The sequence below is a fragment of the Rhea pennata genome, chromosome 10, assembly GCF_028389875.1.
Source record: "Rhea pennata isolate bPtePen1 chromosome 10, bPtePen1.pri, whole genome shotgun sequence".
Lineage (NCBI taxonomy): Eukaryota > Metazoa > Chordata > Aves > Rheiformes > Rheidae > Rhea > Rhea pennata.
The window spans coordinates 17,538,127-18,020,842 of NC_084672.1; the positions used below are offsets into that span (position 1 = coordinate 17,538,127).

General features: G+C 37.5%; 7 protein-coding genes and 1 long non-coding RNA gene across 20 annotated transcripts; 4 read left to right on the top strand and 4 right to left on the bottom strand.

Moving 5' to 3' along the window:
• Positions 1 to 6,326: 6,326 nt before the first annotated feature.
• On the top strand, positions 6,327 to 89,471 carry TJP1 (tight junction protein 1). Of its 4 annotated transcripts, none has more exons than XM_062584282.1 (28): positions 6,327 to 6,454; positions 41,954 to 42,010; positions 48,384 to 48,508; positions 48,718 to 48,820; positions 51,285 to 51,564; positions 52,148 to 52,251; positions 53,039 to 53,207; positions 53,566 to 53,710; positions 60,253 to 60,389; positions 61,524 to 61,629; positions 61,889 to 62,039; positions 63,174 to 63,282; positions 63,888 to 64,107; positions 64,539 to 64,723; positions 64,862 to 64,957; positions 65,398 to 65,480; positions 66,944 to 67,154; positions 68,154 to 68,254; positions 69,412 to 69,765; positions 70,171 to 70,422; positions 71,267 to 72,163; positions 72,468 to 72,562; positions 73,164 to 73,388; positions 80,499 to 80,674; positions 81,593 to 82,034; positions 83,173 to 83,390; positions 84,520 to 84,663; positions 87,915 to 89,471. In XM_062584282.1, the coding sequence occupies exons 1-28, from the start codon at positions 6,431 to 6,433 to the stop codon at positions 88,007 to 88,009; spliced, it is 5,304 nt and encodes a 1,767-aa protein (XP_062440266.1). In that variant the 5' UTR covers positions 6,327 to 6,430; the 3' UTR covers positions 88,010 to 89,471. The 4 variants fall into 4 exon arrangements, with proteins under 4 accessions (XP_062440266.1, XP_062440267.1, XP_062440268.1 ...); XM_062584283.1 differs by having other exon boundaries at positions 84,520 to 84,624; XM_062584284.1 differs by having other exon boundaries at positions 84,520 to 84,603.
• Positions 89,472 to 126,233: 36,762 nt separating this feature from the next.
• On the top strand, positions 126,234 to 286,890 carry ENTREP2 (endosomal transmembrane epsin interactor 2). 4 transcript variants are annotated; one of them, XM_062583391.1, is made up of 13 exons: positions 126,234 to 126,355; positions 189,722 to 189,778; positions 225,825 to 225,935; positions 233,411 to 233,542; positions 248,011 to 248,118; positions 259,419 to 259,579; positions 260,215 to 260,350; positions 266,106 to 266,181; positions 268,051 to 268,629; positions 273,181 to 273,255; positions 274,147 to 274,475; positions 276,109 to 276,306; positions 286,811 to 286,890. In XM_062583391.1, the coding sequence occupies exons 1-12, from the start codon at positions 126,254 to 126,256 to the stop codon at positions 276,292 to 276,294; spliced, it is 2,052 nt and encodes a 683-aa protein (XP_062439375.1). In that variant the 5' UTR covers positions 126,234 to 126,253; the 3' UTR covers positions 276,295 to 276,306; positions 286,811 to 286,890. The 4 variants fall into 4 exon arrangements, with proteins under 4 accessions (XP_062439375.1, XP_062439374.1, XP_062439377.1 ...); XM_062583394.1 differs by lacking the exon at positions 286,811 to 286,890 and adding an exon at positions 171,522 to 171,580 and having other exon boundaries at positions 126,339 to 126,355; positions 276,109 to 278,360; XM_062583390.1 differs by lacking the exon at positions 286,811 to 286,890 and having other exon boundaries at positions 276,109 to 278,360.
• Positions 180,758 to 211,055, bottom strand: LOC134144467 (uncharacterized). Its single transcript, XR_009959386.1, has 3 exons — positions 210,982 to 211,055; positions 208,008 to 208,042; positions 180,758 to 180,879 (listed from the first exon to the last, which is right to left on the bottom strand). It is a non-coding gene; the product is annotated as an uncharacterized LOC134144467 (long non-coding RNA).
• Positions 277,384 to 387,115, bottom strand: APBA2 (amyloid beta precursor protein binding family A member 2). Of its 3 annotated transcripts, XM_062583387.1 has the most exons (14): positions 387,030 to 387,115; positions 354,232 to 354,396; positions 325,231 to 326,237; positions 314,000 to 314,080; positions 312,644 to 312,683; positions 306,338 to 306,483; positions 304,951 to 304,986; positions 303,289 to 303,375; positions 294,479 to 294,664; positions 290,832 to 291,011; positions 288,945 to 289,157; positions 287,996 to 288,115; positions 280,596 to 280,736; positions 277,384 to 279,157 (listed from the first exon to the last, which is right to left on the bottom strand). In XM_062583387.1, exons 3-14 carry the CDS (start codon positions 326,197 to 326,199, stop codon positions 279,086 to 279,088), a joined length of 2,271 nt encoding a protein of 756 aa, XP_062439371.1. In that variant the 5' UTR covers positions 326,200 to 326,237; positions 354,232 to 354,396; positions 387,030 to 387,115; the 3' UTR covers positions 277,384 to 279,085. The 3 variants fall into 3 exon arrangements, with proteins under 3 accessions (XP_062439371.1, XP_062439372.1, XP_062439373.1); XM_062583388.1 differs by lacking the exon at positions 304,951 to 304,986; XM_062583389.1 differs by lacking the exon at positions 288,945 to 289,157.
• Positions 387,116 to 390,515: 3,400 nt separating this feature from the next.
• MCEE (methylmalonyl-CoA epimerase) lies at positions 390,516 to 399,855 on the bottom strand. Its single transcript, XM_062583730.1, has 3 exons — positions 399,801 to 399,855; positions 395,600 to 395,940; positions 390,516 to 391,174 (listed from the first exon to the last, which is right to left on the bottom strand). The coding sequence occupies exons 1-3, from the start codon at positions 399,829 to 399,831 to the stop codon at positions 391,022 to 391,024; spliced, it is 525 nt and encodes a 174-aa protein (XP_062439714.1). The 5' UTR covers positions 399,832 to 399,855; the 3' UTR covers positions 390,516 to 391,021.
• A 1,192-nt stretch (positions 399,856 to 401,047) lies between these two features.
• On the top strand, positions 401,048 to 408,930 carry MPHOSPH10 (M-phase phosphoprotein 10). 3 transcript variants are annotated; one of them, XM_062583604.1, is made up of 11 exons: positions 401,048 to 401,126; positions 401,800 to 402,466; positions 403,325 to 403,473; positions 403,878 to 404,040; positions 404,293 to 404,434; positions 404,915 to 404,982; positions 405,720 to 405,857; positions 406,073 to 406,183; positions 406,408 to 406,515; positions 407,030 to 407,260; positions 408,726 to 408,930. In XM_062583604.1, exons 1-11 carry the CDS (start codon positions 401,050 to 401,052, stop codon positions 408,870 to 408,872), a joined length of 2,001 nt encoding a protein of 666 aa, XP_062439588.1. In that variant the 5' UTR covers positions 401,048 to 401,049; the 3' UTR covers positions 408,873 to 408,930. The 3 variants fall into 3 exon arrangements, with proteins under 3 accessions (XP_062439588.1, XP_062439587.1, XP_062439589.1); XM_062583603.1 differs by lacking the exon at positions 401,048 to 401,126 and adding an exon at positions 401,147 to 401,292; XM_062583605.1 differs by lacking the exons at positions 401,048 to 401,126; positions 407,030 to 407,260; positions 408,726 to 408,930 and adding an exon at positions 401,147 to 401,292 and having other exon boundaries at positions 406,348 to 406,429.
• Positions 408,931 to 410,378: 1,448 nt separating this feature from the next.
• FAN1 (FANCD2 and FANCI associated nuclease 1) lies at positions 410,379 to 435,681 on the top strand. Of its 3 annotated transcripts, XM_062583411.1 has the most exons (14): positions 410,379 to 412,096; positions 417,099 to 417,239; positions 418,306 to 418,501; positions 422,301 to 422,534; positions 423,055 to 423,186; positions 424,335 to 424,443; positions 425,237 to 425,356; positions 427,801 to 427,965; positions 428,920 to 429,088; positions 429,978 to 430,081; positions 432,869 to 433,099; positions 433,421 to 433,549; positions 434,476 to 434,565; positions 435,638 to 435,681. In XM_062583411.1, exons 1-14 carry the CDS (start codon positions 410,797 to 410,799, stop codon positions 435,656 to 435,658), a joined length of 3,141 nt encoding a protein of 1,046 aa, XP_062439395.1. In that variant the 5' UTR covers positions 410,379 to 410,796; the 3' UTR covers positions 435,659 to 435,681. The 3 variants fall into 3 exon arrangements, with proteins under 3 accessions (XP_062439395.1, XP_062439394.1, XP_062439396.1); XM_062583410.1 differs by lacking the exon at positions 435,638 to 435,681 and having other exon boundaries at positions 434,476 to 434,992; XM_062583412.1 differs by lacking the exon at positions 435,638 to 435,681 and having other exon boundaries at positions 432,905 to 433,099; positions 434,476 to 434,992.
• Positions 435,682 to 435,723: 42 nt separating this feature from the next.
• Positions 435,724 to 477,146, bottom strand: MTMR10 (myotubularin related protein 10). The gene is made up of 16 exons (XM_062583414.1): positions 477,022 to 477,146; positions 475,893 to 475,953; positions 462,524 to 462,660; positions 460,853 to 460,925; positions 458,273 to 458,415; positions 449,705 to 449,795; positions 447,098 to 447,263; positions 446,564 to 446,651; positions 446,303 to 446,391; positions 445,199 to 445,329; positions 445,005 to 445,074; positions 444,744 to 444,814; positions 443,655 to 443,824; positions 442,178 to 442,348; positions 441,048 to 441,230; positions 435,724 to 440,508 (listed from the first exon to the last, which is right to left on the bottom strand). The coding sequence occupies exons 1-16, from the start codon at positions 477,079 to 477,081 to the stop codon at positions 439,909 to 439,911; spliced, it is 2,304 nt and encodes a 767-aa protein (XP_062439398.1). The 5' UTR covers positions 477,082 to 477,146; the 3' UTR covers positions 435,724 to 439,908.
• Positions 477,147 to 482,716: the final 5,570 nt, after the last annotated feature.

Below are 482,716 nucleotides of genomic sequence, written 5' to 3' on the forward strand. Positions count from 1 at the left end.
CATTCATCCAATAATACACTGTTATGAAAACTGCAGGGATACTAGTAAGATAACTTGACTTTCTTCCACTGACACAAACAGTGATCTTTTTTTAAGTGTTTTTCTTTTAACTGTTTTTAATGTTGGGAATTGGAAACAAAGGCAAATACTAAGGTGGAAAGGGTTCATAACCCTATGGGCCCAACCATCAGTAGCTTAATCACCTTATTTACCTTCTCTAAACCTTACGGAAGTAACTCCTGTAAACCAGGTGCTACTAGGACAGAGCTACCAAGTAAGGTAAAGATTACTTTGGAATTACTGAGAGTTATCTCGTGGCCCTACTTTTAAGTACACTTAGTCCTTGACTTGGTGGAGTTGTGCATATGAATTCTAAAGGATTACGTGGAGTCTTGTACAAGTTGCAGTTAAAAAAAGAGGCTAAAAAGCGAGAAGTCTTGAGAGGCTAAAGATCAGAAACTGAGTGGCAATAAAAATGGATTATAGTGTCTAGGTTTCTGTAATTTAAGTTTCTGCATTTCTGCAATTACACAGTAAGAATAAAAACAAACAAGAGCTCAAGCTTTGAGGCATTATATCTAGCCATTTTTTTTACCAGTGTAACAATTTTCAATACATATTTTTGTGTTGAATATAACAATTTTCAATGCATATTTTCATGTTCAATATGCATATCCTTCTCATTAACAAAAATCTGTCGCAATAATTTCCTGTGGTACTCATTGCAATGGGGATATATGTGTTTGAAAAACTGGAGAAGCGATCTCATGTTTCAAAATGATCTGGGTAGGAAAATGACACCTTTGCAAAACAGTCACACACTGCTTCATCAGCCCTCATACGTCGGGATTTCTGTCTGGTTTTCAGAGAATAGCTTTGTCACGTTGTGTAGGGTACAAGAGTTCCTGGAAAAGTCCTGCTTTTGACCACAGAGATGGTTGCCAGCAAGTTACATAAATCAATCTATTTTATTAAAATATTTCTGGGCTGCCTTTCCAAAATATTTGTAGTTTATAATTAAGGAAGATCTTTATATTGATGTGTATTCACTCTTCATTTCTACTTTCAAAAACATCTTTGGTAGATGTTGCTTTTTGTCTGGGCAGGAATTTTTAAGAATGAACTGCAAGTCACATAAATGTGTGCTCTGAAAGCAAAATATGAAGAAAAAGAATGCTAGATCAGTGGAGCATGTATGGTATGTGTCTCTGGTGTAACTCTGTGGATCTGAATGAAACCACATCAGCAGTGAATTTATGCCTGCTGCCTTTTGCAGCTGTCTTTCATTATTTTTACTGTCCTTTCTGTACCAAATAAAGCTAGAGAAAGTAGAGCAATAATGAGTATATCAAACATTTTGACATCTGGTTGCTACTTATAGTGAAGTATTTCATAAAATTAGCTTTTATCAGCTGCAGTGCATGTAACAGACACAGTCCCATTCACAAAGTGTCTTTCTCAGATGGGAAGTAGAACAGTTTTACATAACCTTTCTGTAATAAATTAGCTCTGTTGTCATGAAACAAGATTAAAACTTCATGACAATATTTTCTTCAACACTAGTTCCAGACTTTGTCCCTTGACATAATAATATGGATGACAGAGATTTGCTAACACCTGGCCAAAAACAAGGAGATGATAGAATTTCTTTTGTACAAAAATATTCAAAAATAATAACTAAAGAGATCAGCCTAAGTTCTTTTCAGATCTACAGTAATAAATTATTCAAGTATTTTAAGGCTGAAAATAATCTTGCTTTGCCACTACAACCTACTTGTAATGCTATTTGTATATTTGCCATGTGCTTAAAAACTAAAGAGATGCTCTGATTGAGCAGAAAAATCTTGCACTGCGTAAAACCTAATACACTTTTTAAGGTGATGAACAAGAAATAACAGTGAGATTAGAACAGCAGGAGTTTTAAGACTGGCAGACTAGCAAAACAATTCCTGATTCCTATTCAGGGCCTCTTCAGCCTTTGGTGTATCTATGTGTATCTATTGACCTATCAATGAGAGGTGAATTGTGGATGATTGGGATTTTGTCTTACTGTTTCATTAGAGAGAGGCACTGAGCTATTGGAAGACTCCATGGTATTTGTATTCGCTGAATATTGAGAAACTATCTGCAGTGTTTGTAGGAGAGGGACCAGCAGTGGTACACAACCTTTTCAAGAGGAAGTAGATATAAGTAGAAAGCTTTAACTGCATGGAAGTGGGAGGAAGAGAAGAATCATTGCTAAACATCATTACCACATTATTTTTTTTCCCTAGGGACTTGAATCAGCAAGACATTGAGGATTTGCCTAATTTTAAGCACATGAATATCTCATTGATTTCTTTAAACCACTTTCTTATTTCTTGAGGAGGAAGCCTTTTCATTTTGGAAAAATGTACATTCTTCTTTTGTGGTTTACATTGTGAGTCCTGAATTTTTTTTCTGTTACTTTTTTCTTCATTCCTGAAATGCTGAAACCAGGTGGTAATTACAAATACACCATGTACAAAATCAGCTAAACTGCCTGACATCACTGGTAACATATAGGCATATTTCTAGCTAATTTTCCCCAAGACTACTTCATATGGCAGCAAGAACATCTGATATCATTGAAAGATCTTACATGAATTGTTCTCTTTTCGAGCCACATACACCACAAAAACCACAGGAAGTTGTCTGTGTAGTGGCTGTGGTTCTGCAGTTTCCTTCCTTCCCCCCCCCCCCCATCTTTAAATGATCAAAACATTTTTTAAAAAGTTAAATCAACATAAAGTAGAGAATAGACTTCCTGCTTTTCGATGTTATAGAGTCTGATAGTGCCTGAGGTTAGAAATAAGGATTCACACATCTGATGATTGTCCTTCTGTGGCCTTTGAATCAGTTCAGTTTTATGGCTTGAACATTCCTGATTAAATAGTACTTTTATTTTTAGGTTTCCTACCAAGAAAATATAACAGTACTTCTTTTTTAGACATCTCTCAAGATCAGTGATTTAAAAGATGAGTTAAGCACTTGTTTTTCTTCAACTGTTATCTTTAAGAGAGTTTTCTCTCTAAAAGGTGAGGAAGTAATCCTGTTTCAACAGGATTTTAACCTAACAGGGAAATATCAGTGTCAGGAACGTGATTTAAAGTTCTGGCCCTTCAGTCAGATCAACAGATAGAGCTTATATATCTGTATCTGAATGAATGCACAACATCTATAGTGCATATACATGCATAAATAGTGATATATATGTCTTGTATGATTAAATACCAAGATGCTTGCTGTTTCCTGAATGCATTTATTCAGGGCATTCATGAATACACTAGAATCCCAACATGCTTCAATAAAAAAACCTTTCTTGTTTCAGAAATGACTTTTGTAATTATTAAGTATTTTTACAATTAAGGAATTGTAAAGGAAGGTAAATAGGAGTATCACTCAAGGTTTCTTTTCATTTATTATAATTATTTTTAGGATGATCTGATCATTTGTCCAGCATTTGATATAGTCAGCATCTGAGTTGGCATTTTCAATATTGTGAAGTTAGCTTTCCTTTTGAGTAGTTTATTAATGAAGAGATGAAAAAGTTCTCCCAACAGAAGAATTTGAAATGACAAGAGCATGTCCCTGCTATTGCTTTGTTTAAAACCAAGCAAAAACATTTGTTAAAATAAGTTGTATCTGGTACCTGGGATACCAGCACATGACATTTGCCCTACCGTACTCTGTTAAGGCACCACTGAGTAGGCATGTTTTACCAAAGCTAATAGAATAAGATGGCATTTTTAGCTCCTCAAATTCCTACGGACAGTAGAGACGGAGTACAGAACTGCTATTGGAAGGAAGGAAAAGGAAGGAAGAAAAAGGAAGAAAGAGAGAAGGAAAAATGAGAGGAGAGGGAGAGGAGGGGGAGAGGAGTGCCATTATCCTCTGTGGGCCAATACCCGAAATTTTTGCCATGGTCCTTCTCCCTTACATTAAGCATCCCTCTCCACCTCTCTGTTCGCACCTCGTTCAATCCCCTTTCATCACCCTAACTGATGTCTTTAATCTTTGTGTCCCCACCCCCCCACACACACCCCAGCCTTTTCTTCTCCCCAGCCTGCGGCCTTTGCCCACCCTCCCCACAAGTACTCCTGCTCAAGGGAGGGCAGATGAGGGGTTATTTTACCCTGCTTTGAGGATGACTCTTTCACACCCTCTTTTCCAGGCCACTCTCCTCTCTTTCCCTTACTGAGTATTTCTTCGTGTGCCTCCACACCTTGAAATCTTCCCCCTCTTTCCTGTTGTGATCTCAGCCTTTTCCTTCCTGCTTCCTCTCATGCGTATGCACAGACCCAGAAAATGAAACATCACATTTCTCCCGCAGTATGTCCAGATACATTTAAAGAAAATCCGAGACTAAGTTGCTCCAGCAGTTAACAAACAGAAAAAGCTGGAGCAGCGCTTTCGAGTCAAGAGCGGAGCTTGGCGCGAGCCGCACTGCCGCAGCGCGGGAGACTTCCCACCGGATGCAGGGCGGTGGAGCCCCGGTCGGGCGCCGTGGGTGCCGGGCACCCAGCGCGGGAGCCCGCGGGGCCCTGGGCCGGGCCAGCGCAGGCCAGCGGAGGGCTGCACAGGCCGCTGCCAGGGACGAGGTTGGCGCCGCCAGCCTGCGCTGTGCCGGGCGCTCCTTGCCCCGGCCCACGAGCTGGCCCTCCCTCTTGGTTTAGGGCTGCTGCCTTGGGAATTTGCTCTAGCTATTTCCTGGAATATGTATTTGTTTATTTTCAAAGGAGAACAAACGTAAAGCTTGCACAGAAGCCTTGGGTAGGGCGTTTCTCTCTAAAGGAGTGATTGCGATCATTGCATTATTGCCTCTTTTTAAGTATTTATTTATTTCTGAAGCTTGCATGGAGCGCTAAAGCAGCTGGTAGGGCAGAATAAGCACAACTGCAAAACTCTGGCCTGATACCCTGTCTTTTACCACCTTCTGTGCTGGGTAAAATATTTGCAAAGGGGGTGTAAAATACTCCAATTCCGATTCCTGAGTGTTTCCCACCTACTCTCTCTTCACTGCAAGCAGATGCATCTTTACCATCCAAGGTGCAAGAGCCAGCATGAAAATACCTCCCTAGTAATATTTAAAGGGTAAATTAAAACAATGAAGTATTGAGCCACGGTGACGTGAATAACAGAGAGAGAGAAGCGCCTTTTGACTGAGATTACGAAACTGTGGGAAATCGCTGGGGTAGTTTATGACTGGTCCTGCAGAACTGCCGAGTCGGCGCTGGGCTTTCTGCGCCGGACCGGCGCGTCGTGTCGCGTCGTGGCGGAGCGCGAGCGCGCCCGGGCCGGAGCCCAGGCTGGGCGTTCAGGGGCGGCCTGGCCCTGGCGAGCGGGGCACCCATCCCCCGATCGGAAAACAGCCTTAAAAAGCCGTTTTCCAAACGGGAAAACGTTTGTAATGTTTCCCTTACTCCTTAAATAAACAGTTATTGTTTTAAAGGGCTAAAAAAAAATCTTCACATAAAATATTTTAAAAGGTTTGTTTTGTAAAAGCTACCGGCAGAAACGCACGGCGATAGGAAACGCTAAGGCTGTGCAGCGGTCGCCCTGACCCGCACCGAAACTCCCCGGCGCCTTTTTGTTCCTTTACGGTATTTTTCCTTCTCCACGACTAACCGTACGATTAGGAACGTGCAAACGGCCGTCCCGCCCGGCGCGGACACCCGGCGGGGCCGGGGCCGGGGCCGGGGCCGGGGCCGGGGCCGGGGCGGCCGCCTCCCCCCTCCCCCCCCGCCCCGCGCGGTTTCGCAGCGCCCCCCGCGCGCCCGTAGGCTGCGCCGGGGCGGGTGCGCGCCCGCCCGCCCGTACCACGGCGCGGGGGGAGGGGGGGCGTCGGGCCAGGCCTGCGGGCGCCGCGGCCCCGCGGGAGGCCGCGCCGGGCGGGCGGCAGCGCGGAGCGGGGCCGGGCCGCCGCCGCGCCGCGGCCGGGCCAGGCGGCGCGGGGCAGGGCGGGCCGGGCGGCGCGGGGCGGGCCACTGCCCTCCGGTGCGCTCCCCTGCGGCGGGGCGGGATGGGCCGCCCCGGCGGGCCGACATGGCGGTGGCCGCGCGGGGAGGCGGGCGCGCGGCGGCGGCGGGCGCGCGGCTCTGTCGCGGCCGCTAAGGGCGCGGGAGGCGGCAGCGGCCGCCGCGCCCGCCCCCGCCCGCGCCCCCGGCGGCCGCCGCGCCCGCCCGCGCCGGACTTTTACCAAAGTTGAGCCGCCCCCAGCCGCGCCGCCCCGCCCCTCCCCCCGCCTTCCTCCTCCGCCCTCCTCTTCCTCCTCCTCCTCCGCCCGGCCCCGTGGGATGTTTATTTGGGCAGCTGCGTGAGGCGGCGGCAGCCTCGCCGCCCGGTCCGAGCGGTGGCCGGCGCCGCGCGCACGCAGCCCGCTCGCGTCGCCGCGGGGGAAGGAGGAGACAAGATGTCGGCCAGGGCCGCCGCCAAGGTAAGGGGCGGCCGCGGGGCAGCGCCCCCCCCCCCCGCCCGCCCGCCTGCCTGCCTTTGTGCCGGCCCCGCCGCCCGCTCTGCCTCGCCGCCGCCGCTTTGTTCCCTCCCCGCGCCCCGCCGGGCCGGGGCCGCTCGGCGCTGGGGTCCCCCGCGGGCCTCCCCGCCTGCCGCCGCCGTTGCTCCGCGCCTGCCGCCTCAGCCCCCCCCCCCCGCCCCCCGCCTACCTGTTGGGCGCGCGGGGGGCCGGGAGCGGCCGGAGCTGCGGGGCGGCGCGGCGCGGCCCGGCCGCCGCTGAGTCAGGCGGGGCGGGCGGCTGCTGGCGGCGGCCGGGCGCCCTGCGGCGGCGCCGGCCCGCGCGGGCCGCAGGTGGGCGCGGGCAGGTGCGGGCCGGGCCGGCCGCGCGTGGGCTCCCCCGCGAGACCGGGGCTACGTGCGGCAGGGCGGCGCGGCGGGCGGGTGGCGGCGCGGCCCGCGCTCAGGTGAAAGCGGGCGGTTCCGGGCCGGTGTCAGGGAGCGGCGCGGCGGGCGGGCGGCGCCTCCCGGGCGCTGGCGGCGCCGCTCGGGGCTCGCCGCCCCGGCCGGGGACGCGCCGGGCGCTGCGGCTGCCGCGGCCGCCTCGCAGTGCCGGTGCGAGCGGTGGCTCGGGGAGCTGAGCCGCCGCTCGGGCTCGCCGGGCTCCGCTAGCACCGCTTAGGCGGTGCGGGCACGAGTTCCGACGTCCGAGGTGTTACAAGTAGAGAAATGATTCATTTTGGACAGTATTTCAGACTCCTAGTGTCAGCTAGCTACAAGGACACGTAAAACATACATGTTTCCTTTTTAAATGCCTTTCTACAGCTGGCAAACATGCAATGGATGCAAGTGCTGTCTTTGCTCCTGGAAAGAGTACGGCTGTGTTAGAAATCTGCCACGTGAGGAATTGTGAGAAGTTGCCCCAGCTTTTATTTTGCAGATTGTTCTGTTCTAAAAGAATTAGAGCGCTAGGTTCCTGCTTCCAACACAAAGTGTTCTCTTAAAATATAGGTATTTTTTTAAAGGCTGAAAAAGTATTGACTCTCACACATGTGTGCGCTCTCTTAAAAAAAACTTTTTAAAATAGCGTTATTTATTTTAATATTTGACTAGTGTAAAATAGAAAGTTTTATCTTAACCATACTAGTTATTTGAAGCTTCTTCCAGACCTAGGACATATCAAACTGGCTCTGCGTGAATGTGTACATGTATATAACACCAGCCATATTAATTACACTAGAAAGTATGCTCATTTAAGAATGTTGCAAAATATACTTTCCCTCTGTGTTAATTCTTCATGATATGTTTTTAAGCTTTATAAAAATCACATATTTGAAATTGCTTTTTCTCAGAAGAGCACTTCTAAAATAATTGTGTAAGTTCTGTGCTTTTTCTTCAACACAAATTCTTACAGTCTGTAATAACCCTTTGTGAAAGCTGTTACTTCTTACCTTTTTGACCTTATTTTGTCTTAGTAGTGTCTTCAAAGCTGGGAACTTATGCATGCAAGTCATAAGAATTTCTTTGTCAGAACAGTAATGCTTTCAGTAGGTGGCTACTTCATTATTTCTACTTCAGCTATTAGTTCTTGGGCTACTGTTTGTATAGTTCGAGTAGTTGGAAATATGAAACAAAGCAAACTACAAGCGTATTAAGCTAAAAGTGTTTTAGAAGTGGTAGAACATTGGAGGGCTTCTGTCTGTCTTAATGTTTCAGGTATTGTTTCCTTCAGTGGCTCCCTTCAGAGGTGGTACCCTGTTTCTCATATTTTAGGGTGTAATAGATTAAAAAAAAAATAGTTCTGTGAACGTCTATATTTATTAAAAGAACTCTTCCTTGATGTTTTCTTTAGCTTCTGGGGTTTTGTATGTCTGTATTGGTACACTTGATGAGAAGAGAGCTAAAAACTTTTTTGATTCACTGAGTAAATCTCAGTTGTACAGGTAGGAATCTAAGCTGGTATTATTACTTTATGCCCTATTGTCAACAGTCTTCGTGCTACAGTCCATCCTCTCTTTCAAATTAGGTTACTTTTTTCCTGCTATGCTACCAAAGAATGTGTGTTTATTAAAATTTTAAATGCTTGCAGTAGCTGTTGGTAGTATACAATAGAAAACAGTGAGAGAAATTTCATGAAATTGTGCTTGCAGTCTAATCCAGTGGTGGCTGTGATTGCAAAATGTAGGGGGCCTAATCTTTTCTGATGCCTTTTGAGCAATACTAAGGGATGTTGTGGGAATGACTGTGTCAGGGTATAAGTAATGAGATGTAAAGATTTCTACCTTTAAGCTGAGAGTTCAAATGTAGTCAGTTTTGGTGAAAAATAATGTTTTTAAGTAGTAAATATGGGGGCAGGAGTTCTGTATTTTTTTTTTGAAGTTTGGTTCTTGAAACTTCTTGCTGGGTTTAAATGCATGTACAAAGTGTATTTTACAGTATTTTACCTCAGTCCTGTAATTAATAGAGTTTTGTGTTTTTCTGACTCCTCCTGGAAGGAGGAGTTACTGCGCCAAAGGTGGAGAACTTTACTGTGTTAGCAGTTTAAGACTCAGTGATTGCAAGTAGTTTTTGGTTCCTCTGTGAGAGCAAATGACCTTGCAGACATCTTAAGTGTGGGTTAGCATTCTACCCCAAATCTTACTTGGATGCTCCAATGTATCTATTCCTGGTAAAGGATATATGCATGAGCTTTGAAAATGTATTTTTAAGGTCTGTAATTCACCAAATACCTAGGTTTGGAAGACATGAGGTCTGTTGTTGTTAGCTTTCTTTTTCTTCAGTGAAGTCTATGTGAACACTAAAATGTTGAAGTTCTTCGCCTGTAACAGTAAAGAGATAAATACATAGAAAATGCATATGGTGAAGTAACACACAATCTCAGAAGCAAGCTTATGAGCTGATTTAACATCAGAAACTAGTTTCTAATTGAAATTTTCTCTGTATGGAAAGACTGTATCATATTTTAAGCGTTCCTTCCTTTAGCTTTATTTGGCTGAGATAAAATACTTTTTTAAATGTGATGTTTAAAAAAAATCATATAGATAACTTAGATTGGAGATTTGGAATTTTTTCTTAATTACTTCAACTGTTTTGGTTATGGCTGAGGGCAACTTTCACATCAGAGCAAAATTCACACTGAAAGCGAAGCTGAAGCTCCACATTCTGTATGTTTTTGCAGCTTGTGTTCTGGAGTTGCTTCCCATTCAATATGTGGGACAAAGATTACTGTAATGCAAATGGAGCTTAAGTATGACTGTGACTGGGAGCTGCTTTTGCCTTTTCAGAGTGAAAAATCAGTAAGACCTTATCAGTGACCAGCTTAAAAAAAAAAACAAAACTTTGCTTCATGGGAAGAGTCTATAAGTGAGTTTCTGTACTTAGTAGCACAACACTTGCCTTACAAAACACCTACCTGTATGCTGTGAGAATGGATATCAGGCTTATATGTATGCAAAAAATCTCAAAATGTGATATTTTTAATGTGTGCATAGAGTCATGAATCGTCCTTAAAGTTAAGCGTATGTCCACACTGACACTTAACTGTAGTATTGTGTTCAGAACTTTGATATGAGTCGCATTCGAATGCCTGGTAACAAGCCACCAGCACAGGATAATTAGTTAAAAATAGAACTGTAATTAACAGTGAACTATGCGAACTGTGTTTAAAACTTTATTACTTGAAACAGTATGCCAAAGTAATGTCTACCTTGGTTTAAAGCACCCTTCCAAAAATTCTACTTCTGTTGAATTTGGTGGAAGTTTGGACCAAGGGAGACCCAGCTGTTTCTATGTCTTGTTACAGGCCGTATCAGTAAGCTTGCAATACAGAGTAGGGACCCTCTTATCTGTTTTGCTCTTCCATCTAATATTACAAAGAGGAAACGTGTTGTCTGGAGTATAGCTGGTGGAAAAAAATCTAATTACAGTTACAGTATGTGGAGAGTAAAACCATATTATGCAAAGATTAGCAATGCTAATTTTGATTGGTTAACACGGTCAAATTCTAAGTGTTTATCTGAAGGTATGGGTAATATTTGATGCAGATGCTTTAAGTTTTAAGTTAGAATGTTTTAAGTTATATAATCTGTACAGCAAGCTATCCCCTGGCTAAATAAGACATCAGTCATTTAATGTGCCCTCATTTTCTCCTGGTTATGATAGTTCGATATTTTCTGTTGCATTTATACTTTATTTGATGTTTTCTCAGGCAAAGAGCATCACTAATGACTTCTTCACTGAATGTACTGATTAAGCAAACAGCCATAGGGTAGTTTTAATCCCATGATTATATGCAGCATATTTATGTTGTGTCCAGAAAGTCTTGAAATGATCTTTTTTTTATGGTAACTCTGCTATTGTAGGGGCAGACTTCTCAAATGCTGCTTGTTCACACTCCTAGATAGTAGGAGTGTTCTTGTTTTAAGGGCTTGTGATGTGCTTGCTGAAGGGTGTGAGAAAATGAAGAAATATGTTTATCTGCATTCTCTAAGTTCCAGTGTGGGTCCCTTGGCTTCTGTAGAGTAACAAGTGCTGCCATGGCCACAGGTGTGGTGAGCTGTTCAGGAGCAGGGGTGTTTGCTTTGCTACCCAAGGGTTTTCCTGGGTATGATTTATCCTTAGATAAGGCTGAAAGCCTGTGAGCTGTTTGAACTGTGTAGATGGGCTAATGCATGGCTGGAGAGCTGCCCCAGTGCGAGCTCGACTGGGCCCTCTGCTCACGTTTTTGCCTAATTCAGTGGCATCCTCAGTAATTCTTCAGAGTTATTTCTAGCCTTTGCATGTCAGAATTTCTTTAGAAACTTAAAAACATTAAACATACTGTAGGTGCTAAAAACTTAAATATTGACTTTATGTTAAAATAGTATTTATTTTCTCAAGGGTATTTGGTAATCTCTAACAGGATCCTGTGTTTCCTAATCCATTATAAACAGATGTTCTGCCCTTTTGTGGTGGGGGAGGGTAGCCTAAATTCAATAACATAGCAGTAGAGAGCATTGCATTAGAGATGTTCATGTTCTTATGAGACGTGGACAAGAATATTGATATCTTCCCCCCACCATAATTCTCAGAGGCTACGTTTTGTTATTTCTTTCAATAGGAGAAGCAGCAAGAGCTGGATACTGCCTTGATAGTCTTGTCCTTCCCCCCCCCCCCCCCCCAAGATACATGGAGTACTGACTTGCTAAAAATAGAAACTGCACAAGAGTAGACAGTTTCTTTGATTGTAGTTCCAAGCCTTCTCCAGTAAGCACTGCACTGAACAGCAGTCTTCTCTGCCCACTCCCTTTGACATTAGAGCTCTTTAAGGGCTTCTTACAGCATACTGACTCCCTCCCTTGCTGCTACTTAAACCAGGCAGTAATTAATTTTGAACCCATGTGATCCCTTTATATTGTCTCATCTGTTCCTTGCCAGGTTTGAATGGGATTTAGTAATAGTGTCTTCTGCTCTGCCCCACTGGGTCAACAGTCATTTAACAAATGGCTATGTTTGTATGCATTGGATAGAAATTATTGTGCTCTACCACAGTGGAGAGGATTGTTCAACTTGCATTTAAAAAATACATCAGGATTTAGTGGTTGGGGAGGTAGGTATTTTAGGCCAACTTTCCATGTGAATGCTCCTTATCCTGCATGAGACCATCATGTTTGCATTGTGAGAGAAGGGCATGCACAGTGTGAACTACCATGAAATTACAGCAAATTCACACCTGATCTGCTCTTTCAGTAGATTTTCTGGGTAGGCTAATCTATAGAACAGTACATGTAATAGGCAAGTTCCCCATGGCAAAATTCAAGCACGTATACCACTCTTGATTGGGTAAGTTCATCTTTGATGAGTTTAAATGGCTACTGCAGCTCTTTTGTCATTCCTGTCTTTGAGGCCGGTATTGGAATTGGAAAGTGAAGGGGCCAGAGAGCCAGCAGCACAGCAGTGTTACTCCTTGCACCTGTAGCCATGTGTGCTTCAGAAGGTGATGATAGAGTGCATATCTGTTACACGGAGAGCCCAATGAAAGTTAGACTATAAGCTTAATCTAAGCTGTGTCCAGCTTTATTTATTTATTTGTCACTTGTAAATATTAAGCAGCCCTATTTCATCTGTCTGCTTCCTAGGATGGTAGGATGGTAACTCTTGTTATATATCCATATGGGATATAAAAGAAGCAAGGTGCACGGGGAAAGAGGTAGTGCCTTTTAGACCTGTTAACATACTTTGGAGAGTATGGTCAAGCTTTTGGACACAAGCCTTTCAGAAGAGTTTGTGTGACTGAAAGAACATCCATTGCATTTTCCTACACATCTGAGTGGCTGTCTGTAGATGGCAGCCACTGCAGTGCTGCTCTCACTGTGACATTAATGACTTAGTGGTGTGTGCTATAAAATGGGCTAGTATGAAAATTGTGAAGAAGCATTAATGGGTTGCTGAGGAGACAGTGTTCATTTTTCAATATAGTTAATTAAAGGAAAGTAATAACCTTAATTTGTAACTAAAGCTTCAGTGTGATGAAACAGCAGAGGTAGCTCAGTTTTCTGAGTAACCTCAGTTTCTGCCTTCCTGACATCGCTAGCGATGTTGTGGCGTGAGTTTGTGTACCTGACATACTTTACTAGAAACTCTTTTAAAATACTAACTGCAAAACTCTAGGAGAAGAAACTTTAAAAGGTGTTAGCTGACAATGTGTTATCAAACAATTAATCAGCTGTAACTAATATTATAGGATCAACATAGTACCTGGGGCTAAATATGTGGAGTATTGTTTATTTGAACAAATTCCAAGACTCTTAATAAATCTGTAATTCATGTTCATTTTAGATGGCTGGCTTCCCCAGAATTGAATCTGGGAGAAGGCCAGATTGTATTAACCCTGTTAGCACAGTCTGCTTGCTTAAAAATTCTTTTGCTATCTCAATCACCTAGCGTTGTTCCCATCTCTCTCCCTTGGCGCGGTGGTACTTTGCCCGTGAATCTTGCCACATAAAGTAGTCTTCTTGAACGGAGTTCAGCGGAAAAACCTGTAAATCTGAACTCCTTGCAGTAGTATTTCTAGTAGGTAATAAAGGTCTTAAAGCTAAGCTTGGAAGCATGGCTGTTTGACAAAAAGAGCTTGTGTTTCCTCCAAACTTGAAGTGAAATTGTGGAAAGTGCGGTTGGCCATCTTTTAGAAGATAAGCCCCTCTGTTAATGACACAGCTGTTGTAGGGATGGAAATTCTTGGAGGGTAATTCCATGTGAGAGTGCTAAAACAGGCTTACTTTATGTTTGTTTAGAGTGTTCTTTTGCCACTATGGGTAATATAGACTGGGTTAATATTTCAAGAATTAGGAACCTTTAGCTAAGAAGAACAGGAAAGGTCCATAGGTGTATAAACAGCACAGTAATGGCTTGAACCAAGAATACATTTAATCTGAAGCAGACAGAGCTATAGAGATGCTGAAATATGTCAGTTTATTTTTCTCAGTCTTTCTCATATGGTTTATTGTAATCATATTGTTGGTAGTTAGAGGGTAAATGTCCCATATAGCTGCCCAGGAAACTGCTGAGTTTCAAATTAGGGTATCTCTCAGTAAACAGTTGGAATACCCTGTCAGTATGCAACTCTGAAAATTTAATCTGTTATCACTATTTGTCTCCTGTAAGATATGAGGGCCAGTAGCTATTTCTTACATGCAGTAGCACTGATTAGACTGAAAAATAAGTCTCATTTCTTTAAGGTGGTAATTGGTCCATGAAATGTCTTTTTTGGTGTGTGTGTGTGTGTGTGTGGCGGGGGTGCAATTAGGAAGCTTCTTGGCTGTATGCCATTAGTGTTATCAGGATTTGAATTTGTATTTACTTTGCGGTCAGCTGCATGAAAATCTTGGTTAAAGACAGTATAAACCAGAGCACTGTCATCTTCTGAAATTAATGGCAAAGATGTTTGTATCACCTAAGTTTTTCAATTCTTCTTGACAGTTTGTGTCTTGGTAGCATCCTGACATTGCCATTCAATATTCTCTAGATACCTCTGAAACAGTGCCCTGCTTAATGGCAGTGTCAAAAGTTGCAGCCTCCATGGAAGTAGATCTGTATGTGTGAGCAGCATTCAGAAGTTAATAGAGCAAATAGCAGATACATTCCTAGCTACTGCAAGAGCGTATCGTGCCCCTTTAGAATGAAGAAGGGGAAGCCAGAGTAGCTTGGCGTGTGCAGTGTTCTAAGCTGTCTGGAATTTCAGCATCCTCTCTGAACGAAAGGTTGGGATCTGTTTTCTCAACTGAGTGTTCATCAGGGAGAGGTACGTAACATGCCAGAGATCTATCTTTGGTTATGTTTCAGTTGTATTTACCAACCTTTCCTGGTTTTTTTGCAAGTCTGTTGGCTAAGCTGAAAGTGGGAACTTTGAGAGAGAAGAAGCTACAGGAAAGAATTAGGGAGAAAAATAATAGATAACTGAGGAAGAAGAGAATGAAAGGAAAGGAGGAGCCAAAAGCAGCTCAGAGATACAGGCAGACAGTTTTCCATTGAGTCACTACCTATTCCTCCTCCTTTCTCCTCTACCCTCCCCAGCAAAGAAAAACAAATCTCAGCACAAAAGCTAAGGTGTCTGGCCTCTGAGTAATTATTGTGAAATCTTGAGTTGGGTGACTAAGCCTTACTCTCAGAATCATCTGATCAAGACTAATTGCAGTTTTACTTAAAGATTACTACTAAAAATCAACATGATAGTATTGGGCCAAACCTCTGAAAGAGCCATCACAAAAATTTCAGTGTGTTAGTCAAGCTGTAAGAATATTGTTTCTTATAGCTCTCATGTAAGCTCATCTGCTTATTACTGCTCTCTGCAAGAGAGTACTGAAGGCAATAGGGAGAAGAGAAGAAAATTGTAAAACCTATTTAAAAGGTTAAAGCAAATACAGGACAACTTAAAGGATGCTGGGGTTCTATACAGAATTCCAATAATAGTAAAGCCTTTCAGAGCAAATTGCCACTCCAGGTACTTCTATAAATGCAAACGTCAGATAAGAAATAATCCCTGTCTGATACTGGCTGCTTCAGAGTTGCAGAACTTGGATATTCCTCTTCAGTTGTAAAAATGTTTGTATGAGCATGCTCCCAGATAACAGGAAAAAGGCACAATATTGAGCAAGCTATATCTTGTTAAATATATACCTGTTCTTGTAGGTCTTCTGTAGATAGTCAACAAAAGCATGACCTGCATTTCTTAGATCTCTGCTGAGTTTAAGGGCTGGTTTAGTTAGGACCTGAATTACACACAAGTTTAAAGTGCTCGCCATTCTGAGAATACGATGGTGTTTTCAGGGAGAGGAGATTCTGACCTAAATGCTTCCACTTGTACAAAGACTGATAGTTCGAAGTAGTTCAGGGGTTAGTAACAATTTCTGTGGAAGAGAAGACTATTCTTGTAAATTGATGACTCGTTCTGGCTTAAGGAAAGTCTCTTCTCTTCCCTCCTCCCTTCCCCAGCTAAAGCAATCTATTTAAGGAAAGGGTGGGTGGCTCAGAATTGCTTGACTTTCCCAGTATCTCCTTGTCTGCTGTCCTCCAGCAGAGAGGAGGTCAACCCCAGCAGTCTAAAGGTGTGTGGGGGTGGCGGTATTTAATGAAGTTAGGAATATGATTTCTCTTTATCCATGTTTGTCAGTTCTCTCAAATATTCTTTTTTGTTTGTTTTTCCTGTTGTCTTATTGCAGGGCAGGAGCTGGGGCAGCGGGAGTTGCATACTGGGAGGTAAAAATAGGGTTGAAAATTAATATAAGTGAATCCCCGTTCCTTGCACTTCTTTCTTGCCTGGTTAATTTTTTTGTGTTTCTTTTCCGTTATAGGAAAACAATACTAGTTAGGAAATGACTATCTAACCACAGTTCCCCCTTGGAAGAGGGCTATCAGCATTCTGGTAAACACTTCTGTGCTAGTACATTGTTCCCAGTAAACTATTCCATTTTATGTCAAGCACTTTTCAGTTAAATTTACTATCTGAAATATGAGATAATTTAATCAATACATGCCTGGTTCCAGGAGAAATCTTGTAATCCTTGTATGTAATTTCATGGTTGCCAGTTCTGTGTTGAGAAGAATTCTAGAAGTGAAAGTTAATGTACACATAAATGCATGTGTTTGGGTTTTTCATTTTAAGGGACTGTCTTTGCCTTTGGGGATATGTAGAGTCAGAGATGATTCATTTGAAATAAACCAGTGCTAACTTAAAAGGGCTTCTTTCTTGTTTCATTATCTGCAATCAGTAAATGCTTCTTTTTATCTTGGAAAAATGTGTAAACAATAGCAAGAAGCCAGAGGCTGAGAGCTGCTGAGATCATTCTTTCCTTAGAATGACCAGTGCTGGTTGTGTGGGTTCCCCCCCCCCTTCTTATTTTAGTGTTATTCCCCAGAATTATGAGGATGCCTTTTAAATCAGCTGAGTTACTAATAATGTTAGGACTGTCTTTTTGTCTGTAAGCTGTTTGGTTGACAACTATGTGAGATTTATGTCCTGTACTTTAAATTGTACTAAGATAGTTTTAAACGCGAACAGACAGATGACTCTAAACTTGAATGTGGATTATTGCAGCATGTATTTTGGTAGACTGAAGTTCTGATTACATTAACTATTTCTCTTCAAACATACCTTAAATAGCTGTTATTAATAAAAATACTTCAAACAAGGGGAACCAGCCAGAGAAATGGAGAAACATTTCACATGATAGATTATTTCCTCTGTACTTTCAGAAGTGCTTTATTTATTTTAAATATTTGGCATTGTCAGCAGTCAAAAGGAAAGATACTCTGCATGGGAAAGGAAGAATTGAAGTGAGAAGTTTGTTTCTTTAGTTCCTCACAATTTGAATCTCAAAAGTCTTCACAAAAATATTCAAGTTTGTAGAGCATGTTTGCTATGTCCTGAGCATGTTCATTATGTCCTTAGCATGGTGTAAACCTGTTCTGTTAATTCTTGAGACTGCCTTGCTACCCTGGCAGATACTTCTGAAAACCTAATTAAAAAAAAAAAAATTAGAAACATACTTTTTTTGGGGGGGGTAGTATGCTGTTTTTAAATTTTTGGTTACAAACCTGAAAAAAAACAGTAATAATTCTTCTAGAAAAGTTGGGTACTACTGCAGATGCACAATATATTTGTAATATCAGGGGGCTGCATCCACATCTTCAGATAGTGGCATACAGTTAGTGTTGTCTGCATCTGTTCATTTGAAATAAAGTACTAAATTTCCAGATTTAATGGCAAGTCCTTCAACTTAGGTACACTTTTAATAGAAAAGATATACAAGATATAACAGAAAATGTCGAAAATCCAAAAGTTTGTTTTATATTCATAGTTGCTTACGTATCCACTTAAACCACACCATTTTCAGGACATGGCTTTGCAATTAGGTTAACCTGCTGTAGGTCAGCTCTGTTGTCTGAAGGCGATCCCTTCTGTCATGCTTCCCCAGTGTGATCCCACGGCAAGTCTTTTCGGGGAGTAAAGCAGACAGAAAACCAGTGCTGAGGGAGGGAGAAGAGTGGCCGGTTTGGGCTAGGTTGCCACTCGGAGGTGGCTCCCAGCAGGGTCAGGCCTGATGCGAGAAGAGGAAGGCGGCGGGTGACAGCACTGGTGATCCTTCAAAGTGCAGTGGCGCTGAGTTATATTGACGTCTGTTTTGAGTGGGCAGCCGTATCAGGTTAACTTGGAAAATTAACATGACTTCTGCTTCGAGTCTAAATACTTACTGTGGAGTGTCAGGTTATTTTTGACTGCGGATGCAAAACTTGCAAGTAGCTAAAAATTATAGTTTGCTGTCGTTAATAATCTATTAATGTTTTGGTGTGTGTTTATGAATGATGGTGAGGTACTTGACTGGAAGCATTTCAATTTGTACACAGACATGGTTATTGAATTACAAGATAAATTTACAAAGATATGCAAGGAAATGTTAGTCCGAAAAAACTTGGAGAATTTTACCTTTATTGTATCTCTTGATTCTATTACCTATCATTTAGTTTATCTATCACTAATAAAATTGATAGGCTGAAGCTCTATTTGAGAGAGTATCTTAAAAGAACACCTTAAGAGTTTTTGAAACAAACTTTGGAGCTAAATCCATAACACAGTGACCTTAGCTGATTACAGAAACTGAGATAAAACAGTTGCTGCATAGCATATATCTAAGTACTGTACATTTTTTTAAAGCATTCTGTTTTGTTGTACAAAGCATAATAGTCTCTAATTAATACCATACAATGTCGTGTAAACATGACAACTAATATTGAGGATGGAAGGCTTATTTTACGGTCACACCATATTATAAAGAGCTTCTAATATACAACTTCAGAGTGAATGGGCTTTCCTCCTGTCATTTATGATTGAATTGAAATGGAGGATTTTTGAGGTGTTCTTTATATGTGTCATTGTTTTTGTTCCCTCCCTTCCACTATGTGAATTAAAATGTTTAAAGTGCCTGGAACAAAAAAATAGAGGTAAATACTGTTAGCAGCATAGCAGCAAAAAGTAGGCAGTGGCCTTCTTCGCAGCAAAAAGGCTGTGCCAGACACGGAGAGGTAAACTGCATGCAATGAGCTGCAAATGCAGATACCTGTTCCTTGAGCTGTGTGATGGGGTTGATGTGCCAGATACTATGGTGTCTGGTGGGAGAGAAGCACATGAATCAAACAATGAGTTGAAAATGTTTGGCTCTGTTGCAATCCTGGTTAGAATGGTGGTGATGAGTAAATGTGTGTATCTTTAATCTTGTGAGGTAAGTAGGCTGATGAGAGATCCACTGTTTTTTTTCCATTCCTGGAAAAACTTGGAGCAAAGTCAATGACTGGTTTGCTTTGCTATGAATAAATTGCTTGGAATGTCTGTAGCTGGCAGTAACTGTCTCTCTCAGCTTACAGAAAGTACCAGTTTTAAGTGGAACCTGAAGCTTAGTCTGAAACTAGATTTTTGCTTGCTGCACCTTTTTTTCACTTCCAGAGCAAGACCTTTCCAGTTATTCAGCAACTTCATTTCATTTATTCAAAAATATTTTTTTAGAGAGAGATTTTTCAACTTTGGAATTTTGGAACACTGGTGAAAATCTCAAAGATGCTCTTCCCTGACCGAAACTGTAAACAATGTTAGAAGACTTTTGTAAATAGCTTCAATTTTCCCTCTGTCAGAAAACCAGTTGGTTAATTATTTTCCATCTTGATTCATATTTTTGTTCTTGTTTATTGGATGTACTTAAAATCTAGATGTTAGTATGTAGCTGATCAAAACATAATACGTAAAATCTGCCTTTATTGTGCTAGCCCTTCAAGCAATGTAATTACGTCGCTTCCAAGCGATAAGCCCAAGCAATTTACAGATTACCAGGCTGCTCGGCAACGCCGCCCTTGGGGGTCCCGGCGAGCACTGCCCGTCCGTGGCACTGCTGCGGCACCGCTGGTGTGCTGGCCTCTCGCAGGCTCGCTAACTTGCAGAAAGCTTTGATGCAGCTGCTTTAAAAATGCTTTTGCTGACTGATAGGCACTTAGGCTACTGACTGTGAACAAAGTTGGCTCTGGTTCCCTGCTTTTAGCCTCCCTTTTTCTGTAACAACCCTTCTTCCCTCCTGACTGCACATACAGTTCTTAACCAGGCTCAGTTGCTGATGATCTCCATGTACATCGTGTTCGTGTTAACTTCTACTGAAAAAGTAAAATCACTTGTGTGTATGTTGATCTGTGGGGGGTTACTTGAGAGATATTGCAAACAGTCTTGAAAAATAGACGTGGTGGCTTTAAAGAGTGGATGGGTGAGGGGGAGAGAGCATGTGTGTGAGCAAAATGGGGGAGGGAAAGGATTAAAAAAACAATAGTCCTTTATTCCTGGTGACCAATGCAGTGGAAAAACAGCTTTCTGAAATGTAGTATATATCATGTTGAAGCTTGAAATCTTAAATTGTCTTAGATTGGTAAAAAGAAAAGGAAGAGGCTGATAAGTAAATATTGTCTTTTAACTATGTAATGCCTAACTGATGTTATGGTAAGTAAAATGCCAGTACAGTTTTCAGTATTAGAAGCAGGACTAGAGCATGAAGAGGAAGTTAAACTGACTTGATTTTCATTTAATCTCTTTACCATTTTTTTTATTTAATTTTCTTAACTTATTACATCAGGCAGCGCTTGACTTGCGAGGATCGTAGAAGAAGAAAAATAGATCCCAAATATAACTTTAATTCTGATCGTGTGACTCGAATGTTACAAGGATAAACTGGTTTTTGCTTTCCCAAGGCACTCGTAAGGAATCTGTGCTCTTATTGAAAATAAGTGCTGGATATTTGCATAAAGTGGAAGTCTAATCCAAACAAGCTGTTACAGTAAGAAACATAGCAGCCTGCAATCTATGAAGGGCTGATTTTACCCATGTACAATTTAACCTTTGGTTCCAGGGAATGGATGTATTTTGCATGTAGTCCTTTGATGGCTTGTGACCTGATTCAAAGTCAAGTTTGAGTTCAGTGAGTTTGGATCAATAACACCGTATTTGCAGTGAGAAGCAGAAAACAAAGACTTAGGATTCACTTGATGCCTTATGTATAGATCATGTATGAAGTTTTTTGTAGTTAAGACGTGAGCTTCTTTGGGAAGCATAGCTGTATGGTTTCACTGTCTGCTTCTGTGAATAGCCTTGTTTAGAGAAAGGGGGTGACTGCAGGTATTCCCTTGTGCTTTCTGCATTTCCAGTGGCTGCAAGATAATACATGCTGTACTTACATCTTGAAGTAGTAGTGCTTCTCCAGGAATGAGCAGCTGGGGTATTTAAAATTACTTATGTCATCTGGCTAAATAGTATGAAGTGACAGAGCACTAACATGTAAATTTTTTTTCTTGTGAAAGAACATCATATGTATTTTCTTGCTATAGCAGGTGCAGTTAGTAGAACGGAGCCTACAATGAATATATAGCAGAAAATTAACTTGAACAGTCTAGTTCCACAGTTAATATGGTAGTACTACCCTTAAAGTTAGCGCAGTGTGTTGGGTAGTAGGGTAAGCAACATGTTCTCAGTGTATTCAAATAGTTTCTTTTTCTTTGTAGTCATATTTTAACTACCACAGAGGAAGTATGTTTTTAGACAGTTCAATATTTGGTTAAATCTGGACTACCTTTAATGGCATGCTGTAGCAAAAAAGATAATACATTTGTTGACAATATTACAGTATGTTTTAGAGGCTTAAATTTCATGGGAATGACTCTTGAAGGTGAACCTACAAAAACTTAGGGAAGAGGCAGAACTAAACTAATGCACTGACAGAAGCAATAGAGTTTTAGATATTGTCATTGCTCTTAATTTCCTTTATAAATTCCTAGAGCATGCATGACCGAAGATCTTCATATTAAATCAGTGGAGCTTTAAAAGCACTCTGTTTATAGCAGGTTTTCTTTTCCTGTTCAGTTCTGGTCTTACTCTAAAGGAAAAAGATTGTCTCAAAACTACAGCTGTCTTTGAAAGTACTGTTTTCTTTCTTATGTCTTTTTTTTTTGATGAACTTTTTCCTCTTTTCCCTCTTCTTCTCCCATACCTATTTGTTCTTCAAGTTTTTCTCCAAAGCATCCTCTGGATTAAATAGTTTCTCTGTAGTTGATAACTTAGAAATTATTACCATTGAATGTATGTCTAAATTGGCACAAAAGCGAATAGTAAATATTTTGTTATAAATTGCAGTACTACATATTTTTAGAGCAGCTTTGTCTTTCTAATGTAGAATCCTGCGTAAGGTGGAAGATCTCTGTAGAAGTATTTGTATCCTCAATTAAAGAAGCTAAACTCTAATGTACTTCAATGAAATACAATTTCATTCCTTGTGTTGTAAGAGGAGTGTCTAGGTCAGTACCAGAGAAGTCTGCTCTGCTTCTCTGATGTTAGCCCTTTGCCACTTCTACCAACTCGTTTGGTGTGGTTAATCTCACTTTCCCAATAACTTCTCATCCTGCCTGTTCTGCAGCTTTTATCTCCTAAAACTGCTCAACTTCTCTCCTTTCCCATATGTCGCACGCCGTAGCTGCGTAGTGTGGTGCTACCTTTGCACTCCCTGTTAAAGCTGTGTTTTATGTAGTGCAGTTCACAGAATGTAGCTCCATAATTCTTAAGATGAGTTGAAAGAGATTCTATTAATAGAGATATTGTGTTACAAGCTGGGTAGTGAGACCAGACACTATAGCAGATGGGTTAAACATCTTAACTTTTTTTAATCTGTTGTTAATAGTTAGATGACTATTGTTGGCTAAAGAATCACTTTAAAAATGGCCTGGCTATCTTTACTCCTTTTAATTACAAAAGGATACTTAAAATGAGGAGTAATTACTGAACTGGAGGATGGAGAACAAGACAAGGATTAGCAAGTAGTATAGCTCCCCATTGATCTGGACTTTTTTTTTTTTTTTTTTTTTGACAATTGCATGTTTATGACCAGGACATAGTTCTGTAAATGAATTTATATATTTTTTTCTTTTTCTTCTTTTGTAGTTCTCTGTTACAGTTTGCTGTTATTTTTAATACGCTGTTGTAAGTGATTGATGCCTGAATGTAGTGATTGGTAAGCCTCTGCCCCAGATAAGTAATGTTGTGAATGTGTGTGAAGTGGTGTAATTGATTTAATATTTTTAAGTTTGGATGTTAACCTAGATATCTTACCTATTATTTTAAGAAAAGTTTTAGCTTATTTTAACTTTTTTCATGCTATTTCTATCACTGTGTTCTCTAAGTCTGTAAATAAATTAGAGTGGCTTTTGTCTTTTTTGAGGAGAGAGATCTGTCTTCCTCTAAAATTAAGCATATGTTTGCTTCCACTCAAGATTTTCACCACTGGCCTTGGTGATACAGAGCTAGGCTCTGGGAAATTTCGTTTGGAGAGGCATATTTTAAAGTAACAACAGTTTCTATTCTGTGATGCTTAAGTAGGGAAGTGGTGTGCTGGTGTGGATACTTAGGTTAGCATCAAATGTGATCAATCTTAGTAGCACGTTACTATGCTCTTGCTGTTGCTGTGCTCCCAGACATGCGCTGTGAAGAGCACTGCGTCATTCTCAGTGCTGGGATGCTGACTAAAAACTGAAATTCAAATGCAGTAGAACAATGTCGTGAGATATTTTAATCAAAAAAACTGTATTATCAGTGTTGGACTTGCCCTGGCCTGATGTCTTTGCTGTTTCTTGTGAGCACAGAGTAGTAAACCTGAGCGTTTTATAGCAAAAATATGTTACATAGCAAAGATGTAATAGCTTGTTGCTGCTTAAAGGCAGGGATGGCGAGCTGGCCTTCCTCCCTAGCCCCCACCCTTGGGCTGCTTGACCTCTTGATAGTCTAGTTTGTCACTGAGCATTACAAACAAACAAAAAAGCCCTCTTTGCTGATGATTTTCCTGACAGCTTACTAAGCTGAACCAGCTGACTAAGGGGCCAGGCAAACCATGGAGCGAGTGCGGGGAGGGGAGAGGAATCCTGTGCTGGGAAGCGTGGCCCCTTGGCAGGTGCTGCCTGTTCACCGCTGCCTCTGGTCTGCGACCCTGAGCGGGGCTCGCCTGAGGCTTTAGCCTGTGCACCAGAACATTTTGGCTTTTAATTTACGTCATAGCTTAGGCTCTTGGTCAACCCCCTGAGGAAAGGGGTGAGCTCACCCCTTCCCTTTGCTAGCACTGGTGTTTAGTAGACCACAGGGAGCTAAACTTGTTCTGCCAAAGCAGTAGAAAACCATCCACTTCTCCGGGGTTTCTTTTGTAGGAGTTGTCAGCTGAAGGATGTGTGGCATAAACTCTGTACTTGAAGCAGAATGGAGGTTTTTATATTCATCCTAATTTTAACCTAATCTTTTGCAAGATGGCAACATTATACATGTCAATATTAATTACCTGTGTATGAAATCAGTGGCTCTAGATCTGCTATTTTTTCAGTTTGGGCATTTGGGTTGTTGTGGAATATAATGCTCAATTCAGATAAGGGTGCAATATTTAACAGTGATTCAGAGTTGAGAAAAGATGTTTGGGTTTTTTTAACAAAGAATGTTGTATTTCTTCTAAAGGAAATTAAACTGATCAGAAAGATTCTCATTGTCCAAATGTTTCAATGCTAGTGGGATTAAATTTAGTTTCTGCAACAATCGAATTAAAATACATATGGCTCTTTTCTCTTTTTGGTTCTTTCTAGATTAGCTATTCTAAAAATACATGTAAAAACAATTTCTAAAGAATCTTCAAATCACTCCAAAATTAGAATTCTATTTGGTGAGAAATAATAATGAAATGAGAATTGTTTGCTGTATGAAGTAGTGTCGTTGTAAAAATTCGTAAAAATACTTGCCCTATCTCAGGCTAAAACTTTTGTAAAATTTACCTTGTATTTTATATGTTCTTATCTGCTTTTGCTTTTATAGAAGATAAACAAGGTAAATTGGATGCCTGTTTACATAGCAAAATTAAAACTTCCTCTGTTGAAATTAACCTTCAAGTGGGCAGAAAATGAGATAAGGCAAAGATAGCAGAAGTATCAAATGCTCTTAAAAAAAAAATCTGTAATAAAGACTGTCACTAATATGCACGAACAGTCCAGTTTTCCTAGCTGACTTAAAAATATATATATATATAATATATATATATATATGTATATAGTTTGGATATGGGAGAGTAAAGAACTTTTCTTCCAAGGAAGAGGAAATATACTGTATAATCAATGCGAATGACTGGATTTTAATATCATTATTTCCATTTTTATATTGTGTCTTTTCAGATTTTGTAGTCTTAAAGTAACAACTTGTACTGTATCCATACTGGGCTGCCACTCAGTGTCCAGTTCTGTATGTGATAGTGATACAGAAGCTTTTTTCTTCAGGCATCCCCTTTCTTAACTAACTTCATCCTAATAAGGAAATATGCCTGAGCACTCTGTGCATGTTGCACACTCTGCTTTAGGACTCTTGCTCTGGAAATCTTGGGGTTTTCTGCAGAGAACTGTGTTTCAGAAGCCCTCGGTATTTCTTCCGCAAACCATGGCCGTGATGGAATTTCCTGTGGAGTTGACTCATCAAGTGGATCAGTGTGATGTAAAGATGTCAAGCTTTTGAGGCTTCTTTATACGTTTAGGGAAGATGTTCATTCTGTTTGCATCTGTAGGTATCTAGTTTGTCTTCTAGTTTACTCACAGTGATACTTCTGCTAATATTTTTATAATTTGAGCATTTTTAGAATGATAGAATATTTAACTGGGAGTCTGAACTCTTACTAGTAAAAGGCTGGTTATTTTTGCAGATTTATGTAGGTGATTCGGTTGCCTTTTTTCTCCCTGAGCATCTGTTTCTTGCTTATATGTAATGTGATAGCTTTTGGGGCAACCGTTGAATGAACTGTAGCTGTAACCTAGGATAAACAGGTCACTGGCCAAAATTATACAAGCATTTCAGCTGTTAACCAAGAGCTTATCCAATTTCTTTTCCAGCTGGCTGGATAAACAACTCAAATGTCATTCATGCTTTTTCATTTTAAAAATGTGCTGAGTAACCTAAAAAGACATCTGCCCATTAGACACAGATGGGAGATGCTTGCCAAGAGGTTGGTTTGACAGGGTAGCATGTCTGAAGAGTTATGGAGAGATTGTATTTTTAGGCGTTGTTTTCAGAGTTCCTTTTCTCCTGGAATACTCTACGTGCGTGTCATTTCTTGACTATCACCTAGTTAGCGCTCAAGCGGTGTGCTTTATGAAATGATGATTACCTGGAGGGAAAGTGAGCAGCTTCTCCTGTGTTTTGTGTCTCAAGTGTGTAGCCTCTCTGCTTGCCTCACTTGTCAAATAGTTGTTCCTTATTTCAATGTGTTGTTGAAGCCATGGCATCAACTATTGCTTTATGGACATGTCTTCATATAGATTAGTTAATGATTCTCCATTTCATGTGTCTTATCTATGTAAAATCAGGTCAATGTACACAGCTGTTTGTTGTTGCTTATACCAGGGAAATTACTTTCTATTGCAACCCAATACCTTGTATGTCTGCAGTCGGTACTTAGATGCATTGCTTCCTCGGGTGAGGATTAGGCTTCTCCTGTCAGTTGCCGCAGGTGTTCTGGTGCTGTCTAGCCGGGAGTGCTGAGGGACCGCACCAGCAGCTGAACTGCGGTGAGAGTGTCCTGAAAGTGGTCTGACTTTCAGTTGCCCTTACGTCTGCCTAGAGAAAACTTGCAGTGTTACTTACCAATGCCAGTAAGCAAAGGTCTTCCTCTTCAGTTCTTGGTGAAGGTGAAAGTGAAAACTACCTCCGTTTCCTGGGTTTTCTTTGTAGCTTTTTTAATCTCTCCGTAATTTTGGCTCTTTTTGAGTGTTTACAGGGTGTGTTAATGTTCTTTCACTTTTCAATTTTTAAAGTGCTTCTATAAAGGCATCTAAAGTTCACTTAATTATCAGCGTTACTTTTGGTCATGCTTGATATTTTCTTGGATTGATAAAAGTGACTTGCTGAAATAATGTTGCAAACATTATTAAAAAAAAAAAAGGCAAACAAAATCCCTGCAGAATCTAGATGAAACCAAATGCAAAGCGAGACCGCTAGAAAACAAAAAAATTCTTTGTAATCCAGTGATCTGCACTGGCCTATCAGACTAGACTTGATTTGTTTAGGCTGACTTCCAAGTGCCAGCTTCACATACTGCAGTTGTGTATTTGGAGGTTATCCCTTGCTTATGTGAGAAACTCTAATTTCATCTTGAAAAAAGTGCTTACCTAATTCTGGTAACCATAAGGAAAAAAAACTTGAAAATGTGATTTATCCTAAAAATAAAGAAAACCTAAGTAAACTTAAAATACTGCTTTTTAAATTTGTTTTAAGCAATCCTAATGTTTAGGTCTGGTGATACAGATGCAGTGATGTGTGTCCTGTGTATGTAGATGGGACTGTAGATCGTTCAAAACAATATTAAGCTGTTCTATACCTAATATTTTGCAGTAGCTTTCCCTTCATTTTGGAAGGAGTTCAAACCCTGCAGCTGTATTACTAGCAGAACTCAGAATCAACTAATCACAAGAGTAAAAAAAAAAATCGATTTAAATTTCTTCACCTCCAAATTTATTAAACTTTGAGTATTCTGAATGCTTGGAAAATCATGACCTGTAAGAAACTTTGCACTTGTGTAATATGCATAATGTGTCCCATTGGTCTGAAAGCTTAAACATAGTAAGCAGATACATCAAGTAGTCTGCAATATTAATATGGTAGTGTGTATGTTGTCTTTATTCTTTTGAGACTGATATGGCTTGAGAACAGTGGATTTCAAGTTGATGCTGCACTGTCGTCATACACAAAAATTGTAGTACATTTGAAAAAGAGATGGTTCTATAGCTCCTTGGGGGTGATTTGAAGAATGAAATTGTTGGTCAACAAAACAATATCTCAGTTAAAGGTTGAAACATTTTAGACTAAGAGGGGAAAAATAATTTAAAAAATGTATTGTTGCATTCCTGTCATATTTAAAATAACTTTTATATAAGGAAAAATGGTAACAGTACCGTATGTGTTCACAAGCTAAGAATTAGTGTATGTTCATGCAACCTTAATGAGTTCATTTTTTGGATATATTTGTTTCCTTAAAGTTCATGTCTAGGCAGTTAAAGTGTGTCCTTCATGTATCTGCTGTGTAGTTGCAACATTAAAACAGAGACCAAACAGGAAAAGAGCATTTAAGTAGTTTTTTTTTTCCTGTATTGTCTTGTATAAGCTTAAAGTTCTTAAGTTTGCTGCATCAACTTTTCTTAGATTGCTGATTTGGCCAAGACTCAAAAAAAAAAAAAGGACCATGTACTGTTACCACAATGACTTTGTGGGTCCTTGGCTTACAGATACCAAGAACTCGCAGGCACGTAGTTCTGGCTGCTATAGGTGAAGAACAGCCAAGGGCAAGACCATGGTACAAACCAAAATGGAGTCAGGTTCTGCTCTTGGAAGAACTTGAGCTCAACCACAAGGTGAAATGAGATTGTTTTAATATGTGCTCCTCTGCCTTAAAGTGGGGGTTGAAAGCAGGCATGATTTGGGCAGGATTGTGGAGGTGTAATGGAGCTTTCCTCCTGTGCCGAGTACTTTTTGGGAGGGAGGCACGAATATGCAACAATACGTGAACAAATGTTATATTCAAAAGAAAAAAACACAGCTAAGTTGGATTTTTCTGTATCTTTCTTCTCTGCTGGCTTTTGAGCTTTGTCATTCTTCAGTGAATTTGGACTGTGTTGCAAATTAAATGCTCAATTTGTTTTAAAGTGCTGGATGTAATGAGAAAAGAGAGTAGATGGCAAAAACACTTGAATTTCTACATTAGTTATTTCCCTCTATTTAATCTTTCTTTGCTTTATTAGAAAATATTACCTTCAGAATGCAAAAGTTAAGTGGCATTGCTTTTTGCAGCATAGTGGAGTGAAAGGGAGATGAGGTAAAGACTGTAAACTTGAGTTCATTTTCAGTTTGTGGACTGGAGTGTCAGGTTGTAGCTGTGCCTTGTAGATGTTAAGGTGGAGCTGAATTGGAATACCTTTCTGCAATGGTGAACAGTGCTTTCATTTAAGGTCTTTGGATTTACAAACTGGTTCCTGGTCGTTAGAAGATACAGTTCTGGTAGAAGCACAAGGCATATTTTTAAAACAGCTCTGCTCATTTTTGCCCTTGTATTTCTCTGGCCTAGCTGCTGGGAATGTGCATTCCGAAGGGGTGACGAATGGACACAATGCAGGTCTGGTCAAGAATGTAACCCTGCATCTTTGATATACTTTCCATCTTAATGCATGACTTGTGGGAAGAGAAATTATGATGATATATGGTTAAAGCTGCTGAGGAAATGCTAGGGGAGAGGTTTGTTCCACTAAAATGTGGTTTTGGGTCCTGTTTCCACCCCTCCCCCCATCCCTTCCCTGATGTAATACAAAAGTAGCTTTATGACCAATTGTAAGGTTTCTGGTTTTTTTGAACATGAGGCTACTATGTTAAAGCAAGTTAAATTGGAACTGTTCTTTCTAGTTACTTTTCTTCTTGTTACCATCTGAAATGCTGAATTGGGGAAATGGAAGGTGAAGCTTAATCTGCAGAAAGGCCTTGAAGCTATTGAAAGACTATCACCAATTTTTGGTAGAAGCTCTCTAAATTTTCATGGTAGCAATTTTATTTAAGAAACAGTATATTCAGCTAGAATGATCAGAATAATTGAAAGTCTGTCAGATAGCTCTCAGTGAGAAGATAATATTTTATCAACTTTTGAAAGGTTGTCTTGCTTTCTATGCATGAAGGCCTCACGCTATTAGGAAGTTCTGATGTGGTCAAAACTTTAATGCTCTTGAGCTCATGTTGGTTAATTCCTTTTTCCCTTTCCCCACTGTGATTTGGAAGTAGGAAAGAAAATGTCCTAGTTGTATGTCTCCGTGGTGGAGTGGGAAAAGATGTGATAGTTATGCAAATCTGAATTCTGTGACAGTGTGGATTAAAGTTTGTGTTATTGCTCTTGTGCAGCAACTATATCTTGCTTTAGTAAATGTGTCCGTTGTCTCCTTTCCTATCCTTGGAAGAGAAGGAAACTGGGGGTTGTAAGAAATGGCTGAGGTCATAATGTTTCAGCCTGAGATCTGTGGGAGTTTGTAGTTACTGAACCTGGAGTAGGCAAATGCAGCCTACGAACGAGGGGGGAGGGAGGAGAACAAAACTCTCCAAAACCAGAACATGTTGCTGGCAAAAGGCTGCTTCAGTTTAGTGAGTGGGATACACACCTTTTCTAAAAATTTGTATTTTATTAGAGAGCTGCAAATTAAACAGCTGTAAACTGCTGGCACAGTGCAAGGTGCCAGTGTGATTGCTGCTATTAGGATATCAGAGGGGAGGGTTGTAATGGGAGCAGCTGTTTGTGCTGGGCTGAGTCTCAGGCCCAGTTGATGGCCTCCTGTCTGGTTTGGACCCCCCAGTGGAATCGGTCGTGTTGCTGCTGTTTACTTCTACCACAACTTCCTGTCATCTTAGAAAGGCTATTCTGGCTTGGTTTTGATTTTATGAGTGCATGTCCATCACAGCTTCATGTTGTTCTAAGGGAGGGGAGAAAGTGGAAATGCTCCCCTGTTTTTTCTAGGCTTCTGGTTTTTTGATCTTGTGCTTGTTATTGGCTCTGGCTTCTAAAGAGAAAGAAGCAGATCATTCAAAAAAAAAAAAAAAAAAAAGAGAGAGAGAGAGAAGGATAATAAATAGGAAAGTGGAAAAGCACACACATCTTCCATATAATATTCTTGGAAACTTTTATTTTGGTAATTGTGAATCATTCTTTATGAAGAGAAACACACTTCTATTTTTCAAATCTCTAATAGTGGTATAGCCAGGATAAAGCTTAAAAACAAACTAAAAAACTCTATAGCTGACTGTGAATGAGAAATTGTGCTGCATTTCCTGCTATCTGCAGAAGGATGTATGATGCTCCTTCCAAACTGGACAGGATTGAGAGTGACGGTGTGCTTGTTGCTGTATGGGTTCTGCTTCTACGCTCATAGTTGATGAAATATCTGCTGGAAAAGACTCTTAAATCTTTATTTTGTTGGCTTCTCTTCCTGCCTGCCCCCCTACTCTTAAAAAAAAAAAAAAAAAAAAAAAAAAAAAGCAAACAAACAAAAAAACCCCACCACCAAAAAAGAAATGCTTATTGATTCTTTGAACCAGTTCAGAGCAGCTTTGCAAATACAGGAGACAGCTTAGGCTTAGCTGCTCCTGAACCCTTTGTAATGGCAGACCACAGCCTGAAGGTGCTGCTTTAAGGATTATATGCGTATTATGGTTCTAGTAGGAAAGTTAGCTTTAAGTTTGCTGGCTGCTACTCCTTTTCTCTGCAGTGCTGTTGGGCACCTGCTTGGTTGGTTCAAACAAATACTGAAGTAACCCATCTTCATTTGCAGGCCTACATCCTGCCTGTTATTCTGAAACTGAGCTTTCACAATCACATATTTTTTCTATTCAGTAGTGGAGAGACTTTAATCAATTAGTCTTATGTAGAAGCTAAGAAGGTTGCAAAGAACTGATCAAAAATTAAGCAATAGGAACAAGCTATTGGGAGATGAGAATTCATCTGTAGGTCTGCGGGCTGCTTGACTAATATAATGGCTTGACAGAGAAGAAAAGGAGTTTTGCTTCTCCTTCTGTCTTCTCCTGCACTCTGTTTTCTAGAATGTAAATAATAGTGGTAATATTGACTAATATTTCTATATAATACTTCTTGCATTCTACACCTGTAACTTAAATTACTTTGGGTTTTGAGCATGTGTGTAGGAGTGTGTGTGTATATAAAAATAATATATAACTTTCAATTACATAGTTGTATAGCAATTATAAAGGAGAGTTGTTGAGCACTAACTTGGCTTTATTTATTCATTTATATTCTTGGCTTTTTAATTCAGCGGTTAGCTGATAGATAATATATTAGCTTTAGGAAGTTTTTTCAGGAAGAAAATCCAGATGTGATGTGCACATAAATAGCTTGGGAACAATTATTGTAGGAAAAAATGCGACTTGAAGAGTGTTGAATTGTATTTGCTTAAATAAAATACCTCTCCCCCTTCTTCAAGATTTGTATTTTGAAACTGGGTGAATGAGTACTCCTTTCCATGCTGAAATAATACAAAACTAGACCTTCCTGACAGGATGGGGTAGTCCTTTTTGCTGAGAGGAGTACGGTGTTTTGCACTTCCCATACCAGCCTGATGAGAAAGATTGGGAATGTTTTCCTTCCTGATGACTGAATAAGCCTTTCAAATGCATTAACATTAATCACCAGTGTAGCATAGTGTTACCTTGTCCTCTCATCCAAATCACATTGCTGCCTCTGCATCTGACCCAACAGGCTATTCAAATGCTGCTTTAAGTCTTCATTTCTTCCCTCTCATTGACTTCTGGTTTAATTTGTGTGTTCTTTTTTTTTCTCCTTTTAATTTTCAAGGATCCCATTTCTAGGGGGAAGCTGTTGCGTTCTGTTTCATACTTTTTTTTTTTGCCTTTTTTTTTTTAAATTGAACTCTTTTTTACCTGACTCTCTCCTCCAAAGTCACTAACAATTTTCTAATCAAGCTAAAGAAGTTACTTATTTTCAACTAGCTGTAATATTTAACACTGTTCATTGCCCCCTCTTCAACTCTTGTGTTTGTGTCCTTGGCTCATCACTTTCCTCCTTTGAATGTGTAAACTTTGTGAGCTGTTAGGGAGTGCTCTAGCTGCTGAGTGACTCTTAACTAATTTTTCCAAGTTTCAGGGGCAAGGGAATGCTGTCTGTGAGTGTGCGGTTGTGCTGAGTCGGGAAGGACGTTTAACCACAAGTAGTAAGAAATTTGGAGTTGATGAGACTTGGAGATTTTGCACCTTCTAAAAAAATCTTACTAGACAAAACTGATGTATCTTTTCATGGAGAGATTGAGGCAGTAGTTCAGAAAATGCTGGGATTCTGGAACTACAAAGCAGTTGTCAACTGCTTCTGTTAGCCAGAAGGCACAGTGTGTGTTGGAATACTTCCCTTCCACATCTTAATTTCTGAAGAATTTGAGAAATCAACTATAGAATATCTTGTTTTATTGTAGTGTGTTAATTTTAAGGAGAAGGCAACCTACGTGTATTGCTACGTGTTTTGTTGTCAAGCTTTGAAGCAGATAGCAAGACAAAGGTTTTGTTTCTGTAAATTGAACTGCTATGCAAGCCTTTTAAACATGCGTTTGATCTGGTTGATATCAGTTCTGAATAAGATCTCCGAAAAGCATCCCCCCCTTGTCTTAAGGGGAGTGTTGCCTCTTTTTGAGGACTGCTTTCAGTTGAAACATTTTCACGGTATAACAATCGAAGATGGATACGGTGCAGTGCTTTGCTAACTAGATTATAGTCTTCCGGATTAGAAACTAAGGCATTCTGCTTAAATAAAGGGAGATGCTAGAGTGCTTTGATTGCTACTCAGATGTCTATTCACTTGTGTGTTTGTTTGTTTGTTTGTTTTTTGTTTTTGTTTTTTTAGTGGTCATATCATACACTTGCATGGAATTCTGGTTTAGTATTTTTAATTAAAGTAATATTCTGGTTCATTAGCCTTAATTATATTAGTTTTGTATCAGAAACTTAAATGTGATTAAGTTTTCTGTGACACTGATAACCCCCCCCCTCAACCCCCCGAAAGGCAAACTGGAAGAACTCCAACTAATGCTCTTAACTGAGAGATAAAACAATAATGTCGAGCTGGGTATGAGATCAGTGAGGGAGGCTGTGCCTGTAGCTGGATGATTGGATTTAGTTTCAGGAATGTGCAAGAAATGTGACCATTAGTAGGGTTGGAATAATTCAAGTTCAAAGGGAGTGCTAGAGTTCAGTTAGTTCAATGATGAGTTCCAGTATTTGACCACCCTCATAGTAATGTATATATATTTATTATCTTAAAACTTCCCATTCCAACTTGTATTTGTTGCCATAAAGCTGTGGCCACAGTTATACACCTTACAGGCTTCACTTTCACAGTCATAATCTGTGAAATGCTGCCTGCCAGCACTTTGGAGTTTGTGATCCTACATGATTTCACTGCCAGCTGGAAAACAAAGTGGAAAGCAGCAAAACAGACAGGGATCCCAAATTCTCAAGCACAGTTTTTCTTTGCCTTTAGAGCTCACTAAGCTCCCAAGTTTCACGTAGTTGCTGGCTGATCCTGTTACCAAGGTGCCTGAGTGGTCCCTGGCTACTTCAGCATCTGAAGGAACCTGACCCGAAAGCGCCAAGACATATCTGCATTTGGGTCTTGCATTCTGGCCTGTCTCACTGCCTTATTATGGAGTTTTGAGCATCAGTCTTCTGCCATTCATGAATAATGGTATTTGCTTGGCCTTGTGCCATAGACACTTCTATAAATACAGCGATATAATTGGATCTATAATCCAGTCTTGAACTACTCCAATATGCAAGTACTTTCTCAATTTCTGGACTTTGGTTCTTAGTTAGGGATATCTCACATGTCTGATTACTTTGAAAAGAGTCTACTGTTTGATGTATTGTATTGATGAGCAACAGAAAAGTTCTATGAGCCTGGGAGGTCAGAGAGCTGTCTGATATGAGAGGCTGGGATTTGAGAGGTCATTCTGAAAAAATGAGGCGTGCTAAAGCAGAATTTGGGTGTTGCATGGGGTGGGTAGCATATAGAGTAGGTTAATAGTTTGGAGCAAATTGAGTTTATACCCAGAAGTCTGATCAAAAATGTCTGATATAAACTCATCAGGAAAACTAGCAGAATTTAAGGGGTTTTTAGATATACAAAATATCTGATATTTTAAAAATACGGCAAGTAGTCTCAGAAAGGGATGAAACAGGAAGCAGTTGAAGTTGTATTTAGTAATGTTGTATCCTGTGGAGTGGCATGTGGTTGAGGAAGCATAGGATAAATTGAGCAGAACAGGGAAATGGACTAGGTGTTGTGGTAAGTTTTATCCTGGTTTTTCTTGTCAAGGTTGTGGTTCATAATACAGAAGATGACTTCTTCCTGTTGTCCAAACAGTAGGTATATACTGTTGTACTGAAGACTTTGTACAGTTAGTTTGACCTCAATAACATTAACTTCACTTTGTTAACATACACCACTTAGTTTTGTTCCTCTCTTTCTAGTTGGCATAGCATACTATCAGCTGAAGAACAGCTTTAATAATGGTGTCTTTTTTAATACCCAGAGATAGCAACATTTCTCATAATTAATTCAGTTGCTATTTTCTTTCTTACAATTTTTATTGTATAAGAGGCTAACTGTATTTTTCTGATGTGCCTCATCTTGTGGATGGATTTATCCAAGCATTATGTGAGGCCCCAGCTGGATTCCAGCCGAAGTGTGTACAGCCACTCTTACACTCACATTTAGTGGAGATACTATGATCAATGTGAATCCTTCATTTCAGTTTTAGCTTCATTTGATACTCTAAGTTCTAAAAACTTCCAGATGAAGGTAAATAAAAATTTGTATAGAGTAGGATGTGGTTTATGTGCTATTAGCTTTCCAAGAGGTGGCCTGTTGATTAGGTGAGCCCCTAGGAGGAGTGGAACTTTGACTAGAGTCAGCACCTATGAAATATATAAAATAAGCAATAATAAATATATTGAGATACATTGCTTTACTCTTAGGCATTTCCTAAGCCTGTTTGAAGGAATAAGGTTAATATTTCTGCTTCCAAAAGAGTTACTTCCATGGATTCACATTCACGTAGAATGTGAGAGTAGAGAATGGCTTCTCAGCTTCAGTATTGGTGAGAATTTTTCCTTCTGTAGATCTTGGAAAAAATGCCTTAGAGTTTTCTTCTTTATTCAACATTGCTGTGTAAAAGGTATAATCGAGGAGCATCAGGTAGGCAAAGTTTTCTGCAACACTCCCTGAACTCCTTTGTCTGATCTGTCTTGAAGATAATTGGAGTCTTTTCTTAAAACATAGACTAATAGAAACTTCAGAGAGTGATGATGAAGTAAAGAAATACTGGTGTGCTGCCTGCAAAATGTTGTGTAGACAAACTGTAGCTCTGAGTATGAACAGCGAGCTTCAGCAACGTGCAGTGTGCTGTTTCTCCTGTCTCCGAGTATGCTGCTCTGAGGCTGGGTACTTTAGCTCCAGTAGTAGCCACTGTAATGGCTTCCAGTATTTAAAATAGCTCAAGTATTTTTAAGGTAGTCTGTAGAAGAGGTATAGGGTATTGCATATATCATACAAAAGCTGTGAGACACAGCTCTAATCCCAGCTGGTAAAATGAAGTTTGATAATAGGATTCTGTCCTCATTGCACTAATTGCTTCTAGTTACTGCAGAAAGACCTTGCATGGGGTGAATAACCTTCCTTCCTGGCTTTTGACTAGCTGAGGGAAGATTCAGTTTTCTGGGTGATTTTAATGAGTAAGTATCAGCAACCAGATACCATACAAGCAAAAGTTCTTATAGCAGTTCCAAATGCTGTAACTTATAATAACTTGCAGTTTCTATTCCCACAAATAAAATATATTTTAATTCTGCATTAAACCATTAAAACTTATGAGGTTGAAGAGCATTTTGATGCTGAAGCAGACTTCCCAAATACAATTTTCAGACTTTTTAAAGCTAAAAAATTGCAGCAAGGTAGATAAGGTGTGTGAACGTCTGATAAGCCTTCTTTGTCTTTATATGGAGACTAAATACAGATTTGCTGCCTTTGGATATAGCCTCAGTCCTCTTTTCTCTCCTTATTCCAAACTTCCCTAGAATAGGGGAATTATTTATCAAGATTACTATGATTTATCCAGACAGTTAGGAGCTGCACTTCTAGAGGCCAATGTTTTGTTGGGACTAAGGCTGCACAGAAGCTACAGCGTAGCTATTGCAGGCTTGGAGCAGGGACAGTGTGTAGCTCATTGGGTTCAGTTCCTGACCTGGTTGTGTGATTTCTGCCCTTTGCCTGCTATGATCCTGAGGACAGAGCTAGGACTTGTCCACCACAGACAGCTTTCCTACCCCTCACACTTTGGGCATGGGGAAGCAGGAACCAGTATGTCCCACGAGGTCGCAGAAGTAGCTGTTTCATTTTGTCGTCTGCCTGACAGCTGTCAGTGCTGATCTGTAAAAACCAGGTTTGTAAGGGTACTAGAAGTACTTTTTCAGCTTCCTTAGTCTTGCTTTGGCTAGAGGAAAATCTGCCTTTTCTAAGGTTGATACTTAAATATGAATTTCTTTGAAAACCTAAGAAACTAAACTAGTAAACTAAAAACTTAGTAAATGTTGAAAAGCTAGTAAAACTAGTAGGTCTTTATACTATAGAAATGTGTAACAGAGTTGATAATTATTCATTGTTTATAGGAAATCATTGCTGAATTAAGACATTAGGTGAAGAATATTACTTTCTTAATGTGATTAAAAGCTTGTTTGGCCTCATGTAATGTGCCAAAATTAAGCAGTTATTTGCTCAATTATGATTTAAAATTTGTTATTCCTGACACAGTTAATTGGCTCCCTCTGCAAATGCGGTTCAGTTAAACAAACAAGGAAGATAATTCCCTGGCTAGGTCCCCTTAGAAAGGTTAGGAAGCTATTCTGGTTTTGATTACTAGATCATGTAAAACTTTGGCCTTGGTCTGAGATGTCTTCCAGTTTTAAGAGCCTGAAGAAGCAAATGTTATCCTCAAGAACCTTTACCCTGGGAACCTTGCATTATTGTAGTTAAAAATCCTGGTTTCTATGGCTGGGATTTGAATCTTTCCAAATGTGAACTAGAACGGTCTTCTGAAGCCTGTGGGTAGGTTCTGCGTGGCTGCGGCTTGCAGCTTTGCCGACTGCCCGAGAGGTGGGTGGGCTGGCCGGTCTGGCAGCGAGACAGACTGCCTTCAGCTGCCCCCAGCAAGGCTCTTCTCCCTCATAATGCTCAAAGGAAAATCTTGGTGCAGAAGCACCAAGTTGGCCTTGTGCACGTGGTATGTGTGCATGCACACGTGCCCCCAAACACGTGCATGGAGAAAGAAATGGAAGATGAGAAGGGGAACAAAAAATTGCTTATACTCTTTCAGAGGAACCTATATGTCCAGCAGGAACTTTCTGGAAAGATTGTTACTTTGAGATGTTTATTTCTCAGCAATATCAAAGATGAAGCTGAACACAGTTTGGGAGTTTCAGAAATCTGAGACTCTGAGGAGTTGTAAGTTTTATTCCTTGCATATTGAGGAATTGCAACCTGTTGTATGAACTATTTCTTTAAAAAAAGAAAGATACTTCCTGTTGCTGCCTACAGGAATAGGAATGCAGGAGTAGGAGTAGCTGTTGGTGTAAAGATGTTTAGGATGATCTTAAGGAAAGTCCTCACTTTAATAAAGTACAACTAGGTTTAATGCTGAATCTGATTCTCTCTCTCGTGTAGTCTTTCTAGACCTTTTATTCTTTTTAATATCAGTAGAAAACCTATCTTCCCCCTCCCTCACCCAGAATGCACCCCAGAACAAACAAAGCAGCCTTACAAGCCAGGTTTGCCTCTTCTACAGATTTGGGATTTGCTCAAGTCCTTCCAGGACTCCTGAACACAGCACTTTGCAGGTATAGTCCAAGAGCAGTGTCACAACAGGGACCTCGGCAGATGGAGAACAGCACAAACTAGTTCGCCCTCAGTTACTGGTGTTTAGCATGAGTGCTTCTCAGATCTTCATCAAGCTTCTTAGTCTTGTGATGAGGTGATGAGCAAGAGCAGTCTTGCTTTACAGATAACTCGGGGAGTCTGTCAAAGCCAACAACTCAGCTCTGGCCTCATTTGAACTGCTTTAACTGGTTTTAGTTGGACTGTTTGTTCAGGCAGAGAGTGTGAAAAGACTGTATTACTTGGTTTGCTGTCTAACTAATGGATATTTGATGTTTCCAAGTCTTGTGAATTTGAAATGATCCTCAGAAAAATCTGAGGGAGGTATAGCAATAGATAAGTGGAGAAGAGAAGATAATGTCAAGGAGAAAATGAAGAAGAGAAAATGCTGAAAAAGGAAAGATTGAACTTCTAGAGGAATAGAATTGGAATTAAATGAAGGTATGGCACGAGGCTGTAACTCTGTTACATGTGCGAATGTATATATAAATATATTAAATCTGTAAAGGAAGTGTCATTAGGCTGATTCCTCCATCTCAAAGACAATCTCTACAAATATCATAGATGACCTACTTAGTCTATTAAGGGCGGAGTAAATTGAACAACTCCATGTTCTTCCTTCCTGAGTAGTAAGTTGAGTAACAAGTTATCTAGTTAGAGTTAGATGGTGGTTTTAGCTATTCTTACAGTTAATTGTTGACCTTAATCAGATCATACATTAAACAAGAACACTGAATATTGTAACTTGATGCTGAACTGTAAATGACTATGCTTGTCTCTGTTCCTCAGCTAATGGACACTGACTATTATCCCAAATATTGCAGTGTGGCAAGGCATACTTAATAACTTTTTCTATCTTTTGAGACATTTCAAAAGGAATTTTAGTGGCATGTTTTTAATTCTCATCAAAAATACAAGCAGGAGCTTTGCTTCTATGGGGAGAAAATAAGGTGGAGATGCCCTAGCGGAAGGGACTGGTTTGCCTGGCTGCAGTAGTTAACGTGAGGAGAGCAGCTCTGGTCAGTAGGCTGAGCTTTGGGACAGTGAACACTGTGTCCAGGTCTGGAAAGGCTGATGAGATTTTATGTAATACCAGCCACTAAATATGTGTATTCTTTTAATTTTAACTTTTTAGCTAGTAAGTATTCCCATAGTTTTCAGAAATATGTTATATGGGCTGTCCTCATCTTTCTTCGTAACTGGTCTTTCTCTCTTACTCCTCCTGCCTGCCTATTAGTTCTCCCTCCAGATCCCATGGGAGCAGTACGTAGCTGGTTAAACAGAGCGTTAACAGTCCTTGCTGTGTACAGACCCAGCTGGTGTGTTTGCACCGTGGCCCTGTGTGCCTGGTTTCGCTAAGGAGGCGAGAGAGCTTGGGGCGGTCACGGTCTCGCTTGTCAGCCAGCTAGCTCAAGCTCTGCGCAGCGGGACGTGCCCGCGCGGCATTGCCAGCGCGCGCGGGAGGTGGGGCGGACTGGTTTTCTGTTGATCCTGGGATTAGCCTTGTGTGGGTAGAAGTGGGGCAGCCTATTTGAAAATGTGTATTTAGTGTTAAATAATTATAATGCAAAGTTGTTGCACACTTAGTCTTCTATTACATTCCTATTGTATCTTTTTCTGAACAGGAGCTACTTAAAAAGTTGTTTTATTTCTAAGTAGAAGTTTACTCGGATTTTTATTTGTTGATGAAAAATACTTAGCCTGGGAGGCTCTGGCCAAGTGCAAGACAGAATGAGAGCATCACAAATGGGGAAGAAAATCAGTATTCTTTAACTGTTTAGCAGACAAGATGTTCTGTTTTGTTTGGAAGATGGCTTTGTGCATGGAACTTGTTACTGTTTTAAGATATATTTCAATTATCGTTAAAAATTCTTATGTGGAAGCATGATTAGTCCTAATCTCATTTTGGGTTAGAGTTGAGTCAGTATCTAATGTAAAGAAGCAACAGGTACTGAGTTGCGGAGGGAGCCTGTGTGCATGACATGCCTCCCAATTAAATTGCACCAGCATGTTTAGAAGTGAATCCAGCAAGAGAAAATGAGCAATACTCTTAACACACACTGACTGAAATTTAGAATATGAAATGTAATAACAACTTTTGGGGGCCATGAGAAGAATTCCTTTTTTTCTTTTAAATTATTAAATAAATTTAATCTTACCTAGTTGGAAATTCTCATGTTATGAAATTGGACGAAGTTTTCAGTGGTATTGAATATTTTTGTTGTAGTGACTGAGTTGCTGTAATTGTGTGTGGGGAGGTGAGGGCTAGGTGTTGGTCTTTAATAATAATAATAAAAAAATCCTTTAATTTAATTGATTTCAGAGATGTCCCTGTTCCAATTTAGCTTTTTGGTTAGATTGTTTGCTTAGGAGGACATGGAACAGAACACTGGGTACTTCCTCTGGAAACATAGCAGGATCTACTGTGAGATTTTCTGATCGCAGATGCAGAGGTGCCTTCCTGCCTCTTTCCGATCTTATAAATCTCTCTCCTTCCCCCCTCCGCAATTCCTCCATCTTTTCTTTTTGAAAATGTTTGCTTGTTGTGGCAAATTAAGCGGTGCGAGTGTCTGTTCTTTGGAGCAGAAATGCTGGTATGTAAATATTGTCATAATGTTACTATTTAATCCTGGTTCCTTACATAGGATGTTGTTTATTTGTGCAGTGTTACTGTTTGCCTTAGAAATTGGCGTACACTGAACCGCAGAGTCTGTCAGATACGACCTGTATGCGTAATGGAGTAGCACAGGTACTATGATCTGTAGAGAGGCATTCAAGAATTAGTGGTAATATGTATAGCTAGAACAAGCAAAAGGTGGAATGCTCACAGAAACTAGGAGCTACGTAAATTAGTAAATCAATACATCTGATAACTGTAGAACACTGAAACTGGGCATCAGACCAACTTCGTTTACTGCACTCTTAGTCAGCAACCAAGGGAGTCTACGTCACAAATGCTTCTGGCAGTCCTTCTCTCTAAAGCTGCTATATAAAGTTCTGAAAAGAATTTAATTTCTTTCCTGTTTCTGTAAAATTGCATTGTTTATATGCTGTTAAAAAAAAAAAAAAAAAACCCACAAAGCTTAAAACTTTTTAAAAAGTGACTGAAATTAAGTGATTTAAATAAACTAATATGATTAGTAACATCACTAATAGTATGGGTATAATGATTTAAAAAGCCATTTATTTTACCATTATCCCCCACTCCAAACAGCACAGAAGTTTGGATCTGATGTATAAAAACAGGAAATATGTAATGAACAAGCCAGCCTTGATTTTTCTGTAGCAAATCAGTGTGAATGTTAATGTTAATTTTGAGTGTAATTTTTTTTAACGATATAATACAGTTGTTTAGCTATTGAAAGTGAAATCTGATTTCTCTCTTTTTCTCCTCTCCTTAGAGCACAACAATGGAAGAAACAGCTATATGGGAACAACACACAGTAACTCTTCACAGGGTAAGTTAATACAATTAGCTGTGTGTGCCGAACTCAGGATACTGGTAGCTTTTGAAAACAATAGGGGAAAAGCCAGATGTCAGGAAGTAAAAGCAAAGGAAACTGTCATATTCCTTTGTTTAAATTTAGAACTGTTGTAAAAGCAGTGTTTGGTAGTACCTCTATTTGTCCATTTGTCAGACTTCAAAGATAAACTTTCCTACAAATAATCATGTCAAAAGCAAAACTTTAGTTTATTTCTGCACATAACTGAAAATTTAGCAACCAAAGTGTTTCATGCCTTGCAAGGCTATATAACATTATAAAGGTTGTAGTGTGATTATACTTAAATATGTTTAAAACTTAATTTGCAAAGCATAAAACAGTGCAGGATAAATAAAGCGTTCAAGACTTCTTTATTTTCTTGTCACTTTTTAAAATTAGTGACTTAAAATGGTGATTTTGAGTGCTAAGAATGTACATTGGGACTCTGACTATAGAGACAGCTTTTACCCTTAGACTGACTCTCTTCTTCTGTGAGTTACTTTCAATTTAAATCAGTTCCTGATCTGGCTATCAGGAAGCTGTACAAAAGAGAAGGGGAATACAATAGGGAATGAGCTGCTTAGGGCAAATTGGAACAAGATGGGGCTGCCCTTTCTGGCAGTGGCTCAGTGTTAAGGTGACTATGAAATACTTGCTTAAGAAGCTATACTTGTTCCAACAGAAGGGAGATAAGAGAATTTTCTCAAGGAAGCCAAATGATGTTATTTGTCTCTAATTCTTCAATATAGCATCAAGGCTTTTTAGAATTGTAGCATTTACGGATGAATGGACTTCGGTGACTAGAAAGCAGATCAGCTGGTCTACTCTCTCTGTACACCTCTATCTCTTAACTCTCATCTATTTAACGTGGCTAATTTGAAATAACCGTTTTAGTACTTGTCATCTTAAGGAGAAGAGAGCAGCTATGCTAGGTTTTGACCAAAGTGTCACCTTACAAACTACTGTCTCTAAATGCAACCATTTGTGGGAAAAAAACCCAAAAGACAAAAAAAACACACATAGTGTTTACACTTTCTAGGCTATTCTACCAGCAATTTGTAGCTCTATTATTGAGAAAGAAGTATTATCTTTATATGCAATTACTCCTGGTATTTTTTTCTTGAAGGTGTCTGCTCATCCCTGGAGCCTGTGTAAACCTAACTTGAACTATTTTACTTTCACCAATGATTAAACTGATGCTTTTTACATATCAAAAAAAAAAAAAAAAAAAAGAACAAAAACAAACAAACAAAACAGACGCTATGGCAATACAAGGTTGATAGTAGAATTAATGGTAGCTTAGTTCTCTCTGCCTTGTTCTTTTAAGCCACAGTAGAAAAATTTTCTCTGGTTAATCTAAGCAGTAACTTCTGTGAAACCTGTAAATGAGGAGTTCAGCCAGCTCATGACAGAAAAATGAAATATTGCAGTAGGGTGTTAACTTGAACAAAACGCGAAATAATAATTAGCATCTAGAAATCGTGTCTTTAGTTTCACTTGCAGCACAGGAAATCACTTGCAGCACAGGAAATCAGAAGCCCTGGTACAGAGGGGAAAGAAGTGATTTGTTTATAATTTTGATATTTTTATGTGTCAAACTTCTGCCTACTGTGCTGGTCTAACTGTGTTGCTAGCTGAGTATCTTGCATTCAGATGCTGAAAACTGATGGCGTAACGACTTTGATAGCGTGAATTTAGCCAGTTAAAAATCCCGAAACAAAATATTTTCACGTACCAGATAACAAAATCAAAACTCTTACGCTAATACTAAACAAATTGCCATTTAGAATGCGTCAGCATTAGGAGAAGGTTTTAGGAGAGCGACCACATGCTTGCTTGCGGGGTTTTTGATTTCGACTTCTGTGACATTCTTGTAGTGTTAGATTATCGACATCCTGTCCTCAGTTATACTTCAGGATACCTGGACGTTAATAGATTGCGTAGCATGGAAATGCCGCTTAGTGACTATAGAGTATTTTTTGTACGAGTGTGGTGACCGCACTCAGCGGAGCTGCAGCGCTGCTGGAGACCCTCCCCTGTGTCCCCCAGACCCCTCCGCCAAGCTGAACTTGCGTGTCCCGTGAGGAGCGCTGTGGCCGTCCTCGGGCCCCGCGTGAGCCGGGGCCGCGAGCTGGCTGCCGGTAGTGTGGTGGACGAACGATTAACCCAGGTGGCGTTCCCACAGGAGCGGGTGCAAGCTGGGGTTCGTGGTGTTGGCTTCCTGTTTAACTGAAATGTCTGCAAAGCTCTTGAGATTCATCGTGGGGAGATGTGGGGTGTTTTCTGTGGGTATGGTTTTTTTTGGTGCATTCGGTCAGTATTTTGCATTCAGAAATGAAGCTAGGCAAAGCAGTACAACAGATCTGATTCAGAATAAATAAATATAAAACCATAGTAAATACCTCTGGAAGAGGTAGAAAAGTTCTACTAGTCCTACTTTAATGATAAGGAAATCTTTCTCCCTTCCTTCTGCCCCAAAGTAATTGCTGTAGTTAAACTTTTTCCATTTTAATTTGCTTTTACAAGTGGTACTAGATAAAAACTAGGTAATTAGTAAGGTCCACTAACATCTGCAATAATAGGCTGCCTCAATAACAGGAGGGAAGTTCAAGCAGTTTGTTAGATAATGTGTGTGTATGTTCATAAAGATTCAGAATATTCTTGATTGCATTTATTCCTGTTCTCCAAGGCTCGTGTTTGTGTCCTGTTGGTAATTGGTTTCACTATGGGAGAATGCCAGTGTGCATTCAGCACTGACAATTAACTTTGTAGCATTGCTTTACATAATATAGAAGTTTAGTTTCTTGGGCTGGAGTGTGTTAGCATCCCCCCCACCACAGGGATTCCTGTTTTCTGATCTTTGACTGGCGCACCTTAATGTGCACGCACACGTACACACGCGTGTACACGGTACTTGCTAAGTAAATTGAGTTCTATTGTAGGGTCAGTGGTCTTCTGTGGAAGATCTTCTGGAACTTAAGCTATATGCTGTTAGCAGCTTTTTATTATTTGCTGCCAGATATGAGTGTTCAAAACTCACCTTAATTTTTAATGTTTGCAGAAGTGCCTTTGTGGGGTTCTATCCTTGCTTCTAAGGGATCTTCAGGTCTCCTCTGCTAATGTTTGCAAGTGCAGCATTTGCTTTCTGTTTGCAGTCTTTGCAAGCACAGACTAGTTATGCCTGGTCACACCAAGGAAAACCTGTGCTGATCTCCAGGAGAGTTCAATTGCTTCTGCCTATGGCAGAGTAAATATTTTATTCTTCGGTTCTATCAGAGTAGACAACTGTGTGAATATAAATATACATAAGTGTGTGTGCCTGTGTGCATATAAACAGTCTTGGTAATAGTCATTATGTTTTAGGAAAGTAGGTATTTTATATGCAGTTGTTTCTGAAATATATTTAAAGCAAAAAAAAAAAAAAAGCTGCACTACCATGTTCTGTGTGACACCACAGTCTAGTCATCTACATAGTCTGGCTTTTACTGAATTTTTGGATTTTTTTAATTGGCTTCTACTGATGGGCTTTTATTAATGTGTACTGCACTATCTGTATTTAAAGACAACACAACGTTTCTGTATTTTTGTATGGGACAACTTAATGAATGCATACAGAGCCTTTGTGTAAGCCAATTAATGGCACTTCAGAAGATACATATTTTGAAGGTTATACATTATTTTGAGCATGTTGTTTTGATCCTCTGATGACCCTTTAAAAAGGGCATAGGTTGCTAGTCTTTGAAAGATGAGCCTGACAAAAGACAAGGGAGTGCCTAATTAGGGAGTTCTTGTTAAAGAATGCAGCTCTATTCGCTTGTTTTATAAGGTTTCGTTCTATGACCTTTACTTTCCAGCGATGTTGTTGCAAATTAGGGACAGAACATAGTGCTGGTAGTTGTGGTATATGTGTGTCATTCCTGGCATTTTGATACAGTGCTGACGTGAGATTTGTTTGATCCAGCTGCTTTGGGTGTCTTGGAGTCTGGAAGGGAGCACAAAAGGATTCGGACCGTGCTGGGATTTAACACTGTGCTCTGCTGAATTCCAGCACTACTGGCAGGGGTCTTGGTAGACTCTCCTGTGAAAGAGAGGGGAGAGAAAGAATCCCGGGAGCTTTGAACTTCTAACCAAGATTCCTTTTTCTTTACTCCATTTTTAATTTCCTGGACCCCTGCTTTGCTCTTGAGAGACTGAGCTAGCCCTGAGTTCTGTTAAAATTTATCAGCTACCTATAGTTTACTTTTTACTGAGAGATCTTCTGGCTTACGTGCTTAAGTGTAAAGGATTTTCAGAGGAAACCATGGCACTCTGCATTGCATGTTTGTGCCCTCCTGAAATGTGGGTTGCACGTGTTCGCGTGCCAGGTTACACAGCTGCTGTTCCCGTGGTCCCAGCCGGTCTCAGGCGCGAGGGGAAAGTCGCTGCCTTCCCCTGGTCTGTCACTGCAGCGGCTGGGCTCATGGGGTGGCAGATGCTTTACCTTTTCACAGCTTTGGTTAGGATGCGTGTTTGTATCTTGTGTAATTTGTGATGAGGTTCAGTGTCTTCAGCTACTGAATTAAGAGATTGTCAGGGAACCAGTGAAGTTTTTCAGCCCTTGAGAAATGGCTTATGGTTTAAGGAAAAGTAGTGAATCTTTAAAGTCTTGCGTAAGTATCTTTTTTTGCTGTCTCTCCCCCTCTCCAAGCAAGTACAGTGTGAACTAAACTCTGTTTTGTTACAGTCATGGAAAAAGGAAGGAGAAAATGCTGGCATGCGAAAGAGGAGAATTGGCTCTTGCTAATCTCAGTGTTTTGAAAAGTTTTCTCATCATATATTTCATAGGCTATTAGGTATTCTTTTCATAGGCTATTTAAAAGCCCAAAAGGAAACCTCAGTTTCCTTTGACTTAAACAGTCATTATGATCCTTTAAATTGTCCTGCTGCGTGGCAGAGTTTCATTTAGCAATTTCTGAACCCCAGCCATGATTTCTAGTTGGTCTGGCTGGAGTGCCTCTTGGAAAACTGTCCACGCCTGCTTTAAAGGTTTGAAATGAAGATAAAAGGAGCAGTAAGACCCTTTTCTAGCTTGTTAGAGCAACCTTGTTTCCTTCATAACTACTAACAGTACTTGCTATTTGTTGAAATCTCTCTCTGAACAACGACTCTCCAGATCTTTGTTTTAATACTGCGTGGTCCTGTTCACTGCCCGTTGGCTAAATGTGAACCATCTCCCTGCATCCTCTCTCTTTTGGGGAAATGAGAAACAGGTTTTGATCAGTAACTACTGTCTGAAAGGCTGAACAAACATTGTGTGTGTGCCAGCCTGATGCAAACTGCCATGCTGCTTCTGCAGCCACCGTACGGATAGGAACCTTGTTGCTGAAGCTGGATTGCGTTTGTCCAAAAGTCCGGAGAAAGAAAGGGAGGAGGAGGAGTAGAAAAGAAGGAATAACTCTGCTGGCACAGACTGTGTGCTGCTGTGAAACTGGAGGAATTGACGAAAACTCAGTCTCTTCCTTTCAGTTAATGCGTATTCTTCATAGTCTAAAATTTCAGAATACCTTTGTGAGCAAAATTTAAATAGCATTCAAATGAGAATAGATTGTTCTCCTGCCAATATTTATTTTCTGAGCAATAATGGAAGAACTAGACAGTTGGCAAAACAGATTATTTCCCACCCTCACTGCTTCTGGGTAGAAAAGTAAGCATAATTGTCATACCTTGAAATATCTAACAGGAATAACTTTTCAGAGGTATTGACCTTGCTGTAGTGGCAGGTCGCCCTAAAGGGAAAGATTGAAACAAATGGCTCTTGTTAAGATGCAGATTCGCAAGTGCTGACAAGGTTTTGGTATATTTAATGGTAAAAGTGATCTTGCTACTATTCTTAAGAACTGAGCCTGCAGTCATACTACTGTGTGCTGTGATACTGTCAGTTTTGGAGGCAGGTGAGGTCAACCTGGGTAAATACCATAATGGGAAGTCTCAAAGAAAGTGTAGTATGGCTTTGAATCAGTATCAACACAGTGGTATGGTGTGTTAGGCTTACTGAAAATTGAGATCTTAGTGATGACAGTCTGAGACCCAGGCCATAAAAATATGGATGGGAATACTAATGTTTTGCACTTGAGAGATTAGGTAGCCAGTGTCATATCATCTCTGACTTCTAAAGATAGAGTTTTTGGTGGGTTTGCCTTGTTTTCTGGTCTGTCTTATGTTCTTCAGTTGCAGAGTCTTCTGCATGGTTAATTTGATCTTTCTTTCTTCCAAAAAGTTGCATTTGTTCCATAGGACCTTTCCATGTTTGACATAATGTGAATTGTGACATGTAAATATTAATAAAAGTATTTGTTTTGCTACATTGTAGGCACCTGGATTTGGATTTGGTATTGCAATATCTGGAGGAAGAGATAATCCTCACTTTCAGAGTGGTGAGACATCAATAGTTATTTCTGATGTGCTGAAAGGAGGCCCAGCAGAAGGACTGCTACAGTAAGTGCCAAACTATAAGTTGTGATTCAGGGCATTCATATTTGGTAATGATAACTTAAATTAACCTCCTAATTGTTTTATTCTTGAGATATCTGTAGTTGTCTGTATAGTAAGTTTATTCTACATATAGTTTCTTCAGGAATGCTTGTTCCCCAATAACTTTTCTACTTGGCTTAAAGTATTTATGCTGCATACTGTCTTCCATTTAGAGAAAATGACCGTGTTGCAATGGTTAATGGAGTTTCAATGGATAATGTCGAACATGCGTTTGCTGTTCAGCAACTGAGGAAAAGTGGGAAGAATGCCAAAATTGTAAGTGAACATCTTGTAGATTTAAGCTTATTTCAGTAATGATAGAGCTAAAAATTGGTGAGATGTCTATGATGAAATACATGCAAGATGCGTGAATGATACTTGGCTAAATACTGAGTGATGTTTCAGGCTTTAAGTGATGATATGACGTTTATCATGTGGGTCACACAAAATCACTTTTTCTAATATCAGTGATATTTGGGTAGTATTTTCCTTATCATAAAGTTCTTCTCAGGTTTTAAGTTCAATTCTTGACTGCTCTTTCTTTGCCTTTTGGAGTGTACTTCTATCAGATTTTTCAAAGGTTGGTATACGTTAGCCACTGTTCAAGCCCTCACGTTATCCTTATGCTCAACGAATAGTTTGCCAAAATAAAGTATGATTACCTTAATTCCTATAATTTTGTACTATTTCAAAGTACATGGTTGGCTTTTGAACTTGCAAAACAGCAGAACACATCATCACTAGGGAGCAGCAATCTCTTTCTATAGAAATTGCAGATTTATATTACTGAAAAAGTAAAATATAAAAAAATACAATGTTCAGTAATTGCTTAATTTAAGAAAATGAACTTTTCAGGTTTTGCAGAAAAGCTTTTATGCTGGCAATTTTTCTTGTGGTGTTCTTGGGTGCTTTAATAAGGTTGCGAAAAACTGCTATGCTTTGCTTTTGTGAATCTGGCAATTCCTTAAAGACAAACCATCTGTGTAGTGTGCTGTGCAGGACTTTCAGGACTTAAATATTGGGCATAGTAATTAATGTTGTAGACCTAGTCAATGGAAGATCTAGTTGTTGTGTCATTGTGTTCACCTCCTTTCCAAGTAACAAACAAATCTTTGTACGTTTCAGTTGTGGAAATGCAATGATTTCCAGACTTAGAGAAAAATCAGTAAATCAATTAATGAAAGAACTTAATTCATAACCTGTTTATGCTATGTGTTACAAAACTAAACCTTTTAAATGGAGTCTAGTTTTATGCTGGAGACAGTCAGCTATATTTGAGATACGTCTGTGTTATCACAACTAACTTTGAACTTCTGCACTAATGTTCCCTTTCCTCTGTGGTTTGCATAAACATAACTTCAGAGGATTGTCAGGCTTTGAAAATAAGGAGAATTACTGTCAATAAGACACTGAGTGTACAGTAGATTACATGTTAGTGAAAAAAGTTTTGAGCAGTGCCAGTAACTGATTTGTGGGTTTAAAAAGAGGGAGAGGCATTTGGATATGTAGCTCTTTGGAAGGAGAATGTGGAGTTGTGCTACAAAGGCATTCCTCCTTGTTGGGAGCTGTCACTCTATGCAGAGGAAAAACAAACACTGATGCAGAGAACTCACAGAAAACTCTTTATTTACAGTTGTCCTACTCTTAATCTGTGCCCTATATCAATTGGATAGATTTTTATAGCAAGGATTCAGGGCATTCACAAGCGTATCTGCCTGTTTTCTTCTTTTTGATGTTCTAAGTTTTGGGCTTAGTTTTGCTTCTGACATTTGGTAACACTGTTAGTATGACACAGTATATCATCTGTTGCATCTGAAAGAGGCAGATTGTGCATAGTCTAAAGTTGTACTCCGGACTCCCCATGCAGTTCTAAAATTACTGTTGAAAAAAAAGAAATCTTTTGCTTTGATTACTTCAATTTTTTTCTCCTAAAAGAAGGTGTGTAGGCTGAAGATTTTTCATTTGTTGATGTGGACTAAGTCTACAATAAAATATTCCAGGATACTAAACTAGGAAGGATCTCTCTTCTGAGTTCTGTTGTGGATCACTGCTAATCATCTTGTATTACGGGCTTCTTGTACTTTTTTTTGGACCTGAATAGGTTCTTTAGAGATTTTGTTAGAAGGCTCATTCTTAGGCTGATCAGTATGTAGTGTTATTCTCACCTGGCATAAGCTTTTTCCTTTCTCCATGTTAATAATATTTTTCAGTACACTTAGTCAGTAATATTTTTCTGTAGTTCTACAGTCAGTGTCCATGGATGACTTTCTACAGTTTGTGTTATGACTGTAACTGGGCTTTGCTTATTAACTAAGACTTGTACTAAGTACTGTTTTGCAGCAGTTAAGTAGACTTGTTCTGGGGCCAACTACACATCCACATTTGTTCTTGTGCTAGACATCGCAACTATCACTTTGAATCTTTAACTCTTGTTTAATCTTCCAGTTTCTGTAATGGGACTTTATGTTCTTTGTATGATTAGTTCTTCTAACTACCTCTCATTATTCTCAGAATATATGCATTTGTAAGAATTTTTCATATAGGTATTGTCTCCATATATGTCAGAATACGCAATCGGAACGTGTGATGTGAGTATATAATACGTGATTAGCTGTAAATAAAGAAAAATGTAAGCTAGAGAAATTAACATGTATTAAAACTTGATAATGCAAGACAAAGGAGGCTCTATAAGATATACTTGCATGTAGACATAAGCTGATAGCTAATGTTCTGATTTTAGACTATCCGAAGGATGAAGAAAATTCAGATTCCTGTAGCTCGACCAGAACCTGAACCTGTATCTGAAAATGAAGAAGATAGCTATGATGAAGAGATACGTGATCCAAGAAGTAGCCGTGGTGGTCCAGGTGCCAACAGAAGGCACGAGAAGAGCTGGGTAAGAGATCGAAGTGCAAGCAGAGAAAGAAGCTTATCACCAAGATCAGACAGAAGATCAGTTGCTTCCAGTCAACCTGCGAAACCTACCAAAGTAACACTGGTGAAATCAAGGAAAAATGAAGGTAACTTTATTGTGATTCTATAAGACCTTTGACTTTTAAAGACTAAATCTCTAAATTAGTGCTGTGTGCACAGCAATTTTCATACAGTCTTTGAAGCCCTTTTACAATTTACTTGCTTATTTTGAGTAAGTAACTGAAAACTTAAACTGCTATTGGATTAGCAGTAGTGTTTTTCATATTCCAAAATACACATGCTTAATTGAGGGTAAACTGTTATATGCTGTAAACATATCCCAAGTGGACATCAGACTTCCCCTAGTCAGTTAGTGGCTATGTATCTTCACTGTGCTTTAGAAGGGTCTTCAGTGTCTAATTGTCTTATTTTCTGACACATAACAGTATGAAAATGGGTAATAACTGTGGTGACTGACTCTCTAGAAAAGTACTGTAGGCTAGAAGCCTACTCTAAATACTTTCTGATGAAAGTTAAAAATACATGGTTTCTGTTTGTTTTTTTTGTTTTCCTTCCAATTCTATCTCCTCTGTGTTTTGGGTGTAGATCTTCTGTAAAGCAGTGTTGTAAATCTTTGGGTACCTCTCCCTTTGTTTGTTACTGTAACTACATCTTTCTTTCTATTTGAAGAATACGGTCTGCGGTTGGCAAGCCACATATTTGTGAAAGAAATATCACAGGATAGCCTGGCAGCAAGAGATGGCAATATTCAGGAAGGAGATGTTGTACTAAAGGTATAGTAAATAGTGTTATTTGTCAAAGGGAAAATTTGTTGATATAACAGTTCTTAGAATTAATTGTTGCTCAACGGCAGAATTATTGTCAGCAGAAAAGGAATAGACTTCCTGATCCTTGAGAAAAGTTAGTTGAAACAATAAATCCACTACTTCAAGAAAAGAAATCATAAAGCATTTATTTTTCTTTTGGTCAGGTATTATTCCACAGGCCTTAGTCAGATCAACAGTGCTTTTGTAAAGGAAAAATTCCTTTGTAAATACATAATATTGGGGGGGGGGGGAGGCAAGGGAAGATGGTGTGAAACTACGGCTCTAGGTGGTTAGTTACATGTTATAGTATACTATTGTGCAACACTACAAATTGCTTTCAGGTTAAACTTGATTTTATAAAAATCAACATACCCAGGGGTTTTTGTCTCCTATTAACAGCTTTCACTTTGGAACATTGCCACAAATGTATTAGTGCAAAAAAAAAAAAAAAAAAAAGTCCTTTCTTACTCTACTGAGCATAGTGACTACCTTAAAAATAGTAATTATTGGTTTTTTGGTTTTGCTATTAGTAGTAGAGATCTTTGTCTTTGAAAGATGAATACGATTTTCCGCATTATGTTGTACCTCAAATGAGCCCAAGTCTTCCGTTTTATAGTATTTGAATCCAACTATGACAATTTGGTAAATATTCCTATGTATTTCTAGATATCATTGTACAGAGAAACATCATCTTCACAGTAGATTCATCATTTTTTGGTAAATTGCTAACTGTAATCTTACTACTCTGTTACAGATAAATGGCACAGTGACAGAAAACATGTCCTTAGCGGATGCGAAAACGCTAATAGAAAGGTCAAAAGGCAAATTGAAGATGGTTGTTCAACGAGATGAACGAGCTACACTCTTGAATGTCCCTGATCTTTCTGACAGTATTCATTCTGCAAATGCTTCAGAAAGAGATGGTGAGTATAGATTGGATTCCCAAAGGGAGAGAGGAATATCCTGTATTGTGAAGACATGAAATCCCTATATGGGATGAGAGGGTGGGGAGGAGGAATGAGTTGCGAGTAGGATTGCCATGTGGGTAAAATGTTTTTTGATCATCTTTAAAAATAAGGGGGGGGGGAAGGTCCTGTTCTTTTTCTTGAAATTATTCTTACAGGAACATTAATTTAGTTATTTTAGTTTGAAATAAACATAGGAAATCTAACATCTTCATTTAAAAAAAGAAATCTCTGCAAAAGCTTATTTCCATGTGGACAGGTCACACCATCATTTTAATTACAGTCATTTCATGAAAAAACAACTTTTATTTAACAGACATTTCAGAAATTCAGTCGCTGGCATCAGATCATTCCAACCGATCCCATGACAGGCCCCGCCGCAGTCGTTCACGATCTCCTGACCAGAGGTCAGAGCCTTCAGACCATTCCAGACATTCTCCACAGCAGCCCAGCAACGGCAGGTGATGGCAGCATTGTATTATTTTTAAATCAACTATTTGATGTCACTTTTTAAGTAGTAGGCGTGTTTGGATTTATACAGTATGACAAATGTGATGCGATATAATGGTAGTAGTAATATGGTAGTACTGAATTCAGTGTCTCAAGGGATGCAGCTGAGCCTGTTGCTCATGATCTGAATACTCTTAGGCCTCAAGAGAAATTGAACCTCAAACTGTATTCCTATTTTTTTGAAATAATTTTACAATTAGAATGTGGTTATGAATGACCATATAGGTTTAATATTAGTGAGATGTTACTGAAGCATATACGATATATTTGATCTTGGAAAGAAATTAGCTGTGATCTGGTTCAAGTTGACTAGTAGCACAGTCCTTATTGATGGGTCAATCTAGGTAAATTTGCTGAAATTTGCTTTGTTTAGCTATGGGCTTTATAATTTCCTCATAAGCCTTTTTGAAAAGTTATCTCATGTCTTTAAATATGTTTAATTATTGCAGATAAGCTGTATTGCTCAGCAGGTGTAGTCTTGGAATGTAAAATATCCTTGATATCCTTAATTATTGTTTATTAGTAACCTTTTGTTTTCAGAGGTGCAGCCAAAACAATACTTAACGCCTTCAAGTTTTTAAATATCTTGTGAGAGCTGGTATGCCTGCAAGACAAATCTTTCCTGCTTGCAGTGAGGGATTCCAGTCACTTCACCCTCTCTTCAACTGAATGATTTGAATAGACACCGCAAAGCTCAAAAGTTTGTTTTCACATAGAAGCCTCAAAGCAGTGAGAAATGCTCAACAAGAGGATTCCAGACTCAGGGATGCCATGCTTCATTTGCTTTAAAAATAAACGTTATAGCTCATTAACATTCATGAGAACTAAGACAACTGGAATAGAGGGCTAGCTCGAATTTCACACACATCTTCACGTTTTGAAGTGTTTTTAACTGTATTGTAATACTTTACATTTTGTATAGCTACCAGCTTTGTGCTTATTGCAGAGTTTTTCATGGCATAGGTGCCCTTAGTAATGAGTAGAATCCTGTTACATAGAAGATGCAAGTTCAGCCATACAGTTTTCAGTCCTAAACTAGATGGATTGAATCCCTGCTTACAATAGCAGGGGCTGTTAACTTTTTTCCTTCTTCATATAAAAAGATCAACCAACTCAAGGTATTTTTAGGTGAGGAAATCATTAATTTGAAGGCAATGATGAAAGTTCAGGATAAATGGATGTTCTGTATCTTTTTACTCATGTCATGATATTGCTGTCTAAGAATAGGTCACAAAGGGAGTTATGTTTGTGTTGTGATTTTTAGAGTCAAAAATGATTTTTGAGTGTCATTTCAAGAATGGAGGTAAAAGGACAGTTCCTAGGGCTTGAGTTTGTGTGGGAAAATAGTTTTGAAATACTCTGAACATTTCTGAATGTTAATGAAAGTGATTTTGTAGCTTTGCCTTCCTCTTGGGTATATGCCCTTCAATTTAAGGCACACTGAAAAAATTGATTGTAAAGGGTGTGAGGTCTCTGTCAAATCTGAAACCTATATTTCTTATCATGTATTTCTAAAACAACATGAACTGATAGAGGAGAAGAAAATCCATTAAAATTAAAACCCTGACTTATTTACTCCAGGGTTAGTTCTTTCTTGCCCTATTAAATACAGTAGTTGAGGTAGTCGCTTCCTCCCTATGGACTAAATTGTCAGAAGAATTAAACTCTTCCTGAGAAGAAACTTTGAAGCTATATCAACTCTGAATGCATCCGTTATGTTTACTTTATGAACAAGAGCTACCTTGGCATGGATTAACTTCCTCTTGGATGTGTCTCTTTCAAGAAAATCTGTTGGGCCCTGAGCCACATAAATAAAACCTGCTTCTAACATGTTTTTCTTATTTATTTAAGGGTGGGGTTTAGTGCAAGAATAGATTTGCTGTAAGTAAATTAGATGCAATTCCCTGTTGTGGTTTAAAATTTGGAGAAAGATCTCAAAGCTGCTTGAAAACAACAAAGCTGAGGAAGTTAAGTGCAAAAAATTTCAGACTTTGAGCTTTAGGAGGGCATTAAGAATGTATTGAAGACAGTGGGACTTTCTAGCCTCTATTCTGCAAAGTGTCTGCTGAGGAGGAGAGATTTTATTGGAATGTGCTTGGTCCTTTCATAAAAGCTTGACTACAGACTGACACTTTTAGATCTGCACTAGACTATAGAAATCTGCCAACTTTTCTCAAACTCAGATTCTAGAACATGTTCTTTTTAATTTACTGGTAGTATAATTAGTAATTTTGGGAGTATCTTTTTTTTTTTTTTTTATGGTAGATTGCAAGTTATCCGAAGTTAGTCTTAATCCATGGTTAGTCTTAGAAGGGATCCAGAAAATGGTAGGTTTGTGTGTAAAGTCACTGATTTCTTGTGCTAATTCAGTCAAAACTATCTTTGTGTAGGATAATGTCTTTATTTCAGTTAGTAGTCTTTACGTAAGTGTACATTAAATCAGTAGTGAGAACTCAGGATTGACTCTTAGTGGACATAATTTCCAGATACCGTGGAGATTTTTAAAAGGTGTGGGTTCTTCCCCCCTCTTTGAGGAGGGAACCCAGCTCTGGAGTCTCTTCTCTTCGCAGATAAGAAGTTTGGTTTTGGATTTGTTTCTGAGGTAGTTCTAGGTTAACTAGTCATTTCTCTGTAGTTCCTCCATATTGAAAGGACTTGGAAATCTGCAGATATAGACAAATACTTAGAGCTCTGGAGACTTTGAGAATTTTTAGCCAACTGATACTGAATTAGGTACTAAGTGAAATATAAGATAATATGTCCTGGCTTTGGGGAAGAACTTGTTCAACAGACCATATTTTAAAGGGCAAGTAAAGTTTTAAAGATGTGTATAAGAAGAGCTGTTTAGGTGGAGGAAAAAATAATCTAATAGATTGTACAAAATTACCTTTAGTTCTTTGACATTCTGTGTTTAAGAGCAATACTTAGCCAGAGCAAGATGATCATCTACACATACTACTATGGTAGTATGTACTATGGGCAGGGGAGAGAAGTGTCTGCATGCTATTTTTTTTTACCTCTCTGTTCCCATTGCTCTATCTTGCCTATTGCCTGGGCATCTCTGTGTACCTTTTGCCAACTGAAACAACTTGCTCTTGATCTGATTCTCCTTTGCTGTCCTCTTTCCATGGACACTGGAATCATAAAAATGCTTTTTAGTGCGTCTGTCATTTCAGCATCAGCAACAGAGGTGTGGTAGCTTGAAGGAAGCTCTGTAGAGGTGGTCATTAGTTTTGAAAGGATGAGGCTGACTTGTGTAGTGAGTCTGTGAGTCTATATACTGCACAAGAGGCTTCCTCTGTCTCTTTCAGAAACAACTAATTGAAAAACTGGACTGCTGGACAAGAGTTCACCCTGCTTTGAATGTGCTTAGGAGGATGCTGATCTTGGGTCTTGCTATCTTCTCATAGTGAACAGTTTAAGATATGCGAAAAATACGTATTTGGACAAAGCCTGTAAATTCATATTTTTCCAAAGCTTTTCTGTGCAAACATAATACATACATAGAAATGTTTTGCAAACTTTTTTGCAAATAATGAAAAGCACAGTTGATGGCACTAATGTGCAGCTGACTTGGTGTTTTGTATCTGAAGATTGTTTAAAGCTGCTGCAGTTGGGCATACTTAAAAAAAGGAGGGGGAGTGGAAAGGTCCCTGACACAGCACAGATGTTAAAGAACAATACTGCCAGAACACATATGCACTTAACACCTTTGACTCGTGGGAAGTGCAGCTGTCACTTCTCAGCAAGTTTCCATCACCTAGAAATAGTGACAGCATCAAGTTGTTTCCTGTACCATCTTGCGAAGGGGGGAAGTATGCAGCGCTTGCTAGACAACTTAAAAGAAAAAGATTCTCTCTCGTTATTTTGAGCTTTTTCATTTTGTTCTGTTTCTACTGTCATTCCCATTTAAACTTTGTTTCCTTGCGTAGAACACAACTGACCTTTTGCAGCCATTGTAGCTGCCCAGGATGTTGCCTGCGCACGTGGCAGCAGAGTAGCCTTGAAGCAGAGCGCTTCATGTCCTGGAAGGCACTCGGGTGTTTGACTGCCTCTATTTTGTGCCATGCTCTCAGTGCCTGTGTTCTAGTTACTGTTCCGGTGAGCTGCTTTTATATTATGAAGGGACTCCTTTGTATCTAGGATTTTTTTTTGATATATGCAGATGCACAAGGCATATAGAATTAGTGTTTTGGGTTATGCAGAGAGAAAATGTAAAATTAATAGTCCTGTATACTAACTGTGGTATTTTTGGCCTTACTAAGGCAAAAGAGAACAGTATTTTGGAATAAGGCTTCTGTTAAGTTTTGGGAGAGAGCATGAAAAGGGGAGAGAGTGCTCAATGAGAAATTTACTATAAAATATTAGTAACTTAAGCTTGATATCCAAACATCTTTTGGCAGGGAGCAGAGGAGCTAATTGTAGTCCGTACTGTTACAGGACTACTTTTGGTTTGTAAATTATTTACTTTGCTTTTAAGCAACTAAATGTGTCTATCTCTCTTTAATGAGAGATGATAACTTTTTTTTTTTTTTTCCAGGGAAAGGAGTTGTCCAGTCATATCTTAGCATAGTACTGAAAGTAAAATTATTGCTTTAGCTTATGCACTTTATTTTGTGGACAAAAGAATGTATACTGAAGATCTGAAAGGAACAGCAATATTTTTACACAAGTTAGGCAACAGAAAAACTCGGTGCTTGTATTTCATTTTACTTGACCTAATGGTTTTAGCATCATTTTTTTCAATTTTGAAAGGGAGCTTAAAAGCGTATTTATGTGAATTTTTAAAAAAGCATAAATAAGGTTTTTAAAAATCTAACCACTGTACTTGTATTTAACAACTACTTGCAAATAGCTGGTTGTTTCCAGTGAAGGATGACTGTCTTCTGTGAGTTGTTATAGTTTGTGTATACTCCTGATAATTGGTATATTTTAAAAACTAACTGGTAGAAGAAGGTAATACTAATAAATTCTAGACTAATAGTCTCTCTAGAGAGTGGAGCTGAACTAAGCTTTGTTCCTGATGTTTCATATACGTGCAACATGTAATGTTTCAGAAAAGCACATTTTTCTCATGTTTGTGTTCACTCTTATTCTTTCATACAAGTATTGAGTCAGTGTAATTGCTGCCTCTCTCTCCCCACCTCCAAGTTTGCCTTGAAGTAGTGGTTCTGATTAACAGACAGTCTTTACTCTGCATAATGGATTTTTGTGGATACATTCTTATTTTGCGGGAAGTGGTGTTCATTATTGTGTAGTAGCACCATCTAGCTGCTGATAGTGAAAGATGAGGGTTTTTTTGTAAGTGCTGTACGGCACTTACAACCGAACTGTTTGTTCCTTTTTAGAATACTTGTTTGTTTTCTCCATGGCAGTGAAGTGTGGTATTGCATAAAAGGATAGGATTTGTTTGGCTCTGTCTGTCTTCTTTCAAATACCTTTGTATCCTTGTGTGTTTGCCAGTGCAGTCAGGAACTGAGTAGGTGTCTTGAATCTCTAGCTTGTTTAGAATGTGTGCACTCTGGAATTAAGGCTGTCTCCTTAATATCCAAGTCTACAACGGCATGTTGTGTACAGGTACAGTTCTGCTATGGTATAGCTGGTAGCAAAACAACCTCTATGTTAAAATAGTTGATCTTTGAGCTAAAGGAGTAGAAATCACACTCTTGGAACTTTAGATATTCTTACTGTTTTCAGAATGAGAGTTTTTCTTTTTTTTTTTTTTTAGCTTGTCATATACTCCTTTGATTGTTTCATATTGTTTAAATATGTATAGGAAAAATGTAAGAGCAGGCCAGTTGTCCTTCACTAAAATGAGTCAGATGACTGTATGAGAAATGTTCTTGGTTTTTACTTCTAAGTGCAATAAACTGCAGCTTCTGTGGACCTAGGGCCACGATCTCTGCAGAGGGCAGGAAGCAGCTAGGGACAGGTTTAGATTCTGCCTTTCGCCTTCACGAAGCTATGCTGCACGGTGTACATGCGTCATGGCACAGGGCAGCTCCCATACACACAGGACTGGCATGGCCAAAACACAGCCCAGAGCACCTCTGGAGATCTCATACCTCCATAGGGAGGTGTGATGGAGTGCAACATAAGAACTCTTTTACCTCTAAACGCCTTAGCTTTCCCTATGGAGTCCTCTCATGAGGGAGAGCTTTCTCATTTGAAGCAAGGAGCAGCAAAGATAAGCAGTCAAGTTCCTGATGGCCTTCCTCTTTGTAAGAAGCGGTATCCAGAGAAGTGTGTGTGGTGTGGAAGGGTTTGTTTTGCTGGTTTTGTTTTGTGTTTTAGCGAAGTTGGGACAACATTTTCAAAAACTTCGAAATGGTAAAAATGTTAATATTTTGATGCTGTAAAAGAACAAAACCTTGTTAAATGATAATAGGTACTTCAATGAAAAGACTTTATTCTTTAGTCCTAGTATCATACAATCACTGTAATAATTCTATATGTGGTGTGATTTTTTGTTTTTTCTTATTTCCTAATACAGTCTTCGAAGCAGAGAAGATGAGAGAATAACTAAACCAGGAGCTATTTCTACACCAGTAAAGAATGCAGATGATATTTCTAAAACTGTGGAAGAGGTGGCAGTTGAAAGAACTGAAAAACAAACTCCTCCACTCCCAGGTAAAAATGTTAAAACATACATTATGCGTATTTCTGAGAATGGATACCCAGTAAAGATTCACACCATTGCATAGATGTGGAATGATTTCTTACAAAGTCTTAAAACTGACCAAGTTATAGTTACTTCAGCCTGTTTTGAGTTGTATTGGGAACAATAATGCTTTTAAAATGCGTTGTTACTGTAGTGCTTGCTAACTGCAGTCATGGACCAAGAAGCTGTTGGAAAAAGTACACTGCAACTAATATTAAAAACAAAATACGAGGGATTCATTTTCTTATCCTAAAGGGAAGTATAAGCTAAATAACAGCATATGACAGCTGGTTTCAGGATGGGGTGGGGGATAAGATAGTATGCTGACTGGATGTTGTTCTGAGCAGTTCTTTTTATGGCGTTTAAAGAAAAGACCTTTTTGCAATTTGAAAACGGGTGAAGAGGAGCTGTGCAAACAGTTCAGAGGCAGCTGCTCTGGAAAGGCAGGGTAGAAGGAGAAAAAACATTTTCAAGCTTGAAAATAATTAAAAACTAAAAGGATGAGCAGTGAGACTCATTGCTGTGTGGTCTTACTACTATTTGTAAGATTCAGTAGCTCAGTAAAAAACTGAAGAGTTTGGATGGGAGGAGATGTCTGTAGAAGTAAACCAGTAAATAAAGGTAGTATTCAGTTTCATGTTTGCAGGTGAGATTGACTTTGGGTGATGCATAGTCTGGAAAAGGAGCAGTAAAGAGCTTATTCTCTAATAGCACTACAGACACCTGCAAGGAAATGAGTATATCTCAGACTAATGAAACTGGTGAGATGTGGTTGATTATATCAAGGGAGGGTGAAAGGAGAGAGTTCATAGCTTTGACTAGGAAGGGATCATCAGAGACTTGCAGGAAAGTGATACTGTGCTATATGGTAAGGACAAACTCTGTTATAAAAGGTGTATAATAAAGCTGTTACCAAATTTCAAAGTGGTTCATTCAAATGAGCTCAGATTTGACAGGAAGACAGTAAAGTAGTTGGAAAAAGCAGCAGGATTTGTGAATAGAAAAAGGCTACTGAAGAGGTCATTAGAATGTTAATTAGGGTATGCTTTGTTTTCTCACCTTTAAAAGACCAAAAAGACACCGTAACTTCTATATTTCAATAGAGCCAAAGCCAGTGTATGCACAAGGAGGACAGCCAGATGTGGATTTACCAGTCAGTCCATCTGATGGTCCTTTACCCAATTCAACCCATGAAGATGGAATGCTTCGGTAATGTAACACTAACCTCTAATTGAATCTATCATGTAGTTCTTGAGCAAATCAAGCTCTTGTCCAAAGTGATGAATAAGGCTCCTAGTGAGTCTGTTGTAACAACTGCAGGTGATACACAGTTAGTGGTATGCATACCATAATGTACTCTAATCGAAGCAAAAGGAGAATTATTACTTTGCATGTCTCCACAGCTTCAAATTTATTAAGATATTTTATACTATTTTACTTCTAAGTGAAATTTTTCCTAAATCTCTAGGCCAAGCATGAAGCTGGTAAAATTCAAAAAAGGAGATAGTGTGGGCCTGCGGCTAGCTGGTGGCAATGATGTTGGCATATTTGTAGCTGGTGTTCTGGAAGACAGCCCTGCAGCCAAAGAAGGATTAGAGGAGGGAGACCAGATTCTCAGGGTATGTCAAACTTTGGTACAATAGAATTTTTGTACTGTCAAAAGTGGTGTGGTTTTTCTGTTGTAGTATCAAATATATTGCTGTTGTGGTTCATACTGTTTTCCTGTATGTACTCTGAACTGTACTAGGTGATTTAGAAGCAGAATTTCTTGCTACTGTAGTATTGCTAGGAAGGTTAGTGAGTTACGTGTCCAGTTGCCGAAACTAAAGCCATCTGAAAATGTTGGGTTTTTTAACTGTTGGGGTTACTAAATTTTAAGTTGTGTTTGTATATGTATTTGCAACATATTTTACTACCAGTTAGAATCTGAAAGCTCTTTGAAATCTTAAGTGAAAGAATAAAGTATGATTAAAGAGATCTACTCCGTGTTTCATGCCCTGGACAAGTGTGCGCTTTTAAGAAGACAGGGCTTTAATTTTGTTAAACTGATTTTTACTGCCCCATATGTTCACATAGCGCACTTGAACTAGCACTTGGTAGTTACTGACAAGTTGATAGTGAATTTCACGTGTAGTGTGAACAATAAATGCAGTTTATTCTGGTTACGTATTTCCTCTTTTAAAAAAAAAAAAAAAAAAAAAAAACTTTTGTCCCAGAGTTTTGATCATTCAGTTTTATTTATTGCCTTTCATGTTAGGAGGCTTTTTGCACTGCAGTCATCTTACTGACTGCTTGTAGAATATAACTGGGAGGAATATGAACAAAATCTTTAGAATTACTTTTTAAAAATGCTTAATCAGTCATATATTCACTGTCTAACCTGGCAGTCAGGCTGTATTTAGCAACCAAATATTAGACCAAAGAGAAAGACTATAATGTATTGGAAAAATCGTGTGGCGTATTTTGGGTCTAATAGAGAGCAGCACTGCTTGACAGGTATTGCTAGATGCTCTGTAATACTGGTCTAAGGAAGACGGAATGAATAGGTGCTTAATATTCTAAAAGCGGCACTTTTATCAAGAAATAAGTTATATCTATTTGGAGATGCAGAAGGCTTCTTGAGTGCATATTTTTGGGGTGTGTATGTTAAATTGGATAAATAACATTAGTAATAAGCTAGTTCACATTTCCCAGCATATAGTTGTCTGTTACAATGATGTATGCTAAATAACTGATTACGTGGTTGATACCAGGTAAACAACGTAGACTTCACAAATATCATCAGAGAGGAAGCTGTCCTTTTTTTGCTTGATCTTCCTAAAGGTGAAGAAGTAACCATTTTGGCACAGAAGAAAAAAGATGGTAAGCATTTGTATGTTAGGAACAATGTAGTGGACTGCTTTTGGAACCAGATAAAAAGTATAACTAATATTGAGTTATTTTTGACTTGCAAGAAATTGACACCTTAGACTATTAACTTTTTCTTTGGATTTGGGATAGTTTACTATTTCAAATGGGGTAGAGAGTCGATGTAGTAATAACAAAAATAGTATCTGACAAACGTATTGGTATTAAATGTTTTGTTGGGGTGGGGAGGCAGGAAAGCATTTATCATAGTTCTGCATTTGCAAGTAAGTGGAGATCCAATTTTATGCTGATGCACGTGGATGCATGCGCACAAACATCTTTCCTAGTGTAATTCTTCTTAGGGGAACTGAATTAAACTAGACTAGTACCAGATTTTTGTCAGAAACAGTTGACTTTCCAGCAATAGTATTTGCTGTTAATAGTTTTGCAGCTTAAAATAGAGAAGCTCTGAGACTCTAAGGCTTTTTGGAATAATTTTATGTATTTCAAAGGAGGAGAATTAAAGATAGGAGAGACACTGCTTTGAGTAATTCATGAGAGCCTCAAGACGTAAGTAGAACTTGCGGAACATCATATGTTTTGGTTTCGATTTCTTTCAGTTTATCGTCGCATTGTTGAGTCTGATGTAGGAGATTCTTTCTATATCCGAACACATTTTGAATATGAAAAGGAATCTCCTTATGGACTAAGTTTCAACAAAGGTGAAGTGTTTCGTGTGGTGGACACACTATACAATGGCAAGTTGGGTTCATGGCTGGCAATTCGAATTGGCAAGAATCACAAGGAAGTTGAAAGAGGTATCATACCTAACAAAAACAGGTACGATCTTAAAGTAGTTTTCAAACAGTAATTCTTAAGTACTATTTTAAATTTTATATTTGTATAATGATATACCTGATCTACTGGGCACTATTATAACTTGTTCACTCAATTTTTTTTAACATTTATTTTTTTTAAAAAAAACAAGTTGAAGTTGCTCCTGGTTTGTGCTAAATTGCATATAGATTTGCTTTGGACTCTTACACAGTCTGCGGAAAGCTAACCTAGAACTTCTGTCAACATGAGAGTGGTTAATTTAAACAAAACCTTCAAAAGGTGGCATCAGCCTGAGTAGGTCAACCTTACTAATACTTTCTAATACAAAGAAAACTTGCTTCAGATCTTAATATTCTAAGAAGAATAAACTTGATAGTCAAGTATTACTTTAGAAGCTGACTTGGCAACTGGTTTGGGATTTGTTGTCGTTGTAGAGCTGAGCAGCTAGCTAGTGTACAGTACACGCTTCCAAAGACAGCAGGAGGAGATCGAGCAGACTTCTGGAGATTCCGGGGTTTGCGTAGCTCTAAAAGAAATCTCCGAAAAAGCAGAGAAGATCTTTCTGCCCAGCCTGTTCAGACAAAGTTTCCTGCCTATGAAAGAGTTGTTCTTCGGGAAGGTATGCCCTTATTGTTAATATCACTGTAGTAGGTTGTCAGGGTAATTTGGTTTACTTTGTTTTCATCAGTGTATTAAGAGTCTCTTGCATTTATTTTAAGAGATTGATTCTATTTTTATTTTTTTCCTTTAATTCCAGCTGGATTTCTCAGACCTGTAACAATTTTTGGTCCAATAGCTGATGTTGCACGGGAGAAACTTGCTAGAGAAGAGCCAGATATTTTTCAAATTGCAAGTAAGTGTCAGATCAAGTTTCTCACCCATCTAAAATAGACCACCTTTTACTAGAATTTTTATTTATTGTTACTTTTGCCATTTTTTAGCAAGACTTTGACAATGTGAGATATCAGACTAAATGTCAGCTTTTTCACCAGCTGTTCAATGTTTTTCTGAATGCAAAAATATTAGTGCTGTCGCCTTCTCTAAGCCTTGTTTGTATTCAGCACCTTTCTAGTATTTTACGATTTTGCAAAGATACATGTGTTCAGTGACTTTTATGACCGAATTAGTTGGTAGTTTAATTTCTATGTTATTTAAGAGGAGTGTTTTCAAAAGGAGTGTTTTCAAACTTAATTGATATTTTTTGAGGTAGGAAATGGTTTGTTTTATCTTAATGAGGGGATGTAGAATATGTTGTAAATTTACAATAGATTTTTGTTGTATCCTCTTTACCAGAGAGTGAACCAAGAGATGCTGGTACTGACCAACGTAGTTCTGGCATTATTCGTCTTCACACTATAAAACAGATTATTGATAGAGTAAGTCTCTTATTATCACTATACTTCTAACAGACCAAGTCAAATTTTAAAAGTAAGTGAGCAAGAGCAGATGTGGAACCGGTATCAGTTCGAAAGATGTTGGGTATTCTTAATATAGAAACATAAATCACATTAGTGGTTTTGCTTTAAAAATTACTTAGGTCAAATTGAAATAACTTAAGCAGTGGGATAAAATGTTCTTTTTATGCAAGTGCTTTATAAATTCTTTAATCTGGGCTTTGTAACAGAACGTGACAGCTCTTAGAGTCCTTGGGTTCCTTTCTCGTTGAACCTATGAAGTTTAAACTTAAATTGTAATTCAGAGATAGCAAACTTTTTCACAAATATGCCTTGCATAATGGTTGATGTTCTGGCAGACTGGCAAAACAGAAGTTCTGCAAACTGGAAAACTCCACTGAATCTTTGATTAAAAATAAAAAGGGCAGGGGAAGAGGGAGAAAGGCCAACCAAGAGTTAATGCAAGCTTACTTGACTATGGTGGGGCGTTGGGGCGTGGAAGCTCTTGTTGCTTTCTGCATTATTGTATACTGTGTTGCATGCTCTTACACCCCTTGTTCCTACACTCCTACCTGCTGATCTCTTTTTCCATCTTTCTATTAGTAAATAAACAAGCAAACGTTTTCTCCAAACTGATAACTGCAGCCTGAAAGGACTTCTAGCCTTTGTTCCAGGAGTTCTTCCTCCTCTTCATTATGGCTGTTTTAAGCTGCTTCCTCTTTCACTTAAAGCCAATATGTGACATTACAGCTACGAACTGATACTTTATTTCAAGTCTCACCTTTGCGCACATACACCCTTACCCCCTAGCTAACTTATTAATAAATTGATGTCAGTTTTCTTGTGGGAGGAATAGGGGAAGAGGTCTCTCTCTATTGGTACCTTCTGCCTTCAGTTTAGCTTCCTTGATGTGCTAGAAACTCCTGATACTAGTTCATAAGTCTCTACTCCTTTCCTTTTCCTACTTAAAAGCAAACTTTCTGAAATCCTTCAGTAGTGAACAGATACTCTAGTAGCAGAGCAGGAATGCTACTTGTGTGTTTGAGATGAATCTTGCAGTGGATGAAGCTAGCCAAGTTCTTACATTCAAAATATTGATCCCTTGGAAGGGAGGATGGAGGTGTGTGATGGGCTAGGCATTGAGTTTGGATCTTCTGGATAAGACTTTGCTTATTTTTTAGTTTAACACCCTTTTGTAGTTTCTGCCTGCTTAAGGCTTGTTTTATAGGGAGCTAAACACTAGAAATCTCAGTTATGCAGTCAGTCCTACAATTTTAATATGTGTACCCATGTAACCTGGTATCAGAATTGGCTTTATATTATTTCAAATGAAAAAAATTATGAACTCTGTAAAGGTAACAGATATGTAGAGAGGTTTTTTTAAAAAAAAAAAAAAGTTTAAAAGCTTTACTTACTTGTATTTGTATTGTATTGTATTGTAACAGGACAAACATGCTTTATTGGATGTCACTCCAAATGCAGTGGACCGTCTGAATTATGCCCAGTGGTATCCAATTGTAGTGTTCCTGAACCCCGATTCTAAACAAGGTGTAAAGACCATGAGAATGAGGTTGTGCCCAGAATCACGAAAAAGTGCCCGAAAGCTGTATGAAAGAGCTCACAAGCTACGCAAAAATAATCACCACCTCTTTACAAGTACGTAATTTTAAAAAAAGAGTAGAGTAGAAATAATATAACTGGGATGAAGGAGGGGAGATAGGATGAGTTTAACTTCCTGCGGATTTCAACAGTATTTCTTTTGTATGAAATTGCTATAAATGAATTGCCATTAACAACTGCTCTTACTGCTAGGTAACTGGGTATCATAATTTCCTTTTGCATTAAGCTAATCAGACTTTGAAAACTACAATACTGAAATAATAAATTTACTAAAGCACTACTATTAAAAGTAAGTGTACATTAATTGCACTTTATGTATTTCATCGGACTTTTGTCTTATTTTTCTTCTCTGCTTTCTCTTCTTCCCTCCTCTTTATTTTCTCTTGCTTCTCTTCCTTTAGAGGAGAACTTTTTTTTTCTCCTTTTCTTCTTTCTTAGCTCATTTTTACATTAACTCCTTCCTAGGCTCTCCTTTCCTTGGCATTCTCTCCTGCTCTCAGTATGACCTAATACTGATGACTTGCCTGCCTTAATCTTTGATCCCAGTTCATGTCAACTCATTTGTGGCCCCAAGGATGGGAAGGGTGGTGTTAGCTTACCTGCAGTTGGACCACCCGTCTCAAGCAGTTGACTTGTTCAGGCTCCGCTTGTTTAGTAACCAGTAGTTCATTAGTGTGTGCATCACCTGAACACAACTGTGTAACTATGAAGAGCTCCAAAATGGCTTCCTGAAACAGCTATGATGACTCTACCATCAGCAGCTAAAATCAAACATTTGAATAAATAGGTGAATGATGTAATTTTCTCAGTCTGATTAAGTCTTACTTTATTCAAGGCTAGTGTTAAGTAAGTATTTCCTATCTGAAAAAATGCATCAAACCACATAAAGCCTTTATAGTTGCTTTGAATGCCGATATTTACTCTTTAAATGTTAGTTTTAAGTTCACATTTTGTAGTGCTTTCAGTACTGGTGATATAAATTCTTCTCAAAATTCTATCTAAATCCTAAGTCAAACTAACCTATTGTACTTCTAGCTACTATTAACTTGAATTCAATGAATGAAGGCTGGTATGGAGCTCTAAAAGAAGCAATTCAGCAACAGCAGAACCAACTGGTGTGGGTTTCAGAAGGAAAGGTAAGCCGTATAGTAATCTCCTTTGGGGAGACATAACAGAACTGTAGTGATCAGGTTTGTGTGCGTGTATTCCCACCAACCCATACTGGTGTTTCGGATACAGGCTTGTGGAATGATTTTTTTTTTTAACTCCTGATTCTAGACATCCTTTGAAGATCTGTGTAACCTGCTCAAAACTGATTTGTCATTAGATGAGTGCAGTATTTTCTGTTAGTTAAGACTGTGCAGTTGTCCTCGTGTGTGTGTGTGTGTGTAATAATGTAGTAACAGTTAGACCTTCTGTCTGTTAACACCATTTACTGAAGGATGTACTACTGCTTTGAATTTTCTTTCAGGATTGAAGTGCTTTATTTTTTTAAAAAATAATCCCTGTGTGATCTACTGTATCTGTGCTGGATACTGACAGCTTTGTGGGACTTTTTTATTTATTTATTTTTTTTTAGTGTAAAACCAAATTACATCCTTTTGTTCTTTCTAACTTTACATTCCTTTGACTTGGAGAACACACACAAAATGTGCAGGTTAATATTCCCCACGTTTCCTGCAGAAACTCTTGTTGCCTTCCTAAGCAATATGTTAGGCTCTGCCATTAGATCTTTCTTCTTGTGGAGCTAATATTAAAAGGAATGCCAACAAGTTAGCTGCTGATGATTAGTTATTGCTACATGTTTCTTAATATTTGGACTGGCTATTTCTATTCAGACAGAACTCCTTTTAGTTTCTCATCTGTCTTCAAATTAATGATTCCAATGTGCTAATACTTTAAAGGTACAGTTTTTGTATCTTTTCCAGACACCTTGATTGAAGTAGACACTACCAACTCTCTCCTCATCTAACCCCTTAGTAAACTGATTTAAAGACCTACACTGCAGAAGAGGCTTCTAGAAAGAAGTTTCAAACTGAAATGTTATTCTCTTCCATCACTGTGTTGAATTCTGTGTATGACTGTTGAATTCTCGTAATGCCATTTTACTACTGGACTTTGAATATTATTAACTTTTTTAATATCAGGCTTTCTATCATGAATCAGATGATGATGGGTACTTTTTCATTCTACACAAAAAAAAAAAAATACTTCCTAGCTTTATAGTGTAAGAAAAGGTATATTCCTTAAGTTATTTCAATAAAAATCTGCTCTTTAATTTTGTTTGAAACAGGCAGACGGTGCCACGAGTGATGACCTTGATTTACATGATGACCGCCTTTCTTACCTCTCAGCTCCTGGTAGTGAATATTCTATGTACAGTACAGACAGTAGGCACACATCTGATTATGAAGACACAGATACAGAAGGGGGTGCTTATACTGATCAGGAACTGGATGAAACTCTGAATGATGAGGTTGGAACTCCTCCTGAATCTGCTATTACTCGTTCTTCTGAACCTGTTAGGGAGGATTCCTCTGGAATGCATCATGAAGCTCAAACTTACCCTCCTTATGCATCTCAAGCTCAGCCACAGTCGAATCTCAGAATAGATGCTTCAGGATTTAAAGCAGCTGCTTCTCAGGCGGTAAGGAAGTAATTTTATACACTGCCATGCATTTACTTCAGGTTGTCAACTCTCTTGATCAAGTAACTTATGTTTATGTTCTGCTTACTGGTATTGTAAGTGCATACTGGAACCTACCAATGGCAGTAATATATTGCAATGAATTGGAGAATCAGCTTCTCCTGGGTCAGTGACTTATTTTGACAGAAGGGGAATTGAAATTCCATTCTGCTGTTTATTCAGATGTTCTGCTCTTTTCATGTTCAACAGATGAATTTCTGGAAGTGTTTAGTGCATGATTATTTTCAGTATGCATCTTTCTACGTGTAGCTGATGAGTTGATCAAAGCATCATTTAAAGTATTTTTGATATAAATCAGAAAGTCATATGATTATTCAATAGCAGTATATTTTAAACACTTCACAGAAAGCAGAAGCCTCACCTGCAGTCCCTTACTTTTCCCCGTCGCCTGAATCAAACCCTGCAACCTCATCAACTTCTGCAGTAAATCCTAATGTAAACCTAACTAATGTCAGACTGGAGGAGCCTACCCCTGCTCCTTACAACTCTTACCAACCACAAGCGGGCCCCTTAAGAACATCAAGTACTGAGGGAGCTCATATAGTGCTAAGAGATCAAGAGCCATCATCCTTATCGCCGCACATAGATCCAGCAAAGGTACCTGTGCTGCACTGTTGCGCTGATTTCCTGCTATACATCAAGCACATGATCCTTTTTGTTTTACCCCGAGCTGGAGAATCCTTTTATTTATTTTTTTTTATTTTTTTTTTTTTTTTTTGCTCAGGAGATCGTGCTGTTTACAACAAACAAGGCATCTAAATTGCTAAGCATCGTCTAACATTTTGTGTGCATGGCTTCAAACTATGTTTTTCAGTTCTTTTTAAAGAATTTATTTTAAATTAAAAGGCTGCATTCTGTCTTTGATTTTGGCTTTGTATCCCTTTTTTAGCTCTCTGCTGTTTATTCATGAGGCCTTGTGAACAATCTGTTCTTTCCCTAAAATAACACTATTTTAAAAATATATTTATACATTTTAATTTATGCTAGAAATAATTGATCATGAAGATAAACACAATGTGTAGAGTGACTTTAAATCTCTCTCTAGCAGTGCTGGAGCTAATTTTAATGTATAAACCAATTAGTGTCATTCCCCCTCTCCCTGCCTCCAAATCAATCCTCAGAACCATGAAGATCAGTGAGTATTTTTGCTTTTCTTTTTGGTTTTATACACATACATGTATATGTATGTATGTACATCTACACACATATATACACACGCACACACGTATATATTTTTTTTGCTTGAACGTAGGACTTGAATCTCTTGAATCATAAAGTTCAGCTTCCTGTGATTGCAGACAACTGCATCATGATTCTACTTCTAAACAAAATTAAGGCTAATATTTAAAACTTAAATTTGCTTTAAATGTTACATTATAAATGAAACTGGTTGCAGTTGCTCTTCATTTTAAATGAAAAATATGCTGCTTTTTTTAAACAGGTATACCGAAAGGATCCGTATGTTAGTGAAGAAGCATCCAGACAAAGCTACGTCTTAAAACAGCCAGCAATTAATCACCCAGTACAGAGACAAGAGAGAGAGACAAATCTGATCTATGAATCTCAGGCTCAGTATGCAGAAAAACAACCAAGTAGGGAGTATGAGCAATCAGCATACAGATATGATTCAAATAACTACGTAGATCAGTTTTCTCGTGGTTATGACCCTCGCCTTCATTATGATGACCGTGTGCCTCCTTATGAGGAGCACTGGGCATATTATGATGAAAAGCAGCCCTACCAACCAAGAACAGCTTATGATAACCAACCTCCTAGGGATCTTGATTCTAAACAAAATTTGGAAGAGAGCACAGAACACAGCTATTACCCAGCACAGCCTCGTTTTGAGGAACCCCCTCCCATGAGTTATGATGGTAGACCTCGCTATGAGCACGCACCTAAAAATTTCAGCTTACCACAAGTGCGGTATGAAGATCAACATATTTCTGGATATGACACACATGGTAGATATAAATCAGAAGCTCAGCCATACCCTTCAGCCATATCTCGATCTCCTGAATCGAAGCAGTACTTTGACCCACATATGAGGGGCTATGAACAAGGTCCTCCTCAACCTTATAATGCTAAAACTGGACAATTTGAGCCTTCTCATAGTACTTCGGGTATTTCTCTTCCTCCTCCACCATCATCACAAACCAAACCAGAAGTTTTGCCTTCTAACAGTAAACCACTGCCTACACCACCATCTCTAGCAGAAGAAGAAGAAGATCCAGCTATGAAACCACAGTCTGTGCGAAGCAGAGTTAAGATATTTGAAAGAAGAAGATCACCATCTTTAGAAAAAATGAAGGACCCAAATGATACATCTTCTGTCAAGGTAAGTCATTTAAGCTTTCACTTCTTGCTTTTGTTGATGAAGTTATATCACTACTAGTAGGATGTTGTCTTGGAGAGAAACCTGCTGCTTGTAGAATACCTACCTAACTGTGATGTGCTTTAAAAGCAGAAACTGAAAACTTTCGCTATATGAATTTTGCTGTGCTAGACTCTTCCTGTGTTTGGGTTTTGGGGGTCTTTCGTTTTCCTGCAGAGCGTTTCTTTGTTTTCTTACTCTAAAAGGTGCTGCTGTATTTTTTCTAAATATTAAAAGCTAAGAAAATATGCTGTGCTTTTCTTTACAGCCTCCAGAACTAGCACCTAAACCTACACTCACAACTGTGAGTGGTCCAAAACCAGCTTCTCAAAGCCAGTATGAACATGAGAAAGCAACTTACAGGTAGATACACAGCTGATAATCCCATATTGGAAACTGAAGTTAATTAAAATGTACATACAAGACATTTTCCTGGTTCCAACTGGAAACTGCAGACTGTAGAGCAGGAGTGTATCAGTATGATTTCTGTGTTAGTAGTAAGGTTGCAAGTCTGTTGTCAAGGACACAATGATTGCTGGTGAGGTGGAAAAGTATGTTCTCAGCATTTCTAAGGAAATGATTAGAAAAGACCAAAGGAGAAAGGGAAATAATGGCTGTTTAACTTGCATAATTTAAAAATAGGTATAGTAAAAAGGAAATAAGGATTTTTTTTCTTTATGCTATAATATCATAGCTACCTCATTTCAAGACAGATGAGTTAAAAAGATATTGTGTGCCATTCTTTTAGTGGTATGCTAGATTCTTTTTCCTATAATTCAGTGCTACATGTCAGTGAATATTATTATATCACATTTTAGAGGAAGCAGCAATCCATGTAAACAGAATTACATAACTCTTATTTCAATTGCTTTACTATTAGTTAGGCTATAAAATAGAATTTGAATTCAAGTGCTTAAAATATTTAAATTGTGCAAGGCAATCATATGTTGTTCTTCCTGGTTAGGGCCCCAGAACCACAGAGACCACAAGCGAAGCCACCAGAAGATATTGTACGTTCAAACCATTATGATCCTGAAGATGATGAAGAGTATTATCGAAAGCAGCTCTCGTACTTTGATCGCAGAAGTTTTGAGAATAAGCCGTCGGCACAGGTTCCTGCCAGCCATCATTCTGAGCCCACTAAACCAATACATTCTCAGAATCAGCTGAATTTTACTAATTATTCCAAGTAAGTTTCATTGGTGGTCTCTTCATTTGTTCATTTTATTTGGTTTGTTTGTCTGTTTTAATTTAAAGCAGGAAATGAGACACATAAGGGAAAACTGGAAATTATACTACAGGTGGGATTCCGTGTGATCAGGGTATCTAATTAAAAACGTAAGTATTTCATGTTTGCGAAGTCAGTTTTGCTGCTTAGAAGTAGCTTTGTTTTGAAGAATACATGCATAACTTGCATTTTGGTAAATGAAGTGAATAACTTTTGTAGGTTTCAGGACCTTGAACATGTACTTCTCTTACTGCTTCTTTATTACAGTACGTAACAGGAGATATTTTCTTAACATAACTGTTAGTGATCAAAGCAGAGGTTTCTGTCCAGTTCAGTGTCCATTTGTTCTGCAGACAAAATTGTACGAGATAGCTATGTTTGCGACTATAAAACTTTTGGAGATGTTGATTCCAGAAGTTATCTGATGATGGAAACATCTACAACTTCCACTGTTTCGCTTCCTTGATTTGGAACACTGATAAGGAAATTATGTGGAAGTTTAAATGCTAATTTAGCTCGGGTGAAGATGGTGTTTAGAAGGTTTTTTGTCAATACTCTCTGTGGTTATCTAAATAATTTGCAGAATTCATTTGAATTCAGATCATAACAGCATGTTTTTAGCTTTCTAGAGCAACAACTATCTTGGCTTGCTGCATGCAGGCCAAAAACCAGGTCTTCTGAAGGCTTTGGTTGCCCTTGAAATCTGGACTATTCAAGCTAAGCTGAAAAATCTGGCAAGCTTAATGGAACTGAAGTCTTTGAAGTGAAAGTGTGTCTTACTGAAGTTCTTTTTAGTGTTTTGAGTGCGTTTTCAAACAGTCTCTCATGCACTTAGTACATTGTGTTTCAGCACTTATCTTAAAGGTTGTGAGCTAGGGCTCAGGAATACTATTCCTATTTCTTTAACATATACTGTCTATCATTTCCAATACCTTCCTCTATGAATTGAGAATACTAAAATCTGTTCAAAAGCATTGTGCTTGGTGGACTTCAAAGAAATCACATTTTCTAACCAGGAAGTCTACATTTGGTTACTATTTCTTGTTTTAGTAATTATCCTTTGTATGTTAAGGAAGGAATTGGATGTGTTTAGTAACCTGTAACCAATTCTGATTCTCCATCAATGATGATTATTCCTTTCTTCTTGTTTGCCTTGTATCTTGACAGAAAAATTAGAGCTTATCTATCTTGATCTCTGGATGTCATAGCAAGGGGCATTTAAAAAAGAAAAAGGCAAAAAAACAAAGTCTTGGCAGGAATTGTAATGTATTACAGTAGCTTTCAGACTTGTTTTTCTATCTGCCAAAACAATATTGCTTGTAGATAGTCTATTTTGGAGTCTTAGGCACCTCAGTTGCTGTAGTAAGTGTAAGTAAAGCTTCAAGTGGAATATTGTAAATTTTCATTAGTAATTGCAAAAATTCTTAAATTTCTCAAATGGAGAGTATTGTAAGTTTTCATTATATGTTTGTTATCTTTTACGGTATTGTCAAGCACACTGAAAAACATGAGCAATAAATGGAAGTATTAGCAAGTTTGCCACAGAATAACTACTATTTGGAAAGATATTTTTCTCTGCTTTTACCTAGCACTTTTGTGTCTGTCGTAACACTCCCATTCTTTGGCTTCTCTGTGCTGATTGTGTTTTATTGTGAGTTAGAGTATGACTTCAAGGCTTGTACCTAGAGAAATGTGAGAAAAAACTGCCACAAATAAATAAAATATTTTTATTTAAAGGCTAATGTTTAAGGCTAATGCAGTTTCACAGGTAAGAGGACAATGTTTTGGTTTTTTCCCTTATGAAGGGATATAACCTATAACAGAAAGGGACAGACATGGGAAAGATGATGACCAACTTAACAATAGTCAGCTGGAAATGGACAAAGACTAAAAGACTAGTGACAGAAGTATAAATAAATTACAAAGCTACTCAGCTGGACAGTACTCACTAGAGAAACATACTGCAGTGTGCTTGCATAGAGACAGAACACAGTTCCTAACTGGAAAAAGCATTCATATTTTGGACTTTCCCTTCAGCCAGCTTCCTATTCATACTGTCACTTATCTTTTCCGCTGTATTTGTGTGGTCATTGCTGTTCTGTTAATCAGCTCTTCCAAAAATAAGTGCAGGACTAAGTTAGGGTAGTGACGTAAGAACTGTGAATTATGCAACGTCTTCCTGCATAATTTGTACAATGTATTTTGGGTACAGAGGACAGATTTTATTTACGAACAATAGCTACCCCTTTTTTGATTTTAAATGTTAATCTCTTCAACATTGATTTAAATTATGTAAAATTGTCTTTAAATCATCTCTGGAGTAGATAATGCACTAATTAATGAATGAACTTCGTAGTACATCTTTTCATTCAATTTTGAGGACAGAGCCTCATAAAAATTGCATTCAGAGTGCAGTACCAAAATAGATTTAATAGCTTTATCCTTTGTATGACTGGTTGTGAGCACCATAAATCTGATATCCGTAAAGGTACTTCAGTATCTCCTTCCTGCTGTGTCTTTTTTAGCTGTTTTGTTACAGCTATTCTAGTGATCTTCTAATGGTAGTTTGGATAGCTTCAGGATTTTTTGATCCAACCTGAAAGATTTGTGCTACATACTAGTGAGAGAATAAAAAAACAAATTAACTAGATCACTAACTTGTCCAAATCTGAGTTCAGAATGCATGCGCTGTTTTCTGAGAAGCACATGCCTTCGACTGCATCAATACTGAATGAATGCAAACTTAAAATCTCTTAACTACATACGTGTATAACAACTACAAATATATTTGAAGTTTCAAACTTGTCTTTGAATTCATACTTTGTATGTTGATGGTGATGTCATCGTATATTTGTGTCACATTTTTTGCAGAGAAAATAAGATGTACAACTTCTGCTTTGGAAGACATTTTAAACTTAACCATTGTGTACTGCTTTGGAGATTAAAACTGTTTGCTTATGGCTGAGGCTTCTACCTTACTATTTGCAGGGAGGTAATATATATTTTCCTGAAGAGAGCATTAATACTTATTAGTGGTTTATGGTGAGCTGAAGTTAGCTGTTGACAGTCATCTCTTGGTGCAATTTCGTTATTAATGCCATAAGCTAGTACTTAGAGCTTTCATATGTGCTTATGCTGTGTTCTGGAAACTTGCTTAATTACTTTATCTGTGTAGGGTGTGCAGAATACACTGAACAGTCTTGCTTAATTTTGGAATAAATTTTTATCCATTGTCTGACAATGGGTTTGCAGCTTAAATAAAACAGTGAAAATTTATAGGTGTTTTTCAACCATATTGGCTTGTATCTTTTTGAAGACGGGGCAAGTGAGTTTTTTTATCTTCAATTAGCAGTACATATAGTATATCACAAATGAGTTTAAGCAGCTTATGTAATATGAGGTGTCTTAAAATGAAGGTTCATATTGCAATCTTGTATTTGAAAGAAATCAGATCTAGCATTGAGAGAGTATGTATGACTATTATGTGTACAAATGTTTACCTTTTTATTTAAATTAAGGAAATTTGTGCCATCATTAAAACTGTTTTGTAAGGGTGCTTACAAAGATGGACTTCAGCATTTTTATGTTGTCAGCAACTGTAGAGTAAGGACTAGTTTCTCTTGTTTTGTCTGAGAAAATAGTGAAAACGGTAAATGGATGTGTGTTTGTGGATCTAGCTGGATCAATTTAAGAAGCTGCTGCTGCTGTGAGTAGTGAACTAATTCCTGCTTGGTTCACTGTAGTTACCTGCATTAGCTTGAAATACTACAGAATGAGCGTGGCTAAATTCTGCATTGAAATAGTTAGGAGTACTTACACGATCAGGTACCGTCTCATCTGAGGAGCAGCTTGCTCTAAAACTGCTCTAGCAGAGTCCTGTGTCTTCTCCTGAGCCAGCCTTTTGTGTGTGGAGACGGTCTGAATCGGATCTTAAGATCAGGAGCTTGATTTGATTAAAACTTTATTCTATACACTAAAATTTATAGACTGTACCTAGTATTAATCGGGAGTATATATAATTTTTAAACAAAAACTAAGTAAGCTTAGGATACAGCACATCTTTGACTAGAGGAACTTCATGGGTGTGCTGACAATTCACAGGCAAGTGTTTGATAATGGGTTTGCTTAGGTGGGGATCCTGAGCAGTGCGGCTGGGGCTCAGCCTTAGGTGCATGCCATGGAAGGAGGCACTTTGTCCTGTGGCCAGTGCAATGCCAGCTGCATTTCTATTGTCACAGCTATCTTTTTTGGTCTCTACTTCAGAAAACGCTACCCTTCCACCCCCACCTCCAACTAGTTTATATCTCCCTCTGAGAAGCAGTGATTTCAGGTAGGCATTTTTCTGAGAATAATACCCATCTGGAGTAAAGAAAACAGTGAGGAAGTGTGTAGTGATAACTTCTGCTGTTAGATGCATACTGTTTTCTATAAAATCAGTGTGATATAGATACAGCAGATCTAAAATGACCTTTTTTTGCAACACTAATTTTAAACGCAATTTCATGCAGATGCTGTTTCATCCACTGAGCAACCCATTCACGTGGTCATGAAGCAGACTTCTCAAAGTTGACCAAACCTTTTCTTAGTTTCATAATGCTCTTCTCCCAAGCATTAAGAGTGTTCTCATAATAATAATAGTAATAATAATTATTTATTCTTTCCTGCTACTTTAGAAATAGGAAAGCAGTCAGGTGTGGTGTTAAGATAGAACAGTCTTTCCTTTGCCCAAAGCTTGTTCTCCGCTCCTACGGAGAAGAATATTCTGCCTTTCAGGGAAAGGATACTCTCACAATCTTCTTCAGCCAAGGTGCTGTTTACAGATAGGGTTTATGATTAAATTTTTTATTGGATCTTTAAATTTTTTATTGGATCTTTTTAATGAAATAAACATAGTAAAGATTTGAATGTTAAAGAAGAATATGTACTTTTCAAACAAGAATTCTGTAAACAGTAAGTGCAGTCTTGTAATGTTGCATGTAATCTTCACATACCAGTTTTCATTCTATTTTAAGGGAGAAATTAGTCTTCAGTGTGTTAAGTGACAGCCAATCTCTCCCCTTTCTCAGCTGACAGACTAACTGCAGATAACGTTTGCAGGTGGCTAAGAGCTTATTTGTGAGTTCTTTTAAAATGATATAAATATTTAAACTTTACATTAAGGTATTCTAACCTTAATTGTAGAGTGAGTGAATGCTAGCTAATTAATAAATACATGAATAGCATGTTTTGAAATGGGATAGGAAAGACTTGTGATTTTGTTCATACATATATTTACTCATTTTACAAATGTCATTTTTTTTCTTGACCGCTGTAAAAAAAATAAAAAGGATCAGAACAAGTAGCAAAATTTCTTCGTAGGGAAACACTGGACTATAGATATAAAAGAATCTGTAATACTTGACTTACGTATCATACTGAAGCATGAATACATAATTTTCACTGTAGCTTGTTAATGCAGTTTGTTACATTTTTATTGGCGTAGAGAAAATGAATGGATGGTGGACAGTTGTCTTAATGTAAAATGCATTTGCTTGCAGTTTACAAGCAAAGTAGTGTTGAAACTAAGGTAAAACATAGATATGCTTATGATTCTTTCTCCTGGTGTATCTAAACAGTTGTTTGAAGATGCACCTTTAAGAACTGCTAAATTTGTTCCGCAGAGAAGGTGGTCTTTTTCAGATCTCACAAATGACTAAAGGAAACAATATTCTGCTCAACTTAGAGAATTGTACCTGGTTTTGGATGAGTTGGTAGTGTTATAGAAATACTTGTTGTAATTGTACCTGATATGAACTGCAAAAACTACATTGTTCTTAGATATGTTTAAAGACTGAAGAATAAGATAAGTGCAAGCATAAGTAAGATTCTGTTAGAATTTGAGATTTCTTGGTTCACTTTTTAAAAATATATCAAATAGCCATTTACTTATACAGCTTCTAATAAATGGTTTAAAGTTAGTGTCATCTTTTTGTTACTTTATATAGCTGTCAGTTTGAGATACTGACCACCACGCAATTCACTGACAAAATCTCATGTTAAATATAGCAAGTGATCATTGTGCGTATGTGTACAGCAAAGGCCTAATCAGACATGTCACTATCCAAGCTAATGTCTTTTTGTCAAACAGTCATGTTGTATGAGAAGTGCTAGGGCTAACATAAGTGTGAAAAAATAACATGCTCAAGATAGAATGACTATTTTTCTTTCATTCTTCTATTGCTGTTTGCTTTGCTATCACCTAGATTACTTGGCTCTTACACTAGCTATGACTACTTGAAAAGGAACATCAAGTGGTAAGACTGCTGTTGATGTGAGGATGTTTTAAGGTGTCCTCTCACTGTTACATTTCATCACAGGCATTATGTGCACTTCAAAATTTTGACTCATGAATTCTGAAAGTAAGTGCAATATATTGCAGTCCAAAATGACAGGTATTTGTGAAATCAGTCATCTCCCAAAAGGACCTCTTTTGGAGAAGTATCTCTAGTATCAGCAAGAAATATTTTGAAAATAAGATTTTAAAATTGTCTACATTATGCACATAAAGCTAGTGAAGCTTAAGCTGATTGCATTTCTAATGAAGATGGCATTGTTCAAATACTGGGTGTATTTAGAAAAGCTATGCTGGAACCCGCTTTCCTCTTTCTTAGCCAATTAGGCTTTTAAACAACTCTGTCTTCCACACCCACCTCCGAAATCCTCAGTTTAAATTCTTATTTTGAAGACCTGCTAAATTAGAGAACTTTTTTTTAACTGAAAATACTCCAACTCAAATTAAAAAAATGAAGATCTTGTAATTACAAAAATACACCTGAGATGTCATCTGCCTTTTGTTTGCCATCTTTGGTTTGTGTTACTAATCTTTTTCAAGATTCAATGTTGTCTTGAAATCTATTGTGCTTATTGATGAATGTTTTTATATTTAGGAAAGGTTATTAAAGAAAATGTGTTTTGATGTTTATAGGAAGAGATGGAAATCAAATGATCATAGAAGAAAAATATGGTGAAGGCAGGAACTCAGAATACTGAGGAAAACTGAACAGTCAAATATTGATTTCACTTTTTCAACAGGGGGAAGACAACTGATGTTGAATCAATGGATAGGCCTGTTGGTGAAAAGCGTTATGAGTCGGTCCCTCAAGTTACAACTCCTCCTCCTGCTTCTTCAGTACAGTATACACAACCTCAGTCAATTAATAGTCCTGTCCTGTCTCTCCCAGCACATCACAAGCCTGCACTTTCTGAGGGTGAGCAGTTTGAAAGTTAACCTGTCTCATATATTGTAACTGAATTTGTGTTTACACACCTTACTGGAATGCTTTCTCCTTTCCCATAATTTGCAAATGGCACAGATGTCTTGAGTCACTGCAGAATTTCTACTTAAGGGAAGAAAAATATAGTGCCTAGGAATTGCTGCAGAATAACATTCTGTTAAGGTGTCTCTTAAAAATATAAACTTAGACTGAAGAACTTTTGATCAAGCCACATAATTTACTCAAAAAAAAAAATGTTGAGCACTTTTGTGGATATTTCAGCGTGTGAACTGGTAGCTCTGTCGTTCTCTAATTGAAATTTGAAGCAATTACTAGTGGACGTAACGTTTTACTATATTCAAGTTGAATCCTGTGAGCTGTTTGGTGATCTATCTGCCCCTGTGATTTCTAGGTTTAAGTAGTCATCATAACTGTCTATTCCATGTTTAGTGGCCTCAGCAAAGATGAAATAAACTTTCCAGCATTTAAAGATGAATTTCTGTATCCTGTTGGAACAGACTCTTAGGCATGAGTAGTTCATAGGCTTCTAAAAATAGGAGAGAAAATAGCTTTGATTTTAATATGCTTAGGAGTGATGTTTGGTCCAACTGAATTTTACAAGTCTAAGTGCATGATAATATTTTTTTTTCTATTTTTTGGCATGGTATAAATTAGTTTAACCTCTTAATGAAAAGATCATACTATTATATCTAACAAATGTGATGAAACAGGGATAATTTGCCAGAGTGTATGAAATGTAATAGGAAGATTGGTGACCTAAATATGTATTAAGATTCAGCTCTCTTATCTAGTAGATTAGAAGTTGGACAAAATGTATTCTCATGCTATTGTGTACAGGATTGGAAAATTCTGGTGGTTATTGATGATTTGATATCTTTATTTGCATTGCAGTTAATTCCATGTCTGAACCTCCTCCACCTCAGAACAAACCAGCAATTTTCAGATCCTCTAGGGAGGACACTGTGCAGTCTACATTTTATCCTCAGAAGAGTTTCCCTGATAAAGGCCCCATTAATGGAACTGATCAGATTCAGAAAACGGTCACTCCTTCTTACAACCGCTTTACAACAAAACCTTACACGAGTGCTGCCAGGCCATTTGAGCGCAAGTTTGAAAGTCCTAAATTCAACCATAATCTCTTGCCAAATGAAGCTCAACATAAACCAGAGCTGCCGTCAAAATCTCCAAATTCTCCTCAACCGATTTTGAAAGCACACAGCTCGTCACAGCCTCCTGAGTTTGACAGTGGAATGGACACCTTCGCTGTACAGGCAGACAAGCCGAAATATCAACCAAATAATGTTAATGCTGTGCCTAAAGCCATTCCTGTAAGGTAAGTGTCTTGGCATTTTGTTTGTTTTGTTTTCATTAGTACATCTTTGAAATAGTTCATCTATGAAACCACGAGTTTCTTCATTGCCGTGCTTCCAACTTTTGTTGATGTCAGCCCATAAGCCAAGATGGCTACTGTGATTCTAAAATTCTGCCAAAGAGCATCTGGAGAGGTATTTAAGGTGTGAGTCTTCACTGTCTTGTTCCTGTCATCTTGTATCCAATTTTTACTATTAAGAAGTGGTATGGCTCTTATTTCTCATACTAGAATTTTAACTTTTCTGGTAGATATTGATCACTTGTCCTTTTTATTTGTCTCTAGAAGACAGAGTTAATTTCTAATGATAGCTGTTGCACCGAATTGTCTTAATTAAATGTGTGTAGAGACAGTTCTCAGTTCATTTGTGTGGGGGACATTTTGAAAGTCTTTGTGAAAAGAGAAAATCACTTTAGCAATTTTGTATCGGATCTCCTTACTATGAGACCAAACAGTAACTGCTTAGAAGTAGCTTGTATTTACCTAGTGTTCTTGAGCAGTCAGAACTAAAATATGTCAACAGTAACAAATAGTATTCCGTTAGACTCTTTGCTCACTTGTTTTGATTCTTATTAATATTTGCAAAATAGTATTTTACTATTCTCTGTGATCTCTGAATAATTAAAATGCATGAACCAGACTGAAATCCTGCTTGTTTCTTCACTGACTCAGAAATATAATACCAGAATGAATCCTATTTACTCTTTAAGAGATGAGGAATGTTTTGATCCTGTATAGTCATAGGCTACTAGAAATCTTGAAGTTACTGGTTTCTTCATGATTTCTACTTTAGAAACTGATCTGAAATCTAATCAAATTAGTCATTTGATAATTTATTTCTTTTAGTTGTATCATGGCAACCTGGAGAAATCTTTGAGTTTCATTTTCAATGTGTATCTTACAATATTAAATCTGTCTCAAACAGATTAAATGTCAAATTAAATGTCTCAAATGATTGTTGGGCATACTCAATATTGTCTTAAATTGGTGCTAGCCTACTGGCCATGCACTGATAAACAAGTTACATGTAAGTATGCCACTGATTTTTCAGGAAGAAAATGCTGACAAAACTGCTAGACTTTAATCTCTGTCCTATATTCAGCCCTTCGGCACTAGAGGATGAGGAGGAAGAAGATGGACACACTGTTGTAGCCACAGCAAGAGGTGTATTTAACAGCAATGGTGGTGTATTGAGCTCCATTGAGACTGGAGTTAGTATTATTATACCACAAGGAGCCATTCCAGAGGGAATAGAGCAAGAAATATATTTCAAAGTCTGCAGAGATAATAGTATACTTCCACCTTTGGACAAAGAGAAAGGTAAGAGCTGGTGCTGTAACTTGCTGTATTATTTAGTATTACTACCAGTTACGTTTAGAGGGAAATGTGGTCTTTTCCGTATTTCATAAATGAGCAGTACAAAGGAAAAAGTATTCTTCTCAGAAAATTGCCAGTAAGATGGAAGTTGTTGTGCGTTTTTTCTTATTTTAAAGAAGCTTTGAAATTGTAGTTTCAGGGATATTTTCTAGACATTAGGACCAAAAGAATTACACAAAGCATAAAAGTCTGAAATTTATTTCAGCAGTTCAAAATATGTTTTAATTTGTCTAAAAATGGACTCACCTTTGTTTTTTAACTTAAGGAAGAAGAATATACTTTGAGGGAGGGAGGGAGGGGAAGGGAGAGATATATAAAAGGGGATAAGTACGATATCTTACAGTTCAGGAATCTTTCCCTTTTCCCATCTGTCCTTAACATCACTATTTCAGTGTACAAGCACCAGATAAAACGTGATATAAAACCTGTTAAATTCCCAGTTTCCTAAAGTCAATAAAGTAAAAGCCTTAGTTTCATGAATGTGCAGTTGCAACAGTGGCAATCCATGGTTGCCTTGAATCTTTATAATTTGTGTAACATGCTCTTCAACTGAATAATCTTATGTTACCCTTGGAGTGTTAAATTGTCAAAATAAACCTACATGCTTTTGTACTGTGGATTTTGATTGTTAGGATGGGGTTGTAAATTCCTGAGCTGCAAATAAGTGCTCAGAAGTACACAAGTATGTCTAGGGGGGTTGATTCAGCCCAGTGTGCCTTAAATCCGTATGAGCAGAGCATCATCAGCTGTTGCATTAGGAAGGCTGATACAGATTTGGGTTTTGTTACTTCTGATTAACCTGCTTAACTTCTAATGAACCTGCATAGAATTTAATGCCAAGAAAATCCCAACATGATTTAGTCATTGTTGTTTATCCTTTTTCATTTGGAAATAATGTGATATATACCATTGAGAAGTGCTCTAAAAGGGGCAGTGAGAAACAATCTTGATAACTGCTATTCTTTATAGTTCAAAATGATGATACTATTCTATAGAATTAAGTTATCGTGTCGCTCTGTAATATATGTATGTAATAATATGGATATAATGTAATAATTTCTGTTAACTGTAGGTGAAACACTTCTTAGCCCCTTGGTAATGTGTGGGCCCCATGGACTAAAATTCCTGAAGCCAGTGGAGCTGCGCCTGCCACATTGTGCGTCTATGACCCCTGATGGTTGGTCTTTTGCTCTAAAATCCTCCGACTCCTCGTCGGGTATGCTGTCCTCCCTCTGTCCTTTTGGGGCTTTTGGGTGCTATCGAATAATTTAAGTTCATTTGGCTAAAGGTGATGCTGTGTAATATAAGGAACTCAATCACTGTATTTGTGTCAAACTCTCCCATTTCACTTTCATTACAAATGTCTTTTCTTACATTTACTCATGGTGCAAATTCATATCTAAAACCATGACTGACAGCAGAAAGAGTAATATCTTTATCATTAGTTTATTAAATATTACTGTATTTTTTTATTCACTCTCCTTTCTTGAGGACTGCTACAGCTGAATACACTTGAAATGATAGTCGCACTAAAACTCAAGAGGAAATGATTATGTACCTCTGGCCTTTGTAACAACTGTTGTTTGTTGCTTAATTAACCATATAGGACTCTGGCAAATCTTAACAATCTGCATGTTCATAAATCATGATTTAACACTTGTTAACTGTTTCCATGTGTGCAAGTTGATGCTAACAACTGGATCATTTAAGAAAACTGTAGTGTTTAGTAAAAACATTTACAACTTATCCTAATGTAGCTGGATTTTCCACAAGACTTTTCTTGCTTGCTTCTGCCTATTTTTTCCTCTACCGCCTTTTGCCCAGAAGTTTTGGGTTGGTAGTGAAAGATGCAACTAGATTGCAGTTTTATTTATCTGTCCATTTTTACCTCACTGTGGCTTTCTGGGAACAGAGGAGAAATGTTTTGGCTGAAATTGTTAATGATGAGCCTAAGTTAGAATTCCTGGGCAAATTTCAAGCAATTTCATGAAATGGCTGTGAAGTTAGAGATATACAAAGCAATGTTTGCACATTTGGGGAAAAAGTCTTAAGGTTTTATTCAGCTACCTTCAAAATTTATGGTGGAAAAATTTATACCATTAATGTGTACATATGATCTAAATGATGAGTTGAAAAATGTACTTTCTGTATACAGCATTTAAGCCATCGTGTATGCATATCTTCTGTCATTAATGTATCTATCACTGTCAACACCAAAGCGCTGATGCTTGGAAGAGTAAAGCATCAATCCCCTTGATGGGGATTCAATAACTTAGAGGTATTAATGGCAATAACTTTGTTTTTATAAGCTATTACATGCATGTGTTGCATGCATCTATTTAACAATGTGTATATATGTGACAGTGTTAAAATACCGACACAAAAACCTTAGGGTCCTGGAAAATATTAATTATGTACAAAGATGAGACAACACTTATTTTGTAACTGTAACACCTGTTCATGAACTTACTTGAAGTGGAGGGGGAGGATTCAAATCTTCAAAACAATAACTGAAGTTTGAGACATTTTTCTCCCTATCCAAAGTGGTGTGTGTGCAAGTGCATGTGTGGGTGAGAGAGCAAGAGCGTGTATATTCAAACAGTAACACTTTATGTATTGTAAATATAACACCACATTCTGTTAATCTGAAATGGGATGTATATCATAACATTGCTCTTTTGAGACAAACTTTAAAATTAGGCAATTCTGTCTTATGATATGTAAGTAGACCATACTGTGTCTTAAATAAATAATTGTTTTCTCTCTTTTTAAAGTAGTTGGTTATGGGACTCTGATTTTTCAGATGGCTTTATATTAACAGTTTATAGAATTCCTGTTTTTTTCCTGTCTTCAATATTCTGCTCTGCCTCATCTTTTCCTAAATGTGTCCATGTTCTGTCCTTAAAATGACATTCATTTGCACTTACTAACACCCTTTCTGCCACATTTAGGCCTGCTATCAATATATTACACTGCTAAATCTCTTCAAACTCTCGAATGATTCTGGTGTTAAGACCAACTGGAGAAAAGGTTGCCTTTTATGGCCACACCTATTATATTATAATAGAACAAAATACTAGATGATCATTTTCTAAAAACATTTGTGTGTAATTACGGGAGGAACGTCCTCAACAGCTAGAGTTGCACTGGCTGCAATCAGGTCCTCACAATGTACTTAGAAGGAAAGATTGGGAAAACATCTGCTATAGTGTTTCTCTTACGCAAGACAAGGACCTAGTCCTCCTAACCTCTTATTCTGCCCTCCAACTAATGCATTCAGTCTTGTCAGTCTTGATTGAGCAGAATTTCTGCATCTACAAAAATGGAAAATTCTCCAATATTACTAAGCTCTTAACTGAAATAATTAGTTTTACCTGGCTGTAGTAGACTTGCTTGCATTCTCTAAACTGTGCACAGGCCATTTCTAATTTTTGTCCCTACATCAGATGTTACCATCACTCAGTGCATTGTGTACTTCATTTTGTTTGCATGAGTTCAAGAAAACTCTATGGAGTTTACATCAGTTTCATTTAATACAGAGATCTCAGGTGTTTGTAGTCTGTGGGACTGGATTTTCTGTCATGTTGCGCATTTCTCAAGCCAGATCTACTTTGACCAATCTATGAATGCCATTTATCTGGAAGGCTTTAAGAATTCCAGTGTGTTTTTCTCTGTTATACCGTAATAATACTCTTCTTACAGCAGCAGCATTTAGTAATGTTTTTAGCTAAGTAAATGAAGAATAAATTCTCCAGTTGAAACAGTAGGCAACAGTTGAGTATGCAGATGGGAATGTCACTTTTCTCTGGTGAGATAGCACATGAATACTTTTCCCTTCTGACAAAGTTAGTCAGGACCTTGATCCCGAGTGGATAGGATCTGCTGTGGAAGTGTTCAGTATAGATCAGCAGTCTGGGGTTTCTTTAAGAATGTCAGTATACAGCTTTTCCAAAACTAATGACATTGTCAAGCTCTTGTACGAGTGCATTGGGTGAAGATGCAAAGTAATGATTTCAATCCCCTCTATGCTAACTTTCACAGTGGAAGGTAAAGCTTACCTGTATGTCATAGTGCTTTGTTACAATATAATTTCAGATGGACTCATCTGTATTCGAAGTTATTTAAAAACTTCAAATGCATCCTACCCAGAGTAGCTTTTACAATGTCGTAGTATTTTGTCACTCTGTGAAAGAGCTGGCGAGTGCCTGATGTATTGTTAACGTTTTTACAGAAAGCTGTGTTGTGTGTTGGTGCTGCAGAGTAAAATGATTTATAATTAACAATTCTGGAACAGCATCTTTCTTTTTAAAAAGCTGTGTTCTATCCTATATTATATAAAAAAAACAAACAAAAAAAACAAAGGTTGATTTAGAATTTAAGAAGTCCTATCCAAAAACTTGGTTGTTTCAAGATGTACTCTGTTTGACGGCGGATACTAAACACCAGCATTGTGTTTTCCTCCCACAGGTGACCCCAAAACCTGGCAGAACAAGTCTCTTCCTGGGGATCCAAACTATCTTGTTGGAGCAAACTGTGTCTCAGTTCTAATTGACCACTTCTAAATATTAAGCTAGCTGACTGAGTAAATAATGTGAAACTGAGATGGACCTTACATATAAACTGAACCACTCTATCAAGTATTAACTGTTCTATAAATGATAATGGATCTTAGTGTTTAAGCATTTTGCTTTAACTAACAGTGGTTTAGCAAGTACACTCTTTGAACCATGGTCACAATACATGCCACAAACAGGGAGTGTACAGTGGGAACAAGGTAGGGTTCTTGCAGGTTCTATATGCTTTGGTTCATTGGTGGTTTTCTGGTTTTCTGTTTGGTTTTTGTTGTTGCTTTTTTTTAAGGACACTGCTAGTATTTCATTGTTTTAAAAAAATTGCAAATATCAATGGGATTGGATACAGAAGAATTCAGTTAGTTCATACTCCACTGGTGAAAACACAAAATTTGGCCTGCCTTTTTACTACTCTGTTTTGTAATGCACAAGACTACGTTTTGGTCTCTAGTTTTTAAATGACTTTTGGTGTACATGTTCAATGAAATGGCAATCAACTCTGGCTAGCACAGTTTAGATGTTTTCCTCTGCTAAGAGGCTAATACAAACACGTCTACTTAATTGTATATGGAAACATTGTCATGAGAACGGGGTTTGGGGGGGAAGCATGTGAGATGACTATGGTTCAGTTGCCTCTGCGGATTTGTAAATTAACCACATTATTACAGACCTATTAACCAGCAGGGATGCCTTACCCTCATGTTTTTAATAGTCTTAGCTCTTATAGATCTCTGTATTAAGTTTGTATGACTTTTGTGCTTACCTAGATAATATATCATGAGAGACTGGGGGAAAAGGGGCGGGGGGGATTGTGAATTTGGTTTAGAGAACAAGTACTGTTTGTGTTGATCAGCCAGAAGAGAAACGGAAGAAAATGATGGTATGTTTTCTGCTATGCATTAGGAAATTTATAGATGTTAGACTGCTTGTATATAATGCGTGCATACCACTTTTGTTCTTGGTTTGTAAATTAACTTTTATAAGCTTTACCTTTTTATATATATAAATATATATTAAAAAAACAGGCAAAGTTTCTTAAGGATATCTTTGTATTCTCATACCTTTTGAGCCTTGAACTTTGACATCTGCAGCAATAAAGCAGCATTTCTACATTATATGAACAAGGACACTTTTTAAAAATGCACAAACTTGTTACGTTTTTAAGTGCTGCATTTAAAGAATATAACTCTGAATTCTATACTTTGATTAAATTCTTGAAAAGTATCCCTACTGTAATTTGTGATAAGGATGCTGTACTATGTGCCCTGAAATGTATTTTTTTACTAATAGACAATTTATTATGGCACATCGGCACTACTACTGTTTAGATAATACATCACTGCATTCTGTTAATGAGTTATTAGCTATTCAGGTGTGGCTGATTTTTTCTTTGCAGTTATTAAAATTACACATTTCTAAATATACATAATAAAACTGTTTTTAAAATAATAAAGGAGATTCCAGTACCTTATTTTTTCTGAAATGCATTTATGTGGTAACATGACTAAAGCAATTTTGATTTCCTATGTAAGTAGGTAGTGGATTAGCTGGATTCTGCCATATGTTCTTCCAGAACTCTTTTTGGAGCTTAATAGAACGGTCACTAGCAGGGTTCCTGGAATGAAGAACTCCAGTCTGGATCTGAACAACATCCATTTTTCAGGAACATGCCATGATCCCAGATCTGTGATGGCCTCAGCATTCCTGCAGATAACCGCATGGAATTTGCCATTATCTCTGTATCTCATGGAGCAGATAAAGTGCTTTAAACCAGTTTTGAGATATAAGGCAGTATTCCAGATTTTCCTTTTACAATTTTTATTAATTTGTAGTTGTGTAATTTTTATATAAATTTTCTTGCAAAGCAGTGGAGAGTGAAAGTGTGTAATGGATCCGCTGGAAATGCTCAGTGGAGTGGGGGGCTTGTCTCTTGAATCGCTGTGTTGATGCTAGATTCCATATTGTTCCTACTCTACCAGATACTTTGGTAGTATTCTAGCCTGTCCAGTTACATATAGTCTAACTATATGTTATAGTTTAACTCTTAAGTATTTTAAGTTATTCCTATTAGAATCACATTACCAGGATTGCTTAGAATGCTCAGTTAAAGAAAATAACCTGTTCATGTCATAGCGTGGCATTTTTTCGTTTATTTTAGTTATAATTGTCTATTTGAATCCGTAGCAAGGAAAGCTTCAAAATGACCTGTAAAACACCTTGGAGAAAGTTCTAATGCAAAAATTTATGAATGTTCTCTGTAATTCAGAGCTTAGGAAGGAGTATTTGAAACCCCACCGAAAGGAACAGTCAGAGGAGCACTGGAATTAAGCTGTATGGACTATCTGCAATGGTGACATCTGTGACTTCAAAATTTGAGTCTAACGTTGTAAGGTACAACTGTCCCATGTCGCTTTTACTGTAGTGATCCAGACAGTGTCTTTCTGTTCTTCTACAGACTGTAGGGCCAATTCTTTCTAACAAAATTAGTCATGACAGTGTTTGCTTTGTTGTCACTTCTTAAATGAAATCAGGATGGTGACACTGTTCAAAGGTGTGGCAATGTGTTTGTATGTGTCTTTCTTTTTTCATGCTAAGCAGCTTTTGAATATAATTATCTCTAGTTATAGGTAAGTGAGTAGGAGTGTTTGTCCTAAGCAGCTAATTTAAACCACATATACCCTATCCTTCATTCTGTTAAACTTTTGCATAAATCCTGAAAATAACTTCTGTCCAATGCAGTTAAACACTATGTACTTCTCTGTGCATGCAGGGCATCTGCTGCAGCAGATCATTTGCGGTACAAAGCCCTGTAGTTCTATACCTGTCCTTGTTGTCATAGTGCTAACAGTTACCCCATTTTAAGGGACACTTCAATTAGCTTTAGCTGGCTAGACAGCTAGATTTCTGATCGTGCCTGTTTTCTTTATCAGGTAAGTTGAGTGTAGATGAGGAGTGCAGGTTTAAAACATGTCAGCTAATGAATCAGTTCTTTTAAATCATACTACAGGACATCTTCAAGCACTGTCTTCCCAGAAAAAATGTGATTTCCTTCCACCTTCCTTCAAACTTTAGGGATTAGACTTTGAGGGAAGATACAAGTGAGAAATGGGCTCTTGAAATTCTTAAGGAAAATGATATTGGGCATTCAATTTGCTGGACTGTTCTGTATCATCTTAGTGTTGAATTGTCAATGGTGACATGAAATGAAACTTTTAGCAAGCCCTTGAAAGTAAGTTTGTGCACATTAAAAGGGTTGCCAAAAGTTTGAAAACTATTTTTGATGAGGTAATGTGTGGCAGAAGCAGCAACTTGCTGTTGAAAATTGCTCTTTGCAAAAGAAAAACAGGAAGAAATTTCTTGTCTAGAGGAAGCGTTTAGAGTGCGATAGAGAACTCTGAGCACAAGTGATACAGTAGTGAGGTTGCCTGCAGTGATTTCTAGCAATACTTTTTGTCCTCACTGAGACAGTGAACACATGATCGCCCTGGAAAATAAAAAGATAAAGAATCACCTGAGTTGGCAACAAAGGAATTGACTTGATTGTTGAAGTGGCATATTGGTTTAAAAAGGTCAAGACAAGTTAATGACCAGGAGATACAGCTGCTTTAATATTCTGATATTCTGTGAAATGCCTGGAATAATATTATCATTAGTGGTAACTGCTGACTAACAGTTGGGCAAAAGCAAGGTGTATGCAGTTGAAAAACCATGTTAGATAGCTTATAAGCCTAGCAAATGAGCTACGTAAGTGCCAGGCTGCTGCCCCTTCAGAAGAGCCAGAGCAAATGCTGGAGGGAAGAGTGTGGCCCTCTTCCTGCACAGTTGTCCCTTTGACACTGCCCATGTCACCACCACTCCTGTTTCTTCTTGGCAACATGTTATTTAAGTTATATGTGGCATTTTGGATGCCTGCTAAAACTTCAGGAGTGTGGAGAGCAAGTTTGTGTTTCACAGAATTGTTTTATATACGTGCTTCCTTTCTTGGGTTTGTTTGTTTTTGTTTAGAACACCTGTGTTGTCTTCATGGCTCTAGACTGGAAAAAATTAATTCATACACAAGTTGTTGCAATGATTCCTGCTCAGCTACATCATTCTCCTCAGAATAAGTAAGCTTACTTCCTATGTGGTTTGGGCTTCCCAGTCCTACATCCTTATGTGAACGCTTCCCTGATAAGTAAGACTGTTTTGGGTTCTGTCAAGGAGCTGGAAATTTTGTGGTCCAATTTGGCTTATAAATGGCTTCTGTTAATGCACAAGGATGGTATAAAATTTGTGGGCTGGGATGGTAGCAACTGCCCAGTTTTTAAGCTATGCCTGTAGAGTGGAGAGAGAATTTATCACAAAGCAAGCGGGTTTACCACCAGCAGAGAAAGAGGATCCCAAGTGTGCATAAATGCAGCTAATTCTGGTGCTGCAGTGTTTTATTAAAATAATAATAATTCAAAATCTTCAGTCTGTGTTGTTCTTGAGAAATTTCTGTACAGGATGTAAAAGTAGTCCCTAGAGAAGCTGGGGAAATGAGCCATCTGAATAAGAAAATTGGATTTGGTCTTGCAGCGTGAGGATAGGTGACCAGCAAGCACTGAGGTAATGGCTTTGCATTTCCTCATTATGTTTTATTTACACTAATAACAACTGCTGCTCTGACATAGCCATAGCTTTTGAAAATTTTTCTGTTCTTCCTCTATGATTGGATATTTATGTGGAAGCTTGCCAGTAACCTTACTACTTTGGTCTGCAGGCAGTAGCTTTATAAAGTATAGCAGTGAAAGTGCTGGGTTTGCGAGGCCCACGAGCTTTGTACTGCTTTGTGTGTGTGGATTTCAGAGCACTTGCAAGTCCTGAAGGAGCTGAGTATCTCTCTTTCTAGGTGCAATCTTTTATTTTAAAAATAAAAAATACAAAGCGACTAGCTCTGATTTTCGAGTGATAAAGCCACATACAGACAGATACCATACAGCCATGCAAAAATACCGAAATGGCATTGAGACAAAAATAATGTAGAAACGTGGGTTTTTGGTTTTTTTTGTTTTTCCCTTTGGTGCTCCATTCCTATTGAGTTTTTTGGAGGAAAAAGTACTATTTTTGGTACAAGCAACCTATTCTAGAACCTTTGAAGCTGTCAGTGAGGATAGCTCTGAAAACCCTTCAGGGACCAGAAAAGTGATCCGATTGTAGAGTTGGTGAATCTTGGATTAACTCTCTGATAAAAGAACCTAGCAAGTTATTCTGCCTATCCAGTGTAAGTCTCCTGTAAGTCCGTTTTGGCAAATGCACCTACACATAACCTTCACCTCCAAAAAGTCAGAGCTTTGCTGGCTGATAGCAATGGAGACAAACTTTCATGGGGCAAGTCGTGTTTCCCTCCCACAGGGTGTACTGGGCAGTGGGAGGTGTTGCAGTGCTGAGCTGCAACAGAAGCCGGTAAGCTTGGGTCTTCTACTAGATTGTCTTAAGTTTGGAATAATTTTACCATGTGGTTTTGACAATTGTTTATCAATTTGTAATAGAGCCACTATTAGTAAACAAGGAAGAAACTAATCATCTCTTCAGAACTAAAACCTCTTAAAATAAGAGGATTGTTTGTTTTTTATTACAGGTAAGTACAGAATTCAGAATCTTTCTAGTAAAAATGAGTAATTCAAATGTAATATGAAGTTCTGCTTTAGATTCCTTTTATACTGATAGGCAAAGACAGCAAAGGAATGCTGTCAGAGCATTCGGGCAGATCCCTCCACAGTACATATGTAACATGATCAGTTAATACAAAAATCATACTTTGTTTTCAGCCTTTTTTACTCTTTTTTTTGATGCATAAGACTTGTTACTGGCGAGCATTAATGTTGTACTGATTCTTCTGTGGACTGATCAGATGCAGAAGTCTTACAATTTTTTTGTGTGTATGAAAATAGCTATATAACCACTAGGGGTGAGTCTTACCATAAAAATACCATCTACAGTAGACCAAGGAAGAGCTCCTGAAAGGTAATATGTTTACATGAAGTTCCAAAAAGACATTTCTTAAATGTTCCTTCTCCAGAATGTTACACATCAAGGACTGAAGCAGTATTTAATACATACATTAAAAAAAATATATTAAGGAAGAGTGCATTATGTGGCTGGTCTTTTCAAATCCATGTGGCATTGTTAGACTGCTACAGTGATTCCCAACTTTGCATTTTCTTAGCCTCAGGAATCTGCTGGTGATGGACCTCAGATGCAATTTAAAGCTCAGCTCAATTAGGACTAGGGCTTCATTTGTATAGGTGATTGCACAGTTATTACAGCTGTGCAAGCGCTACGTGTGGAAGTGCATGTACATGCGCGCATGCATGATGTGGCACTTGTTTAGCTTCCTAATGCTCGTGGCTGTGCACAACTGATCCTTTGCACAGAAATGGAGCCTAACTCAGAGCACAGAGCTCTGAGTAACCACTACTGTGTTATCAGAGGGGAAAAAAAGACACAAATACAGAACTTCAGATGTATTAACTGAGACTTGTTTGGAACTATGATATTGCTTGTAAGTAAGAATCATGCTTTTATAAAAAGACAGCCTAGGAGATATATATAGTATTATTTCAATCTATAGTGTAGCTTACTGTTGAGCTGTGCAGTAATGCACAGCATAGAGTTACTGTACAGCTGAAGCTCAGGTTTTTCATGTTCACTTTGGTGTTAAACTGCAATTGCACAGGGAGAAAGCATCATTTATGTTCAGGGAGCTGTTGGTTTAATTTTTGGAGACTTTTTGCCTCCTTTCATTTCTTTACTCATGATGCCTACTTTTGTTTAAGGACAACAAAAACAACTTTTATTTGGTTGAATGGGAGTATTGTAGTTTTAGTGAAACCAGGTAGCTGAATTGATAAGTCGGAGTGCAATGAATGTTTAGGGTAGACTTGCTTGAAGGTTCCTTTTGTTGTTACAAAGCAGATGTTTTTATTAGCTATGAAAGCAAGGAAGAGAAAGTGGAACAGGGATTTAAAAGTTCAGTACAGTAGAGTATCGTGCATGCTATTTCACTAACTACTTGGCTTCACCTCAGTGCTTTCCTTGTTTACCACTTGTTCAGGACTATGGGTTTTCTTCATGGACATAAAGCTGGTAAACGGAAAGGGGAAATACTTGAAGGATGCTCTGACATAATTTGCTCAAAAAGAGATTGAGCTTTTAGACTTCTGTGATCTGCAACTAATTCATTTTTCTTGTGCTCTTTGTGTGAACTGTTACTGGAAATGATGCCTTATGGAAGGATTCATTCTAGTACAGAGCGATTTCCTAGAGTAGCAGCTATGCTAACTGTACTGCTAGTCTTTGACCATCTCTGAAGTAGCATATCTTCAGAGCAATATCATATATGTAGGTTGAAAATAGAATTTTCTATGATCTAAATGCTGTAATCGGGATCAAATTCTGAAACAGGGGGGTGGTGGAGGGAGGAATTACCTGAACTGGAAGAGACCTTTGAAAAGCTAGGCTACGGGGAATATATTCTGCGAACTGATTTATTTTGTGTTTCTAAAGGAGATACACTTTAGAATGTCCCCAGTGTAGAGCTATGATCAGATATAAATGTTTTTTTGAGAAATAGCGTGTATGTAGTTTCAGCTACCCAAAACATCAGTCACAAATACTCCTTTTCAGATGATGCTGGGCAATTGTATGTGATAATTGAATAGAAAGATAAAAATTGATATTGAAGGCCTTCTCAGAGTTCAGGACATTAGGGTTTTAATAATAATCAATTTATTCTTAAGCCCTCTTAACTCTTCTCTCTGTTTTTTGATTGCTTTGAGAAAGTCATGCTTTGGAGTATAAATAACAATTTCTGTATTAGCGATAGAAGTTAAATCTCAAACAGTCTGTAAACAGCATCACCTAGCCATGAAGATACTAAAGATATTAAAATCTATCCTTAATTTTAAAAATCTTAGAATTAGTGATATTGTCATTCTTTTTCTGAATAAATAATATTTTAATCTAAGAAGATCAAAGATTTGTTTATCTTTAATTTTCTGTCAAAATGTACTAACCTAAAATGACTGGATCAGATAATGTGTCTTGTAGCAATCACAGGTGAGTGATCATTATCTTTTTTTCTTGTGAAGGGAAAAACTGAAATCCCCCCCAATTTTTTTCTCTTAACTAGAACAAACCTACTTTCTGAAGCGTTCAGTGATGCAAGAAATTCAGGAAGTCGAGGGACCCATCTGTTCATTTTATTCTTAATCCATATTTTCTTAGTTATCTCTGCAAATATGAAATTCTAAAAATACTTAAAGGGTGTTGCAATTCTGGTATAGAGTTATGGAAGGGTAGATATAATTATGGAAAATCATACTTGCTTTACAATACGTACGAAATCATAGGATTTTATTTCTCTGCAAGTATGGGCTTGGTGTTGACTGAATCATCTGGCCATATGTTTACTTCATGCAAAGAACAACCATGATGTGGCCAGTGAATAAGTGGGAAGAGATCCCAAAGAAGGCATTTTGAGTAATTCTATATTCATTTTGTAGGTCTCGATGAATAATCAATGTATACGAGGTCGATCTTGCTGGTTAAATTTCTTACTTGCTAATAGTTTTTTGTTTGTTTGTTTTTTGCCTCTGTTCTCCTTGTTCTGCTTTTAAAGGTAACCCATGCTTTTGTTCTTATTAGAATCTGAAAACTCCTTTTCTCACTGTTAAATATTTACAGCTCATGCTTTATTTTTTAGAGGGAGTTCAACAGGAAAAAAAGATCAAGGAATTGAGACTTAAGAGTTTGTCATTGTAGTACTTTTAGGATTCAGCTTATGATTTTTTTTTTCAAGTGGTTTAGCTTTCAGAATATTGCAGTTCATGCTTAATATTTATCAAGTGGATCCTGGCAGGGATACCTACTTCTTGCAATGCAAAAGCAGCAATGCAAAAGCAGCAATGCCAGCCACTCAAACGATGCTAAAGCAGTCTTTCTGCAGGATGGCCTCTAGAGCAGAAACTTTCCCAATCATTCACAGTTAAGATGCAGCAGAATTGTGAAATATTACTTAAAAGTGATGACCGATGTCAGATTTTATTGGCAGCTCTTTAAGAAATATGGTTGGATGTGTGTTTTTTTTCTGATATGGCAAATCAATTGCTTTTTCATTGTAGTTGTTAATCCAGCACTTACTAGGGAAGCTGTTTGCCATGTTAGAGTTAATAAATGATGTCTGCCTTTATGTCTAGCCATGATAGACTCATTAGTCTGCTTGAATGACAAGTCTTTGCTAATTTATAATAAGCTGCCCACAGTGTTTGACTGTTTCACTGTTGTTAATATTAACGATCTTCTGCTGAAGCAAAGGGGCAGCAGCTAGCAATTTGAAATATATATGCATGCTGTACTACAGCCTTTGTGTAGTTATGTGGATTTTACACCACTTAACATGATGGACCAGGAGCCATACTGTCCAGTAAAAGAAAAGAGAATTGGGCTGCCTTTTTTTTTTTTTTTTTTTTTTTTTGAGGCCAGCAGGATGATCACAGGAGTGCATCGTTACAAATCATTGCAAACATACAAATCCAGAGGAAGAATTCCATCCAAATGCTGGGATGCTGCCAGGAACATTATTACCTTTGCCTAGATGGAGAGAGCAAATGTGTTAAAGGAGTCTAGAAGTAAGTCAGTAAACTTAATAAAGTCAAAGTTACTGATAGTTGCATCAAATAGTGCTTTGCCAGGTAGACACACCAATGATCTTTTCATTTTATTTTTTCACTCTGTACTCCAAGGTTTTGATAGGTATTTGAAATCTACAGCTGACATTGGTTTTACTTCACTCCTAGATAACAATTTAAACGAAAGAAAGCAAAGCCAGCTCTACACATAGAATGTAAAAAACAAACAGATGGAAAGAGTAGTTGTATTGCTTGAAGTTAATAATTTTCTCAGGTGTCTGTCTTATACCTTTGTTTGTAGTTAGTGTAATTTTGAGCACTCTAAAAACAGACTTTTCAAACATGCTTAAAATGAGCCACGTTTGTTTTCTATAGTACCAGACAAATTGCACTGTGTTGTGCCATTTAAAAGGAAGTCTAATCTCTTATTAATGTTTGAGTCCTATCAGTCCTTTGAACACTCCTCTGGTGTAGCTATGCGTTTCAGGGAAAGATATGATGATTGTAAATAAGTCTTTGCTTACTAATCTGTCCAGTTGCTCGAGCATTTGTGTTGGGTTCTCCGTGGCGCGTCGGGCGCAAGAGAAGCACCTGTGCACCGGCCGGCCCAGCCCTGCTGCCCAGCAGCTCTCCAGTGCTCGCCTTCTCTCATCAGCCAGCTCCTGTGCTCTGCATCGTGGTGGAAAAGGCTCCTCTCTGCTGAGTACTATGGCAAAGAGCAAGTAACATTTGCAGTTCATGTTATTTTCCGTGAGAGTATGAAGAAAAAAAGCTACAAATGCGTGTGAACCCTTCAAAGTATCTTTTAAATAAGTCACTGGCCAGACACTTCTATTTTTTCAGCTGTTTTTTCTTATGCTACTGTTACGTACAGCCTTCCCCAGGGATTCGTAAGCATAATGGGTCCTAATGGAACTTGCGGGATATAGAGTTGTTTTCTTAAGTGCCACTTAATGTGTACAGAAATGTGTTAGTGATTCAGTTTCAAGAAGATCATCTACTTTAGTACAGGAAGAAAAAATTATAAACAGAAGATGTGTTAAACTTGCTGTCAAGAGACTTTAAATACCCAGTAGTCCCTGTAGAGCCCATTAACACTGTTAAACACAGTGCATGAAAATGGCAGGTTTATGAAGGGCGTAAAGGAAAAGAGACCCCAGTAAAGACAAGCAAGCAAATCTGCAGTATGATTCTGCAGAGTGGTTTATCTGATTCAGGTCATTGCTCGAATGAATATCTCTTTCGTTTGGAGAAAAAAATCTAAGACTAATTTCCTTGCTGAGAACTCTTCCATCTGTGAAGGAGAAAGTTCATCAGAGATCTTGAGCTTGATTTGAGAAGGACTAAAATGCCTGTGCAGTACTGAAATAAGTTAGCTTTCTCTGATCTATCCAAGAGGATTCTGTATAAATCTTAATATTCCACAGCCAGTGTCATTTTTCTGTTTGCAAGCTGCTCCCTAAAGTGTTTCATGAGGAAATAGTTAATGTTTCATATTTAAAAGGAATAACTTAAGTGCTGTAGTAAGATCAGTTGCTGAAAGAAAAAATGGCTTTCTGCAGTGTGTTTTGCTTAAGGGCAGCCAAAAGCATTGTTGATTTGGGGTTGAGTTTGCTCAGTGAAATCTGTCACCCTCCCCTAATTTCAGGGTTTTTCCAAAACCCAGGAGTCGGGGAGTTAGAGGTCATTCCAGTGCTTGCAAGCTCTGTCTGTCTTTGCAGTTGCAGCAGAAGGAGTGATCTGAGGTTCTGCGTTGACCCAGCTGTGTCAGAGGAAGAAACTTCTGCTGGAACAAGCTGGCAGAGCAGAGCTGTGGCCAGGAGGGACGAGCCCAAACTCCCTTCCGGACTGCAGGGTAGTTATACAGGGCAGGAGGGCCTGGCATGTACAGAGGATTTTAAGGAAAGTGCCTTTTAAGTCTGTGATCGTCTGCCCCAGTCCTTCCTATTCTGTCCCTGTCTGCTTGTTTGTGTGGTCAAATGGGAGAAGGCTGTGCTGGTAACGGCGTGTCTGGCCTCGGCTGTGAGGACACAGCTGTGGTAATGCAGAGGAGTCGCCTTGCTCCAGGGAGTGGTGGCAGTGAGATAGAATACCAGCAGCTAATAGGCTTAACGATGGGCAAGTGAAACTTGTGTTAAGCAGCATTTGATGCGTTGGAAAAAGAGGAGTAGAGATGGTGCTTGTATGGAATAGAGGGAGATGCATACGTGGGGGGAGTTTTGCGCTCTCAAAGACAAACTCATACCAAGCTGTGTCTGTGCATTTGTCCTTTTAGCTGTAAAGGCACAGCATATTTTAAAGGTGTTAATGTGTTGGCTTAGGACAGACAGACCTGATGTGTATTAACGTGTTTGTTGTTTTTAGAGACTTAAGTTCAGGAGTGTGCAAAGTACAGTCAGGTCAAATTAAGGCTGAAAAGTACTGTCAACTAATTTTTTTTTTTTTTTTTTTTAAGTTTTAGTTTCAGTAAATTAAGCCTCTTTTAGGCAGCAATAGTCGTGTAGCCCTGTGACCAAAATAGTAGTGTAACTAGGGATGCTGGGAGACTCCTGGCTCCTCTTCCATCCTGGGTTTTCAAGGAAGATGTCCGTGCTTTTACATATTTGTAGTGTCACTAGTAAAGCAGAGAGACTTGCAAGCGCAGTTTATCTCCTGAAAGATTGTTGTTTTATTGAAAACTGTAGTAGCTTTTAAAGTTTTTTCAGATCACTAAGAACCTGTTCAGTAGAACCTGTAATCTGTGGCAGCTGTGCTTTATTTGTTTTTCATCTCCTAATGATGGCAGCAGTGTTCATAATGCTGATACCAAAAGGGACCAAAAGTGCCCAAGAGTGCTGTGATCTTTTAAAGTGCTCGCTGTGAGGAGTCAGTTATGTTTTAGGGAACTGTGGGTGGTAGCAGTGGCTTCTTCCACCTGAAGCCCTTGCTCCCTGGCTGCTAGGAGCGAGTTGACAGCTGGGACTTCAGCGCTGTGTACCGAAGGCTGACTGCAGCCCCCCTCTTTGCTCATCTCCCCCTTCCTCGCTGGGGCCCCAGGCTCGATCCCACTCCACTCTGGGGCGGAGAAGGTGGGGCAGTACCAAGGAGCCATGAGGAAGAGAGAGGGAGGAGTGGGGCCCTCTGCAGGGTCCCATGCCTGTGTGGATCCGGAGGTTATACGTGGCCTTGGCCCACTCAGCTACTGCCTCTTTTCATACTCAGCTCCTTTCCTGTTGCAGGAGTGCAGTGTTTTTGTTTTCTATATTTCTAGAGTTTATGTTTCCAGGTTTAGATTCAGACTCCCATCCCTACCCTGGCTTGCATGTCAGCCCTACTGGGAGCAGAGAATGGCTCAGGCCCCTGTAGAGGGGCAGGTTTCCCTCTGTACCTCCTCCCCTCTGCATGCAGAGATGACCATTGCGGATGTACCCTGTATCACTATTAGCTTCGTAATTCTTCCTGTTTCTCACCAACTCTGAGCTTCCTCTTCTCTTTTCCCTCCTGGCCACTTGTAGTCTTTCTCTAAATAATTCAGAAAATGATCAGTCTATCTGCTCTTCCCTTATTACATATTCAAAGCAAAGCAAACAGCAACAATAGGCTTTTACAGGTCTCCCTTTGATTTCCCCAGGGATTCTCTCAAGCCTGAACTCCATGTGGACATTGTAGTTTAGAAGCTAGAGCAAATTCCTATCTCAGACCTGCCATCTTCTCATCCCTGCAGTGCAGTTATCAGCCTCTTCTGATTTCAGCTACTTTCTTGCGGTAAGAAATATTCCATGTTGGATGTACTTGGTTACTCCTGGATTTCTATGTTACTTAAAGGTAGGTCTATACTGAAGTCACCCTTTCAGACAGGTTTTGCAGCATTATCTTGCCCCTCTGTGTCAGACCTTGAGCTGTTAGTAGCTGAGTCAACTAGTTTAAAGCTCTCAAAGCTGTGGCTACGCACAGTGGTCACTACCTGGATTCAGGTCAGCTGCAGGGTAGAACCAGAGAATGACTCTGCTTGGAGAGGCTCTCCAGAGGTCATTCTCTTCATCAGGTTGCCCAGGGTCTTGTCCGGTTGGCTTAGGGTATCTCCAAGAAAGGATTTTCCACTTTTTTTTTTCCCCAAGCAACCTGTTGCAATATCTGACTACCCTCATGTTCAACCCCCCCCCCCCAAAAAAAAAAAACACCCTAAAAACAATCCCTCAAAAAAAAAAAAAAAAAAAACAAACCAGGGCACGGGAGGGACAGGTATGTACTGTCTGTTAACTACTAATGTGTGCTCTGACTTTTCACTGTGCCCCTTTTTATATCCCTGTTGGTAAAACAAAACCCTCTTTACTTCAAAACTGTTATTTTCAGTTATAGAATTTACTTTTGCACAGAAATCTCCCCGATGCATGTTGTGCTGCCTAAGGTATACTAATTAGTATTAGTCCCTAACACTTGAAATGCTTTGGAAAGAATTGGAGCAGGTGAGGGAATGGAAACTGTCAGGTTACAGGCCTGGGTGTGTAAAATACTTGCTACCATAGTATTTTACGTTGTGAATTAAAGAATCAAGTTCTATTCTTGTCATATTATAAATTGCTATTTTTATTTAAAGAAAATAGAATCAAAAGAAAGCCCAGCCCTAGATGGCATAGTGTGTTAAATCTTTTCATACTGACAATACTACTTTCCCTATCTCTAGTCTTACTATAAAAAGGGACTTAATTAAATAAAATGCTATGTGATTTATTGAAATAACCCTTAATAGCTCAATGTGCTTGTAGCTTCCTCTTGAAATTCCAAAAACACATTGTGCTAATGCAGCTAATGGAAAGCCCATCATTATACCACCTGTCTGTTTGCAATCTGCAAGGCCTATTAAGCCTATTTATCATTCAGCTGGTAAGGAACAAAGACAGAATGAGATGAGAATAATTTTCACACAAAAAAACAGTACCAAATCCCCTATATCAAAGCTAATAATGCACAAGCTCGTAGTAATTACTCTTCTACCAGAAACGCAATTACTTAATTTGAATTTTTGCAGATACAGAAAGGCTGTAGATCTTTATCCCACACTGCTGCTTTTCATAATGTGAAAAAAAATGATTAAGAGGCATTTTACATTCTAGAAATATAGTTTTTCAAAATACTCATAATTCAAAGATGAAAAGGACAATTTGAGTTCATGGATTTCAACTTTTTGGTCTGGATTTTTATCTAAAGATCACTACGAACTAGAGTTCACTTTAGCCTCATTGAGATTTTCTTTCTATTCCTATGAATGTTTATATGTAGAGAGCATGCAAAACCTAGAGCAAATGACTGGGCTGCTACCTCAGAATAAGTGATTGGCAGAGACAGATGAGAACTGAGATACCTGGGCATGTCTCGAGTGCTTTCGGTCAATTATGCAAGTTGCTGATCCAGTGTTTTAAAGGTCTTTGTGGCAACTCAGACACTCGGGAACGATGGCGTGGCTTGCTTGCTGTCTTAGAGCTCCTGTTGCACACACTGAGGCATCTTTTGGAGACTTTTGTGTGAAGTTACTATATCCTTTCCTAAGAGCTGTTTTAAAAAAAGGGCAATCCTAGTGACCAAAGGTACCATAGCTGCATGAGGTCAACTGGTTAAAATAAAAATATGATTTCTTAGCCTCAATATTGTCCTCTGATGAATGTACAAGTGGGATGAGAAAATTGAGCCTTGTCTGTGTTCCCAAAAGCCCATTTGATTTGGTTCAGTATTTTGGGAAACAATTTCTCCAGCTAAGCATCATACTTAGAAGGTGAAAGGAAGACTGAGTTATCCATGACTGAACAATGAAGTCAGAATTAAGCTTTTAAATTACGATTTACTTCAACTGTCCTTTGCTACTGAGAAAGTGGTGTTTTCTGACACTTTTGTGTCTTCAGAAAAGAAATAGTTTTGAAGGAAGGTTGAGTAATGAGGGAAAATGGTAAGAACTTAAACCACGTTTTATAAAATAGACTTGACTTTTTAGCCAATGCTAATTTTATACATCTATCATCAGGTGTATACATCTATACCCTATCAACAATCACCTGAAAATACATAAATATAAAAGTTTTATATACAGTGTGTATATGTTTTTATATATATATAGTGTGTGTGTATACACACACACACTTATAAAAACAGAACAGCTAGTGATATAATGAAGATAAACCAAACAAATTACAGAATGCTATAAAATCTAATTTAAAATGATATATTGCTCCAATAGCTTGGGAGAGGGAATGGAGGGCTTGAATTCTCCTTTGGTTACATAAATCATGTCAAGAATATGTTATTTAATAATTGAGTTTAGGAGTGTGTTTATTTCAGTTGTGTTATGTGAATAATGTTGTTCTATCACCTTCTACCTCTATATCAAAAGTGAAAATATGGCCCTTTAGTAGCAGTAAACGTGTACAATAATTTTTTTAACAACAAACTAAAACCTAGGCATGCTCTCAGCTCCCAGAGAGCATGCAAGACTGATTCCTCTCATAGCGATGAAGTGTAGTGATTTGACAGAGTAAACACCTGAGAATATTCCACTTTGTTGGAGGCATTTGCAAATCCCATGTAAATCAAAGGAGTTACTCACACAAACCTATATGATCCTCCCTAGCTGTTTTTGCAGAACACTAGTAAAGGAAAGGAGAGGGGGGGAATTAGAGGTTGATAAGCACCTTTAGCCTTCAAAACTCTAGCAAGTCATTCAGCAAAACTCTGTTTAAAGTCACTGTTTTTGCAATATTAGATGCTTGTGAAAATTCCTATATAAAATAGTGTTTGCACACCTATAACCATGATCTTGTTGATATGAATGGTTACTGCTGTAAGAGTTCATTTAGGATAATAAATGGAAGCAGAAGAGCAAATTCTTTTGGCTGTTGAGAAACAAAACTAGTTCCAAAATTAGCTTTCCAATTTAAATAATGTTTTATCCTCATAATGATGAGAGGATATGTGACACTAACAACACAGATCTAATCGGTCATTATCACTGAATGGCTTTTTTTCTTTAAAAGTTGGAGCGTATATTCACTGTAAGGCTCTTTGTTCCAGCATTATGTGAAGTTAGTACATGCAGAAAAAAGCCCAGTTTCCTGAATGTCCTCAACTCCAAAATGGAGCAAAATGAAAAATGTATTCTGATGGTGTAAATATTTTGTGGCATTGTATGTACAATGGAAATGTTCTTGCAAAATTACATACTAGAATATCTCTTAAGCTAGGTAAGTATCATAAGGGAACCATATTTCTCTATTCTGAATACTAAAACCAGGTTCACATCTTACGTGAGGACAACGGGGTACATCTTCACCACATTATATGTGTGTATATATATGTAATTTTTTTGTCCTTCAAAAGAGGGAAAAGTCGTAAATATACTCTGGAAGATGTCTGTTGCTATGATCAAATAGACAACTGGAAATACAAGTAATTCCTTGTGTGATTTTGAGAAAAGTCTCACTAAAACAGGCTGATAAACATCATTTCCTGTCTTTGGGGAATCTGATGGTTATTTGGGTGAGATATGACAAGATACATGAACATATATCTTGGCTAGGTCCCAAACATCACCTTGCTATGCATGAAATTTTGGCATTAAAATAACGTGCATGTTTGCAATTTGAATGCTAGAGTAAGAGGAACTTTGAGGATTGTGCTTTACATTACGACTTTTTGTGTCCTTATAAGCAGTTGCTTGCATTCAAGACAGTTGGTAATGCTACTGTTGGGTGGCTGCTGTTCTGCCTTGTTCTCATGAGAGTAAGGAGTATAGCTGAACGCGCTGGAGACCCTAGCGTGTGAGTGGCGCGCAGTTGTGCGTTGTGTGAGAGCACGTTTGCGCCGTGGAGCATGCCTGCGCCACACCTGGGATGTTACTGCTGCGACGTAGGCTTGGCTACAGTAGCTGAAAACAAATCAGAAGGAAGAACAGTGGCTCCAAGTATAGGAAACTTTTGTATTGTTAAAATAACACACTCAGTTGTACAATCATTTTTTGTAAGTGCTAATGCTCTGTCCATTAGTTGAAAAGAAAGGAAAAAAAAAAAAGATGCTTCTCTAAGAAGCTCAGTTTCCATCATCCTATAAATTGGAGCAAGTGGCCTCCTAGACATCTCTGCTTTCAGTAGGACTCACAATGTATTTGGTTTCAGAGACATAAGCAACTGGTGACAAAAGGTATCGTTTCACTTGATCTTAAACTGTGTCTGAGCTGGTGGTTACTCACAACTTCCCAGAATGTTTGACCTAATATGTATAGTCTTATCTCATAATTAAGCTGCTAAGAAACTGTGTTATCTGCTTAAATATGATCTTGAAAAATCAGTTGGGGCTGACTCACCTGCAATATCTACACTCCCTTGAGCTTTGAGGAAGAAAGCAAGCTATGATCATAGACATGACTGAAATCCTGTAAATTATCAAAACCCTCCTTTCCTATTTCACTGGAAATTTTTAATTAACCCCAGAACTGCTTATGTTAATTGAGAAAGTTGCTGTGACTGTTAGGATGAATCACATATTAAAGAAATCTATCTGGGGCAGTAATTTAGTTGAATTGGATAGTAAGAACACGGTGACATGTTAAGGCTAACGATGTCATTAACGATGTGTGTTTGCAGCCAAATGGATTAGGAGAATTGTTTCACTGCCAGTGTGAACAATTCATACTTTGGTCCCTAGTAACTTAAGCGGTGACTTTCCTAGAATAATGATGACTTCATGACAACTACATCTCAGAAAAATTGAGATTCTGCTTGTTTGTTTTTAAGATTTCATTATATTAAATACTTTATTTGTGTAAGAACTGATGTAAAGTTTTCCAAATATTTCAAATATGTTCCCAATAAAAAGCTAAAAAAAAAAAAAAAAAAACCCACAGTACTGAGAGAGTAAGTTGTACAATGATGCATTTAAGGTTTTCTTTTTTGGTTTTTCTCACCTAGAAAATGATATTCATATTTTATTACATCTTCTAAGAATGCATATAACTATCTGAAAAGGATAAAGTGATGTATAAAGCAGAGCAGTAAGATTTTTTTTTTTTGACTTTTTATCAAGATAAAATGTACTTTGGGCAAACCCCCCCCCCCCCCCAAAAAAAACAAAAACAGATTCAGAATAATTAAATATATCTTGTAAAAACAAGACAGAGCTTGGTCCTTGATCAGAGACATGTTTATCCCTGATGCAATTTAACAATTACCAAATATGTCTCCTCTTTACTATGTCATTCCTTTCCGGGTTCTTCAGGGATTACACTGCAATAGTTCTGTCTGTTCTGTATATCATTTAAGAAGCGATGTAAGGTACTGTGCTACTTTTTTATTGTAGCTATAAATTATTTGAGATTATAGTCTGTTTTTGAGCAAGATTACAGCATCCAAGAGAACCTGTTTAAAAGATACCTTTTCCACAAATAGTAAATACACTGTTTCAGAATATTTATAAGCTACTGTATTACTTGCTGTTATATGCACAATGAATAGAAATTTGCATGCTGACTTCTCTCTGGCTTTTGCTGTATTTCCTCAATGTAAAAGAAGTTTTGTCATTGCAAGAAATACACCTATAAAAAACAGAAGACAGCCTAAAATGTTAACAAGTTTGCCCCAGTGTGCAAAACCTTAGAAGGATACTTTGCACCTCCAGTCTTGTCAAAGAATAACGTATCAACTATGTATGCAATTGATGTAAGAGTCAAAAGGTGTAACGTTCAGACTGATATTAAGGAAGTCGAAGCTGAAGTAGTGACCTTAGAGGCACTGAAGACACGTTGTAAAAGACTGGATGGTGTGTTCGGAGATGCATGGATAACTGCTAAGCAGGACTGGGCCTTCATAAAAGGCTGAAGCATGGTACAATTTTCTGCATTTATTCAAAGAACAAACACTATCAAGATACTGACATTTCAGTGAAAAATAGTTTTGTATTGTGTAGCTCTTTCATGACTTTTCTCCTGCTGTCTTGCGAAACACTTTCTCTGAGGTCTGTTTTCGAGTCAAGGACTTCATTCAAGTCTTTTGTCTGAAGCGTGGCATATAGAGACTCACAGCTGGCTATTTAATACGAATACTTGGATGATTATCATCTGTGTACGGCTAATGATCAATACTTTGCTCCTTCTAAAGGACTGCCATGGAGATGACGTAACATTATTGATTCTTCTTGTGGAGATACCCAAGTAGCAGCTCAAATTACTTCATTTCAACAGAATGCTCATCTGCAGAGGCCTTCTCTGACCTCATAACATACAAAAATCAGAACTCTGTTTCTATGACTTGTAATTTACCTTGGTCTGCTTAAGCAGGACAGCATGCAGTTAATTATGAGAGGTTAGCAGGGATAATTTAGGTAAATGGAATAGTTCACTTAGCCACATCCATCCTTTCTAATTCTGATACTCAAATTAAAACACTATACTGTCCAGCAGTCCCTCTTGTATATTTTATTTGGAATCTTAAATACACATTGGCTTGATAGTTATGATGATTTTTGATTAAGAAGTTAAATAGCAAGGAAGCAGAACATCTTTCTGAGAAAGAGACGAGCATACTTAGTTTTACTTTGGGTTTACATTAATGTGTTTGCTAGAAAATTCTATTTGCATAATATGCAACCATAAAACTACTACGTTAGTTCAATGAATTCACAGAATTATTCAGCTTTTAGACAAATTGATGCTGATTAGCTCATTTATATGTGGAATGAGAGAAATGGTGCTGTGAAATGTGCAGGAAAGGAGCATAATAGTGTTTTTAAAACAAGTAAACCCCAAAATACTTTTCTTCATCAATTTAGGATTATCATATTATATATGAAGAAAATACTTCTGGTTGTGTTTCATTCCCATAAGATCATCATCTTTGTTGAAATCATACATATGTTGTACTTGCTAATGTCACTGCGCTATTATTTGTGAGGAACAGCAGCATGCTTTATGATGGGCTACTACACTTATTTCTCCTTTACATAAGAAACTGAAAGACAAAGTGACTCCCCAACATTTCGTATTGATTCTTTGATTCAGAATAATTAAATATATCTGTACCTGTGAACTAGTAATGGGGTACAGAACGCAACTCCTTGATTTTCCATCACCTCTTTAACCATTATTTTCTGTATCCTTTAGGAAACTTTAAAGATCATGTCTGAATAGCAGCCATGAGAAACAGGACATACTTTCTTCAGCACACTAAATTTACTGGAAGCCATAGGGTGCAACATTTCTCCAGGAAAATGAAAGATGATGTTTTCATTGAAGTCCCTGAGGGCAGCTGAAGTGAAAACAAACTTCTGCTAATAAGGATGTAGAACTTGCTACCTATGGCCATAGGAGGAGGAAGCTACCTTCATCTTTATCTGCTTCCTATCACATGATCTCACCCCCAACTGGGGACTACCCTGACCTACCCTTACTGTGCTACTGTACTTCTCTACATTGGACCCATCGTAGTGTGCTCTTAGATGATCTGCATGTTTTCCGTTCTGTGCTCACCTTTTTTTTGTGTCCTATGGTGTCTATCACCCATCTGCTTCTGGCTTTCTCTTGCCTCAGTCTTGGTCTTTAGGAGGACTTGCAGTTCCTGTCATTTTTCTCTGCTTTGCAGCAGCATTGATAGGCACTAACATGCATCCCTGCAGCAAAGCGACCTCATGAGGAGGCTCTGCTGGCGTGCAGGGATGGATCCTGGTGCTCTGACAAGACCTGCTCAGAAGCAGTTACTGTACCAGAAACTGTTTGGTCAGTAGTCTGATCCATGATCTTGAAAGTCTAATTTAAGATCTTAAGATCTTCCAAACATGATAAATTGACTTCTGGTGAACAAAAATCTTAAGTTATTTTCTAAAGTTGATTTCTTCTCAGGTGCTGATCTGCACAGCTGTTTCCATAAGGGACTCCCTTCTGAATTATTCAGTCCCACAGCACAACACTTACTCCTACCCTGGGAATCAGAACATTCAGAAAAAAATTTTTTTTTCTTTTCTTTTTTTTAACAAAAGAATCCAACTAAACCTCCTCTTTTCTGTAGTAGAACATCTGTCTCCAAATTGTTCTTTGTATCTCAGGCCATGGTTTCCTTTCAGTTAAATCTGTGTAACTATAAAGATGTGTGTGACATTGTACCAGCTTCAATGAGAGGTATATCTGGCTCTTTATATCTCTATTGGTGCCAACAGGAGAAATGCTTATTGCTGCAGGGTGAAATAGAGGGCACTGAACAATCTGGCAAACTGTAAAAGGCCCTTTGGAAAGAAATGCTTTAAAAATAGGAAGATGAAAAAAAAGTATTAAGAATTGCACTAAAATGCTGTATGAAGAGTAATCTGAGCTCTATGCAAGCTGACCTTGTTAATTTTGCCAGTTCTTGGGGAAAGAAGTGCAATGCCTCAATGGAATTTCTCACAGACTTCTGTGTATGGAGGGCAGGAAGACAATCTGCTTAATCTTTTGGGGCATTTAGGATAATCATGCTTTTTCAAAAGCTTGTCATAGTAACTAATACTTTGTTAGAGTAATTGTTTCGCTCACACACCTCGCTTTCATATTTTATTATTGTTTTTATTATAAACCTTGCAGGGAATTTTTCTCCTTGCCAAACCACTTTTTATGTTTGGCTTATGTTCTGTCTGTATTGGTCTTGCCAGATTTCCTTGTACTATTCTCTGACAACCACCACAATTTAACGAAGATATGTAAGTTGTTTTTCTTTTCTTTTTTTTAAGTCTCCATTTTGACACTTAAAGAGAAATCAAAAAAAAAAAAAAAAACCCACAGAGGTTAGTGATTTGATTAGTGATTTTGAGCGTATTAAGCAATTCATGTCTCTGCACTGTTTTTTTTTTCTTTTCTTAAAAAAAAAAAAAAAGTTCCACCTGCCATTTTTACATACTGCAGACCACTGGCCAGGGATGCTGTCAGCACTGTTCCCCAAGCAGTGATGGCAAAGTATACTGCAGATTGTGCACTGATACTCCCCATCAATTTTTTCCAGGTCAACAGTGAGCTGCTTTTCAAAAGATACATTCAGTTTTCTATTAGAAAGAGCTAATACTTCCCACTTGTCATGATACCATGCCTGAACAGGCAACTGTTTAGGAAGATCCTAGCCTTTTAGCTGAAAGAAAATCTGTGTTACATACAACATTTGCTTTCTGAGGAAACTATCCTCTAGAAATGTTAAGGGCAATCATTTGACTTGATAAGTTTTATTGCTGCTTAGAACAGGAGGAAAAACTTCTAAATGCATAGATAACGGTTCCCACCTTGAATGGACACATCCATGTCATGTTGACTTTATTCTATGAAGAATATTGATATTCACTGGTAGCGATCATTTCCTTCCAAAATCTAGATCTGCTGAATCATAAGTCTGTCTGTTTTTCGTGTGCTTCCCAACACTGAGTATTAATTCTAGTAAAATTTGGACAATTACTTTCTCAGCATACAAAGCCTATTTTAAGAAGCGCCAAACAGGTGTATTAAATGAACAACCTATGGTTTTTATATTGTTTTAGAAACACTTTGAAAGTGTTCAGGAGAAAGAAAATTTGTATGCTGAAAAAAAAATCAAAACCATTGTTGGAAAATGAAATATGGGATTTTTATACCACTTTTAAAGTAGACAGCTAAGGACTGTGCACGGAACAAATACAAATGTCATTTCTTGACTTATTCCTTAGTTAACAACCTTTTGTCTGAATAGGAGACCATATAGTTTTGTGCATAAAGAAATCAATAAGATTTATGACAGTACAAGTAAATATGCTTAGCATATATGGCTAATAATTTTATAAAGGTTCTTTTAAATATTGGTTGTCCATAAATTACCAATGTGTATTTTATATACATAAGCCGTTTTTGCCGAAGTTTTGATTTCTCCCTGAAAATCATTCTATACTACTGTCCTGTCTGTTAGTTGTTATAGGGGATATGCAACTGACAGTTGATAGCAGCATTTTCAGATGTTAAAACAAGCTTGGGGTCAAATGTTATCTCTTATTTCAATTCTAGAATAGTCAGTAGAATAATAATTCTTTATTTTTGTTTAATGACATTCAGTGGCTCCTTTGGTAAACAAATATTATGGTTTTCTGCCAGATTCTTTTTTTAATGTCCATATAATAAGGTATAAGAACCCCACATCTCTATCCCAAAATTTATTCAGATAGGATGGTTTTCTATGGATGATGCATTTCAGAAGAAATAACTGTATTCAGACATGTTCGTTTTAAGCAAGATTCTGTTGTACTTTGGAGAAAACACTTTTCTTTCCAGCCAGTATGTTGAAGTCAGCTTCCCTGCAATGCATGGATGGAGATAAATAGTAATGAAATTTTGATTGAAAAAAAATGCAAAAAATCACCACAAGTTTTTTTTTTTTTTTTTTTTTAAGAGAGAGAAAGAAGAAATAGCAAATTGTAGTAGCAAAAGAATAATAATAATAAAAAAGGAAATCTGACAAAGTCTGAAGGGGATTGAGTGGAGCTGACTGATCATTGTGGAACTGGGTTCTTTGAATTTCTTTCAATTCTTACATAGCTTTGTGCTCATTCGGCCACTTGTCATCCATGTCAGGTGGCTCAGCTATACCTCCCTGCGAAGGGAGACCTTAGCTTTCTGGCTGATGTCCGTCAGAGCCATGGGTTTTGACCTCTTTCAATTTAAGGCACTAAAAACTTCCCATGAGGTATGGCTCTTAGACATTTTTGTGTTTGATGTAACCCTTCTTTTCCCCTAAGCCAGTGCCTGGAGTTCAGAACAACAGACGTGAGAGGCAGCAGAGGCTGCCGCTCTGCTTGCAGCAGTGATGTGTTGGAGTCGTCTGCTGTGCCAGCAGAGGTATGAGGTGATGGTTTGTCATCCAACCTACTTTCTTCTCAGTGAAGTTAATCTAGTGATGGCTCCTAAGAGTTTTCTAACAGTGTTATGTAACTGAAGAGTAGCTATCATAAAATAGCAGTAATACAGTTCTATGTCAGGAATACAATATAATCTCTTCAATAATGCAAGAATCATAAAATAAATTTAAAAAGCCAGACTGCATCCTGTAGTACAATCACAGTTAAAACGCATCAAATCTTTCGAGGGTAGTGTGTTCTCTACCAATAATCTAATCTGGATGTGTCATAATGTAATTTGGTGGTGAAAGTGAAGTGCAGTAGATCAAACCCAGAAGTAGCAACAGAACATAAATTCTGAGTAGTTCTTATATGGTTCTTTTGTCATGTTAGAGTCAAGTATTCTAGTTTCTTGCAAGTAGAGAAAACAATTAGAACACTAGGAAAGACGTATGTATTTTTGCAACTAAAGAATAATTAAGGGCTATTTGATTGAAATATGGACCCATTGACTCTGAGCTGTAAATGTGTTTGTGTCAGAGCTAGGTAGATAGAAGGAAGTAGGGGCAGTACCTCCTGAACACTGAACAAAGTCTTTCATATAACGGTCTACTACTACTAACAAATTCGTCAATCTCACCTCTGTAAATAGTTCAGAAAAAAAATGCTAGGCTTTGCCTCAGTATGCTTATAAACCTTATCAGCACATACATCAATTAGATGTCTTCTCTTGACAAAAACAAAGTGTTTTAAGCTAGGGAGCGACCATTTAAAAAAAGCATGGTACTGTTCAGTGGATCTCTGCTAACATATCTAATATTTACCAGGATTACCTCTACTGGTGCTGTAATGCTATAGGATGGCAAGTTGCTTCACTCTTAAAAGAAAAACCAGAATGAGTCTGCATTCACTAAAGCCTCAAGAGGACGATGTGGTTATGCCAGAGCAACTGTTACCTTTGCAGATGTGCTTCAGAGCAATGCAATATTCTGAACAGAGGCAGAAATGAATGGGATATAAAAATTATATCTGTAATGTGACAAAATAGAAGTCTTTAATTCTCAAACTGCAACCTTCGTAACCCCAGGGTTCTACAGAGAATGGCTGAAGGACTTTGTCCCTTGCGTCCAGGGGTTAAATTCCCCTAAAAGATTACTAAAGCTCTCCTTTTATGAACGCTTTTCTTCTAACCTCCCACGGGAATGATGTGACTGAAAGTAGAGGAAGTATTTGTTCAGAGTCCCATCAGACAGGGAAGTTTTATAAAACATCCTCCTTAGGTGAAGAGTAGATAATACTATAAAGAAAGCTAAAGAAAAGTGTTTTCTTATTTCCCAGGAGAAAATCTCTCTTGAGCATTCTTTAAAAAAAACTCAGTATTTTTTCCACATTATTCCTCCTAAAGATGTAGAGCTTGAGACTAATCATAAATTCATGCTATCTAAAATGAGAAAGGCTTTATTTCAGATTTTAGTAGTAAATGAGGCACTATGCTTTCACACCACTAATGTTCAACATTGTTTTATATTTGACCTTTCACAAGTGCTTTTATGTGGCATTTATTTTAACCTCTAAGTATTTCTGCATCATGCATGTTCATTATATAAGCAGTATTATACTGCGGATGAGGCTTTCTCAAAGTTCTTGTAAGCGTGATCCCCTTTTGGCCCATCTATCTTTGTAATCTCCTGAATGTGCAGTAGAGTTTTTCATGGTAAAAGTTATTAAAGAAATGAAATGATACATCAAATTAAATGTATTTAGCAATTTTCTGAGTAGTGTAAAAACTTACTAAAGGTAGTTACATGAGTCTGGGCTAAAAAGCACTTAGAACCAGAAACCTCAGTCTCCCCATAAGAAATGTTTCCCACCATCCTTTAAACTTCTTGTTAGATATCGCCTTCCTTCTCCCTGGGGTGGGGTCACAAGACACAATTGAAAAATATGCTAAAGCTAATTTTTAGTTGTTCTAATTTTATTGAAATATCTGACAGTCTTACTACTAGCATAGATTACATGTAACAAAAACTCAGATGCATCCAAATGGAGAAAGTTGCGCAGTGTACCTGACAGATGAGGTGTCTGTATAAAGCATCACTTGCTCTGCAGTACGATACCTCTTTGCATCTTAATGCCCAAAGGACCCAGAAATGTCCTGGGTAGTTATAGTCCTCCCTTCTCTGACAATGACAGGACTTAAACTAATGATTGCTGCTTTTTTTTTTTTTTTTTTAATTCAACTGTGAGATGTATAAAGCTTGAAGCCAAAATTTGAACCCATAAAAGCTTGATAAGATAATGTTTTTCAACTTTTTCCTTATTTGTAGGTTAAGGTTAACAATTTCACCTAGTTTTAAAGTGAGAGTTGCATTTGGTTAAATCAAATTGGAATAAGATGATTATTTTGTGTTAGTGCAGACTTCTGAGCAGAACATACTTATTTTGAAAATATAGGCTAAGGATTTCCAATTTATGTAATTATGCTTCAATTGCATAAAGATTTAAAGGGGCTGACTTTAATGAATATTAAACTGTGTTTACTGCTATAGTAGAGCCGTTGATGTAGTAGGAGATCAAAACTAGAAATATGAAATAGCGTTGAAATACAGTAGATATGAGCAAATATGAATTCATAAAAAGTGTAAATGGAAAGCATATATTATTTATGCTAGAGTTGTACTGTTTCTAGACCACTAACTTTAGCATGTAACTTCTTGTAGCAAGAGAGCTCCTGGCATTATTTACATGGCTTGTAAAGACTTATTAGCTTAGGAGAATAAGTATTGTTTTACAAGTGAGAGTTTCCTGTGTTTGGCTTTAAAAACATGCTGTATTCCATCAGTGCTTAAACAAATTCATGTTATAATAGTGCATGATGATCAAATGGAGGTTGAGCCCTGTTATGCTTGCTACCACATAAACAAATGGCAGCAGAAGTCTTTGCTTCAGAACAGACATGACAAATAATAATAATAGTAATAAAAAGTTTTATAATAGCTTTCAATATGCTCTGCAAATACAGATTTATAGACAATGATGTAATTTTCCTCACTTTTATTCTGCATGTTGTGTCTCTGAAATTCTGATATAGAACACTTATTTAGCATTATTTAGGGAAAGCTAGAGTTATTCAGGAATACTAGAGAAATATGGAGGATCATGGGGACTATAGGTAAGTTAGAAGGGAAAGGCAGAAAAATACCTAATGGATCTGTGCTGGTAGTAAATGCTACACTGGACAAGAGAGGGTACAAATTAAAATAGCAAGAAAAAAATGTGGTATTAGTATCTGGAGGTTTGTGCTTGTAGACTACTCCTGCTGTTTCTATGTTTGGGGCGTGGGGCAAAGTGGCAGGGACTTCTGAGCATCATGAGAAGGTAGCTTCTGCTCTAGGTAGTTCAGTTCCCAAAGGAGAGGGGTGAATGTGAAACAGATCCACTCCACACCTGTCGCTAGGTTAGCTGCACTACATGTGTGTAGGTGGATAATACTGTAAAGCGACTTTGCCCCTTCAGAAACGTAAGGTGAATCTCTGTGTTGTGAAAGAAGAATTTTTGTGCTAAATATGTCTGAGATATTATTTAAGGAAGCCTATGTATTATAGTCTGACTCTTAAACTATTGCTAAGGTTAGTGAGTGATTTGCTGTGTAATTGCCAGCCTGAGGGCTGTTCTGAGGTACACATGCAAGTTCTCTACAAACGTGACAAAGCTATGCAACTTCATCTCTGAACTGTTTCTTCTTAGTACATTGTTTTTGTATGTTAGTGTACGTTTTAACCCTTCCACATTTGGCAAAAGAGCTATAGTGCATTTCTGTGATCCTTTATTGTCAGTCACTATATAAAATAGTAACCTATAGCTTCCAATTCATTTGAAGGTGTTATAGATGCATAGAGTCTTATAACTTTGCCTTCTGATTTTCAGATGCATTTTGTAAATAAGAATCCTGAGAAAATGATCCAAAGCTATATATACTAAGTTTAGATTTTATGATATAGCTTCACGTATTTGATGGAAAGAACATAACAGCACTTCAAGTGCCAAGACTTAAATGAACTAAAGTGGTCCTAAAGCTCCTACCTCTTACAGTATCAATAAAGAGCCTTTTTTAGGAACAAATTGTAGAAGAGGAGTGAAGAAAACTCTACCTTGGAGACACCTAGACACCTAAATGTAAATGTGTGTGTATATGAACACCAATTTTTTAAAAAAGCAGAACTCTCTCTAAATTATTTAAATGCCAATTCTCTTTGTACCTAGAAATTTGATACTTTTTTTTTTTTACAACAAAACCTGTTCTTATTAGTGATCTGAGTTAAGTGAGTTAACTGTATTAAGCCTTTATCTGCATTTACAGTTCAGAAACTGTAAAGTTTTTGTTAGTAAAACAAATAGATGTATTTTTACAGATTTCAGGGATATATCATGGCAGTTGTGTATATGTTAAAGTTTTCTTTTGCAGGCTGGGAGCATACAGAAGCAGATAAGAAGGCCTAAGATGTGAGCAGAAACACTTATACCTTTTTTTTTTTTTTCTCCACAAGTGTTTCCAATTACAGAAAATGTGTAATGCCAGATTCTCAGCTGCTTTTAAAAGGCTTAATGATTTAAACCAGCTGAGGATCTGCTCTTGAAAACACAACATGTTTAATTGCAAGGAAAGGTATGTACAAGCATTTTGGAATTTTTATAAGCAAAGTAAGATTCACTTTTTGGAAAATGATCTTATTTCAAACATAGAAGTATGATCAGGGTTACTGCAGAGTAGGTTTGAATAATCAGGTATGTATATTCATAAACTGTTTCCTTAGTGCTTAAAAATCAGGAAATTGATACTTCTTGTTTCTTTTTATCCTCTGTACCCTTTTTCTTCCATTGACAAAGCATGTATCTATGACTTCAGCATTATCAAGCTGTTAGTCAAAAAGCATACTTGTAGCATAGTTATGGGTACTGTGGTATGACTGACATTATTTTACATTCTGCTAGCTAACTACTACTATATTCCTCTGTTATTTCTTTTGCACTTAGTTATTGTGGAAATTGCTACATATTAGTAAGTGTAATATTTACTGTTTAGTCTCTGGCACCAAAAGTACTCCCAGCTCTGTGATGCTTATTAGTTGTAAACTGTAAACTTCCTTTAACATAATTATTTGTCTGCAGCTATTCTGGTTAGGTGTATGCTTGTTGAACCACACATACGTTACACTAATCTGCATCAGTTATGGTTCTGAAATTAATCATGGTCAGGTGTTCCTTTACGTTTTGAGGTATTACTGTGTTAAACATATCAAAGTTCTATTTACTGCTGGGGCTGGTGTTATCTAACTTATTTATTAGGGTTTGAAAGCACCTGCTGTCTTTAGTTACTGAAAGCTTTGTCAAACTTAACCATGTGGTCTAAGAATGTTCAGAGTAGAAACGGTACTCTGCACGTAAACAGGAACATAATAGTGTCGTCTTCACCTTGAAAAGGAATCAGGGTGAAGAAATCTGAATCCTTGTTTTCATGGCTGCAAATACTAGAGTGCATAGCTTAGCTGGGTTTCCTTGCTCCCTAATGTTGTTGGAGCAGCATGTAAGTATGAAGAAATACAGATTCCCTATGTTGTGGTTGTTACTGCTCTCATAGCTCATACAGCTCTAGACATAGTTTAGACTGGTTTGTGTCAGGCCTACTTGAATATTGAGGTGTGCTGTTCAGCGGACTTAAAGAATTGCCTCCTGCTTCTGTCTTGCTTGTTGAATCTCTTCTATTTGTTGCTTTGGAGTAGAATGGATTTTTATTTTTACTAACTTATTTACTGAGAGAAGTGAGAATAGAGGGAGAACTTTAAATACTGTGCAAGTGGATGTAAAGTTACTTTGTTATAGTTTTTTTCTGATTCTTAAAACTGGTTTATTTTACTCACAGGATGCATATGGTCAGTAGGTACAGCATCTAGGAAATAACTTTCTACATCCTGAAGTTGCTTACAAGAACAGCTGGATAATGGGTTTATCTATAGCATATTATAATTGCATGAATAAGATTCTCCAGCTATTAATTACCAGCAAGCTAGGGAAATTACGCTTTTAGTTTTCTACCTTGCCTCTCATTTTTATCTTTTATAGCATATTTAACCTTGCCTTCAGTATTGGATATCAGTGTTTAGGTACACTTACATAAGAGTTCCTTTCCTCTTTAAATGTAGATTTTTCCATTAAGTTGCTATCTCTAATAATTAGGTCTGAGGCTTCCTCAGAGGAGCTTTAAACTGGCCATTTGCACTCAGTTTCAGTGGCAGCTGCAAATGCTGACCATCACTGAAAGTTAAATCTTCTGTCTTTTTTTCTTGGAAATCAGCTACAGTTAACTAAAATTATAGAAGTGAAATTATGATTAAGTGCAGTAAAATTCAAGAAGCTCACTAACAAATAATAATTTTTAAAGGTAATATCCTGTCACAGACTGATTTAATAAATCTTATTAGCAACTTCATTTGAAATAAATATCTGATACGAATTATCCTTTCATTTAAGAACAAAAGTTATTTTAACAATCCTTAATTTCAGCTAGCCTGAGTATGTAGGCTGGAAAGAACAGTTTATGCTGAGCAGTTTTCTGTTTAATTCATGTATTTAAACTAGAAAAGGTTGTGTACGTCTAGACAGCGTTCTAACTAAATTGGTACGAGGAGGTCAGCTGGTCCTTAAGCTATCTATATTTGCCCCATACCTCTGAGTAAAATTGGAATGTCTCAGCCATCAAACACAAATTTGTGCTTCTCCTAGAAAGATCCTTTTGCCCTGTATTTAAAACTTTACTCATCTACAGATGACAGAAAGAAAGATAGTCTAGTTTTCATAAACTATATTGTACAAAGTGTAACTATCCTATTTAATAAGAGGGTGTATCTTTTATTCAAGTTAGTAAACCATGCTTATTGGTTGATTAGGAAATTAAGTAGCAGAATGATTGCTTTATTTTTGTCCTGGTTCCATTAAACATCTATTGATGGAACCAATAGAATTGGCACTTCATCAACAAAAACTTTGCATAAGAGGAAAAATCTATGAAGAAAAGACTTGAAGTTTTTCATAATATTTTAAGAGAGTTGAGACAATTACTTGATGCAGATTGTAAATCTGTTATAGTGTCCTTTTATCTTTTCAATAACGTGCAAAATGAGAAAAATGGGTAGATCCCTTCAGGCAGATTCATTTCTGACTTCATGTCCTATACCAGAAAATCCACAATCTCATCAAAATACTTTAGATGGACTATTGATTTTTCTCTTTAAACACTTCAGATCATTCACCTGTAAATCAGAGAAATGACTTTCTTAGAAGTTTTATTTCTTGAATCAAAATGAGATAATTCCTCTAATGTTTGAGACATTATGTTCTTAGCAAACTAAAAGGTTTTGTCTTCTATTAAATCAGAAGTCTAGCTTTCATTTTTCTTTCAATAAAGGAGACTAAAATGTACTGCAAATGATGATTCTTCAGCTAAGCCACTAAAATCCAGATGTTCTCTTTATTAAGATGATGCACGTTTTACTGAAATGTTGATATATTGCACTATTAACAGTGGTCATGTTAAGTCTTATTTGGGACTTTTAGCTATATAGCATATTAAAAATACTCTAGTAAACTCCGGCTCTGTAAATGCCAATCGTTTTAGAAAAGACAGTAGGAAATAGCTAATTCTGCATTAATACAGCATTTTTTACTCTTGGTAACTTGGAATTGTAAGGAATCTGGTTATTACAGTCACTTGTGTATATATATGTGTTGCACAATTTAAAGTTGTACGGAAGGAAAGCAAAATGCTTTAATGCACCAAAATAGAAAAGTCTGCCCAAAACTTTCTGTATGATATTGAAAATACTATTTTTCTCTTTCTTAGACCAGTCTCTCCAATAGAAGTACTTTTGCCAACCCTGGTAGAAATTCAATTTTTACAACAGCATATTTGAACAGAAAGTATGATTTCCCCGCTTCCCCTCCCCTGCCCCGAGTGATTGCGTTTTCTGCCAGGTTGGTGATGGTCTTCTGGGAAAGGTATCTTGTCTTGGATGAAAGATCTGAGTTTTAGCTTGCCTCCTGTAAAACCACAGGGCAACTTGTTTTTCAGATCTGAGACACATACCCAATTTCAACTTTCAAGGAGTCGTAAAATGTAGGGTAATTATCTTAATTTCAGTTGATATTTTTAGCACTCCAGGACATCTATCAGGGCAGCCAATCATATGGAGGAAGTAATTCAAAGGTAGATATTTCTGAAGAAGTGACCCAGACTATTTTCAGATTAAAGCATGGAAATTGAGGCTTCTTTCATCTTTACCTGAAAAGATTTCCTGTTTAAAAACCCTTTGGCTTATATGTGAAAGTAAATCCTGTGCTTTTGTATACATTTCAGTGATACTGTTAAAGGACAGTGTTTTTGTAAAAGCCAAATAAGCTGTGATTATCTTTTGCATAAGAACATGAGAAAACAGAAAAAAACAGTTACTTTATTCTTCCTCCTTCACCTCTGCTGTTTGATTAGGGAATCAGACTAATACATAGCTACAGGGTGGTGCAGAAAGCAGCTGAAAAGTTCAGGAATTCATGTACAACTTAAGTCCTTGAATAGCCAAGTAAGAGAATCTTCCCTCTGTGCACAGTTGTCCTGCCAACAAGGGGCAGCATTCTGCAGCCTGTGAGTGGAGATGTGACTGTCACCTTCGTGTTGCCCTTGAGAGAAGGCATTGGTTTATTATTGGGGTTCTTGAATGCTAGGTAGCTGCTGTCGATTTTAATGTATTGTTTTAAAAGACATTTATAAATGTGCACTTACATAGTGTTTCGTGCACAAAATTAGGATTTGGTCAGATTTTGAGCCAAAACCTACTGATCTTCATGGTATTCTTTATGTTTTTATTCATAATATGGTTTCTGTACAAAGAATCAGAATGCTTTGTGAACTCTCAATGACCCACTGACTTCTATTAAAAAAAAAAAAAAAAAGAAAGCAAGCAAAAGATGGGACTGGAAGTGCCCTTTAAAGTATTGACTTGGGAAAAAAAGTTTTATAGAAAAAAAAAACGGAAATAAAAGTAGATGGAAAAGGATTTTTAGTGGAGATTCATTGCTTAGCTACTGGTCTATCAGAGACAGGTGTCCTATTTTAAAAACTGTTATTGAGTTGCTAGGAAGCAAAGTAACAGCAGAGATATTCCACCTTAACAGTTATACAGACTACAGGCCTAACACTGCAATCCTTTCTTTTATTGGTGAGCACTTGCGTACATTACCTGTTGTCTTCAACACATTTGAGCTAAAGAACACTAGATAAAGCAGGATATTTTTCTTCTGAACTGCAAATAATAAAGTTGTTAAGAAAGCAGGATATTTTCTGTAAAATTCTGATCACAGTCATACGTTGTAAATGGATAAAGTAGACTTTATTAGCTGTCTTGCCCTCCTTTCTCTCCCTGCTCAGGACAACTTTTTGGAATATAAATTTAAGGAAGTTTGAATGTCTTGTGCGTGGAAACGCCATCTTAGTTTTCGTTTTGCTGGAATATCAGCTTCTGCATTTGAAATTGAATGTTCTGTGCCTAAAAGGTTGCTTGTGGGAGTATGTTGCTCTTCAGTTTTGCCAATGATACAAACTTTTTGGTTAGGTATTTGTGCCTATAAAGCTAATTTAATTACTTGTGTAACAATTAGATGTGATCTTATAATGTGGTACCTGGTGATCTGAGATAAAGTAAGTTGTAGTGTGTTCCAAGATATTTTCAAAACAGGTCAAAGTGTAGGTAGATTAAAAAAAATTTTTTAAAGATGCTTCTCAAGAAATAATGGTATGCTTGATTTGAATTCATCCCAGCTGTTGATGTCTTGATACTGAATTCCCTCTAAAAGATGAGCAGGGTAGACACAAGTAGAATAACTACTCCTGGCATTACAAGGACCCAACTTCTGAGTGGCTTAGAATTACTTGCTAAGTATTAGAATAATAAAAAAAAGAATACGTCTTGTTTTTAAAGAGCCATTATGAAGGTTTTGTGTGTGTGTATTGCTATATAAAAACATCTGTATTTTACTTAGCAGTGATGCATGTTTTTTGACCAATTTCCACTACATCTTTAAGATGTATGCTATGTGGTTCAACTCAGATCCCTAGTGCTTTTTAGGTCCTTAAAGCTCTACGAAGAGCTACTTAACATAATTAAATCATGTAAAGTATGCAAATTTCTGACACATGCTATGTACAAGTGACAGTAGCAGGGCCCTTAGGCAGATTTTCAATATCTAAACCCTGTAGGGCACTTCTTAACAGTTTCCTTATTATCTATGTTAATTGGTAAGCAAAGCTAATTACAACTATGAATTTACTTTTTATAAATTGGTTTCCCATTTCTATCACTCTTGAAAATGCCATTTACTTAATGGATTTCAAATAATATGATTGGGGAGATAGATGCATGAAACTCATTAAAGTTGAAAGTGGTATACAATAAATACAAACTTCAAACCACCAGTGTAGCTATTACTGTAAAGCATGAAGTTGCTTTCTGAACTGGTTGGGAGCCTATACCAGACTGACAGTAATGAGACAATTACCACACAAGTGGGATCATTAGCATGCTGTCTCCTGAGTTTTGATGTTTTTTAACAGGCTAATAATAAGATCTGATAGATAGTGCCCTTCTGGCTGTCTTCAGGAAATTATCACTTTTGTGTTAAATTAAGAATTAGTATATTGTTGTGTTTAAATATAAACATGGCTACTGCAAAACTTTTGTTACTATAGTTGAGGAAGAAATTTCAGTATTGCATCCTGCTTTTAGTTATAATCAATGATAAAGCATTAAAAATAACAATGAATGTATTAAAAATCTCTTGAAGAAAATAACTTCATTAAAAGATAAGGCAAATGATACTCCCAAATTGCTTTCAAATCATTATAAATTTAAAAGGGAATTCCAACAAAGTATTCCAGCAATTAAGAGCCTTCAGAGAAATCAAAGAAATGTATCCAGAGCAAATTCAGATCTTAAGCAGCATCTACGCTTGAATGCTCAGGAAAATTAAAGTGAAAATAATGAGACATCAACATAAATAAGTGTTAAAATTCTTTAAACTGTGGTTTATTCTTACCAGAAGACAAAATAGTTGAGGTTTTCTGTTAGCCTTACTTTGCCATATTGGAAGCAAAACACAGAGCTTACCCACATGTCTGAAATTAATGAACAGCAGAGGATCATGTGGACTTGAAATACCAGGTCCTCTGGAGTGTGTACAGATGTGTCTTGTTTTACATGTGCCAGTCTGAAAGTCCTTGGAAATAAAAGCAAATGGCTTTTTACTTATGGCATACAGTAGTATCGGTGCAGGGAGCTAGTGAAATGTAAATTCACATCCCAGTGTAATATGTCCTAATTTTCCCAAGCCCTAAGGCCCCTTTACTCCTGAATGAGTGCAGAGATATAAATGCATTTATTCTTTCTTTATCACTCTATCAGGTTTCTAATTGTCCTGCTGTTGAATAGCTTTAAGCATTTTTGGATTGTCTGGGGAATAAGTGGCTCATTCTCATAGATTGCACAAGCTTTATTTGGTTCTGGGATTTTTTCCCCCCTTTTGCTAGCCCTTTCATGCTGATGTTTGGCAAAATGTTATAATATAAACTTTTACTTTGAAAGGTATATTTTGATGTAATATCTCCAATTTTGGGTAGCAAACAGCTGTACTGGATTAAGCAAGTGAAAGGTAGTTCTCAGTGTGAAGTGGGTAGAACCAGAATTCAGTGTGATCTGTTAACATTCATCCTCTACTCTTTCCAGTAATTCATTCCACCTGGGTTATCAGGTGGGATGTAGCACTTGACAGAATGACTTACCCTGAATAAGCCAGAAATCACAATTTAGGAATGTCAGCTGAGGCTGAAACTTGGGCCACGGGGTATGTGCAAGTGTGTTGTTTCTAACCAGTTTGTACTTTTTTTGGTCTGGGAAACTAACATGCTGTGAACTAAATCTTTTTTTTTTTTTGATCACTTAAGATAACTTGCAGGAAAACAGCTGTCTGTTCAATGTGTGGAGCTCTATCAGGTGTTTTATGGACCTGATTAAAACATTACTTGCATTTATTGCTGTGCTAGAGCAGTTTTTTTTAGCCATGCTGAGTCACAGCACTATCATCTGCTTTCCTGACCTGTTTTGTGGTACCGAGATTTAAGTAAAATGAAAAGTTATGGTTAGGGTAAAAGAATTGAATGTTGAAACTATGAAATATGAGGGGACCTAATCTTTTGAAACTTTTCTGTCAAGGCACACACTTTCACTTTCTCTCCAAGCAACTATATTACACAAAGAAGAGTTGAAATTTTTTTTCTGTAAATGTAACTATTATAGGTAGATATGCTGTACATGCTTATACTACTTTCTGTACAAAAATAATTTATACTGCTATATGCCAATTGTGCTGCTGTAACTGTATCCACTCTGGTGTGCTTTTACTACCTAAACTATACTGATATATAGCAAGAGGATGTTCTTAGTTTTTCCTAGGTAAGTGTAGTTTTTTTGCAGGCCAACTGCAAAATTTCCTGCTATAAGCCTGTTAGAAACAGGCTTTCAAATGTGTTCCAGGTGCAGAGGGTAACCATACCATACTGGCTGTTGTTGCTATGAGCAGTGGGGCAGGGAAGTTCTTGTAGGGGCTAGGTCTGGTAGCATCCTTCATACCAGAAATACGAAACCTGCAATCTGCAATTCTCTAATAACCTTTGCTTCTGTTAAAATGACTCACAAGTACTGACTCTTTGCAGAGCACTCGGTCTGATGCCTTTCTCCACCGCTGTATGCAGGTGTAAAGTGCACGGCGAGGGGAGAGCACTGGATACAAGCGCCCCGGTTCCACAAAGCGAGGTGGACAGATGAGAAATATTTTTCCTTACACTTCCTTCGCGCTACAGAAAGTGCGGTGGCAAGGCCGGGCGGCAGCCAGGCAAATGGAGGCGATGCTCGCCGTATGTTTCTCGGCGCTGTCCTGGTGCTGGGCGCGCCCGGGCTGCGCCGTGCCGCGCTGCGCCGCCGCGGGCCGGGGCCGCCTCCCCGCTCGCCTTGCTCGAGCCGCTCTCCCCGCGGGGCCGGCGGCCGCGGATGCTCCTGCGCTGCCTCCACCCGCCATTGGCCGTAAACAACCCTCCCCCCCCTTCCCTTCCCTTCCCTTCCCTGCGCTGCCTCCCCTCCCTCCCCGGGAGAGACGGGCGCCGCGGCAGCGGGGGAGAGCAGGGCTCCGGCTCCCTCCGCTCGCCGGCCGGGCCGGGCCCGCCCCCGCAGCGGGCCGGCGGCTGCGGGCGAGCCGCCCCCGTGCGCTGCGCGCCCTCGCCCGCCGCGCCGGGCCGAGCGGGCTCTCCCCAGCCTGCGGCGGGCAGGCGCGGCGCGGCTGCCCCGCTCCCGCCCCGCCCGCCGGCGGGCCCCGGGCTGCAGCGCTGCGCGCGGGGGCTCGCGGCTCCCCCGGCGTCCGGGGCAGCTCCTCCCCCATGAGCCGCGGCTGCCCTCCGCCGCGCACCGCCCGCCGGGCGCGGGGGGCAGCCGGAGGCGGCGCCGCGCCGTGAGGGGCCCGGCGGAGGATGCCGCTGGGCGGCGGCGGCGCGGCGCGGCCCCCCGGCGGGGCGCGCTCCCTCAGCCCCGCCGCGCTGTCCCGCAGCCTGTCCCGCCTGCGCGAGCACCGCGCCCGCTCGCGGGCCATGCTGGCCCTGGGGGTCACCCAGATGGTGCTCGGCTGCCTCATCGTGGCCGTCAGCTTCGCCGCCCTGGCGCTCACCACCTCGGCCCGCGTCCGGCACTCCTGCCCCTTCTGGGCCGGCTTCTCGGTAAGTCCGCGGGCGCGCGGCGGCCGTTGGCCGGGGCGCGCGGCGGCCGTTGGCCGGGGCGCGCGGCGGCCGTTGGCCGGGGCGCGCGGCGGCCGTTGGCCGGGGCGCGCGGCGGCCGTTGGCCGGGGCGCGCGGCGGCCGTTGGCCGGGGCGCGCGGCGGCCGTTGGCCGGGGCGCGCGGCGGCCGTTGGCCGGGGCGCGCGGCGGCCGTTGGCCGGGGCGCGCGGCGGCCGTTGGCCGGGGCGCGCGGCGGCCGTTGGCCGGGGCGCGCGGCGGCCGTTGGCCGGGGCGCGCGGCGGCCGTTGGCCGGGGCGCGCGGCGGCCGTTGGCCGGGGCGCGCGGCGGCCGTTGGCCGGGGCGCGCGGCGGCCGTTAGGAGCGGGCTGGGAGCGGGGGCTAGGAGCCCGCGCGTGGGGCTGCGCTGCCGTCAGTGCCGGGCCTCGTCCCTCGCGCCCGGCGACTCTCGGCATGGAGCCACCTGGCACCGGCGCGCTCAGGTGAGAAATTCACGTCTCGATGTTTTTGGTTGCGGTGCTGCTGCCTTCGCCCCCCCTGTGATGGAGCCCTGACATGATGTGGTGGGGCCTCGGGATCTTACCCCAGCAGCGGTGCCTTCTCTGAAAGCAGCAGCCAGGGGCAGCTTTTAGCCAGCGGTACTTGGGTGAAGTTGGAGTAACAGATTAATTTTAGACATTTGTAGACGCACCTGACGTACAAATACCTGCAAACCGTACAGAGCATTTTGCGAACATTCCAGGCTGTCCTGGGGTCTTCTCTTTTGTGTCAGCTCTGACTGCTGCGCTGTCTTTGAGAGTTCACCTTGAGGTAGAGCTATTTCTCAAGGTCTTGGCACAGGTCTGTGCTTGGATGCAAATGCAACCACTAGTTACGTTGCGTTGAAGGTAATAAAATGAGATGAGCACGGCAGGAACAGATCTTCAGGGATGGCACAGTGCGCGAGTCCTCAGAGGGCCTGAGCGCACCAGGCTGGAAAGGCCTGTGGCTTTGCAGAGGGAGGCCCTGTCACGGGAGGCCACCGGGATGAGCGCTGTGGCGTGGGGAGAGGCCGTTGGTCCCACGGGAGGGAGAAATTTGTTTGTTCTGAGCTTAGGGGTGAGGATATTGCATGTGAAGTGTCCAAACCTGACTTCTGCTGAGCATGGTGTTTTCTTGTTTGCTTTACCTGTGTTGTGTTCTGTTAACGTAAGTAAAAGGCTAAAGCTGATGTTCTTTTTCTTGCAAAGGTAACCTCAGTCTATGCTATATTATGTATATCAATACAGTATGTGCGTGGTTATATTAATGTAATGCTGATTTATGAAAGCTTTTGTCATAAGCGGTAAAATGGGACTGACCAGTCAGGCTCAGAGAAGCAGAGGTGTCTGAGGGGCCCTAAGGCTCTGGGAGCTATTGGTGAAGATCTGTTCCATTTAATATAGTAGGCTATTGGTTTCAAGTATGTCTTTTCAGCTCTCTTCAATGGATCGGTGAGTTTTCAGCTTTAAAAGTGCTCATTAAAAGCCAAAACTGTTAGATAAATGACTTGTGTTACCTTGTTCCAAACAAGTGACAGAAGTGGCAGGATATCAGAAATAACCATTTAATACACTTATATGCAACACACAATAATCTTCTGAGTTTTTCAGTGTGGAAGTGTGGATTGTGTTTAAATACTTCTTTTGATTTTTTTTCCCCCAGGATTGTTTGTAAGCTTGAGAAGAAATATCACTTTACACTGTTAGCCTTGATATTTTAATATCATATTCGTCTGAGTTTGAACTTCTGCAAGCTAAAATGCAAGTGTTCTTACAAGATGTGAATTTTAAATTAAGTATCTGACTGCTTACATTTTAATGTGCTATTAAGGTAAGACAGCTGAGACAGATTTGTTTTTTATCTTGACAGACCAAGGAGGAATGCACCCAATTGATTGTGTGTTCAAACTAGTGCAACTCATGTAGTAATACTTCTTTTTTCCCCTGCTCCTGTAGTTTTTGTAAAAAGAGACTTTTGGGATTGTAAAACCATTTTTTAATTTTTCTGATTTAGGATGCCTTCTCTTAGATTGTCTGCCATATAACATAGAATAGTGTGTTTTCCACAATCAATTTCATGATTATTACTTGTTCAGCATAATTGGGCTTTGATTCACACGTATTGAATGAATTAGTAGAAGACATACAATGTAAGGGAAAGTATTGCAAGACTGTTAACTAGAAAGCCTTACTGTCTTATTTTATTGGAATGAGGTGGGTGTTCCTAAACTAATGTGTTATGTTTGTGTTAACAAATTCCGTTTTATACAATAAAATATTTAACAAGGAGCAAGAATAACAAGATTTTCCTGCTAACCACCTTATCTCTCAGTGTTAATAAACAAGGTAACAATAGGGCAGTTTTATAGAATCATGAACCCTAAAGAACTTCTTAAGATCAGATTAGTAAATTATACAACCCTGTCTAAAAGCCTTCAGAGGTGTTTAAAATGATTTCAACAAAAATTAGGTATATCATCAGAACCAAAAAACTTCTTGTGTAAGACTGAACACCTTTTAGCTTGCCTCTGGAAAACAAAATTAGAGAAACAACCAAGTGAGGCAGTAAGTTAATTGAGGCAGAAGAGGAGAAAAAAGGGGTGGGGGGAGAGATAATAATCTAAGTATCTTTTCATTCTTGGTGCTAAAATTGGACATAAATGTCTATTCCCTTCAAATTACTGGGTTTTGCTATTGGAACTGAAGTAATTGAGTAGCTTGTTGGTCAAGTACTAAGTCTAAATCTTTTCTTAGGTGATATGTTGTAGTTTTTTTCTAAAATTGAAGGTTTTTTTAGACCCCCACCCTGCTCTGTCAGTGTAAATGAAGGCTGCAAAAATTGCCTACCATCTTTTAAATACTTTTGAAAATAATTTCCTAATATTTGTAAAAAAATTTTAGTTGATAACAGAAGGTAAAGGGTTACAAAATACACTCATCTGAGAAATTTTTCTGATCCAATGAAAAGAAAGGTTCTGGTTTCTTGCTTTCAGTTTGGAATCAAATCAACTGTCTGTGTTAGAGCTCATCCAAAGAACAAGGTACCATATTTTCCATAAAGTTTTGAAAAATCCAGAACTCATTTCAGTATCATATATCAATTACACTATTTTGCTTCATCTCTTCTTTTATAAAATAATATCAAAAAGAGAAAAAGATTTTTGCTTTAGTATATTTTGTATGAAGATGTTTCAAAGCAATTAGTGAGTCAGTTTCATACACAGCACAGAGGAATTTTGGGGTTGGATAGGCAGGCAATGTGGATCCTCTGCACAGGTAAAAGTTATTGGTAAGGTTTTACAGTGTGTGCTGAAGCATTAGGCAACTAGCTCCCAGTGCAGGAGGATGACAAGATATCAGAAATGATGTTTTCCATACTTATTTATTTTCTTTAGAAGGTAAAGTAAAACTGGACCTCATTAATTCTTTCAGCAGAGTGAAAGTGAGTACTTTCCAATGTAAAGTATAGAAACTTAAATATCTTACCCTTTTAAGAATATGAAGACCTTAAATATTACATATAATCAAAGTGAGGCTAAGCCTTAGTCTCATTTTGATCATAGAATAATGACCCTCAAAGTCAGTGGCAGGCCACTGAAACTTCCTAAAAGTTTAAGTAGTGAAGAGGTTCTTTTAAGACTTCCACAAAGTCCGTAGTTACTGGTATATGAGAAAATACTTATTCTTCACTCTTTGCTCTTTAAAATCCAAAACACTCACTGCTTTGTAATTTGTAGGCTTTATACAAGACCAGATTGTTTGTAAAGCTCCAGGTAAGTGTGCTTTAAAGTTTATGGCAACTGTATCAATGTTGTGGTGCCTGTGAACCACAAGCCTGATAGTGCCATACTTGAGTGACTACAGAAGCAAATCTTGCTTTTAGCAATTATTTCTTGAAATTATTAATGTGGGTAACTAGATATTTGTTTATTTCCTTGATCCCAGTGTTCAGAGAAAATTGTTGGCCTCAGAGGCTAGAGTTATCTCTAGTATTAGGAAAGCATTAATGAAATTGCATGTTAATTCATAAAATCACTTTCCTTTTATCAATTTTTTTTTTTTTTTGAAATCGTACTGTACCACTAGAAGTCTTAGCTTTTAATTTATGGTGTTTTTCTATCTTACGTATAAAGTTTTTTGAAAATGCCTTATTTCTGTATACCGATATTTGACTGGAAGACCTTTTAAAATATTACCTCTCCTTTTTATTAAGTTTCTTCTTACTTCTGCCTCTTTTCATCTATATGCTCTGTTCAAAACAGATAAGGTGTGTTAGTTTAGACATAGCTTTGATGTAATGTATCTTTGAGGTTCTTGACATAGAGACTTGTTGTGTTCTTTAGAATGGTAAATAGACATATAAAAAAATCATCAGGGTGAACTCACACTAACTCCTTTCTTATGGAAAATATGAAACAAAATACATTGTTTATTTATCTTCATTATTAAGTGAGAAATCTTAGTGTAGAGCCTCTTCTGTATTCTTTAATGATGTTTTATAAAACAGGTTTAAATACCTCAGATGATCCATTATTAGAGAAGAGTTGACTTTCAAAAGCTTCTGACAGTCTGTGACCTTGGCTCCTCTTCATATGCAGTAGGTTGTTTTAGCATGTTCCATGCAGAATCATTGTAGGATGGAAGGGGAGACTGCAAGAAATAAAGAGGCTCTAATAATAATTGTGAATGGTAGTTATCTCCATTCTGGGAACAGATTTTTTCTTTTCTCCATTCCCCTTTTTCTTTCTCTCTCTCTCCCCCTCCCCCCTCCCCCCCATTATTGCTTGGGGATAGTGAGGTAAAATACAGGAGTTACTAGAGTAAAGTATCTTTAGCTTGGAGGAATGAGCTTCAGTTTGCATGAAAAACCTGATTCTGGCAGAGTGTCTGTTACTCTGAAAATAGAGATTAACTGTTCAGCAAAAATTAAGCTTACTGCTACTATTGAATGATGCTTATATTTTTCTTTTTATGCTGTATTTGTCAAATTTGTCAATACATATCAAATTTATTTGTCTTGGATCTAGTTGTCTCATATCTAGGACTTAAATGATAGCATTGGTGTCCGTCTGCTATCGGAATGGATGAAGTTTAAGCACAGATGTCAAGTAGTTTTGATACTAGAATGTGCATCAGTACTTTGCATGTGCCCTGTGCTTCTGTATGAAGATACCTTATCTTCATGAAGGTATGGAGTGCTCGCTCTTAATATCCTTGGAATCACACAGAAGCTGGTGAATGTTTAACCTTCTTAGCTCCAACTGAGCTTTTTTCTAGAATTTTGGAAATCATCAGAAACACCACTGGGCATCTGTTTTAACTACAGAGAAGAGATGAGTAGCTGTTTAGATAAGATTCATCTGGCCGGACACCTCTCTGTAAATGCTTTTTCTAATGGTGTTTTTGAAATCTGGACTCTATGCCCATGATGATTAGTTTATTGTGGACTAATCCTATGTAAGATTCATTATCCTATGCAGTCTGATACTGGTTCAGACAATATCCATAAGTATTCAAATTTTTCCAACCTTATTTTAAGGTAGTTGGTATTGCTATTTTGGGAATTGTATAACTTAATTTCTGCACTGAATAAGTCTCTCTCTTCAAGAGTCTTATCAGACTTTTGATGAAGAATATCCAATGGAGTTGCATCAAATCAGCTAACCAGACTGACTTCCCTGTCTGGTCATTGGAGGTCTTATGTTGGTCCTGAGAAAGGTTGTAACACAAGTATTAGAATAGTTACTTTTAAAGTATCTTGCTTCAGATAGATGAAATTTAGAAGACCAGGACATGGATCATATCAGAAATCCTACAAGCAATTTGCTATCCTATCTTTTATCTTTCCAATAAATGAGTGACTACTGGACCTGGCTAACAGTTTATGAAAGGCTTTAGCCAATAGGATATTCACAAAATGAAAGGTGTCCTTTCAAGATTAGGATACTTTTGTTTTTGTCTCAGTGTGAATTCCTTCTTACTTGTCATAGGGTATGAAGAAACTTTATGCTTTTCTTTCTCTAGTAAGTTACTGTAGTATTTGATTTGATCCAAGGCCCTTTCAGCTTCTTTCTAACCTCTTCCCGAACAATGCCTGGTGCAAGAATACCTCAGCATTTTTTACACACTGTCATTTGGCATATGAGCCAAACACTATCTTACAAAGCAGAACAGGTTATATGCTTTAGGAATATGCCAGTATCTGAAGCTAGTAAGATAAGTATTGTAGAGCAACTTGACAGAGCAGTCAGGGTGGATGCTGAATTTGAGAAAGCAGTACTGATAATGTTTGACTCATCGCTGTTAATCCCTTACTTCAAAACTGTTTAGGGAGGATATTGTGTTCTTGTTACCTCCGGTGGGATCTCCAGTTGCATATGCTTGTACAAGAAACTTAAGCTAACTCTGGTTCTTTGAGACTCTATTAAATCTGTGTCCCCAGCTATCCTACTATCCCTGGTTTTCTGACTTTTTAGTACATGGGTTGCACTAATTCACTAGCATCTTATGCATACTTTTCTTTCTCTTTGCTAGCTCATCAGGACTTTGAAATATGAGCAAGCTGGAGAAGAATGTCAGCTATCTCGAACCCTGTATCTTAGGGAAGCAGGTTGGAGGGCAGGCATTTGTGTAATCCTGACACACATTATTAGTAAAAGTTTATTAAAATATTACCTACATGGGGTAGCTGCACACCTTCATAAAATTCACAAAGATCACAATAAATATTCATTGTTAATGATTTAGCATTTCTTGATGCGTACACCATGACAGTATTATCCTACAGACTACTAAAGAAAAAGACAAAACAAGGCTGAGTTAAAACCTGCTATTAAGTGTCAGTTAAAATCTGTGGTGGTGGTGTCCAAGAAGAGTTCATAGGCATCTTATAATCACAAGAAATAAGAAATCTGGCATACATGCTCATGTTTTCTGGAGTTCATGGTGAGGCAGAGCTTTGAAATAGTGGATTGATGAGAATGTTGTTTCCATATTCTGATGGAAGTAATAGCAAATTTGACACTTGAAAAAGAGGTAAATTGGTAAGATGACAATATTCCTTTTCTGTTCTGTGAACTATAAACAATAAAATGGGTATTTGTAACTTCTTGGTGAATCTTGGGCCGAGAGTAACCTAGAGATTTCCTCTCTCCAGTGCTGAAAAATAATGGATTTGTGGAAGCCAGCATGATTTATTTCAGGAGGCAAATCAGGTTTTATTGCTTTTGCTTATATCCTATTGGTTAAGCCTTCTGGGACTGAGAAACACTTCATCATGCAGGTTGATTTTAAAAACTTACTGTGTTACAGTAAGGAACAGTTTAAGGGGGCGGAGAAGTTGCCATATTGTGATGCTTCTGAGGGGTTTCATCTGTAGAAAAGAAATAGCATCAAAATTGTTTATACTGGCATATAACTATTTCAGTGGAGTACTTCAATAAAAATATTTTCCAACTGCTGAATATGGTGCATTCATTTCCCCTTCTACAGGAATAATCAGTGCTTTAAAGGAATTCTGTGTCAATGTGACCAAAAGATGTGCTCTAAGAATGCGAAAAATGCACTCTGACTGCTGATAGGTATTCAGCCACGGGCCCACACAAGAGCTCCTCTGAAGTAGTCAGCCACCTGAAATTAATGTAGTGTGGATACTGTCATTTTAGCATAAACTCTTTTAGAAACAGATTTGCTTCTGTTCTGTTTAACTTATTTCTAGTTCACACCTAACCTGTAAGGCCAATCTGAAAACTCCTATACTATCAGAGGATATGAATTCTCTCTAAATTAATGGGAGTCCTTTCTACTGGGCAGAATTTTACTCTATACAAGGTTAGTATTGTAGTAGAGGTCTGCAGAGTGATGTACCTACTTCTTGAGGACCAGGTGCCCAAAATGTGGGGACGAGGGGGTAAGATTTTAGCATCTCTAAGCTGATAGAGTTGACTGAATGTCCATCAGCATTTGTAGCTCCCCTTTCAGTTTAGTTTTATTTGGGAAAAATGCAGTTGTAAGCTCCAAGACTCTTGTGTAATGTAAACCAAAGCCTGATATGTGAAAGCAATCAGTAGTTTCTCTTCAAGTGTGCCACCCTGATTCAGTTACTGTAGATTCATCTGCTGCTATTTTTTTTTTTGCTTATCTTTTATTTTTTTTTCCTATAAATTTTAAGATGATCTTCACTAAAACAGTAACTTTGTGTGTGTGGAAATTTTTGGTCAATATGAATTTTTATCAGGTGTATGATGGTTGCATGAAATGTGCAACATGTTTCTACAGACCTGCTAGTGTCTTTTAGGACGTCTTCTATGGCAAATCTGCTCTGCATTAAAGCTCCTTTAATAGGTGTATATGTTCATATAATAGGAATATATATATATATGTATGATAATAAAGGAAACATATAAACCAGTGTGTGGTATAAGAAATCTATTTTTTTCTTTGATACAGAATCATTATGAATTTCTTTTGTTTTTCTGAATGTTGTGTTTGCTTTTGATTACCTGGCATTGGCAATTTATATATGTTATATATTGGTACAAATTTTCTACTATGAGGTGTTCTACTTTAAAAGCTGTATTGTGGCCATTTTCACAACCATCATTATTTAGTTTCAGTATTTTTGAATGTTAATAGGTGCATTAATGTAAACATTAATTTGAATGCAATTTGAATGCAATTTGTTTACTCAATATTAATACAACCTTATTATTTATTGCTATTAGAATGCGTATTCTTGTTTCAGGTTAGTAGTGTGATACTATGCCATTTGGTCAAATTCAGTGGGCTGTATTTTCAAAGGACTCTTAATTTATTCTCCCAACCTTACATGTTAGTATTGTAAGGTTTTATTTTTTTGCCTCCTTCCTCTCCAAAACTTTCTTTCTTTTTATCCATATCAGAATGGTATGCTTATCTTTTAATCAACAGATTCCTTGAAGTTGATAGGTTTCCTCTATGGTGCATCAAAGGGTAAAATTTTTTGGAGGATGTTAATGGTATTTGCATGTAGAAATAGGATAAATTGTGACTGCTTAGTTTGCATGAAGGTTTTGAGTTTAAAAAATACTATATACTGCAGAGCTAAGTTGCATTTAATTAGAAATACTGCTGCTTTACTGTTATGATGAGACTGTTTTCAGATACGCTGCAATTTAAGAAATTGAGTAATTTTACAATATTTTAACAAATACAGGCTTACTTGTTATTGTATCCAGAGGGGGGGAAAAAAAAGAAAAAAAAAAGAAAAAAAAAACCTTCTTATCTAAGTGCTTTGAAGAATGCTTCTTTTTTTCTTTTTTTCTTTCTTCCTTCCTTCCTTTCTTTCTTTCTTTCTTTCTGTTTTTTTTTTTTTTTTTTTTTTTTTTTTTTAATACCTTGAAGGAGGCAAAATGAATACTAACTTTGGGAATTTCTGATCTTGACAACAGTTTGATTTAAACACTGATAGTTGAAACAGCATTACAAGTTTGTATTTTCATGTCCAATTTGTCTAATTTATAAAACAAAAAAATTTGCCAACTTCACAAGCTTGCCTTAGATTTTGAAAATGAGCTTGTTTCTTTTATAAATGTCATCAGCATCAGTAACTAATGTTCTGCAGAATATGCAAATTAAATCCTCATTGATAACTATACAGTACAGGTTATCCTGTCATCTGTATAAACAGTCAATCTCAACAGAATTGTATTACTGTAGGATATAATTTTCTTATGAGATTGTTGTTGCTACTGTTTGTGTGGCAGAAAAGAGCATGCGTCACCTTGAAGATCCTAGAGGGGAGATAAAGGCTCAAGTTCTTTGTGGTAGCGGACTGTAGCCTGAATTTATAAAAACTATTTTAATTTGAGTAAGATTTTTAAGTGTTATTTCCTTAATTTAGCAAGGTACAGAAATACTTCTGTCATCCTGCTTCAATATGTTAACTATTTAATTTCAAGGAAGTTAAGGGTAAAGAAGGACATTCTATACTTTCTTTGCCTGCCTTATACATGTTTAAGAGATCAGACATTTCAGACTAAGATAATTTTGATAGTTACTGATATAATCATTTTCTACAGTTTAAGAAGATAGACAGGAACAATGTTAGTATGTTTTTGCTGAAGTGGATTTTGGGTAAAGCAGTGTGGAATGCAACACAGAAAAGGTGATCTGCTTCAGTCGGTTAGCCATGAGGTTCAATCTTCAAGCAAGCTGTCAGCTGATAAAAGAAGGCAGAAACCCTGCTGCAGGGAGGTCTGAAATACAAGCAACATCTCACAAAGCAGGTCTTTTAGACTGTTAGAACGTCAGTATCTGTTTCCCTCGTAAAATTTAAGAACAGCCAGAGATGGTTTCTGTGTTTGCATTATATTGACTCCTACTTTATAGATGGTCTTATAGGACAAAACAAAGCAGATGAATATGATGTTTTCTCTAACAGCATACCTCATAAAAACACAGAAGGTGAAGATGATCTAAGAAGCTTGCATTTAAATTATTGTCCTGCTTTTTGAAGTGTTCCATTTTCTGAAAGTAGAAAATTCAGAAGTCACTGTAAGTATATTTTAGATGTCCACAAAGAGCCTACAGAATAATAATAATGTACAATGATTGTATTGATCAATAGACTTTTGTGGAAATGAGACGTTTGATGATGATAATACATAAAATGATAATTTTTCAAGGAGATCAGTCTGAAGATGATGGAAAGTGCATTTTTAGTTTTACAAACATTTGCAAAAAAAGTATTGCATCCTACTTCAACTAAATTGGAAAAGGATAGACTGAAGTTGTAAAGGCTTGTATATTAAAGAAGGTGAGGTCTCTGGTAAAGAAAAAAAGATACCTTGTGTAGCTGTTTCAGGAAACAAAGTTACAGTTGGGTGAAATCTTCTGGTTTATTGAATTTCTCAGAAGTAGACATTAACTTTCTTATAATTTCAGTGAAGGGCAATGCAATATATTTTTAGTGTAAATAATCAGTGTATTTTTGTCTGTTAAAGAATCTGTGTATCACTTAACTGGGAGAAACGCTGGCTCCCCAAAAGGCCATTTGAAATAACTCAGGAGTGGGAAGATGAGGATAAGCAAATAGTGTTTTCTCAGACAGGATTCACACCTCCTCAATCCCCAAAGTACTTTCTTAAAAAATGTGCTATCTGTTCCTTCTGTATTTCAACATCTGACAAGTGATGATCTGTTATCTTAGTAAGCTATAAATATGCTATACCATTGGATAGCAGGGTTGTACAAATGTGCTGGGAGAACTGTAATAAGCATAACGGTGTTGAGTTCTTGCTCTCTCTCTGCAATTTGAGAACTTTTTCTAGCCAAACCCATCTGTACATCTTAAAAATAACTGTAATGTGTTACAGTGACAGTGCATTTAATTGTTTCAGTGACCCAGTGACCTGTTGGAAGACTTAAGGGAATGTATTAACAGAGAATGCATTGATTATTATTATTAAATCCTAAAATCATAATACTAGCATTAGTAAATGTATAGCTTCCCAGTTTATAATCGTGTGGGATTACAAATATATATATAAGTAACCCTCTTAAAATTTAAAATAAACATGTTCTGTGTAGTCCTTAACTTTTTTTTTTCATGTGGAGATTTCTAGAAATTATGAATTATGTTGGAACAGACTAGAAAAAAACTATGTAGGCTAGTAAAAACTGAACTTTCAAGAGCACCCTGCTCATGGTATTTTTTCTTGCTTAGATTGGAGGTTGTATGTGTGGAAAAAAGCGTAGTGGGAGCTAGGAAATGCTTACCCTCAAGGAGGTAAGTGTATCGCATTTTTGGCAGTAACTTTCTTGCATATGAAGGTAACAATCTCCAAGTCCTGCTGAGCTGTGAAGGCTGGAGCTGTGCTTTACTGCTTTTCTCAGGTTGCCAGGGCTCCTAGCTCTTGTCCTGTGCACATGCCATTCAAAAATCATCTTTAGCATCTTGATTGTGGTTGTTGACTTTGGATATAGTATGTTACTCTTCCTCATACTGGAATCAGTTAGGATTAGTATGTTTTGATGTATATGTGTGTTGACACATACTTGGCTGTTTTCTGTAGATAATCTGTTCCAGTTGTTAACAACACCTGTCTTAAACTATGTCTTTCTTCTTACTTTTACTTCAAGCATCCCTTTGTACCATTAAAGCCCATTTTTTCTTCTTTTTCCAGTTGATTACCTCACAACAGCCTTCTGTATGTTAGAAGGCAGCTGCTGAGTGTCCCCTTTCTCAGGAAATTAAATGCTTGCAACCATTTAATCATGTTTTGTAGACTTCTGATCCTTTCCATTGCTTTCATTTCTTTCATCATATAGTGCCTTTATTGAAGATGCTGACTAAGGAAAAGTCCCTGCAGAATCCTACATTATAAATTCTTGACTATTTAATAGCAAGTAATGGTTAAATATTTGTTATGTATAGTTTTCTAACCAGTCGTACATTCACTGTTAAAATAATCCATTAAATTTATGACTTGTCTTAATAATATCCTAATGTGCAAGAAACGTCGCAGTCCTAAAGTGTGTGCTTAGAGTGTCATGTCAAGAAGGATATGAATCTTTAGAGGTCAAAATTCTTTTCTACCTATTAAAATTGTCTCCTTTTACATCAACAAACAGAGATAAAACTGACTTTTGATAAAAATTGAATCAAATACAGAGGAAAAAACACTATAGAGAAATGTTTGTAATTACCAAGACTGCCAGATGACAGTCCAAATCTTAAATATGCATCTTTCATTAAATAGTGTGACAATGTTACTTGAGCTAACTGGTTTAGGTTGTGAGGAATCTATGCAGACTTAGATGTTGCAGCTACAAATCATAGTGTGCTTAGTGGTGAAAGACTTGAGAAAAGCCTGGTAATTTAACCTCATAGAAACTGCCAAAAATCCAAAGAAAGTTTTAAAGCAATGATGGAATACTAAATAAGTTATTTTCATAGAACCTAATCTTAAATGTGCAGAAAATTATTGTTTTACAAATTTGCTGATAGCTTTTTTTCCCCAGTTTCTAGCCTCAGTTGACACACAGAAGTGGACATGCTTCTGATTTTTGTTATGGCATGTATTTGAAAAAAAATTGAATGAATTCACACATCAGAGGTGGAGAAAAAAGTGCAAGTAGGTAGCATTAAACATGTCTATGCTATAGTTACATCTGATTATTTTTACTATTATGTAAATTTACAGAGCAAGTAAGAGTTATGGACTCTAAGCAGCACCAAAAGATAGTGTCTTTGTTATAATTTGATCAGGCACGCATTGTAATATACTTTGTAGGCTCAGGTGATGAGTTTGGAGTTTTACTGAAATAAGAAAATGCATCATAGGTGCTTTTTTTCCTGTTTCTTTTTTTTTTCTTTCAGACTACTGGCCTGCATGAATTAACCTGATGATGTCTGACTGTCTAGAATAGGAGCAGTAGCTTAGCAACACCAGTTAGTGCTGATGCCAAAGAACCATGTTGACTTTCATCATTTTAAAGTGCCAACTGGTCCTTTAATAGTCTTTTCTGTATTTAGAGATTCACTGATAATTAACTTTTTAACTTCTATACATAAATTTGGATTTCAGCATCAAATTGGTTGATAAAGAATTTGGAGTTTGAGATCTGGAGGTAAGATTTAGGAATGGAATCTTAATAACTGTAAATCCCACAGTGAATACTCATGATACTTGGAGGTAGAGAGTGCAGAGCAACTTTGCCTCTTTCTTGCTCCCCATTCACTGTAAAGGCACAAAACACAGGGCTGCTTAAATATGCTGAAGTAGTGGTAAACTGCGTTCTCTGAGAATGATAATGTTTCCCAAGTGTAATCTCTTCTTAATAGACAGTAATGTCTAATAAACACATCCACATTCTGGAATACATCATTTTGAAAGGAAATCAGTTTTACAAATATAGAGAAATTTGTATGTGTTTACTTAAATGAAGCATCAGGAATGTTTGGTTCTTTTGTGGCAGGAAGTCTAAAATTATAAAATGCAGACGTGGAATGCCAGGTCTTATCAACTCATTTAGCCTGTCTTTTGCTGTGAGAGCAAGCTTATACTTACAGCATCCCTAGTGAGAATTTGTTTAAATAGTCCTAAATTTGTGTAATGAAGGAAGCTTTGTAAACTCTCTAGGTTCCCTCTTTCAGTGTCTAGCTATTTTTATGCTAGTACGAATCTTGTACATTAACTATGTATATCCTAATTTGTAGTGTAAATCTTAGCTGTAAATTCAGCCTATGATGTTTTGATTCATCTTTGCTGGGCACACAGACAAATGCTTGTTTGCTTGCTTACTTATAAGAAAACTTTCACTATTCTTTGGTGTAAACAAAACCAGATCTTTCTAACTTGCCGTATCGATCATGTTTTCTAAATCTCTTGCCAACTGCATTTCTGATCTCTAGATTCTATGCAGTAGTTGTGCATGGTTAATGAAATGTGATGCCCGTTCTGAGCAGAGTATTCCTGCTGAGGCTTTCTTCACTAGTCCCTATTGCAGTGACATATATACTGTTCACTTTGTATGCATAGAATTGCTGCTAGTTTTTCACAGAATGTTTACCTGTCTTTAGTGTTCCTCTGTCACATTTTTATTTATATTTTTGGTTTCTAGTTGCACAACCTTCAAGTCTCGTCTGCAGTTTTCCTATTATTCTGCCACTTACTGCCTCTTGCATACTGATTCATCTTTTTTTTTCTTGTGTATGTTATTTTGCAATGGCCTTAATTTGGAAGCATCTTTTTAATTTCTTGTTTTGAAATACTTAGTTTATTAAGATTCTTAGGCCATTCTCCTAGCATGTCTCAACTTTTTGTAATGAATGAATGATTGTCTCAGGGTACATCTACAGTAGTGTTTTACTTCAGATGTGCACTTTTGAAATTAATTGTCCAATTGTCTCTATATAATGTATTTTCATTTACCTTGTGGACCTCTCTGAGCACATGAACTGTTTTCCTTTCAGATGATACTAGACTGAAAGGTATGTTCTTGCAGAGTACATAATATACTCTAGCTGCAAATAGGTGTTCAGTGTATGGGACCAGACTGGAGTTAGCTCAACGTTTAAACAAACAAACAAAAAAGTCCCTAACAGTGTTCCTCTGCAGTGTGAATGATGTGGATGTCAGGTTCTCAGCAGCACTAGTTTTCTCTACAGATCTACTTCTCTTAGCCCACACCACCTGTCAGCAGAGACATTGCTTCAAATACTGACTTGTGGAGGAATCAGGATAACTCCCTGCAGTGTCCCAAAGTGCACTTCCTGCTGGACTGAGTTCAGATAATTGACAACTGTTCTTGTGAACGGGATGTTCTAGTAAGCTGTACATTGTCTGCACAGTAATCTCATGTAATAGTTTTTTGAGTGGTGTAAACTCTTAGGGGTGGTAGCTAATAGTTCAGGTATTACTTGTACCACTTCATAGCGTTCTGTGTGTTTTAACACGTCTTGCTTACTTGAATGACTCTAATTTATATCAATAGTCTTGACAATAGTCTTCTGATCCTGCATTTCTCTTGTGGGTTGTTAATAATATTAAATATCTGGTTATAATGATTCTTTTTTGAAAAGGCCAAAGAGGTATTTATAGAGAAGGCTACAAAGCTTTCCATGAAATAAGCTTCCCTATTAGCTAATGGACTGTTAGTTTCCTCTTTGTGTTGCTAAAACGAACCTTTTATGTCCCTTTTTAGTTTTAGTCAATTTTATCTTTCTAGTTTAGTCACTACATGATTTCCTTACTGCCTTCTAGTAATTCTGTGTCTGCAGTTCATTAGGGCTGCCACCAGCAGTAGATATAACAGCTGTCATTGAAGTGACTTTTTAATAGTGTGTGGGATGTTTTGTATTTGTTCATCTGCCAGTTAAGAATACATGTTTTATGGTTATATTTTTATATATAGTTATATTTTTACTCTTATTATTTCTTCGAGGAATTGTTACAGAAATATTTAGAGAAAGTACTTTTTATGTTTGTAGCACACTTCCAGGTACCTTTATAAATTGGAAGCTGGCACTGTGCAGCTTGGGTCATGTTTGACTCAACCTACAGCTGAAAATACTTCAGAACTTTGAATACTTTTCTAGTCATAAGTCTTCTGTCCTGATGTTGAAGCTGTTTGGTGTACATAAGAGAATAAATTATATTCTTTTTTTGGTAGATGAGAAGTATTCCAAATTTTGTGTGTGTGTGCACATATATATGTGCATATAGCTTGTCATTTTCAGGTTAGAAAAATAAAGGTTGGGATTTTCAAAACAGTTGAGGAAAATTAATTGATTTCCTTTTAATATTAAAACTTATTTTCTTATTATCTGCTTTGAAAATCCTAGGCTAAGAGTATTTTCTGACTAAAACGAAGCTTTCAAAAGTTAGTAATTTTCCTTCTAAAAGATGGAATTTATGATTTGATTGCTTAAAAAATGACAAGCCATAACAGCATATAGAAGGACTCACCTATCTGAAAGATGACTAAATGCATGGCAAAAACATGATTTAGATTCCAAATATTGATGACAGGTTCTAGAGAAGTACTAAATCTGATGTCCTATACAGACTGACTCGTTAAAATGTTAATTATGAAGGCTTAGTTAGACCTCAGGTTTTTCTTACTATTAAAAGTGCTTCCTATAGACTTCAGAGAGGCAGAGAAGAGTGGTTAATCAGAAAAAGTAGGTACTGATAGGGTTGTGTATTCTGACAAATCAAATCAGGCAAATGACTTTTCTGCTATGTTAGAGAAAACTGGAAGTACCAAAAAGGAATGACATAGAAAAACCAAATCCCAGAACTTATGGACAGAAATATTTTTCGTAATTATTTGGACTTTTTTAAAGGTTTGCTTAGGCCTCAAACATTCTACAGGAAAGCTGTTATGCTGATTAAGGAAAAAATGCAGAACAATGCTGTCTGGATATAATCCATCTATAACAGAACATAGGTTTGTGTAACAGAAAGAGAATTCTTGCTTTAGAATGTGTGTTTAGTAAACGTCTAAGAAACAAAGCTTTTCTTGATGACCTTGGCTTTTCTTTTGGAGACCTCAAATACTATGAAACTGCTTATTTTTTGGCCTGCTCACATTCTAAACCAACTTAGGTGAGCTTTTTAGACCAGGTTCAAGTTATTTTTTTTGTTACTGAATGGCATTGGCTGATAATAAGAGTGCACTCAAGGATGTTGCAAGGTGTTTTCTGTTAAGAGTATTTGTCAACCAGGCTTATAGGTTTTGCCTTTCTGTCTAGTAATTGCTAGATAGCAGTTTTTCTAGAAATTTGAAAGTCCTGTGTATGTCAAAACACAAATACAATGGGTTGTAGGGTTTAGAAGCTACAGAATGGATGTGGTAGTTGCATTGTCAGAGCTCTTTATCATGGAGATTGAACATTCATAACCTTTATTTTGAGAAGGGAAACAGTAACTTAAGTAGGGATGAGAGCAACTGTGCTGTGGGAACACGAGATTAAGTGAAGATGGATTTTTTTTGTGCAAGGCTTCAGATCAGGCAGTACTGGATACTGGCTTTTAACTTCTCATATTTCAGCAAGATATTTTCAAGGAGTTAGTAAGTTTTTATATGAGTTTGTAATCAGTGGAAATACAACAAATGATGAATTCCAAAGTGTATCATATAATGAAACATGTGGACCTGATTTGGCACTGTGTGCCATGAGAAGTTTTTCTTTTTTTTAACAGAATATGTCATTATCTTTTTCAAACTCATCTCTGTTTTGTGCCTGTACCCTGTTGAAACTGATGCAGCACTTTGAGAGTGGGCTCAGTACTGTTTTGACAGATGGAGTTGGATATTGTCATGTTAGTGAAGAGCTTTTGAATCCAGCCTGGGGGTAGCAGATCACAGAAATGAAAAACTCTAGTTTCTATTCCTTTCAGCAGAGTAATATTTTGTTACCCTTACTCTGAACTGGGATCTTAGCAATATCATTGTGAGTGTTATAGTCTGAGTTTTCTGAAATAGTTTACAAACTCCATATTTGTTTTCCATCTTGTGCCAGTGTCACGACTTTTGGAAAGAATTAACAAACTTGTTTCAAAGTATGCTCTGAAATTTTTACAATTTTATGTGACTCTACTTTTGAATTTGTGGTTAAATAGAAGCTAACACACTGAAGAGCATATTTTCCCTATTTCTATTGAACTTGAGTGTTGATTCTGCAGAAGACACCATCTACCAAAAATACAATTTTCTCTATAGAGCATATTTTTTAAAAGATTTGTTTTGTTGTGTTTTTTTCTTTTTAATTTCCCAATGTAACCTGTTTATCTTGCAAAGACTGATAATGCCTTAGTTCAAGGTCAAAAGTAGAGGATATATGGTTACATAGAAGCAGCTTGTTTGCTGTAAGGCAGCTAATATTTGGCCCTTTTAAGGTAATTTTTGGAGAGGAAATAAAACTTGCTAATTTTCTGTTTTGTTTCTAATCAAGAATTGGTTTATAAAAACAAGATAAAAATAAAGTTTTCATCTCATGTGAAGAATCTTAATAAAAATAGTTTTTGAGTGTTTATTGCATTGATAAGATTGATGTTGCCTCAAAATACCTTATATGAAATACTTATAAACAAATATAAAGCAACCTATTTTTTATGTGGTGGGGCATGCTTTTAATTTCCTGAGGAAGTAATGATGTGAGAATGTCTGTCTCTGAGTCAATTTCAGCAAAAATCCTATCACATTATCTCCTCTTCTCTGTGGCTCAGCTGGATGTGGAAGTCAGAATTGTTTCCTCTGTCTTGTAGCATTATGCATGATGCTTGTGCAGTCAGATTGAGGTCTGTAGTTACTATGTATCCTGGTCCTCCCTCCCCCCCTTTTTTTAGTCTTTGTTTACTATTCCCAATTCATGTAAATTTGATACACTTAGAAGTATCTTCTGCACCTAGAATTTGTACAGAATTTGTCCTAAGTGGTGCAAATATTCCAAGTATTCTAGTAAATAATCTACATTTAATTCTAAGAGAATTAAATTACAAAAGTATAATTTAACAGTGGATGTTCCCTGAATAATTTGTTTTAAATCAGTAACTGTATTAGTTACCTGCTAATACAGTGAGACCTCTCTGTCTCACTTTTTTGATAGAAAAATAATTTTATGTGCATATTCTGAATAACTGAAAAAATGCGGCTAAGATAACCTCGGAGGTACTCAGCAAGGTTTCTGGAAGCAGTCGCTGGCTTTACACAGTCACTCGGAATTGTTCTGAATGATAAAGAGACATTAACAGCAGCAAATATCTGTAACATCTCTGACTGTTATCTTAGGTGGTATTTAAATATCCTGTGATTATAATTTATCGTTTGATTGGAGAGGCATTTCATGTAACCAGTCTGTGCCTTATATTCTAGTACTTCTACTAGTACAAGTAAGTACTATTTCTAGTACTTACTTGTAGAAAGTAAGATTTTGTAAAACAAAAGCCAAGCTGATTTGAAAGGAAGAGCTGTGGCAGAGAATTAGAATCAGGAGCAATGGCACACAGTTTTTTTAAACTGCTGAAGCAATGGATTTGCACACTCAACTTGGAGAATTGTGATTAAATGTATGGATGCTGTCTGATAGTCATATCAGGATTTTTTAAAATTATATTTTATTTTGCTTGTGATTTTCAGGCAAGTTGTAAGCCAGAATGAAAATATTTGAGGTGATCAAAGCAAGTATAGCTGATTTTCTGTTGTTAAAGAAGATGTAGTTTCTGTATTGTCCCAGTTCTGGACTTCTAATGCATTTACTTTGTTTTATTTTTGTGAACTGATTTTTGGTTGTATCTAGACAGGAAACTCTTTATTTTCCAATCAGTGTTGGAATATTGCAAGAGTAGCCTGAGAAACTGTTAATTTCAGAGGAAATTGTTGTACCACCTGTATGTGTATTGTACCACATAATCTACCACATTCGTGTCTGAGTATAGGGGTGGCTTGTATTATGTTGTACAATAAGAGGCAGCTGTTGAGGATGTCATGGTTCAGGTAGCTAATGAGGGAACATTAATGTTCACTTTGTGACATAATGTTCAATTTCATTTCTTTTCAGAGTCCTATCCAACACAAAAACATATGCCTTGCAGAAGAAGTCATAAAAGTTGTATAGTTGCTTATTTGTAATCTTAGTATATTTTAAATAGTTTTGTTCAGTTTGGAGAGTGAAACGAGTACTTTAGCGTGTGACCTTTTTTTTTTCTTTTTTTTAAAACAAGTAGTCCTAAAAAACCTTGGAAGGTAAAGCTGCTTAATAACTCACTTCAGCCAAATAAGGAAAAAACATTTTAAATGCAAAACAGAATCATATAATTTTAAGACTCCTTCTAAATACATTTTTGAAATCTTCTAATAATTTTTTTTTGTACAATGGTTTGTAGATGTGCTGAAGTATCTGTATACATTACTGATATAGTAAGCCAAGTCTACTGTACTGCTAAAAGCAGAGGCAAAAACGTTGTGGAAAGGCCCAGAGATATCTTTGAAGGAGCTGTAGGTGGCAGAGAAGAATAAGCAGACTGTAGTTAGTCTTTTAGGATCTTGCTTAGGGGCGATGAACATTGGTGGTTTCCAGCTCCTCCTGACTCACTGTACCTGCCCCTGGGTCCCTGCTGCCCAGAGCCTGCTGAGAGCACCAGGGTTTTCAGCTCCTAAAACTTCATCTTTCCAGTTTTCCAGTTGTCACAGAATTCAGTATTTTATTCTCAGTTACCTATAGCTCTACTTATTCCAGCTCCTCCCTCATTTCACTTAAATTCTTTCTTCCCCCTTTCTCTTTGCCCAAACTCCTCTATCCAGGAGTATCATACTCCATACAATGTCATTGTGTCACTTCCATGCAAAAGAAACTTTCTCCTTCTTCAGACTACTTAATTGCTCTGCAGCTCTCTTCCCTACTTTTTCCTGTTGCCAGTCTGTTTGGATGAGGCCTTGCTCTGTACTTTATCTCTTACCGTGTCTCATTGGTCGCAGCAGCCAGCTAGCTTGACCCTTCTGCCTGGCTCACTCTTCTGAAACAAAGATCCTGGTTCTTCCTCATGTATGAGTAAAACAAATCAATCCAAGATGCACGATGAATTTAGCAAAAATCTGCTTATTGAAACTTTGCCAAGAAGTAGGACATCTCTGGAGAAAGAAAGATATCTGGAAAAGTCGTAACTACTGGGGCTGTTGATGATTTTTTGACATTTGCTTTTTGTATTTCAAATAAAATCAGAGTAGGAAATTAGAATGCTTACTATGAAATGATATGTTAATTGTTCTGGCTGACTGGTACCTGTGGTGAGAAGAGAGTGCATTGGCATATGTTTGTGAGCAGAAGGAGCTATTCTGCTGCGTTACTAATGTATTAGCAATGAATGAATCAGAAAATTAAAATCTGCTTTTTGAGCAGAAATTTTGTACATTTCAAATTGTGCAGATATGATTACAGTATTCTAAAATTTGAGTTTTAAGATGAGGTAGCCTTATTAATGTTCTTCAGAAGATTGTAGAGAAATTCTTAGGATTCCTTTAAAAACAGAAAATTTATATGAAGTAAAATGATGTTCCATAGACAACAGGTGTCATCTGCATCCCTGAAATCTTGGACTTTAAAACCTATGTTGTAATGGGCCTCCAGAACTGAGGGGGACAGAATGCAAACTTTAGCTAGTGGTTTTAGAACTACATGCTAAATTTCAGGGGACCATTAGAAATATATTCTTGGAATTTACTTTGTGATAGAGAGTATTACCAAGATCTTAAAAATATAACAACTATATTGTACGTTTCATGTGAAAGAGAGTATGCTGTATGTGAATCTTGAATTTATTTTATCAGAGGCTGAGTCTTGTTTTCAGCTGGTGTGAGCTTTTACTTGTGAGCTTGATGTGAGATTTTACTTTATCCTTCCTGTAACAAATTACACTGGCCTATAGGAATTGGAAGGCTGTGCTTAACAGTTATGACTTGGATTTGTACAGAAATACTGTTCAGCAAAACAGTCTTGTAGTTGATAGCCACACCTCCTCTTATAAACAGACTCTATATGTCTGTTAAATAGTATGTGCTCATGAAAAAATAAATTTCCAATTTGTTTGCATTTTTTGAATTATCTACTCCATAATATAGCTGCAGGTTAATAGTTTGGTGTCTTGATTATTAAATAAAAACTGAGAGAAGCAAAGAGATGCAAATATAAAGAGGAGACGCACTCTTGGTATTAGTTAACATGAAATATAGAATATTTTTCTGATATGATGCAGAAAAAAAGTTTATTTCTGTTAAAGAGTAAGAACAGAGTTAGGATATGCTTTAGAACTTTGAATTTGTCTTTGGTTTAGATTACTAATTAAAAATAGTGCATACAGAATTATTTTGAAAAGAAAAATATAGCTTTTATATTTCTCCATATTAATACAGTTCTCCCCCTCTCCTTTCCTGCAGTGATTGATGATAATCTTTCCTATTTTCTGCTGTTTCTGTAATTATTTAGCTCAGCAGTATGTTTCTTGTCCCGTCTCCTCACCATTTGAAAGAGCTTCAAAGCTGAATGTTTTCCTTAGCGTTTTGGCTAAGTAGGAGATAGACATTTCAGTTTACAAGATTTCCGGGTATTGTTTAGTGTCTTCTACGGTAAGAATTTTTTAAAAGTGTAACCAGTTAAAGCTGTAAAACTGTAAAGACTAAAACATAAGTTTTACTTTTTTTATATACTGGTTCAAAATATTTTGCTTTGGAGTATGTCAGTATTTAAGATGTTTAATTTCTTTATTTTACAGTGAACCATTCAAAAATTGAGTTGACGTTAGGAATGGGGAAAATACTCTGTTATTCCACCTTTGATTTCTGGTACATCTTATGAATGCTTCAAAGGGAAGAGTAGCCCCAAGTGTTTCTTGAATGTCTCTATATTGCTAGTATGATTGGTGAACTAATGACCTTTAGAAAGTGCAGCAGGCTCTAGCTTGCAGATTACGGTATGTTTGGTTATAATTAAGGAAATGTGCAAGTAACATTAGGAGACTGTCCTTATTGGACTATATTAATAATGTGTCAAATATTATTACTTGTAATAATATTACAACAAAGTTCAAATAAAATATGTTCAAGTTCGCCCTAAAGTTAAAAATGCACCTGATTTATTTAGTGTTTGAACACCAGTAATTGTTACTGGTACAAACAGCACAACAAAAGATAATGTGATTGCTGGACTCAGAAGCCTTCAAACTTTAGGTCAGATTGTTTTGTTCTTTTTAGACATTTTTTTAAAAAAGAAAGTATGTTCTTTCTTTTAGCCATGTTGGGTTTTTTTAGCCATGTCTGAATAATAACTGCATTTTAATATCTAGCAGTGCGTTTTTGTTATGGTACTAAGCATCTTCACCTTTAATTGCCTCTTGCAGATATCTTGTGCTGACTAAAGAAGAATCAAAGTAACTTTCTGCCCACCGCCATCACCATTTTCCATTTTTATTCCTCTGCACTGCTCGGCACTGTCCAGCAGCAGCTGTAGTTTTTTTTTTTTTTTTTCTTTTAACCATTTAAAAAGTTGTAGATCAAATACATACCTCTGTTGCTTGTTTCAGTATCTGAAGTACTGAGCTTAATGTCTGCTCCAGAATTTTCTTATATTTCAGTCTGGTTCTAAGAACCAGTGCTGGACTGTGTCAATAATTAACTCTTTGCAATTACTCTTTTCATATCGTGTCATTTTTTTGTGAGGACTTGCTCTAAATAATGTCACAGGAATCCTCTTTCTTTTGCTATGTGCTAGGAAGGAGTTGTATGAGTAAATTCTCAATGAAGTATGCTAGTGTTTACAGAAAGGTAAGGCAGTATGTTGTCAAAAACAGTACTGACAGCAAAACTTTGGTAGTACTATAATTGCTTTTATAGATATTTAGAGTTTTTAGTAAATCTTTGTGTGCCTTTTTTAGGTTTCAGATTATATTTCAGAATTCAGATGATATTTATTGGAGCCTCTCCAAGTAATTTCAAAAATTCTTACTCCTTCAATGGTTTGATTTTTATTTTAGAATCAGAGGAATAATTAAATCTTGAAATACATTCCCATAGAATAGAAAAAAAGGGGAGGGAACGGGTTCACTGAGACTGAGGCAAAGCATATACCACTCTATCTTATAAAATTTAGCTAGACCTTAATTTTTCCAGAATTATGTTAATGAATGCTCATTTTCAGAGTCTAGCAAGTAAAGAAAAATAAATTAATTTTCACTAAAGAGCAAAGCTTAATTTTCTGATATACAACTCTTAACCATTAAACAACTTTTTAATTCTTAGTCAGTGTATATGTGGTCAGAAATACGTGCCTCAATCTCAGTCAGTGTCCATGTGGTCAGAAATATATGCCTCTCTATGTGTTACTAAATCTTCACGGGTGGTGCCTAGAAGATACTGTATAATAATAGTTTTTGAGTTCTTTCTCATGCCTGATCATGTCATACTGACAAAAGAATGCATCTTTGTCATGTTTTATTTTTGTTATCAAATTTCACCCTTTCTTCAAAAAGAGCATATCTAGTATTTGAGTAGGTAGTAAGGTGCTGAAGATTTTCAGGGCTATTCTTGAGATTTGCTATCTGTTTATATTCTGAGTATTAACATTTTTCATAAAAATATCTTAGGTCACTGTTATGAATCTTAATTTTAACTAATTTCCTTGTTAAGTAGATGACATCTAGGTTCTTTAAATATATCTCACTGGATTAGCCTAATATTTAAGAATTTTTCTATGTTCAATTTTAAATTAATATTAAGCATTCTAAAAATACTTGTCCGGTATTCAGAAGACAGTGATGATATTAACCTTGCATTGCTCTGCTGGTGAGTCCTGTAATTAATTTAGTTAATTTCAGTGCTTTGAAAGTCTCTGCAGGAGTAAGTATATCCAAACTAGTTCAGATAGACATTTAACAGATACACCAGAGCTGCTTGTGTTTGCCTTTTAATAAAATGCAACAAATTTGTCGTAGAATTGTTTATTGCACAGAAATATTTCTAAGTGATTTTTTTCTGTATAAAGTAACATAGAATATAATGGAAGTATAATAGAGCCATTGTATAATACATAGATAATGCTACATTCAGAGGTGAGTGTGTAAAATTTTTTTTAGCCATGTCTGAGTAATAACTGCATTTTAATATCTAGCAGTGCATTTTTGTTATGGTACTAAGCATCTTCACCTTTTATTGCCTCTTGCAGATATCTTGTGCTGAGTAAAGCACAATCAAAGGTAACCGGCCTTTCTTTGAGACACTCAGTTTCAGTGATGTAGTCACCAGCTCTATCTTCTTTCAAGTTTCACTACTCAAGAAATTTCAGGAAAATTAAGACATCCTTCATAATGTATTAGCTGTTTATCTCAGAAATGATGAAAAACTTTTAATAACAGAAGCAAATATCCTTAGGGTTCACTGACAAGTATTTGGTGATGTTGATTTACTTCAGAAGTCATTTAATCCTAAATAGCATGTGTAAATTTGTGACCTTCCAGGAACTCTGCATGTAGGCACAAAAATTAGTTTGTTCCCGGAGCCCCTTAACAGTGAAAGTTGTTAATTTTTGTGTCAGCATCTAATTCTATTGCAGCTCTTTTCCCATAAACCTTATATGTATTGAAATAAGAGCGTATTTCAGTTTTTACCCTGAAAAGTATGTATTCACAGCTGTCTAGATTTTATGATAAAGTAACATGAGTTGGCAATAGTTCTTTGCCTGGCAGGAGTGTTTCCCCTCCTCCTCCTCCCCAATTGCACTTATTTACACACTCACTTCTGCCTTTTTTTTCTCTAGGTTCAAAATGGTCTGCTTAATGTTTGAATCTTATTTAAAAATTCAAATTAAAATTTTATGTAAGGATCTCTACATGCAGTAAGGTTTATTCTATGCTGACAGGGACTCTGCATTTTTATTGTTGTTAGCAGGATTTTCACAGTGTTCTTTTTGGCTGTTATACTTAATCTAATGAATTTAATGGTAAAATAGTGTGTGAATTCTAATAAATAAGAGATTTAAGCAAAGATTTTTTTAAGATATTAAACCCAGTAGCTGTCTACTAGAACTGTCTCTTTGTTCTCATCTATCATACTGAAAATAGTTTTCATTCATTTAACGTCTCTGATTCTATGTTCTCTCATGCTCAGAGCAATTCAGATTACTGATGATGCCCCATTCTTAAACTGTATTAAGTTTAAAAGGATATAATATTTTCATATAGCTTTCAAAAGAAGGAAATTGGGCTTTATGCAGCTTTTACACAAATCATGCTAATAAATTTTAAGTTGGACTTTAGCATCATTCAATATACCGTTACAAGTTATCAGGGTCACACCTTTGTGCACCAGTTTGAGTTCATATATGCATTTAAAGTTCTCAATCTCTGGCTGCTTCTGCAGAGGAAGGCTTGACTAGAGGAGTCTCTGTGGCCTGAGCTCAGCAATCATAAAAAGTCAGCTCTGCAATTTAAAAGTCTAGATTAGAGTGAAGATCACCAAAATTCAGTATGTGCAGCACGTAAATGATCATCATCTCATGTACTGTTTTAATTTTAATTCGACTTTCCAAATAGTCCTGTCAATATAAACATTCTTCAGGGAGAAGTCTAAAAAAGCTATGGTTTTATATTTTCACTTCATAATCTGATAATGAGATGTGTACAACCTTGAAAGTTTACTAATTAATTTGTATTTTTTTGACACAAATTGTTTTGAATTATTTGGCTCAGAGTTATGGTACTGTAAAGCTTAAGTGATTCATACAAGTCAAATTATTAGTTTAGATTTACCCTGGTGCAAGCCAAAACTATGGTTTGATCTTTATTTGCTTTTTTATTTATATATTGGTTAGTAAAATAATGCTTTTTGTATTTAATGTATATGTTTCAGAATGCTTAAGGTTCTATTTGTTACAACCTCAAAGTCTAGGCAGCAAATTCTATACTAGTTTTTACTTTTCCAAAGTCTTAGGTCAACAAGGTAATCTTTGACAATTTGACTTCTATCTGATACAGATTTTCTTAGTAAAGCTTTTAATTGATTCAATGAAAATACTGAATTCAGCTCTTCTGGAAAAGCATTACAGTCAAATTTGTGAGTTACTTAACACTGAAGGCAGAGAAATAAGTCAATTTTAAGGTATTCCTACTTATAAAACTCAATGAGATTGCTCTTTTGATAGACAAACTGAGAAACTGTCTCCTATAACTGTTTATGGCAGTTATCTGAGATCATAGAATTACAAGCATCTTTTGAAGTATATTTTGAAGAAGAGATGTATTGCAAAATGAAAATTATGAGAAGTCTTTTTTTAATGACTACCTGGTATTTTATTGCCTGAACTTTTTTAATCTCAGTAGCATTAAGATAAAGATTTCATGTGATGACAGGCAAAACTATGCTAATACCCAAATATAGCTACAATATTACTATACATACATACAAATATGAAAGAGTTCAAAAATAAAAGAAAAAGTTCAAAAGTTTGAAACCTGTATCTCGAGTAGTTGTGTTTCAGCATTTGAGTAGGAGATTTAATTGTGTACCTGTGTGACATAAGCAGGATGGAAAAAATTTTTGCTGATGCCTCTGTGCTTCTTATAGGAGTTTTTTTTTTCTCTCATTTTAATCACATTCTTTTCTTCACGCTTACTGTGAATTATATGCAACTAATTCCTTTTTTCAAAATCTATAGCCTTTCTAACTGTAAACATCATATTATTGGCTACTATATGTCATAGTGTATTTCCATATTGATTTAATACAATTTTGTTAATATTTACCTAGCATTTGGAACCTGAACTACAATATACTGAAATAAGAAAAAGCAAAACATAATTATTCCCTTTCTTCTTCTATGGCCCAGTTGCAGAGGCCTGGTTAGTTGGATAGGAGTTGACTGAGGCAGATAAATCTTCCTGCAAACTTCCATACTTACCTGCTTGACATTCTTAGTGACATTCTTTTGACTGAAATTAATTCATATTCACTGTTGCAGGTTCAGACTGTATGTGTTCAAATGTTTCTTAACTTTTTATGTTGTAATTATACAGAAAATACACTGGTAAGTTGAGTAAGTTAATAGGGTAATATCTTAATGAATTGATGAAGCATATGAAAATGTTGTGTGCTTGTATTTAAGATAGGCAGGAACACATGTGGCAAACTGAGTATTGTAAATATAAATCCAACTTCAGAATTAAAATCTGTTTTTTAAAAAAGTTCATATTTGCTGTTCAAACAGGAGTATTCCAGAATATAACCTTAAACATTGAACTACGTATCCATTATTTCAAATACAATATTACATTTATTCTGTGATCGTTGTGGTAATATTTTGCAAAATAAAGGATATGTTTATGGAGAAATGGAGTTAAAAATCTAGTGCTGTTGAACTTCAAAAAGAAAAAAAAAGTCAATATCCTCACAAAAATCTACTCTTGATTTTACTAAATTTTAACGTAAATCTGACACTAATGACCTGTATGTACTAAAACCAGCTTCTACTTTCATTTAAGATTCTATAGAATTAGACATGTTTTTTTTCTTTTATATCAATGATGCTACTAATGTGCAGATTTTAATTTGCTATTCCTAATATCTAAGAACTTAAAACTGGTCATCCTTCCTGCTCTTGGAGCATCTTAATAACTGTAAAACAGAATGCAAAGAAATATCCTTTTCCTCTCCTTTCCACTTGTGATTAGTGAGCCTTTGTGCTTACGATGTTTTTAATGTTGATGTGTTATAACGTATATGATGCTGCTTTGTAACTTTCTTTTTTGGTATTGAATTGTAAATCTGTATTTACATTTTTGTCTAAGGTGGTAATTATATTTTTGTCATGTTTTTTTCATGTGAGATGGAGCTGAATTACAGTGAACTGATAGTCCCACTATGTCTACATATAATTTCTTCAAAATACACACGTTTGTATTTTTACAGGACTGATTTAATTTGAAGTGTTCTGGTTACTGTCCTACTGTAATTAACAGTGGGAGAGCAGAGGTCATGCTGGGATTCAAGCTCAAGGTTGGAACCTCCTTTCCAGTTTGCTTAATCTAGAACGTTTGAACATAGTAGTATTTCAAGATACTGAGCTATTAAATAAAATTGTAAGCAGTCAGTGCAGTGAAAATATTCATATGGCTTTGTTATATGTAGTGATATAATTTACCATAGGAAGTAAGAATCTCTTTGAACATCTGTTACTTGAAATACTTGATTGAGTTTGAAACAGAAGTTATTAGAAATAACTTTAAATCACATCAGAGAGGGATTAAAAGATGATAAAATGGATGGTTGTTTCCTAAATAAGTTTTAAAGAAGATTTCAGGAGTTTTTTATGTAGTCATTTGCTAAATGAAACAAATGTACAAATATTTGATTTCAAACACTGAAAAGAATTACTAATATGAAGATTTTAAAAAAGAGAGAGAGAGATTTCCTGTGTCTGGAATTTATTTGGTGGTGAAATAACTCCTTTGGGCAAGCTAGAGAACTAATACAGTTCTAAGTTCAGAACTTAGAATGAATAAAAACTATTAACAAATGTACAGTGGAGAAAATCCTGTCTTGGCAGAGACTGATGAAATATTGAGGTTAAAAATGGAGTAAATTCAGATCCCTTTAACAAATACAGTTAATTAGTAGAGGAATAAATAGTTCCATATATGTTGTTGCCATTCTGTGAATGATATCGGTGATGGCAGCTGTGATGTGAAGAAAGAACAGTCTTTATTAAGTGATATCTACTTTATGTTGTCATATAGTGCTTATTACAGAGCATGCCAAGGGAAGGCTCATGCCCAGCTGTGATACAGGCATTTTAGAAAAATGAATGACTTTGAGGCCTTTGACCATGTTGCTAGGGCTTGCAGTGTGTGAGAAATACTGGAGTTACAATGTAATGGAGCTAAACGGCTCTTACTGGGAAGTGCAAAGACAGCATTTTTGTGACAGGCTGCCTGAAGGATCCTGCAGGGACTCTTTGCGCTCTAGCTGTCCTGATTGAGGCTGTTCTGAAGGTTGCTGTTATAGGCAGTGAAGAAACTGTGTGTTAATATGCTTTGATTTCTCTGGCATCCATTTTTAAGAGGAGGCAATTTTATAAATAATGAGTAAAATGAATTATATTGAAATGAACTGCTGTTTTATTTTTCTTGTATATTTTTATTTTAAATTATTATTTTATGCATAGTTACATTAAAATGAACTGTACAGTGTAAAGAGTATAGCAATGACATTACTGCAAATGTTCTGTTGTTTCCTCTATGAAAATGTTTGTAGTAGCAATTCAAAATATGTCTTCACTTTAGATCATAGTTTGTTAGATTATAGAATTCCTTGAATGCAGAAGTATGGCCATCTCCCTTCACATCCTGGAGCTAAAAGGTAATTCACACCCTTATTGGAAGCTGTGCAGTCCCAAGCTATGTTACTTTTGTTCTGTTCAGCACTTCTTTAAAGACTGTGTGAACCCCCTTGTAAGGGAGTAGTTCTTTGGCCTATAAGTCTTTAAGAAGCTGAACAATTTATACATCAAATAAATTGCAGAGGAATCTTGCCCTTGTTTCTTTCCTGGACTTTCTTCATCCTCCATATAGTTGTATATAAGTTTTTAATGAGCAGAACATTACATCTCAGGATAACCCTCAAAACTAGTGAAAGATAGTTTAGACAAAGACTTTATGAAAAGTGAAGAATTAGTTATTGATAGCTAGGAAGTCAGTTGAATTGTTGTATGGTTTGTGTCTCCTTTGATTTGAAGAATATTGCAAAGCCAAGAAGGTCTTAAAATGTTTCATACTGTTTGAAGACTAGGAGAACGTCATTAAGGCTGCAACAAAATACACTTTTCCTGAGAAGTGAGATGACATGGGGGGAGTCATTATCTTAAGGGAAAAAATGTGTAATAAAGGTAATCATTTCAGGCAAAGTAAGCCAAACATGATGTGGAAAAGTGAGTCATTAACAGTCTTTGCTCTTGTGGGAGGTGGGGGGGGGAGAGGGAACGACCCAGACAGAACGTAAGTTAAAAAGCTATGAAATTAGTTTAGCATAGTGGAGGAGCACTTAGAAGATGCTGTCTTGTGCTGCATAGCTGAAGGAGAAGACAGTGAAGGTTAGTTTCAGCTAGAAAAGATACTAAAGGAACAGATGAAAAATGGAAGAATGTCCAAGTCCAGATGTAAAGGATGATAAAGGTTTGCATGGCTGTTGCTTTTTCCTGGTGAATATGACAATGGGGTGAGAGTGCGTAGGGCTGAGGCAAACAGGTTCATCTCTACAGGTGGGAATAGAGCAGGAGACATGCAACAGGAAGCAAGGAAAACAAATTAAAATTCTTTCCCCAGACTGCTTCTGTAGCAGCACAGCAGTGTAGATTCATCTTAGACACTGTTTAAATATCTTAAAGGCACTTCCTCCAAAAATGTTTATCTTCTGTATTAATCTTTTGACGAAAATTTTCATTTTCATTAGTGCTCGCTAGTCAGGTATCTAGAAATCAGAATTTCAAATTCTTAATGCAACTAAAAACTCCAGATTATAATCAAATGTTTTAGAGACTGTACTGTATACATTCTTAAAGCTGTCTTATTGTTGAATCTCACACTTTGTTCTTTTGCATAGCACACATTTTTAATGGTTTGCAAGACTAAGCATGTAATTTTACTTGTCTTCATAACATTTTGTTTTACTTACATAAGTGTTAATGATATCGTGAAATAGGACAGCCTTTCCTAAGTGCTTTGTAGTTGGCTGTTTTGTGACTTTTTGAAGCGTATCAATATATATTGTCCTTACTTGTGATACTATTTTAATTATCGTGATTGGTAGGAGCTCTTGTGACACTGCTTCTTCTAAGAGCATTGGAAGCCCATGTGTCGTTTTAGAATAACTTCCCCTATGTTGGAAGATTCAACAATTGGCAAAAAACAAAAAAAACAAAAACAAAAAAAAAAAAAAATCAGTGATGATTACTAGGAAGGCAAGTCACTCAAGATTAAGTAATATTCCTAATGTGTTTATCTAGGAGGAATTGAGGACAAACCTATTTCGTGAATTAAAAAGTTCCTGTCCTCTCCTAGCCCTCATTCTTCTACTTTATCTTAATCTCCAAAGTCTCTGCTTATTCTGTGGGATAAATGGTAACAAACACTTTTTACTGTACATGTGAGGTTGTTCATTTGCTATGTTCTAGTTCAGTTTTTAAATTATGTTTGCGGAAGGGTTATAAAAAGAGAAAGCTCAGGGGGATCTTGTCAATGTGTATAAATATCTCATGGGAGAGTGTAAGGAGGATGGGGCCAGACTCTTTTTAGTGGTGCCCAGTGACAGGATGAGAGGCAACGGGCACAAATTGACATGCAGGAAATTCCATCTGAACATACAAAAGCAGTTCTTCACTGTGGGGGTAACAGACCACTGGAACAGGTTGCCCAGAGAAGTTATGGAGTCTCCTCCTTGCAGATACTCGGAACCTGACTGGCTAGCCTGGGCAGCCTGCTCTAGGTGGCCCTCCTTGATCAGGAAGGGTTGGACACAGTGATCTGCAGAGGTTGCTTCCAGTCCCAACCCTTTTGTGAATTTAAGTCACAGTAGTCTTGAAAATGGTGTTTCACAGGCTTTTAAACTGAACGAGCAGATTGTCCTTGCTTTTCTCAGATCCTGGAGCCCAGGCAACAGAGAGCTGTTGAAGGAAGGGGGAAGTGGGTCATCCAACATTCATTTTATGATTATTTTTATCTTTGATTATCCTGTGCTGTAGTTATTGATTTTAGCAAATTGAACATTCTGCTCAGTGGTACCAATGTTTAACAGCAAAAACTTTTTTTACTATGAAACAATAAGTCTCTATGTTGTTTGGTTTTGGATGGAGTAGATTTAGCTCCAGTGATTAAGATGGCATTTGATTTTTGCAGATGTGCAATATAATGTTAACAGTATTATGCTGCAGTTTAATACCTTGTAGTTTTAGGTACAGAATTTGTTGGTATCAGGAAATAGAACTTCAGTACGGCACGACTTAACCTCTTTTGTCACCTGTTCACACTAAACAGTTAAAAATTGGTTTCCATAGAGTATTGTTGCTTAATACTTACTTTGTTTGTGATACAGTATGAATATGTAAACATTGTTCCACCTGAGGATATAAAAGATAATATGAAATTAGGCAACCTTGGCAAAGGCCTATTTTCAGTTTAAGCTTAAGTGCAACGATGAGAAATGCCAGAAAAAATTAGCTACTATTTTGGGGCAATGACATAAAATTTTGTGCGTGTGTGTATTTATGTGCCTGTCTTGTAAATATTATGCATTTTTTTCTGATAAAAATATGTCAAGAAATACAGATAACAGTGTTAAAATACATATTATTGATTTATTTCATATAATGTTTCACAACCTCTCTCCAGGAATAGTGCCAGACTGCACTATTGTTTCTTGTTTGTCTCTTGGGAATTTTCCTATAGTTTTAAATGTCTATAGCACTGAACACTCCTAAGAGGATCTGCAGTTGCAGTCCAGCAGAGCAGAGAAGAAATAATTAAGATTTTTATCTCTGTGCTGAAGAAGGAAGTTGCTTTGCCATTGATTTGGTATTAGCTGGGTATAACACATCCAGTTTTGTTTGATTTTCATAGGGACAGGAAAATACCATTTATAGAAAAATTTGTGCTATCAGATAATTTTCTTTTTATTGAATATGTTGACATTTTAGGTAAATTACTTTGTGTTAATATGTAACATTTCATATATTTCATTGATTGTTATAGTTTGGAACTGTATTCAAGACTCAGAAATATATAATTTTAAGACTATAGAAGCTACTGAAGTTAAGTAAATAAATAAGCTAGTGTGCTCCAGAATTCTCTGGAGAATCACAGTGCACATACAGACTTTTTGCTTTTTACTCCACATTCCCAAGCCTCCTTTCTCATGTCATGCAGCAGCACAAAATAATTAAAATCAATTTTTTAATATTCAAGTTGTGTTTATTTCTGTTGCCCTTCTTTTGGAGCTATCTCTTATGTAAACATGCTCAGACAGACATTTGGCATTTGGTTTGTCAGCATACGTAATCTATCGTATTTCTGACAAGTAAATCCCTTTTCCTGGCTTGCATAAATTGTGATACTTATTTTAAATGTAAATGCAGCACTCATGATGATCTTCAAATTAACAGTCCTGCAAAATAAAATCTTTTGGGCACAAACAATTGCAGTGTGGTATGCGTCAATGAAAAATATCCTTTACTGCTTCATGAATGGTGGTAGCAATTCTTCTGTACTGATGACACATGTCAAAATAGTTACCTGATAAACAAGTAGGATATAAGATAAGGTGAAGTAAGACATCTTTGATTCTTAGCCATTGCCAGTGTTGCAGTTTGGCACCATATCTTTGCAGATATGGTTAAATGCAACATAATGCTAATGTTTACTGTGTTTAACTTCAGAGATTTACTTTAGATACCCAATTTAGAAACCTATACTGTAGGTCAGTGGAAAATCCAAAAGCATCCTGAAGTAAAAACTGTCTCCTTACCTTTGAATATGTGGTGCTTCCACATATAGACATGTTGGGAATGTCCTTTCTTATTTGTAAGAAAATCATTAGCACTAACCTGGGTAACAAACTGTTGTAACATTTTATTTTATCTTGAGATGTAGCAAAGAATTTTATTTGAAAAGCGAGTGGGTTTTTCTTGGTTACACTAAAGAAGAAATCTTTGCTGAGACAGTAGAGGAAGATGTTAATTGGATGTTAATCAGTGCTAGGTTTCAGTAAGCCTGATCTGCATAAGTGGAGGAACAGTAATGAGAAAGTTCTGCGGTTTGCATGGCTGGTTTGACATAAACAAATTATTCTTCTATGGATTGTGCATTCTGTCATAATTTCTGCTGTTTTTCAGACAGTTCACTACTCATTCAGACAAGTTTTCTGAAGTTTCTAGAGTATGTCTGCATAAGATATAACTTAGCTTTCATGTCTGATACCCAGTTTTAAATCAAATAAATTCAGCTACTCAACATAATATTTTACATTTTGTTGTAGTTACCTTTCTGTCTCATCAAATATATTATTATTTTGTTAATGATGTTGCCACTGCTAGAAAAAATTGACACATTTGTACTTACATTAATAGATGCAACGTCACTTTTAGTTTTAATGATGTTTTAAAATTAGGTCTCAGTATTTAATGGCATTTTTTTTAAAGTCTGTGCAATTTTGTGAGTCTAGATTAATGAGTTAGTCATACTGAACTGAAGAATTTTATATTTAAGACAAGTGTAAATGCCAGTGGTGTCACTTTCTGAAGTGACTACCCCAGCCCCTTTGTTTTTTATATCCTTTCCCAATCCCTGTTTTCTTCGGACCTTTCTGCTGTTCTGGTTTGATATAAGCAGTTCTGCTTATGGAATAGGTCCACTGACATTCTGAAAAACTATGTACTAATTTCTTTTAGTTATCTATGTTGACTCTTTTTGTGAAAAATTATAAAAATATTTCAGTTTTATTGTTTATTGATATACACATTGACAACCTGTACGTTTCCTGTCTTGATGACCTGCTTTGTTTTGCTACTGTTGCAAGTAGGGTATGAAATCTCTTGGGTCAGAGTGAAGAGATGGGAAAGACTTGTTTTCTTCTTTTTAGGGACAGAAGGAGGATTATTGTTTGTTTCTTGCAGTTTTATTTTGTTTATGATGTAAGTAATCTGGAAGCTGGTCAAAAGCATTCAGCAATACTGTTTCTCATAAAGCTGCCTTTCTTTCTAGAAAAAGTTGGTTTTGAGATTTCATTATAAAGATGTTGAAAAGTTGAAGTACATTTCTCTGTATTTCCCACATGCATTGTTGAGTTAACCTCAGACTTTGCAAAAAAGAAAATACCTTTTAGAATAAATACATACAATTTTTTTAAAAAAAATAATTGGAGAGTAGAGAGTAAAAATGATTTCATAATGGAAAAATATCATAACTCTATGGTCTCAGTGTCAAGCTCTGCAATATAACTGCACTATATTCAGTGGGTAAGAATTGGACATTTGCTTTTTCTCTTCACTTTTATACATGCTACAGATCTCTTGATTATATCAATACAAATTTAAGAACTGAAATAGCAGAATTTTGCTTGCTTTGAGTTATGCTAAGCATTCTAGCTTAGTACAGAGCTTGTCAATGAAATGTAGTGAAGATTGATTCCTTGTGTCATTCTCACTCGTGACTTTTTGGATTAACTGTTCTTTAGTCCATTTATGACAGCTCTTAAATTCAGAAAATATTTCATAATGATGTGTAATGCAGCAAAAATATAGATAATACATGTTCTATGATGCAAATGAAGAAAAATAATACTACTAATGGTAAAATAGATGTTTATTTGCTGCAGAATCCAGAGTGCAGTTGAAATTAGCTACTGTGTTTCTTGAATATAGTTTAAAATGTCTTAGAAACCTGTGGTTGCTAATTCATTTTTGCTTGCAAGAACGCTGGGCGTTGCCAGGATGGAAAGAAATTTTTAATTCAGGATGAAACCTTCTAGTCAACTGAGAAGCAACATTTCTGAGATCTAAAAAGGTGTTTTGGTCAGTATGTGACCTTTGAAAATGGAAGTGTAAATCAGAGGAAAACAAATGCAGAAAGAAGAGTGTAGATAAAGGCAATCTTTGTGTAGCATTTTTATAAAGAAGATACTGGGCCTGGTTTGCTGATAGAGTCAGAGAACTTTTCACCAAACAACAGCTCTAAAGCAGCCCTAATCCACTTTCTCTTCCCCCAAAACAAGCAAACATACAAAGCCAGGCCCAAGCTGACTACCGGTGGGTTAGAAGAGCCAGTAGCTCTTCTATGTCGGGAATAGAGAGCAGAAGGTAAGGGCAGTGTCTACTCTCAACTTCATTAAAATGACTTGTAGGATGAGAACACCTCCTTTTTTTACCCTGTTGTTTCTTATATTTTAAATTTTATTTTAATATTGAATTTAATAAAGTGAATTTTAATAAAAGGGCTATGACCTACAGCTTTGAGAGCTGATATGTGGAAGGGCAATGCAGATAGAAATTACTTCTTTTTACCCTTACATGAGCATTATTGTCACACACTGTCATATACGACATCTCTGAGGAACAGCAATACTGGCATATCTTGGCCAGAGAGGGGAACAATGCTTTAGCAGGGAGCTGTTTTGATCCTGCTTGCAGACCTGAAAGTTAGTAAGCGTTGGTGTAATTTGCATCTGTCCCACTGAGCTGTACAAGCATGGGGGAGCTCTGGAATGTGAACTCATTTGATTTGATATGAGAGGATGGTGTCAAAGTTCAGTAAAAACATTTTATGTCCAGCAAAGTTACACTTTCTTTTACTCTTGATTTGCTGATGTCGTTGGTTGGTTTACTGCAGTACAGTGTTTTGAGATAGGCATCAATGCAAATGTTGAGACTAACAGTCAATGTTGAGATTAACAATCGCACACAAGTTACACAATTTGTTTATTTAAAGTATTACTAGTCTAAGTAAGTAACATTTATTCATAGATATAGCCAAGCTGAAAGAGATATTAAACAATAAAATATGACTATACCTTTATGCTGCAGATAATTTTTTTAGCTTCTGAACGTTGGTGAGGGGAGGAATATACTAGAGCCAACCTTCCAAATTTAAAAAAGTAAGTTTGCCTGTTGACGATGAGAATTATGGCTAGATATTGCTGTACTTATTACTTTCAACAAAATTTAGCATTTTAAAATTTCATTTGTAAAAAAAAAAAAATGTATTAATAGATGCCATCTGAATTTTTTTTACTTTTTGTGGCTTTTTTTCCCCCTAACCAGTGACCGCACTTGACATGTGACTGTCATTTTCCTGTTAGTTTATATCAGTATGTTCTATTTGGGACTCTTTAAAGATGATTCCAATTTCAAGTTATTTAAAAGAAAAAAAAAGATAAAGAAAAAAAATAAATGGATAAGAATTCTCCATCTATGGAATATATTGTGCTTGCTATATTTATTTTGTACTAGCTTCAAGCCTTTTGTTTATTTGTTTTTCATATCCTTTCCCAATCCCTATTGGGATTATAGCTTCCATTGTCTTACAGGTCCTAGAAGTGTTTACCGCTAACAGAAGGGTGGGATGTGTGCATGCTGAGAATGTAGCAGGGTTTTTTAAGGGTTGTTTGCTTTATTTCTGGTTTTTTGTCTGATATGCAGTCTCACAAAGAATAGATCTGGTGAGCCGAAAGCTGAACTGAAAGACTCGCTCAACAAAAATGGTAAAGGAGAAAGGTTTCAATTTTTATGGCCTGTGAGTTAATGGTAATTACTGGTACTGTGTAGCTACTTCAAAATATTTTGGGTATTTTGCTAATGCAACTGGGATGCAAACAAAAATAATGGCATTCAACAGAGGAGGGCATTTTCTTAGGTTAATTTCCCTTTAGTCTTACTCTTGCTTTTCAGTCTTTCCCTTACACAGGCATGTTTATCCTAACTTCCAAAATAATCATTTCTGTGTATAGGTGGGATGATACAGTCTTAGATCTGAAACACTGTTCTGCTTTTTAGATTTTAATATCCAGCTTATATATTACATAGTGGGAAAGAGCAAGGTTACTGCTGTCACGTCTGCAGAATTAGCTGTATAGAGTTAAATAGCAAATAAATAATTTATGCTAGGGAACTGTAGGAACTAAGATACATCAGATAAACAGATTACACATCTTGGTTTTGGTCTTTGGAAAACTAGACAGATGTTTCCCAAGAGGACAAAAGCAGTTCTTACTCTGAAAAATATTTTCTTTCCTTCTGTAGTAAGAAAACTAAGTCGTTAGAGAAATTCCCAACTGTTGATGAGGATTTTGCTGGTGATTACTCTCTGAAAGGATGACTGACTAGTTTTTGTAAGCAGAAAGGCTAAACCTGTGCGCCATGCAAATCTGATTTCCCCTCTCCACCCCATACTTCTGTTGCAATTGATGCTTCAATTCTCATCCTGTATTTCTCTTTCCACAGAGTCTAGGTTCTCACTAGTCCTTTCTATTAATGGATTTATGAGCTGTGAATAAAGCGTTTGTCACAGCTAGCACTACTGTTTTACTGGTCCATCTGACGTTTTGAAATTGAGTTGATTTAAATGACTAAATTTGTTCTAGCTATTTTCAGTCCTGTAGAAAACTTTTACTGCTCTGTCAGTTAGCGTTGTTTTTCGCAATGATAGTAAATAAACTATTTTGGCTGTTATTGTTCCTCAGGTGTCTTTTTAGTCTGCCTGCTTGCATATTTAAAATATAGTTGCCAGTTTGGGAACTATTGTGCCCACTTTGTAAGTGAGGAACTGAGGTGTAGAGAAACTGACTTGGCTGAAAGAACCAGGGAGACAGTGGCAGGACAGATCCTTTAAATAGATCTTCTAAATCCTCCTGTAACACATTACTCCTTGAGTTACAAGTGACTTAGGCCCAGCATGGAGTGTAAGCATGAAAAAACAATACCTCTGCAGTTATTTGTGGAATGCTCAAAAAAGAAACATTTCCATTTATGTTGTATCAAGGATAGAGAAATGCTCTTGTTAAAGAAATGCTGGTAAAGTGGAGAAGAGAAAAAAGCTAAGAAATGTTGGTGTCACCTAGTAAAGCCTGAAAAACTATCCCTTTTGAACTATAGTCTTATGCTAGCAAACTACCATATTGACATAATTTTAGTGAATTTGAATGAATTGTTTAAAATGCTTTTACAATAATTTCTCAACTGTTTTCCATTTCAACTGTGAATGAATAAGCATTTGTTATAGTGTTATCCCCTTTACCATTCTCTGCATAAAGATGATAGCACTTCAGCTGCAATTTTATCTTTAAGCCTTCCTTTTATCTGTTAGACAATCTAAAGCAAGCTGTATTTCAGGCATGTATTTTCAGACGTAAAACGGATAATTTCTCTTTCTTGAGAATAGCAGAAAAATATAATAAAGGTTTAATCTTCTTAAGTCTTGTTGATGTTCTTTTGTATTCAGGTTAGTGCTTTAAAGTCTAACCATTTTTATGATTCCATGGGAAGATGCTATAAATTCAAAAGTATCAGCAGCATGCAAAGACTCTACAGGTGAGAGAGGTGTTCTTTTTCAGCAGCTGTAAGTCATATGATTCATAGGCAGGAAAATGGATACAGAAAAACCAAAGAGGTTTATCCAATTCAGATTTATAGCAAGCTCCTTTGAGGATCTGTTATTCTCTAATTATTTTTTTTTAATTAATTGAGCTATAAAGTGAAATGAAATTACAACCTAAACTAGTTGTTATCTGTTGGGTTAGCTCTTACCCAAGTAAATAATCTCTTTTTTTGTACCATGCTATACTTGACAAAATATAAATAACAAGTATTCAAACATACTTTGCTATAAAAGGAGTCTAAGAAAATTTAGGAAGAATACTCAACAACTATTGTGCACGAGTTATTAGTATTTAACACACTTTGCACTTTCGTATTACAGCAGGCACATCAAATTGCAAAATGTATTAGTTGGTAGAAGCAAAGGTTAAGTTGCTGTTGAGAATGTCTTTCACCTGTTTTTAAAAACATAGTGATATGAAACATGTTAATTTTCAGCAGTTTTCCTGATTACAAATTTACCATATGTATTTTGTAGTAGTGCATAGGACTGTGAAGTAACAAAAACATAAAACTAAGGATTGGTAGCTATCTTTCTGCTGTTCTGTGATGTTATTTCACAACAGCAGCATACTATTCAGGTATATTGATTAGATTAAGTAGTTTATTACAGACATTTATACATTTTAATCACTTTGTAGACTTAAAGAATCTTGTGTTTTAGAAAGATATTGATTAATTGCTAGGAACTAGGTAAAGCATTGAGAGCAAAACTGTCTAATCATAACAGATTTCTTATAATTACTTTGGTTTTATAGTTGCTGAATCCTATAATCCGGTTTAGTAAAAAGAGACTTTTTTTTAAATCTTATCGGAAGCTAAATTATTTTGTAATCTGTGCTCTTGGAAAGTGGGATTTCACTATGCCAGTGAAATCCATTTAGTGTTTGCATTAATTAATCTGATTGAAAAATGGAGAATTTAAATATATATTCTAGCTGTTTTGGTTTTAGAAAACTGATTCTTCAGTTTGAGAAACTATGATTTTACAATAAGCCGTGAAGAATAGTATCCATAAATCATTTTTAAAGTGTAAAATACAGAGACATTTAGTTAGAGCTGTGTGCTTTTTCCTTGTTACTTGTATTTCGTTACTAGTATTCTATTACTAGGAAGCTTGAATTGGTTATACACTTGGTATGTATATACCTCAGAGAAGGCTTGTTTTTTTCTTAGGTATTTGGCTTTGTTTCCTTTCTAATAAACCAAAGTTAGAGGAAACAGTGCTTTGTTTGCTTTCAAATCAGAACCTAAGATTTATGGTTTATAAAATGTATGTTGTTATAAAGGAATAATGGAAGTGAGGTGAACTAACATTGTCCAATCTAATGTCAAATCAGAAACCTTCTGTGACTAGACAAGATTGGGACCTGAACATTTAGATGCAACACTTCTTTAGTAACTGAGTTAAAACAAAGTTAAGAAGCAAGTAGTAAAGTGAAGAATATTTTGCTGACCCTTGTGCATTTCTACCTGAAGAGAGTGTACATACATGCAAATAAAAATATTGAAGGATGTGTTATGAAGACTACGGAGTCAACTGCTCACAGCTTGGGTGACATCAGAATTAAGATTTCCCTGTAATGCTAATTTATCCCCATTTTATTAATTATTATTAGAGGGGGTCAAGAATTCACCACAGAAATTGAAACACTTTTCCAAATGGTTTTTATTTTTGATGACGTCTCGACAAAACCAACCAAATTTTTGTTAGGGATTTTGAAGAACTGATGGCCACTCAGTAGCCATAATGACCAGCTTCTTTTAAGCTTCCCTTCTGGTAACAAAAACCTAATGGTTTTTCAGTGCTACTTGGAAGGCTGTTAAAATTACTATCCAGTCCAGTAGTTCAGCAGCTCTGTGCTTGTTACCCTCCCATCCAGTTACTGTTGGGTTACTTCATGTGTGGTTTTCACACTTACTTCCCAGCACCTCTGTTCTGTCATGCCATATAAGAGCAATATTCCTAAAAAAGGCAATTTAAAACTAAAAGTTGTTTATATTCCATAACTGAGGGACCCATAGTGGTGACCAGCTATTTTAAATTTTAAATTAGGTCAGTTATATAACAAAGTACAGGGCTTCTGTGTAAAAAAATGAACATAGACATTATGCCACTGGATTCTGGGCTTGCTTGCTTGCTTTTTCCTGCTGTGTTCGTGTCATTCTGATCTCTGTAGTAAACAAGGCAGACATAAAATAGAAAAGTCTTTCTAGCACAGATCTGTCTTGTTTTCAGAGCATGTTTATTGTACAAGGCAAGTACCTTGTGAAAAAATAGTACATACAATTGTGTAAATAATCGTATCACAAGAATAGTTACTAAATTTGTGAATACCTCTTTCTACAAATTCAGCACTGCTCAAGTTGATTTTGTGGGTATATAAAACAATTCCCAGCATAAAAAAAAGAAAGAAAGAAAAATGGAAATGGAGATTGCCGTAGTTGTTCATTTTCTTTGTTCTTTGCATTTGTTCTGTTTTCTGTAACACAAGATCGAGTATGTGTTACAAATTACTCTGTAGAGAATCTTTTCCTAGTTAAGATATCAGTATCTGGTACACCCTCTGGCATAAGACTCCTTGAAATGCCCCACACAGGTCATGGTCGTACAAATCAGTAGCGATCACTGGAGAGACTTCCCAGACAGCACTGGCGTACTAAGGGTGATTTTCTTCCCATGAGCTGCCAGCTAGGTGTTTGAGATGAGCTCAACACATAAATTTCATTTATCAGTTAAACAACAGACTTTGGAAAGTTTCTTTTTCTGTGTGATATTGCTAGAAAGGCTGATCTTCTCTATTCATTTGATACCTGAAGACTTTATGTCGAGACAATCATTGTCAGTGTCCTTCCTATCAACTTGGTCACTGTGTACAAAGGAAAGCAGGTGGCCATGGCAGAGACACTGGCATTTAAAGAGGTCTCTCTCTCAGCGTTCTGCTGCTTAAATTAAAACTTGTGCTTCTCAGATAGTAATTCTGGATAATTAATCTTCAGTAGAATATAGTCACTTAGAAACTGATGTTACATGCAAAGTTACCAGCCATTTTGTTATAACTTAACCCTTAAAGCATGCATTTTGAAAAGACAGATGACACTTTATTTCCTCAAATACCAGAATCCCGTCCCATTCTGGTCTGAGTTTTGAGAGTTATTTTTCAAAAATGTCTGATTGAGTAATGCTGAAATTGCAGAAGTTGAGATTCTCCAAGTCTGGTTGAAAATCCAGCAAGTTTATATTCATAAATGAGTTGGTTAACTTTTTTAAAATTCTGTCAGTAAAATGTGTGTGCGTGTTTGTGTCTGTAAAACGTAATAGTCCTAGATCATTTGCAGTTAAGCATTACTGTGCCTCTCTTGTTTTGAGTTTATCCTCTTATAAGAATAAAATATTTCCTGGCAGTTGAAGTAGGGACGTAACTTATTTTATGAAAATCAATGCATTGCACTTTGTTGTGTCTGTAGTCAGCCATACTGCAGTTATATAAACATCAATTGTGTGAGAATCTTACTGGGATGGTGACTTCAAAGCTTCATTGTACATTTTTTTGCAGGCAGGCAGAGGCAAGTAGAACAGACCAAAAAGGCTCAGACAATCCGTGTAATGTAATGCAAGTTTGATGTTGTGCAGTGTACTGTTTCTTTAACACTAACGCTGCAAAATTTGTTCAAATGAGGACATTTAACAGTATATGATGAAGTTGGAAGATGGTCACATTTGAGCGTAATCCATTTTATATTATATAAAGTTACTGTAATCTCTCAGGAGATATTTGAACTGCTGTTCAGTTCTCAAGATAATTAAATAACTCCCATTCTGGATCAGGGAATTGAGCATACGTATAAAAATATAAGTGAATAATATAAAAATATATAAATATGATAGTATGTAATATAAAATATGAAAATATAAGTGGAAGCATTTTTGTCTAACTCCAACTTAAATAAATTCTGTTCTTGATTTCTCTGGAGATAGTTTGTAGTTGTATGGTCATATAGATATTGCTTCATTAAAATAGAGAAAAGTTTGTATTTGCAAGGGAGAAGCAACAGAATTGTTGGGGCTGTATTGATTTCATTGTGAGTGTGTCATGCACATGATAAGTACTTTCTTCCTTCAGAAGAATTGATTGCACTTGAAATCATAAATAAGATGCACAAGAATTTATTTGCACAGTTTAAGTTGAGTTAGTGTTTTTTATTACAGTGAGAATCTAATCCTGCTCAGCATAATGCCCATAATATGTGAATGATTATGTGAAATTCATTTAAACTGCAATTTTTGGTCACAGTGGTAGATCCACCACTAAAGGTCATGCATAATGCTAGTTCCTCTGTAATCCTTGTTAAGCTAGCATGCTTAATGTTGTCATATGAATAACTCTGGGTTTTTGCTTCCTCCATCTGTGACAATACAGGTGTAGCTTGTATAGTATGGTTCTCGTTTGCCTGTTAATGATGCAGTAAGTAAATGCAGTTTCTGCAGGTCCAAATTTCTTCTGATACAGAATGATTCTGTGTAACCCTGGGAACACGTTTTCAGAGTATTTGAATCTAGAGGTAACTTAAAATATGTAACTCTTTTTATACTTCTAGATACATTTTTCATCTTAATCATGGCACAAAGTGCTTTATTATATTTAACAGAAGTCCTTCCCTTAGAGTCAGGGTTGAATAAGCCTTTGAACTCCAGGGACTTCATTTTCAGTGGAGAAAGGGTTTTTGCCAGAGTGAGAGCGAGTTGTGGCACAATACAGGTTTGTTACAGGTTTTTTGATAAAACCAGGTGCTTGTGCAAGGTCCTTCTTGTTCAATCTTATTTTGAAAAAAATAAGTATAAAGTAGCATAAAACTCTGAAAGATCAACTAATACTAGAAGTCTGACCATAAGAACTGGCAAATGGGTCTGTGTGAGGGTAGATCAGGTAGTGAAGATCGGGCTTTAAACCTTTCTTTATTTCCAAAATTAGGTTATATGGGGTTTGAATATGAAGATTTGGACCTGGCTTCATAACCATTTTTATGGAAGGTGAGTCTTCGTCACTACTATTTCAGAGTCAGTGTATATTGACCTTATCTGTGATAAAGCACTGAGACTTCTGTTCAAAGAGGCTTAGTATTATGCATCAATTATTACTTTGAATCTGTTACAGAATGAAAATAAACATCGTTTTAGTTGCAGTATTCCATTTCTAGGATTCCCCCTTTATTTTCCACCTGCTCTCAGACCTAAGATATCTCTGACTTTTGATATTGGAAATAGTTATATTTTGTTCAGTGCTTCGGTTAGCATTTCCCAAATAATCCACTTCATTAAAATAATTGAAATGGTGTGTTGCATGTTCCTAAAATTTGTTGCCCTCCAACAGCTAAGAAGCCTATATACACTATTGACTTCAGTTAGATGTTAATTTTTTTTAAAAAAAATTGCTTAGTATTTGACTTGCTTGGGCCATGGGAGAAGAGTAAGTCATCTCAAGTCATGTCAAATTTCACCAGAAGAGAACTATACATTTACAGTGTAGTTCTGGAGTCTAAGCTGTAAGTCCATGCCAGCATGCCATCCATGCCAGCATGCCACTAAAGAACTAGGTGCAGAAACAACTCCTCTTGGTAAGCCAGGTGGTTCCAATAAAGCACATTTTCTTCTGTGAGTTTGGTGGGTTTCATTGCAAAGATAGAATGCTGTTGAAAACTCATTTTCTTGTGGTAACATTTAGACCTTCATGAATGGTTTGACTATGTTGTTGGAATTACGCTGTTTTCTCCTTTCCCAAGTCCTTTGTTCTTTCCTTCCAAGTCAATTAGAAATAGATTTTTATGAAAGTCGGTCGCAAGGCTCGTCAGGCAAATGACAATTTCTGCCTTCTGTCCAGTATGACTAAAATAATGTGTTTTAAGTCTTCATTAGTAATTAGAGCTATTATTAATAGGTGCTCTAAGTAATTCTAGGTATGTTATATTCTTCGTTCAGGTCTATTTTGACTGTATGTCAGCATGACTGGAGTTGTACAGTTTGCTTCTGACAGGCTATGTGTAAGTGTCAGGAGAAGCCGCAGTGTGGCCTGCAGTTCTGGCCTCTGAGCATCTGGAGTGGGGACTTGGTTAAAACATGATACGATTCTTGCGGGCTGATGCACCGGGGTTTCCCTTCTGCGGCATCCAAGCTGTTGAGGACCCAGTGGAGGAGGTGTTATCTGATCTTATCTCAGCAGAAAGCTGAGTGAAATAGGTTGTGAGCCTAGGGGTAGGTATTGGGAAGCATTCTCTACTCACAGAGGGTGCTTGTAACCAAACAAGCTAATGTGTCTCTGTGCAGTTAAACATTAATGCTGAACATATTTTGTACTGGTGAGCTGACAGGAAACTTATAGTCTAAGGAAAAGAAGTATTCTGACATAACATAGTGAGGACTGGTTAGTGGGTATTTTTTAAATACTATCTGTAAAAATGAAGCAAAACACCAGAATGTTGTGGTTTACCAGTCAATTCTGCAGTTTATTTTTTTTTTAAAAAAAAAGAGTTTAAAAAATGCAGTAGCATGCTATTTCTGAGTTAGGAGTGAAACAAACTTGGGAAAAACAGGGATATTTACATGCAAAAATGTTCTTTGCCCTCTTAGCCAAACTATGGGCTGTAGAATAATGCTGAATATCCTGCTGTGGCAGCTTATGATGTTTCATCTGTTTCTGTATCTTGTAACTAAATGCAAGTCTTCCTTGAATTCTTTAATGAAGACATACACTGTATTCTAGTTTTATATTTTTAAATGTTTTTACAGCATACTTTTTCATATTTGATAAGTGTATTAAGTAGTATGCTGTTTATTGTTAATATAGAATTTTTGCAAATAGTAAACTGATGTTTTCATTCAATGCAATTTTAAGTGAAACGGTATTTGTTGTATCTGCAAAAGCATAACAAAAGTGAAGGTTTCTAAATGGTCGAATGAAAAATACTTAAAGCACATTCTTTTGGCAAATAAAGATTATGCATAAAAATTGTTGTCTATATTTGCCTGCACATACATTACAAATTTGTAAATATGCTACATGTTTAAAATCTATAGCTCATAATAACATTTTTTAAAGGAGGGAATGGCAGTTGTTTACACTGAGTATAATTTTGTCTCTATTTTATAACTGCATATTTGACTGTATGGGCATACATGCAGAGAAGGGTGAAACAAAAAATAGAAAATAAATTATTTTCAGTGAGGTGTTTTTGAAAAAGATGAAAACTACTAGTTGTAGTGTGCCTATTTCAGAATACACTTCTACAGAGTTGAAAAATTGCTAAATAGAGGGCAAAATAGGCTGCTTACAATCCTCAGAATGTTTTGAGATAGAATTAAATTGAAAGAATATATAGGTTTTGATTTTTGAATCAATTAATGGGAGAGGAGAATATTTCTACTGCATTTTCTAGAACTACTCTAGAAAGCAAAATCAAAATAATAAAGCTCTTCTGTTTTTTTTTTTTTTTTTTTTTTTTTACCATTTTACTGGTGCCACCATTTTACTGATGGCAACCTTAAAATTTTACTAAATGTTTTGCTGTCGTGGGATTGTGTGTTGATAGTGTGATTATAGAACTTTTGAGTGTTGGATCAGATTAATGGGGCTATCAGTGGAAGAGCTGAAGAGCTACTGCCTGTGCACTGTTAGTAAATAAAGAGCATCAGTCTCTAAAATATCAGTTTGACATCTTTTGTGAGCATTAAATTGGTTCCTAAAAATGTAACCACTTATAAGCCATAATGGCAAAAATAGCATGCATTATTTTGTGTCCTGAGTAGTTACTGCCCTATAGCTCCAAAGAGCAGTAAAAATGAAACTGTTTTATCAATTTTTTGTAATGGGACAAAATTCTTCCAAAGATCAGAGTTGATTGGTGTTTTGTGCTAGCTATTTAGTTTGTGTAATAGCTTGCTTTTAGAGATGTAAAACATAGTAATCCAAAAATAAGATTTTTACCTGGCTTCAGGGCAAGTATTTGCATTTGTATCTTTAAATCCTATTATGTTGCAGTTGATTCTCTGTTGTTCCATCAGGAAGGAAGGAAGTTGTAACTATCACATAAACTTGCCAATTTTGCAGCAAAGAATTTGAAATGAGTTTTATTGGTGTCCTTACTACCTATGGTTCAAAGCATTTCTTACAATATAGATGGTATTTTATTTAACAGTTTAACCTTGAAGTGTATGTTAGTTGGCTTTGATATTAAAAAAGGCTTCTTATTGTTTATGTAATTTCATGAACTTAGTGTATTTTCATTGTACTAATAACCTCTAAGATTCTAAAAGCAGTTTCTAAAAACAGATGTTTTAAATCCAAACAAGTGAAACACTAGGTTTTGGGTGCAGTCATTCTGCTAGTTCACAGTAATATTTGCCTTAATTATACTTTATAGAAAAATAAAATCCCTCAAGAAAAATAACTGGTAGCTGTATGTTCTCAGAAACAAGAAATCCATCTTTACAACCCTTAGGATGTCAAGATCTTTGGAAGACATCTATCTGTCTTGATAATAAACCTGTGCCTATGCTCATCCATCCTTTCTCTCTTTAGTACAGTTTTGGATGTTGTGACTAATAGTCTGACGTGGTTATAGACACCTGGGAAGACTATTTTAGAGAAGGTGATTGATTCTGTAGTATAGGCATTCTTCACCAAGACTGTTCCAAAAGTCAGTATGCTAAGGATGGAGATAGCCTATATCTACTACAACCATTTAATGTTTATTCTGGCCCTTTTCGTCTCATGTCCCAGTCTGCATTCTTTACTTATTTTTCTTCTTTCTTGCACCCAGTAGCCTGGCCCAGAAGTGAATTGCTAATCATGCTTATTAGAGTACAAGGTTTATTACTTTTTGATTAGCTTTTCTCTATGTGCCTTTGGGACAGTGCAGTTAGGAATATAGCTCCAAATGATCCACAAAAGTAGAGAACTGCGTGCTAGAGATATGCAGGAGCACTTCTCTCTGTGTTTGGAAGTTTGAGGCAAAAAACATTGTTATTCTTGATGTTTAGATCACTTTAGAATGCAACTCAGGTTTCATCTGTTGAGAAATTGTGTCAGTAATTGAAAGAGCCATCGTCTCGTTTCACTTAGATAAGGCAGTCTCAGTCTTCATTCTTATAATTATTGGAAGAGCCCAGCAGCAAAAATCTGATTAGCAATTTCCTAACGCTATTGGAAAACAACATTTCTAGAATATTGTTGTGTGCTGGGTCAATGATACAACTCAAGATTGGCGTGAAAACAGATTAGGAAAATACCTAAAGAAATTTATCACATTTTTCTTTGCCACAACAATATGATGGATGTCATAATTCTTTTTGGTAACTGAAACATAAAATGAAAATTATTCTGGAAGTAAAATTCTTGTAGTTGGGTAATATCTTTTGCTTTTGTAATGGAAAAATCATGGAATCATTTATTACTGGAAGAGAGTGTTTTTTTTTTTTAACCTTCTCAGTTGCCCACTTAATCGCTTTAACTATAATGAAATTACTAAGAATAAAATATATCAGTATTTTTAGAAAGGAACTGAAGTAACACTTGTTTTAGAAGAGCTTGTTTATCTCATAAATCACTTTTGTATTCTGTTGTATACCCTGGACCTAAGTAACAAGCAAATAAGTGTTCAGAAGAGAAAATATTAACACGTGGTTATACAATATGTGCATACGGGTCTATCATATTGGACAAGCTGCTTCTAATTTCACTGATTTCTTTGGTTCACTGCCTGTTAATTAAGCTTGGCACTCGTACCTCAATAAAACCTTCCTGTTTTCGAAAGATCAATAAACTATCCAGAGTTAATTTGAACTCCTGTAGAGATATTAGATGTTGTGTATGGACGACAAATTTCTTCAGTCTTTTTTTTTAATAAAGTTGTTTTATGAACATTATGAAATACTCAGTGATTGTTGAATGCATAACATTCACATTATACAGTGTTTATGGTCGTGTTACTCTAAAGCAGTAGAATCATAGAATTGGTAAGGTTGGAAGGGACCTCTGGAGATTATCTAGTCCCACCCTCAAACGAGGGTTTTTCATTTGGATCATGTAGTACAACACTCAAATGAGTGGCCTATATGGGGATTGAACCCGCAGCCTTCTCATTATTAGCACCATGCTCTAACCAACAGAGTTAAATGTTGATTTGATTCATGCACAGGTCATTATAGAGTAAGGAGATTGCTCAAGTTCTGTGGGACACTACGTCTTGGTTTCTAAAACTGAAACTGTCTTAAAAGGATCTCACGTTATTTTACAGTATCTCATTAAATCTTATTCTGAGTTAAAGCTCTTCACCTATGAAATGGCGTGTATTGAACTAGGCCTTCAGTCATCTGTTTATTTGAAGTTTATCCATAAAAGAGCTAATAAATGTAAAAGCATGGAGGATTGGTTGTGAACTGCTTGGTTTTCTTTTTGTTTAAATACTCTTATGCTAATGGCTGTCTGCTTTATTAATACTCATGGATTACATTTGGGGTCTTATAAAACAATATAATAGTGTGTCTTGTGAATGTGTTTAATCAAAACCAGATTAGAATTAAGACTGTATATGAGTCATTAACAGATCAGCTCTGTACTTAATATCTTACCTAAATCCCTGTCCATTGCTTTTTAATACAGCCTGCATGTTGTACTAAAATCAAGCATAATAGATCTGAATCACTTTGAAAAGTAACAAATACAGAACATGATTTTTTTCTTTTGTTCAGAATTGGAAAATACACTTCAAAATAACATTTTTGTTTCACCAATACTTGTTTTCCTTTGTCCAGGGAAAAATATGTAGAGGCTATACTGTAATTTTACAGTATTTGCTGGTCACTTCCATAAACAAACTGCCAATGTGAAACAGATTTCTGATTGGAAAACAAAAAACAAAAATACAGAAAAAAACTGGAGCTTAAAATGAGATCAAAACTGAATATTCTTAATACAGTATGATAGCTGTGGTAAAATACAGATAATTTTACTGTCCTGCTCACATGGGGCACCAAGGGACTTTGTCTCTCTGCTCCTGTTTCCATGGCACTTAGAATTAGGTTCACAGTGACTAAATGAGAAACACTAAGCTATGATGCAGTGTTTGTTAGTCTGGAACATACTGAGTCTCTTTAGAAAAACTGTGCTCAAAATTGTCCTGAAGTTTTTGCTTTGTTATTTGCCTCTGTTTGACTACGGTTTATCTCGCAGCATACAGATCTTTTGCTTGATGCTACTTGTGCTCTTTGTGTTCACTGTGATACAGTCTTTAAACAAGAGAATGATGCCTGGATTCTAGTGATAACTGCCTGTTGAAGTGTCATTTCCTGTATTTGCAAATAAGTAGTTATGCTAACTTCTTTAATAATAATAATTAAAAAAAGCATATGACTGATTTTTGCAGTACTTTGAAAAAAGAGTGACACGGTAAATTTTAACCAGATCCCTTTGGGGTGACTTTTTTTTGAAAGACCATTCTAAATCACACTGCTGTTCTGTATTTGTGCACGCAAATTCTATTTGTGTGTGTGTGTATAGAAATATATTTAAAAAAATCTTTTTCTTCTGATTCATACGTATTTCCCTTCACTCTCCCACCAAGAAATTCTTCAACTCTGGCTATTTTTCCAGGAATTAGAATGGAGAGTAATATTTCTAGTAGACTATTTTAGTAAGAAAAGTCCCTTTTTAGTTAATTCTCATGCTGTCACTCTTCTTTCTTCTGTAACCCATGTTTCATTTACCATCTTTTTGCACTAATGGATTGTACATGGTGCCAGGAATATTATTATTATGAGATTCCATACCCTAATAGTATGGTATAGGGATATCTCAGTTTTGAAGCCTCTGATATGTGATATTTGTGACACTATAACAACATATTAAATCCTTGTGTTTTGTAAAATAGCTATCTACTTATTACAGTGGCTGTTGTAGACTGCACGGAAGTGTCATACTTGAAGATATTTCAGCTGATTTAGTTCATCTCTCTGCCTGAGGTACACCTACACCCAAAGATAGTCTGCAACTTTTTAGTTGTTCAAGTGGAATTCAATTTCACTGTTTTAAGAATGTTTAAGTTGACAAAATTAAACCTTGCAGCAACCTATGCTCCTGTAGAGGAGAGAAGGAACATTGGGAAGTGTCACCGATTTCAGGAACTTCTGAAGAGAAACAGTTGCTATAGCACTTTGCTGACCAGAAAGGGCTGAAGGGTGTTAATGCTAAAACAGCATTAGTAGGCAGCCTGCTCACTGCTCTGCCGTCTCCATCCATGCAGACAGCAGCTGTAGGCATCTGCTTATTCATGCTGTGCCTTGAGCTGGTTCTGCCTGGCCCTCCTAGATGGATGTTTGTCCGATTGTTGTTAACAAATTCTGGTGATGGGCATTCTGTGACCTCCCTCTTCTACCAAAGTTGAAGTGTCTTGAGTGCAAAAAAATGTTTCTTAATGTCCAACCTAAATCTCTATTACTGCAAATGTAAATCGAATATTTTTCATTCAGCCGGCCTTTATTGTACTTGAACAACAATCAATCATTCTCCTCTTTTTAACAACCTTCTATATTTTTGAAACTGTTATTATGTTCTGTCTCATCCTTTTCCTCTAGAGTAAGAAACCAACTTTTCTCAACCTGTCCTTATAGTCATGTTCTTTGAAAATATGTATATGAAATGGAAAGTGTCCAGAGGATGGCAGCAAAAAAGAGAGTATAAGCACTTATTTTACCTAAGACACCTCTGGCAAAACATTATTTTAACCTAAAGCCTGCTACAGGTGGCCTCTCATTTTCCAGAGCAATTAAACAGAAAATAGGAGAACTCTAGCACATATTAAAAAATACTGATACAAAAACTCCCATCAACATACAATGTTCGTTTACTGCAGTTTGAGTACTCATTAATTTATGGCAGATCAGTAAACTATGCTTACAATACAATATCAAAATGCAAACATAGCCTTGGATTTACTGAGGAATTCTGGCACTGATATATGATCTTCTTAATGTCTTAAGTTGGGGGAGAGGGGGAGAAATCTGAGTTCTAATAAACTGTAAGTCCTGAAGTTGTGAAGGGTAGTGATTTATGGTTTCTTAGCTACATCTTGACTCCTGTTATTAAAAACAACTAAAGATGAATGACAGCTGCATATATTTTTCCTCGTTTTAGAAATATTCCTTTCTTTGACACCTGCTTTATTACTTGTTATCTTCCTATTTTGTATATTAGCTTGACAAATTTACTGTTACGACATTCTTTCTGAGTAAAGCAGGGCAAGAATATTTTACAGTCTAGTTTTCTTCATCTAGTTTGAGATGAAAATTGAAGGCTTTTCTGGTAGCTGTAGCAACTTAATATTCTCTCTAATACCATGCTTTTCACAGTGGTGCAAGTGAAGAGACAATGGACATAAATTGAAATAAGAGAAGTTCAGGCTGGATATATAGGGGAAAAAAAATTCCTGGTGAGGACAGTAGGATATGATATGCAGGTTGACCATAGAGGTTGTACAGTCTCTGCCCTTGGAGATTTTCAAGACCCAACTGGCTAAAGCCCCAAGCACTGGTCTGATGTCACAGCTGACCTTGCTTTGAGCAGGAAGTTGGACTAGAACCCTTCTGAGGTGCCTTCCCACCTGAAGTATGATGTTTTGTTCATGTAGACACTTTTTGTTCAGAAATTAATTTCCCCCCCTTTCTTTCTAAAGGCCTCTCTGATAGATACTGCTATGTAAAATTGTCAACTGAAAGCCTATGTTTTTGATTGCCTTTAAACTCAGAGTGGCTACCATTGCAAATCTTGTACTTACCAAGAACTTCTAAAAGCATAAGAACATTTATGGACAACGTAAATTGTCAAGATGTCATTGCTTAAGAGGAAGGAGCTGTGCAGTGTATGCATCATAAAACATTTAGAACAGAGAATTTTAGGATTTAGGGAGGTTGACTATGAGATATGCATAGTCTTAAATTCAGAATAAGCCTATAATAGTACTTTATTCCTGTATTTTTTTTCTCTTGAAATTTGTGCATGCATTAAAAAATATATAGTTTGATTTTTATTAAGCATGTAGAAGCTTAGAGAGATCAGTGTCTTTCAGATATGTAATTGTATCAGTTCATTTTAATGACAAAAATAAGCTTGTGTTCTCTGAGAAATGCTGAAATATAAACGTTGTTAATTATAAAAGCAGCTTAAAACAATGTAAATAAGCAACGTCACCAAAAGAGGTAGCCTTGCTCTCTTAGCTAGTGTTAATTCTTGTCTCTACCTCAGGGCCTTCTCTTCTGTTGCATCATCACAGGTATCCAGGCATCTGTGGGTTCAATGAGTTAGAAAACAAATCTGGGTTAAATTAACCAGTTTGATCATGGTAGATGTAGAAAGAAAGATGGTTATCATCAATACTAGTAACAACTTTAATGATGGTCTACTCAACAGCAAAATTAACAACTTTAAAGAAATCCTAGTGATTAACATCCAGCTTGTTTCTCTTGGATTGATAAAAAGAAAGCTTTTATTATATTCTTTTTAAATTAAAGTTTGAGAATGTTATAGTATTGTTTATTTTTGCTTAAGTGTAATGTATTGATAGATCCTGGAATAGATACATAGACAGGCTATTTGGTTTGTAGATTATCTAGAAAGAGGCATGCACGTCATATATTTCTGAAAGAATGTACATACATATCTGTAAACTTAAATTTAACTGTTCTGTCCATTTAAATTTTGATGATACTTACCTGATCATAAGTCTAGTTATCTTTATTGGGAATCGTGGACATATAGGTCTAAATGAAATTTATCTTCATTTAATATGACCAAAGAGCTTGTATGTTAGTTTTTCATATCACATTTCTCAAAATAGGTTTCTAGCCTTTAAAACATTGATTTTGTAAAACTTGTATGAAACATTTTCTAAAGGAGAGTAGCATTTCAAGGGGTCACTGTGGTAACATAGGCTAATATGCTAATGTGAAGGCTCTTGAACTGTATATGTGAAATAACAGTAGTTTGGAAATTTTGGGGGCAGAAGAATCCTTATAGTTGGTGGCGTCTCGGCTGAAAGGTGGCAGAAAAAGTTGTTCCTTCCCTGAAAGGGAGATGCCTTCTCACCTGAGATGGTGTCCTGACTATCAGCACATGCTAACACGTGAGCAAATACTGAATTTTGGCTAGAATGCGGTAAATGAGTTTGGGATTAGTAGCTCGGCTGTATGACTGCAAATGTATCATTAGATGTTTTGCCACTGATACATTGTGCACTATGCTCTTATGAATGTAACTTTTCAGTTTTAAGTATGACTTAAGTAACGAAAACTTCAAATAAATATGGTTCTGATTAATCTTTAATCTTAAAATATATGTATCAATTGTGCTAGAAACTCTATTGCCACTTGAGTAATATTTCTCATATCTGATTGTTTTTCACTCAGGATGTGGAAATCTAGGCTTGGGTTCTGGCTGGTGCTGAAGATAAAATTACAATCGTAATTTCTTAATAGGAGTTTCCTTACTGATTCTTTTTAACAGACATTATTATTAGCAATGGTAACCTAGCGAAACCATTTCACCATGTCACCCAAAGGGTGAAATAACCAATTTTTTTTTGGGGGGGGAGGGGGTATTGATTTTAATGAACTTTGATTTTTAAACCTAATCACAGGCAGATATTTTTTTGAAATGCTTTTCACCAAGAATGACAGGAAAGGAAACAAATTTTGAGACAGTCATGTTACTACATAAACTATTTAGGCTTTTGCTGTACAAATCCCTATTTCACCTACCTCTTACCACATCATGAATTTGCATTAACTTTTGATTACTTGTGTTTTACATTCTTGGGTCAATGTAACATGGACTTCCAGGCGCTCTGATAAGTATAATAATTTTTTTGAGCTAATCACCATTACTCTAAATTCAACATACTCCTAAGAACACCTCTGGGAGTGTGACCATGCGTTAAGATATTTTCTTATCTCAAAAGTATAGGATGAAAGATTTGTATCAGGTCTCCAAGAATCTAAAGAATGATGGATGATCAATAGTAATCCTTAGACTTTCTTTTTGTGACTAACAACCAAGTGAAAATGCTGAAAAATCTGAGTAATAAGAACTATGCTCTTCTCTTGCTTGCTTTGCGTTTTTGCATTTGTTGCAGAGCAAGTAGTACCATATGGGTTACCTTTAGGAACAGATGAAATTACAGGGGAATTGACCTTATCTGAAGCAGATCACATTCCGTAAACCTCTGGTAACTCATGGTGTTCATCACGCTACTTGATCGCTGCAGTGCTGTATAGCTGTTGCATACCCCGGTTCCAAAGATCACTGCCATCTCTTCAGGATTTTTGTTGACTGTAGTCTCAAGTCTCAGTATCTATTAATTCATAGTCAGGCAACGGCATGAGTGCTGTCAGCTCCATTAATTCTGACTGCATGGTTAATGTTTAAGTAGACATTGTAAGCTGAATGAATGTGGTAGATATATGTACTTGCCTTCTGAGACATCAAGAACTGCTCACTGAGTATCTGTATGCATCAGGTTTTCACTCAAGAATTTACTGTCAAAGGAGAGACTCTTTCTCAAAGAATTATACCAATAATTAAGAGTTTCCAGAATGCCCTGTCCTGCACTCTTTTGTCTATGTAAGTAACCTTAAATTTCCTCAGTATAGAGGCAGAAGAGGTGGCAGAGCATATCTATAGCTGGCATATATATATATATGTCTTTCATGGTGGATTTCGTTATCTGAGTACCTCAGCTCAGTCACTTCCATATCTTCCAGTCCAAAGGAGAGTTTCTAAAGAATCCTTGACTCCTTTTTTTTCTGCTTGTCTGGATGCAGATGGAGTTTCATTAGACTTCTCAGCTGTTCTACTTTCTGTCCCTTAATTGGGACCCTTATGTCTTTCAGAACTCTGTTAAGCCCTGCTTATGTAGTTGTCTTCAGTTCTCTGCTATATTGCTACCTTGTCTTTTTCTAAATCACTCTGAACCACTCTGGATGCACTTGTTAGTGGTCTGAGGGCATCCGCTAGACTGCAAAAAGAAGCAATTGATGTTGCTTTATAACTTACACTGGCACCATTTATTTACTTGCCTAATCTATGAATACCTAACCTGTTAAGATACTGCAGGTGGTTTAAGGATATGAGAGTGTCTATTTTATTCTTAAGTTGTTATTAGGGCTCATTTATACATTTGGGAATTGGCATTTCCCCCCTTACAAGAATACTCAGTACACTTAGTAGGACAATTAAGCCCCGTAAATTACATCTTATATTTTTTCTCTTTTTTTCTAAAAAATAGTTTGTTTCATTATCAGCACACTGTCATGTTTTGATTGGAAGGAAAAGCAGGTGTATATGAAAAGCAGGTGCTATGGTATTGATTCTGTTTATTCAGATTATGAGTGAGTAAGAAAAAACACCATTTGGATAATTTGCTATGCTTAGTACCTTAGAAGAAGGCAAAGAAAGAGGAGTTTGCTGCAATTAATGTGAACAGTCTGTATGCTTACTTCAGTGGTAATTGACTACATCAGCTGTAGTATTAGTCTTGTGTTTAAAAGCTGAAAAAATGGGGATCTCTGAAAGTTACAGAAAAGAAGCAGAAGGCTTGACATGGAGCATGTCAGCCTGAATGAGAAACTAGGAATGAGAATAGACAATACAATTTTGAGGCTTCTTGTAATTCATTAGCTCTATGCAAGACTAGAAAAGCATTGCAAGATTCCAAGTTTTACTGGGAGGAAAAAAATAATTTGTTTACTCAAGAAATTCATTTCATAGTGAAGCATCACTAGTTTTCCAGTTCTATACGTTAAGGTACTCTGATAGTGTTTCACTACATTTAGCATGGTTTTAATTGAATTAGTGTTTATAAGAAAATATATTTTTTATAGTTCAGAAAAGTTTAAAGGAAGAGTACTAGGGAATGTGTTATGTAGAATGATTGTTTCAAGGTGGAGAATTAGAAAGCAGATGGTTTAAGATATATCGAGAGACTGCATCATCTAATCTGTCTCATATTCTAAATCAAAGCTATATGAATTTCTAGAAACTTGACTGGTTGCAGAGGGTTGAGAATTCTAAAAAAGTCACTGTCAAGAGCTTCTTAAAAAATCCTTTATTTGCAGTCCCTGTACTGGAAAGTAATTTTCTCTTCTGTTTTCATCTTGCCTCAATGTGTGTATATATAAGGGAAATGAGTCTTTTCCATGCATAAGCACAACTCACAGTAATGATGATAGAGATTTCATATGCATGTTGAAGGGCATTCATACCTAATGTTATTGCATTTCATATGCAGCAAAAGTCAGCAATGCTGTATTCTGTTTACTTTTCTCTCTGTGAATCACCATCGTTGTTGCAGTTGACAGGAACGTACAGCTGTAGGAGTTCTGCTTAAGGAAGCTGGCAGATCTGAGCTGATTGAACACCAAATTAGGAGCTTTGATTTATTTTGAATATCCTGAATGTGATGAAATGCTTTTGCTGCAATTCTGCAGACAGAAGCTAGGTCTAAAATTTTAGATAAATGTTATCCCACATTTGTGTAGGCTCTGAAGTCAAACCACATTGCCAAAGTATAATAGAGAAGCTCTCAAAGTGATCAAGCTCCAGTTCACTTTTCTTTTTTTTAATCTTGAAAGAACTTACATTTGATGTAATGATTTTGAAAACCATTGAGACATACATGCCACAAGTTTCAACTACAGTGGTTTGGAAATGCTGGTATTTTAATTACTTGTGTGGTGTTCTGTTTTGTTTTATTTTATTAAAAAAAAAAAAAGAAAGCTTCACTTTCTTTGTGCCTCTGCTTCATGATCCTTAATTTGGTGAAACAAAATGAGTCTTTAATGTACTGTTTCCATTGATTTAAGTATTGGATATTCCTAGTAATCATTGTATAGTCTCTTGGGCCCACAAGTTACATACTTCCTTTTCAAATAATTCATAGTTTTTTATATAGCAGTATGTTTTCATTTACCTTATCCAAAATTGGCATTGTATTTATATAAAGCAAAAACTAAAGAGCGAACAAAATGTTAGATTTTTTGTTTTTAATTTTTGCTTTTTTGCAAGGCCAAGAAAAATCATATTTGGGCTTCTGTTTTCTTAATAGTGTTACCTGGTGTGTTCTAACAATTTCTGGCACGTGATGTTTTCTGCATGCTTTTTTCCTAGTTATGTAGTTGTGTTTACTGTGGCTTACAGTGTTGAAGGCTCTTGCCACGGGAGGTTACTACATTGCAAGGCCAAATAAGCTCTTTGGTAACTACAGTGAAATTGGGAAACTGTCTCTCTTAGGGGAAAAAAAAAGAAAAAAAAAGAGCAACACATGTACATCTTTCATCTTGCAAGGTTTTTAGTAAGATCAAACAATTGCAGTTCAGCTGAACAAAGGATCAACACTCTTCTTCAGGGATGAACGGTGCTACAAATAGGCCAGAGAGGAGGAGAGGTTTAACTTAAAGAAGGGAGTTTATACAGTAAATAAAAGTAAGGATTTTCTACTAATAGTTAATTCATTAGAGCACCTTGACTCTGAACACTTGGCTTGGTGACTGAAAAATCCTGGTTTATGAATAAGTATTTTACATATCAATGCATACTTTGTTTTGGAGGGCAATTTTAAAATTTTTTCTATTTTTTTTCTATTTTTTTTCTAATAACCTCACAGTTTCAGCCAGTCCTTTTATTTAATTCAGATCATGAGATCAAGCTAGCTAACCCTGTCATTTTACCTTCTCAAGTGCAGTTCCATATTACAGACTTATCAACCTAGAGACAGTTATCATACAGTGATAATAGGCTATCTCAGCTGTATGAGCAAATTTAATGAACTACAGAAGAAGAATTCTCTGTATTTCTCAGCCTTGGCCAATATCCAAAAGTATGTATCTGGTTTATGACTTTCATGCTACAGAAAATGCTGTAGAATACAGACTCTACACATTGTGTAGGGATTGTCTGCATTGTCCTTTCGTATCCACATGCTGATTTAAATCTCTTTTTGATATACTTTCATGGCTTCCCATCTGTTGCATTTGTACTTGGCTTAAATACTACCACTGAGGTTCTTACCATGAAACTTCATCTGAAATTTTTACATGACGTAACTGCTAAAGAAGATATCAAAAGATGCGCTTCTAATATGCTATCTTACTGAATGATATTTTTGGCAACTGCGGCAGTTAGGGATGTTAAGTTTTGCAATATATTGCTTGGTGGCATGAATACCCTAAGACTGGATGTAGTGGAACCTTAAAATTGGCACTCCACCCTCCAGTTTCTTCGCATACCAACAGCTCCTGCTTTTCAATATCCACATCAAGCATCCTACATTTGTGCTTGCTCCACCTGACTGCCTTACGCATACTTACCTTCCTCTCTGCCTGCTCATGGTTTCACAGCCCTAGTTTTTCCCCTGAGGTTCACCTGCATAGACTCCTCACTTCTTCAGGTGTTATCTGCTGCCAAACCCTAAGTGGCATCTGAATTACATAAATGCATTGTAAACATTGTCAGAGTCCAATGTTCTTGACCGGGTTCTTGTAGATATTCCACATGTGGAAGCTGTAGTGTTTATTATTAAATTTACTTGTTTGGAACTATTTAGTGTTCCATGGGATTTGGATTTAGCAGAGTGATACAGCGCTATACTGCAATCACATGCAATACGCTGAAGTCACACAATACACTGAAATTGCACACAATAAAAGTTTAAGTTACAGTTAGCAGAATATGGCAATTTCAATATACAGCTAAGTTTCAATACAGATATGATTCCCGTTGCCAGTCTCTATAATATGCTCACCATCACGACACTGGGTCACCCCAGTCTCTGGGAAAAAATACATGGCTTGAAACCAGTTCAAGCCCATTGCTCTCTTCAAAGTTCTTCGTTAGTTGTTCAGTTTTAATAATCTCTACAGGGCTGAGCTATGTTTACAGGCCCTCCCCTCCCCCCATCCCCTGCCAGTCTGGCTAACTCAGGGAGACATTCACACTCTTTGGATTAACTCAGCAGAAAAACATTTACACGACAAGCTGATCCACTCAGCTGATGTAGCCGGTTATCTAAAACAAAGGCCTCCCTTTGGTCCTCTTCATGCTGAGAGGAATTCAGCTTGCTTTGCAACAACTGTGGTTGTTCGCTCCTGACGGTCTTCCCTGAGCTTCACAGACACGTTGCCTGAGCAAGTCCCCTTTGAGCTGCCTTCCCATGTAGGTGTTTTTTGGCTGGTCACAATGCTTCATCAAATTATATTACTGGAGTTAGTACATGCCAGTTTTTGATTGTCCCTATAACATTGTAGTTGTCTTTTTGCCTGTGTTCTGAAAATTTCTGCCTGTATTATCCCCTTAAATTATTCTGTTCAGTGTGAGGGGCAGTCATGTTGCTTTGTATGTTGTGGTACAGGAGATTAATTGAAGAGAAATGTCTCACCCTCCTCCAGCCTGCAACTATTGTAGCATTAAATGGACTGTTTCCAGCCTGGTTCCTGGTACAGTGTAGGTTGCTTCAGCTGTGACTAGATTATAGGTGTATTTTAAGTTATCATGCTGTTATTGTTATACCCGAAAGATTGCTACTAAGGCATGAAGCTGAATGGGAATGGTGACTGTCTAACACTTGTATTTCAACCAAACTTGAATGCAGTCTTGTGAGAAAGGGCATTCATTAGCTTCTGGGCTTCCTTCCCATCAATTTCAAAGATCTGAAGAAAGCAATAGAAGAGCAATGTTAAAACTTATTCTAATGACTTGCAGGAACATTTCATAACAAATACATGGGCTAGCGAAGTATGAAAGTTACTGTTAGTCAAAAGGTTTTTTTTATACAAACTGATGAGAAAAAAATGACACTGCAGAATAATGTAATAAGTATATTTGTTGTTCATTGTTTTCTCTACAGTTTATTTGTATTCTGAATTATTAATTTTTTGATTAAGTGTTCTGCTGAAGGTCTTTTTCTCCTGTTTTGTTCTTACCTCAAGGTTGATAGCACCCACCACATCTCTGTCTCTCCATTTAACTATATGGAAAGCTTAAGATGTCTCTAGCTTACAGATTACATTTAAGTACCTAGAATTAGTTTGGATATATCAAGATCTGAATTCAGCTTGCTTTTGACTTGGAGAGAAAGGACATACTTTTATTTAGAAACTAAAGAATGTTAATATGGAACAAGCAAGTTCTGAAAATCTAAGAAACTGCTGTCACTTGCTATAGTAGTTTTTCAGTAGAAGGTTGAACCCAAATGCTTGGGATGGGTGTATCTGTATATTAGATAAGTTTTATATAAATATATATATATTTGTTTGCTTCTAAAAATAAGGTCAAATATTTGTGCTTATATGGAAATACAAGTTCTTATATGGAAAAAAATCTGATTGCTGATTGTAAATATTTGCATCATAGATATATTTCAGTTAGATTTTAAATTATAAGTACCCTCCCAAACCAGATTGGGTGCTACAGAGAGGGTAGGGGGCTTCATTATTGGAATGAACAGTCAGATATTCTGTCCTTCAGCTTGTTATGCTGCTGCCTAAGAACTATCAGTCACTTGGTGAGTCAGACATTTTCTAGGGCATAGTTCTTCCATTGAAACAAAAGTCTTTGTGAGAAATCACATTTTTGTAGCAGTGTCAGGTAAATAATGTTAATTCAGGTGCTGTTTGTGAGTAAGTGACTGCATTATGCCTGAGGAATGGTTATGTGCTAACAAAATTAGTGATTGTCCCATCTTTATTCCCCCATTTGTGTGTTTGTCAGAGCTATTTCTTGCTGTTGCTAAGAGACTACAAGAAAATCTACCCTGAAAGGTTTTTCTTCATTAGCACTGAAAATATTTGGGACTTGGGGCGAATGTGTTTGAAGACCTATTCTGAACTGATCAGAACAAATTAGATCTGGCAACTGGATTGAAATTTGCTTTAAAAACACATCAACAGTACTTTTGTGTTTAATTCTTTTTGAGAATTAAATGAAAACAGTGTATCTTTTAGCTTTTTGTTTCCAGCACTCTAGAAATTCACGGCATGACTATGTATTGCCCTTTATCTTAACATTTTTGTCTTATTTTTAAAAAATGCCAATATAAAACCCGTGTCTCTGTGGTGACTCTGATCTCTTTATTACAGGTCTTGTTATCAGGACTGATCGGTGTTGTTTCATGGAAAAGGCCCCTTTCACTTGTGGTGAGTGACAATGTTGCTTTAATTACATTAAACAGACTTTAAATCAATGACCTGTAGTGACCAAGGATTCTTTGCAAGTAACTTTTAGTTGTTCTATCTTTATATAGACCTGTGTCAGTTAAGTTTCTAGTTTTAGACTTAGGTGTCTTCCCACTTTACAGTGTCACAAATTGACATTTTAGTAAGAATTTCGAAGGTTTGCTATAGATTGTAACCTCGCCTTGTATTATTGGTTGATGATAACTTCCTAAGTGTAGTAAACTGGACAGTAATATACTTCCTGCAGTGTGTGTATGTGCTAGCATAATGGTATAGTGTTATATGCTCTACCAAACTATTATAAACAAAGAAAAAAAGGCTGTAAAATACTCCCATTTTTGGAAATACATTTCCACTTAATTAGTAGATTCCATTTATTATTGAAGATATGTGTCTTCTTGTACAGATAAAGAAATAATTGATTTCATGTATTTTCTGCATTCAGCTTGAATAGGATTCATCTAACCTGAATTGAATGATGTTAATTTTGTGTGTATGAATTAGGAAATAATTTAGAGAAACCTGAGTGCTGTTATGTTAAAGGAGCATTTAGTGGTCCTTACTTAATCTAAACTGGACAGTAGCCTAAGCAGAATAATTTATCATGCTTCAATTTGTCAGGTAGATTTCTCCTCAAGTACAGGTATTCTCTCAGAGGAAAAAATGGTACTTGGAGCTTGTCCCTTAATCGGATGTGGAGATTAATTTAGGAAAATGATTTTATTTGGTAAGAGCAAGTAAATCTTGGGCATACTTTATTTTAGAATACAAAACATTGCTAAAAATCCAAAATGCATTAGTGATAATTAGATCTACGTTGTATATTGTGACATTTTACCTATTTTTAATATATACGTGTTACAGGAATTGGAACACTTGGAACAAATAAACTGTACTAAAGTTCTGGTTTATTTGCAACAGGAAGAGTACATGCTTTGATGACAAATTCATATTGCAATTAATAGACCTGTAATTGATTGCCACTTCAGATATTTCATGTGCTTATAAGGCTTCATAATCAAAAATTGAAATGAACTGAATAATTTCATGTAGATAAATGCTGGCTCATCAAAATTAACTATTCTTACTCATTAAGAGACTTACCTTTATTGAATAAATATAAACAGGAATTTACTGCTTTCTCATTATGTAGTTAAGCATGTAAAGTATTCTTTAAATGGAACTATATTAAAACCGCATTTTCCATTGTACCTGCAGAGTAGGTTTGCCATAACTATGATTAATACATGGAGCTGAATGTACAAAAGTACTTGGGTGTGCAGCTGTGTGACAAACTGTGCAGATGCAGGACTGAATTTGCAGGCTTCTAATTTTGTTTTGTAATGTGACATTACATTTTTTTTCTGTAAAAGACCTTCTATCCCAAATCTCAGTTAAATACTAAAAGTTAACAATTGTTTTTGTATATTTTGAGTCAACATATGATTTTCTTTTTATATTTCACTTTAACGACCATTTCTCTGTATAAGGCACACTTCAGTGGGAATATTACCCTGACTAGCTGAGTAGATGAAGAATATGATTGAAATCTTCATTTTATCACTTAACGTATAGAATCTGGGAATAGCTTTTAAACTTGTAGCATGCATTTAGGAATAGAAAAGCTGTTAGTATGATTTGAATGTAATTTTGGATTACTAAATGGATTTTCATTCAACACAAAGAAAAGTTATGGCACCCCCCTGCCCCGTATCATCCGTTTGAACACTGATTCTGTTATCACTTGCCCTGCTCTTTGATCGCAGTACAGTTTAGGACTGCAAATAAAAGAGAATAAAGATCTCCTAATATTTTATTGGTGTTGTCAATTGGCAGTTCCACTCATAAACATATGTAGTCTTCAGAGTTAAGAATAAACTTAGAACCATTTTATCTCTATATGCATCTCCATGTTACATTGCTTTTTCATTAGATCATTTCATAGAATCATAGAATGGCAAGGTTGGAAGGGAACTCTGGAGATCATCTAGTCCAACCCTCAGCATAACCCCGTACAGGGATTGAACCCATGACCTTGGCATTAGCAGCACCATTTGAAAGGAATATTTCCTGAAATGGATTGCTAATAGACATTATCTGTGTTCTTTTCTACTTTATTCTTCCTTTTCAAATTCCTATGCTATAGTAGCATGATTCATGTTCCTATCAAAATATCATTTATTGTTAAGGTTTATCTATATAAATGTTTACTCTGATAGTACTTTTGAATATGTCAGACAGTGTGATGACAGAGTATATGCTCAGCTATGAAGGGTTAATAGAACTAACATAAAAGTCTTTGTAATTTATTCAGAAATTTGTTAAAAAATCTACTGTAAGATCTCATTAAAGTCAAGACAATAACCATTATCTGAGCAAACACGTACAACATGCAAGGTTCAAACATTTTTTTGAATATTGTTCATCTTCTTATGTGTGCTAATAGAATTGCAATTAAACTGTTAGCACAAAACAATATTAGATTCAAATCAATGTTATTAAAATGTGAGATAATTGTGTTAATGAGGATATATTAGCAGGTAGATATTACTTTTGCAAAAGTGTGCATATGTATGTAACATTTGTAACATAGTTAATGTAGGCCCATGAAACAAGGATATAGCTGAAAATACACAGAGTTGAATTAACAAGAAAAAGCTTAATTTGAACTTTGTCTTTCAGTGTTATGAACTAAAACATAATGTTTTAAAACATAATGAACTAGTGCTAGAACTTTTGAGATTTTGTTTTGGTTTTGCCTTTCATAAGTAAGATTTCTTTATTACTAAAGAAAGGACAGGTAGAGTCTTTGCTTTACTTGTTTGGTGTTCTTGTCTTTGTTTTGAGGGTTTTTTCCCTCTAATTTACCACAGATGAACTTTCTATAATGCTGAAAATTTCAAAATGACAAGATAAATGACAAATAAATGTGTGTAAAATGAGGCTAAAATGAAGCAAATCAATGAAGTTAATGAATGCCTATGAGATAGGTAGATTTTTGGCTAAAATACCAAAAAAAAAAAAAAAAAAAAAAAAAAAAAAAAAAAAAAGATGAATGACCACTGATGTGCACATTAGAACATACCAAAAGGCTGATAGCTCATAACTAGCTTTTCATCAAATAAAAATATTTGGAATTTGTCAGACTCTTCCATTTAATTTTTGAAAAGCAAAGAGTAAAAATTTAACCTGTATGAAAATGCATACATAGGATGGGATTGGTCATTTTGTTGCCCCAGGTATTTCCGTGGTCATCTCTTGTTGGGTGGGAGCTGAAAAAGCAGAAACAAACTTTTTTTCTTCAGTTGTTACCAAATAGGAGTATAGCCTGATGTGCTGTTTTCTCTACTAGTCCATCAGTAGTGTGGTTCATAGCAGATTTAGCAGGTTTGTAGTGGTTGTTTCCTACACCATGCAGATTAGTAACAGTGAACTAAATTTTGGACTAAATTTTTGATCAGCATAATTACAAAGTAGTTGATATGCTTGGGTTTATTCCAATTTATCTTATTCCATCTTCTGAGCTTTGTTAAAAGGATTTTCTTTACCTGGTACCTGCACATTCATTTGTTTTATGTTTTCCTGCCCACATATTTATCACAAACCATTAAAGCTAGGATAGTTCCTCTGAATTGAGTGCTAGTTTAACTGTGAAGTCTAACCTAGGTGTTTTCAAAAGTAGCTGCTGTTACAGTTCTAGTAAAAACTGTAGGTCGTACTTACAATGCCAGAGAACACAAAGTTCATGTATCAGAAATGTTATTCAGGCCTTTCAAGGTTTGGCATCTCTGATCCCTGAATGTCTGGATGTTTTAAAATCAGCCAGTCTTTCAGATACAGATTCTCTCAGTGAAATCTAAATAGGCAGTTGTGTTCAGTAACACTCATGGAAAGAAATACAAAAGGGGAGAAATAATAAATATTAGTATTAATTGTCTTTCAGAACAGCTCACCTTTTTAAAATCTGTTCTAGATCACTTATTTCCAAGAGTAAACTTAGTGCTACTGTGAGTGAAAACCTGATTGTTTTTCTTCTGTATTTCTGTTTTTGCACTTGATTGCATAATAATCAGTTGAAGGAGTAGGGGGCATAGACAATGTTTTTCCCTCTCTGTAATGATACTGTGCATTAACCATTGCTAATTGATTGTTTTGCAATGGTTGCATAGTGTCGGTTTTCCCTTGTTGAATTGCAAATACCTTTTAGCAACTGGAACCCACATGTCCACCCTACGATTGTTTGTTCTGATTAAGCAATTAATACTGCATAACTTTACAACCTTATAGCATAAAGTCCCATCAACGTTCTGATGAGTTGTATTTCTTGTGATCTGCTTGTAGAAAACATATGCAAATATATGCTCAGTAATTATCTTTTTACATTATTTATAGTATCATCAGCTGTATAATCAATTCCAATATACATGGCTTGTTTGCTGCAATGTGTTGCAAAATATGACATTGAAAAGGGCAATACCTGATAAAAAGATAGCTTCATAATTTGAAGCCATAAATAAGGTTTTACAAAATTAAATCTTAAACCAGTCTGCAAGCTATGCTGTTTTATATGATGTTTGAAAGCTGTGCAAAAATCCTCTGATGATATTTTAAGGTGCCAGTTTTCTGCTAATACTGTTTTGTTCACCTGTGTATTCATCTCTCCTTTTCACAGAATCTTTTATTGGCAAACTTATTATTTTCTGCAGGCAAAAAGAGAAAGTTGAAGAAATAATAAGCATATATGGTATCAACAGTTAGCTTTTGACTGAATCTTATGAGGAATGCATTTCATAGTGTTATCATAGAAATTAAGAGGTGGTTTTGTGGTTTGCCTCTTTGGAACCAAAGTCAAAACTGAGAATAGTTCTGTGTTTACAAGAAATTGTCATAACTGGAGTTTTGTACTTTATATTCCATAAAGGTTTACAAGTGCACAGACAATGAAGAAATTTTGCCGTGATGCTAATGTGCATACATACGTGAAGGCTCCCAAGCTACAGTAGTGTCTTTGCATAGCTTAGTGCTCTGAAGGATTCGCTAAATTATGTTGATTTGTCTGAGTTGTATTTGGTCACCGTCTTATGTTTCCAAAACACTTTACATAAACACAGAACAGTATCTCTGTCATCAAACCATCAAACTAGTATTTACATTTTCCAGAGGAGTCATCTGGGAAATGAAGACCTTATTTTAAATTACTTCTGGATTAATTTCAAACAATGTTTTCCACATATAATATTCAGATGTTTCTGCATAAGGCTTTCTGCATTTTTAATTATGACATCTTAGAGTATTTGTACTGCTTTGAGGAAAAGTCCCTTATTTAAACACTAAATCCTGGGTGTTTCAGTAACTACTGCTGAAAAGGACTGCAATAAAGCAGAAATTTGCTTTCACATGGTCTTGAATGGAGGTTATTTTGTCTTTTGTTTATACCCTTTAGAATTTGGTAATAACGTCCATGCTATTTCTAAAAGATTTATTAGGCTTTAATTTAGAATCAGTGGAATTAAACAAAGGAGATAATATTATTGTAGTAATGGTAATCAGAATCCAGTAAAACAGTAAAATATTGATTATCCAATGATTTAAGAATTAAAACAGCATGTTGGATCCTTGTAATTTGTAATTTTGTTTCAGTCCAACTGTAATTTCTCCTCCCCACCTTTTCACCATCTACAAACATTTCTTTTCTAATTGCAAACCAGAGGTCTCAGCATTATGGTTAGGTTTTTATCGATTTTCAGATTTGCAAAGTGTCCTTTGTCAATCTTGCATTGAATTCCATCTTAATAAAGTCTTTAAGGAAGGAAGAGAAATAGTGTAAATAAGGACTTTTCACTTCAACAGAATGAGTAATTCCAAAGCTATATATTAAGAATTAATCATATGAAGGTATCCTGTAGTATGTTTTTCATTGAAAAACTCTTGTACGTGGTGATAAATAGTTTCAGATGTGTTAGGCGCACATATATTTACATACATATATATATATATATTTATGTAGGTATTTTTTTGCATATCGTCAATAGTTGTTTCTAATTTTATTTAAATTTACCGATGTTCACAACCAATTTAACTCTGTCATTGCCAGGAATCTTTAGAGGTTTTTGTGTTTTCTTGCTCATTCAGCAAGACAATTAAAAATATATGCTAAGAATCGGTGCTTTGTGTTAGCATAAAAGTTCAAAAAATGAGGGCAGGGAAACAAATAGAAAAAGAGTTTTAAAAGCAAATTAAATAAAATACATTATTTTAGAGGGAGGTGGAAACAAAAATAGGGAGAGGGTTATTTTTCTTGACTGAAGAGTGTTGCTAAACTGACATCTGCAGACCAGGTCTGTCCTACTACCTTTTATTGAAGGAGATGGAGAATGGTGAAATCGGTTCAAATGAACTACTGTTTCTTCCTGTCTGTCCTCCCCAGCTTGATATAAGGGGAGAATGCACTAGCATGTGCGTTGACATAGTTAATTTATTAAGCTGTAGCTGTTGCTGTATCTACAAGGTTTATGAATGGGTCTCAAAAGAGTGAGAAAACTTGTGTAACTGCTAAGATTGAGCTACTTCATGCTGAGCTGTAATCTGTACTGTGGGATTATCTGTCTGTTGTAGTCTATCGCAATTGCACATCTCTCTGCACGAAGGAGATTGATTCAACCTCTGAATTCAACAGAAAGCTTCTCTAGATCAGACGCAAGAGTAAACTGCTGTGAAATGTCTCAGACTGCCCCCCTAGCCAGAATCAATGAAATACCAAACTGGCTTTGTTAGAAAATATCACTCTTGGGCCAACTCAGTAGTTTGCTGCAACAAGAGGGCTTTTTTCCCCGAAGTCCAGTGAAATATTTGAAGTATTTGAATATTTGACTCAATTTTTCAGCATAAGTTAGTAGAAAAGATCTGTACCTGCTGTAAATAAGAAATTATTAATGGTTTTAAATAAACGTATCTACATATGCACCCACTCCACAAAATGTGTGGTGCATAAAACCAGTCTAAACATTTCCTCATTAATCTCCTGTTACTAGGTATCATCACTGATTATAGCAGAAACAACTAAGCTCAATGAACAGAGGATTCATGAAATATATCAACATAACTTAAGTTTCCTCTGCTTGTCTCAGTGATGTGGGATGTTGAGACGTCCCTGGACATAATACTTAACCTGAAGTCCTAGTGTAGCTTAAGTGCTGAGACATGTATTTTTCAAAAACCTGTTTGGTAACTGTTCACTGCTTTCTTTTAGATGAAACAGCAAGTCATGTGTTCATTAGCTTCGCTGAGACTTGTATCCCTGTAACTTGATACACTTGGGATGTAAACACAGAACAACTGCAGGTGTTTATCCAAAGAATAGTGAACCAAGTTGCCATGAGTAGCCTGCCTTTGCTAGCTCCCGCCCCAAGAAGAGTTCAGCAAGGGCTCTCCACAGCTGGTGGCTGGAATCTAGTGGTGGCACCTATTTCTGACCCTTAGAAGCAATGGCATCTTTCTGGATACAGTGTTCGACTACTCCTTTCTCCCACAGTGGCAGAAGTTACAAAAGTTAGATATCAACAAAAGAATAGAAGCTTAGCCGAAAACAAGCTTTATCTCTAACTTTTTTTTCTATACTGAAAGATTAAGAGCAAACTCACTCATCCCCACACCCCAACTCATTAAAGGTTTGTTTGAAGAGAAGAGTCTTTCTACATTTTTTTCCTTAAAATCTTTATAGTGTGTTAATCAGTTAACACCTTTTAATATTATGAGCATCATGTCTTAAAAATGGTTAATATTTTATGTCAGTCTATGGATATTTTTCTTTCTTCCAGTAGACTAGCAGAATTTTGTCCAAGTTGGCTGCAATTCAACATTAATCAGTCATTAATGTGCTGGTTCCAAATATAAAAAACATGCAGGTGAGTGTCAGTTACCATAAACAAGAGGAAAAATACATAGCTAATAGGCAGTTTGTACGTTAATTGCATTGGGTCTGAGTTTGAGTTATTTAAATTACTACCTTTTTATTTGAGCAGTATTTGGTATTTTGCCATAGATTTAAAAGTTTTTTCATTGATTTTTTTTTACTTGGAGATTTTAATGATCACAAATTATTTGTGTGACAGCTTCAAATCCCTTTTTTATAAAATAGAAATTACTGATTTTTTTGAACAAATTTGTTAATATTCAAATCTCTCAAAACATGCGACTGAACAAATTTCTTCAAATAACAACTGGTGCTGCCTAGATTTCTCACTCTTTCTGTTTCTTACTTGGTGGATGCAAATTTTGTATGTTGGTTCTGGTAAGCGGTAGGAATATTTTAGTTTTTATCCTCCGATAGTGTAAACTTGAGAGAGACTTACAAGAAGATTATAGCCACTACTTTCCTTGAAACAAATTTCTTTCCTAGTTACAGAATAGAATAGTTATAGAATTTGGTTCCAAACCCACATTTTATGAGACTGTTACAGATGAAAGTCCATCTGCAGAACTACAGAAGCATACAGAAGGATAAAGTAGGAGTGGGGTGGTTAAAGTAATACTTTATATAGAGACTAAGAATATGAGTTGTAGTATTTTTCCTATTATGTTTTAAATCTGATCATATCTGCTAGTTTCTTTTTTATTATCCCTGAGCATCACTTGTACAGACAGCAATGTGAGAGTCTGTTTAGAATGAAGTTTAGTGAGAAGTGCGAACTGTGAAGAGGAGGCGGTGAAGAAAAAGGTTATATAAGAAAGGAAGGAATGTAAAGCTAGACTGGGAGAGAGTTCCTACTTATAAATTACAGCTGTCATGTAGTAAAGTTATTGCTTTTTAAATTTATTTGGCATGCTAATATGAAATTGCAGTGTAGTGCTCTGTAGACTCTAAACTATATTTATGTACCAAGACACTAAGACAAGTCATACATTTTTCAGGGTTCACCACTGATATTTCCGTAATCATTTAATCATTGATTTCCTTTAACTTCTCTAAAGAAGTTACAAAAATTATTTAATGTGGCTACTGGGCAGATTTTTACCACTATTTTCTACTTCTCTTCCTACAGCATTGAATGTTTCCTATTTCTTTTCATATACATATCTTTGCAGAAGCAAGAGGACTGAGGGCTGAAAATAGGTTTCATTTGGTATACTTCTAGAGAAAAAAATATTCTTACCACAGTGATTAATAAAAACAAAGAAAAAGAATTATTTATTCTCACCAGACACTAAATGAAATAATTGTGGCACATTTTATTATTGTTAATTCCCATTTAACATTAAAGCTGTTTCTGGAAGAGTCTTGTCTGTATTACTACAGCAGAGTAAAATACAGATGCATGCCCTCTGTATTTTTTTAGAAGCAAGCCAGTCTATTTCTAATCTTTCTTGTGTTATAATTTTTAGCATATACAACCGGAAAGCCCAAGTTCGTTTAATGTTCTATATCAAATTGCTTGAAAACTGTATTTCCACATCCTTCTGTTATTTCAAAAATATTTCCTTTAGCAATGTTTTATCCTCATATTTCATGATTGTATCTCCACTTTTTGCCTTAAGGGATTTTGTCCATTTGGCTTGCTTCATTTATTTAGTATACTTAAATTCAGGATATAAAATCATATATGCATACTTCCGACTTCATGCCAGATTTGTGTTGATACTGGAATGTAAAAGCAGGAAAAATAGATGTTGAAATATAAAAATGTAGAAGCAGGTGAGTTAAAAACAAAGTTGTCCAGGATCAAAAGTCAGTGCTTTGAGTTCTTTAATTCACCTAAACTGTTATTGTTTTCCCTCTGTTTTTAAGTAATTTTCATAATAACCCACCCTAAAATAAATAGCAATGCAATTGTGTGTGTTTACTCCATGCTATCTGTCTGTATTTATTATCCAAAAGACATCTCTTAATAGTATCAATCTTTCATTCATCTGTAATTGGAGATATTAGCACCGTTGCTGGCCAAATACCTAAATTCTTTTTATTTTATTTTCCTGATAGCTGCTTTATATGAAGTCTTTTTTCCTACCTTTTGAACTACTAGATTAGGTAAATAAGGGAAAACCTGTTTGCTAATATTAAATCACAGTTTGCCTTTTAGGCTCTTAAAATTGTCAGAATTTTTTTGTTTTAAACTTCAAGAGTGTTAAATCCTGCTGAAAGGAGTATCAAACGAGAGAGAAAATTCTGCAAATATCCATGGCGGCAATGAAGATGCCTACCTCTGAATCTGTCTGCCTCTGAATACAGATGATTCAAGAGCTGTAGTTCATATGAAGATGCCAAATTATTCTGCTTGGAAGCAGTAATATAAATAGAAAATGCAATTAAAGAGGATCTAGCTTACTGATTTCTACTTACTCTAAAAATATTTTTCCATAAAACAAATACAAAAAAAGGGTGAGGACATTTACTGTATGTGTATTTGTGCGAAGCAGTGATGCTAAGGAGGCCCATTAATACGAACTTAAACTTCTGTGCCCTCGTTGTTTCCTGCTTTTGAGAGAAACTAGCATGTTGCCTCTCTGTAGGTAAGCGCAAGTATGCCTTCACTCAACTCTGATGAATTGGTCCAACAATTAATAGCTAAAAATTATGTAACTGTGTAAAGTTACATACGTAACTTCATATTATGTAGGTAATTGTGAACTGGGAATTGTACACTGATGTGTTTCATTTGTCACCCAGATTGCCTTACAGAAATCGGAATTTTTAAAAGTTTTTAATTTCAAATTTCAGCCAGTAAAATTTCTCAATTTTGATCTTTTTCATAAAAGTAGGAGATGAGTTGCTGCTTCAGTCTGTAGCTCACAGGGAGAGTTAAATATCTAACTAAAAAATTCTTCTAACTTGTCTTCATATATATGCAATCTTTATACATGACTTCAGGAAGCTGAAATGGATGTCTTTCAGAGGGCTGTCAGTCATGATGCTTGAAGAAGGAATAGTGTGATACTGAAGTCTATGCTAGAAAGGAACGTACTCTGTTATCTGTACTGAAGAAGCGCCCAGAGACCACCTGGGATATGTTAAAAGGCAGAAGTTAATAACAAAAGTACTGAAGTAGGAATCATTATGATCACATCTAATTCAGGTTTTTGAATCAGACCTGATATGTGTGTCTCAAAGATTTGGTTTTAGCAGCTGAAATAAATCAATAATTTATGTAGTGGAGAGGCAACATTAGCATAAATGGATCAAGATACCTCTCTTCAAGAGAGAAAAACAAGTTAAAAACGCACAGATACCGACCAGGTGGCAGAGCCCAAAGGCATGCATCACCTTTTATGTCACTGTTGGCTTTGATACTTGTAAAATGTTGAGATGAAATGCAGATTATACCTCTGATTGTCATATCCCTCATCAGTCTCTGCAGTATCATTTTGGCGTGCATATTCCTTGAGTTCATTGATCAGGATGTTCATTAGGAACCCAACTATTAGGTAAACAGTTGTCTTAGAGACTAGAACAGTAATTTAAAGGTTACCAAAATATTGGATAAAAACAACACCTTACAAAACAGAGTTTTGAGAAGTTAGTGTAAACTGCTATGTGGTTAAATATTGACTATTGTTTGCTTTTAGGTGTCAGGTTTTTTTGTTTGTCTGCTGCTTGGTTCCTGTGGGCTTAGGCCAGAGAAAATGTAGTCTTTGTGTTCTTATTAGAACTGTTGTGTACTTATTAGAAATCCCTTTCACTTTATTTAATTTTTCTTTTTTAGTCTTAGGAACTGCTGACAAGAATCCTGTAAGTACGCAGAAAACTAGATGGAAATCTGTAGATACATTTTCCAGTGGAGGTCACATACCTTTTGTCCTAGATAATACCTTAGCGCTTTTACGAATGTTGAGAGAACTAATGAGGCAATGATTCTTTCTGCAGTTTGGGTTTACTGAGTATCATTTGACAAAGTTGCGATTTATACCTGTTGAGAAATAGTGTATAGATAAAAGTCATACTGTGAAAGCAGCTTTTTCATATTTAACCCCCTAGCCCAACACTCACCTGGCTTTATCACTTTTAGTACTATGAAGTTAACGCATTGAAATAAATTGTGCTGATTGATTACCCTTTCAGTAGCATACTGAATTTCTTGGATAAGTCTTTCCTGTACTTTGTTCTCAGCAATTCTATACTTTTCTAAATCTAATGATTTTTTTCAAGCTAAAATTTAAGTTGCTCTTTCCACTTTTACCAATTCTTCAATGAGTCATTTCTCTTGATTAAAGTGATATATTCCTTTCTATCTCTTTAGCAATTGTTTTGTATAAATCTGACAATAAATATACATTCTAAACTTGACCAAAATTTCTTTGAAGTCATAACATCTTGGCTGTGTCTGCAGCAGCCATAGCAGTGTGCAGCATTAGCAAATCCTATTTTCAGTCTGTTTTGTCTCATCTCCATCTTCAAAACTACCAGTGCAATCAAAAGCCAGTTCTGTTTTTTAGTTATTCCAGAATCCCATTGAGTTAAATCTGAATGATCTGTTTTTGCTAAATTCTTGAATAAAGATTTTTCCACCAAATCAGACTACCGAACATCAGATTTGGGACCTCATTCAATCAGCGGGTAGCTGCAAACAGCCATTCTTTCATTCCTGCTCCATACTCGTTGTATTCAGGGCTGTATGTGCCTTTCCTCCTTTGATTTTAATAACTGTGCCAATGGTCTGTAATAGACTTCATGTGAGAAAGTCAAGTGCTGCCCTTTATCCTGATCCGTTCCAGCACCCTACATGAAATGTGTGGCAGAAGCAGTGGACCTTTTTTGTGTTTTCTCATGTGGAATTCAGCTTCATAAGTGCTAAAAGCACTTGGCCTAAGTGCCCCAAGGGAGGGCGTCTTTGATTTGGAGAATATTGTTCCTGAACTGGAGGCTTTATTCCCAAGAACATGTTGAAAAGCAATATGAGAACTGTACTGAAGCAGGATTGGTTTAGAGATTTTTAACTACATCCTGATTTAGCTGTTCCAACCAAAACTGATAGTAGATCTTTCAATTTCTATTTTTTTTTCCAGTTTCTACCAGTAATTAATCTTTCAGTAGCAGGACAACCAGAATACTTGTTTTTCCTTTTCCTTAGTGTTTTCTTAATTTCTCTCTTTACGTTTTTATCTGATCACTTCCAAAGACTCAAAGAAATAACAAAGTATATGAGAAACAAATGGGAATTTCTAAGATTTTTGTTAAATAAGGTTCCCTGATGAATAGCATAACAAGGTAAAAATGATAAATATTTCACATAAATATGCTATTTTTAGTGACTGGTTTTGTGTTTTAGTTTTCTGTGAAAATTGGGGTGGTCAGATTTTACTGGGTCACTTCTCAAAAGGTAAAACGTGTATATGTAAAATATAAATTTAATTTTTGATGTGCGTATCGAACATGCCCTACTCGTGTTTGTACAGTTGTTCAGAAAATAGAAGTTATCTGATCAATGATACTTGCCCTAGTTCAGCTTGAACTTTTGATTTTCGTGATCAGACTGTGGAAATTAACTGCATATATTGTTTTATTTACTGTGAATTAACCCAGTGAGATAAATGATGTTTACTCCAAATCTTTTAGACCTTAATAGAGCAGTTAAGATTAATTGTAATCTCAGTTTAAACCGCTATAAACTCTGGAATTGATTTCTGGCTATGGTGTGGCTTTTTCTATGCTGTTATCGTGCATTTGGAGTTTCTGTTAGACGGGAATAACTTTGGATGGCAAGGAGGTAGTTTGTCAAATAAGATCAGCTTTCTTTTCTGAGTCCCTCTTGATAGGATTAATGTGCCTTTAAATCTGCAACTTTTTTTTTTTTTTTTTAAGAATGAACTTTTTGAATCTGTAGATTTGGGACATACTGATGCTATCTTGTTTCCTCTTACTTAAGCTGTTGATCTTGGATTTATCCTACCTCTTCTTCTGCCTTCTTATCTGTCAACAAGTATAAATGTTGCCAAGAAGAAGATGTGTGTGTGTACATGCACATGTGAGTGTGAGGTTGGGGGTTCAAATGATGGCTGGAATTTTCAGCTGCGAAAATTTAACCTGTCCTGTGAGTTGTTTTCCCAGCATGTTCCCACTGTAGAGACTGCAGTTTCAGGCTGTGAGTCCGTGCCTCTTGTTGAATTGAGTATGAGACCTGGGATGTATGGTCTTTAAAGTTTGCAACTACAGTGTGTGTAAATGCTAATTACATTTATGTCCGACATTGCTTTTTGTACATAGATTAACATAAACATTTAGATTTTTTAAGTGTGTTGTCTCACCCCTAGTTGTTTTTTCTGAAACTTCCTTCTTCTCTAGCAGAAGGAACCAATGATAGCACAACCTGCCCGAGTGCCATGTTATTTAGATGCTGTCCTTGGCTGCTTTCAGAATTTACCTGACCAAAGAGGAAGGCGAACAGAAATGGTAAAAGACCCAGTAAAACAGCAAACTTGAAAGTAAAGAAACAAAACTTGAGATGAAAATAGAGGCAGTGAATCAAAGATGTCCCTGTAAAGGGGAAGAAAAAGCAATTGGAGAGTGAAGCATCTATTCAGAATACATTTTATGTGTCCCCTTTCACTCCTTAACATTTCTTGCAGCTTTTTCTTGCCTGGGTCTGTCTGTCCATAGCTCTCTGTTACCTTTTCTATACCAACTGCCTGTTTTTGGGCCTAGCTGCCACCAGCTGTTACTTTGTCAGAATCAAAACCCCTCTGTTCAGCAGCCCTCTGCTAATTAGCAATCCCCAGGGGCAATAGTTTAAAAGAGAACGAGCAGCCTTTTCCTGAAGGGCAGGTGAAGCCTGCTGGGGCATAACGCTTGCCCCCTCGAAAGGAGCATGCCTTAATCGCCCTCGCCCGGGCCGGCCGCTCCCGTGGCGTCACGTTCCCTGGCAGCCCTTAGTACTAGCGCAGTGGCGCGACCCGTCACCGACCTAGGATCGGTGCTGCTGCCGGAGTGAAAGCTGTGCTACGGGCGTTACCTTTGCCTCTCTGCACTCCATCGGTAATTCTTACACACTTGCTAAATGTATCTGTTAATGGTTCTTCCCTCTCGTTTGCTCTTTCTTTTAGAATTTGAGGCTGTGTCCCATCTGGTCCTAGAGTTTTGGCAACCTTTCCACATTCTGATTTCCTCAGCGCTTTCTTGACATGAGTCTGCTTTCCTTCAGTATTTCTTTTTCCTCCCTGGGAAATTAATCTCTGCTTCTGACATCTGTCTTACTTCCTTTGTAAACACTGAAGCAAATAAATTAATTTTGTTTAGGGATGTCTCTCTCTCTCTCTCTCTCTCCCCCCCCCTCTTCAGTAAAATAGTTCTGTTAAACTTCTTTAGAGGCCTGCTGCCTCTCTTAGTGATCACCTTTTGTTTCATACGCTGGAAATTTCAGAATATTGACCTTTGCTTCTGTAATAACCTTCCTTTTGGTCTTGAGTAATTTTTTCACATTACGGATATTTTAGTCTCTGTACCATTTGTAGCTTCTTACCATACAGTCACTGGGAAACAAAGGACTACATAATTCTAAACACAGAGTCCATTATAACTTTATCTTTTAGGCACAGCTATGAGTAGTGTAAGGTAAATGTATTTTGGAAGATGAATAAAAGCAGTGTGTTTAACCATATCAGCACAAGAAAGGTGACTAGCTACAGGAAGAGAAGTGTTAAAAGGCTAGAGAGTCACTCATTTTACAAAATTGCATATTCATAAAAGGAACATCACATTGGTGATCTGTATTTGTGAAAGTTGAGAAGTGAAGTGCCATTCAGAAGTGCCATGAAAGCCCATTGTTTAATTCTGTGAGTGGTATTTCATGAAAGTGCAGGGCAGACAGATGTCAAGGGGAACCAGCTGCCTGCTGGGAGAAAACAAGCCCCACATTCGCAAAGTAGAGGGAACATGTAATGTATGATACTGTAAGTTTATTATTACCTTTGGCATTATGACAAGTAAAAAGAAAAAAAACCACACCCTGTACTTGTGTTTGTGGTAAAATTAATGATGGAGAGCAAACATCCCCTTCCCTCCCTCCAAAAAACTATACAAACCATAATGAAAAGGAATTTGCGACAGCTAGTACCAAATGTGAAATATTTGAGGGACTCAGAAGGAGAAAATGCTGTAAAACTTGAGGAGGAAAGGATTCCTTTTGTTTTTTGTTTTTAAAAACTAATACTTGGGCAGTGAATAGTGAAGAAGGAAGTTGATTCAGTTCCAGCAGTACAGTTAATACCTGTAGGGATTTCTAAAAAAATAGAAAAAGTAGCAAGGTAAAAGTGCAGTTTATCAGAAATTGTCTGGAAGCGATGGGGAGATAATCATGATATTTTTAGTTTTACATTACAAAAATGAAATATCAATACTTTAGCCACTGGAAGCTGATGTAATCTCAAGAATTTTGGAAGCACTGAAGCATCTTTACAGTAGAAAGAAGCTAGATATGAGCTGTGAGAGTAAAGGAGTTAATATATTTAAAAAAATGTAAATATATATATTGGTCAAATTATTTGCAAAAAAATGTTATTCTTCTATTTAGTTTGCACATTTCTATTGGTTTTGCAACCTTTACATTGTAGAGAACCACTACAGAAGTGATTACATTGTCAGAGCTAATGTGAAAACAGATTGAAGGTAGAAACATAAACTATTTTGGTATCAGTATCAAGACAGATGTATTTTCAGATTTTTTTTTCCCTGTCTGATTAAATATCTATTTGTAATTTGTTTCCTGTTGAGCATCTACGCTTCCTAGATTGAGACTTCTGCTAAACTCAGTTAAGCCCTGTTTATTAGCAGTGTGTAAAGTATAATCATTACAGAAAATTTTAAACTGAGGACTTCAAAGGACTTGAAATGAATTGCAGACTTAATTGGATTCCACAACTGAGAAAACATGTGTTTATGGTTCAGCATTTTAGTTGCTGATATATTGCAATATTAAATTGCTCAAAATGTTGCAAAATCTTTGGATAGAAATTATAATATCAGAAACAAGAGTAGACAATGCTCAAGTTAGTTATGAGTTGGATGCTCTGATTTCTATTGTTGCACTGGAAAGTAATACGGTTTTAGAGGTGAAACTATCACTTCTTACAGCATGTCTCTAGGTATATGGATAAATGCTGTTCAGAACAGAAGAAAGGAGTTTATTTTCTGCATGCTGTCATATTTCATATTTTTTTAGGATTTTCATTCAAAAGAATCTATAAATGTTAGGAAAGGAAAAGACTGGTATCTATAAATAACATGACTGTCTCATTCTATTTGAAAGCACAAGCACAAAAGCATTTTAATACTTTTTAAAATATAAGATCTATTTTTTTTTTTTTTACATATGCAATGTTAGATAGAACCAGGCAATCTTTTTTTTCGGAGACAGTAGAATTTTTATAGCAATGTGCAATTACAGTTATTATTTACCACTATTTACCCAGTAAGAGGCTTAGTTCTAAATTGTGTATATTATATTGTACTCGGAAAAAGGAACAGTATATTCTTACCCCTGAAGAAACATAGTAAATAATACTTTTAAATTTGGCTTTTTCCGTCTTCTCTGTTTCATACGGTCATGCCCTTTAGGGCAGGGTGTGATCAAGCACACCTCAGAAAAGTGACTGTTTTGGCAGGGGGGTTCGTTTTGGTCATCTTTGCGCAAAGAAAGCGAACAATGCAAATTGTATGTTCAAGGTATTCTAGAGCCTTGATGTCCTGTATGTGTATGGCAGTGAAACAGATTCACTTTTGCCTCTGAGACTTTGCAATTGTAGCTTTATTATTCAAAAGCCCATAAAGTTACTACATGTTATAAGCTCCTGCAATTTCTTTTCCTATTATGGCAGGGAGATGGACATCAGCGGCACAGTCCTAGACTCCAGAAAGATGTTTAGGTGAGGAGCAGTTCTTTTGCTTTTCTATCTCTGATTATACATGAGTTCTCTTTTTTGATTTCCATAGCATTGCTTGTACAAGATTGGAAGGCTGATTGAGAGAAAAAACAGTTGGGTCTTTTGGCTTATCTTTATCTGTTGTCAGCTTGTATGTTTTGTGATCAGCATAACATGTTCATAAATATTGAAGACCAATTAACATCTCTTTTTTTTGGTATTCCATTTGAGTTGAATATAGAACCATTTATTTGGGAGTTTTTTTAATCAAAGAATTGATTTATGATATTTCTGCCCTTCTAAGAAAGGGAGTGGTAGCCATTTGACAGCCTTATTTTAAACTTACCATTCTGAAATAATTTCCTCCTATCCATTTTGCAGCTGAAAGAAGAACATAAGAAGGTTGTCATGTCACTTTTGTGATTCTGGGTTGACTCTGATTTGCTGTGGTTAGAGATGCAAACCAGCCATGTGGCCCCAAGCCACATGACAGATACTGTGGGACAGAGAGATCACTGCTCAAGTTGCAGGAATGGTGGCTGTTGGATGTGTTTATGTGGGGAGAGAGAAATGAGAAGGTAGGATGTTACTATGAAACATTTCTGTTTACCAGTTAATATTAAACTAATGGCTCTTGAGCTTTGCACAGAAGTTGACAACAGACCTTGCAGCTTTGGTCTTGCATGTTGATATGCCAATGTACTGAACAGAGAAATCGTGCATGAAAAACAGTGAGTCATCTGTCAGTCTCAGCTCACCAGGATATCTGAGTCAGTGGACAAAGGTTGTTTTGAATAATATGTTTTAGCCTTGCAAGGCAACAAAAAATTGCATTTAAAGTTTTCTGTCAAGAATTACCTTTTCTGTTTTAGCAGTCAAATGAGGTTAAACAGTTGTTAGTCTTTTGAGATGTCTTAATAGATTGCCACTTTTAGGTGGCAGCTTATATGGTCTTGAGCTTAAATAGGTTTTAGCATCTGCAGTTAGCACGATCAAAATGATGAGAACTGATTTGTTTTAAGTTGGCATTTTAAATGAAAGTACAGTCCGTGTGAATGATTTGCTGGTTTTATTCCCTTTGAAGAGACTTGTAGTTTAGAGCTTTATAACAAAGCGAGCACAGCACATTTTGAGTATACTTCCAAATACTGAGGAAAGTGAATCATTGCAGTTCTTTGCCCTTTTCATATTATTGTATTCAGCTCAGGTTAGTCATTATACTGTTTTTCTTTTTTTTTTTTTTCTTTTTTTTCCTTTTTTTTTGTTTTCTGGCTTTATTTTTATTATTCTTTCTCAGTTGGACAAAGTAGAATTGAGATCAGGAAAAAAAAAAGGCAAAGTGAAGTAAGCCCTCCGTGAGAGCTACTGATTCACTGTCTTTTACTCTTGTTGAATATGTTGATTCTTCCTGTCTCTCCAGTACCCTTCTGGGAAGCATGCAGTCTAGCCATCTATTTGCAAGGAAGAAAACAGCCAGGAAGCTGCCCCTTAAGCTTGCTTCTGATTTTGTTTTATTTCTGTGTGTGTAATTGTTTTGAACCAAAATTTACTTTTCTGCAATGGCAGTTCCTTCTCCAATTTCACTGAAAGTTGCCACAGAAGTTCCCAGAAAATTTGAATGTGTGAAGTACTACTGAAATGCCTTCCGTATAAATGCAAATTCTGTTTTCCTAATACTTCTTTCCCAAATGCATACTGAGTCAATTTGGGGGCATTGAGACTTCCAGTTTTCTCCTTTAGTCTCCAGGCTTTCATGATAATGAATCTTAACATTATTGTAATGTTTAACATTATTGTAAATTATTATGTTATTGTAATGCACAGTGCACTTAAAAAAAAGCGACATTCATATAAATTGTACCCATTGTCAGTCAGTAGAGCCATAACTGAGATGTATTAATAAAAAGTGTTGCTGCTTTTCAGGGCTATTCAGGAATCAGTAGTATTCAAGGTTATTTCCCTTCCACCCTGGAAAGATAATCCATGATGCATGTTCTTAATTTTTCATGGAGAATTGAGAATTTTCCAGGAGAATTGAGGGTTCAATAACTGGAATTACTGTTACAACCACTGAAAAATATTAAAAACTATATTGGATTATATTCAGTCCTCCTTTCAGTCTCTCTCAAAGAATATAATTTTATTTGGCCAGATAGAATTCTTCTAATTCTTACTTAAACAGAAATATAAACTTACTAGAAAACGTACTGTGATTACCTACTACATTTTAAACTGAAATAAATCTTTTTAGTGAATGTTGTTGACCTTGAAGTTGTGCTTTTGTATTTTAAACTGTCAATGGCTTTCATCCTTCAGATTCCATTTAAATGAAACCAATATTATCTACCCAGGAATATTCTCAGAACATTCATGAAATTACTTCCTGCCTTGATCGTTTTCTCCTTGTTTTTTTTTTTTTTTTTTGCTTTATCACTCCACAATGTGATTTTCAAAAAAAAAAGGTTGTTTTTTAATATCCACCAGTAAATTTAAAAAGTTATAAAGCTATACTGTGTTTACTTGCCTTGCATTCATATTATAATCTGTATAGCCCTATCAGCATTTTCTGTATGTACCATTTTGCTTTTTAAGATAAATGACAACTATTAGGAATTGGTGGGAAAATTTTAATGCTTTCCCATTTAGTACTAAAAAACTTGGTAACATGGTGATAATGTATGTTCACCTGCTGTATATGTAAGAACTTCAGCAGAGAATCAACACAATTGTATTAGCAGAACGTTTTTTGCAGTAGGAGAACATATACAGGTGTTCTTGGATGCTTTTTGGGGCTAACCATTCCATGGTACAGAAAAGAACAAAGACCCAAATGTTTACTTCTAAAATTTTGCTCAAATGGCTCTTGCATGTAAAAGTGTATACAAAATAAAAAGGACCTAGACAAAATGGCTCAAGATACTCTATACTTTCTCTAATACTAAAATGGCAAAAGAATGAGAAATACAGAGTAACAAGCTGTCTAACTGCCCACCCCTCTTTGTTGTTCCTTCTGCCTTGATTCTTGCATTTTGGATCCGCACTTACAGGTGGAATGGGGGAGCAGAAACTCGCTCATGCACAGAGCTAGGGAAATATGTATATACATGCACACAGACAGATAAACACATATATTTCCTGTGCAGGATACTGTAGGGGTTGTATTAGAAGGGAAAGGAGAAGTGAACTGCAGCTAATAGGGCCCAGTGAGCTGCTCTGGGGCATTACTGTCACTAGCAAGAAGTTCTGCCTCATGTAATCAAAGTTCAAGCCAGTCCCCTCCATTAGGGTTTGTAGAGCAAAACTTGTTGGTTAGAGCTTACCTCCAAAAGGGGAGAAAAATCCCTGTGCAGAACAGGCCCCTCTTAGGGTCTGCAGAAGAGAGTGGTCCTGCTGTCACAGCGGAGCAATGAGAAATGGTCCTGCCCACGCTGCTGAGTCACGCAGAGCTTGCAATCTGATGCTGCTCTGCAGACCGGAGCGTAGTGGGTGTAAACAGTGCCTCTGCCCTTCAGGCCATCTCTAATGGGCATCGGCTTTCAATGTGCTGATGGGTCTCCGTCAAATTACCTTTGTGAGTCTTCCATGGGGATGTGTGTGTAATCTTTCTTTTAACAGCCAAAGCTCTAATGAGATTAAATTAGAAGGAATTTTGAACAATTGCTGTCCTTATTGAAGCCTTAAATTTGTGTTTGCTCTACAAATTTTCTGATACTGAAAATGCTCAGGATCATGTTGATGTAAGTTAGCAGTAACGGCTTGCTTAATGACAGAAGCCTTCTTTCTTAATGACAGAAGTGAAAATGTTCTGGTGTGATAGGTTTTGGAGTGATCACATGGTTGTTCACTAATAATAGTAATTGGTCATTAATAATTATCATTAATATTTTGGCAAGGGCAAAGATGCAAAATGTCTGTGTATCTGACCTTTCAAACCTGCTTCTCTCTAATTATGCTACTGTCAGGAGGGGCTACTTTTATAGCTTTTTGGTGTCTGTCTGTCAGCAGGACAACATGAGCTTTTATTTCCTCAGGGTATTCTGCTACAGATGTTTTTGAAAGTTAATTTACACAGAGCAGAGTTACACTGGGACCGCCGTTCATTCTGGAGGTGAATCATTGCAGCAGTGTGACACTTTCAAAGGTAATATAGTGTATATATGGAAGAACCCAATGATGTAGTTGCTATGGAAGTGTAAAGTTGCTCTTATATATCCTTGTAAAGTTACTAGAGTATTAGAACATTTTCCTCCTCAGAGAATATGTTGAAAGAAAAATTAAGTTCTGGCATAGCTGAGGTAGTTCCAACTTTTGAATCTGACTTTTCTATTCAAAAAGTGATTGTATTTGAAGTGTTCATGATCACAGTAAATAAAAACACTGCTTTTTCTAGCTGCCTGTAGAGCTGCAACAGTAATTTTTGAAGGATTTCAAGTTTAGAGCAGTTTGAGTGTGAGTAACATTAAAGTAGATTAGTGCTGTTTGCTTGCTTTCTTGTTTCAAAATGGCATTTTAAGCTGGAATTCACACATACGGATGTTTTTATTTATAAAATAAAAACATATATGTGGAATGTCAGTGACTGGAATTACACAGTGCAAACTACTGCACAGAACAAATTTCCATTTCTACTTGAAGGGCTTCTATTGATGAATTTGGTTGCAGGATTAATTTCAAACCATTAAAATTACTATCTTTCAGTGGTTTGTTTTTCTGTAGCAAACTTCATCTGACGGTCTGTGTGTATCAGCTGTTATTTTCCCTTACCCTTTTTATGAGTTATTTGATAAATTTATTCTGTGTTATGAAAATAATTACCAGCAAACTTTGTTTTGTTAAAGTTACTGTTAAAAGTGTTACATTACTTACATACTTCAAGATACAGCTTGAATTTTATCTGCAAAAACATTAAGCTCTTCTTTTTTGTTCTTCTATTCCTCTCTTACATAATAATAGCCTGCAGGCTGCTGATGTTAAGATCAGTATGAAATGTCCTTTTCAAATGAGTTAATATGCCATACTACTACTTTTTACATTATCTTTTTTTTAAGGCAGAGGGTAGTGTCAAAATCTTAACAGGGACATGTTCTAATATGTAGAGTTTTTCGATTTCATTTTATATCTCTATATATGCATATGTAGATATACATATATGTGCACACAAAACATGCGCACACACATATGCATACTTTTTATTGAAGCTCTAAAGTTTTAGATGTGATGGTCAAAATACAGAATCTTAAAAAGAATTTGAGAATTTTGAGGATTTTAGGAAGTAAGAGTAGAAGGAGCAAGGGGATGTCTTTGTCACTCATGCAATAGATGGACAAAATCACACAGCTGATGGGTTTATAAGGTTTTTTACAGACAAACAAAATCTGTTGAAAATCCCTAAGCTGATTTTGAGGAACCTTTGTTTCAAAGGTTTTGAAAGCAAATGATAAGATTTTTAGCATGACTTTGCACAGAGCAGTGTTGATGCCCTTGTCTGCTGTTTTCCTCCATGGTTGCCCGTGGTTTTATTTAGTTATTTCATTGCTGTTATACTTTAATGAAAGATGGTAAAGTAACTGTGTAGAGTAATAATTAAAATATAAAAATATATGTCCTTAGCATATCTTGCTTACAATATAGTGAGGCAGTCAGAATGTGGACTCAGTTATGGTTGAGAAACTTGTTTGGTTGCAGTTTCTCTAAGTTTAAAGGGGTAAGTGAGGGAATGCTCAAAACAGACACTTTCTCACATTCCCTCACACCCCTACCAAATTCTTTGTCTGGCATTCAGGAATACACATAGCATAGCAGGTGTCCTAGGAAAAAAATAGGGAACAAAAGTTACCACATCATGTTTTATGTGTTACAGTTTAAACCCACATACTTAATGCTGAGAACAAACAGTTCCAATTATCTCATTACAAAAACGTTAAAGAAAGGAGTAGTTCTAGGTATGATGTCCCTCTTTCTTGAATAACAGGTAAAATTTCACAAAGAAAACATCAGTGGCCTTGAAACTGAAGGGAATAATTGCTCATTATTTCTTGTAGGACCAGATGGCAAATGAAAAAAAAAAATGAAATAGCAAGTTTTAGAACAGAGGAGCAACCTGTAATTGTATCATAGAACTTGTTGTAAGGAACTAATTTCCTTTTTTCTTTTTTTTTTTTTCCTTTTCTTTCTTTCTTTCTTTCTTTCTTTCTTTCTTTCTTTCTTTCTTTTTTTTTTTTTTGTCTGAGCTTAATGTCTACAGTGTTGAATCATCACTTCATGCACAGGAAAACTTTATCTACATGGGATTTAGCACTGTAACTACTTATGTCACCAGTTGAAAGATTTAGAGGTGCTCCCTTCTCTGTTTAGGCATTAATTAGTTCTGGGCCATCTCAGATCCTGGTATGAAGCCACTGCGTAGATATTCACCCTGTTTGCAGTGTTAATTGTGCTATATGTCGATGTCAGTATTCTTATTAAAAAGCCTTCATCCTTGACACTCACAGAAAACAGCCAGTTCAGATGCTGTTCAGGTTATTATCAAGCACTGTCCTTAGAGAGCTCTCTGGGGATTAGACTTCATTCGGTGGAATAGTCCACATGGAGGTCTCTGGTACTCATCTCTGGGATGGTAATGGAGGAGGTACTATTTAAAATTATCCGCAGTGTGATTATTAATGTTGAAGACATGAAGAACACACTAGAGTTACTTACTCTAGTTCAGGTTAAAGAAGAATTTTCTGCACGTATTCACTTTTCCATTCTTTTGTAATTTGGACTTTGAGTTCTTGGTTGTAAGCAAGCTATATAGTATGGTCTTTTATGTGTAAACATGGAACAAAAAGAAGTACTAGTGCATTAACTACACCAGTAGACATTATTTAGGCAAAAAATATTGGACTTGAATATTGCTAGTACATGATTATGGCAGTATATGAGTATGTATACTGACAATACATTTCAAAAAACTACACATACTGGTATTGTAATCTTATTTGGTTCTTTCAATCTTAATTACTTATTATCATTTCATGTGATTAGTCCACATTTTCACTGAATTATCCAGTCTTAAAACTGGTGCATTGTCTGGTTTCATATTTTGGTAAATTTATATATAAAATTTCACCATTTGTTAGCAGAATTTTTGGTATGTTAATGGTAATAATTGAGAAGACTGTTCAACAATGTGGAGGAGTGTGCTGGCAATTACGTAATGCTTTGATACACTTGTTAGCTAGCACAAGCATTTGCAGAGTACATCTTAGGTTATGGAAATTTAATAATGTCTTAGTTTTTCTTTAGATTATAATACAAAACACGTAATTAAATACCTAACTGATGATTACACTTAGATATCATGAGGGTCATATCTTTGATAGTAATAATTTCGCAGTAATCGGTCCTTGGGTATGTGGTGTATTGGCAGTTTTAACTTTGAATATATTTATTTATTTAGCATGTGGATGACACTGAGTTATCATTGTAATGAAATGTGAAGTTCCCTGGTTGTTAAATTTTTCTTCTACTGCATTAAAAGCCATGAGTGACTTATCAGAGTTATTCTTTTAGACTAGTACCAGCAGAGTATAGCTTTTCCAGTATGTACATCATGTACAGCTTCAATGAATGGTGTTTTACCTTTTGGTAGAAAGCTGTGCATTGACATAAAATCTAAGTAAAATAATAATACTTTTTATTGCAAGTCACAGACTGCATTGCATGTTAGAGTGGATTGTCATTTTTTTTTCTTTCCTTGTCCTCCTTCCACCCTCCCCAACATTTGAAGACACATAATGAAAGGCACAAAAGAGTAAGGACAAAAAGATGGTTTGAGCCAACTATCTCAAGGATTACACATTAGAGTTTTGCAGATAATAGTTTTAGCTATGCCTGTGGGAAATAAGATGAAAGGAAGTCTAAAGAAAGGATGATAGAAACATCTGAGAAGAAATTGCTAGAGACCAAGTATGAAGAAAAAAGCAATATTAAGAGACCAAAAATGAAAGCAATGGAAAAAATGGATGGAGAGAATATATCAAGTTCTGTAAATTCCATTGATTATTTGAGTTTACATGAAGTTTACAGGATTTACTTGGGGACACTCAAAAGGCCGGTATGGGGTTGTATCTACATTAAAGAGAAGAAATGTACAGAAGATCACGTGAACAAATAATTCCCCTGAGAATACTAATAATTTTGTACAAGATACTAATTCTAGTACATATAACAAGTTCCTATATCTGTACTGTCAGTTATTCTTAAAAATTGCCATAGAAAGTATCTATTTTTAAAACAAATGAATGGCAAAATGTGTTAATCTATAAATCATATTTTTTTTCCTACAGTATCAGTATTTGAGTTGAAGCTTCCTTGCAGTAGGAACATTAGATTATGGAAATAATAATGAGTTTCAAGCATATCATATGAGACAAGGTCCTCTGAGTGCTGCCATTGTGTATTTATTAATAGTGCCAGATGACAGTTGTATTGAAAAGGTTAATTATGCTTCACCTTTTTCAGTTGTCTCTTGCTACTCAGACAAAATTGCTTTAAAGCAGAGTTACAGATGCTTACACTACATTAAAAGAGTTGCAGGCATCCCTCAATCAAAGCATTACATGTTTTTACAGCAGTCTGGTCCTGTGCAGATACTGAAATGAAGATTTAGGGCTGTCAAGCAGCCTTACCTTGATTCGCCCCAGAATCTTTAGACTGCCCATATTCCCAGATCTAAACAAACAGGGCTTATGCAATCTCTTTGTCTGTTGTTCCTCCCTAGTAACATTTGAGCCTACAGACCAATTTCAACCAAATCTGGCAGAAGAATATAGGTTTGAAAGAGAAAATTATTTAAAGTATTGATAAAATTGGCAAGTGGGCAGAGGAATTAACTGAATTAGTGTTCCCATTAAAAGAAATTTGATCTGCTTACTGACCTTTCAGTACATCATGTTGATGAGGCTATCAGCACATGTATTTTGAAAACGCAAACAAAGCATGTTGTCTTTGCAGGCACAGAACTGTGATGTTTCTTGTCTGGTTGAGATAGGGTGGTGATGGGAAAGTTAAAGGGGAAAGGAACTGGAGACCAAGTAAGAGAGTTGTTCAGATTTGGTAAGATATTTAATTTGAATGTATCCATTAATAAAATACCAATTGGCAGATATTTCTTCAATGAGGTATTATGTACTTCAGTTTAAAAAATAAAACTCTATATTTTAGATTCTTACAAATATATCAGAATTTTCCAGTATTCACGGGCTTAAGACCTAAACTACAACTAGTCATGTCTTTAAAAGTCAAAATTCTTCTAATAACCTTTCCATATGCTTAAACCATGATCTTGTTATTAATTGATTTACCTAAGAGATGCCATCATTCACTGTAGTTATTGCAAAACTAGTAAATATTAACCTTTTACTTTGATCCTTTTTCTAATCAAGAATATTTTGTAGCATATGTTACAGAGAAACTGTAATTCAATTCAACACTATTAGTTCTCTGTTAGTGATACAAACCATGAGTGGGGTTATTTTTCCTCCTTTTCTTCAAAGTACAAGAACAGTTCATGATTTTAGATGGCATAGGAATTCTTTACAGCCTGAATTTCCACTAATTCATGGATCTTTATACTGTGTATATACTAATACTGGAAGTGGAAGCCGCCTTTATGCTGTGACAGTCGTTACTCAGTTCTGTTAACTGTATCACCCTGTTTCTACGTACTTCATTTGATTCAAAGGAATCATGTTTTTAGCAGCTTCTGTAGTAAGTGGTAACACCTATCAGTCTTTCTGCCCAGAGTGTGTTCTCCTCAGCCAGTGTTCTAGCCTTACCGTGTTTCCACTGATACATATTACTCAGTGGTCATGTAAGACCATAAGCTGCACTCAGAAGGAATCAAGGGAAAAATCTGATACTTAGAAGCAGTGGAACTATACACAGAATGAAAACACAAAATATGAGCTTTTAGATAGAAGAAATTTCCATTTGTCTAATAATGTGGTGGCACAGACATGAACTTCTGATGATTTTAAAACTTCACAGTGTCTTCCTAGATTCTCCAGGGTTTGCTTTAAACTCTCTGTGCTTCTTCATGAAAAGAGACAGTGAGGCTTTCTATAGCACACAGCCACTACAGAACTGTTGTGCCAAGGACTGCCTCTGTCTGCATAGCTTCTGTGCCTTGATGAACATTCGCGTTTTGCAGACAGATATTGATCGTGACAAGTTACAAAAGACCAAAAAAGTGATTTGGAGAGGTAATAAGCTGGGTAGGAAAACAAAAAAGTCAAACTATTGATAATAGTAGGCTAATAATAAAGTAGAATTAAAAAGCTATTCTCTGTGAAACATATAGCAGCAAAGTATTCTTTTTTAAAAAGGTTGAAGGGAAATGAAACAGAAGAGCTGGATCTATATTTTTGCATAGGGGGAACATGGTGCCAGAGCAAAAGGGGAAGAATTATGTGCTCTCAAGTGATCTGATTTGCATCATATCAGAGTATGAATGCATACATATTTTATTGATAGAACAGATTAAGATGTCTCATATAAAATTTTTTGTGTCAGTGGCTAGCAGCAGTCTTTATATCTTGATAGAAATGCAAAATAGTTTTTCTTCTTTTCTTATTTGCAGTTCTAGTTCCCAAACATTCAGGTATTTGAAATAGGATTAGTTAAAAAAGTTACAGAATCAGCTACTATAAGACCACAAATAACCATTTCTATTCCAGGTAGTGTTCATGCTGCAGACATTTGATAATCAGACTTGCAACAATAATAATAAATATTAGAAGTAGGCAGAAGTTATCTTGGCATTGTAGCAGATTTAAGATGCTGTAGTGCATTTTAATCAAGCTCCGTTTGGATGCAAAAACTATCTCCCACAAAGGTCATGTTCTCTGCCTTTTGAGAACTGAAACAGTTGCTGAAATGAGAGTGAAGTAAATGATTTTGTCAGGGAAGTATTAGAGCTTCTGCAATATTTTTTTTGGAATGTAATTTCAGACAAGTTATTTGTTATGTGGGAAGAGGGGAGGAAAAATAAAGTGAGAAGAGTGTATGGTGCTGAAATGAAAAATATTTTGAGGATTTCTCCCTTCACTGAAATGTCAGTAAAATTATTTTCATGAGTCCAAGACAAATTCTTGTTGTAGGTGACAGTGCTGAAGGAAGAAATTAAAATTTCGGAAAGCAGATCTTGGTAATGAAAATCTGTTGTGTGATATGATTCATATATGCAAATCTGCTCTAAAACAGGTTTGACTGATTTCTAATTAAAGAAAAAGGATAGCTATTCTTCAACCTCTATCTCTACGTTGCAAAGAATCTGTAATTCTGCTGTTGTAAATAGCTTCCACGTAATGATGTGGCCTTACACATCAAGAACTGGTAACCATGGGTGGCTCCTGACAAGTTTTGTGTATCCATTTATGTCTATAATGAACTAGGAAATGGTAATTTATAAGAACAAATTACTTTTCACTGTTACTGTGATCTTCTTCCCACATAAGGCTATCTCAGATTTCTTCACAAGTGGCAGTAGTTATGTCTTGATCAAACTCAGACTCCAGGTGTCTGAAAATTGTCTATTTTTAAAAGCCAGTTCCTTTTATAAATGCCAGCATTTCTTACTCTTCAGAAACAAATATGTATCTCTTTACTGATCACTTAGTTGAAATTTTATATCAGGCCTTAGTGTAGCCTGGTTTTGGTAGTGTGATACAGACATATAGGAAATTTTCCATTAAATTACCTTGTTTTAAGGAAGTATCAGGAGGGAAAAAAATTATTACTACAATTATGCTGTTTGCATGATTCATACCGTGCTACAATATGGAGAGACTTTTATATCTGATGTTGTTAAAGTTGAATGCAAGGTTTATTTGTGTTAGTGTTCTAAGCATATTTGCAGTTCGTGAATAATATGTGGGATCTGAAAGAGCAAATGTGTAACTAGTAGCCATCATAATCTTTGATGAGGAACAGTTCACCTTTCTGTCCTCCTTTATTCTAGTGGCTGTTTGCTAGTACAATAAATTGTATTATAGCAAGCTATGTAAAATGATTTGTGCATTTGGGAATGGTCTGTGTACAGGCTGTGAGGAAAAAGAGTATCATCTGCAATTTTCACTTATTATTTTGGGGGACTACTGACTTCTTGTCAATTAAAAATCTTCAGATCTAGGCTGCATAGACTTGTACTGATTAATGCTGTCCATATCGCTTTCATTTTCTAATCAAAGAGTGTTTGGAAATATAGTGTATGTTTTTGTGTCCCATAAATCTAATGGTATTATACTTTTAACATAAGAATTGTAATTAATTGGAATTATAACTATTGGAGAATATATAATAACCTTAGCTGCTAAGTGCTTGAATGTCAAATGTTTCAGAATATGCAACTTAATATATTCTTGATTTAATTTAATATCTTCTTAATTATTGAGATGTGGATCTTTGTTATTAATGTATAATACTTAGAGGCAAACATTTTCACCATACAAATTTAGATATCATAAAATGCAACACAAGATAGACATCCAAAAATTTCTCAGTTGTATATCCATCTTAAAGAATAGCTAGCAGTTAAGAGCTTTGAAATACTCTTCATTGTGCAAAGCTGTTACAACATGCACATGAAAGAGTGTATAGGAGCAATTTCGGTGTTTATTACTTAGATTCAGTTGGAGTTTATTACTTAGATCAGATACTGGTAGCTCAGAGGACAAATGTGTATTTGAATAGTGTCACTGTATTATCAAATAGGAACAGTCTGTAAAGCTCTGTACACTATGTTGATATTTGGACTTGGAATTTTTGACAGTAGGTGGTAACATCATCTGGTATATAAAACATCTTTAGAAGTTGTGGCTTCATAAAGAAGAAATAAATAGAACTGGTTTGACTGAGTTTAGGTGGGAAAGTAGTAATTATAGACTGTTTAAATGATACAAATGCAAGTATTTAGAAGATATGACTCATCTTGTGTATTGCATTTTCCAAAAACTTTGAACTTAGATCCTTTCTATATTGGATTTCAGTCCAATGTGTATTAGGGATCTTTTCAAGAAAGAGAAGATGATCTATTCATAGCCATGCTTATCTTGAGATAGACTTAATTACTACTTTAAACGAAGTTTTTTCCTCAGAAAATAATTTTTTTATGTATGTGACCTTAAAAAGCTAGAAAGTCTTTGCTAGTTAGAAGATGGAGTCCCTGTTGTTACAAGACTCTCCAGGCCTTGTAAGAAAATTAGCATAACAAAACTCAACACAAAATCTTATGGAAGGGGAAAATGGTATTTATTTACAAGATCTTTACCCATTCACACTTATTCTCTCATATTTGCATCCTCACAAACACAAAGACATATTATGTGCAAGCAGTCTGGTCAGGATCACTTGTGTGTGACACAGAGTTGAAGGGATCCTGGCAACTGAGTCCTCATCATGTCTCTGAGATTCTTGATTGATATGAAAAAAAGTAGGTTTTTTAGATGGGCATTTTTATGCCCGTTAGGAGTTATTGAGTTATTGGCTGTTATGTGACGGTCCTTTGCCTCAGTATCCTGCTTATTTCAGTTTCAGTGAATCTTATTTGATGTTGTTGCTGTTGTCTGTTTTTCCTTGTTTGGAAAATATATCCATTTTGCTGCTGAGCTAGCAGGACGAGGAACGGTGTGTGTTACTTGTTGTTGTCCTCCTACTTTTAGGATGCAGGGTGTTTTGCTCACAAATCTTCTTGCCTGTTGTCTTATCAGTATACAGAGCTTTCAGTTCTGACACAAACGACATGTTCCTCGGTTTTACTGCTGGGAACAGGGTCCTGGGAGCAGGGTCCTTTGTTATCAGCACAGGCCATTCTGTTAGCCTTTCTTCTGCCGTTTCCTCTGAAGCTTACATGTTTCCTTTCACCCTGCATTCATACCAGTCTTAAAGGTTCTATTACAGATCTCTACAGCTTTAATGTCAAAAAGCCTAACTGTAAACTTAAAAGAAAAAATTTAGGTGGTGAATGCTTCTGAATACATCCTGGATGGCTCTTGGAAGCTTGCGGAAGCAAAATTTCATCATTAGTTTAACTCCTTCCACTTTGGAGCTAATACAGAAAACAAACAATTTATATTGTCATGTACAAATGCACTCTCCTATCCTACTTTATCTAGAAAGTATATTGAAGAATTCATAACTTACCTCATGGATGACTTTTAAATCAACATGATATATCTCAACAAAATCCAGACATTAGCACAGATACAGGTTTCATCCAACCACAGACTGCTAGGCAATATGTTGCTTTTTATTTTTGCTTCCATATTCAAATATGGATTTCATAGAATTAATCAAATCTAAAATTTGTCCATATCATATGTCTCTTGTTTTTTTTTGGTATGAAAGTACTCAGTTCCCTTCTGTTGAAAATGTATGAATGACTAATGTTGGAATAATCAAGCTACCAGAAAGATAGTTATTTGTGTTTATATTTTTAATATATAAAAGATTAATACCATACATATTCATTGTTGCACTTTAAATCTTTCTACTGGACACCTTGTATAAAGCAGCTGAAATTATTGTTACCCCATTTTACCGAACAGTCTAGTTCAAAATGATACTTTATATCAATTTTTATCAGATACAAAAAATTGCATTGTGTCAGAAGTATGCAAAGGGCATAAAAGTATCAAAATAAGAAAAAAAATGTTTTTGGAAATGTATAATTCAATTAATCAACATCCATATTTAAGTGGGATAATTCTATGCCAAATTTCAAATGCTATCTTTAGCTAAGGTCTGTTCTGCAGTGTCTTTCAGTATTTTGCAGAGAGTATCTTGCATCAGGTTGATATTGCAGAAATAATCAAGGCTTGTAAAAGCAATTATGATAATTAAAACCTTTTTATTCTTTTGATTGGGATCAGTCTGTAGCTAGCAGTGTCCCCCAAGGGTCAGTACTGGATCCAGTATTGTTCAATGTACTCATCAATGACCTGGATGAGGGGATGGAGTGCCTCCTCAGCAAATTTGCTGATGATACCAAGCTGGGAAGAGTGACTGATACACTAGAGGGCTGTGCTGCTATTCACAGCCTGGACCTGGACAGGCTGGAGAGTTGGGCGGAGAGGAACCTCCTGAGGTTCAACAAGGGCAACTGCGGGGTCCTGCCCCTAGGAAAGAATAAACCCCATGCATTAGTACAGGCTGGAGGCTGACCTGCTGGAAAGCAGCTCCGGGAAGAAGGACCTGGGGGTCATGGTGGACTGCAGGCTGACCATGAGCCAGCAATGTGCCTTTGTGGCCAAGAAGGCCAATGGTATCCTGGGGTGCATTAGGAAGAGTGTTGCCAGCAAGTTGAGGAAGGTGATCCTGCCCCTGTGCTCAGCCCTGGTGAGGCCATATCTGGAGTGCTGTGTCCAGTGCTGGGCTCCCTGGCACAAGAGAGACATGGAGCTACTGGAGAGAGTCCAGCGTAGGGCTGTGAAGATGGTTAGGGGATTGGAGCATCTCTCGTAAGAGGAGAGGCTGCGAGAGCTGGGCCTCTTTAGCCTGGAGAAGAGAAGACTGAGAGGGCATCGTACCAATGTATAGAAATACCTGAAGGGAGGGTGTCAAGGGGATGGGGCTGAACTCTTCTCAGTGGTGCCCAGTGACAGGGCGAGAGGCAACAGGCACAAACCGAAACACAGGACTTTCCACCTGAAGATGAGGAAAAACTTTACTATGAGGGTGACAGAGCATTGGAACAGGTTCCCCAGAGAGGTTGTGGAGTCTCTTTCCTTGGAAATATTCAAACGCTGTCTGGACACAATCCTGGGCATCGTGCTCTAAGTGACCCTGTTTGGGCAGGGGATTTGGACTAGATTATCTCCAGAGGTCCCTTCCAAGCTCAACCATTCTGTGATCCTGTGATGTGTATGTGATAGGTATGTTAGGACTCCATAGGTCTTTGTGCTTTTCTTTGTGATTTTCTGTAATATAAAAAGGTAATCAAATACATTCTGTATGACGCTGTTAGGTATTTGTTGGTGTTTTGAAATGAGCTGAATAGTCTAAGCATGTTTGCACCCTGATAAGGACATAAAATGGCGTATCACTTCTCAGTATCTGTTTATTTGAAAGAAAAGAAATATTCAGATAGAAATTTGTGTTAAATTAAGGTGAATTTAAACACTGACATGATCTTATATAAGGACATCTTTGTTATCCTCCTTTTATGCTTACACAGCAAGCTCATTTAAATTCACTTATTAAAAAAAAAAAAAAAAACCCTGCAGATTACCTATCCATATTGCTAAAATATTACATAAAATGGTGCCTTATGGCACACTTCATCTAGAACCTGATGTTTATTGAATGAGTGTTTAGAAGTATCATTATCCTTTCAGAAACAAGTGGCTTCTGAAGGAAAGCCAAGTGAATCTGGAAGCCTTCTTTTCCTGGAGATAGGTGAATAGTGAAGGTGTTCAGGGGCAGAGCAAATACAAGAGGTGTTCTTTCAGCATACGGGACTGTTCTTGTCTAAACTCTTTTGGAGCTTTGTAGGCTTCCTAAGCTAGGGAGGCTGTTTGAGCAGCAGGAGCTGCATTGGTGCTGCCATGAGTGAATGAGCTATACAAGAGGGAGTTGATCAATTAGTGTTAAGATTACACACAGTCTTGCTGACTTCATAAAAAGTTAACATGCCAGCAAAGGGCTGGATGTCATTGTTCTTAGCCTCACACCATGTATTTTTCATTTCCTGTGAGCGTGCCCAAGACAAACAGCATAAAGTAATAGAATATTCTGCCTTTGTTAGTTTGGTGGTTCATGAAGTGCAGCAATTTCCTATGTGAGCTGTCTTGGTCAGAGAAAAGATGCGTGATCTTTGTGGGGGGAGGGGGTGGTTAAAATTAACCAAGTTCTGAGGTCTGCTGACATAGCTGACCAGTGCTTCATGTCAAGCAGTCAGAGCTTCGTAAAGGCAGGAATTTTCAGGATCACGTGTCTGGTTCATAAGAAGAAATGTAATAAAAGCAGTAATACAGATTTGTTCCAGGCAAATTTGCAGTAAAAGGTTAGTATTAGAGATACTAGCAACAGAAAAAATTAACAACAAAATAAATTTAAACATGAAGTTGGTTTCCTATTTTTACTAATGTTCCATGAACTCGTGATATAGAAATATTGACTCTGAAAGATATCTATTACGGTAAGTTTCATACTGCTTAAACATTTCACATTTCTCCATGTATGTGGCTTTTATAGAGAGGAAGTTTGTGAATTGTCGATATATTTAAAAAAAAAGATGCAATAAAATTACTTAATAATTTCAGGTAATTTCATGCAAGTTTGAGCATTACATGGCTGTGTGAACACTGAATAAGTAAGAGGGTCAAATATTGAGGGCACTGTTTGTTCTTGCTCTATTCCTTCTTGAGCTTTTCTACTTGTTTACCTTCTTAGACTTCTGTCTGTCCATTCTAGTCTAGCTTTTTAACATATGAAACAAATGATACTTAAGCTGATGTGATGAGGTTAGTGGTTGTATTCACATATTTTGAAAAGAGGAAGGAGTGATTAACTCAATGGGTACTGGATACTTAGGATGCTGTTTCAATTGTAGTTGTTTAAAAAACAAGCAGGTTTTTTTTTATATATCATGAAATTTATTCATACTTTTTCCAAGTTGTACACATTCATGGTAAATGATAATCATAAATACATTCATCTTTATGATACTCATTTCAAAAAATAAATTGTCAAAAAAATCAAAAAGTAATTTAGATTGTATAGTCACACTAATTTAGATTATTAAAATGCTTTTTACAAACCTGATTTATTAATAGTGCTAATTGTTAGAACCCATTACATTTTAAGGGTCTGTGGATTGCAAAATGAGTTTTGGTTGCAATAATAGCAGGAGACAAATGGATGATTTTGAAATGGCTGGGGGAAAATAAGTGGTAGTCAAGTCTAGTTTTAATGTTGCGTTTTCTTATGGTGTGAGAGTTAGGACTTTAATCCTAAAGTCATTTAAAATACTCTATTTTCTTCTTTAAACTGTATTAAATGTTACCATGCATGTAATTGTATGGAAGACTGGGAGTGTTTTCCAGACTTAGTGATATTTTTTTTCCTATTTGCCTCTTGCAGTGAATAATCAATAGGTTGTTTGATTTTTTTTTTTTTCTAGATAACCTTTTTCATGCTGTTGTCTGCAGTGTGCGTAATGCTGAACTTGGCTGGTTCCATTCTCTCTTGTCAGAACGCTCAGCTGGTAAAGTCCCTGGAAGGATGTCAGCTGGTGAGTAATGAACAACAAATCTTTACTATAAAGGGCAATGGATTTTGTTTTCCATTTGTTTGCCTTTTACATATACATCTAGTCACAAATAGGATCCCAGGATGTTTTGGATTGGAAGGGACCTCAGGGAAGTGGTTTTAATTTTCAAAATTGTATGCATTAATTAGAGCTTTCTATAAACCTTACGAAATGACAAATAATGCCGGGAAAAGTTTGAGAGTTAAAATGTTGCCATCTTTACAATACTTTGTCTCCTCAGAAAGTAAATTGTAATACTTGTTTTTTTTTTTTTTTTTTTTTTTTATCATGAAACAAATGAGATTTAAACCCAATAGACAGAATACAGGCCACATCAAAACAGTGCTGTGACTACCATGTGATGTCAGCAGCATCAGGATTTCATCCAGCTTTTTTCTACAGCCAGTGTATTTCCTAATGGGCTGATAATTGCTTTCATATATGTATATATTGATATTTTATTTTGCCTGCCTGAATTAGTTTTTTTTAATTCCAAAGCAAATATGTGGTTGATTATGTTAAATAAAATACAGAATAATCAAAATAAAAAGTTATTGTGATATGGTATGCTGTGAATTATTAAAAGGTACAATATACCTAACGTGTTTGTGTTTCTATCCTGAGAAAAAAAGGGGAGAGGAAAAAAGGAAAAAAAAGGAAAAGGCTTAACCTGTCATGTAACTTTGTCTCATTTAGTCAGTTTTTTTGTTTTGAATTTTTCGTTTTGTTTTTAGTCAGTCTGTATTTTATATTACTTTCACCCATCCTATTTCATCCTGTTTTTTAATCTCCAAGGGTGTTTCTGCAGTGCAATCACTAAGGTAGTCTGGAAAACATTAGATATTATCCTCAACTTTCTAGAGCGTTGGTGATTTCTAGGTGTGATTAGGCTTTATAGAAACAGAGGGAAGGAGAAAGAGAATTGCCTGTGTGGAAAACCAGAAGCGACCAGAGAGATGAAGGGAGGATTTGCCCTATAAAATACTTGGTTTGGGAAACTCTTGATAAAATAAGTTCCTGGTTCCCATTTTGATGGACAGTGAGAGCTGTGCTGCTGAGGAAGAAAGGTCAACTGATGGAACCTGGAGCTCTTAAAGATGTGTACTGCACTGTGGAGTGCTATGGGAAAATAGCTTTTCTGATATTTTTTTTTTTGTTTTTTTCTCATTAAAAAAAATATCGTAGGTATTTTTGTGTGAAAAGTCTTTGACATGAGTCCCACTGATTTGTCTTGACATCTTTGCTTTTATATTATTATGTAAAAGTTACTTTTAGGGGTTATGTTCATATCAGAACTTCCCATGAAGACTTACAGAAATAGTTGTGTATCTACATGATAGAATAGTCTTTCAAAGTAAATATCTGAACTATATAACAGCTGTGTTTCTTTTCTATGAAAGTGTAATGCAAGTACTATGTATACAGTGCTAAAGTTTAGGGAAAATGTGAAAGTAGGGTATATTTGCCTGAGACAGTTTCACAGTTCTGTGCACACTTTTTTGTATATTTTGTTAGATAATTAGTTAAACTTATTAGCTGACCTTCTTCCTGATACAAATCCTGCCTTACAGAACAGCACGAATATGAGATGTGTTGACAACATAATTATCTAGATACAAATAGGATCACAGGATGTTTCGGGTTGGAAGGGATCTCAGGGAAGTGGTTGATTCCTTCAGGAAAAGTTCAAGTGTGAAGAGATTGTTTGCTACAATGGCCTACAGAGACTTGAATAGCTTAGAGAAAAATAGCTGAAACATTGTAGATGCATACTGGAAGTAGAGTTTTAGTATTTATATGTCTAAAATAGAATGGTGTTGAAGGGAAAAGTGTTAGCAGTGTACAGTGACAAACATCTCTTACAAACTCAATACTGAGTTTCATCTTTAGCTGTCTAGAAGAGTGAACTTTCTGCTGTTATAATGGTGATCTTGTTCATCTAATCATTATTTTAATAGGCATATTTTGTTCCTCTTTTATTTTGGAAAAATAGATGAGGGATAAAAACAAGAAGTGATTTGCTGAGGGACTCTTAGAAAATTGCAATATAATCAGGTCTAGAATGCAAGAGTGGGTAAGTTGATACTTAGTTCTTAATTATTACCATATTACATTTTTCTTTTTCCTGTTTTTTTATTTATGGCTCAAATTGTGTAGTAGGTCTGTCATTCTTGGTGATGACACCTAAGGCAAGAAGGAAAAGATTAAAAGCAGGCCAAGTGATATGTGTAAGTTACTACTGATAACTGATACTTTTCCAGTCCCTTTGAGCCCGCTGTCAGCAAGGAAGGCCAGGCATACCTCTGACTCTGCTGGGTTACGGGATGGTCCAAACCACTGACCTTGCTCATCAGTCTCACTAACTCATTATCTATGGCTGTACGTGAAGTGACAGGCTAAACAGATTTTCAAGCAATTGTGAGTGATGCTGAATGCACTAATTCTTAAGTATCAATTCAGTAACTTACAGTTAGTATGTGTGAAAAAAATGTTGATGAAGTCACATTTTTTAAGAATACAAATTTTCAGCCTCATACAAATTTTAAAGAAAAAGATTCAACATCTGATTTTTAAAACTCTTTTCCACTGCAGGATTTTGCTTTTAATTTCACTGTACTTTCCTGTAATCTTTCTGTCTATAAAAGGAAGTTTAAACTTAGCATTTTTAAATACTGTAGCAGCAGCTTCTGGTTAAATAATGTTTTGGCAGAGATGGAGTTAAAAATGGACAGAATTACAGGGGAATGCTGTTGGAATGTTACAGCTTTTAAGAGATTACTTTAGAGAAGTGACTATGAGGTTAAATATAGATATGTGATTCTAGCTGATTATATTTTTTAAGATGATGATTTCAGTTTTGAATAGAATAATTTTATTTTAAGAAAAATGCATGAAATAAAAATTGAAACTATCCTCATATATCCTCAAATTGTTTTTCAAAAAGGTAAGGGAAGCTAGAAGGAGAAAAAATGTAAACCTATTTGAAAAATATTCTCTAAATATGCTCACAAGTGTCATTTCTATTTTTGTTCTTTCAAAAACCTTATTTACCTTCTGCATTGGAAAATTAGCATAGATAAAGGTCATTTTCATTAAAATGAAAAGAATGGGAACTGAGATTGTTCTATCTGCTTGGATATTTACATACCAAATTACTACACTAATATAAATGCAAACTTAATGCAAATTTAAAATAAGCATATTGGAATCTATTCATTGGTGTTCGGTAATAAGATGGTGTTCAGTGATAATTCTGAGCTTATTACCATTTAATGTCTAAATTATTTTTGAATTATAGCACTTCAGAAGTATTCAAGAACAGGTGAGTGTTGAGGAAGTGTAGAAAAATGCTATAATAATCATTTCACTTAGGAAAACATTGATTAGTCTTTCTGTATGCTGAATTTGAATGTTAGTTTTATAGTTCATTTCTGGAGAACAGGAAAGCAGGATTCTTCGGTCCTGTGATTTCTTTTTTTAAGTGACTTTTAGTGATTGAGTTATTTTTTGAGTGCTTAGGAGGAGTTCACTTAACTGTATCATAGTTACCATTCAGAAAAGTATGAGAGTTTATGACCTATAAAGAGGCTATATGAAGTATTTGTATATTCCTGGCTTGGAGGAGAAGCTGTTCCAGTGTTTGGTCTGTTTAAGTAAGATTGTCCTACAGAGCATAGATAGCTGAAATTCAGCCTGCATAAAGCGTGTTTGAATTCAAGATACTGCATAGGAGATTGAAGGGATAGAATGCTTAATCTTGGAACAAAGATTTAACTCATGTTTTCTGATGGCTTTGAAAATATTTTAAAATATTCAGCTATTATGTTTTATACTTTTTGTTTTTCTTGCTTTATTCTAAGATAGAAGAAATTACTATAAGTTGGTTAGAGTTGATAGAAGAGTGGAAACAATTATTTTTAGATGTTTGGGGTTTTTCACATTGAGCAGGCATTTTTCTATCTGTGTAGTACTTGTCAACATCCTTTTAACAGTATGTTAAATGTGTTTTAAAGTAGTTAACACATGTGAAGAACAAAATTTCAGATGACGATACTGACATCGAGGAGGTTAAATATGGACATTTCTAAGCTACAGTAAATAAGCAATTCAGTTACTAGATTGGAGTGACCGACTATCATATTTGAAAATCAGGCTTCCATTCAGTGTCACAAGTACTATGTGTTTTATGATAAGATATTACTGAAACTAATTGCTGACTTAACAATAAAACTATCTTATTTTATTCTGTGAAAAGGTTTTTAGTTTAGGCAAATACAAGATTAAACTGAAAGTTTTTTTTTCTTTTGATGGAGTGCTTTTATGGTTTTTCATGGCACAAAAACTTTTACTTCAGATTTCCAGAATATCACTGCAGTAACATATCAAAAAGGAGGGTTATCATATTATTATTATTTTTGCCATATGGTCCTTATGCATAATCTTAGAGGGAAAACAAAATACTTCACAGCTCTTTTTGTTTAGTCCATAGAGAAGAGTATTGGAATAATATTCTTTTAGCATGAGTCTGTTTCTGACTTCTGTGGTTCTTTTAAAGCACAGAATGTGTTCTGAGTTCAGTGTCACTGAAATTTTTAAAAAGCCTTTACCACTATTTTTAAGGGCGATCTTCCTTCTTAAAAGTCAGGGAAATCTAGATTGCTTTCTTCTCTTCCCCTGCATTTACTTTAGTTAATCAACAGACATAACAGTGCTAGCGCAAAGGTCCCAGATGGGGATTGCATCTCTTTTTTGGAATCTTTTGTTGTTACGGATCTTGAATATTGGGAATAAGTTGAAAGTTACTTGGTAAAGCCTACTGAAATATCTCAAAGCTGACAATTCAGTTACAAAGTAGTTTCTTCTTTGTTAAGACACATGAAAAAAAGTCTGGTCTTTGCACATTTTTGTTATATTATTGTAGTACAAAGAACTGTGTGTGTGTGTTTAGTAAGTCTGAAGTTCTCAGTATATTTTGTGGGTGGATCCCACAAAACTTGTTTGATCATCTGCTGTATAGAGGTTTTAGTGGTTCTGATCACTTTTGAAGTAACTCTAATGGTTTTCAGCAAGATGAAATATATTGAAAAGACTAATGTGCATGGGACAACTGCAGCTCAGGCTGATTTTTAAAGTCTTCAATGTGGTTTGTATGAGGGTGTGCTGTGCAGCTCTCACAAATATGCAAGTATGCAAACTGTGCTGCGATTGCTGATATTATGCTCACAAGTGTAAGAATTGCAAAGTGGGACAACAATTTGTGCACCATAACCCCTGGTGACAGGGCTAGAGTGGGCGAGAGCATGAACGATGCTTTATTCCTGAGCTCTGCCAAACAAGAGAGATTCAACTTAACACAAGTGACGTGGGTGAAAGAAGACGGTGTTGAAGGTCTGCTGACCACTGACAAGTGCTAACGTGACTCTCTCTGAGGCCAGTAAAAGCCAGCCCTGCTGCTGGAAGGAGTCATCCCCCCTCAATCCCCATACTCATGGAGCACCATCACTTGTGCCACTCTATGCATTTAGGAACCCACACAGTGACCAGTTTTGGAGGTCTAATCTGGACTAAAACTAAGCCAACCCCTCCATCCTCCCACCCCACACACACGCACACCAAAAAAAAAAAAAAAAAAAAAAAAAAAAAAAAAAGTTAGTTTTGACAAGGTTTAGGCCACAGTATAGCTGGATGAGTTCTTGATTTCATCAGCAAACTTGAGCATAGCAGTAGGGCAGGGATGAGCATGGTGGTGTGTGAGAGTTAGGGACTGCTTTTAGCTGCTGGGCTGTCCCCAGCAGGAATGAAATGATCTATTCGGCCTTTTGTGCTGCTCCCCGTTACCAAAGCTAAAGCTGACAAAGATGTCACTTCGCAAACATGTGGAAAATGTGCGCATGAGAGCAAACTGTTAAAAGCTCTCCAAAAATGTATATGTAATGTTAAAATAGATACTTGTTTTGCACACTGGTTGCAATTTTTGGATGTTTTTCGATTATGCTAGGCTTTATAAGACATCCTTGTGTTTTGCAAGGATGTCTTATAAATGTTATGTCACATCATATAAATGTCATATAGATGTCACGTCACGTCAATGTCTTATGTCACACCAACAATTTTATTTTAATGATTTTTAAGAATTGAATTAAAGGGTCAGTTACAGTGCAGTACAAAGTTATAGACTATCTTTCGCTATGCATGGAGACTCTCTCATAGATGAGGCGTTTTAACCAGGAAGCTATTTATGTTTTCCGCCTTTGTTTATGTGACACCTGCGAATTACATGAGATAAAAGTAGACCTGGAATCTGTATTTTGTAGTAGGAGATATCAAATAGGACATCCCATCAGGAGTCAGTGATTATCTTTCATTGAACAGGAACAGCCTGAATCAGAGACTAAATGTTCTTGCAGAAGGCAGTTTTATCTGAAGTACGTTTTCCTTGTTTTAAAAACTTTTTATTGGCTGAAGATTGTATTGATTTTGCCATATGTTTGGTGGTGATACAGCAGGAATGCTGTAACTTCTGACCACTGAATTTGACACGGCTCTAAATTCAAAGTGCAAGTTTCAGACTTCCTCTGTAGCGTTTATCTTAATGGCCAACACCATTTCTAATATTCCCAAAGGGGCTCAAGGGCAAGATTTCCCCTCTGGTATTTAGCATTTTGTATTTTCCATTGATTTTCCAATGATTTTCCATTGATTATTTGGGGTTTGCTCAGATCTTTATAAAAAGACAGAACTAAAGGCTAACAGGAATTGGAAAAAAAAACATTAGACTGTTAATGAAGCTTTATGAATTAAATTTTATGCTGATTCAAGTAAAGAAACAATATAGTCTTCTTTATAAAGATGCTCAAACAATAATTCTTTTTGTATTTCATTTGCCGTGTATATGGCTTAGGGTATTGTCGTACTGCAAAAGTTAGAATTAATTTTGAATTAAAAAGTCTTTGTTGGAAGGAAATAGAAGAAGAAAAGAAATAGGATTTTTTTTTCTTTTTTATAATAAGGAAGTCAGAATCAGTATAATGAATCTAATACTGCTTGTTATGATAACATTCCCATTGAGCTGAATGGGATTGTTTTAGAATCACTCATACAAACCTTAATTTTACTTTAATTTTCTTTCATTTTAAAGAATGATCAGGGTTCAGTATGTTCAGCAAAGCACACTAATTTACTTCTTTAAAGAAATAAATGCCTAATGCTTTTTAAAGCCTCAAAATAGAGGACTGTTAACTAAAGATAAAAGTTTTTGTAAAAGATAGAATTCAAAGACATTCAATGCTTATTGTATTGTAAAGATCTGAACGCGTAGAGCAAACCTTTTTCAAAGTAAAAATACGAGAGGACATACTCAATAGTCAAGATTGCTATAATAAGTGTAAATATTTTAAAAGTAGTTGGGAAGTGTCTGTTGCTTAAACTTTCTCTGACCATTTTTTTTTCCTCTCCAGATTAAATTCGACAGTGATGGTGTCTGTGTTTGCTGTGAAATGCAGCATCAAACATCAGGCTGCAGTAACCTTGGAGAAACACTGAAACTGAACCCTCTGCAAGAGTGTAATGTTGTGAGGTTAACCCTTAAGGTGCGTTAAGAGAGAGAGAGAAATGTGTGGTGAAAGTACTACTTAGTGTTCTTCTGAGTGTTTGTGCTCTCTGATGTACAAAAAATTTAAATTTCTTTCAACAGAAATTAATGCTGCTATACCTGAAAAGATTTTATGTTACACACTCATTATCTGTATTTGTGTAGAGTAACTATTTTGATAGAGTTTATTTAAGAAACACAGATTACAGTTGGTTATGATGGACCCGGTTTCTGGGAGGTGTACAAACAGGTATCTTTCCTGTTGCTTTTAAAACAAAGACACTCCACTAGAATCGAAGGTGGTGACTGGCATTGTTTAATAATGTTGTGATAGATTGTAAAGAAATAAGAAGTATTAGCAGAATATTCTTCAGATAAAGTTATCTGGGGGTAGGTGTTCTTTTGGGATAGTGCTGAAAGCATGCTTATAGACTTGTCTGCAATGTTATTAGAAGTTTAGATTCTATAGTTCTGGGTTACGACTGCTCAGATAAAGAATGGAGCACAAATAATACATTCTGATTCAATTATATCCTAATGTAATTGTGCACAAATTTCTTCACTTAATTGTAAATCAAGCTAGCAAGTCTTGGTGTTTTATTGGTTTGGAAGACCGAAAGGAAACCCAAAAAGAATTGGCCAGAGAAAAGAACCCTGAGTAACACATGGTCATTAGTTTTGTTTAATTTAATGGTAAAGTAAGTCTGCATCTCTAAGGCTCTCAATTTTGAAGAATAAATTTTAATGAAGTTAAGTCTAAAGGAATACTCTAATGAAATCCAATGAAATAAGGAATTTAGGGATTTAGAGTTTAGGAGGTGGTCTGAAACCTCTGAGTTATATATTCATATCTAAAATGATATTTCAGAGTGCAAAACAGGTAGAGATTCTACAAAAGGTATTATAATAAACCACTAAATGTTTTTCAGCCATATTAATAAAAAGAGACAAGAAGTAGAACTACTAAGTAGTTAGGATAGGGTGGAGAGCTAAAAACAATTAGATATGGCCGTAAAGTTAAATAAGGACTCCGCCTCAGGTTTTAATGAGCATGATAAAGGAGAATTATGCATGCAAAAGCCTAGTGGACAGCAGGAATTTAGTAGGTGAAAATGAAGCATAGCTCAACACTGTTGGCCAAAGAATAATAGCTAACTGCCATTTGAATGCTACTTTCAGGACTGTATTCACTAGTTCAATTGAAATAAAGTATGTCCCAAATATTTAAGAGAAGGTAATGCAGGAAAATAACTTCGGAGAAAGACAGAGTTTTCAAAGTATGATAGATGCAAAAACTTCTGGAAAATAGAGAACCTGTACTACAGAAGAAGCTAGTCTACTGATCCTATAAAAATAAAGATTGAGAGAGCAAATGGTTACTTGCTGTAAATATATCAATAGAGTAAACACTAACAAGAGAGAAAAGAACTATTTATCTCAAAGGATATTGTCAACAAAAATACGAAGTTGTTAGAAGTAAATGCATTCTGGAAATCAGGGTAAGGTTTCTAAACATTTCAGCAATAAGAATAATATAAACCAAAAATGTAAATTCTTTTAAAATATAACTCAGTCGTTTATAAAAAAAAAGATTCAGTGACATTCTCTTGTGGTAGCAGAGGACTGAATTCAGCACAGCAGCTCCTATGAGCATAATCTTAGTGAAATTTTAGTTAAGTATGTTCAGAATTTTTCATTTAAGGCAGCTAAAAAAATAAGTCTTCTCAGAATGTTTCTTAAAATGTTTTTCACTTGGAATTCCACATTGGCTTTGAGAGCTCGATCTTTCTGACCGAGCATTTAAGACCAGCATCTTACTAAGCACATAAGAAAAAAAATTGCAGCTAATTAGGTAACAATTGACAGTGATAAGGCTCACCTTCTTGAATTCCAATTAACTATTGCTAGGTGATTTTGAGAGAAAACAGCTATTTTAGTACCAAAAGCTCTGTTTATCTTATTGTTTAGGTTACCAGAAGGGGAGAGGTGGAATACCAGAATTAAGATTATATCCAAGTATTTATAATAACATGCAGGATTCATGGTGGAGGGGAGCTTTACTGAAGATGGGGGAAAAAAATCTCACCTTTCCACTAAGGTACCTGTGCTGCTTTGATGGTAGCAACTGTGGGGGCTTTGTTGTGAACAGGACGATTGTACATGTATTGCCTGTTGGATCCTGTTCACAGTTAGTCGAACAGGACAAAGAAAAAATACCAATAGCTACCAGTCTTGTGTACACTAAATTGGCTTTGGCTCAGATACGTGTTCTGCAGGATCTATATTGAGTGTCTATTTATTTACAGTTCCTTTGAAAAATACAATTTCTATGTGTCATCTCTGCTGTGATTTGAATCACCTCTTTGTGCTCCTTTGTAAATCAATGTCTGCCTCTCCTTTTCAGCCCCTGAATGAACTACCCAAACATTTTAACTGGGGGCACGAGAAATACTACTATCTAGCTATGATCATACAAACATTTATCTCTCCATATATAGATATACATGAGTATTGTTTGCAAAAGGGACTAAATATGAGGTCTGTAAAATAAGTGCTAATTTTCTATGATTATTTGATACTGAGATTTCAACACAGATTTGTATGCTATAGTAAAACAGACAAAAATACTCTGCCATTTTACCCTTTGTCAGGGTTGGCAACCCAGCTCATTCTTAGGATAATGAGTTGGTGGATTTAGAGCTTTGTTTATACTGTGTTGCACCGGGCGGTTTTGTCTGCACAACTCCAGTGGCAATAGCTGTTGCATGATTTGACAAACCATCAGGCGCTCAGGTCTGATCCACGCTTCCCTGCTCTAGGGAAGATTTTCTGATTAGCATTGTTCACCAAAAGACTCATTTACCAGCTCCTAAACTGGTCACTGAAAATAAAATTCCTCATTTTCCTCTGCATGCTCAGGGTCAATATTCTGTGATGCTAAGCAGTGTCAGTGTCTCACAGTCCTGATTTTAACAGTAACCACACTTCTAGCACAACTCTATCCTTATGTTAAGAAGTTACTTTGATAGGATTCAGTTCAAGCCAAATTAAGGTAAAAACTAGTAGTATCTATTTACAGAATTAATAAAAGGAGTTAGGAAGGTCTGCTAAGATCCAGGTGTACAGAAATGGTATGACGACCAGAGATGTAGTAGATTTAGGGTATAGTTTCACTAGCATAAATTTTATCTGCTGTTCTGGAGAACTGCCACCAAAAGCAGCAGTTCTGACTCTGGCTGTTTCCTCCCACTGAGTCTCTTGTGTTGGATTTAGCATTCGTGTGGTCACAGAATGAATCAGTTCCAAAAACTGATCTGATCCAAAACCCCACAGCATCCACACAGTGCTTTTTCTGAACTGGAATGACAGAGATTTACACTTTCTTCTGTCACATGGATCCATCTTAGGGGTTATTGAAATTCCAAGTCTTCACCTGCCAGTGAGAGTGCAATGAAATGCTCTCCCCAAGATGTTGAAAGGGGCACCTGCTTGCCCATTGCTTCTTCCCCTTCTCTTCCACTCTGCCTGTTCTTCCTTTGAACCAGCTCTGGCATTCCTCCACCTGCATGTTGAGCCAATTCAAATCGGTAACTTGGCAGAAAACTATTTACTATTCACTTGTTATTTTTCCCTAATTTTCTGCCTAACAGTTTGCTCTTGCCAAGAGCTAACCCTGATTCCTGTATCTCATTTCCTGCCCGTAGCTGCTCACTTCAGCTGCTGCTTCCCTGTGCCAACTCTGGGGCCCCCCTGACCCCTCAGCTCACTGAACTGTCAGGAAATGAGTCCTGTGAAATGAATTCCTTTCTACTGTTTTAGTAAATTGAACTCGCTAATCATGAGCACCAGAACAATTGCTGCGAAGAGTGGGGGGCACCTGGGCAGGGAGATCTCACTTTCCAATGATAGGGAGCTGTTGCCAGCTCTGCCCAAACCTTAACTGTAACCTTGACCGTGCTGTGTAGTTCCAGCTATGTATTCCCACTTCTTGGATATGATGACACCAATAGCCTGGATCAGTTCACTAGTCTGACTAAAAGTTAATCTATGTTTTTCTTTAGCTGTGCGTCCTCCCTTTCAGCAACAAAATTCACTCCTAGTTTGAATTCAGCTGCTGTGAAGCCAGGCTCTGTGTTTAGGTACTTTGTATGCTGAACCCCATGTGTCATATAAACATGTAAATCAACTTCAGTACTTCAAATAAATGTGTATGGGAGGTTAATGTAAGGTTACACCTCACTGTTTACTCTTGACTAGTAACTGCTACATCCAATTTTATGAGTGTGAATGGTGATTAAGGAGGTTTTGTGTTTATAACTAAAGATGTAACTTGAAAACAGCGTAAGAGTTTTACAAGTGTAGTGGAGTATGTTGTGATTCAAGGAAATTTGTACCAGGACATTCCTTTTAATATTTAATTATATTTGAAAAATATCTTTTATGGGAAGGAATATTACAAATCCCTTGTCCCTTGCTGCTTAAATTTTACATATGCATACTTTCATCCTATAGAGGGATAACATTTTTCTCTGTATTGTAAAAACTGAAAGAAAAATCTGAAATTAAACATGATGCTACAGGAGAATACATTTTACATTATGTTATATGGAATGCTTTATCTTACAATTAATTGAACATTGCAGAACTTGATATTTTAAAATTTGAAAGGGCCTAATGTATGAAACCTCTTAGATACAATATAAAAGGGGTACTTAAGTAATAATAAATTATAATAATAAATAATATTTGTTTAAATATGTGAAAGACAGTCACTTGAGGTAAATGATTTACCAAAACCTGTGGATCTTTTATTAAGAAAAATAAATGTTATTGCATTGCTGACATGTAAATTTTGTTGTTTTCTTCTCTCTCAATGTCTTTCCTCCATATTTTTCTGCTTCTCTCTCCCTCATTGTTCCAGGCATCTTCATGTATTACACTCTTTTTCTCCGCCTTTTATTTTTGCTCCTTTCTTTCTCTTGCCTTTTTAACTACTTAACTTACCCAGATTATTCCATCGAATGGAATAACATTTTGCATAAGAATGTTAGGCACAGGACTCAGAGTGCCAATAATAGTGGGTCATGTAGATATTTGTATAAATTGGAGACTTCAGCTCCGGATGTGGCCTCACCAGGGCTGAGTAGAGGGGCAGGATCACCTCCCTCGGCCTGCTGGCAATGCTTTTCCTCATGCCCCCCAAGATACCATTGAGCTCCTTGGCTGTAGAGACACATTGCTGGTTGCTGGTTAACTTGTTGTCCACGAACTTTCTGTGAAAGATTTAACTCAGATTTATTTTACTCTTAACTTCAGTCTAAACAAGAGAGGAGTAATTCTGGTGCACCAAGTAGAAGTTTATGGCTAGAGATGCACCAAGGCTTGTGGATTACTAAGGGATCTGCAAAACAGGACAAGAGCACAACCTTGTTGTTGGTAGGCTTAAATTAATTACAAAGAGCTGGGGTGCCAGTGGAAATGTTTGTATGGGTTCATAAATTAACAAGGATTTTTAAACAGTGTATTATGCAAAACAACTGGTGGATTTAGCTGAGGTGTTATCAGTAACTTCAGTATTTTAATTTTCTGACTCTCAGTTGTCTTGTTATACAAGTTGGCTTTTCTTCAGGTAAAACCGGGAAAAATGCAGGAGGGTAAGTGTTTTTCATTCATACATGCATATATATGTGTATATGCATACATATATATATATATATATATGTATGTTTATGTGTATATGAAATATATGCATATACACATGTATGTGTATATTACACACCTCTAATTATAAAACCTTATCATCTCTGGATTACATTGCTTACTATGGCTGGGGCAATACCCTTAGTGTTTCAGGGTGACACAGCTACAAATTAAATGCCTTTTTTGTTATGCGGCATTATCTCTGCATGAGCATAAAATGCTGACATATTACTCTGCACTGAATGCCTGTTGGTTTGTGGGTGTAACTTTAAGGAACTGAATTTTCATGTGACACGTATTAGTTGAGATGAGATCAACCTGTTGATTATTCATTGGTGAAATGATATTTATATAATTTCAAATTGGAGATGAGAACAAGCTGAAACTAGAGCAAGCTTTCAGTATTAGAATTGACTTTTCCAGAGCCTTTGACTTTGGAAATTATTTCTTTCTTAATTCAAAATGTGTTGAATTTGTTAAAGCCATGCATGCAACAAAACTTATATTTTTGAGCTTGTGTTTTGAGAGGATGAAGTTAGGTTTCTGTGAGATTGAATTGTTCTGTAATGGGTTTTTACTGCCTTATATTTGCATGTAAGAGGAGAATGTTATGCTGCTTTGGTTTAGTAATGATTCAGTATGGTATTTTTAATTACGACTTACACAGCCCAGAATATCTGCAGTCATATATGCTAATTTATGACTTTAATATTAAAATAATTGCTTCCTGTTTTGCTTAAGTGTATCTGTGGAATGTTCTGTGGTGATAAAGACTAGAGGGAAAACTGTTTGTCCCAGTCTAATTACAGCATAAATATTTGTTTTAGCACTGCTATAAGCTACCATGAAAACAACAAAGCCTTTTTTTTACATTAGTGAGCCTATTTGTTGGTTTGTGAGTCAGTCATCATTATTAGATCCTTATGTAAGTAAGGGTTCTTGCAGTTTGCTGTGTGATTCTTTCCTTTCTCCTCCTATAATTCAAATTTATTGTTACAAAGTTCCTTGATGGCTGGACCTAATCATAAATTTAATATTTTTCTAGTCAGAACAACATGCTTTCACTTGCAGAACAGAGAAGGATGACCCCTAACATGTTCTTTAAAGTTATGAGAACAGGCTGCTTCTCTTTCACTCTCCTTTGATTCCCTATATGACCAAATACAAAATACTTAATTTTGCTGAACTGAAGCAAAATGACTGAAAGGACTTTTTAATCCATTTAAAATTGGATATACTTCAGTGAGGAACAAATGACTTCCTCGAAGGTAAGATACTTTAAATGCTGGAGTTGTTTCATTTTCATTTAACAGGAAACTGAAAATATTATCTATGCTGAAAGTTTATTTACCATAATAGATCCTATCAAAAATTCAGTGTGGGCTTTGGAGACTGAATAGTTGAGCTAGAAGTTTTCAAAAGTTCAAAGCAATAGTTATATGACAAGACATATTACAATTCTGCTCATAGTTTTTCTTTCTCATGAACGCAAAGAGTGAATACCATTATGAGCTTCTGTCACAGTTGAAAAGCTGCTGCTTTGAATGACTGAAATCTATATATTGCATATTTGTTCAATTATTTTATGGAAATTAATCTTAGTCTTTGAAGAATCCCTAATATGTCACCGATTCTAAGCTTAACATAGATATCTGAGATATGCAAAATTACATCCAAGCAATGAAGACCTTTTTGAGCATTCTTTCCTTAGGAACTAGCTGTGCTTTGTTTTGTTAAATAAATACCAACTAAATAATTCTTCAGACTCATGTTAAATAGTATACAGTATTACACTTCCATACTATAAATCAATTTGGTAAAGCATTAACTCTTTTTCCATTTACAGTTTAAAGTATATTTGAAACCCATATGGTTCAGAATTGATTCTTTGTGTTTGTGAAGGCTGTCTTCTTAGTCTTATGACAGCTAGCTTGTCTACTGTTTCTCAGACATATCCAGTTACAGCAACTGAAGTTATAATTTGAGTTAAGAAGATTGTTGTCCTTGAGTTTATGAATAAAAGAAGTACATGGAGAGTCATTTCATGGGTGAAAAAGCTTTACTACTCATTATGTCTTTTCAGGTTATAGTGGTATAAGCAGTGAAACACAGTAATGAAGCCAATCAAGGAGAAAATAAATCATCTTCACAGAATTGCAAAAGTGAGACTGGTTTTAGCTATTGATCAGTGTGGATGTTTAGATCCATGTGTTGAGGGCTACTGATTACAGAATGTTCTTTTTACACATTGGCAAGCTTATTTAACTCCTTTGGTTGTGTATTGACTGAACTCTCAAAAGGTCAAGGAACTTAGGATCCTGCAAGACCCTGAATCTTTTATTTCCACAAGAAACCATTCTATTGAGCAATCAAAATGGGAGTGTTTTGTAGAGTTCAATACAGATTTGGCCATTCAGTAGTATTGTACAGGTTAGAACTATTAAGAAGTGAATATTGTTTTCCCTATCTTATGTTTTGGCAATATGAACATAAATAACTCGTTTCACCAAAGCTAAAAATATTTTAAATGTTGTAAACAAACAAAGAAATAATCAAGGACAAAAAGCATTGATCTGTACTTTTTTTTCTTCCAGAACAAAGTAATCTTGGATACATTTAAATGCAATTTTTCGATTCTGTTCAAGCAGCACAGTTGGATAGCTTTCCATATAATATTTGAAAGACAGAATAAGTATTTTATAGTGGAAGTGATTCATTTGTGTGGCATGTTTGTGTTCTGAATGTTAAATTCCCTAGTTTGATATTCATGCATACTTTCTGCTTTATGACTTGGTGCACTATGCATTTGATGAATGAATTGTGTCTGGACAACGTAGAACGCTCCCATTCAAAAGGCAAGTGTGTCTTACTGCATTTTTATAGCTATGAGTTCAAAGGTATTAGATACATGGAAGGAATATGCTTTTCAGGAACTCACCCTACTGTGCAATTGCTAATGTGAACTGCTTTCACTCAAGTAGTGTTTTTCTTCCCAGCCTATAATTGTACTGACTTTTGCTGCTAATGTTGAATGCGTATGTTCCTGCATGTACTATAGCCTGACTGCAGCTGCGATTGACTCATATGAGCTGCCTACAGCTGTTTCTGAATGCAAGCAGTATTTAGCAGGGAGAAGTTTGGTTATAACTTTGTTTTCTAAGATAAAGGAGCTCTATGGCTATGATACAAAATTAGAGCAAATTAGGATCATTGGAGTTTTGCAGTGTATTTGATAAGATAGAAGTTTACGTCTGAGGGTAAAATTTCAGAAGGGTGCTGTGAACGTTTTTTAGGTCATCCTGTTCTGCTACCTCTCCCATCACTATAACATGGGGCTTGGGCCATTGCCATTTTTTGTTTTGGGTTCTCATGCCAGAGATTTCGTTTGTTTTCTGTCAGGTGATTGCATGGGCTAACAACTCTTCTAAATTGCTTTGTTAAATCATTGTTTTTACAGCTGAGTTATCAGAGTGATAAATCAATCACCATTTTCCCCCCTATTCCAGTTTAATATCATCTGACTGCTTAACTACCCAGCAGTTTGATAGAGAACAAACAGAATGAGCTTTTAGGACAAATTGTTTTTCAGTGTGCTACTGCACACTGTTTTTCACACAATGTTCTCAGTAAAGTATATCTTAAAATGGTATTTTTTGAATATAACATATACAAAAATATTTGAATTAAAAGTTCAGGTTTAAAAACTGCTTAGCTTTTATAATATAGTCCTGTTTTTAAGTGTCTTTCAGGCTTTTAGGTACAATCTCAGATTTAGAGAAATTGTATTTTTATGTAGTCACTTTTCTGAAGTGACTTGAAAATGTAGGTTGTATATTCCTAGGACTCTGCAGCAAGCAGACATGGCTGGCTTACTGAAGTGCAGAGTTATAGTATGGTTTAGTTTTAGTAATTTACATTAATTATTGATAACCTTTCTTCCAAGAGATTATTATGAATTAAAATTGAGTGACAACTGCTTTTGCCAGTGATTCTTTCCTGACCTTCAACCAGTTGTCAGTCAAAAAAACTTGACTTTTACTCCTCTAAGCAGCTACTTGCAAGCTGGTGATGTACAGGGGTATGGCACAAATGTAAATGTGTGGAAATGGAGTTTCAAGGGTTGAATGTACCTGAAAGTAGCTGAAGTGAAGAGGAAGGGTCAGCAAGCTAAGGTACTAAAGTTTCATGGCTGTTTTTTTTTTGTTGTCTGAGCTTAGGGATGTAAGAGTGCTCTGAGGATCCCTTGGCTTTTTGAGAGTACGGCTGGGGAAGGGATGGGGATGGCAGTACTCACTTTTCATGGTGGGTTTCAGTGACAAGCAGGATTTGCATATAGAAGCCTGTGAAATGAGTAAAGTACCTATCTGTTTTCTGTGAGAAAGGAAGTTTATTTAGGAACTTTCTATGCTTTGTCAGACTTGAGCTCCATTCTGGAGGGGAGCTTGTCAGTGAGGGGCCTGTTCCTTTCTGCTGCTTCCCTAGCACTGCCCGGAGCTGCTACAGCTGCAGCAGCATATAATCAAACCTCCTTCTAGGAGAGCAGTGTCTTAGCAAGCCAGATTATGAACACTAACTCATGCTGTCAAACATGGTTTATTTGGAAGACATGTGTCTGTTGATAAGCATAAAATGTGTGGTTTTATGGGAGACAGAAAACTGGAGCAGGGAGGAGGAGAAGTAAAACATGGTGCTGGTGATGCTTGTAATTTCTGAAGGCTGTAACATTGCAGGGTCAACAAATGACATAGTGAAGGATTCCTTTTAGGCAGAAGGTAGTCATGAGTACTTTTATCCAGTCATGTGGTGACAGAATGGCCCTTCAGACATCCCTGGAGCATAGTGACTAAGTTTAGTATGTGGCAGGTACAGGATGTTTGGGTTATTGAAATGGACAAAGGGCAGGGAAGGGAGGTGCGCGATGCCTTGAAGCCGTACAATGTTAGAAAGGAAAGTCAGGGTATCTTGAACGAAGACTAGCTTGTATTATAAATAAGACTGTGAAAGAGCACGTGCTTATACTGATTTCTTTATTGACACTTAGATATCTCCCATCAGTGCTGATGCAGTAAGGTACGTGAATGTTCCCTGGATTCTGGTGCTTCCTGAGCACTGTGTCTAGTTCTGCCATTGTTTGAAGCTCTGATGAACCCTGGCTCTGCCTGATTCACCTTGTTGAATCAGGCTAATATTGCATTCTTAGCTGTTACAAATTTAAAAAGAAATTTTGAAATTCATAAGTGAAAAACTTTTTATGAAACAAAACAAAACATAATTCTGTGACATATAAACAAATCCATGAAATAAATAAAATTGAATCTGTAAATCATCTGTTCGCCACTCCACTGTTGTAGGATCTGCACCATACTGCTCTAGCTGGCAGACACTTGTGTTTGTAGGTGAATGCTAGCCAGTAACCCTGGAGTTTCATAACTGATGGTTAACATCAGGAGAGCCCTACATGTCTTACAGTGCAGCTCTCTAGAAGAGGTCACTTCTAATTCTTTTGAAAGACTTGTCTCAGCTCTTTATCCTCTGATGTAAATTTATTTACATGTAATGGGCCGTATAGAAGAAAGTTTACAATCAGGAGGTCATCTGGTTTCCTGTAGCTAGTATGTTGTGTGGTTGTGAGGATATGCTCTGGTATCTTATCTCTCCAGTATCTTATCTATCTTGGAATACAAAAAGAAAAAAATTAGTTGTTTTCCTTCTACTATCCATGCAATAAGTAGTAGTTTGGGTTTATTCCTTATTCTTTATAAATGAGTGTGAATGCAGTGTAACTGATTCCTACCATTCTATAGTTGCTGCTTGATATTTCAGCAGAGCTTTTACCAACCAGCAATATACGACTATTTTGTAGTTGAAAGTACCTAAAAACATTTAGCCATCCATTACTTTTCTATAGAAAGATTTTTTTAATGCCAGTTTACCTAGACTAAGCTCTACTTCAGTATTAATATGTTTGGTATATACTGCGTGAAGCAGCAAGGTATGCTACATGTTGAACAAATATGGTATTGGAAGAAAATTCAGTCATCACGGCAGGACTTGTAGACAGGTGTATAGCTTGTAAAGCACAAGGGGCAATCCTTATGCTGTAACCAGCATTGGTGAGGCCTCATTTGTGGCCAGTTTAGGATTCTGCATTTCAGGAAAAATGTAGACCAACGTGAGATTAACCAAACGAAAGGAATGCAAATAATTAGACACCTGAAAAATTGATCTCAGTGAAGGATTGAAAGATATGTCTTTCAGTAAACAAGAAAAGACTTGAAGAAACCATGATAATAGAATATGAATGTGTAAAAGTTAATAGCCTGTTCTCAAATTCTGTGGAAGCAAAGCAAAGGTTTTCAGCTGTGGAATGGACAAACAGAAAACTTTCTAATGGTAAAGATAATTAAATATGGAAATAGATGGCGTAGTGAAGCTGTCGATCTGTAACAACAAAGTAGAGAAACATCTGTCATGAGTGACAGAGCCGTAATTAAGTCTTTGCTGAGACATAGGAGTGGTGTGAAGATCTTAAGGACCCTTCAAGTCCTAGTTTTCGACTTAGATGTTGAGTTTATTGTTTAGTAAAGTGATATCAAGTTATATTGGGATTAGCTAAACTTTTGGTTCTAAATGGACTGTGGAGTTCAGCTGTGAGGGGAAATTTTTCAAATATTTTCAAAATTATTTTTCCTTTTTTATAGTTATTACTGTTTAAAGTCACAAGCCTGGATTTTCAAAGACAATATTTTTTTTTTCCATCCTATCAATACAGTTTGTATTTCTTTGCTATTAATGTGTGTGACTGGAAAGAGTTGAAGCCATTAAACATTTATGAACAGCCAGCAATAATATCTACGTGATGGCAGTTACACTGCTGGCATGTCATGAAATTGTTGCATGCACCTGGTCACACCCTACTACTGTTTATGCTTGCAAGAATCTGGAATCAGTTATGTGATTAACAATTTCTTTTTGGTCTGGTCTATGCAGAATCAATAAGTGAAGTAAGTACTTTAAAAATGAAGCCACCAGTAAATTTGTAGACATGACAAGAATACCTGTCTTGTTGCTGTCTTTTCTCTGTGTAAGCTCTTCTTCACATTAAGTTTAATTCCAAAAAGCTTTGAAGTGAAGGAGGTGCAAAATTCTTGGCCAAAAAGCTTTGTTCTTCCTACAAAGAAAATATTATTTGTTCTGTTGGCATCAGGTAGCTTACTACTGAGAAATTGTCTTACTTATCCCCTAGACTTTGTGTCCATCTCTGTGTTCTTCACCAAGGTTTACATATGAAAAGCAGAACACCCAGAATCATGGCCTCTTTTTGTAACTCTGTTCACTAATTGCATCTCTGCAGATTTGCTTGCCTGTTTACCTCCAGTTGAATGCTTTATATGTGTCTATATGGTCTTGTATTTGAATGAGCCCTCTGTAGCACCTTCTATATGTCAGGAAGAGATTGACTTTTCCAGTCTTTCTGCTGTGGATGCTGTTAGTTCCCTGACTGAGTTGCTGGTCAGGAATTCAGAAAACTACTGAGCAGAGCAGCAAGACCAAATCTAGCTCAGTGTAGCCTATTAAATGGCTAGAAATTGATGTATTAACTGTCTGCTTCCCATGGCAGACGTTTCCATCTTCAAACAAAGTTCACTTGCATATTTAATAAAAATGAAAGCAGTAAATCTGCTCCTTTTTTTCTGCTCTTTCCTCAGTATTGATGGGGGAAAAAAAAGTGAGTAATGCGTTGATTTTGTAGCTTGGAAGTTATTTTATAAACTGGAAGCAACTGAAATGCCGTACTCTCTCAAACTTAGATCCTACAGAACGCTCTTTGTGTAGCACATTGCTCACATTATATTAACAATTCTGATTTTTTTAATCTATTCTCTGTGAACTACTATTACCCAAACACATTTACTGGTCATTCAGCATTCAAGAAGTATGACTAAACCTGAGCAATGTAATTGTTGCAAGTACAACAGCTATGTAATTACTGTGGAAGGACTGTGGTAGCTTTGAAAGTAGTAGCCAGTATGCTAGATCACTTTTACCTTTCTCTAGCTGTAGAGAAAGTAAATAAAAAACCTGGTGATTGCAAGAACTGGAAAATTTTTTAAATTATACCTTTACTATAAAAATACTTCAATTTTAATTCAAAGATTCCTTCTGCTTTATTGTACTTTGTAAAAAGAGCTACTTATTGTTGCTGTTTTAAATGCATTAAAACAAAAACAAAACCCTGGCAGTATGCACTTGCTTTGTCAGTAACGTTAAAACACACAGATGCAGTCCCTACTTTTCTGCCATATCTAAAAACACGTGTTCCTTTTCAGTCTATTTCAGATGCAGTTCTCAATTTCACACTAGATTTTCCACTGAATTTTTTAAACATACATAATATCTTTTTAATGAGAAGTCTTTTTCATATTATCTTTCTAGTGATAGCTATGGCTTGGAGTCTGTATTGTGAAAGCAGCACTTTGTGCTTTACCAGGGAAGTGGAGGACTTGAAATACTAACGTATCGGAGGAAATGTCTAATACCAAATGAATTGCTCATAAGATGGGGAAGGGAAGATGTTTGTTTCTGTAATTGTTCCTTTGCTGATTGGTTTAAGTATTACACGTTGAATGAATTCCACACAGCTAATTAAGATCGTATTAAATTAAGAATGACTGACAATGTTTATTATCAAATCTACTCAAAATATTTGCTGTCGTCTATGTCCCTGAGATAAGAGGTGACGTTCTGCTGCCTGTCTTTCCACAGGACCTGTTGTTTAGTGTGTGCGCTCTCAATATCATCTCCACCATTGTCTGTGCTTTGGCAACAGCAATGTGCTGCATGCAGATGGTTTCTTCTGATCTTCTGCAAATGGTGAGTATGTTTAGTGACAACACCTGGCATTGTCCAATATAACACATTTCCCTAATTTATGTATATGCATTTGTATCTACTTGTTGCTTTTACACTTATGCTTACTTGTGTGTCTGTGCGTTTGTGAAAATGTTTGTGTACAAGGATGTGTTTTATCTGTTTGTATAAATATATGTATGTGGTATGAATCCCTTTGTTTAAAGGGTTAACATAGAGAGCTGTAATCAGGATTTTTTAACCAGGATAAAGTTAGTTTTATTACCAAAGTTATTACCAAGCTTCAATTCGTATATGCACATTAACTTTTCTGTCATTGAATGTTTATCATCTGTAGTTACTACACTATCTAATGTAATTGCAGTAGGTGAAATTTTTCATTGTTTGGTAGTATGAGGAAGTACAGCTTTAAAACTGAAGCTTTTCACAACACTGTGTTAATAACCATGTTTTCATAAGTATAAGAAGCATAAAAAATGGTAATTTAAAATCCTCTGTGTTTTGCAGGACAGGTAAACTGTTTCTCACCCAGCATTATCACTGGCAAATCTATCCTCTGTTAGTGTTAGTTATTCTCTATTCTGTGTGTTTAAAATCTATTTGTTACCATATTGTAGGTATTCTTCCTTTTGATAGCCTCCTCCCTCCGATATTAATTACAAGATGCCCAGTAATTGAAGAACTTGATCATGAAGTAATCTTTTCATGTTGTAGTGATGACAGGAAGAGGAACTGATCGTCACTGCAGAAAAGATCTGCCTGCTTAGTCTGACAATGGTGTCAGAGATCTAAGTGTATTCATATGTATTCAGGGAAGTTTAACTTGTGATGAATTTTATGGTATTTAACAGTGTATTTAAGAAAAAAAAAACATATAGGTGACAATGAATCAAGACGAGTATTAAAATGCTTCTGATAGGCATGCATAAGAAGCAGTAAGCTGAATAGGAAATAAAATAACTTCAGGTCACGTAATTTTTCTCTGCCACTACTTCTTTTTTTTTCACTCCGTTCCTCAAGTTCTTTCTTGAGGCTGCACTGACTTAGACCAGCTGAACTCTGACCTGAAGATTTATTTTTCTTCCACTATTCTCAGTATTGTCCCATGATCTTCAGTTCCTTTTTGCTTTCATATGGCAGCTCTACAGGAATTAAGAAATGTGAGCATAAATGGTCGTGTTTCCAATTCTAGTCCTTAAAAGGACTACTTTATTTAATTCCTATTTTTTCCTTCTGAACTTTCTAAACTATGCAAACACATATCCCAAACCCCTTTGATTCTTTTGAAGATAAAGTTTAAGCCTTGAGGGATCAAAGAAACACATGGCGTGGTTATAGGAGGTCAAATGCCTTGGCAAAAGGTGTAATTATTATACACCATAATGCATTGTAGCTGATAATAATTATACACTATTCAGCTCCTATAATCTAACAGTATCATCTTGTATCATCTGGTATTTTGTGTGAATGCGCTTTTAAAAATTATTAAATTCTCATTTTTGCATTCAATATTGCCATAATTCATTAATATGTGTGAATACGACTATTCTTTAGCGATAGCCTCCTACTAAGAAATGTACTTCAGTTAATATTTTATGATAGCACCAATAATCTTTATGGGTCCTTAGTTTAACCAAAATAAGAACACCTTCTTTCCAGATTCTCTTGTTTTAAAGCACAATTTTTGTTACCCATTCTCATTTTGAGTAGCGCGAAGGACGGTATGCTGAAATCTTTGGGGAAAATTTTTCTTTCATTAAATTAGGCATGCAGAAACTGACTAATATAAAATACTTAATTCAGTGGGACCTGGGCAGTTTGCTGATGATGCTGTATCAGTGATTATTTAACAGTTTATTGACTCAATTTTCAAAGCTGCCTGTCTTCTGGATTAGAAAAAGGGAATTCACCTCTGCCAAGTCACCACAAAAATAAAGATTTGTTTTTCTGCACATGAGTAGTTTTCAGTTTTTAGACATATGATGGTTTTGAAAGAAAATAACATGCTAGAATTGAGGAGATTGTGTTATAGTTCAGTTTTCTTCAGTCTCTACTTTTGTACTGGCAAGAATAGAAATCTTGAGATTGTTTTCAGAAACCATGTTGAAATTTGCTCTACACCAGAAACCAAAATAAACCTTTAAATGCTTACTAGTAACCATTAAAAAAAAAGAAAATATTTATTTTAAAAATCTACCCTTATCTTTTTAGTGTATTTTATGGAATTTACCTGCTTGAATAAAACTTTGCTGAATTTTTTCACAAGTATTATTATATGCTAGTTAGATACTGGGAATGATTTAGGTTCTAAACTTTGACTTGAACTATTGGAATCTGAATTCTGATGGTAAGATATTATCCTGCAGTAAAGAAGCTGAAAACAGGAAGGGATAAGAAAGATAAGAAAATGTGAAGTCTTTTGTTTTTTACATTTTTTCGTTTCTGGAATATTTCAGATGTAACATGTGGCACAAAACTAAATTAACCACTCTGGGCTTTGAGTTTTTCAGACTGGGCATGAAAAAATATTTTCCCAGGTTGCTCCTCCTTTGATTTCACTAATTTGGAAAGTGCTGTAAATTTTTTTTCCCCCTCATTTCACCCTTTCTCTCATTAATTATATACAGTTACTGCAGGAAAAAAAAATCTACCGTATTTTTCGTATTTTCCCAATTGTATTAAAACTTCAAGAGTAAATGAGACCATAATTATAGATTGAAATTGCTTTTTTTTCTTTTTAAAAAAATATTTTACCATTTTGCACAGTTTAAGATGGCACTCTGGCATCCCATTACAGAGCTTCCCAGAACTGTTCTTTACATGTAAACACTTCTCCAGCAGATAAATGTGAATCGAAGCAGATTATATAAAGATTCTGTAATGTGAGGAAACATCCCTTAATAACCAAGCTGTCACTTCCCTCTTTCTTCAGTTGTTGCTTGGGGCAGATTTCAGTTTGCATCTTGTCTAATGAATGCTACTGCATTAATTCACACTGTTCTCTTCAAAAGTTAGCAACGTGATTTAAACAAATAAATAGTGACTGTGCTCAGTGCGGCCAAGCTAAACCATGAAGTACATCTATTCCATTCATCCTTCCCCTCCAAAGATGTTTATACAGTACTTGTGGTAGAAGGAATGGCTCAGATTTCTGTCAGTCTATTCTGATTTTATCACCATCACTGTTATTAACAGTTCATCATGTTACATGATATCTAAAACAGTCTGTTATTTTGTAAAGGAAATAAGGTAATGATGACACATGCAAGCTGTAACATTTAAATACTGTTTTCATCAGCCATAATGATAATTCAGTGTGTCATTAACTAACTTAACAGGCAGCATGCAGTACTGAAATTAATGCAACAATATTTAATTAATCTTTTGCATACTGTTGAATTTAAGTTATGCAGTGAAGTCATGCTACATGATCTATGAACTTACACTTGTTGATCAGAGGCAAAAGTCCCGCTAATTTGGGTGTGTAGAAGAAGCTGCTTTTTAAACAGAGAAATTGCTTTTACATACGTGTGTGTGTGTGTGTGTATATATATATATATATAGAGAGAGAGAGAGAGAGAGAGATCTGTATATATATATATATATCTATATCAGAATGTATCAATATATATGAACAGACAGCTTGTGCAGTAGCTCATGATGTTGAAAAAAATAAAAGAAAGAAGACTTTATAGAATAATTTTTTAAATGTTAATATAAAGTTTTCAAATAATTTTCGGAGATTCAGAATAAAATAAAAGCAATTGGAAGATTCGAGAACATTCTGACAGGAGATGAGCTAGCCTCAAAGCTAAAGGTGCAAGTTTCAAACAATTCTTTTACCTCTGTGATTTTATTCTGATTCTGTAATCATCTTATAATACTTGGTCTGTTAGGTTTATCTTTTATATGTCAATATATCCTAATACATTAAAAAAAGATAAAAAAAGAAATTACAAGCATTACGCTAAGCTCTCAAGTTGCTGCCCAGGCTTTTATTTTTCCTTTCAATAACACTTAGAAACTTTTTAAAAATTAACTCTCTAAATCGTTTGATTTACTAAAATTTATACTCTGTTCTAACACTTTCCCTTTTAATTTTTCTTAGGCAACAGTAGGTAATTTTTCTATTCATATTGGTAAGAAGTCTGTTTTGGGAATGAACTGAAGTTACTTTTGAAAGAAAACAGTGAATTTTATGTTCTGTGTCATTAGATATGTGTCAACTGAAAGAACACTAGGATAGACTTATCATCTGAATGTTCATCTAATCTATGTATTCTTAATTGGATTATTCTGTTCCAGTTTAACATAAGGGTTATAATAATGGGTCATTTTAAATTAACCTTACACTTTTTAAAATTTTTGGTTTTTAAAGAAATACACTTCTGCTATTGATTACTGTTTAATAAATGCAAATTCATTTCCTCATCAGGTTTCTCAAGATCTGTACATGTGTCAGTGATAGCAGAATTTTTTTCACTTAAGAAAAATTGGAAGAGAAATTCAACTGGAAAGAGTAGCTTAAAGTACCATACAGCATACAAAGCTGTCTGCTGAGATCCTTTGTATTTTTCTGCAGAATGGGTTTTCTTTTTGTATTGGTATGTTTTATGCACTAATAGGTGAAATTTTTGGCAGCCCAAACTGTGATATGTTTGTACAGAAAACTTGGTGTGCCGCGAATATTCAATCTATATAGATTTCAGAACACATACAGATAGGCTGTCTTTGTGAGCACCATGTAAGTGCATATTCTTTTACATGAAGCTCAGTGCTTCTTTGTGACTTTTATCTTTTTAAGAAGACTAGTCACTTGGAAATTTTTTTTAATTGTGTTTTTTCTCCTTGGTAAGTCTTTTTTCTTCATTGATGGCTAAAAATGAGACAATCTCTTGCTGTTTTGATATACTGTTGTTCCAAAACAGGAGAGAGACCACACAGATTCAGTGATGGCTGTGGTGAGATAAAAGTCAGATTTTTGCTGCCTATGCTGCACTTGTCTTGATTGTTTGAAACTACACAATGCTGGTGGCAATGCCAGTGTCACATCTGACATATTTAACTAACATACATATTGCTTTCTACATGTCTTTCCTTAAATAAGCTTTGCTTACCATCTTTCACACAGGGCACTTAGGCACTACTAACTATTTTTTCTGGATCCTCATATACAGCTGTAGGCAGAGCAATTCCTAAATACATGTTGTTTGTGCTATTTTTTAGAAATATTTATTAAGTGTAATGATGTAGACTATAAATTACTTTATTGTTTCCTTTCATAATGTATTTATTAAAGTCTCTTACACATGAAGAAAAAAATGCATATCAAAGTAAAAAATCAGGAAAAAATTAAAACATTCTTTTATCTGTTCTATATCCAAAATGAGATTAATTCAGAACGTACTGAACTTATATTTTGCTATATAAAAAGAATAGTTTTGTTACTCTAAAGAAGAATTCCATTTAAGATGTTTCTCCATTTATCTAGTATTGCTATCATGTCAGTCAGACACCTCAGATAAAGCGCCTGAGTATGCAGGCAATAGTTTGGTTGTTTTTCTATCCCCCTATTCCCGTGTATGATGTTGAAATAACATTTTTTTGGTCATATTGAAATAAATTTATTTTTTTCCCCCAAAATTCTGGGAGACGCTTCAGATTAAATGAGAATTGACCATAAGTCATTAAATAATTTTTAATATTTAACATAATTATATCAAACCATAAATATTACTGTTTTGGGCACAGATCTCACTAGAGGTAGTGTGTAGCCCGGATGGCAGCCCATTAGAAGCACCATGCATTTTTCTCCCACCTCAAATAAAAAAGTACAGTTAGAAACCTTTGGCATAGGTAAACTTACGACATTTTTAGAAAATGTACTGTTCTCCATTTTGCATTTTAGTGGTAGAATAAGAATATATAATATTTAAGAATATTTAAAATACCAACTATTTTAAGAAAGATGTAGAGTCACAGAACATTTCCTATGAGTCTAGAAAGCTATTGGCTTGTGATAGAGCATCAGCAACTAGAAAAGATGGAGAGAAAATTTTGAATCAGTATTTGCTGTGTCCAAATATCTCCTATATTGCAATTTCTATTAAAGCTCAAGGAAAATTATAAGACTCAGCCCTATTCCTTCTGTTCTTGCAGACAATTAGATAGCATCTATATTTTCCTCCAGGAGATACTGATTCCACTCCTTTTCTTTAAAAAAATAAAAAATAAAAAAGAGAGAGAAAAAAAGAAAATAACCTGTCTAAGAGGAGGACAGTTAATGAAAAGAGTAAGTACTATAGATCCAAGTGTATTACAAACAGCTTTTACATTAGGTAAGATGCCAATATTTAATTATATGCAATTAAAATATTTTATATCCCATCCCCAAGAATTGACAGATATTTAAAAATGACATATAGAGATAATAACAATAAAGATAATGAAACCTGGAGTCTCCGAAAGGATTATTTCAAAGCTACAGAGTAAATTTATTAATGCAGTATGGAAGTCAAATGTAATTACATGCAGATATGAGAAAATACTTGAGATAAGAAGATTCCCTTAGAGCACTAGCCCTGTACTCACATATGGCAATTGCTGCTTTAGGTATGTCATAGCTGTTAAGCAGTGAATCCTGGCATGATTTCATTTACATACTGCTCAGCTATAGAGTACGTAGACTACAAGGTGTCTGTATTTGGTAGGAATGTCCTTTACCCAGAAATGCTGATCAAGTGTTCTTAGCCTCACAGATCCCAGCTAGGAGGACTTACCACACTGCCTCACAGCAGGTAACTGTTTCTTTAGGGAAATATACTTACAGTCTTTATCTGCTGTTTCTTCAGTTTGTTAATTGATACTCCTTCAATAGTGTCTACTTGCACATACTCAGATAGTCAAAATGTAAATAATAAGTCTCAGTCATTCCTTTCACTTCAGTGACCAACTGAAGACCAACTTCTTTTTGGAAGAACTCTGAGTGAAGAACTGGAAATTTAGTCTGACAATAAAAAAAGGAAAATGAGTTTTGGAGCCTTATTCCTATCTGTTTATTGGTGCTTATTTCATGTTGAAAAGCTAAAAATATTTCTTGCTGCAGGTACTAGGTTTACTGAGAAGGTCACTGGAGTCCCATCCTGCATGACTGCTTGCGTGGAGTTCTCAGTCAAACAGACCCTAAGCGTAACTGCTTTTTCAGAAAATGTTTACCTCTTCTACTCTACTGGAAATGTCGTGCTTCTAATATCACAGTTTCTAGTTCTCTACTTGCTGACACCTTGCTCCTGATGCCATACTAATGCCATGGCTTATCACCACAAACTTCTGTATTGAATTCAAGTCCAAGCAATAGGTACAGAAGTGCACCACTGTACAGCTTTCTTGTCTTGCCTGCAGCAACAAGATAAGATATTTTAGTCTTTCTTCATAAAAGCAAGCCAAGTTACAAGCAAAGCGGTCTTCAGTATGAACTAAAGATGAAGACTGTTCAGAGAGCGTACCTGTCAAAATTAGGCTTGTCCAGCTAAACATACTGATTATGCGTGCAATGTGTACAGCACATTGTGCATCCAGTTAGCCTATCGTGTATCAGACATGTTCCATATACTAAGCTGAGGCCATTTTTAGTCCAATGACTGAAAAGGAAAAAAAGAAAAAAATGCACAGGGATAATAATTTGAATGCCAAATTTCAATTCTGAGGTTGGCTGTTTTCTAAAACAGCAGCTTGATTTTAGGCTCCTAAATCTATATTTTGTTTTTAGTTTTCTGAAAACTCCCAGCATCCAGCAGATCCAGGTGGTCAGCATAAATATTGAGCGTTTGGGATTTCCAGAGCCATGGGATACCTACTTCTACCTAGTAAATATGTTCAAAATAGCTACTGATAACTTTAAGGTTACATAAAGTTTTTAACAAGAGTTCGCTGAAATGGTGTAATTTTCTGTTTGTCCTTGTCTGCAACAATTTTCTCTCTGTTGCTTCTGCAGTCAGCAGTGGTTCAGTACCAAAAATATCACTAGAAGAGCTTCTTTGTGGGTTGTTTCAGAGTGTGAGCTATAGATTTTGAAATGACATTGAATGCAGCTTGTCGTCATCTATACTTGTGACCAAACAGACCATCCCCACTCTTAGTTTAGCAGTTCTTGTTGCTGTCTATTCTCCTCACCATCCACTCTTCTGAGCCTAATTATCTGGTGACAACCGTCTTGTTATACACAAAGGGTCTTGTGTGTGTTTGTTTCCCTGCGAAAGCATTTGTCACAGTTCCTCTGCATGGGCCAATTCTGTTGGCTGTTTGCATTTCCCTGTTGTGTTTTTTTTCTGATGGTCTCCTCCAGAGACTGCAGTAAGTCTTTGTGCGGCCCTGGCCAGCCTGCGCCTTTCAAAGATAACTCTTCCAGTTTTTTAAATACACTTTAGTGTTGGACAAATAAACTTTGTGGGCTAGTAGAAAACATAATATAGGAAGTATAGAATAAGATATAATTTAATTCTCCTTTAATACCTGTCCCAATGTTTTTTTCAAGGTTGCCTGTTCTTTGTGATAATCCCCTATATTTGATATTGCTTCATTTCTTGCTAGTTTACCTCTTACAGTATCTTTTAATTTAATTTCTGTGCTTTCCAGCAGGATGATATCACACAGGTAAACTTATTTATAAAAAAAACAACCCCCAAATACATGCATCTTTCATCTCCATTTTGCCACCCATGTTCAGCATTGGTCACATAGCATTCATTGCCATGCCTTGTGCTCAGAGTAAAGGTTCTTGAAAGGGATGTAAATGATTCCACTGTTAGACTGCGCTGGATCTAAATGTTAGGATGTTATTCTTCTTGCATCACAGTCTATTCTACCCCGAAAAACCCTTTCCCTTCTATCACATCCCACAAAACGTGTGCTGGTATTTCACCATAAAGGTGCTCTCTGTGTTAGTAGCTGTGTTAGGAGGAATGTTAAGCTATTGCATCTTATGTATTTCTGAGTGAAATGAGCTTCAAGGAACTTGAGAGATGGAGCTGCCTCTTCTCTGTCAGAAACCAGACCTAGATTCGTAGCAGAATATGGAAATAGGCTAGGGGGCAGTAAAGCTGGTTGCAAAAGAAAATTGCTCAGTGACCAGACTGCAAAAATGAGCCAAATCATCAACTTTATCGGGAAAATGAGTATATTCCTGAGTTTAATGGAAGCAAATAGGGTACAAATACATGGAGCTGAGTATATAAATAAATATTTGTTTTCATAATGTGTTAGATTTTTCTCCAGTTTTCAGGTTGAACTAATTCGACAGGCTTATGTTTAACTAACTGAATTTAAATTCTGAATGAGATTTTTTTGTTACTGATACAATATAGATATTTCATCTTTACCTTTAGTTGCTTCCTTTTTTCCCTAAAAGAGTCTTCAGAATGGGATGATAAAAAAACTGATGATTTTATCATTTAGGACGGAAGTTTGGTATTTAACTGTTAACGTTCACGTATTGTTACAGTTTGGGGAACAGCTATTGAATGCTCAGATGAATTCAGACAGTGTAACCTCAGAAATGTAGCTCTATTTCTTAAGAGAAACCTGTCGAAATATTTGCTAGTATTCAGGACCATTGAATCACATCTCATATGAAAGGCAGCACTTTCCAGCATCAGACTTTTTATGTAGTTAAGAGTAAATCAAGAGCATGTCTTCTGTTCCTGTGCCATCAGTAGACTACAATGACTGAAAGAAGTCGATAGGCTGTAGTATATAACGATACAGTAATATACTGCAGAGAAAGCTCTTTTTTTTAAGTAGTTACTCGTGAAAATATCTCTAGAGAGTCGATTAGTAAACAACTAATAGTTCATTTTCACAAGCCATTGAAACCAGTCTTCCTGACTCTGTTGTGTTGCATTATTACAGCTTTAACCTTTGAAATAACATAGATAGAATGTGTTTAATAGAATAAAGATGTAACTCAGCCTTCTAAATACCAAAGGTCAACATTATTTCTGCTGTAATTTAAATCCAGCATAAATTTGAAGGATAAATTTTTCTGCAAAAGTGAAAAATGTAGAACTCTGACATTAAAAATGAAATTTGTTTACTTTCTATTTGCTGGATCTTCTTAGCATAAACACTTTCAGTTTTATTTACTGTTTCTTCATTCTTTATCATGAATTTCAGAAGTCATAATAACATAATGAGACAACAGTGCGAACAGATGTATTCACTTGTTCCAGTATAGAAGAGAAACATGCCTTCAGCAGATTTTCTTAACTCACTTTTTTAAAAGTCAGGAGCTAAAAAACAAGTTGTCTACTAGTACAGCAAAAATGATATGGCAGCAGAAGCTTTTCTGAAGAGAACAGAATGCCTCTGCCTCTACTGATTGCACCTCTCTGTGTGGGGAGCTTATCAAGCCAGGTCAAGGCAGCTGCATTGCTGGGGATCTGCAGAATGGACCCAATGTGATTATGAAGTAGTTTAAGCTTTTACTAGCAGGTTTATTAAGTTACAGTGTTTCTGCTATCAGTTGAATCAGAAGAGCTTATTGATACCACTGCCATGCTCAAAGCTGATTAAGTGCCTGTCACATCTGACAGGACTTCTGAGTAATTATTATTTTTTCATCTTCAGAATAGTTATTTCCTTTTGGTTTTGAGATGTTTATATGGAAAAAATACTTTTCTTATATTCACACCAGTACTAAAAAATTTATACCACATTTAAACATGCAGTGTTGGTATCAAAAAATCATAAATATTTATTAAAAATATTTATTTTGTCAACTGAAAATAGATGGGATATTAACAGTTGACATATTCAAAATTTAATGAACATATGGTAGCTTGCTTCTGATTTGCTTTTTCAGTGTGTGGGCTTTTTTTTCTTTAGTACAAGGCATTTCAAATTGGAAACAAAACCATGCAAATAGTTATTACAATAGTTGTATTTAGTGTTTCTGAAAATACAGCTGATGAGGAAATACTGTAATAAAATTGTATTTTAAGGTTAATGTGTTTTGTGAGACACTAATTTGAAATGTCTTATGTTTTCCATCCTAAGAGTAACTGACTTTGATGCACAGACTCTTCCGTATCTTTAGTAAAACTTCATTTGGTATTTTACCAGTTTGGGACTCCTCACTGATCTCAAGTGTTCTTAGGCTTTCAAAAAGATCTCTTTCATTTCAGTAGGGATATTCAAAAAACTGGGCATTGGTCAGGATTGCTAAAACTAGCCTTTTATTATAATTCCTTTTATTGATGATGATGTTACTCCTACCATCTTAAGGAACTTGAGCTATTCCTTTTCAGTTTCTGCCACAGAGGCCACATTCTACCCATCACGACTGTATGACTCCACATGGGACTATTCTGCATCAAACCCTGGATTTTGATGAGTTCATACCGCCAATACCTCCTCCGCCTTACTACCCACCAGAATATACCTGCACACCTGTGATAGAGGCGCAGAGGTGATTCTTCTTCCTTATGGTCACCCTCAGCCTATAGTTCTGGGCTACAGACTCTAAAGCTCTTTCAAAGAATATGAAGTGGTGTCCTTCACTTGCTTACACCAGGTGCTTCTTTTCCAGGGAGATTACATACATTTTTCACAAACCTGTTAGGACACACATAGAAATACTTGTGTGTGTTAAAACCACCGTGCAGGCACTACTGTAACGGAGAAGTGACTGAACTTAGCTAACATAAGGGTAACAATATTCGAGCGTAAAGCAAGGATCAGCTTATAGGTAATCCTTTTGCAATTGTTAACATTATTATCCAATTGAAGTTGAATGTGAGATTTGACATTCTAAAGAAATCATTGAAGTTAATGTGCATTATTATGGAACAGTGAAGGACAACAATGACTGCAAAACAGGTTTGTACAGATGGCTGGTATCCAGAATGAAATACAGTTTTTAAAGGTGCCCTATAAATTAAGGATTTGTTTTCCTTGTCTAATAAATTTCTTTGGCAGAGTTCTTGATAGTGTATTGGCTTTGAATTCAGAGAAAGCTCTGTGCCAATGTGGTGTAGACAACAGTTTGACAAATAAAGCCAATGCAATTTCTTCATAATGAAGTTTGTTTGTGTTTTTAAACAGAGGTTTCCATTTGGACTTTCCTCATTCCTCATTCAGTGCATTATATGAAGTCACCATTAACAGCCCAGGAATACTGTATCCAGCTGAGCTGCCTCCTCCTTATGAGGCAGTGATTGGAGAGACGCCTGCTAGTCAGGTAAGGAAAGCTGAGGGAAATTCTTCACATAGTCTCCAAGTTTTCTTGATGCAAAACATTTTGAGATTATTTTAATGGTTTAAAATAATTTTGGAATTAATTGTGCTTTGAGGAAATAATCATTAGAAAATATTTATATTCTTTAAACATTTTTCATACCCTTCTCTCTAAGGATTGTCACTAACAAAAACCTGGGAGAATGGATTGGAACTACTGAAGCATGGAGTTTTTCTTTATTTGGAAAGGATAATGATGTTTTGAAATGGTATTAGACTTCTTGATTCCTGTATGTAGTAAGAAGTAGATTTAATAGAGGAAAATAAGTGTGTGTCTTGTGACAAGTAAATCTAATAACTTCTGTAAGTTTGTGTATATGTGTATAGAGCTCATGGGAGCTGTGTGTGTGATCTGAGCAAATATAATTACAAATTTCTGTATTAAACTCCTATGTGTAGGTAGAACATGCACTTGAAAATTCTTAACAAAAATTTCTATAAATAACATCAAATTACCAATATTAAAAATACACATTTGCACTATTCCATTTAAATCAAATCTCAGGTCATATTCTGGAAAGGCCCTGGGATCATATGGTGATAGTATAGATTCATAAAATGACAAGCTCTTTTAATAATTTCTACTGCATGGCAATAACAGATATTCCTCAGAGTGTGTAGCAGCTTTATTACAAACCTTAAGAAAGGATTCAGTATATTTCAGACAAATATTTACTTTTTTTTTTTGCCTTATTTTTTATTTAAGAACTTAAGCTCAACTGGAACAGCATGCATTTGTATGTACAACCAGTGCTACTTTGGGCAAGGTTTTGTTTGAAGTGGTTTGTGATCATTAGGTCACCTACCGCTAATGGAACAACTGTCTTAATACTTATCATTACTTTCAGAAACTTTAATTTCTTGCAGGCTTCAGTAAAAACTCCAGGCTAAGGAATCAAACATTCTAGATATTGCTTATCAAGTCTTAATAGCATTCTATAGAAATATGTGTGTACAGGTTGCTGACATGTACCCACATTGCAGATGGGAGTACTTTACATTTGTCCAGAATATATTAGTGAAAAAAATTACAAGGGATTGTTTCACCTTTGGGAAAGTGCACATTGAAAACAAGAGATTAAAACTTTATAAATTTACACAAAGGAAGATTTTTGTGACAGTTTACAAAATGCCTGAGAAAACAGTAATGCTGAGATGCAAACTCCCAGGTAGAAATACAGCTAAAAACCTCCAAGATGTGCCTGACTATATGACTGCTTTGACTGACAAAGCAACTTCTGAACTCTTTAAACCCATGCCTACTACATGCCCTCTACCTCCTGCTATGCTTGAGAGGCCAGACACTGCATTATCTCTGATTTATTTGTCTATAATAAAATGAACCAGTGTAAACTGTTCGTGAGTTGCTTTGCTGAAAAGCAAAATTGGAGTTTCCAGGCCATCTCCTTTCTAAAATGCTTTTTACGGAAGCACTGTCCTATTTTCTTTACAGTAACTCAGAGGAACGTGCAAGCTGTTGAGGAGATGATGTTTTTAGTGATTAAAAAATAGTGGCAAAAGAGATTTAAATTATACCTCATTGGGGGAGTGGGAGGAAGAGAAGTATCACATCTGTGGTAAGAATGATACTATGTGAGGGTTAGAAAAGCGTCTAATTACACTTAAGCACAAAATCACTTTGGGCACTCTTATAATTGGGCACTCTTTGTACATGCATAGACATCCAGCAGCATAGCAGCACCAGCATGTGACAAAAATATAACTTAACAAACCATAATTTAAAGCAGCAAAGTCATGCTCTTGCAAGGAAAGTCTCAACTTTAGTAAGTGCACAGAGTGACTGCTACTCTTTGGCACCTGGGATCAGTGTCAGTGCCTTGCGTAGCTGTCTCTGGACAGCTGGCTTCCAGAAGTGTCTGTTCTGTCACAGGTGAAAATGGGGGTGATTTTTAATTACTCAAGTGATGATATTCTATTGTCTCCTCCTGGGACTGAGTTTATCCACTGGTTAGGAGAGCTTGTAGGATTAAAAACAAACAAACAAACAACAAAAAAACCACAGGTGCTCAATATGAGAAGTGAAGTACACTGGCAGTGCTAAAGCCTATACAGCAACTTCCTAGTCATGTACTTTTATTGACAACAAAAGTCCTAACGTATTCTTTTGGAGCCAAAGTCCCAATGAGTCTGGAAATGGAAAAACAGCTGAAGTCTGAGACCATTTTAGATCTGCAAGAAGTGCAGAATTAAATTCTTACATGGTACAAATGCTCTCATGTAATACACAGCACAGCAGAGTATGAACTGAAATAACTAGATTTATAAATCCCTCAAAGGCATACTTTGCAATGGAGATAATGGCCGAGCTTTAGCTACAGAAGTGCTTCTGGGAACCATTAAGTAATAATAATTATAAAACCTCTTACAGAGCATCAGGCATAGGTTTTGTTTGTTTTTACATGAATTAAGGTCCTTAGAATTTTATCAAACTGTATCAAATTAGGCTTTAATATTTCATGCATTTCATGCACAACAAATGACAGTACTAATTCAAGTGGTTTCTTCTAAATAAAAATTGCTGTTGATCATGTGTGATTTTACCATGAGAAAATTTGTTTTTCACACTACTTTTTCATGGGAAATACTGACTAGAAGGTGAAAAGATGAGAGCAGCCCAAGATTCTGGATGAATTATACCGGTGATTATTTCATAAGCTTTGCTAACTTATAGGCCGTGCAGCCTTGTTAAAAGCACATTTTTCCTTCCTTTTACTCTTAAGAGCTTAGTGACTGTCTTTGCCAGCCTGAGGATGGACAAGTCGACAAGGTTTGCTACCCAAGGAAGCACTGAAACCTGTGCAGAAAGCAGCGGTTTTCCCTACATGAACCAAAACTGTAACCTGACTAAAGATTGTTACTGTTATCTTCTGCAATTAAAGCCATGGTTCCCCTTCCCCCCAAGCAAACAAGTTAACTAATTCAAAAAGCATATAAAATACATTTAACAAATATTGTAAGTAGAGAAAGAGCAAGGGAAGGAAAAGCAAAATGTTGATAATATTGATCAGATAAATTTAAATGGCTAACGTTTAGCTAAACATTGCTAAATGCTCAAGAAGAGGTGGATAAGAAACCAGAATTCATATAATATACCTGATTTCTTCTGCATGACTGAAATCTCTTATCTTTCCATTGTTTAAGATGCTAGTTATCAACAAGGCCCTTAAGAGAGAAACCTTAATTTGAGAAGGGCTCTTCTGTGTGCAGAGTGAATTCTGCACATCCTGTACATAGAGGGGAATATTCATGGTCCTCCATTTGGGACCAAGAGGCAATTTCTGGGTGTGTAAATTTGTCCCATGTATTTCTCATATTGTTTTTTCATGGTTTGCAAGCAGTTGTACTTGGAGAAAACAAGGTAACGTAGTCTGCAATGTATGAGCAAGAAGTTAAGAAAGTTAAGCTAAGGGGCCTTGCCTTTCTGTGCGTCTAGGAACCATTCACCTCCAAGAATACCATCCTGTTCGTGCAGTCCCACATCTTTAGGTTTGTGACTGTGGGGTTTCCAGCCTCTGGGGGAGCCACTGAAACTGAGGCAGAAACTGAGAAGGGAAATGCCATGTCCTGGCTGAGCTTTTGTGCCCCCCTAACTTCCAAAGAATGCAAGAGAGTGATGCCACCCTCGCCCTGTGGAGCAAGAGGGCTGCTACCAGTCCCACTCCATCATTTCCCCAAGCACATGACTGCTTTCCCTCAGCGAGCTAAGAGAGTCTCAGATTCAACACCTGAACCACAAAACCAAATAGTGTATTTTATGGCACCTGCCCACGCTGACGTGTGCGTTGGGTTCCTGCTGTGTTGTGTGCGAGCTCCCTTCCCACAAGACGTCAGAGCAGAGAGCAGCCACAGTCGTTCTGTGGTTTGTGTCTCATGAGCTGCATTGACTTGTTCTCAGATCAGAAAGGCTGGCACTATAATTGATTCTCCAGGACACAGAGATTCAGCTGTCTTAATCTGGAAGTGTTTGTGTAATAGAAGATTAAGCTATATAAATACAATCTATGTATTTCTTCTGACAGTAAAATACTGTATTTGTTTGAGAAAGAGCTGAAATACTATGATTTCAGAAATTGCTGTGCCAGCTATTTTTACAAGTGTTATTTGCTTTAAATGCTGTATAATAATGATTTTATTAATTTAAGTTTACTAGATCAAAGCTGTAGATGGTTCCTTTTCACTAACATGAGTTTGCTTTTTGTTGACACCAAAACCTCAGCCTAGCGTGTAATTCATTTTATAGCTACTAGACAAAGCACAGTGTCACTTCAGCTACCAGGTGACCAGGAGAATGCAGAAGGTCAATAAACGTTTCAGCACAAATATTCAACAGATATTCTTCTGTTAATGATTAAGAATAAATGAAACAACCTAGGATTTAAAAGAGCCCCTAGATTTTAAAGAAAAAAAAAACAAAACAAAAACCAGCTACCTTTAAAACATAAAATTATTTATCCAGAAATGTACTTAGAATGCACTTTTTTTCTATAATAATTTAATTCGTGATTGAACTCTTTTCAGCCACAAAGAGCATTTGAGGATGCTTCTTTTGACAAAAGATCTCACAAACATACTCTTCTCACAAGCTTATGTTTTCTTCTGGAAAATTTACAGTTTCATTTTCAGAAAAAGTTGCTGTTGAATTCCTTGTTTGAAAGTAAAACTAAAATAGCCATTTTCAAAAGTAAGCTTATTGCAGTTCAATGGTAGGTGTTCAGTTTCGAGCCTCCTAGTTGATGAAGGCCAATAATTTAGTACAGGCAGTACATTTCTAACATACTGATGTAGTGAGACAAGCATGTGCGGAACACTAAAGGTAGGAATGCATTGTGTGGAGTTGGAGCAGCCGGCTGAGCCGTTCCGCAGCGAACTCCCAGGCAGTGTCTGCAGTTTAGAATGACACCACTGATTGATTTTTACCACAGATGTGATAGGTTGTTTTGACAAAGAAAGTTCCTTCAAAAAATTTGCAAGTAAATGATTTTAAAATATGACTGATTCAACCTTTTTCTGTGGTTCCCAATCCCCACCCCTTATCTATTTATCTATTGCTGAGTTAAAATATTTCAGATATTATTTTTTGTATAGAGTTATATTCACAAACCTTTTGACTTAGAATCACTTTTAAAGTCTAAATTTGTGGCAGAAAAACTGTTCCTTGATCACTCAATCATAGTTAGGTTTGTGCGTGTGTATATATAAAATATTAATGATCACAGTAAGATGTGTGTATATATATATGTGTATATATATATAAATATATACACTAGCATGTGCACTGAAAGCTCTTTTCTTAACAGCTTCAGAGTGTAGTATCACATTCAATTCCTTTGAGAAGGCCAGATACAAATTAAGTCCTTGACTGGAGTTTTCACAGAGATGATTGATTGTTATTTGCAGACTCTGTCACCAACTGTAATGTGCTTTTGTTAGTTAATTGTGGCCCTAAAGAGGAAGTAATGCTTTCTGCTAAAGATGTTATCAATTTCAACTCCTTTGATGCATCTTAATATGTTTTTTTTTTCATTTATAGTTATCAGCTGTTTATTGGAGCCATGTTTTAAAATAATCATAGTCCACTCACGTTGTCAGGTGTATCCTTTAGATCATCAGCTCTGTACTTTTTGGGGGAAACTGTTTGCAGGTTAATGTGCTGTTACATTGAACAATTTTTTGTGCAGGTCACCGGTATTGATCAGCAAGTATCCGAATCAAGCTTGGGTGAAAGGAACATGACAGAGGGCTTCAGCACACAAGGTGATCATAGCATTGCTTTTTTTCTACTTTGGAGAGAGGTAGTGGGATTATTGAGTCTGCTTTTCCTTCCTTTGTACCTTTGCCTGTGGGAGAAGGAAGGATTTGCTTTCAGATTGTTCATAGCAAGACAAAATTTATCCTAGTCACAAATTGATGTGGCTGGAAACGCAGAGGAAATCAAAGGGGAGTTCTACTCAGCATAACTCCCATGGAGGCATACGCACCTTGATTAAAGCCCTTTGAGGCAGGTACCACAACTTTCATCTCTCTTCAAAGTCATGCACGTAACTGGCAGTTTGTTTCTCATTATCAGCGGTGGCAGATGCTTTTGCATTCTTGAAGTTCTGACAGTCCACGTGTCTTCTGCATATAGTAGTTCCCTGCAGGGCTCGAGAAGCTGGGACAAGAAGCTTGCTGCCCAAGTGCAGACGCTGTGAGTGAGATGAGTAGCTGCACAGAGCCAGATTATTTTATTAAAAAGTAATGAGAACAGGCTTCTTTAGTATGTGTGTTGGTTTTTCAAAGATTGTGGTTTCAGCTAAGTGGCTTGAGAGTTGTTGAGGGGTTTCACAAAGTAAGATAACTGTCTTAATAAACTTCCAGTAAAATAATTTTTCCACATCGTAGCTAGTATTATCAACAAACAGATGTTTTCAGTTAGTGCACTGATGGGCAGAGAGGTGGTGGCAGAACAGCCCTAGGCTCTGAAGCAGTCCTCTCTCACCTGTCCTCCACAGCAGCTGACAGCCCTGCAAATCAGTGAGGAGAATCTGTTCCTACACACAAAGTCTCTGTTCTGCAAATAACTGAAGGACTTCAGATTCCAGCGCCATCAGTTGTCACCTTTCACTAGTGCTAAACATTCATTTTTTTAAAAAACAAACAAATGTTCTTTTATTTTTTTTAAAAAAACAATCTTTGGCATCTGCAATGAAGTGTGACAACTGAAGGTGACTAGTTTTCAAGTTCTGCTTTTAGAAAAAGGCTATGTCTATACAACTGATTTTTGCAGTTCAAAAGTATATTTGGACTTCACATCTACATATAAAAGTCTAAGTCTTAAGGCTGGTACTAGAGCTTTAACTACTTGGATGCAGCAAACCAGCACTCAGGCCAGGGTTTTAACACTGCATACAGTGGTGTGTGCCCCTGAAAGGGAACCAGGAGGACAGCAGCCACCTTCTCCCTCTAGTATTCTTTGTATGTTATATGCCACTAGAATGGTATGTGGTTTGATAAGAAATCTCCTACTTTCTGCAGTACCAGGAAAACTGTGCCAGTGGAAGAGTAGAATAGTATGAAGCTGTAAATATAGTTTAAGACCCTTGAGTTTGGGTAGCAAGTGGTACAAACAACCTCAATCTGAAATATACTCAGTACAGATTTGTGTTTCTGTGATTGTTTTTGAGCTGGATTTGTTTAAATGGATGCATTTAAACAAATGCTGACAATGAGGTTCCAGAGGAAGGGAGCTTGAATATTGAAGATCTGTGCTCTGAAGACAGGCACAGACTTGATATTTTCAGTTATGAGTACAAACTTTCTACGTATTTCAAAGCTTGAGTTAAGGGAATATGTTGCAGAGAATAATGTCACTTATATAAAAGTGTTTGGAAACACATCACAAAATACAAATGATCTGGTAAACTACTGCAGCTTGAACAGTGCGTATTACGCAATTTTAGCATGGATAGATGTATTTCCATTTCCATGATTGATTATAATGTTCTTTTTGGTAATCTTATGATTGCCTTGTAAATATTATGAATTTATTTCCTAGAAGTGCTAAAAGAAAATGGTAATTTTAATTCATCTTACGTAAGAAAAAATATCCTTCATGAAATTTTCTCTGAATCTCTTGTTTTGCAGTTTCTGTTGACAGCACCTCTTTGATGGTCTCTGAGGCGGTGGATATCCCAGACCATAGCTGCTCCTCTGAAGATCTTTGTTCGCTGGAAGTTCAGAGATCACTCCGTTCTGCAGATTTTTCTCCCTACAGCACAACGCACAAAGGGGCTGCAGACAGGAGCTGCAGCAGCCTAGATTACAGCACGCGCTGCTGGTTGGAACGGACTCGCTCGCAGGGCTTTCCTGATGAGGATGGTGGCTCTTACAGCAGAGCCTCTACGGACAGGTCTCAAGAACAGGAGAATGAGAGCTGTGCGCATGGCAGGTCCTCAGACTGCTCCTCCGAGAATTTCAGCTCCTCAGAAAGAGAAGGGCAGAGCAAAGCTAGTCCACCTTTGAAACAAATGAAAATCTGCTGTGGGGTCTGTAGCCAGCCTGCTGTCCCTTCCCAGCCTTCCCCCTGTTTTGGGCATGCAAATACTTCATCGTACACAGGCAGCCCAGAGAGTACTGTCCAGCAGCATCACATTACAAAATCCAGAATTTCAAATATAGTCCGATCAACTAGTGACCCTATATCATGTTCATCTAATGCAGAAGGTAGGTATAGTACAACATGGTTGTGGCTCACCACAAAGCAATGGTGTTTGATTTGTGCAGTGATCAGTATGGCTGGAAATTATACAAAGCCTTTCAGTGATGGATGACTTGTGTATGAAGGTTTTAGCTCCATGCACACTTTCTACATTTGAAAATTTTAGGAATAATGAATGTAGGAAAAGTGACAATGAAATTAATACTATTTTTTCTAAATTGTACCAGCCTTTCTAGCCTGAATCAAAAAAAATATCTCCTGAGTGTATGCTTCCGCCTCTCTTAGTATTGTGTTGAGAAGCTAAACCAATAAGCTGAATGGTAGCTGGGGTGTACTTGAGAAACAACTAATCAAGCTTTCATGTTCAAAATATAGCCAGTTGTGTCGCCTGAAGGTGGCACTGATTCATTGACAGGATTAGTGCATGTCAGAGGCTGTTAGGGTATGACTCTGTAGCAGCAAGTTGGACTATGCAATGGAAAGTTTTAAAGGATGATGAAATGAAAGATAGGGTGTATGACAAGATGATGAATTAAAACGTAGTAAGCCTTTGACTGTCCTGGATAAGCAGCATGTGCTATGAATGTTCTCTGAGACAAGTATGGAAGAGGGGGAGGAGGGGTTGTTAGCTGACCACTGTATCTTTATAAACATCTGTTTATGAGTGGGAGAGAAAATACTTGATTTAGTGGGGAGTGGCTTGGTCAAATAATAGCAGGAATGAAATATTTGAAAACACTTGAAAAATGTGTTTTTTACAAGATGTAAGCTGTCTAGAGAGATTTGAAGGGGTAACTTGGAGAAGTGGTTTGAAAGTAAAGATGAAGAGTTTTGATGTCAGAAAAATTATGCTAGTACAGGTGCATTTACTGGGCTTTCTTAGTGAGCTAGAGGAAGAATCATCATGTGATTAGTTCAAAACAGCAGTAGACAAAATGCTGAAAATAGTTTCATTTAGGAAGATGAAGTATTGGGCCTATTAGACTTTTTGGCATCGTTATTCTGTTTCTGTGAGACTTTGTACCTAGCTCAGTAATTGAAGCCTTTTAACTTTAGAAATCTGGCCTTAGCTTGCTATCCAAGCAATTTGAACCTTAAATCTAAAGATGTTAAGACCTGCATTTATTTTATGCTAGGATGTATGTGCTATGAATCTGCTGTGCAGACAGTAAGTAGGAAATTCTAAATCCTTTATACAGTGCCAAAGACTACCCTTTCTCTTCTGGATCACACTGTGCAAGTTTTCCATATTGTGCTCCATATGCTCTTTGAGTACTGTTTGACAGAGATATTACTGTAGGCAGCCACATCTTTGTGCTCTAGATGACTGTTGGGACACCTGCCATAACAGATGCTCTGGCTTCATTTTTAACACGTCCTAAATACATCCATCATTTTTTTCTGGAGAAATTTGCTTGTTTAATTTACTGTGATTATGGGAATTATTTTGTATAATTTCCAAGTTCTTGACCAACATAGGTTGAAAACAGGCGAAACATTATTGAATTTTAACTGGGCTTGTATGAGGGGAGTAGAGATGGTTCTAAAGATACTGATGTGAGTTGGGGAGGGAGCAAGAGAAGAGGTAACGTGGAAGGATATGTGTTTTTGCTGACCTAGTTTGACATTTTTTTGCTGCCTACAGCAGTTTCTTTTAAATGAAAGCTTTGTTAGGGAAACGTGAGTTTAGATGCATGTATTTCTTTCGTTTAGATGTCCAGCAAACTAGAGTAGTATATGGCAAAGTTTGATTCTGTGAAGCTTTTCACTGCTTTACATTGCCTCACATTCCTCACTCCATACTGTTTGTTGAGCTTTGGAAATCACACATATATTAGTAGTAGCACATTTCTAATAATATGTATTGACTGTTTGTAGCGGCCCTTAAGGTTATTTTTCCTAAGCAGTGTCACACAGCTGAAGTTCTTTATCATCAGCTAACTTGAGCGAAACATTTGATCTAGATGTTTCAGGACTGGTCTATAGATTTCAATGCAGAATTTTAAATACTGTTATGTGATAACTGTCATTTTTAGGCATTCAGGACATTATGCAGCTTTGTGCTTTAAGCAAGATAAATCCTATGAGGTAGAAAAGGCTTAAAGCACCTGTAACTTTGAAAGACACTGAAGATCTGGAGCACACTGAAATGCATTTTCACTCGTAGATATATCACAGTGTAAGTTAGGAGAAGCTAAAAGATAGTAAACCTGCTATGCAGAGGGGAAGCTTTATTTGAAAACTATCTGTATGTCTCTAGAGCCATGTCCAGTGCAAAGAGGAGCTATGGACACCTAGAGGGGGCTTGTGGATTCATGCAGCAAGAGGAAGTCTCCTGACTCTATATTTAGATTTTCAGGCAGGTTTCAGAACAGACCTTTCTGATATAGTTACCTGTATGAGGAAGGGAAATAGAAATCAAATACCACCATCCTATTCAAAAACCAGATCAATCAAATGCAGCTCCTGAGCATGCAGAAATAGAGAATAGAGAATACTTGCTTACAGTCTATATCCCTATGCAGAGAGGGGAGCTGTGCTGTGTGCCTCATGGATGTGTAATCTGAGATCCACAGAGCTGAAGGATAGGGAAGCATTCATCAACTTCTTCTCATCCCAGGAGCAAAACTATTTTTGGCAGTAATTTACACTTTTTAAAAAAAACTGTTCTGGAGTAGAAGAACTCATCAAATATTCTGACCATATGAAGCACAGAGGTGTAATTTCATATCGTTAAGACTCGTAAGTCATGCAAGATGCATACCACAGCCTAGGAGGAACAGAAGGGTGTGGGAACTTCACATAAAATGGGAAAATTCAGTGGTCAGATTGGGAAGTGAGATTCAATATCATCTTTGGTCTCTATCTTTTTTTTCTTAAAGAATAATAATTATCTGTGGATTATATATACTTCTGTACTATATACCTCAGTGTATATGCAGTCATGCAACAGCCATGAGATCTGATAGGTTAGTAATCTGGGAATTAATTTCAAAGCAGGCGTAAATCTCTGTGGGTTTTTTATATCAGTAATCCACAATTCATGTGCTTCTAAGCACATCTTGACAAGATGGAGTCTTCATGGTCTATATAGTCAGTAATTTCCCCATTTATCCTTTAATGCTGGAAGTGAGCTTGTTCATTTGTGTTGAAGTGTCTGCCATCCCTAGTAGAGGAATTATATAAATAAGTTTAGTTTAATGGGTGCTTTTATAGTTAGTATGCAGTTCCAGGGCAATGCAAGTGTGGTGGGTTCACATATAATCTCTCTAAGAAATGGTTCCTTCTTTAAAACATTACTTCCAAATGAGCACTGTGCCTGTTTGCCTCTCCCTCTTTTCCCCTGTAAGTTTATCAAAGCAAAGGAGGACAGAAACAACTTGTAGCATTGATCTTTGCTAGAATAAACTCAATCTATAAATCTATAATATGCTATGTAGCTGTATCAGTAAGTGTTCTGAATAACTGGTGATTACTGTAGTGTCTCTATTCCAGATAATTCAGGATAATGTCCAGTGGTGTAGTTTTCTCTTTGCCTAAGGTGCATTAAGCAGTATAATAGAGGATGGGAAAATAAAATCTCTGAAGTGTCTCCTCTTAGTAAGTATGCCATGATTCGTGCGTGGAGTACTTCAAAACAATAAGGCAAATTAAAGACAGACTAGTAGCTGCCTCTTAATTTCTTACACCTTTTCTGTGTTTGTAGAATCTTACTTTTTTTTCCTGCATTATTCTCTTTGCCAGAGAGGATTAAAACAGGTTTTCCTTACAAACTTTCTCTGAAGATATTGAGGAAAATGTCTTCTAATCTACCTAGAAGTTCAAAATAGTTTTCAATCTTGGAAACAGGTGTAAACAGGCTTAACATAAATGGGAGGGTTTATTCTATCCTGACTGTCACAGGCTTGAAATCAAAAAGACTGAAGTGGTAGTTTCTGTATATTGTGATCTCACCATCATTGATCCTTTTGCTGGCATCTCAGAAAACTCTCATTAGAAACCCTCTCATCAACCCAGCTATGTCCAGAGCTGTTTGATTATGCACTGTAACTGTTTAATTGGAGCACCAGTAACCATACTGCCCATTAACTTAATCAGTGGTAGATAGCATTTGTCCTCCAAGGAATGAGAATCTATTCAAAAAAGGAGGTAGAGTTATTGAACAAAGCACCAGCTTTTATAAAAATAAGAGGGCTTCATCTTCCTTGTCTTCCTATTTTCTAAGGTAAACTCTGCCTATGAGGGAAATACAGGCAGCTCTGCCCCTAGAATGCAGTGAGCCTCCTCTACTACTCGTGCACAGGCTTTGATAACTGTGTAACAGGAAACCATCAACCAAGGAACGATATCCTTCTAATCATATATAATTAACTGGTTAAAGGACATTTCTGTGTATAGTAGCTTCTCTTGGATATCTTGAAAATAGTATTTCATTTGAGTAGTTTCATTCTGCAAAGGAGATTGTAAAAGATCCCAGTGTATTTGCCATGCTTTCAGCAGAGAATGACAGGGTTTGGTTGTGCCCTTTCTCTGTCTCTGTTTCTATTTGATTCAAGGTGATAATTGTGCCTGGACTCCAGTATCTAGCCAGCATCGAGATGCAGGATTATTTCCAGCTGTACTAGAGACAGGTGAGGATCAGTTTTCTAAAGCTGGATCATATGGGTTTTCTTCTCTTGTTCTACTACTAATTAAAACAAACTTGTAATAGAGAAATAAAATCAAGCAGTTTCCTCCCAAAATTTTCTTAAAACAGCATGCATGCAGTATAATGTTGACAGTACCACATTTGCACACATTCACATTGAACCTACTTGTGACCAAGTAGGTACCTGTTTCTTGCCCTAAATCTGGGGAATGCGGCTTTTAATTTGGAGGACTGGGCTTGCTCTTTGCCTCGCAACAGAGTATGATGAGAGAGAACAGAGGGTTCCCACACCAGAGCATGGCCGAGAGGCAGAGTTCCTGATAACATGACAATGAAGCAACCTTTCACTGACAACAAATGTTGTGATTTAACTCCATGCCTTAGCTTAGCTATTTTGCTTTCTCTCAATTTTTCACTAATCTCTCATGTATTACTCACTGCTTTTAATTTTTTGTTCTGATTATCATTAAGAACTTCATCCTTAAAGTCGCTGAGAGCTAAAACATTACAAATTATATATGTAACATTGAGTAGCTATTGTCTTCCTCTATCATTAATGTCAGCTGAAATCTCTGAAATAGAGGTTAAAAAAAAAAAAAAAAAAAGAGTGTATGCTATTTATGAAGTGTTTTAATTACCCACCATTCATCTATGCATGGTCCTTCTTGCTCCTGTGAAGGAATCTTACCTCTGATGCTACTACGCTATTTAAAATCAACCATTCTGAAATGTTTCCTAGATTTCATGTTTTTGTTATTCTGAAGACAAAATAGGAATTTTATGACAAACTAAAAACCTTTTGTTGACAATATTTGATTTGATGATTTTTTTAAAAAAGCTATTATTTGAAAGGTACTTTTTCCCCCCTTTTTAGTTCCTGTTTGGCGTTCTCATATGGCTGCCTCTGCTTGTCAGGATTCTTTGAGCAGTTTCCTACCAGCTGAAAAACAGAGGGATACAAGGAAAATTGACCTACATTTAAAGTCAAAGGCTTTGCAAACAACCTCAAAAGAGCGACCGCACTCTTTAGTGGACCTTAAGACCTATAAAGACACAAAAATTTTAGTGGCAAAATTTTTGGAACATTCAAACTGTAATCTCCCTCCAGAAGTACGTCATGTAGTGAACAGCATACGCTCAGTTATAAAGTCTGATGAGAGACACATGGAGGAGGCCATCTTCAGTGCCAATATCATCGACCAGGTAGGCCATTCATGTTTTACAGATCTGTTCAGCTACGGTAAACACATATCTTAGTTACACGTTTTACAGTTTTAAGTAGTTCAGAGAATTGTTACAAATGTTCTTATAGGGTAACATGACTTTAATAAGAAATAATATTTATCAAGCAGCAGTGAATTTTACACTGATGTGGTTACAGATGCATTTAAAATTCTTCAGCTGGACCCAGTTCTGGTGATATCCTAGGAGATCACTAGGGAGCAGATAAGAATCCTCTCACTTTCAAATTCTTTCTGTACTTGAGACAGAGTATTCCATACGTGAATTTGTGTATATATGCAGAGACACATAGCTTCTAATAAATCTTTTTAATAAGAAAGGAGATGGATCACCTTTTCCTAGTACTGTTACCAAAATGATATGTTTAGAAATGAAGTTTCTTTTATATTGTAAGGTTTAAACAGCACTGACTAGCCATGTCCAGGCTGGCTATTGGGTTTTCAGAGAGCTGGACAGAGGATTAAGGATACACACTTGGGCTGTTTCCCCCTTTGAGATGACATTTCTATGGTATTAGTCTGCTGATCCCAAAGAAGGGAAATTTACTGAATTTCAAAATAGGATGTAGTATCAGTTAAACAGCATATGAGATAAGTTTGATGTGGAGCAGCAACCATACTGCATTTACAAGAGCTTGCTGCAGTATTGGTTTTTGCTAACTATGAGGTAGAGCAAAGTAGAAGAACAGTATCGGTTCACTCTACAGTCACGTCAGTAGAAAAGCAGTGCTATCATGAGATACTTAACAGAATGTCAATGTGGAATTAAATGTTAACATTTTTATTGCTTTGCAAGATTTATAGGTGATTAAATCCCCAAGGTTGGAAAGTTGAAAACAATTTTATTTAAATGAAAAAGTTCCTCACAAAACAAAATAGTATAAATGAATGTGAGTGTTTATGCAGATCATAAAACCAGAAACCCTGTGTGGGCTTCTGAGATTCAAGGACATATATAGCTTTTTCACATTAAAGAAATAATTTCAGTGAAGTTATTTTTTTCAGCCAAAAACATTAATCAGTGAGAGTCCCAGCTGTTCCAGCAATCTACTTAAGAAGTCACAGGATTTTCTCTAAAATTGCTGTATAATTCAGATTTGTGAAGCAGATTGACAGTTCCATTAACCAAAGTGTGTGCTTACCAGGCTTCTGAGGTTTTAGTTCTCTTCAACCTTCACCAAAGGTAGTGAAGCATCTCTTTTTCCTATAAGAAATAGATGAATTTCTTTCAAACTCATATTTGCCTACTATAAGGCAGAGTTGCCTTCTTTTTCACTAGTTTCCTTTTCATTCTTGTACGGAGAAACAAGTACTTGTTTGCCCTTTGTTGATTTACAGCTACAATACAGATTCAAGGCTTGATGCCGTCTGAACCCTGACCTTGCTTTTTGTAGCCAGTACTCAGCCCTGGCAGCTTGTGAAAACTGGGGAGGTGGGGGGAGAGAGTCTCTGGGAGGTTGCATAAACACACATCTCCTTGCAGGGAGATTATTAAATAAATTAAATAATATTCAGAAACTGAACCTTTTCAATGAAAACATTTCTTACTCTTTTTTTCCCCATGTTTCCTTCTCCATTGCTGCTGTTTCAAACAGGTAATGACAAGTACCCAGCAGAATGTGTATACCTCTAGAAAGCGACTTCAGGAAGATCTTCACCTGCAGAGCTGTGGTGCTCTGAGCTCTCCAGTTGCCTTCTTACGTAGGGCCCACATCGCTCGCAACTTAGAGCGGGACAGGCCTCACAGTTTAATTGGAGTTTGCCGGGAGACCATCCTTTGATAATACCCACAGGTATGTGACTCCAGCAAAGAGAATTAAGGAAGAAACCAGGACTGGGAAAAATACTAGTGGATGACTTAAAAAGGAAAAAGTGTCTTCCTTTGGAATTCCACTTTTTTTTTTTTTTTTTTTCCCAAGAGCAGGAGGCAAACACCTGTTTTTCTGAATGTAAATTTCAACCCTGTGTTTTGCAAAATTTAACTGATTTATTAGTAAACTCATAAGAAATGTTTTCCCAACCAGAAATGCATATATTTCACTGTACTTACAGAAATGCTGCTGATGCTGCCTAGCATTTCTTGAAAACCATTGCAAAACCACCAGAGACTTGTTGTACAACTTAAAGAGTTGTATTTATTTAATGTACCTCAAAGTGTTTTAACTATGATCAGTGTTTTAATAAAAAGTATTTCTGGACTCTGTTTTTGCAAAAGCTGATTTGGATAGAAATGTGAAAGTTATTTATAAGCACGCGCAGTGCTTATTCTGATCCATTTTACCAGTGTTTGTCATGCCAGGCTCACTGATCTGTCCTATTAAAACTGCTTTCCCCCTCCTCCCTATAATGTGTTGCCCTTTTAAATTATAGTAAAGGATGCAGTGTCATTTATTTTTGTTTTGTTCTGAATACTTATGAGCTTATTAATGGCGTAGAAAATGCTATTGAAAAATGATGTTTAAATATTCTGCCAGTTGTGACCAAAACATGCATCAGAAAAGAATTCTTTGAAATTCTGCATTTCCAAAAAGAATGTTTTATAAGTTTCTTACAAATGGTAACTGACAGAAAATTAGATGTATTTTTATCCAGCAGAGCCTTGAATTTTTTAAAAAAGAAGTGCTAGTCCATTCCAATTGGTAATTTGGACAATTATATTACTAAAACATGTCCTTGTGGTTCTGCTGCATTTGTGATTAATTTAAAACTGATCTTAAAAAAATCAAAGTAGTATCATTGACACTAGTTTGAGTACCAGCATAAACACAGGTCTACCAGCAATGTCTTCCAGTGCAAGTTTCATCTCAGATCTCTCAGAGGAAACTGGAAGTGCCTTAAACAAAAGGTTCGCATAAAGAATCAATCATAGGTTGATGGTTTGTGGTTTTAATTCTTTTGCAGCAATGCTTGTCAGTAGTACTACAATTTCCACTTGAGGTTTAGCTGTACAGTGGTTTCATTTGTGTCATTCTGAGCTGGGCAGACATCCTGTGAAAAGGTCACAAAGGAATGTAGCTGAGGATGGGTAGTTTTAGTTTTACAGAATCATCCATTTTAATGCATTTTAAGCATAGCATGCTTCTATATTGATATGAAGTTACAGTGACATCCAGTGGCAACATGGTAGGCTAATTGCAAGCATCAATTCTGAAGATGATAATAGACAATACACAAATTCTTATTTCAAGATAGTGGAATGAATTCCTTTTAAGAACAGAAATCTGTGACCTTTGCAACTGCACTTAGATGAAGAATTAAATGATATTCTAGTTGGATTTTTTTGTTACGTAAACTTACACAACAAACAAAATAAGCGAGCTTTTGTTATTATTTCTGATTTATTAGTGATATTAGGTTAATTCTTTCCTAAGGTCAGTTGCATGCAACACACATTAGTCCTTGAAGTACAGTCCTAAAGCTTTTTAGTTACTGCATGGTAAGGCTTCTTAAGTCACAGTGTATTTTCTTCAAGGTTTTGGCCAAAAAAAAAAAAAAAAAGAAGAAATAAAGTAAAATCCTAGGCCAAAAATTACATCAATTAACATTTATCTCATAAGGAATACAACTTTACTACTATTTATTTATTTTTTTTATCTACACACATTCTAATACTGCTGATGGTGCTAGCTCATTTGTCAGAACAATTTACATTCAGAACACATTGCCTCAGGAATAAGAATGCTTTATAAAAGACAGTAACAGGTAAGCATGGCTTTCCCATTTTGAGCTAATATGAACAAAAAGGTAATATGCAAAAATTAAAACAAAAAACCCCAGCCCAATACATACATTACACAAACTGTGCAATAAGTTATCAGTGAAATAGTTCTGTTAAATCATAAAAATCACAAACATTAAAAATAAATATGTATCTAAATAAATATTTTGAATTTAATCTTGTGGCAATTATTCTTTATTTAGCATATGGAAACACTTGTTACATGTTTATGTTCACACCTTGCCAAGCAGGTTACACTTGTCATAACAATACCAAGTACTACAGTGGTTTTCTTTACGTTAGAATCTAGGAATTTAACTGCACACGTTCCTATCCACTGAAATACCATCTATTCGGCACCAATTTTAAAATTATGCAATGCCATCAGTATTGTACCACTTTATGGGACTGGGATTTCTTTTTAACTTGAGGCAGCTGTAACTTTCTCTAATTGCTTATCTTTGCCATTTCCTGCAGTCTCATTCATCAGATATTCACATTCACCATGATATCAAACAGGACGGACATACATACACCACGCCACATAAAGGTTACAAATAAATATGTTTTAAGTTTTATGAGAAAAGAATTTAGAAGATGTTGCAAAATACTTAAATGTTTTACAAAGATTTTGTGTCAGTGATTATTGTCCTTGATCACCCTTCTCATCACTTTTTGGCAAAGAAATAAAATGGAAGGAGAGAAAAGGCAGAGACACCTGTCCATTCCTGGTTTTGGAGTCCTCAGGTCCAGCTTCAAAGCCTTTCATTCATACAAAATACAAAATTCTCTTCAGCTGCGAAGGCTTCAGCTTTGATGGAATCATTTAGTTATTTTGTTGAGAGAGTCTCATGCTAGATGTACAGGGGTGTCTCTTGCCCAGTGAGAAGCCTGAACATGGCAGCTGGCATAGTCTTCATGTGAATCTGTCAATTGATTTACACAAAAAGTAACAGAATTATTACTAGTTAAGAATAATCCATATGGCCCAATCTGTCTCTCTCAGTGGTATAAGTGCATTTAATGTCCTGGTTCCCGTCAGATATGAATGTTATCAAAGTTTCTGGTTCACAGTTCTCTGCTTTGGACACACAGGTTTGATGTCTTTTTTCTGTTTCTTTTTGTTTGGTTTTGTTTTATTTTCTGAATGACATGAACTGACATGATATTTAAACTCTAGCTATTGCTTCTCCAACCATAGGTCTTGCAAAAAGAGGGAACACAAAGCTCTCTGGAAATTCATTCTGCTACTCCAATATTAACTGAAATTAGATTTTCTTTTAATGTCCCTATGGGAGGGGCTTTTAATACATATTTTCTCCTAAGTAGAGTACGAACTTCTGAACACAAAACCATCTATTATTTCAGTGCAGTCAGAATTTGGTAAAACAGGTTCTCTCATGGCTAGTATATCCAAGTTCTTTTTACAAGGAGCATTGTGACAAGCATCAGAAGGATTTTACAGACCAACAGGATTAAAGATGTCAGGTAATCAGAGTTGTACCAATAATGTAGTAGTAGCTGTAATAACCTATCAGAATAGTGAGAGTAAGGACTGTAAACATGACTAACTGATAATGCAGACCCTCACAAGCTATGCGCTGCCTTGACTGCTTGGTCTCTTCATGCTGCAAAAGAAAGTTTCATACTGACCTTGTATGTTTAGTAAGATGATGGGCAGCAAAGAGGTATCTCAAAGGCATGGAGGTGCTAGTGAAATCTATAGCTTTGTTTCTGCCTGCCTGCGCATACTCGGTATTCAACTTCAAGTATCATTTTCCATAAGAAAAGAAGTTGTGATTTTGGCAAAAGAGCTAGTGGAAGATCTGGCCAGGGTCATGTATGATACTGCCACTAAATTCAGTAGGGACCAGAGGATTTTGTTCATCCATTGCTAATTTCTCTAAAAGTACCAGAGAGAGATGTCTTAACTTATTCCCAAGGTAAGTGGGAAATGTACAGTGAAAACAAAAGGAGTAAAATACAGATCAATTTGAATCTCTCAATAATTTGAATATTAATTTCTTTCTATGCCAAATGCTGTACTGATAACCTAAGAGACATTTTCATAGATAAGATGCTTGAGTGATGTCGTGCCTTAATTGACTGGTTTAATTCAAGCAGTAAGCTGAAGGTTCAGAATCATCCGAGGAACTCTTGAAAATGAGTGGAAAAACACAGTGAAAGTACATCCAATTCTTCAAAAAAATGTTCTGTTAATTTTTTGTTGTCACTGTTCCAAGTCAGATTTATTGAGGTGTTAGTTCAAATACTTTGTTAAGACACTGTTTTTCTTTCAACTAAAATGTATAGTATATATTCATTTAACAGTTTGTTTGATGACGTACTTAGTAGTTTTCTTACCTCTCCCACTGAATTAGACAATGCTTGTACTATCTTCTCATGAGCAGTTGCAACAACACTTTGTCCATTGATCTCAATAATACGATGTCCTACTCTGACTCCTCCCCTCTCAGCTATTCCACCTCGCATCAAGCTGCAAATCTGCCAAGAGAAATCGAAGTTGATTTAAGTTTAAAGATGTCATATTGTAGCAGTTACTAGAATTTAATAGATAAAATATAATAAAAGATAATTAATGAGATGTGAGACTTTAGTGACTGCAGAAGATGCTAGGTAGGTTATAACGTTGCAAATTACAATTTCTGCTTTCATTCTTACAGGCTGAGAACTTGTATATACATAACACAGATGTGCCTGTAACAGTGACAGCAGCCATGCAGGTGGAGGCAGGCAGAAAAGTGAAAAATGAAACAAGTTTTATAAAGAGAAACTGACTGCCAACTTACTGCAAACGCAAAGAAAAAGAGTTCTAGAGGAACTTCTAAGCTAGGACTAGGGGAAGTTACTCTTCTGTATTAAACATTTCACTTTGATTTTTTTAACTAATTCTTCTCAAATTGTACACTATTTAAATTTCTTCATAGATCTGTGGCTAACTAGCAAGAGTACAGAACTACTATATACACAAAACAGGAAAAATTCGAGCTGCTGGACTGTAATTTCGCTGAGTGTACTTTGAGACAGGCAGATTATTATTGCCAAGATGCCATTAAGGACATGTGATAGAGGGCTGCAGTGGGAATATATTCCTAGGTACGTCACATCTCTAGAACTATTGCATTGCTCTTAAACTGACTATTAGTACCACATCAGGACCGCCTCCAGCAAGGTACGGAGGTATGCGACTTTGGACGTGAATTAGACCTGATTACAGCAAAACATGTTATACTCCATACAGTTCGAGGTCGTCCATAGAGATCCAGAGATGTCAAGTTTTTAAGACAAAAGCACTGCCCCTGTGAAAGCTCTGTTATTGACAGAAACGGTACTACCTGGACAAAAGTCATGCAAGCTCCTAGGGAACGATCACTGGTTTGTAGTTTACCCTGTGGGTCAGGCTAACTTACTGAAAAGGCCTTAGTGGAAGGAGACTAAACATACGGGGAGGCAATATGTATGCTACGGAAGACCTTTGTGGAATAGCCGTACTGACGTTTGAAGAGGCACTAAGAACAATTACTTTGAGTTAAGCTACGGATAGGAACTTCAGATTGTATCTGAAACCTGTGTTCTCTGATTATCTGTTGCATCTGGTGATGGCTACATGTGTACTATTTGTGCATCCTGCACAAAAAGTTTGTATTAACTCTCCTAAAACTCATAAAGACATATTTTTGATAGCACGTTAGTAGCCTGTGACACACACATTTTTCCAGGAAGACTTTTAATCTACATCTGCTTCCTCTAAAATAAGAAAAGTTTTATGTAGTACTGGGATAGAAAAAGAAAACAACTTTAAGTATTTCAGACTCTGCCACCTGGACTCTTTCTGCAAACTGCCACATTATTCCTTCTGAATCATGGGAAATACAGGAAGTACTAAAGTAAGAAAAAACCTATGACAGCAAATTTTTCAGGTATGTGGAAGAAATGGACATCAAGTAATCAATAATTCTTAATCATGTATAAACACTAGCTTAAACTGAAACAAAGAATGATGCCATACAGTTATTCTGTATTGACCTTCTCAACAGGCTCTCAAATGTGCCAATTCTATTTTTTTTGCAGACTATTTGCAGCAAATTAATTGAATAGTGAAGTATGAAAACTTGTTGCTGTGCCTCTGCAGGTTGGAAAAGGGCATTCTGCACTCCAGAGCCGCTGCTCTTCCCCAGGTTTAAAGTGCTGCTGACCATAGAGACCTTAGGGTGAAGAAAGCAGAACAGCCCACTGTTTCCACTGGCAGCCGCAGGTACCAGGAAGAAACTAAGCACAAATTTTGACTTTCTTGCAGTAGTGGAATATTTCTGCAAGAAGAATTACAGTCATCAGGCAAAGTCCCAACAGACACTGTTACGTTTAAAATTAATCTGAGGATGTGATGTGCATAGTATATAGGCAGAAGGAAAAGCTCAATGCTTCCTCCTCAGCAGTGGTATGTGGGCTATGACGGACTCCTACCTGACAGACTAGACAGCTGTATCTTGGACAGAAGTTGTTAGTAAATTATTTCAGAAGACCAAGCTCATGCAGCACATCAGGCAGCTGGAATCTGTGGAACTAAGCAGAGCTTAGCAGTGCTGGGTTGCATTTACCTTTTATTTACTGAGGAGAAAACTGATATAGAGGAAAAGAAAGGAATACTACAGGAAATAGCATCCAGTGATGGCTGCTTCTGCAGTTACTGTTGATGGCCAAGTTGGAAACTGGAACATTGTCTGAATTAGTAGTATTCTGTATGGCACTAGCAGTTTCCTATCCTCTGTAAATAACAGTCCTATGAAAAATGAAATCCTTATTATTTTTTCAAGGTTCAGGCTGTCTAAGAGAGGGAAGGAAGAATATAAATTTATTCTTTGATTATAAAAACCCACCTTCAGCCTTCGGAAAAGGATTTTAATCCTGCAGTGAGACACGCTGCACCTGGCCTGTAATTAGTGGCTTTGTTCTGCTGTAGTTCACAGGCTGCTTCTGATGCAGTGTTATGGTTAGAGGCACCATCAGGATCCTTTGCAGAATTGCATCTTGAATTCAGTCACATGGAATATACTGTTTGGCAGGTAGTCTACCTTCTAATCAAACAGCTGACTAGATAAGCTGCTTTATATATTTTGCCTGACTCTCCTATAGAAAGCTTCTCATTTAACTCACTGTAAGAATAAAGTTTGCTGCTTGCTATTGGGGAGTATATGCAGTAATCTGAAAGCACAACAATTCAGAATGTGCCCAAAGAAACCCTGTAAATGCATTTTTCACAGTATAATAGAAAATATACAGACTGTACAGCCAGCTGAAATAAAAGCTTTCAGAGCAAATGTGACCTGCCATCCCACTGGCCCAAAGGCAAGATAACGGCCTGCAGGTCTCTGCAGAGCACCTTTCGTTCTGTGGCTCTCACGGCGCTTCTAACACCATCAGTGATTTTAGCCTTTCTAGCAGCCTCAGACGTAGAACGCAGTCTCCTACCCTCATTCAAGAATGCGATCTCTCTCCACGGAAGAGATTCAGCTTCCTTTCTGTGAACATTAAGTGTTTTAATGAGGTACAGAGAGAAACAGACACAGAGCACAAGTGGCTCTGCCTACCCTCACAGATCATGTTAAGATAGAGCACAGATGTAAAGATCTCCTGTACTTAAAGCTTTTACACAGCTCCTATATTTTAAGTTACTGACTGAAAGCAGCCTTAAGACTCTTGTCTCAGGCCAGTGGAGCTAAGAAGCATGGCAGATTAGGCTGGCAAGTTTAAGCTGAGCAATACCGCTAAGTAAATACAATTCCGCTGAGCCAGGATTGTGTAGCTTGCTGTACTTGTTAAACATGGTGACAGCTATGAGATTAAATAAAGCATGACTAATCTGTATCTTTTTGTAAGCAAGAACTTTTTTACTCTCTTTGCTGTGTAAACAGGAGGGAGGAAAAAAAAAACGATGAAAGCTAAACCATACAGGTTAATTGCATTCAGCTGTTACATACTTTGCAATGTGTTAGACAGCTGCAACGTAGCTGATGTAAAACTTCAGTACTTTCCTAATCAGCTTTATTGCAGCTGCCTGTTGTATAGGAAAACATTATGGATAAAACAGTGCAAAGCAAATTAGCTTTACTCTGAGTAAACACCTTAAATGTAACCTATTAAACTAGGTTGCTCTTGCTCTTGCATTACTACGTATGTCCTTAAATTCTGCGTATTTTTCCCCCTAGACAGTTTAAATAAAAGTAGAGGCAAGGATGAAAAAATAAAATAGCTACCACCTGCTACGTTTTACCTAGTTTTGCTGTATTTCCAGGTAGAGTTCTCACAGGCTATGAATAGATATACAGCTTGGAGGAAGGGTCATTTGTAAAGAGCTTAGAGGTCCAGACTGAAAAGTGGTATGTTATCAGCAGTAAAAATACAACTAGTGGTACATAGATCTCATAAAAAACAGGAAATAAGATAATGACAGGATATTAGAGATGATCAGTTACATTTAAAGAGCATCGTAATTTTAAAAGTGGGTTCTGAATGATTTTCAGCAGTGACTGATAGTGCTTTAAGTTCACCTCCCACTCACACAACATTCCTGCTGCTTTTCTTTCATATATATGCACAATATTCCATTTTTTTCCTTAATGTTTTTAAGGGTCAAATTTTGATTTCCTTTTATAAATGTGCAACAAAACTACAGCAGTAGCTTTCAAAAGCCATGAAGAATACCTGTGTTCCTAGTGCAAGAGCAATTTCTGCAAATTTAACACTACATTATATCTTGTGTTTGTGCTGCTCCCTAATTAAAACTTCCCAAAGCTGGCACCAGCCGTGCGGACAGCTGCAAGCTTCCAGGAAGTGTCCCCACACCACCAGTGCTCCCTGAACCACAACTTTAACCTCTGCATTCATAAACTAGACAGGCTACACAAAGCAAAACACCGATCTGCAGCAACCCAGTCTCTATTATTTTCCTGATGATCTATGAAAATAAAACATAGGTCAAATAGTACTGCTGTGTGTTCACGGTGGGTGTAGCTTTTCACTGCTGTCATGGCTGTACATCCTGCACAGATGACATGGCAGGGTGAAAAGGAACCACAGCAGAACTGTCACCAGCAGAGGCACATGAATCGGTACCAGATGCACCTAGAATGAGAGAGTGGTCTAGCAGTAGGAGACATTTAATTATACCCATTCTGGCAAGTTATTTCTTCACTGTGCTAATGCTGAGCCAACAAAGGATAAGGATATTGTTTCTGAATTCAATCATAAAGTAAAACAGTCTCTAGCAATTAAAAAACTCTGCTTTTTAAAATATTCAAAGTGTCAAACTATCAAGCATTCAAGCACAGACTATTCATTAATTAAATGTATTACGAGGCTTTCTTTTATTGTTATTTATGAGGGATTCTTATGCTGAACCTGATAAACTTTCTGCTGGATGTCATCTAAATGTTACTAATTTAACTGGAACAACTTCAGGCCATCCTCAATGCTGAGTATGACAAATGACCAGTAGATGGAGCAAAAACACTGTGAAAGCAAACTGCCATGGCATGCAGCAACTGCTGAACTGGGGCTCTAAGGACATAGGAGATGGTTAGCTGAGACAAGACAAAACAAAACGAGTAGTGTCTCACAGGTTCTGTTACTGCTCTGCCCAGGTGAGGACGTGAGTTACTTGTTCCCGTCCACCTTCCTCTGATCCTTTTCCCCAACCCTGACCAACCCCTACAGCACTAGACTGAGAGAGAGGCCTCCTAAATGAGTAGATAAACACCATAGTTTTGCTCATTGTTCCTTGGATATCTTTTTTTATTTTCTTTTTTTTATCCCTGCACCAGCTGGACGTAGTGCAGTTACAAAGGACAGCAACTAGGAAATAAACCAGTGCCTCACACACTGTTGGGTGCTGCCTTGGGCGCCCTCTGTGAGATCATGAAAAACCAGCTCCCATCCCAGTCATCCTCCTTCTGCTAACGCTTGGGATTTGCTAGCACTGACAGTACTAACACCAACACACTAATACATACATGTGTGTAGGGGAAAGCAGACTGGGGGCAGGCAAAAAAAAAGAGATTTCACAGAAATATCACACACACTTGATTTTTCCATATTTTTACAGATCTGTATCTACTCATGTGAGTAAATATGTGAGACCATTAATCCAAAACAAATGTGACAAATACTTTACTCCTATGCTTCTAAAGGATGTCAGCCTGGGTCAGCCATCACTGCAGAGAGCGCAGCTGGCCAAAGGCTTGTAGCAGTGTTCTTCATGCTAATCTCTGCTGTGACCCCAACGTAATCTGAAGCAGGAACACTTAAAACTTGGGTACAATAATAACTTAGTGATAACTAGCAGAGCTGAGAATCTGCTAATGAGCCATCTGTTGCCTAAAGCATATTAAGACCCATAATCCATATTAAAGCCCTTTATCTGCTGCTCTTCTAGGGATGGCAGACAGAGATCTAGCAACTTCAATCTACAACAAGTTTAACTGAACAGGGGCCCAGAGCCTACAGTCCTTTTGTGATGTGGTTTTCTCCATAGGTAGCCTGATTATTATTTTTTTCCCTAGACTGGAAGAAAAGGAGATGGCGATGGTCCTGCAGTACAGGCAGTCCCTAATGCCAATACCAGCCCCAGAAAAGGCCAGGTGGCTACTGGAGCTAGTGTTGTCCAGAGGGTTTGCTTTGGAAAAGTACCACAAAATGGCTTGGGAAGGAAGAACCAGGACAGGAAGACCCTGAGCTGCACTGGGTAAGTGTTAGCTGTCACATTCCTTCTCCTTGCTGTTATTACCGGTGGGGAAGCTGCAGCACATATGGTAGGGATCCCTGAGAAAGGGCACAGCCTATGTAACTACTGGAATAAGAGAGATTTAGCTTTACCATAGGAGGACACAATTCCTCCTCCTCCTGGGCATTCCAGGATGTTGCCCACTACCATGTGAGCCAAATGAATTCTGTAAAGAGCAATAAAAATTAGAATCTTAGTGAATAACTGCTGATATTTAAAAATAGAGAAACAAGATCAGAGCTAAGATTAGAATGTTGTATTTGCAGATGCCCGTTTCAGTGTAACTGCTTTTCCTTGCAACTCTGACATGTTAGTAGATTGTCATTAGTTGACAGTCATACATTTATTAGAATTGATCCATTGCACTAGACAATCTGTATTTTAAATCTTGTATTATGTAGGAAAAGTGTCTCAAAAAAGGCAGTATGTGTTCTCCTAGTGCTCTCTATTTGCCGTTCACTGTACAGAGATTTGATTACAAGGTTTTGATTTATGATGGATCACAGTATGGAAACTGAGGTTGTGGATTGTGGGTATATGTCAGCATAAACTGACCTCCTAGAAAGTAAGGTACAGAATAAAGGCATCAGCTGACAAATGAAATTCTAGATATGGAGCAAAAGCTCCAGAGAGACAGGAGTGGCTGTGAAGGCTGTAGCCACCAGAAGCAATTGACAGACAAAAACAGACAAAGAAAAAATCATCAAAGTTGATGATAAGTTTCAGCAAACAGGTTTATGTCTATATAGGAACATGTTCTTGTATGTATATAACTCTAGGGACTCTACTGACAGCAGGCCCTGCAGGCTTACACTGCTAACCAGGAAGAACAAGTTCTCAAAATGCACAGAGGACATGTGCAAAGAACTTTCAATACTTCAGTGTGTTTCTTACTCAAAAGAAACAATCAAAAAAAAAAAAAAAAAAAAACCAAAAAACGCAATCACCAAACACAGAAACTTACAATTCCATTCTGTACGCTGAAGCCTAGCTGGTATTTTAAGTCTGGCCGTTTTATGAGGACAGTAGTGACTGGAGGACAGCTAACGATGTTCAGTTTCACTTGTGTCTGATTCTTGAGACCCTGTAAGATACCAGAAGTTAATATTTCTGAAAAAAATCTTAATTTGCTCTTTCACTAGTGGTTTCTTAACTGCAAGACTGAAAAGTAGTTGATCTGGGAAATAACAGCTACAAATAACAGTGTTGTTAACTTACAGAGACATGTCTTTATCTCATTAACATCAGTGTATGGTCCAACAAAACATAACAAACCCCTTGCCTTTAATTACTAAAGTAACTTTCAATTCAAGAAATTGAATTCAATTTAAATTGAAGACAGGCCAAGCCTGACTATGGCTTGTTCTCCACCAAAATCTGCCTAATTAGTCTCCTGCTGCTGCTCTTGGTAAATATGAATTGATACCAGTCTTAGTAAACGAAGAGGATGAATCCTGAGGTTCCCTCATGTCTGAGCAACCTTCATTGCCTCGTTTCATCTGGAGGCTGCAGTCTACCAGCTCCTCATTTGGCCTCCATCGCTTTTGCCTACATGAAGCCCAAGAGAAGCACAGTAGATTTTAATCCTCAGATTTTAATTTGGAGGTTGTGAGGAAGCCTGAAATTTTTAAGATAACTAGCTGCCCAAAGTAACTGACTGTTGGCAGCTTTTTGAGACTTCACCTGTTTATAGTCCAGTAACAGAGCTGTAGCCAAATTTTCCAGCTCTAAATTTTGATTCATTATCATCTCTGAGCCTGCATTTCTAATTCTATCTTCTGTTAGTGAGAGGTTACATGTTTTTCATAGTGATATGAAAATCATATCTGCTGGAAATCTGCCTGGTCACTTGACAGAACATCATCTCTCTGCTTGTTTACAATCTACAGTATACAGTTGTAATTTTGGGGTACCTTTATGATCCCTTGGCATGTTGCAAGAGGAAGACCAACTAAACTGGTCCCATTAATGGACATAATTTGGTCTCCAATGCTTAGTTTTCCTGAACGGGCTGCAGGGCCTCCATTCATCATGTTAGCCAGGATAACAGTGGGTAAAATGGATCCCCATCCAGACTCCACAATCACTACCCCAAGAATTTCTCCCTTCTGCTTTTCTAGCTGGAGCTGGAAAAAAAAAAAAAAAAAGTGTTTTTTCTTCAGTTCATCTAAATTTGAGCATTAACATCTCAGTTGTTCCTGAATAAGTACAACTTATGAAAAGAATTCCATTCTTTCCCATTACTTCAAAAGACTGTTAAAACTCTGGAAAACTTACCTGTTCTTTTCAGCAGCATCTTCCATTTGTTTGTGGAAGGTCTATATAGGCCCTTAGGATATACAAAAAACCCAGCACATTGGTGGGACTCAGTATGTTTAATGTAATTTGTCAACTGAATGAATGCCAAAGAAGTATTAATCCTTCTTAGATAGGGGAGGCTGTAACATTTTGTGACTGAGGCAGTGCTTGGAGCACAAGGTAAATATACCCTTTAACAAAATGATAGACATTATTTTCTCCTAAATGAAAAATGTTGTGACTGAACTACCTGCACCATACAAAGACTATATAGCGAAACAGAACTGCTGCAGTAAGATCAGCCTTCAGGTTAAAAAGGGATGAGGCCATCCGTATTTATAAGAAACCACAAAGGCCAGCTGACTTTCACTGAAGCTATCTATCAAGGCTTTGAACCAATCAGTATGCCACAACTCTGTCAATATTCAAACACCTTCATAAATCAGGTAGAAAAGAGGTGCCACAAAAATGACCTCAGTCACTTTGAAACATTATATATTTGTATGTTCTGATTATAAGTGAAACCAAGATTTGTCCAATTGAATTTTCCCTTGTGGGCTAAAAGAGAAGTATTTTGTCACAGTGTATACAGATGTGAAAACAGTTTATCTAGCAGCTACAGACATATAAAACCACACATCAAATCATAACTTTACTATCTGCAGCTAGAGGTGAAAAATACTCTGTTCCCAAGGGCACACACAGCTGCACAGGAATCAGTAAGGCCAGAAATAGTGAGTGTAAGTAGGAAAGCTGTGACTGAAGGATTAAACAATTTGCCCTTTATCTCAAAGTAAGATCACTTTAGGACTCGGCCAGGAAACTCTCTGACCTTTAGGACATGGACCAAATCCCCATTGCACTGAAACAATATGGGAAGTACCAGCAAGAACAGCAGAACCAGGTGCAACCGTGGATGCTACATCCTGGTCTGGAACGCTCAGCATTATAATGCTTTTTTGGATGAAATGTAAAGTGTGAAATATACGGCTGCTTATAAATGTAAATAGTTATATGAAGTGGGGCACTTAGGGGCAGTTCTTGCCTTTTCATAGATTATGATCATGTGATACGTTTCATGTGGCAGTTTCCCTGGCGTTCTACTAAGGGAAGATAAATTAGCCTGCCCATGCCATAGCATCCTGGACTCATGGTCCTTCTGTCCATCAAGTAAGAAATCAGTTGCAATGTGCATTAAAATGGATTGCCGTTGTAAAACACAGAAACACCTCACAGTGTGTACTCCGAATACCTCAAAGCTTATTTATGTCAGATGTAGATGTGCTTTATTACTGTTTTGATCAATTGAAGCCAAAAAAAAAATGTGAAAACAAAAAGAGAAAGTCTAAAAGCTTACAAAGTTGTTTTTAGTAGCAGAGTACTGATAAAACAATGCATCTGGGATGAAAAACCATCCTTAAAATGCAATTATATTTTCACAAGAACTACATTTCTCTGAAAAAATGAATCAATATGAAATAAAAATTTAGAAACTGATTTACCTCTTTGCAGTTTTCCGAATTGGAGAAGTGTATGAGATCATCATTGTACATCTCTTGGGTATTGATGATATCACTGTACTCCTTCTGACTGAGATCCTCGGGGTTGATTCCATTGGCTCTCAGAAACTCTTGGTAAGCCACACTGAAAGCCTGACCTATGGACTGAGCTATCAGCTGTGCCTGTAACGTGAAACAAAAGACCGCTCAGAGAAAGGTTTGGTGCAGAGATTACCACTAAAGCCACAAGAGAGATACTGTGTTTAAAGGACAGTCAAAATAAAGGGTAGAGCAAAGTTGCTAAGGTAGTATGAATGTGAAGTCACTTAAGGTCAGTTGTGTGGAAAACATCCCTTATACCCAAAAACAAACGGCAAGCTCCATTTAAAAAAAACGTCGATCTCCTTTCATCAGCCCACTGGGGCAGCATGCAACCAAATGCCATTTACACCCTTGTTCCAACAGACAGTGGAGAGCACTGGCTCTTACCAGTCCAGGCCAGGCCTTAGAGAAGAGACTGTCACAGACTCTACTTCTGACCACCGCAGATTTGCACAAGGGATGAGACAACTGCTGCCCTGTTTGCACGTGCCTTCAAGGACATGTATGCACCATTGATTTGGGTTGCTTTTTCACCCGCTGCTTCTCCACCTCCATTTTATAGCTCTGCAAGCATCTCTTCACCAAAACAATCTGCTCTCCCATTACTGCCATTACACATGTCTCAGAGTCCTGGCAAACCAGGAATAGCCCTTAGTTACCCACTGCACACCTACAACAACTACTCGCATTAACACATCTTGACTAGCAGGGTCAGGGATGCTTTCAAGCACATGGGCAGAGTCTTGACTATAGCTTGTCCGTGGTAAACACAACTCTTCAAAAGCTTCCATCTCTGTTGATTTGGGGAGCATTTATCCGGCCATGCATTCTCCTACAGTTTGTAATTAAGGTAACTTCCCAATACAGTGGGCTGTAAGAGTAAATGTTAACAGTGATCAATGTTAGGATGCATCAGGAGTACATATGCATTAGACATAAAATAACAGGTAACAGTCATCATAACAGTACCAACCACCTTGGGCATTCAGTGCACTGCAGAAGTCAACTAACTGAGTTCTTGAACTTCATCATAAAACTTATTTTCTAGTTACACTAGATGGCACTGGAATGCAGAGAAATAGCCATGGAGGTAAGGATTTATATTCAACTCATTCCCACCACCACCAACTGATAATTTCTTATTTTCCTATTCCAAGTCCTCTGCAGCTCACAGGAGAATGCCAAGATCAGTTTCATATATTTGTGCTTTCCAGGAACTGTATTCTGTCATTAGGGAATACAAGTAACCCCAATGATCTGAAAAGGAACTAACTGTATCCTGCAATGTAACTACCTAAAAATAACAATAATCAAAACTTAAAAAAAAAACAAACCTAAAAAAACCCCACCCTATTCTGGAAATGCAACACTTTCAGAGAGCAGGTACATGGTGAGTGCAGTTATGAATGCACGTTGTTACTCTGGAAAACACTGTACCATCTAACCCTTTCTTTTCACAATCCACTGAAGAGATACTTCAGTGTTTTCTTCACTTCTTCAGATGCTAACATGTTGTTTTCTTATTTCATTTGCACTGACACAAGCAAAAGCATCAATCTGTATGACTTGAAAAGAATTCTGGACAATTAAGATATAAGTAGCCTAGCCAGTCACATATTCCTTCATATTTTAATATATCTCCTCAACTATTTTTAATCAATGTATAATAAATGTATAATAATAAAAATATCAAGTGATTTGAGCATCAACAGTACAAAAGTCATCAAGAATATTTTTCCATCACAGAATTACTGAAGTTTGTTTTGCTGTTTTCCACCTGTGGTGTAATTGCTTTCTCTGTATTTAGTTCTTTTGCTTTCCCTTTTATTAACACTCTATTCCACATTCACAAAAACAAACTGTTTAGATGTCATCATCTATTCTATTGCTGCTAGTAACAGCCAGTTTTCATGCCTTTCATCTGTATCTCCAGGTTTTTATGAGTTTTTTGAAAGTCCTCAGCATTGTGTGCAACTTAGTGTAATTAAGCTGCCTGAAAAGGTCACGCCAGCAAAGCAGAGGCAGAGCTGAGCAGAGGAGCACGTGTGTGAACACTCCCAGGCTAGTGCTCTAAAACTCAGACACACCATTTCTCATTTATAGGCCCACTTGTTTTAAAATGATGAAAATGATTGCTTAGGTCACAAAATAAGCAACCTGTAAGGTATGACTGCCTGAAGAAAAGAACTAGATTTTTTTAAATTTGGTATTACAGAAATTATATTTAAAGCTGTTCTATATAGTGATGGTTAGAAATGCTGAATTCTGCCTATTACTTGTAATAGTATCATCTCAGTTGTCTTGTTTTCTCAGTTTTACTAGCTTGATATTTTTTCCATATGTGTTTTAGATTAGGTTGAAGTTTCCAGGTCAGCCACTTTAGACACAAGTATCTTCTATTCAGCCACAAAAGCAAACCTGGAGAGACAACAGCAGAAAAGCAAGGTCACCGTCCTCAGCCACACGAGGTAAGGGCACGGCAGGGCAGCGCTTCCCACGGGGAAAGAGGATGGAGCGGAGCCGTGCAGAACTCTGCTGCAACCACTACGGCTGCAATCCTGCTTCGACTGTGGCTCCAAGCGCATTCATCTTTTCCATTTCTGATGCAAATGGAAAGTAGAACCTGAATTCTGAAGTGGTCACTCCCTTTCTGTTGAAAGGGAATTTTAACAGAGAGTGCTTTAGAGCTAATATGGTATTGCATAGTCAGTGTGTGTTACAGCACAAGATGACAGAAACAATGCCTTCTGTTGTACAGCTCCTGTTTTGAAGGAGTAATTGTAGCTCTTCCTACACATTCTAGCCTTTTATTTAAGAATTGCTAAATTCTTCTGGTTGTGAGGAAAAATTTCTGTAAAGTACAGAGAACTAAACTTTCTTAGCTCCACTGCATTTGTGCAAAAACTGTAATTCATAATCTTTGCTAGAGGTAAAAAAAGAAAAATGAAAAAAAGTGGCTGGATGTGTTCTTAAACATCAAAGAGCGAGTCCCATACTGCACATACCTACCACAGTAAGTAAGCCATAAGGGAATAAATGGGTAAACGGCAACAGTTCCAGGTCTGCCAAGTTGGTAGAAGATTATCTTAGCAAGTTAGCTTCAATTTGACTGAGGACCTAACTAGTTCCACTCCATTGCTGGCTCTCCAGAGAAGTATGTGTGTCAATATGTACCAAACAGCTGGACTACAGGATCCAATCCAGGATGATCAATTTGATACACAGTATATTAATTTTGGCCACAGATGGCCATGGACTTTCAAACAAATCCAAATAATATAAATATCTGAGGAAAGATTGTTGGAACACAAATGATTCTAGAATAGCAAAGTCAGATGAGAAAAAAAGTGGATATTTTGGAGCTGAGAAGGTAACACGAATGATTTGTGGAAATAGTGACAAACTGGCCAGTCCTTGCACAGGTTAGCTATAGCTTCCATCAGAAAAAATTATTGTCAGCAAAAATGCATTCAAGAGATCAGATGTAATTTCAGAGATTCTCAAAATGACATCCACTGTTTACCCAGAATTTAATTCAATTTACTTACATCCTCTGATTCAAAGACGTGGCATATCATTTTGTACTGCTTCTTTCCTTCCTGAGCACCAGGCGTTGTTTCAATACAGTCTTGAGAAGCTGACCGTGGCATGCGGCGCCGTGCCATTAAAACTACAATGTTGCCAATATCAGCAATATATGAGATTGTACGCAGTGCATGATCCATCATTGTTTCCTACATAAACAAAGAGAAATAAAGACATTCTTTGTGCCTGCTATGATTCCACAGATGCTGCATTTTTTCCCTCCTGGATGGCCTGTTGCTTGAGAATGACAACAGCTCTAGACTCTGTTTATACAGACCCAGATCCAACACTCCCTACACACTCAATGGACTTGAACCCTGGCTGAAGACACAGTGGCTGTTAAAGAAACTGGCTTCAGGGAAAGTGTTGCCTGAGCAAAGACTACATGGTTGCTACTTCAAAATAATAATAAAAATCTATGCCAACATTCTATAAACAACTTGATGCTGTTGGAAAATTACATCTCACTTTTGTATTGTTTTTCCTAAATGAAGCAGATGCATTTCACAATGACAGAACCAGTTTTGGCAAAGTCATCTATAGATCAGATGTTATATAGTGATTTTCTGAATTGTTTCCTTTAATCAGTCCTATAATAGCAATATGTAATATAACGTTTTCTATTGTGTTTGCAAAAGCATATTTTTTTTTCTCTGTAAAAGCCTATGAAGGTAGTATTTCACCTTCTCTTTAGTTAGAATTTCTAATACTTTTTTATGATTACTTGTTCAGTATCACAGATCAGTTTGGCTGTGAAGTGCTGAGGGGGGATTCAGTCTAGCGTCCAGGCTTACACAACTGCTCCAAAATTTGCTTAACCAGCTCCTGCAGGTAAAGTCAATTGCTTTATTCATCTGCTTGAAGAGAGAGGTAAACTTTAAAGACTTGCTAGATCTAGTCCTGTCCAGGTAACAGCTGGCCAAAATTAGCTTCTGCTTGTGTCTGTCCAGATCTGCTGGAGTTTGAGCACATCACAGTAGAGACCAAAAGCAGATGAACATGAACGGAGACAACATGGTCCATCTGGTCAAAAGCTTTCCCAGTTTTACCAGCGTAATCCAAGCTGATGAGATTGAACACGATCAAAGTCTTCCTCCAGTCAATGGCATCAGGCTGCCAGTTCAGTTGTGCTGGGAGACCTCGCTCAGCTCCAGAGAGCCTTTGCCCACGCGACTGGTTTTAAATGGAAACCAGCCCTCGCTCCTTCCTAACGAACACTCCTGATGTACAAAACCACCAAAGAGAAGCCAGTCTGAAGCATCTTGAAACTTCCTGCCTTGATCTCAAATCCCTGAGCTCTGCATCCCTTAATTACTTTCGCCTTTTAAACTCTATTTTACTTTCTGATATTAGCAGGGAAATCCCAGCCTACCACTTCCAGACATTTTTCTCCCAGGAATATATCATTATACAATGGCTTTGATTAAGTATTGAGTTAGCTCAGACAAATGAAAACTGAGTGCATATTTGTAGTCAGAGAAGGATGTGTTGTCACTAGACTTGTTTTATTTCAGATATTACTATTTTGTCTTTTGTTTTTCATCTGAATCTTCATATTATTGAACTTCAGTTCATGCTTCTATCATTTCTTTCTTCTATAAAAAAGCAGTGAGCTCCCACAAGAAAGAGTCTTCAAGGGCATTTTTATAACTGTTTCTATGCATCACTGGGTATAAACTTGTACTTTTTTAATTTCTGAATTCAGCATTTAGATAAATATAAATTCATATGTATCAATAATCAATAATCATTTTCACTGAAAGGTTTTCTATCTGTACAAATAATGTTACTGTAGTAAAATATAATGTATAGTTGCCTGTGTCACAGCTAGAATGATGATTTGAAAGGTGAAAACCTTACTTAGGACTGTAAAGACAAGCAGAATGATACACTTGTGTACACTGATGTTTTAGCTTACTATTTGTACCTTCATAAAGGTTTTGTTCAGAATACTTTATAAGCAACTTGATTTCTTTTTTAAAAAATAAAAATAAATAATAAATACAAAACTTCTCCAAGTTCCCATTACGGTGTGTTGCTATGGAAGATGTTCCTTAATGCTAAGCACCTTTTGTTTGCAATGGGAGCTTTAGGAATGCTCATGCAATCAAGTAAGCTGATTGACTGTACTTCCCTGAAGTGCCTTGAAAAAAATCACCATTACTGAAGTCAGAGTATAACTAGAGAGGAAGAGAAATTGCGGAAAGTAATGTAACTGATGTTAGTACTGCTTATCTGGCAGAGTGAAAATTCACACAAAGTATTACAAAAAGCCTCCTCACTGTAAGAACCCATAGGACCCATAAAAGGATCTTTTAAAGCAGTGATGAGTAACATTTTTCCCTGAGGAGGCATTCAGGGGCTGCAGGTTTTTCTTCCCCACGTGAACACACGTGGGTCCATCAGCAGAGCAGGAGGCTGGGGGACGAGCAGGGGTGCCCCCTCCCTCCGGCTGCTGTGCACCCCGAGCTGGCCGGAGGTGCTTTTCTTCACCCCACTGTCAAACCAAGCCAGACTCTGCTTGTGCCGTCGTGTACGTAGGGTGCTCCTGCCCATGCCTTGGGCAAACCTTGGGTACCCGTCTAGCTGTGCAACAAAGAGGAGGCTGCGGGAGGCTCAGGAGCTACAATTTCAATAGCAGGCTGCCAGAATAATTAAATCAGCTCTCAGATGTGGCTAAAGAGCTGGTGACAGGTCAGATATTCAGTCTGGTTGGATGGAATCCAACTCATTGCCATTGGTTAAATATTCTTATTTTAACGTTTAAAAAAGACCCAGATGCCATTATGGGGCATTTCAAACCCCTGCATTATGGGTTTCTTAAACTGGATGCTGCCTACTTTAAAACCTTATGTGAAGTGCATAATTTTATTAAGAAGCTTTTAACTGAAACAGAGAATCTGATCTCTAAGCTATTGCAAGAGGTCAGTGCCTACAAACCATGCTTTCTTAGCTTTGTTTTCTGTAATTTCTTTATATATCTTGCCATTGTAGAGAGAAACTATTCTCTGCTTTAAGAAACAGGAAGTGTACAATCTGCAAACTCCTCCTTGCTAGGGTCTATTCTCAGTCTGGAGTGCTTTCTAGCCTTTTATTAGTTGCTCAAACTAGAAAGGTAATAGTTTTATTGGTCAAAACAGGCATGGATGGGTTTTTTTTCCTTGAAAAGCATCCAGCAAATTCTGCCTGAATTGTAATACAAAAATACTTATTATTGAGCCAATTTGTTTTGCTTTACTTTGTGACCACTGTCAGTTTTAAGTTAGTATCTCGGTTTATGGTTTCCAAAATATCTTGGGTCCTTGGCCAAGAGTGAGGTAGTCCTTGTTGCTTTTGGCAGCTGCTTGGATATAGAACTGTGGGTATTTCTGATGTGAACAAACAGAAAACTTTTGAACATAGGGTTGTGGGGTTTTTTAATCTCCTCTATTGTGCATCCTGCTTGCCTGCAGGCTATTGCTTCCTTGTTCTCAAGAAGGCCTCTTTTTTTTTCTTCTTTGGTAGTAGCTGTTGCTGCGTATCTGAATATCCTGCTGAGGATAATCACTGAGCAACATGCGGTCCAATTTCACCTAACTCCGCTGCATCAGATGATGACAACCAGGTACCAAGAGAACCAAGGGGGTGCACAGCCTGCTTGCAACACAGCCTGACAAAAACCTTTTCCTCCTTAGTGCAGCCTGCGGCTTTGGGTCTCTGCTCAGCTCTGGCACAGTCTAGAGGAGCTTTAAAGGACACGTGACTGAGATACCCGCCTTGCTGGGACAGTAGTGGCAGGGCATCCCTTAATATCTGGCTTTGCAAACAAACAAAAAAAAAACATTATGGGATATGAATAATACAAGATTTTCTCATCATTTATATGAACAGCTAGGTATTAGTTGATCGTTACTTGACCAGATCTCTAAGGTCTAAAAGAAAAAGATCTTTTTCAAGTTGAGAAGAGTAATTGTTTTAAAAATTACAGAATTTAACTTGACAGAGGTAGGAAAAAAACAAAACTAACTGCTTCTTAGAACTACCTGTCTCACTGAAAAGAATCACTATCCATAAAATGATTTTAATAATTCTTCTCTGTCTTGAAACAAAATGTTCTATGCTTATCCCCTAGCTATGAAATGCAATGATGGTTAATAGGTGGTTTGGGGGTATCTCTAAGGGTTTCAGGGGCTCAGTAGGATTTATAGCATTTCTCTTGCTATTGAAAAATGTTTTAGAATGGACATTTCTCAGCAGGGTCTTGGGAGCTCTGCAGAGATAATTGCTTTTGAGCAGTCTGCACTAAGTATTGTGTAAGGGTGTAATCATACATGCAATGCTCACAAGAGTGAACAGCCCCAGCAACATGAATGCATTTAATCTCACCTGCCAAGAAATTCTTCCTTGCCTTATCCATCACAAACAAGTTGCTCAAAGGTTTTTATGTCTTTTTCCCTCTCCTGGGATAAAAGTAGTCACTCTCCCACTCCCTCCTATCTTTATACTTTCTAATACAGTTACATCTAGGAATAAGGCAAATAATATATATAGTGACCATAAACATGTATATCAGACTTTACTCTTTCACTCCATCTCTTCTCACCTATTTTCTATATACTGTTATCTCACTTTCATCTTCTCACCTCCTTTGTTATTATTCCATGAATCGTCCCATCTCTATCCACCTGCTTCTCTACTCCTTCCCTCCTGCTTCCTACTTCCATCCATTCCATCTCTGCTATCTGTAAATTTGTCCTTATAAATTCAGCCTCTCCTTCAGAACCCATGTTCTATTCTCTCCCAGCTGGATTTTCCTTTACCCAGGTCTCACCTCCTCTGCAGAGGGCTCTCAGAATCCCCTGGTGCTGCCCTGCTGAAAAGTGAAAGAAGACTTGAAGGAAAAAGCTGAAATATTTTTCCACGGCTTTCAAGTGAAGTAGACCTGTGGCAGTGTGAATCACACAACCTCACAAGTTGGAAGATATTTTAGGACCATTCACCTATCAATCAGAGACTTGGCACATTTGTCACCTCTGTGTCTTCCTTTTTCTCCACCAGCTCTTTCACCTGCTGTGCTCCAGCTCCTCTTCTCTGGCTGAGCGAGGAGACGGGAGGGCTGCTGAGATGCTCCTGCCGGCTGCACTCGCTGGCTGCAGGCACCTGGAGCACAGCGCCAAGGGGGACTGTCCTGATAAAAAGCAGGCATGTGGCTGAACCTAGGGCTGATCCTACGGCATACACTGAACAGGCGGTCACCTTTTGCTGCTTATATTCAATGACTTTAGTATGAGCAACTAAAGAGTGGCAGCAGCGCCATTCCCAGTGTTGCTGGGGGCGACAGAACTGGCTCCATTCGAGGCAGCAGTACAACATCCTGGTACCACTCAGAAGCTTCAAGTGCTCATTTTTAAACTGAGAATTATACATTTTAAGTCAGTTACTACCTCATGAGAGCTATACAATACTACTGAGAAGTTAAAACATGGATGGCACACTGCAGAAATAGATTTTATATAATTGATAAAGGCATGAAAGCGCAGATTGCCTCTGCCAGCTGCTACGCGAGCTGAAATAGGCCCATGGTAATTATACCAGGGCAGGAACTGCACTAGCACTGAAAAAATATAACTGTGCCAAAAATGCAAAAACATGTTGACAGCAATGCTAAAAGTTCATGGAAGTAAGTCTCTTACAACTCTCTGAAAGAGCCACTGTTAAAGAAAAGAGAAAGCAGAAAATGTGCAGAGCAAACTCCAAAAAGCTTGTAATTATAATCATTTCCTGTATTGCCTTTCTAATCTTGCTGAACAACTCATACTAGACCCCTTCCCTCATGGTATGTCACACCGTATACCACTGGAAATTTCAGAGGAAGACGTGGTATAGGATAACAGTATTTTTTGAAAAAGGGTTATGGTCTGCATCAAAGGTCTTTCTTTTTCTGTTTTCAAAAGGTCTGATTTTCAGCTGAAATGCAGAAATATTTGAAGAAGAAAAAGGGTGATTTCTACTGACACTAGTCCTTACTCAACAAAGTGAATGTAGCTATTTATTGCCAACTACCTCCAACTATAAATTGTAGCTGTTTGTTTATTAATAATTGGCTGTAGTTGTCTTTACGCTGACTTAACTGCTAGCGTTTTATTCAAATGCAAACTGTAATCGTTAGTCTGTACAGCAATCGCCATTACTCCTAGTTAAGCTGTAATGATGTACTCCAGACAAAGCATTTTTACCATTAGGTCAAAAAAAGGCTGAGAAGTAACAGGTAGTGATACTGGTATTTAAAGATGGAATGCACTGTCAGGACTATGGACGGCAGATTGTAAACACAGATGCCCATGGTATATGGGATATTCAGCTCCTCATTTGCCTGAATCTCTTGGGAAGTCTACTGGCATGTTAAGGACATCTGCTTACATTAAAGGAAAAATAAAGACATTTACTGGAGATGATACTATACATTAACATTAATACTATACATATTTACCTTTACATTAACAAATACTAACTCTATTCTACATATCAGGAAAAAGTAGATGCCTCATGTTTTGCATCTCTAGAAAAACAAACACCACACTAGTTGAAAAATAACAGAAAAATCTCTTCCATATGGCTTGTAAAATCTCTTACTGTTTTAGAGATCTAAGTGTTCCTCTGGTCTGCATATGCTCCCAGACACATGGGCGTTATTTGCCTCCAGCTGTGAAGATTTCTGACACCTCAAGAGATGCATCCAGTACATGACTATTAATTGTTAGAAAACTTTTCCTGATTTTTAAGCTGAATTGCCATTGCTACAGTACACTGCTTCTTCCAAGGATATTTAGAAAAAAATTACACCCCTTTAATTTTCAGTAGCCCTTTGTGTATTTCAAGACTGTTAGAAGTTGCTCCTCAGTTTCCTATTCTCTGTTTGGAGACTAACCAAGCCCAGGATCTTCTAACCCTCTGAGCTTTCTTTCCCGACACCTGGCTCTTCTGGTAGCTTTCCTCTGGATTCTCTCCAGTGTTGAAAAGCACAGCACAGAAGCAAGCATCCCTTAGAGCAGAAACTGTAGAGGCTGAATTCCTTTTTCTCAGTGTCCCAGGATGAATTTCACCCTTCTCACAAGAGATGCCATTAGAGAATAGTTTTAGTTTGCAAATTAACACACTGCCAGATCCCTACAGTAGAACTGCTGCCCAGGCAGTTCTCTGCTTGTCCAGGTGATTACTGCTACCTAGAGTGCAGAATGCTACATTTGCCTTCACTGAAATATCTCTATAGTTTCAGATCATTTCTTCAGTTAGCCAAAATTTCCCTGAATTCTAATCATTTCATTCATCAAGCTACAAGTTAAATAATAACCATTTTCTCTTCCCATCTTCCAAGATATTGATGAGCATATTGAACAGTACCACCTGAAAAAACATGCTTGTAAGTCTCTCTGCTTTGTACCTCCTTTCAGTGTGGCAGTATTTCAGAAATAAGTACACTCTGGGAGAGTTTTTAGCCTGTTTATATCCCTTCTATCTAGACAGAGATTTCATATAATCTATAAGACAATATATGAGATGATAATATCCGAAAGCCTTTAAGTCAATGGGTGACTTCTGCTGCTTCTCTGCCATCCACAAAGCTGTTCCCTTGTCACTAAAGAAAATTATTGATTTGACATAATTTACCTTAGACAAATCTGTGCCGACTCTTGCTCATCACTCACAAACTGCCAGCAAATTGCTTGTTTATTTATTTGTTTTGATACCTTTCTGATGATTAAATGTATCTATAATCCTTGGTTTGTCCTTCAGACAAAAAAAGCCTTAACATTAGCTCTCCAGTTTCAGAAAACTATCATAGGATAGTTCTATACGATATCCAAATGATATAATAAGATTACTCCAACCATTTTTCCAAGTACTAAAAGATGAATTTTCTGAGTCCCCTTAAGTTGGGTATATCTAGCATATCTAAGCACTTTTGAAATTGATCTTTCCTTATAGTAGCCTGAGGTTTTATCACTTTTCCACTGCTATTAGCTGGATACAGTGGACTGTTTTCAGTGAAAACTGAAGTAAACATCATTAAGATGTTTGTTTGTTTTCTAAGCTTCTAGGAAGAATGAAAATTTAAAGAATTTCTGTAAGTATGATCAAAGTCTAAAGAGATCTGTGAGATTATTATACTAAATATTAGGGTCTACATATAAATTATATGTTATTAATTGTGATTTCCTTAAGAAAAGAATCTTCCTTGCAAAGACTGCTTCTTAGAGAATGTATGTAAAAGTACTAAAAAAAAAAAAAAAAAAGGCTGCTGATGATTGTTATTGTAGTCTCCAGCTACTTCTTTAATACAAATAATTAATAATTTACCTTCAGCAAAGATGGTGGTTGCTCAAATGTGAAAAATTGGATGTTAAAAATGGTAAGATACGAATGCCTCAATCAAAGCAGCAGATGACCTGTTATAAATTTGAATAGTGAAACTGTTGCAAAGAAACAGAGTAAATGAATGCTGGAAGACTTTTGAATCTGTTTCTAAATTGAATATAGCTCTCAATGACATGCAGACATTTTCCAACACATCAAATAAGTAAAACTACTCAGTATTATTATGTTGGCAAATGGCAAGTATAACAGCAACAATATTTTTAAGCATGTTTAACAATGCTTTTTCTGAATATTCTCACTGGAGCGAATTTATCCAAATTTAGTAGTTTTTCCATGAATAGTACAAGAGCACAGTCTGAGGCAAGACTGCTCAGAAACAATCAACATTATTCTTGCAGAATTTTAAATCATAACCTACCTGTGTGTCTGCATTTAAAACTTTAATTCTCTGTGTGGAGATGAACAGATCCACTTCAGTCAAAGCCTGGGAATCTCCCTCTGAAGTCTAAAAGACAGATGCCTGGTTAGAGGGGGGATTTTAATTTCCTCTTCAGAATGACAAATTCACTGATCACTTGGAGCATAATGTGATGTGAAGCAACTGCATTGTTAAACCACTACAAAGCTATTCAAAGGTGTTTCCAAATACATGCAAAGAGGGTGTTTATTGCACAGAAAGAGTGTAGCATACTCTTATTTTGTGGGTAAGACTGAATTTGCAGAGCCTTTGGGATTAACTCGGGCACTAAAATTCTCTGTTTATAGCCAAAATGGGGTGGAAGAGTAGGGCTGCTCCTTCCTCATTGCCTCACTGATGCACTTCAGTTCTCAAGGCACCAGAAGCAGAACAGAGGAAGTGATTTACCCACCACCATGAGCTGCTGAGTCCTGGCTGTCTTCAGTGAGCTCCCCAACAAAAACAGAAGCTGGTGCTCAGTACTGTGGTGAGTTTTAGTTAGTTTTTTCCCAGCAATAAAGAAAGAACTGAGAGCTGGACTAATATCTATCTGATTTCACAGAAAGCCGTCGGATGACTTTTTTAGACGTGAGCTCCTGTGCCCTGCTCAGGAGGGTTGCTAGGAAGTATTTTCCCTCTCAACCTGTTTGCAGAGCAAGGGCGACTGCTGTATAACGTTATGTGATTTCCAAAGCATGGCGCTGCGCTCTGCCCAGGCGAGGAAACGTGAGAAAAAGTAGGAAAGCAGCTGCTATCCCTCATCCAAGAGCCCACCTAATACTCTGAGACCCCATTTATTGCTATTATTATTATTTATTGCTGCAGACAATGGTGGTCCACAGCGCACCGCTGCGACCGCAGGTGGCCGCAGCATCAGAGTGCCGTGCCCTGGCCTGGCTCACCCTGTGCTAGGGGCAGGCATCAGCCTCCCAGTCAGACCTGGCCTCTGCGATGAGACAGGGCAGGGAAGAAAGATGCACTTGCTGCTCTATTCTGTGCTTAAAATGACTGTGCTCTGCTTATAATTCATTCATATTAAGTTCAATTGAAGAAAATTGTGTCCGACAAAATACAAAAGCAGCAAATCACTGTTGCAGAGATTCTGTTACTTACATCGGAGCCCGTCACAAAAGCAAGCTGAATTTTAGTGGTATTTTTGACAGCTAGGTTTAGCTAACTGGAGCATATTTTTTATCTGGGTGCAATGTCTCCTGTATGAATTGCTCCAACTACAGATGTTTTTAAACATCTACAATAAATTAATAAATATTTAGGAAGTCACAGGCATAGAAAATAGATTACACAGTATTAGCCGCTTCTGTTAGTAAAATAAACATAAACATTGCATTAAATAATCTCCTGGATAACACTGGTTGTATCTGCGGCCTGAACAAATCACAGATATTAAAAAGAAGAAGAGCAGCAGCAGACAGGCACTCTAGCGAGTGAATCATGAGGAAAATGAGTTCATTTTATTCCACCCAGTTTACTACTACTTAACAAAGAAGAAACCAAAATGACAACTTTATGAGGACCCATAATGAAAGACACAACACCCCACGGAGAACAAATACAACAAAAATGTAAGTAAACATTAGCATTCAAGAAAAACAGGTTACACACCGCTTTTTTCTTGATTTTAGCCGCCTTTTGCATCCTCTGAGGAGTAGCATAAAAAAAGAGTGTAGACAGATGTACACACAAAGAAAGAGAAAACACAGTGTATGAAGTCAGGGAAATCTTTTGACTGTGAATCTAGACTGTTGAAAATTAAAAATTTTGGGATAGTAGGGGAAGGATGTGAAAGGGAGATAAAGGTTTATTTATATTCTATGCAGTTTTGAAGCATATTGGTTTTTATGGGGTTATGCATGTTGTTGACTGATTACAAAAAAATACCAAAGAAAGAGTGTTGTCTGTTAACAGCTGCTCATTACATCTACTCTGCTGAACACACAGCGATCTAAAATGACAGGACATGCACTATTTTAAGCTCAAGATTTTCTATTAATATTCTAGTCATATTAATCACATGTCTACATGCCATTTTTAAACAAAGCATAATTTAAAGTCTCTTCCAAGCCTATCTAAAGTAATCAAGGATCCCTGACAGATTTGGATTGCTATTCATACACAAAACATTATTTAGGGCTTTTAGTTTAGTTTTTTAGGTTTAACTGCAATCAGCAATCGCTTACTGCCTGAGACATTGCAACATCCTAAACAGAAATTCAAAGGTCTGAAAAGTTAACTGGATGTTTCTTGCCTTACATTCTTTTCTAAAGGCCAAATCAATCATCTGTCAAAATAGTATCTAGACAATGATTTTCCCATATGGGTTTCCTTCAAGAATATGCATTTTTTACCAATTAAATACTTTACTCAATAAGCATATAATTTTTCTAACATTTAAAGCTACCTCTGTCTAGCCATCTGCTTAATCCAATGAGGTATTTATAGCAATTCCACAAAAAAATCATAAAATAAAATTCCCCTACTTGGATTATTAATCAAAAAGCACATTTTAGCACATCTGTCTGAAGCATTCTGTGCTACACTATTTACACGAAAATTGATGACAGTATATGACGCCAAATCCAAACGTAAACCTTCTTGCCCTAAAAAAGTAATATTTGATATATTCAGAGTGATCACCACAAACTGTAATAAGTTAAAAGATTTAATGACATGACAGGAAAACCCCAGTCAAACAAATATCCTGTGCTTTGCCATTGGAATATTTTCTAGCTACAATCTGCAAATTGTCTGTAATACGTAAATTCCTCATAGAGCTTTCAAAGTATTTCAAATTGGCTCTGGAATAATTTAGATTCTGTTTCGCAGAGATGCTGTACATATTTTAATATTAAGCACAGGAAAGTGGGATGACATTTAGAGTGCCAGGCCTATACTACATTTCCAGGTAAGTTTGAAGCTGCAGACCCCCTTGTGTTTGGAGATCGGCTCTCAGTGGATCAGCGGGTCTGCTGTAGACCATACCAGTCCCTACCTTCACGCGGCTCACTGCCTCCTGGGCCTGCATCATGCGTATGTTTTTGGAGGGGTTCCGCTCCGAGAGCAGCTGAGTGGAGCCCAGGTAGTTGGCCGCAAAGATGATCCCATCGATGAGGTCCTCAGGCTCGCAGGGCCCTGGAACTGAAGGACATGACACAATTACTGCCTCGCCACTGAGACCAACAGCTGAATAAAGGGCATTATGGCTGGAACAACCTTTTCCTAATGCCTTTTCTAATACTAATTAGAAGAAGAAATCCAGTGCAAAATAAACCAAGTTTTTCCTACAATTATTTCACCAAAACATATAGACCAGACATCTAGTATTTCAAACACTGTGTAATGTTTCAGTTGTGGAAATCTAAAGGAAAACTCCAGGAAGCTGTTTGCTGTGCTGCACTGATAAACATGTTGGAATTATTTACAACTTCATAAATGCTCATAGGCTCCTTTATCATAACTTTCTTAATATTTACATGTATGATTGCTACAGTGCCTAAACTAAGCCTGCATTTGAATACAGATTTGTGTTACCACATTTGCCAAGATGTTTGAAGAAGTACATAAACTGTAACTTAGGCGGAAATACTTACTGCAGTGGGGGTAAAGGTGGACTTCGCTTCCGCAAAGACCCACCATGAAATGTAATATTTAAGAAAGATTAATAAACGAGAGACATAAGGAGCTATCTGGATATTGTTTAGTGATACACAAAGCCTGAATTTAGAGACTGACAGAGAAATACGGTTCTCAGGCTGACACAGATAATATAAACCGAGAAACACGCTGTTCAGTACAACAGTTCAGTACAATGTTGGTGGGCTAGCAGTGGCACCTGTATGCAGCCTTTTCATCTGAGAGCAGGGCAGGCACCGGGGCAGTTATGGAAAAGAAGCATATGGAAAGATTATGAAAAATTTGATGTAAAAAAGAGAGGAAAATACAGAAACTTTAAAATGTCTTGATATTTTTTAAAATTTAGCCTTGATTCAACAGAATGCCTTTGCATGTGCTTAGTATTAATTATACAGTGACTTCAGTGTGATTCTCACATCAACTTGTATTTCACAAGTTGTTCTTCATCCTTTCTCAGGATGGAGAAGAGTGGGCAGGGAGAAGAGAAGATGAATAAAGGATGGTATTTATACTGTACTGCGGCTATGTTCATCCCTTTTATTCAGCCTCTAAGCTTTACATCTAGCTTGATTAGATCAACACTAAAGAGCAGTTGTTCCAGAGTTTGGCTCAAATCCCTTGGCTGTAAATACTCTCTGTTCCCCAACACTTTTATAAATGGAATTTGCTTTGAGCTGTATCAACTTGCCAAGCTGCTAACACCTTTTCTTGAAGGACATCCATTTCATGTGTGAGGAGGAAAAGCACACTGAATGGAAATGCTAATTAAAAAAAAAAAAAAAGTTTTCTGGTGCAGTGGATTTGTTTGACTTTATATTATAATCAATTGAATGTGGAAAATTAATATGTGGAGTAGGAAAAATAAATGATATGCTACATTGATGAAATTCTCTGAAATAGTGCTTTAAAAATATATCCTTTAATGAACACTTCTATCCCTTGTTTCCCTGTTTGAATTTAGATAAAGTCTTTTAACAGAAAATAAATGTGATTAAAACAACTAACTTTCCTTTTCAGAGAATACTGCTGCCTCCTATACATCCATGCATATCTCACATTTGCTAGCTGTAAATGTCAGCCCCCTCCCAGTAAAAAAAACAATTTCTGTAATGCGGTTAAAAAAAAAAAAAAAACAACAGCCCTACACTCGTCAGAGACCTAACACTAACTAACAACACTCGCACAAAATGGAGCTATTTGTTTTGCTAGGAAACGCTGCAGTTTCAAACTCTCAAAGGATAATTATATACAACAGGAAGACAGATTTTGCTTTCAATCACAATCCAGCAATGGTCTGGATCTTCATTATAATTCATAACAGAAGTCTGTGAAATTTGAAATTCCCAGAATATTGAGAAAAATTAAAAATAGCACAGCAATCTCCACTGAAACGGTGACAAATCTCCATGTAGAATGTGAGAAACCTCAATCAAACCCTTAGCAATCTACTAATTAAACAAGTCACTGAAACTCTTCACAAAGGCCAAGTCCTTCAGTATCTCCAAATACCATCCTTGTTCTGCAGTGCTGAGTGAACAAATTCAAACAAACAAAATGAAAATTCTGCAAGAACTCCCCTTGCTATAGCGCCTCTCCCATTTGCTTAAATCTTTGCACCATTACTTTTTTCCGAAGGTGGATGATGTATTTTATATAGTACCTTTTTTGATGTTATTCAAGTAATGTCTTTTCAGACCTAAAACTCTCATACGTCACCACCTCTTTCAGCATGCAACAGAACACAGCAATATTGCATTATGTGGATACCACATTTCAAGAGCAGCAAAGAGGGAAATTAATTAGAAGGTGAATTTAATGTGGATTAGTTAAACTTCATTGGATACCTGCAGCGACACTCTCATCTAAAATTAAAGTGGCTTTAATTTAGTTTACCTTCATTTGCTTCAGGCCAAGTAAATCAGGCTAAATCAAATCAAGGTTGTGTTAACTGAAATACGGTTGTCTATGTAATGTTTAAATCAGTTTAACTTGCATCTTTAACAGTTAATTGTTAAAGTTAATTTACATTAACTTTCTTGCATTTTTTCTTGTATAAAGCAAAATAAAATTGGAATTCTTGATACAAATTCTTTTACAGTCATTCATATGTCAAGCAAAGACCAAAATTCTAACATACATTCTTGCAGGATTTCCCAGCAAAAAAAAAAGCTGTGCTGGTTATTTTCAAGCATAGTATCTTAGTCTACTTCCTTTCCATCTCAAAAGCGCTTGTTGTATCTGTGCTTTGTGTGTCTTTGAGAAAGACATTTCTTGTGATTCCCAAACAACCAGTAGGCTATGTCAAAGGCACTTCCAAACTGGAAGAACACAACTCTGGAGATATATTTGTATGTATACCTACACTGTCAGCATCTCAGAGCATGAAACAGTAATCCTCACCCTACCTCAGGGGTCTGTGAAATTAGTGAGTACTGCAACAAGCGAGTATTGGAACGAGGAATTCTTCTCATGTCTTGGCAGTTTTGAGACAGCAAAAATGTTTTTAACTGATTTGTCTTTAAAACTTCTTGAAAATGGAAATAACCTGGAACTTCAAACAATTTTATTATCTTTTTTATTTATTTAGATTCTTTAAAGTCTACCTTTTTTATAAAATCTCACTATCTCTTCATAGCATTAGCAAGTGATTTTTGCAGAATCATTATACTAGCCAGAATCCTGGCAGACTGCAAAGCTGCCTCAGCAGCATTTTAAAATGCTTATAGCAGTAGCTCATACAAAAAGCTGAAAGCATGCTGGGCAGAAAACATTTCCAACATACATTTCCCATCATGAAGGAAATGGAAGCAACTGTCAGGTAAGATAAAACATCTGTTGGAAGGATGTACTGAATGGTATTGAAAAACCGCCAGGGTCAAGCTGTGTTTTTTTTCCCTTTCTGTGACAGTTTTAAATAATATAAAAATGCAGACTTGGCTGAGGTCCCAGTTCTTCAGAGCACTTAAGCATGCCCTTGACTGTAAGCAAGTGTAAGGCTTACTGGTGATGAAGAGAACAAGAAAGAAATACATTTGAAAGCTGAAGATGAGTTTGGCTTGAACAAAGATTGCGATTTTGTGTTGGGTATCGATATTTAGAAATTAGGTAACTGTTTCTGAAAAATTTACCTGTAAATTTCCGCAATATGCTATCAATGTAATAGAGATTACTTGATTTTCTCCTTGATCTATTAATGGAATGAGCATACATTAAACATTTTCAGGTCAATAGACTATGTCTAAACATTTTCAAATTTAAATTATTTTTTATATTCATAAAATAAGAAAAAGAATACTCATTCAATAACTCAGCATAACTAAATTGAAAAATCTCTTACGGACTTTTAAATATATCTATCTAAAAACCAGATGTTAATCAAAGACTCAGACAGCCGTTAGGGACTGTGCTCAGAGTACAGACACGCTTTCAGCTTGCTGCTGAGCAGCCTCACACCCCATCAGGTCAGACCCTCAGGGTGCCCGGCACTGCCAGATAAAGACTTTACATTAGGACAAAGCAATGGACACAGGATACACATCGCCATGCAGCGCGCCTCTCTACTGGGTCCATATTTCAGCTGCTTTGTCTATTCCACCATGGTTGTGACTATTCAGGGGAACTAGGCTTGTGGTGACAGGCCAAAAAGAGACAGGAAAAAAACCACAACCCCTGAATGCAGCACTAATTACCACTACAAGCCCGTAATGGTACTACTACCAAAACAATTATAACTGCAAATAGCAATTATGATAACAATTATAATAGCAAAGGGACACATTTCCAGTATTTTTATGCCTGCTTTTATGTTCATACTTCATATGCAAAATATTGTGCATTCATATGGCTGTAAATACAGCTCCTGTATTTAAGGAGTCTTGCTATAAGTGTGTGCTTGTGCAGTCAAACGCTGACCAGCGTACTGCTGTGTTACCTCCATCAAAGCTCAGTGAAGAACAGGCAAGTATGCAGAGTTAGCTGGCAGGCTCTTCTTGTGTTCAGTGGGGCCCTGTTCCATTCAAGACTCTAAGTATGAATTAGTAATAAAAATTGTGCTTTTCCTTTGGACTCAGAGAGCAGCGTTATTACCTACCACAAGCCCCTAATAAGCTATATACTTCCTTATATTAGAAAATGCTATATAATACCTGCAATGGAAAGAAAACAATAGACAACTTATCCTCTCATACTATGCTATTCAAGAAAAAAAATGGAAAAGAATGATTTAACTAAAAAAATGTTTTATGCTATCTTAAAGGATACACTGACCCCTTTCTGACAGAAGTAGTGAACTGATGGTTAAAAAATACGTTATCTTTTTATCCCAATAAAATGAAAACACTCAATTCTATCTGCAAGTGCTGAGGTACTTAAACAGCGCTTACCTAAGCTCTGTGTTACTTAAAATTTCTAGCTTTTTTTTTTTTTAATTGCTCCGGTCATGTTGCCTTCCCTTTATTGTTGTCCACTCTACAATCACTAGCTGCTTATTACAAAGGATCAGCTTTCTTTCTTGACTCCTCTGCCTCTGGGAAATGTATTTAATTTACCTCTATTTAGGTCCTGTTAGCCAGTACACGTCAAGTGTTACATGTAATTTCCTTCAGATGTCAGTCTATGAAAACAGGGCAATCTCTGAACTTTCCACTTGCTCTGGCTCTTGCAGGAAATGACTGAAAACAAAAGCTGCTAGTCAAGCTGATGAGATCAGGGAATAAGGGAAAAAAATGTATTAAACAGGTGTATTATCCTAAATAACAGTACAGTTTTTCTCGAGGTGAACATTAGAAATCAAAATTTTAACATTCATTTATTGTTCCCATTGCAGGGAAAAGAGGGCCTCAGGGCAGGTCAAAGGGGCCAGATCTCTGTGAGGTCCCCATTGCCTTTGCTTGGTTTGTGGCGAGACATTTCCTTTGTAGAAAGAATCATATGTATTTTCCCCATACAGAGTTCTTCAGTCTCCCCTGCACTGCTATTACATGTTTTCCTTCTGTTTGGAGAAAAATATTTTAGGCCTATTTATTAAAGCAAGGAAAAGATGGACACAGATTAAATGGGATTATACTGAAAAACATTAACATTCTTTGATCCATAGTCAATTGAAGAAACATGTAAACACATGGTTCTGGTATAGAGAGGAAAGTATGTTCCCCATTTTCTCCATTTGGGTTTACCAATTTTTTTCTTAGATGAAGAGATCCCCTCAGTTTGTGCCTACAGCTGGGATCCCCAGGCTGCAATACTGGTGCCCCTTGCAGGCGACCCAGGGCTGCTCTCACCAGCTGAGTGACTCTCTCCTGCACGCTGCACTCCCCGGATAAATACTGATACACACCGTTGTAAACCGCCCCTCTCCTGCGGTCCCCCTGTCCCCTTTGTCCCCCCTTCTGAGTCAGTAGCTGTCTCCGTCCCCACTTTAATCCTTCCCAGAGCTCTGCCTCCTTATTGCCACCGAGCTCCCATTGCCACAGGTGGGGATGAAAGGGTTACATGCTGCTACATATGCTATATGCTGAACAGAAATAGTTTTTAGTTGTTTATTTAATAAACTTTTCAGTTACCCTGTGTTGGGTGTGACTAATTTTTAGAATTTGGCTCTTTTAAAATATATTAAAGCACTTGCTTCTGTTTTTTACTACTTTAACTATGAACATGCAAAACTTACCATCAACAAAACTTGGAAATGAAGACACTTTCTTTGTCGGCTAGGAAATAAAGATAACATATGGTATAAACGTAACAAAATAATTTTCATGAACTGAAGTATAATTCATATTATATTTAAACAGCTGAGAATTGTTTAAAAAATCTTTACTTCTTAATTTCTGCATAGCCACTATACAAATAGCAAAGTATAGTAAAGCATATTATGTTATAGCAATTAAGTACAATCTGTCACATAGCACATTTTACCTGAAATCTCAAAGCATTTCAAGTAGGTACAACTGCATAAAACATCAGCTAGGGCAGAGGCACAGAAGGGGAAGGCGAAGAAAACACAAGTGAGCCGGGAAGTCAGTGCCGAGTGAGCAATGCCAGGCACAGTTTGTGCACCAGACCACACTGCCTATTGATCATGTCCCGAAATTACGATTAAGAACAACGGACAGCACCTCGCAAAACACGAGTCTTGGTCAGTGAACAAAAGCTGCCCGAGCTGGAGCTAGCTCGACTGCCACACGCAGCAGGGCTGGGGCAGCGCTCAGGCCGCACTCGGTGAAGCCGCCCAGCCTCATCCTATGGCAAACTCCTCAGGTGCTACGAGCTCCGGGAAAGAGGCCGATTCCCCATTATGGGACAGGGCTTCCACAGTGCCTCCTCATTAATGTTACAGGCTAAATACGTTCTATGCTTTTGCGATATCAGACGTCTCCTTTTAAGCCGGGATTTCATTTCATTTCGTGTAGCCTCAAGCATAACCTCACCCTGCATCCTTAGATGTCTCCTCTGCCCAGCCTCCAGTGACACATGCAGGGCTACCTATTGCCCTGGCTTCTCCACAGCTGACCGAGCAGGGACCCGTCTTACCACAGAGGCCACTCATACAGCTGTGACTCACTTGAGCCCTCAGCACTGAATGATGTCCTGATACTAGGGAGTTATTCAAAGAGAATCAAGCAGTCCTTTGGCTTCAAATAATGACATTACATACATACACACAAGCACATACACACACACACACAAAAATGCAGCAACTCGATTCTCTTTGATGCTTCTTTTACTTTCCAGTAAGCCAAAAAGAGAATTTCTGAAACGCTCTCCCTCTTTTTTTGTGTCATCAGAGCATTTCAGGCTTGAGCACCTGCTGTGGATGCCTACATGAAACGATTGTGGCAGCAACTGAGTCCTGGGTACAGTTCAAAGCTTTTAGTAATGTGCACTGCTGGAATTTATGGGCAGTTCAGGAAAAGAAACAGAGCCAACGATGGGTGTGTGAGAGAGAGCCGACGGCGAGGTCCTTACCTTCCCTCACCCAAGCCTGACCCGGGGCACAGGCAGCCCAGCGGTCTAAGGTACCTACCTCAGGGGTGTTATTATTATCTATTGGTCCGTTGAGGTCAGAACGTTGCTGTTTCCTTGGCTGCTCTAAACCATTGCACATCTACGAGAAAAGAGAGAAAGACTTTCAAAGACTCTTATTTTTCTGAAAAGGCCAAAAACAAAGCAGAGACTTCAGGGTAAGTCAATGGCACAAAGGCAGCCAGAATTTTTGCACTAGAAAATGTTATTTTAACTGAGTAAATTAAAAAAATTATATAGATTTCAACAACTAAAAATATTCTGGGGAAAGATTAAATTATATTCAGAAAATTTGAATAAAATTTTATAACATTTTAGCATATGAAACTATTATTTTCTTCATTATTTTATGATGGAACTTGTTTGTCATGAAGCTGCTTTGTTCTTATCTGCCTGTGTGGTTATTTATTTGCAACCAATTTTTATTAAAGATACTAAAATACCATAATGTGATGCAACAGTCAAAATAGCCTACTTTAATTTTACTTATATCAGATTCATATCAAAGTGTTAAACTCGTTAATTATAATGTAAGATCTACTTTGATATAAATAATAAGGCATTTCCATTATCATTAAGTAGCAGTTACACTAATGATTGCATTTCAGTGAAAATTTTCATGCAAAATGAAAACAAATACTGACATGTTCAAATTTTTTACAAAACAGAGTGTCAGAATTTTCACATATGTCTATGCTGCATACTGGACAAAATTGAAATAGTCTGAATAGTCTGAATAGGCACATCAAATCTGAAAAAAAAAATCCATATATAGGATTTTCTATCTGTGGGAGATACCTCATGGTATCACCTTCCTTTCAGGCCAAGCAAATCCACAGGATGCTGGCAGCCCAGCTTTAAGCTTCTGAAGAAGGAAAACATAAAACCTTACATAAGGAAAACACTGAGTCAGCCTGATAACTGATGCAACGCTAGTCCCAATACTCAGCCCCAATACTCTTGGGGCAGAATTCTTACCCAAACCCGACTCAGTTGAGAGCACATCAGCAGCTGGCACAGAGCCCAAGCGTGCCCTGTGTGTACCAAGAAAGAGATGTTTTCATGACTCAGAGTTCCACTGTTAGAAAGCTGGAAAATCAAGCTGATTCTGGGACAAATTTTCTCTACGGTTTATGACATTTCAATTTCCTTTTTTTCTCAATTTCCTCTTTACATGTGAAAGAAGAGTGCCTAACTTCCATTGCCATTGCAAGGCTTCACAAATAAAATCTTGTGTTAATCTAACAGTTACAACTGTGGTGCAAATGCAAAACATGGAGCCAGTGTTACTGTTTCAAGGGGTCAGTATGAGAGTTACCTGCGGACATAACTCCTTCCTTCTGATTTTCAAATGCAATGTGTAGCTACAGATCAGAGAAAGTCGGCATATTGTTCTCCAGCTAAATCATTCCCCCGAGTAATGTTCAGTCAGCCCAACGAAATGTGCTAATGAAGGAGGCGTATTAGCTCAGTAATGCTAATCCTGCGGTAAGGCAACCTGCATAGAGCAAAAATTCACCCCAGTAATAAGCATGGTTTTGGGAAGGAAAAGCTCCCTGGCATACGATACACAGAGTACCAAGGCTTGGGGGACTGCTCATGAGGGCCCGGTACAGGTGGTTATAATGGCTAAGAAGCTTTCTACATCCCTTTGCACCTATAAATGCTATTCTATTTGACACAAGAGAAATTTAACTATATTTCATGGCTAAACTAATATGGAGCAGTATGTGTTGATGTGCAGTGAAATACATTAATGTGGATAAACAAATAACTATACATTTAAAAATACAAGCATAATAATGACAAGTTATTCCCTAAAATAGTAGGATTAGATCAAGTACGCTTTAAGCAGGTAAAATAATATGGTTCTAATGAAAACAGATTAATTTGTGAAGAGTGATAGCAAATATGTTAACTCCAGTATAAATAACAGAATTTTAATACTTTCAAAGCTCTTTCAGAGCTGATTATCACACACTTGACTGAACTGAAAATGCACCTGCACATCAAGAAAGAATCGGTTGACTGGATTAATAAGCACATCCTGCATGCTGTAAGCATTACTGAAACATGCCTCCGTCACAGAAGTTATATATAGATGTACTCATTCAGCTTACGTACTTACAATCCCCGGGGATCATAAAACCATTTATGCTTTCTGAGAGTAGTTGCCTATGTAATTCCATATAGTCATAATGTAAAATATAACTAAACATTTGGATGACATTTCATTTTTGTGTTATTTATAGCAGCAATTTACTTGAATTGCTGTTTTCAGAAAGACTTCAGGAATATATAAACAGGTTTGTTTATAATTTGCTAGTCACACGTGTAGTACGTATGTTTTAATCATGTATTAGCTGGGCTCCAAGGCTATGAGAGAGGTCTCTGCAGAATCCATGATGAGTTGGGATCCATCATATCCCCTCTACAAGGAAGAGCATAAATGTTTTTCACTTACTATTTGGCTTCTGTATATAATGGCGAAGTTCTTTGTTTGTTTGTTTGTTTCCTACGTAGTTAGCAGCCCCACTCTATTAGATAGACCTGCAGGCACACAGAATTCCTCCCGTCCTTTCACGCACATCTACACACACAAAAATGTTCCATCTCTGTGGATCTATCAGTATTTTGTTCTTAAAAACTGTGTTCACAGAGGTGGGTGTCCCTGAGAGCATTTCCTCCAAAAAACTGTAATCTTGAATCCTTGAGGTCCAATTAGATTGCAGTGTGCTGCTTCCCATGTCCCTTCAGCAGCAGCATGAAGTAAGGACGAGTCAGTAATGGGAGCTGGACCAATCTGAGACCTTCCGGGCTCAACCTTTTCCTGCAAATAAGTGGCCTGTTAAAATGATTCCTTAAAAATTAAGGGTTGAGATGGTCACGCTGAAGAAACACCTGTGTACAAGCCACTCCAGAAGGAAAGAAGAAAAAGAAGGAGAAGAAGGGCTTATTTTTCTTTTTGTAAAACTTAGGGTGTTTGAGATAGATGTCAGAGGAGAAATTATGCAGGAAGTACAGAGCAGACTTCTATGCATCTCCCATGTGCAGCTGCACATCCAGCGTGTGCATGGAAGGAGATGCTTTTAGAACGTGGATGAAGGGACTTTTTCAGGTTCCTTTTTTCAGGTTCCATTTTTAGAAAGCACAAATTTTAGTATTTAGTGTGGGCTGGAAGCTGGTTCATGCTCCCTAGTGATCTGACTAATGTCAAATAAATTATCTTAATTGATGCTTGCTTTCTTCGGGTTTTCTTATAGAACTCCCAGGCTACACTGTTGTTGTAAGTAAGTGTTAAAATAGTTAGAAAATTACATTTAAGATAAATATTTGTAAGGTTGCAAAAACTGAAGACATACTGGTTTTTTCCCTTTGATTGTCACTAACCATGCAGGATCATGCTCAGCCTGAATAGGAGATACTCAAGGACTACCAAAATGCTGATGGTGCTAGTGTTAGGAACATGTATGCCCCTGAGCAAGCCCTGGGAACAGCTGCCAATGTCACATTTAGGTGTTGAAGGTCATTGGAGGTCTTTAGGCTTCCCCAAGCTAGGTGCCTTCACACCTCTCCCAGGTTCAGATCCCCCCAGCTGCAGATCCTTACCCAGCTGCTTGCTGCTCCGAGCTATTTAACACCTGCTTTGCAGGTAATGAGTGGTTTACTTCTGCAGTGTGGTTCTCCCTGCAGCTATGTCTTGAGATTTTGACTTCAGCTGCTGAGTTGGTTGTGATGCCCAGCCTGAGGAAGTTCTCTTCCCTCCTGGAGAATTTCTGCTGCAAACCAGCAGGTTGGTTGCCTACTTATTTGGGGTATGATTTGTTTGATGGAAACAAAAAGATGAGGTTAGGTGGTTGGGCTTTTTTTTGTTTTGTTTTTTTCTTCTCTTCAGAGTTGCTAGTCCTTTGGGTAGAGCTGATAAAGTGAGCACTGAGTCTGGCTCAGAGGTGTGGTCAGGTTTTACGATAGGTTTATAACATGAGTGTGCCAATCTTCTTCCAAGAGATGCTGTTCATTTTATGAAATAATGTGCTCAGAATCCAATCTACATGTTTATATATGCTGACATCTGCTTGAAAGATTACTTTGGTTTTTGGAAGAGAAATGTTCTGGGTAGGCTCTAGTGAGAGCTTGGCTGGATCATGGAGTTACCTGGTCCATGAGTAAACCCACAGGCCTAAAGCTGGTTTGCTGCTCCTCCCTTTGGCACAAGGGTGGAGTAGATGGCAATGCTAGATTTGTCATTTAAGGACAAGACTTCAGTTTCCAATTTCAGCCTCTGTAATCTTTAGCATGGATTTCTAAAGACAATTTGTTTTCTGCTGATATATTTAAATATGTTTCCAAATAACATGTTTCTAGAAAAATGTCAAAGTGCAATAAGTTATTTTCTTGAATCAGGAGGTGGCAACCTGGCAACAACTTTTTATGATAGTGATACTATTTCTATTAGACTATATGACTGAAATAACTTCTTTTGTGGATGCTGGAGATGTGTGTAAAGAACTCCTTAATACACCCTTATTGAGCTGCTGCATTGGTTATCATATCAGCAGTAAGGTGCTATCATCCGTGGGATCAACCTGATGCAGCAAATACATTTATAAACGTGTATCAGATCAGGGTGGTTTTTCATTAGCTGAAGGATTTTTGGTTTTAATCACAGTAAGGAATGGCCAGGCTTTGAATCTCACTAACTTGCAGAGATTTCAGTACTTGTGTTAATTTGAGGTGCAGACACATCTCAGAAGTACAGGACAAATTATTAGTAGAAAGAAAGTTTCAAGCAAGTCAGTTAGGGTATGGAACTAGCATTACCAAAAGAGAAGAAATAAAAGTAAGCTTGAAGCTCTAAGCATTCTAAAAAAGAACTTCAATATTCTCTCCAACTTCAATGAATATTAAAACTGTTCAATTAAAAAATTAAGGGTTTCTTTCTCCTTGCATATATTTAAAGTTGAGAACTGGCCTTGATAAGACTTGTGAGGAAAAACTGCTGTGTTCGATGGTACCTCTTTATGTAGGTGGATGTGATGCAGAACACTGCTTTCTGCCCTAAGCTTCCTGAAAGAGATTTTCTGTGTGATTAGTCAGAAATGCTTTTCTTATTATCTTTTATTATTAAATGCATTATCCAAGGGGGGGGGGAAATGTTTCAAATCATTTTATTAGATACTTTCTGGCACTTCTATTTTTGAAATGGAAATATTGGAAATGGAAATATCTAGAGTGAATTTAATCTTTAAAAATTCCATTAAAGATAGTCAGTGATTTCTGTTACACTGTGTAGGTCTGGTGCAGAGTAAAATATGAGTGGATATATGAAGGCACTTTATTTTATTAGATACTAGTAGTAAATACATGCTCTTCAAAAGCCAAAACTCGTCTTTATAAGATGGGAATTGCTTCCTTATTCTGGAAACCAAGGATCAGAATGTAAAATTTTGGACAATAAATTTGCAGGTTCTTCCTATTTTTCTTCTATTTTGTAGACCTGCAGTGCTGTCGATGTCTTTGCTACTGAGCAAGAAAAGCTAGTGGTACCTGTTTTGGACATGAGGTACAGGAAAGATGACAGGGATCCCTACCCTAACTTCCCTGCTTGTACAGAGGGAAGCCGGCATGACAGTACATATGTGGTGTTTTCTTCTCATTATTGTCACAGTGAAAACTTTACTGATAAAGGATTTAATTTCAAATGGACCCCATAACAAATACTTAACCTCAGTACATGAGAACTGATGGCTATCTATACTCAAACAAGGCACTTAAAGCCTCGATGGTTTAAATTGTCTTTGAATTAAACCTGGCCATATCATACCCTTTGTGTAAAATTCCTCACAGAATTTCCCTTCAAAAATGATCTATCCTTAAATCATGTAGTTTAAGGAGAAATTAACACTTTGCCTCAATACTGACCCAGCTGAGGCAATTCAATTTTTAAAATCTTAATACAGTCATTTTTCACCCTTCAGGGGCTTATAGAAACTGTATTCCTACTCAGAACTCACTAGGATGCTCCATCAGCCTGGCTTATTAAAATGGGTTTGTCATTTGCTCTCTGCCACCAAATTCCTTATCTCAAAGTTAAGAAACAGAAGAAAAAGGCAATGGTTTACAGAGCGCAATGAATATGTGAGGTGCAAATATGCATGTTGTGCTCTGTCCTGCAAACACAGCAGACCGAGTAGTTGCTGTCATGAGAAGATGCAAAATGCATTTGCCATAAAATGTACATTTAGCAAATGAGCATGAATGAGAACTAATGGTTCTTGAATACTGGATTTCATTCTTTCTGTGCCCTTCGTGATTTGAGTGTGTCTACACCACTATTGAATACTCCTTCTCTACGCAAAGGTCTTCATAGAAAACAAAACCAAAAAGCATCATTAATGCTAGAGATAAAAAACAGACTGCTTTTGATGAAACATTAGATCCTATTTGCTACCTCAATTTTTTAAGTATTTTCTTGTTAGATAAGAGCCTTTTTTTTATAATACAATTTTAATTGTCTTCTGTCAGGAGCTTATTGCTAAAAACCTGTGACTCTGCCTGTTAGCATAGTTGTGTGTGGTGTGGGTGGCTTTTTGTGTGTTTCCCCCCCCCCAACTGATTTTTTTGTCCAAGAAAGCTAAAAATGACTAAATGAGCAAGCAACTACTTATATTTGCTAAGTTTGGGGTGGTTCAGTCTGTATTAAGAACTATCTAATATTTCTATTTAGCAGCTGGCTAAAATACACTGAAGAATGTAACATTTTTTTTTGTTTTGCTTTTAATACCTTTTATTTGCACTCTGTGTGTCTTCTGTAAATACTTTCAAATGCATCCACTAATACTCTGGGATTGAATTTATAGAAAGCCAAATTCTCAGGCTGTAAGCTAGCTATGTCTAAAGTGTCTAGTTATCAGCTGAAAATGTCATGGTTTATCTGTGCTCCTATTTGTCCTGTTCCATATATTACTGACAAAAGACTCCTTTATTTGGACTCTGGAATTATTATATGCCAAGCAAAATGAATAAGCCTCAAAATATTTTGGTCAAAATACTGAGCTCCACTAGTGCTTAGGCAAACAAAGGGCAGAAAGAGCACTGTGAAACTGGCACAGCTACTGGAGAACAAGCTGAGACTCAAAAGAGCCTAGTGGAATACTTCACGAAAACTGCTGCTGTTTAGTTTGTCTCTGAATGCCCATTGAAGGGGGAAAGGCATGGTCTGTATGATGCTCGTGGAAGCAGGTGGATGAGTAGTGCAGGATGTGCTGGGGCCCCTCTGGTTTGTGTAACAGTACCTGCGTGTCTTCTCAGATGTGCCAGTGATGTGAAAATACAACTGAGAAATAGGAAGCAATGAGGATCCATGTGTAATAGGCCACGTAATGGAAACACAGGCTTCCTGCTAGGCTCCTCCTTAGCAGTGATAAGGGCAGATTGCTGTGTTTCTTTGTTGTTGTCTTTTACTCTTTTTTTTGTTTTTTGTTTTGATTTTCAAAAATGTGCAGGTCAAGGCTGAGTATCAGCGCTTTAAAAATACGTAACTCAAATGGATTGGTGTGAAGAGGGCAGAAGAGAATAAATATACTTGGGAGTTTGCTTAATTGAAAAGCATTTAGATGTGTAAAAGTAGACTTGCTTGGGCAGTGAGGTGCTCCCTAGACAAGCCAGCACTTTGTTGTGCTCCTGCTGCTCTGTGCCATGCAATGCACACTTGCAGCAAGGGCAAAATCTGAGGAAGACAAAACCAAGAACCTTCTAGGCAAACCTCTGCAAACAAGTCTGGCATGCAAATCTACTTGCAGTGGCTCTGCAGTTCTCCTCTTTTGCTGTATTCAGACCTTTAATTCTTGTAATTAAGATAATGACAATGACTATGACATTCTCCCAAATGAGACATAGGTTCGTTTAGATAGTGTGCTGAACAAATCTGTCCCTTAGACATTTTATAGTAAACACCGAAGGAAGGGAGTGCCCTCAAATCAAAACAGATAACCCTCTGTGCTTTATCTCCCTTCTGTGGGATTCCACACATCTTAAAGGTTCAGCCACACTTCTGTTAAGGACACTTAAGGACATGTGAAGTACAAAAGTCATTTTGGCAGAAATGGATACTGCGCATAGAAGTAATATGTCCTAGTATATGCTAATCTGTCCTCCAATGAGCATGACTTTAGAGTTAAGGAAGATGAGCAACCCACAGCAGGTGCTGTTCAGACAGTGCAGGATGGAGCCAGTCTTCAGATGCATATATTCAAGAAATGTTTGCAAAGATTATCTGACTTGCTTTTCAATCTTCCTCTTACCCCTGGTACCTCGGGGGAGTCCCCTCATGTCCCTTTTTGTGAGCCCCTGTAGCCCTGTAATGAGTGTTGCCTCATACCTTTACACGTTGCAGCCCTATGTAGTCCTGTCTTCAGTGAAACCACCCACAGCCAGCAGCTCTGCCCTAGCTCCTTTTTTATATATATTTCTAATAGTATATCTTGTGACCCAGCTGGTTCATCACTTTGATTAGTTGAAATGGAGACCTGTACCATCATATCACTGGTTGAGAAATTTTCTCATCTCTCTCCTTGTACTTGAAGAAAGGAATGAAATACTGTGTATTTGTTCAATGCTCTGTCCCTTACAGGCAATGGCTTGTGGGTTTTTATGAACAGTGACTCTAAAAAGTGTGTGCCTGCCCAATAATATCCACCAACTGCAGCAGCACACTTTCCATTATTAAAAAAAAAATAAAATAAAGCATTGGCCCAAGACTGCCTAGAAAAAGCACTTAAAGCTCACACAGGCAGCTCAGCCTCAGTACCTAGGTCCTTGGTTTGTTTTCAGACCAGTGGCACTTGTACTGGTTCCCCTTGTTCACAGGCTGACATGAGCAATAAAGGTACGGTGCAATTCAGCTCAAACCCGGGATGTTGAAACCAAAGTTTATTTTGAATTCTATAAGCAATCATTTAAGAAAAATTTTCTTACTCATGCATAGATGAATTTACTACCTAGATTTCTCATTCAAGTGCTCCTTTAACTCTTCATATGCTCCCAGAATTTGGGAGCAGTGGTGTTCCCAGAGCAGCAATGGAAGTGCTGCACCAGAAAGCTGGTTCATTGCTGTCTTGGGGAGGAAATCCCAGCCAGACTCTTCTCTTCCAGTCAGTAACCACTAACTATCGAAAGCAGGCAAGATCATCAACCCTAATTCATGCAAGCTAACACAATTATGCCAGCAGACAGTCATTAAACTTAGTAACAGTTACAGTCTGGTTCCAAGAATATTTTTGAAAATGAACTTAGAAATGGGTATTTAAAGCTTCCTGTAAGGATCTGAAATTTATGCAGCTATCCCACCTGCCTTAATAAGCTTTTTTGTTCATGACTATAATAAAAGTTGACCTGTTTCATCACCATATACTTAAATATTAAGGTTTTCCTTGTATTGTTTTTCAGAGGAATCTAAAAATCTTCATGTCAATTTTTAATAGAACCATTTACACTAATTAATCTTTAAGGTATTAACCATAGGGTACTTAAATTTATTTTTAGTGATAGCTTTAATTAAGTAAAAACAGGAATTTTATAAAGTACTTCAATGACAAAAAATGCATATTTACTAATCGACCATTTAAATACATGCTATGCACTTTACCTCTTCTAGGCACATCTCTATTATAAAAATAATTACTATTTACCTGTATATTACTTGAGAATAACTGGACTTTGCTTACACATAGTGATGCAAAATTGAAACTTCAATCTCTGACCTTAAGGCAAACAGAATTAGCTGTGTCTCTAAAGAAGTAAGCGCCTTCAACTTGAGCGCTTCTGAAGTTAGTGTTTAAGTCCCAAATTACTCTAGCTGGCACTCAACAGAACAGGAAAATATCATGTATGGCTTAAACTAGCATCTACACCATTTCTGTGATAAAACTGCTTAACAGTACTTTTGGTACAAATAAAGCTTGTAACTTTTTTTATCTTCTTTCTGTGCTTTGCCTTTCTAGTTCTCAGCAAAAATAATTGCACACGTTGAGAAGGAATATATACTCCACTTTGCATGCAGTACTTGTTTTCTCAAAAATCCAAATATTTCTACAAAAGATCCTTAAACTTTTTCTAAAATTAACCTTCCAGATTACATCTACCAAATCAATCCAGAGAGATCATTTAAATAAGGTATTACTGCCCTAGCGTTAGCCTACAGTTCTCCTACTTAGGTTTTAAATATGACTAACAATAAAATGCACCCATTTCACATTTGCTCTTGAACATCCTGAAATTCTATCTTTGCTTTAAATTTGATTAATATAATCCAAATTGCTGATTAACAGCAGACATGTTTCCATAATGTTTTCAAGTGTCAATGGAACCAGTTTATTCTTTCCTCGTATTTATGACAGCAAAATCTTGAAACTATTAAGTTTAGCAAGCTTTCTTACTTGCATTGTACTTGTAAGGTAATTTTCTTTTTAGCACAGTGAGATGATGCAAATATAAAAATGTTTGTTCACCAAAAAGCCCAGCATAATGTTTTCTGACCTAGGCAGAATTGTCATTTTAGCTTTCACTGAGATTAAGCAGCAGCACAGTTAAATGCAGCAGGGCAGCTGGGAGACTCCCATTACACTTGTCAAATGATTTTGTTGTTGTTTTTAGCTGTAGCAAATATTGTTAGTGGCTGTCAAGGAAAAGATATGCCAACCTAGTACAAAAACACAATAATGTGCAGGCACCTCTTGCAGTTGCTTTTAATATACACAGCACCTAGCCTTGGTATGCTTTCTATTGTAAATAAAAGGAATTAAAAGCAACTTGCTACAGGCAACAGAAGAGGAGCCCTTACTGGAAATTTCCTCAACTATCTCAGTGCTCACCTTCAACTTTAAGGTGTAACACCTTCTGTAGGGTGTAACTACAGAAAAGTTGCACATGGGCAAACAATACAAATAAGCCAGTTCTGCCTCATGTATCTGGAATACTTTGTTTATAGAAATTACAGTAATTCACTTAGGTGTATGACTACTGATACCTCTGATTGCTGACACCTCTTTCCTAGTTTTTCTTTACCTAACTTCACTACATTCAGCAGTTTTTTTTAAAGTCTACTGCATTCTAAAGTTACATAATTATATTTTTTTAGAAAAAAGGTATTGCTCTGGGTTTCTATTAGAAATAGGTAACTATTATAATGTTTGCATAGTGCCTCTGACAGTGTGCATAAACAGAACCTCATACCTGCTCCTGTGGCCACTTCTGTCTGTCCTCAGGAGTTCTCGACTTCGTTTTAAAGCCTCTAGGCACGTCCCCGCTGTGCTTTGAGGCAGATGGGATATTCAGTGATTTTGGCCTCCCCTCATGCCTGTTAGCACTGTGAATGGCTTCTCCTTTGGGACAAGTGTCCTTATAATCATGTGGCAAGCTTTCGGTCCCAGTGTGCTCTGGACTCATTTCAGCTGTGCTATTAATGCTGCTCATGCTCATACTCATTTTGATTTCTGCTACAATCTGATCAATGTCCTCTTCCTGCTCTTCCAGCTCTGCATCATCTTTTCTAGAGTGGTATGGTGATATTCCCTGTGAATTTCCATTAGCCTCTGCTGGGTAATAGTCCGGATAGCCACCTTCACTTTGACAATATTGTATGTTTTCTTCTTGGTCTTGAATCTCCAGGGAAGACACTTCATCCTCCAAAATCTGAACACCATTATCTTGACCTTCCTGCCACTCTTGCCTATCTGTCACCTCATTTTCATCTTGGTGCTGGATTTTACTTTCAGCCCATTCTTCTACAGCTTCCTGACACTCATCTGTTTCAACATGGTGCTCTTCATGGGGAGCATACTCTTCCCCATTGCAGTCCATTCCTTCCAGGTAACTGTCATCCTCTGGACAGTATCTAATGTAGTATGTGATACCTTCCTCCTCTTCTGGCAAGCCTTCATCATAGTCCTCCTCCTCAGAGGTGTTGTTCACATAGTCAGAGCTGGAGTCACCATCTCCACTATGATCATTGCACTCGTGGTGCACAGGAGCAGGACTTCCTTGTCCCAGGGTTGTGAGCTCTGCCTCCTTTGCTGTGTAATCTTCAATAGGAAGGTCGCTCTCCTCGTTTTCAGGCTCCCTGCTGTGAGAGGAAGTAGGGCAAGCTCGCACCCTGTGATCCAGCATGGTGGCAGCAGTGCTTTGACGCTTCCGGTTTGCCATAGCTGGCTCCTTATATGACAATCATTTCTAAGCAATTACTGTAGGGGAGATGAGAAAAACACATTCAGGAAAAGGTCACTGGCAAAGATCACTGATGTTAATGGGAAACTTCTTTTGGTAAAATATATATTTGTAGATACTTAAAACTGATTCATAGATGACTTCTTTTTAATGCTCCTGTTATGGAACTATGGAATCAAAATAGGAACTTGAACACTGAAATAAGATAGAAATGGCTACATTTGTGCTTAATGTATTCCAGTGTAGGAGCTCTTCTGTCAATTTGACAGAAAATTAATCCTGACCCTTGAAATTAGTCTTTCTTTTTTTCCTTGCCAGCAAGGAGTCTACTTTGATTCCCATGCAATAAACACCAGATCTTTTCAATTTTCAGCTTAGGCAGTTCTGCAGTGTATAATGTATAACATACATTTAGAGTCTGATCTGCCCTTACCAAAGCTAAAGGGAAAGAATGTCTATTAACTTGGCAGTCACATCAGGCACTAAATAAGGATAATCCACTGCTATAAACAAAAGTTATGTATTAAGAACCTGGATTGCTCATGAGTTCACTAGCTCTCCCTAGTTGGAAGCCATTACCTATCTCCTAGTGTTTAAACCAAACATGGCTTTCAAACAATTTAACCTTCATTCCAGGAAAAACACAGATACACTTACAATAAATGCTTATTAGTTCTTTCCAACAACAAATACCTGTACTGCTTTAAATTACATAATTTGTCTAAATACTCAGTTTTAACTTCACCTGGTTATATAAGTTTTATCAAGCATCTTCAAGATGAAGAAAGCATAATTCTAGAAAATTTTGACAATTGTGATCTGCTGTGTTTATGGAAGCTGAATACAGGGAAACAACATACTTTAAGCATATAATGTGTACTGCATTAAGTCCTATGGCCAGTCTCAGATGCATGCAATGACTCAAGTGAGAAAGTGAGTGGAGGTGGCACCTTCCACTTAGGAATCAGATTAATGATTCCCTTATACAGAGCTGCGCTTCCAAAGCGCACCGCACCCGTGGCTGTACCCTTTACTAGAGGCATGAGACAGATGCATCTCAGCCAGCAGCAAGATTGTTTTGACATAACTAGTTTAACAGATCATGCGTGAGGGCATGCACAAAGAGCAGGAAGATCAGTATTGAAAAAGGAGCTATACAGAGATTAATTTCTTATGCGTTATGGAATTATCAAAAATATCCTGCCATCATGTTCTGAAGCCTCACAGATCTCTAGAATTTCAAGTATCACAAAAAACACCCAAGAAATATGCGCTCACTTATGACATCTGGTATTCCCATACATCTCTGGCTGATGGCAAGGGAACCATGCAGCACGTACAAGTGCTCCCTGAAACAGGGAAGTATTGCACATTCTGGGTCACAAGAACAGAGATGCACATTAGTTGCAGGAGGAGACATGAAAGAAACCCAATATATGGTGGTTTTTTAGTTATTGGTATCTTGTGCTCAGAGTTGGTCTTGAAACAAAGCTTTTAAGAGAACAATATATCTGAAGTGAAGCTTAAATAGGAAAAATCAAAGGAGGAGACAACTCCAAGTGATTACCTGATCCTTGTAACTGAGCAGAGCCAGGAGACTTGCAAGACTCTCTGAACATGACCAGCGTGCCTCCTATCAGCCCCTTGCATAAACTAGCCACCAGTTCTTGCTCTAGAGCCAATTACAAGCAACTCAGACCACCTGCTCTGCTCTCCACCAGGGCTGCTTCTGATTTGGTTTTCCTTACTGCAAACTAGAAATGCTTCTATGCTATGACTGCGATAAAAAGAAAACTGATTTTAATCTGGATTAAAGTAGCAATCTAGTCAGGACACTGCAAAGCTCTACACAGACTGCAAAAACTGCTCACAAGCAAGACAACTCTGCAAGTAACTTGTATGAACAGGTCAGGAACAAGAAAGCGCATGATAAAAACACATTTAGAACATAAGACAAAGTGCTACAAAATAGATGTTTTTGATGCAGGAAAGAACTACAGACACTTCCCATCTGCCTTAACTGATGAAGTTATTTCTGGTCGTGAACAGAGAACTCGTCTGCCATGTCCTCAGTCTCTCCAAGCCTCCAGAGATGCTGGCCACAGTTACTAACGCTTATGCAGGGGTATGGGGGGAGGCAATGGACTGTGATCACACACTGAGGCTTCCCCTGTACCTGAAGGCACACAAAGCATCTGGAAGGCACACAAAGCATCTGAAAGGCACAGGGCTGGGGCTCAGTGCTCATGAGTGAGCTTTTCCTACAGCATGCGGACATGACACCCCGTGCCAGCCAGCCTAACAGCATTTTTCTACCTGCATCCTGTAAGGCTCAGAGTTCAGCATTAGGCCACCAAACTGCCTTTATTGATAGCACTATAGTAATATCCTTTACAAATTCTAGTATTTGCCTGTGCATACGTGTTACTTACCTGAAAGAAATCTCCATGCTAAGACTTTTTTTTTTTTTTTTAATGCTGGAGTGCATTGCAGGAAGCCACTTGTATTTTCCAAGCCAAAAGCATGAGGCTCAGTGGAACGCAGGGCTGTGACGGCAGCTGAGAGAGGGCCGGGCCGAGGGTCCGGGACCGTGAGAAGATCCCTACTGACAGCAGTGGCTGGTGGGCGTGAGCTGAAGTGCAGCATGTGCACTGCAGAGGCAGTGCAAAGGATGAGCTTTAGATTCACCCTGAAACTGTCTAGCAGCCTGGAAACAGTCTAGCGTGTGCACGATAACCAAGAACAGCAAAGGGGATCCCTCTTGAATGTGCCTAGCACTGGCATGCTAGAAAGATGCAGGGAACAGCTCTCAAATGGGTTTTCCAGCTAATCTAGCCTGTCTGTTTAAGAGTGCACATGTGCTTAGTCAAGGAAATAATCAGCTGTATTACATAAACTCAAATATCAGAACAGCCAAAATAGCCTGGTTTTATTCCTCTTCTGCAAATTACCTCGAGTTTCGTAGGAAGATACTTCAGGTTTAGTATAATGTGAATCTTCTGAAACCCAATATGACTCTGTTCTCCCCGCTCCCATCCCCCATATTGTCTCATGTCACACAGCAAGGTGCTGTTTCCTGTCAGGGTGCTTGCAATAATTTACTGACATTTTTCAAAACACAGAACAGATACCAATTTTCATCAGGCATTCTCCTGCTCAACCCACAATGCAGAAATCTGAATTACCAACTGGAGGGATTAATACTTGTTCTAATTTTCTAAAGAAATTCATTATACTATAAGTTATGTAGCTAATACTCACTTATCAGTTATTGAGGTTGCTCTTGAAATTGGAGCAAATGCTGGATTTCTATCTAGTACTACTCCAATGTTCTCTGCAGCATGAAAGATAAGGGTAGTGATGACAGTCTGCTGGATCCAGAGGCGCTTCATCGTTACAAGCTTCAGCTGGGTCAGCGGGTCAGTAGCTGTGCCGGCTGCAAGGTGCCTCCTGCTCCTGCTAGCTCGAATCCCCTGTTGCAGTGACCAAGCTGTGCTTCTGTATTGCTCCTAAATGCATTTTCCAACTTTACAGAGCACTGCTATGCAGCTCCACCCACACTGTCAGGGTCAAGAATCAGGCAGCCAAAGTTGCGTAGGGCTCTCAATTTAAAAATGTTTTGCTTTTGACAACATTTTTATTTTCCTTAGTTTCCCTGCTCTAATTCAAAATGCTGAGAAAAGGAAATGAACTTCCAGAAAACACGCACTGCATTCTTCTAGGGTTGTAAATAAGAGTGTGTATAGAGGAACCAATTTCTGCTGTGCTTTACAGTGGGAGTTTATTTCAATGGAGGCTTGTTATGGAGCCATTAGCTGCTTCTGGGATTTCTTGCACCTAATCCCAGACAGCTGCAGAGAGGCTTAACAAAACTGTTAATGTTTCACATCCTCTACCCTTCTAGAAAGATACCTTCTCTACTTTCTTTCTACACAGAAAGACCAATTAAATTAACATTAAAAATGAGAAATGGTACACAATCGTAAACATGGCAGTAAAGTGAAATACCCACTGCAACATTTCCTGGCTGTGTTTAAAGAACTGTTTTACATACATACAGAATTCACAGACTGAACAGCCTACTATGGGCAGGTGAAAAAGCGATCTTATATGACATGTTTTTTTTGTTTGTTTTTGGTTGTTTTTTTTTCCCAACATAGTTAGTGGAGGTTTGAGAGGATTGTGGCGTTTGGGGGTATTGTTCAGTTCTTTTGGCTGCAATCATGTTGTACTGCTGCATGCTTCTCTACAGTTAAATGATCTTTTCAGCCCTGCTTTTGTAACTTACAGATGAACCTTGGAGCTTTATTGGCCTTGCTCTGAAATCCTTACTGTATTGTAAAAGAGTGTTTCTCTTCTGAGCTTCTTCCTTCTCAGGTTTTTCATCTACTTCCAGACTTTCTCCCACAGTTCAAGTATTTGTCTTTTAGTCTCCTTCGACTTTCTTTGACAAACTTCCTACACAAGTTTTGCTTCCTTAAATCAGCACCTGGTATTTTTCCTCTATATCCAGTATAACATAACTACTATTTACGTGGTCTACTTTTTTGAAAAAGAAATAACTCTGCCTTTTTTGATGGTCTCTTTTGGGGGCTAGCGGAACACAGACCCTCCAGGACACTTTACCAGCAGACCAGGTTATGAAAGCAGGGGCTCTGGGTTTGCTTCTCTACTGTTGAGTACTACTTTTTAAAGCACAGTTGACTTAAACTCTTGCATATATTAGTTCTATACACTGCTAATTAATAAAAACGCTGTAAAGACTTTCAACATGGATATATAACCTCACATTTAGATGCCCTATATTTATAAAGTTATTCAGTTCAACTTCAACTTAGATAATAGTATATTTTAACAAAACTGCATTAGAAAATTTGATTCCAATACTTCATTGGAAAAAAGATTTGTATAATTAGTGTAAGCAGAGAAATTAAACTGGAGATGAAACATCTAATTTCAATTTCTTCAGAATAATTTTAATATCAGGCTAATGGTTCTTCTCAGTAGGCTCATTCTGTAAGACAACAGCCAAAATGAGCTCTGACCAATCCTACACTGGGAACTAGAATTTTTAAAGAGCAGATAACAAAGGGGTGGTTTGCAGCGATTTCCCTCCTTTTGCTGCTGGTGGACTCCCCAAGGCCAGATTGCATTAACTTCATGCTTCTTTTCAGTAGATCTGACTCTACAGATTTTAGAAATCCTCGTGCAGACCTACAGAACTAATGGCCATTAAAACTGAGTGCAAGATAATCCTGGCAATTTTTCTAAAAACAAGTATAAACGGTGTCTATATCCTCCCCAGGAACTCTGATCCACCTATTTTACAAAACCTGTGGATGCTGATCCCTATGCACACAGTGTCTCTAACAGAAGAAAAAGATAAGAGCATAAACAAGGGAGGACAACTCCAGGGCATAGAGGAAGCCTCTGTCTAGCAGTGTATATGCAAACAAAAAGAATGCATCCTAAAATTGAAGAACCACCAAGATGTAACTAAATTAGTGCAAGTCCTCATTCTGAGTGGCATCCCATACTTATTAAAAGCAAGAAGTGTTTCTCTGAGTAAGGCTGCACAGCTTGACACTAATTATTAGCTATGCCAGGCCTGTTATCTCTTTTTTTCTTCGGTTAAAATGAAGCAAAAAAAAGGGGGGGGGGGGCTGGTGAGGGCAACAGAACAAACCATAACCCATTTTTTCAGGGTTGGAACAACCTGGTTGACCTAGGACAGAAGTTTGTGTTTTATTAAGACAGAAGTAGAACTTTTACGCTCAGGGCATGTTAGATCCTCTTGTACAACAACTTCATGCAAATATAGCTAGATGTATGCAGGATGCTTAATGCATGTTAAATATAGCAATTTGGGGGTAGACTGGATTTATCTCCAGGACTTGTATGTGGTAATTCTGGGAGTCTTGTGAATGTCATTTCTATCTTCTGTGGTGTAGGCTGTGCATCCTCTCTTAGAAAGTTTTCTAAATACTTTATTAAAACACTCTTTAGAAATACAGCAAGCCTGTACATAAGCCTCACTAACTCAACCTTGCACAGTATGAAAGCGTTGCTAACATCATTCAAGGAAGACAGGCAAACTCAGTGATGAGTGCCAAGCATGCAGAATTTATGGTGAGCAGGTTTCTGAGTTGCTATGCTTTGAAGTACATACTTGATAAAGGATTTTTAAGGTGACTAAGATGACTTTCTGCAGAAAGCCCAGCTGAAGATAGTCAGAAGCCATTTAGAAAATAAACTCCATAGTGTATATGAATAAATCTGAAGTGTTCTGTCCGTGCTGTTCGGAATTCAGAGCATTTTCAGAGAATTTACAATTTACCTGAATGTGAATTTCCAGTTTCTGCCTGGTCTTGATAAATATCCTAGGTAATTCTTTCTGGTTTTGGTACCTTGCAAGAGCTATGTCTTCCCCACCCATAAAAGGAATGAGAGGGCCAGCAGATGCCACTAGACAAGTTTCATTTTTTTTTTTTTTGCTGTTTACTTATGATATTCCTACTCTCACTTACTTGACATCTTCTAGATAGCAGTCTACAAATAAAACCACAAACATAAAAATATAGGTAGAATTAATAGCAACTCACTATTCAGCTTTTTTCAACACTTTTCATTTAAAATAATCTGGCAAATTTCCAATAAGAAGACTCCACTGTTTTCAGGCACACAGAAACCTCTTGGGTTTTAGAAATGACTTTTTCTTTGTCCTGTGAAATTCCATTCAAAAATATTCTATTTTAATTTTACTTTTTCTCTTCTTTTCCCTGTGTATCTTTTGGAAAACTTTGGCAATCTGTCAAAAGTCTGCTACAAGATCAACACAGTGACTAGATTTCTCTCGGTCTTTTCCCAGCCTCTTCTCTGCAGTTCCTCCTCTCTCTGCCAGGCAGCTGTAAGGCTAGCGCTCCAGCCTAAGTCCCAAGGAGAGAAAGCACTTTATCCCCTCAGCATGCAGCTATCCATGCAGCAAGGCACTGAGCATGCATTTCCCTGAGCCAGGAGAGAGTCTGCAGCACCTTCTGCACCTCTAGACAGAGCTGCAGCAAGCACCTGCTGACATCAGCAGCCCTTTGGGGGCTGCAGGCACCTGGGTTCGCACCCCACTGGCAGAGCTCATCCCCAGGTACGCCGGCCCCGGTTATCAGCAGGGAGTAAAAAGCAAGAAATCACAAATAAAGAAGCTATACCAACAAATTTAGTCATACTTGGAAAATACAGCAGTGAAATGCTAAGTTTCAGATTTATGATATTTATGATATGGACCTTAACTCTCCACATTCCATCAGTGTACATTCATAAAATCAAAGATCATAAAACATTTCACACCACTGGTGGTCTGTTTTGGACAAAGCCTGGTAGTCCAGGAGGAAAAACAGCTGAAGGCAACTGTAAATTTAGTGCTATTTACATTTCCAAAGCTTCAATTTATCATTTAAATAATATTATGTTAAAGCATATTAAAATATGTATATAGAACTAAAAATATCAGTAGATGTTTGCATGCAAAGCACAAAGATTTTTTGGTTTTTTCTGTTTAAATGAAAGGTAATATGAGCTAAAATGAGCAGCAGCTAAAACCAGATGATGTTAAAATGGAAACCGTGTGATAGGATATTACTCTCAAGAGCAGCCATCAGGGTCTTCATATGTAGCTAAGGCAGGAAAACATTCTCTTATCAGTCACCAGTTAGACTCATAACTGTAGCCATGGTGAATCTGAGGTAGTCATATATTAATTTGAAAATAAAAACACTGAAGAGACAAGAAAACAAATTATATATACCTATTATTACTCACTACTATGCTTATTTGTTTTATTCATTTTTTTCACTCTGCCATTAGCTGTTAAATTAAAAACTGAGGTAGGAAATGCATTTTTCTATATATTAGGATTATTTCAGTTGCAGGCTTTCAGAAATACTGTTTAAAGCTACAGCAGCTGCAGCATACTAGAAATCCCAGCTATCTGTCTGGGGTTTCAAAAACATACACCCCCTACCTGCAGGCAATGCTTTCCAAATGCAGCAAAGACCATATTGTCCCAAATTACCATCTTGCTATAAGAAAAGTTTGTCAGCAAGCAGATTGCCTTCACCCGTATTACACTGCAGCTATTGCAAAGAAGCTTGATTCACACAGCTGTTGCTATTATGTCAGAGTTTACAAGCAAACAGTATTTTGTCTTTATTACCAGCACCTTCCCTTTGGGATCTGGAGATGCTCTAGGGACATTAAACCTAATATTACCTCTGTGAATTACCTTCAGCAATGCATTACTGTTACATTTCCTAGAGCCATAACCTGAGTCTCAGAGTATTCAAATGACTTGCTCAAAAAGTGATGAAGTGGAATTAAAACACAAATTTTCTTTGCCCTGCCCTAGCTAGAAGACAGTGCCCTTAGCAGAGTTCTAAAGCCAAGAAAAATACTGAATTTAAAAGGCAAATTGGATTCAAAATAAAAGCTGTTCTGTTCAGACTTCTTGCAGTGCGTAGTCTTCTGCAAAAAGCTGTTGTGGAGCTGTTTGCAAACTAACTCGGATTAAACACTGCGCTTTCCTGAAACAGAAATTTCACCTGAACCATGTGACATCTTGACACTATCACTGCAGAGGCAATAGTGATAACTTGAACCCTGTTCTTCTCTTCCTTTTCTCTGTGTTTAAACAAACTTATGGTCAGAGTAAATGTAGGGAATTTCAGAGAAAGTGCCTGGATGACTTCAGGGCTGCACCTGTGAGAGGTGCATGGCAGGGTTTGAGGGCCCAAAAAAACCCAGCACCCATCAGCCCACTTTGTCTTTGCAAGAGTAAAATGCATGGGAAGTGCAATGCTACCAATGCTGCCAGAACAGGGGCATTTAGATGTTCAATTGCTTTATTTATTGTATTATTTTTTTTGGGGGGGGGGGGGGAGAGGCAAAAGAAAACCCAGAACCCATTCTGCCTCATTGAAAAGATGCGTTTCCAAACCCTCTCAAAGAAATGAGGAGCGCGTATAGACGAACGGTATCTACTGCTTACTTCCTCCTCTCCCCCTAAACCAAAGAGGAACAATAGGTAGTTTGCAATGCAGTGCTTTTTGTTCCTCTTAAACAACATCAGCACGATCCTTCAGTATATATTAAATATTTCATTACCTCTCACAGAAATGCCAAATCTTTACAATTATTTTTCTATAGGACAGACTGCCTGCACAACATTGACCCCTTCTTTCATAATCTTCACCAGATATAGGTGGTTTCTAACATGGACTTTAAATTATCTTCGTATTTTTAAAAGAATATGCATTCTGAACTTTGTTTTTGCTTTTCTTTTTGCGATTATATATAATATTTGCCTTGCTTAGTGTAATTTAATAAGCATTTAAAATGAGCTAATTGCCTTGTAAATTGCCTTCTGAAAGTTCTATAATTGGAATCCACCAACAAATTAAAAATAGAACAGATGCAAAGCTATATTAAAGACAGTGTAAAATCCTACAGCAATGCAAAAATGGCATGATAGAGCGCTGTTGTCCTTGAATATATAGCCCAACCAACTGTAGATTTTATAATTAAAAAGATTAGCTATTTTCTGCTGAAGTAATGAAAATATGCATAATCACATATTTAGTTATCATTTATTGTTGATGTACTTTAATTATTCCTTAGGGTTTAATTCCACAATTCAACAAAGGAATTAATCGGTCTGCAGAGCTACATCCCTACTGTTGCTTGAGTAAAGATGTTTAGGGCCGAACTTGTATGCTGTATCGAGCAAAACGTGGATCTGTTTTGCAGTATTGTGAGCTGACTAAAAGGAAATAAGCCTGAACTGATGTATGAGTGAAATGACCACCTCAGTGCCAGGGTTGGTGGGGAGGATGGACGGAGAACTCCTTGTTCAACAGAATGAGCTGAGTCTCCAAAATTAAAGTAAGGAGACTCCATGGAGTACCCCTGTGTTTGTTCTGCAATTATCCTGATCCAAGAGATTTATTTTAAAAATTTAAAAAATTCCCCATGTTTTATCTGTACAAAATACTTTTAATAATCACTAGAAGAGATTAAAATATATACTTATTATGGAATAAATTACAAAATTGAAACCAGTGGAGTATTTTGTAATACTGGGAACAAGGGAAAGATATCACAGGGTCACGTTACGGTGTTATCTTATATAAAAATTATCTTCAAATTCAAGTAAAATGCATTTTGGCCGCTGTGAGATAACTTGTAATCATTTAGAGCTCTGGTCAAAGTTTTAGGTCATCTTGGAACGGATTGTAGAAACCTGTAAAACACTTTAGCGCCCCTCTGTGCTGACTATGGAGGCACCCAGAACTCTGGCAGCCTTTCCACTCCTACTAGTTTGTATGCTTTTCATACTCATCTTTTCCAATTTCCTTGGTAATGTTTTATCTCAATAGCAAGGTTGGTCCCTGCACTGACCTAGCACAAAACCATCACAGATCACTGTACACATAACAGAACATTAATTTCCAGGAAGTAACTATACTGTAGGGAGCTTTATTTTTTAATCAGGAACATGGTGTTAGGAACTACTTGTGACCCCAAGCAGGTGGGCAAAGAGAGGAACAGAGAAGAGTGTAGAAGCCTGACCAAGTCCCACCTGTCTGTGACTTCCTAAATTCAGTTTCTTCTGAGAGTTTTAACATTGTCAGAGCATCACGCTGTAGGTACAGTCATCTACCATCATCTAGCCCCAGCTTCTAGGGATGCTCAGGCACAGACCCAAACTATGTCCATAACCTTGTGCTATCACTGCTGTCACCCACACCGTACACTGAAAGACCTTCATGGCCAGTTTAGCTACAACACTTCTGAGATTCTCTTTCACCGGAATACAAATCATATTTTGTCACTAAGCCAAATTATATTTTAATAACATCCCAGCACGATAGTGAGGCCATTCCTATTGTTCTTTGTAGCCATATATGCTTTTCTTCAAAACCTGTGACCCTGCACACTAAACTATCATTTAAGTATTTTGTGCCTTTATATAGCACAACCCATTAATCTGTTAACAATATCAGATCACTCTCAGGTACTGTTAGTTAATTCAACCTCATCATTAAATATACACGATAAAAACCTTCCTTTCCTTCAGCTGCATCCAGTTCCAACTGAATCGCAGCAACCACACATTTTCTTGAGGTTTGTGTAACTAAAATCACTTAGCTGTTTCTTTACTATTTTTAGAAAACTGTGATTATTTAAAAATCCTCAGAAAAGATTAAAAGCCTCTAAAAGTTTTGCAGCAACATTTTGTATCTTCGTTACACACTAGTCTTAAGAGCTGTGAGCTGTTGCATACACAGTTATGTGTAGACAGGAAAGCAGAGCAGAGATTTCATGCATGTAACTTCAGGTATTATTAAAGCAGAGCACACTTGAGAATACTACTGTACACCACTCCTTTTGGTCTTTTAGAAGTTGTCTGATGAAACTACAGCCATTTTCTAACTGTCCTCCTGGCTTAGTTTCATTTAGAGAGGCTAATTTATTTTATGTTACAGACTTACGCCTTTAATATGCCTTATTTTTGTTTATATTGCCATCAACTTTCTTGGTCATAAATGTTCTTAGAAAAAAATATGTTTTAGTGTATCCTTTCATTTACAGAAAAAGGTATAGTGTCATAATGAAGAAAAGCGTAACAGAATGTGCTGGGGGGGAAGATGGGAGACAACAGTGCCATTTTACCATGCCATTATTTTAAAATGATCAATCTTTTGGCTCTGTAAAAGGAAGATAATTTCTTAAACTTGATAATAACTAAAAATACATGGTATACAAGTAATTAGACTTTCAACATTATTTTAGTGCTTTATACCTCAAAAGAAATTAGGTTTGTAGGTGTTAATGACTGAAATATTCCCCATAAATGGTATTTACTAACAGAGCAATTATATATTGCTAGTAGCTTACAGGCTATTAATATTAGCTGTTCTTTCAACTGGCTAGCTGGAAACATGTAGTTCCAGTCAGTTAAAATGAACTGAAGAGGAGATGATGTATTACATAGCCATTTATCCACTGTGGTTCGGTGCCTAAGTGAGCCGTCTCACCAAACAAAAACAAAACAAAAAAAACCCAACTAGCAATTCTTTTTAGGAGCAAGCGGCTATTGAGGAGTCTGGAAATGGCATCAGGTTCCTCCCAGGGATGAAACTTCTCTGATCTAGCTGAAAGCCATTAACACCCTTCCCACCAATTAGCCTAAGAGGATTAGCTTGCATTTCTCTTCTGTTAGCACAACCTTGTCTTTTCCAAACAAATACAGATACTTAAGCTGCTGGCAGATTTGGTGAATAAAAATTTTTTGAAATAATAACACAAAAGTAAAGCATATTGTGTTCATTCTTTTCAAGATAAAGTATTCTGCCTTTGTTAAGCAGAATCACCAAATTGCAAGGTTAAATTAGGAAGCTCTTTACTAAATACAGACTGAAGAATAGTAAGTTAAGGTTATCAGGGGTTTTGTTAGCAATGAATTATGTCATGCAATTTTGTATTTAGAAGCTTTGGAAAAAATATCTAGCCTGCAGCTGGTTGTATTTCCAGCACACCATTCCTTGGTGGATGATCACCTCATTGACAAGCAAGATTAAAAAGATGTTTTCTCTTTGTCTAAGGCATAAATTACACATCAGTAGAATCCTCTCCAATTTAAAACTGGTTAGATAATTTATTATCTGTTAATCACTTTAGCAGATACTCAAGATGACTTGAAACCTTTATACCCACTAGCCTTCCCATCAAACGCCAGCAGCAAATTCATATATACAAATCTTAATAAGACTTCTTTAGTAAGGATTTTAATGTAAAATTATTTAGATGTGGTCTGAATAATATGGCTAAAGCTCAGTAGGTTTATACATAAACAGTTATTGAAACCAAAGTGTTGACCAGAATGATGATCGTGGTCAATGATACGACTATTATTTGGTATTAGAATTGCAGAAATGCACAGAGATGCTATATAAGCATATGAAAGATCATGTGCACTCTAACTTAAGCAGTCTACAGTTTAAATGGGTAGTGCTGACCAGTGAATTATTCTTACCTTCTTATGGTCAGCTTCCCATTTCCTATGGCCATGGGGGCTAAGCTGTGCTGTACATAGGGAAAACAAATTCTGCTTCTGTACTTGAATTGATTTTGAGTCACTGCAGGTCCAGCAAGGCCAGCAATGAGCCTAAGTTAATAAACGCCACACACTATACATTCAAGCAGGCCCCAGAAGTCATGCGCTCACTGGACCTGAGATAGTCAATCTGGTGGAACCAACCTTGTATTCATGTACCTATAGCACAGTTTACCTGAAAGGAGGCTATTTTGGCCTTGCACAGCAATGTACTTACACAAGCATTTAATTCTAAGGATAGCAGTTGTTCATAAAGGCATAAGAGCCGTATTCTTATAATATGTAACTGCCTGTTTGACTTCACTGGGAAACGGACACTTTGAGGATCCAGGCTTGCATATCCAAAGTATATGACTGGATTCTGTATTATTGGTTCCTAAACCAGAAACCTAGCCACAAAACACCTTATTTCTATTAAATGACAAACAGTAAGTTAGAAAATACTAAATATAATGAGAAAAATTACTGGACTACTTACAGCTCAATGAACATTTGTAATCAGAAAAAAATATGATAGCTTAGTACTGTCACCTTGATCTGAATCAAGGGCCAATGGGGCAGCAGGGGCAGGGATCTCAGGAGACCCTTTAGCAGTTCCCGTGTGCTCCCCTGCCCCCAAGGCTGGTCGGCTGCACCCATGTCATCGCTACAGGATGCTCATCTACATTGTTCTTCAAGACATTGGATGGCAGAGTTGCTATAGCCTCCCTGTGCAATTTCTTCTAGTGCATTAGTGCGGCAATAACAGCAATTCAAATGACTGCTAGAAAAGAAAGTTTTTTCCTCACTGTTTTACCAAAATCTTCCTTGTTTCAATTTCAGCTCATTTCTTCTCATCTAATCCAGTGTGAACATGAAGGACAGATTATTTTTCTATCTTTGCCTCTATGTATGTGAAGAGTCATGCCACTCTGTAGGCTTTCCTCTCCAGGCTACCTAGGCTGAATTTTCTAATCATTTTATTCCCCTTCACTGGACTCTTCCACACTGGTCTATGCAGTTCTCAGAGCTGTGCCCCAAACTAGATACAGTTGGACCACCAACATCTTCCAGAAGACAAGAAATTAGCTGCAGCTGAAAAATTTACAATTGACATGATTGATTATTTCTGTGAAGAGCTGAGATGGAGGCCAGACTCCTCTTACTTTATCCCCTTGTGTACTCTTCACCTGTTTCTTCCAGCAGGCAGAGTCAGGTGAGCAGTTCAGGGTCTTTTGAGGGCAGCCAGATTTTAAGCCATTTTCATGGAAAGAGAAAAAGGAACACTGCTTTCTCTCTTTGACTTGATTCAGCACCTGCAGTGAGACATTTCTAGCTACTACAGAGTATATACCATGTGTCATTTGTTAGCATCCTTCTTTGCTTTTGCTTTTCAAATCTATTGTTTCACTGCAAATGACTTAACAGAGCTATAGTAACAGCTACAGCACATTTGGACAAATGGACTTCATACAGCTGATCTACACTGAGCTTAGGATGATGGCTCACACTGTAGGCCACAAATCCTTTTCTTTACTGATGCAATCAGAACATTTATTTGCATAAATCTTCTCTTAAAAATGAAGAATTTACTAGCAATCATGTCTGTCCCCTGAAAAATGACCTTCAAAAAAAGAAGTAATACTGTCATGAACCAAATCATGTAGAGAGGTGTCATGAATGCTTTTAAATTTACTAAATTGACTTGAATTGCATTAAAAGTGAAATTTCTGTATTTGGACATTTTGGTAATAGTAACTACAGTATGAGTAAGTAGGGTTGATATGATTACAAATAACAGTATGATGCCATGATGCACAGTCAGTTCATGTGTACTAAAGCACAGAAGATGGAAAGTTAGGGAGGTTTTTCTTTACACTGCACAATACAAATAATTAGCGCCTTCTTGCAAGTATGTGTTGCATTAGAAATACTAGCCAATGCAGTAAGTATCTCACATGTAACATGTCTCCATTCATTAAAGAAAAATATTGCAGTCTATTATTCATGACTTGCATTCAGCACAACATGGTGCTATGACAGCTCCTCAGACTTTAACTGCAGGCTGCTGCTATAAACTCACTGAAGGGATAAGGGAGCTTAGAAGCTACAGGGAAATGCTATGTATAGAGATATTAAAATCAATGCTATTTCAATACTTTAAGTATACAGTAAGCCTCTTTGCATCATTCACAAATGAAAGCTTTCAATCTTAAAAAGAATTGTGGTCTCATTTACAGAAGTAGCCAATCACACGGAAAATCTGTGAGATTGTAGAAAAGAGTCTGGTGTGCGGTTCAGGGGCTGACAGCTCCGAAATTCCAGTAGTGGCAATGGAGCCAACTGCGGCTCCAGCTATCAGTCCTCGGCTAGCAACGCCCGTCAGGACTACTGACAATAACAGCTCCTACCATACACCTCTCTACACTGTTTGCTTCTAGCTTTGTATTAAAATCACAAGTTATGTGATGACTTAATGGAATGATCCTTTATCAGATCTTTCAGAAGAGTTACACATATATGTGGAGGCAAATATTAGCTCAAAATATTGATTTCTCTTCGCATGAATTCAGGAATTGTTACTGGGATGATTAATAAATAGTTTATTATTTATACACATTTGAATTTTGATGAATATCAAATTAAAGTTCATATGCATCAGTTTTCCAAATATTTAGGTCAAAAATCACTCCTTAATCTACACTACATAGGTCTTTTATCTGCAAAGACTCACAACTCAGAGGTTGTTGTCCACAGAGGATAGTTAATTATCACTCAAAATAGTCATTAAAATTAAAAGAATGCTAAACACAAAAACCATCACTATATTTATTAGGATATGTTAGACAATGTCTCTGCACAATGTCACCTCATACATCAGGAGGTCAAGTTATTTGGAGAAAAATTGGTAATCAGAGACAAAATGATTAACCTGAGGCACTTCTGGGCAAGGAAGTGCTTGACAAAATTATCTCTCTGAAGAGATATGTAATGCTTGTTTATAGATTCAATCTGCTGAAAGGAGATTTTCTGAAATTGAAATGTTTTTCTTACCAAAGCAGGTAAAAATAGTGTGTTTTTTCTTCAACATATTAATAGCTTATGAGAAACAGAGCGTACCTAGTATTCCACTTCAGTGGGAGAGCATGGGGCAATCAGATTACTGAGTATTTAAGGCCATACAGAAGCTAATGTCAGCAACAGTAGTTCCTTGTTGTTGCTCAGTAGAGCACAAGGCAGAAGACACCTTTGTAGTGATGGAGGATTTCATGTTCATTTGGCTTTACTGTGCCTTTTCTGGGGCACGGTCAACACAGGAAAAATAAAATGCTTCTCAGGGAGAAGGCTTTGCATCTACTGCTGTAGTTACAGGTTTTCCTTACCAACTATGACTGACTACAAACCCAAAAAAGAACAGTTATATAAGCAGGCTTAATTCATTATTAAAAAAGAAATAAAGCCCTATTGAAGGGTTTCTTGCCAAGAGCTCTTGCTAGCTCAGCCATCTCTGAGCTCACACCTGTGCCGGCCCCCAGGACGCACGAGTCCCCAGCAACCTTTGAAGAGGGTCTTTGGTGAAAAGCGAAAGACCGAATGCCTGCTGCCACTGCCAGCTCTCAGTCTCTTATACCTTAAACCACTTCTTAGATGCACACAGGAGGACTGCTGCCTAACTAGTTTTGTTGCTGGTGCCTGTACTACAACTGCGCTGGGGACACTTGGAGCATTCTGGTCTCCAGGCTGCTGTACCAAGCGCCCTGCGAAAGCACTGGAATGCTCTCTCACCAAGAGGTGACACTCCTGAATCTAAATTATCTCAGCAGGAATCCTGCCTCCTATTCAATTTTCTGAATTAATTTGACTTCAAAAAGGGGAGCATACATGTTTGTTCCACACTGTAAAGATAGCATGTAAGTGTAGCCATCTCACATTTCTTATTCTTTTACTTGCCATACTTTTAAACTTCTTCCTTCCTTCACACCACTGAAGATCTGCTATTAGCAATTCACAGCTGAGTCATACAAGTGGGTCTCCCTGAGAAATAATTCAGCTCCGAGTGTTGGGCTATAGATACCATACTGTATCTCTTTCTTGCTTAGGAATATGGTGCAGGTAATCTGTGTTATGGACTAAATATCTAGAAATTCCATAATTTCAGATTTCTGTATCTTATTCTATCACGTCTTCCTTCTCTGTACTTCGGCTTGTATTCCAGTGACAGTTGTCTTAAAGGCTAAAATCATGTCTCTATCTCAAAATATAATCCTCCAAAATAAGGACCACCTGTATTTTTTTCACATGGTTAAGCTGTGCATGCTATTCAAAACAGGCCTCAAGCCAATGATTTAACATTTGGTAAAACGAGAATAATGAAATTCATTGGCTCAGAAAGTAAATCATAGTTGTTGCACATCTTGACTATCTTGTGTCTGGATGCCTAGTGTAGGGATAGAAAACCACTCATCCATAATGCATCTACTTATTTATAGAATATGGTACCTAGGGATAAAACTGCCTCCTGACTTGCTTAGATTATGTGTTTACTACTTTGATTATCTTAGGTGGCAGAACTGCAAATGCATTTGGGGTAGATTGTCTGCTGCGGTGAAGTGGGACTGCCTAAAGCAACTGTTGTAACTCAGATTTCACGAAAGAGCTATAGTTCTTTTTTATCACATTATTTAGAAGGATGTAAAATGTTAAATTTATATATGGCTATTACAACTAGCACCCTGTAGAATGTTATAACCAAAAAGGATAAGTGAAAATTACTTCTCTAGTGTGTTTAGTTTATCTTTGCATTACTGAGTCTGCTCAATTTATTATTTCCTAAGCATATATAACTTCTGCCTGGCCTTTCATATAGTCACTACGAAAAGAATAACACGGCAGGGAGGGGAAGCAGATATATATTCAAAACTATAAAAGTTGGTGGTGGAAATAAGTATTAACTCAATTACTTTAAGCTAACTTTAGTATCTTTTTAATTAGCTATCAACCTTCTTTCCATTTAATGTTTCTAGATATTTTCCAAACACGTTCCCAAATATCCTATTTTTTTTTCTCTAGCTCCTATCAATGATAATCTTGCTCAAAATGTTGGTTCTGCCCAGTCACAAATACTCCTCTAGACTCTGGTGAAAGCAGCTTAGCAGTTCACTAGCTAAATGTAACGCATGGAAGTATTCTCAAAGCATGTATTTCTAAATGAAACATTCACACATCCATCTAAAAAAAACTAGCTAAAAATTCTGAAATAAAAATAAAATTAGAAATATTTATTCAGGACTCAACTGAAATTCCAGTTTAATATCTTAGGCAAAGAACCGCATTTCCACGTGCTCAGATTTCAGGGAGGATTAGTAACACGACCCTGAACACACACTGCTGCTGTGACCCTCCTTGGATTGGTACTGAAAGGACTGGTGGGAAAAATGCACTGCCAATTTAATTTTATGTTCCTCCATCTGTTTATAAATCCTATTTGTCCCGTTCAGTAGCCAGGGCCCCCACGTGTGCAAGCATCTGCCGCTGCCGCGCGCAGGAGATGCTCAGGGTAACTTTGTGAGAGCAGCTCCAGCACCAGCGGGCCGCTGCCCGGCAGCTCGCGCCCGCAGCGCAGGCACGCGGGGGCCTCGCCACCTCCACGTCCCCTGCTTGCAGCTCCCAGCCCACAAGCTGGCGGGAATTAATGTGCTCGTATGCCAAACGGATTTGCTGCTCACATAGAACAGTTTAATTTGCTCGTTCCTAACCTGAACAGAAAGAACAGCCCAGAATCAAAGGTGTCTTGTACAATTCATCTAAGAAGCAGCTGAGCATTCAACATGCTACAAATAAAGATAAGTTAAAGAAGATCCATCGCATTCCAGTAGACTTCCTAAGCCCTTCCACTATTTTTTTTCCTTAACAGAATTTCTCATCTGCCTTGCAAAGTACAGTAAGAAATTACATTAAAATTCTCAATACTCAAAAATTTTTAAAAACATTGTACTTGTTTTTCATTCGAACAGTTTATATGGAAGATGATTATTCAAAGGAATAAAAAGAAGGAACGGTTGTTTCTAATAATGAATGAACAGAGTTGGGATCCATACCCAGATTATACATATTTTGGGGACAGGAGGGAGTTGGGCTGTGGGAACAAATTAAACTGATAAATAGGCACTGTCTCCTAGTTATCAGACTGCCTAAATGTCATAGATGTCATAATGACCTGCATTCTTAAAAGCATTTCCAGCATCTTAAATGTTGAGGGTAATGTACTATGCCTCAGCGTTAACTCAGTTTTCAGTTTTAATATTTAGTTAGGATGTCCTTAATAATTCATTTTACTGATGCATCACGCAAATATAAATGTTTTTAATCTGAATGCTATCTACAGATAAATCAAATTAAATAAAAATTCCTCTCAATAGTAATTAAAATTCTACTTCCATCACCAATTTCATACATATTCATAGCAGAGACATTTTATTAGCCTTTTTCTCAATCTTGTGCAGAATGCATACACAGTAAAATCTTTAAAAGCTTCATTATTAGTTATAGTTAGTAAGGGTTTTAATTGAGTCATATTGCTGTAGTGCAAGCCAAGAGAGAGCACAGACCTGTAGGAGAACAGGCCCCTCCCAGCCAACGCGCGCTATGGCAGAGCTGTTTGGGTCTGATGTTCCTCCTGGCCATTTCCACCTGCCCTTAGCCTTGGTCTTGCGCAGGTCAGCAGGCTGCTACAAGTACTCCTGAGGGCAGGCTTTTATTTTCTACTGCTTTTATTTTCATTATTTGCACGGGCTACTTGAAAGTATCCGCAAAAAGAAAAGACCTGCAGAAGCTGTACTGTAGGGGAGAGAGTTTGCTTTCTTCTAGCAATGAACTTGGAGCTATGGGGCTAGTTAATGCGAAGTGCAGGAAAAGGCATGCTAACAACGAAGACCTTGTTAAGTGAGACTCCACAAAAAATTAAAAGCTGTTCTTTTTCTATTTATTGCAGTCATCTGTAATTGCTGTATATTTTTATATATATATATATATATATATATATATATATATACACACACACACACATACACATTTATATATATTCTTACTGAGAAAGCTCCCTTTGGAGGAGAAAAGGGAAAAATATCAACCTGAGCTTAGAGGCTGCTATGGTACCTCTTTAAATGCTACAGTCACAAACGGTGCTAAACACCAAATGCCTTCTGCTTCATTTTTTTTTCCACATCAAAAGAATTTTTTCATGCTGATGCAGCAAAGCTGACAACAAGCTCTATCTGTGCTGGAGCTGTCTTGGACACACGCTAGCGGTGCAGGCTCCACCTGCCTGCAGATATGCTGCCAGCATCAGGCTGGCTTGAATAAGCTAAAGCGCAGCGAACACATAGCACTTCCTGATCACCCTATGCCACATCCTTAGCTGGTATGAGAACACAGATAGTACCACTGACTGCAGAGCATCAAAATAAAAATACACCAAGGCAAAATCTTTCCTTACTCATTATTTTGAGATAACAGAAGTATAAGCAAGCTATTAATTGCATTTATTTTTTGTCTTTGCTAACAATCTATGTCAGACACCTACACTATTATGAACTGAGACAAAGAGGAAAAAAGCGCGCAAGGTAAACTAGGGTATATTTGAACAACAATCAGTTTAATATTACGAGACTAGCAAACTGACCTGCTAATATAGCACGTTGACAGCATATTTTAATTACAGCAGTCACTAGAAAAAATTGGAGCCTGTACAAGAAAGGTTATTGCATAGGGTCTCTGGACTGCTGAGGACAAGGGAAAGGGAAAGCGAAAACTTAAAGACACCCTGGAAGCACTGTGCCCTAGCAGAAGGGACTGTGTTTCATGGTGGTACTTGATTTGGATCTATTTAAACACATCTTTCCAGGAAATAAAACTTTTATATTATAGGTCTTATTTGAGCACAGTTCCTACTCGATAGCATAAGTATGCAAGACACTTTAAAAAAAAAAAAAATTGTTTTTAAGGACATTTCCTGACATTTTCTGTTGTAGCTGGTATTTTCACAGGTTAGTGGTGCTTTTTACTTGCATTTTTCTGTGCGGAAAGGGAGAATCTTTGCTCAGGTTAGAACGACATGGCTCACTGTTTTGTTGTTGTTGTTGCCCTCTTGGTCTCACAGGGATGAATCCGCTTCCTGAGATATAAAGCAGCACTTTATAATCCACATCCTTTGATTATTTTGTCCTATAAGCCTTATACTGTGACAGAGCACTGGAACAGGTTGCCCAAGGAAGTTGTTCAAAACCCGCTGGGATGTGATCCTGTGCAACATGGTCTAGGTGACCCTGCTTGAGCAGCGGGGATGGACTAGATGATCTCCAGAGGTCCCTTCCAACCTCAACCCCTCTGTGATCCTGTGTGATACAAATTACTTCGTGGCTGTTAGTACAAGAGTGCAGGAAGGTGCTAAAGAGTGTCTCTGTGTGGTTCTATGCAAAATGCCTATCTGTGGTTGACTGGTTACAGAGGATTAAAAGTCAGTGAAAAAGGTGGTCCCTTTTTTCAGGAACATAAGTTGTATTTCAGAAGAAAAGTTCTGATTCTTTCTCTTAAGACTGCTATCCCTTGACAAGTTTCTTTCTCATGTTACTCTTCAGTCTCAGTGAGCCATGTTGTATCAATTATATTTGTACAGTTAATTCTCTCGTTTTCTATATGCTATTACTATAGACCTCTCTGTGGATCTGCTGTCCTGTGCTTTTCACATATATAGTTGACAGCCGTACTACTTTACGCCAAGTCTAAAGCTGTGATCATTCACCTTCTTCTTCTCAGGATTCTTCTTCAGCATGCAACTATTGTGCTTACTGCTTTCAAGGCCAATCAACTTTCAAGGGCTAAACTGCTAAACCAAACCAAAGCATAGTGTTAAATACGGCACCCCTTCACCTGCAGCAGGGTGGGGAGTCTGTGCACCTCTGCTTGGACGTGGTGTGCAGAGGCCACCCTGCAACAGTGCTTAAACTGACTGCTGCAATAGGTACTGTGCACCCCTGCAGTGCTGTCAGCACACTGGCTTCACGGACAGGAACAAAAATAGAGAAAGCAAAGCGAGAGAGGTACTGCACCAAAGTCTGCTCCATCTTCAGCAAGTCATTACACAACCTGGCTCTTCTACTTCTTCCTTTCTTTGAAGTCCTAAGCATATTCTGAGAAGCAATTCAGGATCTAGGTCTTGGTCCACCAACCTTATTCTACCACTGCAAGTTAGAAGCCCCTACCTGACTACTTTGATTTAGCAGAGTGTTTGAGAGTACTTCACAAAAATCAAATTTTAAATATTTTTTCCCTTTTCTTGTATTTCTTCTTATATTTTCCCTGAAGTCATGTAATTTTATATAAATTTGAAACATATAATTAGCTATAGGATTAGAGATTTCAGTAAAACTATCTAGTAGCTCTTCCTGGGCATTAACAGATTTTTTTTTTAATGACAAAATCATTCAAAAATACTGTTCACACTGTGACCAAAAAGAGTAATCACTTCTTAAAGGGGTATTTTTTTGTAAAACAGCACCAAACTAATCATGCTTAGTTTTAACACTGAAAAATGAGTACAATGTATCTGGAATAAAAATATATGCTCCAAGAGGCTATTACCAAAACAAAATGCTTTCATTCTGTCACTTGTTTTTCTTTAAAAAACACATTTTACATTAAATTAAAACCTCTCCCACTGAAATGCTGTTATTGAAAAATACTTTATATCAAGAATTCAGTTTCAGATGTGAGCAGCTTGCTCTCTGAATTGCGTAGGCAGTATGAGAACACTGCTGAAGCTTTCATGCAGAAGTAACATATAAGTGCATGAATAATATCTTCTTACTGATGTAATTGTGAAATATGTTCTTTTGGCATTTATAATTAGGGGTAGAACAGATGGTGAAAGCTTAATATGTCCATTAATATAAATTATGTTGCCAATATTTCTTTAGTCTACAAAACTTCAACTGGGTTGGCTATTTCAGGTGGGTTGTTGTTGTTGTTGTTTTCCTTAAAGTAGTTCCTGTGTATATGCTGGAAGGTATTTTGTACTGCAATTGCAGCAGGAAAAAAAGGAATGTGCAAGTTAGCAAAAATAAATTCTGTTCAAAACCAGGAACACTTCTAAATGGAAAAAGTTTGGTTTAATTTTCTCCATCAACAATCTTTGTCTTCACTAAAAGAAGGCCTAGTTGCATTCCTCTTGCTCTTCATTTTCAGTGAACCAATGCAGGTCTCTTTTTCCTTCTTTAAATGGTGAGCAAAACCAAAGATCTTCTGTACATATGCTGTTTTGCCTCTCCAGCACAAAATGGTGCAACCTGTAAGTTTTATGATTCACACATGCAGTAACTGTTCGTAGGAATAACTATTGTTACTGCTGGCTGTAGCTTTCTGTCAGAGCAAAAGATGAGAAAAGCATTTTACTGTGCTTCCTCAGCTGGCGAAAATCAAATCACAGCTGATGAGCTGAGTCCACTGTGGAGGCTTAGGATTCACTCGCATTCCTCTTCAGTGTAATAACTACTAACCAAATAGCACAACTTTTACTAGGAGGTTACAATTCAAATTTAACTTGCTGTAGATTTTGTGAGGACCAACTGGGAGAATGAAAGCGCAGTAGCCGTAAGAGGTCAAGAAGGGGGACACAGAGTCTGTATCACAGAATCATAGAATCAGTAAGGTTGGAAGGGACCTCTGGAGATCATCTAGTCCAACCTCCCTGCCCAAGTAGGGTCACCTAGAGCATGGTAGACAGGGTTGCATCCAGGCAGGCCTTGAAGATCTCCAGAGAAGGAGACTCCACAACCTCTCTGGGCAACCTGCTCCAGTGCTCTGTCACTCTCACAGGGAAGAAATTCCCCTTCACGTTCAGGCGGAACTTCCTGTGCTTCAGTTTCTGCCCGTTGCCTCTTGTCCTGTCGCATGGGACAACTGAGAAGAGTTTGTCCCCATCCTCTTGACACCCTCCGTTCAGGTACTTGTACACACTGATCAGATCCCCCCTCAGTCTTCTCTTCCCCAGGCTGAAGAGGCCCAGCTCTCGCAGCCGTTCTTCATGGGGCAGATGCTCCAGCCCTCTGATCATCCTCGTAGCCCTACGCTGGACTCTCTCCGGTAGCTCCATGTCTCTCTTGTACTGAGGAGCCCAGAACTGGACGCAGCCTCCAACTGGACTCCCCGCCACTGATGACGACCCTCTGAACTCTGCCTTTCAGCCAGTTCTCAATCCACCTCACTGACCACTCATCTAACCCATGCTTCCTGAGCTTATCTAGGAGGATGTTATGGGAGACAATGTCAAAAGCCTTGCTGAAGTCAAGGTACACAACATCCACTGCTCTCCCTCATCTACCCAGCCAGTCATTCCATCATAGAAGGCTATCAGGTTGGTTAAGCAGGATTTCCCCTTGGTGAATCCATGCTGGCTACTCCCGATTGCCTTCTTTTCCTCCACATGCCTGAAGATGACATCCAGCATGAGCTGTTCCATCACCTTTCCAGGGATGCAGGTGAGGCTGACCAGCCTATAGCTGCCTGGGTCCTCCTCCTTGCCCTTCTTGAAGACTGCAGTGACATTGGCTTTCTTCCAGTCCTCAGGCACCTTTCCAGTTCTTCATGATTTTTCAAAGATGATGGAGAGCAGCCTGGCAACAACATCTGCCAGCTTCCTCAATACCCGTGGGTGCATTCCATTTGGGCCCACGGATTTGTGGATGTCTAGCCTGCCCAGAAGGTCTCTAATCCTATCCTCCTCAACCAAAGGAAAGTCTTCCCTTCTCCAGACTTTCTCCCTCATGTCCAGGCTCTGGAATTCCTGGGAGCTGCCCTTAGCAGTGAGTGAAGACTGAAGCACAGAAGGCATTCAGTAATTCTGCCTTCTCTGTATCCCTTGTCACCAGGGCCCCCTTTCAGTAGCGGGCCCACATCTTCCCTCATCCTCCTCTTGCTGCTGATGTATTTGAGGAAGCCCTTCCTTTTGTCCTTAACATCCCTTGCCAGAATCAACTCCAACTGGGCCTTAGCCTTCCTTACCGCATCTCTGCATACTCTGACTGCATTCCTGTAATTCTCCCAAGAATGTCCCCTCCTCCACATTTTGTGTATTTTCTTCTTCTGTCTGAATTTGGCCAAGAGCTCCCTGCTCACCCATGCAGGTCTCCTGCCTCTTTTGCTGCACGTCTTACTCATAGGGATGCACCGCTCTGCTTCACAGAGACACAGCTCAGGAGCCTGTGCATCTTCTGGAGTTATTTCAAAGAGTAAGAATAGTTCAGCACCTAAGGGGTCTACCTTAGATGCCAAGGAGAAAGAGACTCAAGTCTTTGTCTCTGCCCCAGCCTTCCTTTACATTCTCTGGCAAATTGCTGCCCATTAATATCCTTTAGATATATGCAGAAAGAGCTTCAGTTTTCAAAAAGGGAGGCAAGCAAGTTTAGACAAATTTATGTGGAACAATGCAGGAAGCTGGATCTTTCAATAAAGCTTTTACCTCTTTGATAGGTCCATTAATTTGTACTACTGCTAGCTGGAAAACTAGTAGAAAAACTCAGGCAGAAGGGACAGAAACTGCACTCATCTGAAGAAGAAGAAAAGTTGAGCAGTGGGAAGCCATAATTGTTGTTTGCATTGTTCCTTTTCCTAGAGTTATCAATGACTAGTTCCAGATCACTCATCCAGAAATTCTCACAGATAAAATATTACTTAAGGAAAGGTTTCCACACAAGTAAATTTGCATTCTAATCTCAGTACTGAAGAGCAGAAGAAGCTAAGGTAAATTTCATGCTACAGATCAAAGCACTTCTGTTGCTCGTGCTTTGGTTTTAGGCAATATGACTACACTTTGCCAGCAAATTGTCACTGCTACAGTGTTTCACTGTGAAGATGGTGCAATTCACATCAGCCTGTTACCCGGAAGCAGCCATTTCAGTTGGGAAACCATTACTTTTCCTAACTAGAGAAAAACCTGATTTCACAATTCAAGCTGATTAGTACAGGCACATTTTCATTTCAGTGTATTTCATGAAACAGCATCTATTAAGCAGAGAATTCTTCCCCTTCCTCATCAACATATTAACAAAAGAATCTCTCTAATTACTTCCATTATATAGGAATTAAGCTTTAAAAGAAAGCAATAGCACACGTGTTGGAGGAGACAGATTGCTGGCAGGCAGAAAGCAAAGAACAGAATACCCACAGATTTCCCCTTCACTGCTGACCAAGTATAACCTGAATCCTTTAGAACAGTTTTAACAATTTAGGATGTGGTTTTCCACATTCACTAATTTAAATAAAAGTATGTATATGTTAATAAGAAAACTATTAAGGTGAAACGTTCACTTCTCAAAAAAATGAAATTTTGAAGTGAGTACAAATAGTAAATGAAAACAAGCAGGTTTTATGAAGCAAGTTCAGTTTTTTGATTCTATGTCTCAAGAAGTAGTTGTGATAATACAGTTTAACCTGCTATTGATTTGCCAGGTGATGGGAAACTCATTTCCCAAAACATGACACTTATTGAATTATATGCCTTTTTCTCTCAGCTAAAATACCTGAAAAGTGGTATATTGATGAATGTCAGAAACTTAATCATCCTATCATTTTCCATTACATTAACTTGTATAATTTAAGGAAAAGAATGAAAAAGAATGAATATCCATTCAGTAATATCTGAAGACTTATAAGAAAACTAGTAAACTTAAAACACTTCTTTAGAGGGCTTGCAGTTACGTGTAGTATGTGGCAGGGGATTTTCTCAAAAGGTGACGCATGAGGGAAGAAAAGTAATATGAGAAAGGAGCAGAGACTGGCAAAGCAGAAGAAACACTGAAAAAGGATGAGTAGGGAGACAAAGAACAGCAAAGATATCAACAGAAAACCCATCCGTACAGCTGAGACAAGAATGACACCATTAAGGAATATGCTGTTGAAACTAATCATACAGCATAAAATACAAATTTTGGAGTCTCAGGTGATCCAAAACCATCCCAAAGTATTCTTCTGTTTCCTTCCTTAGGCTTATGCTAGCAAAACTCACAAATTCAACCACCATACGTAAGATCACCCTAAGTTGTCCTAAATTACCATTTCTGTTTTATCTTCAAAAAATCTGCCCTTTAGTTGTTGGATATAGTCAAGCCATGACATACTGTGCATTTTCAAGACTAAAAATAAACACCCATGTTAAATTTTTGATTATTCTCACTCGTGGATGTCAGTGCTGTACTTGGGGCTGGTGGGCCCAAGATGTTAAAATTATAACTACAAATACACAGTATCAGTGGGTGTTCCCATCTGCAGCACTATTGCAGATGTCCTACAGGCATAATTAAAATAATAGCAAACTGCACTAAAATGCCACAGTGCACAAATTATATTGACTGTTGGAAGCCAGCTAGAATGCTCTGTGCTGTTACCTCTGAATCAGGCATTTGGGGGTCTCATAATAGCATCTGGGATTATCATCAGACAAAATGCTGTACATTTAAGGCATACTGCCCAAATCTGTAACATCTGCCCAGCTGTGTACGACCTACACGTCAACTCAGTTATGGGCCAGTGTTTCTTACACCTTATGTCTGCAGATTAATCGGCAGCAAACCACAGTCTGCACAAGTAGTTACGTTATGAAAGCACAACGAACGCAACTTGTACTGACCTGTAACAAATTTCCAGCAGAGTATTTTTATCCTGGGCAATTTAATGACAGCAATACTACTATTTTGTATTACAAGCTTTTTTCAGCATCTATGTTATCTTATATATCTTATATTATTTTTACTACTATTTGATAAGCACAATCAAATAGAACTATCTACTGCTTATTGTTGTATATTTTCACTCACAGCAGGTTAACTTCTGATCTTCTTCAGCTTAAGAAATTGTTTTCTATCCATTGAACAAAACATAAAGGTCTCCTCCATATCCCTGTTCAGCTCACAGTGTTAGGATCACAAGCGTAGCCATTGCTCGGGCTGTGCCAAGCAGTCTTAGCAGCTGCTGCTTCATGTCTGCAGGGAAAGAAAACATTTTTTATTAGACTGGCAAAGTTGGGAAGAGATTGGTCAGCTTTCAGGAGCACAGGTCTTGGTATCTTCTTCTGGTCTTACCAATTTTCTAGCTATAATACGGAACTTTAGTTTTGGAACTGCCAAATTCTGCAATCCCTGTTCAGGAAGCTTCCACTTTAGGAGAAGCTTCAGACAACTTTGAGAAAATCTGCAGGAATGGATGCTAAAGGCATTGCAGCAGCTGCTTTCTCCATCCTAAGCTAGTTCTAATCATACCACTTATTCTGACTCTTCTTTTGAGAAATGTCTCCTCAGTGAGAAGATCAATTGAAATGGATCATTATGTTGAAGTACATTAGTTAATCATTAGAATATGATGAGGGGGAAGATGTTCTCACTTTGCATTATTGGAAAATCTGAGTCTTAGAGATCTCTTCTTTCAGAAGCTGTTGGGGATTTATATTTCTGGTGCCCAATTTGTCCCTGCTCTAAGAATTTTTTTTAAAGCAGTTGTTATATACCCTCAATTTCCTAATTAATTTCAACAGAACATATTTAGCTGAAAAACAAATCCAAAGCACTTAAAAAGACACTGATGCCCACCTATTACCCATGGCAAAAGGCCACAAAACATCTTTACAGATTGTTATTAATAATTAATGTGGCCTGCTGTGCTCTTTCTTGAATTCATTTGAAAGAATGGAAATAACAGAATGCAATTTGAACAGAAAAAGTGACTGATAAGCCAAAAATGAATGTCATTTTCCAATATCTTCTCCTGAATTAGAAGAATTCTATCAAATTAAGTGATTTTTAATCACTAAATATTTCAGATAACATACAATCTGTTTAGTAGCTCTTGCCTATTCTAACCAGATAAGCCTACATGATATCTGAAGTTGCCATCAGTTTAAAAAAAATGAAATTATTATCTTTCTGATAATACTGATTCTACAATTTTTTGTTGATTAACAACAGCTATTTCATTTATGTCTTTACAATTCTTAGCATAATGCAACTCAATGTGCTTTTAGATCTTGTGCAATACCCAAGTATCCAAAAAATGTACGTTTGCCCATTTTTAAGGAAGGTCAGGATTCACAATAGTTCACAAAAAAAGCTTATTCTTTTAATGCACAATAGTCAAAAGAATGAGTGCATCTCACACAAGTTCAGTGTTCACAGAATAGTTGGATAGTATCCGTTGCAACAGTTTCTCCCTATGGAGAAACGTGGCTAGGCAGTGCAGCCAGTTCACGCTAATCGCCGATCTGCAAGCTAACAGGCAGAATCGCAGCAGTACAGTGACAGAAGAGGACAAAATTCATCTTTAAAGTATAGAGGATGAAGGAATCAAAGGGTCAGGGCAGACAGTGGATTTGGACGCTGCCAAATTAGAGAAGAAAATTTGTTCATTAGGGTAAACCACTGGGCACAAGGGATGGGGTTCAAGAAGACATAAACACGATTCTTTTGGTTATGTGATCTGTAGAACTAGTATCCTTTGATTTTCAAGGGTCTGTTGTCTATGCACTTGCCTCAGGGCATCTTCCTTACTACATGCTTTTCAAATTCCTATTTCTAAGATTTTAAAGGTTTTAATATTATTATATGGTCAGTTTTCAAATTGCGTTTTCAGACCTCAGCTGAAATTGATCAAACAGTAGAGCCCAGAAAATATGTAAGAGCAGAAAAAAACAAAATATGTACTAATTTCCTCCAAATGTTTCTTCAACTTTGCAAGAATGTTAAACCACATAAAACTATAAGCTAGCAGCATAAGTTATTTAAAATGATAATGTACACAGGAAGTCTCCTTAAGCAATTTTTATTGCACTGTATTTTCACAACCATAATTTCACCTTAATTTATGTTGGTAATGTGAATTGAATCATGCCTGGAATTTTTATTCTAGTAAGATGACAACATTAGGTTACAGATGAAGTAAAAAAATGCGTATCAGTTCAGAGGTCTAAAATCCTCCCAAGAGCGTCACAAAAGATACATGATGTTCCAAGAGCTGGGTTTTGCTTTTGGATCCCTGATGAAGCTGCTAGATATGAAAAGCTCACATAACTAGACAGTAAGCTATTGGCTGCACTTCTAATGGCTGAATAAATTATCCAAGGTTGGTAGTAATTTATGCTCACAAAATGAGTACGGGTACCATCTGTTCAGGAACAGTCAATATAAAATTCTCTTGATTTGGTTTAAATTGCTCACTTTTGACATAACTGTATGACTGGGCGCTATACCATGCATTGAAATCATATGGAAGCAGAAATCTACCTTTTCTAGACAAGGGCAGGAATGTACTGAGGCCAAAAGCAAGGCAGATGTCATGACTTTTGAAACTGTAAAAGGCAGATGTCGTGATTTTTTTGAAACTATAATGTATATTCTTGGAGAAAACGTCAGGGAAAATTTGAGCTCTTAATGTAGAACAAAATGAGGGAGAAGGAATAATCTTGAGAGTTTATATAGTTTCAGACTGCTTCATCTGCCCTCCAGAAGAACAATGTTAAAACTTATAATAAGCAAGGCATCTCACACCAGGAAATGCAAGCACCCTCTGTTCTCAACTTGTTTCATTTCCTTGTTTCTAATAAAAGACTTGACTAACTTCTGAGGACTGAAGTTCTCATTCATCTCCCTAGAGATCTTAAAGTCATACCTCCAAAGTCATTTTAAATAGGTTAAGGCAACGGACATGACATGCATATAAATGCTGAAAATTCACAGTAGAATCCAACTTGTAGAGCTTATCCCTGATATCACCTAAAAAGAATTCATTTGTGCCTTCTTCTAAAGAAACTTGGATAATTTTCCATACTCCATAATTATTTTTACTAATTCTTACTGAAGAAGATACAAAATTAAGTTTAAATGACATTTGATACTACCATACATAGGAAATAATCAGTCTATTAAAAACTGAGAAGAATGAGCTGAAGTAGATTTGGTAAAGAACTATCTGATTCTTCTTTCTCCTCTCTCTCCTGAGAGGGATGGGAAATTTTCCTCATGCTGGCAGTTTACTGAGTCAGAGAAATTCGAGTCTCTTATGTCTTACTACTCATATTCCAAAAGTGCTTAACATCCTAGGAGCAGTGGCTGATCAAACACAGACCCATAAGATGTCCCATGCCTCAAGAAGTTCATGGTTCAGCAATAAGTAAAAGCCAAACTCCTACAAAAGAGAACATGAACACAATAATATTAGGTCAATCACAGTAAGCATCAGTATTAGTACTTCTGTTGTCTCTCTGCTTTTTTCTTCTTTTTTTTAATAAGTCAGTAGTTTAGCAAAACAAAATTTTCAGCATATAGCTAAATCTTTTCAAGTGTTCTGAAGCACCTTCTCCTAGATACAAGAGCCAACATGGGAAAAGGCATAAAATGCTTATTTAAAAATTGAACAAACAGGTGATGAAGTCCCATGTATTCAGTTGGCCGATCCACAGTGAATAAGAAAAAGAAGGTAGAACTTCAAAGTCCTCACTTGAACAGCCAGATAATTTTTTTATTGTAATAGAAAAAGAAGCAGCGCTGACAAGAGGCGATGCAGGCATATCAGAGTCATGAGAAAAATGATCTTTGCAATAGTAGTCCAAGTACATAGAAGAAAAGAGAAATTATATTCACCAAGGTCAGAAAAAGCACTACAGAAATCAAGCATGACTTAATTAGAATTTGTAAAAGAAGTTTATTTACATGGATGCAATTCAGAAAAAAACATGCTAGCTTTCAGAAAGCAAATAAAAAGTGGTATCTTATTTACAGGTTTGAATGATAGGTAAAAAAGTCATGTTGTCCACAATGACAGCTGACAGAAATAGCAGGAGGATGGGGGGAAAAATGAAGATTTCTGTTTCGTAGGTATGTTTTATGGATATTTCTGTTTTAGTTAGATTGAGAGAATATCTAGAATTCATAAGAATGAGATTCTATTTTGAACAGAAGACAGTAAGTCTGGAATAGAGGTTTATTTGTAAAATTAAGAGTCTAGAGAGGCAACTGAACTTGTGTTTATGTATGAGATTACAGAAAAAGGGCAGAACAACAGACAGAGCCATATGGACTTCTATAGGAAAAGAAAAAGAATGTGTGGAAGGATGTCTTGGAAAAATGTTTAGGGAGATGGAGGGGATAGAGCTGTGAAAGACTGACAGGAGAGGACATAATTTAAAGGAGAAAAACACACTGGCAATGTTAGCTGAGAGACCAGGAAGGATCAGAAGGAGCAATGAGTCTAATCTTTGACTACTGGAAGGAAAATTTCAAAATAGAAAACAGCTCTATGGCAGTGTCATGTGAAGAATGCAGTTGGGTCTAACAGCTCTAGGAAGAGAGGGGAACAGATGGGAGATAGATATTTTTGGATATTTCTATATGCTTAAATTTTTATTTATATATTCTTCAGTATCTACAATATGCAGCTGCAAATACTGTGATATCATCTAATTTCTTCCAAAAAGTTTGTAGTGGTGTTTTTCCTATGCATAAAAGCATCAAAGAAATAAAAACAAGGCACTTCATTAAATGAACAGTATGCACTCATTTTAAGAAGTTAGTTACATGAGATCTGGTTGTAGCCATCGTTTCAGTCTTTGCAGAGTTGTTTGAATTCATGCTGGAGGTGACTTGCCCCAAGACTAAGCGGCTGAGATGGAAATTCTTACTAAGGAGAAAAAACTTCCCAATAGCTTTGCAGCTCTGCTGAACTCTTCAGTTCTGCAGTGAATGTAAGTTGTTTCTTTTTCCTTAATCTTGCAAATGGATAGAACAGTCCTTGAAAAACAAATGAATCTGGACTATAGGGGTGCATTAACTAGCACATTTACACACACATAAAAAAATTGTTACTTCTGCCTTTTATCACACATGACAATTAAAAGCACCTTGAGAAATCAATTCTGGACTTTCTACAATTAAAATACCTGAAATTATTGCAACAGGCAGAAATCAACAAAACAAAACTTTTCTTCTGTATTTCAGGGTGTCTAGGTTTTGTATCTGCAACTTTTGTAGTATCAATCTCCCTGTCTTCTACAACTGCTGCTGCAGTTAAGCAGATTAGACTTTGTAAGCAACAGAAATGAGAAACAATAGAAATTAAAGCCTTATGAAAATTTTAGGAGCAAGGGGTTTATGTTTTTAGACTCAAAATAATTTGTAGTGCTATTTCCAGAACTGAAAATCTTGTAAAATTAATTATTTTGCTTGAAGGTATGCAGTCTTTTATAATAAACCCACTAAACTATCTATCCACTTATTAAAAGTCTCCCAAAGAAAGTGCCGCATTTCTTTGAAGCTGTACCCATATATTAATGCTTCCTATCAAAGTCATTTAAATAGGCCTCTGAGGTCAATCCCTTTTAATTGGTCTTGCTGTAATATCCTGGTTCCACAGTATTCTAAGCACAGTCTCTCCACTTATTGAGATGCATTTCTTGTACAACAAGATTACACAATCTGCCATTTATGCTGCACCATACATTATTATATTACTACATTATTTTAAGATAATGTCCTTGAGATCTACAATTAGAGATCAGTTAATTTTCTCAAGTCCCTTACACAGTAGGGCTTACAAGTACTGCAAAACTTGGCTGCAATAAGATTCAGCCCCTGGGCTCAATGCCAAAAGGTGGCAGCGTGCTGCTGTACCACTGCACCAGACTGCAGCAATTTTCCCCGCCGAACCAGCGAGCCACGTATGCGCTGGGAATGGGTAAGCAGTGCTCTGAGGGCAGCAGGCACGCACACGCTGGCAGTTTTCCGAGCAAATCTCCCCTGACGAGCAACCCTTCAGACTGCAGGCAAATACAGCCCGAGCAACTATGTTTTTAAAGGTCAAGAATGGAATAACTTACTTTAACTTCTTGGAGTAAAAAGGCTCTGTACAGTGCTGTGTTGGCAGCAAAGAGCTGTTCAATCTCATGCCAAGGCAGAATGTTATAAAGGAGCCACCAAAATGGAGAAGTAACGCTCCTACTAGGATGGGAAAAGAGAGGCAAAGGGGTTGCACAAAGGACTTGATTTCCCAAAGTGATTCAGAGAGCTATGCCTAGTGCGCAGGAAGGATAATGAGTATAAGTATGTGTCACACAACTTTATTATGAATAGTAATTTGGGGGATAGAGGGTCTCAGGGAGAGAAAACTTGTTCAGAGTTCTTCAATAGAAAGAAGGGAAAAATTATTTCTGATCAATTACTCCATTTGAGTGAGATCAAATTATAAATTTTGTCAGAAATAAAATTTTGTAATTCAGTATCTTTTGAATTACAGGAGTTCTGAGTTGGTCCCAGGAATACTGTCAGAGCCCTCACAAATAAAAAGACTTATCTGTTTTCATATTTAAATTCCACTTAAAAGTATTAAAGCATTTTCATGAGATTTTTGCCAGTTTGGGGGCAATACCTGGACTTTACTCACAAGAATTATCAACAGAATTAAATAAAATTTCTCCTATAGAAATTATGCTTAGTGCTACACAAGTAACATTGATCATGTAAGGTGCTAAGTGCCTTGAATATTGTCTTGTTATCTTCAGAAAAAGTTTGGAGTCGTAGAACAGCAAGGTTGGAAGGGACCTCTGGGGATCATCTAGCCCAACCCTCAGCATAGCCCATACAGGGATTGAACCTGCGACCTTGGCACTAGCAGCACCACACTCTAACCAACTGAGCTAAACCTGCCTCAATAGCTCATTGTGTCTAAGAAAACCTCAGATACGTACTTTTTTTACACAGTAAACAGTCCTCTTACTTACATTTTTGAAAACAAAAATGCACAAAATGTAATGTGAAGACAGCCTGATTCTCTGTGTCTATTTACATAATTCTACGTAAATTCTACGTGATGCTTCCTCTCGAGTTCAGAACTATCTTATAAATTGCACAAAAAATATTCTTCATATACAATACTTTTTACTTTTGTCATTGGTTAAAACCTCCCCTAATAATTCTGTATGAACCACCAAAACAAATCACATTCTGATGAATTACTTGTCTGTGCACATATAAAATAAAATCTGAATTATTTTTTCATTAGGTTTACATAAAAAGAAGGTAGCAGTTTGACAGTGGCAATTTATATTAATTTTTACTTGATACTATGAGATATAATTTATGTCAGTTTAAATTCAAAAGTTTTTTTTCTTAAAGAGCTCAGGACTTGTAACTATCACCTTAAAACTTTGTTCAGTTCATGTATATAAAACCAGACCTCATTCAGTTACTCATATTCAGGACATGAACAGATTTCTTCCTGCTTGTGCCAGCAATTTAACACCAACTAATTTCTTTGATTTCTGAAGGAAGTGTTTGGAGAAACTCAGAATACCAGTGTGGCTTAATTTATATGCTAATATATGATGATTTCATTGAAGTACTGTTCACTGAGGTCCCAGGTGCTAAATAAGAGAACATCAAAATTTTGGTTATGCAAAATTAGAAATATTCTCTTTTTTTCCAGACAAGAATAAAACATTTCAGATAATAAATGAAAATGAGGGTATTAGTTACTGATTTTGCAACACTGCAGAAATGATTAATTAATCAATATCTGTATAGTGCCATGCAGATAAAGAACCCCTAGTATAATCATATAATCATCACCATATGCTTTCACCCATTCTGTTAACTGCAGCATGGAGATCCAAATCAATATACAGCACAAGTACGTAAATGCTTAGGGCTTCAGCAAATAAAATATTTAAACTCTGAAAAGCAAAATAAGGCCTTACCAATAAATAAATAAATAAATAAACTGCAGACACATGATACAATTCCTAGAAACAGTTTACTCTTATTCCAACAGTGGCATATTTATTCCTGGGTGATCAGGACTGATTTTTTTTCCAAGTGATTAGTGAAATTACTGGAGTTAATTTGAATATACACCAAAAGAGAAAAAAGCTTACTCATGCGTTCTCTATGTAGTTTCTTCTTCATTTGACCACTGTGATTTTTAAGGTATGTTTCAACAGCCCATACACTTTTTGTGCGATAGGCTAAGCAACACACACAAATGAACATGAGAAACAAAAAGTAACTTGTAATATTCTGACACTTAGTAACTGGGTCTAACAGATTGCATGCTGGTAATGATAAGCTGTATTTAGCCACTGTTAGGAAAAACACTACACAATTTGGCTTGTATCCATTTTAACTATTAAATTAAGTTTAACTATGCACAAATGCTAATCAATTTATTAAGTTCTCTGATTACTATGCTTGAATATGCAAGCTACATCAGTGGTGAACACATCCAGTAGAAAATTACACTTCCTTGTTAAACTACCATTTCCCAATGAACAAATCATGTGTGAAAACTGTCCAGACTGTCCTGCTTTTATAACAACAGTTTCTCTTAACTTTTTAATTTTTAAGTTAATTTTAAGTTAATTTTAATTTTTAAGTTAATTTTAATTTTTAAGTTCTTAAAATTTTGAACAGCATAAAAACACTTCAGCAGTATATATTTTGCAATAGTTTCTCACCTGAAGATGTCTGATTTTATAACCACAAAACTTTAATTTTAAAGCAATGTAATTGGACCATTAAGTAGACATACTTTTGGTTCTTAAGGGACCACTTTCACCTAACTGGTGATACTTACTACAGTTTACACTCTACTTTACTATCACTTTCTAACTTCCTCAGTATTTTTCCTGGAGAAGCATGGGATCTGCTCCCCTGCACTGAGCTCAGCAGCTCGGCAAGAACTTGCCCTCTACAAGCAACCTTGTGCTGCTTTTTCCCAGGGAAACTTCTATGATCTGTCCCACTATCACCAGTTTTATGACAGTTAGGGTTGCTAAGATACATACACACAAAAATTTATATATAAAAGGATATTTCAGGTGAACATACTGTTGAACTAAAATGTGACTTTAAACTAAATGCATTAGTCTGCTGATTATTTTTCAGAAATCAATTATTTCATAATGATGCTGGAGGCATGGATTTGAATTTTAGTTGAAGAGAAAAGAATGCTTGAGAAATAACAGAGGGCAATCTTAAAAATGTACATTATGTGGAAGAATAGATATTAACTGTAAAAACTCAAATACATGTAATTTTCTTTTAGTAGTTCTAAGTAGCTCTGAATGCATTATTAGTTATTTTCTAGCCTGTTAGGATTATCATGTCTCTTGAAATCCCTTCAAAAATGTTCTAATTTGCCTCTACTGTAGTCACTGCAGATTTAAGCAGCTAGCCAAAGATAATTCAGTTTTGCATCAGTTCAATTTCAAACCATAATGATAGGAGCTATCTATTCTTACTTATCGTCATCTTCCTATTCTGTTCCAACTGCAGGCCAAAAACATGACTGTAATCCACGAAGAAGCAGGCTGGAGAATAAACTTCTCATAGATCTGCACAGAAGGTATGAAGCATCATATTAAAAATAAATATTAGTGCTTCATTAATCCTGCAGAACCTTAGTTGTATTAATAGTCTCATCTTTACCATTCAAGCTGTCCAACTAAAGGCTCCAAGATTGCTGCAGGGGCTAAGGATTAGCTATTGAACTAGGGCCTAAAGCACCAAACCCAGTGGATTCTAATCTTGAATTGTTAGCTGCTTAGTCGCCACCTTGTGAAAGATTTTTCTTCTATCCAAAAACACAATTATACCAGGTATTTGGAAGAAAATAAAACAGCTGCTGCTCTGCATAGAAGGCAACTGAGTGTCACTAGTTACAGAAAACAAAAATGGCAAAGACTGGCAAAAATCAATGCAGTTATACCCCAAACTACTCCCCTGGACACCCTCTGTAGCATAAAAATGAACGTCAACATCTTATCGCTATTGTGCAGGTCTGCAAATCTGCATCAGATTTGACTGTACTGCATGACAAATGAGAATGCTTTTCTCCAATCCTCAGCCAGCCTGATAGATGATAACTATACTCTTCCAAAGCTGTAGCCCCTAGGCACCCTATCTTATTTGCTCAGGACAAGCTTGATCTATTTGACTTTTTTTTCCCTATACTACTTCACCTTTCATTAAAGCTCAAGTAAATTTAAGCCTCTTCCTCTAAATTCTTTGTATTTGAAATTCTGGCATTGTGCAGAGGAATTAGCTGAATAGCCAGCGATGGTACTTTTTAACATGAACACTATTTTTTATATCCATGAGAAGGGCTGAGGTTTGGGTAGATTTAAGAAAATGAGCTTAGAGCAATCCATTAAAGAGACAAAAGGGAGCAGCCATATAAAGCAAGCAAACAGGTAGCTATGTGTCTCTAAAATGTAACAGAAGAGCTAAGAAACGCTTGTGTTTGTGGAACTGGGAACTCAGAATGATAAGCAAGACAAAAAAAGGGCACACTAACAAAAAAAGGAAACTTTGGAATATTAAAAAAAGGGCAGCACAAAGTGCCATTGTGCAAACCACATGAAAGATAGACACTCAAAAGTAATAGCTAGCAGCACACGCTGTAGGCACCTAATGCAGCTCTAACAGTAAGATCAAAGCGTACAGCGAGGCAATGCGTAATTAGTGGTGGTTTCTGAACAACAGTGCGGCTGACTGACTCTGGCTAGTGGAGCTGGTAGCAAAACATGGTAGCTCTTGTCTGCTTCCAAACATGAAAGCTAATCAAACAGTTCTAATTCAAAAGTGCTAGAAACAAAAGCGGGCTTTTTAGGGTAAGGTAACAGGGAAAGGCAGATGGAAGATTGCAGAGTCTTCCTCTTGCTTCTTGCAAAAGATCTAGAGGAGCAGCCCAGTTTGCAGGTGGGGGCGATGCTACGGGCCCCGCTGCGAGCTGCGTTGGACCCGGCTGCCCGCTGCAGCTCCTCCTAACTGCGGAGCAAGGCCAAAAGCAGGGAGCAGCTGGCCCGTGGGGTGATGGGCACAGCGCATCTGTCGCCTGTTGGTCACCAGTTACCACGGCCCCCGCTCCGCTTGGAGCTGGCCTGGGGCCATTGCCAGCACCCCAAACGACCACACGCCTGTCCCTAGGCAGGGGCCTCGTGGTCGCTGCTGCTGGCAGCCTCTCTCCTGCCGGCAGCAGAACGAGCCAACAGCAGTCTTGGTGGCTAGAGATGGTGGGAGGGAAGCAGTGGGGTTTGGGATGGGTGAAAGCTGCCAGTTTTTCCTGCTGTGATCTCTGCTAGATCCTGACAGATAGAGGTTTTTAGAACTAAGGGCCCTGCCCCTTCCTCGTCCTGAAGCTCACCGCCAACCCCATCAGCCGTGTCCTTAACACCACCGCTCACCTTGCCACAGACATAAATTAAGGGTGACATATTTCAAATCAGGCTATACGGGGCCTTGTGACACCGCACCAGAATTCATTAGGAAGCCTGAGCGCAGGAATTCATTAGGAAGAGCGAGGAGTCCCAGAGCAGAAGGAGGGCCCTGTCCAACTATGTCCCTGAAGAGGTATAACCAGAGCTGCAGCCTGCCTCCAGAAGTGTCCGTAGGGAAACGACAGGCCGAGACCGAACCATGCTGGCGTCTTCCCGCACTGCCACGTACGTGCCCTGTACCACCCCCCAGGCTCGCTTTCCCTCAGGAATCACGCTTCCTCAACAGCAGGCTGCAGCTGTTGGGAGCTCAGCTGGGAATGGCACCTTTTGGGCTTGCCTCAAAGCGCAGGTCCAAATAATCTATTGTTTTAAAACAAAACACTGGATAGTTTTGTTTTAAAATAACTATTGTTGTAAAAGAAAGCAAAAACCCAGAAAGTTTTCATGCAGAGCAGCCAACATAAATAACTGCAGTTATACCCAGGGAATGGAGGGTAGAAACACAGACGCACAGACTGGCTCAGGATCACCTCCTCTTCTTCCAAGCAGATGAGATTTGCTCTTGTTTTTGGCTAATGTATGCTTTGCCTTTAAGAAGCCATATTTTTGCACTTGTCTGTATTTCATTTGATAAGCATATATCAGGTGGTCATCAGAACTCATGAATATTTCCTCATAGTATTTTTCTGAAGCTTTTTCCCAAGTGGTAAGGCCTAATTACTCTTTGGATACTCACTGGATGCAATTTCTGAAAACAGTCACTGATAGCAATCATGGTATTATCTTGGATGTACTTGCTGACAGCAGTTTCTGTGCTTTATTTCGTCTGCTTTCTAGTGAAGAACAAATACAAGTTTCTTTTGTTTTAAATCAGAGAGTTGGAATTGGCATAACAAGATATGACAGGTTACAGCAGAAGTCAGCTCTTGAGAATTCTTTATTTCCCCATGCCAAATCTGAAGATGCCATAAATTCAAATCCTCTGTGCCAGTCATAAAATTTTAATTAGCTAAACTAAAAATACTGGTACTAAACTAAAAATACTGGTACCATTTACCAATGTTCTTATTTATTTCTTAAACCACTAGATTTAACACCACCAAAATAGACTGAAGATTGCAAAAGGCCATCACTAGTGTATTAATACTTCCTCTTCAGCATACACGTGAGCACTCTGTAAAGCTTGATTATAATTAATCTGTAATCTAGTCTCTTGTTTCTCACTGCCAAATGATAAATTAACTACTAGCTACAATCATGGATGAAATATTAATTTATACAATGCCCTGGGGGTACTTCTCTATGTAGTACAAGACACCTTATGAACAGGATCTATCTCAAAGCTTTAATAGAACTATGAAACAAAACAGAACAAATCTAGCCAGGATCACTTGCAACTGTATGAAAACAAGAGGTACACCTACTTAACACTTCTACTATGCAGCACTGAAATACATAAGAAATTAATTTTAGACTTCACTTGAAAGGATGAAGTTCTCTCTTAAATAAACAAAATCAGGTACCTTTCTATACAAAGAGTTAGTATTGTTTGGAGGCTTGTGAAAAACAGTATGATTTTTTTCAAGGTCAAATGATATTCTCTGAGCACAGCACTGTACACATGTTGAGTAGTTGAGCAGGGGGAAATTTGCCAGTTCTAGAAGGGATGTGATTTTTCCCCCATTGCTCTGCAGTGCCTGCTGAAGCATCTCACCGCACATGCAAGTGTGGCAGATGGATCCGGAGGTTCTGCCTCCAGCCTTGCCTGCTTCACAATTTCTTACATGCTGCAGACCATCTTGCAGCATCTCCTTGCCTTCTAGTGCATGAAAACGACCTTTACACAGGTGCAAGAATGATATTCAAATAGTCTCCTCTTCCATAGTCTCTACTCAGGTTCCTCTGCATTTTTTTTCCTGAATGTCAGAAAGACAGAGAAAGTATGATTTTTTAATATGGAGGGGGAGACAGCTCCAAGGAATATTAATATTCTTGTGGCACTTGGCAGTACCAAAATATGCTTAAGATGCAGTATATTGCAAAATTGCAGCATAACAGAATGCCCATTTCCGATTTAGTAGCACTGAAAAAAGGATAAATCCTGAAAAGAAAAATTCTGTCCTCCATCAGTTTTTCACAGTCCAAAGAAAACTGAATACAGCATGAGCTCTTGGTAAGACCACAGGGGACTGCAGTTTCTTTATAAAATGCTAGATTGCATTTTGGTAGCTCACAGCATCCCAGCACAGAATGATCAAATCGAGGCATCTGGTCATTTGACTACAAACTGCTTGAGTTTTGAGCCTATCAGCAATCCAGAATGGCTCTCATAGCACTAGAAATACAGCATAGGAAAATGCTTGCCAAGAACAGGACAAAAAACACTGAGGAAGAAACTGGGTTATTTTCAATTTTCTAAAAGAATATTATTAGCTATTATGAAGCTTTCTGTCATAAGATTTTTTAAAATTCCTTACAACTCTGATATCAATCACTACAGCATACATAAAATAATTTAAAGCTTTAATTACAAAAGAACAGGCAAGGTAATTTGAAAATAGCATACAGATTTAGCTAATTCAGACATTTCAAGCAAGACTCACATTTTGATTTCACCTTCTGTTCTTGCATTTTAATGTTTTTAGCATCCTGCTTTATCAGAAGGTTATCACTAACAAGTGATATTAGTGATAGCCCAGGAAGTCTCAGAGAGCTCCTGTTCTCCTCTCTGGACCCAGCCGTTCGGTTGCTGGTACAATCTGATGGGGAAGAGCAGAGCAGACGAGAAGCCTAGCAACGAAAGGGGGCAGGGGAAAGCAGTACACTGCCTGCTCCAGCGACGCAGCCCGGCAGCAACACTGCTCGTGAGGCAAGAGGCAGAATCATTTGACAGCTTAAGTCTAGAGTACTACAGTGAATAAAGTGCTAATATATCAAAGTTCATTGTACAGAGCTGTCCTCACAGAAATACGAACAGCTTGTTTGCATGGAGTGTAAGACCTTGTAAGCTACTGGAAGCAACTTACAGTTATTTTATTTTTCACAAGGCTCTGATGAAAGTCCCAGTCGCAGCTTTGCTAACAACCCTTGGCAAGGCTTGGGGTCTCATTAGGCACACAGAGCACAGGTCTGACTGCTTCATTACTCGTTGCAAACTTATGGACGGACGAGGCACAGGGTATGTGCTTCTGAGCTTCCACTAGTGTCCCTTGGGGAGGCTAATCCCAAAACTGCTCAGCAGAGGGCACAAGAAAGATGCAGTCCTCAAACAGGCACAAGGCAAAGGGACAGTTCCCAAGGTCACTTCCCAGCAAGCCAGATGATGGGCGTTACCTCTGTCTGTTCTGTTTAAACAGAAAATGCAACTAGGCCTATCATACATAAAGCGCACATAATATTAGTTGAATAAACCCTCATAGTCCATTTGAGATAAAATTCATGATATTAATAATTGCAGGATGTTTCAAACACTCAGCTCTCTGAAAAGTTCAATGTCTGAAGAAGAGGATTTAGAAATAGCAAATGAAAGAACTAGTCCCCAGTGACACCAGGCAAATGAGCAGCATGTTGGCAGATATTAAATCCTACAGCATAAATAATCCCCTTAAACCTGCGTCTGTGAAACCTAACAGGGAATTTATGAAAGTATCTGTCCCTTATGCTCAATTCAAAGTAATTTAACTAAGCAAACAAAGGATGAAAAGCAGGGTGGCCAAGATGCTCTTTACTTTTGGGAAGCTGGATATAGAGGACCTTGGTAAGATTCATTTGATTTAGATGTAAAAGAGGACAGCCCACCATCTATAGTTTGCAATACAAAATTCACACGTTATTTTATGCAGTTCCAGAAAAAAGCAATCAGCCATTGACAGATCATCCCCAATAATCAAGTTGTAAGTAAGGATATCATCTCTTGCCCTAAGTAAAGGGCACATGAAGTTCTTTATTTAGTATGTTGTCACTTCTTTAAACTCCGGCTCTCTGCAGCTTACTTTGGGTGACCTGCAGACAGATCTTTCAGTTTTCAGAGAAGCACTGCATCTACAGAGTGAAAGTACAAATGCTTTTTATTTCCCAAGAGAGCTGTAGATGCTCTGTACTTCAAGGATGAGGATCTTATAACTCTACTAGAGTTAATAAGGTGAATAGTTACAGAAAGCCTATTTCCAGTTCTACTTAGGTACCTATTTCCAAATGTTACTGTGCTCTCTCTCATTTTAGGGAAGATGTAAATGGTGTCAGTCCAAACCTGAGTTTTCTGAGATGTAAACTCTTTAACTATTGTCTTATCAATGCAAAAGAACAATGTTTGGGAAAAGCCTTCTTTTCACCAGTTAAGTCACTTAAGTGATAAAGAACTTGATAACTACTTCATTCTTAGCTGTTTATAATGACTGTTTTTATTGTCAATTAGCTGTATTTGTATACTCACATCTTTATCCTGAGTCAGTCTCTCTCTGTCTTTCTGTTTTAAATGAATCAAACAGGAAACTTTACTATTATCTGTCCATACTTGTACCAGAATCCACCTATGACATTAAGAGTCTTTATTCAGCATATCTAGTTGAAGAGCAAGAATGCATTTACATATGTATTTATGTCAGATAGATCCAGGTACCTAGCTAAATGCAGAGGCAAAGCAGTTAATCCTCTTCACGAAACAGTTACTGAGGTACTTTACCAAAGATTGCCAGTAACTTACAGACAGATGATGGCCAAGTGCTTCCTGTGAAACAGCTTTGAGCAGACAAACAGGTGATACCCCACCCAGATTTCTGCCCGTGGAAATTGCCGTACCAAAGATGGGGATTTTTGATTTTGGAGGATAGAGCTATATTTTACCTTTGTTTTTCTGACTCAGTATCTTTATCACCTAAACACAGAAGATTACAAACCTTTGCTTTCTTTGCTGATGTTAGTGGTGCCAAGGATCAAAGTGCTTTATGGAGTCTGACATTAAACTTGGATGAGAAGACAAGATCAGCTCCAAGTACCTGTTTCAAGAACACCTTAGGTTTGAGAGAGACAAATCCTCACTCAAGTGCTCTGAAAATTGTAGTGATTGCTATAAAGGATCACTGATGTTTGGGAAGTAATGAGACACCTTCACGAGTGATTAAAAACAGGATGTGAAATAGCATCAAGGATCAAGCTCAGGCTTACAAAAGGATTGTGCAGTCTCTGGGATATGAGAGAATGTTGCTCTCAAACTCAACACATGCAAGGTATCTGGATAAAGTTAAACATACAACTAGCTTGCAGCTACAGAATTCTTAAGAAAATGTGACTTTGGCTAACTAGACTGCCTACTCTAGCTTGAAAAAGTGTTTTGGTAAAGATAGAGGCAGGCAAAGTTCAAGTGAAATCCTTGACAGAACAGACATTTTATCTCTCAGCTGAAGGTGCAGGCACTAATTTCTTTGTTTAAAGCCTCCATGTAAAACTGAGCAGTCACATGCAGCCTGGCTCCTGAGGCACAAGGGTTTTTATCCCGTCAGATCCTAAGGGCATGTAAAACAGAAGCAAGATATTTGTATCCTGTTTAGCAGGAGAAGTTGTTGAAAAACGAAGAACTAAGCTTCCTCAAAAAAGTCAGGGCTACAGAGCACTGGTTTACTCCTAATCTTTAGGAGTTGTGGTAAGAACAGGAATGGACTGAATATTTATGAAAATCTCTCTGATGATCTTTGCAAAAAGGTACTTTGATTTTACCTGATTTCAGTAGTAACTGAATCCTTAGGATTCAAGGGAAAATAAACCAAGTCTTCTATCGCTAGGAGATGAAGCCCCAGTAGATGAATCACTTTGGAGCATACCTCCCCTGGTTATGTCAGTCTCTTGAAAGTTCATGGAAGTACTCATTTCCTTTACCTCTTCCTGACAAGAACTGAATGTTTATCTCACTTTTCCCAAGTCATTATAGATTGTTCCAAACACTGGAGACTTTGATCCTGCCCCCTGCAGATGTGTGATAAAGCTGATGGATTGTCATTATCAAAATAAGAGTAAATACAAATATTAGAGCAGAAATCGTAGATCAGACTAGCATAAGCCTTTAGCAGTTCATATTATGCTGTTGATTCTGTGTTGGTTCTTTTTAGCCTATACCTCTTGCATAGTTTTTGACTGAATGTATGTCATTCCTCCAGGCCACCTGTGGTAACCACACTTCAGGAAAGTACAGGAGACAGTATCTAGCTGTCTCTTCTTAGTCTTCTCTGCCACCCTGTGCTTTGCTAGAGATGGGGACAATAAGAGTCCAAGTGACGCTAGGAAAATCCTAACAATTCCTAACAGATTAGAGACTTTAAGCCTGTCTTTCCCTTTCCCTTTCTCTTTCCATTTCCTCCTCTTTCCTTTTAAATCTGTAGTAGGGATAAGTCTGTCTGCCTCTAACTGAATACACTGAATAAAACCTAGCAAGTTCCCACAGATGTAGCTATATCTTCTGTATCAGTAATTGACAGGCTAAGTAGGCAATAAAGCAGTACAGAGCACAGATTTCCTGAATTACGTGGACCATCCTAAAAATAAGGTGTTATCATCAAGCCTTTCACAACAAAGTGAGCAATATACTACGAAATGGGATGGGCTATGGTTGTCCTCTAACAGCAGCATTGATCTATTCACTCCAACCCTGTTACTCCAAATCTACAGAAGCACACAGCATAAAGGAGTATAAAGGCTATAGAAAACATAGGGGGGATTAAACTTGCTTGAGTCCCTCTTTAGGCATTTCCAATCCCAGAATCAACCTCTAGTGGAAGTCAGAGCAATCCCAAAGCCACATTAACGTACATCTGTCTGAGTGTATCATTCAATATGCTCTTTTGGCAGCCAGACAGAAATGCCTTTCTGCTACCTTCCCCTACACACACATTTGATGCCAGGGAGTGTGAAAGGTGATGGTGCTGAAACCAATACAGAAGCAACAGTGGGGTCTTAATGCCTTGGGATTCCCCCACAAAGATTTGTGAATCTTTGATAAGGCAATTGGGCAGCTTTGCAGATTTTAGTGTTCCTAAGAGACCCAAAACCAGTGTAGCAGGCCTGATACCCAAGTTTGCACCCTGTTTTAAGTGCAATGATTTTGTAGACTGTAAAACAAAATGAAAAGAAATAATTTGATATCTTCAAGACAAAGATGAGAATAAACATTAATGCCACATCTACTATGACAACCATAGACTGTTCAGGTTGGCTAAACTACGACAGATGCATTTACAACACAAAGATCTAAAGAGCATGGCAAACACAAATGCATTTTCTGCATGTGTATGGAAAATAAAAACATACACCATTCAGATGTTTAACTGTAAGAGTTGAATTTTTGTGAAAATAGTAAAAGATCATGAAAAAAGTGAAACTTTTTGTTGGCTAGTCAATGAAATTCACATTGTCTGTATCTTAAAGAGCATTTTCATTTAAAACCATTCAAGATGAGCCTTGAAGCCAAGAAAACTTGTGTGTCTAGAAAGACTTTAGATCACCTCTCTTGTGAGCAACTAAAACAGAATATATCCATGTTATCAAAGTTCAGCAGCTGGAAGCTTTATCCCTTGCCAGATTGAGCAGTAGCTTGTCTCAAATTGCTTGGCATCAGACAATCATTCTTCAGCCTGTAGATGTTTTTCAAAGCAAGCTATTGACTTGCCTTCAAAGGGCCACAATTTGTCAACTCAGAAATGCTGTCACAGAAGATGTGCAAGCTGGGTGGGAGCCTAAGTCTCAAATTCTATTAACTCCTTTGACACTTTAATGACCAGTTTTCTGACATATAATGAATAACTGTTTAGCTGCTGTAGCAGTAGGTCAATGTTAATCTGAGTAAAAAGTCTTTAAAAATAGTTACATTATTTTCATAGCAGCAACTTCTCTTGTGCTTTGATAATCATTTATGGCTTGTAAGACAATGTAATATTAAAATGTTTAGCAGGCAACAGTAATTACAGCTGTTCTTCCAGACTTACAAACCAAGTTAACCATAAAATATTAATTCTCACTAAAACTAACTCCAATTTGTTAGTACTTCATATTTAAACTTTTACTGGGGAGAAACCAAAAACTTAAAAATACCTAAAACCATAATGAACTTGAAGTTTTCTCTTAAGAGACCTCTGTTAAGAACTTTGTCTGATATATAACACTAGATAATAAATAAGAGTGCAGTGCATTATTACAAATAATAGACTATATTTTCAGCAATAAGAGTTCTGGATTAATAACTCTCTGTTCCCAGGGCATACATCTCAAAAATTCAACATAGGCCTGTGCAACACTTAAGCAAATGACATCTATGCTAACCATCTCCACAAGGCTGAAAATTAACTGCTATGCAATACTCCAAAAAAGCATTATTACAATGTCAGCCATTCCAATTATTAAAAGCACCATGTGTTTGAGTAAGATATGGTGTCAGGGTTAATCAGATTTACAGTTAGCCTAAACAGGAGAATTGTTGTGACTGCAGCAGGTAAAATAATGGTATCACATGGAAAATTTCATACATAACAGATCTCTTTGATAAAAGGATTCCTGAAGCACAAGGTGGTTGTGCCCTGGTACGACGGAAGGTTATAGCTAGATACAAGAACTGCAGAGAACTACACACAGGAAACTTCATGCTCCCTACCTGTCTATTCCCATTCTTGGTGTCATATGGTTCTCAAAGGACTAGAATATGTTTTGCAGAGCATTAATGAAGATTTACATTTATATGTATAAGCTTATATGAAAGCAAGAATTCCTCTATTTTATTTCATCTCTGGCAAGATACTTCTGTTTTGCTTAATTCACTTGAATAAATAATATCTTTCCAAATTTCTCTCAGTAAATGTAGCTGTGCACAGGAATTAAAAACATTTTTCCTTTCAACATGAACTAACTGATAGATCACTGAAATATCTTACCTGAAACATCAGCATTGACGCATTGTGGCTCACAGCGTATTTTGTATTTATCTATGAATTTTCCAATTCAGTATTCTATGTCTCTCATTATCACTAAGCATGCAGTAAATAGCTAGTAAGCAAGAATATAAATGACAATATGAATCTTTCTAATACTTATTCATCCGTGTTTGGATTATTTAGTCCTGAGAAGATTGTTTTTTCTCCAACTGGTGCTCAGGACTACGTGTGTATAATTTTGGTATCAGGTTTGGAATGAGCAATGCCTTGTCTGCAGATAATGGTCCATTTCCTTCAATAGATAGCACAAAGTACCAAGGGCGGCAGAATATGATCCTTAAAGAATACTATATATAATTGTTGTGCTCATTAAGAAAGTCAATCGCAGACAAATTCCTGAAACAACAATTGGACAAATTCCTATTTTCCTATCATTAGGTCAAATAGCCTTTATCTTTATAAGTTTAATTATAATGGTCTGAACAACTACACCATGGCATCTTTCTCTTCCTCCTAACTAGAACTTCTCAGGTTACAAAGAATCACACAGCTACAGCCCTGGATGTGGAAGGATTTTGGGGAGCAAAGCACGTCAAGGAAGTTTGTATCTTGTAACAAAAACGGAGACTTGAAATACCAGTGAGCAGTGCCCAGTTCAAACAAAAGGTTAGCCTGCAGCCACCTACTCTGCAAAGACAAGACACACACAGTCCCCTAATAACAGAAGAGTTGTTCTCAATTAAAAAATAATAGTAATAATAAATTACTAGAATTACCAGAAACAACAAATGTAGTTACATCATGCAGACCTCTCCTGGGTTTTCTCAACGGGTGTTTGACCTTAGAAAGTTTCCTTACAGGAAACAATTTTGTACCATGACATATAGTCTAACATTGCAAGGCTGTAAATCAACTTTTGCGCCCTCTGACATCTGATCATTAGATTCAAGTGCTGAACATGTACATAACATTTTCCTTTCCATTTAATTCTTCATCTTTTATTTGTTATAGTCAGAACTGTCATTTGGGCGCAAATTAATCCTAAACAATTTGTGTTTTGGGAAAGCCCATTCAGCAAAGCTTCATTTTGTTGAAAGCCACCCCTCCAATAAAGAGCAGAAAACTACAAGCAAGTCTGCAGGCTATAGGGGAATGAAACAGAGTTTGACACCCCACACTGCCACAGTACTGATCAAGAACAGTAACAACAGACGCAGTGTAACAATTATAGAGTTGTCCTTTTACAGTCTCTGTAACACAGAATTTCTTTTTCTACTTGTGCTGGCTCACAAACTCTTTATATTCATACAGCTGATTCATTTAATGCATTCTTTCATAAACGTAGGCCTTTTTATCTCTGTAATTTAAGCCAGCAAAAAGGTTAAGAGCAAAATTAAACAAAATGGTAACGCTAAGTGGAGTTTTCCCAGTTGAGTATAATTAACCTCTTTTAATGAACTGACTGATAATTAGAGCTATACCTGTTATTCCAAGTTATCGGTAAATGTTTAGTCTGTTATTCATTAAACCCAGTCTTTCACACCCTATCTCTTCTCCAATATGAGGTTATATTGACTCTGTACCACATTTTTCTGCTCTTATGATATTCTCTTCCTCTACCTTTTTATACCAGAAAAAGTATAAACAGAACATACTAAGCTGTCAGTAGCAATGTCTTACTAGCAATGCCAGTTTACTGCTATCTTTGTAAATTTTTACCATAAAGAGGTCCTATATCCTTAGCTTGCTTGTAGGCTCCACTATATTAAGGATATATGTATTTTAAGAATAGTTCTATTTCATTCCAGATTCCTATTGTGTTGGTTAGTATTTCAGTTCCACATATGTGGAATTATTATTTATAGTCAGCTATATACATGTAAATATATATATATATACATACTAGAAATTTTATAGCCAGATGCAAATACTTCAAACTTTACTGTCTTCTCTCTCTCTCTCTCTCTCTCTTTTTTTTTTTTTTTTTTTTTTTTTAATTTTCCCCTTTGCTGGTCTTTTGGGTATGTGGGGGTCTCAGTGGTCTTCAGCACATTTCTCATGATGGGCAGCCTGGCCTGCTGCTCAACAGGAGAAATCATTGCTGGATTGGTTAGCCTGCAGCCACGTAGTCTGCAAAGACAAGACAAGTGCAGTCTCTTAATAACAACAGTTGTACCCAAGCACAGTGGATGGTCTGAAGAAAAGACCAGGAGAAAGGACTGCTCCCAGTCCAGCCAGAGGTGATGGCAGCCAGTGCATCCACAAGCCCAACACCGGCTCATCGTCAGGCAGGGTCAACCCCAGTTAGAATCACATGTCCATCTGATGTTGAGAGAAGTGTAACCTTAATGGCAACATGGACTTCCTCCTGTCAAAAGGCAAGATCCATTGGGCCAGCATCTGGTGAGGATTAGGAAACTTAACTGAGAGTAGCAATAGCCTGGACTCCCTGTAATGCTATCCAACCTTATGATGATATTTAGCAGGACTACATTAATTTAATACATTACCTTAATTACTATATTAATTCAATTAGGACTATTACATAGATTAAAATATGTAACAGCGTATGAAACAATTACTGATTAAAAAAAGGCTAGTTGAGATAATCTGGATGGCATTTGTTTGTCTACATTTATTGTGAATGGCTATAAAAATGTTAACTACAACCATAAAGAAAAAAAAATCCAGTAATTTAAGCTTAACTCATTCAAACAGATTCTGGTTAATTTCAAGCAAATTATTTCCACCACAACTACTACTGCATTAGCAATCACAAGAATTCTTCAAAATTAGTTAAAGATGTCATAGTTTTCTTCAGATATTTAAAGTCCATATTCACAGTTTCTCCTTTCTTCAGGCCTGTGTGAATGGAAACTCGAAGCTGAGATTCTCACACACCAACAGCTGGACCCTTAACTAAACCATAAAATATCACAAGACTCACAAAAAAAATACATTAACACATCTCATTAATTTGATGCTGGCTCAAGAATAAGCCTAAGATTCTACTAAGTTGTGATTAAAAATATCTCAAACACAGAGATACAGAGAGAGAGGGAACAAAAGGAAATTACTCTCATAAAAGGCTAGTGCTCTAATATAAAAAAAAGATCTCAATTTTCCCTCATTCCAGTTTTTAAGATGCAAAGCATAGAAGACTATGGTTCTACTCTTCCTGTAGCAAAAGCAATCGAGTACAAAAATGAGAAAGAGATATTTGTATGATGGGAAGCTGGTCAGCTAACAGTTCGTTCCTTTCCTGAGCGCTACTGCACAAAGCAAGAACCAGGTAAGGATAACACTGTGGATAAACCATTAGACACCGAGTCTGGAAACCCTGGTTTTATTCCTGGTTTAGTTACCCAGCAGTGTGAAGAATTCTGGGCAAGTCATTCTAATGTAGCTGTCTTAGTCTCACTGCCTGTAAAACAGGGCTATCAAATGCACTTTCTTTGTTCAGATGCTTTCTGGAAAGCAGTTCAATAGCTAAATTTTACTTCACATGACACTGCAAAAGAATTACAGTAACAATATATACATCTTATGCCTCAATAAAACTAATATAAGGTTATTCTTCCCTAGAGCAATATAATCTTAACAGCACTTTTTTTGTTCAAATCATCATCTCTAATTAGATCAGCTGCTAGTTGGTGGTTCCAGTTATGATGAGTATTTGTAGAATAATAAATGGGGGACAACCATCAGCTGAAATACATGGTTTAGAGATAATTTAATACAGTTGGAGATAGGTGTAAAAACCAAGTGCCAAAAACCCACTAAGGTGTGTCTCTTTTCAAGTACTGAAAATAGTAAGCATCACAACAGTTACACACTGTCCTTTTTACTTCTGGGGAAATGAGTGAGATTTCCTCCCAACTTTGAAAACACAACAAAAACACAAAGAAAATCTCTCTTATATATATATATATATATATATATATATATATATATATATATATATATACACACACACACACATACATACATACATACACACACACACACACACACACATAAGAGAGAGAGATGCATTCCAAATATCCCACAGGTATTTTCATAGTGAATCTTCCCTGAAGCAAGCGGGCAGTCATTAACCAGCAATGAAGGATTCTACCCTCAACAACCCTCCTGACACTGGCTTAAGAAATGCAGTGCAGCTCAGCTAAGAACATTTCCCATCCTCAGCTTCTCTCATGCCACTGGCGTAGGGTCGAGTATGAAATTTCTAGTCACTATCTGAATTCCTTCTGTCTCTGTCTATCATCCAGCACACCACAGCTCTGATCTCCTGGGCTGTAATATGTCAAATACTTCTACATAATTAAAGTCACGTTCACAGACTTACTGGCAAAGAATGTCACAGGGATAAGATTCTTTTTAAAGCTACCTTATCTCTAATCAAGAGTTGTATGCCAGTAACACAGTATTTTGTGCCTAAAGGATTCAGTTTCTTTTTAAATAATAGAAAAACACTGCTTTCTCCTCCACAATCCAGCAATAACAAGAAAATATTACTGTGCTCTGGTTTCCCATTGTAATTATAAATCAGAGACTATGAAGGATGGCGAGAGGCATTTATTTACTGATGTAGGCAAAATGCACATTGCCATTATTTATGGAAACTATAATTTATATTCCTCTCAACACATACCTTTATTGCACTAGCAAACAGAATGTTTCCCTATTTTATTGGTTCATTTGTCTCTGAGATTTTTGTTGTTGTGTTTTGGGTTTTTTTTAAAGGGGAAAAAATGTATGGAGGTCAATAATACATGAACAAATTGATGACAAGGTTTATGGACTGTCAGGGTATTTTATATTTTAACATACTGTTAACAGTTCATGCTTTTTTAAATGCAAATTTGGGTAAATTCAAATATCAAGGCAAGCAATTCTGGTAGCATGGCAACAACATGATATGCTGCATAGTAAGAGTCTGGAACTAAGGCAAGCCTTTGCTTCTTTCCTATTCTATATCAGTTTATAAGAATAGAAATATCTGTGTTTTCTGTTGAACTGTTCTTATGACTATGCCTAAGTTAGTACTTGTAATGGACTTTTAAACAGTATGTGCACAAATATAAGCACAGGATTTGCACCCCGACTCAAGACAGTACAGAAACTCTTGGAAACCTGTTAGCAGGCAGCAAACAGTTTTAGGTAACATCTGAAGAGCAATATCTAAAGACTTCTAGGTTCCTGCCCAAAAGAACTTTTATTTATTTATTTATTTATTTATTTACTCTACTATGTACTATCTGGATTTGGTTTCCTATATCGGGGAAATGCTTAATGGGAACGAAATTCTAATACAAACATGGAAGAAAATTTATGATAACAGAAGTCCTTCTATATGGCTAATGAAACATGATAAAAGGACGGAAGGAGTAAAAGATGGAGGCAGTACAGAAATTATAGACCCAGCACTCACAAAAATTAATAGTTAGGGCCAGTAAGCATATGACCACATAGACTGTCTTTCCAAATATAGCCATTTCATGTGGCACGATAGCTCATTAATAGGGAATACATGGAAATAGAAATAGGAACCCTTCAGGTAAGAAAAACCTTCCTTTCTCATTGTTAATAAAATAGATTTTACTCTGATTTACAACTCATGTAGGGGGAAACTAGACCTGTCCATAAAAGCATACTGGGGGCAACCATAGTGACAGAGCACTGGAACAGGTTGCCCAGAGAGGTTGTGGAGCCTCCTTCTCTGGAGATCTTCAAGGCCCGTCTGGATGCAACCCTGTCTAACATGCTCTAGGTGACCCTGCTTGGGCAGGGAGGTTGGACTAGATGATCTCCAGAGGTCCCTTCCAACCTTACCAATTCTATGATAGTGCTGAAAACCTTGCCAATTCACATTCTATGATGTGGTTTCAGAAGAGTCTTTAAAAGTAACTCAGATGTCATTTCATGGAGCAAGAAATTCATGTAAACTGTTTTTTTACTGTAAAGTAACTTCAAATTCTGCTCCAGTTTCTTTGGAGGGAGAAAAAGTAAAACACACAGTGATCCTTATTATCACGTCCCTGGACAGGCTGAGCATCCAGGCCCCTCCTCACTAGCACAATACTCAAGAAGACTTGAGCATTTAAACCACATTAAAAACATGAATGTGTATACCACCTGTATAGTATACGAACCATGGAAGAGGCATAGGAATGAACAGGAATGAAGGGGGAAGGAAAAAAAAAAGAGAAGAAAAAAAAAAAAAACTGCACTACGCTTGGAAGATTCTGAAACGGCCCATTATTCATCTAATAACCAACACTTTCACAATTTTTAAATTAATATTTCAAAATATAGATTAGTACTATAGCTCTCCTGAATTGGTTATGGCATTCAATGTTAGCTAATCAAGAGTGCATCCAAGGATCTTATTAAAATGAAATTTTACAAGTATTTTGTACATACTTAAAAAGATGGAAATGTAAACTCTTTCTCAAAACTGGCTTGATTTTAGTATTGAATGCTCTTTGTAACAAGAAATCTAATTATGTTTTCTCCCAACAATACTTCAACTTCCGAAAATGCTTCTTGACTAAGAAATTGCAGCTAAGATGGCAATCTTTAATAATTAGAAAAAATATAGACAAGGATAAAATAACAAAAAAGTTATTTTATGTATAATGTAAGATTTCATTCTTTCTTTGACCTAAAAAACAGCTGTTTTGTTGATCCTAAACACTGTAGGCCATAGAGGTCTAGTTATTCTGGGAGGTTCTTATAATACCATTTAGAGAGGTGCTGTTCTGGGGGAACTTAGAGCACCCACCATGCATTTTAGCTTATAGAAAAATAAATAAAATGTGGTTTAGAAATACGTGACTAAATGTCTTGGGGATACTTGAGCACCAAGAAAAAGAAAGCCATAGAGTCTGGGATTTTTTTTTTTTTTTTCGCTCTTCAAACAGTCACTCTTTCAGAGCCAACACTTTAAAAATCTGTCACTTCCTCCTCCTCAGGGAATTTTCACATACAAAATAGACAGATGCAGGATTCTCTCCACCAATACACCTGTTGCCTTGTTTTCCTCCCCTCTTCTTTCCTTACTCCCTTCCTTCCATGTTCTCTTGCTTTATGATATGCTAATTGTATTTCCCTAATCAGTACAGTGCTCCTCAAGTAAGTCAGCACTTAAAGGTCCTTCCCTTAGGGAAAAGGTGAACTTTCTCCAAGTTTTAGTGCTTCTTCAGTAGCTTATCCAGAGGAGGAGACTGCACTGGTGTCCTAAGAGATCATTCTGACATCATTCCTAAAACCTCAGGCTCTTAGCACGCAAGATGGGAAGATGAAAGTCTGTGTATGAGAACATGACTTCTCCATCTCCATTAACATGCTAAAATATGAATTTACATTGATATTTCTGATTTTTTTATACTTCCTGCATCCTTTCTTTTTTCTCTTTGAGGCTTTATTGTAGAAAGATTTCAGATTTCCCAAATCAATGAGAACAAATCCGCTCAATTTTTATTGATAATACTATCTCACTAAATCCCCCAGAGAACCCCGTAGTGTTATGTTAAGATAATCACTTGGCTGTCACCCACAACAAATTCAAACTGGAACAAATGGAAAGCAGAGATGACTCTATATAGTCACTGCAGCAAGGACATTTTACTGGATAAAATAGGAATGAGCCCAAAAGGCACTATGTTACCTTGTCAGACAACGAGTCTTGGCACCCTGGACTAATGTGGTCAAGTAACTTGTGAGAATTCCTCAGCTGTGAGATTTTTTTTTTTTTAATAAAAGATATTGCTATACTCCAGTGACAGTACAAGAAAATTGCCTCTTGGGACCCCCTTACCAAATCTTAGCTAATTCTAATCTCTACTGAGGTAAAAGAATTTTAGTAAATCCTTCAAGGATCTTGGGAACCCTTGACACACGAAGGTAGAAGTCTCTTAAGAAAAAAAAGCTTGCGAGGTCTGGCCCCTCTTCTGTAGGAAGGTTTTAGGAAAGAAAAACAACAAATTAAACTCTTTGAAAACACTCAAAGATAAAGTACAGTCAACCTGGGGAGATGAACTTCTGCAAATGTTGTGGTTGTCAAGTGTATGTGGGATTTCTCTAGGAGTATAAGATAAAAAGAGGGAAACCTAGAAATAATGCTTACAGATATTCCTAACAGTAATGTGCTAAATTAAATTTGTACTTTATTCAGTTAACAAAGTGGAGACATTTAACCAACCTTTCAAGTAATAAAACAATAACAAGCTATTCCTATGTGGATAGATCTTCATTACTGAAGTCTGTAACTAGGAAGGCTATTCTCTGAGGTAAACTTTAACAGTTCAAACCAGAACTATCCCAGGATACGCCTCTGCTCACCTCCCAGTGGGAGTCCAGGTAGCTATGAGCAGCACTGCAGAAGTGCTGCTCTTTGAAAATCCTTATTTAGACTCCAAACCTCACACCAGTTACAACTGAAACATTTCTCCCTTCCAAGACTTCCTGTATCCCTTTTTACTGACTTGTCCTTTCCTCTTCATCTATTTCTAGTTCAAAAGAAAGTGATCCCTTCATGCATGAGTATACTTCAGAGTATGTACCTTTAGCAGTATTTCACTCAACCTTATTATCTAAGAATGATGCTTTTTCCTTATTGTCCCCACAGGGCTCCTAGTTCCTCCTCCTCCTCCTAGGTGGTAATACCTATTAACCCTACAGTTTTCCATAGCAGCCTCTGCTCAGCTCTGATTTACTCCTTTTGAAGTGTGAGTCACCCTCCTCTCCTGCAGTAGGTGAATGAAGGCAGCATGTACTGCAACCAAAAAGGACTATGGTGCACTCAGATGACAGTGCTGGCATTAGAAGCAAACAGTTTATTCCTTATCTATTTTTACCAGTTGTAGAAGATTTTTTTTCCTGGAAAATAATATCATTAGTAGAGATGAATCTTAAATTTTATTCAAAATTGAGACTTGGAAAAAATGTTCTCATGCATGCCATGAAAAGAATTCTAAGAGCCGTATTTTCTGCTCCCACCGGCAGGACAAGCCTAAAGCAACGAATACTTCAAGAAATGCACTATGCTTTCTTGAGCAGCTTTTCACACAGCTCTTAAGGGTAAATAGGTCCTCAGGGAAAAGAAGGAAAAAAAAAGTCAGATCCCCACATTTTAATTCTCTCTTCAATAGCCTAAAGCATTTGCAAGTACCTGAAGTATTCGTAATGAACGTTCGACTCAGCAGTCACGTTTCATGGAGTGTCTAAGAACTAGTGATTTCTGATTCTGCTTTCAGCTCTTCCTCTTACCCCACGATGTGCATGTATCAGTGCTTTATTTTTCCCAGCTACAAGAACTACTAATATGTCTCTTGCATTAAGATTGCAATGCTTTAATCGCCTCACAGGAGCTCTGAAAGACATTACTTTGAAATGGTCTTGCTTGCAAGGAGCAAATTCTTGCTTTTGTTTATATCTGCATTAAAAGACTAATATGTCAACCAAAGACTTCTTACAATCAGGAGGCTTACAGCAACGCATTAGTTTACCCACACAGGTAATAGCAGTTGGCCAGCGTGGCATACTAATATCTACATTCCATCTTTGCTGTGACGGAATAGTTTTAGGATGGAAATTCTACTCCTTTCTAATAAGTTCTGACTTCTGGAAACATTTCTGCTTCTTAGATCACTTAAGGATAAGTAAAAACTGAACAGTTGCTCATAGGCTCATAGGATTATTCAGGTTGGAAGTGACAACAAGTCTCTCATCCAACCTCCTGCTCAAACCAGGTCAACTGGCCAGGTTGCTCAGGGTTTTATCCAGTCTGGTCTTAAAAGCCTTCAGGGATGGAAACTGCATAGGCTTTCTGGACAACCTGTTCTCATGCTTGATTGTCACAGGGGAAACGTTTCTCCTTATATCTACTCTGAAGCTCTCTTGCTTCAACATATGCCTGTTACTTCTCATTATACTGCTAAGCACCACTGAAGAGTCTGGCTCTGCCTTCCTGATGACCCCCTTGTAGATAGTGGGGAGCTGCTGTTGGGCCCCTCAAAGCTTCCCGTTCTCCAGACTGAGAAAGCCCTGCATCCTTAGGTTCTCCTTATCATGTATCTGCTCCAGCCCCAGCCAATCTGGTGGCCATCCACTGATCTCACTTCAGTTCATTCCAGTTTATCTATGTCTTTCTCGAACTGGGGCCAGAGGAGGAGGGAGCGGCAGGGGAAAGAGGTAAGGCTGGACATAGTTTTATAGGCACAGTATAATGAGTGTTGAGTAGGGAGGGATAATCACTTCCTATCGGTCTACTGCCTTCATACAGCCCAGGATGTTGTTGGCCTTTCTAGGCTTGCTCATGTGCAGTTTGCTGTCCACCAGGATCCCAGAGCAGCGCTGCTCTCCATCTGCTCAGTCCCTAGCTTGTATTGCTGCGAGGGGTTAAAGCATATCCTATTTATTTACAAGGGGTATTGGTATCACAAGTCTGGGACCATGTGAAAAAGCATCTGAAGCCCACATCCTGAACATGACTCCACTGAACTTCCCAGACTGAGGGTTGGGTTCAAAGTCTACAACCAATAGGCTGTTCTGGACAGAAATAAGATCCTTCCTATTTCTCTGTGAGAAATAGCTAGGAACAGATTATTTTTTTGCTAGATTTCTTTACCTTCACAGCACAGGAACATAAGCTGGAAGAGGTTTGAACTACACTATTTTCAGAAATGATTTCTTAGCAAACATTCTGATCAGACTGGTAGGAGAGATGCTACAATCTCACTTCTTGGAGTGAATCTTCATATACACTGCCTTAAGCAAAGGTCACCATTAAAGACCTAGTTCTCCTTTAAATTCATGTGCAATCTCCAATCTGAACAGGCATTAACCACCTAAATGCATATACACATACATACATACATATATATATATATATGTACACATATACACACACACATACATACACTTTTCAGAGTGCTTCCATAAGACTGACCAAAAGACCTGAGCAGCCATGGTCTTTCCAAGAACACTCTTCTTAAGATCAGAGGGTCAGAGAGAAGTAGTAATGTAGCTACTGATTACAGGCAACACTGTATTTTCAAAAATATCAGAGATTTTAGGTTTAGGAAGACTGACAGAATCAAGATTTACAATAACAGGTCCTCAGCCTGAGATCCAAGAAGCCCAAAGCAGAGTCAGGACAGCAGCTTCCTTGGCAGTGGGTACCCGCAGCACCACATGCAGAAGGAAGAGTTCTTTTCTCCCTGTCTGTCCCTTATTGAGAAGGAGCTAGGCTATAAAGAGATAAATTTCAGTCTTATGCTGTAAATCACTTCAACATACAGATAATTAATATATACCGTATTTTTACTTCTTAAAATGGCAATAAACAGTTATACTAAAATTCTTCACCCTTAAAAGTCACCTTATTTGGAAATAGTATTGCTTACATGTGACCATACAAAGCTAGGACAGCAGTTTCTTCCATTTTTTACGTATACAGTTCCATTGGTTAAATAAGGAGGGGTTCTTGGGTAACAGGTATAATACGCAAAATACCGTTGCTGCAAACAGGTTTTGCATCCATGGCAGATTATATGGTGGCTTCGACAAGGTAATATAAGCGGAAACAATACCTGTATTTTTTTTTTTACCCAATCAGGCTATAGTATTTTAAGATTTTTTCTTAAATATCAGTGCACTGCACCTTATCTCTGTATCATGTATGCTGTATAACCTCTTGTGTCTTTATTTAAATTTTTTTTATGTCCTCGCTAGCATACAGCATCCATCAGAAGGGCACTGAGCAAGTGAACCACACAAATCTGAAAGCCCAGACCGTTGTCTGAGGCAAAATAAGGCAACCGTTGCCTCACTCCCCATGCAGCCTTCCCTCCCTGTTCTCCCCCCACATTCCTTTTGTTATGGCAATACCAAAAAAAAAAAAAGTCTCAAAAAAGGAAAAACGAACAATACTGTAACGTTTTGTGCTGTTTATCTGAAGAAAAACCAAGTGGAGAATTTTTAATTGAGCGGCTTTTCCCCCCCTCAGACCTCCTGATGAGGGGAGGGTAATAAAGGGGAGTGGATGAGAAGCCCCGCTCCGCTCCACACGGCGGGCACGGCACACCAGCCTCCGGCGCTGCTGCTCGCCGTGGCGGCTCCTCTCCCACGCCTCGGGGCCCCGTCGCGGCGCACCGGCTGCTCAGCCTCCGGCCCCCCGCGAGCCGCCGGCGTCCCCGCGCTTCCTCCTCACGACGGCTGGGAGGCAAAGCAGCGCCGCGGCCGCGCCTCAGCGGCCCCGGCCCCGCTCCCCGCCCGCGCTAACGGCCGTGAGGCGGCGGCAGCGCCTCGCGCGCGAGGGGCGCAACGGTCGCGCGGGCGGGGGGGAGCGGGGGAGGGGCCGGCGCCCCCACGGCGCCCCGCGGGGTGCCCGCCCGCCCGCCCCGGGATGACACGGCCCGGCCCGGCCCGGCCCGGCCCCGCTCCTTACCCTGCTGGCAGCGGCGGGGCCGGTGCCGCAGCCCGCGGCGGAGCGGCAGCCGCTCTTTTGTGTGCCTGCCTCGGCGCCGCGCACCGCGACGGCGGCGCCGCCCGGGAAGCTGCGTGCCACAATAGCGGCGCCCGCCCGGGAACCTGCATGGCGCATAGCGGCGCGGCGCGGCCCCGGCCCCGGCCCCGGCCCCGGCCCCGGCCCCGGCCCCGGCCCCGGCCCCGGCCGCTCGGAAGTTCTCTGAGGTGCGAGAGCTGCTCCGGGAGCAGCATTCCTTAGGGTGACTGGTGAACACGGCTGGTTCGTCAGGCCTTTCACAGATGCCGCTCGCTCTTCCCGCTGCACCTGCTGCGGCGGCGATCACTTGCTCTGTGAAGGAGCACGGGCCAGACCAGTACTCAAACACGGCCACGACAGCAGTTGCCCTTAAGTGGCAAATTTCAGACTGCTAGCTATTCTTGTGGCTGAGCGTAAAAAGTAATCCTATCTTCCTGATAACAGCGAGAGCGAAAAGTCATTTTCATTTAACCGTACAGCATTCCCATCAGGTAGATCTGGACGTCCGCTGTAATCGCTGCGCGTCCAGCCTGGCGCGCTTGGTTTGCGCTGGGCTAGCGGCACCCAGCTCCGACTCAGGTGCCGTGTACACGCAAGGCCCTTCGTAGAAACACCAGTCCGAGGTTTCTTCATTCTTGGTTTTCGTCTGTTGCGAAGATTTCTATTACATAATAGAAACACCTACTGCACAGTAGCCATTTTAAAGCTATTTTCTGTTACAACTTTCTGTGCTGACTTTTCTCATTTGTCTCTAGCTTAATTACTTGACTGACTTTAGTACTTTGATTCTTTTTTTGAAGATGATGAAAACTCAGATATTGCATAAACTGGATGTATGTTGCACGCTTATGCAGAAAGTTATATATTATCTGTTGTTGGGTTGTTTGAACATTTGGAAGATCATGTTTCTTTGTTCATGTTTGAACATTTGGAAGATTCAGACTGTAAATTCTCAAAATTATTAACTTAATGAAATAGCCTCAGGTACATAAGAAAGTCTTCACTTTCTTGGTCAATACAGCAAGAGCAGTATTCCCAGTTTGATCAGGCAGTAGGTGGTATTTTTTTCCAGAAGTTGCTGCAGCTGTCGATGCTGTGCTACCACCGACCTCTCAAAGACCGCGGTGGTTCCAGAAGGGGTGGCCTTCAGCTTCGTGTTTAAGTTCCTAACAAGCCTTCTTCCTCTGCTTTGTTTTGGAGATGGTCACTCAGCTGGATGGTTATTTTAGGAAAAGATGTAGCAAAATGGAAGGCAAAGACCAGGTGCATTAATTAATCTACTAATTAAACAAGAATGAAGAAACCTCAGACTGGTGTTTCTATGAAGGGCCTTGTGTGTACACGGCACCTGAGTTGGAGCTGGGTGCTGCTAGCCCAGGGCAAACCAACTGCACCAGGCTGGACACGCAGCGATTACAGCGGACATCCAGATCTAGCTGATGAGAAGGCTATACAATTAAATGAAAATGACTTTTTGCTCTTGCTGTTATCAGGAAGATAGGATTACTTTTTACGCTCAGCCACAAGAATAGCTACAAGTCTGAAATTAATCTACTAATGCACTTTTCTACTAATCTTTATTTTCTAGAAATAATCTTTTCCATACAAGACCTCCACAGAGGCAGAAGTGGGATTAACCTATCAAAGGTGAGAGACTTTGCAGTTCTAAAAGAGTGAGGACTTCCATTTTAAAATGTCAGTGTTAGCGTTTATACATTGTTGTTAGTTCTTACTTACATACTAACAATCTTACAGCCTACATGATTCTGCGCTTCAAGTTTAAACTGTTGAAGTTACCTTTCTGAGTCTAGTGCCACTCAGCACCTTTATGAGAAGTACTACGGCTACCATTTCAGAGATTTCTTCTGTTTCAGAGTCTTCAAGAGTTTGGCTAACAAGACAACTGCATTGGTAAAAGAATCGAGTGTTTACTGAGACAACTGAGTAACTTTTTCTCTTAATTAAAGGTGCTTAAGTACAACCAACTCACTACAGGAAGAGGTTCTTATACAGAGAGAATCAACTGAAGCTCCAAGGAAATGATTTAAAGCACTTACTGTAAGTACATTATCTACACAATTAGATATTGTGAACATCCCTGTATTTCCTGGTCTTTCTGTGAGAGTTTCTTGGTCACACCACTTTCCATTCATCCTTTTTAGCAATAAAGTCCAAATCCAAGGAATGTCCTTAACACAGTGCTTGTGCATCTGCAGAAAGAAAGTAATGTAGTCTCAGCATTAAATACTGAAGTATTAAACAAACAAGGAGCCTCCTCATCTTTGAAAGAACGGCAAGAAAAAAGCAGCCCTGATGATAATATGTCTCCTAGGATGGCAGAATCAGATTTCAGAAAGAATGTCAAATCTAAGGCTTTTCCTTCCAAAGCCTTAAAATTTTGATATTCTAACAATTTAGAATTAACATCACAAATTACACTGTAAACAGTGATTTGATTAAATAATAAGAGCCTTGTAGAAGACTATATTTTCCATATATTATGACAGAAGTAGCATTTCTTTCAACTACAAAATTATCTCCTTTAAAAAAATATATGGTTTTGGAGAGTTTATTTCAGAATGAAAATTCATGAGGAAGCACCAACATCTTTAAAGCCCTGATTAAAACTCAGGTCAACATACTACTTGTGTTTTGTTGTGACAAACAGGACAGAGAACACAAATTATTCAAAAATTACTAAATTTCCATGCAGTTCTCCTAGACTAAACAGAATTTATTTCCTATCAAGCTGAAACTATTCACTGTATATGCAAAGATTTAAGAAAGTAAAAAAAAATCAGAGTGTAGTTTAGCCAGGAAAAATGTGATGTTTTTCTGAGGATTAAGAATAGTAGATAAAGTTACAATATGTCTGCAATTTCTACAGCTGACATGTCAAAACAAATCTATAAAAGAAGCTATCTTGACAAATACTGCTTGCTTAATTCACACAAGTGAAGTGAGGTCTGTGCATGAATAAACTAACAAACTGTGACTCCAGTCTACCAGAAATGATAGAATGGTGGCATGCTTGCTGATGGTATGCATGACCAAGTCTTACATGATGTGGTTGGGTTTATTAAATTGTCCCTTTAAAAAAATATGCTTTCCAATGATTTTGTAATTGCTTTTGCATAGGAAAACAATATTTATAAAGCAGGCGGATAAATTCCCTGTTATTTGTGTAGGTCTCTCTCAGACATCTTTCAGGTAAAGCTTAAAAACCAAATATTCAATATCTGACAAAAATAAATCCAACAAGCACCTTACAGTCTGAAATATATTTTGGTCAAATGATCTTTGCAGACAGCTTTCTTCCCACTGCCTATGCATAGAGTTCATAAAACAAATACATGATGGTTTATGCATGGTGACTTCCTTGGCAGCAATTGTTATGCCAGGGAAAAGGTTAATGATTGCAGACACCAATAAAACAACAAGGATTTTTTATTGTGTAATCCAGTCAATCAGTGTAAAGTATAGATAGTGAATGGTGAAAACAGAAATTATGATGCTCCTTTTTCTGTCTAAGGGAGTACGTAAACTGTGTTGTTGTCTCTGAGAATGGGTCCCTGCTCTAAATTATAGAACAAAATAATGTAGAATGACCTAGAAACTGCACAGTTTCTGTGGCTACGGAGGTAAAACCATGCTGCAAACATGCAACAACAGAACATAAATTATGATCTTACATATGTAATTTGGCTCATGTATTCATTTTTAGAATCACAGAGAATTCAAGAAACGTCAAGATGTTAGTTTTGTAAATCAGATGAACAAAAAAACTCTGTAGCAGTATTTCAGTGTTATAGGAACTGTAGGAATCACCAGGAGATACAGTGAACTTGTAAAGATTGAATAATACAGCAGCTTTCCCAGCCCCATCTCAATAATTTCACAATTCATTTATTATTTTACTCTATGAATATTACAGCTCAAGCTTGCTCAAGTTCCACAAGGACTCCATGGCAATCTTTAGGGTGAAGAAAAATCACAGGTTTGCCATGTGCACCTATTTTTGGCTCTTCACTCAATATTCGGATCTTTTTTTCCTTCAGTTCTGTCACAGCTGCTTTTATGTCATCAACCTTATTAAAAAAAAAAAAAAACAGTTTATACAATTTGAAACACTAAAATGTATATTCTACATTTAGGAGCAATAACATTATGTCTTACTAAAATGTTATTTATAAATTCTAATATAATTCTATAAATAAAATTAGATTTCTCTAATTTTTAGAAATTAAGAATTAAATTTTTGAGACTAGATTTCTTTAATTTTTTAGAATTAGTCTCAAAAATTAAAATCCTAAAGAAATTTGAATTTGTGATATGACTTATTTTATAAAAGTATAGTCAAGCAGATTGTGGTATATTTAACAATTTAGTAAATGAAATTCACTCATGTACGAAGTCCTTTTTTGTTGTCATTACTTTATACGGTGTCCATAAATAATCTTAATTCTTTACATTGCAATTATTACAACAATCATATTGCTTTAAAAATACCATTAACCAAAGAATGCCTTCCCATCTAACTGATGACAGAACACTTATTCATTATATGCTAGTGAAGAGGCAGAGTAGTGGGCAGAAGGTAAAAGGAAAGTGCCTTTTGTATTTATTTATTCTGCTCCTGAGTAGGCTAAGCTTCATAAAGTTTCCTAAGGAACACCTTAAAACTACCAGAAAAATCCCCAAAATATGACCTGGTTTTCCTGTTGGATTTAATTATAACAATAGCATTTTACATAAAATTTCAAAGCAGCTTCCTCTAGAAAAAGTAATTAACAAAAACATATCTATGTTGTATAATGTGATCTTAAGTCTGATGTCATGTCATCAACAGGACTTTGGATCTTCCCAAATCTTAAATGCATCCATCCCTTGAAACAATAAAATTAGTATTCAGTTTAGCAGAGCCAACAGTTAATACTCAATGAAGACCTAGAATTAAAATAATAGTGTTACTGTTTTTCAAGACAGAGATGTCTAGATATAACTCGGTGAATAAACTCACGTGATGCCATTCTAGGGGAGAGGGAAATGCCTAGTCTTAATTCAGAAGAACAAACTTCAGTTAATTCCTACTCGTTCTCAGCAGAGGTTTGCTCATGAAAATTCTGAACTGACTACTGTTCTTCCTACACGCAGCCACCAGTTGGCTAAAAAAGAAAGCAACTGTCAAGTGTTATCTAAAAGAAGATGGAAAGTGTAATATGTGCTGTAACCCCCTCCAGGTTATTCCTGAAACAGAAAAATAAACCACTACAGCTGTTGCCCATGTCCTGCAGAGATGGCCAGAAGGGGAAATGTGTCTGGGCTCAGCTGGAATGAATTAGTGCATCCCTGAGAAAACCATGAGAGGAAATGGTGAAAAGTCTGTGGGTGCATCTATGTTAAGAGATCATGAAGCTTAGATTTCTCTCCTATCTTACCAAATGTTGTTTCCACTGCAGGTATTAATTTCAATTATAGCTGGTCAGAAAATATTTAATTTATTCTAAAAATGCTTGTTTTAACAAATTCCCAATCTATCAACACATCTAAATTTTCCTTTTTGAATAATACAACAGAAGGAAGAAAGGAAAAGCATTTTGATAAACTTGTCAGACTTCTTCCCCTCTATGGAAAGACTTTTTTAATTTAGCCTTTTGTAAGAAAATTGTTCATAGGAAAGTATTTCTACAAAATAATAAAATTTCAGATGAACAATTTACATTTGAGAAATTTTATGTAATTTTTCTAGAAACTATTTTTGCTCAGTTACGTCTCCTGGCTCACTTAATCTATTGTATACAGTAATATATATATATATATATATATTTTAACGCAGCACTTCTACATTGCCAGGTATGGTATAATTAGCATGTATTACTCTTCTCAGTTTTCAGAATTAACAGCATGATTTCTTTTGATAACCATCTTTGGTTTGTCTGCAACAAGAAAGATCATGTCTCACACCAAATGGAGTTCTACATAGAAAAATCTTAACTAGTTACAAATATTTTGTGAAGTATCTTACATGTGATTACCTACACTAGAATTTCTTCAAGGAAGCAATGAGCTCTTTTTGCTGTAAAATGTCTACATCTTCCTTCTTTTATACCTATAACCAAGCACTTTTCTTCCACATCCCCATTTCCCAAGTTCAGCTGAGGTCTTTCACATTTCTATAATAGAAGTTCCTAAATTTAGTGTCAATTTAAACTGGATTAATTTTCTTCTTCTTGAATATCTGCAAAGATACTGCATAGTTAAGATTCTGATCTTCTGAATTTAAGTGCAAAAGCTGTATTAAAAAGAATAGCTATTTCCTTCACTTTACTGCCTACAACAAAAAAACTGATTCAGACTTTGCTCTAATTTCAGTGGAACTGCTTATGGTAATAAAGGCAAACCCATCCCCAGGCATTTGATGTAGGAACTCTGCATAAAAAGCAAAGTAAATGAAATAAATGAAAGAGGATTAATGAATGTGTGCTCCTTATTTTTAATTATTTCCTCACAGTTTTGTCATATGCTGAGCTATCACTTCTGTTAAAATTCAGAATATGATCTGACATTCCCACATACATGCAAATCATTTACCTCAAGAGTTGTATCGACTCTGTTATTTTCTATTAAAGTAATTACTTACCTGGACCACTTCTAAATATTAAACAATGGAAATGTATAGTTTAATATGTTAGCAAGGGTCATGCGTTTTATGTTACAGTAAATCATGAAAAATCATATATGTGCTTGGCATATATAACAATTCTTGCTTTGGAACAATATTGTCTACTAGCAAGAGCCTAGAATGAGGAGTTGGCAGTATTGGATTATGTTCATGCTTACACTATTGCTTCTTTTAATCTTGAAACAACTCATTTAAATATCACTAGTATATGTGACCACGTTATGAAATGGGAAAGCCCACTCCCATTCTGATGGGGTGAGTCATTGCATGTAAAGTGTTTGGGCTGTTTGTGAAGATGCTATGTAAGTACAATCACAAAGATCAATATTTCTCTTCACTGTTTACCTGCAGCCCATCTGCTAGATATGTATTCACATCATTCCAGGAATCTGTTTCCCTCTCTTGTAAAGATTGTTAGATATTTTCTTCTATATGATAAGCCCTAGTATGTATGTTAGAAGACCCAAATCGTGCAGAGGCTTATTATCTTTCATCAGTGCTCCAGTTCAAGACAAATTTCTATAGCATCAGAAACATTTGATTTTAACACTCTTATATTAATGTTTCTTAGTGATAATAATAATCCACTACCCTCAGGTTTTCATTTATGCAATGTATAATGTCCTGAAGTCTTATATATGAAATTGTGCAGTTAATTTAATTCTTACTTCTTTAATTTTTAAAAATCAAATGTACTTTAATTGGTTTAACATAAGTGAGCTCAATAAGGTGCTCTAGTAGTATAACATTAGGAATTAATACAATTAGTTACCTGCATCAAGTCAAATATAGTAATTACGTATTTTTCCAGAAAAAAAGTTAAGGCCTTACAGGAACAATTAGGCTCCAGACTAGCTGCTGAACTTCTCAACATGACCATTCTCTGTATGAATAATCTGAAATAAGGTGTTTAAGATGTTAATTCCCCTACATTCTTCTCAGTTGTTTTGAAAGATGGCTTATTAAGTTTTCACCTTGAAAATATGTGCAAACTTAATTTAAGAAACATTGCAATGCCTATGCATATGCAAAATTTCTCAATTTTCAATGAAAGTATGCAACTGCAAACACAGGTTTTTATAGATGTGCTCTGAAAACAATTTTACTCACATCAGTAATCACATTATTTTTATTACAAATCTTTGCATGAAATAAGAAAGTTTGCAAGACTGAGATCTGAAAAACATTAAAAATATATTTAATAGATATTATGACAATATAAAATGTTACAGCTAACATTTGTTGATCTAACAGCATGAATATGCTAAATAAGATCCCTGCTTTCTCCAGCACCTTTACACCTTCTGTACTTGTAGACTAACCTCTCTTTACTGGACAAGAAAGACCAGGACAGAAGCAGCTCTGGAGACTACTTCTCTTTGGAAATCTTTCTAGAATTTTTTTTTTTTTTTTGACTTCTGTATAAAATTATCAACTAAATATCAAACAGGAAGAAACTTCTTAAAATCTAAACTATGCCTTAGCTTAAACTTACAACTGTAACTGATACGCAGCTTTTTCCAGTGTATGTCCTGTCAAATGCTCTTCACAAGCCCCTTGGGCTTGTCCACTTTCCACACTAGATGCTTAAAAAAACACCATAATTTAATCTTTATAGAGTAAAAGAGGAAAAATTCTTCATGTAGTTTATGAAACTGAACTGGGATTTGCAAAAGAGAAAAAAAAAACACTTTTAAGACTTCCTATTCAGTAGAAATTCTCCCAAATATGCCAGCCTTATATATTTATTCTTTATACAGGTCAAATCTATGAAAAAATATGAATAATTTAATGTATGTATCTTCTTACATGATATAGTTTATTAAAATACCTCAATGCAGATATGATGCATTCCTCCCATCTTGTTTTTCTGCAGAAAGCTTGCTACGGGACTTTTCTCTCCTAGAGGATGTAGAAGTTCCAGCTTTGTATTTCCAAGCTCCACAAAAACAGTGTAGACACCATGTTCTGGAAGAGCAACAGCCTCGCTCACCCGTGCACCTAACACATCCTTATACAAAGTTTGAGCCTTCTCCAGATCAGGTACTGCAATTGCTACATGATTAAGTCGGCCCAGTTTCCACAAAGAGCTTGGGATGCTTTGAGAACGAGAATCTGATGTCAATAAAGCTCGTACTGTGGCAGCTGAAGATTGCAATCTGGTAAGAAGCCCTGAAAAAAAGTGAACAGCACTGATATAATGCTTTAGAGAAAGCTCTTCCCCCTTTTAATGAGGCCTATATAACTCCTATGTCATTAACACAACAATGTGCAGAGTTGAAGATAGATGATCCCAAAGAAGGAATTATTCTGTAGTACTAACACTACAACAGATTTTTTTTTCAAAGACTAATTATTTGTAAGTGTAAAAAAAAATTAAAAAGACATATTTGTGTGCATGAGTGCTCATATGTGCCTATTAAAAATAGAAATACATGAAGGCAGTAAGTTTTGGTGAGTTTGGCACTGAAATGAATCCCATAATTAGTTGCACTAATTACCAAATATAAGGGCCACTGGTATAGTGTACTGAAAATTTACTTCTGAATTGCTCAGAACTTCATACAAAATAGAAACAAATGAGGCTCTACCTATACATCTAGAAATGTAAACAATCAAGAAAATCCAAACAAAGCCTTGAACAGAACTAACTGATATTTCAAGTTCCAGAAGAAAGATAAGGAACTTGAGCTCTCAGCTGTTAAAATTCCACATCCTCCAGCATGGAAAGAAATACCATGTTGTTTTTTAATCCTAAGGAATACTAAGATCTCCTGAGTTTCTGCAAGACTTGATTACATCATTCGCCCCTCTTAGTTTTCACATGCTATAATTGTGTAACACTTAGTTTCACTGATCTGTTTCAAGATGCGTAGAAATATTTCAGTATAAGTACTGTTAACAATAACCTGTCCAAGTGACCAATAACCACTTAGAAGATTATCTTTTAAAGGTCAAAATCATGTTTGCTTTCTTTTATGTAACTAGTGCCATTGACTTCAGTGTGATTTGCAAGAGAAGCAGAATATAATTTGGCTTATCATAAAAGAATAAGGTAATTAAAAGAACACCTAAAAATACTGGATGCCCATATATCACAAAGACAGGGGCTAACATGCAGATGCAGACAAACACTGATGGAGAAATCATGGAGAAATTCAATGCCATGAAATGTTATGTAGATATTTATAGAACTCTTCCTAAATGGCTTTGAGAAGGCAGTACTGAACTTTGTACTACCTGTGTCAAGGTTTTTGTATTACGCACAAATAGTTCAGTGTTGCTGTTTTTAAAAAATCGGAAAGAGAGATATGAAATAAGGATTAATTATTACAGCCCCATCCATAAATTGAATAGATTTTAAGAAAATTAATCTGTCAGAGAACTAGAATTTGGAGAGATGGGGTGGGAGGAAGATGAGCTGTGGTTTTATCAGTTGTTTCTAGCATGAAAGGATATAGTCATAAAAGCGGTGTTTGAATTTCATGCCAGTTTGCTTTAGGCTATGTCAGAGTTCCCAATGCCTCAAGGCCAAGCTAGAGGCATCTCAGTGTTTTGGAAGACTTTGATGCATTCTTAGCTTTAAATTCACAAATGTGCCATTTTGCTAAGAGATTGTGCCAAGGATGTGCTGATATTCTGGATGCCTTTCAATGCACTGAGGATACAATGGGTTACATTTATCAGGCTTTTTGTACTCTGTAAGAGCAGTAGTAGCTGTAGTTTAAAACTTCAGCTAGCTTCACTGTAGAAAAGAGCTAAATTCCAGCAAAAAGAGAAAATTCACTAAATTCCAGTGAAAAGAGATTTCACTGGAATTTAAGACCACAGCTGCCAGTTCCTCTTCCTTCACAAAGATGACTAATGCAGTCATCTTTAAATGACTTAAATCTAGGCATTTCTGAACATTGCTTTATAGGCCTACCACTGAGCAAAAATCAGCAAATTTATAGAGTGCTGTGATGGAAGAACTGTGTACATATCTCTCTGTGTGTACGCAGGGAAGGAGTGTTAATATTTGAGCCTAATGAACCTATGCAATGCTGTATAATGTAGAAAATAAGAAACTTGTAGTATCTAGTTGGCAGAATTACAGAGGCATAGATAATTAACTAGAGTTTGACCAGATCACCAGAGTAAGTAACGTTAAAAAAAGAAAGAAAGAAAAAATGCCATACAATCTTTTCTAAGATTAGCAGCTCTTTCACATGGTAACATCTTAAGACTTGATCCAATGCTCGCTGAAACAATACAAACTCTTCAACTTAGCAAAGGTCAATATTTCCCAAAAGAGAAAAGTCCTTTGAAAGGCAAAGACCCCTCAATATGCCATTTTGATGCATCCTAGAGCACTGATATTGTTTAATTCCTTCTTCCAAATATTAACATAGCATGATCCAGTGGAAATTCTACTAATGTAGCTCTGACTAGCATTTAGATTTTTCAAGCAATCGTTACCAATGGAAAAGGCTGGAATTTTTACCAGTCATTTTGACAGCTTCCATCTATAATTCTTGCTACGTTTCACCCAGTGCATAAGACTATATAGCTATTAGAATTTAATTTGTATTATATCTGTTTCCAAGTAAATTGACACAGATTTGAGAAAAGGTCTGTTACTCAGCCTAGCGAAAGAAATAGGAAACATTATCTCTGTTGGTTTCTGCTCAAGAAATACTTGATTTTTGCATCTGTTTTCTGGAGAGATAATATTCCTAGCATTCTGTAAAGTCAAGTTTAAATACCTACTCATTTGACAATATTATATATGCTGCTCTCCATTTCTTCTCTCACTTAAGGGATTTAGTAGTAAAAGTCCAAATTTTTTTTGTAGGAGGATGTAGCTGTGGAGGGCTTTCCAGGATTTTATTTATTCTATGAAGTCTCGTGAATTTATTCTAGCTCTAGTCATATGCATATAGAGTTTGAATTCTGAACTTGTAATTAGCAATGTGAACTAGCTGAGATTAAACCAAACACATTTGTATTTATTAAGCTATGTAGATTTGTGAGCTACAATTCCAATCTTTATTCATCTTCATGTTTCTGGTGTCATTTTTATGCTAAAAGTAGTATACCCAATAATCAAAAAATGACCCTCCTGTTAAAAAACAAAAACACAAACAAACTTCAGATTGAAAGCCCATCATTTGCATCTTCTGGGAAAGAGGCTGGGACTAAGAATTATGCTACTAGTTGTTCGACTGCTTTCTTTGGGTGACAATTGTGGCTAAATTCTTTAATCACAAAAGCATTTCCCCACTGACTTACAGAATTATCCAAGTAACTCTTAACTGCCAGTGTAAGAAAACGGACTTTGTCTGTTTCTTTCGAAGCTAATGGACGCTGACTAAAGTATTCTGCTTACGAAACTTGCATGGGGGACCAACTTCACATGGGCAACTGCTTCTCCTGATATAGTCAGTGCTTGCCTTTCTGCTGGGGGGTTTTAAAGACCCGATTTTTCAACCACTGACAACTGAATCCCATTTTTTCCATGTACTTTGTTGCTGAGAGAAGATTCAGCAGATCCTGTTCTCATATCTGACTGTCATTTTCCTAACCTCACTGATACTGCTGCAAGGACATCACCATCTTCAACTTCACATGAAGAATATTTTTAAACTGATCTATTTGTCTTTTATCCTGTTACCGGCTAGCTGCCCTTAACCGATGCTAGCGTGGCGCGCGCCAGCACGTAAGCACAAATGCTCGTGCCAGTCGGAGCGCAGCTCTGCAGCGGGCTACGCGAGGGCCGGGGCTGAGAGCGAGCGCAAAGCACCGCAGCCAGAGAGCGCCCGGCCTCCCCGGGCCTCTCCGCAGGCCGCCGCCCGCAGCGGCCCCGCCGGCAGCTGCGCCGCCCTTCGCCGAGCACGGCGGCGCCGCGGCGAGCGGCGGCCGCCCCCGCTCCCCCGCTGCGGCGGCGCCCGCGCCCTCAGCGGCCGCTGCGGGGGCTGCGCGGCCCCGGCCCGCGGAGGCGCCGCCGCCCCGGCGCTCGCTCGCTCCCTGCCCGCCCGGCCGCCGCGCGTTACCGGCCGCCGCGCGCCGCAGGGACGCCGCCATGTCGCCGCGCCGCCGCTGCCGCCCGGCCGCGGGCGGGCGGAGCCGCCGCGGGCCCAGCGGCGCCGCCCGCGCCCGGGGCTGGCGCGGCCGCGGCCCGGGCCAGCGCGTTACCTGGCACCGAGGCGCGGCGCGCACCCTGCCTGCTCGGTCCGCACTCGGTTCGAAAGCAGGTTTTCCCTTCAGTTTTACAATTTTGTTACATCCCGTTCGTCGTTCCGTTAAGGATTAGCGTGAACAGCCAAGTTAGGCAGCACACGCAGCACGCGGCCCCCGTGGAGCAGCCGCCGGAGCGCGTGGGGGACGCGGCTTGTTTCTCTCGCAAGCTGCAGAACCGCTTGCAGCGGCTTCGCCCCAGCCGTCTGCGGGCCGCTTTACAGCCCTCGGCCGGGGCAGAACGGCCTGGGACGACACTGGGACTCCCAGATGCACTTTCTGACCACTCATTCTGATCCGGGCTATTGAGGTGCTACCGCTTGTCTCAGCTAAGGAACCTTAGGGGTGAGATAAAGGATTGAAGAATAAAATGCTACCATGGCTTCCAAAGAAGACATATTCTTAAAACCATCTGTCCTGCAACTATTTCTGCGTCGTAGGTCCTATTGAATTCGTTTGCATGAAGGCAGTTGGAGACTTTCTTCATAAGCTGGGAGTAGAGAGCACATAACAGGGAGAGCAGTAGGACAAAGGTATGGGTTGGGTGAATAAATGAAGATACTGTTAAAAAAAGCATGGGCTTAGAGGTAGAAATACTGGTCTGAGAGGAGGGAAATGGTGAGCAGGCTATGTGTCAAACGGTGGTGTAAAGGGAAGACGGGGAATTGGGGCACACGAGCTCAGATGCAAGGAGAGGAAGGTGCAGCAAGCTGGAGCGTGTAACAAACAGGGAAAGTCGTGAAGAAACAGTGGGGAAAAAATAAAGGATTTGAGTTTCTAGGGAGAACTGAGCACTGGAGATGCCCATGGCGTAGAGCTGCTGCACTGGGGAGCGCGTGACAACGCCTGGCGGCACAGGAGGTGGATGGCGACACAGGGACGCGACGGGGAAGCGAGAGAAATCCCGGAGGAATCCCGCTCGCTCAGGCCCTGGCGGCGGCGCCGGCGCGGAACCTCGGTGCCGGCCGCGGGAGCCGCCCGGACCGCGCGCCCGGAGGACCGGCGGGGGCGGTGCCTGCGCCTGCGCCTGCGCCACGGTGCCGCACGCGGCGCCGCGCGGGGAAGATGGCGGCTGCCGCGGGACTGGAGAGCTGCCTGCGGGTGGCGGGCGGCGCCGCGGCGCGCCCCGAGCGCTTCCTCAGGTACCGCGGGGTGCCGGGCAGCGGGAGCGGCGGCCGTGGGGTCTCTGCCGCTCATGCAGGGGCGCGAGCGCGGGCCTCAAGCGGGGAATCAACGGTGTCGGGCCCCTGCGGGGGCCCCTGCAGTGGCTAGTTCCTTTCTCCACGCTTCAGACATCAGGAAGCGCAGGTTTGCGTTTCTAGCAGTTGCATTCTTGTACGGGTAGCTGCAGGGGAAAGCTGGAAGGAGCTACCCAAGTATAGAAGCAAAAGACCTTATAATGACCTTTTAAAGACCAAAGTTCTGGGTCTTGGACGTTTGATGTGTTTAGTGCTGTACTATTTAGTTCCCTAAACCTTTGGAGTTAAATATGATCAAGAGATAATAGCATGCAAATATAGAACAATGGAATATTGCACTAAGCTGTTACTATATACAGAAAATGCGGTGAAGTTTAAAAGCTTAAAATTACAGTGTCTTTATTTCTAGGAATGTTTAATAACAGTATTCCAAGAGATGTGTAATGAGTTAGGCAAAAGTGAAAACTTCTGAGTGGTGCTATTCTGTAGTATCAGAAGATTTAAGCCGATAGGAAGAGAACTGCAACTTGACCATGTGGTTAACTTAGTTTGCATTTCACAACTTTTTCTAACTGCTGTGTATTTTCTAAAGCTCTTGATTTTCTTCTGCCATCAGTGTGCAAGAGGGACTGGCTGCTGACTTCAAAGCATTAACAAAGACCCTCTATGATTTGAGTAAAGCTCTAGGAAGTAATGTAGTTCGTGGGAGTCCTTTGAAAGAACTGGCGATAGAAAACTTTGATGAAGAACAGATTTGGCAACAACTAGAGCTCCAAAATAATGCAGTTCTTGATTTCTTCAAGAAATCTATTGCAAGGGATGCCAATGATCAAGATCTTTGCCTCCTCTCGGACCAGGAGGAGGACAGCTCCAATGCAGAGGCTAGCAGTGATAAGGAACTGGAAGAAGACGTACTGGAAGAAGACATAATGGAAGCAGAAACTGAACAGAAGAATGTTTATACAAAAGATAAAACTAAGGCTAAAGAAAAGAAAAGAAAACCCAGAGAAAGCAAAATGCAAAAATACAGTGATGAGGATTCTGATGTTGACTTTGATATTGAAGAACTAGAGCAACAGACTAAAATAGCTAAGAAAACCAAGTTGAAAAAATTACCAAAAAAATCTATAGTGGATGACAAGTTTTTCAAGCTAGCTGAGATGGAAGCTTTTTTGGAAGATGTAGAGAAGGATGACAGGGGGGAGGAGGAGGAGGAGGAGGAAGATATCAATTATTTTGAAGACATTCTCTCAGATGAAGAGGAAGAAGACTCCAAAGTCAAAGTAAGAATACCAGTAAATTGTATTGCTTGAAGGGTTAAGAGTATAATTCTTTGAACTTGCTGTTTCTTTAAATCAAGATCTGATAGCCTGTAGTGTTACTGTAAATTGTTTGAGTCAAAGCAGAAACTACTTAAATTTGATTAGATGACATGAATATCTTCTAACAAAATGTCCCTGCTCTTCTAGTCTCTCTTTGCATGGATCTTCCAGTACTCTCCTGCTCTTCCAGTCTCTCTTTGCATGGATCTTGTGTTTTTGCATGAATGAAAGAGTCCAGATAGGTGGCCATGTAGTAGAAATTGGTGATCTTGTGGAATAGGTAGCAAAAGATGTGTCATTAAGGGTTGATATCTGGTAATTAAAGGCCACTGAGGTGACTGATGCAGAGCAAAAAGGTGAGCCAAGATGACTTGGCTTTGTAACACTAATTTAACTTATGTTGCTGAGTACTTGCTGCAAAAGTAAACTCTTAGTTAAAGTTGCCTGAGATAAACAAGATATTGAAAGAATAAAATAAGAAAAAAGATAGATGGAAATGAATCTTCAAACATGAGCAAGTGAGAACTGTGCCCAGGGTAGCAGGAATACGTACATCTATCAATTTATCTACGTGTGTACATATATACATCCAGCATGTAAGCAGTAAAATATACTGCTTTTCTAATTCTGTATTTGAAAATTAGAAATTAATTTAAGTGGTAGAATATCTTGTAAAAGAGATTATTTTTTCTCCCTACTGTACGTTCATTTTTCAGTAATTACTATTACACAAGTAACACTATTCTCTGGGTGTTAAAGACTTTAAAAGACAGGGCACCATCTCTCAGCCTAAAAGTATTTTCCCTCTCACTTTATTAGCCAATTAAAAGTTCTAGAGACCTGACATACAAAGATTTCTTTGATCCCGTTGATGACAACGATGACTTAGTAGCTAACACTGTTGAGGATGGTGAGGAAGAGGAAACAGATAGTGTTACTGGAGAGGAGAATGAAGAAAGCATGTCTGAGTAAGTACTGTATTCTCTGCAGTTAAAATGTCCTCATAATTTTAAACTGAAGTGTAGCACTGTCCTGAAAATAAATGAGAATTCTAAGTTCACGGATTGTTCACGGATTGTGCAGTCTTTTTAATGAAAAAGTATTTATTTATCTTCCGGGTATCCTCTCTTGGGATTTATTTGAATAACTGAATTTAACCTAACAGTTACTGCTTCAGTTACTGAAAATTGCTGTTAAAATGTAGACGTTTCCCTAGCACCCTACCTTTAGGTTTCAATGAAATGGTATTGTATTTCTTAAAGACTCTGAAACTGTGGGTTATTTAATTATAACAGATAAACGCTGAATGGCTGAAATATTACACAAAAATGGTAGTGGCTTTTTAAACTTTGTCTGATTTTAATGTTAATAGGGCTGAGGAAATTACAGAGAATACAGGAAGTAAAGAAGCCTCCAAAAAAGTAACTTTTAGTTTGCCAGAAGACAGTGATATAGAAGATGGTTTTGATATGCAATCAGAAAAGAGCATTGATCCCATTGAAATAAAGTCATCTTTTGAGAAGAGACAGGAAAAGGTAACTGTTCTATTACTTTGCTATTACTTTGAAGCAATTGCCAGATTTTTTTTTTTAATGATCGTGTAATTTGTTCCAGCTCTTGCGGGTGTAAAGAGGCTATTTACAGTTCAAGAGGAAGACAGTGGCTTGTATAAGTAGTAGTTTGGTCTTCTTAGAGCTAGAAGTACCTGAAGTAACTATTAATTTCTCACGTGGAGTTTATTTGTGAAATCTATGTATCTAAGCTTTTTAGGAAATTGTGTTTTTCAGATGAGTGCAAAAATAAGAAGTTTAGAAGAAGAGTTGTTAGAGGAGAAACCTTGGCAGCTTAAAGGAGAAATATCTGGACAGAAAAGACCTGAAAACAGCCTTTTGGAGGAGACATTACTCTTTGACCATGCAGTCCGAATGCGTAAGTATTGACAGTGGTATTCAGAAGTGTGTTGCATGCTATTTTGGTTTTTCATCCCTCTGAGCTTGTTAAACAGAGCAGGGTAATATAAACACTAGTTAAACTTCTCAGTGCGTTTTTGAGGCTGTGCAATTTCTTTCTGGAAATTATAGGAAATCATATTGATACCCTTTTCATTCAGTTTTAGCTTATCTGCAAGTTCATCGATTCACTGGGCAATGTTGTCATTTAAAAGCCTTATATAATATGATTATCTTTTTCTCCACCTTGGAGAGAGATGAAAGCGGGAAAAACATCACTTCCTTACCTTACTTATCTCTAGTTTATCAAAAATTTTTGATTTGCTACATTTTTTGTTAAGACTTTGTTTTCATTTTCTGTTTTTATTCCTGATGGTGCAAAAATATTACTTGAACTTTCTTACTGGAGAAACGTTAATCTTAATTAAAATCCACCCCCCCCATCTCTCTCTGCTTTTAGCTCCTGTGATCACGGAAGAAACTACGCTACAGCTTGAAGATATCATTAAGCAGCGAATATTGGATCAGGTTAATATTGTCTTGCTTGTTTCTCTGTATTTTATTCATAGACTTGATACAAGGCACATTCCAAGGCTGAGTTTGAAGTGTTAGGTATAGAGTTGTCTTGATTTATTTCTGGAACAGTTTTGTTTTTGTTTTTTTGCCTCCTCTTGCTTTGACTAATGTGTCTTTAGAGTATTAATCTGCTCTGTTTTCCATGTCTGTTGTGCTAGACTTTTCTTCCAAGAAGAGAATCTTTACAGATTCAACTATAAAAAACTTACTTGGAATATATTGCCACTCTATAAAATTTGTCTGTGACTGATTGTGTAGCTCCTTGATAGTGACCATTCTGAATAATAACCAAAACTAAGTTGTTTACTTAATTTTCTTAAAAAAATCAAAAAATTAAATCCCACAAATTGTTGAGGTTTGTTATTAGTAGAAACAAAATATGTCTTTGTGTGTGGGGAAAGTTCTTAAGAAACTTACTGAAAAAAATAACTCATTTATTACTTGTTCTGCTATTTTTGCCCTGATCCCACTGAAAATAAGCACATAAGCTTGAGGCAAAGCTTGAGGCATAAATCTTCTATTACTTTTTTCAGATGAAAGTGTGAAACCTGATGAGATCCTGGGGAGCCACATGCATGAACTAGTTAGTGTCAGATGCATAATAAGAAAAGTGAATTTTGAATAAACTGTAGCAGCTGATACGTATTTCTCTGTAGTTGCATCTGGTCATTAGTTTGTGACTTTTTCAGGCATGGGATGATGTAGTACCAAAAGAAAAGCCAAAAGAGGAGGCCTTTGAATACAAGAAACGTATCACCTTGGATCATGAAAAGAGTAAACTGAGTCTCGCTGAGATCTATGAGCAAGAATACTTGAAACTTCACCAGGTAACATAATAATGGGCATATGAACAATGCCTTTGTTTGAACACTGCAAAGTCTGGTTTTAGCCTTGTGGCAGTACTTTAACCTTTCTCTGAGAGTTTATCTGTGAGATAGCTATGAATTGCATATTGCATGGTTATTTGTCTTGCTAAAGTAGTATTTTTACATTAAAATTGCCTTGCAAATGGTGTTGTAGTAACATTATGTTGCTAATACAGCAAAAGACTGAAGAAGAAGAAAATCCTGAGCATAAAGAAATTCAGGAAATGATGGATTCACTGTTCTTGAAACTGGATGCTCTTTGTAATTTCCACTTCACACCCAAACCAGTGAGTACATATGTTTCACAAGTTTTTCTCATTGAAATTGGATATTTTAAAATACATTTGGGAAGTGCAAAGTATAGGGAATAATATGAGTGTAATTGGGCTTGGTTTTATTTCAAAAGAAATGTACTATGATTGCCTCTAAACCAAATACTCATTTTTTTCAGTTAACTGTAAGTTGCTGTGGGATGGTGTACATAGCCCTGAATATGTTTCCTTATTTCTAGCCTGTGCCAGAAGTTAAAATAGTCTCGAACCTTCCAGCTTTAAGTATGGAGGAAGTAGCACCTGTTGCTGTTAGTGATGCAGCTCTTCTAGCACCAGAGGAGATCAAGGTAAACAAACAAACAAATTAACAAACAAAAGTATAAGGGCCCAGAGGATCCGTATTATGGATAGGAATGTGTACTGACTGCCAGAGCAGTGGGAGAATTTCCCCCCACCTTCATGGGTTCTTTACATCATGGACCTTTTTACCTAGTATTTTAATTATTTCAGATCATTGGAAAGAGTTAAGCTTACTTGGCCATACCAGGTCTTAATACTAAACAATTATTTCTTGTTCTTGGCTTCTAAGCAATCTAATTACTTTCTCAACATGTGGTTGGGTATTTGGAGGGGGAAAGCTAAACAAGGATAGGGAAAAGTAATTAGCATGTCTTCTATCATTATACAACATCTCACTCTTCAAGTTTGACTGGTTTGGAGCTCTATCTTGATGCAGCATCACATTGAGCTGGGTTTCCATCAACTGAAATTGATGGAAAAACTCAGACAAATTTGGATCCTGTGAAGTGAGCTTTTTCTTGTATCCTGATGAACTTAGAGCAAAATAATTATTATTTTTAGGAAAAGAACAAAGCTGGTGATATAAAAGCAGATGCAGAAAAGACTTCCACAGACAAAAAACGAGACCGAAGAAAGAAAAAGCTTCGTAAACGCATGAAACTAAGGGAAAAGGAGAGACGTCAGAAGCTACTGGAAAAGATGAAGCCAGAGCAGGGCACAAAACTCAGCAAAAAAGCTGCTGCAGCAAAATTAAAAAAGCTTGCTAAAGAAGGCAAAGCATCTCTACTCAAGGTAAGGATCTCTTAGGTATTCCTGTGTAACTTTACATTTTTAGCTGAGAACCTCATAAATAATGTTCATTTAGACAGAGGAAAGGGAACTGTATCAAAAACATTATGAAGTGTTGGATTTGTTTCTTGCCCATCCATTCCTCTTGACATAACTATGTCTCCTAACCTTTCTTCATTCCCTCAAAAATTCTTGTACCCAAATGGTGTATCTGCTTGCCACCCAACCCTTGTTACCTTACATATGTTTGAGCAAATACAATACATAAGTGTAACTGTCATAAAGAAGTGAACTTTAGGATTGTGAGAGGAAGAGGTAGGAAGACGACATGGAAAGGCCAGGTACGTGTCTGCCCCAGGTATCTTTCTGTATTCTTTTGAACTATGATTTTGGAAGGATTCATGTTTGGAACCGTCTCAGTGCAAAGTAGTGTTGAAGACCTTTTTAGTCCTAATTTTTGTGACCATCCTGATAGCATTGTGTCAGGATAGAGAGGCCTGACAAAGTTTAACTGTGGTTGCACTTTTGAAGTGAGCCTCTTGTTTATATTGCATATTTATGTAGATGGTACTGCTTGAATTACAAATAAACAATGCCTAAATGATTGTCGGAACCCTTAAAAACTTTCTCAGACACAACGTGAAATATACTAAAAAGATTGATTTTTGGAAGTGCAAGCAACTCGATCTTTGCATACAGAAAACTATAATTTATATGCTAAAACTACTTTGTATTAAAGTGTATTCCAAAACCAGAAATGAGATGATTGTTTATATATTATGTGCTTTTTTTATTTTTAAAGTTCACAAATTGTGTTCCTGCAAATACTAGAACCTGTGCTGTATTTCCTGCATTTGAACTGATTCACTTGAATAAGTGGGACTATTTGCGTGCATAGTTGAGGATGAGGTTCCTATATAATTCTTTAAGTTTTGAGTAACTTAAGATATTTTAGAATAGAACATCTATTTATTTTTTCCTTTATTTCCTATAATGGAGCCATGTCTATAATCTGAGTAAATTGATCTTTTTTTTGCATGCTGTAAGACAGTAAATTTGTGTACCACCTAAGATGCCTTACAAATTAAATTTAAAAAATCTCTGAAATTGTAAGGTATTAGAAACTAACAGGAAAAATAACTTCTCTAATTACTTTTAAAACATTTGTGTATTTACCTTATGAAAGCAGAAAAGAAAATATAAATCTGTAGTTGTACCTGATGACATACAAGGATCCTATTCTTAATACCCGTGCTTAACCTCCTGGGACAAGCGATAATTAAAAAGAGAACATGCTCTTTATTTACTTTGGAGAGCAGGAATGGCACAAGAGTGCCATGAAAAGAAATTACCATTTCCAAATTGATTATCAGATTTTTAAAAAGTCATATGTAAATAACTAATAAATAGTCTAATGGTACTGTTTGTGTATTGCTTTGTTATTACAAATGCTTTTGTCTCTTAACAGGATGAAGGTAAAGACAAGGTCTTGAAATCATCCCAGGCCTTCTTTTCTCAACTACAGGATCAAGTAAAAATGCAAATCAAAGATGCAAAAAAAATAAAGAAAAAGAAGCAGCAGCATGAGGTTTCTGTTCATAAACTTAAATTGTAATTTATCTTTTTATATATGCTCTATCTTGTGTATATTAAAGTTTCTACTTTGGTACTGACTTCGAATAGTTTTTCTTGTTTTAGATACATCATGCAAATGTTCTGTAAACTTTTAAGGTGATGTAAAGACACCTTCCGATTTTTTTACTTGGTCAGAATTGAAAAGATTGTATTTTACTTGAAAACTCTCAGTTAGGAAATACTGGGGCTGTATTTGCTGACTCCTTTAACCTATGTATACCAACACCTTTCTTTTTTCTGTTTTTAACTGAATTTCTTTGCTGCTGTGCAGTCAATGTGTTGAAGTGTATCTCAGACTCACTTTGCAAGATATGTGGCTGCTTTTCCTGCAAAAATCCACAATTCTGCTCCAAAAATCACTAGTGTGATACAGGGAAGACAAACGCTTTTAAGCCTATGGTTACTCAGGGTAAACAAGAGGATTTTCTCACTGCAGGAGTGTTTTGGTATTCCTTTTTCTTTTCCCCCCTGAACAAGGGCTATCAAATGTTTTAATTACCTTAGCAAGCCACATGCAGTCTTCTGTGTAGCTTAAAGAGCAGTTCGTCTTTGAGGAGTGGGAGTTCATAACTATCACAAGCATTTTTCGCCCCTTGCTGTTAGAGAGACTCCTAAATTTGAGGAATGCCAGGCGGCTAAGGGAATAGGTTTCTCTTCCCGCGGTTTTGCTGCACTGCGGCGCCGCGGGAGATCGCTCGCTCCGACATCCGCTAGTCAGGCCTGCGCGAGGACGTCGGCGATGCATTGCGCTGGCCTGGCGCACGAGGCGGCGGGGAGCAGGTGAGCAGGGGCACGCGTGCCCGACGCCCCTCCGCGCGCTGCCGCCGGCGCGTGCCGCGGCCGTTGAGCGCGTCACCCCTCCCCCGCCCCCATACACGCACACACTTCGGTCCCTCCGCGTGCCGCGGCCGTTGAGCGCGTCACCCCGCCCCCCCCCCCCGTGCCTCCGCGCGCTGGCCGCGGCCGTTGGGCGCGGGCCTCGCGCCGCGTTCCACCCCGCACCCCAGCCCCACCCCGGCGTTCCCGTCCGCCGCTGGCCGCCCTGGCCCGGGCCCTCCGTCTGCGCCTTGCCCGTACAGCAGTAGGCGGTGAGGCAAGGCTGTGGGGATCCTGCCGTCGCGGTCGTTCTCCTGCCGAGCAGAAATAACTTCAGAAATCTGAGATGGCGCCCTCAGATGCCGTCCAGGTCCAGAAGGCATGGCGGGTACGCACAGAGCAGGTTACAGCTCTGTGTTGCGATGTACTGTACCAGAGAACGGCACATTTGGGGCAGGACCCGGGAAGCACAGTGCCTAACAACTATTAGGCGCTTTCAGAAGTGCCATAAAAACAGTGCAAGTATGCCGCAAGGTATTGGGCACATACTTCATGTAAGTGCATGGTATGTCCTTCATAAAAGCAGATAGTTGTCATCAATTTTTTTTTGGCCTATAAATAGGGAACAAGACACGGGAAAAAAGTAAAAAAAAAAAAAAAAAACAAAACAAAAAAAACTTTATTACAATTTATATTGGGAATAGACATGGCATTTTCAAAGTTTGTGGCTAGTAGTATTTCTGTATTTTGAAGCATTCCCATGAAGCCAGCTGCAGTGTTCAACATGAAGGGCATGTGTAATGAGAAGCTAAAAGGACAGTTGCAGTGTAGCGATCAGGGATGAGCTGACTTTTCCAGATTTGGTTGGTTTTTTTTCCTCCTCCACTATTCATCTTAATTGTATTTAGTATCTTAAAAGATCTGTTCAGCATCTTCATATTCTTTTTTTGAAGGCATGTTGGAGGATTACAATGGAAAACACAGAGCCAAGGGAAGTCCTTTTTTTCTTTTAAAGAAAATATTGCAGAATAAGAAAATATGACTGTAATGAAGCAGCCTGTGCTATGTAAGTGCTTTGAAATTTCATAATGGCAGAATCTAGGTCTTCAGAAGTTAAAAGATCCCGACTAAGTTTGTCTCTCAGTAAAAATAAGAAAAATAAAGGAACCAAAAAAGAGGTAGAAATTAAAGGAACACAGTCTATGGCCTCAGCCCCCCCCTCTATAGTTTCATTTTTTAACAATGTTCCCCCTGCCAAAATCACCTGCCCCATGTGTGGGCACACAGTGCCAAGGTATGGAATAAACAAGCACATGGATGAAATGTGTCAGGGGAACCGTGGTAAGGTGAATGTGGCTGATTCAACTTTCAGCTGTTTTATGAATGAGAGTTCCTCAGCTGAAAATATGAACAGTAATTCCAGCTCATATTTTTCAAAAAAAGAGTCAAATCTAGAAGCAAGTTCTTCCAAAAACAGTTTGTTGAAAACACAAGCAAGTGCAGCACAACAGGTTAGTCCTTATTTCAGTAATAATAATTCAGCCTGTGATGTTCGCAATGAATCTTGGGCTCAAACAGTTAAAATCATCTCTTTGGGAAGTTTATCATCTAAACTGTCCAGAAGACGTCGTATCGAAGAAGGAAAACAGATAGTGTATAAAGAGATTGACTCATCCTTTCAAGCTGTTCCCAATATATGGAAAAGTTCTGCAGTATTGGCTGATGAAGAGATTTGTGCTGGGCATAATTCTCAGAAACAAAATCAGCTTGTTCAAAGAGAGGAGCAAAATCCTTCAAAAAAGAAACCTGAACTTCAGGAAGAAGTAAACAAATCTCATGGAGAAGACCTTATGAATATTGTTCAGGTATCATTACCAGCAGATACCGTTAATGGCAGAAGACTAGTGTTTGGTGCAAGGAACACCAAAACAGAAAGTAGATCTGAAGGGGTGATACTTAGCTCTGATAAATTTGACATGCATCCAGCTATTTGTACTGCAGCAGAGCTGACCAATGATTTGGAAGTGAAAACTCAGCCTGACACTCAGGGAATTCCTTCTTCCAGGACAGAAGTGAGCTGTGACAGACAAAACTGCTTTAAAGAAGGTGATGTACAGGTACTTCCTGTGGAAGTTCATGAAGACTTTAAGGATGAGATTAATCACTCTTTGTCAGAAACTGTGGAAAAGGTAGAATTTCAAAATTCCGTTGGTGATGTTTTAGACAAAGTAAACGATGAGGTTAGGTCTGTGCTCAACTCTCCTGGTCACCCGTATTACCTGCAGAATTTCTTAGTGGTGCTGCAAGCAGTCTTGGAGAACGAAGATGATATGAGACTCTTCAATGATCAAGACATGAACATTATTACCAAATTCTGCCGATTATCAGGTATCCTTCTACTTTTTTATCTTCTTACATTGTCTTGTAAAGAGAACTGTTACGTAGTTTTATGTGAAGAGTGCTGTAACAGTGGGCAAGCTTGATACATTTCTTAAGTGAAGAAATGCGTTTTTCTCAGCAGCTATATACCTCCAGTGGTTTCTTGTGGGTAAACTTCCCTGATGCTGCTTTAATGGAACATATTGATAAATAGTGGAGGCTTGTCTGAAATAAGGAGTAAAAGTCCTTTAGTCCTTGGAAAAATATTTTTCAATTATGTATTTGTGAGTTTTGATTCAGTACATTTACTGATGACTTCCGTACTTGGTGCAAGCCCATGGTTATCCTGATGATTATTAGTTTCAGAATGCTAGTTGCCAATTAATAATCATTTTCGTGTAGCACTTTGTAAGTTACCTTATACTTTCAGCTCTCTTTAGCTTCAGGACATGTGAGAATGTTGGTGGTTCAAGCTCTCCATTACTAGCCAAGATTCGAAGCAGAAATTTTGCCTGAATCCTATACTTATAAGGTTTACTGTAAAAGCATGGCAGAAATGATCTGGCTTAAAACTAACCATCTAAATTATTATATATATATTTATAACTTGTCTTACAAATAATTAAGAATAGTTTTAGCAGCACGACTTTGAGTTGTAGACTTGGAGCATCAAAATGGGAATAAGCCGTACCAACTTCCACATGAAAGCTTGTATCTCAAACTATTACAGGCCTAACTATTTATGTAGTTTTAAGCCAATACTGCAGTGTACAGCTGCCTCACAAAGTCTCTTTTAGTATATGCTCTGTGAGCTCAATTTGTGCATCCAAGTTGGGTGTACAGAAATGCCAAACAATTACATACATACCTGTTTAAAAAATCAGTCAGAGAGAGGCTGCAGTTATTAACATGTTGTGTTAATTTAATTTAGCTTAATTAGTGGACTCCAAACTATATTGTACTGCAGAATAGTATTGTTGTAAACCTGCTGTGTATTTATTTCTTTTTCTCACTGTAGATCACAATTGATTTTTTTTCCACTAGCATGCGATCTTTAGACTGACTCCATATTCCCTTTTTTCCCCAATTGCAAACTGGAAGAAAAATGGTGATATAACTACTGTAAATTACCCTAGCTACTCAGAGCTCTTTGTTCCTTAATGTTTGTTTCTGGAAATTCCCAAATGATATTGTGGATTGGCACCACAATACATTACAAAAGATAAATCTGTCAGGGTCATAATTTTTTGATTAAAGATTGCCTGAGATTTTCTTAGGTCTAGCAGAAGGCTTTCAGCAAATGTTTTTCTAATGCCTCGTATAGATCCAGAGACTAATAGAATAATGTTTGATAAATTTGTATGACTTCACAAGGTTTTTAAATACTGTGTACCAAAAGGCAGAGGTGTTGTTGGTTCATGCTTTTTAGCAAAGCTACAGTCCTAATAAGCAGGTAGTAGTCTGTCTTCCTTAAAAAATTGGAACCAGTGCATATTTGTCTCTTCAGACACTACTTAAACTATGGTCAGACAATCTGTAGAAATGGCTTTGTTAGCCATGTGTCCTCTTCCAAAGTACAGCAGTTGCAAAAGAACACGTGAGCAGTCCTTATCAGCTGAGTTAACTCAAACTACCTTAAGAATTATTGCTAAAAGAATGTAAAAACTCCAGGGTGGGAAGTAGGACTTGCACAGGCATTTCTGCAATGAATACCTAGTCACAATTAAGTTCTTACAGACTATATTTTAATAATGATATGCAATAATGTAGAACACTTTTGAATAATTAAAAGCAATGCCAGTTTAAGCTACGAGAATATTTTAAGTAAAAAGAGATCATAACAGGAATAGATCTGTCAGGGAGTAGCGAGAACAGGCTGCTCCGCGTTGGGAAGTGAGCCAGATGGCAGTGAGGCGGGCAGGGGCTGAGTCCTCGCCTACAAGGGACAAGGTCCCACAGTGCCCAGGCAAGGTGAGCAGAGCCAGTCCAGCGTCAGTAAGCAGGGGCCGCCGCGCTCCAGTGCCTGCAGCAGGTCTGTATCAAGGAGGCGGGTGCAAGGCCATGCCAGGAAGCCAAGTCAGCGGGGAACCCGGCTGAGCACTGCTGTGCCTGCAACTTAGTGCAGGCAAGAGTGAAGGGCAAGGGCCTGAGCTGAAATGCAGCTCCCAAATGAGTTGAGGGAGGCACCTGATGAAGCTTCACCCAGCTTTTTCCCAGCAGTGAGCCCAGGCTACAGCTGTGCCATATGTGAGCTGACCTTGAACACAAGCAGTCAAACCTGTGGAAATTGGGAGTATGTTGCAGAGTCAGGTGCTGCTTTCATGGCCCATAGTAATATTACAGTAGTTGGCTTCCTCCATCTAAATGTGTGTGTGGGAACATACTGAGGCTTGATAACAGCTTATTTATGTTGCAGTAATTAAAATAGGAATTGAATGTAGCCAACAAAACTCTTGTTACAGATTCCATGAGGCAAGCAGTAGATTTATGCTGTTTACATCTAAAGTAAATCTGGCAATGAATTTGCAGTTAGGTCATTAGTGGATGCAACCTTTGGCTACTTTGTCCACTACTAAAAGAGAAATTCAGGAAACAGCTTCTTTTTTTTCTGTGCTTCCTTCTCTAGATAAGCACAGCTGTAGTTGGTAATAGTACTTTCTCTGGTAAGTAAAGGGAGAGTTTCTTTATATTTCAGGCATATGATTTCAGTGTTGCCCTCTCACAGGACTTAAGAATATAGAAAAAGAATTATTGCAAAGCAGTGCTGATAAATCCATGTCTGCACTGACTGCTGGAGTTACAAGTTAAACAATCTCTCTTTGCAGGCTAGGGAAGGCACAGTGATTCAGCTACGAGAAGTGATCGGATAGCATTAAGTCAATATATAATCAGTTCTGGACAAAAGCCAGATGGATGTCTTTACCTTCAAGAGATCTTGGACAGAATACTTTAGAAGTGCAGGTAGATTGGATATCTGTTCCACATTAGAAGTTTCTACCAAAACAAGTGTTATCTGTCAGTTATCATAACAATCATCACATGCTTAATACTGTAAGTTAAATTACTTCAGCATAGGTATTCTCCAGTATTTCATTATTTTCTTCTGAAATGTCTGACATTCTTCAGTGAGCTATTTTATCTCTAATGCTTATTATAAAAAGATGATATTTTAAAAGGATGAAAGTCCTTCCTTCCTGCCCAGTTTTCTTAAAAGTGGATGGGCATTATGCTGAGTGTAGATCATTGTTAATTTTTGGAAACAATAAATTAAAGTACGCATAAGCTCAGGTATGCCCATATGTTTTCATAAGCAGGTTTTGCAACATTGCAGGCTAAACTAGATACAGAACATAGAGATGCAGAACAGATAAAAATCTGGGAACTGAATTTAAGATTTGAAAATGAATAGCAGGTAGTCTACAAAGTCTACAATGTCAGATTTTGTACTCGAAATGAGAACTGTCTAAAGTTAAGTGTAAAATTATAAAAATATTTCTGGTATTCTGCATGTTTAATTTCACCTCATATTGCATTTGGAAGAATACAAGCATATAGCTTTGATGATAATACTTAACGCACTTTGTGTCGTCTTTCCAACTTGTACAGAGCAGAAAAGTAGTATCTGAGGTGCATTGATTTACTGTCACCAGTGGAAGTGATGTAAAGAAAATCTAACAGGCAAAAGTATTTTTTCTATTATATTTTAATGAATTACAAAGAGTGAATTTTTCTGATCTGTGTGTTTTGCTGATCATATTTAAAATCAGAGCACATATTTTTGGTGGCACATCAGAAACTGTCTTAACCACAAAAGAAAAACAAACCCCCTGAACTGTCAAAAGAAATATAGTGCAGAACAGGATTCTTAAGAATCAATTAATTATTAGCACAAGACCTTTTTATTCTCATCCCTTTACTGAATTGCAAACCTATTTTTGTCAGTTCTCGTGGTGTGGAGAAAGGATATTAATGTGTTAGTCATTTTTTTTTCTTCTTTTCAGAGTTGTAAAAAAACTGGAGTGAGACTCAAAGAAGCTGTATACCCACAGGGAAAATCATAAACTTATGCTTCTGAATGTGGTTCTCTGAGTGAATTGATCCTAGAAATCTTTTACTGAAGTCTGGAGAAGTCTGTTTAAAGACAGGAGAATAGTTTAATAACTATGTAAAAGTTAACTGCAATTTCCTAAATTCCTGTATTTCCTAAATATATCCAGATCTGGCAGTGCTTCAGTGTCTACTTTTATTAATTATCTGTTAGAGTTGAGCAGCAGCAAATATGGATAAACAGATTAGAAACTCATGAGAGGTAAGGTAGGTAATAAAAGGGTACTGAATGTTGTTACAATATCTAGATAACTTGCAACTAAGGTTTTATGTTATTTAGTTGAATCTCATTATTGTTAGCATTTTTAAAAGCTACTTTAAGAGATGGCTTCTCTAATTAAAAATAAATCAGTAGGAGTGCTTTCCTTGACTATATTAGTAAAATTAAACTTACCTGTGGCAAAAATAAGACTTTGAAGACTAAACTCAGAGATAGTCTGGGATTCTGAAAAGATTTTGTCAGACTTCAGCTTCTTTTGCTCCCCCAGTGTAAAAAGGGTGGTTATTGAATGAGCACTGATGAAAGCAAAGAGACCTATTTAATACTACATTATGCACAATGTTTGAAAAATTAAATTGTCTTTTCCTAGAAAATAAATTATTTCTTGCAGGGTAAGCATGTCCAAAATATATCTGAGTAGTGTCTATTGCCTACAAAATACATTGTAATAATTTCTGTTACCTACAAAACTTAAAGATTCTAATGAGCAATAACTAGTTGGAAAGGTAAGTTCTGGTATTTTACCAGAATCTGTCTATAAAAGACAGGCAGACTTTAAATGTATTTTAACAGATAGCTCTATCAAAGTCATTTTTTATAGGTAAAAGTAGTGAGTATGTGTAACACAATGTTTTAGAATTTAATTTTCTTCTTCTCCATCTCCACTTTAAATAAAATTTGCAGTTGGTGCGCAGAAGTTATATGTGAGACTTTTTCAACGCAAACTAAACTGGATAAAAGTGAACAAAATAGAGTATGAAGAGATAAGTGTGGATTTGTTACCAATAATTGAAGAACTGGTTGAAACTAGCTTTCTGCAAACAGGTATGGATACTATTAATAATATTTAAAAATATTATAAATAAAATCTGCAGTTGTGACATGTTAGAATTTAATGCACTATATGCTTGCCTGTGCATTAAGTAGAGAATTAGAAGAATGTTTTAAGGAGCAGAGTAGCTAAAGATCTCAGGTAGGTGGATTGCATGTTCTATTGCATTAACAGTAAAAGTAGTCACTGCAAATTAGGTAGGAGGGAGAGCTGAGTATGTGTCAGGGTCATAGGTGCATGAATAGGCCTTGCTTGCCTTGACTACCCCCTACCCATGCACTCTCTGCACATTGGTCCAGGAGCTCCATTTAGTCTCCTTCTGTGCTGGTCCAAGCTGTGTTGCAGGTGTACTGATCTTCACCTTTCTCTGTCTTTCTTTCCTGCATGGACCTGTGTGGTAGGGAACTTGTCTCCAGTCCTACCTCTGTCTCTGTACTTTGTATGGCTGGACCTTGGACCTATATTGTAGCTTTGTCTCTAGTCCCATATCTGGCCCATCTTTTAGATGGACCCTGGACTTGATTTGTCACCTTGCCTTGCCTCAGGCTGCCAGTGAAACCTATTACTAGGACTTCCACTCTGCCCCTGTTGTTTGCATATGGTGGGACTGTGGCCCTGGCTGGTGAGGGCACTGCCTGTGCTGTGGTCACCCGTAGCTTCTGGCTCATCCCACCTTGGGGAATGAGCTCTTGCTGTTCCCTAACAGTAAGTTCTTTTGCAGTGGGTAAACAGCTTCAATCATCAGGAAACCAGAAAAGTTTTTCTGAGCTGCAATCTTTTAACTCAACAACATTTTTTTTTATATTTGCTCTTGCTTTGAAGTTGCCATAGGATTTTTCTGAATGTTCCATTCCTTCAAAGTGAACCTTAGAAGATAATGAATTTCAAGCTGGAACAGCTAGCACCAATAATATGTACGTTTGAGGAATAGAAATCGTTGGATTAGTGCTAGATTACACGAATGTAAAAATTATCTAAAAACTTCCCTATACTTTCAACTGCTACTTTGGTGTGTATCTATAACATGTAACGAATGTACATGGATCATTTTACTTTTAGAATCTGAATTGGAAGACCTGTGTGAAGGGCTGGATTTGCTTTCAGCCCCTGAGCTGAAAACATTAGCAAAGATCTTTCATTTGCCTAACCCAAATGGCCAGAAACAACAACTTGTGGATGATTTTCTGAGGCTGGCAAAACAACGTTCAGTCTTCAGCAAGAGTCAGACTGGTATTGGGACAGTAATTTTAAAAAGGTACTACTTAAGCTTTTTAAAAGTGAACGTAAGTTATGCTTCAGAGAACTTAATTTAGATGCCTTTTGAAAAGAGCAATGCATTTTGTAAATTAAGGAATAAGGAAGGGCGACATTAAATGTTGAATCACAGTTCTAGTGACAGTATTAGTTCCTGGGTCAAACAAAAAGGTAAGTATTAGATATTTTTTTAAAACTGTGTCATGCGAGAGCTGGGCCTGTTTAGCCTGGAGAAGAGAAGACTGAGGGGGGATCTTATCAATATATATAAGTACCTGAACGGAGGATACCAAGGGAATGGGGACAAGCTCTTTTCAGTTGTCCCATGTGACAGGACAAGAGGCAATGGGCAGAAATTGAAGCACAGGAAGTTCTGCCTGAACATGAGGGGGAATTTCTTCCCTGTGAGAGCAACAGAGCACTGGAGCAGGTTGCCCAGAGAGGTTGTGGAGTTTCCTTCTCTGGAGATCTTCAAGGCCCACCTGGATGCAACCCTGTCTACCATGCTCTGGGTGACCCTGCTTGGGCAGGGAGGTTGGACTAGATGATCTCCAGAGGTCCCTTCCAACCTTACCAATTCTATGATTCCATGCTTTTCAACTGTGGGCATGGTTATCTATCCTTTTCTTTTAAAGAAAACTTCTATTAGTATGTTTGATACTTTTTTAATCAAGTCATAGTTACCATATATAGTGGGCCAGAATATTATCATATTAGTTTCACTGATTATTTTACCTTACTTTATTTTTTATAAGAAGTTCTCACTGTACTTACAGACATATCTGTCAGTGTAAAATTCTTGCTGTAGTTGTCAGTCTAGAAGAGCAGAAATATGATTTCTGTATGTCTTGATGTTGTGTCACAATTTTGCATACGTTCATTTTTCCTTCCAGCCCTAATTCTTGTGACTATTTAAATAATATATTTTTAATCTGACAAATACACTCAAGTTCATTGTTAACTGTTAACTGACTTTTAGCATTGCCCTCCAAAATTATTCAGGTGTGCAAAGAAACACTTCTGAATTGTAAAGCAAAACTGGTGCAGAAAAACATGTAGGAAGAGGTGTAAGGAAAGTCCTTGCCTATGAAAGCAGCTATCTGCTCTTAGTTTGCTGAGTGTGCTCCATTGCTAGAGTTGGAGGAGAGCAATAATATTTTTTTGTGATTGGCTTTGTACTTTAGCATAAAGTTTGTTGTTGGGCAGTATTTTTAAAGGAAGAAGATTGTTTGCTTGATGTATCATCCAGTGTGCTTTTCTCCTACGAATTTTTTCACTGTAGCGATCAAAGCTGTGCAAATTCCATGACTCTTGGCTTCCAGTTCTTCTGGGGTCCCGATTCAAACCAAAGTATCAATCTGGCCCTAATGGAAGTGATTATAGCATTATTCTTGGTGTTTAGGACATGATCTGTAACTGCAACATCCACAAAAAGTCTAGAGATGTGAACTAAAGTACTAGCCAACGAACTGAGGCTTGGGTATAATTGATACTTAAACAGATTAGAAGTCATCTTAGTTACCTCTCTGACCAGCCAATACCAAAGAGTAACTGTTTGAATAATAATGCAGATGAACAAATCTTACTTGTCTAGCTGTGAGGTTGTCTAGTAGGTTGGAGAGCTAGGGTCTGGACTCAGTAATTGTTGAATCTGAAAAAATACAGGTTGAGTAGAAACCTGGAAAGTATGACTATGTACTGTATTTGCTCGTGCTTTCTCACTCTAATAACATAGCTTGTCTTTCCTTCGGTATTCTTGTTCTTTGAAAGAGATGGACAGCTTTGTCAAATTGTGCAGAGATATATTTGTGGACAAATATTCCCCACTGAAATCTATCATGTGATTCAGCACAAAGTTCCTTGTGTTGAAAGGGGACTAGTATTGGAAGAAGAGCTTTAAAATTGCCTCTCCATGAAGGGAAATTATTAGGTGAATCAGTAAGATTTTCTTTTTCCTGTGATGAAAGAAGTGCCAGCTTAGTGCTGGGCTTGCAGAGTTTCACAGTTGGAGGTTTGCAATGGTGTTTAGCTTTAAGGCAGATTTATTCAGCCTTTGCTGTTTTTAAAGTGCAACAGGAGTTCTATCTGTTCCCGTTCTGTTAAAAATAGTATTTCATAATGACGTCACTGTCTCCAGTAGCATTACATTTCATTTTGTCTACAGGAGAGCAGGTGAAGCCACAGCCATGATTATGTTGTATTAGAGGATGCTGGGACACTGTGATAACAGAGGATTTTTTTAGCTTAAGGATTTGCAGTTGCTTCCTCATCCTAACTTGAATTAACAAAAAAACCCAGTATGGAAATACTTTATAGCACTTGAAATTTTATTTATTCTGTTTGATACTAGATACTGAAATGTCTGCTGATTTTTTAGCCGAGAATTAATCTTTGTTGACATTTGCGTAATTTGTATAAATATCCCAAATGTGAAATAAGTTGTTTTCAGAATATTAGCTTAAACTGTACAAAGGAAGGCTACAAAAATTATGTTTTGTATCATTCTATAAAATGAAGTTTGCTAATAGATTAAATACATGATCAAAACAAATCTTGAAATGAATATGTTCATTTTTTTAGTCTACTTCCGTTACTACTTAAAACATATTGCAAGTATTCCTCTGTTAAAATTAGGACATTCCACTTTTTATTTCATATATAATCTTAAAAAATATGTGTAGTTCTGCTTATATTATGCCTGCTCTTCTGCATGTCACTCATACCTACTGTATTCTAGTCATATATGTATTTCATATTTTTGCTTTTTAACTGAAGAGCCCATTAATTGAATTTTAATTGATTTCAATTTAAGTGATCTAACAGATGAAAATTTCAAAAAAGAAAGGTTTACAAGCTTTGTTTTAATGATCTTCAAAATAAATTTGTTCTCAGAAAGGAGATACTTAAGCTCCTGGAGGTTGGTTATAGATTATGCATAAACTCCCTGGGCAAGACATTTCTAATTTGGATTCATTCTGAGACTGAATACACCATGTTGCTGTGGGAGGTATTTGGTATCAGCTCTCCCCCATTTTGCTGTGGGGTGAGCTGGATCAGGAAGGAGCAGTGGTGGAGAAACAGTTCCATGCTTTTGCTTACATCCTGAAAGAAAACCTGCATTTATGGTGAAAGGAAGGTAATCTTCAGAGTTGTATGGGGAAGGACATGGAGAGGAACTGGGAAATTCAGTTAGATTCCAAAAAGATTCTTGACCCTGACCTCCTCCTAGCCTACCCACCCCAAGAAAAAAGGTTGGTCTATATATGTAATAACTTGCTCAATCATGTGTCAGCCTTTGAAATGGGTCTTTCTCGTAGTTGACAACTGAAATACTAGTTACCCATAACATCAGAGAAAATTTTGTTTTAAATCTCTACTGTTCTGTGGAGAAGTAACAAAATCTTGTCTTGTATGAAAAGGCTTGATGAAGTTCTGTAAATGGAGATACCTTAAAACAGGGGTTCTGAAGTTGTTGTCTCTAAACATTGCCCGAACAGTTAACCATGTCCTGTTGCATATTGGTACTGCCTGGCATAGTAAGGGAGCTGAGGGCAGTGAGTTCTAATTCTATTTTGCTTCAACTTTAGCACTTAAACCTTTTAATAGTTAATGCATTTCTTTGGCTTTTCATTAGAGATTACATGCACTATATAGTAGTCCTAGACTGCTTCTTTCTGGGAAGATCAAGTTTACATAGTAATTGTCTTGAAAACAAAATTATTCTCATACTTCTTTCAGTGTGTTTCAATTTTTACAAGTGATGGTAAAACCAATTTGTATAATCATTTCATTTATCCTAGGGTGAAGGACCTGGCTGGAAAATCTATTAGGGTCTGTAAAGGCCCCCGGGCTGTATTTTCTCGAGTGCTGCTGCTATTTTCACTGTCTGAGTCAATGGAGGATGAAGAAGCTGGTAGTGGTGGGCAAGGCCAGCTCTCCACAGTCCTTATGGTAAACATGGGGCGTATGGTATTCCCCAGTTACACTGTAAATAGGAAAACAGAAATCTTCCAGGACAGAGAAGATCTTATCAGGTAGGTAGAGCTCTGACAATTTGGAAATCTTCTGTTTGTTTCTAGAAAAGCTTTGTTGCAGTACTTATATAGGCAAATAAGAGATTGATCATGTATACAGGACTGCAGATGATAAACAGGTACAAGTACTTACCTTGTACAGGTACAAAAGTACATTTTTGTAATGATTTGAAATGCATTTTTTTTTAATCCAGGTAAGACTTCTAATTCATGAGTGCTTGTATTTTGAACCAAGATACCATATTTTTTTGCTTTGTGATCATCCGCTAATTATTCTTACATTGCTGTGTTGCTTACTAGAATGCAGCCTGAACAAAAAAAGTATGTTCTCTTGTCTAGAAATAGTTTTAAACATAATGGATCCTGCTACTACAACCTGTTAATTGTACAGGATAAGAATAAAGTTTAATGCCATTGGAGACTGGAAAGGAATTTTAAGAGTATTGTATGGAGGAACTGATTTAACTGTAAATACTTTCTGAGCCTTATACAGTGGTTACAATGTTTTTTTCTCCCTTAGGTATGCAACTGCTGCACACCTGTCAAATGATATAGCCACTGCAATGGTGAATGGGAACTGGGAAGAAGCTAATTGTCTCTATAGGTGTGCTAAAGAAACCTGGAATGAACTGAAAAATCAGCCCTCTTTGAGGTAGTAAACTGGCAAAATTTGCATAATGTTCATATGCTACTATTAAGTATATTATTTTACTTTTGAGATGTATAGATGTCGGGTATTATCTAAGCCTATAAAATTTAGAAGCTTTAGTATTTAGCTTTAGTATTCTTGAGAGCTTGGAACTTCCTAGTTGTTTGTTTAGCTTTTAAATGGTATATATGAACAGATTTTTTTTTTTTTTAATAAAAACCTGGGAGTGAATTGGTAGGCATAGATATAAAGCTCTAAAACAACTATTCAGCATGCCAGTGCAGGAGAACAAGAGCCTTACTTTTCCCTTGTCAGAGCTTGTTTTTATGGCTTTCAGACAAATAGACATCCGCAGAATTTAAAATTCACTATGAACAAAAGAATGTTGCAAAGGTTATGGGAAAACATACTGGCTTATTCATCTGTTGGAGCGTCCAAGTAGGTCTTATTCAGGAAACATTACTAAAGATCTGAGAACTGAAGCATTGTGAAGAATTCAAATGTATTGTTTTTGAAGCGTTCTTCGTTGGATTTTGTTTTAGTTACTTTGTTTTCTAGCTTAATGGTACACTGAAAATTAAAGCCTTGTTTTTGGCATTACATTCATTGTCATGACAACTGATTTAAAATAATATTCATAGAGGATCATTTGGAGGATCATTTGCACACTGAAGACAGTGGCAAAACTTAGTTTAATTTTAGTAAGACTTCGAAAAGAGTTTTTCTTGAAACATAGAGGTGCCTAATTAAAAGAGGTTAGTCTTTCAGAGAAAGAAAGAATTATTCTGGCTTTTTCCTTTTGTTTGTTTCCACATTTCTGAAGTTAGCCTGCTGACTTATTAGAACAAGTTGGCAGCAAGGAAACATGAGGTAATAAGTTTTTGTTTTGCATCTGATGTATAAATTGTTAACTTACAATTCCTTTCCTGTAGAAAGAAGCTTCTGTGCAAGAGCAGTTTGCAGCTGCTACCTCAAATCTACTGTTATCTTATCTTTCACTTTGCAGCCAGATACTCTTTTCAGTTCAGTTTTGGTATATAAGGTATTTCATTTTTGTAAACACTTTAGGTATGTGCATTCTTTGTAAGAGAATTTTGAGAATTTAAATTGGTATCATTGAAGTGATCTCCTGAGCTGCTGTCATCTTTCAGCTATCACAGAGCTCTACCTGAGTATCTGAGACATTTCACAGTTGGCTGGGTGTATACAAGAATCCTTTCTCAAGGTGTTGAAATTTTGCAGAGACTTCACATGTATAAGGTAAAGTGGAGTGAATGGGAATACATTTTTCGTTGATAATACTACTGTTCAGTAAAATATACACTGACTTCAGTAATGATACAGTTTATGGTACATTATAGGAGAGTTTGCTGATGTAGCTGGAAAATGGTGATAATTTTTGCTGGATCAGTTCTCTTTGCAGGTAACCTTTAAGTAGGAATTGCCTTTTTTTTTTCTTGATGCATTAGAAGGTTCTAAAGAAAGAGCACATCTTTTAATCTATATTTTGATTTTCTGCTTATACGTCAGAGATTTTGGAGAGAAACTGAAGAATTAACAGGGTTATAATATGGCATGCGACTGCTGTTGAGACATCGTTGTTTGTTTAAAGATATCTGTGTTTCACTAGATTTGATTATTGCCTTTAAATATGAAACTCTTGAAAGAACACTTTTCTGTGAAATTCCCGTCTTTTCACCCAGAGCTAACCTCTGCAGAAGCCTCTGACTTATATGTTAAAGCAAAACAGATTCTTCTAACAGACTTTACCTCTGCAAGAAGGCAATAAATAATGTTCAAGTCTTTCTTATATACTATGACCGATATATTTTATTTTTTTGCAGCTAACCTTTAAGTTTTAATGAAAATATCTCTATTTATCCCAGTGCTGTTAAGATATACCTGCACACTTGAATACTTTAAGCGTTAGACTGAAAATGGGATTTAAATTTTGCTGAGATAGATTTTTTTTTTTATAGTACCTAAAGTATATAATGATGTTTCAACTCGGTTTTCTAAAGCAATTAATAAAAACATATTCCTGTCGCTCTAGGAAGCGGTGCAGGAGCTGCAGGATCTTTTGTCTCAGGAAGTGTATTGTACTGACAGCAGAGGGCGGTGGTGGGATCGCCTAGCTCTGAATTTGCATCAGCACTTGAAAAACACTAAGAAGGTATTCTCACTACTGCATGCTGTAATGCTGGAAATTGTGGAGTGATTGCCTGTAAATGTTTTATTAGTATTTGGTATGAGCAGAACAGCTGTATAGGCTCTGCCAAAAGCTCAGATGTTGGTAGGCATCCCAAGGTCAAGTAACCAATTTCTTCTAAGAAATGGAGCCGTTTCTACAGTTTGAGTGTGAATAGCCTCATCCTTGACTGACCTGCTTTTTCTGTTGCTTAAAAGAACTCCATTTGACCTGCAGAATTGTACAGAGTTATCAGAAGCAGCTTGCTCTGCCTCATGGATTTGCCTGGTGTGTGACAAGTGGAGACATTTCTTGCAGTAAACACTTCCACTTCTGAACTTAAGTCATGAAGAGGCTGTATCTGGAATGAAAGAAAAAAAAACCCAAACATAATAGGAAGGACTTCTTTTAATGTCTTCAGACCACAAATTAAGGGAGTTAAGTCCTTTGGCTAACTATTCCCAGTGGGGAGAAGAATGTCTTGTATGTCTGGGCCAATTTTAATGAGAGGTTTCTACCCTTGGAGTCAAGCATTAGCAAGCCTCATTTTAGGATCTGTTACTGATACAAAGCTCTAGTAGAGGTGTCAGTCTTTAACAGCAAATGTAAACTATTTCCAAAGTCCTGCAGGAGAAACCGTAACTGATCAACCTTATACTGGGAAAGAAGTTGATATCCAGAATAATGTTAAAGGTTCTGGATAGCATGTATTATAGGCGATGTTCATCCGTGTTTGTGTAACTCCCTCTGGAAGGCACAGAAGGGGAGGAGAGGTTTTCAGGTTATCTGAGCTTTTCCTGAAACTTCATCCTCTTCCCTTTTCCCTTTCAGTAGAGTGTCTTTTTATAAGCAAAACACATAATTGTGCAGTGAGTAAACTTACCATTCTCCAGTTGCCAAAATAATGCAGTTTGGGCTTTTAGAAACATTGTGTCCATGGTGAGCAGTCTTTCTTTAGTTCCCTTGGTTATTGGCTGGCATGTGGTCACAGGAGAGAAAAATAACAGAACCCAGGAATGGCATGGCATGTTTGAATGCAAGGATTATTGTAAATCTCTGTAGAACTCTGTGACACTTCTGCAGCAGGATATATAGGAACCAGAGAAAACAGTAAACTGCGGTACTGGTTGTACCTTTGACTTCCCTGGAAACCAGTACAAGCTGTTTATGGACTTTCTTTTCGAAAACTACAGGAAATTGAAGCCACTGTCTACTAATTTTGTGACTCAGTTTTGGTTCCATGAATATTCTGTGCAAGAAACAGGAAGTGGTAGTTATATCAGCTGTTGGTCTGAGGATTTATAAATGCAGGAGATGATTATGTCCATTATTCCCATCTATTACATACAAAGAGAGATACTGTCAATGATTGAAAATGAAACTATGTAGGACTGTTTAAGTCACAGCAACTAACATCAGAAGAAAGTATGGGGAGACCGAAATCAACCTTTATCTAAAAGTATGAAAGACTATTATAATTAAACATAGCTAAAATATCTGACTAATTTAGCAATGAAAAATAGAAATGAAAAAAAGTTTTAAGTGCAGGAACAGTAGCAACTGTAGAATAACTCAAAATCAACAGAGAATGACAATTATTTTTTGCCTGATGTTGCTTCCTTACCTCAGTAAGGTTATTTAGAGTTGGAATTACAATGCTCATATTTTCTGTTACATTTCATCCTATAACTCTGATAAAAGGAAATAACAGCACAGGCTATCGAATGTCTGCAGTTCTCTCTCTTCATCTTGTGTCTCTGTACCTAGCTTCTCCCACACTTGGAATGCGAAGTGGTACAAAGGAAGAGTTAGTCTCAGTTCCTCATGTGTAAATTAAAACAAAGTGCCTTCCCCAAGTCATAGAAGTAGACTGTGTCATACTTACGATTTGAACCAAGTTTTCTGAGTCTGTAATTAAATTGTAGTCCTGCATGTTCTTCATAATGCAATGATCTAAAACTTACTCTGTATGTATATTCTTGCACAACTGAACTGGTCCTTCTGTTTCCACATTAAGTCCTGCTAAGAAACTGGCTTAAGAAAAATAATGCTGTGTGCTACTTGGATAGAGTAGTACTGTGGAAGATTCCTTCTTCCTTAGCACTGACTCTTTTGTCTTGTCACTTACTATGTATATGTAGAATTTACACTTCCTTGATCTTTTATTGTTCAGTACAAATGGGGAGTAATTCCTTTGTACTGTCTTAGTACAACCAAAATTAGAATTTAATATTCTGACAGTGCAAAATCTTACTTAATGGTTTTAACTTCAGTACATCAGGAGGAAAAGAAGCCTTGTCATATATATTGTTTTTTAATATTCACATTTTTTGTGCTCTTTAAATCAGTTGATTCTTTGGGCTTAGTAAGAACAGATAGACCAGTACTGGTCTTTTAAAATTATTGCTTGTTGTCTTGTTCTTTGCTAGGCCATTGACTGCATTAGAAATGGGCTTGCAGACCCATTTGTCCGTACTGGACATCGTCTCTCTCTATACCAGCGGGCCCTACGAATCAGAGACTCACCAAGCTGTAAACAATTCAGATGCTTGTTTCATGATCTGCCAGTCATAACTGTGGAAGATGTGACGCATGTAAGTAAGTTACAATGCTGGTGATTTCTGAAAAATACAAACTCTTGAGGTCTTTTTCATCTGACCAGAAAAAATAATTCTGAAGAATATCATTATGTGCCTGTGAACCAACCAATGGCCTATTTGCATTGCGGGAAAGCTGATACAGACATAAATATTTCTAAAAGAAAAACCTCTAAAGGCTCTGCTTCTTAGCTGTAGTTAGTCAGATGTACTCCATTGATTTAATTTGCATGAGTTAGAAATCTGACCAGATATAAGTTCCCCTAATTTACCAGCAATTAAGCTGTCAGAAATTTTGTCAGAATTATATAAGCAAATCTGTGTATTGGCTCTGATTTTTTTTTGTATGTCTTCAGGTTAAGCTTTGTATCTATAAGCAAAAGTAATAGTAACATTAGCAAGATGTTGTGAGCAGTAGAGTAATGGCTCGATCTCAAGAGAATGCCTTTCTTTTTTCTTAACCTTCTGGCAGTAGGCATTTGTAGCATATTGTAATGTTTGGGGGTTTGTTTTGTGTTTTTTTTAAACCATTCTTTTTCCTGCTGTTGCAAAGATATTTGTATCTGAGCAGAGTCAGAGCAGAGCCTCTCCTTCTCTCCCAACCCTATCACTGCATACTTTTCCGAGGACAAAAATGAGTCTTCTCAGTCATTCCCTATTCTTTCTTCTCAGCCTTAAATATAGAAATACTACATTCCCTTCTGTCCATTTTTTTTTCCTGAATAATATGCCAGTTCAGAAAAATCTAGTTTGTCATCCAAAATTTATTTCTTTAATGCTGTCAACGGAATGGTAGGTTAAGTTTTATTCAGCTGATTTTTTGAAGCAGTCTAGCCTTGGTTTTAAGGACACTGAGAAGGAGGCACACATTCTTTGAGAGAGACTGAAATACACATGCTAAAGCTTTTTAGGTGTGATGCAGGGAAATAACTACTTCTTTATGGTGTTCAGGTTACGATCAAAGGAAAGATGTGTCCTCAGATGGGACTGGGAAAATCTGTGTTTCTAATGGAGGATACTGATGGCGAAGAAGGAGGCGAAGACTTCAGTGTATCCACAGTCATGTGCTCTGTTGAGGAACTGGCGTTGACTCATTATAGGCAGAATGGTTTTGATCAGGGTAATAGTAACTTCTTTTTATAAAGTAAAATAACTGTGGGAGTAAAGACCCAATTTATTAAGCAGTTCAGTTAATTAGGCCAGTTTTAGCTTATTTCATTAGACTTTTTTTTTTCATCTCATTCTGTTTTCTTCCCAAAGGTCTCTAATATATCATTTCCAGCTGGTCTTCCTCCTGGCCATTAAGCTTTTTCTTCCCATGTATATGAAAGGCAGTTTTGAAATGTGGAAGAAAAAAGACTTCTTCAACCCAATAAAAAAATCACTTATTTTGCCTTTCTCGTTAGTGAACAGTCATTTTATCATCTGTTGGGGGCTTAATGCCAGCAGTGTCTTAAAAGAAATTTACAAGAAAGGTAAACTCCTGGTGTGATTTTTGGAACTAGATTAACATGAAAACAGGATACAGCGTAGCAAGACACTTAAAAACTCCCTTTAAAAAAGCTTGTTTTTCAGTCCTATTATTACTTATTCTTATGTTTTTATAGCGTAAGAGTTTTGGAAAGCCTTGGACAAATACAAATATATAGATCAGGAAATAGAATATATAGATCAGGAAAAAAAAATAAAGCAAGCAGATGATAATATACTAAAACCAAATAAAGTTAGAACTGTAAACTTTAGGCAAGACAGGGCACGTTGATTGATCTTATGCTCTTAGTAAAAGCCACTGGCCTTGAAATGGAGGGCATTAGCAAATTGTGGAAATAATAAAAGAGATTTACCATGCAAGTATATAATGACTTCAGTTGTGTATCAGCCTAAGCGTGGCATACTTCTATTTTACATCACTCTAATTTACTTGTGATTCATATGATGTTGCTATAGGGTTAAATGTTTCCACTTTTATGGCTGAAGTATTTATATTATTAATTATTTCTGTCCTTTAGGGATTCATGGAGAAGGTTCAACGTTTATTACACTGTATGGACTTCTAATGTGGGATATCATATTCATGGACAACATACCCGATGTTTTCAGAAATTGCTATCAGGTATTTTTGAAAGGCTTTCTTTAATACTTTACCCATTGCTGTAGAATCTGTAATCACATTAAAAATACGATTATGGATTCGCAACATTTTATTCTGAGGGACTTTCAGACAGCTCTTGGTGTTAGCTTGCTTACTTCTTTTACTACTTCTTGTTATATTGACTGTTTTACTAAAGGGCTCCTCATTAATTGATCATATTAGTCCGGATTGACTGTCATTTATGGTGAGATTCAGCTGGCTAAATGCAGATGCCGTATCCCTGAACGCACTGGTGAACATTTTCTGTATAATTGGTGGAAGAAAAAGACATGTCCATAGAATAGTTCATCTCAGTTGGTGGGAAATGGGTCAGATGACTCACTCAATAAAAAAATCTATTATTTTTCAGTACATTTCAAAGGGAATACAGATGTTTAAACTCAGGTTTGATACACACCCCCCCCCATGTCTGTGCTTTTCGGTTCATCCTTCTTTTTTTTTTTTTTTAAAGCAAACAAAAAATGAATGAAAAAATAAATGACCTTCCCTTAAACAACTCCCTGTCAAAACCTAAGACTGGTGATTGCAGCGGGACTTCTGTTTTTTAGGTAGAGGCTTTACAGTCCATAAATTACTGGTAGGAACAATTTTAAATTTTTGCAGTTAGATATATTGATCATTTAGTGGCATTTGACAGGAAAAAAAGCCCTAGAAATGTATCTCAAATGCAGTAGGACTAAACTAGGTCGGACAGTCCTCCTCTTTCTTCCTTCCACCTTGACCAGTTCTTTCTAATTGCAACTCTAGTCAAGATGCAAAACAGCCATAGTGGTCCTCTTCGAGTTAATTTATTTGTATTGCAAGAAGTTATAGGTTAATATGACTGTGAGTATCTTTCTTAGGTAGAAATTTCCCTTTGTTTGTGTGTGTTTTTTTTTTTTTTTAATGATCAGTATGTAGGGTTTTTTTTAATTTTTAGCCAATATGTAGTAGAAATTTTTGTGGTTGAGTCAAAACCAGCTGGTGGTTTGGGAAGATGGCTGTCATCTCCCTACAAACATCTCTTTTTATTGGAGGGGAAAAGATATAATCATTTAAGGACTTTATTACATAGATTCCTTTGCGCAAAGGCTGTAAAATCTAGTGAATCAACAGCAAAATGATTCTGCTGCAGGCCAATGGAATAAAACTCAAAACTGGATACATGAGTCTCTCACTAAGCTGAAGTTTAAGCTTTTTTAGTTTGTGCTGACATGGATTATGAATATGTATACAGTCAATTATGTATACAGTCAATTACTGAAATAATTAAGCCACAAAAGCTTAGTTGTAAGTATGATCAGATCATAATATAAAGAGGCTACTTAGTAATGATTATTCTTTGAAATGTCTTTTTATAACAACTTATGACCAAATACAGGATTGAATATCAGATAGGGTTGAATTGACTACTGGTTACAGGAAGAACTGAGCCATGATGGCTGCCCTTTTTTTTTTTTTTTTTTTTTTTTTTTTTTTTTTTGGACATTTGGGATGGGACATGAAGGCATTTGCAGGCGGGTGACGAGGGAAACTGCTAATAACACTCTAGTTTCCAAGAAAGACTATACAAATAGTAGTAAATGGAATTCTTACAGCTAACCTCATGTGGCATATCTGCTATTCTCATAAGTTAAAGACACCTTAATTGTATGTCTTGTGTGTGTTAAAAACTGTTTTTTTTATTAGTGCTAATTACCGTTTACCATAGCCTTTCTAAATACATTCCCTTTTATATAATCTCATTACATACAGATTGTACCTACTTACTTAAAAAAAAAAATTGTATATAAAAGAGTCTGCTTGTAACAAGGATAAGGCAGCACTTACTTAATAAGTCCAGCATTTACAGTGCTTTTGCCCTGGCCTCCTTAGCTTATTTAAAAAAAAAAAAAAAAAGAAAAGAAAAGAAATTTTACTTATTAATGCAGAGCAAAGATGACAGATTAAGGCATAAACAAGGACAAACCGTAAGTTTCTACCAATAGTTCCTAGGCTGGGCTGTCCTGAGATTAGCATGGTTGTGGCAGCAGTATGTGGAAGTTAGTTAGTTAGAAATTTGTATCCTTGCAATGATACGCATTTGCATTTGAGAAATTAGAATGCCATTCACCTGCTTTCTGGCCTTTTTTCCTTTTGTTTTCAAAATTGAGTGTTTACTGCAGTGACTTTTTATACTATAACATGTACAAGAGATGCACATAATTCTCTGCTTTTGAGAGGCCTGGGTAATAATCCACAAATCTGTCACTGTTTTGTTCCCTGTTCCTCTCTCCCCTGCTCCCTGCACTCCCCCTGCCCTGTGCTGCAAAACTGTTGTTCACTATAGCTGAGCAGTTTTGATTCTCATTCCAAATCCTGGCTAGAATATTATTGCTTGGAGATTCAGGAGCACAGCTAGCTCCTTGTTTTCTTTCTAGGGAAACCTCTGTGACTAGATTTTTTACAAATTTAAAAAAAAAAAAAAAAAAGAGAGAATGTTCTAAGATGTGACCAGTGTGCTGCACTGGCATCAATTATTAAAATTATGCAAGTCTTTCTACATCATGTGGTGAGTGTGTCCAAGTTAAACTGAATCAGTTTGAGTGAATTTGTAGTTCAGCTTAAAAAAGAATTTTTTTTATATAATATATATATATATATATATATATATATATATAAAAATATATATAATGTGTGTATGTGTGTGTGTGTGTGTGTGTGTGTGTGTGTGTGTGTATGTGTATATGTATATATAATACACACACACACACACAAAATGCTTTGCAGGCAGCTCCTCAGGGCTGTTCTTACCTTTTCATACAGACGTTCCCCCTGGATTTATACACTGACAGCTTCTATGAGAACAGGAGGGATGCCATTGAGGTCAGACTCCAGCAGCTTCATACTGCTTCCTCAGAGACACTGACAAAGTGGATCGCTGACATCTGGAACACTCAGGAGGGAAAAGCAGCAGCACTAGTTAGCTGGGGGCGTTTTATTTCCCTCCAGCAGGTTCAGGTAAATAACAAGTAAGTTGTCCAGAGTGGGCACTGACCCAAGAATGGTGAGTGGTGAGGAGGAAGCAAGTGAGTACTTGAGCATAATTTTCCCTGTTTCTAAATCCTCTCACTTTCCCATTTGCCCTTTTCTGATAGGGCCACTTTTCCTGCAGCAGTAGTTGGGAACACAGCAGGAAAATTGCTGTAGATAGATAACATCTATTGAATTTGGTAGTTACACATGAGTAAACAAAAAAGCAGAGACAGAATATTATTTTTGAGAGCTGAGAAAGGGCTGGACAGGAAATACAAAGAAAAACAATGTAATTTTCTCTTACAGAGCCTTGTCTCTTGCCTTGGAGGAACGTTTCTGAGTGGTGTTTTTAGGCAACTTTCTAAAGATTTACGCCATTGCAGAGGGGGGCTTCCTGACCTGGTTGTGTGGAGTACTCATAGTAATCACTTCAAGGTATGTTGACAGATCATGGACTACTCAGTGCTCAGCTGATCCTACTTAAGAAAGAGCAACAGAAAACCTTCCAGTTGTCAGAGCGTACAACCTGTATTTTTCTGTTGCAGTGGGGCAAAACCTGCTGCTCATCTGCCAAGCAGTTGTGGTGATCAATGATTTTTTTATTACTTATATGTCATTTCATTAGGCCTTTTGCTATAGCTTTAATGGACGTCATAGAAACAGCAAGCAGGAGCTATGTATTGTTGTAGACTAGAGCATTTATTAAAATTACTATAAAGCAACTGTTGTTAATGCCTTGCACATTCAGACAAGTGTTGGCACAGGGTGTTAACATCACCACTTAGGCAAAAAAAATAAATATATATGAGACAAAAATTCACTGTAACTACAAAAACTTGAGCAAGCAATCATGATTTCTGTTTGATAGCAGCCAGGAGAATAATGGGCTTCTCTCAGCTGCTGGAGCATCTTGTTATGTATTCATAAAACATAACAGCAGCAACTAGTTCTCTGGTACACTTGAAGTAATATACTTTTAAGTTTCTACCTCAGCTTGACTGACTTACAGCTTTTTGGAACGTGTCCAGATTTGAAGGGACAAGGACCAGGATCTGTGTAAATTGGAGATGAATGACTACTAGTAAGATAGATGATTTTGAATATGGAGTATCTTCCTTCACCACCATCTTAAATAATTTTTTCTACATATTGTACTATCTGTGTTTTGGTGGATAATTACCCTACAAAATTTTAATTACAAGTAAACTTTGGGATTTGGGTTTGTAATTTAGCACTCCCTGGGCCTTCTATATTAAGTCTACATTATTTCTATTGCAAGCAACAGCTTATACTAGTCTATTGTAACTAAAGATCTTTCTGCTTCTCTGCATAATCTATTAATCATCCAAATTCCTTTGTAGCTGGTGGAAGTGAAAGGTCCCAATGATCGCCTGTCCTGCAAGCAGATCATCTGGCTAAGTGAACTGAAGAAGCTGGGCGCTACAGTAGAGGTTTGTCATGTGCAAGCAGTTGGAGCTAAGAGTAAACGCCTCAGCTGACAAAAACCATCTTGATCACGTGCGTTTTGTATGCAACTGGCCTATCCTTAAAGGAAATGACGTGACACACACTACTGGCTGCTGCCTATTTAAAATAGTTTCCCATAAAACTATGGCTTCATGTAATATTACTGCAGTTAGTTACACTTTGCACAAATACATTCTAAAATAGTTTGAGAGGACTGTCTATTTATGATTTACAGTATGTTAACAGCATTCAGAAGAACAAAGGTTCCTCCTACATACACAATATGTAACTTATTGTACAAAAAGGTAATATAGGGTCTTTGTTCAGTCAAGAGAATTAGCTGCAATCAGATCTGTACCAAATGAAAAAAAAATCTTCTTCAATAAAAAATGCATTGTATCAAGTCCTTCATCACTTCTAGTTTGCTGCTCTAGTCCGATTTCATTACACTCTGCAAGTTCCCTATTCAGCACCTTCCAGTATGTTAGAACCAGCATGGTTCTGTGGTCCCTACTTTGTATAAAGTACTTCTTTTTGAATTTCATATAAAAACTGTAACTGGCATTGACTAAGGTATAAACCACAATTTTTTAAAATGCCTATTTTAATTTGCTGCTACATAGGAAAACATAACTTGTTTAACAGCTCTTTCTGTTTCAAATAGCTGTGTTAACTGTAAAAGGGGGGGAGGGGAAGTATTTCTGTTTGTTAGTAGATGAGTTGGCAAGTGCCAAGATTGGTGATTGCTCCACTCATTTGCAAGATGCCATTGTACTACATTGCCCTACGCAGAATGATATTTTCTCATTCACAGTTAAGTCAATCAATCAACTGAAATGGAATCAAAAAGTTGAGTTCTCTCTTAATACACCAACACTTTTTTTCCTCCAATTTTAATACATAGACAGCATCATTACTCTGCAGCTTTCATTTTCATACTGAGGAGTAAGCTTTCAAGATGTTCAAAATTTTACTTACCATACTAACAGCAAGCACTGCAAAAGAACATAGTGAGCAATTATCTGCACATCTGCTTTATTAATTCTTTTTCTCCAGCAGTGTCCCTGCTTTTCTTGAAAAAAACAGAAATAACACACCCATCATTTTTTTCATGAAAGGAAGTGAAAGAAAACCCCCTGAAATTCACTGTGGAAAGGTAAGAACTTTTATTTAGTCTAATTTACTTCACATTCACAACTCAGCACCAGGATTTTATATTCTTCCTGGCACTGCTACTTTACTCAATAAATCATTATCAGGCACAAAGGTTTTAGTTTCAGTTGAAGTAGTGAACTCTAAATCATTGCAGCAATAGCATTAGAAACCTACTGCCTAAAACAATTCAAGGGACAGATTTCTGTCACTTACGCTGGAGGCAAATTTAAGATTTCATCTTCTGCTTAACTGAATTTGTTAGAAATTTTTTGGTTGTAGTATTTCTTTCTGTATGACAATAAGCTAAAACCTTTGCCCACCTGCTACATCTTCATTAAAAATACAAGGCAGTTAATATCAAAGTGGTATTGCAGGCAGATGCACATTAAACACATGTGCAGGCCTGGGTATACATATACTCACAAACACACACTTTTCAATGCATTTCTGTAATGAAAGACATTTCTTCGATACATGGCAGTAAATGGTGAATAAAGTTGTACTACCATGATTACTAAGTCTACCGTAACCTCTACCTTGCAGTAACTAATGACTCTGGAGGTACACTAACAATATCAACCAGCATTTCATATCTCACCCCCCCCTTCCCCTGACATGGTTTACAGTGTAGTAAGAAAGTCACGATTATAACAGCCGGTAACAGCCAAAATAGTGCATGTTTTCAAGAAATAGCCTAAAAAAAGATAAACTCCTTTGTAGTTTTTATACTTTTGCAACATCAAAATGGCATTAACCATATCGTGTTTGGAAATGGCGAACAGAAATTAGAGAGAGAGAGAGAGAGAGAAAGAGAGAGAGAGAGAGAGAGAGAGAGAGCGCGCGCGAGCGTGTGTGTGTGTGTATGCATGTCTGCACCCTCTAAAAGGAAGTTAAAGAGATGTACTCACCCCGTAAAAATTACTTTTGAAAGCTATTAAAGATGGTTGGAGTAGTACCTACTGATGATGAGGCAACTGTGTAGAGTAGAGAATAATTACTTTAAATTTTTAGTACCTTTTTTTCAAAAGTAGATTAAAAAAAATGTAAGCTGTTTAATTTGCTTGTTCAAGGGAAAGAGAAAGTACACACACACCCATGCACGCACATGAACGCACACAGCAGTTGTCGAAATTGCTCAGAAAGCAAGGACTGAACAACCAGAAGCAAAATTTTTTTTTTTTTTTTTTTTTTTTTTTTAAAGAGAAACAGACAGGTCCCCTTCATTCCCACATCCTCTTAGCCATGAGTTACCAGTGTCCCTATTCCCTCTCCCCCCAAGCTTACCACCAGCTCAGCCTTTACTTACTTAATGTCTGTTTCCGAACTAGAAATTTTTCAGTCTGTCTGGCAAATAGATATTTGGACAGGTTTTGTTTATTTTAAAGTCATAGTATATTTCTCTGCCCTTCCCCCTCAACTCCCCATATAATATATATAAAATACAAAGACCATCTGCAGCATCTATACACATCTTAGAACTGAAATGTAAAAATTTCTGAAAATTCCTTATAAAAGATAATCCTGTTTGTTTAAATATAGTACCCTTTTTTTCTCCCAAAGGGTACTAGCCTAAGCATTATTTTTTTTTTTTATTCCACCAGCTTTCTCTCTAGGTGGAACAATTTATTTACACATTTTTTGGTACCTTTAAACCAAAAAAGTTATTCCTTTAAGGAAGAGGGAAAGAAAAAAAAGACAGTATAATTTTTAAATGTAATTTAAAAAGAAAGAAAAAGGTACCAAAAGACTATAAGCACACAGGTTGAGGTCTTTTATGTCAAGTATTAGGCCAGGGGAAGCAGTAAGCAAGTTAAAAACCACCACAAACGCAAACTAAAACATTTAAATATTGAATTAACAAGTTAGATGGCGGCTTCAGCAAGCTTGTAAATAAACAATAACAACAGTTTGTGGACCACGTAACATGCTCAGACAGTCTGCAGCATAATCAGGCAATGGAGGTGGATACCCCTTTTCTCCTCACACGGTTGACCAGAAACAATCTGGCAATATGTCATAACATGCGCCCACACACGCACACACACTCAGCTGCTTTGCATAAAACCAGGCTTGTGGGGGGTTTGCTTGGTTAAAAAGAGGAGTTGTGTTGTTTTTTTTTTTTTTTCTTTCTTTCTTTCTCTCACACCAGCTCACCTCCAAAACAAAACTGCCTACTCTCTTACCTCAGCAAACCAAACACAGTGCAAGAAAGCAGCATGCCCAGTGCCCCCAGCAGCTGTGTAGTTAGTTGTTTAGGTAATTTTCAGCCTGGGGAAACAGCCTCCTCTAAGAACTGTATTTTTTTCTAGTAGAAAGTTTGCACCTATAAGGCCACTCCAGATGCATATTCTGTAAAATAAAGTTTTTTTTCAGTCTTAGACATCCATATTATTGTCATATAGGCTGTGCTGAAGACCAGTTTGTTTTTGCACACAAACATCTCCACATCCCTGCTCACCCCTGTTTTTTTTGTTTTTTTTTTTTTTTTTAAACTCTCATACACTGGATGTTATCATTATACAGGATTTTTTTCCCCCTAGTAACTGAGTGTGGCCCCATCTCTATTTTATAAGGCTTCAGGTGCCTTAACCTGCATGTCAGACCCCAAACAGGGGCTTCTGTTGGTTCAGTTTCATGTTGGTTCAGTTTCATAGCTTTTGTGTTTTATGCAGAAATCAGATAATATGAAAAAAAAAAATACGGACTTACTATTAAGAGAAAGTACTGGACAGAGAGGCATCCTCTTGTCATTCACGCCTGCCTTAGTCTCTGACAGCAATGTACTTCTTTTACTTTTCTCCCTCCCAGCTTGCTTCTCTGTCTCTCTCATTTTTCTCCCTGTGAAACCTGAGGCTTTTTCAGGCACAGCTCCCACACGAGAGGTATCACTGAAAGGTTTTACAGTAGTGTGGAGGCTGTTGTATGAGGCAGAGGGAGGCTGTTGGATTTAATTCCCTCAGACAGTGCTATTGCACTGTCCATATTGGCTAGCTAGTAAGTAAAAAAGAAGGCACCACTAACAACAAAGCTTCCAGTCGTGTTTACAAGCGACACCAGCACGCTGCTACCAGCACACGTGGTGGATTTGGCCACTCCGAGCCTGGCCTCCTTTCTGGAACCCAGCAGGGCTCAAGTACAAATCCTGCCAAAACTGACTTCATCCTACTCTAGGATGAAGAGAGGGTCAGGGGAATCAGGAGCTGTACAGGGATATAATGCTGGGTATTTGAGGTGCTTAAATAAAGTGAGGCACTCAGACTTACAAACAAGCTTAATCTCAGAGAGCAAAACCTGGTCTCTCTTGAGCTGGCCTTCTGTTATTTCCAGAAATGTGGAGGGGGAGACGAGGGTGGAACAAGACCTTACTGTAACAATCTATTTTTAAAAGTTTTTTTTTTTTTTCAGCTGCATTAGAGTGTTCTTGCTACTGATTCTTCTCAATTAAAGGCACTTCTAAGGCTACTATAATACTATTATCTACAGTAAATGTTTTAAGGTTAACAGTGCATTGTCCTGAAGTTGATTCCAATGACCTAAAGGCAAGCTCCTGAAAAAGAGCATGAATCTGACTAATTATTACTACTGGATACATTTGGAGAGAGAAAAAATAGGGAACAAAAAAACCCTATGGATGCACACACTGCATTAACAGGTTTGTAGAGTGATCAAGTCACAGAAAGTTAGTATGTACGTATGCATATATGTACTCTTCCTAAAAAAAAAACCTGATAAAAGAGTTCCCAGATTTCTGCTGTCAATCTGTGTCCACTACACCTAAGTCTACTTTGACTCGCTAATCTCTTGACACAAGATTCACGTCTCACAATCTGAGAAAACAGTTATTTCAAACACAATCCTCACTAGTGACCACACCAAGTTTTTCTTTCAGTTAGCAAACGAAATGCTCCATCTCATATCATGAGCCAAACTCAGAATATATAAAAAGATTTAGGGACCAGAAACCAGACAAGACATGTAGATGAGAACTACTGAAGACAAAATTGTGCGATTTGAAGCATGATTCGCTTTGCTTTTAAATATTTGTGCAAAACTTACGTAGTATTTGTATATAAAATTATTACAGCTTCCAATGCCGCATTTAGCAGTGTTAACTTAGAAAAGACAACATTATCTGCTATATTCTCCCCAAACCTTTAAAGCCTCACATCATCTTAGTCTTCATTTGCAAGCGTTTCAGTGGATAGCCAGATTTTGGCACCACTTAAAAATTTGCTTAAAGGTGTTCCCAGAATGCTCCGTCTGCATAGGTTCCCTATTGGAGAAAACGGGAATGAGGAGGAGAGAAAGTCTGGAGCCCCAGAAGAGTCATTTAAACCATTTGCTCTGAAGTACATCCTGCTGTGATCCAGTTCCGAGCAGTTAACTTGCAAAGAAGGGTTGCTTTTGTATTGTCGAAGATTCCTGTTTAACATGTCTACTTCATCAGCCAGCAAAGAGACTTTATGGAAAGCAGTGATGAAGCCACCATGATTAATTTGGGCCTCGGGAACCCATCGGAAGTAGCACAGTTTCCACAGTTTTATTTGTGTTCCAGAGATATGGGGTAGAATTACGCCATGCAGATCAACAGGCTTTGCAAACCAGTCTCTGAAGTACTGTTCCATGCTGTTACTCTGACTCTCTGTTTGCTGTAAAAAATCTGGTTTCAGTTTTAGTATCAAAGAGTTTCTTCGCGGAAGGAACTCTTGCTCACTGATGATTCCATTCTTTAATGCTGGGGGGACACCTCTCAAGGTTGAGCTATAGTTTTTCTGTAGAAAATAAATACTGTTAATTTTCCAGTTTTATGCTCATTTACAACTGCAGACTTCCCTGAGATGCATCATCCAGATAAATGACATGCCTTCCAAACACTTCTGAGCTTATGGGTCACCACTGCATGGCTCACAGGGCAAACACTGGGACCACTCTGGGTGTTTAAAAATAAATACGTATATTTTCTAACTTTCTAAAACAATGACTGACTGACTCGATCAGTATTCAGTAAAAAAACTGAAGTCTCAGTAAAAAAGGAATGTCATCACTTTTCTATAGCTGAAGTAATGTAATTATTGGCAGTGAGCCCAGCCATATCACAGAATGTCCTGGGATGCAGCAATAGCGTTGCGTTCTACAACTGAGATCTTTACTTCCATAGGAATTCATTTTTTGTGTGTATTTCTTAAGCTAAGAGAAGTAACACTCATTGCTACAAAAAGGGTGTAAAACACTACATAATCGCAAGTTGTTGAGCATAACATTTTACAGCTAAGCACAGAAATGGCAATTCACACACAGACATCATCATTACCTTTGAGCGTTTGAATGTTTTGATGGCTCCATTTTGTACACACGGTGCGCTCTTCCCAATATACAAAGGGTTGTGAAAGAGCAGACGATCCCTGCTCGTGAACTGAAGAGACCAGTCCCAAACACAAGGAAATCTGAGGCCTTTCTCATCACCCAGCTGGATGTTTTTGCTTATGGCAAATTCCTGCAAGAATTGATGCATATTAAAAATTAAACAAAATAAGCTTATTCACAAATCTGAAATACAAAACAGTGCATAATTACTGGGCGAAAATAGCAGGAATATAATTTAGAGGCAGCTGTAAATTAAAGCAACGGAACAACAAGATTGTCTACTGCTGGAGAACAGAGCCATACTCTGCTTTTCATTTATGCAACACAGATGCAGGAATAATGCTTACTTAGCGGAAATGACCTTCAATTATATTAAATTATTTCTTTGTTTAGTCGTAAGAATGCAGAGGTGTATTTTGCGACTACACTAATGGTCTCTCAATACTCTATTTCTTTGTAAGGCAGTACTACCTACAACTTTAAAGGGAAGTTGTTTAACAGAACTCATTAAAATTTACTTTTAACAGCCATCATATGTTCTACACAGAATTACAGCAAACTACAGTTTTCAAAAACATGAGTGTTTGGTTTTCTAAGTATCTTTATATAAGCATTCATTGTGCATTACTGTTGTAAGCATTCATTTTGACTAACCGGTCACTAGGTATTTAATGAATTAATTTAATCAACTATATAAACAATTATGTCATATGAAGAGGTTTCAAAATTTGGCAGAACTTGAAATTCTACTTGTTGCCTGTCATTCTACTTCACCAATTCCAAAAATATGAATCTGTTTCCTAGAGAAGTACCACTACTCATGTACAAAAATAATGCTTTTCTAGGAAAAAATAAAAGAAAAGACTTTCTTCATGGACATTTAGCTAATGTCTATGCAAAGATCGCTTGAAAGGGACATTCTGATCACATTCATCTGGGAGTTGAATATTTTTCCCCAAATAGAGTGTGGTATTTTGAACAATACTAAGGAACACCATTTAGCTTAGATGATGTTATTTCCAGAATGGCAGGCTTAAGTCACTTATTTGAAAAGTAGGTGTGATGCTTCATACTCACGGTGCTTTCCTTTACTCTTTGATGGGGACAATTGAAAAGGAAAGTGCCAAACAAGGAGATACGTGCACTGTCGTACAATATGGTCAGATACATTTCAGAAAACTCGAAGGCTGCTGGGTATTGTTCTAGCAGCTGCCAAACGCAGTCGAGAAACATCAAGAACAAAGGAGACTTGAAAAAGAAACAGAGTTATTAAATTTATACAGCTTTTCCCAAGACATACCCATTTATTTGCGGTCAATGCTCTCATTAGGGTATTTAGCTATTAGCGTATCTCTGGTATGCCCCTTAACAGTGCAAACAATTTGAAGCGCAGTATTGTATTTTTCATGGTTTCATGCAACTGAAATACCTAGTATTTCTGTTTAGCCACTTTCAGGAGTAACTTTGAACTGACTTTCTCAGCATTACCTTTCCACAGCTTTCCCTTTGTGAAGCCAATCACTTCTTTCCTGGACTTTCTGTCATGTTGTGTAGGTACTGCATCATTTCCAGTTAGACCTTAAATGAGCCTTCCTCACTACTTGGCCTTATTTTCACAATCTGTACACTTCCTTCTTGTTTAAAATGACTCTGGAGTTTGTAATTCAGTCACATTTATTTCTCACTATATGTTCTAGCAGTTTCTGCAGTGGCCCATGAATGGCAAAAATATAAACTACCATTTATACAAAGCTTTAAAAATATTTTCCTCTTCCCAGTTTTATTCTTCTATATATCCTTTCCTAGGGTCAAGTTGCCTGCTACCTCTCTGTTCTCTCCCCTTTGTATTGCAGGTCCTTTTACCCCTGCACTTATTTTGTCTACCTAGTGCTCACAGGGTCATCATCACTTTATCTATTTGCTGCACTCTCTGAGAGCGCTGTTTTTCTACTTCTCTTGGGCATTGTTCCTGGAAAAGGCTCTTAACTGAGGGCCCTCTAGTAACTGTAAGATTGACTGCAAATACTGAACATCAAGTACTGCGCTACCTTCCGTTAATCTGTTTGGCAGTTGTGTAACAGTGTTCATAAAACTCCGGTGCCTCTCTATCAGATCACTGCCTTGAGAAGTTCTCCATATTAGTATGACTTGACATTCCCAGAAAAGTGGGTGAAAAGAAAAGAGATGCCATTGGTAAAACAAACCAACCAACCAGCCACACAGCCTCCACCCCTAAACACACTCTTGAACCCATTTTAATCTAAAATACGGACCGTGCTAGCATTGGTTACAGTGGGACACTTTCATGTATAATACTGTAGCAACATAAATATCCAGCAACATTTGATTTTGCCTGGTGTTTCACCGATTCTCAAATGGCTATAGAGGATAAAGAGAATTTCTCTCATCTTGGATGAAAACGCATTTTCTCTGACAGTAGCTTCATGAATTTGGAAAGGATGAAGAAACCTTTTAGCTTACATTTCTGTGTGACTAAGTGTTCAGGTTGATATTAATTGCTATTGTTATCATAGACAATTACAGTTCATTTTACCTCTTTGTCAGATCTCTTTAAGTGATTACATCTATCTAAAAACTGATATCCTGCCATGACCCATTCCTTTTGTATTAAGCTTTGAAATCCAACAATTGTTCGAAAATAGGGATCCAGCATAACTTGAATGAGAGAAGCAGCAAGACAGCTCAGGTCCCGTCCCTCTTCCTCTGTGAAAAACAGAAAATGTATGAAAAATATATACCATACACAGAATTACATCTCAAAGGGCAAAAAACCAGCAACTAGGTTTAGTGTTTTTCTCTCTCTTTCTTTTAAAGGATGCTTTTCGTTGTTGTAACTGTTCTCCCAGTTTCAAAAAAAGATAGAAGAAAAAAACAGTTTTATTTTCCTGAGACTCATACTATATTAAAGATTCCTGCAGAATCCAGCACAGCAGTGCCTATATCAAGAATCTACCCAAAACCATGACATTTACCAAGGTGTGCTGAAAAGAAGGGTGTTCGTGTTGCTGGGAAGTAGCAACATATTTTCCACCTTTGGAATGATAAAATACTTCGGGCTGATATTTTTTGGACTTTCTGTAAATAACGCTCAGAGAAAGCATGTCGTTCATCTCTCACAACACTGAAGCAGCTTTAAGAGGCTGCTATATGAGGAAAGTGTCATATATCAGCTGAACAGGTCTTGTAAAAATTACAAAATTTACAAAATTTCTAATTTATGTACCAACACATTTTTCAAAATCCTTCTATTCTGAAATATGTTTGCACACATACACAGCAAGAGCCAATGTTAGTGAAATGCTTTTGCATATGCAACCTCTGAGAAAAAAATGATATCCAGGGAATGTTAGCCTAATTAACACAATGTAATAGTTCATCCTATTGTTTTGGTTCTGCTGTATCATTATCAGCAAAAAAATGAAAAGACTCAAATATTCTTTTGGTGCTATGGACTATGCCATAGCACCAAATATATGCTTCTTCTCTAGGTCCTCAGATATCTGAAATATTTAGAAATGATGTATTTTATGTGTAAAGGTTACAATTTATTTTATCTAAATGTCTTTTAACTACTTTATCACACTTATGTTAAGAGTTACGGCATGCTGTGTGGTTATATTACCTTGCAGAATTACGGAAACATGCTTACATTCCATCACATACACAAGCTCAGCAGAATGCTTAAGAAATGATCTAGGCAAGAGAAGAAAGTGATTCAACTATTAGTATCATAGATTCACTCTCTGTATGAAAAAAATTAGGAATATCTATATTTATCTTATTTATTTATTAAAATAGATAATTCCTTAATTGATTCACTGCTTATTTACCCTAGTGAAAGATTAACACATCCCATTGCCATCATTTTAGTAATGATACAAACCTGATATACTCTAGCCAATGAGTATTTTCCAGTGAGGACAGCCACTTCTCTTCTGTTTCTTCAAAAGGCTCTGTGATAAGGAAAGCAGTAACATTGCAGAATAATTTCAGATAACTATTCTGGTTAACAAGATCTGTTTGAGTTGTTGTATTTCAGGAAAATAACCACTGTGAATGAACTACAGCCCAGCCTACCATTAACACACAGCTGTTTGAGTTTGATATGTGCAGTTTGAATTTCTTGGATGCTGGGGAGACACTTGTCCAAATCAGACTTGTAAACGTCACTTCTCTGGGGATGGCTTCGAGTTATTGCATTACAAATCCTAATTAAAAAAGGAAAAAAAAATCTGTTAGTTTATTATTGCAGAGAGGAGAAAGAGTCTTTTAAGAAATATTCCAAATTCTACAACTGTAAACAACCAAACACATGCTTGTCATTAAAAAAAAAAAAAAAAAAAAAAAATCCTAGGCTGTATTTAGGAAATATATTGCTCCTGCTACAAAGCTACTTGCTCAAATACTTGCTAATTATAAAACAGAAAAATGCAAAGGCTGGACCACTGAAACAAGTTATAGATTATATAACTCATCACTATTCATTTTTTAATTTTTCACAGGTTTTAGAAAGATTTATTTATGCTAAATAAACAGAACACATTTGAAGTATACAAACCAGTAAATCTGACAGAGATTCAAATAAGACTCAGAGGTCCAGTCTAACACATACAATGCAAGATCTTCAAAAAGTCTCCCAACAAATTGAGCACAGAAATACCAAGCTAGTGAACTACTTATGCAAGGCTCTAAATGTCTTCATCTTCCATCAAGGACAGTGAATACAAAGTATTTCACAGAAATACTGTATGCATTGTGGCACTAAATCTATAAAACTGTATTTCTGCAATACAATAAATAAATAATTCTTACTGTGTCTTGCAGAAATAAGTAAGAAATTCTCCATCAATAAAATCTACATTATACTAATATCAATGTAAGGTTAGTCCTAAACTAAGCATTTATCAGGAAATCTACCTTTCTGAAACATTTGCAGCCTAAAAATGCATAACACTTAAAGCCTGAAAAAACAGTCATTATTCCAACAAAAATGATCTTGAATAGAAATTGTCGAAATTGTGCCAGAACTGTATTCAGGACTTTTGTTTCTCAAAAGCTATCACACTGGAACATTAATAAACAAGTATGATCTCAATTATGAATTATGCTGTGTATTACGCACAATCACCTTTGGTTAATACTGTGTGTCTTGTTAGAGAATGACTTTATCCTGTTGTTTACCTTTGATCAATCCTTCTTTGTTGCAGTACATCTTTAATGTTGGCCATTCTTACAAGAGCACTCCCATTAGGGTGATTCCAGGACCATAACTTATGTGGGGAAAAAAACCAAAAGAAACAACAGAAAACAGCTTAGCATTTTTCCATGGATTTCTTTTTTTCTTTTTAATGCTGCACAAAACCAGGTTAATCTGCACATGTATCTTTAAGATAAATACTGTACAGTGACACTGAAGAGTAACGTAATAAAGACTACACTTACCGGCATTCGTCTCCCAATAAAAGAGTAAGAGTATAGCTTAAGGTCTTGATCTGCTAAGGAAGATGGGACCACAAAGTATTCTGGAAGGCTTGGGGAAAAATACAATACAAAAGGTTACTTTTTCACTAAGGATTGCAACAGCTTTTCTCTTGTTGCATTGCTGGTTCTCAGCTCTGTTAACAATGCACCAGCCCCTAATGCCTTGTTCTACATGCCTGTAGCATCTTTTATGTCATTATTGGTAGAGCTCAGATGTATTTGTTTAGAAACCTGCATGTCTCAGAGGGAAGCACAGAGGCATGAAAGCAGCAGATGCTAGATTACAAATGTTCCCAAAAATATTGTATTTCTTACAACGACAACACCTGCAGGATTTTCCGACAAAGGGCCTCTCCATAGAGCACCATGCTTAAATGATGAAGCGCACCAGTAAGTAGCATGATAGAGGAGACAGGCACATGCTGCGAGACAGGAAAAGACAGTACAATTGCCTTGGTTTTTATCACGCTTGCTTGCATTATAAGAAAAACTTACCAAGTAGATATCATATAACCTTCATTGACTGAACAAACTCTCCACTCTGAGGCACCTGTCCTTTTGATTTCTCTATCCCAATCAGAGTACGTTTCAAACAAAGGTGTCTGCTGACCACTGGCACTGCTACCACCACCTCCTGGGTCTATTCCATTCACTTTCTTTGCTAGGAAAAGAAAATTCATCAATGCATATTAAGAAAGAAGAAGAGGGGGGAAGAAAGAAAGAAGAAGAAGAGGGGGGAAGAAAGAAAGAAGAAGAAGAGGGGGGAAGAAAGAAAGAAGAAGAAGAGGGGGGAAGAAAGAAAGAAGAAGAAGAGGGGGGAAGAAAAAGAAGAAGGGGGGAAGAAAGAAAGAAGAAGAGGGGAAGAAAGAAAGAAGAAGGGGGGGGACCAAACTTTTCATCTTCCTAATTATAAGTGAGAAATTAGCATCAGGATTGACATTACCTATTTTTTATATTAAACTAGATCAGTGACTTAATGACAGCCTGGCAATACACAAAAACGTAAATGTATTTTTCCTGCTATTTCAACAGAGAAGCAATGTAAAGCTGATATATTGGGTTGCTTAGTAGAAAAAAAGCCATAATAACAGTCAGGAACAAATGTCGTCAGTCACAGGATTTCTTTCTTCAACATACCAAAGATATCCATGTTTTAAAAACACTTATGTGCTATACACTGCTTCTTAACTGAACTACCTTATGAAGCAAATAGAATAAATATTATATAATCTCAACAGCCTCTCCCTAGAAATTATTATTTAGAAAAGTTACTACATTCAAAAAAATGTAAAAAGGCAGAAAAAGTTGTATTGATAGCAAATAAAATAAATCAAAACTACCTGAAAAGGCATACTTCCTATCGTATGACAAAAAGGTGCCCTTCCATTTTGTGCCTACAGATCAAGAAGATATCCTGTTACTAATACAGAAGATGCCTTTTTCTGATCATTCTTCAGGTTCCAAGTAGGCAGCCAATTGTGTCAAATTAAATTACTTTTTTTTTTTTTTTTTTGGATACTTGGGAATAAATTTTTAGTTAAAAGTTAAATAAAATGAGACCGACCCCCCAGCTTTAGTAGGCATTTCCAAAGTTGTAAGTGTCTGTTCAAACAAGCAGAGAACAGGGTTACGGCTCACCTGTCATCTTAGTGATTATGTTTTAGTTTACACTTTATTCACTAGTTTCATTTTTCCACCAGTATTCAGACTACTACTTCTGTTTTTCAGAAGAAAACTATATTAAAATTAGAATGAAGTAGTTGTTCAAACATAGTATACAGAGAAATAGTGTAATTGCCAGAATATATCATTACACTTTTACTGTTCAATGCCAGGAAATACAATTATTAACTATGTCCTGGGGAAAAACGATGTACAAGAGCAATGCAGGCTCTTTATGGCCCCCAGGAAGCACAAGGACAATATTTTAACTTTTATTTTCAGAGCTAGCAGGGAAAGAGCTGCAAAACACAGTACTGGAATTGTAAGAGCACAGCCAGAGATCCATGCCACCTTTTACCCACCTTATGTAACTCTTTTACTAAACTTTTTTCCATATAGCAAACGGTATTTTAAGGACAGAGTAAGGGCAACTTTGTGACCAACCAACATTTTGTTTACTCTCTACTTTAACGCTTCATTGTCTACAAATTGGCTTCCTCCTTAGTACTTGAAATCCCCCCCCAAAAAATATATATGTACCTTAACTGCCCAAGTTTTACCAGGTGAGAAATTGTACGTGTAATTGTGTGTGCAATGTAATCATGTACACATTTCTTCTGCACGCATAGAGCAGTCATGTAGACACCTGCATGAAAGTACACATTTTTGGGTCCATTTGAAGGCCTGAAGTCAAGTTCCACAACATTCAAGTTTTGTAACAGGCAGATGAATGGTTTCTAATGCCAGCTGCTGAGTAATATTTGAGTACCTCTGTGGTGCTTTCTGACCTGGGAGGTTTTTTATGCTAGAACTGCTGGTTTTGAGCTGTGTATTGGCCGGGGAGCACTAAGCAGTGACCTCACAGCATTACACTAGAAATCACGTTCCAAAGGCATCTTTTTTAGGCTTACCTAACTGACAGGGTTCAGTTGGAGATTGGCCTTGAGCAGAGAGGGTGTGCTCCAACTCAGCAGGGGTGGTGGAGGTTTTGAGTGGGCAGAACTGCCTAGTAAGCCTCTAGGAAAGAAGGTATGGAGTCCCAAGTTGCACAAATCCTCCTGCAATACCACCAGAAGAGAAACTTATTCCCAACAGAAGGGCAGGTGAACAAACCTGCCTGATGGGAGATTAGCTAGGTACCTAGAGTACCAATAGAGACATACAATAGGAGGATTGAAATGTGAATTGAGAAATAAAGAGTATTCATGCTGACATTGGCAGTTTTGTTTTGCTTCAGACAGGAAAGACATTTCTTTTGATTTTGATAGTTAATGTCTATCACAATGATTGACTTACATCCAAAAATAAGAAGTTGGTGCAGGACAAGTCAATTTAATTATCCCTGGAGAAAGCCTCAAATGCTTTTTGCCATTGTTTCTGGCTAGGATTCTTACTAAAATTACAGATGACAAAACTGAAAAAAATTTTTTTCATACTTACCTGGATTATGATACATTTCCCCAACATATTCAAATGCAAAGAGGAGCTGGAGATCTGTTGGCTGAGAATAATGAGCTATTGCAAGGCACACCTAGAAAAGAAGCATTTATTATTATTTATACACATAAAAATCATTTCTATTGATTATGACAGCATGAAATACACAGTTGAAAATTCCAAAAGTTGAAACGCTATTTCGATGGTTGATTTCCATATTGAGAGGAGGGAATTATATTTAGTTAGACACACTAATATTTGATCCGAGGACATTACTGTAGTCATAGCAGGTGAGTTCTTGATCTTCTGTCAACATCGGTTACCAAGTAAGGGTGAACTAAGGTTTTGGAAAAAAGGTCAGAGTGCAACAGTCACCACTACGCACGATTCTCTGTCTAAGCAACTACTCCGAGGACTGAGAGCTGCTGAGCGGTGCAGGCGCACCCACGTACAGACACAGCGACGGCAACAGAAAAAGAAAAGAGCTGACACAGATCATGAACAAGCACAGCAAAATCTCATTTGCGACTGGTCTTTTGATACTAGAGGAACAAAGAGTACTTATTAACGTAGCAGAAGAATACAAGAAGGGCTATTCTGAGTAGCCTCAAAAAGTCCAGTCCAGCAGCCAACAACAGTCCCTGGGAAAGAGGGTAAAAACAGAGCAGGCCTGTAGTGAAGCTTAACCAGGACATTTTTCAGCAATTTACTGCTCAGGGACTTTCTGAACTGAGATCATGTCTCTGTATTCAACAGCTTTCCTTTTGCAGAAGCCCTATTGACTCTTCTGAAAAATACCATATTTAATGAAAGTATTATATCTAATTATATTTTTATTATAGCTTCCATTAACTTGCCCCATATAAACTTACCACTCTGTAGTACCCAAAACTTAACCTTCAGAAATTTCTGTTCTTGGAAAGGAAAATAAGAGGTAGTTCTTTGAAGATTTCCAGGACCCATGTCTATCCTGCATTGACTAGGTTGCATTCCAAAAATACAAAAGGCATCAATGTGTGTAAGTAAAAAGCATACTTCTTGGCAATAAAGAAAAGCTTTTCCCCCAGCCTACTTGAAAATAAGAAGTAATTCATGGTGGGAGACGTTCTCTTCCCACTAGTCACATCTCAGCTGCATGGCATGCCATATATTCTCCGTCAATCTCCACTTTCAATAAAAACCGAGTTTTACCCTAGGCCCTTTAGTCAAGTGTGAGGATCGAGCATTTAATCAGATCTACCATTAATTAAACACGTCAGTAAGCACCCCTTCGCCACTCCCCAGATGATCCTGAGAACTAAAACATCACCCAGACTTTGTGAAGGCAGCTAAGCTTTGGCCTGGCCGTTACAGCTCCTGTCTCAGGCGGCCGGCGCTCATCGGCCCCTCGCTGCTGGATGCCCGGGGGCTTAGCAGGCTCCAGCTTGCTCTCCGGCGGTCTGACGCAGCAGGCTGAGTCACAAGCCCTGCCCTGGGAAGGGCAATTCGGCGAAGATCCCGAGAGCGAGACACACAGAGAGACAGAGAGAGCGAGCGCGCTTTGCCTTCTTCCCTTAGCATTGGCTCCTCCATTTCACTAAAATGGTCTTGCTTATTTCTAAAGGATTATTTAATAAAAAAGGAGGTTATACCACACAAAACTCTATTCTGCTAGTTCAGATCCAGAAATTCTATATGGAAGATTTTAATGTCTCATTAGGGACCAAAGCATAGTGTATCATCATTATTATCCCCTAAAAATGTTGCTTTTCCTTTCTCTCCCTTCCTTTCAACTCTCTATGATTTTTTATACTTGGCAACATGTGGACAAGATTTATCATTTATCTGGAAGTCTTGGACAAGATCTTTAAAAAATATTTTCTTTCCAAGAAATTGTTTTCTCTTACTAAAAGATTTTTTTTCTTATAGTTGAAGACATAAAAGAAAGATTTCCATGATGTGCAAAACAAGGACTAATACTACTGGCAGCACTGTGCCACAAGAAATAATCTGAGAGCTCATTTTTGCTTATCTCTACATGGAGAAAATTTTATACTTTTACTACTCTCAATGTAACATACATGGGACATAACAGAATCTCCGGCATATTTCTATTTACTTTGCCTTTTGATAGGGATATTCTTCATTATCTATAAAACTACTTAATGTCTGTAGATTAATTTACAAGAATTGAAAATGTTTTTTTTCACAAACAGTCCCCAACAAAAAGTTCCTATCAAGTCTTAGGAATATTTCCCTTGACTTTTCTCCGTCACACTTGCAGCTCAACAAAGCAAGCTAAAATGCAAAATGCAGGACAGCACGTTCCTTAGGAAAAAATGTAAAAACATCACTGCAAAATGATTTAGCATGGATTTTTAAATGAAGATTTCATAAGCTGATCTTCAGGATTCAGAAAGACTGATAACTACTACAATGAAGTAATCAGAAGCCATAAAAATTTTGTAACATCTTATGATCGTATGTATCAAAACCAAAGAACCAGAACAAGAAAACAACTATTCCATAATACCTGGGCATCTTCTAACAGACTAATTTGATCAACCACAATGAAACAAAATGGAAATTTATTTATATACACATTTTGACCTTCATTTTTCTAGTTAATTATTCACGAGAGCAACTAATGTGAACAGCGCTACTCCTAACCTTTGTTTACAGGGGTCAAGGGGGACAGACTTTTACTACACTGATCAACTTTCTAGGCTCAAGGATGAGTTGTAAGACGTCAACAAAATGCCACTGGCCCACCAAATAATGAAATACAAAAACAGTAAAACCCCCTATTTTTAAAAGGAGTAATTGAAATCTATTTTGCTTACTTGCCACATTTGAAATGGGGAGGACGGGTGCGTGCTGGGTGAGGAGGCGTAAAGCGTGGGGGGACGGCACGTGCTCGGATCGGGGTCCCACGAGCAGAGGGCCGGAGGGGAGCTCCTGAAGCCAGCTGCCGGGAAGCGCTCCCAGCTTTCCCACACCACAGTAACTCATAGCACTAGTCACCTGACGGGTGCAGTAGCCCACCTATAGATCACAACACAGGCTCAGGACCTCTATTTCTGTTACTTAAAATATATTCATGTTTATCCTGGTTCTGTCTTAATTTTATATTTCAGACAAATTCTACTAATACACGCTAATAAATAAATATTAAACACATACTCACTTCAGTTTACTCCTCACTAAATCCATATAGTGATTTTATTGTCTGCACATTCCAAAAAGCAATCATGTTCCACAGCTCTTAGCAGATTATAAGTAGAAAGCTCCTAGATTGGGGGACAAACTTGTTTTACAGGAAGTGTTTGCATATCAAACTGAAAACGTTTAGTATTTTTGCCAATTTGTAATTGTCTAAAGCCGAAGATACTTAGGCTCAGTCAAGCAACAAAAGAATATGCTGCTTGTTGGAAAATTAATTTATTAAAAAAAAGTAAACACAATGGATTTAACTATTTCATGTGCACAAAGGCTATTTCCTTGTCAACACTCCCTGTGCAACCCTCATCGGGGAAAGACAAACGATACTCTTTGGGCCAGCGCTCTCTTCTCCCTCTTCAACAGGAATTTTACCAAGGACAAGAGCTTCAAAGTACAGCTACGGCTTTTTGGGAAGCTCTTTTCTATCAGGTTACATTTAAGGGTTGTGCTAACTCAGTGCATCTTAAGTCACGCATTTCAACACGCAGTTACAACAAGGTAATAAAAGGTCTGGGAAGCAGCGGGGGGGGGGGTTCAAAAAGGTCAGGGTCATTTGTCCAAAACTGAGTTTCATACTTATTCCTCATAACAAATGTCAAAACGTTGTTCCACTCCCTCCCAAGTGCGATGCCATGTGGGAAGGCTAGCTTTGGGCAGGATACAAATTTGAGATAAATATTTTTTTCTCTTGTTTTGATTATGCATGTGTGTCTGAAACTGAACACATGCTTGAAAAAAAGGAAAAGAGCTGAGGGAGTGCAAGAAGTAAAAGGACCTAAAAAAAGAGAGATATATTTAGGAATCAGAAGATTACAGGGTGTGTACCATGCTGGTGCTCTGCCAAGATTCATATGCATGGCAAGGCAACACGCTAACAGCCAACTTACTTAACCGTCCCTTAGATCTAACATCTCAACATTTCATGTGTTTTAATTTTGTAGTTTTATGTCAAGTTTTATGAAATGTTAAATTAGAAATCCTGCCTAGAAATCAGCAGGAGTTTTCAGTTTGATCTCTTTTGTGATGTATGGAACAAGAATCTTCCTTTTCCTTTAAGGCGTGTGAAATGCTTCTTTCAGGTTGCCCATCTAAGGCTTCCCCAACTTGCTCCCTCCGCTTCCCACCCTCCACTTCCTCCCACACCCATCTGTCTTCCCTTTCTCTCAAGGCTTTACAGCTCTATTTTAAAGACAATATGAAATCAAATTGTTAAATCATTTTAAGTGTGAAGTTTCCACCCCCTCTATTTATTAACTTGTTTGCCAAATACCCCTTAACGAAAGAAATTTCTGGAAAGAAACATTTGACTGATTAATGTTGAGACAGTATTTTATTAGCATGCACTGGCTGCAGTTAATGTTGAAAGTAGTTAACTAACAGAACCCCAATTTTCTTTTTTTTTAATTCTTCATGATAATTTACCCCAAAATATACTCATTCACCTCAATTTGATGAATTCTTTCATTTTATTTATGCTTTAAGATGGAGAAATGGCTCTAAAAGTTATCACCCACCTATCATCTCTATATTCAAGTAAACAAATGAATCTGATTGTCCAAATCTGAGTTATAACTGCTTTCAGACTTGGATCCTTCCTTGCACTTACTACCAAAGGCAGACACAGAATACACTCTAGTCTAGTAAAACAGCTATTTTAGTAAGGTATTCTCCATTATGTCCCTGTTGTACAAATACAGCTACTTCCTTAGAAGCAGATTACATCCTTTGTCAATCCTAACATACTCATTGGAACACTGATGAATGTTTCCATAAACTTCAAGGGATTACATATGAAACAAATTCCTTAGCTGTATAAAGATCTTTAGTATCTGTCTTCCTTGTAACTACTCCACACATTTAAGGTCCATTTTTAAAATTATAAATATCAAAGTTTCATAGTTTCAAATATATATTATAGAAGGAAGGTAAATACTTAGTTTTGACCAAACTCTGCTTTATCTATAGGATGATATGCCCTGTTTTAACAGGATAATATTTAGTTAGAGAGAAATCTCCCTGTTTTGGTTTGTACAGCTGAAGGTAAGTTTGCCAAAGAAGTTATTTACGATTTATAAAGGACTAACACATAGGTTTCTTGCTACAGAACAGGGATTGTAACGTTATCTGGAACATCATTTTCCTTTCCGCTTATTTTAAAACTAACAAGTGAAAAAACTTACTTGAAAAGCATGTTTGAGTCTAAATACTTCAGACTTGATTTTAATTGAATGAAAGCCTGCCCAGTTCACTGATTACAACAGAAATGCTGAGTCCTGCAATTTCTCAACCCAGTAAGCAGTGGGCACCCTGAAAAACCTTCAAACACCACACATGCACACTTCTATCCAGTTCTATTTTTTACTTAGGAAGTCTTCATATCTAGCCCAAAATGAGCATGCAAATTTGTGAGGGAAAAAGAAAACAGCTAACAACTGTTTTAATTTTTCTCCAAGAAGGGACTGGAGATTGAGCCCCCAATGCAAGAGGAAAGAAGAGAAGCTGGAGATGCTCCAGTAGAGGGACACAAAGATGATTAAGATCCTAAATCACATCTTCTGAAGAGAAGCTGAAGGAGTTGGGCTGGTTTACTTGTGCAACCATGAGACTGAGGAGTGATCTCATAGCTGCTTACAGCTACCTGGAAGGTAGTTATGAACTTCTTAGTCTTGCCAGATGACATAATAGGCAGCACTCAAAAATTGCATCTCAGGAGGGTCATACTGAACATCAGGAAAAAAAAATCATGAAGTAGAACAGGTCACCCAGGGCAGCTCACAACTCTCCATCCTTGGTGGCTTTCAAGACTCAGCTGGACAAACCCACAGATGACCTTGCACTGGCTGTAGTCCCACTCTGAAGAGAAAGTAGGAGTAGGTAGGTGACCTCCAGAGGTCCCTCCCCACCCACCATTTCTATGACTCCATGGTCAGATCCCTACCACAGTGTTCTGCAGGTCTGAGAGCGCCTCTGGAATATCCAACCAAAGAGAACATTTCCTCGCATCAAAAATCAATTATACCTTGGTTTTAAGTCTTAGTCTTCCCTAGAAAAATTATGCATACATATTATTGCCATGTAGATAGGTACTAATATTTTCATGCACAAATAGTGGGACATAAACAAACAAAAAACTGAAGGAGACTTGACCATCTTTTTTGTTTTTAAACATATAGACAGTTCTGCTAATGGTTACTTCTTGAGGGACAGCACAGAAATCAGACAAAAAAAAAAATCTTTCAGGAGGTGCAAGCATGCCAGTTAAATGCAAGAAAAACAGAATAATTCCTCTTAATATGCTGTGTAAGACCATTCTACTTGTGTTGACCATTATCCTAAAATAATTTAAGCAAAATACTGATAGAGAAAGCTGATCTAGCTGCCTCAAATTCCTATATATTTATATTTTAACATTAGAATAACAGTATTATGGAAATATTAGATTATGCTAACAGAAACTGTTATCTCCCTTTAGTAAAAGTGTGCTTCTGTAATACACCTAAATTTGCCTACTTTATGCATCAAAACAGTGATAGTAGCCATAAACATCCACATAATTGAAAAAAAGATTTGCACAACTTTTCTTCTACTCTTTCTGGTGAACACATTCTGACATTTGAAAATGGGGATTCTTATGCTGTTTATCAGCACCCATACTATATTTATAGCTATACATGTTCAGATCTTTTTGGATCTCTAGAACTAGCTGTTATTTCTATCAGGGAAAAAAAAACACATCAGATCATGTAATTATAAATGCATGAAGAAAATGCCTTCTTAAAAAGTTTGATTTTTCACTCTTGCAATAGGGAATGCAGTACAGGAAGAGTTAATGAGATACTGAGTTTGTACTCTTCCTCCCTCCCCCAGGCTAGTTACTCTTCTTAGCTGTGACAGCCAACTAGAAACAGTTGCTATAAAGATATTGCAGATAGACAGACTGGAGGTTGCTCCAGGGAGATTTCAGAGAAGCTGTGAAAGGGGAATTGACTGCTGCAAGACTGCCAAACATGAAAGGCTACAAACACTGAAGGCAGCACACATGGAGAAATCTAGAAGAGCAAAAAGGGAAGAACAGTCAGCTTTGTAACTCCAGACTTCCACCCATGAATCCTGGGGAGAAGGCAGTCTCCAGGAAGTGAAAAAATGATGAACTGGGCATCATGCGTGACTGCAAAAAAACCTTAGGTCTTGGCAGACAGTGCTTTGGTCTTACCGGGTTGAGCTCAAACTCTTTATTGTACAGTCAAAGAGGACTCTCTGTGAGCAAAATGGGTCATTCGTTAGGAAAGCACGGCTATGCCACACCTGACCACAACTGGGTGCCCACCACATCGGAGCAAGGAAGCTGGTGAGCGAATCTAGTAACACAGACTAGCCATATTGGATAGCACTGGAAGTAGGAACTTATCTGGACCTTACTAGGTTAAGCAACATTGTATGACTTCATTTAGCCCTATGATAAGAACTGTTAGAAGATAGAACTAGAGAAGGAACGAAATTTCTAGGAGTATACAGACAGAAAACTTTTTTTTCAAAAGGCATGCTAGTTTATTCCACTATAATGCTGAGAAAAGTGATCATGATTTTATGCTGTTTTAGACAAACAGACAGTACTTTTCTGGCCAAGAAGCTTACTTTCTTTAAGCACTGGAAAGGTGTGCACAATTTTTATACGTTATGGTTTGGGTCTAGGATCCTGAACTCCTTAACATCTCTTAACATCTAAGAAACTCCATCTTTCTATGCAAGTGTTTAAAGGGAGGGCGGGGGGAAGTAAAATTCTAACAGAAAGTTCATATGAACATATGAATAGCCTTCAACTCTCCTTTGTCTCAGTCTTAAAACAAATTAGTAACTAAAAGCTAGTCAGACAATTCACTATACAATGCTTGTAAGAAATATATGCAAGATAGTACACTTTACCTACAGTTAATTTAAGATTATGGCTTTCAGAAAAAATGCAAATACCATACATATTCCACTTTGAAATGTGTATCTGTCAGATATATACATATATCTGTGTATATGTATCGATGTGTATGTATAGTATCTGTGTAATCTGTTGCACAGCTGCAATACAGCATTTTGATTCCAGTCCTTCCAAAGACGACTTCAGGTTTTTTTTAAGTATAACAGATATGATACTAGAAATGCATGCTTATCTTATCCACAAAAAAGCGATAAAACATATAAAGTGTATTTATCCAGTCATTTTAACTCTAAAATCTAGGTAATCTCCTATAACAGGATGTATGAGTAGTTTTAAGATTTTTGCCCCTATATCTCTACGAAAACAAAGCAAAAGTTCCTTATTAGCACAGCTCTTGTTACATGTAATTACTACAATGCAAGACCCACAAAAAGATATACCTTTTTTGCACTTTCAGGACCTGCTTCATCAAAGCGAAATCTGACAATACGGAAGTCTTTGCAATAAATGATTAATTCTGTTGGGTTAAATTTAAGTTTTTGATTAGGACCAAGGACCTTCTGCTTCCTCTTGGTGTCATTCACTGTAAAGAAAATATAACATTATTGGACTGTGTCATAAGTATATAGCACAACTAGCTCAAACCACAGATAGAGAAGTGCTTCTACTTGCTGTTTTTCATTTAATAGTATATTTCAACTATTTAAATTAGGTAGAACATTGATCAGTCTTTCTTCAAAGTGGCTGAATTACTGATTCTGGTATGCCCAGATTATTTTTACCCATCAACAACCACCTTACCAACAAGGAGTTAATATGTACTATTTCAAAGAGTAATTTTTGCTCCCAGCTTGTTGCACATGCTTGCAGTGCCCTTCTGATGTACAGTTTTTGACAACATGCTGGGGGAGGGAGGAGGGGTTTGTTTGTTCATTTGTTTTTCACTTGAATGTATAAAAAAAGTGCTTAAGACTAAAATTAACCACTTATTTCTTGCACTAAACTCAATAATGCAAAGTGCTGTAAATTGCCAGGTTGTCTAGACCTGCATAGACAGGCTGTGTCTCCAGGTCTGTATTTCTCCTTTTCAAATGGAAAAAGTTAAGATTTTAAAGAATAAGCATTACAGAAACCTCTTTTGCGTGTGTGTGTGTGTGGTAACTGAAAAGCATATGATTGATTGAATAGCTAATTTCCACAGTTAGCTGCAGATATCATCTGGGTTAAGCTTGAGCACTTCCAGGGAACTTAAGGCAAATGTTCTGGGACAAAGTGGGACTTAAAGATCTGCAGATTAAGGTCGTCCTTCTCCCTGAAAAATGATGGAGAGCTAATGGCTAGATAAGGAGACAATAACTACCATAAATGCTAAGTTGTAGTTTCAACAATTTATTCTCTTTCTATACTGCAGTTGCCTTTCTTAAGGCATATCAGACAAACTAGCAATTCTTTTTAAAAAAGATATTCTGCACTGTCTCTATCACCTCTCACATTCCCATGCTTCCAGCTAGATCCTGCACTTACCCTTCGGCACAGACCTTAACCATGAACTCAGAGACCACAGACACAACTGAAAGGAATAGCAGCTACCTGGCCATTGTATACAAAAATCAATACACCTTCACTATTTACCCTCAATTAACAGCTATTGAGCAACCTCTTCTGCAGCTTAGTCAAAATTTTCACTGAATTCTTGTTAGTAAAAGCTTATGCTTCAATAAATTTAGGATAAGTCTATATATAGAATAATAAAAACTAATCTGTCCAAGCATGTGGGCAGGAAATTCTGCCCTCTCCCTCTAAAGAGCTTCACATTTTAACAAAAAAGCTAAACAGAAAGGAGTCCTAGACAATTTTTGCCATTCTTCTAATGAAGTTGAAAACATTCATGCTATTTGACAGTTTACTCTGGGGTAACTTGCACAAAAACCCCCCTAGAATCTGTCAACCCTCAAGCTTCAGAATAAAAGCTATCGTAGTTTTCAACATATAAGAGTTTGCACAAGATGTTAAATGAGAAGTTCGCAGCATCACTTTTATAAACATTTCTCTCTGTACAAAACTGCTGTTAACAGATTTGCAATAGCATTACTGTTTTGTCACTTCTACCTGGTACTTTTGAAAAAGGGAAACAAGTGTGGGCCAATGGCAAGACCACATCACAGAGTCAGTAGGGAGCACCTTTTAATTTAAGAAGTGTCTCTACATAATGTTTTTCCTCAAAAACATTAATCTTTTCAGTCATTACAACCAGTTTCCAGAGTGGAGATGGATTATCAGAAGACTTTGGGTACTGAAAGCTTATTTACATGAATGATTTAACTTATCTAGAGTCAGAAGGACAAGTATTTAACAGCCCTTAGTGTAACAAAATTTTGAAATTTATCAGTTATAAGAAATTCCTAAGTTACAAGATATAACACATTCTTTTTGCTTGATAGCAATATAGTGTCTATATACAGTATTCTATTGAGCCATCAAATCAAAAAAATCGTTATTCAAAACAAGTATTTTATAAGTTACTTCTTCAGATAGTGTATTGACACTTGTAGATTTTGAAGACCACTGGGTACTAAACTGCTATCAAGTTAGAGACACTGAAAACTCAGGTACTCATGTTGTGGGATGTCCCAGCTACATGTAAATTGTTTAAGTGATGTGCTTTTTGAAATCCAGTGTATTTAAGTGGAAGACATTCAGACACTCAAATATAAAAGAGTTGCTAATAAAATTATGTGCTGCTAAAAGATATCCTTCTAGAACAACTGTTGATTCAGTACTGTTAAAGATTTAAAATCAATAAAGACCAACTAAATACCTATCTCCTGCACAGTATCTCAAGTTTCAAGCAACTTTTAGGATTTTTAGCTTGACTTCAAAGTCCTCAACGTAGCGGGGATGGGAGATGAATGACATTACACCTTAAGTGTACACAACTCTGCACAACCTAACAAACAGTAAACAGCTTTGAACTGAATAGTTTTAAAGCCTGTCATCATATTTAACTATTTTTGCCTTACCTGTGACAATCTGCTCAATGCATGTTAGCGGGACATCATGTTCACCAAGAAGAAGGTTTTTATAATGGAATTTCTGTAACACATGAATTTATAGCCAATAATTACAGTTCTGTAGTTCTCAGCCAGGAGATACACAGCACAACTTTGAAGAAATGATGATTGAAGTCAGGCATGCCTAGACTGTTCTGACTTATTTACAATCCTCGCCTACTCATAGCCAGTTAAATGTAGCAGTGACAACTCCCTTGTGAAACCCCAGTGGTGTGCGCAAAAAAAAGTCATTATTTATATTGAATTTGCTAGCCTTTAACTTGCTGTTAGAAATTCAGTACATTTGGAAGTATAGTACACACATCTCCAACTATCAATGTAACTACAGAAAGAAACGTGTGAACTTAGCCTTCACAAGAAAACAACCAAATCTTTTCATACTGGGGGGGCAGGTTTAGCTCAGTTGGTTAGAGCATGGTGCTGCTAATGCCAAGGTCGTGGGTTCAATCCCCCCCGTACGGGGCTACGCTGAGGGTTGGACTAGATGATCTCCAGAGGTCCCTTCCAACCTTGCCGTTCTATGATTCTATGATATTGTCAGAGAGAACTGATTAAATATGAAAGCTTGCTCCTCAGTGCTACTATAGACCTGCAGCCCAGATGGCTCAGGGTTCTGAATCCATCTTATTCATACGCTGCAGGTAGGGTAGTCACTTACTGCTTTCATATAGAATGAAGAGTTAATCTCAACTCCAAGCAGTAAAAACTATAGCAGAAAAATAGTACTGAAAAATAATAAACTCAAAAAGTAGAAGCCCAGGGCAAACATGCACTTTAAGACAATAGACATTAAATTCACATAATGCCTTTAAAGTAACAAGTTTTCAAATTGTTATGTTTTTCCTTATTAGAACTAAGTCACTATCAGCAAATTTGATAAATTGTGTAAGTTTTGACAAACTCCTCTCATGACAAGAATTAATTTTTTGAAGGAAACAAAATTCCTAACCATTACCAAATAAGCATCTCTACTTTCAGAGTTTTATACATACCTAATTAATGGAATATTTTTAAACAAAATATTAAACAACTTTGAGAACAATATACAACTGACAAGTTGATTTCCAAACTTAGTGCTGTATGCTATGCTGTTCAAATATTGATTAAGTTTATGAATTTTGCATGTTTTGCTTTGACAAAGGCATGGTCTCTTTTTCATCTTTTGTTGTTACCTCATCTACAATGAAAGCTCACTTCATGGTTACTTTGTCCTCTCTCACTGATGCCAATAAAACTTGGATGCATTAAAGGCTTTACTGATCTGACACTTGTCTAGTCAAAGGAACATTCGCAATTCTCCTCTTCAAAGAGGAACATGTTTTTATACAATTCCTGCTTAGCCTTCTATTAAATCTTTTCCCAAAGAAGCCTCCATAAACAGTGGTAAATAGAGCTGGCTGTACTTCCATCACAAACTTGCTCTGTTCTAATACTCTGAAATATGGGATGGGAACATTAACACATTCAGAATAGGGCCTTTTAACCTTATCACTGAGCTTTCTTTATTGTATAAGGCATCACATTTTTATCAGTTATGTGACAGATTCACTATATTCTACTTAAATCCATTTTAGCCATCACATTTGTTGTTCTGAGGTATCAATATAAGGAATAACAAACCTGCAATGGCATAGGGTCATCCGTAATAAAGGAAATCTTGAAGTTAGTGCAAACCAATTTGCCCCACAGGTCATATTGACTTGTATCTGTTGCAATACATTTTCTCACAAAATTGACTTCATTTACCACAATTTCACCTAAAATAGAAAAAGAAGATGTAAAAAATAACCTATATAAATCTTGTAGGTACAACAGTTCTAAGTCCATGGTACCTAGAAACCCCTAACTCTTTACATGTTTCAGGTTATATACAGCTTTTGCCTCAACCTGGAATTTAATGAATGCCATTCTAGGAAGAAAAGAAAACAAACTTTCCAAAACAGACAATATTGCCTAGCAATTAAAAAGGGGAAAAAAATAACAAAATCTTATACTCAAAGATCAAAAGCTGCGATTTTTGTCTTAAAAATTCACTAGTCTGAACAACACTGTTCTTTAAACAAAGGCACATATTCATGGCCTTTAGCTAGGATTTAATTTAACAATACATGGCTATTTCTAACTTTTAATTATTTTAGAGAACCTTATGAAGCTCATGGATTTGGAATGTCAATCCACATTCAGCTTTCTATTTATTATCAGATATTCAGGCAACTCCGTAAAGGAAGAAAAACAATGAAACAATCCATTAACCATTTGTTACCATTTCAAAGTTTTTGCCATGACCAGCTAATGAAGGAGTACCAATCACTTTATCATGCAAAACAGAAGACCTTTAACATATATTTAAAATTTACCCAAATGAAAAAGAAAAAATTGTAATTCACTCAGGATAAGCTATGAAATAAAAAAGTATAGAGGCAAATGAGACTTAGAATCATTACAAAACAAGAAATTACTGTGTATAATGCTGCTTTTAAGTTCCACAACAGAAGTTTCTGGAAGCTAAATGGCAACTTCATTCTTACTTCAGCAAATAAGTTTGGTCATTTACCTTATTCCTGTACAATGCTATTGCTTCTGTTGTCAGATCAACTACTTTCTTCTGCTACTGACTACCACAAATAATGGACACGTGTTCAAAAAAAATGTAATTTTGTACTAGTTTTCTTAAAAAAAAAAAAAAAAAAAAAAGAGAGACTAAAGACTGCTAAAGATTAATTTGCTCATAACAGTTTTGACACGTCTAGTCCCAATTTCTTGAAATATCATCTCAGTGTACCCACCGCTTTGCAATGAAACACTCAGGTCTTTGGGTAACTTTACCACTGGCAGAAGTCAGTTACTTGTATACTCCAGCTCTGAACAAGCCTGCCACCTCCCTGCTGCTCCAAAGGACATTTGCATCCCAGTATTTCCCTAGTGCTGCTCTCACTGTACCCACATTACCATTGCACCCACAGAATCATTCTCTGCACCCCAAACTCCAGAGCGCCCGACTTTGGAAATGCACCTTTTGCTGGGCTCGAGTCCCAGTTTCCGTTCATGTTCCTCATCCTGAGCTACTTAGCTAAGTTGCCCTGCTGGCTCTTTTGCCCCTAATGTAATTATACATCAGCGTGGAAGCCAGAGTAGCAGCAAAACTCCTGGTCTTTGCTCATTCAGTACAAACTACAAGAATTTATTCAACCAACCATGGCCTTAGGTTGACAGAATTATCCCAAGTGTTTTGTGCAGGTTGTATGGTTGCTGCACAACTAGAGGATGTAAAGGGACAAAACTAGTTGTACTGACTATTGTGGTTACCATACGCATGTATCATCCAGTCTATCAAAAGCTGCAAGAATTGTGAACATGCTTTACTGACAATAGACTGAGATTTGCTGAACCTCAAAAATCTTCTCTCATATATCTCTAAACTATGGTTAAATAAGCCTCTGAATTGAAGGGGGGGAGGGGAAAGACAACTTCAGTATAAACAGTTAAAGTTCAACCAAATTAATAGCAATTGAAAACACTGTCTTATAATGGGGTATACGGGAATGACAAGGCCTACTTCTGTTAAACATTAAAATTAAAGTGTTTCAATATTTTCAGCAGTCTGGCCTGAAATGCCCTATTGCTCAGTAATTCTTCTAATAAGCTATTTATTTAAATAACTTCAAAACCACATACATTGTATTTAAACAATTCCATCTCACAGTTGTTAATCTTCAACTACTCACTGTCAAATTCGATTGCATTCAGCCTGTCAAACTTCTCCTCTCCACAAATCAGTTCTTCCAAATCTGACTAGCTTTTATTCCTCCCTTTCTCAACACCTCTGGTTTATCACTGGCATTTCTAATAAAAGACATGGAGAGCCAAATGCACCAGAAAATAAAGTGCACATCTGCCATATTGGTATTTTTTTCATTGCAACATTCTCTGCTGTCAAATGAAGTATTATCATCATATAGGAGATACTCCTGCTAAAAGCATAAAATATTATGACCAAAGTATTTCAGAACTTCATGTCTTTAATGTTATAAAACTGTAGTGAAATAACTCACAAACTTCTTAAAGTTGAATCAACTGCAGTTTAAAACATAGGCCTGCTAGGTCACCCTCTTCACCCAAACCAGTCCTTTCTACTTCTTCCCTCTGCTCCTCATGACTGCATAGCTACACTGTAACATGTTAACACTAGTCCTATTTTAGTGCAATTTCATTTAGTGTCACTTCATCTAACACAAATACATTCTGGACTTTTTGACCCAGTCTGGATCTTCTGCCTTGTACTCAGGCTTACGCCTCTAACATAGAACTGTCAGTTTTGAACCGAAGTATTACAAGATGACTAGACAGGGAGTGTACACATACCGATTTCAACTGAAGGGTTTAAATATATTTACAACAAAGCAGGAGAAAATTTGTAATGCAAATTTAACAGATGCTGTTTGAGAGACACTAGCCAAACAGGACTTTTTTCTTTTTAATAGTAGACTTGGAATTTTATACTGAGACATAACTTTTATCCCTCTTTTGGATGTGTATAATAAGCAATACAAAAAGGAGCAAACCTTCTAAATTTAAGGTAAATTTAGGAAAGTAGTTGAACAACATAAGTAGTACTGGTTGGCCTTGGAAAGTTTTATGATGAAACCTGATTGTATTTGTAGTTCGGTAGGTGATATTTCTGTACAAGTGTCAACAACGGAGCTATTCAGAGTTATTACACTGCACATTTTTACAATGTAGCTGCTGCTTTTTTTCCAGTAAACAGTCACAAGCTGTTCCAGACACGGAACAGCAGTCAACACTTCCATGTGACTCGAACAGTCAGAGAACGATCTCAGGAGCCAAGAACAGTTTGTTTAAACTCTGACAGGAAACCAGAAAAAAATTACAGGTTGTCATCTTTTATATATAAAGCCTAATCATGTTTAATAAAATATTCCTACACTGAATACATGAATCACAGAAATAACATGAGATCAAAAGATCTATCCAACTAATAATCCCTCTATTTTGAGCACACAGCTTCAGAAACTGACACCCTTCGGGAAAAAAAGCCTGCTAAATCTTCCCAAAGCACCTGTAATTCGACTCCGCTATACTTCGGACGTTAAGAAAGTTGATATATATTGTACAGTTAACCCACTAACAAGACACAACCCGCTACAGCCCAGAGAAACTTCAGGAAGCAGAGCCAAGCGTGCAACCGGCAGCAGCACGGGGGCTTGACCCAGCAAGCTGACGCCCGCGGGCAGCAGGCATCACCGCTGCGGCGCCAGCTTTGAGTCAGGCTAAGTGAGCTCGGCCTCGGGCTCAGGGTGATTTTATCTGCAAAACTCGGTAATACTATCCCTGATCAATAACATACTAAAATACAAGATATTCTGCATCTTTTTGCCTTCTCAACAGTGTTTCTGTCATTTTTGGTGCCAGGCAACACAGGATCGAGTTTAATTTCATTTCTTTGTCACAGCAAGGTAGCCTAGGACAAATAAGAAAATCTTAAAGACAAATATAGCTCCCTCGCCATCTGGAAGATTAATTTGTAGATTATCAGTGACTCTAGATCTAATCATCTGCATACAGGCAGAACTTCGTGTACATAACACAGTCTCAAAGGCATTTTCTGAGTTGTTTTGTGCATTAGCATCAGTTTAATGAATATTTATCATCAGTAACAGGGAAATCAGACCTTAAATCAATTTGAGAGATTCTGAACAAAGTAAGCAAAAGCTGCAAGAATTAGCAATGCAACAACTGGAATTCCTGCATCTTCTGTAGAGATGAGGGGCTGGATATTTTATAGCATTAAGAGAGGCATAAACTAGTCTCTTTTACCTATTTATCCAGTTTTCATGATTGGCATTTTAGGATTTTGTATTATCATAGCTCAAAATTCAAGAGACACTCAAAGAAGAAATCTCAAGTAATTTCCAGACTTTCAGTTGCTCGCTGAAGCAGCTGCCAAATCCTTCCATCTAAAACAGCTTCTAGTACAGTTTTTCTGCCTATGAATACAGAAAGAATATAGCAGAACAGCACATTTTAAGACTTAAATTTTCAGGAACTAGGGTTGCTTGAATGAAGTCTAGGACCACAACCTCACTAATGCATGAAATGAAACAGACTGCATAGTATTCAATAGATTTAACAATACTGACTGAATACAAAAATGTTGCAGGATAAAATAAAGTATTTGGGCACCTCGGTTTAAAAGACAACATTAAAAAAACAGAGTATAAATATGCATGTTTGTATGCATGCGCATATATAGAGAGAACATGTATGATACATGGCTAGCATACGGTATTTCTAGCATATTAAGCACCTGATACTTATTAGATGCAAATAATGTCTGAAACTAGACTCCATAAATGAATAATACAAATCTTACAGGCTTAATAAGCTTACAGGAGCCCAAAATATTGGTTAGAGATCTTTTTGAATGCTATACTAAAAGCATAAAAAACAGTTTATTGGGATAAACTTCCCTTAACTAACATGGAAGTTAAAATTCAAAACCTGAAGATGACATTTTAAAGACTTAAGGGAACCAGGGGGAGTAAACACTTTATGTACACAGTCGTACAATTCCCACCTAAATTAATAAAAATCTGACTCCTAAGTACTCCTAGGAAACTAATCCCTGTTGTTCATTCACTAATGCTGACAGTAATTATATTCAATTAAGATAACAAGAAAAGTTTGTGTGAAAGATAAAGAGTCTAAAAAGTTCACAATACACAAGTCAAAGTTAATTCAAGTTACCATTTAACAATTAAAAATACGCTTTAATCAGTTCACTTATTTGGACAGATCTAAGATAGTCTAAAACTGTTCCAAAATGACTTGCAAGTACTAAATTACATTTTCTAAAGTTTTGTATGTTTTCAAAAAAGCTTCATTATTTAATAACTGAAATCTAAAGCATCTTCAATCATTTAGTTGTCCTTTTTATAGCTGTTCTCTTCTAGCTAAAGAATACCAAAATAGTGTGGGTTTATTAGCATGCTCTAAGTATTTAGATGTAAATGTCTCTAATCCACTCCTAAATGAATCTTCTGTTCAGTATGCTTAACCACTTTCAAAAAGAAAAATCAAGAGAAAAAAGTATTTGTAAGCTTTTTTAAAAAAAATCACTAGCCCGTACAATGTATTTAAGATACTATAAAGACAAAAAAATTGCACACTATTATAGATATTCCCATATTTCCCCTAACACTATTTGCTAGTATCTCTGCAATTAGTTAGAAAATAATCTATATTTAAAGTTGCTGTACATCTGTACAAACTGACAAAGAAAGAACATTCTCCAGCAGGATACCTCAATACAATCACAGACTGGAGAATGAAAAACAATTCTGATATATTAAGTTTGCATTAATTTTTAATGGAAGAGGCTAGGGTTTCCTCTCAAAAAAAACATTCCCAACATACTTTGGAAGATGGTATGTTTTAAATACACAGTATCAAAAAAAATTAGTTAGTTAGAAATCTAATCTAGTTAGAAATCTCACACATTTGTATTATACAATTTCTGCAGTGTTAAAGGTACAAGAAAAAAAAGCATAGTAAGAGCTTTGATAAATGTTAGAAACACTGAATATAAAAAGAGAGGGCAAAAAAGTAAAGACTTGCTAGAAGTCTTAGAAGAACAACTATTCTTTTCCCATATACTAGATCAAGATTAAAACGGGCATTTGTCCAATAACGGCTAATATTTGTGAACCTTGCAAAATAAATGGACTGTAAGAGCAATCTAAGGTGCTGTTGCTTTTCTGACTGAGGATGCTTTGTAAGAACTTCCTGCACCCTCAGCCCCTAAAAACATGGCTAAGGATGCAAGGAAGGAGCCAGGCCACTACCTGAAGCTGGAGGAGTGAGAAGAGGATATCTATCCACTATGAGGAAGGCTCTCAGCAACCAGGGCCAAAGCAAAGTATCACAGCAGAGAGTTAATGAACATGTTTACAGTTGCCTTAATCCAGCATAAGTGTGTATCAACACTAAAACATGAGCAGTTCCACATTCAGCTTTCATTCCCACCTCAACCCTTGTGCTGGCACCAGTATTTTGAAAAACATTATCAGTCTGGTGACAGAACTGATCCAGTTGAGAATTAATCTAACAATATATTTCCTATATATATTTTTCCTATATATTTTCCTATATATTTCCTATATATATATATATTTTTTTATATATATATACATATATATATACATATATATATATATATTTTTGGTCAATTCTGGTTTAAGCTGGATCAGCTTTCACATGGCTTGTTCTATGGTAGCACAAACAAGTGCCAGCACGAAGTATGCAACAGGCACATGCACCTGTGAGGGGGAAAAGGGAGTAGCAGGACCGATCCCCTTGGCATTATTACAGATATTTAGGCTGAATTAAAGGAACTCTATCATCAAAACCCCCAAAAAGAAAATTCTACCAAAGATTTGGCCAGAGTTCAATAACATGAACAGCAGAGAAACCAGTGAGGAGGGAGGATGTTTTGTGTTTTGCATATTTTTAGTCTGGCTGCATAAACTAAAGATTCCCAAAGCCTGACTTTGCCTAAACAGTATAATCAGTAACATTTTGAGATAAGTGTGGTTTTCAGTCAGATATGTCACAAATAAAAGTTATAAATGCTGTTCTGAACTTGTAACCTGCCTACTGGATACAGTGTAAAACACTCAGGTTTGATTAAGGAGCATGTGTTTCTATATTGATTTTTTTTTTTAGAAATTAGGTCTCTGAAGACTTATTTCATTGGAAGTAAACATAATTGCCTGGAGACGAAAAAACCCCAGAAGTTTATTCAGCTGACAATTCAAAATTTACACTAACATTTTATTCCCTTTTTAGACTTTAATGACTTGTGGCATTAAATCCATGTGGGACACAGTGGACAGGAACCAATTATTTTGGAATTGGTTTGCAAAATGCACATAGACAAGAATAAGAATATTTAATTTTAAAGTATGTTCAACCTTCCAGCTTTAAGGAATGACTTCTGTACTGCCCTACAGCTAAATATGCTCAAAGAGAAAAAAAAAAGTTCTATAGATATTTACAAACACCTGAAATTTTTACTAATCAGAAACTTTACTAAATAAATGGAAGGTAAAATAAACTGCCTCCATGAGTAAACTCCCCTTTAAGTATCTGGAACTTAGAGTTTTACATGCAGAATGCCTTAGCATACTTACGTCATGCCAATCCTAAATTAAAAAAAAAAACACTAAAACAAGTAATTAAGTGAATCCAAGGTATGCCTGAAAATTTACTTTGAGTCAAACAAACAAAAAAGCTATCATAGTAAAGGGCATTTACTATGTACTTACTGTAAGCAGTGTCTCACTTATTCTAAATACAAGTCAAACGTTTGGTTTGTTTTAAAGCTTCTTGCAGTATGAAATACGAGTTTATAGGAAGTTGCAAAAACAATCTGAAAGCTGCATCTAGAATTTGAAACTCTCCTAATTTATGAAATAAAAATGTTGGTAATTCTTGTTATGAAGTCTTTAAAAAGAGAAATCTACGTTAAAAACACAGTAAGGAATTTATTATTTTCCAAGTAATAACCCAGCCACTCTGAAAAACTGAAAAGAGCCATACTCATACTATGAGCCATACTCATGTATAGCACTGATCCCTGAAGACAAGTGTAATAGCAATATCGTTTCAAATTTTCTATTTTGCTATTGCACTTATCTAGTGTTGCATGCTACCTTTTTTACTTTTATGATTACATGTTAATTTTGAATAAAAAACTTGATGTAGAGAAAAGCCCCAAACCCTGCAACATGAGGTCTCAGTCGGCTACACAATGAACAAGAGCCTTGGCTAGCAAACTGCAATGCTAGAAATGACAACCATCAACAGAGTATATTTTGAAAACAATCAGAAATTGATTTTATACAAGTTTAATTTAGTTGTCAGTAATGATATACCATTACTACGCAGCATGATCAGATGAACATACTTCATAGATCAAGCAGTACATATTTGAAAATCAATCCAAGAAAAACAGGCCTGAGAAGTCAAGGGTTATGCATCAAGCTCACTAACCTGTTCTGTACTTCTTACCCCCGTCAATGCTGGAACCTCATTCCTTCCCGCTGCAGCGCCCTGATCTCTCCTCCCCAGCTCTGGGATCCCACACAGCAAGTGAAACTGCCAGGAAAGAGGCCCAGGGGTGCATAGCAGTCAGAAGTGAACACACCTGGGGTACTGCACTCAAGGGTGCCTCACCAAAAGGTGTGCTTTCCTTCTCCTATCACAAGATGTGTTGCAGCTGCTCCAGAACACACAATTTAAGGTACTAATATTTGGCAAGACAAGAAAAAACATCTAGGCAAAGGAGGCCTGGGAGCTACTTCAGAGAATCAGACACTTTTAAAAGACTAAAATTTTGCTTAATGTATCCTCAACACCTCCCCACCCCACACAGAGCTGTCTATCAAAGCACACATGTACACACACACACAAAACAAGCAAAAAACAGCAGGTGGTGGCACCAATTCGACTGGCATTATTATATTCATAACAAATATATATATATACAGTGGCAAATCTTGGAGACTACACATGATTCCACCCAACAAAAACACAGCACAACTGAAAAATGTTCAGAGATGATCAAAAGCATGGTCAGAGGTAAGGAAGACTTCCTTGTTAGGATAAACCCAGATGACTAACCCAAAGGAAAGCAAAACAGAGGGAGTTAGTGACATAGGTCTTAGCATCACGAATGGCACAGAATGGGAGAACAGCGCTTGCCTTTTACTATGTGACGCTCAAACTCGGATGTGTCCAAAGAAACTAGACAGGGTAAGTCCAGAACAAACAAATAAGGGTAGTTTGTAACAGCACGTTGCAAGCGTGCTATGCAACACACAAGGTAAGATCACGTTACATTGTAGAAGTCCTCACCAGATGAAGCTCTGGGTGCTGAAGGTTTGCATAGTACAGAAAATGACCAGATAAACTCGTATGAGAAAAATCAGCAAGAGGAACTACAAAGATAGCACTGTCTCCATGATGATCTATACTCCTCTAGACTACTTCATTCTAGAAATCCCCATAACAAAGTTGAAGGAAGCTGGGAGAGCAGAACTAGTGGCTGAGGGCTGCATGCCCTGCTCTTTCTTCCTCCCACATGCCTGCTGCTGGCCCATCAGTGGGAGGAGACGCCCAGCCCTGCATGGCCATTCTTCGTTGTCAACCCACCGTGGCTACGACCCGCACCACCGATGGCACTGGAAGTTCACTTTTACAGAACCAGCATCAGGCCGCGAGGTGCGGTGCAGACACAAGAGACAACAACAACTGCTTTGCCACAGGAGCTCACCAACAGTATTCTCTTACCTTGCCCTAAAGTGAGCAGGTCTTAGTGATTAAGAAGTCTGATCTAATTCAGTTTACTTATATAATTTTACTGTACAAATGTTTTAAAATAAAAATCACTAAAATGTATTTTTCTAGTTGATTTGTAAAAACTTACAGGTAGGAACTATTAACTTAATCTTTTAGTAGATTAGTAAACAGAACAACATGCTACTACATAATTACAACAAACAGTATTAGTGCTCAAGAAGAACAGTCCTTTTCTCACACTTACCCAGACTGTCCCAGGAGTTACATAACCTCCTGCAGAACATTGCACGTAAGCACCTGTGAGGACCTTTTCCACTCATCCTGCCTGCCCCGTAGTGCTGCAGTGCCTTCAACATGGACACTAGGTGGGTTCATTATCTGCCTGTGTATTGCACCTTGCTCCACACCATTTTTGCCGTTCAAACAAAAAATATACACAGTACTATATTCCAGTTATGTTATATATACAGATTTTTTGAATGCTTAGGTAGATGTCTCAAAAATGCTACAGATGACGTTGTGGAAAAAAGAATAATGCAACTCCTTGGAGAAAAACTACAATTACTTTTAAGGAAAACAACGCCGTTATGATTTACTTTAGTATCAGCAGTGTTAACTTAAGCATAAAACTTCAGCTCCATTCTCCCCTAATGTAAACAAACTAATTTCCTATTAACCAGGCAAATCACTGATGGACTGACTGCTAGACTGCTTCCTGTTTCCTCTATTTTTCCTTTCTGGTATTTTCATTAAACTAACTAGCCAAACAAATAAAGCAACAAAACAGTGAAATTGTTGTACAGGCCGACCCTTCAACTAAATCTGCAAAAATTCTTTATCAAGGAGCTGGACTAGAAGAATAACACTGCAGAATGAAAAACTATCTTAGAACTATACCATGTGTTTTGAAATGAAAATATACTGAATTCTGTAAAATTATTTGCTTTTCACTATTACAATACCAGTGTTGGAACTACAGTTATGTTTTTTACTTGCTTTATGTGATACTTGTTGCTTTTCTTAAAGCCACACCCTATTCAAGGCACACAGCTGCATGAAAATAGAGGGTTTTGTTCAAAACGTTAGATGTGTCCCCATTCCTCCGAGGTGCACTGGAAGCTTTGAAAATAAATTCTGCAGGTTAAACGTTGATGCCAATATAAATTCTAATTTTTACTAGAAAAGAAAAGAAAAGAAAAGAAAAGAAAAGAAAAGAAAAGAAAAGAAAAGAAAAGAAAAGAAAAGAAAAGAAAAAAGAAAAGAAAAGAAAAAGAGAAAAACACCTCATTTGGGAACCTGACTCATTATTTCCATGCCTGGAACTCCCTCTTCTAACTTCCATTGTACAAAAATAAGAGTCAAACAGTAGGGTTATTTAGCTAGTGTCCTACTTTGGAATTTCAGTTTTTAGTAAACTACTCCCTCAAAACAATGATATTTTAGGTATCAGATGCTTAATACAGATATCTGCAGTTTTTGCAAATTACCAGTCAGTAACCACTTGTGCTGAAATAATTTCATTCTGAAAGAAGTACTTAAAAACCCCACCAACTAAAGACTTTTTAGTCCCTCAGGTTTAACTCTGTTCCTGAGAGCAAAAAGCAGCTTCATGCAGCTACTAAGGACAGGGTATTAGGAATACCACACTCAAATGGTACTTGCAGGGGAGTGCAAGTCAGCCATAATGTAATTAATTGAGCTGGAATCTGGCCAGAAACTTAGGTATGACAAATCCGCAAGCCAGCCTATCCAACAGAGCAACATGTACTTGTTTATATACTCTTCCAATGCACCATTTGATGGCAGAAGCAAAAAAAATGCATTTAAGCTGATGTTTAAACAGGAAGAGTTTCATGTAAGTCATGTAAAATAAGCAATTTCTAAACTACCCCCCCATCTTTATTTGGGTAAGGACTTACAAAAATTGAAATATTTTGCCAGAGCTATTCTGTAACTGGATGGAAGGATGAATTTTATTAGGAAATAACTCAAAATAGCACCCCAGAGTGATACGATATGTCCCTAAAGCCACCAGATGCCAATTTTAAAGATAACACAGACAAAGAAAATGATACAAACCTAGAATAAATACAAGCCAGTTGAGAAAAGAGACTCAGCACTATTTTAAGTTTACTTCAGGGTTTCACAAAGTAAGAATTAATAACACAGCAAAATGTTACTGCATATAAGTTGTTTTGTGTAACCGCTAATGTGCACGTCCCACAAAAAGGGTGAGATGTGCCACATTTCAAAAAAGCAACCTCATATTGCCTTGCATTTATTGTGGGATGTATCAGAGAAGAACATGCAGTCACTCCCTTGTGAGTCAAAGGCCTTGGATGAATAATAACTGCGACACAACCAGTAAGATGCCAAGTGGCAAATAGAAGTTTTACAAGCATAAAAATACAATTATTTCAATTATTAAACAGCCATAGCAATGTATTTCAGGGTATTTATGCCTCAAATAGAATCCATATTATTTTATTTCATTAGAAAGGTCAGTCAGTATTTACTCTTTCCATACAGCCCCTTCTTTTCCTCAAGATTCCAGTCTCTTCAGCTTAAGGTATCTCACTAGACCATACCACATCAATCAGTGCTGCTTAATTCACAACAGTCCAATATGAAGCAGTATGGAAAATAATTTTGAACAGTAACTTGTTTATGCTTTTTACCTCTTTGAAAGTTAACAGACTTAATCTTAGACAACATGATAGCAATACCTTCCAACATTAGTGTCTCTCCATACATTTTTTGTAATATAAGAGCAAAACAACACACACACACACAAAAAAAAGCATTTTACAGTCATTCTAACTTCAAAGTAAAACTTAGAAATGCCAAGTTTGGAGCTGGCCAAACTTACTACTACGGCATACAGTTTGTGACCAAAGTAACACCAAGAACAGCAGAATGTTCTTTTGGTACCTGAAAAAGGCATTCACAAATCCTAATTTACTGAACCAAAGATTTTACTTCCTACTTAAAATGTGGAAGACAAGTCAAGGATGTGTTAGATTTTTAAACATATATAATTATGAAGATTATTAAAAATACACATTGCTTTTCTAATTCACACATTAAAAAGCTTATCCTGCATAGGTTTCAAGACACTTAAGAGTTTCCAAAATTACAGAAAGTTGAGCTTTGAATAAGAGAAAACAAATAAAGATGGCACTAGAAGTCTTCCAATACAGTAGTCAATTATGCCTACTTAGTTGAAGTTCTACAAATATTTTCCTTTAAAATAACAGAAGACTGCAACACAGGCTTTTTAATTGGTTCTGCACAGACGTAAAGTTCTGCCTATCTGGCAAAGATGTAACTATTAATAAAGAGGCTTCCAGAAGGTGTCACAGAAGCTACAAAACGTACAGTAGTTCTCTGCTTCAAATACACAAGAAAAGCAAGACATTCTTCTACACATGCTAACCCATTACACAGGAGAAACTGTCTACACATGTATTCAGTCTTTTAGATTTAGGTAACAAGGTTAGAACAGAAAAATAAGGAGAGTAATCTGCAAACTAACAATCCTATTAGAATAAACCGAAGGATTAAATGAATCTAAGTTTAGATACCTGTTAAATCCCCTATTTATATTTACCTGGCAAAAGTACCGGTTCCAGTTTTTTAATCCTGGGTTCTGAAGCTATATGGTCGTCAGCCTGGAGGAAAGATTAAAAAAAGAAAAAAAGCTTAAGAACCACAAGTTTACAGTTGGACACAATTCTGATCTATTTGGGCAAAAGAAAACACTATTCTTTTAACTTTCAAAGAAAGAGGGTCTTGTTGTAACAATAAATTCATGCAATCATATCAACATTTTTGTGTATGTTTAGCTTTGCACTGAACGAACAGTATAGTATTTTAAGTGCTAAAGTTCAGCTAATTGCATAACCTAGAGTATAACAAGTCACAGACCAAATGAAAAGCATTTCGGCTTGATGTTCTGTAAAGATTTGGGTCCCACAAAAAGACTTACATAGAGATAAAACACAAAACTTTCTACTGATTTTTAACATGTATGACTCTCACATGACAAAAATTTTCATGAGAAAAATTTCTAAAGACCAAGGCCTAGGTACACTTGCAATGCCTATTTGCATTTTAATTCCAGAGCTTTAAAAAACCACACATGCACAGAAACCTTACTTCTATAAAAAGATCAGAACCTTCAGCGAAATAACCTTAATGCTTACGGTTCCCATAGCGATGGTGGAATCATCACTTCCCAGAATTTAAAATACCCAGAAATACATTTCATCGGCATTTCACTTCCACCCAGAGAGAGAAAAAAAGGAAGACAACGAGTCAGCCTGCCAAACACGCTGCCACAGGGGCACCCGCCTTCCGCGAGGGCCTGCCGGCCCCCTGGAGAGGCGCGGGGCCGCGCACCCGGGCCGCGCACCCGGGCCCCGGCGGCTTTGCGGCCACGGCTAGTGCCGCCAGGCACCACGCAGGACAAAGCGGCGCCCGCGGCGAGCCGGGCAGCGGGAGCGCCGCTGGCCGGACGGCGCCCGGGCGGCCCGGGCCGCGGCGCCCGCCGCACCTGAGGCAGGTTTGACGGCGGCGCGGCGGCGCCCGGGGAGGCCGCGCTGCGCGGCGCTGCGCGGGGCGGCGCTGCGCGGGGCGCGCCCGCCCGCGCCAGGCCGCGCGGAGCCCGGCGGAGGCGCCGCGCAGGTGCCGCGCGGAGCCCGGCGGAGGCGCGCGGGCCGCCGCGGGCGCGGCGTTACCTGCGGCAGCGGCAGAAGGTAGGAGCGGAAGGTGGGCTTGGGCTGCCTGAGGGAAAACATCGCGCCCGCCGGCGGGCAGGTGTCGGGCCCGCCGCGCCCGCGGCTCCGAGCGGCGCCGCAGCCGCCCGCCCGCGCTCCAGTCACACGGCGGCGGCGCAGGCCCCGGCCCCGGCGGGCGGCGGCGGGGGCGGCCCCAGCGCACCCCCCTTCCCCAAGGGAGGAGTCAGCGGCCTGGGCAGGCCCGGCCTGGGGCTGCCCCAGCCCCTCATGGAGCCCCCGCGGCTCCCTCCGCCTCCCCGCGGGGCGCCCGCCTCCCGGCGCCGCGGCTGCCTACGGCCGGCGGCGGGCGGCGAGCGGCGGCGGCCCGGGGCGAGCCGAGGCGGGCGCCGCTGGGGCGGCCATGTTGGGGGGGGGCGCGGGGCGGGGGAGCCGGGTTTGTACGGCGGCGCGCAGGGGCCAAGCGGCCGCGGGGGCGCCGCCGCGTGGCGGGGCCGTTAGTCAGCGCGCGGCGGAGGGGGCGCCGGGCCCGCGCGGCGGCGGCGGCGGCGGCGGCGGCGCGGGGCGCGGGGCGGGCGCGGGGCGCTGCGGTCCCGCCGGGCGGCGGCGGCGGGCGCTGCTGTCACGCAGCTGAAGGGCGGTTCGGGGAAGGAACCCAAATCTCGGCAGAAGCCGGAGTTAGGCAGTGTTGCGAGGCAAATTACCTCGAGTCGCGTCCTCCCGTCAGCCAAGCGGTGGCGGCTCAGAGGAACGCCTGTCGTTAGAGGGGGACATTTGTGTGTCCGCTTTGTGCAGCTACAAACCTCATCCTGTCACAAAATAAACAGTTGTCAGCTCTGAGCATTCAGCATCAGCAGGACTGCCAACCTTGTCGGAGAACGGCGCGACCTTTTCACTCCCTCAGCCGTTGAAATTCGCGGAGTGGACGTTTTGTCCGTTTTTAACGTGACGAGAATTGCTTCCGCGGCGCTGCCACGCGGTGCGGCGCGGGCTAGCCGCGAGCGGCACTGCCGCTGCACGGTACCCGGTCTGCCTTGTCTCTCCTCGGGCTTTTCTGTGGAGAAGTGTGACCAGTATCAGTATTTCTTGTCTGATCCTGACTTCGCAAGCCGTCAGACCCGTGCTGCATCACTGGGAAACTGGCACCAGCCTTTGAAAGATGTAATTGCCAATTCTGTTTAAAAAAGTAAAAATAAATAAGGAGGCAAACTGGTGTGCTCACTTGTTGTTCTGTTAACTCTTACAGCAGGTAAAATAATTTAAATAGTTTCTAAATTGCTTTTTTAAACCCCTCAATCAATATTCAGGAATTTGAAGCAGAGCACATATTATGCTTTCTTACAGCCCTTGCATTCTGTAACAGGAAAGGATAAACATTTACATTTAAATACAACAAATCCAAACAATGTAACATACCAAATGTGAGGCACAAAAAAATAGCAAAGCTAATCTTACCCTACTTCCTGCGGTAGCACTTACGGTCAACGCTGTTACTTTTGACCAGACTGCGAGAGGGTTTGGGTTACAATTCTCAGACGCCTCCCTCACCACACTCCGTTTGGAGATCAGGCAGGGGGGACTTTGCCCCAGAGCCCCCATGACATGCCAGGACCACGTGGATCCTATCGCTCCCTCTGCAAAGCCTCCGGACAGGTGGCTAGAAATCCTCTTTCATATTGGCTTTAATGAGAGAAAAATAATCACAACAAATACATTGGTTGTGGGGGGGGAAATATTAAAATGAAGACCAAAGCAGAAGATTTCCAAAGTTGGGCTGCTGAGCCCCTTGCAGACTGTGAAGCCTCTGCGTGGGGCCTGCAAATGGTGGTTTTATTGTGATCTGAAGTTGTCTCAGGCTATCAGTAGTAAAAATCCTTCTCCAGCGTGAACCAGCTACTGCTACCAAGCTCACCTTACTGTCACCTTTTATGTAAGGTATGTCATGTTACAGCTACAGGATATTAATGATATATCCTCAATGCCTCCAGGCCGCTGCCTCACTGTCACCTTCTTCATCATCCTTAAACACCTAACAGCTGGAGAAAGTAGATGCAGATCTCACATACGCACATTTTATCCATAGAATCATAAAAGTCAGTACATTATTTAAAACAACAACAAAGCATTCAAAATAGTTTTGCAAATAAAAAGAAATAATTAAATGTTACTGCTCCTTTGTGAGAGATCCTTTTTGGGGGGAATATTCAATAAGTGTATGAATTCCTGGAAGTCCCACTGAACTACATAGATGTGATATGTATGTCCTCATAGGTGTGACTAAGTGCTTGCCCAGCTTTTCCTAGATTTATGTATCTGCTTACTTGCTTTCCTTGAAGCAAACCCATTGAACAGGACTGTTTTTTCTTCTACCAGAGAAGGCATCTCTTTTACTGCACTTTCCACAATTTTATTTTGACTTTGATAAGTTGAATCCTCTAGTTTGTGACTATATAGGCCCATGAGAAATGTTACTTTTGGAGAAGTTTAATGGAAGTTAGCCTTCAATATATCATCGGATTACCTGTCACAAACCATTTCCTAGTTAATAGTAGTTAAAAGAGGATTGAGCTAACTAAATTTAAGAGCACTTTCTTATCTGAATATGAAATAATTGGATGGTATTTTCTGAAAAAATAAAAATGTAGCTGGCCTTTGCTTTTGATTTTTAATAAATATACTTTTAATGCAGTAGTGGTCTGCAATCCCAGTGTACATTACTTTATAAATTAATCTTTGCAACATTGCTTTAATAGTTAGCATAGTAAATGGTACTTTATGCAACAGGAGCAGCATGTGGCCATAGGAGTAGCTGGATGCAGGCATTACCTCTTTCAGGAGTGCATCAGATGATACACTGTCAGGGTCAGAGAGGAAGGCATTTTTCAAAAGGACTAAGAATCAGCATTTCTGGAATTAATTTCTGCAGACCAGTATTGTCTGTGTGTGTCGGGGGGAAGCGAGTGATACCTTGACCATACCGTGGTGTCCCTTGAGCTTTGGATCTTACCCTGTTACTGAGTGCAGCAGACATCATGATCACTCCAGCTTGGGCCACTGGGACACAACCAGCCTAAGTCTAACCACAGAGCAGAGCTTGGCTGACTGGTTAAATGTGTTCCAGTTTCTGGCTGACACAATTTAATGACAAAATAAGGAGCACTGGGGAAAAAAATAATGTGGAACCTGTTGTGCATTTCACCCTTTAAACTTTCAAGGCATTTATGGATCGCTCACTTTAGGTTATCTAGACTGCAGAAATAACGCAGTCACCCACCTAACCTGCCAAAATCTTATACTACTATCTCTGCTGATAAGCAGGAAATTGAGTAACTACTCACATTTCTTTAGTGGCAGCTAGCAAACTTGCGGGTCCTTAGAAGTTTTCATGTGATCGCTGACTGCAGTGAGCTCGGCCTTGGCAGTGGAAAGACCTCCTACAGAAACTGGCAATTTGGATAGAAATGTGATATCTTCAGGAGCCACAGTCTGGGACCACAGCAGTCTGTCAGCCTTGAGACCTGGCAGAGGGAAGGAGCCTGGCTTCCCTTGCAGGTGCCTGAGCCTGGGGAAGCGGAATAACCTGCGCTGATGAGGATCTGGCACTGGGAGAAGGAGGCACCTCAGGCGCCGGGCTGTGCCTGCTGGTGCCCCATGGCCATGCACCCTGCACATGTGGCAGCAGGGAGCTGTAGGACAGCATGAACCGAGTGTAGTGCAGCGCCAAACTAATGTCAATATTTCATCACTGTAACCTTACCCTATTAAAAAGCAGGGGTTTGGTCTACACACTGTAATTTTTCTGTAGCAGCTCACATGCAAGACATCAGCAGTAAAGGCCCAATACAGCAGAAGAGTATTGTAACAGCACCGTAACATTAAGACAGTGAAGAACTATTGTGAAGACTCCAGAAGAATGGTCATGATGCATGCAGTGCACAGCATCACTATCAGAGTCAAAATCTTCCCTTATTTTGCATAATTGTATGTTACATTACCTCACATAACAATACATTACAGCCAGACCTTGTGATTTTCTGGTGAAGTCGGAAGGTGGGCATTCAATAAAAGAAATTTCAGGGTGCGATATCCTGACTTAGGTGAGATGTCCCCTTGATATCAGAAGGTCATCTTGTTTGAACTGGGAAACGGGGACAACCCAGTGGCTTCTGCCACTGTGTTGAAAAAGTAATCTGTATGGATACACTTAAAGCTATTATGAAGCCCAGTGGAGAAAACCAGCAAGCACCTCCATAATTAGATGCTACTGTTGGACTTTCATCTGGAGGAGATAAACACAACCCCATCCTATACTTTTAAAACAAAACATCTTGCACAAGGGCCCCATCTTGTCGAGTACTGGCAAGCAGTTCCCTTTACTTTATCCTGTGTTTTCTCATATTTCTATTTGCTGCCGCAAAATCATAGTCTAAGTGGCAGTATTCAGCCTGGCACAGTCTCGGGCTCAGCCCCTTCCATTTCAGAGAGTGCACTGTATTGAAGAAGCTGCTGGTGGTGTCACACTGAGCACCTGACAGTGCTGTGAGCACCCTGCAAGCCACAGCTCCCCTCCTGCTGGGGATGGAGCCCTTTCCACAAGCTAAATCCCTTGAAGGTTTGATAAATGAGAAATCCTGCAGAAACCTGACCTCATCTTTATTCTTCTCTGAAAGGTTTTTAATTCTAAGAACACTGTTTAAGGGCAATTAAAGTCAGAAAAGGTGGGGGAAAAAAAGAGCGGGGGGCTGAATCAGGTTTTGAATTTCAAAACTTGAAATTGCAGGTATCAGATTTGCCAGTGTGATTAAAAAAATGACCACTAACGCAGACTACAGCAGAACTACGAGTGTCTCTGCATCAGCACAGAGCCTCCTCAGGAGGAGGCTGCAAATGCAGTCTGAGTCTGGAAGGCATGAGCATGTGATAGCACAAACGTCCACTAGGGACTGGACTGACAGGTTTAAATTGCAATACTATTCTGAAAATCAAACAAAATCAAAACTAAGCTCTCTGTAAACATAAGATCACAAAGTTTGTAAGGATTATTGTCAGACCTGGGCACACATTGCCACTGGAAGAGTTTTCTTCAGGAGGAGGAAGAAAGCTGCTTTGACAGAAGCAAACATTTTGGAGGCGCAAGTTAATTCTACCACAACTTGTGGTGCAGGAGCAGGACTGGCAGAGCAGGGCAGACAGGCAAGGTGTGCAGGCTGGGCGGGGAGGGAAGTCCCCTGGATCTGCAGCCCCCTGCCTTTGGCAATGCACTCACCCAGCTGTCCATCTCCAGCCATCTCTATCTGTCTCACTTGTTCACTTTCTTCAAATAGTTCTACAAAAACAGAGGTTTCTGAGAATGCCTTTGTTTTGAGAAAACAAATGTGAATATATGTTTTTATTTTTGTGAATTTAAAAAAGGCATTTTTGAACTCACCAGTTGTTTCCATTGCTTCAACATGAAATTATTCAGTGGCTTTGTGACTGTTTCAGTGCTAGGTGACCCAGGACCCTTACACTTGCTCAACATCACAGCCCTGCCAGAAGCAGCATGGCTGGCTCTGCTGATGGTATCACACCTCACATGCTGGTTGGGGTTTTCCTGGGCCCTCTTGTCACATCAAGTATAAATCGTTCTTAAAGGTGAAGATAATTATCTGTTTACCTATGGCTATGGGGAATAACCTGCTGTACTTACTGCATGCTT

Bases quoted from the DNA above. Each gene is read 5' to 3' on its own strand.
- TJP1 (XM_062584282.1), top strand. From the start codon at position 6,431: ATGTCGGCCAGGGCCGCCGCCAAG. The intron at 53,711-60,252 runs GTGATGGCAGCA...TTCCTAATACAG, and splicing joins CAGCAGCCCAGCAACGGCAG to TCTTCGAAGCAGAGAAGATG. The intron at 72,164-72,467 runs GTAAGTCATTTA...TTTTCTTTACAG, and splicing joins ATGATACATCTTCTGTCAAG to CCTCCAGAACTAGCACCTAA.
- ENTREP2 (XM_062583391.1), top strand. From the start codon at position 126,254: ATGGTGCTCGGCTGCCTCATCGTGGCCGTCAGCTTCGCCGCCCTGGCG. The intron at 233,543-248,010 runs GTGCGTTAAGAG...GTCTTTCCACAG, and splicing joins TTGTGAGGTTAACCCTTAAG to GACCTGTTGTTTAGTGTGTG. The intron at 268,630-273,180 runs GTAGGTATAGTA...ATTTGATTCAAG, and splicing joins ATGTTCATCTAATGCAGAAG to GTGATAATTGTGCCTGGACT.
- APBA2 (XM_062583387.1), bottom strand. From the start codon at position 326,199: ATGGCAAACCGGAAGCGTCAAAGCACTGCTGCCACCATGCTGGATCAC. The intron at 312,684-313,999 runs GTAGGTACCTTA...TTTATTTCCTAG, and splicing joins ATAATAATAACACCCCTGAG to CCGACAAAGAAAGTGTCTTC. The intron at 306,484-312,643 runs GTAAGTTTTGCA...CATGTCCTTCAG, and splicing joins ATTTCCAAGTTTTGTTGATG to TTCCAGGGCCCTGCGAGCCT.
- MCEE (XM_062583730.1), bottom strand. From the start codon at position 399,831: ATGGCGGCGTCCCTGCGGCGCGCGGCGGCCG. The intron at 395,941-399,800 runs GTAACGCGCGGC...ACTTTTTTTCAG, and splicing joins CCTGCGGCGCGCGGCGGCCG to GGCTTCTTACCAGATTGCAA. The intron at 391,175-395,599 runs GTATTTTAATAA...TTTTTTAATAAG, and splicing joins TGCATCATATCTGCATTGAG to GTTGATGACATAAAAGCAGC.
- MPHOSPH10 (XM_062583603.1), top strand. From the start codon at position 401,180: ATGCAGGGGCGCGAGCGCGGGCCTCAAGCGGGGAATCAACGGTGTCGG. The intron at 402,467-403,324 runs GTAAGAATACCA...TCACTTTATTAG, and splicing joins AAGAAGACTCCAAAGTCAAA to CCAATTAAAAGTTCTAGAGA. The intron at 407,261-408,725 runs GTAAGGATCTCT...GTCTCTTAACAG, and splicing joins GCAAAGCATCTCTACTCAAG to GATGAAGGTAAAGACAAGGT.
- FAN1 (XM_062583410.1), top strand. From the start codon at position 410,797: ATGGCAGAATCTAGGTCTTCAGAAGTTAAAAGATCCCGACTAAGTTTG. The intron at 422,535-423,054 runs GTAGGTAGAGCT...TTTCTCCCTTAG, and splicing joins GACAGAGAAGATCTTATCAG to GTATGCAACTGCTGCACACC. The intron at 433,100-433,420 runs GTAAATAACAAG...TTTCTCTTACAG, and splicing joins TTTCCCTCCAGCAGGTTCAG to AGCCTTGTCTCTTGCCTTGG.
- MTMR10 (XM_062583414.1), bottom strand. From the start codon at position 477,081: ATGTTTTCCCTCAGGCAGCCCAAGCCCACCTTCCGCTCCTACCTTCTG. The intron at 460,926-462,523 runs GTTTGTTATTCC...CATGTGTTACAG, and splicing joins ATGACCCTATGCCATTGCAG to AAATTCCATTATAAAAACCT. The intron at 442,349-443,654 runs GTAAAATGAACT...TTCTTTTTCAAG, and splicing joins TAAAGAGATCTGACAAAGAG to TCTCCTTTGTTCTTGATGTT.